The sequence below is a fragment of the Thermobia domestica genome, chromosome 2 (assembly GCF_964235325.1).
Source record: "Thermobia domestica chromosome 2, izTheDome1.hap1.1, whole genome shotgun sequence".
Lineage (NCBI taxonomy): Eukaryota > Metazoa > Arthropoda > Insecta > Zygentoma > Lepismatidae > Thermobia > Thermobia domestica.
This window is the reverse complement of record NC_137455.1, coordinates 75,864,772-76,379,825: the sequence shown is the minus strand read 5'-3', so window position 1 is coordinate 76,379,825 and position 515,054 is coordinate 75,864,772. Positions and strand designations below refer to the sequence as shown.

The window sequence follows — 515,054 nt, the reverse complement described above, 5'->3', positions numbered from 1 at the left end:
TCCACCTCCTAAGACCAGAAAGGCTGTGCAGCGATTCTGTGGAGTAGTTAATTTTTATTCAAGGTTTATACCAGGATTTCAAGAAATTATAGGTCCTATATCTGAGTTAAGATCTATTAAGAAGAAGTTTGAGTGGGGGGAAGCCCAAAATAACGCCTTTTTAGAAATAAAAAGAATTTTCTCAGAAGAGCTTATTCTAAAAACACCTGATCTTTCAAAGAGGTTCGTAGTACACGTCGATGGGTCCTCGCGAGGCTTAGGAGGCGTGATTTCACAGAAAAATGATAAAGGTGACTTAATTCCTGTGGGTTTCTTCTCGAAGAAACTAAGTGAGGCAGACCGGCATAGATCAATCTACGAGATTGAATTTTTAAGCCTAGTTAAAACCATAGTAAGATTCAAACATTTTTTGTTTAATGAGTTTGATTTGTATACTGATAACAAGGCCCTAAGTTGGATAATTAATAACTCTAAAAGACTTCTAAAGTACGGTTCACTTATAGAACAACTTTCTCAGTTCTCATTTAAAATCCACCATTTGAAAACGAATGAGAATAAAGTAGCAGATTTCCTTTCTAGGCAGTATGACATGTTTAATTTTGACCATAGTGTTAAAGTCAAAGAAGGTAATGATAAATCATATTTAGTTTTGACAAATCTTTGGAAATTACCTTTTCTAAGTGAACCATTGATTGAATTACAACGTAAAGATCCTGAAATAAATGAGTTAATCGTTAAGGTAGAAGGTGGTGAGAATAGTAATGAGTATCAAATCAAACATGGGTTTTTGTTAAAAAAGACTAGGGCAAAGAACAATGAGTGGAAAATCGTTGTTCCAAAAGATCTTAGAAGAAGTCTGGTCGAATACTACCATTTAGAATATCTTACAGGTGGTCATTCTGGAATATATAAAACCTTACGTAAAATTATGAAGAGATTTACATTTGATGGTTTAGTAGAGTACGTAAAGGAATTTGTTAGGTCTTGTCCAGAATGTCAAAAGGCTAAGCCTTTAAACACTAAGAAATATGGTAGACTAGGGTCTCATGTAACTCGCAGGATAAACTCAAACTGGATGATTGATACTGTAGGGCCTTTACCTTCTTCTGAAGGGTACACTTATCTTCTAATAGCAGTAGATAATTGTTCTAGATATTGTATGCTTGAAAAACTAAGGAGATTATCTTCTAAATTAATTTGTGACAAATTGTATGATTTGTTCTCCCGTTACGGTTTTGTAGAATCAATATCTAGTGATAACGCCTCAGTATTTACATCTGAGTATTTTCAGGGATTTGTGTATAGTTTGGGTATTAAGCATATAAAACTGAGTCCTTACCATCCGGAGGCAAATATTGCTGAAAGGTTCATAAAAACTCTGAAATACTCTTTAAAATCTTATTTTGCTGAAAGACAAAACAAATGGAGTAAGGTTATTCGTGAGCTCCAGTTTAATCTTAATTTATGTGAGCACGAAGGACTAAAAGCTGTACCTTCAGAATTATTTTTTGGTAGGGAGTTAAATAGTCCATTAGAGATCAAATGGAAGGTTATGGATGCTGATCTTAAAGGTTTGAATAGTCAAGATCTTTGGAAAAATGCAATGGACAACATGGTAAAATCTTGGGAGAAACGTCGTAAACTATTTGAAGGTAAACGAAAGGATGTAAATTTGGTTGTAGATGATCTTGTATTAGTTAAAAACCACGAAAAATCATCTCTGAAAGATAACGTAACTAAGAGTTTAACGTATCATTGGATTGGTCCATTCAAAATTGTGAAATTCTTAACTTATAACTCCGTGTTATTAGAAGATGTAAACAATGCTAATAATACTAAAAGAGCTCATGTAAGTGATATTAAAAAATACTTTGTGAGAAGGAATGGAGCAAACACCAACTGAACAGATGAAAATGAGAATCCTACACATGTAGAGTTAAACTAGAAGAAATTAAACTTTCATTAGTTATGTAAGGTTAGGTTAAGAAAAATTTAGATTTAAGTTAGGTTTAGAAGTAGGTTAAGGTAGGAATTAAGATGTCATGTAGATTTAAGATATGATCATAATCGTTTCACGTTCATTTTTTTTCATGTTCATTAAAAATTTTCACTTGTAAATCATGCATTAGGGTAGATTTATATCATTTATAGTGTTAATAATTGAAATGTATAACATCTGAATAAAATATTATCTACATGTGAAAGGGAAAATGTCGAAGATCTTTTTCTCATTTTGAAATTAAATCCTTTGTTACCTTACAGGACTAACATCTTGTAATTGCCTGAATTTAACGTTTCTATTTATATTTGTAGATTGCCTTTTGTTTTCCTTGCATTGATGTATTTTTATGGAGACATGTCAATATGGTCAACGCATCCTATAAATGGTATATGGTCTCGAGTGGAACTCAAGCTGTAAACTTGGAAGTTTGGAAATATCTTATCTGGCTGGCTGTTTTCAAACCCAGACTTAGAATGTTGAATCAAACTGGAATGGAAATTCTACAGAAATGAAAAATTTCAGAATGGACTTTTGAAAAATTTGTTAAAAGAAATGATAAAATGGAACTTTAAAATGAAAATTGTATATTGAATATTGTATATAAAATTTTTTTTTCCTTAAAATTTTATATTTAACAAGGAGGTGGTGTTTGTAACGATTGCAAAATCGTTACATTTTGGTTCATAGTTTCATTATGGAAAATTACTTTTTTTGTTTTCTTTTTTTAAAAAAGTAAGAAAGTTATTGTTTTTGTTTTTGAAGAATTACTTTGTTATACGTTGTTGGATTGAAATGAGAGTACTTTCATTGTAAAGAGCATGAAAAAAGCTTTAAAATGATATATATATGTTTATATGTTAGCTTGGTTATTCTTGTAATACGGCAGAGAATCAATTCTTTTTTTTTTTTTAAATTACACAACCAATTCAGTTAGCGCAGGGGTCTGGAGTGACGTATGTAATGGGTTGGGCGCTGCGCAGTAGCGAGAGTCTTGCTCCTATATATGGCATTCTGATCCGCTGCGCCTCATAACTGTATTGTAGTTTATTGAGCCAACACGGGTTGGACTCAAGAAATAGACATCATTACTTCGCGCCGAAAATTGTTCTTTTTAGAAAACGTGGTCGAGAGTTCGTTATAGCTGTGCCTCGTTTAAACTTGTGAAGTGTGTCTTAATTACAACTGTGATTCTAAAACTCAGTGTTAAATTACTAAGAGTTCAGAAATATAAAATTAAATTGTGTTTAAATAAGTTCTGTAAGCTTAATCAGTTTAAAAGTGAAAAAGTTACTTGTGTTTCTAGTGTGTGAAGTTGTGTTAAAGGAAGACGTATCTTGCAAGTGAATGAAATTAATAAGGTCTAAATTTCCTCTTAATAATACTTCCGTAGTCAAAACCTTTTAAAAGCTAAAAACTACGTTAAATTCCTAACGCTGCTTTGTGAGAGACGGAACACGTGTATTACGTCATCGAGTCTAGTGCGTTTCTTGCTTTCGTTGTACCACAGAAGGTCGAGTAAGAAATTTAACTGGGTAACTTTAAATGGGGGAAGAAAAATAAAACGTTAAATCAAGTATTAAAATTCCACTTTTAAATTGCATACTCGCGTGGTAACTAATATAAGAAGGATTTCCATAACTTCTTTTCATTCATTACTAAACTTTGTCGGTAATTAATGGTAATTAAAATTACTAATTACTTTTAATTTCGTTCTATTTAAATTTAAAATCTAAAACAGTCTCTAATAACGTGTTTAAAGTTTTGAAGAACTAAAGTAAAATATAAATTGGTATTTCCTGCTTTGGAAATAGGTTAACTAATTTACAGTGCTGTTAATGAAAACGTCACTAGTTACCTAGATCAGTAATTAATTGCTGTTAAATGCATATACTTCTATTTTAGCTCTCTTGGATATCTCGGCTAGGTTTCAAACGTAAAATTGAAGTAAAACGAATAATTTTGATTAAATCTAGAACATACTTTCGGACCGAATAAATTTTTTGCTTAATTTTTAAGTTCTTGGAATATTCGCGTGCACTGTACTGTATGGAATTGTATTGTAAGGAACAGTCTCTAAACCCAAGAGGATCTGGAGTTGAGAAATGGTAACTACCTCTGCTATACTGTCACTATTATTTCCTGCTGTATTACGGTAAGTGTGAAGTAGTAATGCTAGTTAAAAGTATTGTAGTTAGTTAAATAGTTTTATAGTAGTAAAAGCACTGCGTACATTCCTTAACTAAGAATTACTGAGAGAATTAAAGAGAGAAATAGTTCAAAGGTTAATTTTTAATAAATATACGAGGCTACTTCGAAAGTCACGATATCTTTTTGTTACAGCTGGATTAAATTGATTGACGTGGTTGTTATCTTGCTGTTTATGAATTATAGAATTCAATTTAGCGTTTAATATTTAATGAATTGAGAGTTTTGATTGTGTTATCCTCATTCAAAATCTATTTATTGTAAATGATCTCTGCCTTGCAAAAAGTAACTGTAGTTGTTAGAGTAAAGGTTTTTCCATTAAAATTTTGAACACCTCCTTCGAAATTAAGAACCTAATAAGAATTTGTTTAATTGTTATAACTACTCTGAAGGAATCTGAATTGCATTAAATATTTTAAATTAACACTTCTGGAATTTCATTAAATAAAATCTGTAATTCTAATCACCCACCTTCACTCAGTTTAGGGAGTAAGATTGTGTGCTGGTGTGAATGGTACCTAGTTGTTATTTACTTGCTATAATAATATCTTTTTTACAGGATTTGTCCAATCAGGTGTGGTTAAGTCACTCGGGGTCACATTTAGTTTCCTTTTTAACTATTTCAGCTAATAGATGCAGGAAACATTCTGACCGCGATACCGAGAATTGTGACAAAGAATATATATATTAAAATAAATAACATAATCTTGTTTTGTACTTTGTCTTTCTAAAATGAAATAATATGAATGTAGGTAAGCATCACCTTATGACTAAAACTCCTTCTGACAGAGATTTCACGTATATAAAACTCTAAGAACAGGCAGGAAAAATCTTAAAATCTGTTTCAATTTGTGGGGATTAATGCAAATTCTTTCCTAAAACATGATGTTCTAAACACTACCAGTTGGACTGCCCTTATATTGACAGGTATGATATCGCCTATAGATGTAATTAGTAAAGTCGCAACAGTCATAAATACAGATTATCTTTTCACAAACATAAATGTAAAAATAAAATCACAGCAGTAGATGGAATACATCGAACCAATGAAGAAGAGAAACATGCCGACGGGAAAAGCAGTTCTGACATTTAATTCGCTATATCTATCTATAGACTGGCCAATAAAAAGGTGTCAATATCAATTAGATTGGAAGTGGTAAACGAAGAAAACGTTACTTGTTTGAAGGCAAATGATAATGATCATTAAGACAGCAATAAGATTAAACGGAACGATTGTAATATAACTTGGGAAAACATAATCAAATCCAGCACTAGACCTCCAGATGCATATATCATTTCTCGAGTGGCAGTTTTATTCATCATCATAAGTATTCTGCCATTATTGGTAGGTCACTTGCCACAACTGAGAAGCTTCTATGCGCCATGGTCTTCAGCTAACCTTTTCGCCATCATGTATGATTTTTCTGTTTTGATACCTTCCATCAATTGTAGCGTCCTTCGCTCCATCCCTCTTTCGCGTCACTAGTCTCTTTAAAATTACATCTAAAATTGTCCTTTTCTTACTTCTATATCTAATATTTCATTTGTTTTCCATTCAACCCAACTAATTCTCTCCATTCTTCTGCATACCCACATTTGAGAGGCGTCTAGTTGTTTTTCATATATTTTGGATAACTCATGTTTCTGCTTCACATAGTACAATACACGAGGCATTTTATGGGTCTTTCTTTCTCAACCCTTTATTCAAGACCCAGAAAATATACTTTTCTTCTTCCTAAATTCTTCTTTCGCCATTCCTATCCTTGCTTTTATTTCATGCCATCACTAATAAAATTACCGAGGTAAAGAAAATTAGTTACTTGTTCTATATTTAATACCAAATGCTTCATCCAAGGATCATGGCTTTTGTCTTCTAACATTTATTTTCATCCCATTATTCTTCAGAGCATACCAGTTGTTGGTTTATACATAAGTATCTTATGAGTCTTCGATCTTTCCATTGCAACCCAACGTTCTTTAGAACTCTCACCAACAATTCACGGTCAACAGTCTTTTTCTGATCAATCGATAGAGCATAAACCACTTTCCTTTTTTCTATAAATCTCTCACCGATTGTCCTTAGTAAGTCAATCGTATCTCTTGTACCCTTACCCAAACCCAAACTGTTTCTTCTAAACTTCTTCACATTTTTTATATACAACTTTCTGTTCAGTATTCGAAGCATAATTTTAGCTGCATGCAATATGAGACTATTAGTTATGTAGTTCTCACATTTATCTAGGTTCGATTTTTTAGCCATCAGTTCACGATCGTCTTCAGGAAATATTTTGACCACTCTCCTGTCGCATATTTAATTGCAGAGTCGGAATTCTTTCTTGTCCTTGTCTCTCATAGTTATAATGAGTTCGATCGGTATATTACCTACCCCAGTTGTCTTTCAATTCTTAATCTTGAATATAGTCTTTTTTTCAAACTCATTCCGAAGAATATTAAACTCTTTATTATTCTCGGTTACCCTATTTTCTACTTGAACATCTAGGTTATGGGGTCCATCAACACTCTCATACAAGTCTTCAACATATGCTTTCCATCATCTTAAGACTACACTGCTCTCCCCGACTACCTTTCCATTCTTATATTCTACTGCCATCGTGATACCCTCTTGATTCTCACGAAGTTCCATAGATTTTAACTCCTTGTACACATCTTCACGTTTACCCACTCTTTCTAATTATTTTACGTTCTCACATTTTCTTTTATAACCGTTCCAATGCTCTGTTTGTATTCCTTCATAACTCGTTGTTTAACTTCCTGTGCATCTTTCTCCCCTCTTCTGTGTTGTCTCCACACCTTCTTTCCCTCATACACTGCAAAATTTGTTCTGTAATCCATAGTTTCTTAGCTGCCTTGCGTTTCGCGATAACCAACTATTTCTTCCAGATATGCAAAGTTTAACATACTCTCACTGTGTTACTATCTCCCATTTTCCTTTCTTCGTTTGAGTACTTTCTTTCCTAGTTTCATCCGAAAAGATTTCTTACTTGTCCACTGTTTCAGATTTTCAGTATTTACTGTTTATTGTCTACTTTTCTTCCTGCTACATTTTTTAATTAAATATTCACTTCAGTCAGCACAATTTATGATCAGAAAACAATGTCGGCTACGGGAAGATTCTTCTCGTTCTTCAAGATATTTCGATACCTGCCCTCAACCATAATATCTTCAGCTGTCTATAGAGAACTTCAATGTAAATCCTTTTTGTGTAAATTGAACCAAGTGATGTCAATTACTAGTAATTTTTGTCTACAGAAACTAACCAGTCCCTCTTCCTTTTCATTGCTTTCGTCTAATTCATATTCCCCTACGATATTAACCTCCTGTAATTTTCCGACAATCTCACTTAAATTTTACATTAGGATTAGGTATGAACTACTCTTCTTCCTCTCAATAATTTCCTCTATTTTATCATTAATTCCTCTACTACTTCGTCAGTGCGTATGTCCGTATCACTACAAGATCCGTCACTTACCCTTAAGATTTTTCATCATAATTCTGTCATCAAAAAATCATGTTTTACAAACTTCTCTTTCACGCGCTTACCTAGCATTCCCGCACCATAAACACCACTCGTTCCATTACCTGAATAAACCATTCTAAATCCTTCGCTTCTCAATTCCGCATTATCTTCCCATCCAACTTCACATATTCCTACCAAGTCTAAATTATTATGTTTCATTCGTTCTTCAAAACTTTTCTAATTTCCCTATCTGAACTTAATATTCCATGCACCTATCCTAAAGAAATAATAAACGCTTCAGACCAGAGTATATACACTTGTTTATTAAAAACTAAATTCCAGTGTAACAGTTTCAACAACGTAATGTTGTCTTCATCAGACACTAACTCCTACCTATCCTAAATCTATTACTTTTGTTTCTCTTACCTCTTCTAGGTAAACCTACAGTATTACTCTCTTGTAAATTTCAAGACATCCTCCTGGTATGAGTATAATGCTTTCTAACTTAATCAGCTGTGTGATTGTGATTAGGAAGTCTCCACCAACAAACACTAGATGTATGAATGATGGTCACTGGCGTGAGATTTACATCTCCGTAAACCTGATTGAGAATGAAAGTTGAACCTCTGGCATGAGTGTAATGCTCTCTAAGTTAATCAATTGTGTGATTGCCAGTAATAGCTCTCCACCAACAAACGCTAGATGTATGAATGGTGGTCACTGGCGTGAGATTTATATCTCCGTAAACCTGTTTGAGAATGAAAGTTGAACCTCTGGCATGAGTGTAATGCTCTCTAAGTTAATCAACTGTGTGATTGTGATTAGGAGCTCTCCACCAACAAACGCTAGATGTATGAATGATGGTCACTGGCGTGAGATTTTCATCTCCGTAAACCTGTTTGAGAATGAAAGTTGAGCCTCTGGCATGAGTGTAATGCTCTCTAAGTTAATCAACTGTGTGATTGCGAATAGTAGCTCTCCACCAACAAACACTAGATGTATGAATGATGGTCACTGGCGTGAGATTTACATCTCCATAAACCTGTTTGAGAATGAAAGTTGAACCTCTGGCATGAGTATAATGCTCTCTAAGTTAATCAACTGTGCGATTGCGATTAGTAGCTATCCACCAACAAACGCTAGATGTATGAATGATGGTCACTGGCGTGAGATTTATATCTCCGTAAACCTGTTTGAGAATGAAAGTTGAACCTCTGGCATGAGTGTAATGCTCTCTAAGTTAATCAACGGTGTGATTGTGTCTAGAAGCTCTCCACCAACAAACACTAGATGTATGGATGTTGGTCACTGGCGTGAGATTTATATCTCCGTAAACCTGTTTGAGAATGAAAGTTGAACCTCTGGCATGAGTGTAATGCTCTCTAAGTTAATCAACTGTGTGATTGCGATTAGTAGCTCTCCACCAACAAACACTAGATGTATGAATGATGGTCATTGGCGTGAGATTTACATCTCCATAAACCTGTTTGAGAATGAAAGTTGAACCTCTGGCATGAGTATAATGCACTCTAAGTTAATCAACTGTGCGATTGCGATTAGTAGCTATCCACCAACAAACGCTAGATGTATGAATGATGGTCACTGGCGTGAGATTTATATCTCCGTAAACCTGTTTGAGAATGAAAGTTGAACCTCTGGCATGAGTGTAATGCTCTCTAAGTTAATCAACGGTGTGATTGTGTCTAGAAGCTCTCCACCAACAAACACTAGATGTATGGATGTTGGTCACTGGCGTGAGATTTATATCTCCGTAAACCTGTTTGAGAATGAAAGTTGAACCTCTGGCATGAATGTAATGCTCTCTAAGTTAATCAACTGTGTGATTGTGATTAGGAAGTCTCCAGAAACAAACACTAGATGTATGAATGATGGTCACTGGCGTGAGATTTACATCTCCGTAAACCTGTTTGAGAATGAAAGTTGAACCTCTGGCATGAGTGTAATGCTCTCTAAGTTAATCAACTGTGTGATTGCGATTAGTAGCTATCCACCAACAAACGCTAGATGTATGAATGATGGTCACTGGCGTGAGATTTATATCTCCGTAAACCTGTTTGAGAATGAAAGTTGAACCTCTGGCATGAGTGTAATGCTCTCTAAGTTAATCAACGGTGTGACTGTGTCTAGAAGCTCTCCACCAACAAACACTAGATGTATGGATGTTGGTCACTGGCGTGAGATTTATATCACCGTAAACTTGTTTGAGAATGAAAGTTGAACCTCTGGCATGAGTGTAATGCTCTCTAAGTTAATCAACTGTGTGATTGTGATTAGGAGCTCTCCACCAACAAACGCTAGATGTATGAATGATGGTCACTGGCGTGAGATTTTCATCTCCGTAAACCTGTTTGAGAATGAAAGTTGAGCCTCTGGCATGAGTGTAATGCTCTCTAAGTTAATCAACTGTGTGATTGCGAATAGTAGCTCTCCACCAACAAACACTAGATGTATGAATGATGGTCACTGGCGTGAGATTTATATCTCCGTAAACCTGTTTGAGAATGAAAGTTGAACCTCTGGCATGAGTGTAATGCTCTCTAAGTTAATCAACTGTGTGATTGCCAATAATAGCTCTCCACCAACAAACGCTAGATGTATGAATGATGGTCACTGGCGTGAGATTTATACCTCCGTAAACCTGTTTGAGAATGAAAGTTGAACCTCTGGCATGAGTGTAATGCTCTCTAAGTTAATCAACTGTGTGATTGTGATTAGGAGCTCTCCACCAACAAACGCTAGATGTATGAATGATGGTCACTGGCGTGAGATTTTCATCTCCGTAAACCTGTTTGAGAAAGAAAGTTGAACCTCTAGCATGAGTGTAATGCTCTCTAAGTTAATCAACTGTGTGATTGCGATTAGTAGCTCTCCACCAACAAACATTAGATGTATGAATGATGGTCACTGGCGTGAGATTTACATCTCCGTAAACCTGTTTGAGAATGAAAGTTGAACCTCTGGCATGAGTATAATGCTCTCTAAGTTAATCAACTGTGCGATTGCGATTAGTAGCTCTCCACCAACAAACACTAGATGTATGAATGATGGTCACTGGCGTGAGATTTACATCTCCGTAAACCTGTTTGAGAATGAAAGTTGAACCTCTGGCATGAGTGTAATGCTCTCTAAGTTAATCAACGGTGTGATTGTGATTAGGAAGTCTCCACCAACAGACACTACATGTATGAATGATGGTCACTGGCGTGAGATTTACATCTCCGTAAACCTGTTTGAGAATGAAAGTTGAACCTCTGGCATGAGTGTAATGCTCTCTAAGTTAATCAACTGTGTGATTGTGATTAGGAAGTCTCCACCAACAAACACTAGATGTATGAATGATGGTCACTGGCGTGAGATTTACATCTCCGTAAACCTGTTTGAGAATGAAAGTTGAACCTCTGGCATGAGTGTAATGCTCTCTAAGTTAATCAACTGTGCGATTGCGATTAGTAGCTCTCCACCAACAAACACTAGATGTATGAATGATGGTCACTGGCGTGAGATTTACATCTCCGTAAACCTGTTTGAGAATGAAAGTTGAACCTCTGGCATGAGTGTAATGCTCTCTAAGTTAATCAACTGTGCGATTGTGATTAGTAGCTCTCCAATAAGAAACACTAGATGTATGAATGATGGTCACTGGCGTGAGATTTATATCTCCGTAAACCTGTTTGAGAATGAAAGTTGAACCTCTGGCATGAGTGTAATGCTCTCTAAGTTAATCAACTGTGTGATTGTGATTAGGTGCTCTCCACCAACAAACACTAGATGTATGGATGTTGGTCACTGGCGTGAGATTTACTTATCGGTAAACCTGTTTGAGAATGAAAGTTGAACCTCTGGCATGAGTGTAATGCTCTCTAAGTTAATCAACTGTGTGATTGTGATTAGCAGTTCTCCACCAACAAACACTAGATGTATGAATGATAGTCACTGGCGTGAGATTTACATCTTCGTAAACCTGTTTGAGAATGAAAGTTGAACTTCTGGCATGCGTGTAATGCTCTTTAAGTTAATCAACTGTGTGATTGTGATTAGGAGCTCTCCATCAACAAACACTAGATGTATGGCTGTTGGTCACTGGCGTGAGATTTACTTATCCGTAAACCTGTTTGAGAATGAAAGTTGAACCTCTGGCATGAGTGTAATGCTCTCTAAGTTAATCAACTGTGTGATTGTGATTAGGAGCTCTCCACCAACAAACACTAGATGTATGAATGATGGTCACTGGCGTGAGATTTATATCTCCGTAAACCTGTTTGAGAATGAAAGTTGAACCTCTGGCATGAGTGTAATGCTCTCTAAGTTAATCAACTGTGTTATTGTGATTAGGAAGTCTCCACCAACAAACACTAGATGTATGAATGATGGTCACTGGCGTGAGATTTACTTCTCCGTAAACCTGTTTGAGAATGAAAGGTTAACCTCTGGCATGAGTGTAATGCTCTCTAAGTTAATCAACTGTGTGATTGATTAGGAAGTCTCCACCAACAAACACTAGATGTACGAATGATGGTCACTGGCGTGAGATTTATATCTCCGTAAACCTGTTTGAGAATGAAAGTTGAACCTCTGGCATGAGTGTAATGCTCTCTAAGTTAATCAACGGTGTGATTGTGTCTAGAAGCTCTCCACCAACAAACACTAGATGTATGGATGTTGGTCACTGGCGTGAGATTTATATCTCCGTAAACCTGTTTGAGAATGAAAGTTGAACCTCTGGCATGAATGTAATGCTCTCTAAGTTAATCAACTGTGTGATTGTGATTAGGAAGTCTCCAGAAACAAACACTAGATGTATGAATGATGGTCACTGGCGTGAGATTTACATCTCCGTAAACCTGTTTGAGAATGAAAGTTGAACCTCTGGCATGAGTGTAATGCTCTCTAAGTTAATCAACTGTGTGATTGCGATTAGTAGCTATCCACCAACAAACGCTAGATGTATGAATGATGGTCACTGGCGTGAGATTTACATCTCCGTAAACCTGTTTGAGAATGAAAGTTGAACCTCTGGCATGAGTGTAATGCTCTCTAAGTTAATCAACGGTGTGACTGTGTCTAGAAGCTCTCCACCAACAAACACTAGATGTATGGATGTTGGTCACTGGCGTGAGATTTATATCACCGTAAACTTGTTTGAGAATGAAAGTTGAACCTCTGGCATGAGTGTAATGCTCTCTAAGTTAATCAACTGTGTGATTGTGATTAGGAGCTCTCCACCAACAAACGCTAGATGTATGAATGATGGTCACTGGCGTGAGATTTTCATCTCCGTAAACCTGTTTGAGAATGAAAGTTGAGCCTCTGGCATGAGTGTAATGCTCTCTAAGTTAATCAACTGTGTGATTGCGAATAGTAGCTCTCCACTAACAAACACTAGATGTATGAATGATGGTCACTGGCGTGAGATTTATATCTCCGTAAACCTGTTTGAGAATGAAAGTTGAACCTCTGGCATGAGTGTAATGCTCTCTAAGTTAATCAACTGTGTGATTGCCAATAATAGCTCTCCACCAACAAACGCTAGATGTATGAATGGTGGTCACTGGCGTGAGATTTATACCTCCGTAAACCTGTTTGAGAATGAAAGTTGAACCTCTGGCATGAGTGTAATGCTCTCTAAGTTAATCAACTGTGTGATTGCGATTAGTAGCTCTCCACCAACAAACACTAGATGTATGAATGATGGTCATTGGCGTGAGATTTACATCTCCATAAACCTGTTTGAGAATGAAAGTTGAACCTCTGGCATGAGTATAATGCTCTCTAAGTTAATCAACTGTGCGATTGCGATTAGTAGCTATCCACCAACAAACGCTAGATGTATGAATGATGGTCACTGGCGTGAGATTTATATCTCCGTAAACCTATTTGAGAATGAAAGTTGAACCTCTGGCATGAGTGTAATGCTCTCTAAGTTAATCAACGGTGTGATTGTGTCTAGAAGCTCTCCACCAACAAACACTAGATGTATGGATGTTGGTCACTGGCGTGAGATTTATATCTCCGTAAACCTGTTTGAGAATGAAAGTTGAACCTCTGGCATGAATGTAATGCTCTCTAAGTTAATCAACTGTGTGATTGTGATTAGGAAGTCTCCAGAAACAAACACTAGATGTATGAATGATGGTCACTGGCGTGAGATTTACATCTCCGTAAACCTGTTTGAGAATGAAAGTTGAACCTCTGGCATGAGTGTAATGCTCTCTAAGTTAATCAACTGTGTGATTGCGATTAGTAGCTATCCACCAACAAACGCTAGATGTATGAATGATGGTCACTGGCGTGAGATTTATATCTCCGTAAACCTGTTTGAGAATGAAAGTTGAACCTCTGGCATGAGTGTAATGCTCTCTAAGTTAATCAACGGTGTGACTGTGTCTAGAAGCTCTCCACCAACAAACACTAGATGTATGGATGTTGGTCACTGGCGTGAGATTTATATCACCGTAAACTTGTTTGAGAATGAAAGTTGAACCTCTGGCATGAGTGTAATGCTCTCTAAGTTAATCAACTGTGTGATTGTGATTAGGAGCTCTCCACCAACAAACGCTAGATGTATGAATGATGGTCACTGGCGTGAGATTTTCATCTCCATAAACCTGTTTGAGAATGAAAGTTGAGCCTCTGGCATGAGTGTAATGCTCTCTAAGTTAATCAACTGTGTGATTGCGAATAGTAGCTCTCCACCAACAAACACTATATGTATGAATGATGGTCACTGGCGTGAGATTTATATCTCCGTAAACCTGTTTGAGAATGAAAGTTGAACCTCTGGCATGAGTGTAATGCTCTCTAAGTTAATCAACTGTGTGATTGCCAATAATAGCTCTCCACCAACAAACGCTAGATGTATGAATGGTGGTCACTGGCGTGAGATTTATACCTCCGTAAACCTGTTTGAGAATGAAAGTTGAACCTCTGGCATGAGTGTAATGCTCTCTAAGTTAATCAACTGTGTGATTGTGATTAGGAGCTCTCCACCAACAAACGCTAGATGTATGAATGATGGTCACTGGCGTGAGATTTTCATCTCCGTAAACCTGTTTGAGAATGAAAGTTGAACCTCTAGCATGAGTGTAATGCTCTCTAAGTTAATCAACTGTGTGATTGCGATTAGTAGCTCTCCACCAACAAACATTAGATGTATGAATGATAGTCACTGGCGTGAGATTTACATCTCCGTAAACCTGTTTGAGAATGAAAGTTGAACCTCTGGCATGAGTATAATGCTCTCTAAGTTAATCAACTGTGCGATTGCGATTAGTAGCTCTCCACCAACAAACACTAGATGTATGAATGATGGTCACTGGCGTGAGATTTACATCTCCGTAAACCTGTTTGAGAATGAAAGTTGAACCTCTGGCATGAGTGTAATGCTCTCTAAGTTAATCAACGGTGTGATTGTGATTAGGAAGTCTCCACCAACAGACACTACATGTATGAATGATGGTCACTGGCGTGAGATTTACATCTCCGTAAACCTGTTTGAGAATGAAAGTTGAACCTCTGGCATGAGTGTAATGCTCTCTAAGTTAATCAACTGTGTGATTGTGATTAGGAAGTCTCCACCAACAAACACTAGATGTATGAATGATGGTCACTGGCGTGAGATTTACATCTCCGTAAACCTGTTTGAGAATGAAAGTTGAACCTCTGGCATGAGTGTAATGCTCTCTAAGTTAATCAACTGTGCGATTGCGATTAGTAGCTCTCCACCAACAAACACTAGATGTATGAATGATGGTCACTGGCGTGAGATTTACATCTCCGTAAACCTGTTTGAGAATGAAAGTTGAACCTCTGGCATGAGTGTAATGCTCTCTAAGTTAATCAACTGTGTGATTGCGATTAGTAGCTCTCCACCAACAAACACTAGATGTATGAATGATGGTCACTGGCGTGAGATTTACATCTCCGTAAACCTGTTTGAGAATGAAAGTTGAGCCTCTGGCATGAGTGTAATGCTCTCTAAGTTAATCAACTGTGCGATTGTGATTAGTAGCTCTCCAATAAGAAACACTAGATGTATGAATGATGGTCACTGGCGTGAGATTTATATCTCCGTAAACCTGTTTGAGAATGAAAGTTGAACCTCTGGCATGAGTGCAATGCTCTCTAAGTTAATCAACTGTGTGATTGTGATTAGGTGCTCTCCACCAACAAACACTAGATGTATGGATGTTGGTCACTGGCGTGAGATTTACTTATCGGTAAACCTGTTTGAGAATGAAAGTTGAACCTCTGGCATGAGTGTAATGCTCTCTAAGTTAATCAACTGTGTGATTGTGATTAGCAGTTCTCCACCAACAAACACTAGATGTATGAATGATAGTCACTGGCGTGAGATTTACTTATCCGTAAACCTGTTTGAGAATGAAAGGTTAACCTCTGGCATGAGTGTAATGCTCTCTAAGTTAATCAACTGTGTGATTGATTAGGAAGTCTCCACCAACAAACACTAGATGTACGAATGATGGTCACTGGCGTGAGATTTATATCTCCGTAAACCTGTTTGAGAATGAAAGTTGAACCTCTGGCATGAGTGTAATGCTCTCTAAGTTAATCAACGGTGTGATTGTGTCTAGAAGCTCTCCACCAACAAACACTAGATGTATGGATGTTGGTCACTGGCGTGAGATTTATATCTCCGTAAACCTGTTTGAGAATGAAAGTTGAACCTCATGCATGAGTGTAATGCTCTCTAAGTTAATCAACTGTGTGATTGTGATTAGGAAGTCTCCAGAAACAAACACTAGATGTATGAATGATGGTCACTGGCGTGAGATTTACATCTCCGTAAACCTGTTTGAGAATGAAAGTTGAACCTCTGGCATGAGTGTAATGCTCTCTAAGTTAATCAACTGTGTGATTGCGATTAGTAGCTATCCACCAACAAACGCTAGATGTATGAATGATGGTCACTGGCGTGAGATTTATATCTCCGTAAACCTGTTTGAGAATGAAAGTTGAACCTCTGGCATGAGTGTAATGCTCTCTAAGTTAATCAACGGTGTGACTGTGTCTAGAAGCTCTCCACCAACAAACACTAGATGTATGGATGTTGGTCACTGGCGTGAGATTTATATCACCGTAAACTTGTTTGAGAATGAAAGTTGAACCTCTGGCATGAGTGTAATGCTCTCTAAGTTAATCAACTGTGTGATTGTGATTAGGAGCTCTCCACCAACAAACGCTAGATGTATGAATGATGGTCACTGGCGTGAGATTTTCATCTCCGTAAACCTGTTTGAGAATGAAAGTTGAGCCTCTGGCATGAGTGTAATGCTCTCTAAGTTAATCAACTGTGTGATTGCGAATAGTAGCTCTCCACCAACAAACACTAGATGTATGAATGATGGTCACTGGCGTGAGATTTATATCTCCGTAAACCTGTTTGAGAATGAAAGTTGAACCTCTGGCATGAGTGTAATGCTCTCTAAGTTAATCAACTGTGTGATTGCCAATAATAGCTCTCCACCAACAAACGCTAGATGTATGAATGGTGGTCACTGGCGTGAGATTTATACCTCCGTAAACCTGTTTGAGAATGAAAGTTGAACCTCTGGCATGAGTGTAATGCTCTCTAAGTTAATCAACTGTGTGATTGTGATTAGGAGCTCTCCACCAACAAACGCTAGATGTATGAATGATGGTCACTGGCGTGAGATTTTCATCTCCGTAAACCTGTTTGAGAATGAAAGTTGAACCTCTAGCATGAGTGTAATGCTCTCTAAGTTAATCAACTGTGTGATTGCGATTAGTAGCTCTCCACCAACAAACATTAGATGTATGAATGATAGTCACTGGCGTGAGATTTACATCTCCGTAAACCTGTTTGAGAATGAAAGTTGAACCTCTGGCATGAGTATAATGCTCTCTAAGTTAATCAACTGTGCGATTGCGATTAGTAGCTCTCCACCAACAAACACTAGATGTATGAATGATGGTCACTGGCGTGAGATTTACATCTCCGTAAACCTGTTTGAGAATGAAAGTTGAACCTCTGGCATGAGTGTAATGCTCTCTAAGTTAATCAACGGTGTGATTGTGATTAGGAAGTCTCCACCAACAGACACTACATGTATGAATGATGGTCACTGGCGTGAGATTTACATCTCCGTAAACCTGTTTGAGAATGAAAGTTGAACCTCTGGCATGAGTGTAATGCTCTCTAAGTTAATCAACTGTGTGATTGTGATTAGGAAGTCTCCACCAACAAACACTAGATGTATGAATGATGGTCACTGGCGTGAGATTTACATCTCCGTAAACCTGTTTGAGAATGAAAGTTGAACCTCTGGCATGAGTGTAATGCTCTCTAAGTTAATCAACTGTGCGATTGCGATTAGTAGCTCTCCACCAACAAACACTAGATGTATGAATGATGGTCACTGGCGTGAGATTTACATCTCCGTAAACCTGTTTGAGAATGAAAGTTGAACCTCTGGCATGAGTGTAATGCTCTCTAAGTTAATCAACTGTGTGATTGCGATTAGTAGCTCTCCACCAACAAACACTAGATGTATGAATGATGGTCACTGGCGTGAGATTTACATCTCCGTAAACCTGTTTGAGAATGAAAGTTGAGCCTCTGGCATGAGTGTAATGCTCTCTAAGTTAATCAACTGTGCGATTGTGATTAGTAGCTCTCCAATAAGAAACACTAGATGTATGAATGATGGTCACTGGCGTGAGATTTATATCTCCGTAAACCTGTTTGAGAATGAAAGTTGAACCTCTGGCATGAGTGTAATGCTCTCTAAGTTAATCAACTGTGTGATTGTGATTAGGTGCTCTCCACCAACAAACACTAGATGTATGGATGTTGGTCACTGGCGTGAGATTTACTTATCGGTAAACCTGTTTGAGAATGAAAGTTGAACCTCTGGCATGAGTGTAATGCTCTCTAAGTTAATCAACTGTGTGATTGTGATTAGCAGTTCTCCACCAACAAACACTAGATGTATGAATGATAGTCACTGGCGTGAGATTTACTTATCCGTAAACCTGTTTGAGAATGAAAGGTTAACCTCTGGCATGAGTGTAATGCTCTCTAAGTTAATCAACTGTGTGATTGATTAGGAAGTCTCCACCAACAAACACTAGATGTACGAATGATGGTCACTGGCGTGAGATTTATATCTCCGTAAACCTGTTTGAGAATGAAAGTTGAACCTCTGGCATGAGTGTAATGCTCTCTAAGTTAATCAACGGTGTGATTGTGTCTAGAAGCTCTCCACCAACAAACACTAGATGTATGGATGTTGGTCACTGGCGTGAGATTTATATCTCCGTAAACCTGTTTGAGAATGAAAGTTGAACCTCATGCATGAGTGTAATGCTCTCTAAGTTAATCAACTGTGTGATTGTGATTAGGAAGTCTCCAGAAACAAACACTAGATGTATGAATGATGGTCACTGGCGTGAGATTTACATCTCCGTAAACCTGTTTGAGAATGAAAGTTGAACCTCTGGCATGAGTGTAATGCTCTCTAAGTTAATCAACTGTGTGATTGCGATTAGTAGCTATCCACCAACAAACGCTAGATGTATGAATGATGGTCACTGGCGTGAGATTTACATCTCCGTAAACCTGTTTGAGAATGAAAGTTGAACCTCTGGCATGAGTGTAATGCTCTCTAAGTTAATCAACGGTGTGACTGTGTCTAGAAGCTCTCCACCAACAAACACTAGATGTATGGATGTTGGTCACTGGCGTGAGATTTATATCACCGTAAACTTGTTTGAGAATGAAAGTTGAACCTCTGGCATGAGTGTAATGCTCTCTAAGTTAATCAACTGTGTGATTGTGATTAGGAGCTCTCCACCAACAAACGCTAGATGTATGAATGATGGTCACTGGCGTGAGATTTTCATCTCCGTAAACCTGTTTGAGAATGAAAGTTGAGCCTCTGGCATGAGTGTAATGCTCTCTAAGTTAATCAACTGTGTGATTGCGAATAGTAGCTCTCCACCAACAAACACTAGATGTATGAATGATGGTCACTGGCGTGAGATTTATATCTCCGTAAACCTGTTTGAGAATGAAAGTTGAACCTCTGGCATGAGTGTAATGCTCTCTAAGTTAATCAACTGTGTGATTGCCAATAATAGCTCTCCACCAACAAACGCTAGATGTATGAATGGTGGTCACTGGCGTGAGATTTATACCTCCGTAAACCTGTTTGAGAATGAAAGTTGAACCTCTGGCATGAGTGTAATGCTCTATAAGTTAATCAACTGTGTGATTGTGATTAGGAGCTCTCCACCAACAAACGCTAGATGTATGAATGATGGTCACTGGCGTGAGATTTTCATCTCCGTAAACCTGTTTGAGAATGAAAGTTGAACCTCTAGCATGAGTGTAATGCTCTCTAAGTTAATCAACTGTGTGATTGCGATTAGTAGCTCTCCACCAACAAACATTAGATGTATGAATGATGGTCACTGGCGTGAGATTTACATCTCCGTAAACCTGTTTGAGAATGAAAGTTGAACCTCTGGCATGAGTATAATGCTCTCTAAGTTAATCAACTGTGCGATTGCGATTAGTAGCTCTCCACCAACAAACACTAGATGTATGAATGATGGTCACTGGCGTGAGATTTACATCTCCGTAAACCTGTTTGAGAATGAAAGTTGAACCTCTGGCATGAGTGTAATGCTCTCTAAGTTAATCAACGGTGTGATTGTGATTAGGAAGTCTCCACCAACAGACACTACATGTATGAATGATGGTCACTGGCGTGAGATTTACATCTCCGTAAACCTGTTTGAGAATGAAAGTTGAACCTCTGGCATGAGTGTAATGCTCTCTAAGTTAATCAACTGTGTGATTGTGATTAGGAAGTCTCCACCAACAAACACTAGATGTATGAATGATGGTCACTGGCGTGAGATTTACATCTCCGTAAACCTGTTTGAGAATGAAAGTTGAACCTCTGGCATGAGTGTAATGCTCTCTAAGTTAATCAACTGTGCGATTGCGATTAGTAGCTCTCCACCAACAAACACTAGATGTATGAATGATGGTCACTGGCGTGAGATTTACATCTCCGTAAACCTGTTTGAGAATGAAAGTTGAACCTCTGGCATGAGTGTAATGCTCTCTAAGTTAATCAACTGTGTGATTGTGATTAGCAGTTCTCCACCAACAAACACTAGATGTATGAATGATAGTCACTGGCGTGAGATTTACTTATCCGTAAACCTGTTTGAGAATGAAAGGTTAACCTCTGGCATGAGTGTAATGCTCTCTAAGTTAATCAACTGTGTGATTGATTAGGAAGTCTCCACCAACAAACACTAGATGTACGAATGATGGTCACTGGCGTGAGATTTATATCTCCGTAAACCTGTTTGAGAATGAAAGTTGAACCTCTGGCATGAGTGTAATGCTCTCTAAGTTAATCAACGGTGTGATTGTGTCTAGAAGCTCTCCACCAACAAACACTAGATGTATGGATGTTGGTCACTGGCGTGAGATTTATATCTCCGTAAACCTGTTTGAGAATGAAAGTTGAACCTCATGCATGAGTGTAATGCTCTCTAAGTTAATCAACTGTGTGATTGTGATTAGGAAGTCTCCAGAAACAAACACTAGATGTATGAATGATGGTCACTGGCGTGAGATTTACATCTCCGTAAACCTGTTTGAGAATGAAAGTTGAACCTCTGGCATGAGTGTAATGCTCTCTAAGTTAATCAACTGTGTGATTGCGATTAGTAGCTATCCACCAACAAACGCTAGATGTATGAATGATGGTCACTGGCGTGAGATTTACATCTCCGTAAACCTGTTTGAGAATGAAAGTTGAACCTCTGGCATGAGTGTAATGCTCTCTAAGTTAATCAACGGTGTGACTGTGTCTAGAAGCTCTCCACCAACAAACACTAGATGTATGGATGTTGGTCACTGGCGTGAGATTTATATCACCGTAAACTTGTTTGAGAATGAAAGTTGAACCTCTGGCATGAGTGTAATGCTCTCTAAGTTAATCAACTGTGTGATTGTGATTAGGAGCTCTCCACCAACAAACGCTAGATGTATGAATGATGGTCACTGGCGTGAGATTTTCATCTCCGTAAACCTGTTTGAGAATGAAAGTTGAGCCTCTGGCATGAGTGTAATGCTCTCTAAGTTAATCAACTGTGTGATTGCGAATAGTAGCTCTCCACCAACAAACACTAGATGTATGAATGATGGTCACTGGCGTGAGATTTATATCTCCGTAAACCTGTTTGAGAATGAAAGTTGAACCTCTGGCATGAGTGTAATGCTCTCTAAGTTAATCAACTGTGTGATTGCCAATAATAGCTCTCCACCAACAAACGCTAGATGTATGAATGGTGGTCACTGGCGTGAGATTTATACCTCCGTAAACCTGTTTGAGAATGAAAGTTGAACCTCTGGCATGAGTGTAATGCTCTCTAAGTTAATCAACTGTGTGATTGTGATTAGGAGCTCTCCACCAACAAACGCTAGATGTATGAATGATGGTCACTGGCGTGAGATTTTCATCTCCGTAAACCTGTTTGAGAATGAAAGTTGAACCTCTAGCATGAGTGTAATGCTCTCTAAGTTAATCAACTGTGTGATTGCGATTAGTAGCTCTCCACCAACAAACATTAGATGTATGAATGATGGTCACTGGCGTGAGATTTACATCTCCGTAAACCTGTTTGAGAATGAAAGTTGAACCTCTGGCATGAGTATAATGCTCTCTAAGTTAATCAACTGTGCGATTGCGATTAGTAGCTCTCCACCAACAAACACTAGATGTATGAATGATGGTCACTGGCGTGAGATTTACATCTCCGTAAACCTGTTTGAGAATGAAAGTTGAACCTCTGGCATGAGTGTAATGCTCTCTAAGTTAATCAACGGTGTGATTGTGATTAGGAAGTCTCCACCAACAGACACTACATGTATGAATGATGGTCACTGGCGTGAGATTTACATCTCCGTAAACCTGTTTGAGAATGAAAGTTGAACCTCTGGCATGAGTGTAATGCTCTCTAAGTTAATCAACTGTGTGATTGTGATTAGGAAGTCTCCACCAACAAACACTAGATGTATGAATGATGGTCACTGGCGTGAGATTTACATCTCCGTAAACCTGTTTGAGAATGAAAGTTGAACCTCTGGCATGAGTGTAATGCTCTCTAAGTTAATCAACTGTGCGATTGCGATTAGTAGCTCTCCACCAACAAACACTAGATGTATGAATGATGGTCACTGGCGTGAGATTTACATCTCCGTAAACCTGTTTGAGAATGAAAGTTGAACCTCTGGCATGAGTGTAATGCTCTCTAAGTTAATCAACTGTGTGATTGCGATTAGTAGCTCTCCACCAACAAACACTAGATGTATGAATGGTGGTCACTGGCGTGAGATTTATACCTCCTCTTGAGGACTTGATTTTATTTCTCTTGAGGACTTTTTTTTAGCCTGAATTATTCAGAATCTTACATTCTATTTACACTCTTATTTTACTCCCTAAGTAACGAAATTCTTGTCCATCTTTCACCAGATGATCTATTTTGAACTTTATTTTTCTTGTTCTTTCTTTTATTGTGCATCTCATAACTTCGGTCTTCCTCTTTTTAGCGCTGACCTTCAAGTTGAATTTGCTGCTAATCACCCTTGCATATCATTTATACTTGCTTCTGGTATTCTCTCACTGTCTGCCAATAGCACGATGACATCTGTGTATTTTCTGTCCATTCCTAGGCTGTGGGTGTCCTTGATTTGTTACTTCTTCAAAATTGAAGACAATGAGCACAATGGCCCGACTCGTTTCTGAATCAATACTTCTCTCCTTCCTTCTACTTTAATAGTTGACTTCTGTTTTTGAACAAGTTATTTGTATAATATTCTTCGCTCTAATTTATTCTTGATTCCATTAGAATCTTCAACATTTAGTTCCATTCTACCAGGGACCCAATCCAAGATATAATAAAACATTTCTGTTTATTGCTGTAATTTTAATTGTAACGATAGGACTACCTGGGAACATTGGGCAGAGCCGGGTCAAAAGAACAATCATCATCCAAACATGAAAGTACTTATGTGTATTTTAAAATCTATATTTATATACTGTACTTCTATTTGTAATACTGACTAAATAATAATTAATGTCCAATAAAATTTTAGATCATATAAGTCCTTTTATTTCATGGAAATAAATTTAATATATATATATATATATATATATATATAATATCATACTTGTATACCGAAAAGAAAATATCAGTCGATAGAATTATTGACAGAGAATTGTAATTATTGACAGATCATTTGTAAGCACACGTCCCTTATAGTGTAGCTGCTGAACGGGACGCTAAACTCAAACCAAACGAAAAATCTAAGGCAGTATAAGCTACTACAGCAGTAATTTCCAACTGCTCAATGTGCGACTTATAGAGCACTCGTTTACGATCGCAGGAAGGAGAAAGAGAACACAAAGCAAAGGAGGGTAGGAAAATGGAAGAAACAAGTATCGGCAGTGTACATGTAGTTGTCGATTTATGAGCAGTATGGCTACATAACTTTGAACTTTCTTTCCACCACTGTTCGTTCCCAATGCCTTGGTTTCTCCTTCTCATGATAGTGCATCATCCTCCACAAAAAAAGTTCGCATATACTGTAACTTACACATTTTCATTAAAAACTCAGTTTTCCTTATATATTATTGCTTCCTTATGCTTTCCTTTACGATATTGCACATATTGATTCCGGAGAAATGCAACTGATTTTATTTCTCAAAGTATATTAAAAGGAATTTCAACATGTAATTTAGTCTATTCGGAGATGCTGATCTTGATCTTGATCTTGAACCCACCCATGGGTTTCTATTTATTATTAATCAGCTTTGGGCTATGACCTCTATTACACTTTATTAGTTATAAGTTGTTATATGTGTTAAATATTCTTGATCAATTATCTATTCAGATTTTCAATTCTGTTCTGTTGTGTTCCGTAAAATTCTTGGAATAAGTTGGTTGAGTAGCATCTGCATTATTTGATGTCGCTAAATGATAATTGTAATAATAAAATTGTTGCTTAATTATAGCTGCTAGCTGCTTTTTATATATGGGTTTACGGACTGATCTAACAAATTATTTATTTTAATGTGAAATTATAGACAGTAAAGTTATATAAAAAGTGCTTGTTGCTATGAGTCTTTCGCTAGATACTTTATCTGATTTGTTTTAAATAATTGAATTTCGTTGTGTTGTAAGAATTCTTTAATTGTTTGAATTAGATTCCAGTTATTTGTTGCCAAAATATTTGGAGAGAATAAGGTCCATATCCCAAATGTCTATAAATTTTGTCTAAAATATATTACCTTCCTTTTTCGGTTTTTTCACAGGAAAAATTATATGATCTATTAGTTCAATGTCCTTTTTGTACCAATATAAGTTAGTTTCAGTTTTGTTTATTTTATATAATTTGTATGATATTAGTGCAGTATTGAAGAGTAAGCAATAAAGCAAAATTATTGTATGTCTTGACCATTTGTGTATCATGTTCCGTGGTTTAGGTTTATTTATATCCATGGTATTCCAGTAATATGTTTCTGGACCTTGTCTATTTGCTGATCTCCAATCGTATATTAATGTTGACTGTTTCAACTTAACTATTATTTTAAAATTTACATGACTAGTCTTAAGGCTGGTTGTTCTTCATCACATACATTTTTTTCAGCCAGATCGTTGAAATTTTATGTTTGAGTGCGATTTCGTATGTAAAAATTGAATTATATATCGTTTTTCATGTAATTGTTTATTTAAAATTTTTATATTACGTAAGAGCCATGTAATTTTGACTGTCCAATTGGTCTGCTGTAATGCATGGAGTACACTAAGTGCATCAGAACATATGCATGAATTATGTAATTGCCGATTTTTAATGAGCAAAAGAGCTTGTCGTATTACAAAAGCTCCTCTTTCGAACATTGTACAAATTTTGGAAGTTTGAATTGTTTTGTAATATTTAGATTAGGGATTAGTATTGCTGCACCAACATTTTTTCTCATATTTGGATGTATCCGTGAAGATTAATGTACAATTAGTAGGAAGTTGATCCACGTATAAATTCCAATGTGAAATATTTCGGCGTAATAGGCTTTATTTGTATAGATTACGAAAGTAGTCAGTCATGTAACAGGACAATGATGGTATTTAACTATCATTCATTCATACATTTTAACAGTAGTAAAACCTTGAAAGATCCCTGGTAGGTTATTCTTGTACGGAATCCTTTTTCTCTTATTTCCAACTGTGTTATATATTTCAAGTAGTATATGATGTTATTCGTTTTTGCTGTTCTTGGTAAAATAAAATTTTCTCCTGATTTACATATTTGAATTTGTAGAGGAAGCGTTCCAGTTTCTTCAAAAATAGAATTTTTTTGAACAAAAGCTAGGTTGAAAAGGTGTAATTTTGAACATATCATATATGAATTTTGTTAGTCTCTGGTAAAAATAAGTCATCTTCTCTGCATAACATATGCTACCATATAAAATTATCTTCATTACGCATTGTATGATAATTTTATAAAGGCAAATAGGATTTATTCCACATCTTTTGAAGCTTAAGCTTTTAGGTATATTATGACATTTATTTAGTGTTGTTATTAGATGAGATAAGTGATGTTTCCAGTTTTCCAGTTCAGTCTTGTATCTAAATAAAATCCTAGATATTTAAAGTTGTAATTATTGTGTAAGGTATATCCATTTATTATAATTCCTGGAATTGTATATTGTTTTTTCCTCATGAATACAGAATAATTGGTTTTGTTCCAATTAATATCAATACCATTATGTAAAGACCAATTGAATATTTTTGTTAGGATGTTTTCTAATTTACTTTTTCCTTTAATAAGATCATTGGTAGCCAGTATTATTACAATGTCATGAGCGTAAGAATTTATTTTGATTTCTTTTGAGAGTTCGGAAATTAAATCTAACATCTAAAGAGGATAGGACTCAGCTTGCTACCTTAGTGATGTTGTTCGTGTTCGTTTATTATAAGTTTTATTTAGTTTGATGTACATTTTCCTATTAATGAGTAAGTTACGAATAAATCTGATGAATTTAGAAGTCATATTAATTTTGTATAAATTTTCTATAAGAATATCTAAAATGACTGTCATATGCTTTTTTTCTAAGTCTATACTAAGTGCCATGGTGATTTTTTTTTCGAGATACGCTTGATAAATGTCAAGAATAACCAGTCCAATAGCGTCGTTTGTTGATGAGACTTTGCGCAAACCTGTGGTATTTGGAGGTAGTATTTGATGGTATTCTAAAAACCATAGTAATCTATTTAGTATTAAGTTTTCAAATTTAAGAGAAGAGGGAAGTAATGCAATACGTCGATAACTATCTGATTTTCCGATAATCTGCCTTTTTATTTTTAAGTATAGGAATAATTAATATTTGTTTCCATTGAGATGGAATGTGTCCTGTTTTCCAGATGTTATTATATATTTCTAATTGTATATTCTTCCCATATTCTGAAATGTATTTGTAATGATTTTAGTACATCCCATCTATTCCAGAAGGAATATTGACATGCAGATTCTGGAGTACAATATTTAATTTTACCTCAGAAAAACATGATTCCAGAAGGATAATTCCCTTCTAGTTATATATTATATGATGTTATTTCTCAAGTTATTTACATTTGGCGGAGTTAGTTGATGGTGAAATTCACTAATCCAGTTCTGTTCTCTATTACAGAGTTCTGTTGTTAACTGTGAATTCTGTTGTTTTATGATTTGTTTTCTAAAGAATGTCTGGATTTTATGTTTAGGAGTAATATCTGAAATATTATTGCAGATTTTCTAGCTTTTTCTTTTATAGTTTTTTTTTAAAACTATTGCTTTATGTTTCCAATAATGTAGAAAATTCTCTCCGAATCTATTCTACAATAATAACTTGTGATTTTTAGCATGTATTTATAGCTTTCTGACAATTTGCATTCCACCAGATTTTGTAATTGGTTTTTGTTTCATCTTTATTTAGCATGTATTTTTAAGAGTTGTGTGAATTTTTCTTTAGTACTGATCCTGTTTTTCTGATAATTTGGTGGAGGTTAATATTACTTCCGAAATTATTAAATTCTTTCGCTTCAATGTATTTACGTGTTTGTTCAATTCGGAGATGTTACCGTAGTGACTAATAGGTTTTAAGCTTAAGCTTATTTATTGAGACATAATTGCATAGTACACATAATTCAAGACAAATAATCTGCTACAGTATTTTTAACAAGCTATAGTAAGCTAACTTTAAGACTTATATTGTCTTAATATCGTTCTACGTGCAAATTGTTATTGAATTTTAACCAAGGATGTTATAAAATAGAGGATCTGCCCATATGTATCTTCATCCTATTAAATCAAACAACCGAGCATCGGTACGTCTGATTGGCTACTTTCGTTTTCATCATCTTCTGATTGGTTACTTTCGTTCCCGCCATGATTGTTGGCTCAAAAATTTGCGATCTTACTGGGCGGAGTGGGCAGAGTAGGGGTGGCGAAACTATGACGTATGGCTTCAAGATTTTGTTGTAAGGGCAGATCCTCTATTTTATAACATCCTTGATTTTAAGACTGGGAAGAATTTTCGTCATAATCTTTTAACAGAAATTTACGAAGTATATCTTAAAAGAAAAAGAAAGCCTTAAATATGTATTCCGTTTCACATACTAATTACTGCTATACGGAATATTTAAATCAGTAATGAAAGATTGAACATTTGCCCCACAAAAGCCGTTATTAACATGAAAACGTAATGAAAGAATAATTTAGAAAGAATATTAAACAATTTAACACAAGTCGTGCCTCTCGAATTGATAATAAATAGAAAAATAAAAATAAATAAATCATAAAGGTTATATTTAAAGATGTCATGACCTTGATTTGTTGAAGTTGGAAAAAAAAGTCACGAAACACAATTTGGTCCGTTACATAGTATTCTCACATTACTGTTGTAAAGGTTGGAAAATTTGCCTGGTATAAATATGTGATCTGGTTTGTCTCCTAGGGAACTCTTCGTTTTCGTTTTGACTGTACTGTTAACTGGACGAAAAACCTAATTAAGAATGATAGCTTCCATTTTCCCTGTCATTCGTGCAATGTACGATAATGACTGGTTTCATTGCCAAAATGACACGCCGCCACACTATCATGGCGACGTGCAAGCATACTTGGATCAAAATGTACCAGGTCAGTGGATAGGACGAAGTGGATCACTCGAGTTTACTGCCGCTCGATTTGTTCTTATGGGGCTCAATAAAATATGAGGTGTAACGTCGTAAACCACGTAATCTGGACACACTTTGGGATGTCATTCCCAGCCAAATAAGTTTGTGGTGGACAACACCGTGTCCATGGGTTTTCTCGGAGTACTACTGTTTCTTCCTACATTATTATTCCACCAATTATTTCATTACCATTAACTCATCTTAATCATTCGTCTCCATTAGCCTAAAGGCCATATACGTGGGACGTTAAAATGAAAGGTTTCATTTCAATGCAAGGGCCGCGGTGGCTCAGTGGTAGAGCGTTCACCTCTGGTGCTAGGGGTCTCGGGTTCAAACCCTGCTCCCGCCAAGTGAACTTTGTGGTGGACAAACACCGTGTGCGTGGGTTTTCTCGGGGTTCTCCCGTTTCCTCCCACTTCCTTCATTCCACCATTTCATTCATTACTCATTATCATCGTCTCCTTTAGCCTAACCGGCATAACCGTGGGACGTAAAACTCAAAGATTTCATTTTCATTTCATTTCAATGCACTGCACTTCATTGTGGATTAGCACCATTCCATTTCAACTCGAATACGCATCCTAAGGGGAAAAGAGGGTTCACATATATGCTTACTGTATTTCCCATAAATGGAGTTTATATATTTTTAAAGAAGAAAGAAAAAAGAGACGAGGTTTGAATGATATCACACGTGACGTGACATTTTTTTTTTTCATTATAACTATGGTGTAATAAAAAGGTATTCAGTTCTTAGCTTTTCTATGAAAATATATTTTCTCTTTGGCATATTAAATGTATGTGAAATAATAATAATAATAATAATAATAATAATAATAATAATAATAATAATAATAATAATAATAATAATAATAATAAAAAATTCGTTTCCTATTATTGTCATATCAAGTAAGCCGTGTTTAGTTGTTACTGCGTCTGCTAATGGCACTATTCTCGCAACGTAATAGTACTGCTAAGCCAATTAATATAACACTTTTATAACAAGAGCTATCGATTTTTTTTGGCAATTACATGATTAAATTTAAGAATGAGAATGTTGAACACAAATCCACAAATTCTGCGTTTCGAAGAATTTTGTCGGAACGCCAGGACACAACCTCGTAATAAAGGACAATCCAGTAAAATAAGAGACGGATATAAACCTTATTCAAATACATTTCTCCCGTACAAAGAACGAATATTTAGCTAGTACTAAGTATATTTTAAAATGTTAATAGGGAAATATAAGTAAGAAAGGAAAAACACTTTGTTTTATATCTCAGGAAAATTATTGAGATTGAAATAAATATTACAGTTTGTATACATTCTCATATGGCTAGTGAAGAATTTATTGTCTTACAATTTTCAGAGACCACAAAGCTTATTTCCAATATTTTCATTGTTTTTCTTTAACCAAATTCATATTTTGAAGAAAAAGAAAATAGTCTATTTGCTTGCTACTGAATTCATCTGAGCAGTATCAACATTAATGCATCAGCCTACTACATTAAAAAAAAAGGCATTATTTAAAAGTAGTGACATTTTTGTTGTTGCTGTTCTTACATATTTATTTAATTTCCGCTATTGCACATTAAAAAGTTCATGAATTACAACAAAGTAACAAAGATTTGTTTCTTTAAGTTATATGTACGCAAATAACACATTTTAAACATATGAACACACCTAAGATGTGTTGTTTTTTAATTGTTGTTAGTTACAGTTTCGATGTCTGTTCCCCCTCTGTTGTCTTCTTTAGAGCTCTTATGATACATATATAAAGGATGAATTAGAAAATTTGTATTACTATAGGTAAATACTATTTTGTGGGAGCTTGAATAAAGAGCTGAGAAAGACTCATAAAATACTTCGTGTGGAGCATTGTACTGTACGAGTCAGAAACATGGACATTACGTAAAAATGATGAGAAACGACTGGAAGCTTTTGAAATGTGGGTGTGGAGAAGAATGGAAAAAATTAACTGGGTCGAGCAGAAAACGAATAAGAGAGTGTTAGAAAATGACAGGAAAGAAAAGAACAATTTTAGACATTATTACGAAGAGAAAGAGAAACTGGTTGGGACATTAGATAATAAGGAACGTATCATGAGGGACGTGCTAGAGGGTATGATGGCAAGAAAGAGAGGGAGAGGACGAAGGAGATTACAATTAATGGACAATATCTAAACAGAAAAATCGTACGTGAAGAGAAAGAGGTTAGCGGAAGACCGTGAAGCATTGAAGCTTCTCAGTTGCAGCAAGTAACCTGCCAATAATGGCAGAATACCTATGATGATAATAATAGGTAAAAACAAATGAATGAACACCTATATTTGGTTTAGAATAAAGGAAAATGAAACTAAAACGACAATGACCATTTGAAGTCAGAAGAGCAAGGTAGCAGCAAAGTAAGAAGTATACATTTATTTCTCTTTCACCTTCTATATATTAAAATTTCCTAACCCAGAGTTCCTCAAACTGAGGTCCTCGAGGTCTGCGCTTATGGGACTTCGATATTCTGTCGATCAAAAAAGACAGAAATAATAAAACTTAAATGAACTGTGTATCATGGACTATAATTGAGAATCTCAAACACGTATAATTTATAGAAATAATAGATTTTAAAATTTAATTAGATAAAGACCATATACATTCAAAGAGTTTATATAGCCGTATTATCATAAAACATTGCTGATAGTCTTCAATTATTAAAGAAAACTAATATGCATTTACTTCTATTAACACCAATATAAAAGAAAGGAAATTTTAATTAAGAACTTTTTTTAAAAATGTAAGTATATTGGTATTATCATCTGGTCAAAATAAACAAATAAACAAACAAATAGCACAAATAGCATTCTAAGGAGACGAGAATAGAATAGTCCGTAGAACATCCAGATCAATATAAAAGTAGTCTCCATTTGAAAAAAAGTTTGAGGAACACTATCCAAACTTCAAAAGTGCTCTAATGAAGACGATAGAGACACAAGCCACCGAAATTAACTACAGTAATTAAAAATAGAACAAATTTAGGTGTATTGATAGATTTTTTTTGGTTTAAATAATTTGTTCAATCCAGTTACTATCGTATTTTCTTTACATGAATAAGATTTTTTTTGCTCCTTGTTTCGTTAAGAGTTACGACTGAGGAAAATATATATATATATGTATGTATATATATAAACAGTATACACATATGGCTTGTTATATATATGTACATAATACACATCACATACAATCATATACATACACATGTAAAACCATATTTTTTTAATGTTTTAACATTTACTGTTGGTGCTATATCGTATGTAGCTTAAAAACTACAATTAGTTATTTATACAGAAACAAGTAGTGTGATTTTACAATTTCTGTATTCTGATTATTTCTATATATATGTTAATTTTCTTTTTTTTTAACATACAGAATCGCGCACTCATTTTCACATAAACTCACACACACGCATACATACTCTAACACTATGCACAACAGTCAATTCGTTTCTAGTATTTTTTTTATACATTGCACCTGCTTACATAGCTATATATATATATATATCACTACTTACGTATAAATTTATTCACTGTATGTAGAAACCACAGTCTTCTCACACTAACTTCATGTAAACGATAAATTTCACAGACGTAAAGTATGGGATATTAATTTATAAACATGAAACACAAATTACTTTATTTTTATACTATATAGCTTTAGCTCTTTTAAACTAGAAGATTTCTAACTTACACGTTTGCTATTTTTGATATGATAAGGAACTTAAAAATGTACATTATTAACACATACAGTTTTGTTTTGTAAATATCACATTTAAGAATAATTTCATTATATATATATTATATATTTGGTGAAAATTTTGGGAATGTTTAATACAGCCATCATAGATGGACTTAGAAAATGGTTATCTTGACATACTTTGATAGCAGTGCTTACATAAATGCACTTAAAAGTAGTTTCTTTCTTCAAATTTAGTAAATTTCTAGACACATTCATATTATAAATAAAAGCACTGCAGGAGTACCTGAGGAGAGGAATAAATGTTGCGAAGTATTTAAAGCTTTCATCACTTTTTTTTTCAAATAGAAGAAAGATTTGATTGAGCGAACAGACATTTTATCCGCACTTAAAATTGCATTGAATCGTTTCTTTTACATGTTGTTTTGATCTCACAATTTTCTTGAGCGATTAGGCCTACTATTTCATTTCTACGAACATTAAAACATTAAAAATTACGACCGACAATTAAAAAACAATAATCAAAGGCTATATACTATTTTATTTCATAATTCAATTACTTTAACCAATTTTCTAAATTGAGCAAACAAATTTCTTGTTATCATTTTAAAAAATGCTGAATTTTCAACCGTTGAGAATAGGTGAGTTTAGTTCAATAATGGAAGTATCAGATTGTAGTAAATATGCAAAATTAATGACTTTATATGTTTAGTTATGACTGCGTGATAGGATATGAATCTAAGGAAACCCCTAAAAGTCATAAAATGACAATAATAATTACTTGTAATTATTGCACTTATCACTGCATGTTTCACGTTTCAAAAGAACGACCATCTCTTCTTTAAGTTCTATACGATTACTCTAAATAGAATTTTAGCTAACAGTTTCTTTCCCATTGCATTCTAAAATTATTCCTTCTAGAGAAATTAAGATTTATTATGAACTTTTCATGAATATCGAAACAATAATTTCGTAGCTATCCGAAAGTTATTTGAATTTTTTAAACAAATTATTGCAAAATCAGTGCGGAAATGGTTTTAGAAATTAAATAAACTAATGAAAAGTAAAACGTATAAACTTTGAAAGATATACATGTGCAAATATGAATTGTTTCAAGTTCAGTTCTTCAATTATATAGATGTGCTTAGGGTCAATAAATGGACTTTTTACCTATTGAATGATCCTAAATACAAAGTGAAAACTCGCTTCCGTCATATATTGTCGCCAAAACTTCAGCGAATTTTAACACATATCGAATATTTAAATCTTAACATTCAAGTTGAAATACTAAACTTTTTCTGGATATTAATCGTTCTAAATTCGGTGTACAAACTTATATCTTTTGAAATATCGCTAAAGCATCCCTATGCATCTTCAAGGTAAATAGGTACTAAGAAGAACTGAAAACAAAGAGGAAATAAAAAATTAAATTAAGAAAAGACTAACAAAACTATTATTCAGATTCATACGAAGTTTAGAATTTCAACTTGTATGCTGAGATGTGAATAAGCTCTATTTGTGAGAATTCCGTAATATCGACACATTATGCGCCAGACTTAATTTTGTATTTGTCGTTTAGACTGAAATAAATATCTATCTACTTAAAGGTAAATATGTTCATTCCCTTGAAGACTTCTCCGCAAATTTATGTACTGAAACAATAAATTATCTAAGAATGGAAATAGCAAGATTACAAAGTTAATATTCACGTTTTTTCTTACTTTCTTTCTTTTTTCTTCTTCTTCTTTTTTTTTCAAACCATACATTCAGTGACAAGCATATCAAATCATTAATTTCGCATATTTCTCCTAGCTATATATTTTAAAATTTTCTGTTGTTTAATATATCTCTATAATTTGTCCATCATAGCATCAACAATATATGCTTTTTAAAACAGTTAATCCACTTTAATTATGTAAGTACTTTTTTATATAATACATAGTTCTTTTCATTTACATAAATAAATCTAGCCTAATCTCTTGCTATCTAAGAGCAACATACAAGAATATTGTTAAAAGATTTTGTGAGGACAATAGTTCTTCGACACCATCAGCACACACCGAGGGACCCTCTAGGATTCTCTTATCTTATGATTTTTTAAAATTATCTTTCTACAAAGATTTCTAATAATTATTTCTCGAAGACTTTTAAGCCTAAAAATTAGAATATTCATTGCACGAAAGTAAGAGGTTGTCTCTCACAAACTTAGACAGAAAAATTTTCATGTATTATTCAATTGTAGCATATTTTATCATTTATGTGTCTTCTCCAAATCTAGATAGGTACAGTTATGTTTTGAGTCATCTGTGGATGTTAGTATACATTAATACTGAAGAAACAAGCCTGGGATTGTTTCACTGACCGGTACCTCTTCTAAAGTGGACCAGGAATATTTACCATACTGACATGTCTCAGATAAAAATGATGAATCGAATTTCAAATTTGATAATAGGAATTCACAATTACAGTGACTAAAATTTGAAGCCAAGATTGAAAATAAAACAACATTATTTATTATTATTATTATTATTATTGTTTAGTTACTCTGAATATTTGTTTCACTATTTAGAAAAAAAAGAAAATTGTATTGTCTGTAATTTTCATTTTCGTTGAAAAATCTCGGCAAAAATTAATAATCCGTATTACTCTCTTCAAACACACTAGCAACCTTATCTCTCAAATAAGAATTTTAAAAAATATTTTAATAATAGTTGGCTTTTATGATAATGTACCAATATATCTAATCATGTTTACATTATTTTATAAATGTGTCTAAAATGTCAATTTCAATCGCATATATTCACCCACTTTCTACATCAAAATTGGAAATACCACAATGTACAATTCGGCTTTACTGATACCTTTGTACATGAAAAAAGCATGCTGCTGCCCACGAATTTTTACGTTGCAAGAGATGTTAAATGATCTTGTTATTACAGAACACAATATGAAGTAGCAAGGATTGCACAAGCTACTAAGCAACATGTAATGTTCTCTTGTTAATTACATGTATATTATTATGGAACTCTACACCTTCGGTTTGGTAGCATTCTTACATAATCAGCCTCTTGTAGCTAGTACAGAAAACCTCTCTAAAGTTGGTAGTCAAAAAGTTTTGAAGCACCTCTTTTAGCCAATGTAGAATAGCTCCCATACTCAAACAGCTTTGAAGCAAACCTTTAATAAAAGCTCTTTTCCATCGTTTTAGAAACTATATTACATTGTTGGTTCACATTTTTCTGACATAACATTTAAAACCTGTTCGAATTTAGCATGCCTTTCTTCCGAAGACACATGAGCTCCTCGGCTTCCCCACAGAAACTTTAACTGAAACTCTGTACGGAATGCATCTAAAGTCAGATCATCAAGTTTTGCGTCACCAAGCACAATTTCTGCATTACGCCGATACATGGGAAGATTTTCCGCAAATTTTCGAGCTGCTTCTAAATGCGCGAACATGGTTGCAAGTCCAAAGTCTGCTGTTGAGTTTTCCCACTGTGACAAACAGTTGTGGGACACTTTGTTGTTGAGAATGTCTTCTAAACTGCGTTCTTGTAGCAACAGAAATGGCAACAGATGGGGAATGGTTGTATTCGGTGCTTGTGGATTCGTACATTCATTCATGCTTTTCAGAGTTGGTCGTAATTTCGCTTCAAAGTTGAAAGCGCTATCAGTATATTTCTGTCGCAATACATGCCACGTAATTCCTAACCTCTGGATCTGCAAAACAAACGAAGACATTGGTGTTATTTCGCTGATTTCATAGCTTATTAACATAATAATCACAGAACAATCCAATATATGAAGAAAGATTATCCAAAACTAAGGAAGGGTTGGGAGTGAGGGTAAGTCACCATACATAAATAACGATGTAAATACATCATTATGAAAAAAAAAAAAACCTGTAAAAATTTTGTTTTAAGGGAATTGTGTTTCCGGGTTTTATATACAAACATTTTAAAAACTGCAACACCCACAGAGTGGCTGTAACTTTTTATATAGGATCCGCAAAGTTGAAATACAAAGCAAATAAACAGAAAATAATATTAATTACAAAATGAAATAAAACTTCTAGTTTAACGTGCCACGTTTATGCCCTGTAGGTTAAAGGAAACAAGTGATTAGTGGAAGTAAATAATTATGAAAGGACTGATGGAATCAAAATGTGAGTGCAAATGGGAGAACCCCAAGAAAATATATGTGCACGATATTGTCTACCAAACTTACATGCCCTGGGATTGAACCACAGGAGACCACCCTATTATTAAGGCACCGTATCCCCTCCTCTTCTCAATATCAAATACAAGTTTGTTGTTGAATAATGCTAACCAGTAAAAACTCTCTGTCTAAATTCCCGATGTATGGAAAATCGAAAACGATAGAGAGAGAGAAATAAAGAAAAATGGAATTTGACAAGGTTTATTTATTTATCTGTTTAACTCTTTTAGTTTTACGTTCCACAATATTATGATTTAGGCTGAAAGAGATAATGAGAAATGATAATGAGTGGTAAAAATGAAATACATAATGTCCATGCCATGAATGAGATTCGAACCAGTAACAGACTGGTTTTGCAATCGCTAGCCTAATGCCTTAGACCTCTTAACCATGCCAGCTGGCCAGATTAACAAAAAACAGAAGAGTAGCATATACCGTAAAATGCCAAAGAAAAGTTAGGCCTTAAAATTCGAAGCAAATTTGACATATCATTTTGACTTGGAGGTGGAGTTTATATTGATAGATTTACCGGAACTCAATTCAGATTATGGATTTAAATGAAAATAACCAACCTATATAAAGTGACATTTACTTGGCGCCAACGATACAGGTGTTACTCACAAACGAAAAAATTATGTTTAAATTTTCAATTGTCCAAGGACTGCTCATTATAGCACCGAAAAAAATACGCACCGTCAAAGAAGTGAAAATATACCTAAAAGAAAGAGAGAAAACAGTGCCTGCTTGCTAACAATACTTTACGAATAATGACAATCCAAAATAGAATCTCTCTATCTTTAATGACAATGTGATGGAATGACTTGTATTAATTCCCTCAAATTCCCAACTCCTTGTCAATTTAATAGCAGGCTTCTTCCATATTTACTTCAATAAAAATCTTAATTTAATTAGTTAGAAAAGTTTATCTAAAGTGGGTGAAATATGAGTGGTATGTAAATAATTTTGATTTAATTAGTTTCATTTTTTAATATGTACATTCTCTTAATCGTTATCATCTAAAACTGTTGCCATTATCAAGAAAATTCTATCTTATTTGAGGGTGCTAAGTTGATATGAGCGGATTACTCTCACTTCATTTCGCTTCTAGGGATTAGGAGCTGTACATGAAAAAAAAGTTTAATCTAGCTATATGGATACTAGAGGAGATGCTATGGTCATGGTAGTCATATAGGCCCTAAATGATAAATTTGCTTAAATTACCATACGCACTTTCGCTAGAACTTCTTAGTAGTTACTTATCAAAATTAATATTTAATTGTATCCACAATTATTCTTTTCTTTTCCTTTCTTATTTCTCTCTTTTTGAATTTTTTTTTACTAAAATATACCTGTGGCATGCAAAGCCCCATCATGATTCCACAAAACCCATATAAATTGCCGAGAGCTGTTTTCGTGTCGATGGCAACTTGAATCCATTTATGAAGGATTTCAGCCCTCTCTGATTCTGATGAGCACGTCAAAATAGTCACTGCAACTAGAAGCTTTAAGCACTCAGTCCTGGAAAAGAAAGAATAAATAAACATTTAAAAATTATTGTCAATATTTTATCTACATTAGCAAGAATAAAATATACAATACCATGAACTTTAAAATAGTTGAAATTTTCATATATTTTCAGACAGCCCTATACAATATTCTTACAAATCTACTCAAATGCAGTTTATCTTTTTCTCTCATTCTTAAATGTTTATTAAACTTATATATTTTACATTCTATTACCCTCTGCTTGAACATAGGGATTTTAATAAATGGGTAAGGACTTTATTTTTTTAAAGGATGTTCGTTAAAATTTCACTGCAAATTATCATATTTTATGACGAGAGAGCATATTAAAATTTAAAATGTAACTTTACTGCTGACAGTGCTACATTAATAAAAAAAAAAAAAAATAAATAAATAAATAAATAAATAAATAAAATAAAAAGGAATGGAAAGTAACTATATTATTCAACGAACAGCCTTGATGCTACTACTGGTACAAAACGTTCATACCTTTTGCTATTATATCTACTGTATTATGTCTAGCTTCAGAAAAAAAGTACTAATTTTTGAAAATTATATTCTCTTTATTAAATCATCCCTAGGTCAAACGATAGCTAAGAAAATAACCTTCTTTACAAGGTTTTCTGACAATATATTTGAGAATGATACCTCATTCATTACGTATACAAAATGGGAATAAGATTAGCTTTATCTCCACTGCTCTCCAATCGCTAAAAGGAATTTTAGTCAAAATATTTCGATTACTCGTCTACATGCATAATCAAACAAGGCAAAAGAGTTAAAAATAAATAGATGAATGAATAAGTAAACAATAAGAAAGATAACACATTGAGAATTGGATAGAGACATATATAATTAGAACGAATAAAGCTGGTAAAATAGTAATAAAACTTCTGTTAGCTAATCTGTCATATTGTCCATGTACATGTGTTGAATATGACGATTATTTTCTCTTTTTTCTTTACAAAGCGAACTGAATTTTCACAATAATCTGGAACCAGTGATTCTAGAACTTCCTCTTGTGCAAATCAAAGACGTAGTCAATTTATGAAATGTAAAATTTACAAAAGTTCTTATGCCTCATAAATCATTTGTTATTGACGAGTCGATGGTGTCAAGGAAGAAATGACTGCTATTCGGATAATATCAACTAGTAAATTCTACAAATATAATGTTAAAATTTATAAGATATGCTCCAGAAAGAAAATAGGTATTTTAACAGAAGAGTATATTAAGAAACTGGATTCAACTTCAAAGAAAGAGCACGCTGAAAAAGCTGCTATGGATATAAAGGGTATCGACATAAATAAAGTATAGAGACAATTTCTACGATCGAATAAAAGTGGCAAAATGTCTTGGATAATAATAATAATAATAATAATAATAATAATAATAATAATAATAATAATAATAATAATAATAATAATAATAATAATAATAATAGGAGCATTTGTATAGAAGTAGAAATTCTCAACGAGTCAATAATTGGGTCGGGGAAAACAGTACATAAACGTAGTTTGAAAAGTCATTCTTTTATTTACTAGCATATTTAGTACGCTATTCCAATTATTTTCATCTGTAATTTCGTGGAAGACAATTTCGATTCATTTCGCACATTGTCTATGGATTATTTGGAACCTGTTTTAATTGTATTAATTTACATTGCCTTGTTTACCAAGAGCGTCAATGAATGCTGCATCCATATCTGAAACATCACCATTCCTTCCTAAATAGTGAAGAAAGTGTTTAGATTAACTTACTTGAGATATTTTGTAAACAACGGTGGTCGTAATCAGAAATTATAGAGTAAGAAAGGATACGTCTCATAACCTATATCTTCCCTAAAACTAAATTTTCATGATGCTAAACTCTATACGCAAAATGCAATAAATAAGATAATCAAAATATTCTTTTTACTACTGGGAAACCAGATAATATTACAACAACAATAATAATAGTAATAATAAAAATAAGTATTCACACGTTTAATAATGACCTGTAGTAGTGTGAGTTCGACGAGAATTATGTTCATAAAATGTTCTGATTTGAATTAGTACCTTTTCTTGTTTTATAGAAGTGATGCATGTGCCCGAATAGCACTGTACAGTACACGCATGTGGTCACTGTATAGAATCTAAAGCAATAATGCAATGTATGACAACCTCTATAAAGCTCACATTCCGTCTGGATCTTGTCTGAAATATGTTACTAAACAATAGTGCAACTATTGCCAAAGTAAATTCATACAGTAGGAATTTTTCGTATACTATTCATGGTATCAAAATACCGGTGCTCTATCTAATGGCTAGTGTGCTGTCATTGAGTCACTTGACCCAACCAATAGTATAATTGACCCAATTTAATAACAAGATATATTAATATTTCATATATTTATTTTTGAATTTATCTTATTGGATTTCAAGTAACAGAGAATATAATATACACCTGAATTAAAAAAAAATATCATTCAAATGAGTTACTTGCACATAATCATTCAGAATATCACAATTGATATTTTTTTAAGTTAACTATTGTGTTTGCCTTTCATATTGTTAGAAAATCCATAAATAATTTTCAACTCGACTCTAACATAAATAACTGCATTAGGCTGCTACAAAGTATTTTCAGTATATCTTCGGTTAAAATTTCATATTAAATTAATTACATGACAATACAACTATTATAACCCTTTAACAATAAAATATTATTATGGACGAAGAAATAACTATAGTTAACAAAAGAAGAAGAACTGAAGGCCCGCGTAGTTCTATTCGTATAGGTCTACCTGACAACAACCGTCAATACGAGTAATCCAGAGTTACAGTTTGTATTCTAATTTTGCTACTGCTTCGGACTCCTCACAACCACGGGAGATAGAGATACGGGAAAAAGAGGAACCTGACCAGAATGTCGAAGAAATGAAGCTTACGATTTCTTTTACCAGAAACTAACGTAAGTACAAAAATTAGGGACTTATTTTTACAAGATAAGTAGTAGCTGGTCTGTAGCTACACTGAATTTCAGTAGTAAAAGCGGATTGATTCTAAAGATTAAATCAAAGCTTCTGGTTTGAGACGCTTCTTGAAATAAAATGAAATCTTTGAGTTTTACGTCCCACGGTTATGCCGGTAAGGCTAAAGGAGACGGTGATGATGAGTAATGAATGAAATGGTGGAATGAAGAAAATGGGAGGAAACGGGAGAACCCCGAGAAAACCCACGCACACGGTGTTTGTCAACCACAGAGACGCTTCTTGTAACAAGATTAGATCAGCAAAGATTCTCTATTAATGGGTCTATATCGACGTCTAGCACTGGTAGCCAAACTATCTATTTAAAACCTAACGTGCACATCGGTACTGCAGATCTGAATTCTGATATCAAGATGGCGTTGCTTACACATGTCCCGATCAAACTTTCTAGAGCTACAAGTGTATTTTAATATCAGATGGTAGTTTTCTGTAGGGGTATATATCCGAAAAAAATATACAGCATCTTTGCACAATTATATAATATGCAACTAAAATAGATTTCATATGCAACCATTCTCTGGTTATGCTATTATTAAACAGGCTTTCTTATCGGCTCACTTTATTATTATTATTTTATTCCTGTACAATGTTCTTTTATCAACAATCTTACCTTTTCTATGTGTATATGTAAGTATATATAGATTTGAAAACTTAACTTCAGGATACATTTCTGTTCTACAATGCTAAAAATTGTGTGAGTAAATATATATATTGAAGGAAATACAGTCGCAGTGGCCGATCCCCAGAAGAGGAAACTTTCTTATTATATATATATAAATAAAACCCATCACATACTTTGGAGCTCTTAAAAGTATCTCTAAGTAGCAGTATTACAATCCACCGCCCCCCCCTTCCCCAGAAGTCCGTCCTGGATCCGCCCCTGTACAGACGTCTATATACAATATATATTTACTATGTTCTTTTATTTTCTTCTCAACCACATTGCACCCTAGTATCATCTTTGTAAAAATTCCGAAATTTGTACCCTGTCCATAAGTTATTTATTAATTGAATGAATGAGTAGAGAAAGGAACACATTCAAAAAACCTAAACTTCGTTACCCTAGACAGAAAAAAAAAAAGCAGTAATATGTTCTGTCTTCCACTTATACTTTTTTGCAGGTCCCAGTATAGAAGACCTAAAATTAAGGAATATATTTTCCTTGTTTCTCTCTTTGGATGTAGGTACCTATAGAGAACAAAACAGCTACCTCAGTTTAATTTATCCATTTTGTAAAATATGTACCTTTGTCAAATCACTGATTTAATTATAGAATAAACTTGGTTTGAAAATGTGTTAGCTAGATAGATGATACTGGTACGCTTATATCTACGTTCTTCATAATGCGTTAACGGGAATTTCAGCTCAGCTAACCTGATGCTATGGAGTTATCTTGCGTATGAAGAACGAACCTTTTAAATACTACTTTACACATGTAAAATGTTTTAAAATGAATAAAAAAATGTATGCTTCTGTTCTATGTATATTATTAGAAATGAGGGAAAAGTCAAACTTTTGACTTTTAAACGATACACAAAATACTCTACTATAAAATTATTAGTATAGCAACAATATCTTCCTCGGGCGACGATAGATGATTTGATTAGATCGATCAATAAGCCTACACAAACAGTGTACGTCTGATGAGGATCTTGGCTAGAAGATCGAAACGTCACGTGTAAATGTGTTTTTATATTAAATAAGTGCAGTCTTGTTCAGCAGTGTGTTTATTTTTCCAAACAGATTTATATCAGATCTGACAAATTTTTGAGCTTATTCAATGTTTTTCAAGAAGTACTGTATTTGTATTTTACATTACTTTGTAGATTCTGTTGTGTTGCAAGCATGCCATTCACCAGGAAACGACTCTGGTGATGTGTCCTACACTAATTCCTACATACCTATTATAGGCATAAATTCTGATTTCAGTAATTTCAGTTGTGTCTATGGTATCATAACTTCCTTGATAGGTTCCTCTGGATTACTCTTATTGTCCCTTATTTTCCTGCTGCAGAACAATACTTACTTGCTTATTGTGTACATACATCTATGGTAAGGTTTCCTTCACTCGTGTTTAATTCCTGGTGAAAACGCACAAGTTCGAATCTTACGTTCACGAATTTTAGGTATGTCTTATGCAGCCTTGTATTGAAACTTTAACCAATCAATACATTCATAGCAAAGTAATCCACATGCTATGATGTTGCATGCTATGAACATGCTAATCAACAGTAATCGACATTACTGCTTGAAAACACACGAAGATATTTTTGATTAATAGGCTGTTTAATTAGAAAATAGTTCGTTACACCATTGGTAACACAGTAGATATATATTACCTGAAATAAGGTATGTTATTTATATCTAGAAAATAAAGAGATCAGAATAGTTACCTTTCTATAAGATCCAACCTCAACTGATGTCCGTGAGGCAAAGCACAAAGTTCAATTCCGGAACTTATACCGAGTCCCAGATCATTTTCACAATTTGTTTTCACAAGTTCCAGATCTACTTTGGTCACATGATTTGCGAGTATTCGTGGTCCAGTCTCTTGCAACATCATTTTCACACCCTGTAACGCTGTGGCATCTAGCGGTTTGTTCTCTAAAGAAGGAAGAAGCAAAGTTTGGAAGTTCTCCAGATCAAATGCCGACGGAGGATTAAGATCTGGAACTGTTAGTACAATAGATTCCTCTGTTGCAGAGTCATATTCTATAATACCCATTTTGGAGTTCCTAGTATCACACTTGTATCGCGGATTCTTAATAACAACTCCACCTGGATGATGAGGTATCACTGTCGTCGCAGCCGGAGCTTGACTACCACTATTACTACCTCCTTCACCATCACCAGTAGCAGAACTTTGAGCAGAGTCACCAGAACCATTCCCAGAATCACTCCCAGATGTATGGTAAGCTCTAAATGACCCAGTGGATGATCCTGAACCCTGAGGATGTAAAGTTCCATCACCACTTCCAGAAGGAGTTGTTCCCGATTGTCCATCGTTCGTCACTTCACTACCACTAACACTTTTCTTATCTGTACACACACTATTACGTTCATCCGTTACATTGGTCCCATCCATTTGATCCTTTGCGGGCTGTTTCATTGAAGGTACACGACTAGGTTTTGGAGGAGGTTGTTCTGGAAGTACTTCTCCGTCTTTGATATCCTGATCAGCACTGATAAAACCAAACCTTCTTCTTTCCATACAAGGGCTCAACGCTGGGTCACTAGTCACTCTCACCATTTTGCTTCTCACAGGAATTTGTTTCGACATTCCAGTCCTTGGTAACGAATGCGTTGAGTACTTCGTCATTACATTACTACTCCCTGTCATTACTTGTTGCTGTTGTCCTGGATGACAGAGACGATGGGGTTCTTGAATAATACCGTCAGCACTACTACTTTTCTCCGTACCATCCACCTGTCGTTGACCATTCATTTCGTGGCCTCTCGCTGGACCAAACCTACCGACATCTCCTGTCTCGGGAGTTAAGGAGTGACTTCGTTGTTTCGCTGGTAATTTTGGTGGTGTTTCTCTTTTAGACCGAGGCGGTGAATGTACAGGACTCTTATATGAATTATACGGATTATAGCGAAGAGTACCACATTGACTAGCAGGAGATGTTGTGGGGGAGACAATGCCCTTCCCACCACTTCCAAACATTTGTGACTGTAAACCGTATTTCGTTGCATAAAATGATAGCGGATACATGCGATTTCGAGGCGACTGTATCCGTGCTCCGGAAGCTGCTGATATAGGTTTGCCACTGCCCACGTAGAACGTGATAAGGTCGGGAACAGTATCATATGCATCGTCTTCAAACTGATATTGAACTCTCTCATACACTGTGTCCGGTTGAATCACAACCTATTAAGAAAAAAAGAATAAAACATAAACTTAGTCAAATTTTGACAGGTTAAGAAATACTGTACACGATAACACTGAGACCATAACAGATCTAACTAAATCTAAAACAGAAATTTCGCGTCTTTATGACCTTTCCATTCCAAAATTGAGGGTTATGGTCAAAAAATTCATAATCCTCATTGTACAGATACTCTTCCGCACAATAGCTTAATCATTATTATAATTAATAACAATTTGACCAAAGAAAACCCTTGAATAAAGACAAATTAAAAAGGAATCTTTGTGGAGATGATTATATCCGATTTTGAATATTAATTTATTATAACTTCAAACAACTTTATCAAACAATTCATTCTTTTGGATTATCAACTTTTTCGACCATATCCCTCAATTATTTATTACACTCATTAAAGTAGTGTAATTATTTTAATAGAAAATCTTAATATTGATAATGAGGAAACTTAATGTTGCAAGAACGTATGTAATACTGTTTACATTGAATATTTCAGGGTGCAAACTGGAAGACGAATACTTTCAGTTTGTACTACAAGAGTTTAATTATTTGATGCGTTTCTTTCTGAAAATGATCCAACAGAACACATGGAAAATTTGATCACAAGTAATTGGAAGTGATTGCTACTCTCGGAAATAACTCAATTATTACTTTTATTATCATTATTTAAATCTGTTAAACGTGACACAAAAGTGCAAATAGCGGAGACAAACTAACTTTCACTTACATATATTTGATTTCATTTACCAATCTCATACGGTTCGGATCTCACGTTAAGCTTTAGGTCCACGTGTCATATAGCCTCGATGCTGAACAGGACGCTAAACTCCGCTCATTTACGAATATTTTTATTATTATTATGTTCGGTAGATAGAAATCTCAACTTGTCTCCGTAAAGGGTTCATATTATGAATAAGTTACTTGCTTCATCTATAAGTGAAAACAAGAAAATACATGCATTTATCAAATCAAATAAGACATTACTCTTAATTTGGTATATCTAGCAAAAAATGCGTCACTGAAAGGCAATGCATTTATTGTTAGATTAAACTTTGCTTCTCGAATATATGGGATAATTATTTTCGTACGAAATTCAGTATTATCGCTATAAAGAATATAATACAATAATTTATTTTGTAAGATCTTGCGTTTTGATTTCATTATGAGCTAACTTGTAATAAGCAAATCATATTACAATAAAAAAATCTTATCCTATTTTATCCTCTGAAAGTGAGTAAATTTATTTTTTTCTCATTATTTTGGATGAAAACTGTAATTTTTGATCAATAAGATAGACTGAAGTTGTTTGAAAAGTTTTGGAAAAAGAGGGGATAATTAAGATACATGATAATTCCCGTTCCGGAGATACGATGACTATAGTAACTTTGCGACATTGCTTAAAATTGTGTAATTGCAAGGACTTGCTGTAATTGCAACCACCAAAAACTATTGCCTTCACCACAGAGGCAGATGAAAGCATTAAAAAAAAAATCCAATAGCTATATCATTTTAAGCAGTATAGCAATGTCTATCCATGTTTTTCATCTCTCTGGAATGGGTTAAGATATCACATTGCCTAAAACAGCATTATTATCTCTACGTTCATTGAAAGTCATTTATGTTATTGTGTGTAATATTTGTCTAAGTACTTTTTTGAAATAAAGCCTTTTGAAAAATTAAAAACTTCAATCCCTTTTAACTTTGTTCCTAGTAACTAAAAATGCGTCATATCATGGTCTTAGTATTCGACACTAAGGCACTTCCGATGTGTACTGACACGTCCGTCTCACTTTCGTCCTAATTGTTGTAGGGGCCTCCAAAATTTGACATTGTAGCATCCTTAGTTTGTAACACTGAATAATAAATCTGGTATTGTAAGTTTTCGTTTCGCACGTAGATTTGAAACATGTAATAACCTGACTAACGCCATTTAAAAAATATAACTTTATGATGTGTTAACAACACTGTTAATTTGATTATACATCAAACAATGTTTCCTTATCGATATTTGCATGTTACAAACTTTCATCCAATTTTATCTAGTAATTTAAAAGTACGGAGGTGTTTCGATAAGTTTGATAAGTATAATTTATACAGTAACAACTGTAGCTAGGAACACTGAATGTTTTACAGCTGATTTAATCGAACCGCGCTTATCTGGATTACAACAATTTTTACAGTGCAGATTTAAAATCTTCATTGCTTACTTTTCCTCAAAACTTTTTAAGATTTAGCCTACTTCGTGACCATGGCTGATGTTTTTCAGCCGAAATATTGAAAAGAGAATACATTTACATACACACACTAAAGATATAGTGAAATGGAACTGTTTCATTGCTTTCGTATCCTGAGTGCGCATAACTAATACAACGCAGCGCTATATTATGTTATAATGTATATTTATTTCTGATTGTAAGCTTTGTATGTGTGTATAAAAGTGTATATAATTTTCATGATAATGATAAATGATTTGCGATTAACATTGTGTCGTCACAAATCAAATCCTGTTAGATGGTGACACAATATATCTAAATACATGCAACAATCCGACAGACCTTAATAATGAAAATGAAGATGAAACACTGTTACAAACTAAAAAGTGGTTCAGAATGAATGTTTCTTTTTAAATAAACTTTATCGGTTAATTTTTAGTCTCAATGAATGTCTCAGTGAAAATTCGAATGATTTCTAGGTACCATATTCGATAGACAATTAGCATGAGAAATTCATGTAAAGTATGTGTGTCGAAAATTATTGAATTACGTTTAATACGACGTTTAGGAGATTTTGTTTCTGAAAATTATCTAACATCGTTGTTCTTTGTATTTTTTTTTTTTTTCAAATTGCATATGGCCTAATATCTTTGGGTAGCAATACCCATGTAAATCATTTATTATTATTACAAAAGAAAGCTGTTATAATGATTTATGGAGTGTCTAACAATGAACATTTGCAAACTACTACTTAATATGCTTAAACCATGACTGTGACTAACCTATTTATCTATATAATTTGACTCACACAAAACGAAAGTGTCTAACATGATTTGTACACAAGATACATACACATTTCATATACTCATACTGATATACCGTTTAGCAGATTATCAAAAATTAAAGGCAGGTACCACGTTATAGGTGTAAAACAGTGGCCAAAATGGAAAATGAGAAGTGCTGGTATAGTTTTGAACTTCAATATTCAACTATACCGTCCAATAAAATGTCGAACTTTAGCATGAAAATATACAACTCAAATTTTCTCGATCGCATAATAATAATAATAATAATAATAATAATAATAATAATAATAATAATAATAATAATAATAATAATAATAATAATAATAATAATAATAATAATAATAAAGGGAGAAATAATTACAATTACTACATACTTTCACTTTTGATAAAACTGATAAACGTCGAATGCCTTCATTTCGCCACATAAGCAAGAACAAAGCAAAATTACAATATTAGACAAAAATGTTACCTTAAATACCGTTGAGTATAAAACTTCAATACTTATTTCTGGTCATTTTACTTTTGATCAGATTATACATATTCAATAACAAATCTACAAAACTAGTCCATTAAAAAAAAGATTGACTACTTCAGATTATACATTTTCCTGAAATTCTACAAAATTTACGAGTTAAATGTTTTCTTCATACCTTATTGATCACAAAATGTAAAGCTTGACCCTTCCATCGACAGGTAAGAACAAAATCCCCTGGTTGTGAAGTACAGTCCCTCACGAGAAAGTCTCCATCTCTGTCCAATATCTCTTCAGCTCGCTGACGTGGAATAGCCCCATGATACCATGCGTGGGAGCGCAAATCACGAGTGTCCAGACTCAATTCCCATTCCAGAGCTTTTCGTAGTTGTACAGGATCAGCTGTAGGGTCGGGAGTAGCCTCCTATAAGAATAACAAAGAAATAGATTTAGTTAGGCAGTAGAACAAGTTAAAGTTTCTCTAATACAAAATATTACTGGGTGGTAAATCGAACTAAGACAGAAAGAAAAAAAAAGAGAGAAAAACTCTGGCTTGTTTCTGTATAATATTATCATTTCAAATAACAAACATTGGATTTAATAGTGATTAGTAGGGCCCGGAAGTTGAGGAAAAATCCTCTTTTTTACGAGTGCCCGAAAACGAAGCTTAACATAATATGTATTCATTTTGGATCATTGTAAGCCAGAAAATGGTGGATTTTATTTGTCCTTTTTTTCCTTTGACGACGTTTTTTTTATTTATTGGTCTTTTTTTAAGCTTTTCATAGGTCTTAACACCTTTTTCTTGCACTTTATCTTTCGACAATAAATTTACTGGCCATTAACTCAAATCACTACCACCTCTTAAACATATTTTCTTTAGTGAAGAAAATTCTAAAGATAAGACCAGATCTGCAACAATCACAAGTCAGATAAGGAGGCGTAACAATGTCTAACAGCAAGATTGGGGTGAGGGTGGGAGTTTCCTTATTTTAGTTTGTACTTCAGTTTCTGGAAGGACAACAGACCATTAACCTACCAGAAGCTTGTATTTCTTGAGCATTATATTCATTAAATATGTAATTCTAATTAAATTGGGTCTTATTTTTACATCCTTTTTTCCAGTTTTTAGGTCCTTTTTTAAGTTATCTTTAGGTCTTTTTATAGGTCCTTTTTAGGCAATTTTTAGGTCTTCAACTTCCGAGTCCTAGTGATTAGACACATTGTAAAATGTTAAGGCAATACAAATCGTGTTTTAGTCGTTTAAGAAGATCCACCTGAAAACAGGCAGAAATAACACAAACTCTAAAAGAAATGAAAACAGTGTATTCACCATATAAAATACAAATAAAATAAACTATGATAATGTGAATAAGGATTTTACGGGTTCTCCCTACATCTAAAAGCATGCAATGAATCACACTGTCTCCATTTTCCTATTTTACTTCAAACTATCTGAAAAGGAAAAGGGAAATTTTACACAAACTGTCCTTTTTAAAGATTTATACAAATATGATTTTAACTTCTCTATTCATATCATCCGTTTAAAATATGCGTTTCTCTAAAATCCTATGTCTGTAAGTGCGTTCCATACAATTTGTGGTAAACAAACAAACAAACAAACCAACAAATAAATAAATAAATAAATAAATAAATAAATATTAAGGACAGTCTACTGAAAAGTATCATATTAATGTATAATCTTTCTTACATATTTGCTAATGAAGTTCCCATGAAGAGCAAGTCTAAGCTCTTTTTACAACAGGATATTGGGAATATTTTTTAGTAGTCGCTGCAGGCTACTGTATTTAAAGATATATAAAATATCTTATACTCACTTAGTGGAACAGAGGAAAATATAAGTTACCTTATGGGACTAGACTAGTGATAAGCGTTGTTCATTTACAGTTGGAAGGTTCTGGGTTCGAATCTATCACCAGACATACTGATAAGTTTTATCATTGCTTTCTTCAGATCCGCCAGATGAATGCCGGGTTAAATACTTTTAATAAGTATAAATAAATAAATATTTTTAAATATAGACCCTAGCCTATTCCTTCCATTTCCTGTTGTTTGTTGATTGTTAAAAGTTTCAGTAAAAATTGACCTTGTAGGCTAAAGTCGACTAAAAGCAGGGAATTCGTGTTATTATTCAGTTCAAAATCTCTTGTCGCGAATTTTCTCGAGGAATTTGAAACTTAAAATATATAAAACGATACTCATGCCTGTTCTCTATGGTTGTGAAACAGTCGCTTATTCGGAGGGAAGAACATAGACTGAAAGTATTAGAGAACAAGATCCTGAGACGAATATTCGGACCCAAGAGGAACGGCAATGGAAAATGGCTGATGCTTCATAACGAAGAACTACATAATTTATACGGTTTACCAAACATTGCTAGGGTCATCAAATCTAGGAAGCTCAGGTGGGCAGATCATGTAGTCAAAATGGAAGAAAGTAGAAACGCTTTCAAAGTCTTAACTGGAAGACCAATCGGAAAACGACCATTAGGGAGACCTAGGCGCAGATGGGAGGACGATATTAAGATTAGGGAGACCTAGGCGCAGATGGGAGGACGATATTAAGATGGTTCTCGCAGAGGTAGGAATACAAAATAGAAATTGGATCCAGTTGGCTAAGGATAGAAGTCAGTGGAGAGCTTTTGTGAACGCGGCATTGAACCTCCGGGTTCCATAGGCCATAGAGTTAGTTAGGTTGCATCTGAAAGTTGTTAAATACAATAATTAAAAATAAGTTAAGAAGGCCATCTGTTTAAGTATAAGCATCAATATTTTTCGAAAGAATCATTCGATGATTTAATGAGATATTTAATTTCTGAAACGAACAGTTAGTCCATCTTATCTGCCAGAGTGTGAAGACCTCGATCATAAGAATTCTTGTTATTAGTCTTGATTAGAGTAACAATTCACTTCTTTGAATCTGTAAATAAAAGAACTTCACTAACTGGGTCAGTTAAATAAAAGAAATAAGAAGCATGGTATATCTTTCATGGTGTTCGTGACCAGCATATTTTTTTAAGTTAACACGAATACATTCGCTCAAGTTAAGAAGAGAAACTTTTGCAACGGATATTATCCATGTACGATATAACGACTATAGAATATCTGATACAAAGTTACGTGGTATCATGCAAAGTATCAGTAGCACATTATTTAAGTTTTTGAAGTGAGTACGGATTTAGTTGTTTACGAGTAAGATGAAGTGAAATAAAGAGTTGTATCTCCAAATTTTAATTTATATTCATTACTAGCAGGATACCCGTTCTTCGCACGGGGAGAATAAGTTTCATTTTGGACATAAAGAGCTGAATTTTGATTTAAAATGCATCGAAAGTGTCATTGTTCGTCTCAGCGACCCCGAAAACTATGCATTGGACACTAATATCGGTCATTTTCGATCATTTTTAAATATCTCTCCTCCCCCTCCCCTAAGTTATACCGTTAAAGTGAAATGACAAAAACCATCCTAGGCTCCAATCTCATCTATGTGGCAAATTTGATCGATATCGATCAAGTGGATCAAAAGTTAAGTTTTATTATTTTTATGTATCCCCACTCTCCAGCCCTTAATTGTACCGTCAAAGTAAAATGAAAAAGTCATGCCAGGTCTGAACCTCATTTATGTTGAAAATTTGATCGAGATCGGTCGGGTGGTTCAAGAGGCATGAAGTCACGAATATAGTGACTTTCATTTTTACATATATATACTGTAGACTAGTTAATCAATGGACATATTAGGTAGTCTAGTGGTATTCAACAGGAGCTACGCTAAGATATCTTGGAGATTTCGTAAAATTTAACTATCAACTTTTAGGGGACAAAGTTGATTGATAAAAGCATCCTTAAGCGTACAAAAAAAAGAAAAAAAAATGAATACTACTACTGAATTAATTCTCGTTGTTTCGTAATCATAATCTTTAACAATGAAAATATAAATTCAATAAAAAATATCATAAACTCAAAAGGGTGATAGTATATATAGGAAATAAAATGTTCACACTAGTGAATAAAACATCTTACTGCTCCGAATACATGCAATGAAGATGAACCACGAAGTGTATTCCGTGGAGCACCATTTTTTTTTTTTTTTTTTTTTTTTTTTTAATTTTCTAGAATAATAATGTAATTCCAGTACTCTTACACCAGTAAAACCTTTTATCTATGTTTTAAGAATGCTGACAGCTATCAGCAAAAATTCAACGTTTAATACCTTCTGACATGCAGTTTTACAATAGGCCGTCAACATAAAGATTTATTTATTTATTTATTTATTTTTTATTTTTATTTATTTATTTATTTATTTTTACTTTTCTGGCTTTAAATGACTGTCTAACTACGACATTCTGCACTGTTATTTTCCTGGCACATGCCCAAATAATTGCGTACAGATTGATGATATACGTGCGCACTGATATGTCATGAAAACGATCATTCATGCAAAAACAAGCACCCGTGTTCTAGGCCACACTAAAGTAGAGTACGTTAGGTTAAGGTTAAGTTAATATAGTGAAATACAATCGATTAGGTTAGGTTACTAGAATATGGGAGGTTAGGTTAGATTAGTGCTTGTATGCTGCATTTATAAGTACCCTTAGTGAGGTTTTCGCAGTGACAGGAGTTCCTATAACACTTGTAATGGTTTGACACTAGTAACTCTATACATGTAAATATAAAATACAGCTTTCTTACGCTATACAGACATACTCCGACAGCAGAATTTAATATCCAATATAGTCTTCTTTCATATGCACTCACTTATTTTATCCGTCCTATAGCACTTGTAATGGTTTCTTATTAACTGCACAGTTGTAAACATAAAATTGGTATTCGTATACTATTTAGAAATACTCCGGCGGAAATTAATATCTTAGACAATCCTCTCTCATGTTCACTCACTCATTTTAGCTGTAAAATTACAATTTTTATGAAAATCTATTGTAAAACTGCACCTATTTTTGAACAGTCTATAATAATTCAGAAAAGCTAGATGAGTACCTTTTGGTCTCCAAGCAGTTGACATTATTATAAATATAAACAGTCAATTTTTATCAATCAAGAGATGCTAACAATAACGAAAATATAAAAGAAAATTAAAAATTACGTAAGTTTCCAACACTTATAGATTTTGTAATAATTTTCAGGTTCATGATCAAATAGTTAGTTTTTTTTTTTTTTTTCAGAGATTTGCTGTTCTGAATTTTTTCCCCGATAAATTTTGTCGATTTCTGGATTGAACATTTTTTTCTCACTCTTATTTCATACATTGTATGCTCAAACGTTTTTAATGCTGCAGGCATGAAACTCTCCAGACTCACGTCATCCTTTCCTTTTGTTTGTATCATGTCATCTGTGAAATTTTCGATTATTTCATGATTGTTCTCTAAATCGTATGCAAATATTACATAGTTATGCGAACATTGGTGGTAAGGCTTATTTCATTTGCTGACATGTAGCATTTTTAGTGGTTGCAATGAAACTTGTTAGGAATACGGCAGCACAGCTGGAACCGGTGGTGTAGTGGAACTGTAGCTTGTATTCCAGTTTTCTTGAGGTGAAATATTGTGGTGGGGAACGGCATATACTGTGAGCTATAAATTTGCATGATAGTCTATGCACCCGCCAGCTACATTGGATTCAGGCCACATTAATTGAAGAAGTCCACGCTAAAACAAACTCAACTCAAGCGAATGCGTCGACTTTTGTAAACAATGTTGATAACTTTTGATAATATGATGGAAGTTGTCTTGATCGTTAACCGTGTTCACAAAGCAAGGATAAGGTTTTGTAAGAAGTATGAAGATAAATCGAAATTTTAAAAAATGTTCATTTTCCACTTCTTTCCCTACACCTTTACAAATCTCATCCTTATTTCGTCAGAAAGATTGATATTTCCAGCCGAAATACTATACATAACTTTTATAAACAAAAGACACAGGTAAGATTGTTTCAATGATTGAAATACGTTCGTAAAAAAGTTAATTTTGTTTCTAGTGTATTTATATGTTGAACAATATAATAGTGATAACTTGATATTTTGTAGAAAATCTGTTCTGATTCATTTGTGTAAATGACATAAAAGAAAAAGGAAGATGTTGAATTTCATGTTAAAAATAAACTACATCCTGCTGTAATATCTTTGCTAAGAAATTACTCCTAAAAGCACATTTCCTTTCTATTTGTATTCTTCCAGACACTTATAAGTGCAAACTACTTAAGTATAAGATATTCATGCTCCAAGCACAAAATATTTCTTCTACCAGGACTTTTATTTCGGTCTTTTGCTAAGAGCCTTGCTCTCGGCAGCTACTGGAACGGTTGCTCCTGCTTTCTTCCCTCGTTGACGACTCTCACCTCCCTTTTCCTGTAATCGATTTCTTTCATTCGTCTCCTTCCTGCAACTAGAAAGAGAGAGAGAGAGAGAAAGAAAGAAAATAAGGATTCGAAGGAGGAATAAGAAAGAAACTTGGAACGGTTCAGAAAGTGTTCAACGGAAAAGTTCTCTTCTCTTCTCTTCCTCTCTTCAGTGCTGGAAGAATGGTGTTGGTTTTGTCAATGCCATTTGGGAACTTTAAAGAAGTTCACTGGAAGATTACACATCACCAACCTCTGCAGATGGTGTATGTTATGGTTATATATTTTTATACTTGTTGCTGCTCTGTCCTGACGACGGCAGTCGGTCGAAAGTTTTTTGAAAGAATACAAGTTTTGACATCTGTCTAAACTTAACCATTGATCATGTTACTGTTTTGGACCCAAGTTCAAAGCTATACGCAACGAAAGACTCTACGGATAGTGTTTCTTCTTTTATAAGCTCGTAAATCAGCTGGGTTGACTTTTATAGCGTATTTTCGCAAATACAATAAGCATTAAATAATAATATTAAAATTTTACAACGTAAGTTTTTTTTAAGCACTTATCAAGTACTACTTAAAGAAGTGTCTGTATATTATTATTTACTCCTTATTGTTGAACTGTATATCTGTAAGTCATATGCGGTGTCATACACTTGTGGTAACGCAATTGTTGAAAATAATTCTAAGGCTATGTGAAAAATAATGGAGCAGAAAATGGAATAATAATGAATATCTTTTATGTTTCACATAGCATCTGCAAGTTTTCTCGAAGGGTGCTCAGACGACAAATTAAAATGTGGTTACAACAAATGAGGAGAGGCTTTAAGAAGTAAAGTGATATTTGGACCAAAATTAAAGAAATCTGGATGAGGTTCTCAAATACTATATCATAACAATACCTCGATACATCGTAACTCACTCCTTCTATAGTTAATCACGTGCAATTCTTTTTAATAGCTTCAAAGAATAAAAGTTACAGAGTATTTATGATTGGTCACTGGTCAGACATATGCACAGGAATCGGCAAAGAGGGCAAAAGGAGACAAGTACCCCTCCCTGGATTCTAGTAGCTATTCATTTTTAATTACATTAATACTGTATTAAACATATTTAGAATTACTTACCAAATTAACCGACGAAACATTATTATTATTATTATTATTATTATTATTATTATTATTATTATTATTATTATTATTATCAGTGGCGGCGATTGGACGTTAAAAGTGGGGGGGCAAAACATGATCTGAATATTTGTATATCAATGTTAATATACAAATTTCCCTGGTTGAAACTAAATACATTAATAGGCCATTTCAGAAAAGTGGGGGGAGAAACTGCCCCCCTTTGCCCCCCCTAATCGCCGCCGATGATTATTATTATTATTTTGTTTCTAAAATAGTCAACTATTCAACGCTATTTCTAATTTGAATATGCGTAATAGAAGCGGGAGCAGCATGAATTTTTAGATTGTAAAGACTTTTTGTGCGAAAGAAATTGTGACAAAAGAAAAACTTACAAGGTTACACTATTAGGACGCTGAACTACTTACCATATACTTCAATAAATAAAATTTCATTATAGAAAACCTTTCCAGCATCCAATAAAAATATTAGTCTTTATACATTTTATATCTATAATGGATTAATAAGCGTTTTGGAAATATACATTGTGGTTATATTTTTTATTATTATTCGAATAGGTTAGAGTAAAGTTACCACGCACCATCACAAGTATGGTTACCACACATCGAAGGTCTGAGTAATTACTGATGTATAGCGACTTAGAAAATTTTACCGACTTGTGCCCCCCCTAGCGTATTTATGGTCCCCTCAAAAATTTGTGGCTGCTACGGGCTTGTTAGAGATCAGTATCTAAAAGCCGTATTTTTCATTGCAGTTCACATAACTTCAATTTAATGGTAAATGATTTTAACAATGTTCCAGAAATACACTTCGAGGAAGTCCATTTCTAAGAAAATTGATGCCAAATATACTATTGCTTTGTCAAACTAGGTGAGCTGCAAAGTCACAAGAGGTTACATATACATATCTTCAACATTTGAGTTTCTTGCGTCATTACGAATTACAGTGAAGTATTTTTCCCAATTCAACCCAGTTGTTAACGTTCTTCAGGGTGTTTAAATTTATATGTTTTCTGTTGAACATCATGTGATATAATTGGTGACCAGATTCCAAGATCACAGAAAATGCTCGGTTGAGACCATCATCAATTTAATCAGAGTTATTTTAAAACGTTTCGAGTGAACTAAGTATCGAACCAATAACTGTTCAGCGAAAAGTGCGCAGATCGATCTAAGTATGCAGGAGATTTTACGGAACAACTTAAGATGTCTAAGTGTTAATTTCCAATTTACACTCTACTTGCATCAAGCCGCTTTTCTCCATACAATAAAAACGTATTTTCTGTGAATTAGTCCCAGAAGCGACAGTCCTATTAGCGACAGGAACTGTTATCTGTCCTATGAGCGACCGATTCATTTATATTGAGATGCTGGAAGATGATATGATTCCCTCTCATAAAATATGTTTGCCTCTGGCGTTATTAGCGGCCGAATAACCTTGGTATGAAATATGTACGTGCCAGTAATACTGTTCGTCAAATATATTTTTCCTCTACTGTGAGTGTAAATAAAACCTTATTTTAATTTTGAGTTAGATTTGACATGAAACATATCAAATAACTTAACGAGACAACAGGGATATTTCCATGAAAAGTATATTCCTATGTAATTATTGAAAATCCAGTTGTAATATCCCCTTTCTTCAAAAGCTCTGTTTTCTGTACTTAATTTGATTCAAATCTAGTTACTCACTAAGCACAGTAATATATTTTATTTTGGAAAACTTACACGTGTAACAGTTTCGCCAACTATCTACTTTTTAGACTTCCTAAGACACTGTGAATGAAAAATGAAAAAAAATGTCAATTATAAAAGACAGCTTTTGAGATCCCTTACATCTGATTGGCTATTCTCAACCAATCCTACCAATTACAATGCAGTTCACTCTAAACAATCTAAAAGGTAAACAAACTCTTTAAACAACCTCCCCCCTATTGTAAGCTACTAAAACGTAAACTAATTGCTTAATTTGTCTTCCTCCCTTGTTTTGACTTATACATAAAAGTTTGTCGTACAGCAATCTGAAATAATCCCTTATAACTAGTCGAACTGTTAAGTCCTGCGAGAGATTTGTAACTTGTGTAATAATTTCTTCGAATACACCGTGTTTATAGATTTCTTTGATATCCTCACGTGGTGAACACCCTATTTCCATGGGTGCCCGATGGGAAGGCAGGGATCATCCCCCCTGGCTTACGAAAATGTATACGTAATATAGCAAACCACCTATATTAAATACCAGATATACCAGACGTAATACAGCAACCATGGAGATGCCCCTCCCTAGAAAATTTTCTTATGGCACCCCTATCTCTTTCTTATGCCATAAATATATTCAATCTAAAGTTATGCTCCGTATCATTTTAACACGAAATTTAAAGGCTAATAAACTCTAAATATTTAGTTAGTTTTCCCCTTGATATAGTCAGTGTATTCATAGAAATTAATTCAAAAATATAATATTAGGAAAAACGTATAAAAGATTGTTAATGTAATGAGAGCATTCTCACGTATTAAATTCAGGTAGAGCGAAATTTTTCATAATACATTTTGTTAGGTTTTAAATCACATTAGCATGAAACAAGTTAAAGAAGAGAGAACCTTATCTTCTTCCATTATCTTAGTATGAACGATCAGTGACTCATAGGGCAGTTAACAGATCGAATCGGTCGCTCATAGGACAGTTAACAGTTCCTGTCGCTAATAGGACTGTCGCAAGTGGGACGACACCTTAGCCATGAAACTTCATCCTAAAATCATGAAAACATTTTTATTTCAGTGATAATTTATTTGGAAGGAGTCAACGAAGTGTATTCCACTGACATTATTCCAGAGAGTCAAACATGGCATGAACTGTGAAAAAAAACAAATGTGTTACAAACTATAAAGATATAAAGTACATTGATTTACTTGACCACTCTTTCAAGTTCTACCCTACAGGCATTCTGTAATCTTGATCAAATTTACACTTCCTGCTATGACATACACCGTAGAACAATCATACAGTACTCTTCGTCGTGTAAAATCCTGGCTCCGATCAATTATGGGCGATGAATGGTCTACTTCTCCTGAATATTCGCTGCGAACGAGTAAACACCAGGATAGAGACTTTTGTGGAAAAAGTCTTTAAAAACTTGCCGCCTTTATCTGGCGTTCAAAACAGTGGAGGAGGATAATTAAATAAAAACTATGTTCACATAATAAAGAAGTACTTACTTCCATTTCATTTTGGATAAAGAACTGAGAATTTAACATACTGTGCTTATTTAATATCATAAAAAAATATTAATTTGTAAGAAATAGCCCTGATTATACTTAGTCATACATATATATTACAAATACCAATTGTAATCAAATTTGAAATGATCCGACTTAGCCAGCCCCTTCAACAGCCTAACTACATAAAGATACTCGAAACTGAAACGACCTGACTTTGCCCTTCTCTGACAAAAATCCTGGCAACGCCCATGATAAATATGACTCTTGTTGAATCGCCAATTTCTAGTGTTGTAAGTTTTCCAAAGGAGTTACAAAATATTCCCTTCTTGGAGTCATAAATTCATATCTGATTTACAACTCAAATTAATATCCTAAGTAGAAAACTGTACATTTACACAATTGCAAAGCAGTTTTTCAGATGTATGACAAATCCAATTTACAATCGAAAATAATTCTGGTATGTACAAAAGGAGGATAAATAAATAATAGACAAAATTAAAATAAAACTCATCAATCAGGACATAATTCAAATATAGTTTGATGAAGATAGTTTTATGACTCGAAAGCTGGACAGGATAGTCTAATGTACTTTGGATTGGATTTGAGTTTAGCGTCCCGTTCAGCAGCGAGGCTATATGAGACGTGGACCTACAGCTTAATGTGGAATTCGAATCACATGAGCTCCCACCGAGAATCGAATCCGGGTCTCCCACGCCAAATGCACGAGGGACTCGATAGTCTAGTGTACAAACCATGTAAAATGTGTCAGATATCGTTTTTTTTTTTTTCGAAGAGAATCATACGTTTAAAACAAATCTTTATAGGACTTTATGAATATAGCCTGAAAATGAATAGACAAAGTGCAAGTATATGCAAGAATGTCACTGGGATATCAAATACGTCGCTAAAATTTTCAATATAATAAATAATAATATAATTAAAGGGGAAAATTCCCCTTTCAAGTTGATTGTAACAATAACATTAGCGAACAATGAGAAACAAAATTGTTGAATGATGAGACATACATTGGTCGATAGAGCTGAACAAAACGACATGATTGAGAACAACTTCCTCATGTGTAGTTTTCAAGAAAATCGATAAAACTAATCTTATGTCGTTAAAAAAAAAAAAATATGTCATTCGTAGCCAACAAAAACAGGATAAAAAATACGCCACCTATTAATGTGAATACTTAAATATATATCATCATGCCTTTCATTATGATATTAGAAAGATGAAAGAATACACTATGGTTAATCAGATATATATAACCTAAAACTATTATTAAATCTAAAATTTTAATTTTAAATATCTTTCAAATAATGTTTTCAAAATTGCAAGTATTTCTTGTAATTATTAATTTCTAATTGTAATTGATTTGTAATTATCCAGTTTATACAATTAATATTTAGTTTGGCCGATATATATATATATATATATATATATATATATATATATATATATATATATATATATATATATACAATAAACGATAAAGGAGGAAACAAAAAAATTTAAAAAAGAGGAAAAAAGTTTATAAAATGTTAGATTTAAAATGTGAAATATGATACTCATTCGTTATGTTCAATAGGATATGTTATGGTAAGTTATGTTTGTAATTTATGTCTGATCATCTGCTGGTGAAATAAAGATTTTTGGAAGTAATTCATATGCTTTAGTATTACATGTGAATATTCAAGCTCTTTTGTGTTCGATCTGAAATTCTTGTTATAAGCTTTACTGAGAGAGAAAGCATGACGAAATGAGAAGAGGAAAATGTTTTGGCTTTCTTCAATGGTTTTTGGACTTATTTTAGGTCAACTGGTAAATACTTCCTGAATATCTTAATACTTTACATATATTCTGATATTAAAACTATTTCTGCTCTTGTCATATTTTTCAACGATTTCAAGTCACTAATTATACAGTATCGCTTTCCTATATTGAAGATGTCTCTACTTACAAACTTATCAAACATTAACACGATTCTAATGTCTGTCTTGTTGTAGTCAGGTAAAAATAAATAAATAAATAAATAACCAAAAACCTGTGTTGTGCTCATACGGGTACATTACCAAACTAAAACAAAGTGACTTTGATGAATATTCAATCCCCAGAAGGACTACGTTGCACGATTAATGTACTTAGTTATTAAGAACTAAGTGGTGATGCAGAATTGTGTGTGAAGCCAAATTTGGAAAATATTAAAAAAAAAAAAAAAAAAAAAAAAAAAAAAAAAAAAAAAAACGAGAAGCAGCTATAGAATACAAAACGTAACAGTGAACAGACTCGGTTCGTTCGATCAGCTTAATTAATACGTTTAGTGCAGAGAATGTTTCAAAACGCAGCTGCGAACATTACAACATTTGGAAAATTAGATTTATCTTCTGCATATATAAATTAAACTTTTACATGTAAATAACTAAATAAATTATTATTTGTAATATAGCTAATGAGTCGTGTTACTAACAACACTGGGGAAAGAAAGCCTGCAGTGCATGTATAGTTTGAACACGAAGAATCATAGAGGAATATGGATTAATAGTGTATATCAATTATATCTTTGACTAATATCTAAAATAGGAACTACATGACATTGAATCTAATGAAAGAGCTGCCGTACGACCAAAAAAACCTTTTACTGTTCATACCTCCGCAGCTCTGCAGTTAAGTGTAAACGAATTGTCGGTAGCCTTATAACAAATTTGGAGACACCCTATTTCTAATTATAATTATACCCTTGTAACTAGTTACTTTTCTAAACATCCTGTATATACAGTAAGCTCTTATCCGGCATTCTTCGTAGAAAGAATAACTGGATTGGAAACATTTTGTGAAGAAACTGCCTTCTTCATATCGCTGTAGAGGGTAAGATGGAAGGAAAGCAAAGAATAGGGAAAACACAACTTATCGATTATTTGAAAAATACATAAAAATATTGAGAGATTAAAGCGGAAGCTGAAAGTCGAGAAACGTAGAATTCTAGACCCTAACCCAGCGTTTCCCAACCGGTGTGCCGTGAATGGGCCGCTGGTGTGCCGCGAGGAATCGAAACAAAATTATTAATTTTGTAGCAATCAAATTGCAAAACGTAGGGAAAAATGTATATTTGTATTTCACATCACTATGAACCTCCACTATGAATCTACAATTTTAAGTTTCATGCCGGGTTACTGTTCTGTACATTTCTAATGTTGAAAAAAGTATTTGTTGTAATTGTTATGACCATCATTGCTTCTTTATTGTTGTAGAGTATTTCGTAACTTGAAAATTTAAAATATCATTCAATCCTTTCGACAGATTACCTACATTTGTGTTTTAAAAGTAAAAGAGATTTGTTTGTTGGTTCGTTATTTACTGATGTTCCTTCTTAGTAAAAGGTTCGATACAGTTTTTAAAAAGAAAGCGTATTTTTGAAAACCTGAGTCCAATTTCATTGCAATTGTTTTCTATTTCTAATTAGAATAAAAAATAAGCATAATGATTTACCAAGGGGGGGGGGGAACAGTGAAAGAGCTTTCTTCTCTGTGAGGAGATCAATAATCACAGAAAAAATACCACTGTGTTTTATATTTACAAATAATAACGCCTATAAGCGTGCCGCGAGAATCCAAGTAACATCCGTAGTGTGCCGCAAGTTGAAAAAGGTTGGGAAACGCTGCCCTAACCTATGGGGGATCTCTTATTAGTCCCAGGACTTGCCAACAGGCAGAGTAATAATAATAATAATAATAATAATAATAATAATAATAATAATAATAATAATAATAATAATAATAATAATAATAATAATAATAATAATAATAATAATAATAAGTATACAGCAAGGGAATCCGTACTTACGAAAATCAAAAAAGCAACATCGTATAAGTGATTCTCTATGTCATTGTTCCCATTCTGAAATATCTCTTACTTTACGCCACAAAGAATGGATATTTAATTAAACCGACAAGAAGGGTTGGATTTCCTGGTGGGGATTGGGATTGCAGAATAATGTCATCAAAGCGGCAGACATTGTTTGTTTTAGGGGTGCCACATTGTCTCGCCCAACTTTGAAGACTTTTTGAGTGAGACCTTTCAGTATAAGAAGCAGATAACCTTTCTTTTCTCTCTTCTCGCGTTTCTCTTCAAGAACATTTTGTGAGTTTGCTTTTTTTTTTCTTTATTTCCCTCGAGAAATGCAAAAGAATTGGCCATAAAGACGACGAAAACAGGGAAATTCCGTGTGCAAACTAGAAAGCAAAAGGAACAAACAAATACGGTCCATCAAAAACAACCGAGAAGAGAAAATAAAGGCTTTTAGAAGACTATCTTTTCTTTTCTCCACTCGGCTATCTGCTCGTAAAACTTTTCTGTGGTAAAACACCAAGTGAAGCTAATACGGGAAAACAGATTTCAACTTAAAAAGAAAAAGAAAAGAATTTAGAACCAGAAGGAACAGTATAAAATGCATTTCTTTAAATAAAGAATGTCACACTAACATCAGTGGCGTCACTCCATTTAGTGAGGCTCTTCAGTAAGCTTTGTTCCATTAAAAAAAAAAAAGTACTTTAGTGAATAACCTAAAGAATATCTACAAAACGTTATTTCTTATAAACCAGAAATTTGGAGGCACAATTTATGACGTCATACTTGTTGCGGACACCTCCATAATACGGACAAACTTTTACGTCCGGACAATATACGAGAGAATCAATTCGCCTTTTTACAGACACTCTTAGATATAGACACAGACCTAATCTTGTTTTATCCCCAACATTTTAATAATCTCTTTATAACGGACAAGAATTATTCTCAGCTCATATTTACACAGAAAATATCTGCTATCTGAAAATAAATATTTCAACTGATCCAGGAATTACAAGCAAACTAGTGTCCGCAGGATTATACAGCAGACAACTATTGCAGACTTTTCTCCAAGAAACGCATGATTGATTAGTCCTGTCTACAATTCCAGTAGACCTATGTTCATATTGTGTTACTTTTACTTAGAGTCAGTAAGCGAATTAAGAGACTTTTATGGTAGTATGATTGTTACTTGAGAAGAAAGTGATCAAATAAGAATATTGCAGCAGTTGCATAGTTATATAAACATAACCCCAGGGCAGGCACGTAGGGAGGGGGGGGAGTCCGTGACATGAAACTGTGGTCAGCACGCTAGGGACTCAATCAATTTAAACTATTTTACTGGCAACATATATTGGTTCGTTTAGTTACGATTTCGTAATCGGTGGAGGGGGGGTGACATCAAACAATATGGTTATCACACCAGGAGCTCGATCAATTTTAACTATTTTACTGCCAACATATATTGGTTTGTTAGGAAAATAAAATGAGGACATATTAGTAAGTACTTTAATTAAAAACCAAGAAGAAATCTCAAGTAAAACGATAAAAAAAGTACTGAAAAAGATTTTACAATATTTACGTTCCTTCCTTTGTTCATTCAAATATAATAACATATCCACTATTATAAAAAGTACATATTCAATAATGCCTTGTAAAATATTTTACAATATATGCATTCCTTTTTCTGCTGAATCAAATGTTAACAGAACTCCCTTTTTCTTTTTACTATTTCGTCAACTTTTTGCTTTTATTATTTTGTCACTAGTGTTTGTTCCAAATGACAGGTTAAAGGAACAGTAGAAAACCGTTTTTGAAATAACATGTTTGATACTACAGAGAAGCGATGACGAAAAATTATGATAAAAAAATGTCCACAGTGTTACAGAACGGCACTATAATTTCGAAAGCTTAAAATTTTCCTGACTAGTAGCAGAAATTCTGAGAATTCCGTAACTTTTCTATAAATTTTAAGTTTCCTGACGTTTCCAGGATATCCCGCTGATTCGTCACCATGTACTGGAAGTAACACAAATCTCCTCATAAGAAAGAAAAATGAAATGAAATCTTCTTGTTTTACGTCCCACGGTTATGCCGGTTGGGCTAAAGAAGACGGTGATTATGAGAAATGAAGAGCTGAGAGTGATGATTATGAGCTGAGAGTAATCTAAGTTTATGTAACCTGTCTATAACGAAGAACTTTGATTTATGAACAAATAATCATATCCCATTGGTATCCGTTCCTAAAAGGTATTCCTGTATTAGTTTACTAATAGCATCCTGCAGATAGTAACGGGATCACTTTCTAGATCTTTATGTTCTCCACTGTTATACATTGATAGGAAAAGTGTCTCAATGTAAATAAAGTGTGGAAAAATAAGACTAGTTGCCTACAAACATTATTATTACGTGGTACAACTGCCAATGTTTTAATTGAAATAATTCTATTAGTATTATTTTAAATTTAAGTTTGTAAGGAGGGCCTAAGGAGAAGTAAGTTTATGAAGAACCTTAAGATCTCTTAAAAACACTTCTGTCTCAAATTTTCAGTCAGGATGATGCAATCAGGATCACCCAAAAAGTGTAAGGAAAATCGCCTTAGTGGGAGGATCCAGTCTTGAAGTGGAATGAAGGAGCAATCCGTAAAACTATGCCGTAAGAATGTAGCTTATGTGAAGACTTTTCTTCGGTTTATCTATGTCAAATAGAATTTAAATTTCAATAATAACAAAAGTAGTTACCAGACAGTATAGGCATTGACGATGGGGAAGGAAGACAAACGTTTTCTCTAACAGACTACACAATTTCAAACAGATTCAACTTTTTTTTTTAAAATATATATATATACAGGGTGCGGCACGTAAAACCGGCCGTCGTAATATTCTGGTATATTGTGTTTTTGACAACACTTAAATAATCTACCTTCCTACCAAGAGATGGCGTGTCGAGGTCGGGTCGACTTACGTGACCTACAGCAGTCACGTGCAGCCGCAGCCAGTGAAACTTGTCGAAACCAGTTGAGAAAAAGGCCTCGTTGTGTTAAGCCGGGTGAGTGTCAGTGTGTCATAATGCCGTATTCGATACCCGAGCGTGTTGCCATTGTTGAAGGGTTCATTCTCACTGGATCTTTTGTAAAAACAAAGAATTTGTTTCGGGAGAAATTTCAAGGACGTTCTGTGCCAGCAAAAAGCACCATTCAGGAATTGATTGAAAAATGGCGGCGTACAGGATCGGTTCAAAATGCTCTCAGGAACAGACGACCATCTGTCTGCACACCTGAATTAAAGATGCAGGTGGAGGAGATAATGACAAGAAGTCCTCGAAAGTCAACCAGGAGATTGAGTCAACAGGTTCATGCGAGTGAGAGAAGTTGCAGACGTGTTTTAAGGGGACTGAAGTTAAAACCGTACCGGATAAGTGTTGTGCAAGAACTGAAGGAGCCTGACCTGCAGAAGAGGGTGCATTTCTGTTCATGGCTGTTGAGCAATGTTGCCAGTGGTTTCTTGGATCCACTAATGCTCATCATGAGTGACGAGGCGTGGTTCCACCTGTCTGGGTACGTAAATTTCCAAAACAACCGGTATTGGTCGACAGAAAATCCACACGCAATCCACCAGGTACTCTTGCATGATGAGAAGATTGGTGTTTGGTGTGCCATTTCCGCCACACGCGTTATTGGGCCCATATTCTTTGAGACGACAGTGAACAGTGACGTGTATATGGGAATCCTGGAGGAGTTTTATACACACTTGACCGAAGAGGAGCGTCAGTTATGTTACTTTCAGCAGAACGGTGCAACATGCCACACATCAGCTGCATCATTGTCCCTTGTGCATGAGATGTTTACACCAGAGAGGACAATCAGCAAAGGCTTGTGGCCTCCTCGGTCACCAGACTTGTCCACGTGTGACTTTTACTTATGGGGACTGTTAAAGGGAAGAGTATACGAAACAAATCCACACACAATTGAAGAACTCAAGACCAGGATCCAGGATATCACCAATAGCATTACAACACAAGAACTGACAAGGGTATATATGAATCTCCTCAATCGTGCTCACATGTGTGTTGAAGTGGGCGGAGGACACTTTCAGCACCTGCTGTGAAGGCTGCTGTGAAGGTGAGTAGTCATATTCAATACATTACATTTCATTTGTGTGTTGTAGTTAATCATATTCAATACATTACATTTCATTTTGTGTTCACTTTACGGGCCGGTTTTACGTGCCGCACCCTGTATATATATATATATATATATATATATATATATATATATATATATATATATATATATATATATATATATATATATTGCCCTCCCCATCTAATCCGAAGATTCTTTACAAACTCAAACGAGGTTCTTTTCTTTAAAAAAAAAAAAGATTTTACTAATTGAATTATTACAATTAAAATATTGCCGGATGTACTACGCAATAATAATAATGTTTGTAGGTTTACCGCTAAGGTGAAATCTCAGATCGAACTGGTAAAAAAGAAGAAGAAGAAGACGCTAAATCTGGGCTGTAGGGAGACTGTTGAAGAAGTTGTCACCCGAGTTTCACATAACATTTCTATATCGCTCGGATCCTAGTATTGTAACGGAACAACACATCTCGATTTAGACAGAGTCAAGTTTTCGGCGAATGGCAATCCGAAGTTGCAATAAAATATCATAGCATGATGCAGCAGTTACAGTAACTTTTCGTTCCTGTAAACGAACAGCCACATACCCTGTCAATCACGGAACACGGTAAGCATAACTTTCCCAGCAAAGGGCGTAACTGTGATTTTTTTCGCTGGTAGTGAAGACTGGTGTTTTCACTCCATTGATGCAAGTTTCATTTCAGGCTGGTAATAATGCACCAGTATTTCATCGTCTGTAATGATCCTGTTAAACATGTCTTCTGCTTCCTCGGTATATTGATATAGATTTTCCAAGGAGTTATGCCCATTCAAAAGTTTTTGTGTTCGGATGAGCACTATACATACATTTTTTTTCGAGAATTTAACTCTTTGCATTTATCAATGTCAACATTAAACTTCACATGCAATATGTCAATGGGTACACGTCTTCTCATGAATCATATCGCCCATCCATCGCAGTCTCCACTGGGCATCCAGGTTGTTGATGGTCAGCACACTTTGACTTGACATGCCCTGCAGTGAATTTCGCGATCCAGTTGCGCACTGCTTGTAGCGACAAATTTAGTGCACTACCCATTGTTTCTCCACTGATATGATTAAAATGCTATAGCATTACTAAATGTATTGATGAAATTGACAATTGAAAATTTTTAATTATTTTTCCCTAGAAAAAGCAGTTGTTTACCATTAGCGGACAAAATTTTAAAGAATTATTATTTAAAACAAAAATAATCTGGAGAGAAAATGACTGAGTTAATATTTAATTATCTTTGTTAAGTGTCAAAATTATAGTCTCTTCTAGTGATTATAATGATATATATGTCTGCAGTGAACTGTTAATAGTGGTGGTTTCTTGAACTTGCTCAAAAGCTCTGGCAAAGACACAAATACCTAGTCAAGTGGGAGAAAAAAGGCCTAGTTCATGGTCATCCCCGTCTATTTTGGCAATGATTCAAGTAAATTGGATTAAAAAAAAAAAATACGAATGCTGCAGAGAATTCAACCAAAGAAATGCGTTGTTCCTTTTCCAACATTTTATTCTCTGCTCGAATTTATACCACGCATGTTTCAATTCTTTGCGCTGTATTTCCTAGCAGCTAGGATACAACAAGAGAGAGAGAGAGAGAGAGAGAAATCTTGTTCTCTGCTGTTGCAGGTCTCCAGGGATTTCGTGCATATCAAAATAAGGATTTAGTTCTATCCAGTACGACATTGTATTTTGTTTAAAATATATTTATTTTTTGTTGAAAGTTCGCATTGCTTTGCATTAAAAAGTTATAAGTTTGTAAAAACTTATAAGAGAATTCAGAATCTAAGTACGATCTAACAATGTACAAGATTATCTTCTCTCTGCGCAAATATATATATATATATATATATATATATATATATATATATATATATATATATATATATATATATATATATATATATATATATTATATATATATACGTATATGTTGGTCAGTTTCCTCTGAAGTTGTTTGCAAGGATAAATCTAACAGTAGGTAAAAATTTTTGCTTACTATTACAATATACTTTTAATTATCTATCATGTTTGGATTAGCTGTTGACTCGGCTCACTTCTCGATGCAAGTCGATAGTGAATGAGCTGTGAGCCAAGCTGTTTGAGTCGTTGAAAATTCTAAAGCCGGGCCGAGCAGTTTTGGAAGATATTTGGCCAGCTTCCATAACTTTTAACAATGTTTGACTCGAGCCCCAATACTCAATCTAAACCCTCAACCCAAATTCAGAAGTTCGTGAACGATCTCCTTGACTCCTAGACTTCAGAACTACCGAGGTTGGTATTCAACTAGTTTTTTAGTATTCAGATACAAACCGCCTATCTTTCATGTTTATACACAGTATTGTTATGATGATGATGATGATGATTAATAATAATAATAATAATAATAATAATAATAATAATAATAATAATAATAATAATAATAATAATAATAATAATAATAATAATAATAATAATAATAATAATAATAAGCTGTAGTAGTAGTATCATTGATAATAATTATATTGTCTATGTAGGATACTCGCAGAGAGTACTCGAAATTACACACAGGAATTCGAGTCGAGTTGGAGGAAAATTTTCGAGTTCTCGGGTCGTGCTCAAAGATGTCTGTTTCTAGCCGAGTCGAGTTTCAAAGAAAACTGTCTCAAACTCGCTCGTGCCCATCCCTACAAGTAACGCAGTGTGGCATTTTAACCAATGTTACATTATATACAGTATATCTGTCAAGTAAGAATTTGTTCTCGCATCTACATAAAGCGATTCAAAACGTGCAATAATAATAATAATAATAAAATAATAATAATAATAATAATAATAATAATAATAATAATAATAATAATAATAATAATAATAATAATAATAATAATAATAATAATAATAATAATAATGGTAGTAGTAGCAGTACGGAAAATTTAAGTAATAAGATTTTTTTCCACATATTCAAAGTTTCGGGCTTAAAGTAACGCGCTACTTTCGAAGTAGGGTAACAGTTACTTTTTGAGGGCAAGTAACGTGTTGCATTTTAGTTGTAACGCGTTATATTTTTACAAGTAACGTACCCAACACTGCTCTAGAGCTTGAACCCACCCAAAACGTGCTTATGTAAGCAAATATTCGAGCCACAAGGATGCTTACAATGACTCTGGTTAATATTATTTTTCCTCGATCGAAAAAGTGTAAAAGCATTTTGAAGCCAGCAATCCTGAGTGAGATTTTCCGATTTTTTTTTCATTCACACCAGGCAAATGTCAGGATGGTACCTAACATATAGGCCTCAGGCCGCTTCCTTCCTTCCTTCCCTTTCCCCGGATAGTGTGTTCACTGAGGGACGTCATCCCTCATACGTGACGGGCTAACATGGCCATAGATGCCGAAAGCCCAGAAATCTAAATCCTAATTCTAATCCTAATCTATTATTAGATATAAATCAGTGACGTAACTTGGAACTGAACTTTTCCCGAGAGATAAGGAAAATTGTTCTTCTTAAAATATGAAATATGAAATTTGAGTCCGTCTAGAATTTAATATCTTACTAAACATTTTTATTACCTCTGGGGAACCCAATTGGCATTTTACTGAAGTAGGGCCCAGATTACAGTTATCTTTCATTTTAGAGTAATGTATTTTGTTCAGGTAGGGGGGGGGGGCAGCAGAAGCATTTTATTTTATTTTATATATATATATATATATATATATATATATATATATATATATATATATATATATATATATATATATATATATATTTGAAAATGGCATGGTATGCCCATTTCATGCTTCACAAATTAAATTGAGGGACCAATATTTGATATAACTTAAACCCTTCTATATATAATTTCTTGGGACCTTAATAGTAAACAATTTACTGAAATGGGACCAGATTACATGTTTTTTTTTTCATTTAAAACTTTGTTTTTGGAATGTGGTGAACTTATTAAATGCTTCACTTATACATTTATGCAGTGGCGTATTTACGATTTATTTCAGGAAGGAGGGTGGCTAATTTTATTCCTGGAAATGTGAAAATTCTGCCTGCAAGACACTTCATTTACTTTAAAACAGTAAATAAAATTTCGGGGGTCTTAAGCCCGGAAGCCCCTTTAAATACGCAGCTGCATTCATGTTTGTATCGTACCATATGGAGTGAGAAAATTTTATCTTAAAGTGAGTCCTTTCGAAAAGGGGGGGATGCTTACAGGGGCAGTTGCTTCCGCCCCCTACAAATTACTGTCTTGGTTTAGATGTCTATCTACAATGCAACATCAGTTGTTACAGAAAATACACAGTATATTATATACTGGATAATCGATAAAGCGAAATTGGTTTCGTTTGTCAAATTACTTTCCAGAGCTTTGTTAGCTGCAAAAGCCAGTGTAGTGACATTACGATGGAATAGTCAGTCGACTTGCCTCTCTGTTCAACAACTGCTTGCTCTTTGTCAGTGTTCGGAAAAGAACGATGAATCAATTAATTCGATTGAACGTTTGTACAAGACAACTGAGCGAATAACTGTCAAACTGTCAGAGAGATAGCATTAATTCTACGGATCGTTTTCAACTGTGTTAGATACAGCACGTACAGAACAATTTACATACGTAGTTCCCACATTCAACTGGGAAGTTCAATTATATATATATTTGAGCATGGAAATAACTGACCAAAAGCCATTCATTCTTTGAATACAGTAAGTTTTATAACACATTTAGAACCCTCAACATTAAACAACCGTAAAAAATATTCTGAAAAAACAATGCTTTTATAAAATAAACTAGAAAGGATAACACTTTTTTGTGTAGGGTGAATGAAGAAGTGGGATTTAAAGTATTGGGCGCGAGGGGCTACTTCCCTATTATACATAAAAACCTAAGCTCTCAATTTTCGGAATAGCATCCAATGGTTTTAGTTCTAATCTCATTTCTTCATTTTACCAAACCAAAAATATTTTCTCCTTTCTAGCGTATTCTATAAAGCGTTGTTTTTAAAAGCTTTTTTTACGATTATTTTTTATTATAAGATGTTTCCAGATTCAATCAGTTCTTGACTGAATCTTAGGAGGGACATGTTGTAGTACGTACTCTGATACATAATCATATTAATTCATAAATCCTGCTTATTTGTCTAACGATCTTTTAAGCTTATTGATACGAAGTCAACAGAACGCCTAATCGACCTGGAACTAACCTAATTTCTGTGATGGTTTGGGTTGTATAAGCAACAGGCGCTCGATAACTGAAACTTTCCCTCAATAACGCTGTATCGCTTATTTCAGTGATATATAGCAATGCTCTACACAAAGCTTGGCAATATTCTAGTGCCATATCTTGGACGATGGAGAAACGAGCCTTTTAGTATATCGTACATCAGTCATGTTCTGTAGAGTATGATTCTCTGGTAACTTAGTAAAGTCCAATATGTGTCATACAGTGCTATTCGGAGTAATGTTTCAATTGTTCGTAAATCGTTAATTTTATTAATTTTACAGTACAGTGATAAGCTATAACAAAAATTACATGAAAATTTTATTTTATTCAAATTTATGTTGTTGTTTTTTTTAAATAGTACTTTTGTTAGATTACTTTGCTTTTTTGCTTGTTAAGACTAAAATCTAGCAAAATAAATGTCGCGCACTTTCATACTATAACTAGAGTTCTTAAATTTTGTGTATACAAATTTATATGTATATAGTATGTGTGGATAGTAAGTAGAATTTGTGACGTAAGATTACTACTAAGGAAAATTTTTTTGAAACTCGATTAGGGAGAGTGTGAAATAAGAGTTTCAATTATTATAAGACAACCATATCTTGGAATCCTCTAAGGTTAGAAATGAAATAAAATTTAAACTTTGTCATAACAATACTTATATATATATGTCTGTATTTTCATTTATTTTCGATAGTGTCTGAAGAAGGATATGCTAGATATCCGAAACAGTTACAAATTATAATTTAAAATAAAGTGGGTTTTAAGCTTTGGTCAGTGTCCCTTTTGTTGAAATAAAATTTGTTATTTTGATTTTCCATATAAAATAAGTTTCAATAACGTGTTTCAGAATTTTATGATATTTGACTTATAAGAAAAGAAAACTGAGTTCAAAATCAAAACGGAAAGGGACTGCAATTATTATGACATCTCGGAATCCCTTAAGGTTGGAAACACAAAATTTGGTACTTGGACCTTTCCCTTAAAATAAGCAAATACGCGTTTTAAGTGTTTATATGTATACAGGGTGTTTCAAAACAATACCGACAACGTTTGGGAGGTGATTCCTAACGCCAAGATAAGTACAGACCAACCTGGGTGCACAAATGCTTCCTTTCGGAGTTATAAACTGCCGAAAATGTGAAAAAATCAACTTTAAAGGTCCATAGCTCCAAAACTATGGGACCTACCATAGTCGGATGAAGACTTCACTTAGGAACTAGTATGTTCCCTATCCAAATATCCATGTTTCAAAATTCTGCGGTACTTCCGCAGCAATTTTTATAGAAATAGGCTAGTTGGTGAGTGCTTCAAATTATATGCCCATAACCAAACTACTTCTACAAAAATTATTGCGCGAGTACCGCAGGATTCTGAAACATGAATATTTGGATAGCATACATATTAGTTCCTAAGTGAAGTCTTGACCCGACTACAGTATATTCCATAGTTTTGAAGCTATGGACCTTTAAAGTTCTTTTTTTTTTATGTTTTCGGCAGCCTATAACTCCAAAAGGAAGCATTTGTGCACCCAGATTGGTCTATATTTTTTGTCTTGTCTTGATGTCAGGAATCACTTCCCAAACGTTGACATGGAAGGAAAGCAAAGGAGTGAGAATGGTTTACGAACATCGTCTTTACGAAAAATAATTTGTGTGTTGTTTGAAGAAGATTTTTCAGAAGTGTTGCAGTGAAATTCAGAGCTATTTCGATTGGCTTGATTACTAGAAGAGGTACCGATGATGATTTTGACTGGATGGAATAGCAAGACCAGAAGTGTCATGGAAAAAGAACAGTCAGTGATTTCAGTAGTCAAGTTGACGGAAACCGTGGTAAATGGTACACCAACTCGATGATAATTCCAGGCGTGGTCAGAATAATCTCAACGAGTGGAACTGTAACAAAAAAAAAAAAAAAAAAAATATCCTTATAGATTATTTATCGCAGAAATTTCACGAAAATTATTATTAAAGTTATTCGGTCCACGATAACAGTTATGTGCCCTTATAGTTCCAACACTAATCATATTCGATTACTCAGAGGTAGTTTTCAGCTCACTCCTCGTGCGTGGTGTTCGTCGAGGTTTCACCAGTTGGGATGTGTGGTGAACAAAAACCTTGCGCGAGGGTTTCCTCGGGATCCTTCCGTTTCCTTCCACTGTTTTCATTCCACCTTTTTATTCATTATATATCATCGCTGTGACCACATTGTTGTTGCAACTTTCCTAGAATCATGTGGCATAGAAAAAAAATCACATATGCACCAGATAATAAAATTGTAAGGTAATATTTACAACACCCTAGTTGAAGTACGGATACAGCAAAAATGTGGTTCTTGTTAGCGGTAAATTAACAATACCGTTGTTAGAATTAGTAGTGAATATTTTTTAAGATATAAGAAGCTTTCCAAAGCTATAAAATCCCAAACTTTTAAATCATATTATTATTATTTTTAAATAAATATTAAATTATTTAAAGATGCTTTTGAGAAGAAGTAATTCCTTGGAGAGAGCATGAAGCATGGAGAACTAAGACGATAAAAAATGTCCCATAGATGGCACTGACATCTTAAAGATCTCACGTTGCTAGGGAGAGGAAAGAAGCAGAAAATTTCGATCGATGACTGAGAGTCACACAGAAGCATTCCTTTTAGATCGACCCCCGGGGCTCTATGAAAAGTACACACACAAAGAGAGAGAGAAAACGCTCAGCTCAGAGAGAAGCCCTCTTTTTTTTTTTTTTTTTTTTTTTTTTCTCCACTGCACTGATGAGAGATGAAGTTGAGCGATATTGACGTCTAGCATTTCCCAGTAGGCGAATGGCATATAAGACAAAAACGACCCCGGATTTCCGTCATCAAATTTCCTGTTAGCACAAACTCTTGAGTAATTACTCACAGGATCTTCCAATTAACCACCAAAGACAATAAGATGATCATTATAGACGAGGAAACGAAAGATGAAGTTTCTTCAGCAACAATTTTCTAGGTCAACTTTACTTTTAGGATCTCTCATCTTATAATAACTTTTGGTTACTTTTCCTTATTCTTGGGCAGAGTATTTGATGAGCCATTATGACCATGATTAGTCAGTGTGATTGACAAATATTTGGAGATCAAAACGTCACAATTTGCTATAGACACTCTTTGCTTCATCAAAATGCTATTCAATACAGTAATAAAAAAATAAATTGAACTTTATCTTCTGAGCTATTCATTTACTTTCAAGCGGAGTAGCAGATGGTTGTCTCAAATACGTAGATTATGAAACATAAAATATCATCATCACCATCATTCTAAGTATTATTTCATAACTGACAGGCTACTCGTAGCACATTAAGAATTTTACTCAAGATGATCTGGGAATAATCAATTAGTCTTCACGTAATAATCATCCTCTTTAATCTCTGCCATGTCATGCGAATTTGGAGAGAAATAATGAGCTGCTAGTGGAAGCATTTTCTTTTCTTTCTTTCAATTGTGTCGATCTGAACAGATTTGATACCATCCATCACTTGCAGTTCTCTTCTTTCACTTTTTCTTTCATCCCTCACCACACATTCTATCATTTTCTTCGCAATACAAATTTTCCTTCCTCTCTACCGAAATCGTGGGATATTTTAAACATTTCATTTACTTGTAAAATTATACTGTATACCCTAAAATCGAAAGTCATGAGAATATCCTGTGGAAATGCGCCCTTACGAGTCACAGTAGAACAGACAGTACTTGAAGATCATTTTAAATATCTGGGAAGTATTTTGACGAAAGACGCGTACTGCACCAAAGAGGTCAGGTCGAGAATTGCTATAGTCAAAGAAACATTCAACAAGGAAAGGTTACTCTTAATTAGCAGCCTTAATAGTGGACTAAGAAAAAAATTGGTCAAGTGCTATATATGGAAAATTGGACTGTATGGTTCAGACTTGGACATCACGGAAGGTAGAGAAGAAATATTTGGAGAGCTCCGAAATGTGGTTTTGGAGGAAGATAGGGAAGATAAAATGGAAAGAGAGAGAGAGAGAGAGAGTAACAAACGAAGATGTTTTAAAACAGATAGGAGAGAAGACGTTTCTAGCCAATATCCTTCGTAGAAAGACCAATTGGACTGGACACATCTTGCGAATAATTTGTCTTATTCATACCGCCATAGAAAGAAAGATGGAGAAAGGCGTGAAATAGGAAGAAGAACACAGTTGATCGATGATTTGAAAGATAGGAGCAAATATTGGGAGTTAAAAGAGGAAGCTGAAAATCGAGAAACATGGAAGAAGCATTTCCAGCCCCAAAACTGAAAATTAAGAAGAAAAGAAAAAACCCTCATTAGTCCCAGGACTTGCCAAAAGACAGAATACTTAATAATAATAATAATAATAATAATAATAATAATAATAATAATAATAATAATAATAATAATAATAATAATACCCTAATTAATGCACTATTTTAATTAAAGTCTATTCTCGCATCTTCCACAAAAACAAAATTTTGGTCATATGAGTGCAATAGGTCATCTAATGTAAGAAAAAAAAAGTTTTTTTTTTTTCTTTCTGAAAGATGAAAAGTGTGATAATTATACGACTCGTATCTTGTATACTGGTCTTACTGAACATGGTTTGTGTACTTAAGTTCTTAAAAGATCGGTACTCTATTTATGATTACATGTTTTCTTATGCAACACTTGGTTAGGGAAAAAAAAAGAACTCATTAAAGACTAGACATTTATCCTTGGACATATGACGACCCTTTAATCAATGAAGCATGTTGGGTTGCGTTCAAAACCGTTAATATGATACGAAGGATGCATTTATCCTTCAATGTCACACGACCAACACATTAGTTCCGTTGGTTGGGTTGCAGATTAGTCGGGGGATCTTGAAACCACTGCGAGAGCAAAATTAGAATTTCGATTATACCTGATGTAGCTTTCCTCCGTCTCTTTGTCTCCCTCTCTCTTCTTGTTGTCAAATGTCATTGGGAGGAATTTGCTACATTAACCATTTAGTCTCGATTTTAAACATAATTTTAAAACAATGAAACTACATTTTCTTCCTGACAGTTTACATGACAACATAGCAAAATCTTGGAAGCCGCTATACCTTAAAAAATAATTTTAAAAAAGTAGCAGAGAAATTGCAATACAGGGAGTTTATAAATTAGTTATGCAAAAGTAACGTTTAATTGGGAATAGAAAAATACTATATCACTGATTGCTGCAATACATCTCCAAATTTTATTTATTTAACAGGATTACAAAGCCAATTTATAAGGGAATATTTAACAATCAATAATAATAAATGGGGAAAACAGAGGAATTGAATCAGTCAGGGCCTATAGTTAAAGCTACTATCCCCTCGTCTGGTGAAAGTGAAGAAAATCCTTTTAAAAAAAATAATAAATCACATATTCAAGATGGCCTGTCATCAAATCAAACTCGAGATTTCCTGACTCCGAAGCACGAATATAAAGTATTAATTTACAGCCACGCTACGTTTAACATGAGTTTCTCTTGGGACACAAGTTCTTACCTATGGCAAAATTTCATCTCAACCAACAATAAACTTTATCTCCATTAATACGTCATATACATTTCAAATCAAGAGGATAAATAATAATAATAATAATAATAATAATAATAATAATAATAATAATAATAATAATAATAATAATAATAATAATAATAATAATAATAATAATGTAGGCTCACACAACAGAGAAAGAAGTCCATAGATGCTAAATCGCGTGATCCTCACGGAAAGATTTTTTCCATCTGTCTCTTCCAAACAACCCTCTCTGAAAATTCTATTTCCTTGATACTATAGAAAAACTATAGAGTGTTTCATGTAGGAAGAACATTGATTGATCTAGGGGGCGCGGTGGCTCAGTGGTAGAGCGTTCACCTCCGGTGCTTGGGGTCCCTGGTTCGATCCCAGCTTGCGCCGTGTGGACTTTGTGGTGGACAAACACCGTGCTCGTGGGTTTTCTCGGGGCTCTCCCGTTTCTTCCCACTTTCTTCATTCCACCATTTCATTCATTTCTCATCATCATCATCTCCTTTAGCCAAGTAGTTAATTTTCAAACCTCTCGTACTAGTCTTTCCAGTTTTTTTAGACATTTGGCGTCGAGTTAATGCTATTTATTGATTAATTAAAGGGATGGCTGCTATTTATGAGTGTTTTTATGTTATTTATTGCGTTGAAAATATGTGTTCAATGACAATTTATGACTGTGAAAGTTGAAATTCGTAGAAAATACAATTTGACTGAAGGTTATCTTGAAAAATAAAACTTTATTGTTGTTTTTGATACGTTGTTTGATCATTTATTATTGCCAATATGTGAAACGATGTTGGAAAAAAATCCTTGACACCTGAATTCTTAGAAATTACAATTTGCTCAAGGTTTTTGAGAGTTGATGGAAGGCTAAGTTGAAAATAACGCTTTATTATTGCCCATATACGAATTCTTTGAAGAATTCTTTGAAGATTTATCTATCTTTGTTGAAGGATACACCTGTGATTCTGTGTAGGTATTTATGAGATACTGTCCTTCACCCGAAAGGAGCTGTGAAAAAAATTAGGATTGACCGTTAGATACAACCATCAGATTTAATTACAGAGTGACCTTCACATAAATACCAGAGTCCCCCTCAAAAAGATTTTTGGAACACAATTGTGCAATTTAGTTACTGATAAAAAAGAAACTGTTAGGGATTATTGTCTACTTTTTAGAGAGCTTTGTGAAGATTGCATTCTAGGAATGTGAATGTCCTTCAAGAAATTTTTTTTACTCCCTTACAGAAAAAAAGAGAAAATAAAACCCAAAGTTGACATTGAACTTGGAAAAGCTTTATGTATTGTTCCCCTTTTACGTAACAGTTAGGTTGTTACATGAATTTGTTTTCTCGAGTTTTTTGTAAAGATTGTATTGAAACGAAATATTCTTTCTTTTAATGGTTAAGACCGCTGGAAAAGAAAGAGACCCGCGCCGAAACACATGTTGCAACGGAAGGGCGGGGACTGAGTTGCCCAAACTTGTTTTGGCGGGAAGACCTGTTTATAAAATTGGTAAGAAGAGAAACGAACATTTTATTATTGAACAAGTATTCCGTTCAGAGCTGATTTCTGTTTCTTTGAGTTGGTGATTCTTGGCTGATTGATATTATTTGTGGGATATTACTCGTTGTGATTGTTTTTGTATGAAACCTTGCTGGTGATATATTCATTACGCCTGTGATTAGTTCATTATTAAGGTAAGAATATTTATTATTTTTATGCATTTGAAATGTGGACATAGGGAGGGAATCAGTTCTCTTAGCAGACATATCTTTGAATCAACGAGTATTTGTTTATATGTTTTAGAGGGAACAACACTTGATTGTACGGGGGGAGACACGGGTTTGATACCAGAGGGAACTCATATCCTATCCTTGATGTTTAATGGAATGAAATTGCTACGACTTGGAAATCGTTTGAAGTAAATGGTAGTGGATATAATGAATGCAAAAACAAAATGAAGTTGATCAGTTTAACGTCCCACAATTATGTCAGTTAGACTATCATATTAGATTAAATTATAAATTGCAGTTAATGAAAGCGGGATGAATTCCGAGAAAAATTAGACATAATGTTGTCCAACATAACTTTCTATGGACAGAAATTGAACCCGGGACCAGAGAAAACGTTTTTTCACTGACTTACCGTACCACCCTTAGGAAAGAAACCAAATAGTTATTATATGTTCGATTGAGAAAAATAATAGTGTAGTAAACACACTTATCAATTGTAGGTATTGGTGTTTGAACTCTTGTATTGGAAATATAAATGATAGAATCATATCTTAACAGATTTTTTCAATGTAAATACGGACTTCTATAAGAGTAAAGTACTATTATGAGACGAATATATGTTTGAATTTTTGGGTTATTACAATCCATTGAGATGTGAAAAGTATTTGGAAATGATAAAAGATTAAAAACGGGAATTAATTATGTTAATTTTATTCATTTTATGCTAAATATACGTGAATTACAAGCATTTTTTGTGTTCCTATAGACCAGGCTCTTCTAACCATATAGAAGGTATACTTTCTCTTTTGAGAGACTCAGGTAATCCTCTAAGTTTGTGAATGAAATAGGTATAAGGGTTTGTTTACGTCCATAGAAAAAGAAGAAGAAAATAGTAGCAAAACTCGTGAATGAACCAGTCTTCCCTTTCCCCCTAGAACACCCTTTTCCGGGCTACGAAACTATCAATGAATGAGACAAGTCTAACTGCTTTGGGTAACATACTTGTTTTTGTTGACATTTTTTTTTTCTTTTTCCTTCCTGGCCGGAATTCCCTTGAATGACAAGTGATGTTTTTATGACGGTCGGCCGTAAAAAGGAAGACTTTTCTGTTTTGACTGAATAAAATGGAACCAGTATCCATTCATTCATTGGAATCTTTTTTCTTTTTTAAAAAACTAGGCTAGAAAGATTAAATATTCATGAAAGAGATAGGATAAAACGATCTATACGCATTTTAGGGGCGTAGTAAGACATTTTTACGGTGGGGTGACTGGTATATTTGTATTTTATACATGTAAATGACATTTAATAGATTTACGTCCCAAGAATACACATGTTGAGCTATTTTATCGTAGTTTTCTTTATGATGAATGAAATGGTGGAATGAGAAACGGGAGGAGAACGATATCAAGACAAGTTTGTAGCATATTTTGTATGAACTTTTGATATGAATCCATTATTTGAGGGTATTTGATTACGTTTTTTGGTTTATGATCATATATATTGCTTGTATATGTGTATATATGTATATATGTACGTGCCCACAACTGTTTATATGTATATATGTTTATATGTAGGCATCTATTTACAAGTATATCTGCCTCTTGCTTGTTTGTGCGTTGATAGACATCCGTTTCATTCTTTCTCTCACTCTCTCTTTCTTTCTTTGCATGTATGTATGTATGTATGTGTCTGTTTGTTTGTCTGTGTGTGTGTGTGTGTGTGTGTGTGTGTGTGTGTGTGTGTGTGTGTATGTATGTATGTATGTATGTATGTATGTGTCTCATGTTGCATTATCATGCTTGTACAAATGCATGCCTTTGTAGGTCTTGGTAGGCTCCCGTTTTGTATTTGCTGCTGTAGTATTGTGGCTTTGCTTATGTATGAGGTATGTGTGGTGCGGCATTGCCGTGCATGTACATAGGCTGCCTCTGTTTGCCTTGGTAGCCTTCCGTTTTGTGTTTCCTGTTGTATTATTGAGACAATCTGTGTGTAGGTGATGTGTGTGGTGGAACATTGCCATGCATGTACATAGGTTTACCTCTGTAGGTCTTGGTAGGCTTCCCTTTGTGTTTCCTGCTGTAGTATTGTGGCTTTGCCTATGTATGAGGTATGTGTGGTGCGGCATTGCCGTGCATGTACATAGGTTGCCTCTGTTTGCCTTGCTAGGCTTTTGTTTTGTGTTTGATGTTGTATTATTGAGACATTCCGTGTGTAGGTGATGTGTGTGGTGGAGCTTTGCCGTGCATGTACATAGGTTTACCTCTGTAGGCATTGGTAGCTTTCCCTTTGTGTTTCCTGCCGTATTATTGCTGTTTGCCTATGTATGTGATGTTTGTGGTGGAGCATTGTCATGCATGTACATAGGTTTGCCTCTGTAGGCCTTGGTAGGATTCCCTTTTGTGTTTGCTGCCATATTATTGCTGTTTGCCTATGTATGTGATGTATGTGGTGGAGCATTGTCATGCATGTACATAGGTTTGCCTCTGTAGACCTTGGTAGCCTTCTGTTTTGTGTTTCCTGATGTATTATTGCTGTTTTCCCTATGTATGTGATGTGTGTGGAGGAGCATTGCCGTGCATGTACATAGGTTTAACTCTGTAGGCCTTGATAGCCTTCTGTTTTGTGTTTCCTGTTGTATTATTGAGACATTCCGTGTGTAGGTGATGTGTGTGGTGGAGCATTGCCGTGCATGTACATAGGTTTGCCTCTGTAGGCCTTGGTAGCCTTCTGTTTTGTGTTTCCAGTTGTATTATTGCTGCTTGCCTATGTATGTGATGTGTGTGGTGACATATTAACATGCATGTGTGTACATATGTGTGTCTGTATGTGTGTTTGTGCATTATCCTTTTCGATAGTAGACAGCCTTTTACTTGTATGTGGTGAAGCATTAGGGTGTGTGTACATGTGCTTGTCTGTATGTGTGGATGTGTATTGCAGCTTTTCGTATGTATGACTTTGTACGATTGTGCTGTTGCACTGTTTTGTGTCATGCATTGGTACACATGATTTTATATGTGGTATTGTTTTGTATGTATTATACCTATACACAATTTCAATTTTAATATCATTTGAATATAAAAAACAATTTGTCACTTACCTAACGGCTTCTGCATAGACATATTTGCTTGCACAAGTAGGAAAGTGTCTTAGATGTGAATACGTAATCATTAATATCCGGTTGCGGCAACGCGGGTCCCCGGTAGCGGAAAACGCGGCGCGGCGCGGCGCGGGCTGCGCGAATGGAAAATGCGTCCGAACGCCGACGCGAATGCGAAGACGAACATTATAATGTTACGCACGCGAACAGGTACGTGTTACGCAAAGATCAATAATGCTTAGACAACATATGGTATCTACACACACCGCTCCCGTACGCAAGAGATCCATAGTAGTTTTCTTATAGGTACGATATGTAATATTTGTTGTTTTTTGTACGCAACACATTCAGTAAATGATAATACAGGGTAGATTTGTGTAAGTTACTATTCAGGTGTACGTGTACATTTTCCCGCCAAGCACAAATTTGTTTATTTTTCTGCGCGAAGGCTAACAGTACGTGACATGCTTGCGCAGTAGGTGCATTACATGATAGCTAGTAGCCAATGATAAGATGACCGTGTACATTTCCCGCCATGCACAAAATTGTTTATTTTCTGCGCGACGGCTACCAGTGCATGATATGGATGCGCAGTAGATACATTACATGTTAGCTAGTAGCCAATGTTAAGATGGACTTGTACATTTTTTCCCTTTTCTTCATTTTATGTTTTTTCAATGTCCTGGCGTCCCTATGGTGATTTTCACTATACTGTTTAAATATTCTTATTCCTAATGTCCAGGCGAACATGTTCACTTTTCCCTTTTCTTCATTTTATGTTTTTCCAATGTCCTGGCGTCCCTATGATGATTTTCACTATACTGTTTAAATATTTTTATTCTTGATGTCCAGACGGACATGTTCACTTTTATCTTTTCATCATTTTTGTTCTTTTCTAACTTTTGGAGTTTCTATAATGATTTCAACATATTATTTTAATATTTTCACTAACATTCAAGAAAGATGTCTATGTAAGGTAACCCTTATAATTACAATGTAGGTTGCATGACTTTTATTTCCCCTCCCACAACTTATTTACTCTCTCGTTTTCTTTAGAAACTTGTTCTTATTTAAATTCTCCTAATAAATTAGTCGGAACACTTTGTGTGAACTGATGAATAATTGTTTTCCTTTCCCACTCAGTCGGCATTCCTTTGATATTCCCTTTCACTCAGTCGGCATTCCTTTGATTTCCTCTCCCACTCAGGCGGCTTAACTTTGAATTCCCCTCCCACTCAGTCGGCATTTCTTTGATTTCCTCTCCCACTGTAGGCGGCACTCCTTTGATTTCCTCTCCTACTGTAGGCGGCATGGCTTTGATTTCCTCCCCTTTCATATCTTTTGCAGTATCGTTTGCACTGCAAACTCCAAGAAAAATTGCAAAACATGTTGAAACTTGTTTTTAACACTTTATATTTGTGTGACGTCATACTTTGTATTGTATATATACCGTATTGTTGTACAATTATAATCATTTGAATGCTGACGACGATACCTGCATGACATAATTTTATTACATCCTCAAATTTAAATTTATTGTATATTATTATCAGTCAAGATAAAAATTGAACATAAGAAGAAATTATTGTGTTAAGGAAAACAAAACAAGACAAAACAAGTAGATATATTGAAGTTGAAGTGACTGTATTAACAGATATACAGAAACACCAAATTATTATTAATCTATTTATATTAAGAAGAAACTCAATTCCTGATTACAGATGGAGTTCTTCAACCTAGAATTTAACGTCGTCGATGAAACCCTCTTCCAGGAAGAGTTGAAGGGGTTACATAATGCTGAAAGAGTCCTGGCGGCTTGGCAGAAAATTGTACAATTACAGAAGGATGGTCATAGAGGGAGTGAAAGGTGTGAGTATTTGCTTTCATTATTACATCAGTATTTTGCTTCTGATGAACACGCAGTTTTGAATACATGTCTTTCCTCTGCAGATGTGTTAGATCTTTTTTCTGCAGGATTTTTCAGAGGGGAGAACATGTATCATTTAGCGCACGAGAGGTTTATTCATTATTTTAATAGGGGAGAAGGACAACTTGATAGAGTGAATGATAGAGAGGTATCCCAATTTTATCAGTATGGCTCGCGTTTTGTTTTGGCCCAACGTAATGTTCTAGCATCGTCATGTAACAATTCCATAGTCAATACCCCCCAAGGAAATTCAAACTTGGGTAATATGATGGATAATAGAATGATTGTTGATGATGCTGAACAACAAGAATATAATCAAAATTCCGTAGATAATAATGATGATTATATGGAGATACTGGGTAAGTTTTTAGAAGAAGAGTTGGGTATCGATGCAGTTTCATCTGCTCAAATGATCCAAGGGACAAATCCTGTAAACAATGTTCATCCAGATGTGCAATGTTCACGGGATACTATTGGCTATGGATCAGTATCTCCACAAGCAGGACCATCTCACGGAAATGTGTCGCATAGGCGCGACCAAGTTGGTCACAAACAATTTAAAAAATCAGATGATGGTAACTTCGAAATCGTAAGAGACAGCACAAAAGATTTCACGAATTTTAATCTTCGTGGAAGAGAAATCGCTGTTCGTCCTTCTGGTGCAAACAATATTGAAAATCCAGAAGGATATATTAAGAAATTAGTTACCTTTGCGTTAGACGAGGTTCTCGCTGACGCCCGAGCAGAGGATTACGTTGGTCTCTGTATCGATAGCTCGAACAGTAGAAACAAAAAACCAGCGTATATTCCTTGGAGAAAAAAGAGCGATTTAAGTGCTGAAGTCATTTTAACTTCATTGGAAAATATACTAAATTCCAATGAAGAATTTTTGCTCGGAAATGAACTCCAATTTCGATTCCATATAGTTAAAAACGTAAGCGGGCAAGGTATATCAAAAAGATGTAATGCCGCCCGTTACGAAGACATGGAAAAAGTGCTTCACCGTCACATTGTCTATATTAACGGATCTGATATGCTCTGTCTGCCAAAGAGTATTGTCTGGTATTTGGAGAAACTAAATGGAAACAAAGATAGTTTATATAATCTAAAAAGAGACAATGAGAAAATTTGGAAAAGTAAAGCAGAACGACTTTGTAGGGATGCAAATGTTAATGTTAAAGCAAAGAATGGTTGCGATCTAAGCGATGTTGATACCTTTCAGAAATATTTTTCAGGGAAGTATCAAATTGTTGTTTATATAAGAGATGAATCCGTTAATGAGCGTAAATATAAAGTACTTGTCCCTGGAACTCCTGCACCGAAACAAATGTATATTTATTATGAAAGAGGTAATACAGTTGGCCATTTCGCACCAATTAAGTGCATTACATCGTTTTTACAAAATAGAAAGTACTGCACTAAATGTTTGGAAGCATACAACGAACAAATACGTAAACACAAGTGTGAGTTGCGGTGTTCGGATTGTAAAAAGCAGCATTACCAAAACCCCACATTAAGAAAAATCAAGTGTGATGCATGTAATAGAAAGTTTCCTGAGGGTGAATGTTTTAATAATCATTTGGCACCTAATAAAGCTGGCTTTAGTGAGTGTCATTATGTAAAGGTTTGTCCCGATTGTGATCGTATGACTGACAGTAGACTTCGAAAAGTTGCACATAAGTGTGGTGAACATTTTTGTGCCACGTGTAAGGTTCACGTTGAACCTAATCATCAATGCTTTGTGCAAAAATTGAAGCCTACACATATCAAAAGGTTTATGTACATTGCATATGATATAGAAACGATGTTAATGCCGGAAAATGAGAATGGTGAAAGGAAACATGAAGTCGCCCTGATTTGTAGCAGACATACATGTTCACACTGTATAAGTAAATCTCTGGATGATCCCTGCAACTTTTGCGGTGATAAAAATGGAAATCGATCGTTTTCTTTTAAAACAATGGATGACTTCATTAAACACGTGTTAATGGCGCGTCCAGTGTTTCAACGCATAGTAATTTTGGCTCATAATTCTGGGCGTTTTGATGGTATCTTCTGCTTAAGAAATCTAATTGAGAAGCAACATATTATTCCTGATGTTCTGATACAGGGTCAAAAAATATTTTGTATGAATATTGCAAATAGATTCTTCTTCCGTGACACTTATTTGTTCATTGGTTGCAAATTAAGTAAACTACCGAAAACGTTAGGTCTATCTGGAAATTTGAAAAAGGGAGATTTCCCATACTTATTTAATACTTTGGAAAATCAAAATTATGTAGGTCCGGTTCCCGCTATTGAATATTTTGATCCTGATTCGCGATCCACGGAAGAAAGACAGCAACTAATCGCCTGGCACCAAGAACGTGCTGCAAGTGGCGAGGAGTATGATCTCCAAAAGGAAATGTTGGCTTACTGTGAAAATGATGTTAGAATTCTTACAGAAGCTATCATCAAATTTAGTAACATCATAGAAGAGAAGACGAATGGTCTCCAATGTTTTATTGCTTGTTCCACGGTTGCAGGGTTAAGTATGAAAACGTACCGTACTCTGTACTTACCGGAGAATACCATTGCTGTAATTCCACCAAAGGGATTTCAACATAATGAGCGACAAAGTGCAAAAGCACTCTTGTGGTTAAAATATGTTGAGCATCAAGTTGGTAGGAATATCCAGTACTGTGGTACTGGTCCGGAGGTACGCTTCGGTAAATACAGGGTTGATGGATACGATCCAAGTACAAAAACAGTGTATGAATTTTATGGATGCAATTTCCACGGGTGTGTTTCATGTATTCCTAATAACCGTGATGAAATCATTTATGGTTCTCAGGATCCTTGCGATACGTATGCAAGACGGTACGAACAAACCATGAGACGCCGAGAATACATTCAAAATCTTGGTGTAAAGTTACACGAGATCTGGGAATGTACTTGGGACAATAATGTGAAGACAGATAAAGATTTACAAAAGTTCATTAAAGAACATTGTACTCATCTAGCGGATCCTATTGTTCCAAGAATGGCTTATCAAGGTGGACGTACTGAAGTCTTCAGATCATACGTTAATTGCAAGGATAATGAGACAATTCAATATTATGATATTACGTCTCTATATCCTTGGGTAATGGCACGTAGACCAATGCCGATTGGAATGCCTAAGATTCACAGGGGGCCGGATTTTCCAGAAGTGGAAAATACTCATGGGTTAGTGAAATGCACCATTATGCCTCCTAAAAACATGTATTTTCCTATTCTCCCATATGTGGCAGGTGGACGCTTACTTTTTGGCTTGTGCCGGTCATGTATGGAAGAAGAGGGAAATGAAGTTGTAGGGGAATGTACACATGAGGGAATGCAGCGTGCAATAACAAGTACATTTTGTACTCCAGAGCTACACCTTGCTCTTAAAAAAGGTTATAAGATCATCGATATTCACGAAATTTGGGAGTTCGAACTCATGGACCCAGAAGAAGGGGATTCAGGTGGTCTGTTCGGGAATTACGTGAATTCCTTTCTTCAAATGAAACAGGAAGCCTCAGGTTTTCCTGCTTCTTGCAAAACCGAAGAAGACAAAAAGAAATACATCGATGAATATTATGCCCATGAAGGCATTAAATTAAATTATAATAATATAAGGAAGAACCCGGGATTGCGCGCAACAGCGAAATTATACCTTAATTCGCTGTATGGGAAATGGGGTCAACGCCCAGACACAGTGAAGTGTACAATCCTCAACAACTCAGAAGAGTTTCTTAGGTACCTTTCATCGGCAAGATATGAAGTTCATTCAGTGATTCCAGTCGGTGATAGGCATTTACTAATGAACTACAAGGACTTGGAAAATGATAACACCCCGTTAGGATTTTCCAATGTCGTCTTAGCAGCATTTATTACTTCGTGGGCCAGACTTAAACTTTATGACCTTTTGACTGCTGTAGGACCTGAACGAGCACTTTACTGTGATACGGACAGTATTATGTTTTTACAACGGAAAGATGAGGAACCCGTGTTACAGTTGGGTAATTATCTTGGGGATTTAACTGATGAAGTAGATGAAGGGTGGGAATTTATCACTCTGATTGCTCTTGGCCCCAAAAACTATAGTATGCGGCTTAGAAATGCTGCAGGGGAATTTCGGCACATTTACAAAATTCGGGGGATAACACTGAACCATAGAACCTCTGAAAAAATTAATTTTGAGAGCTTCTATGCGTTAGTGCGAGAAGAAATTGATTCTGTAGTAATAGAAAATCCTACAAGTATTATCCGCAAACGTGGGTTCCAAATCTTTTCAAGACGAGAGACCAAGACACACCGTATGGTTAACAAAAAACGTAAACGTATTGATGACGAAGACGATATTCTTTTACATGATGTACAAAAGACTAGGACATTACCATACGGTTATCAAGAGACTTAACGTTTGACCCACGAACGCCAAATGTGTTTGAGTGTGTGCGTGCTGTTTTGTTTGCTATGCAAACTCTTTCTTAAAATTCATATTGAAGCTCTATTTATTTATTTATTTATTTATTGACTCCCATTGATTGTGATTATATTAATATTCTAGTCATTTTAATATTCTAGTCATTTTAATATTCTAGTCATTTTAATATTCTAGTCATTTTAAATAGTTAGTCATTTTAAATAGTCTAGTCATTTTAAATAGTTAGTCATTTTAAATAGTCTAGTCATTTTTAATTTTGTTGAGTGAGAGTGTGTGTGCGAATGTATAAAAAGGTGAGCTTTCTATTCCATGCAATCATTTGATAACGAGATGTTAAAGTTTAATCATCCCTCTACGATTTTAATTGCTGGTCCATCAAGGGCTGGTAAAACTTGTTTTGTAAATCGTTTACTTAATGAACGTGAACATATGTTTACTACAACATTTCGTGAAATTGTATGGTGTTACGGTGCAGTAATACCACACTTGGATTCTCATGCAAATATTCGTTTCGTAGAGGGAATTCCAGATATGAATACTTTTCACATTGAAGAAAATTCATTATTAATATTAGATGATTTAATGTCTGAAACCAATGGTGATGTCGCAAATTTATTTACAAAATATGCACATCATAAAAAATTAACTGTAATATTTATAGTACAAAATTTGTTTCCAAAAGGAAAATATGCACGTGATATTAGTTTAAATGCACATTATATTATAGTATTTAAAAATCCACGTGATAAATTACAAATTCAATATTTAGCTAGACAAATTATGCCACGACAAAGTAAACATATCGTTGATGTATTTGATGAAGTAACACGTTCGCCTCATACTTATTTATTATTTGATTTAACACAAAAAACAAATGATGCATTACGAATTCGTACAAACATATTTCCCGATGAAACAATGTACGTGTACACAAGCGTAAAAGACGATGAAATGGTAGTTTATGTTTAGTTGTTATCAAGATGTTGAAGGTGAAACAACACTTTAGCACACTCCGTGCTCTGTGTAAATGTAAAGCAGCAAAACGTAAACATATTTTGAAAAATGCGTCAGGTGATTTAATACGAACCATTTCACAAGTTGCTAAAAATACAATAAAAGGGAACATTCCTTTAAATTCTCGTCAGAAGCAACGATTACGTAGACATAAAAAGATCTTGCGAGTTCTTTCTCAACAACGTACAGCATTAAACAAGAAAAGGAAGATATTACTTCAGAAAGGCGGTGCGTTCTTACCAATGTTACTAGGTCCAATTCTAGGAGCTGTAGCAAGTAGTATTTTTGGAAGATAAAAATCATGTCAGGCTTACGTAAAATGATTTTAGTTCCTGAGAATGCAATGCATCAATTTCAATCAAATGCTAAGTCTATAGATACACATCAATCGCGATTAGATGAAGAAATGAGTAGTATTTTACAACGTCGTGATCTTAGTGTTGAAGAAAAATGGAAAATGTACCAGCAAGCATTACATCAATATTTACAATATTCATCTACACAAAAACCTGTTACATTACCTATTGTTGAAAAAGAAATTCAAGGATCAACATCATCTGAAGAAAAGAATCATTCTATTTTACCCGTTGTATCGGACATTTTACAATCAGTACCGAAAACACATCGAAGGAAAACAGATCTATTAATTAAACAATTAATAAATTCGAATAAAATAGATTGGGATCAATCAGGAACAGTAAAGATACATGGAAAACAAATTCCAGGTTCAAATATTATAGATTTAGTGAATGATGTTGTTCGTATGCGAAAATATTCAAGACAACCAGTAGGAATTCAAGAGTTTAAAATTTTGTTAGAAGAACTTAATGTTCCTAAAGAATTTATTTCTACTCCTGTGAGTACACCGAAAGTTATTAGTAGTAAAATTCGTAAAACAGATTTTTTAAAAGGTTGGAAAGAATATAAAATGTAATAAAAATGACAAAGTTATCAAAAATATATTATGATTATTCAAATCCCGCTTCTTTATCTAGTATTAAAACATTGCAACGTAAAACTAAAATATCACAAAAGAAAATAAAAGAATGGTTAGCATCACAAGATGCGTATACATTGCATGCACCAGCACGAAAAGTTTTCGAGCGAAAGAAATATTATGTTAGTGCACCGAATGAAACATTACAAATGGATTTAGCAGATATGCAAAATATTGCAAAGTATAATAATAATTATAAATATATTTTATGTTGTATTGATATTTTCTCACGGTATGCGTATTGCGTTCCATTAAAAACAAAAAAGGGTCCTGAAATGGTTAAAGCAATCACAAAAATTTTTAAACAGTTAAAATTACCTGTGTTTCATGTACAAACAGATTTAGGCGGTGAATTTTATAATCAACATGTAAAACGTCTATTTCAAGAAAATGAAATTAATCATTATAGTGTGCATTCGGAAATTAAATGTGCAATAGCAGAACGTTTTATACGAACATTAAAAGAAAGATTGTATCGATACTTTACAGCAAAAAATACTTATCGTTATATTGATGTTCTCGATAAAATTGTACATAACTATAATCATTCGTATCACAGAAGTATTAAAATGGCACCTGCAGAAGTAAATGATTCTAACATTAATCAAGTATGGAACACGTTATATGGAACATCAACTGCGAAAAAGAAATTAACATGTAAATTTCATCCGGGTGATTATGTACGTGTCAGTAAATATAAACACAAGTTAGAGAAAGGATATTTACCAAAATGGTCGCAAGAAATATTTGTTGTAGATCGATGTATTAAATCAAATCCAGTAACTTATAAATTAAAAGATTGGAATGGTGATGAAATTAAAGGATTATTTTATGCACAAGAATTACAAAAAGTAATAATTAATTCAAATAAAAATTATTTAATTGAAAAAGTACTTAAACGAAAAAAGGGATGGATTTATGTAAAGTGGTTAGGATATCCGTCAAGTATGAATTCATGGATTAAAGCGAAATCTGTTCAGTCTTCAACATGAATTCAACATTTAAACACGACTTTTACGTTACTCTTCCTTCAAACGCAAGTAGTAAACTTTTTGATAATACAACAGCATCGTATAGAGTAAAACTTGCACAACCTATTGATTTAAGGGATGGTGAATGGGGTGTTGCATTAACACAAATCAATATTCCTTGGAGTTTTTATAATGTAGGTGAAAACGAAAAAATTACCATAAATACTGTAATTGATGGTAAACATGAACGTCACGAAATTAATATCATACCGGGATATTATTCTTCTATAAAAAGTATTTTAGATATGTTACCTGAAAATGTACGTATGATAAGATATCATAAAAATAAAAATCAAGTATTTATATCACATATTTTAAAATCATCCGATCAATGTATGATTGGTATTACAAAAGGATTACAACACATTTTAGGTTTTATTAATGAACATTCAACAGATTTTTCTCCTGTTGTATACTTAAAACCACCAAACACACAAGAAAGAATACTACCACGTGGAAAATTCCCGTGCAATTTAGATTATAATATTCCAACTGAAGTAAATGTTTGTGTTGATGTTGTAAAGCAACAACAAGACGTTGGACCTTTACTTCGAAAACTTAATGTTTATGATGAAGAGCATGCACGCATCAAATGTTTTCTATTTCACACACCACACTATGTTAAAGTAGAGAAAAAGTATTTTGACACGATAGAAGTAAACTTAAAAGATGAACACGGGCAAAAACTACCATTTCAATTTGGAACTTCAAACTTAACACTACACTTTAAGCAAAAATGATTTCTGATAGTATTGATGATAGTTTTTACATTACACTCGTTTCAAATGCTAGTACTGATGTATATCCTAAAAATAGTCCGTCACATTTTATTAATCAATTAAATAATACTATTCGCTTATCTGAATCCGATTGGTGTGTTGGTTTAAGTGAAATACACATTCCGCTAACATGTCATAATGTTATCGATGGTGAAAATGTTGTTTGGTTTACATTAAAAGACGGGGAACCTCAGAAAAGTAAAATTACACCGGGATATTATTCAACCGTGTACCATTTAATCGAAGAATTAAATAAAGTTTCCAAATTCATAAGATTTAATGTGTCAAATACGGTATTCGTAGAATGTGATCAACGTGTTAAATCACTTACATTGTCACCAACATTGTCTTTACAATTAGGATTTCCCGAAAATAAAGATCTTGTTTTACATAAACGTGGATTTAAACAACCTTACGTTGATATTGGTTATCCACATCAAATTTTTGTGTATAGTGATATTCTACAATATCAATATTTAGGTGATACCAAGGCACCATTATTACGTATTGCAACAATTTGCAATGTGAAATATGGAAAAGTGCAAACAATTACATTTCAAGATATTCATTATTTACCAGTTTCAAAATTTTGTTTTAACAATATCGAAGTACTACTAAAGGACCATGCAGGGCGAAATTTGCCATTTCGTTCCGGGACATTGACGGTAACACTTCATTTTAAACGCGCTGCTCCTAAATAAACGAAATGAAATCTAGACGTATATGTTATCAACGTGGTCGTGGAATACCTTATTTTTCAGGACCAGTTTATCAACGTGGACACGGTATCGGTAGTTTCTTTAAAGGTTTAGCACGTATTGCATTACCATTCCTTAAACAAGGTGCCAAGGCATTAGGTCGCCAAGCATTACAAACAGGCATACAAGTTGCTGGGGATGTATTAGAAAATCGTCCAATAAAAGAATCCGTTCGCGCACGTGTAAAAGAGGCTGGTGAAACATTAAAGACAAAAGCTGTTAATAAAGTTGGTCAGTTACTATCTGGTAGCGGTAAGAGACGGCCACGAAAACGTAAAGCTCCTGTAATACGAATTGGACCGCCAATCAAACGTAAACGTTCTCGTACTGTTAAACGTAAAACAAAAAGAAGGAAAACTAAAGATATATTTTCATAATGGCTTTACTTAATTCAAATAGCCATGAGTGTTGTACTTCAGAATTTGACTTATTTTCCGTTCCAATGACACAAACTGCAATAGAAGCAACTTCTCATGTGGAATATCGTCCTATTTCTACACTAACTTCAGAAGGACCTATTGAATTTGTTATTCCTGGTGAAACAGGTGAATTTATTCATCCTGCTTATCTTTATCTTTATGTACGTTGTAAAATTACAAAATCAAATGGCAATAATTTAGATGCAAACGATGTAGTTGCACCAGTAAATAACTTTTTACATTCATTATTTAGTCAAGTTGATATTTCATTAAATGATAAATTAATTAGTTCATCATCTGGATCTTATCCTTATCGCGCATATATTGAAACCTTGTTAAATTATTCAAACGATGCTTCGCAAACACATCTTACATCTTCTTTATGGTACAAAGATACCGCAAAACAATTTAATTCATTAGATGAAACAAATACAGGGTTTAATAAACGTGCTGCTTTTGTTAAAAATAGTACACCATTTGAAATGTACGGACGTATTCATGTTGATATTGCAAGTTTAGGTCGTGTGCTTCCAAACAAAGTTGGTCTTCGTATTAAATTACACCGAACAAAAGATATGTTTTGTTTAATGCATGCTCCAAATACATCTTATAAAGTAGTGCTTCAAGAAGTTACGATGTATGCACGACGTGTTGACACATCTGCACATGTTGGTATGGAAATAAATTCAGGCATGGTGCATGAAACGGCCAAATTACCTCTTACAAGAGTTGAAACTCGATCATATACAATACCTCAACAAGTAAATTCATACAATCTTGATAATCTGTTCCTTGGAAATGTACCTAAAGCAATCGTTATCGGATTTGTCTCTAACGCAGCCTTTAATGGGAAATCAGAAATTAATCCTTTTGAATTCCAAAACTTTAACGTTAACAAGTTGCAACTACAAGTTGGTTCAAAATCATTTCCTCCCAATCCCCTCACTCCTGATTTTTCAAATAATTTATACGTTCTAAGTTACCAGACTCTGTTTTCCGGTACAGGAATATTTTATAAAGATGATGGCCATACTGTTACCTATGATGAATATCCACATGGATACACTCTTTATGCATTTATTCTATCCCCTACTGCTACATTGGATGATACTACTTGGGATGTTGTGCGCGATGCTCCCGTTAATTTAAAAGTATCATTCAAAGAGTCATTAACACAACCAATCACTTGTATTGTGTATGCACAATTTGACTCGCTCATACAAATAGATAAAGATAGAAATGTATATAGTGATAATTCATTTTAAATTTAAATCAGTTGAGTAGCATGAGGGTTGTTGTTCACTTCTCCGCTTACCGTGGGGAGGACGACGATGAACTTATTGTTAAAGAGTTAGCAATAGCTAATCCAGATATACCATTCATACAAAGCTGGATATTTAAACCTCCGTGCGCTAATACTGAACTGTGTGAAACAATAATAGAAGCAAACAAATACTTGTGTAATAATTTCTATGGAATCCAATGGCATGAAGGAGATGTCGAATACTCACACCTTAAAGAAATTCTTCGCAAATATTGTACAAATATTTCATCTGTTTACACTTTCGGCAAAGCTCGTCAGGACTTTCTGCAGGAAATTCTTCAACGTGATATTATCAATCTCGAGGATTTGGACTGTCCACGGTACACATCTCTAGGATTTCATGTGTCAAAGTGTGCACATTATAATCATCGCTTTGGACATTACAAGTGCAGTGTGCATGAAGCTTTATTATACAGTGAATATGTAAAAGTGTATGACTATGTTTTGTTTGTGAACAATACCAGTGATAAATATATTCCTACTCCGTTAAAGAAATAAACAAAAATCATGTATACAGATGAAATTTTAAAAGTGCTTCTCAGTGATAAACAAACTGGATCATATGTGAACGGGATTTATTCCATTGATACAATTCCACAAACAGTGCAAACTCCTGTTGGACTAATCATTAATCTTGATACATCAGATTCCACAGGAAGTCATTGGGTTGGACTATACATAAACAAAAATCATGAAGGATTTTATTTCGATAGTTTACGAATGCCTGTGCCAAAAGAAATTCATTCATTCTTATGTAAAAATAGTAAAGTTTATTATGTAAATAGTCAACCATACCAAGACGAAGAATCTGTGCTGTGTGGATATTTCGTGTTATTTTTCATGTATCATATAGTTCGCAATAATTCATTTGAAAAAACTTTAAGTTTATTTCATAAGACAAAATTAAAAAAGAATGATAAAATTGTATATAACCACGTAAATAAATTTTTAAAAAGAAAACAAAATATTTATCTGAAATAATAATTTTATTGTTTGTATATATTATGTACATAAATATATATAAATCAAAAAAAAAGATTTTTTTTTTAAAATAAAAGTTTCAAATTTTACTTCATGTGTTTCATTTCACAAACATAAAAATAATAAAAAAGTAAAGTTACATCATTGAAAACATGTTAGTTAATGCTGTTGATCGTTGAAACTTCCACCAAAAATTAAGTTGTTGGGCATTTCGATATGCACAACCTGATTTTTTCTCAAGTTGTATATTTTGTTCATGAAAAGAACAATATTCATTCATAACATTTGCACATAATTCATTTAATGGTGGGCATTGTTTTGATTCAAGATCAATAACATTATCTAACAAAAATAGTTTCTTAATCCAAATGGATTTCTCTGCACCTTTACAATAAAAGGTAGCATCTTGCACACATAATTGATATACAAGGTTACGTATATGTGATACAGTATATCCGTTTTTATTATTCCAAGTTAGTCCATGTAAGTTTGATGTTAACCAATCAACTTGTTTCTGACATCCTAAAGATAATTGATTGTATTCAATCGGAGATTTTACTAAACAATGGAAATTTACTGTATCATCACATGCAATTAAACAAAATTCACGAATAATAAATTCGTTATTTGAAATCTTAAAACCTTGTATGTCGATAATGTATTCATTAACACATGGTGAAATTTCATGTTTACGATTCAACAAAAACGGAATTATTTGTCCTACAAATTCCATGTTGTTTAAACATTCTCGCGTTTTTCGTATAAAGTTTATACTTGAGATTTCACTATGATGTTCTTCAAACACTTCAAACAAATCAATAAGAGTTATTTCATTGGATAAATGCTGTACAGCAAAAGTTCCAGTATCATGAAGAAGCAAACACCGGTGTTGAAGATTCAACGTGCATTGTTCACAGGAAATGATATTTAAACGTAAGTATACATTTATAGTTTTTAAAATACACAGTTCACTAATATTATTGTCACTACAAGATACACAAATATAATCACCACCACCACTGATATGAGAATACATGTTTTTTAAACACTGTCACTTCAGTTTGCATACACACACACACGCACAATCACTTTGCAAAGCCTTTCTTTTTGTCTTTGCTTTCAAAAATTTTAACTAATTCACTCAAAAAATTAGGATCCTTTTCTTCAATTAAGTCAAAAAAGGCTTCATAAAAGAGTTCTTGTGTAAATATGCCAATGATATGCGTTCTCGCATATATATAAAATAAGTCCTCTACTTCAACATCCAGCAAAGATTTCAAGGCACGATCTTCTAGTTCCTCTGGACTCAAAAACAAACAGTCATGCCCCATTTGATTAGCCAATGCTTCTGCGCATCCACCACAAATTAATATTCTATCAGTGTCCCAATTAAGAATTGCATCTATTACACAATCACGATCCACTTTCTGACTGGAACATGAACAGTTTAAACTCCAAAACCTGGAACTGGATCGGCTTAACAGTGATGGTGATGCAGGTGGCGTTGGCGACACCGTTGGAGATGGTGTCTCTGGTTCCTCCAATTCACCTTCTTCATCCGAAGATGATGAATAAATTTCATCATCCGAAGATAATATATAGACTACTTCAATAGAGTCCGGGGAATCCGGCCTGTTATCGGTCTTTAACTTCTTAGTTCCCGCAGGAGGCGATGATAATGTCTCCTCGTCGTCGAGTTCGCTAAAAACTAACTTGCGAACGGGAGCCATAGCGTAATACATAAAACACTCTCCTGAAACTCTGTATTTAAGCGTTTACGTCACAACAAAATGGCGTCCTAACAACAACAAGTTCATACAAGTCTCCCTATCACGTGATCATTAAAAATCTTGGAATTTTTCCCATGCGTACGTAAGTATTCAAGCTCAAACGACATTCCTGAATACAATAGAAAAATTTTAACGCACACCTGTGTTCTACCTCTCCCCCAAACAATCATAAGCTTTTCTTAGAAATTCCAAAACAATCTTCTGCCTACGTGACTAATCAAGGTCAAACGACATTCCTGAATACAATAGAAAACTTTTAACGCACACCTGTGTTCTACCTTTCCCCCAAACAAACATAAGCCTTTCTTAGAAATTCCAAAACAAACTTGTGCCTACGTGACTAATCAAGGGCAAGCGACATTCCTGAATACAATAGAAAAATTTTAACGCACACCTGTGTTCTACCTCTCCCCCAAACAAACATAAGCCTTTCTTAGAAATTCCAATACAAACTTGTGCCTACGTGACTAATCAAGGTCAAACGACATTCCTGAATACAATAAAAAACTTTTAACGCACACCTGTGTTCTACCTCTCCCCCAAACAATCATAAGCTTTTCTTAGAAATTCCAAAACAATCTTCTGCCTACGTGACTAATCAAGGTCAAACGACATTCCTGAATACAATAGAAAACTTTTAACGCACACCTGTGTTCTACCTTTCCCCCAAACAAACATAAGCCTTTCTTAGAAATTCCAAAACAAACTTGTGCCTACGTGACTAATCAAGGGCAAGCGACATTCCTGAATACAATAGAAAACTTTTAACGCACACCTGTGTTCTACCTCTCCCCCAAACAATCATAAGCTTTTCTTAGAAATTCCAAAAACATCTATTGTCCAAGTATATGTTCAAGGTTAAGCGACATTCCTGAATACAATACAAAATAATATAAACAATCATTAAAACAAAATAAAAAATAAAACATCTATTGTATACAAATATTGTCAAGGATAAAGAACATTCCTATCAAACAATAAACCTATTGTAAACAGTAACATTGTCTCACCTCATCCCATCATAAAACTGGAAAGACTAGTACGAGAGGTTTGAAAATTAACTACTTAGCCAAACCGGCATAACCGTGGGATTATAATCAATAAAACTTAAAAGATTTCATTTCATTTCATTAATTGATCTGTACCTGTGACTGCTGTGTAATGAAGCTATAATGGCATAGTCCTTGTATTTCTAATCCTAATTCTCAACCTGTTTTTCTACTCCAGCCCCTAATTTCCAGTTTTTCATAACTCTTCTCGAAACACTTGCTCCCTGCCTCTGCTCTATTTGCTGAGTGACCTCATGAGATAAATTGGCTACAACCGGTACTATTATAAAGGTTACCAGTTTTGTTAGGGGTATGGTTTTATTCTGAAAAGTTCGGACTGAGAATTCAGACATTACAATCCAAGCATCTACTGTGTATTTGAAAAAAAAAAAAAAAAAAAGTTAACGCAGGTGTGACGCGCACCATGAATTAATGGCGTCATGTAATAAGAAGATACAGGTATTACAACTTGAACACGTACTACATTTAGTGATGATCTTCTTGTCTGATTAGTGGGAAAATCTTGATTTTACGTTCCGATGGGAACACTCGGTCTAAAAAGTATAAAAGCTTTTTTTTGGGGCCAGGCATTCTGAGTGAGATTTTCCGGGGTCTTCCTCATTCATACCAAGCAAATGCCGGAATAGTACCTAACATAATGGTCCAAGACCGCTTCCTTTCTTTCCCATCCCTTTCTTCGTCCCCAGTTCCCCAGATATCGTGATCGCCGAGGGACGTCGTCCCTCATACTTGACAGGTTAACATTGCCATAGCTGCCGAAAGCCCCAAAACCTAATTCTTTGATTTTACGCAATGATGGAACAAGATCTGTGTTTCACAATGATACAAAGATTGAGCCTAGTATTTCTCCTTATACATATATTAGCATTCGTGCAAAACAAGTTTGATTGTACGGGCTGGAAGACGAGGAGGGTATTCCTGTTATCTTTAGCACAATTCGCCACTAGACTTTGCTAAACAAAACTGCTGCGGCGTGTTTTAGCAGTTATCAGAATTTAAGAATCATTGGGGTACATATATTGAGGATGTTAGATTTGGCTGGGGAACAAACTCTCTCTAGTCGGAAAAAGTGAAATATGTTAGAAGTTAGCCAATTCCTAGGGGAACTGGAGAGAAGACCTTGTAAGTAAGTGTTGGCGTTAGTGTGTTACATATGTCAATGTATAAGAAAGATAAAAAAAATATATATAAAAGAGTTAAAAGAAAAGTTAAAAAGAAAGAAAGATTTCAGATGGACTTCTTACGTGTTTTTCTTTTTCTTTTTCTGAGTCATGATGTTCCTCGGAGTCTCCCATGGGTAAAGTTGCTCTGAGGCAAATAAATCCTCTTACTTCAGACTTACACGAACGAAAAGTTACCTGGCGTTTTCTAGGATCAACGAAACTTTACTTTTTCATGTTTTGTAGATGTGGACTTTGGACAGAATATGTCGTGTTACCATGGATTATACCTAGTAAGTACCATGCATTATACCAAGGCATTTAACCTAGTAAGTTTCCTATTACGTAAATTACTCGTTCTTTATTGATTTTAGCAAATTGTTACAATTAAAGACTACATTTATTTAACGTTAAACGGGTTTGCTTCCCTGTTCTTTTCCCTAATTCTAGTTCTAAATAGAATGTTTTACATTTTTCGCGAAAATTTGACCAAGCTCAAACACCAACTTTGGTGACCGGTAACTCAGAAACCAAAGAGGTCTCCGCACCATAATATTTCAGATATGTTACTAAGTTTGTCAAAGTCTACTAGAATGACAACTTTGGTCAAAATCGAAAAGCTTTATTGATCACGTACAGGCAGGTACGCAGAAATTTATTTTGGAAAGGATTCAAAGCTTATGGGGAAATCCAAATTCAATATGAGAATGCATTGTATTAAATATTTGTTGTATCATCCCCTAAAATAAGACCAAGTTTACAAAAAAGTCGGGATTTCGGAAGACGACTCCCAAGACTCACCCCCTGTGTACGTCCTTGAGCACGTATAATATACATATATAGGCTACTAATACTATTCTTGCAATTTATTAAGAAAAATCAAACGAAAGACGAAAAAGAAATATTTGAAACCTACTAAATACAAATACGACCGTTTTTTCATAATGTAAAGTAAGGATTTTTCCTTTATAAAAAAGAGATAAAGAGAGAGAGAATAGTACATATTCTGGTCCAAAGTAGCGCTGTTACAATTTTGAATAATTCATTATTCGAATAATGGATTCTTTGAATATTCGAAAAAAATCGAAAATTCGAACAAAGAGAGAGAGGGGAATAGAATAGTGTACACATTTTGGTCCAAACTAGTGCTGTTGCAATTTCGAATAATTCATTATTCGAATAATGGATTCTTCGAATAATAAAATCGAACATTCGAATTTCGAAAATTCGAACAAAGAGAGAGAGAGAGAGATAGAAGGAGAGAATAGTGTACACCTTTTGGTCCAAACTATGCTGTTATAATTTCAAATAATTCATTATTCGACTAATGGATTCTTCAAATATTCGAAAAAATTCGAACAATTTTTAATTATTCGAATAATTGATAGAATATTGAAAATGAATATTCCGATATTCGAATCACGAAAAATAGTAGCGGATCTATCCCGGTTCCAGGGAAGAGAGACACCTAAGTTTCTCAAGTTTTTGAGTGACAAATATAATTGAAGCTATTATTTATATATATTTTTGAAAGTTCATAGTAAACGTTGCCTTTAATTCTTAATTGAGAAATTTTTGAATGATTAGATATTCCTAGTTCATGTTAACCAAGTGCGTAAACGGATCTCAAATTAAAATTATTTGCGTAAACTCAACAGATTTCCCATCATAGTCTCGGTTCTGGCTGTGGCCCTCCCCTGTAGTTCTTACCTTCTAGATCCGCCACTGATGGGAAAAAGATTATTCGAATCTATTTATCTATTTATATAAATACAAATGAAAAATGACAATGTTTGTGACTTAATAACTCTTGAACCATCCGAACGATCTCTTTCAAATTTTCAACGTAGATGGTGTTCAGGCCTGGGATGGCTTTTATCATTTCACGCTGACGGCACAGCTTAGGGGAGGGGAAGGGGGATATATATATATATAAATGATCGAAAATGAACGATATTAGTATCGAATTCATAGTTTTTGTGGTCGTTGAGGTGAACAGTAACACTTCCTATGCTATTTAAGTCCAAATTCAACCCTTCAACTTGGAGGAGAGGTAGAGGGACATATATAAAAATAATCGAAAATGACCGATATCAGAGAGTACTTCAGTAATAGTAAAAAAGTGAGTGACTAACCGAACATATTACTTTTTTTTTTTTTTTTTTTGTTATTTTAACCCAGCGAAACGGGTAATTGGCGCCAGTAACGAAGATTCCAGTAATTTCAATAGCACTAATTTAAAGCCTTCTAAACTTGTATTCACCTGCAAAAACTCAAGAAGACAAGAGATCGCCAAATATCACCTCTTTTTCCGCTTTTTAAGGCATTTCTAAACAACGAGAAACCTACAAGATCGTTATAATATTCGAAACGCTAAGTTGAAAGTATTAGTAAATTACGTAACATTTTTTAAGCAAAAAAAAAAAAAAAAGACTACATTATCAAGCATAGCTAATTAAACATGTAGCTTCCTGAATTCAACCCTAATATAATAAATAACAAGTAACGAATATTGTAAATCAAATTACAGTTATACTGTACGTATATGTTGTTTTCTTGTTCCTTGCAAAAGACTACTGCTAATGTTATTTTGTTCCATAGCTCGGTGAAATATTGATGCTTCAAGGGAGAAACATTCTCTACTTGGGATTCAGAAACAGTCTGTCGAGCCAAGTACTCCCGCGAGTACGTGAAGGGACTGCTACGTATATCTCTCACCATTGAGCAAAACTCCTATGGCTGTGGGTAAACTTTATCTTTTATTTAACGATAATACAGAGAGAATCCTCTCTTTTCTCGCTGTCATGATTCCGTATGTTGTCTTTGTTCTTTGAAATCTTCGTATGTATATGATACACATACTAAATCGAGGGTTATCAAATAGAAGTTGTTACTAGTAATGACATCACATTTTTTATTTATTTATTTACTAACGCTAATTACCTGCTTCTGCTTCGTTGAGTTGAAATAAAAAAAAAACTTTAAGTGCACAACTTCTTAAGTCACGTGTTTGGTAAAAATGACAGAAAAAATTAAATATTACTATTGTTGACAGAATTTGGATTTAAATGGCATCGAAAATGTCACTTTTCATCTTAGCGATCCCGAAAACTATAGACTCGACACTAATATCAGTCATTTTTGATTATCTATCTATCTATCTATCTATATCTATATCTATATCTATATCTATATCTATATATCTATATATCTATATCTATATCTATATATATCTATCTATCTATCTATCTATATATATATATATATATATATATATATATATATATATATATATATATATTTGGTCTAGGAATTAATTCGTGCGGGTGGACAAGAGATGGCGCAACGAACGGAGCGTCCCACAGTTCCGTGTATCCACACATGTGTTGCAAACCCCTGTCATTGCGTATCGTTCGTAGTATAGGGCAGTGGATTAAAGCGTCAACAACACCAGTTTGTAGTTAAGTGAACATGGCGCAATTTGTGCCTGATAAAGTGTTTTTGCGGGATGTCCTGCTGCATTACTTTAACATGCAGAAAAGTGCGACTGAAAGTCATCGTATTTTGGTGGAAGTGTATGGTGACCATGCTCTAGCTGAGCGAACGTGTCAGAAGTGGTTTGCACGGTTTAGAAGTGGTGATTTCGGCTTGGCAGACCAAGAGCGAGCTGGACAGCCAAAAAAATTTCAAGACGAAGAATTGACAGCATTGCTCGAGCAGGATTCGTGTCAAACGCAGGAACAACTTGCAGCAGCATTAGGCGTTGATCAAACAACAGTCTCCAAACGCTTGAAAGCCATGGGAATGATTCAAAAGATGTCACATTGGGTTCCACATGAATTGAAAGACAGAGACGTTGAAAGACGAAAAACCATTTGCGAATTGCTGCTTCAACGACAGAGCAGAAAGGGGTTTCTGCATCGAATTATTACGGGTGATGAGAAGTGGATCCATTACGAGAACCCTAAACGAAAAAAGACCTGGGTGAAACCAGGTGAACCAGGTCCATCACAACCAAAACGAGATATTCACTGTGCAAAGGTTATGCTGTGCATATGGTGGGATATGAAAGGTGTGGTGTACTATGAGCTGCTGCAACCGGGTGAAACTATGAATGGAGAACGTTATCGACGACAATTAATGCGTTTGAAGCAAGCTCTGGCCAGAACACGACCAGAATGGGAGAACAGACATGATAAACTTATTGTTCAACATGATAACGCTCGCCCACATGTCGCAAAACCGGTCAAAACCTATTTAGAAAATGTCGGATGGGAAGTTTTACCCCACCCGCCGTATTCACCAGACGTTGCTCCTTCGGACTACTACTTGTTCGATTGCATGAACAACGATTTGATTGGACAGCGGTTTACTTCTTCAGAAGATATCGAAACATGGGTCTCTGACTGGATCGCTTCCAAGGATGAGGACTTCTTTCGCCACGGAATCCGTACATTGCCTGACAGATGGGCGAAAGTGGTGGCTAGCGATGGACAATATTTTTCTTAAGGTATTTATGTATTTTGTGTTTGTACTACAGCTTCAATGTGTGCGTACCAACCGCACGAATTAATTCCTAGACCAAATATATATATATATATATATATATATATATATATATATATATATATATATATATATATATATATATATATATATATATATATATCACTCTTACTCTGCCCTAAGCTGCACCGTTAAAGTGAAATGATAAAAACACTCCCAGTCCCGAACCTTATCTATGTTGAAAGTTTTGATCGAGATCGGTTGGGTGGTTCAAGACTTATTAAGTTACAAAGGTAGTCACTTTCATTTTTATGTATTTTTCTATATCTCCCAGACCTTTCCCCTGCTCTAAGTTAGTCCGTCAAAGTGAAAAGATATTAAAAAAAATCTCAGATCCGAACTTTATCTATGTAGCAAATTTGATCGAGAAGGGTCGGGTGGTTCAAGCGCTTCACAAATATAGTCACTTTCATTTTTAATATACATATATAGATTGAAAGCTGCAAAAAAAAATCAATGAAAGTAACTTCAAAACAAAACAAATCTCAATGTAATCTCGACTTGCAAAATAAGAATCCGCAATAAACAAACTCGTTACATTTTGAATCAAATGTAAGAACTATTTATGTCTACCCCGAATATTCTAGAGAATTTCTTGTCGACAACATTGTATCCATAGATTATTCCGTTTCCTCCCGCATTACCATTCCACCAGTTGTTCTATAATTAGTTACTTTCATTAATCATCAGTCTTCTTTAGTCTACAGGGCATATATCGTGAAACGTAAAACTGAAAAGATTTTTTTTTTAATATCCTACAGCCAGAACTAGAGGAAGAACCCGGTGCCGTCAGATATCTAGAGCAGTCAGAGTGACATTTTCATTGCAATATTGCTAATGAATGACTAGCATTATTTAAAAACCTTGTTATTACTGGATTTTTTTAAAGCATTGTTTCTGGACTTTCATTGCGAGAAATACTTGAAGAAAAACTACTGGTTAGATTTATTACAATATTGCTAAGAAACGATTTACTTTACATAAACCAGTGATGCAAATAACCACTCACCCACTTCATTAGTGCGGGCGAGTTATTCATATCACTATTATTTGTTTTAAAAGTAAGTAAATGACTTCTGTTGTGGAATGTGGGCAAGAAAATGCTGCTGCTTATTTACATCCCTGACATAAACATTTTATTACTACTTCACTCACTTCATTAACATTATCATATTTTTTCTCTAATCAAGTATTAAATCAGCAATCCTCAATTCAATAATTGATTCATAACTGGTGTGGCCTTCTAACAATATAAAAAGGAATCCATCTGCGATATTGCATGCCCTAGGTGAATGAATACATGAAGTGAAAATCAATAAATTGTCATGTCTGGAATTTCGATGCAAACAAATATTGGAGGAAAGTAGGGATGCGCACGAGACGCGTTGAGACAGGATTTTCCTGACAAAATTCGAGTCGAGACACGGCTCTTCCAATAGAAAAATATACATTTTTTCGAGTCGAGACATCACTTTTATAGCACATTTTTGAGTCGAGACGGCCACAAATCTTGTCTCGTACGCATCCCCAGAGGAAAGATCTGTTTGTTGGGTTTACTATATTATTGCTAACAAATAACTCATACCACTTAAAAATGTTCTTAATGTAACTCAGTGGATCAGTAGATTGTTATTTCTGGCTTTTTGATGTTAAAAATACAGCGAGAAAAAACCGCTGAAAAAGAGCGAAAGAAAAAACGACGTGTATTCGTTTTACCTTAAACCATTATGATCATTTTTAAATTATCTTTAAAAAACAAAGTACTGATATATTTGATGCAAATAATTCTGTAGAATGAATAAAGATATAAAGGTTTTTCAATGCATCCCCAGAATAAAACTGTCGTAACTCTGAAATGTCAATTTTGAAAGTAAGCCAATGAAATTTGTTATATCTAAAGGAACTTCATTATCTCGTCTCTTTTTGAAAATTGTAACATTATTTCAATATGTATAGTAATAATTATTGCAGACAAAGTCTTTCTTAAATACATACACATTGCAATTATTACACGTTAAAAATTTATAACAATTAAAAATATATTTTGAGTTACGACAGTCTAAGTCTGGGGGTGCGCCCGGGTTTGACCCTAAACTTTCTTAAAGCGTTCCCATTTTTTCTCATTAATTGCACTTGCCAACGTTTTCGAAACAGTACTGTGAAGAATCGTAGTAGTACTCGGTCCCGGATATCTCCTTGAGTCAGCAAAAATTTTCTGATATCAAAGGTCAAGGTTCCTGGCCCGGGGTCAATGACCTAGGGTATCTAGGGCCACCCCCTCTATATTTTGGCAGAGGTACGTTGGCCCATCCCTAAATTTTGGTACAGGTACTTAGGACCACCCCTTAAATTTTTAGAAAATTGCCAAAATTTAGGGCACCCCGTAGGTCATTGACCCCGGTCCAGGGGCCTTGACTTTCGACTTCTCAAAAATTTTTGCTGACTTAGCGAGATATTCGGGCCCCAGTACTATTATCATGTTGATCACTGAAATAAAATACTGAAGTGTTTCAAAAACATTAGAATTAAGTCAAACTATTAGTTAAGAACTATCAAAATTATAAAATTGATAATAAAATTTTGAAGACAAGAGTCACACGCTCTCTAGATACACATATGAAATGGATATCTTATGCATAAATAATTGAAATAACATGCATTCTAGATATACTGCATTATGAGACCATACAATATTCTGAATCATACTCTTTAATATTTTTTCCTTACCTTCCCCGTCCCTATCAACTGCCTAATGTTTAATCAGATAATTAAGTGGCTAATGAAACACGCATCAGGAGTAATTTAGTATAATTAGTGCATTTTTTGTTTTTCTACATAGAACTGTCGACTCCCCCTTTCCAAAAAAAAAAAAAAAAAAAACTCGGCATTAGCCAGATAGTTAAATCGTAAATATGTTTTGGAAGTAGGAAGAGGAGGGGGGAAATTAACGACATAAAGCGTGGTTTAATTAACTGAAATGCGAAGGATTTGTTTTTGGGGATTCGTTGTGAACAAGTCACAGTAGTTTTTTTTTTTTTTTTTTTTTTTTAAACGTCGAGTGCACTCGCCTAGCCGAAACTAATCGTTAAAACTCTTAACGCTTGATGTTGTTTTGTGAGGTTGATTGCAAACAACGACTGTTGAACGTCAAACACACAAACACATTTCGAGGGAATTACAGTTCGTTTAGTCCGGAGACATAAATTAGGCGTGTTTCCCTAATCAAAGTAAAATGCCTTTGATATACATAGTATTAACGAGTGTTTGTTCAGACATTTTGTATTAGTGATTTTTCAGAGCAGATGCTTGCTTTATGATATTTGATCATGCACATTTAATGGCATGTTTTAAATTTATTTTTTAAATTTTTACTACAGAGTCAAAAGTTGAGAATTGAATTACTTGATGGATGTGGTATTCAAACCCAAAGTGATAGAAACCAACCACTTACATATTTTAACGGTGATTACTATAGAACATGATAATACATAGTGAGAAGCTTTTTCGATACTCAATTAAGCGTCTAAGGGGTATATTTTATTTCCACTATCATTTCTCTACTAAAACCGGAAATGATAGAAATCTGCTACAACTTCCGGTTTCAATATTGATCAACATTCGAACATAGATCCAAAAGATCAGAGAGTGCGAGAAACCATTTTGTTTGAAATAGATTTAGAGTTCTATGAATAGGTACCATATTCTCTCTTAACTCTCTATTCAAACCGGGAGTGACAAAAATCAACCACTTCCGGTTTTAGCGTTGGTTACTATAGAGTAAAAGTTGTTATAGACAGCAAGAAGCTGTTTTCAGTACTCAATTAAGCGTCTCAAGAATATATTTTATGTTCACTCTCATCTCTCTCTACTACAACCGGAAGTGGTAAAAATCTACTACTTCCGGATTCAATATTAATTGAGAAATATCATGCCATATAAACGAAACTCCCTCACGTGCTGTACACATCACACTGCTACTTGTTTAAGTACTTGCAAAGTAAGAAATTGCTAATCGAATATTATACACATCAAGGGCGTAGCCTGGACTCGAGAATGTGCAAACGATTACAGACTGAGAGAACTACGGTACAATTCGTCTCAAGCTTGAATACGGATGTAAATAAAGATTTATCTCTTATAATTAATTATTTTTAAAATTTATTTTCTAAACTTTAATCAGCGAATATTATACTGCAATCATCAAGCATAAACAACAAAACCAAGAACGGGAACTGTAGTACAAGGAAATCGGTCAGGGACTACATTAAAGGCACCATCCGGACATTCGTCTAGTGAAAATTTAGAAAAACTATGGGAAAAACTTACTTAAGATGACTGGCTACCGGATTCGAAGCCGAGACATCACATTTTGCGTAGCATGAACAATCCATTTTTTCTTTTAACTTAGACAACTCTTTCGAACATGTTTTGAATTTCTACCACACTCGACAAGGACACAAACACAGAAATCTCGAGAAGACAATTAAAAACGCAGATATTTTTCAGTGGAACTTGAATCTACGAATGAATTTCACCTATCATCAGCCGAATGCTTCAGATCACTTGATTTCCGAATACTGACTATAACAGCAAAAGGGAAAGAAGGTGAAAGTAAATCAATCAATATTTAAAGGTCCTCTCCCAGCATTTGCCTGGTGGAATTCATGAGAAATCTCGGTCAAAATGATCAGTCACCAAGCTACACTCGCTATATATTACTCGTAGATTGAAAGTTGGAGACATGAGAAAATAAGGTATTAAGAAACATTTTTTTTTCAACTAAAACAACTTCCTTTAGACTAAACCTGCTTTGCTTTAAACTAAAACAACGTTGTAGTCTGCTACAGATATTTCGGTATTTGCAACTTAAATGTTAGTATTTTGTGCTACAACATTGCTGACCGATAGTATAACCTAGCATATAACATCTACTGCTTTATTATGCCTTTATATGTCCGTTAAAAATATTACGATGAACAAGAAGAAACTGTAAGGGAAAACCTAACTAACTAACTCTGTGGGCTATGGAACCCGAATGATTAATGCCGTATTCATAAAAGCTCTCCACTGACTTCTGCTCTTATCGAACTGGATCCAATTTCTGCTATATCCATCTTCCCATCTGCATCTAGGTTTTCTGAATGGCCTATTTCTGATTGGGTTTCCTGTTAAAATGTTGAAAATGTTCCCTCTTTCTTCTATTCTGTCTACTACATAATCTGCCCACCTGAGCCTCTTAAACTTAATGATCTCTATAACAGTGTTAGGTATACAGTATAAATTATGCAGTTCCTCGTTATGAAGTTTCTGTCATTCTCCATTCTCATCCCTCTTGGGTCCAAAGTACTCCCCTTATCATTTTATTTTGAAATATTTTCAGTCTGCGTTTTTGTCTCAATATAAGGGATTGATTATATTTCAAAAATATACAGCATAACAGGCATAATTATCGTTTTATATATATATTTTAAGTTTCAAATTCTTCGACAGAATTCGCGAAGACACGAGAATTTTGACTGAATAGTAATTCTTATATTTTCTATTATATTTGTTTGAATTAATGGGATAGAAAATAAACTCGTTCAAAAAAAAAAAAAAAAAAAAAAAAAAAAGACAGTCAACATACAAACTCAAACAAACAAGAAAACATGTGATAGTAATTTCCCACTTTTACATCATTAAAAAGTACAATGCAGTGTGATAGTCATTAAATATGCAGTCAGCACATAGTTTATTTATTTCATTGATTTGTCTTTTATATTCGTATTATAACAGGGGCGTTATTTAGGGGGAGGCAGCGAGGGGCAATTGCCCCCCCCCCTGAGTTTGAGATTTCTATAGATTTTATCAATTAAATAGTAGTAAATCAGTGAAATACGCGAAATTTTACTTATATCAAAGGGTCTTCCCCCCCCCCCCAAAGCAAAATCTGAAATGACGCTCCTGATTATAACACTATATTTACCATCGTTATCTGGAAGAGGGGAGCACGGTGGATTAATGGTAGTGTGCTTAACTCTGGTGCGAGTGGTCCTTGGTTCGATCCTCGGACACGAAGTTTAAACAATAAATCGTATTTGTAAAACAGAAGGTTCAAGCTTTCGTTTAAGTGTATTATGCACGAAAAACAAACAAACAAATAGACGGTTGAAGCAAAAATTTATTGAACAATCCTCGTAGGTAATCCCATCCTTCATAACCTGTGTAGCACAAAGCCGTAAAACATTTTTAAAAATATAATCTTCATTACTCTTTGTTGCGGGAACCACGTATTGAACTGATATGGGGTACAAAACATAAATAACTAAGATAACTATCACCAAAATGATAAAGACCAGGAATCGTGTAAAATGCACAAGCACGCTTTCGACAGAGTAGAGAGACTTCTTTTAAGAATAAATAATAATAATAATAATAATGTGCTCCTAATTTATACCCTTCCATTCTGTGGTTTTTGCACCAACACGTCCAATGCACCATCACAAAAGCCATACAGAATGGGTGAATGCAGCATATATCCATTGAATACACCTCCAATCGATTGGTGTGATTTATTGAATTGAAAAAGAAAGAAAACGGGGAAAACGTGTAAGGGTATACAGGGGAGAGAGATCGGATCACAGAGAAAGGACGAAAAATAGAATAAAAACTCTGGACTCTTTGCTTCTAAACTTTGGAAGCGACAGCTAATAGTGTTTCTCCAACACTTTGCCCTTTTCTTCCACCCCTCTCTTTTCGGTTTCTCCTGTTGTCGATAACACACGCTTCCATTTTTCATTTTCAACTACAATCCAATTTTATTCTTTTTCCTTTAAAAAAAAAATGAGAGAAGATCTACCGTTCCCAGTTAAATTATATTCTGCTGTATATACATGACTTTTACTGCTAGTATTATGATTTATTTCAATTATAACCTTCAACTCAAATACTCTTATATTATACTGTATATGTATTTTGGTAGTATTTATACTTACTCATGTACCATTCCTGTATGAAAAAAAAATGAAATGAAATCTGAGTTTTACGTCCCACACTTATGCCGGCTAGGCTAAAGGACACGGTGATGATGAAATAATTAATGAAATGGTGGAATGAAGAAAGTGAGAGGAAACGGGAGAACCCAGAGAAAAAAACCACACACGGTGTTTGTCTACCACAAAGTTCACTTGGTGCGAGCAGGGATCGAACAAGGGACACCAAGCCCCAGAGGTGAACGCTCTACCACTGAGCCATCGCGGCCCTTATTCCTGTGTGTGAGTTTGTGGTAAACGACATAGTGTCAATGGGTTCTCTTGTCTCCTCCAATATTCTCATTTCACCAATTCTTTCATAATCCTTTATTTTCATTAATTATTCGATTCCTTTCGCCTAAAGAGCATAACCATGCGACGTAAAACTTAATTTCATTTACATTTACAATGCATTACTGGCAATCCTGTTGTTATTTAAATGTTGTTAAATTACAATGGTGAACAACAATACTGAAATAAAAATAGAAGTGCCAGTAAATAATAAAAAATAGAGTTCTAGAAAGTAGGGGTATGGTGTCTAAGGCCACCTGTCCACGAATGGTTAGGTTATCAAAAGTAACAAGTAAAATAACATTATTTCTATTCAAAGATGTTTCCAAATTCCAAAACAAACGGAAGTAGATTACTTATAACGGAAGTCCATTTTTAAATGGAATATAATACCTTCTCGATTTACACTAGAGATGCGCACGAGACAAGATTTATGACTGTCTCGACTCGAAAATGTGCTGTAAAAGTGATTAGGGATTTAGGATTTAGATTTCTGGGCTTTCGGCATCTAAGGCCATTTAGCCCGTCACGATTTGAGGGATGACGTCCCTCGGCGAGCACACAATCCGGGGAAAGGGAAGGAAGAAAGGATTGGGGAGGGAAGGAGGCGGCCTGGGACCTATAAGTTAGGTACCACCCCGGCATTTGCCTGGTGTGAATGAGGAAAACCCAGGAAAACCTCATTCAGGGTGGCTGACCTGAAAAAGCGTGTTACACTTTTTCGACCGAGTGACCCCACCGGGAATCGAACCCGGGACCGCTCGCACCGAAGGCGAGAGCGTTAGCGACTACGCTACGCGGGGCCACCTGTAAAAGTGATGTCTCGACTCGAAAAATATATATTTTTCTATTGGAAGAGCCGTGTCTCGACTCGAATTCTGTCAGGAAAATCCTGTCTCGACTCGTCTCGTGCGCATCCCTAATTTACACGCGGATTGTCCTGAATGAGTGATTGACTAATCAACGCCCAGGCCAAACCGGTTAGAAACGTGACATTTTGAGAATGTATAGGTTGAGTTGAGTTGATTTTGAGTTTAACGTCCCTTTCAGCAGCGAGGCTATATGAGACGGAACCTACTGATTAACGTGGAATCCAAACCACATGCCACTTGCCGATCATTTTTCAAACTGTGCTTATCATTGCCATAGAAACTTTGTAAGTACAAACGCACTTAATAGATGATTTCACTTGTTATTCCTCGTAAAAACTGAACTGAAAAATCTTCAAAGTGTAGTACGCAGACACAAGTAAGTAGTTATGTATGTAATACACAAAGATGTTCACTTGAACACGTCAATGAAAATTCTACTGTATTTCAATATAAACAAACACGGATTATCGCTACTAATTATAAGAAAATGAAGTTTTCTACTAATGTAGTACTTCTTCTATAGAGCTTCTGAAGCTATAGTAAATTTTCTTGTATTTTATTTATTTATTTTTACCGACGTGATTTCTCTCAAGATTCGCCATCAGTTTCAAGTATATTGAGGAAAAAGAATACACTTCTGTAGAATTCCCGCAAGCTATCAGATGCACCTAAATTCAATTACACGAACATGAAAATGAATTATGGTTTCGGATAATGCTTAATCTTTATCCAGCTTGATTTTCATTGCTAAATTTAAAAAAAAAAAAAAAAAAAAAAAAAAAAAAACGAAGAAAAAATAAAGTAACGAGGAAGAATAAAAAGTAATCATTTGGAGACTCTTGTATATCACGATCCAATCACTCATCATCAATCCCTATTATGACCGATATAAAACATTAACTAGGAAGGAGAGAGATTGCTTGGTGACGTAGTATGTAGACACCCATTTCTCTCTTCTGTAAATCTGGAGCTGTGCCAGGTGCATTTTATTTCCTAGTAAGAGTGCTTAAAAAAAAAAAAAAAAAACTCTTCTCCACACATAGCTATTCACTGTCCATGACACGTCAACATGAGAAAAAGGGGAAGAAAATGACTAACAGAGCTCTATGAGCTCCAATGGAGTGCAAAATGCTAACTCAAGTGATCAGAGTCGGGGAAACAAAATCAAAAGAAAAACGAATACTGACTGTGAAATGCTCTCGTTTGCTGGTAAATGGTAGAAAACTCTTTTTATGATCGACAGGTCACCGAAAAAAAAAAAAAACATACGCACAATCGACAGATATAATTCTAGGTACGATGATAAAATTCACAATTATACCAAACAAAAAGACAAAGCAAAATATTAATACCGGAAATATATGTTACTCATTATGATGTATCCTATTTATAATAACAAAATGCCTCACTCTGCTATATTCCGCGTCATCTGAATTGGCGTATGTCGTCAGCCAATAAGCTCGCAGTGCGCTGATTACAAACTTTCAGTGAGGAATTTAATCTTTCGTAATTGATTTTGTTTATATTTATGGTCATTTACGAATGATTAAAAACCTCATTGAAGGTTTGGCAACAGCGCACTGTAAGTTTATTGGTTGACGCCACACGCCAACTCGAGTGAGTAATGCAGACTATAGTCAGGTTCCTATAATAGTCTACAGGCTAGTAGCAGTGTTCGTAGATTCCTTTAAAAAAATCGCTTGACTGACACTAGATGTCCCACTTCTTATGAAATTTTCCTCCCTAGTTTATTGAGTGTCAAATTTCTATGACAGAAGTTATATGATAAGATTAATTTAGCTATATTCAGAGCCGTGCCGTAGAAAATCAGCGCCCAGGGCGAGAGTATACTACGGCGCCCCCATACATATATTCCAAGCAATTTTTCCTATCCTTTTTCCTTTTTTCTCCGGAATTTTTTGCCCCCTTTACTTCGGCGCCCGGGGCCGTCTCCCCCCCATGGCACGGCCCTGGCTATATTAAAGGAAATGCCAACTACATTTGTTTTATGCCCTTGCCGAGAATGGGTACAAATTATATTACTTTGTAAAGACACACACTCATACACACATACATACTATTGCTATCGTATTGGTTTATTTCTGAAGAAGAAAGAAAAGTTTAAAAATGTGTATTGATCAATTAATCTGCACGAGAATTTCTCTGTATTTTCACATTTTATCGAAAAAATCCCCTTTTCTTTTTTGCTAACTTGGGCTACGAATTTTTCCTAGATTAGGGAAATTTCCTTCAAACTACGGACATTTGGCTAGTCTAGTTGCGTTGCCTTCTACCTGGCCCCAATAGATGTCGCTAGCGTTCAGGAAATTGTTTGCAGACAACCTGAAGGCTTAAACATGCACGGTGAGAAATATACATGTATAAAAAATGTTAATTTCTTTTGACACTTGAAAATACGTATGGTTAATAGTCAAAGTCAATTCTTTAGAATAATTATGACTGTTATTTAGGCTGTTATTTCGGGGAGGGAGGAGAGTAGTATTGTCCACGATGCTTGATTTGAAACTGTCTCCAAAAGGCATAATGGAAGCAATCACGCCATCTTGCCTCCCTTAAATGACACCACTGTTTTTATAGTATTGATTGGGCATAACTTCCGTTAACCCCTACCAGCTTCTAAACACAGGTTAGTTTAGTTTAGGTTAGGTTAGGATCTGATCGGTTCACCATATGTGTAATCGGGGTGGGGCCTAACGAAAATTAACTCTTATTATGTATCTTCATGATAGTAAGAATTCTGAAAGGAATCTTGTGATGTAATATTTAAAAAACTACAATAAATTACAAGCTAGTACGAAACGTTATACAAGGATACTCACCATGGTCAAGTTACATAAGCTTTTACTCTGAAATGTTTCACCCGGAGATAGGAAGTCAGTGCTGTAAAAATAAGAAAAAAAAAATTACTTACTAATATACAACATGGTTGTTCTTTAACATTTATAAATATTCATGAGTGACACACGAAAGTACTAGTACAGTGACACTTCCTTAATGCATTTAAGACCTATAGGGTGTTTCACAACAACACCGACAACGTTTGGGAAGTTATTCATGATACCAAGATAAAACAAAAAGTATAGACCAATCTGGGTGCACAAATGTTTCCTTTCGGAGTTACAGGTTCCCGAAAATATGAAAAAATGAATTTTAAAGGTCTATAGCTCCAAAACTATGTAACCTAAATAGTCGGGTCAGGACTTCACTTAGAAACTAGTATCTGTCCTATCCAAATATCCAAGTTTCAGAATCCTGCGGTACATCCGCAACAATTTTTATAGAGGTAGTTGGTGAGTACTTCAAATTACATGTCCCTAGCCAAACTCTTTTTATAAAAATTGTTGCGTGAATACCTTAGGACTCTGAAACTTGTAATTTTGGATAGCGAACATAGTAGTTCCTAAGTAAAGTTTTGACCCGAGTACAGTAGATCTCATAGTTTTGGACCTATGGACGTTTAAAGTTCATTTTTTCATGTTTTCGGCAGCCTATAACTCCGATAAGAAACATTTGTGCACCCATGTTGGCCTACACTTGTCTTATCTTGGTGCCAGGAATCGCCTCCCACACGTTGCCGGTGTTCTTTTGAAACACCCTGTATATACAGTTAGATGTCAGCTTTGGCATAACGGCAAACACTCAATCCAAATAACATAGTGCATGATGGGTTGTGCACCCGCCAACACCACTGGATTTAATAGGCTCCACCACAACAAAATTAAAATACCACTAATTTTACAGTAATTATATGATATCTTCACATATATAAAAGATAATCGAGAAGTGGAACAAGAGCTCCTAGATAATATTATTTTACATGAGATACCGTTATCACGACTCACTTATCTGCTTTCGATTTCCAACCATTTTGAAAATCGGCATTTATTTTCGCGTTTCTAAATAGGTGCAGGTGACTCGTGATAACGGTACTTCATGCAAACTAATATTGTCTAGCGCGTTCTTGTTCCATATTTCGATTATTCTTTATCTATTTGAAGATATCACATAATAATTTCACTGAATAGGTCTCATGGTTTGAAGCCCACGTGAACGGTAAGTTTAACCCTTCACAACACAACAATACAAGAAAACCAAATATATGATTATTATTGATTTCAATAATAATAATAATAATAATAATAATAATAATAATAATAATAATAATAATAATAATAATAATAATAATAATAATAATAATAATAATAGGGGCACTGTGATTCAGTGGTGAGGTGTTCTGAAGCCCATGTGAGTTTGAAGTATGTAACATTGTATCTGTAGGTTTCTTGTGGCTCTCCTGTTCCAACCCCCTTCCCCCCACACACACATTCTGATTCCATCAACTCTTTCCCTTCACTTTGATCATTCACTTTCATTAACATCTATCTCCTTTGGCCTAAAGGTACACGAGTGCGGGATGTAAAAGATTTCTTTTTACTTTTTTTTTCAATAATAATAATAAAAATAAAGCTGCGGCGTCCTCTTCAGCAGAAGAGAACTCAGTGAGTTTCTTTTGAAGTTCATTTTTTTGAACGATATCTGACATCTTAACAGCTTATAAATAGCGTTAAAAGAAGAAGAACCTCGATAACTATTGTAATCAAATAACTTTACCGTTTCCCAGTTGTTACTTTTTTTTTTTTTTTTTTCCTGAAAGGAAAACTCCCCGTGTAACAGGCGGCTAAAACTATTTGTTGAAGTTTTGGATTTTATATGTCTCTGAGGCTACGTTACGGTTCTCTTTCAAAGACAAATAAATTTCTCGTCTGACGAAGATCAACAGGGAAGAGAATTGGAGAGACCGACGAACGAACGGATGCCTTTGAGAGAAACAAGAGCGGACATCAAAGATTCTTCATTACGTAGAACGAACCACGCACAAAGTTGATTGAATGAAAAACCCTCTTTTCTCTTATCAACTTTGTTAATGACTTTTGGTTTAAAATTTAGCTTTGAAACACAACATTGATTAAATTGTTTTTAACTTCTTTTTTTTTTTTTAACTACAGAACAAACTTTTAAGATGATTGTAAAACAGGACTAATAACTAATAGATACGACTAGTTTTTTCTCAGTATCTCACTACCTTTTTTATTCAGTTTTTTTTTTTTTTTTTTTTTTTTTTTTTTTTTTTTTTTTTTTAGATGACAACAATATTTAAAATAATTCAGAATACCTTTACGAGATACTCGTAGAGGCTAAAAGTTGCTCAGAGAAGTTTAACATAAACAATAATTTTAGGAATGAAAAAAAAAGAAGAAGACCAAAAGATTACGATCTTGGCTAATAATTAGTTTTTGGATCAGGGGCCACAAAATTTTTGAACGGCCCCTAAATCGAGTTCATTTTCTACGGAATAAGCGCATCATACTGAGTTAAGTAATAGTTTGGGTTTGGCTACATAGTTCTTCAGATATAAGGAGTACAAGAAAATTTTTTATTAAAATATATTGAATCTTGGATCAGGGACCACAAAAATTTTGAACGGCTCCTAAATCGAGTTTTCTTATTTTGAACGGGATAAGCACATCATACTGAGTTCAGTGACAGTTTAGGTTTGGTTACACTATATGTAATTCTCCAGATATAGGGCCTACAAGAAAATTTTTGACTGAAATATATTGGATCTCTTGATCCAAAAATAACTCAGATAACCTTTGCGAGAATACCCGTAGAGGCTAAAACTGCTCAAAGATGTTTAACGAAAAAAAAAAAATTCCTAAGATGAGATATAAATCAATCTATAGATCTCGTTGACTGTAAACCTTCATGCGTCGTTTCCGAAAAAAAAAAAATCTAAATCTAAAAATTACGATAACCACACCACATAAAACTAATACAGAAAATATCTTCATGAAGCTCATCATTATGACACTAGCAAGACGGCTAATGAGATATATTCACCCTATGGTTAATGAGGTATAGCTCAAAATGATAATTAACTCTTCAAAATTTGTTTATTTAAATACTCGTATTTTCCAAGTGTGAGACACAGGCTATAGCAGACAACAGCTCACGTCAAGCAGAGTAAAATGAGATACTTAAGAGTAAGTTCTGATGTGTAGTTTTCGAGCAAATCGGAAAATAATTATGGCCAGGGACAAATTTCTAAATAGGCTGAATAGGCTGCAGCCTAGAGCGGTATAATTTAAAGCAGAGACTTTTGTAAAAATTTCTTTTTTCGACCGGAAAATTTCATAAGAAAATAAAACTTGTGTACTTGATAATACAGTATTTTGAGCTGCAAAAATAACAATATCTTTGTCTCGATGTATATCTTTTTAGTGAGTATTAAAATATTGCTAACAAAAAGAATGGATATTTATTCGATAGACCACTATACGTTTTGATTTTCGCTGTTTTAGATAAAATACAGTTCAACGGGAAAAAACTCAATGTGGTATTTCACATCAAAAATGTAACCGATGACAGAAAAGACGACCAAATACATCAGTTGAAAAATATATGTTGTTGAAAAATAAACAAGGTGAGTTTTTTGTCATTTGTTTCATTACCTTTCAGACGCCTACAGAAAAAAACCTCTACTATAGTTAAACTTAAGTGCTTATCTTTTAAAAAATATATATTGTAGAATATTAGATTTTGAAAATTTTTTGAGGTTTTAATGGCAGAAAACCCCTTCCTAAGTACAATAACTAACTAACTAACTACCTCTATGGCCTAAGGAACCCGGAGGTTCAATATCGCGTATCGCGTTCAGAAAAGCTCTCCATTTTCCTCCCATCTGCACCTAAGTCTTCCTAATGGTCATTTTCAGATTTGGATTTCAAGTTAAAACTTTGAAAGTGTTCGTACTTTCTTCCATTGCGGCTACATAACCTGCTCACCTGATCTTGATGACCCTAAAAATGTTTGGCAAATCGTATAAATTATGCAGTTCCTCGTTATGAAGTTTCCGCCATTCTGCATTCCCTCTTTTCTCTTGGATCCGTCTCAGGATTTTATTCCCAAAGGCTTGCAGACCGTGTTCTTCCCTCAGAATAAGTGATCATGTCTCGCAACCATACAGCATAACAGGCATGATTATCGTTTAAGTTTCAAATTACTCGACAGAATTCTCGATGTCAAAAAATTTTGAACTGAATAATAACACAAATTCCCTGCTTTTATTCGACATTTAATTTCTTTGTGGATATGCTTTTGGTCTGTTAACATTGATCCTAGACTTCTGAAAGTATCTTACTTTGTCGAAAGTGTTATTTGATATTTTGACACATCCATAATTTGCAGTATTACGATCCTGGCGAACTTCCATTGTGTTTAGTTTTCTAAGTAGAATATTTTCAAAAATTTTCCGGGAGGAGGGGACGAACCCGTGATAGGGGCAGCAAATAGACCCTAGCCTACAGGAGACAAAACTATAAATCTGGGAATGTTTATGGCGTTAAAATGAATGTCCTTCGTACCCAACAACAACTGATCGCTTTTATTCTCATGCAACAGCCTACTTATTTATTTATTTAGTTTGTTATTTACTTGGAGCTCCGTAGTCTAGTGGTAAGCGCGTTGGACCCATGTGCACGTGGTCCTGAGTTCAGTTCCCAGCTGGCGCTTCCCAATTTTCGGCATTCACCCAGCATAGTGAGGCAACCTGGAGAGTCACGTGAATAAAAGATGTGACGTCCACTAAGTCTACAAAGCTCCTGATACGTTTGTTAAGGGTCTTTATTACAGCGAAATTATACTACCGCTAATTTTAGAGTTTTTCTGTAATATCTTCAAAACAAATAAAAATATTAGAAAAGCAGAAACGTAGTGAACTAGACAATACGATTTGGCATGTGATACCGTTATCACAACTCATCTATCTGCTTTCAATTTGCAACTGTAGATAGATTTAGCATTTTTTTTTACGGGTTCTGTAAATAGCGGCACACCAAAAGCAGATAGGTGAGTTGTGGTAAAGGTATCACATGCAAAATCGTATTATCTAGTTGACTACGTTTCTGCTTTTCGAATATTTTTATTTGTTTTGAAGATATTACAGAAAAACTCTAAAATTAGCGGTAGTTTAATTTCGATGTAGTGAAGACCCCTAAGAGACAGAGTGACGTAGGCGCGCTAACCACGTATTCGTCGCTAGGCTGAACGTAGTTCATTTAATCGCTAACCGATGACGTTGGAGCTGTTGAGGCCAACAAAGGGCTATCACACCTAGTGGTTTGACTTAATTATTTACTTATTTATTTAAGAGTAGACATTTAAATAACAATTTATGTCTATTGTTGTTTCTCTTCTAACAGAGATACACATACTCCTAACAGTGACACACTATCTAGGCACTACTTGAAACAATTTTTTTCAGCAGAATAATAAATTCTCAATTACAATTACTGTAATTATTACTGGAAACGTACGGCATGCATTTTAACGCCGTGAAATATCGTTACTCATAGTTTACTCGAAAACTACGCACAAGGATTAGAATTTACCTTTAATTCTGGCATGTCACTTTGTCTTAACTCCGATGTTATCTATCGGTTGATATGTAGGGTTAACACAAAAGTAATGGCAACATCTTTTTATTTTAAGAAAATGGGAAGAAAGCAAGAAATTCTAAAATATGCAAATGGAACGTTATGTAAACGTTACATGTAGGAAGTTGGATGAACCAGGATATAGCACGACAAAAAGTAGTGCAACGAATTATTCGTTTAACAGTATGTTCCATGTAATGGTTCCTTCAGCTTTGGTATGTCGATGAAATCGTAAGGTGATAAGTCTAGTGAATATGGTGGATGCACAAATACTTCGCATCATATCACGCGAGCTCGTGCTAGATCCTGGCGGAATATGTATGTTCATCCAACTAGCTAGAGGTAACGTTACATATGTACTAAAGTTCCATTTACATATTTCAGAATTTCTTGCTTTGTTCGCATTTTCGTAAAAAAAAAAAAAGTTTTCCATGACTTTTGTGGTAACCCTCGTATATATAATTTTGCGCAGTAGTTAAACAAAACTTAAAATTTAAAAGTAATAATTTTGGTTTATATCTCATTAAAGCATTAAAATGGCGTATTTTTAAATAAGCTTATGATATCCTAAAAATTAATTTAGTATACTCAAAATACAAATTACATAGGTTTGTATGTATGTATGTATGTATATTTGCAGCTACTTGTATATGTATGGTTTTCCTTATTACTGGACGAGTCTTATTCATTTGCATGAATCAGTGTAGTATATATGATTTTTTAAAGACAAAATAAATTGAATTGAACCATACTGTGTATTCACGTCTTGCTAGTATAATAATGAAAAATCTTGGTAAGAGTATATAATGTAGGCTAGATCAGGACCAATCTTATCTTATTTTTACTATACAGCATCAACTTTTAACTTTACAAAAATGAGTTTTCCTCGATTTTCTAAAAAAAAAAAAAAAAAAACTACTCATGAGGATTTATATTCACGAATGGCATTTTATTCAGCTCAATGAGATCTATCGGTAGGTATATGTTTAATTTTTAAATTTATTTATTTATTTATTTGCTTACTAATTTATTGTTAAATGCATGGATGCTATATTCACTTCTTTGCACTAATGCAATCAATATAAAAACCTAAACCAAAGTATTAAAAAAAAAAGAAAAGAAAAGAAAAAAGAAAAAATTAAAGAAAGGAAGAACTTGATATATTGATAAGGTAGGTGCAGGTAAATACGCCATGTTAAGGGTGTTTGATTTTTTTATGGCCTTAATTTTCATGAAACATAATGAACAAGACATGCGCGTTGCAGAGTGGCCTTTTCCGCATGTAGAAAAAAATGTAGCAATGATGTGACTTTTATTTTGTACCAAGGGCAAAAGAAAAAAAAGTGTTACACAGTGGCGTATTTACCAACACGTGCAGGTAATTACGCCAAGTCTAGGATACTACTAGAAACCTGTGATAAATCTTGCTACTGCTTACATCGTCTGTGTTATATGAACTCAAATATTACTACACAACATGGCTGAAGCAAAAAAATAGAATAACCAAAGTGCAAGATGAATAAAAAGATAAAATGTGAAAACGATAATCTCCAAAGTTCAAATGAAATTCCAAACTGAAAAGTTTTAGTCCATAAGAAGATAAACAAACAGTGTCACTGTATTGTGACTTAAAAAAAATAAAACTACACCGATACTACATGGTATTTTTGGGACAAGTGAAAATATCTTTGTCTTCTGCAGTCAGTCCTGCACAAGCCCTAGCATATTTTGCTGCACAATGCTTTGATTGATTTTGTAACCATGGAATCATTCATAAATTGCTATAAACAATCAGCAATGTTCTGTGTTAGTAAGGTACTAATAACGGATTCTTTTCTCTATTAAAATAATAACGTCCTTCCACGGAACCTTCCCGAAGCAAAAAAATATTACAAAAAATATGGGTATAGCTAACGCAAATTGTTGTACACATAAGCGGGAAAGACGTGCTGGTTTGAGAGTGATTATCTTAAAAATGGAATCGTGGGTTATGCGTAACACTGCATACCAAGGGACAGTTAAAGGTGTCCACCACAATAAATCATTATTTTCTGTCTCAGAAAATATAATATTTTTCTTCAATTTGTACTTTCAGTTATCTTAATTTATAGTTAGTACAATATAGAGAAGACTATTACATTTTCTGGGACAGAAAATGATTTATATAGTGGACATTTTTAACCACCTTTGGTGTGTGTTGTTACGCGTAACCCCTTAGTGTACGTAGGGTTAATGCCTATGTAGGTGTGAGTTGGACAATATTAAGATTTACTGATAGTAACGAAATGAGATTGGAGAGTATTCACGTAGTATGAAGTTTGAAGAGTTGAAGTGCAGTAACAACTTATCAAGGTTAACGTTGAATGAAGTGTGGAAAAATGCCCCACTCGGATCGCTATTTTATCTTAGCTGGAAGCTTTTGAGTGCAAGAACACTTTTCTTTTCTCCTGTTGTGGAAGTCAGCAGAAGAACGAACACTTGAGGCTTTTAAAAGCGAAAGCCAATGCTTATGAGAAACGCAGACAAAAACACGTTTCGCTGACTCAACATGCCTTTGTACTCGGGTTATCAAGTGGATGAGTGGATAGTGTGTGTGTATGTGCATGTGATAGAACGAGCAAGACAACAAGATGAGAACAAAATTCTCTTCTTTCCCCATCGTCGCTTCTGTGTCTCACTGAATATATCACGTAAATGGAAAAGTAGACACGGACAGGGAAAATACCCTTATCTTAAACAGCCAGCAGTTAAGTATTTAAAAAAAGTCCACTGAGGGGGAGGATAACGATTACATGGGTTATAATGTAATACGCGTTTAAAATGATATGTTACTCTTATCACATGAAGAAATTCTAAATGGTTTCTGCTCTGCTTTTTTTTTAAAGTACATTATTTAATGCGTTGATTTCAGAAGATTAAAACAAAATGAGAATCCCTGTAATAGAGGTGGAATCATATTTATTGTTGAATCGATTTTAACCATTAATATTTATTTATTATACTCATACATCAAGGCGTAGATATTTCCCTAGCCGTGAAGAATGAATTTCTTTAATTTATCATTCCACGACCGTGATGATTTCAAGGGGTGGCCCAGGAGAAAATTTACTCCCGAGGTATTTCTCCGATAGCATTCAATCTTACCAATATTTTCGTAGTATTACTTTCGTTCTTTGTTCATTGAAGTTCCCCTCCCATCATGGATGTCCGAAGGGGACAGGGGACCCGGGCCCCCTTGGCACCATGAAAATGTATACGTAATATAGCAACCATGGAGATACGCCCCCCTAGAAAAATTTCTCTGAGCGCCCTTTGCCTTCCAGGAAGATCTTAAATCATCATGCCTTATGGGCTAAAGAAGACGAATAATCAATGACAGTGAAGAATTATATCTGAAATGATGGAATGATACTGTAGGAGGAAACAGGAGAACCCCGAGAAAACTTACAGATACGATGTTGTTGTCCATCACAAACTTATATTATCTGAAATCGAAGCGGGGACCCGGATTGCATCAGCGGGAGTTGAGCGATCTACCACATACCCTGTATGAAGAATGATGACAGAGTAATTTTTATTATGATGATTTACGCATTTGATGGTCGGCAAAAAGAAGTTTTAATATACAGAGGAATATCATTAATAACAAGAAGAAATAACAGGGGACCTAGATTAGATCCTTGAGGGACTCCAGATAGAGTATTGAACTTGAAAATTACCAGTGAAGTAAAACACGTCTAAGATTATTCAACTGAAATTTTTAATCTTGGAATTTAATATTTGTCTCGTTATTTGTATATTCTACGCTATTACTATGCTGATGTGTATCAAGTTCGAAATAAGCAAGAATAGAACTTGATTTCAATAATTGAAAACCATGTTTTCATTAACTTTTATATTTTAACTACAAAACCGATTCACTTTTTAAAAAATGACATATCAACTTCTTTTGTCTTACATTCCATATTTAAATCTAGGAGTAGAGAATAAACTCTGGTACTTTTCCATAATAAACTGGGGAGGGGGATAAGAATTCTCGCCCCGGGCGCTTACAACCCACTCGACGGCCCTGCTGTCAAATATAAATCACAGTAAATTGTGTAATCTGCTGTTACAAAAAAAAAAAAAAAAAGAGTATTTCTAAGTCCATTTGTTTGTTATGCAGTTTATATTGATACAAATCTAAAGAAGAATTACACACAAAAAATATAAATTGTGTGGAATAATATAGATTCATTATCTAAACCTTTTCCATCTAATTTGGGCATGATTTGCATAGGAGTACTAGATCAATCGATTGTAGCAGATGTGGTAATATCCTGTGCATTTGGTCATTCATTACACTGAAGATACAGGATATTATTTTTCGATCGGTAAATAATTTACCGCAAATTATTATTAATTATGTGTAAATTTTATTATTTTTAAATGATTGAACCGAGGTAATCTTACGATGATGTTTTAAAAGCTGGTCATTCTTCGGGTCCAGAAATTATTTGGGGGGGGACTGGCCCCAATAGGTCCCCCGTGGCTACATCCCTGTGGTACTACAATGAACTTTGATTTTCATCGGATCAGGAAGAAACACGGGTAACCACAAATAACCTAGATGAACACAGCTGTAACGAAGACACTGATTAGTTATCTCCACACTCCACAGGTAAGTAAAAAAAAAAAAAAAGAAGAAGAAGAAGAAGAAGAAGAATCGTTATTATTCCTGTGTAGGCCTCGATGTTTACTACTTGTTGGTAGACAATCATATTGCCTTGCCATTTGACTCTTCCCGGTCCCCGTCAGTAGCTATATGTCCTTCCGTCACCAAAACAAGATGGCGGACGTTTAATTAAACTGATATCACGCTGTATTACGGGTTTTAGCGACGCGGTGTTGCCAAATTAGGCTCTAAAAGGGTTGAAATTCCCTATATTTTGCATATTTATAGTGTAAATCAGGCAACATTGTAAGATATAATTTAATTAAATTTTGATATCAATTTAATTAACCCTTTAATCAAACTCCTATCAAAATGATTAACCCTTTAATCAATCTCCTATCAAAATGATTACCCCTTTAATCAAATTGCTATTAACTTATTCAATTAAAGATGATTTCGTAGAATTAATGTAATCGCGTATGATGATATACGTACCGTTATTACCTTATAGTACTATTTAATTATATCAAATTTAATTAACCCTTTAATTAAACTCCTATCAAATTTCATTACCCCTTTAATCAAATACCTATTAATTTATTCAATCACATATGATTTCGTAGAATTAATGTAATCGCGTCTGATCATACACGTGACATCATTACCTTGTAGTGGTGTTTTATTGCGAACGGGTTTACCGTATTATTGAATTTTAAAGCTAATTAACTTATTGAATTAATGAACTTATAATACTTAACTTACCTGAAACCGAAGCGCAAGGAGAACTACCACCGAAAGCACCCGAGCTTATCCGAGCAGCGTTTTGATCCCGGATTTTTTTTTTTTTTTTAACACGGACGATTACATCATCCTCAGTCCTGATCTTTTAATTATTTCTAAACGAACTTGATTTCCACCGAACAACTTACAATTATTTAATGTTACATTAATATTTTCATTTATTATAATTATTTAGAAATAAATAGTTGATTTAAATATTATTTATGCACGTGGAATAATAAATACTAGAAAGTACACAATTACAGTATAAAAGTACTTGATAGGAATTTTTTTACAGTACAATGGTGACATCTGTTATCCTCTTTTTATGCACCTTTTTTGTTGAAAGAAAGAAAGAAACCAAAGGCAAGCCGGCTATACATCTTCCTTTGCGTGTTGATACCTCCGAAGGTAGATTCCTCTTTACGTATAAGGAGGTGGCGCCATCAGGTAACAAGTCTATGTACTACAAAGGGCAGGAGGGAAAGACAGGATATATGACCTGGAATGAAACAACATCGGCAGGTTTCGGCGTGATTGATGAATAGAAATTTTTTTGTTATTTATTTAATGTTTACCTAATACAAGCGGAACGTTTATTGTCATTGAAAATTTGGAACACAACCTTGAAACCATGTGGAATTTATTGATTCTTAGAATGCTATTTACCTCTAGTTGAAATACAGCTTGTTGAAATATTTTCTTTGATGCTTATGCCTATTTTGTTGTACATAATCCCTATGTTATTAGTGAGAAGTAAAATAAAGCAATACAAATATTTTTTGGAAAGGACGGTGGTGCACTATTTGTGTGGACATTATCTGATTAATACCCACAAGTGTTGTAATAAAAACATGCTTTGATCCCTTGCGTTATTTTTCTGAACCACTATGTGGCTGTCTCCTATAAAGGTTATTATTCGGACTGTAGATACAGTGAGCGATATTATCTGAAAGAACAACCTTACGATGTTTATGATTTTTACCTTGATCCTTTATGGTGTTTACGATTTACTTATGTGAATGGATTTATGTCTGCAAGACGCCTCTAACTATGTACTAATACACGAATTGAAAGGAACGACCTCTAAACGGATGAAATTTAATTTAAGGGAAGAAAAAAAGCTACTACGTTAATTGGTGTCGTTATTTACTGGGTTATTGCTAAGTAACCACCAAAAGGTCCCCAAAATTTTCTCTTTTATGTGTACCCTCATTCAATATTTTTGAATAACATGTCGGGTAGAAAAGAAATAAAGTAAACTGACTAGATTCAAGCAATTGTGTGATGTGTTTGTGCAATCCAAGAAAACAGGACAGGGCAGGAGACTGAACCCTCATTTATTATAGCTGATGAAACATGAGGAAATCGAATTTTATCCATCCTTTATTTTTTTCTTTTAAATGATTATGGTGCAGGCGTCTGAAAGACATCCGTAACTGGTCATAGATGGGAGAAGTGGGAGGGAATGAACTATCACATTGAACGGATTTGGGGGTTTATAACAACACGACCGAGCATAGCCGTTTTATTATTCTTTAGTACTGCGTTTGGTTTAGAGAAGTTTTATCGTGAGGCTGTATTAAAATTTGTTGGAGTGGTAGTTCGGGTGTTTGATTTCAGCGGTTACCAGTATTGGCAACGAAGACTGTTTCAGCGCTTATGCAGAATTAAGGTAAGAAAACTTTAACTAATTTATACATAGGAAATATACAATTAAATATTGCAGATTGATTAATTCATGAAATTGATATTTCATTTTCAAACTTTGTTTTATTGAAAGAGATTTGTTTCATCATGTTGACTTTAGTTAATTTTGTGTTTAACATCCCTTTCAGCAGCGAGGCTTTTTTTTTTTTTTTTTTAACGAAACGGACAAACTTTGATGACTGTAAGCAATGGAAAGTTGAATTGAATATTGCTTCGTAGGAATAAAAATTAAATGCCAAAGACGCGTACGCTAAAAGCTTAGCATGAAAGAAGCTCTATTATTATTATTATTATTATTATTATTATTATTATTATTATTATTATGAGTTGAAGTTTTTTGCACATCTTGAGTTTGATTTTAAACTTTGTTTTCCGTTTGGAGATTTTTGTATTTTATTATTATGCAGTACAGAATTAGAATCAAAGGTTGTAGGAAAACGATATTTGTTGAAGTGATTTTATTGGAGATGAGCACTGTGAGATGCGGATTTTACTTTTACGTTGACTACTTTAGCACATTGGTGTTTAAGGTTTTCTAACTATGAATTAATTTGAGATTATATATAAAGAAAATCCTTCGTTCAGCAAAGAGAATGACGTGTAAGAACATTAACTATGAGTTATTTGATTGTCTCCCATAGCCCTTTATCAACATTAGTTTTGTTTTCCTTATTTTGTAATATGATCATCAAATTGTGATGCCAGTTGTTATCAGACTTTTTTATTGCCGACTCCATTTACCGATAGTATTTTTATTATAGCTTTGTATAAAGTATTGACTTTATATGAAACGGAGCATTGTCAGTGTTACAGGAATTGCCCCGTGACAGAATAATTAAGTTTTAAGGGTTTTGAATTCTAAAATTTTGTGAGTAACGAAGGGGTTATTTTAATGGTAGCAGTAAAAATAAAGAGTGTCCAGTTAGGGACAAGTCATGAGATGAAATTGCGGTACTTTGTACATAATTTGCATTAACATCTAGAATGTTATGGATTGACTTTTAGCTGTGTTATGTATAATAAATGCCGTCGACGTTTTAGATTGAAGTTTACTAGTTTTAATTTTTTCTTAGATGCTTCACGCTGCATAATGAGAGGGGTCTACGCTTATTGACCGTACTGTTATTTATTATATTAGCCTTGTAATTGAAGATAGCGGAATTTGAATTTAGATCTTTTCTTGATTATGACTCCCCGAAAATGTACTCTTTTAATTTTACGGTTATTGAGTAAAATTACGTTTAAAGTCCTAGATAATGCATATAGTTCATTCAACACTGTAGCTATATGAGACACAGTTTAGCGGTGTTTGCCCATAGGTGGGTCTCCCGCAACTAAAACGTGTACGTTAATTGCTTAGCAAGGAACATGTTTTATTATTATTACTTTTAACAGATAGGCTGTATGAGACATGGACCTATATTTTATTATATTTATGAACCACAGGAAGTAAGATGGGGGGACCTCCACCGTGCTAAAGCCTTATATGTTACCCCAAGGAAGCTTAATACTTTATAGATGATATCTCTTTTGGATACATGTAAAATTAAATTTTATGGGGAGGAGCTTAAATGAAAGTAGAAATTGCGTAGAGCGAAATAGTAGTTTTAATTTATTGGATGTCAGAAAATTTAGTGTGAAACAAAGCGAATAGATTCATGACTTTTCAAAATAGCGTAATACAGGTAGCATTGACACTTAAGGAAATTGGATAGAGTGTATGAACTAAGGTAATTAGTTTTCTTAAATGGGGAACCTCCAGTGTCGGAGACATAAGTTTTAAAGTTATGGCTATTTGAGACATGACCCTCCAACGGTATGATTATATGAGGCACTTAATATATATACACCCGTATATTATTGAATTAGTAGCGCTGCTTTGTTTGGATTGAGATCCTGATGGCTGTTAGTAATTTTAAAAATGGACGGCACACGTGAATTTTAAAGTTTGGAGATTGGTAGAACAAATTTAAAGAATCCCCTTAACTTTGTTTACTGCACCATATTGTTTTAACATTTTCCCCCGGGAAAACTCACAGTTATAGGGATCTGGGGAATAATTCCGACTTTTGCAATTATAGTTGCTAACTTATGAGGGAGACGGTGGTGGTTTTGCTCCTTTAAAATAGATAGAACCCCTAAAAAAATCTATGGACATTGTTATGATGCATAGTTTGCTTTCGAAGTAAGCACTCTACCACTGATTCCCGACAATTAAAGAAATATAGAAAATATTTTGATATGAAGACAAATTGATCAATACTGAGGCTATATAAAGGAGGAGTTGTACTGATTTGCTATTTAGACTAATCACATTGTATTTTAGTTTGTAGGTTACATTTTTATTAAAAAGTAGTGATGATTACAGGGACCGTAGACACAATTTTAGATACAACGAATTATAGTACATATATTTTAGATAGTAAGCTTTTGTATTTTTAGTTTTAATTTTGTTTGTTAGCGTACTATTTGACTTTATTGAATTCAGCTTGAAATTAGTATTCCCTGAAACTTAATTTTATTTCAGACTTATCAAATTAGCTATTAGTTCCGTATTTGTGTAAAATAAGTTGAACAGTATACATAAATTGTGTTTTGCATCCTTGTTTACAGTAATATTTGAATATTAGCGTACCCGATTTGTTTTATATCTATTTCCGTTTGATAATACAAATGAGAAATTGTTTAGATGGACAAAAAATTAAATGAAATTTCTTAATTAACAAATAGAGTCTTTAGCTTCCTTAAAATATTTGACGCCAGCAAGAAAATGTTATAGCACTCCTCAATACTTGTAAGGTTGATTAGTGGGATGTTCAGGACAATACTCAGAAATACATATAGAATTGGAATTAAGATTTTAGATTTTCTAGCCCACTTTGGATAATGACTTATTTGAGGACATGCCGAGACTTGTATATTTTGACATTTAAAATGCTTAACGTACAGGAGGTTTAACTATACAGGGAAGAAATACATATAGTTTAGGGAACGATATCGAATATATTTAATAGAAAAGTGCCTGAAATGTTATGTAGACTAGATAAGCACGTATGTAAGCCTGGGTTGCATACAACTAGGGATAACAGATTGAGTCTGATACTACCGTATCTCAACTTATTCTTTGAAATTTACTATTATAATGAGATGACATATTTTAGTTTAGCGTCCCGCAATTATGACTTTCGTAGAATACTCACCAATCTTCTTTCAAATGTAAGCCAAAGGGGGAGGGGTCCCACCACAATTTATATAAGATTTAAACTGTTATGAAAACACTTGACCGGACATGAACGCTTTAGCACCCCTAAGATTGGGACAGAGGGAATTTTGTATGCACTTGTTAAAGAATCAGTATCTTTCAGCTTACGGTGATCATGAGAAATGAATCTTTTATATTGACTTGCTTTACAAAGAAAGCTGATGAAAAAAGTATATAGAAAGTGGAAGGAAACTCCGGGAAAGCCACGATTACGCTGTTTGTTTACCACAATTTATACAAAACACTTGCTTTTGTCATGAGAACGCTACAGGGAGCCAAGAATTCCTAGCACCGGCCCCACAATTTTACTATTGAGTATGTCATGCATTCGAGTTAAATGGACGCAATTTTAACTATAAGTAGGATACGCATTTAGTTAGAAGATTTCAATATAAGCATTGACGGAAGAACTGCACGCTGTTAATATTTGTGAAAGTATAGGGAGTAGTCAATATGAATAATAGAAGCAGAAACACTTGTTTCAGTTCAATGTGAATACTATTGTTCAAGACACTAACACATGTAAAACTAAGAAAAAACTGTTTAATTTAGTTTCAACTTACATTTGCAGATTCTATTGAGAACAGTATTAGGGCCAAGTTATTGATATTGTCAGAAAATATAGCTGATACATTGTAAAGACTCATTTTCAAGCTTACCAATAATAATTATTAAATTTAGGCATGCCTTTTTTCTTATAAATAGTCACTAATTTAGTTCAATGTAGAATGCTTACCCTGGAACCCTACATTAGATAAATGCTTACTCAATGAGAGTCTACGTATATGGAAACTTATTGTATATGTAACAGAAAGTATCTAATTAAAAGTAAATCTGTATTAGCTGAGGCCGTTACATATGTATTTACCTTGTGTTCTTAAGTAACTAAGTTCTGAATTACAGATACTTTATATATGTAAAACACATGATCGTTGAAGCTACATGAACTCCTATTATTACTACTACTACTATTGCTACTCCGCTACTACTATTACTACCACTATTACTACTGCTATTAGTACTACCGCTACTGCTACTACTACTACCGACTAGTAGTATTACCACTGTCACCATCACTATTGCTACTAGTACTCTATCAGTACTACCACTGCTACTACTACTACTACCACCTCTACTACTACTATTACAGACTACTAGTATTACCACTGTCACCGCCACTACTGCTATTAGTATTCTATTAGTACTACCTCTGCTACTACTACTACTACTAATACTACTGCTAGTACCACCACTACAACAACAACTAATACTACTACTATTACAGACTACTAGTATTACCACTGTCACCGCCACTACTGCTATTAGTATTCTACCAGTACTACCTCTGCTACTACTACTACTACTACTACTAATACTACTGCTAGTACCACCACTACAACAACAACTAATACTACTACTACCGACTATTAGCATTATTACTGTCACCATTACTATTGCTACTAGTACTGATAGAGTACTAGTAGCAATAGTAATGGTGACAGTAATAATGCTAATAGTCGGTAGTAGTAGTATTAGTTGTTGTTGTAGTGGTGGTACTAGCAGTAGTATTAGTAGTAGTAGTAGTAGTAGTAGCAGAGGTAGTACTGGTAGAATACTAATAGCAGTAGTGGCGGTGACAGTGGTAATACTAGTAGTCTGTAATAGTAGTAGTATTAGTTGTTGTTGTAGTGGTGGTACTAGCAGTAGTATTAGTAGTAGTAGTAGTAGCAGAGGTAGTACTAATAGAATACTAATAGCAGTAGTGGCGGTGACAGTGGTAATACTAGTAGTCTGTAATAGTAGTAGTAGAGGTGGTAGTAGTAGTAGTAGCAGTGGTAGTACTGATAGAGTACTAGTAGCAATAGTGATGGTGACAGTGGTAATACTACTAGTCGGTAGTAGTAGTAGCGGTAGCGGTAGTACTAATAGCAGTAGTAATAGTGGTAGTAATAGTAGTAGCGGAGTAGCAATAGTAGTAGTAGTAATAATAGGAGTTCATGTAGCTTCAACGATCATGTGTTTTACATATATAAAGTATCTGTAATTCAGAACTTAGTTACTTAAGAACACAAGGTAAATACATATGTAACGGCCTCAGCTAATACAGATTTACTTTTAATTAGATACTTTCTGTTACATATACAATAAGTTTCCATATACGTAGACTCTCATTGAGTAAGCATTTATCTAATGTAGGGTTCCAGGGTAAGCATTCTACATTGAACTAAATTAGTGACTATTTATAAGAAAAAAGGCATGCCTAAATTTAATAATTATTATTGGTAAGCTTGAAAATGAGTCTTTACAATGTATCAGCTATATTTTCTGACAATATCAATAACTTGGCCCTAATACTGTTCTCAATAGAATCTGCAAATGTAAGTTGAAACTAAATTAAACAGTTTTTTCTTAGTTTTACATGTGTTAGTGTCTTGAACAATAGTATTCACATTGAACTGAAACAAGTGTTTCTGCTTCTATTATTCATATTGACTACTCCCTATACTTTCACAAATATTAACAGCGTGCAGTTCTTCCGTCAATGCTTATATTGAAATCTTCTAACTAAATGCGTATCCTACTTATAGTTAAAATTGCGTCCATTTAACTCGAATGCATGACATACTCAATAGTAAAATTGTGGGGCCGGTGCTAGGAATTCTTGGCTCCCTGTAGCGTTCTCATGACAAAAGCAAGTGTTTTGTATAAATTGTGGTAAACAAACAGCGTAATCGTGGCTTTCCCGGAGTTTCCTTCCACTTTCTATATACTTTTTTCATCAGCTTTCTTTGTAAAGCAAGTCAATATAAAAGATTCATTTCTCATGATCACCGTAAGCTGAAAGATACTGATTCTTTAACAAGTGCATACAAAATTCCCTCTGTCCCAATCTTAGGGGTGCTAAAGCGTTCATGTCCGGTCAAGTGTTTTCATAACAGTTTAAATCTTATATAAATTGTGGTGGGACCCCTCCCCCTTTGGCTTACATTTGAAAGAAGATTGGTGAGTATTCTACGAAAGTCATAATTGCGGGACGCTAAACTAAAATATGTCATCTCATTATAATAGTAAATTTCAAAGAATAAGTTGAGATACGGTAGTATCAGACTCAATCTGTTATCCCTAGTTGTATGCAACCCAGGCTTACATACGTGCTTATCTAGTCTACATAACATTTCAGGCACTTTTCTATTAAATATATTCGATATCGTTCCCTAAACTATATGTATTTCTTCCCTGTATAGTTAAACCTCCTGTACGTTAAGCATTTTAAATGTCAAAATATACAAGTCTCGGCATGTCCTCAAATAAGTCATTATCCAAAGTGGGCTAGAAAATCTAAAATCTTAATTCCAATTCTATATGTATTTCTGAGTATTGTCCTGAACATCCCACTAATCAACCTTACAAGTATTGAGGAGTGCTATAACATTTTCTTGCTGGCGTCAAATATTTTAAGGAAGCTAAAGACTCTATTTGTTAATTAAGAAATTTCATTTAATTTTTTGTCCATCTAAACAATTTCTCATTTGTATTATCAAACGGAAATAGATATAAAACAAATCGGGTACGCTAATATTCAAATATTACTGTAAACAAGGATGCAAAACACAATTTATGTATACTGTTCAACTTATTTTACACAAATACGGAACTAATAGCTAATTTGATAAGTCTGAAATAAAATTAAGTTTCAGGGAATACTAATTTCAAGCTGAATTCAATAAAGTCAAATAGTACGCTAACAAACAAAATTAAAACTAAAAATACAAAAGCTTACTATCTAAAATATATGTACTATAATTCGTTGTATCTAAAATTGTGTCTACGGTCCCTGTAATCATCACTACTTTTTAATAAAAATGTAACCTACAAACTAAAATACAATGTGATTAGTCTAAATAGCAAATCAGTACAACTCCTCCTTTATATAGCCTCAGTATTGATCAATTTGTCTTCATATCAAAATATTTTCTATATTTCTTTAATTGTCGGGAATCAGTGGTAGAGTGCTTACTTCGAAAGCAAACTATGGCATCATAACAATGTCCATAGATTTTTTTAGGGGTTCTATCTATTTTAAAGGAGCAAAACCACCACCGTCTCCCTCATAAGTTAGCAACTATAATTGCAAAAGTCGGAATTATTCCCCAGATCCCTATAACTGTGAGTTTTCCCGGGGGAAAATGTTAAAACAATATGGTGCAGTAAACAAAGTTAAGGGGATTCTTTAAATTTGTTCTACCAATCTCCAAACTTTAAAATTCACGTGTGCCGTCCATTTTTAAAATTACTAACAGCCATCAGGATCTCAATCCAAACAAAGCAGCGCTACTAATTCAATAATATACGGGTGTATATATATTAAGTGCCTCATATAATCATACCGTTGGAGGGTCATGTCTCAAATAGCCATAACTTTAAAACTTATGTCTCCGACACTGGAGGTTCCCCATTTAAGAAAACTAATTACCTTAGTTCATACACTCTATCCAATTTCCTTAAGTGTCAATGCTACCTGTATTACGCTATTTTGAAAAGTCATGAATCTATTCGCTTTGTTTCACACTAAATTTTCTGACATCCAATAAATTAAAACTACTATTTCGCTCTACGCAATTTCTACTTTCATTTAAGCTCCTCCCCATAAAATTTAATTTTACATGTATCCAAAAGAGATATCATCTATAAAGTATTAAGCTTCCTTGGGGTAACATATAAGGCTTTAGCACGGTGGAGGTCCCCCCATCTTACTTCCTGTGGTTCATAAATATAATAAAATATAGGTCCATGTCTCATACAGCCTATCTGTTAAAAGTAATAATAATAAAACATGTTCCTTGCTAAGCAATTAACGTACACGTTTTAGTTGCGGGAGACCCACCTATGGGCAAACACCGCTAAACTGTGTCTCATATAGCTACAGTGTTGAATGAACTATATGCATTATCTAGGACTTTAAACGTAATTTTACTCAATAACCGTAAAATTAAAAGAGTACATTTTCGGGGAGTCATAATCAAGAAAAGATCTAAATTCAAATTCCGCTATCTTCAATTACAAGGCTAATATAATAAATAACAGTACGGTCAATAAGCGTAGACCCCTCTCATTATGCAGCGTGAAGCATCTAAGAAAAAATTAAAACTAGTAAACTTCAATCTAAAACGTCGACGGCATTTATTATACATAACACAGCTAAAAGTCAATCCATAACATTCTAGATGTTAATGCAAATTATGTACAAAGTACCGCAATTTCATCTCATGACTTGTCCCTAACTGGACACTCTTTATTTTTACTGCTACCATTAAAATAACCCCTTCGTTACTCACAAAATTTTAGAATTCAAAACCCTTAAAACTTAATTATTCTGTCACGGGGCAATTCCTGTAACACTGACAATGCTCCGTTTCATATAAAGTCAATACTTTATACAAAGCTATAATAAAAATACTATCGGTAAATGGAGTCGGCAATAAAAAAGTCTGATAACAACTGGCATCACAATTTGATGATCATATTACAAAATAAGGAAAACAAAACTAATGTTGATAAAGGGCTATGGGAGACAATCAAATAACTCATAGTTAATGTTCTTACACGTCATTCTCTTTGCTGAACGAAGGATTTTCTTTATATATAATCTCAAATTAATTCATAGTTAGAAAACCTTAAACACCAATGTGCTAAAGTAGTCAACGTAAAAGTAAAATCCGCATCTCACAGTGCTCATCTCCAATAAAATCACTTCAACAAATATCGTTTTCCTACAACCTTTGATTCTAATTCTGTACTGCATAATAATAAAATACAAAAATCTCCAAACGGAAAACAAAGTTTAAAATCAAACTCAAGATGTGCAAAAAACTTCAACTCATAATAATAATAATAATAATAATAATAATAATAATAATAATAATAATAATAATAATAATAATAATAATAATAATAATAATAGAGCTTCTTTCATGCTAAGCTTTTAGCGTACGCGTCTTTGGCATTTAATTTTTATTCCTACGAAGCAATATTCAATTCAACTTTCCATTGCTTACAGTCATCAAAGTTTGTCCGTTTCGTTAAAAAAAAAAAAAAAAAGCCTCGCTGCTGAAAGGGATGTTAAACACAAAATTAACTAAAGTCAACATGATGAAACAAATCTCTTTCAATAAAACAAAGTTTGAAAATGAAATATCAATTTCATGAATTAATCAATCTGCAATATTTAATTGTATATTTCCTATGTATAAATTAGTTAAAGTTTTCTTACCTTAATTCTGCATAAGCGCTGAAACAGTCTTCGTTGCCAATACTGGTAACCGCTGAAATCAAACACCCGAACTACCACTCCAACAAATTTTAATACAGCCTCACGATAAAACTTCTCTAAACCAAACGCAGTACTAAAGAATAATAAAACGGCTATGCTCGGTCGTGTTGTTATAAACCCCCAAATCCGTTCAATGTGATAGTTCATTCCCTCCCACTTCTCCCATCTATGACCAGTTACGGATGTCTTTCAGACGCCTGCACCATAATCATTTAAAAGAAAAAAATAAAGGATGGATAAAATTCGATTTCCTCATGTTTCATCAGCTATAATAAATGAGGGTTCAGTCTCCTGCCCTGTCCTGTTTTCTTGGATTGCACAAACACATCACACAATTGCTTGAATCTAGTCAGTTTACTTTATTTCTTTTCTACCCGACATGTTATTCAAAAATATTGAATGAGGGTACACATAAAAGAGAAAATTTTGGGGACCTTTTGGTGGTTACTTAGCAATAACCCAGTAAATAACGACACCAATTAACGTAGTAGCTTTTTTTCTTCCCTTAAATTAAATTTCATCCGTTTAGAGGTCGTTCCTTTCAATTCGTGTATTAGTACATAGTTAGAGGCGTCTTGCAGACATAAATCCATTCACATAAGTAAATCGTAAACACCATAAAGGATCAAGGTAAAAATCATAAACATCGTAAGGTTGTTCTTTCAGATAATATCGCTCACTGTATCTACAGTCCGAATAATAACCTTTATAGGAGACAGCCACATAGTGGTTCAGAAAAATAACGCAAGGGATCAAAGCATGTTTTTATTACAACACTTGTGGGTATTAATCAGATAATGTCCACACAAATAGTGCACCACCGTCCTTTCCAAAAAATATTTGTATTGCTTTATTTTACTTCTCACTAATAACATAGGGATTATGTACAACAAAATAGGCATAAGCATCAAAGAAAATATTTCAACAAGCTGTATTTCAACTAGAGGTAAATAGCATTCTAAGAATCAATAAATTCCACATGGTTTCAAGGTTGTGTTCCAAATTTTCAATGACAATAAACGTTCCGCTTGTATTAGGTAAACATTAAATAAATAACAAAAAAATTTCTATTCATCAATCACGCCGAAACCTGCCGATGTTGTTTCATTCCAGGTCATATATCCTGTCTTTCCCTCCTGCCCTTTGTAGTACATAGACTTGTTACCTGATGGCGCCACCTCCTTATACGTAAAGAGGAATCTACCTTCGGAGGTATCAACACGCAAAGGAAGATGTATAGCCGGCTTGCCTTTGGTTTCTTTCTTTCTTTCAACAAAAAAGGTGCATAAAAAGAGGATAACAGATGTCACCATTGTACTGTAAAAAAATTCCTATCAAGTACTTTTATACTGTAATTGTGTACTTTCTAGTATTTATTATTCCACGTGCATAAATAATATTTAAATCAACTATTTATTTCTAAATAATTATAATAAATGAAAATATTAATGTAACATTAAATAATTGTAAGTTGTTCGGTGGAAATCAAGTTCGTTTAGAAATAATTAAAAGATCAGGACTGAGGATGATGTAATCGTCCGTGTTAAAAAAAAAAAAAAATCCGGGATCAAAACGCTGCTCGGATAAGCTCGGGTGCTTTCGGTGGTAGTTCTCCTTGCGCTTCGGTTTCAGGTAAGTTAAGTATTATAAGTTCATTAATTCAATAAGTTAATTAGCTTTAAAATTCAATAATACGGTAAACCCGTTCGCAATAAAACACCACTACAAGGTAATGATGTCACGTGTATGATCAGACGCGATTACATTAATTCTACGAAATCATATGTGATTGAATAAATTAATAGGTATTTGATTAAAGGGGTAATGAAATTTGATAGGAGTTTAATTAAAGGGTTAATTAAATTTGATATAATTAAATAGTACTATAAGGTAATAACGGTACGTATATCATCATACGCGATTACATTAATTCTACGAAATCATCTTTAATTGAATAAATTAATAGCAATTTGATTAAAGGGGTAATCATTTTGATAGGAGATTGATTAAAGGGTTAATCATTTTGATAGGAGTTTGATTAAAGGGTTAATTAAATTGATATAAAAATTTAATTAAATTATATCTTACAATGTTGCCTGATTTACACTATAAATATGCAAAATATAGGGAATTTCAACCCTTTTAGAGCCTAATTTGGCAACACCGCGTCGCTAAAACCCGTAATACAGCGTGATATCAGTTTAATTAAACGTCCGCCATCTTGTTTTGGTGACGGAAGGACATATAGCTACTCCCGTCATCCACATTTCTCAAACTACTTCTAGTGGCCCCGCGTAGCATAGTCGCTAACGCTCTCGCCTTCGGTGTGAGCTGTCCCGGGTCTGGTCCTGGGGTCACTCGGTCGAAAAATGTAAAAACGCTTTTTCAGGCCAGCCACCCTGAATGAGGTTTTACTTTCCTCATTCACACCATGTCTCAGGCCTCTTTCTTCCTTCCCCCATCCTTTCTTCCTTTCCTTTCCCCCGGATAGTATGCTGGCCGAGGGACGTCATCCTTCAAACAAGACGGGCTAAATGGCCTTAGATGCCGAAAGGCCAGAAATCTAAATCCTAAATCAAACTGCTTCTAGTAAGGTTGGACAGCATGTTGGACAACATGCAAAAAATTCTTCCAACATGCATGATGAAACAAATCTTCCATGCATGTTGGTCTTGCAAGTTTGTATGTGTATGGGACGCATAACGTGACACAAATAATGATGAAGCTAATCAAAGTATACAAACGCTGCACGGAACACGTTACCTTTCCACGTAACGTCATATCACATTTTCTTTCTCAATATCTGTTATATGTTGACTTAAAGTAGAGAAGGTGGAGGTTACGACATAGTAGGGGACGAATTAGGTAATGTTTGATCGTGTTGGCGCCACCTTTGAATATATAAAGAAATTGCATACTCATACATTTTAACGCTTTTATAAGAAATAACCGAACAAATAAGAAAAAAAAAAGTATGGAGCTATGTTGAGTGGATTGACAATTCTCAGAACTTCTTTAACATTCCCTTTATTGCAAGCACATTCCACCTAAAAAGAAAAAGAAAAGAAAAAAAGAAACGGGAAAAATCACAGTCCCTCTTTTGAATGAAATTTTTATTCCTTTGAAAATAATGCATTCTTTGTGTGTGGAGTGTATGATGAGTAAGAATCGAAATGCCACACAAGAGACTTCTGCCGATACGCACACTGAATTCTTTAAATTTAGAAGGATAAGATCAACCTTCATAACACACAAACACATTCACAAATTATCTTTCGCTTTTTCTGTATATATATATATATATATATATATATATATATATATATATATATATATATAGTGTTGATTCTATACATTGCTGTTTGTGAAAACTGCTGCAAAACAAAGCAAATGCACATCTGAATGGAATGAATGCCACAATAAGAAATTATTACAACTTAATAATACCTTCTAACTAACTTTGATAAATCAATATGGCTTGATATGGCACATATTTGATGGGCGAAATGTCAGGCAACCCTGGAGACCAGGAAAGCTACAGTACCCTCGTTCTTCGAGGACAGGTTGCACAGTCGAGGATACATCTGCACAAGTACTGTACAGTGGCCCAGTGTTAGAGTGCTTGCCTCTGATACGCGTGGGGTCCCTAGTTACATCCCCAGGCAAGTAAGTTTTTGGTGGACAACATCGTGTCCCTAGGGTTTTCTCGGGGTACTTCCATTTCCTCCCACATAGTTATTCCACCAATTTTTCCACCCGTCTCTCTTAGCCTAACAGGCATACTCTTGGAACGTTAAACTGAAAGATATTTATATTTTTTGTGTCGTCCGGACAGACAGATACACGGACGATAAATATATAAAAGGCGTTTTGATTTGTCAGCTAGCTCCTTAGAAATTAAGACTAGTGAGTTTACAAAGTAAAATTACGGTAGACTTCCCAACTATAGAAGTCCAATAACCTATTTAGAAGTGATAGATTTATCGTGTCTGGTTTCAATAGCGAGATAAGGGAGGGGGGCTCTTCGAACGCTTATCTATCTTAAGAGTCTTCATCCCGGCGAAATTAAAATACTGCTAATTTTACAGTTATTATGTGATATGTTCAAATAGATAAAAGATAATTGAAATATGGAACAAGAGCGCCCTAGACAATATTATTTTGCGTGAGGTACCGTTATCACAAGTCACCTAGTGGCTTTCCGTTTTTAGCTGTTTAGAAACGCGAAAATAAATGGCGATTTTCAAAATGGCTCGAAACCGAAAGCAGTAAGTGAATCGTGATAACGGTTTCTCATGTAAAATAACTTTGTCTAGGGCGCTTTTGTTCCACATTTCGATTATCTTTTATCTACTTGAAGATATCACATAATTACTGTAAAATTAGCGGTATTTTAATTTCGCGGGGATAAAGACTCTTAAGGAGCAATGCCATCATGTCTTGCAGTTTTTGCTCTATGAAAATCCAATGCTGAAGCTCGAAGCTGCAGATTTCTACAACTTTCGGATTGAATACAGAAATTAAAACCGTTCTTGATCTATGGAATATATACTGAAACCGGACGGTGTTCATTTTTTAACACTTCCGTTTTCAGTAAAGGGCTACGAGCCGAGATCATATCTGCTCTTAGTATGCTCAGTCCATTTTAAAACACACACATACACATATTTTTCGCTAACTCTTACCGTTCTTCCTTTATACAGACCAAAGTTCAAACCGGAAGTCTTATATTTCGGCCATTTCCAGTTACAATAGACCGAACTGTAGGCTACTTTTGAAAGAAATGGATTTCAACCACTTCTGCAGTTTGTCATTCTAACTTTTCCAATATATTCATTAACATCCTCTACGAAAAATAGTGTAGTACTTTCCTGTTGCTTATATGCTACAGTGCACCATTAATAATAATAATTTATGTTCTCGAATAAAAGAAAAGTTCAAAAATCAATTTTTTGGAACGACTACTACTTGAATGAATATAAATCCGTTACAGTCCTCATTTCGCAAAGAGGTCAGAAATGTCCCACACAAAGTTCTCTGGATGTCTAAGGGACATTTATGTGCTATGTGCGTTGTTTTTCCATTAAATTCGGCTTCCTCCTTATCTGCCATTAAAATCTCTTTCGTAGCTCTACATTCTCTCTGATAGTGATACAAATTTCTTTCAATAGCACTGCATTGTCGATAAAAGCTAGGTTAAGATGCACTTCTTTGCGGTAACTACATTCAAAGAGCTACCTTCCATCATGCATCGAACAAGAGAGAATTACGTGAATGAGAGCCATTGGCTTGAATACACTTTCCAAAGATAACAGGCAACAATGGATGTAAGAATACAACCTCCAGAGAGTTTAAAAGATACCCCTTTCCTGCTCTCTTTAGGGCACTAGAGCGACAGACAACACAAGGAGTTCCAAAAGTGTTTTGTGAAGAGGACCAACCTTAACAATCGTTGCTTTTCGAGAGGTGCTGTTCATCACACAAAGAGGTGGCGGCCGACGAACAATGAAAGGAGAATGAGCTCCGAGAAACTTTCAATTAGATATCAACAGATGGTTTTGTACTTTAGATACACTTATAAAACACTATATAATACAGGTGTCTTCTGTTCTTTCAGAGTGGGTTAATTATTTCATCAAACAATCGTATTGTAGCAGATACTCGCTGTTCGCTCGGAAAAGGATAAATTTTGCAAAATAGCTCTCTGGCTAAGGAAATTCTTTGATGTGCATTTAAATCTCCCAGAATTCTGCTTCCCACGAACTTAACGGTCACAAGCAAATGAATTTTCCGAAAATATAAGCCTATTTGGTTTTTGCAACGAAAAGAGCATTGCCGCTTTGCGATCGGGAAGAACAGCTTCGAATTTCACTGCAGACTATAAAATATTATTGATAGTCCCAAATTATTTTTTTAAAATGCATTTTCTTCTGTTAACATCAATAAAAAATTAAGGAAATTTTAATTAATGCTACACGGTGGGCTACTTACCACGGCGGGCAAATTTTATGTGAGCTACCCTATAAATATACTGCCCTATGCTCATTTTTTTTTAAATTATAAATTTGCAATCGAAGAGGTAATGGGTAGAACATTCTCGCTAAAAAAAAAAGTGGTCCCCATTTGAGAAATGTACACAAACAACACAACCCACAATAATAATAATAATAATAATAATAATAATAATAATAATAATAATATAAAGATTGTAACGCACATTAGCAAATAAAAAAATCTAAAAAATGCAGTTGCACAGAATAGAATATTAGCTTCAGGTCCTTTAATTCAGGATAATTGTTCAGAATAGGAATCTAGCTCAGCAAAATCGGGGAGAATTATTTTTAGTATTATTATTTTAAAAATGACGTGAACTTATATCACATAGAAAAAGTAAATAATTACTCATCTAAAGTTCAAAATGTCAAATATAAATGTGCTAAGGTTTATATAATGATTAATTATATAAGAAAAGAAGGTAATTCTTTCTGTATGATTTATATATGGTCAAATAGAGTTGAATACAAAAATCTAAGCAAGTGACTTTTCAATACAACTGATAGGAATAGAATTACAACAATCTTCAAAATAGATACAAAAATATTAACGTTAAATATATATATATTTAAAGAACTTACCAATTTACTGTATAAATTGAATAATAGGAGATCTTCCAAAATTCAATAACGAAATACACCACCTTAAATGACCGATTATCACATGTTGATCACAATCAAAATGGTCACTAGTAATGAAACTTACTTCCAAATCCTTTTTCTTACTCAAACACACTTCACGATTAAAAAAATATATATATTAACTTCATATTAGGATTTGCTCTATATAACAATTCTGGTAATACCTTCACAATTAATTATACTTGGAATTTTCAAACATTGTAAAGACATTTTTTCCGCCGATTTTTTCTTCACTTATTAGGTGATGTTGCACCTTAGCAATTCCGAACTATTATATTTAGCCCAACCCGGAGCTATTCAAACGTAGAACGAGTAGTTCCAAAAATGACCGTTGGCGCTGACAATCAAGCATACGGAGAACGATACTAAGCTTCCTCTCGACAGTAGCTGAAAGCACTACAGGGTAGGAAACTAAACCAAATTATCCGGACTCTCGAGAGACCTTTTTTTTTTAACTACGGAATAGAGATTTAAATCTCTAATCGTTACACACATCCCTTCGTCCATTTAAAAAAAATGCAATATTTTTTTTATAATAATCTAGTTTCTTAAGTCTAATGTCACTAATGTATAACAACCTGTAAGCTAAATGCTATTATGAAGTTATATTGTTGTCGAATAATTGTTAATTACTATATACTACTATAAACTAACCCAAAATAAGAAAACCAAAGGAAATTAAATAAAATTAAATGCAAAAGTTAAACAGAATAGAACTAAAGAAAATTCCCAAATAACTACGTAAAGTAATAAAAATCTACTGTATGACAACAATATACATTCATAAATTATAAATACATAACCAAACTACATATCCAAAATTATACAAAATCTGCTCTATACATACATACATATATATATATTGATCTCCTATTTTACAATAAATAATAAGCTGAATAATATGTAATATAAATATATAGAATTTTATCATCATATATAACTTCAAATATAAGCATATATATTTGTCTTATTAACAGTTGACAAATTTAATTCTTTCATTTATTTCAAATCTATATATGTGTGAGTATTAATAGTTATCTTGATGGTAGATTTCTTCAGATATTTCCAATTTCTCAATGACTAGATGATAAATTATGAGAGTGATGAGCTCATTCATTCCATAACATCCACATAATGAGGCCAAATACATAAATATGGAATAGTCGAACCAGCGACTTTACATCTTCCAATTTACAATAAGATCTTTGTTATTCCTGAAAATAAAAGTACTTTAGTATATGTGCACACATTAATTTAAATTTTTACAACTTAGGAACATACAAATGATAACAATCATACTACAATTCCTAATGACTGAGTTCCGGAACAATACAAATAAATAACATTTATACAAGAATGATATCAATGATTTTACTATATACATATGCAAAAATGAACTATGAAATTATGATGTATTCATATAGAAATATCTACCAATACCATCACTTTTACACTAAGTTATCCCACTATAACAATTTACAGAATTGTAAACACATATCTTTATGATTGTGGTACCCTAAATTTCTTTGTTAAAGAGACGTGACATTTCCTAATATCACGCTCGTCCGAATCATTTTGTACCTGGACTGTATTTTTCGTTAACAGCTTAATAACAGTGTATGGCCCTAGCCATCGATGACATAAGCTTTTCGTAACCTTATCTGCAAGGGAAGATTGGAATTGGGACTTAATTAATAATTTATCTCCCACTCGATATGATGACATTACTCTGTTTTTGTCGTATAGCTTCTTTCTACGCAGCCATGCTCGTTCCATATTCCGCAAGGCATTCAACCAGATATCTGGATCTCTGTGTCGAACATCAAGAGAATCAACATTCCATTTCACATCTAGTGGATCAAACACTGGATATGTATATACTAATTCCATCGGACTGTGTTTATGTTCTGAGTGGACAGATGTATTCAGAGAAAATTCAATTTCATGAATGCCTTTGTCCCAATGATGTTGCTTCGTTGCAAAGTATGCTTTCAAAGAGTCCTTGATCACTCGTATGTAACGTTCACTTGCGTTACTTCCACTGTGGTACGGTGCGATTCTAATATCTCTGATACCGTTTGCATACAAGAAATCCTGGAATCTTGCTGATACGAACACAGAGTGATTGTCATGGCATAAGGCGTGAATAAATCCATGACGGCACATCAACTTGTATAGCTTGTTAATTATAACCTGGCTAGATAAAGTTCTAAAAGGTTCTAAGAAAATTCTTTTCGTAAAAGAATCTACAACAATTAAACAAAATCGGCCCGAACTGGACTGTACGAGTGGTCCAATGACGTCACAAGACCATCTCCCGTTTGGAAACGTCTCATAGGTTGATATCAACTGTCCCATAGGTTTAGTATTCTTACTTTTGGACTTCTGGCACTCAATACAAGAAGTCACATAATCTCGAATTTCTGCTATCATTTCTGGCCACGTATATCTTGCACAGATCTTAGAAGCACATTTGGAAAAACCCAAGTGCGCCCCTGGAAGAATATAAGAGTGGTAGAATTCAATGATGTTTCTTGATAAACTCCTGGGCAAACAAATCTTGTAAGGGTTCTTCAAAGCTTTAGTACGCTTGCATAGGATATCCTTTACAAGTTTATATCCCTGAACCTCCTCTCTGTTTTTCAACCTAGCAATTATAGGGCTCAATTCGGGATCCTTTTCTTGATGATCCTTAATAGAAAGTTGTGCATAAGGCATATTCCATATATTAACCATAAATAAGTTAATGACCTCTTCATCTAATGAGGGGTCTTCATTAAAATCTTCGAAATCTTCTATATTGTGTAAACGTGATAAGAAATCTGCAGGTACATTTAAGGACGAAGGTACACTCTTAACTGTAAAGTTAAATTCAAAAAGCCTATATAATAAACTACCATATCTCTTAACTCTTTTCAAGTTTCTAAGAGCATAAGCTAGACCCAAATTATCGATTCTCAACTCAAAGGGTTGATGTAAAAATGTACGAAAACGTTCCATGGTTTCTAAAGCTGCAATGAGTTCAAGAACAAAGATTGGCTTGTTTACATCATACTTTTTAAGCTTCCTAGAATAAAAACTTACAGGAACTAGTCTATTTTCAGCATCTAATTGTGAGATAGCGCCTCCAATTGAATGACTTGAGGCATCACTTGAGATAACGAAAGGCTTATTTAGATCCGGTAATTTCAATATTACATGACTTTCAAAACATTCTTTCAATCTCTTAAGAGCTACATCTTGTTCTTCTTTCCACTCAAAGGGAACCTTAGGAGAACGTAGACGACTAATTGGCTCTAAAATTTCTTGAAAATCTGGTATATACCTACTATAATATTGAGCAAAACTACACAAGGCAATTACAGCGCGCCTATTTTTAGGTCTTGGTAGTTTCCTTATTACTTCTAATCGATCTGGATCTAAATACATTTTACCATTTTCTATTATTTGACCTAAATAAGAAATTCGTCGTTGAAAGAAACAGCACTTATCTACTGACAACGTTAATCCACTCTGAGCAAGTTTACTCAGGACTAAATCTAATGTTTTCATATGTGATGGAATATCGGAACTGGCAATTACTACATCATCTGCATACCAACTTACTCCTAGATCTTTCAGAGGATACAAAATATCTGTTATCAATTTACTAAGTAGAAAAGATCCAGAGGCAATGCCAAATGGAACATACTTAAACTCAAATAATCCTCTATGCGTGAGGAATGCAGTATATTTATATGAGTCTGGAGCTAATCTTATAGTGTGATAAGCTTTCTTTATATCTATTCTAGATAGCACAACACCTTCTGATAATTCTGCTAAGACATCTTCAATACGTGGTGTATATTGAGTATTGACTATTAGTTCTTTATTCAGATCAGTATAGTTGACAACTAGCCTCTTAGAACCATCCCTATTTCCCACTAAAAAGCATGGGAAAGCATACTCACTTGAACTAGGTTGAATAATATTTTGTTCCAATAGTGAATCTAATATTTTGTCTAACTCTCTTTGTGCAACCCTGGACATCGGATATGCCTTATGTCTAATTGGTTTATAATCTTTAAGTTGAATATTATATTGAAAATTAGGAACTTCTCCTACTCTATTACAAAATACACTAGGATACTTTATACTTAACTTTTTTATATATTCATCCAAACTAGGATCTTGTTCTAGGAGAATTGGATCCACTGTCATAGCTGGTGGTCGATCATCGTCCTTCAGGATCTGGAACATTCGGGATGAACCCTCAGAATCATTTGTACTGGCAGAAGTACCTAAGTTCAGCTTGGCTGGACTACCGGGAACACTGCTTGGCTTAGCCTCCATCCATATTTCCTGACTTCCAAATAGCTGACTGGAACCTTGGACTGGACTGGCACCATCATGGAAAGCCGCTCCTCCATTTCCACCACTAGTTCTGCTATCATTAGTAGGATCGAGACATCTATAATCATTGGACCTAAATTGGAATCTCGGATGATGAAGATTTAAAGTAAATGGATCATTATTATTGTCAATACACGATACTGAGTTCGAAAAAGATGCATGTTTGATAAGAGGTTGAAGTTCCAAATCACCATCATTATCTAATAAAGAATTCTTCAAATATTTAGAGTTGGCAACACTACACTTCCGAGTAGCAGAAAGTTGATTAAAATCCATCAGATTTTCATTACACAAAGAAGTTTTATGTTCTTCTCTTGAATCATTATCACTGGTGTTTTCTTGCATGAAGATGGCAACACTGTTACTCTTTGAACATGATGGGAGAACATCATGTTCGGATGTTAACTCATGTTCATTCACATCTCTGTATTGTTTAAGTTCCAAATGTAAACGTGGATTTTCATTGTCACTAAGAAAAGGATTAAGTCTGGCAACACTGTGTACCGAACCTAAAGTATGGTCTAAGTCTCCAACCTTCGAAGAAGTTCGATGAGTAAAAGAAGTCCGAAAATTATTTGTACCATTCTCAACTAATGTTGTATTCACTATAGAACTGCCAACACTGCTGTCACTCTGAACTGTAACTCCAGATGTAGCATCTCTTCTCTCCCATAAACCTGTGCATCCCATTGATTGATGATCACTATGTCCACTTGGAGAAGGTAACACCCAACTATTAGAAGATGTTCTCGGTTCATCTAATGAAGGATGCTGTCCTCTCATCTGTTGATGGTTGGATGCTGGATGGGCCACTGATGAAGTTAGATCACTACTGGTGTGGAGATGTGATGGACCACTGATCCCATCATGAGTACGCAAGATCATCTTCTTTATATGAGACACTCGTGATTCTCTATCTGATGTGGCAACCCTGTGCTCCATAGACCTATCAACGCGACCATAATAAAGATTAGAGGGATGAGGAATATCTTTATTAAAGGGATTTGAGGATTGAAGATCTCTGGATGCAAGATGTATCTGCTGTCCATTCGGCTCCATCTCCCTCGTAGGGGTGCACTCAGAGGAACCTACCTTAACGGTGCCCCTTACATCATCTTCCTTCCCTAAACACACACATTTATCTTGAATATTCATTAACTCAGAATTCAAAAATATATTTGAAATGTTAACACTGTCACTGAATGTTACTTGTTCCGCACTTTGAGAAACACTATTAATGTCATGTAAATTGTCCGAAGACGAGTTTTCCTTACACTCATACCGTAAAGGTATATTCACTTTTTCTATTCCAAGATATAACTGATTGTTTTCAATATCTACTCGCGCCTTTAACATTTTCAATTCATTTATGCCTATCAAAAATATAGGTTTAAGTTCAGGTACTAAATAAAATTTGAGTCTATATACTTTCTGATATAATCTCACTGGTAACCATACCACACTGTCTAACTTGATTTTCGTATTTCCTACACCAACACCAATAAATTTTTCTGTGAAAATCTTAACCGGTCTTTTCAAAAATCTATTCCATTTTAAAAAGCTCTCTTTATTTACTAGCGAAGCGGAAGCACAACTATCGATGGCGCCACAATTCTGCGTACCTAAAATGTAACCTGTTATAAAAGCCGCCACTAGTTTTCTTGAGTGTGATGTCAGGACACAATTTGCATTATGTTTTTGACTTATATTGTTCTCTGCACTAACTTCTGGCTCTATTCTCAAGGATTGGGATCGAACTGAGGGCCTGTCAGTTTTGAAGCTAGAACCTTGCCCACTCGCATATTTCTGTCTATCATTATTATTATTAATCGTAGCTCTATTAACACTAACGAATCTACGTCGTAGATCACACTGAGCTACCAGATGCGGACCTAAACATTCAAAACACCTCGGTGTTGTTTTCTTCCCTCGAATTGTAAAGTTCGACCTTTCACGCCTGGCACCTACCAACGAATTATACATGTCAACATTACGCTGGTGAACGCTATATTTCTTTAATTCCTGCACAAATACTGGTAAAGATGAGGGTATATTATATCGAAAAACCTCATGTCTGACTTCTGGGTTCAAACCCCGCAACAATATGTCTCTCAATTTATCGTCCTGCATACCACCATAACAAATCGTAAAACTGTCTATCACTTTGTTTACGTATTCCAACACACTTTCTGTAGTCTGTTGTAAACAGTAAATATATTTATCATAAATATGTCTCTGGCCTATGGGTGTGACCACATTTGTAAAAATAACATTTGCTATGTATATCCAATCATGTGATAACCCTATTTCTCTTAACAATTCAGTATGAAAACCACCACGAGTTTTCCCAATAGATGCCATGAGTATTGCCTCTATCGGATATATGCCTTGCTTGACAATCCGATATACCGATAACAAAAATTCAAAAATTAATAGGTCGTTACTCCCGTCACATATTGGTATGGATCTACATATATCTGTGAAGTTGTTACTAGTTATATCTACTGTTAACTTGTCAATATTGGTAGAAAAAGGTACTCCAATATTTATAAGTCTACTATTTTCCAATACTGTTGGCTGATTATCGTTATGAGAAATAAAAGGATTTGTGTTTTTATTTCCTTCTTTTTCTACAAACTTATGAAAACCTGGTTCAATCGGAACAGAAACTGGTTCTTGTCTTATCAATGAATTTTGTTCCATGACGAAAGGATTATGTGCACTTACACACTGTACGGATGCTCGAGTCGTATCGTCATTGTTTACATTTTGCATCACGTTAGTTCCTGCTTGTCTGTCACCACGCGATGAAGAATAGCTACCAGACGTAACTAACCAAGAATCGCTATAGGTATGCAAGAAAGGATCGGGAGTTGAAAATTCACTCGAACTGTTACTTTCTGTTCGTGGTCTATGACTCCTAATAAAGAGGCCATGGTCACCATTGGAAAACCCGTTTAACCACAAGCCTTCAGGACGACTATTACTGGAAGAACTCCTGTACATTTTATTGAGTTTTTTTTTTTTTTTTTTTTTTTTAAATATACTCCTGCTATCAGAAGGATTACAATTAATAAGGCACAGCTTTTGGATTCGATGCGTACTTAACAACAACAAAACTATGATGTAGAATGCAACGTTTTGTACTTTTCACTTGCTTAGACACTAAATTATTAACTTGAAGTTTACGTGATTTAAAATATGTCTCTTGTATGTAAATATACAAATAGAAACACCTCCTAACTGACCTTCTGACTGCTCTATCTTAACAAGGACACTGATTACTAATATCATTTATCCTTACGATCATTCTCTTAAATACATTTAAGAAAACTACTCTTATAGCACTTATACAAGGTCTATCCAAAACTTTGGTGCTTGTAAGGAAAGATAATAGTTCGGAATTTAACTGTGTAACGCACATTAGCAAATAAAAAAATCTAAACAAAAATGCAGTTGCACAGAATAGAATATTAGCTTCAGGTCCTTTAATTCAGGATAATTGTTCAGAATAGGAATCTAGCTCAGCAAAATCGGGGAGAATTATTTTTAGTATTATTATTTTAAAAATGACGTGAACTTATATCACATAGAAAAAGTAAATAATTACTCATCTAAAGTTCAAAATGTCAAATATAAATGTGCTAAGGTTTATATAATGATTAATTATATAAGAAAAGAAGGTAATTCTTTCTGTATGATTTATATATGGTCAAATAGAGTTGAATACAAAAATCTAAGCAAGTGACTTTTCAATACAACTGATAGGAATAGAATTACAACAATCTTCAAAATAGATACAAAAATATTAACGTTAAATATATATATATTTAAAGAACTTACCAATTTACTGTATAAATTGAATAATAGGAGATCTTCCAAAATTCAATAACGAAATACACCACCTTAAATGACCGATTATCACATGTTGATCACAATCAAAATGGTCACTAGTAATGAAACTTACTTCCAAATCCTTTTTCTTACTCAAACACACTTCACGATTAAAAAAATATATATATTAACTTCATATTAGGATTTGCTCTATATAACAATTCTGGTAATACCTTCACAATTAATTATACTTGGAATTTTCAAACATTGTAAAGACATTTTTTCCGCCGATTTTTTCTTCACTTATTAGGTGATGTTGCACCTTAGCAATTCCGAACTATTATATTTAGCCCAACCCGGAGCTATTCAAACGTAGAACGAGTAGTTCCAAAAATGACCGTTGGCGCTGACAATCAAGCATACGGAGAACGATACTAAGCTTCCTCTCGACAGTAGCTGAAAGCACTACAGGGTAGGAAACTAAACCAAATTATCCGGACTCTCGAGAGACCTTTTTTTTTTTTAACTACGGAATAGAGATTTAAATCTCTAATCGTTACAAGATATAATGATAAAATACAAAAACAAAGCAAATGTGTACACCATATGCTTTAGGTTCATTGCATATGTACATGAATGCAGGGGTGCCCATCCCCCCCAAGGCTGATGGCGCACTCCCCCCCCAAAACAAATAATCTCTTCCCTCCTCAAAACTCAAGTCCTCTAAAAACAATTGCCCAGTGTAGCAGTAGTTTTTATAGTACTAGTAATTGTTATTTTTTTGTTGTTTTTATTTCCTGTAGTAGTATTATAGAATGCTTGTAGTAGTAGTAGGGGCAGTAGTAATTATAAAAATGACATTACTTTTATTAGTAGTCTTGGTAGTGTACAATACTAAATATGTTCTATAAGGATATTGAAGGGTATAAAAACTTCTGCACACTGTGTATGGCACAGGTATTCTGTTTTTTACAATTAGTAGCATTATTTTTTTCTTTACAAAATATTGATATAATTCCCTTGTACATGAAAAGTAAGACGCAAGTTACAAGTTATTGAGTTTGATACCAAAAGAAAATGTTATCCTCGAAATTAGCCTACAAAAAGAAGTGATATCCAACAAAAAAACATTTCTGTAAAAGAGCCAAGTACGAGTGGCCTTAAAAAGAATTGAAATCACAAAAATAGGCGCCAAGTTCTGGTGGACAACAGTTACAAACACTCACTGGCTCACTTCAAATTTAGATTTGAAACTTGGCTGTTGTCTGTATGGTTACCACTAGCTCACAATTATGTCAAACTACTTTATAATTTACAACAGACAACATAGGCAAGTTTCAAATCTAAATTTGAAAGTGATTCCTTGAGTGTTTGTAACTGTTGTTCACCAGAACTTGGCGCTCATTTTTGTGATTTCACTTCTTTTTAAGGCCGCTCATACTTTTCTTTTTCAGGAATGATTTTGTTGGATTAAATTATTACTGGTCGTGGTGGTGACATTAACCTACCCTTGATGTCCTTTATAGAGTAATAATTTTTTTCTTTGCTCACTCGACAAAGCAAATTTGTCTATAATATCGCTGTTGGGAATGCATTCTAAAATGTCTTTTTCGGAAGAAAGGTCAAGCATGTCGGAGAGCCATACATCTCCCATGCTGCTTCTTAGTCTATTTCTTACAGTCTTTACTTTACTCATAATCCTCTCTGCTGAGCAACTCATTGCTGGTAATGACAGAAGTATCTGGTATAATATTGTTAGGTATGGAAAACCAGACATATTCAACAAACCTGTGGGCGGCCCTTCTCTCTTAAAACGAACCAACCTTTCCTTTCATACGGCTACTTGCGCTGTACTTCATTCATCGAGTATCGAAGCAGGGGGTACGGGGGTTCACCCCGGAAAATTTTTGAAAATTAGCTTCTCAAAATCGTGTTTTAATGCTATTCCGACAGTAAAATTGCTAGTTCGAAAGTAGAGTAAAATCCCCCCCAAAATTTTTCTCAATGGCGCAGCTTGCGCCATACATCCCCCCTGTGGGCGGCCCTGCATGAATGGATTTCCTAGTTAATGTTTTCGTATACCAAAGACGTAATTAAGTCAGTCTACAAAGCGGGAGAGACACCTTTTGGCTTTGGTTTCGTGGCCACCACATCTACATTGCTAATGTCCACAAAAGCATGTGTATTTGTGTGTTACTTTCCATTATAGGTACATCTGTGTGAAATCTTGAATGTGTGTGTGAAATGGAAAGAGGGAGACAAAGAGCAAGAGAGGGGTAATTTAATTAGATGGTTCACCCTCTCTCCTCTTGTAAGAATGCAACCATGAATACTGTTGGAAAAGAGTCCCTCTCAAATAATCAAGTCATTCAACTTACAGATCACACATTTTCTTGAGAAATCAACTATACATACATACTACACTACAAAGAAAAAACGTACTAAATTACGTCACTAAGAAAGGAAAAAATAATTTTAAAAAAAGGAAAAAAACGAGAGTTGAAGAACAATCCAATCTAAATGAGAGCGGTTGGTTGTAGGCCGCAGTGAGTTGTAGTGTTTCTTTTTAAGCGAGCCTTCCTTGTCTGGTCTCCTCTGTGAGTGGATGAAATGGTGGGCGTTGTACCCAGGAGACTGAAAGGAGAGAGAGAGAGACCTGACACACACACACACACACACACACACACATATATATATATATATATATATATATATATATATATATATATATATATATATATATATACATAAACACATGAGAGAAATGTGTAGGAGGGAAAGCCTACATTGAATTGGGTGGAGGATTTCCCATGTGTGAGTGTATAAAAGTGACTCAACCCTTGTTGCATGACATCGACAGAAGGAAGAGCCAGGCACAGTACGATTATATAGTACCACCGGGCAATAAAAAAAAAAGAAAGGAAAAGAAAAAATAGAACAAGAAAACTAAACAAAGAATCAGGAGACTTTGTGTGCATTCTCTTTCTCGGTATTGTTGGTTGGACAGACTGAGAATGAGAAAGCAGAACGGACCATCTACAGAAGCCAAATTCGAAACAATTTAGCATATGCATATGCTTATATTACTACTATTATTTATTTGTTTATTGTATTTGCAAATACAAAAGAGGCTTATCAAATACACAGGTTTTAAAACCACCTATTTTACCTTTGTATGAGATATGTGTTTAACAAAAACACTTACATGTACTCGTAAAAAAAAAAAAAAAAAAAAAAAAGAAACATGACAAACGCTTTTTTTTCGATATAGGCCTGTATCATTAACATTACAGAATTCTTAATTGTCAATTGTTTGTTTTTCATTATGTTTTCTGCCTTCTTAACCAGTGGTTCTCAATCTATTTTGATTGATGTACCCGACTTTTAATTAACATTAATAATATAAATTATAATAGTACTAGCTGAAATACTCGTTCTTCACACGCAGATGAAGTTTCATGGAAAGTATTTGAACTTCTTCCGTCCTTTGGATACGCGTGAGGGATGAATTTGGAAACTTAAACGGCATATGAAGTGTCACTATTCCTCTCAGCCACCCCGAAAACTTTGGATTGGATACTAATGTCGCTCGTTTTCGATTATTTTTACATGTCACCCCTTTCCATTATCACCATCACCCCTCACGTTGATGGGGACTGAATTTGGACTTAAACGGAATCGGAAAGTGTTACTATTCACTACGCCACCGCGAAAACTATGGACCGAACACTCCCATCCGTCATCCCCATTCCGATGGAGGCTGAACTTGTATTTGAGCGGCATCGGGATGTGTCACTATTCATCTCAGCGAACCGGAAAAACTATGGATTGGACATTAATGTCAGTAGTTTTTGATTATTTTTATATATCACTCCCTCATCCCTTCTCCTGCCATGCTCAAAATGTGTTAAAAATTTAAGTTAGTTCAGCGTGAACTCATATACCTAAAACTTATCAAAACCAGTACAGTAGTCTACGACGAGTTTGTAAGGAAATATCGTTACAGTCACTTCTATTTATATAGGTAAGTTTCTTCATAGAACTGAGAATGTTACTGCCGTTCAGATATCATAGAATTGGCTATCTTGTCTCGAAAAGATGTCGTGAAAGGACCTCTCGTCTTGGAAAGCGTATCTTCTTCCTATCAGAAAAGCTCATGTGTCTTGTCTCATATGTAGTCAAAAAAAAAAATCTGTATTTTCTCTCGTCTCGTGGCACAGCCAGTCTGTAAATTGATTTTCCTCCACTTATAGGCCTTCCGGAGAGCATAAAATTTATTTTAAAATTGTGAAATTTTCGCGACAAACCTCGTGTAGGCTGCGCGACACACCGGTTTAGAAAGATTGTACTTGGTAATGCTTGTCTTATCTGTCAGCCAGTGTTATTATCGTTGATATAATTAAGTCTTCTAAAATTACTCATTCTTAACTTTCAGTTAATATACATGAAATACTGAAACTAATTAATAAACGAGCTACTGGTTCATTAAGTGATATAAATTACACATATCTCTACACTGGTTGTCTAAGTGTGCTACTCCGTAATTAATACAACATTGCACAAAATCAATATAATCTATATTAATGGAAGCTTGTCCCTGGGAATCTGTTAATCATGGTTTAGCAATATTACTGTGTATAGGGTCTACGTATTGTACTAGGTGTTAGTTTTGTTAAAATGACTGTACGTATCTCTTGTTTGAAACTATGTAGCTGAAGTTTAAACTAGAATAAACACAAAAGAGATTTAACATTAAATACTTGCACTTTAGAGTTACAATCAGATTTTGCAGCCTATTATTATGAACAATGAGCAATATTTTTAAAACTTGATTTGCTGAAAGGAACACACACACGTTGTGCAAAATAAAATAGTGATAAAATCCTTCTATAACAGATTTTGTGGGGAAAATGGGTCAAATAGTGTTTTACAAAATGTTCTGCGCTCATCCAAAAAGCGTTCACTTTCATAATAAAGTTCCAGTCACTCAAAACACTTCTTCTTGTCAAGCACGAAACAAAGTTATGGTATTATTTTGCAATGCTTCTGCGACATAATTGGGCAAACACAGTATGATAACTATATTTTGGTCTGTATAGTATGTTTAAAAATTAAGTGACCAGGATGTGATTCCTTATATTAAATTAGTTTTTTAAAAAAATCTAATAAACGTATGAGTAGGTCGATAAATACCATCTCTTAAAGTTATAAGCCCCGAAAATACAAAATATCACGTTTTAAAACACCATGTGGGGCTGAAAACTACGGGAGATATTATAGGTGGTACAAGCAGTTACAGAGGAACTATAGTGATCGCACGGAGTCGTGAAGCTTCACCTACATTTACAAATTTCAGCACCCAATAGAACGTGAAGGGTGTGTCTCGATCGTCAATCCCCATCCATGGAATGTTGCCAGTGTCGTCTCTTGCGTTATACGGAGATCATCTCCTGAGAGTACAGTGTTGTCGGATTGGCGCAAGTGTCGTTTTGTTTACTTTTTGTTATTGTTGTTGTTGTTGTTTTATATTTTTGTTATTATTATTATTATTACAGTTTAATTCTAATAGCTGTTAGTGTTTGTGTTCTGTTTTTTAAAGTGTTTTATTTTTCGCTTGTTTACCATGTCCTCTGGGTTTGGCAACGTTGTTGGTGCACTTCTGTAGTTTCGCTCTTTCTCAAGTGTGCGTTCGGAAGGCAGCTCCACGAATCGTGCCGAATTCTCCCGACGCATCACACGTTAGGCAAAGCAGTTCTACGATTCGTGTAGAGTCAGGCTTCACGAGTCGTAGCGGCCCCTGTAGTATGCGTTCTATTTAAAAATATATATATATATTCATGTTTTAGAATCCTCTAGTATCGACAAAACGAATTGTACAAAGGAAATTGAAGTATAGCGATAAAACACTTTTAAGTATTAATTGAGAATTGGTTTCGCCAGCAGCATAATTCTTGAAACTTTGTTCTAGTATGATCTTACTTTAAAAAAAAAAAAAAAAAAAAAAAAATTCTTGTCAGCACTATGAGAACAAAATTATATCATATTTTTGCAGAAATAGTTGAACATATCTAGGACATAGATGGAAAACATAGTTGTGATAACTTTGACATAAATTCCATTAGCCCCTGCTAGCATATAGAGCGTCCGTTAGGTAGATTTAGGTTAGGTTAGTTCAGGTTAGATTAGGTTATGTTTAGCTTACTATGATATAAGTAATATCGGCAGAGCTTGACGGAATTTCACCCATAAATTTATTTAGGCCTTACTTTAAGATTATATACAGATGGTAAAGTACTTTGCAGAAATGTTCAAACTCAAGAAATCATCGGGCCCAATTGACCTCGAGCTTAATAAATGAGCGCGCGAGCATGTTTGACCATGAAAAGACATATGACTCATTTGTAGTAATTAAGAGCCTGGCCCTCATGCTCACTTGACTTCGAGCTTAATAATTGAGCATAGGGATGCGCATGAGACGAGTCCAAACAGGATTTTCCTGACAAAATTCGAGTCGAAACACGACTTTTCCAATAGAAAAATATATATTTTTCGAGTCGAGACATCACTTTTACAGCACATTTTCGAGTCGAGACAGCCACAAATCTTGTCTCGTGCGCATCCCTAATTGAGCACTTGAGCACATTTCAGAATGAAAAGATCTATGACTTATTTGTAGTAACTAAGACCCCGGCCCTCGTGCTCAATTCACCTCGAACTTAATAATTGAGCACGTAAGCACATTTGAGCATGAAAAGACATATGCAGAGGCGTCATTTAGGAGGGCAGGGAGGGGCAATTGCCCCCCTGAGTTTGAGATTTATATAGACTTTATCAAAAGAATAATGGTAAATCAGTGAAAAACGAGAAATTTTACTTAAATCAACGGGTCTTGCCCCCCCCCCCAAGCAAAATCTGAAATGACGCTCCTGGACATATGGTTCATTTGTGTTAACCAAGAGCCCAGCCCTCGTGCTCAATTGACCTACGCGCGAGCACATTTGAGAATGAAAAGCCCTATGATTCATTTGTAGAAAGCGAACGACTCCGCTAGGCTTCACAAATTCCAATGTCTCAGCGATAGTGCGTGCATCTGTTCAGCTTGGGATCCTTCGTTTGAAAACAGGCCTTTTTTTTTTTTACGTCATCCGGGGTTGTTCAAAGAGTGTTAGTAATGTGTAATGTATCTTAACTATGTTCTAAAGTCGTTTCTGAACGTATAATTATTAGAACACGTACATAAGAAGTTCACGTACATTTTGAACAATCTTAGGAAAATTTTTATTAACCACTGTTAAAATTCATTTGAACATTTCTGGTAAAGAATTTTTAACATGTCTAAAAGTAATTTCTAAACAGTATCAAAAACATGTTAAAACACTGATTATTTCAGTGCATGTGCTAAATGTCCGAATACTAATGACAAATAAACTCTGAAAGTACAACAATGCTTATGAAGTTGGGACATTTTACGGAATAAAGCATGTTGACTAAGGTACTGATGAAGTATAATACATAGAAGAAAATAACATATAAAATCATTTTAAATAATAATTCCTCATTTGATTCTGGTAGTGAAGGTGGTAAACAAGGTCCCTAATGTACCCTTAAAGGAAGATGTTTCATGGCGTTAAATCAAGTGATCATCGGGGCCAAGGAACAAAGATAGGTCAGCCTCACCAACACGAACAATCCAGCGATGCAGAAAACATCGTTTAGGTATTCACGAACTTGAAGGTCTAATGAGGGGGTGCCCCGTCTTGTTGAAAGACAGAATCTTTCGAATCAGCAGCCAGTGGAGGAAACAACCACAGTTCAACACAAGTATCTTTAGCTTTCCAAAATAATCGCGTTTCTTTGTTCTAAAAGATTTAGAAACTTCCCGCTTGATTCAGTGAAATTTTGTATAGTTCTATCGTTCGGATTTTGTACCAAAAGTAATTTTGCCTGCTTTCTCTTCTTTGTTAATTTAGAGCACTCCTGGTCGAACTATAGTATGTTTTCATGTATTTCCGCGTTCCCCAGTTTTTTTCTTTTGCTGTAAATTTAATTCTATCCATAATTTCAACCTGAGTATCCTAAACACTAATGCATCCCGTATCTTCTAAAACCGAGAATCAATTCGACACTTCATCAGGTATTCCCCTCTTTCCTGATTTCCTTCTAACTTCTTTAAATCACACTTCTCAATTATTTGATGCTGATTATTCTTTTATCTCAACGATAGCCTCTTTTTTACAGTTGCTGCTACTTCTGGTGAATATCACAGTTTGCTCCTCTAGAGATCGAATATCAATTATGTTAGATTGTCTTCTTCTAACTACTAAAACGTGATTAATTTGATTGTGTTTTTACATCAAGTGAAGTTCAAGTATGTTTATGGTATGTTGAGGTTGAAAATTTTCCCGGATAATTTTCCATGCTAAAGAAATGGGGCGCTTAGTATCAAAAGCCGCCAAATCCATTTTTTTTTAACCGAAATTGAGTTATATATCGCTTGTTATATGTTTGATCTAAAAGAATTCCATGGAAACAGAGTTTTGTTTAAAAGCTTAATATTTCATACTTAAAAGAATAGTTCAAACATGAGACTTTGTACGCGTGTATATGGGATCTTCACTGCACGTTTTGCGAGATTACTCGAAACTTGGTCAAATGTATGTGGCGGATTTTGATGCTAAGCGCCTCAAATATCCTATATCAGTTATTAACCCTACATTAATCTTCCAATAACAAATTTTTATAATTGGAATATTCTCTAGTACCACACCTCACTTGGCAATGAAAAATTAAAATGGTGCTTCTAAAAATGCGTTTATTATTTTTTTTTTAAAGCTGTGAAAGTTCTCTGTAGAGATTATTTCTTTTTGTAACAGAAAATAAAAGTTTTGCGTTGGTCCTTTTGTGACTTGATTCACTGAGTTATCTATGTAACGAACGTAGAAGGCATGTACAAAGACAGGAATGTAATATGTTATTAAATCTTACGCAGGCCCAAGGGCCCAATATATATGAGGATTTTAAGACAAATTGCATTCAAATTATGCCAAATATTGTATATTCATAAATACAATAGGGGGTCACATGGGCTTTGAGGGGGACCTCCCCAGGATCGGCGCCCTTGCGTAGGCCCATTTTAATCTTTCAGTTACGTTCGCTACTTTTACTGTCGTGGTTCAAACAATTTTATGGATCGTAGTTATTCTATGATATTTGAGTTGATTTTGAATTTAACGTCCCTTTCAGCAGAGAGACTATATGAGACGGTGCTTGGGGTTTCTGGTTCGATCTGGACTTAGTGGTGGACAAACACCGTGCTCATGGGTTTTCTCGGGGTTCTCCCATTTCCTCCCACTTTCTTCATTCCACCATTTCACTCATTTCTCATAATCACCGTCTCCTTTAGCCTAACCGGCGTAACTGTGGGACGTAAAATTCAAAGATTTCATTTCATTTTGTCTTATCCTCAGAGTATCAAGGTGTGACGTTAAACGTAAAAAAAAATAAAAAAAAACTGTTGCCAGCATACACTAATATAGCCTGCGTAATATAGTACTAACAATTTGTAACGAAGAAGGCTTGCGCTTAACATTGATACTTTAGAAGTGATACCTCAAGCTTCATGCAACTTAGCATTCTCCTACTTGCTTTACTACTTTCAAAACAACAAAAATTCAATATTATATCCTAGTATATAATATTGGAACCTAGTAATCTCAAGGTAACACCAATGCATATCATTTCACATCCCGTATATCAAACATGTTTTAAATCTTCTTTGTGAGAGCTTTCAAAATCTTTTTATATTGTACACTGTCAATGACAAGGCACAATAAGAACAGGTTTAAAAAGCATCACATAGCATATGGTCTAAAGGAAACATTAATATTCAAAGTTTTCACCTGAAGCAATAAGAGAATTAACCTTGTGATTATCCACTTAGCATTGGCTGATTTATTATGTTCCGTAAATCATTTACAAACTATAGCGTTACCCAATTACCATCGATCAAAACAACTAGCAACAGCTCTATTCTGAGAAAACCGGAAATTTAACTAGATTCTTATAATAATCAGGTATTGCAAATGATCACTACGTATATTTAAAATCCGGAAGATTAATTGGAAAAGCTCTCATTCACACGATAGTTAGGAAAGGAACGATGAAACGTGAAAAAATGGAAGTGACAAGATGTATTTTTCACAAGTGTAATATAATGTATTGGGAATTTGGTATCAATAATTAAGCCAAGCAAGCTGAATGGAGTTTGTACAACACCGACAACGTTTGGGAGGTGATTTCTGACACTAAGATAATACAAACACTATAGACCAACCTGGCGCATAAATGCTTAGTTTCGGAGTTATAGGCTGCCGAAAGCATGAAAAAATGAACTTTAGAAGTCTATAGCTACAAAACTATAGGACCTACTGTAGTCGGGTCAAGACTTCACTTAGGAATTAATATATGCGCTATCCAAAAATACATGTTTCAGAATCCTAAGGTATTCACATAACAATTTTTATAGAGGAGTTTGGCTACGAGCATATAATTTAAAGTACTCACCAACTACCTCTATAAAAATTATAGCGGAAGTACCGCAGGATTGTGAAAATGGATATTTGCATATGGCACATACTAGTTCCTAAGTGAAGTCTTGACCCGACTGTGGTAGGTCCCATAGTTTTGGAGCTATGCACCTTTAAAGTTCATTTTTTCATATTTTCGGCAGCCTATAACTTCGAAAGGAAGCATTTATGCACCCAGGTTGGTCTATACTTTTTGCCTTGTCTTGCTGTCAGGAATCATCTCCGAAACGTTGTTGGTGTTGTTTTGAAACACCCTGTATATACAGTGTTATGATATGGTATATCTCAAACAAGCAGGTATAAGGTTACAAGGAATTGAACATTTGACTTTCTTCAAAAGGTTTTATTTGGTAAAGGTGCTTCGTTAGTGTCACATTCAATCACATAAACGGTTTACAATAAACGTACAGATCATAACGCCATTTACAGTAATTTGATAGTTCAACCCGTTCCGGAGATATGACGAACGTTGATCAAGTTTGTAATATACTTAAACTCCAAAACCTTGTTATAATTACTACTAAAAACTATTGCTGTAATCTATAGAAACAAACGAAAGCAACAATTATTTAAAATAATTTTCCACAACTTTGTCATTTTAAGTAGTAAAACACAGTCATCTTTGGGAGTGGGGGTGTGGTCGGAACGCAGAAAAAAAAGTCGGATTATCAGAAAATATTGCGGATTTACAGACCACAGAAGAACACTGCCGTAAAACCAACGAACAGTATGCCTAAAAACTGCACAGTAGAGTGCAGAAAACACGCACAACGAACGAAACGATACAAGAGATGACTAAAGCGGATATGCGGTAATAGCAAGTAAACAACAATGCCGCGACGGCAGTAAACGACAATGGGCCTCGTGAGTTCCGACAAGTCGGGACAAGTTCGGTTGGAGCACGATTGGATCAACCGGAGTGGCGGACGAGAGGGGTTCTACTGTACATATATACAGTATATACAGTACAGTACTGTATAACAATGAGCAAGACCTTAACTTTCGATTTACTCTTACGTGTCTTTAAGCAAGAATACCAGGTGGTCCACTTGCGCCGTACAATACGTAAATAGATGACCAACCATACATATGTGAGAAAGTAGTTGCCTAACTATCCGGTACAAGCCGGACTGCGAATAACAACGGAAGTTATTAATACTAGGTATACAGGGTGACCGCGTGACTATGTTACAAAATGTAAGGGATGATTCCTGACACGGAAACAAGAAAAAAAGTTCAAATAAACTTTTGTCCAAAGTACATAATTTCGGAGCTACAAGGTGCCGAAAGCGTGGGAAAATGACATTCAAAGCTCTATAGCTCGACTATGGTAAATGATAGAGCTAATGCGGCATGGTCACGTCAAAGACACCGAAGCTGCTGTATTCAAAAATGCTTAGGTCGAGATCGTGCAATTCGTGCACAAGGGATTCCCCAAAGAAGCGTAGGGATTCCCGGATAATCTGTCAAGAAAGATGGATCGAAAAGTATACGGATGAATAGGTGTCCCAACTGTTAGCAATAATGCGTCTGTACTAAGTCGATATATCGCACAAGCACAAAATGGCAAACAGTTTTATACGTGTCATGTGTGGTTGCATAACGCGCACTAAATAAGAGTGGGAAACATGAAAGGAAAATGTGAATAATTTGGTACAAATGGTAAATACATGATATTACGCTGTTCTATCATTGAACAGACGCTTTTAATAAAAGGTAATAGTCATGAAACGTACTCAAATGTTGTAAAAGGATCACACTATTAAAGTCTTTCTTCCGTGTATTGTTGTCATTGAAAACAAATATACAAAACTGAGCGAAACAACCATAATGCAAAAGAGGTTGTTTCCTAAAAACAAAAGTCACAAGAATGGGAATAATGTCTTCAATCAATATTTTACAGCAGGATTGAATGCAGCCAAGAACATCATCAATTACCTGTAAACGAGACAAATCTCCCAATTATCCTACAATAGGTGATGGACATGGCGTCCCTCTACTTCAACACAGGCGTTACAGCGTCGCAGTAAGTTCTGACGCATCCGCTGTAACAACCCAGGATATGTTCTTATAGTATCACAGGCAGCGAGTATTCGTGCTAATAGTTCTTCTGCGTTGTCTATAGGCGTTTCATAGACAAGTGTTTTGACATGACCCCACAAAAAGAAATCAAGTGGAGGGAAATCTGGGAAACGTGCAGACCCATTACAAGGACCACCTCTTCCAATCCATCTGTCACGAAACGTTTGATTCAAATACTCTCGAGCACTAGCTGAAAAGTGGGCTGGGGTGTCATCATGTTGAAACCAAATCCGTTGACGAACATCGAGAGGGACATCCTCTAATAGCTCTGGAAGTACGTCTCGCAGGAATCACGTATACACTGGTGCAGTTAATCGTGGTGGTAGTAAATATGGACCTATTATCTGATCACTGATAATACCCGCCCACATATTTATGGCGAATCGGTCTTGGTGGCCCCTTTCCACAATTGCATAAGGATTTTCGTCTGCCCATACATGACTATTGTGACTATTAAATATCCCGTCTTTCGTAAAAGAAGCTTCGTCGGTGAAAAGCACATAGGAACCAAACTGCGGATCAATTACAAAGCGTTGGAGAAACCACTCACAAAACCGAACGCGAGGTTGAAAGTCAGTTGGACGTAAGGCCTGAACCCTCTGCGGATGATAGAGGTGTAACTGTTGCTCGTGTACTACTTTCCAAACAGTATCTTGTGCTACTCTCCTTTCACGTGCTACTTTCCGGGTACTTACTGTTGGGTCTTGGGCGAAACGATCAACCACTTGTTCTTCAAAGTCCGGAGTCCTTCTGGTTCTTCGTCTTCCTTGGTCGTAGTATTGAGGTTGTAAATTCCCCGTGTCTCGTAAGCGTTGAAAAAGTCTGGCAAACATAGTATGGGCTGGATGTCTTCTTTGTGGATACTTCAGTCGATATAACCTATCAGCTTCTCGACTGTTGCCATTTGCTTGACCGTATACAAATATCATGTCCGCAAGCTATCGAATACTCCATTTGATCTCACATTCGAACAAGCAAAGCACAAACTGCATTAAGGAACTCGTACGCTACGAACAAACCACATGAAGAATGACCTTCCACCTTCCACAACGCCTTCTAGTAGGGTTGTTTTATACTTTCCTTACCTTCGATTGTTTTCTACGACAGAAGGAAGAACAAATGCTTGTGATCGAACCTGGAAACTGTGGTGTACTTCAGGTGATAATACCGTCTGTGAAAACAAAACATCTTCTAAACGATAACACTATGACGACATGTTAAGCATTCTAGACAAAATCTCGGAATCAGCCCTGCAAAACAGCGGAAGCAGCGACTACAACAAACGTCCTGATAAATTGTTTTTCCTTGTTCTTTTTCAATGTTCGGGTAACGCACATTACGGCTAATGATAAGAAACTATTTTACTATTGTTCTCTGGCAGTGGTCAAATTAACATGGGATGGCGGAAAAATCCCCCTCCTCGGCTCGCATCATCAAATAAAATAAGATTTCTATCAGGAAGAAAGCACCCATATCCCCCGGTTTTTACCCTTAGTTTTACTTGCTTTCAATGACAAAACTACATGGAAGAAAGACTTTAATAGTGTGATCCTTTTACAACATTTGAGTACGTTTCATGACTATTGCCTTTTATTAAAAGCGTCTGTTCAATGATAGAACAGCGTAATATCATGTATTTACCATTTGTACCAAATTATTCACATTTTCCTTTCATGTTTCTCACTCTTATTTAGTGCGCGTTATGCAACCACACATGACACGTATAAAACTGTTCGCCATTTTGTGCTTGTGCGATATATCGACTTAGTACAGACGCATTATTGCTAACAGTTGGGACACCTATTTATCCGTATACTTTTCGATCCATCTTTCTTGACAGATTATCCGGGAATCCCTACGCTCCTTTGGGGAATCCCTTGTGCACGAATTGCACGATCTCGACCTAAGCATTTTTGAATACAGCAGCTTCGGTGTCTTTGACGTGACCATGCCGCATTAGTTCTATCATTCACCATAGTCGAGCTATAGAGCTTTGAATGTCATTTTCCCACGCTTTCGGCACCTTGTAGCTCCGAAATTATGTACTTTGGACAAAAGTTTATTTGAGCTTTTTTTTTTGTTTCCGTGTCAGGAATCATCCCTTACATTTTGTAACATAGTCACGCGGTCACCCTGTATATGATCGCTAGAGTGATTTCTTTTATTCCTTTTGAGTTTTTATTTCTGTATGATGGTTACATACTGCATTAGTAGTGGTAATCAGTGGTAAGTGATTTCTTTTGTAACGAGATGGCTGGTGTTGGAAGAAGTCGTTCTTTCAGAAAAAGTGTTCCGGGGGGGGGGGGCACACGTAGTATTCCGGGAGGCACTGCTGGTACTGTTTTATTTATTATTATATTATAGACGTCTATTATTTTGGTCTCGTCCTGGGGGGTGGCAATCTCAGAGCTCCGGGGGGGGGGGGGCAGTGCCCCAAAAAAACATGTCTGGAAGAAACATTGGTTGGAAGTGCCGTATGTGAGGAGTATACGGGCATGATTCCTATCTATGACGAAATACGGCAAAATGCGTCCGAACTTCGGAGGTTATATCAGAAACAATTCCTAATGCAAAGATTACCGTCAGTATATCTATTTAGACGCACAGAAATAAAACTTCGAACACACGGCTTATACAAGGTGTAAGCAAGAAGACACAAACCAGTACTTGACAACGAGGATACTGTAGAAGGAGTGATGGGTTATTTTCAAGAACATTCGATATATAGTATGTAATGGTACTTATTTCGACATGTTTGTTGCATTTCTTGGTATTTAGGGTGTCGCACTTAAAACTATAGTGAACTACTGCAAGTTGATAGTTTTCCTTAAATAATCCATGAATGTCAAACTAAGCGTCGGGGCTCCCAGAAGTGTCACGGCCCAATGTGGGCGTCGCAGTAATTTATCAAATTTCATTTCAAAATGCCGTATTACATTACATTAAACAATAGCCCGTGTCTTCATGTTGTGCAATTACCTCACTATGGATACTATTCATTCCTTTGTGTGAATAGGGCGAGAACGGCCCTGATGGGTTAACACAAACACAATCAGGAAAACTCCTATCGTTTAAGATGTTAATTCTCATTCTCATTTTCTCCCTCTCTCTGTGGTAAAACAGAAATAATTCGATCTTACAGGTGTATTCCAGAAAGTACCCTTTTATCGAACCCACACTCAAAAGCTGTTAAAGTAAACTGCGTATGTACTTTTCTGAAGATGTTTCCCAGTACAACCGGATGCCCAATCTTATTTCGTATTCTCGTGGGATATCATTCCGAAAAACTGAAAACATGCTTCAGGATTGCAGATGCCTAGGTATATTAACCTGGAAAATAACGTTCGTAAACTTTCTTTCAAATGAAATGTTAGATTCACATATTGACAACTTCAGTGCCGTGGATCTTGAGCAATTACGCGTTTCCACCTGCAAAGATAGAAAAATGTGTATGCACTTGGAAAAACCCAAAAATGACCAAACATATGAAAATACGTCTACCTATGGTGAGTTGCTGGAGACTTCAGGTGGCCGGACTTTGACAAGATATGGGAAATGAATAAAGCACGCATGAAAAGCAAGAATTGATGAGAGAGCCTTGCTTAATGGCAAAGCAACTATCCAACATGCAGAAGACAGGTCTTCGATTGCCGTCAGTCCAGCTTTCAGGGTTTCTCTTCTTATTTGAACATAATTGTACGTACACACAATAAACTGCCTTTATAATTATCAGTAACTTAATGAATTTCCAGTAGACTTATTTGTCATTTTCGCGGCCCGTATCTAATAAGATGATGATTATTATAATTGTTGTTCATCATCATTATCAATCGTTATGGATCTACTGCTGTATGGAAATCTCTCCAATATTTCTCCGCAACTATCTGTCTTGGGCAGTCCGTTTTCAAGTTAACCCACAGTACTTTTTTCATTTGGTCACATCAGCTTGTATTAGAACGTTTCCTAGGTTACTTCTTGACTCTTTGTATCCAGTCAAAGATTGCTTTTATCCACCTGCCATCAATTCTGCTTACCATATGTCCCGCCCACTGCCTTTTTAACCCATTTATTTTTGCAATTATATCCGTCACTCCTGTCATCTTCCTGATCCATGTATTTTTCCCCCATCTTTCCGGGTTATGCCGAGCATAGGCTAACTTATTGTCTTCCTGCGTTGTGTTACTACAAATCGTCAAAGTTCCTATATCTTGTGCTGTGCACATACCAGTATAATTAATATTCATAAATGGGATGACCATAAATGTTCAACATAGTGTAGTATAGAGATTTTAAATTCAAACTGTATGTGAAGTAAATTATTGTGCGAAACTGTGTAGAATTTGGAAGAAAGACACTTGTGTATGATATTTCGACAACTGTCTATGAAAACATTGATTCAAATTAAGCTGTTGTTGGTAGTATAAATGACGTGCAGTAAGGAATGGTAATGGACATCTATCAAATGCTCGTTTCTTAGTATTCCTTATCGTTCGCTTCAGTGTGCATACTTCTTTAGGAACGTTCGGCAAATGAAAATCGTGTGATCTTAAATTGTCTTCTGATAAACAAGATGATTTCTATATGACTTAATTGTATTTTTAATGTTCGTATTTATGTGTTTGATAAACAAGATGGTTTCTGTATGACTTAATTGCATTCTTAATGTTCGTATTTATGTGTTTGAAATTATTATCTGGCGTATCTGGTTAAATGAAAGAGAATATTTTGTGAATTAGTCGGTATCGAAGATTTAGATATGTAACAAGTGGTTATTTATGTTACATGGAAGATGTCTTATTTAGTGATGGTTTTGGAACCTACTGATTTCTGCTAATTGGAAACTACAGGTACAGTTTAGACTGTCTAAAATAAAATAAATAAAATGGTATGTTTCGTTTAATTATTGAACAAATTAGATCAGTGCTTTGATTACTAAGCATTTGATCAGCAATTGCTATTATATTATTCAGGAATTTCGGCTAGACTTCATTCGAAACAATCGCTCACGATTGATGCTAACATGTTTTGTCATAGAGCTCGATCGCATAATAAAGTAATTACTGAATCACGTAACCTAACTTAGCACTGTAAATGTAAATTGTTGTTAAATATATACTTTCTTAGAACAGTAATTGACTTCTAAACATTTTTCAAGTCTCTTATGCTATATGAATATCGGTGAAAGCAATTCGCATTATACATACAATGTAATTTTTATATGCACATACATTTGCGTATACATTTGCTTATAGGAAGACAAACTGCTCTAGTAAGCATGTTACCCCTTTGATGCAGGCAACACTACTTACTTCAGTGTATGGTTGGTTGTCCAACTTTACTGATTAGGCTGCGCAAATGGACCACCTGATATATATATATATAAAATAAATAAAACAAGCTTCATTCATAGTTGGCCCCTGTTTTGTACAGAAAGGTACTAACCGCCAAAATGCAAATTTCTCAGGAGAGAATAAAAAAACGAATGAAACATGAATGAATTCAGATTCTTTCTTTCTTCTAGAATTCACTTTTCAATGCAGAGACCTTTCATATTGTCTCCTGCCACTTGTCTCCTTTCTGCACAACATTAAACATGGAATGGGTAGTCAAGATATGCACTTAGTTGGAAATGAAGAGAAAGTGGCGCTTAGCACCTTTCTGCTTTCTGGGGACGAAATGATACTTACATGTGACAGAATATTACTTGTATCTAAAGTATACCAAACTCTAATAAACGAAACAGCAGAGTTTTACAGAGATGCTATTTTCTGGAGTTCCTTGTTTTCATCCTTGGGTTCAAATAGACAACAATAACTAATAACAATGAGGCTAGATCCACAGACATAAAGAGATAAGGCAAATTTAGTCAACGTGTTTCTTACATCGACACAAACGAAAAGTCGAACAGCGAGAACATTCAAAACAGTCAAATTCAAAAGAAGCATGTGCAAATGCTTTGAACAATGAATGAAACAAAATTCTGTAGTATTATTACGAACAACGAAAAAAAAATATCCAAAGACAATGCATATACCAATCCACATACTGTATATCATTAAGATAAACAAAATGATATGGGCAAGTGTAAATCCTCACGCGCAGTGCAGTTTTTTCAAGAAAGCTGTGTGTAAATGTTATCGTAACCTAAACCTTGATGGTGTAGAATAACCACGACACCTTATTGAGATGAAACTCATCTTGGAGGATATCCTCTCATTAAACTTTTCGTTATAAGTTATTATCGTTATAAGTTATTATCGTATAGGGATGCGCACGAGTTGAGACATGTCTCGAATCTCGACTCGACTCGACTCGAATTCGAGTCGAGACACACTTTGTAAAATTCGAGGCAAGTCGGAACAGCTCGTAAAATCTCGACTCGACTCGAATGTCTCGAAAATTCAAAAACTACCAAGGATCATTGCATCTATGCCAAGACGCGTCGCTGTTGTTATCCGTACCAAAGATGGACATACTGACAATTAGGTAGGTAGTCATAATGTTCTGGCTGATGTGTGCGTATATTTTAACTCGTATATTTTGTCTCGACTCAACTCGAATTCGAGAAGAGTCGAGACAGAAATTGTCAGGTCGAGAGAGAAAAATATTTTCGAGTCGAGACATTTCCTCGAGACGAGTCGAGAGACGCTTAAATCTCGACTCGACTCGACTCGTCGCATCCGTATGATCCTGTAGCAAGACGACAGTACACAGTATTCTCTTAGTATAGTTAATGAGATATAGATCAATATTATGATCAAAGTACTGTCCAAAGATAGGGCAACTATCAGTAGATAGATTATATACAGCTGGACAAAATAACATACTTGAGGATAAATCAGAGGCGTCATTTTGTGATGGCAAGGGGCCATTGCTCCCCCTAAGTTTGAGAAACATATACTTTTTGTATGAATCTCGTATATACTTAAGTCCGTGGACCATTCTGTCTCCCCTCTCTCGTCAAAAAAAATATTGTACATGAAAACTTTTAGTTTAACGTCTCATGATTATTCCTGTTAGGCTCAGGGAAACGGGATGAGTAAGGAGTGAATGATGATGGAACAATTTGATGGAATGAAAATGTAGGAGGAAATGGGAGTATCCCCAGAAAACCCACGGATACAATGTTGTCTAACACAAACTTACTGGTCGGGGATTGGACCAGGGACAACACACACCAGAGTTAAGCTCTCTCTACTACTGAGCCACCGAGCCCCCCTGAAATTATTCTTGTTATTGGGGTGAAGTTTCATGTGTAGTTTTCAGAATAATCGAGAAAAACGATATTTTGGGGGGAATTATATGTCATTCGTTGCCAATAATAAATAATAGTTTTTGTCCTACTGATTTACTGTTAAATAAAAGATTGTATCTATTTTTATTTGTCCTTTGTTAATAGTGGCATGAATGCACCTAACTGTGTAGTAGATACAATTTGTTATTTAAGACGTCAGCTGATTATCCTCTGAGTTTTGTTTCAATTTTTATCCTTTGAGTGTCGCCATGTATTTTTCCTTGGCATTCTTTTACATTCACCTTAAGAAATTTTGGATTTGATGATTTCTTAATTTTTTTTTAAATAATAATTTTCAATTTGAACACGCAATAACCAAAAATAACGTTGGTCTTCGAAACCGACTTGTACTCGCAAAATACTATGAAACAACCTGATTCACTTCTTCGAAATATATTGTTTTTTTCGGTATAATTTTATCCAATAATGTTTTCAGGGTTGGCCTCAGGGGTGGGATTTCCCCCTGGAGCTACGAAATTCTCCACCCAGTGCCGTATTTTCTATTGTCCTTAATGTGGATTCTCAGTATTTTTGTATTATTACTTTTCACTCCATCCTTAGTGTGCTTAAATACCCTCTCCCTTTCCGTTGGGAGAAATCTGAAATCTGCTGATTTTTATCGCTTATTTGTATTAAGTAATAATTGGCTGGTGGCCATGCAGAAAGGAAATATAGCGCTACATGCCATAATTTTATTATTGGCACTAAATTTAAAAAGGTCCTAAAATATATATAGCTTCGATGTTAAAACTCTTGTTTTAACTCCTATCAATCATTCGATTTTTTAAATTATTAGTTGCGGAGGGCACGATGGCTTAGTGGTAGAGCGCTTGCGTATTGTGGGGTTCCTGGTTCGATCCCCGACCAAGAAAGCTTGTGGTGGACAACATCGTGTCTGTGAGTTTTCTCGGGATACTTCCGTCTCCTCCCACTTTCTCATTCCACCAATTTTTCCATTATTATTATTATTATTATTATTATTATTATTATTATTATTATTATTATTATTATTAATTATTAACTTGACTTAATTATCCGTCTTCCTTAGCCTAACGGGTATAGTCGTGGGACGTTAAACTGAAAGATTTCATTTCATTTCATGATAATTTTTATTAGCTAATTAATTTTAATAGTAAATAATTCTTCAGTAATTACAAGCTGTTACAAGCTGTGCATTATGTATCTGCACGGTGAAATGAAAACGTTAGGTCGATGACAGCAATACATATGGAACAATCTAATTAATAATTATCACAATGACTTCAACACCTTCAAAACAAATAAATAAGGAGATGAAAGATATAGGCCATGCATGGAATAAAAATAAAGTAATATAAATATAACAAACACACACGCAATCTATTCAAAACAAACATTACTATTACTACCACAAGAATAGTCCATACAAACAAACTCATTGATACAGAGAACATATGGTTGAGGGCAAGTTAATTGTCGTGTGTGGAGGAAAGTTAGAAAAAAAAAAAAAAAAACAGGAAGGAGATTTTGACAAGAGAAAAGGGCGTGTTGAGAGAGGTTTCTTCTAGCTACTACAAGCAGATGATAAGCCTACAAAAGTGTCGATGAAAAACATTTTGTTTGGAGTAACAATAGAATGCTAGCGAGAGAAAGAGCTATGAAAAACCAAAACAAACTTGCTATACTTAAAAGAATATTAATAAACATTTACAATGTAAACAAAAAGTGATCATTTATTTTTCTCTTTTTAAATGGTAGTTAAATAGAACTTACCTTATCTATAGCCCCTTTTATAATTCACTAGTTACTTTCTCATTGTGCTTAATTGAATCTACTTTTTAAAACATTTGTTCGTCAACACAAAAGTCCATACAAAAAAGCCAGCTCTTTTTTTGTAAACACGCCTATTTGTTAAATAATCGCTAAGCTTTGAAATTTCATATCTTGGACCAGGTAATATACGGAGGTACAAAACACGGTTTTGGGTTGAGAATATTATTCTACACTACTCTTTTTTTTAAACACATCACACACACATTTCACCAAGCTTCACTACCCAGCGTAAGAGACTATCCAACAGCTTCCTCGACGTCTGTATGGAGTAGTCCTTCGCCCAGAGACGATCACCCGTTCCATATTGATTTTCCTTTGGGTGACCGTACAGAACACTCCACCAACACTCCACACGACGGAACGCAACTAGCATGCGCGCTCTCTTCTACAGGGTCAATCTACGCCTCGCAAACAAGACGGCTCGCGTAATGCATCTCGTTTCGTATAGCGCCGCTGTATGTATATATGTGTGTATGTGTGTGTGTATGTGGACGGATCGATATGGCGACGCCCATGAGCATATGTTAAGGCGCATATTTGAAAATGACGTCATCAGCGGGAAATTTTAATATTCGAAAACATCATGCATAACATTATTAGAATAAATCTTCGGCAATGTTACTGGATATAAAAGTTTATATCTGGTGTCAAAGGTCAAGAATTCAGTGTGTCCTTCGTAGCATGTGAAAAAGGAATATCTTTCCATTCACTTCTCATTGAATGCGCAAGTCCCTCTTCACAGTATAATCAGAACTCATACTGTTATACTTCATGAAGAGGTCTAGAGCTCGAGGAACCGAGTTTAATTCTTGGTGAGAGCTCATGTGGTTGGTGGAACCAGACTAGGGGGGTCTAGGGGGGCAGGGCCCCCTAAATTTTTTCTAGCCCCCTAAAATTTTCACGGTAGGCTTGCAAATTAAATATAATATGGAGATGAACTATAGTATGGTTGGATCGGACCCCCAACTTCAGCCGCCCCCTTACATTTTTGGGCTTGCTACCGGTCTGGTTGGGACCCCACTTTAAGCTGTAGATCCACGTATCATACAATCTCGTTGCTGAAAGGGGAATTATGTACCGAACCAACCAACGAATAAACAAGTCTATCTACTCAGCACATGGCCTATTACAGCTGATGTTTCTGCAGTTCCGAAGCTTCCCAACTACCTCACGAGGTTGTGTCAAACAGAACTTTCTGCCCTCACCGAGAATTCAACCTCAGATCACAAGAATAAAAGATAGGCGGCAAACCACTCAGAAATATTGTTAGAAAAATATCTTCATCCAAGCAATTCTACAGGGTTTGTATGATAAGTAATGAGACCAGGTCTGGAAACATTGTTTTATTGATCTGATCTGTACAGGGACTTAAAAGCTTTCGAAGTACTCTCCTCTTGCGTCGATGCACTTCTGCAATCGATGTTTCCACGCTGCAAACGCCCCCTGGAAGTCAGCAGCCGGCATGTCCTTTAGAAATGTGGTCACGGCTGCTTGGATGGCTGTGACGTCTGCAAAACGGGTTCCTTTCAAGCGTGGCTTCAGCTTCGGGAAGAGGAAGAAGTCGGCCGGGCTCACATCTGGGCTGTAGGGTGGTTGTGGAAGGACTTCCACCCCAATCCGGGTCAAAAAGGAGGTCACTAAGAAGGCGGTGTGGGCAGGGGCATTGTCGTGATGCAACTTCCACCGGCTAGCGATCGCCGGTCTTTTCCGCTTGACGCTCCTGTGCAGTCTCTCAAGGACTTGTTTGTAGAAGGCGGCGTTGACGGCTTGTCCTTGGGGTACAAACTCCTTGTGGACCACCCCCACATTGTCAAAAAAAACAATCAACATTGTTTTCACCTTTGACTTCGACATTCTGGCCTTCTTGGGGCGCGGGGACGCAGGAGTGTGCCACTCCGCGCTTTGACGTTTCGTTTCAGGGTCGTACTGGAACACCCACGACTCGTCACCTGTTATGACGTCATCTTCAAAGTTAGGGTCACTGTTCATGAGGTTCAACAGTTCCTGACAACAATCAACACGTCGTTGCTTTTGTTCGTCAGTCAACACTCGCGGCACCAGTTTCGCACAGATTTTTCTCATTCCCAATTGTTCCGTCACAATCTTGTGCACTGTTGTGTGGTTCATATCGAGTTCATCAGCAATCAATCTCAACGATAATCGACGGTCTGAGTTCAGGAGATCCCTCACTTTTGCCACAGTTTCGTCCGTAGTCACTGTTGTCGGGCGTCCAGCCCTCTCCAGATCCTCAACGCTTTCCCGGCCGTTCCGGAACGCACTGTGCCAACGAAACACCTGGGCTTTGGATAGGGCTTCCTCTTTGTAGGCCTCCGTGATGAGAGAAAGCGTCTGAGTAGCCGTTTTCCCCAGGCGAACGCAAAATTTGATCGCATAACGCTGTTCGATGGAACCCTCCATGTTTGTTGATTTTCCGCCGTGACAAGAATGTTCACAAGGGCTTTGTCCAAGGCTTGTCCGCGCTCCACTAAGGCTCGGAGCGACGCGCGGTGCGTTGCTTTGCTCGGACCCCCCCCCCCCTACATCCTCCATCACCGACAAACCCGCTCCAGCGACACGCGCGCCGCGGCGCGGCGAGTCTCATTACTTATCATACAGACCTTGTATTTCTGAGGCTTAAGAGCACGGACATCATTTGGGGCTCCAGGAGCGGTCAGTTGCCCTTCCATGAGTTCGACATTTATATACACTTTAATTCATAAGATAGTAATATAACAATAAAAAGTCTGAAAATATACTGATATCTAGGGTTCCTCTCAAGCAAAATCTAAAATGACACCGCTAAGAGGCTAATTTTTCATCAATTTGAGGGTCGTAGTTCCTTACAAGTAGAGATAAAAGGAAAGAAAGTAAAACGGGAGTTTTAGGAACTGATAAGGATTCCAATTCGACCATTATATTTACAATTGCATAGGTGGCAAAGTTAAACACATGATTAGAGAACAGAGTCAAACATTCACATTTTGACTGTCATGCCAGATAAATGAATATCTCACCACCTCAAAATATTTAAGAAGGTTTATTGGTTACTGTGAGAGTGCACTTACTTGTTAGATTCATCGAACTGATTCCCTGTTCTGGTTGTTTAAGTTAACAGTCCTGAATACTAAATACTGGAATATAATTTTCAATGTTTAACTTCCTCTTTTGGTCAAACTTCATTTTCTCACATGTTTCATAAAACATTAAGTTAACTAGTACGCTAGAACCTGGTTTTACAATCCTCAGAGGACACAGCTTTCAGCTGAATGATGTGTTGTCAGTACATTGGAACGTATATTCATTCCTCGCTTTCTAGATCACATTTCGCTAATTTCCCAATTACTTCTAGGTCAAGGCAAAGTATGTCACTCTGTGGTGGTTCAGTGGGAGATCTTTCACCTCTGGTGCATGGGGTCCTTGGGCCAATACCAGCTCGCGCCAAGTGAACTTTGTGGTGGACGAACATCGTGTGCGTGAGTTTTCTTGGGTTTCTCACGTTTCCTCCCACTTTCATTTCACTCTTTCTTTCATTTCTCATCATCACCGTCTCCTTTAGCCTAGTCAACATAATCGTGGGACGTATAATAAAGATTTCATTTCATTTTTCCAACCAGAATCGAACCCAGAACCATGTATACTAAAGGCATACACAATAAAAAACAGACTGCATGGGACCACTATGAATTAAATAATAATGCTTTTTTTTCATCCTATGGAAAAGCAGTTGGCAACGTTTGATCAAGAAAACAGAGGGAGAAATGCCTTTCGAAAAAAAAAATCTACTGGCAGCCTCCATAATTCTATGTCGGTAACCTGGCAACCGACCTACAAGGGTGCAATCTCCCAGGAGACAAAGGGTCCGGGAAGACAAGGAATGGGAGATAGAGAGAGAGGAGGAGGGGCGAGGCAAGAGGGAGGGAATTATAATCACATTGTTCAGGTTTAGCCTCCCTCCCACCTTTTACCCGACATGGGAAATGGCTACTGTTCGACTGATGGGGATGATGCATGATGCTGTAAAGACTATTCTAATCTATGTAGTTCTCTGTTTTCAAAAGCTTTCTCATCTCAACGCAAGCCGTGCTCTTTGTACACAAGAAACGCAATGTGTTAGGTCAAATGACAATGACCGCTGAGAGAGAGACGGGGCTATTTTCTGACGAGGTTACACAAAATAGACCATTTAGCATTGCCGTCCACTATATATACATAATCGTTGCCATTTCTTCCTATATACATACATGTATACAGATAGACACAGGGAAGCAGAAATTGTCCTGTGGGAATTTAATGTTTCTAATGAATTTTCGAGTGGATTTCTGTGATGTCAGACCCCATTTTCTCTCGTTTATTTGCTCATTAAGGCCGTACATTGTATTAGGTATCCCAATTACAAATACATGTGGGGAAAACTAGTGAAAATTAACACTTATGACGGAGGTTAACCTTGTAAGCTTCAAAACATATTCGGTATGGTAATCTATTATTAAAATTAGAAACTGTGACAAATTTAGCATATTAGCTCTAGCACAAAGCACTATAAAAATCGTGCTAATTGTAAGGAATATTGTACATATAATTCGAATGATCTCCTTTTTGTTGTTTCAATATTCTCTGTGTAAATAAATAAATGTCCATCTGTGATTTCAGGTGTGTTCATAAATAACTACGCGTGTGGTTTCAGGTTTTGATTTGCTGGAGATAAGAGATGGCGTGAGTCAATGAAAATTTGACCCATGACTCACTGGACACACTACCCACTGTGACCCTCTGTGACCCATTACCCACCATGAGCCACTCTGACCCACCACGCACCAAAACTCATCGTCATCAACTCTGACCTATGATCCACACCTCTTCTCCACTGACTAAAGAGTTTACACTTGTAATAAAACAAGGCTGTGAAATTCTCACTAATCGGAGTTATAATTTCTACCGTCAATCGCTCAAGCACCGCTCTGTTACAATAACGGTGGATCTGACCTTTAAGATATAAAATGGTAAAATGTTTGTCATGGACCATGTTGCGATGAATTTTAATTTAATTATCATATTTAATTGTTAAATTACAAATACTTTTCAGTAGAAAATAGGACGAAATTTGAGAGTCTCAACTCAAGATAAATTAGGCCAACGAAAAGGAAAAAATTTAAAATTCGACTGTGTCTCGAAAGCCAAGTAGTAAGTCCTGTTGCTATTATTACAATTGCAAATATCATTATCCAAAAGTGTCCTAAGTTTTCTTATTCTCTTCTTTTTTTACTTAGATATACTAACCTCAGGTAAGTAAATAGGGACAAGTGAAAAAGAGAGAAAAATGGAAGCCTTGAAAGTAAATCGTAGACAAATTCACCTGCTGTCTACAATGCATTAAGAGGCCTCCTCCCGGCGAAATTAAAATACCACTAATTTTACAGTAATTAAGTGATATCTTCAAATAGATAAAAGATAATCGAAATGGGGAACAAGAGCGCTCTAAAAAAATATCATTTTACATGAGATACCGTTATCACGACTCACTTATCTGCTTTCGATTTAGAGCCATTTTGAAAAATCGGCATTTATTTTCGCGTTTCTAAACGGCTGAAAACAGAAAGTCACTAGGTGACTTGTGATAACGGTACTTCACGCAAAATAATATTGCCTAGGGCGCTCTTGTTCCATATTTCAATTATCTTTTATCTATATGAAGATATCACATAATTACTGTAAAATTAGCTGTATTTTAATTTCGCCGGGATGAAGCCTCTTAAGCAGAATGAGTCGATGGGTCAGAGTGAGTCACGTCCTGTTGACCGACGACTCAATCTCAAATTTTTACCCACTTGACCCAGCACCCACTGACCCATTCTATCTTTGCTGGAGACACAGAAGTTTTTAATATTAACACAAAATCATCAGATAATGGTGAACTATCTTGATAAAAGCAGTACTGTAGAGAATTTGGATTGGAAATTCACAAACAATGACGTTGAGAGAAAGTGTCCTAACATATGATATAATTAAAATCAGAACGTAGCTTTTCGTCGGCTGGGTTTAGAAATTAAATTAATCGAATCGAATAATTTATTTGAATAATTAGCCAAACGAAATAGAGTTTGATTAATTCAACATACTTCCAGTTACCGCATATAGCACCAATTTGCATTGGAATTACGTACTTGCATTTTAGAGAATTAAAATTGGTGAAAGAAAATTGTTTCAAGGTCACACAGAAAGGCCACTCTCTTTCTGCCCTCTACTTGCTAGTCAGTCCTATGGGCCTATTGATACTGTCTTATATGGGAACGCTATACTAGTTCGGCGTGACGTTAAACTACATAATTATATGTTGCTGACTTTAGTACTAGACTAGCAGTGCCCGTTCTTCGGACCGCACGTTTCATTTTGGACATAAAGGGCACCAAAATTTTCACTAATCAATTTAGGGACTCCAAAAACTATGAATTCGACCCTAATATCGGCAATTTTAAACTATTTTTACATGTCAATATCCCCCTTAAGAGTACCAAGGGGGCTGAATTTGGATTTAAATGGCATCGGAAGTGTCACCGTTCGTCTCACCAACACCGAAAACTATGGATTCGACACTAATATTAGTCATTTTCGATCAGTTTTATATGTCTCCCCCTCCCCTAACTCGCACCGTTAAAGTCAAATGATAAAAAACATTCCAGGTCTGAACCTGAAATGTTGAAAATTTGATCACAATCGGTCGGGTGGTTCAAGAGTTATTAACTTACAAACATGGTCACTTTCATTTTTATATACTATATAGTTAGATTGAAGAAAAAGACGTTGAGTCTAACTAACTAATTAAAAACAAAATTTAACTGTGTACTTGTGCAGATAGGGACGTCTGGCGTGAGTTGCTATCTTGTCCAGGGAGTGTGTGTATAGTGAGTATATAAATTAAAGAAGTCCGAGGTTATGTGAACTTGAAGTAGGGTGTTAAAGTGTGTGGCTAGTTATGGAGTTGGAGGGATGTGTGTGTCGAGATATGATGGAGTTTGTTGGTGGTAATTGGAGAGGCCCCGATTTCTCTGTAACTTGGGGGGGTGGCAATCAGATGTGGATTTGTATATTCATAGAAAAATACATATAAAAATACAAATGCATAAAAATACATGGGGGCCCAGATGAGCTTTGGGGGGGGTCCTCCGCCACCCCCCAGGATCGGCGCCTTTGGTAATTGGTTGGTGATTTGTTGGTAATGTGGTGTAGAATCTCATGTATAAGTTATGTTCGAGTAGGGTTATGAATCCTTTCACTATTTCACTAAATTTATTTGTAGTTTAAAGTACGAAACTGCAATATAAAGCTTTCAATCCGAATCAAAGAGGGAAACCGATACATGGGGCTTGGTGCTGTTGCCATGACGTAAACAGCACGTTTTTGCATTATTTGAAACTTTGTATCTCCGTAACTAAGAAATAACGGTATGAAATTTTTGGTAGAACCTGTATATTATACTGATGACTAGGTCTGAATGTTAGTATCATTAAATTAAAACTTTTGGCTAGAAAGGACATATCAATTAGATCCCACAAGACAGAAAGAGTTTCATTAATGTCACATCATTTTGAAACTCTTTGCCTATTCTCATAATAAAATCAAGATTTCTATATGAATTATTAGTAATTGTTCCAATATAATGAGTAAAAGTTATTTTAGGGTAAAATAGAACTCCTAAATCCTTAATTAAGTTAGATGACTCTAAAATAGTTCTTTCAATAGAGTAGTCATATATAGTTACACTACTTGTCACAAATTTTGTCATTCGAAAGTAATTTTCACCGGACTTAATATGAAATATTCTATGATTTTTAAGTACTACCAGTAGCTTCTCAAGCAGATCAAGATTCCTATATTGTCTAAACCAAGAACTCTCCCCCATCTGTCCCGCAGACAGATTTTTATATTTTGGGCAATGTTATTTTCGTTTATTTAAACCTTGATATTCTCAGTCTGTACCGAACCACGACTATCTGCAACGTGGTATCATCTATGTATACCGTCAACCAACACCAGGAATCAGAATTGGATCTCCCATGCTTTCCGTTCAGCTGCAAGGGAATTACTTTCGGAAATGATGACCGCGAGACTGTTAATTTATCATATATCTACGTATATAAGGGCACACATACTTGCATTTTCTACCTCTTTGTAACATTGTTACATCATGATCACAAAGTATCGACAGCATCAGATTAAACGTTTTTCATTTGTGAAAAAAATACTGAATTCTTTTTTTCTTTTTCTTTTTCATGTTTTTTTAAAGGAGGAAATCATATGAAAATCATTTTTAAAATAATTATTGTTTCATAAGGTCCAGATTGTTGATCGCTTGACGAAATGCGTATAGAATGGTGGTCGTGAACATATGGATCACGTTTTAAATTTAAGTAATGTCCCGTACATTCCTCCTATGATTCTAGATTCTACTTCTATAGACACCGTACATTCTTTTTCTGGCCGTAACTACGAGTATTTTTAGAAAATGAACGTTGTATTATTCATAACTAGAGACCGGGTGTTTAGACATTAAAATCCTGGAAAATAGGTACTTAAAATTTAAAAAGTAAGCAGTAAAATAGGCACTAAAATGTAACTCGTAATAATGAAGATAAATACTCAATGCAATTAAAAAATAAATTCAAGTCATGGATAATGTTCAAAGAATATAGAAACATACTTATTTGTTAATATCTTCTTTTACTGTATTATGAAAACGAACCTTGACATGTATTCCGTGTTTATTTGGTAAATACATTCCCTACAGCACTTTATCACTACACATAACAGTCCAAATTTTATACACTTATCAGTACACACAGCAGTTCAAAGTTTTACAGCACTTTATCAGTATACATAGCAGTCTACAGTTTTACGATATCTTATCACTACAAACAACACTTATATTTCTGGAAAAAGGCAGAATCCTTTCTTGAAATACTACGCAAATTATATATTTCCCCCCAATAAAGTCTTATTTTGAAGAAAAAGCATAGAATAGGTAACATTAGGCACTAAAACAATTATTTAGGCAGAAATGGGCGAAATAGGCAAAATAAAATTGGCTTAAACTGAAACTATAACCCCTATATAAACTTTAAAACGTTATATTTTTATCGTATTTTTCATAAAGAATAGACACTTTGCTTAACGTTCGGTCTCTATTCATAACTAATAAAAGAACAGATAAGTAATTTGCAAAGAGTGCGGACGAAAAAGATTCGAAAAAAAATCATACATTTCTTTTCGAAAACAATTCGACCTTTATTCCCCTTTTAACGTCAATAGTTAAGCAGCTGAAACACCTGCAAAGCTGATGACACGAAAGCGTTGGATGTATGAAGGCGTGGATTTACAAAGGTGGAACTCTTACAACCGATTAATTATGCTGGAATGTAATGTGTGGGCTTCAAGCTTATGACAATAAAAATGCCGAAATAATAATGTTTTCAAGTGCATAACATAATATCATACATAATACTATAAACTAAACGACATTCGGAACCTAAACTGTGATTTTACTTGCATCTCCTTAAAAATAAATAGGAACAACTGCCCACTATTCCCAAGCACTAGCGCCTATGTCAATAATGGACTAAAGCGATTCATCTTTATTTCCAAGAAATGAAATGAGATGAAATTTTTAAGTTTTGCGTCCCACGATTATGCCACGTAGGATACAGCATGAAAGTGAATCATTATGAAATAACTCGTGGAATGATCAAGTGGAACAAAAGGGAGAATCTTGAAAAATCCACGGACACGATGTAAACTCATGTGGATCGAACCAGAGATCCTTCATATCAGAGGTGCGTACTGTATCACTGAGCCTCCGTGTCCCCTTTAACTCTTCATGTATAGATGGATAAAAATGCGAAGCTTCCCAAATTTATAAAATGTTCGATCTTCTTTTCTGGCTTTTTTAAAAGTCTAAAATGAGTTCATTGAGCGCGAAGTGAGACTGCCGTGAGTTGGAGTTTCAGCTTGGCCATACTCAACCTTTGTATGCTCGTGTTCCTACAGAGCTTCCTTGTGGCTAAGCAGTTAGCGTACGAGCCTCTTACATGGTAGACCCGGGTTCGATTCCCGGCGGGAGCTAGTGTGGTTTACATCCCACATTAAACTATAGGTCCATGTTTCATATAGCATCGCTGTTAAAAGGGACACTACACTCAAAATAAAATAAAACAAAATCGAGTTTCTACAATTAAATAAATTCTACAAGTTTAAAAAATTCAAGACAAATAAAACTTAATGAGTGTTAAGAAAGACTAAAGCTGATTACAAATTCAATCACCGGTGAACGCACAATTTTTTTATTTCATCGACTGAACTTTATATCACAACTAGATAAGTAGTTGAATGAAAAAGACAGGCAAACTGTCTTTAATAATAATAATAATAATAATAATAATAATAATAATAATAATAATAATAATAATAATAATAATAATAATAATAAAGCCTGTACTCAGGGAGGGGCTAAAGCGGGCAGTGTCCGCCCTAATTTATTATTTGCTCGCTCTAAAATAGCACATTTGACATAATTTTTTAAATGACTCAAAACTGGCATGAAATTCTTATAATTTTACTTACGACACTACATTTAACCGAGAACACTTTACTCATTTCCACATTTTTAAAAAAAGCATTAGTATGTAAATGATGAACCTCTGTATTATTGATTTGTGTACCATAATAGTATATTTTGTAAACAAGGCTACAGGCCAGTTGTAAGTCCCACGAATAATAAGTAAACAAACAATTTTCTGCAGTTCCTTGATGCTTTGCTTTTTACCGCCCCTTCTCAGCATTCATTTCAGCGCCCTCTAAGAAATCGAACATGCTTTGTTTTTTACCGACCCCTTCTCAGCATTCATTTCTGCGCCCTCTAAGAAATCGAACATGCTTTGCTTTTTACCGCCCCCTTCTCAGCATTCATTTCTGCGCCCTCTAAGAAATCGAACATGCTTTGCTTTTTACCGCCCCCTTCTCAGCATTCATTTCAGCGCCCTCTAAGAAATCGAACATGCTTTGCTTTTTACCGCCCCCTTCTCAGCATTCATTTCAGCGCCCTCTAAGAAATCGAACATGCTTTGCTTTTTACCGCCCCCTTCTCAGCATTCATTTCTGCGCCCTCTAAGAAATCGAACATGCTTTGCTTTTTACCGCCCCCTTCTCAGCATTCATTTCTGCGCCCTCTAAGAAATCGAACCGGTTTAAGGTCTAGTAATAATAATAATGATAATGCATTTTTGTAATATGATAATGATAATGCATGTACCCTGTTATATCTTATTTTTAAAAAAGCAAACTTAATATGGATAACTAATTACAAACCAAATTATTTTGACTTGCAACCAATTTGTAATGGATTTAATTAGAATTGGCGTCACATCCCGTAGTTTTTAGCGGGAATAAATGTGTTTAAACTGAAAAACATGGCAACCCTGTATTCGATGATGCACCTGAGCCTTTGCTCTCCAGGACTGCAATCTAGCAAGAACGGGAGAAGTCAGAAAGCTATTTCCGGTAGCTGGCCGTTATGAGAAATGCTCAAAGAATGAGTTCTTCCCCCATCTCTTTTTCCTATACTCATACCTCTTCTACAATAGTGGTGGATGCACACCAACACACATCCCATTCCCCACTCCACACATTCGACTGCACCGCCAACACACTTCGTTCTGCTGTGGTGAGTGGTGACCCAATCCCAAGCCATCAATTCCATTACCACTAATGGATAGAAGAATGATAAATAGTGGTCTGATACCAATCTCGTAGCCAGGAAGGGGTTAGAGCGGGCAAGTCCCCTCTAAAACACGGTGATATAGAGAATTTTAAAACTGGGTCCAAATAGATATGAAATTCTTGCAATTTTATTTACTAAATTAAATTCAATACAGTACATTTTATTTTTCTGCATAAAATGATATACTTGTTGCTAAATGAATCAAATATCTCCTATAGCACATACAAATTTTGTAACTAAACTCAGATATGTACCGTTTGAAAAAAAAAAGTTTGTATGTGAATGAGGAACCGTAGTCTTGGTGTTATGTATTATAATATTTGTTAATATAGCATTTCTTTGTAAAAGGAGCTATAACTCTGTTACAGATTTCATAAATAATAAATTGTGGTGTGATGTACGTCAGTACTGTATGCTAGAATTTTTACAGGGTATATACACTGTTCTGTGCAAGTTTATGGTTGGCAGAACAGATATTCCATATGTGACAGTAGAGAAGACTTTTCTTTTTCTAATGAACAATGTAAAACACTTGTATTAATAAATCCATTGAAATATAAAGGTTGGGATACTATTTTACAGTCTAAAAGCATTTTATGCTATTTTCTTGGTGATAGCTTTTAGGTAAATCACTCCATTAATAACGTTAAGTGGGTGTGTAGGTACCCAGAAAAATAAACAAACCCCTGCGAGAAGGAACAGAGATAATCACGCTACGGTGACAAGTTACAACGATATTGTATATCTGTGCATTATTTTCATGTGAATTACTTTCATTTTTCTTGTAGCTATTGTGGGCAAAGGTGTTTAATAGTGCACAATCTGTTGTTAAGAAGAAGAAGAAAAAAGGAGATAATATGTTGTTGATTTATATATATATATATATATATATATATATATATATATATAATTAATGAGTAATCGTAGGAGCAGTAATTACAAATAACTGTTTCTTTCGAGTTGCTATGACAACTAAAAATAAATTAATGGAGATTTTGAGAAAAATACAACGGTAATTGTGATGTGTATGTGATGATTTTAATTTCATGTTTGAGCAATCACTAGTTCTTAGTGGTGACTGATATCTAGTATTCAAACTGTGGGCTATAAATGTAACGAAAGAAGTACGGTACGTAAAAAGAAGCAAAACGTTACATAACAAGAAATTTGTTGCAAAGTACGAATATCACAATTAAACTAAAGTTTCGCACTAATATTCACTGATCAAAACAACACAAACTTGGACAGTGTTAGAGCACCACCTGTTCTCTCTCTCTCTATCTATCTATCTATCTATCTATCTATCTATCTATCTATCTATCTATCTATCTATCTATCTATCTATCTATCTATCTATCTATCTATCTATCTATCTATCTATCTATCTATCTATCTATTTATTTATTTATTTATTTATTTATCTCCACACACACACAAACACACATATAAAGAAGAAGAAGAAGAAGAAAATAACTCATTTGCAAATATAGACACTGACTTTGTCCAAATCAAGATTCCGTACGTTAGGTCAGCATTATCTCTACTTTGAACATCTGTTAGCCCCAATGTAAGAACACAGAAATTTTGATTGTTCGAGCAATATATCAATTCAATTTAGGTACATTACATCTGCTTACCTTCCATTATGGTGAACGTGGTGGCCACTATCTACAGCAACGCTATGCCTTTGGGGCTTCTCCGCATTCCGCTTCGAACCTGCAATACAATATAATAATAATAATAATAATAATAATAATAATAATAATAATAATAATAATAATAATAATAATAATAATAATAATAATAATAATAATAATAATAATAATAAACTAGCAGAAGCGAGCGAAGTGCCCTCTCTTCGGTAGGGAATAATATTTAATAAAAGGGTAATTTGAATGTTATGGAAACTGCCCCACTTTTTCTTTAGAAGCATGAGTTTTCAAAACAAAGAAATGCGTATTCTTGCAATCTAACTTAAGAGTTTATATACCGATTTCGACATTTCCAACATTAGCAAACTCTCGCAATGGACTTTTCTGAATAAAGAATGGGAAATTTGAATATTTTTAGAAAGTGCCTCCATTTTCCCCGACTGAAGCGGAATTTTTAATAAGGAATTTATCTTCCTAACTTCAGGGATTCATGAGATATTCTATCCTTGACAAAAGATTTAAACCCCTCTCTACCCTCCTTTCTTTTGGATACATATTTAAAAAACAAAAAATCTGTTATCCTGGCTTACGTAACAAAAGAAGTTTCATGTCCGAAATTTATAACCCTATTAGTGTCAATGAATGAGTCATTTGTACTCATTTTATATACTAATATATGCGTATTTTTATATGATTCATTGTTTCCCAAATTAGCATTGTAATTCTGTAATTAAATTACAAATAAAACAATGCTTTATTTAACATTTTTTAAAAATTTGTACTTGTTTTCAAAATATTGCCATAAATAATATAAGAAAAAATAAAATATTTAGAGTGAAACTTTGAAATATTTTTAAAGCAGTATAATGTAAAGTATGCCTATAGTAAAAGAGCAAATAAAGAAATGAATTCTGCAATATATAAGTACAGAAAAAATTCAAAGATACCAATCGATTGATACCGCTGAGCCGATAAAAATGATAAAAGTAAGTGTAAATCTGCATGTGCAGTTTTCGGTAAAATTAAGAGAAAAAAAATATATAAATATGATACTGACTGATCCCGTGAGACAAGACGATGCAGGAATTTCGTAACGAATTACAACACGAGACTGAGCTCATCAAATTTTTCAGTATGTCACCAGCAATAAGGCAGTATAGTATGGTTAATGAGACAGAAACCCAATATTGTGATTAAATCTTAAACTTTATAGTTGTATAAAGACTGTATTTTGCAAAGAAATCCGTATATCCCTAGCAGCCACGTAGCCAAGGGGTGGGTTCGGGGGGTCCGGACCCCCCCCCTTCGGATCCAGATATGAAAATATTAAGGAAAGATGAAACAAAAGAAACGAGAAACAGATGAATCAGCGTCAAAAATATAGAGCTGCAGCAAGCGTTTGGTTACTCATTCTTATGAGGAGCTTTGTGTGGAGGAAGCGGGGGAGGGGGATCAAGTTGAAAATGGATATTATTGTAACGAAACATTCCGAATTCCATCTAACTCCATGCTAATCCTATGGGCTACAAATGACGGTCGATAAACCGGTTCGATAAGATAGACTCTCAGGTAGAACTTAAGAAATGTCCAGAATCACCAATAACATAAGCCATTTTGAATTTCGCGGTAACACTAATCCAATTTATAGGATGTCTATACTCCCGAAAGAGATCTCGTTGCTATCCTTGACGGCATTAAACGAAGATAAGAAAAAGAAGAAGACAAGTAGAACCGAGTTCGAATGACCTCGGAAGACTATATCTTTTTCAATACTTTTTCAATATTCTTTTACTAAAATTTCTTCATAGTTTTTCTGATTAAAATACTTACTAACATATCTCTATTTTATTGCCCTAAAAAAATACGGATACGTTGCCAATTAAATATTTAGATTGATCGATTCCCTGGTGTGTAACCACAGTATTTCATGTCATCCCCTCCCCCGCGCCATTATGAATTCCTGGCTAAACGAACGAATATAGGCCTATGTTACCAGTAAAATAGTTTAGAATGATCGAGGCCCTAGTGTGATAACCACAGTATTTCGTCACGGACCCCCTCCTATTGCAAAATCCTGGCTACGTGCCTGTCCCTAAGGTTGAGTATCCCAAAGAACAATATCAGTGTAATTTCAGTTTGTAGCATTGGTAACTCTGCTTTCATGGTCACAGACACCACTGTCTGGTATATATATATATATATATCCCTGCTTTCAAAGCAAAGTTCGGTATCCTTGCGTTCAAAAATCATGTGGAACAGTTGAGTTCTGAAACCATAGTAAATGTGAGTGGTTTCAGTTACACAATTAAGGAACGCTTAGTGGCAGATATGTGGGTGCACGAATGAACCACACATGGAGTGAACAATGACTTTCTTTAGAGATCGGTTTGGCAAAGATCCACTTCGTAAAGTAAATTCTGTTTGATTGAAAAAAAAAAGTTTGCGGAAATTTTTGAAGAATCTCTTCGCAAGATAAGTCCACAGCACTACGCAACATGACAAAGAGAACATGGAGACTCATACATTTATGTGCATAGCATGAAAGAGTATATACAGATCCACCAAATACATTGGTCGTATATGTTAGAATTCAACTATAGCATGTGCTAAATAAATAAAGTATAATTACACTAACATTGTTATTATGATACCCAAACCTAGGGGTAAAAGGACTTCTTGGAGATACTGTATATGTAAAAGAAATACACTGCTAAGTAGCAGATTGTATTTCTTGTTGTTCATCTTCTCGTAACGGTGATAAACATAACACACTATGTCCCCGGCTATCTGTAGCGTTTGCAAAGCGATTTTATTGCTCTTGCGTACGCTTGGAATACGCTGACCATGTATTTAAATTTGGATGGCTAATCACAAACGCGAAAGCAATAAAAACGCAGAGAAAACGTCAGCTCGAGCGTATTTGGTGCGTTTCGGAACTATAGACCGCCTGCTATTTAAAAGATGTCAAAAGGAAGAAAAAAAAAGGAAAGACGTGTTGCCAGGCAAGGGGATTTTAGCAAGAAACAGCTGCTTTGAAGATGCTTTGTGCAGAGTATATTGTATTATTTGTGACAATAATGGAACTCTGCTTTATAAACCTGGACTTGGCAAAAAAGGCCTGGAAACCCTGACTGGCTCACAGTATGATTTATAACTCTGGCAAAAGTAAAGTTACCAAATAGCCACCTTGGTCGCGTTCGCTCTAGGGGGTAACGCTTCGAAAACGCATTCCCAAATAGCCACAGACTAAATGTAAAATATATTAAAATTCTATTCTTTTTAGTACTTTGATTAGAACTAATGTGACTGCAGCTATATATACGCCAGTGGAGCTAAATAAGCCAAGTGTTCAGTGCTCGGACGTTTCCGACGATATCCGCTAAAATGTGCCTCCAATATGTGCCACAGTCTTGGACAAGTCCGATTTGACGAATACTCCGGGAGGCAGCGCTGAGACCGCCATGCTGTGCAGCGTTCTTTGCTTCGGAAAGGTTCCATGGAAGGACGCTATTATTTCAATGGAGGTAAGTATCCGTTATTAGTACCGTGCTAACATATTACATAGCCGATTATTTATAGCAATGTACGCCTTATCTCGTGTCCGTCTAGGAACACTTTGTTTTGTAAATGTAATTTCAGTATTTGTGATTCCATGGCTACTAAATAAATACCAAGCACGGTGCAGCAAATACGCCAGGGCTTGTGCAGGACTGACTGTAGAAGACAAAGATGTTTTCATTTGGCCCACATGTTCCATGTATTATCGGTGTAGTTTTTTAAAGTCACAGTACAGTGACACTGGTTGTTTATCTTTTTATGGACTAAAACTTTCCAGTTTGGAACTTCATTTCAACTTTGGAGATTATCGTTTTTACATTTTATCTTTTTATCTTCATCTTGCAGTTTGGTTATTCTATTTTTTGCTTCAGCCATGTTGTGTACTAATATTTGAGTTCGTATAATACAGATGATGTAAGCAGTTGCAAGATTTATTACGGGTTGCTAGTAGTATCCTAAATTGGCGTAATTACCTGAACGTGTTGGTAAATACGCCACTTTGTAACACTTTTTTCTTTTGCCTTGGGTACGAAATAGAAATGAGTCGCATCATTGCTACATTTTTTCTACACGCGGAAAAGGCTACTCTGCAACGCACATGTCTTGTTCTTTGTGTTTCATGGAAATTAAGGCCATAAAAAATACAACACCCTTAACATGGCGTATTTACCTGCACCTACCTTATGTATGTAAATGAACAGTGGCGTCATGTACTATTTGCTAATGTTTCACTCGACAATGAAGAACTTAAATACAATGACGAATTTAATATTTTGTAGATTATAGCGTTTTGTAAGTACCACAAAAATCCTCATTACTTATGAAATCCTCATTTTTAATATTTTATTTTGAGAGTAAACGTAGGCTATTTTAAAAAATGCGAAAATACGCAATAAAATTAAAGAACATTACTGTTACATTAATTTAGGATTATTTAGAATATCCTAAAATACTACTCTTGCGAATTTGTTGATGTTTCTTAAACAAATGTTTCATAAATAATTGTAGTACATGATAGTCATTTGTCCTTAGAAAGTTTATAAACGCTAGTCTACTTTTGAGGCTGAGTTTCCTTCGAAGTTTTCTGAAAACGTAATTTTGTTGGTTTTTCACATTCAAATGTTCCAGTAATAACAGCAGTATAATATGATTTAGTTTTAGAAATTAGAGCGAGAAAATCCTACACACAAAGGCGAAGTCAAAATATGGGCTTCCTAAATATTTTTTTTTCTTTTCCTACGAGTAGTTAGTTCATTGGCATATTCCTACGATATGTGATTCTAATTTTGGTCAGTGTCAAAATCCATGTATCGATTAATAATAATAATGATGTGTAATATACATGTAGTTTATGCATGGGGAGTTATTAATGTTTTCAGATTGTGAAGCAGAACATTTGACCCGGGTTTAGTACGTAGATATAGTAAGAATGTTACTACTTCTGTTCACGTACAGAAAAGAGCGTAAGAAACACGTAAATGGATAATCAATTTCTACTCATAAATATACGTAGAGGATGTCTTTAAAATATGTTTGTTATAACTTGAACACTGCTAATCGTATTTGAATGAAATGCCTGCAGTTGGAATATAGGAGTGTTAAAGTTCTGATTGGTTAACAAGAGATGTCACTAGTATGCAGCAGCGACATATTAGTGACATCTTCCGCCAAGTGGCCAAAGTTTTCGAAAAATCCTGTTTCAAAAGGGGGGAGGAGAGTAATTTCTACAATGTTTTAATTTCTCATTTTGCATCATAAATAAATGCTGTGATTGAACCATTTATTTATTTATTTTTTGAAGAAGCACGTTTGTATGATTATACTTCAATGAAAATGCGTATAATAAGGAAAATAGAGTATTTAAATTGTTCAGAAGAATATCTGAACCGCTTGAAATGAATCTGGAAACATGGTTAGCACGTGGTTCGAGCTTGGTTATTATTATTTAATTTCGATTCAAATACATATCGTAAGGGGGAAAGGGGATCCAAGTATAGTTTTTAAACTTTTTCCATAAATCTATTCTTTTTGTATGATGAACTGATGTATTTGAATCTATTCTTTTCGTACTTCAGTGTCATCATCACGGGAAAACGGCTGACCTGTTCGAAATTAAGTTTGAAACATGGGTAGGATTGTTCGTTTTTATAATGTCAGTTTCGTTAAACGTGAACCCTAAGCGTGGGAGTGAGTTCAAAATTTATGCCAAAAGTAGAATATCTCATGAGCCATCAGGTTACGCAGATGAAACTAGGTATACAATGATAGAACCTCCTAATTGAAACACTTGAAAGGAGCAAAAACATTTCAGAAAATTCTTTTCCTAAAGAGGAAAAGGGAGCACCTTCTATAAATATTTTAATTTCTCATTGTGTCCTGTAGTTATAACACGGTAATAATAATAATAATAATAATAATAATAATAATAATAATAATAATAATAATAATAATAATAATAATAATAATAATAATAATAATAATAATAATAATAATAATGAAACGGTTGAAACTCATAAAGTCAATTTGCAAAATAGCACTTAAGTGGACCTGGTGCCACCAAGTGCATGAAGACTTCAAGACTCCAACAAATTATATTATTATTAATCAAATAATATGTAGTAGTAATGGGTGAGACTAATATACTATTTTTAAAATATTAGAACGCATGTTTCGCAATTAAAATTTTTATGACTCTATTATTATAAAAATGACTCACGTAATGACAGAAAACTCATTTCAGTGAGGAAGTAATTAAGTGCGGATAAATTTGGTTGAGGTGGGTAGAGATTTATGTCTGCCGTCAACGCTCCTCCCATCTGCTTAGCCACCGTGGTCTCACACAAAGGTTATTAATTAACACGGAGTGGAGAAACGTGTGCAGATGTCGTAAATCAATATATGATACAAGATAATTGTCAAAATGGGAGAATTTCTTTTGCAGAAAATGATTCATAAATTAAAGTCAGTCAACATCAGACTTTTACTTTGTGTCAACAAGACATATGTTTGCACTACTCTTAAAATGTTCTTGTAATAAATAAAAATTACATCTTGTTTTGATATCAAACTATTTTGCTTTTCATGAATAATCACTTACAAAGACTTGATATTTTATTTTCAGTTTCATGAGTAGGCCTAACTCTCATACATTGTCCTGATCCTGTGAACCAGTTATATTTTGACCTTTATTAATTATTAATAACTAATCAAAACAAATAACCTGAGTATTTATTTTTCATGTTGGTCTTTATAAATAACTCTAGTAAAAACAAGTCACCTAAAAATGTGTTTCTAGTGTTGACCTTTACGTCACTCCAGTAAAAATAAAACATGTAAAGACTTGTTGCTTTTCATGTTCTTTACGAATGACACTACTAACAGCAAAACAACCCGAGAATTTGCTATTTTAATATTATTCTCACAAATAACTAATAAAAAGAGACAAATCACCTGAAAATCTGATATTTTAATATTATTCCTCACAAATAACTAGTAAAAAGAGACAAATCATCTGAAAATTTGCTTTTTAAAATTTCCTCTTAAATAATCTTTTTTATGTATGAGTCAAATCACCACGCCAAAGCTACTTCATGGGTCGGAATCAACTTTGGTATGATGACTACTTTCTGTGGCATGTTCTGAATGTTAAGAAATCAAATTTGGTACCTATATGAAGGGTTTATTGTTCAAAGAATATAAATTCATTTATTATGTTAAGGGTCAGCGTTTATGGCGTTTGAAGGTGGCGTTCCGATTTCCTTTTAAACATTGTTAGCAAATGAAAGAACTGCGGTGTTGCCACGTTTTTATATACGTGTTAAAGGAACGAAGAAGGCGTGTCTGTTACTTATTGAATTGCTCGCGCTGTGGTATGTATGCTGAACCACACCTCTTCAACACACAGCAATGTCGCGTCACAGCCTTCGTGCCATTTGCCCAGACCACATACCATCGACTGTGTCCTGTGCATTTGTATGAATTCAATATGGAGGACGTAGTGGAGGTTTAATTTTTTTAACGCTGAATGTACATGAACAAAATTTGATATAGAGGCCATTTTGATACTCGGAATGCGAATATCGATTATTAACTTATATTGATCAATATGTTCTATTGATCATTGAGAACATGCTATAATTCTAAACAGGGTACATATAACAACAAAGCTATAGTATAACGCTTCGATACAATGTTACAATTGACTATTGAATTCCAGTGTAGGGTTAATAAGTGGGAAAAGTTACTGAGTGGAGAAGAAAGAGAGAAAAAAGAGCAAAGGAACAGGCAACAAAACTGATGACAAATGAGGTAAGGTGTCTAACTGAGTATCCAGTTTTTAATTCAAGCACATACTTCTGAAGATGATTGAAGGTGAAAGTGTTACTTTTTAATTGGTACTCGGACAGAACATGATTGTTTTTATTGCAAGTGTTATATAATTTGCTGTAATGGATTAGGAACGTATATATATATATATATATATATATATATATATATATATATATATATATATATATATATATATATATATATATATATATATATATAGTTATGCTTCATGTATATTTAGACGTATTTTTATGTTAGATAACGTTATTGCTATATAACCAGAGATGTTATTTGGGAGGGCAAGGGGTAAGTGCTTTCCTCATAATTGTGTACTAATACACTACTAAAAGATGTGAACTTCTCATGTCAGTGGACAGCGTTCCCTCCCCTCCGCTTCCCCCCAACGCAAAACCTGAAATGACGCTAATGTACAGAGTCAAAACTGTTCACAACTCTATCAATTTACTTACTGATCAGTTTATTACTTTTTGACAATTCTAACCGCAGGGTTGGCGTATTACATTTTTTTTAAACCGTTGGATACAAAGGCACAAAGTTAACGGAATTTTTACTCTAGTAACGAATTCAATATGAAGAATCAAGCAGTCGATGCAATGCAAGAGTCAGTGTTGCCAATTCAGTCGTTTTACGGATAAAGCTGTTCATTTTCACATAATGATTAGGACGTAAAAACGTATTTCAGTTAATCAGCTTAATTCTGGCCAATTCTAAATTCAATAATTGTCAACTTCTGATCATTTATGATTTGAGGTAATTGAATATCTTATCAAAACAAAACTTCTCTAAAACTTGAGTAAAATCAAAATAAAGTGTGTCTGATTACTATGTTAATTTTTCTGATTCTAGTAGTACGTACACTGCTACACAACAAAATATGTTAGTTATCTTATTTGTGTCAATCTCGGTAAATCACGATTCTGAAGGTCTACTGTAAATTTCAGAAGGACTTTGAGGTTATCGTGAACTGTGCACTTTTAAGGAGCCGGGATTTTTGGTGTGAGTTAAATTTGGAGCATGGTATTATTGGTATACGGAAAGTTTGGTGTACCAGAAGTAGAAAAGGAGAAACATAAAGGAAGAGGAGTTGGGAAGAGGACTGAGGTGAGGTGAAAATACAGGTGCTAGCAATCCAAAATTTTTGGTCCGGTATGAGTTCTCATATTTTGAAACATAATAGAATGATGAAATTTGTACAGATTAAAATCAAGACAACTAAATTTCAGGTTCTTTCGAATACCATGATATCAATTTTTTGCCAATTCTCGAGATTTGGGGTCTTTGGCATATCATATTATCAAAGTACTTTGAGTGATGAAATTGATCACAAGGGATCTCAGATACCAAGAATACATACTGACAGAATTTTAAGACTTCACTCATATTGAAAATATTTTACAGGATAACCAATTTTCGAGACTTACGGCCATAACGTATACTTTAGCATCGAACCACGACAAAATCTGGCAGCACTACAAATCATCTTTGAGAACGACAATATAAACTTGACAGTATTTCGAATTCATCTGTATTTTTTTTTTAATAGCCTTTATGTTCCCTAAGGATGGATATTTAGTCAATGATTATTGTATTTCGAAGACTACCGGTAATCGATCTTCTGGCAGCAACAAATTGCGAAGTTTCGAATGTTCAGAATATACCCAGGCCGTTCTACACACACACACACATGAGGGGCCTGGGGCAGGGGTAAAAGTGGATCAGAAAAGGTAGTGGGATGCATGACGTTACGCCGTCCTCCGTGCTTATAATCTTCGCCCATTATAATCTTTTGGGAAGTGGGGGAAACGACGTCCCCCAGTGCTTAAAGTGAGCCGGTATGAGCCAGTTATGCATCCGAAAGTTAGAAAATCGACCGGTATGGCATACCGGGAAAAATAACATTTAAATTGTAGTTTGCGTTTAGGAAAAAGCAGATTTTACACATGGAAATAAGTACGATGTTGACATTGAGTCAACAAATATGTTTGTACTGTCAAAGATTTCGTTGCTGCTGCTTCCTAAGAAATAACAGTTCCATATCACCCTATTCAATGGCAGAATTTGTGCTCTTGAATTTTTCAACATTTGTGCGAGCAATTCCAAACATCCCCCTTCAAAAAAATCCAACTACCGTATCGCCCGCCAAAAATGTTTAACCTGACTCCACCTCTGGCATTGACTTTTTCGTTTTTTTAATTTAAAATCATTCTTTTCACGTTGTCTGGACTTGTGTATACAATTATAAGAAAATTAGTGTTGACCACGAAACGAGACGAGCTTTTGAAAATAGAAATGAGGTTGGAAAGAATCATTAAATGCTAGATACTAGAGACGAGACGAAAGTGCCTACAAAGCTTTGAAAACAAGACGAAAAAGTTATGGGCATGTGTTTTTTTTTCTTGTCTGTTTTAATCGACTTAAAAGCCACGTTGGATCACTATGTTATTGTATAAAGGTAACCAAGAAAGTTCTGTCGCTTTTTCACCCACCACCTTCGAACATCGATATGTCATCTAAAACGTAACTGGAAGATCAAAAATAGTCTCCGTGAGCATCGACGATCTTCTACAACGTTCTGGAAGGCCATGGATTCCATCGCGATAGAACTTGCGATGAAGCGAATAAGATATCAAGTGCATTTTGAACCTCTACTGGGGATTTAAACTGACGTCTAAGGTGATTACCCAAGGAACGGAGCAGGAGATAATCGGACGGTGCAATGTCCGGGAACTATAGTGGATGTAATAGTGTTTCCCATCCAAGGCGTAGAATGGTGTCCCGGGTCATCCTAGCCACGTCGGGCTTAGCGTTGTCCCGTAACAGGAGAATCCCTTTGCAATTCTCCAAGGGAATTGAGTTTTTCTTGTACACGTCTCAACTGCTGACAATACACAGTTGCATTTATGTTCTGACCAGCTGGTAGCAGTTCCCGATGCACAATGCCGCAAGTAGTCCACCAAACACACGGGAGGACATTCTGGTGTAGTGATGGTTTCGGCTGCTTTGGAACCGGTTCATGAGATGCTAAGCAATGATGACGGTGCCGTGGAGCTTCGTATAGGACCCACTTCCATCACATGTCAATACCCTGTCCAGAAATGGCTCCTCCCTCAGTCGAGACAGCAAAGAAACACAGGTGTCTGTTCGCGTTGCCTTCTGGCCCGGATTCAAATCATGTGGGACTCATAGACCCAACCAGTAGTGCTTCCCAAGTTGATGGAAGTGCTTCTGAATGGTTTCTCCACTCACACTGAATTATAATCCCAGTTCCTCACATGTCTGGCCACTGTTCGCCTCAATTGCTAGGGACCCTAGAAATAATATTCATTCTTATGGCTTTGAGGTTTATCAATATTGTCCCCTTCATTAATTTGTCATGTATGAAACGGGCCCAGGGGCGTAACTAACGACCCCGCAGACCTTGCTGTGCGGGAGGGCCCGCAGGTCCGGGGCCCATAAAGGATAAGAGAAAGATGAAAAGAGGGGGCCCAAGAATTAAAAAAAAATTTCTAGGGGAGCCCATATACGCGTGTTATTGCTTCCCCCCAGAAAAAATCTAACTTACAGCGCTGGGAAGATCCATGTTCAGTGTCGTTACGCAAGTTCACGATGTAACTGAACTGCCACAACCAGGTAGTATGTTGGATATACCCGCACCAACAGCTGACCTTCGCCTTATCTCCATTCGCATTCACTTCACGGTGTGAGGGCCAATTGAACATAGACCTCCACAAAAAGCGACAGAACTTACTTGGTTACTTTTATAAATGCGATGTTTAAGTAAACGTACCATCCATGATCTTCCAAATTTAGATCACCGATATGCTCAAACAAAATCTTAGAAAAACAAAATCATTTTATAAATATTTATTTCTGTTAGGCTGATAATAGTGGGGAGTAAAACATTTACTATATTAGTCCTCTCTCTCTCTCTCTCTCTCTCTCTCAATTTCAATCTCTCTCTTTTTTTTTTCTATAGATTCTTCACATAAAAATTGTGCAAAAATGTCAGGAGTAGGGGTGGTGTTTAGGGCTCTGTCTAAATTTCTGCTGTAAGTGGTCATATTTGTTCCATACCGTCACCTCATCTGATGTCACTTTAAGCACTGCCCCGCATTCCTCGTCACTCTTACCTCTTACCTGGGGGTATATTGTATAGAAATGCCCTCTTCAAGATTTTAGCGGTGTTGCCATGAAACGTTGAATCATTTGAAAAAAAAAACACTTCTTGCTACCTGTTACTCTTTCCGTTCTATAGCGATAAACGTTGAAACAGGAAATGACTAATTTTAACCACTTCCGGTTTGAATAGAAGGTTAACAGAGCAGATGAAATCTATACTTGGGACAATGAATCGATTCACAAGAACCGCAACTTGATACCATTTACTGTTTTTGTTCTATGGAAATCAGAACTGAAACCGGAAGTAATAGTAAATCTGAACCACTTTCGGTTTTGGTAGAGGGTTGTGGATAGGTGGTGTATGTTGCCTTGAGACTCTGAATCGTTTACAAAAATCCGCTTCTCGTTTTTTGTTCTGTCTCGTCTCGTCTCTGTTTGTTCTATGGTGGTGTTGAAACCGGAAATGGCTAATTTGAACCACTTCTGGTTTGAATAGAGTTAACGGGGGTATGGAACCTATTCTTGGGACGCTAAGCCAATTGCAAAAAACTACATCTACATATAGTCCTACTTTACCGTTTTAGCTCTGATACTTGCCCACAGGCGATAATGCCGTTCTGTAAGATTTCCGACACTATGGATAACAGTTTGGAAATCTAAAAATGTTTCTCATTTGAGAAAAAGTTTGAAAAACACTTCCGTATGGCTTTAATATTCCTTAAAATGAATTTTGAAATTTTTTTTTTTTTTTTTTTACCACACCTATTACACATTTCTATTTACGTAAAACATATTAACAAAATGTTATACGGGAAAAGAACAAAGAAAATAAATTACCTGCTACTGCTTTATCCTACAACACGGAAAGAAGCTTTCAATATTCAAAACGCCACTAAGCGATCTTTGAAACACAGGAATGTCCACAGCGAAGAGATAAGTGTTATCGTGATAAACACCACAACTGTTTAGCCTCGATCAGCATCAGTACATAGGAAAAGTTTAATCCACAAATAGTAATCATCACGTTTAATACTCAAAACACCTCATTTCTCACTGTCTCACAACACTTGCTACTCACAACTAAAACCTCTTGCGTCAACTACCTTCCACTGCGACCTCGAAGGCTAAGAGAAACTGGAATCGTTCAGGTGAGATAGAAGAGTAGTTTTTTTTTCTTTCTTTCGTTCTTTGTGGAAGAATGTTGGTCCATCCATTGCAAGAGGAAGCGAAGAAAGGTCTCTGTTATTTAGTGGCAAGATAAAATACTTTGTACTCATGACCATTCAAGTCCATGACCTTCAACACAGCTGTACAACGTTGCCAAATCGTACTCGTTTTATTAAGTATACACTTCATTGACAAATTGATGAATTTTTCATTCTCTTTGTCTCATGTTTTTTTTTTGGGGGGGGGAGTTGTACGCGGAACGAGCAATTTCTACCTTCTGTCACCATATTATTATTGTTACTTTGTCCTAAGTTAATTAACTGCTTCGCGAGAGGGGGATCTAGCCCACGGTCGGGGACTTAGGCCCCCAGTTTTTTGACTGACAAAAATAATTTAAGCTATTATTTATATATTTGTGAAAGTTTATAGTAAACTCATGATATACTCATGATATAGTCTGGGTTATGGCTGTCCACCGCCTAGTTTTACCTTCTAAATCCGCCACTATACCTCAATCTATGTCTAAGATTCACGAAAGTCCATTGCCGCAGAAGCAAAATCACAACATTTGATCCTACCTTCTGCCAAATCAATTCTTATGGTGCTCATAATTCCTACCTTCTAGCGAAAAACTTGATTTTATTTAATTATTTTTATTGCAAAATATTTTCTTCCAGACACTGCATCTGCTTTTAGCACATTGGAGAGAGCGGTGAGCTATGCCGCTCTGGAGTTAGTGTACGGTAAGATGGATAACAAGCATAGCCTTACCTTTGCTTTGTATTTTATACCAAGTTTTGTAATTTTCAGACACGTCTTTAAAACAAAAGCAACTGAAGCGAGGGTCTTTTCTACAAATTTTGGAAAAACAATAAAAAGAACTTCGCCAGCAAAGTGTTAAGTATCTAATTGTGTGTGTAGTATTGTCAACACACAAACTCATGTAACGTTTGTGACACACAGATCTATTTAAAACTCTTTCGTGATAAAGTGGTTAGCGTTTGCGTCTTCACTCTGCAGGAGACCAAGCTTCGATTCCCGAAGGGGACATTGTTAAACACAACACTAGCTGATCAGTAGAAAAGGCTATTTATCATATAGCCACATCAGCAGAAATCCGGACAATTCAGTACATTTTTCTACTGAAATGTATTTTTTAAAAAAAAAATAAAGTATAGATACTACTAGCTTACATTCGTTCAGATTAATTTCGGATTATGGTTATCTTCGTTAATTGAATTATCCTAGATCCATGTCAATCTACCCGTATTTTCATATTGAATTTGAGCTTTTTTTTTTTTTTTTAAAAAAAAAAAAAACTATTTCCTTATGATCAGGTCTTTACCCTGGTGCAGTTGAGTTGATTTTGAGTTTAACGTCCCGTTCAGCAGCGACGCACCCACAGGATTTTCAGTTTGAATCTGGGTTTGAACCCTTTTCTCTTGCGTTTAAATCAGCCGTGTTACGGACTGAGCTAGGGCAGCCCCAACTTATTCTTATAGTACCGTTAAATTTTCCTTTATCACAGTACAGCCACTTATGATTGTGTACATAAAAGATTTTAACTAAAGATAAATCAATCAAATATCGAGACTTCCCTGAAAACATATAGACTAATACATCCCACCATTGATATGCACTCACATAAATTTTGGAAAGTCGGCGCCGTTGCTTTTAAGAGTGATATAATCTACAATTATTTAACATTTACAGTGAATGTTTAACGAAGGAAACAATAATGGGAATTTGGGATTTTAAGATTGGAGGGCAGATTACTAACAAGATCAGGTATACAGAGGATATGGTTATTATAGCTAGAACCGAAGAAGGACTATAGGAGATGATGATTGACAAAATTGTTGACACTGGGAAACTATATGGAAAGGAAATCAACCTCGAAAAGTCGAAAGTCATAAGGATATCCCGAGGAAACGCACTCTTACGAGTCAGAGTAGAACAAAAAGAACTTGAAAAGGTCGAGAATTTCAAGTATCTGTGAAGTATTTTAACGAGAGACACTTACTGCAATAAAGAGATCAGGTCAAGAATAGCCATAGCTAAAGAAGCATTCAACAAGAAAAGATCACTCTTAACTACCAGGCTCAATATTGGAGTTAGGAAGAAGTTGGTCAAGTACTATATCTGGAGCATTGGACTGTATGGTTCAGAGACTTTGACATTACGGAAGTTAGAGAAGAAATATTTAGAGAGCTTCGAAATGTGGCGCTGGAGGAAGATAGAGAAGATAAAATGGACAAAGAGAGCTGCAAACAAAGATGTTTTAAAACAGATAGGAGAGAAGAGGACACTTCTAGCCAGTATCCTTCGTAGGAAGGCCAATTGGATTGGACACATCTTGCGAAGAAATTGTCTTCTTCATACCGCCATAGAAGGAAAGTGAGGAATAGGAAGAAGAAGAGCACAACTGATAGATGATTTGAGAAACAGAAAAAATGTTGGGAGTTAAAAGAGGAAGCTTACGATCGAAAAACGTAGAAGAAATATTTTCAGGCCTAAATTTACATTAAAAAAAGTTCCAGTGCCTGTCAAAAGACAGAATACTTAATAATAATAGGAAAAAAGGTGAGTATGTCGTCAAGCAAAGTACAATGCAGAAGATGCTAGAATATAATGTAAGAGGAAAGTCCATGCTCCTACAACCTAAGAAAATATCCTAGATACACCAATGGTTAACAGATGCAGAAACCACAATGTAAAATCAACCCTCACAGTATAGGCTAATTCGCACTACACTAATGATACCTACAACAGTGCTTGATTAGAGGACCAACTACGCATACTGGTCTAATAATACAATGCTCTTTATCATGGGTACGTTGTTTCCACTTCGTAATATAATCTTCCTTCATCTTGGCGCCTCCTTCTGTTTAGTCTCTACACAAAGACTTCTTTGGCACAGATTTCCCTACTACAACACTACAAACCTGGAGCGAATTTTCACATGCGAGTGACACTGCCCGCCTATCACAAAGCGTCCCTACTTTATTACCTGTTTGAAATTCAGTGGTCTGTTATGAAGTTAATCATTGTGGAATATACCCTTATTTCCTTGTTTCATCGGCTTTCTGTGAACGTGAAAACCTCTCACAGTCATTCTTCTCGACGAGTTCGCAGCGAGCGACCTACTACTTAATTTAAATGATTGTTCTTAATATGTTTCTTAGAGATCTACGGAGAAAGAGGCCAAGAAAAAAAACAGTCTTTCTCTCTGCTCCTTTCCGTTCTTTCTGAAATGAGACTACATTGTGACTCACAGTCCATATACAAGGGATATCCAGATAATAAACGCTGACAAAAAAAAGAAAGAAAAAGAAAAGAAAAGAAAAAAGAAAAATAAAGAAAAAAGAAAAAAACTTGAAATCACTGGGCAGGACTAGTGGGAGGTTCTGTGCACAGAAGAACGTACAGTGTTGCCAGCGGCACCTCATACACATAAAGAAAGCTTTAGGGTGCCGTTTAAGGTGTAAAGGGGAAAGTGTTCAAGTACGCTTTTTGAATTAGGTAAGAAAACGGATTATACATTTTCTATATAGTATGATAGCTGATTAACTTCAAGATACTTCTTAGCAGTGTCGTAGTGTGATTTTCTACTTAGGGGAATGCTATCATTATCATTGCACTATCCTTAAAGTAAAAAATATAAAGTATTATTCTTAAATCATTATTGCATTACTTGTATTTAATGTATTATTCAGTGAAGACAGAGCTTCAACAGCTTCCATGAACACCACGCTCCTGTTTATTGGATTAAGGTTGTTTCTCCTTTACTTTCCCCCTCTAAACTGACATCTGATAGCAGAGATTTTCACACTCCACTGCATGCAACATTAAAAGAAACAGTGAGGAGAGCGCCATTTTAACCTTTTGAAATTTAAAGGTAAATTTTAGACCTTTAGTCAAGCGGCTACAGCATCTTCCCTATTTACCGTAGGATCATGGTTCATACCTCTTTTTTCACAATAGAACAACCTTTCAAATGGTACCATTCGTATTTCCCTATCATTTTCTTGAAATGGGAAATTTTGAGGGAAATCGTGATTTTTCCCTGAAATTATTTCAAATTTTGTGCCCCTCTGGACCTCCCTGAATTAACGCAGAGATCTGAAAATCAACTGAAAAATACAAAAGGGGTCTACTAAATGGGTGTATAAAATATCAAGTTTCTACATTGAATAGTAAGGACGGAAAAAATATTTACCAATGATCCCCACAATGCAGCAGATCACCGCAAGAGATCCTGATCTCAGGTAATAATAATAAAAAAAAATCCTGAGAATCCCTATTTATTCTAGGGTAATGTTTTGTACCTCATTCTGTTCAGAATAGAACAGTCCTTCAAACGGTACCATTCACCTGTCTCCATCAGGTACCTCAGGCATCAGGACTTTCCTCAAGAACCTTCACTGTGTATAGCCATTAGTTCATATTTTGCTTGCTTCTTCCCCCAACACTTGTGCTGCAAAACAGTAAATTCCAAATATGAACTATACCTGTGTCGTTTTGCTTTTTTCACTGCCATTTGTATTAGTGTTGCACTTTCCAATACGGACATTAAAAGTACCAATTATTATGCATTATTTGCGCGTGTTTTTTCTGATTCTTGTACCATTCAACGGCATAATTAATTTTGTTCGAACCTGTGTTGCATATTCTTTCACACTCGACACTCCGGTAATACGTCGGGAAACAGTTCCGGACAGAAGGTGACTATTTCACACCGTCAGGTGGTGTCAGTGGCTATAGCTCTGTAACGATGCATTTCCGGACATATGTTTATATGAACGTTTTTACTTGTCTACCCGTAAGGAATCTGCCCCTGCATTTTGCCGTGTCTTTTTGAAACACCCTGTATTGTAAATTATTTTGTTATATTAATAACATCAGGAGTCATTCTACCATATATCCGACTATGTAACAATCTATTCTAATAACGTGAAATACCAATAAATACATTTCACGTATCTTGAACATGTTTTACGCACAGCAATATACGCAACCATTTTTATGTAGGTCCTAGTAGTTGAAGTCCATAGTATTCATAAAACGTATCTCATGAATTTGTACAAAAGCTGAACACTCTTACAAGACTAAAGATTAATAACAGGTTTTATCAAGTATTAGAAATCTTCTAACTTTCGTAAGTTTGATATGTAAGTAAACCATATCGAAGTCAATTTAGAGAACTTTATGAGTAAACCATATATTTTTCTTCCATAAAAATAGTATCTTAAAATCTAGAATAATTTACACAAATCGTTGTCCTAATTTTGCAACCTTTGGCCTCAGGCATGATAATTAAGAGCATAATACAACTTAAGGAAAACTAAATAGAAAGTTAAATTCCACTATTACTGAAAATTAACAACAAATTAAACAATTTTAAATACATTTGTTTTCAGTACTTCACAACAATTACAATATAACCTTCCGAGCTTTTTTGCCTGCAAAATCTCTGACAATGGTATCCTGTCAATGTCTTGAAGAATGTCGAACTCAATCGACATCATGGGAAGTTCCACGAGGCCTCCTAGCACATGATAGATCTCTAATTTTTAATTAATTTTAATTTTGAGAAGCTCTTTTCGCCTGAAGCCACACTAACAGGAAGAGTGAGAGTAATTCTGAGTGCAGTTGATACATTAGAGAAATGTTCAGTCAGCTGATTACTCGTCAAATATTTTAATTGTTCAATAAAGCTTTTAGCAGAGAGAGTAAAGCCAATAGTTCCTGTTGAAGTTGGAAATACTCAATATCACAATGCTCTTCATCTGTGAAAGCAACCTGAAGGTCAACACATTTTTTCATCAAGGAATCTTTGTTATCATTTTGGATCCTCCATGGAAACCCAAATAGATCATGATGGTGGTTTAGTTGAAAAGACCCTTCTTCTAGGGAGCTTATGGCTTGATCCAAAATATGAAAATAAAAGCTACTTTAGGAAAGAAATTTTGAGATGCGCAATGCACTCATCAGGGGCTTCATGTTCAAACTGACGTTTGGATTTCCGTGGTCGTAATTGTAACTCATTTAGAAATAGGGGGTCGCATTTCGAGAGTCCCTGCAATTTCTCTTGCATCAACTAGTAGCTCTTCAAACCATCTATCGTTTCGCATTGCTTCAAAATGACTTTTTGGGAAAAGTTCACATTGCCTGGGAAAAGTTCACAAAGAAAATGGCTTCCTATAAACAATATTAACTCCCCTTCCACTCTTTCTTCTACATGCCATGTCTCCAATTGTCGATACAGTCCCCCAAGTACTATGAAACTATTCTTCCATGGTGAAATGGAAAAATATTATGTAATTGACGATAGTTTACAAGAACATAAACCAAAAAAGTCAGTAGAAAACACGTCATAAAATTTACTTTTTGAGGCTCATTTTGGCGCCCTCCTGGCTGTAGCGCCCCGGGCAGTTGGCCGGGTTGCCCGGTCCATTGTCCGCCTCTGACTGTATATGGCAAACCGTCTACCTTCTCAAGAGAGTAACGAAAACAGAAGCAAATGTCCTGTATAATGGCATGAATTTATAATATAAATAAATAATAAATATAGTAATGACTGTTCATGTAATATACAGGAATAAATTCTATTGGTGTTCAGGAAAATACAGAAGAAAACAAGGATTTTGATTAGAAAAGAATATTTCAGATATTGAGAAAATGAATGGGATCTACATGAGGTAGTTCCAGTTTCTGCCACAGATGGCAATACCATGCTTTCTACTCGATGCATGTGCTGCGCTCTATGGAACACATTCATTACTAACACGATCACAGCAAGTACAAGCTAAATCTTTTTCATCGCTACAATCACTAATTAAAAATGATTTACTCTCGACTGTGTGTTGTAAATAAATACCACTCAATACATGATTGCAAGAACTTATAACAAGATTATAAGCTTAAAAGATTATCAGGGTCTTAATCAAATTTATTTACAAAAAAAAAAAAAAAAAAAAAAAAACTTGTTTGAAAGTGTGTGCAAAATTATCAGGATGCCTGTTCTTCGTACAGAAAAAATACGGTTTATAGAAAATAGTTATTTTATAGATATATAGGCCTACGTACAATTTTGTTTTTTCTGATTACAACAATCTTGTTTTAAATTCGATTTTACTGGAATTCCGTAAACGCTTAACTCATTTCCTATTTTACGGTCACATTTCCTGAATACCCATCTTATCGTCACCCTATGATAAGATTAGGAATATTTATACGAATTTTTGAAGCCACCCTTAATAGTTTCAAAGATCTGGTGAACAACAAAAATCTTTCAACTCCCTTCCTCTTTTACCTCCTTAGGGGTCGCATTTCTGAGAATCTGTCTTAAATACAACCTCGGATAAAAGGAGATCGTTAATGTCAAATTTGAGGTTAAAATTTTTTCAATACATCCTCCTTTTCTTCTTAGGGGTTGGACTTCGCAAAACCCTGCATTATCTATATCCTAAGGTGCAAGCACAATACATAAGTTCCGGGTCGGAGATCTAGTGCTGCGGCAGTGGATTTATTATTTTTATACAGATAGATTACAGTCCTATCGAAATGTTGAGAACGTACCAATTCTGGGGCTGAGAGGTAAACTATGCTAAGTCACTTTTTGGCCGAAATTGAGTTATCATAGTTTTCTTTATTTACATTAGTACGAGGGACACTAGGAACGTTTTGAGATGTGAACAACTGGAACGCAGGAAGTGAATAATTTTTCCGTCAATAAACAATCGACGCAATTCAACAAAATATTGTCTTGCAAACACTTTTTCGCTTCTGCTGTGAAATTAATATTTTGTGACCTATACTTCTCAGCCCCAGAAATGTACTTTTTAAAAGTAGTTTGTCACAATTAAGATTTGAAATCTTCGGTAGAAACTTTTAAATTTGGAATGAAAAAAAATAGTGGTAGAAATCTGACGAATTTACAACTATAATTATTAGTACCTGAATACGGTATTTAAAATTAATTACTATTCTGTGGGTATTATGAAAATACTAATTCCGTTCTAATACTAATACTTCACATAAGTTATCTCATATATTTGCATTTTTTGCCTTGAGACTGTAACTATTGAAAACTATGGTTGTCTCCAAATATAAATAATTTAATTACCTCGAGAGCTCAGGAGGCTCTTGGTGGACAGACTACGTGGTTTTTCGCTAATGTGTGGTCAGCATATCACTTCCCTCTGCAGAAATTTCTCACTTTACATTGGAGTTAGTTATCTTATTAACTAAAATATACAGTAGTTACCCCGATTACTTCGTTTTACTGGGGTAAATCCGAAAAAAAAAATGCACAGTATGGAACTCAGGATCATGCATACCAGAGACAAAGTATTACTATTACACGTCTATTTTTTTTTTTTTAATGAAACAATTAGATTGTTCCATCTTGAGGCAAGGGCGCCAATTTCTCTGTAACTTTGAAGGGGCCATTTGAGATTTGTGTTTGGTTGCACACAAGGGTCAAAGAAGGTAATTATGAGGATTTAAAGACAAATTGAATTCAAATTATGCCAAATATTGCAAATTCATAAAAAAAATGCATATAACAATACATAGGCTATAACAATAAAATACATATAAAATATACGAGGCGCATCCAGAAAGTAAGTTTCCTACGCGTCCCATAGCTAGGAAACGGTATGTTGCGCGAAGAGACTACATGTACGTGAGAGAGTAAGGTCCTAACATGGCACATGCACTACCGGAACTTACATAGCGCTCTCAGTAGCGTCGTGGCAGTGGTTGAAGATGGACGTTCCTATTCTAGCTCCTGCCGCGTGTGAAGTGCGAGCAGTGATGAAGTTTTTGAATGCACAGAGCATAGCACCAATCGAAATCCATGGTTAGCTGTGCCAGTACCATGGGCCTAACGGCACGAGCAAGCAGTTCCTGCAGATTTTCCGCTCCTTATTGCACACCACTGTCACGGAGTGCCTGTTGATCAAGAAATTTTGTGTTGAAGCAACTGAGCCTAGAGCACAAAGCAAGGCGCACAGAGTCAGCATTGACTTTTTTGCAACGATACAGCTGACGATAGATTTCAATCGGTGCTATGCCCTGTACATTCACAAACTTGATCACTGCTCGCATTTCACACTCGGCGGGAGCTGGAATAGAAACGCCAATCTTCAATCACTGCCACGACGCTAGTACTGAGAGAATTAAGAAAGTTCTGCTGGCGCATGCGCCATGTTAGGACCTTACTCTCTCACGTACACGCAGTCGCTTCGAGCAAGATACGGCTTCCTAGCTATGGGACGCGTGGGAAACTTACTTTCTGGATGCGCCTCGTATATTATAAAAATACATGGAGGGGTCACATGATCATTGGGGAGCCCGGGCCCGCCAGGATTGGCACCCTTGTCTCAAGGTGATTGGAGCACACGGTGGCTCAATTGTAGAAACCTCGCTTTTGATATCAGCAGAACTTCGTATACATAGGTTTTCTAGGAGTTATCTTGTTTTATTCCACATTTTCACTCAATCAGTTCTTCCATAATCGATAACTTTTATCGATCATCCATCTACTTCAGTCTAAACGGCATAACTATAGATCGTTAAATAAATATTCCATGTCATTAAAAAAACATCTCAAGACATAAACTGTAAAACCAAAAATACATTGAATTCAGTGATTTACACTTATCCTCCAAGCAGCCATGATCCTTCTGAATTATCTAAAAAAATCAGAACACGGCAATATTTTTGAAGTGTAACATCCCCCACTTCAAATTTCCATTACACCTTCTTCCCCTTATAAAGATTACACACGGAGACAGAGAGAGCTTAATATTAGTAGAATTTAGTCTATAAAACAAATAGCAGTGACACGTGTACACCCCGTGAAGGAATGAAGTTTTTATGACGTGATATTTCTCAGTTAATATTGATACCGGATGTGGTGGTAAATGTCAACCATTTCCGGTTTTCAGTAGAAAGATTAGAATGGAGACGAAATCTATTATTGGGATAGTTAATCGATTGAATTAAACCATTTCTACCTATCTATTACCGTTTTAACTCTATACCGATCAGAGTTGAAATCGGAAGACGTTGATTTTTGCCTCTTCTGATTTGAATAAAGGATTAAGAGAGAAGACAATATCTAGAACGCTAAATCGATCCTTCTCCCGAAAGAAAAAAAAAAACGGTTACCGCTTTCTCTTTTCGTTTTTGCTCTATACAGATCAATATTGAAACCGGAAGTTGTCGTCAATTTCTATCACTTACTTTTTTATTAGAGAGTAGGAACAGTTAATATACTGCAGGAAACCACTTCCTGCTATCCATTTCCAGTTTTGCTCTATAGTGATCAAAATTGAAACCGGAAATTGTTAATTATCACTTCCGGTAAATGGATTACCTCCATTAACGAACTCATTTTCTAATTTTGGCCCTAATCTAAGTAGTTCTAAGAGAATTTTGTCTCCCAGACGGACCACGGACTTGATTTTGTCTTGTGGACGAACGGACCCACGGATATAAATGAGTTTTGGTTGGTAAACCATCCTATCACATTGTGAAACATTGCGAGGTTTAATACTGAAACCGAATGTGATAGATCTATCATACTCTATTTCGACGTAGGAAATAGGACGAAAACTTATTCTTGGGTAGGCGTCAGCACAGGATCCACTGAAATCTCGAATAATGCGGTCCACAGCATCACAGAGCCGTACGGTTAGGCGGAGACACTGTGAATTATACTCATCTTTGGGCGTCCGGCACAAATAAACATGACCTGTTGTTTGAAACAAAATTAACTATGACTTATCCGACCATATCACACTCTTGCAACTACCAGTAAGTCCATGCTAAATGTTCGCGGCACCACTGGAGTTAATAAAGCCTTATGACCTTTTATCAGCGATTTTGCCCATGCACCCCAATCCCATGTGTCCATGTCATGTAACTTGGAGTGGACTGTGATTGCTGACACAGGCTGTGAGAGATCTACTTAAGTTTCCTTGTCATTTGCACCGCAGTCGCACGACGGTTCTGAGTGACAATCCGCTTTATTGCTCGGCGACACCTGTCACTGAGGTTTACTTCAGACCACTGTTTCTCTTCGCTGATTTGGCTTTGCAGTAAGTTTTGTAGACCTCCAACGCCTTGAACATTGTCTCTTGTGATACAGATAACAGAATTGTCAGTTTAGTTACGCTTGCACCACATAACTGAGCGCCAACAATTTGCCCCTTTTGAAAATCAGAGAGGTCATCCATTTTATACTGCTCAGTTCACTGCATATTGAAGTTCTACTGCTCCTCACGTAGTACGGAGTTGCCCTAACACATCACCACCACCAGCACGAATTGCGGTCGCAACCTGACCGTTGCCAAGCATACATCTGACATGTTTTCAACTCCAACGGTTTCCATTAAATTCATAAGATTTGTATCTTATGTTTACACAATATTATAGCTAAACAGAAACTACCTCATTAAGTAGCATGGTTATCGAACAACATCAATTTTTAGGTTTACTAATTTGTTTTTCTCTAAAATTATGCATGAGGTTTTACACTCCTTTTATCACTTTATTCAGCTTAATGTGATCTACAGATTGGTATCGTTAAATGCTAATAATATTGCAGAAATTATGTTAATTATGTGTGTGTGTGTGTGTGTGTGTATTTTTTTTAATGTGTTATCAAGCAATGGCAAACACTGAAAACATTCTGCTTTACTCAACAAGCGAGAAAGAAAAAGAGGGAAAAACTAAGGTGAATCCAGTACAATTTGTATATACTTGGGAAGGCTGTCACAATGTGATGTTTGTTGCGGTTAGCCTCGGAAGGTTGTGAATATGGGTAACATGTTTCTCTCACTCCACCACTTCATGGTGAACACGCTCTCTACACTTTGAGTAAACAATGCAACACATGGTACACGTTGAGGCTGCATCCGGAGTTACTCATTCAACAGAACCAGCCACGCGAATGTGTGATATCATTTCCGCTGGGATTAATTAAAACTATTTGCTTTGTTTAATTTGCCTCTATAGTAATCAAAAACAAACGAAAAAAAAAAGTCATATTATATTTGTACATAGTTATAAAAGTGGCGTAGCGAAAAAATATATCACCTGTCCCGACCACCAAGAACTTTCGCAGCAACTCCCTAGTATTAAAATAAAAGCCTTCCTATATCCATAAGTATAGGAAGTATCATCGAACGCCTATATTCGTCCGTCAGTTCTTCTCTCTGCCGATAGATGTCAGAGCAAAACCGGCAAGAGACAGCGAGAAACTTTTTTTTTTTTTTTCAAAATGGATACAGTGTCCCAAAAATAGGTTCTATCTTCACCCTTATATCTCTAAAAGGAAAATAGCATAAATAAACCATTCCCGATTGCAATACTGATTCCTCATAGTTTGCAAGCAGTGGCGGATTTAGCCGGGAGCCGGAGGGGCTAGGCCATCCCAGTTTTTTGATTGAAAAAATAATTTAAGTTATTATTATTTATATATATTTAAAAGTTTGTAGTAAATTTATGATATACCTACCATAGTCTGCGTTCTGGCTGCTTCCCCCAGTTTTTACATTCTAGATCCGCCACTGTTCGGGAAGTTTACCGTAGTTTCACAATGTGAAACAAATTCAGATTTTTTAAAGAAGTTAATAAGACAAAAAGAAACATTTAAAAAGTTAGAAAACACTTTCTGCCTATCAAACTTATAAGGACATGGTGGCTCAGTGGTAAGCGCTTACCTTTGGTGCATGGGGTCCCTGGTTCGATCTCTAAAGATATACCACATTGACTTGATCCCTAATCTTCCGTTGCAAGCGCTGCTGTCGGCTGAAGGAATTCCACTCGCTATCTCTCGCTTAGCAATAACTGAACCCTTATTGGCTCAACGCGTGGGTGTGTGAGGGTGTGAGCTTTAGTTCGCATTTTTGCCACGGCTCAGGACATTTTGGCAGCACAATAGCTAACTAAATTTGTAGTGGACAACGTCGTGTCCATAGGTTTTTTCAGGGTACTCCCGTTTCCTCCCACATTCTCATTTCACAAATTATTCCATCATCATTCACTTGCTTTAATCATCGCCTAGAGTAAATAACAGTGGCGGAGCCAAGGCCCAAGAAAGGGTCTGGGGTGGCCAGGCCCCTTGCTCAAATTCTTGGCCCCCCTAGTGGCCCCCACACAGACTGATACTGCTATAAATCGAAAAATGGTGAGTTGAGTGGCGACAAGTGAAACTACTACCGAAACATCTCTCGGAAACAGTTACCAACTGTAGAATACCGTATGTTGCAATAGTCTGCGTTCCGAGTAAAAAGCTCCAGGCTCGTTATTCTTGGTAATACAGTAAGATCTAATTCATCGAAATCTGTAATGGCATGCATTGACCTCCCCATCTGAACGTTCCTTTTAACCTCTGTCCCTTGTCTAATTATCTTCTTTGTTTCCGACAAAGAACCAGAAAAAAAGCAAAATCAGTCGACATTCTCATTCGCTTCAATGTTGAAAGTCATACTAAAATAAGAGATGCTTACTTACAAATAGCATACACTGCTGTAAGATATTACACTTGTGTTGGATGAAAGAAGTCTTCGTAAACCAGGTAATTAATTTCCATTAATTACGTCGACATAGCATGCATAGCATCTATTAAATAATTTGGTATTTTTATCAAGTAATCTTAATATCGAGCCGTCTTGTTTAATATAAAGTGAAAGAAGAGAGCAAAAGCTTTTATTATTTCTGTCCATGCGCGCCGACTATTTGCGTGCTCCGGGGCTCCAACACCCACACGAATAATCTTGTGGGTGCGGCGCACCTACAAGATTTTTAGTTTAATAGAAGAAAATAAAATAAATATTTCTCACTTGTCAGTATTAAAAAAAAAAAAAAAAAAGCAATTAAAGCATTGAGATGAAAGTTAAAATTTCTAATCTCTAAAGTCAACCAAGCAACATACTTCACTTAGTCATTTTGTAGTTTATGTTCACAACAAAATCTTTGCACAATTCTTTCTGCAATATCATTAAAATAATTTGCTTTTATGAAGATTTTTCATTTTAGTTAGTATGGAAGTGGTATTTTCTTTTAGTAACGTACCGTATTCATAATATCATTGCCTCTTGTAATCACTGTGTATTAAGTTGTTTAAAGTATACACTTAATGTTACGATTACATATGATGAGAATATTCATTACAGTAACTTATCCTTAACCTTGGACCCGAGTTTGAACCCGTTTCTCTTGCGTTTACGTCAGCCGTATTACCGATTGAGCTAAGGAAGCCACAGCTTATCCTTATAGTACCAGTACCGATCTATTTTACTTTATCACAACACAGCCCTTTATGATAGTGTTCATAAAAAAAAAAAAAAAAAAAAAATACTAAGAGGAAATGAACCAAAAAAAAAATATCGACTATCCTGAAAACATATAATACGTCCTGCCATTGATATGCACCCACATAAAATTTGGAAAGTCGGCGCCGTTGTTTCTGTCATTCTCTCTGTTGTTCGTATCCCAATCGTTCGAGAAAATTAAGATATTGAATACTAATAACACCTACTCTTTGCTACTGATACTGGTTCTTCTTCTCTTTCCTAACGCTCTTGGCCGTTGACAACTGTGCAGAAACCTTCTGCTGCGATGTTAACAAGCAATACTAGCGATATCTACGGAAAACGGAGTCAGCGCTTGGTGTAACTATACTATTAACTAAAGCCTGGGGAAATGAGATTAACAAAAACCAGTGATTCTTTATAAATAAATCGTTCAGAAATATTTTCTTGTACACGATTTTAACTGTAGCTTAATCTCAAAACTGCTACTACTAGAAAAATTCCGAAGTTTACCACAGAGTAGTGCTATAATCTCCTGATTACTAAGCATAAGGTAAGATACCAAGATGATACAACTTGGTCGCAGCAGTAATGCTATTTTGTGTAAAAGTGGTAGTTACTCCTGTGACCCGGTTGTATCATCCCGTTTTCTGATGTTTAGTAATCAAAGAGATATCAGGCTTTTGTGGGACTGGTCCATATTTAAGTTCCAAATATTCCAGATATTCCATTCAGTAAGTTCAGTCACTGAATAGCCTACCTACTTTTGTCACAGATTTATATTTGTTCTGTCAAAATATGCATTTCTGAGAAAATTACATTGTAGGAATTATGCAGAACAGTAAATCAATGATGACATGAATTTTCGACAGGATATACTAATTAATACCCCTCCTTCAAATGTAATCTCAAAACTAACAATATTAATTTAGCATCGAAAGGCTTTGAAACATCCAAGGCTCAGAGTATAGAAATGAGGGAAATGAGTCAATATGGCCATAAAATTTTCCCTAGTGACAAAGAAGAAGAATCTTGGCAAACTCCTCAGTCGAAATATTTACCCATGAGGGATCGATCACGCCATCTTCCGAATCTTAAGCTGATGTTCTACCGCTGTGATTTGGCCATTCGGTGTGGGTATGAAGTGTTTGTGTATTTAAATTCACGTCAAAATAATAATAATAATAATAACTAGTGAAGGTAAACAAACGAAAGAAAGAAAAAGGCCACATATTCTTATTTTGCTGTAAGAAGTTCTCATTGAAATGTCTATTCTGATATTGTTTGATATTAGGGAAAGAAAAACAATTCCTCTTTTTGCTTCAAAGAGTGTTCACTTCATCATTTTAATGAAGAAAAGGCAAATTCATTACTCAATTTTAGAGCTCAATGGTAAAAGTAACCAAAACTAATTGAACTACAGCCAGATCAAAACAAGAGGCTGTAACCGGGCCAGTTACCCAATGCGCCAGCAAACTAATCAGTGTTTATTGGTGTGGGTGTAGATGAACGGGATGCTAATCGCAAAATTTGCTCTGGGCGACAAATGTCTAGTTTCGTCACTGATTATGTTACCATATTTTCAGAGTGTGAAATCTGGACATTTTTCTGAAAAGTTAAGAATACATGATAATTATTGGAAATTTACTTTAAAGTGAAACTTAAGCTTCAAGAGCAAGGCTTAAAATTTAAAGTGGGCTGGGACGGCGAATCAGTGTCCTGTTCGAGTTCAGTTCCTGTGTCTATTGTCCTTTTCCATCACTTTTTACTTTATTATTATTATCAATACAGTTTATATACAAAACAACTATTTATATTATTATGCGGTATTAAACCAAATCTGGAACTTGTGACATTTATTTACTTCCATCATTCCATCCCGCAAATTAGTGTGATCTGTACGAGAGAGAATGTTTTCGGGCTGGTAAAATTTGAGATGACTGCTGCCATGCTATAACTTTGAGTTTCGCCTTATCTCAAGTAGATGCAGATATGTCGGAAGGTTTAATTCTTGTAGATACACTAGTTCAAACGCTGTCGAAGATGAGTTTTGGGGAATATGACTCTCAACGAACAACATTCGAACAAATTTATCAAGAATGTTTGGAGATATGCAAAGAAAATGGTCTTGAAATTTCAGAGCCGGAAACAGATAGACAATAGAGGTTCCTCGTGAAAACGAATTAGACATTCGCCATCGAAATAGCACAAATTCATTTTTGATGAATCTCTTCCTTCGTTGGAGGCAGAAAACAAATTTTCTAAAAATAATATACTAAGAGACATTTTTCTGCCTACTATTCATAAGGCAATTACTGCGACGGAAAAACGCTTTGGATCATATAGCAAAATCATTATAGCAATCACTTTACATCCAAAAAGCGAAAACTTTCTAAATTACAATATTGTGGAGCCTATGGCCCAGTATTATGCAAGCTGGAAATATTCAAATGTGAACTCAAAATCCTCCCAAACACAATTAAGTTGTATGAAGACGAGAGAAAACCAAAGTTGATTTCTTGATGAATTTCATTTATCTTTTTTGTGTCTACAAAAACGCATTCCTAGAAACCTACAAGCTCTGTGACTATACCAATTTCTAGTGCTACATGTGAAAGGTCATTCTCATGTTTGAAAAGATTAAAAACATATACGCAATTCAATAACTGATGATAGGATTATTTAAAAAAAAAAAAAAAAAGGATTACTTTACATTGAGAAGGAAATTGCTAAATCGTAAGATCTTGCAAAAGTTATTGATAAGTTTGCTGCTGCCCACAAGAATAGAAAGATCCTCTTAAGTAGAGGCATGAATCTATAAGTTATTTTCTTTACCTTTAAAAGTGTATTTCACTGCTTCCGCTTAAATCAATCAGACACAAATATTTTAAATGCCGTGATTAAATAACTACTTACTTATATTAGAAATCAATTGTGTTAATGTGTCCTAGTTGCTTGAGGTAGTAAATTCTTACATTTTCACTGTAAAAGAGTTGATTTTCGGTTTAACGTCCCGTTCAGCAGCGAGGCTATATGAGACCTGGACTTACTGATTAACGTGGAATCCGAACCACGTAAGTTGTCACCGGGAAACGAACCCAGGTCTCCCACGCTTCACTGTAAAAGAGTAAAATCATGAACAACAAAGATGAAACATTCATCTTGAACACAGACACATCATATATATATATATATATATATATATATATATATATATATATATATATATATATATATATATATATATACTTGAATAAAATTTTTCGTTGATTGGAGATTGCCCCCTCAAAATTTTCTTGGACCCTTCATAGGCCTCCCCTTAAAAAATTCTAGCTACGCTACTGGTACATAATCATGTGACGTTCAACTGAATGGTTTCATTTCACTTCACTATTTGCCTCAAAACCTTTCGTATAATGCAGCGTTTCCCAACCTTTTTCTACTCGCGGCACAGTTCAGATATAATTTGAATTCTCCCGGCACACCCATATAGATATTATTATTATTATTATTATTATTATTATTATTATTATTATTATTATTATTATTATTATTATTATTTTAAATATAAAATACCGGATAATTTTTTCTATGATCACTGATCTCCTTCTCACAAAGAAGAAAGCTCGATCACTGGTTTCCCCCAATGGTAAATCATTATGCTTATATTTCGTTCTAATTTAAAGACAGAAGACAATTGCAATGAATTATAGTACTCACATTTTTAGAAAATACACTTTCTTTTTCGAAAGCTGTATCCAATCTTTCACTCAAACCACTTGTTTTTTTAAACACAAATGTATGTAATTTGTATGAAGGTTTGATTTATCGGAAGGATTGAATGATATTTTAAAATTTCAAGTTACGAAATAGTCTGGAACAATAGTGAATAATAAAGAACAATAAAGAAGCAACAATGGTCATAAGAATAATAACAAATACTTTTTTTCAACATTAAAAGTGTATATACATAAAAGTAACATTATGAAACAAAATTGTAGATTCATAGTAGAGATTCATACTAATGTGAAATACAAATATACATTTTTCCCTGTGTTGCAGTTTGAATGCTATAGAATTAGTAATTTTGCTTCGATTTCTTCGCGGCACGCCAGCAGCCCATTCGCGGCACACCGGTTGGGAAACGCTGGTATAATGCAACAATTTGAGTGTCCGTTGATTATGACATCACCCACTGTGCACGCAGATTTCTTACCTATAAGCAAAGGTTTGGAAACACCTTTTAAAAAAAGTTAGGTTTACCAAAGCTTTTTTTTTTCTTCATATATTTACCCTGTCTGTCTGTGTTTCCTTTCGTCCGGGAGACAAACAATCTCAAGAACTAATTGGTGGATCAACAGCATCAGTTTTGGCAACGAAGTATAGAATCAATAGTTAGGGATCGAATTTGTCAATGGAGATTATATTCAAGCGGAAAGCAACAGAAATCAACAACTTCTGGTTTTCACTATAGAGAAAGAATGATAATAGAAATGTCCTGAATTTGTTCAAAATTGTCCAGATTTTAATCTCATATGTGTACTAAAACACCACAAAGTTGCATTTTGAGCACTCAATGGGATCCGATTCAAAATTCAACATAATTGCAAGATATTGACCATGTGAATATCTGTATTCAGATCGATAACCACTTGCCTGTAGCTATTTACCTGCATCATCAAAGGAATTGCTATTCAACTTAATTTGTTTCTTAATGTATTCATTTTGAATTTACAATTATCCACTTTTCGAGTTAATTAGGGAGGTATTACGTTTCCGAACATTACTCAATAGAGGTCATTAATCTTGTTAGTCAGTATGGATGTTTCTAAATTTATGTTGGCTACATTGATACATATTTTTTCATTCCTTTGTTTCAGGGTTGCTGTTACAGAACTTATTATGAAAGTGAGGGATATATTTCCTTCCCTTTGACAATGTTTGTATCAAATGTGTTATGAAACACAGTGGCACTGTTCACAATCACTTCAAACACTTTCAGCACAAACAATTAGTCAATAAATTCTTTTTCCTATTTCAATGATGCACTTCCACATGACTGTATAATACTATATTGTGCGGCTTATATGTAACATATATTATTCTGTTTCTTTCATTGTTGAGAGTTTCATTGTTGGAAACTTGTTTCTGAGAAGTAAAATAAATGCTCTGGAATGAAGGCGGTAGATATGGGAAAAACAGAGGCGGCTCCTGAAGGAATTTAAATATTAGATACATTTTAGGTAAATATTAGTTTTCTTCATTTCAGATAAAAAAAGAAAAAGTTCCTAATATATTAACTGTTGCATACAACAATTAGTACATTGGAAAATATTTCCCCTTTAATTTGAAGAGAAAAATATGCTGTGTAACTTTCCTCATGGGTCGCTCCTGTCAAAGAGAATTCCTGGACATATTATTATTTATCACACACCTATATGATCTGTATCAAGAATGTTTAGCCTTATGGATTAGAATATGAATGTTTTTTTTTTTTTCATCCATTTTCTAGATGGGGTATGAACTCTTGTTAAAGTGAGATACGATTAAATATCTCTAAATAAGTAAAATAAATACGTTTTAATAAACCACGTATATTTTTAAGCATGAGAAGTTGTGAACATAGTTACTATAGAATAATAGGCTGTTAAAACATTGTTATATTTTTCTTCTCAATAGAAAAAACGTAGCATTAAAAATCCCTTGCTGAACGCAGATCGGAAAGAATTCTCCCTGGAGGCTGCATGGAAAAGATCTGGACCAGAAAGAATCTTTCTTCCCCTTTTTTTTACAGAAATGAAAAAGAAAGAAAAAGAAAATCTTTTTGGGTGGATTGGTGAAGGGAAGAAAGAGGGTGAGGATACATGTTAAAGGAAGGAAGAAGGGAGAAACGAAAAGAAAAAAGATTAGCGAAGAAACAATGCATCTCTTTCAACTTCGGAAAGCTAGAGTCTCATAAGAAAGTAAGGGTGAACGCTGTACCCCCGGTATTTTAAGTATTTAGCATTCCCTACATTTTTAACCCCTCAGAAAACCACCCAACCGCCCATAGAAGCATGGACTATGCATCAAGGCAAGTGTGGGAGTCTGGAGGCAGCGAAAGGTACAAGGAAAAATAAAAAAAAAAAACACTTATATAAGGTTTTTTTTTTTAGCGCTTCCTATGTTTTTTTAAAGATTATCTCAAATGCTTGTAAGGTGTAAACAACTACCGTAGAGAAACTGCTGCCGCATAGATGGCGCACTCAGACTATTTTTGTCGAAAGGCGTGGGAAATAAACATAATGCGTGTTTGCTCAGGAAGCAATGCATGGAAGAAACCCGTATATAATCTTGCATTACAGAGCTTCCTAATCAAACACCCAGACCATTAAATTGTTGGTTTAGATGCACAGCAAATAAATGATCTGACTGATGTAAATATGAAGGAAATTACTATATTTCCTACAAAGATAAACTCACGCTGTCTACTAAATGATTGGTGGTCCATTTTCCAATTTTGTGAAAATTTGTGTTAAAATCTCGCATTTTTTTCTGTTGGAGTAAGCAATGTTTAGCTGTACGTTAATTATCCAGTTTATCCGATAGGCATATTCTAGAGCAGCGTTTCCCAACCGGTGTGCAGTGAATGGGCCGCTGGTGTGCCGCGAGGAAATCGAAACAAAATTATTAATACTATAGCAATCAAATTACAAGGGAAAAATGTACATTTCTATTTCACGCTACTATGAAACTCTACTATGAATCTACAATTTTAAGTTTCATACCGTGTTACTTTTTGTACATTTTTAATGTTGAAAAAAATTATTTATCATTGTTATGACCATTATTGCTTCTTTATTGTTGCAGACTATTTCGTAACTTGAAAATTTAAAATATCATTCAATCTCTTCGACAAAGCAAACATGCATACAAATTGTGTTTTAAAAGTAAAAGAGATTTGTTTGTTCGTACGTTATTTAGTGATCTTCCTTCTTAGTGAAAGCTTGGATACAGTTTTCGAAAAAGAAAGCGTATTTTTAAAAACCTGAGTCCAATATTTCATTGCAATTGTTTTCTATTTTTAAATTAGAATGAAGAATAAGCATAATGATTTACCACTGGGGAAAACTAGTGATCGAGCTTTCTTCTCTGTGAGAAGATCAGTAATCACAGAAAAAAATACCACTGTGTTTTATACGTATTTACAAATAATAATATCTATAAGTGTGCCGCGAGAATTCAAGTTATACCCGTAGTGTGCCGTAAGTTGAAGAAGGTTGGGAAACGCTATTCTAGATACTAGAAAAAGTCGTAAGAATTATGATTTGTACTTTTATCAGTATTACTATCTAAGAAGAGAAAGATAAAATGGTTTGAACATTGCTAAAAAGGAACTCTATCAAATGAGGAGCGTGCTAGAGAGTATGGTGGCAGGTAAGAGAGGGAGAGAGCGAAGGAGACTACAAATAATGGGCAATAGCAAAACAGAAAAATTATATGTGAAGACGAAAGGTTAACGGAAGACTGTGGAGCTGGAAGCTTCTCAGCTGCAGCAAGTGACCTTCCAATAATGGCAGAATACCTATGAATAATAATAATAATAATAATAATAATAATAATAATAATAATAATAATAATAATAATAATAATAATAATAAATTTACACGTTTATATATCTTGCTGAAATATGAGTAGACGTTACAGAGAGAAGGGAGATTATGGTATGTTGAACTGAAAGTATTTTAGCAATTCGAACGTAAAACAGTATTTATGTTGTAACTTGTACAACTACACAATCCAATTTAGTGTCAATTTGTGTTAACTTAGTGACGCGGAGAAGGTTCATAGCAACGGTTGTCCAGGAAACAAGATATTACAAAGAGTAATGTTTGCATCCTTTTGATTCTCGGGACAGATGTTCGATGTCAATCGCCATAATCGTGTGTGGGATGTTATTTTCCATTTTCCACGGGGGCGACTACAAGTACAGTTAACAGTTTCCCCATCATTCTAGTTATATACATACACACGTTACGTATTATAGGAAGGCAAAATAACTGAGGCTTTTCCTATAAGCCTCTTACTTAACAATCTGAAGCAAAATGCCTCAAACATATTGGGATGGGAGGACGCAAATAAATATTTTTTTTAAAAAAATACGGACATGCATATTTATAGATGTTCTTTACTGGAAATTATGCAGATGTTTACCTATCTGTTTTAAAATAAATAAATAAATAAATAAAACATATCGAGAAAACTAAAGAATAATTGACCTGAGCGTAGTGCAGATTCTACCCTCTTCAGTCCCCGCGTCTCCTGTAGGAGACATAACCATAGTAGGAGACATTTTTGACTCCCAATGTCGCCTACAGGAGACATAGGCCCCGACACTGGTAAGTAACACTGTAAGAACTACAACACTACTGAACGCAACGCAAACACTGCAAGAACAAGTATGCGCGCAAAGGCTATATAGCTGGAAACAAATACAGCAATACATGAAATTCTCACCAAAAATATGCCCAGGACCGAAGAGGCTACACTTTGACTCAACTAGTATTTGTGTATGTGTGTTACACGATAACTCCCGTAAAATTTATCCGTATTTAACGAAACTTAATTTACGGAATTTTTATTTGATGAAATTTTTATTTGATAGCTAGCAAAAGACATTTAAAAACCTGGTTTAACAAATGCTACCACTGAAAAACAGATTTTTACAAGAGAAGGTAAAGGTATCTATTGCATGAGGCCCATAACCTGAGTTTCGTTGCAAAATAACTAAAATTTGGATAGAATTGGGATTTAAATTATTTCATAGCAGAAGAAGGAGGCCTACAGTTTTGTTGGACGGAATATGAGCATCGAACAAGGTTCGATCCTATTTTAATAACTAATCATAACTGAAAATTGCATAGGAAGCATAACCATAAATCAACTTGTTAATAACTAATCATAACTGAAAATTGCATAGGAAGCATAACCATAAATCAACTTGTTAATAACTAATCATAACTGAAAATTGCATAAGAAGCATAACCATAAATAAACTTAACATCAGAGTAACTTACATTGATATAAATTTAATGATAAATATACAGTTTTTTTTTTTTTGCTAGCCAAAGGCTAGCTCCCTTGCGAGGGTTACGCCCTCTATTCGGGGTGAAAGGTGAAAGTACTGGTGCAGAAAGGAGATTGGAGCCGGTCTATGGGATGCTGAGGAAATCTGGAATATCTTTTATACGGATAGCACTTTATTATATTACATCTTTATTGCATAATATTGCAGTATCCATTTGGACATTATGATCTTGTGATCATAATCATTAGGGCAGGGAAAAAAGATGATGGTGAGGTGCACTTCACAGAACAAACACAAACAAACAATTTGTTAAAAGGACGAATGCTGGTTATCTTCTTGTCCAGGGGCTACTCTGGACAGTGATGAAGACATGTGAAGCCCTGTTAGTATAATGGATTTACAGTGCAGTAAATGTGGGTGAAACATGATGGGGAAGATGATCGGAAGAATAGGCAGATGCGACAAAATGGTCGGGGTGATCAGGTGGAAGAGTTTTGAGATAAAGGGAGAAGAGCAGAGATAAAGGACAGGTGATGAAATTATAACCCAGATCGTAGTTGCGATCGATATCCATCGTGTCCACAAGTAGAGGGTGCCGTTGCTGAAAACGGGTAGTAATGAACCTGAGCCTTAATTTTTCGATGTGATGAAGTAGGGTAGGAAACGTTATGCGGTCATACAACTCCTGCGTTGGACTCGGAAGCTTGATTCGGTAGGCTAGACGAAAATCATGTCGTTCGAGCACTTTTAATTTGTTGTAGAAGTAAGGTAATGCACTAACCCAGGCGGGATGTCCATATGTTAAGACGGGGCGCAAAAATACCTTGTAGGTATTGAGTACTGTAGAAGGCTGTAATCCCCATGTGGTACCAATAAGACGTTTAAGAAGGTTTAAACGATTATAGGCCTTGCGAGTGATTTCTTTAAGATGTGGGCGCGAAGTTAGATGATGGTCGATAGTGAGACCGAGGTAAGTGACCTGTTTAGTGGGTTGAATTCGTGTACCGTCGACACTGATGTTAAGGAGATTCGGATTTTTCTGTACTCGAGAGCGCTTGCGAGGTGGAATAAAGACAATTGCCTGCGTCTTAGTGGAGTTTATGAGGAGTCGCCACTTATTGCACCATCGAAAGAAGGAGTCAATCGCTATGCTGAGAGAGGAATTAATCTGTTGAATGGTTCGGGCTGTACAGAGAAAAGCAGTGTCATCAGCATATTGAAAAGTGTGCACATTGAGAGGAAGTTCCGGCATGTCAGCTACAAACAGAAGATATAGTAGGGGTGAGAGAGCAGAGCCTTGGGGTACACCAGAGTGAATAAAAATCGGATGAGAGAAGGAGCTATTGATGGTTACATAAGAGAGGCGGTTAGAAAGAAAGTGAAATATGAATCGGAGATAAGAAAGCGGAAGTCGGAAGCGGTTTAGTTTGAACAGGAGAGCTAAATGCCAAACTTTATCAAAAGCTTTTTCGAGATCGAAAAGGATGAGACAAGACGGTCGAGCAGTATTATAATGATTGGTAATGAGATTTAAGAGTCTGAGCAATTGATCATTGATGCTAAAATTAGGTCTAAATCCAGCCTGATGCACAGGAAGCACATTATGGGTAGAGAGATGGAGATGAAGTCTGGCGACGGTGATGCGCTCGAGAATCTTGCTAAATACGGAGGTTAGCTGTATTGGTCGGTAAGATGCAACAGAATCTGGAGGTTTGTTAGGTTTCAGAAACATTAAAGTAGAGGATGTTTTCCAGTCTGAGGGGAAGTAGCCGGTACGAAATATAAATGTATAGACATAAGAAAGAAGAAGAAGAAGACAGTATGGTGCTTCTTTGATGTGGCGATAAGTTATCCGATCCAAACCAGGAGCTGTATTACGCTTGCGATTCACGACAGACGAAATATCGTCAGTAGAGATAGGAGCGGTGAGAGGATTATTGTTGGGAAGACTATGAGTTTCACTCGGTTGTAAGTAAGGTGCTGATAGGTTCAAGATGTCCGTGGGATGCCTCCGGGGAAAATCTGGTGAAAAGGGAGTGAATGTAGTTTGCAGATGGTCGGCAAAAGCGTTCGCTTTATCTTCATCTGTTTGTAGCGGACAGTCATTAATAAGCAATGGATACGGCGTCCTGGTAAGCTTGCCCGTCAGCAGATTAAAGCGTTTCCAGTACTTAGTTGGGTGCGAAGTTTCTGCCAAGTTGTTGCAAGTCTTTACCCAGGTCCGGAGTTTATATGTCTTAACATAGTTTCGGACTGTGCGCTGGAGTTTGCGATGATGCTGCAGAGCTTCCAAGTTTCCAGTGCGCTGAAACTCTCGGAAAAATGCGCGGGAGCGGTGTATAAGAGGTAAATAACTTGGTGGTAGGCGTGGTTGGAACCGGGAGATTTCAGTGGTTGGTATATGAAGTTCGGACGAATGACGGATAGAGTAGGTGATATCAGAAATGCAATTATACAGATCATCTTCTGTGGTAGGCGGCTCAAGATTGGCTAAATCGGCAGTGATTGTTGAGCGATAATGGTCCCATTTTGCTTGGTCAAAACGTGGGACACGCCGAGATTCTGGTAAGGTTCGAGGAGTATGAGGCTGTGGTTGATCAATGTGAAGTTTGATGGGTAGATGATCGCTACCAATGGAATCTAGTACCTCGAGAGTACATCGTTGGGAAAGGTTGACAGATGAAATCACTACGTCTTGTGTGGTTTCAGTGATAGGTCGGGTAGGTTTTGGTATGTCAAAGATATGGCCTGTGGTATGACTGGTGATGAAGTTAAGGAAACGATGTTTCTAGTTATCTGAACGGCTATGAATATTAATATCTGCCATAATGATATAATATTTAAAGTTATTAGAGATATACTGAAAAAAGGAGAGGGGGATTGGGTGTCCAGGGCGCACATATATGGTGGCTATAGTGACAAAGTGAGTGAAAATTGAGGGTGATAATGAGGTGCTCCGGTATGTTATGTAAGGCAGGGTGGTATTGGCGATGACTAATGGAAGGATGAAAGCCAACAGCCACTCCCCCATTTACTCGGCGTGCTGCTACCGTAGAATCACAACGTAGTAATGTATATCTAGGTATTTTAAAAGACATAGCTGGTGTGAGGTGAGTTTCGTTAATGAGGAAGGCTTGAATAGATTCTTCTAAGAGAAGCTGTTCGAAAAGGGTATAGTGAGTAGCGAGGGATCGAATATTAACAAATAAGAGCGAAATACCCATGATTACGGTGCAGTAGAAGGGTTGGAAGTTTCTGCGGAGGCATGTTCTTCGAGTGGAGTGACATGAAAATACACGTGTGGACCAGAGTAGGTAGCTTGAAAGGAACATTTAAAGATCAGGCGAGCAGAGTGATTGACCACCCCGAGAATGTGTTGGCGAAGAAAAGGATGAATATTTTGCATAGCGATAGTGAAAAAAGATAGTAATTGTTGGAGAGTAATAGGTTCATCGGTAGCTGGTGGTGGTAGAGCTTGCTGGGTTGGCGGTAAAACAGGTCGCAAAGGAACCGTTAGTTCCGGGCTGAGAGGCTCAGCTGTAGGTTTCGCTTTGCATCGATAACTGTACGTCGGATGCTGCTCTGGACATGTAGAGCATTTAGGTGGTTTAGCTAAGTTGGTGCATGCCTTAGTATCATGGGCACCGCTACAGTATCCACATTTGCTAGGTTGCTTACATTTTGAAGTCGGGTGGGAGTTGTACGCTTGACAGCGCTCGCATCGCAATGGTAAAGGCGGAGGTGATTTTGATGGCTCGACGCGATGCTTCCTTTTATAAATGAAGGCGCCATAAGTTAGCAAGTCATCGATGGTGGTTTCGGAATTAGTAAGGACTCGTACCATGTATGTGGCTCCATGGTCGTTTTTAATGCGTATGCACTTAAGTATAGAGTGCCCCTCTTGAGTGAGTTCTTCCTGGATCTCATCGTCTGTCAGGGTAGGATCCACCCCCCTAATGACAACTGAAAGAGCCGGGGGTCTTCGTGGAGGTGGTGCCTGTTTGAACGTCTTTGATTCAAGTCCTTCATTTCAGCATGTTTGCCAAAAATTTCGAAACTGCATTTGTTTCGTACAGTGGTCAAGAATGATGAATCGTATGACTTGAAGATTATCCCATTGCGTGTATGAACAATTTGAGCGACTGAGGCGCGTGGTAGATATTTTATGAGTTGTTGAAAAGCCAGTTTGGTATTCTCAAATTTGGGATCAGAGTTGGTAAGCAAGAATGAATGAAGACGAGGTTTGGTAGAATCCAGTAGTGTCGGAAATTCATTAGCGTCGTCGAGGTTCATGGATGAAACAGACTGCTCAGATTCACTAACAGTATGATGACGCTTAGGCGGTGGCTGAGTTGAAGAAGTGAGATGTTTGTCCGGTGTGCGTGATCGGGATCTACCAGAATTTTTGCCTTGGGAAGCAGATGTATGCCTTCGGTCAGTCCCCTGGCCCACTGACGTGGGGTTCAGAGACGGCCCAGGAGGTTGTTGTGGTAGTTCCGGATGGCCACCCGACGCCATCCAGATGGGCGCTAAATACTTCGGCGAAGAGGATGATCGAGAGGAAGCCCACTGTGGCTCTCACTTGAGGCAGCAATACGTCCTCGCGGAGATGTCGGTCAGTGCGAGCACTGGTCCTCCACAAAAGAGATGAGAAGACGAATATGATGATGGCCACGGGCTCCCACTTGAGTCAGCAATACGGACTGCAAGGGGATGTCGATTGTCTGTTACAGAACAATCCTCCCTAAATGATCAAAAATACTAGTGAATGCTCGTAGAGCGTTAGAAATCGAACTCAGACCTGTAAATCGATGAACGATTCGGAATTCTGAGTGATTATGCCAAAATATACAGCCTGTTGAATTGGTTACAAATATGTATTCCTCAGCATTTAAACTTGGGAAATAAATTTGTTTTCTACAACAATTATCAGTTCATTTATATGAAGAAGCAATAGATTTCATTCTTCTTTCAATTTTAAACTGAAATAACACTGATTTTATGGGTGTCGTAGGTTTCTTTGTAAATTCAGCCTTTTTTTTACAAAGAGCCTAAGAGTTTTACGAAGCGCCATCTGTTTGTAAAATAATGAACGTAATTCTCAAGCAGCCTAGTCCGCATCAACCTCTTTGTAATTATTTGTTTACTGTTTGTTATTGAAGTAGGTCTACTGTCAATTGTGTTTATTGTTTACTAAAGTAACGTTTACATTCTTCACAAGTAATCACATTCTTTAGCATTCAGGTTTTCATACATTTGCTAGTAATTGCTTTATTCCTTTTATTAATCCTGTGCGAACTACCTACGTAGTATCTATTCTTGTTAAGGTTTGATATCTACTCTGTATTAACTTACTTGTTTCATTTACTATCTGATAATGACAGTGAGAGTTCTCAAACTTCTCGCGTTGTTTATTTTCTAATTTCTGCTATATTTCGCAACATGAAAAATAACAAACAATATGAAATCACAAATAATAAACAATAATTTGGTGTCAACTTTTTAATCAGGCGTATTCTTTGTCAGTTTACAAAGAGCCTAGTCACCTCACCAGTCCGTTTGTGAAACGTGGTGAATCCTTACAAACGGGTTAACATCTATCAGTCTGATTACAAAGAGGCTGGTGCGGACTAGACTGATTGAGAATTACTTTCATTAATTTACGCTACTTATTTCTCGCTATTTATCAGTTTTCTCTCTATGATTATCAATATTGAAACCGTAAATGATTTATTTCTATTGTTTCAATAGAGAGATACGATGAGAAACAGAACCATTTCTAGGAGACTAGATTCTTTTTAGAAAATCATTTCTCGCTATTTATCACCACTTTCTTTCTATGATTATCAATATTGAAACCAGAAATTGCAGTGGATTCCAACCATTTCTGGTTTTAATGAGTCTATTCATGAGAGGCTGAATCTACACATAAAATAGTCTTTCCGCTTTTTTTTTTTTTTTTTTTTTAACTCGTTTCAGTTCTATTGCGATTAACATTGAAACCGGAAATGCTAGGTTTTTGCCACCGGTTGGGATAGAGAAATAAGGATGCAGATGGAACACATTCTTAAGACACTGAATACAAATAAGAAACCCGTTTCTTGCTACCTTTTATAGTTTTTGCTCTCATGACTGTCGACAGACAGATGGACTGATATATGTTCAATAAGACATCTCATGCTTCTGTATAGCATAATTTGGAAGTCTAAACCAATGCAATTAGAGTATTGTTTCGTGGCAAAGTATTACCTCTTACTTCAATTAGCTTTCCCGGGTAATACTGTATATAAGCATGTCCGAATACCGAACCCGGAACCATCAGCACCAAAACGCTAGCACGCTAAATGTTCAGCTACATGATCATCATAGGTATTCTGCCATTATTGGCAGGTCCTTGCTGCAACTGAGAAGCTTACATGCTCCACGGTCTTCCGCTAACCTCTTTGTCTTCACGTACGATTTCTCTCTGTTTTGATATTGTCCATTAAGGATCTTCACTACAGCAAAATTAAACTACCGCTAATTTTAGAGTTTTTCTGTAATATCTTCCAAACAAATAAAAATATTTGAAAAGTAGAAACGTAGTGAACTGGACAATACGATTTTGCATGTGATACCTTAACCACAATTCACCTATCTGCTTTTGGTATGCCGCTATTTACAGAACCCGTAAAAAGTGCTAAATCTATCTACAGTTGCAAATCGAAAGCAGATAGATGAGTTGTGATAACGGTATCACAGTATACAAAATCGCGTTGTCTAGTTCACTACGTTTCTGCTTTCCGAATATTTTTATTTGTTTTGAAGATATTACAGAAAACTCTAAAATTAGCGATAGTTTAATTTCGCTGTAGTGAAGATCCTTAAAGTAGTCTCCTTCGTCTCCTCCCTCTCTTTCCTGCCACCATGCCCTCTAAAACGTCCCTCATGATACAGTTCCTTCTTACTCAATGTCCCAACTAGTTTCTTTTCCTCTTTTTAATAATATCTACAATTGCTCTTTTCTTCCACACCATTTCTAACACCTTCTCATTCGTTTTCCGATCAACTCAGCTAATTCTTTCCATTCTTCTCCACACCTACATTTCGAAAGTTTTCAGTCGTTTTCATCACTTTTGCGTAATGTGATGAAAACGCCATGTTTCTGACTCACATAGCACAATACTCCACACGAAGCATTTTATGAGTCTTTTTCTTAATTCTTTATTCAAGGTCCTACAAAATAGTATTTTCTTCCTCCTAAAGGCTTCTTTCGCTATTTCTATTCTTCTTTTATTTCATCTACACACTTCATATCATCACTAATAATACCCAGGTATCGAAAACTAGTCAGCCATCTGTTCTATTTTCTTCCCTCCTACACAGAGAAAAATCCGTTCTCCGGACAGCGGTATATTGTACAAATATACGGTATCCTCTTGCTTACTATAGAAATCAGTACGGAGCTTACGTTATCCATATGTTACATAGGCACTGCCCTTAGATGTTACATCATGCCGTTGCAGGATGTCTGACATCTAACAGTTTTCCGTATATCACATGCATATACTTATGTCACCTTCGTCAGCTATATGCTATATACGTCCATTTGTGTGAGATCCTGACCGCCTACATTGTTTCATACAGAAAGTACGTATAGATGGAACACTTATACACAAAGTATTATAAAACATGCGTTTTCAGTTATACGTCTGCTGTACGTTGTCCAAAAACTACAGGAATTACGCATGTAACCTTTTTAAGTACGCAACCTACAACTTTTTTTTCTCAGTGTACATCTATATTTGACACTTCAACTACATAGTAAGCAAAAATAAGGTAATTTGACAACAATTTCGGGGACTTTTTTTAAAAAAAATCTTGTAAGTTCGAGGAACCTCCCGTGGTTTCCTAAGAATATTATAAACAAACTACAAACACTAGTGTAGAAGAACATTATTTTGATGAGGCACACATGGCTACCGAAATATTTTTACACATTTACACATATAAATAACAATCAGGAAACCTATTCTTAAGATTACAGCCTCGCTTAGCAACCTTAAAAAAAAAAAATGCGTTAGAGAAGAATTCCCACAGCAAAAGGAAGCCGGCAATCATACAAAGAACCCTATCATGTTGCAGAAGATGATATGGCAAGACAAGAAAAAAATAATCTCAAAGAAAAAAGAATGGAAGAGAACAGATTAGGGAGATGGATAGGGGCAAGGCTGAATAAAGACAAGAACACGAGATGACTAAAATAATTTGTCAAAAAACAAAAAAGAAAAGAAAAAAAGAAAAAAAGAAAAGAAAAAAGAAAAGAAAAAATGGTAGGTAAAACCATACCCACGCTATCATCAGCCGTAAAAACAGGAGAAAAATAAGGGGTTGAAATACGTAATAACAAGATAATAACCAGATCCATTTTCACCCTTCACATGAGAAACACGCTGTAAAAATATCCATTCATTTACTTTTCCCTCTAAAATTAAGCTATTAAGTCTCCATTCTAACCAAAGATCGCATCTGCTACCTTCACAGGCTATTTGCTACTAGACTTTCTTTACGCCGGACATAGAATTCGGATTTAGAATATGAACTGTACAAAAAAATCGGAACATCTTTCACGTCAGCAACATCATCAGCAAAGTAAGTATTTTGCAATCATTGTCATGTCAGGTCATTTCATTTGTAGCTAATGAAAGGTGGGCGAAATGAAGAAGCACTACATAGTAACATGGATTTGATTTGATTTTAGTTTAGTTTAGCGTCCCTTTCAGCAGCGATGCTATATGAGACGTGGTCTTACAGCTTGAGGTGGGATCCGAATCACATGAGGTCCCGTTAGGAATCGAACTCGGGTATCTGACGGGAAAGGTACAATCATGTCCAAAATTATTGTCGCATGTCTAAAAATATGTTGTTGTAGGAATATAATTTGATAACGAATCCGCCTGGTATTTCTTACAATGTTAGTATGTGTATAATCGGCAAAGACATGTATCTGGCAAATTTCATGCCAAAAGAGCAGTAAATAAGAACATTAAAACGAAAATAAAACTTTCTTGTCAATTTAGCAACATTTTGTTTTACTCTTTCTCATTTTTGTATTTATAATTCTTTTCCTTTGAATTTATCACAAATAAACATTTTCCGATCTTACATATAGTATCAGTATTAAAAGTACCCTGCAAAATCATTATCAAATTATATTCTTACAAGAAGACAGTTATAGATATACGACAATCATTTTGGACATGAGTGTACGTACGCTAACCTCTTAGCCACGAGGGAGCTCCAAAGTAACATGGAAAAGAATTGCCCAGAAGACGGCTGTGAAGAAGAGCTGGAGAGACATTCATTCAGCAGTGGATTGACAATTATGGATGATAGCAATGATGATGAAAGTAAGTCAAATTAGTAAGTTAACTTTATGAGATAGTTTGGAAACAACACCAATGAATTTTGGGAAATTATTTTCCATATGACAAAATGAAAAGTATTATAGGCCATCGTGTGTCGTGCACAAATGCATAATTTCGGATTTATTGAAATGAAATGAAATCTTTCAGTTTAACATCCCAAGGTTATGTCCTTAGACTAAGGGAGACGAATGATCAAGGCAAGTATATGATGATGGAATAAGTGGGGGAATGAAAAAGTTGGAGGGAATAGGAGAACCCAGAGAAAACCAACGGACACGATATTGTCTACCACAAACTTACTTGACCGGGGATCGAACCAAGCCCCCCCCCCAGAGGTAAGCGCTCTATCACTGGGCCGTCGTGCCCCCTTCGGAGTTATTAATGTTATCAGTAAATATAATGTGTGCCAGTTTTCAATTCCTGATTTATAAATTTTCGTTTGCAAAAGACCTTTCGAGGCTAACCCTGTTGCCTCCTATGTTCCACATCCATTGGCACATTAATGGAATCTAAATGATCAAAATAACAATAATAGTAACTCTTGAACGGATACATTTTTCCTTAAATTCCTTTTTAGCAATAGACAGCTAGAGCAATTATCTCGCTTGAGCATCTTAACGGATAACGGTGACACGTCCATCCGTTACTCCACACGGTAACGAACGAAAAGCGAATTTTACATTTTTTTTTTTTACAAAGCTAGTAGAAGTTACATATCTCGCCATTAGATGACAGTGAACGTCCTCCAATGGTTGACATCTACCGGACAAATTTGATACTTCTAGTGTGTGATCCACTTACTGTTTACCTGAGTTCCTTTTTATTTATTTATCATTTCTGCCAATTTTCGGTGGGCTATAGCTCCGAAATGACGCATTTCTGTGCCCTTGTGGGTCTATAATTATTTTCATGTTTTCGTGTAAGGATTAATCTCCCAAAGTTTGTACGTGTTATTTCCAACCACTCAATATATATACATGTGTGTATTGATTGATTGATTATGCTTTACTAAGTGAAAGTGAACTCGATAAAACATGAAGAAACTTTTAAACCAAACCGAAAATGTTTGCAATTATATATATACAGTATATATGGTTCATAATCAAAAGCTAAACTTTCGTTACATTGATATGAAAAACCATTTTCTAATTAATTAATTTGCACTCAGTATATTGATTTTGTTTGTTGGTTAGCACTATCATTTATTTAAAAGAAAAATAAAAATGCAATTTTTTAAAACTAATATTAGCACACTTGGTTTCAAGGTTTGATTTCCGATGCGACCACAGAATTTTGCTTGATAGACCAGCAATGTGAGGCATTTGAATGAAAATTGTGGTGCACCATCATCTAAAGGCAAAAAATATGGATGATAATCAATGTTCTGACTAGTAGTGTTAAAATTAACTGAAAAATTGCTTCATTCAAATAACGAATCTTGGAAGGTCAATTCTGGGCATTAGGATACGGAATTATCCCAATTTTACAACAGTAGTACTGACCATAAATAATGAAATGGCCTGTCAGATCCTCTTGTGACTTTATCGTACAATAGACTAATAAGTTTTGTTTTGTTTTGTTTTCACTTCTATGCATGTGGCGTAGCGAAATTTAATATTTTCTAGGCTCACCATGTCCGAAGAAGATTGTTAATTTTCTCACGGAAACTTGAGGATATGTTCTCCTCGTATTCTTCTGTCTACACGATGCTCTTGCGCCCTACCTGCTGCTCTAGTGGTTAGCGTGCGCGCCTTTGTTGCACGGAGTCCCGGGTTCGATCTTCAGTGGCAAAGCTCTGAAATTTGGTCCCATTATAGTGGTTCGGATCCCACCTTGAATTGCAGGTCCTGTTCTCATATAGTCTCGCTGCTGCGCTTTCGTTTCCATGCCAAGTAAATCCTATGGATTTAATAAAAATAAAAACGGGGACCTAAAGCACAAAAGTAGGCTAGTAAGACAATTACGGGGAAAAGAGGGGCATGCAAGGAATATCAAAGTACTTTAATTGATTACTCTTATCAAAAACACTGATAAACACTTCAATGAAATACGCTAATATGACTTTAATAGGCTAGTGCGTATTTAAACCTAAAGAAAATTTGCTCACAGTATATCATCACTGCAAAAACTTGACTCCAACAGCTCTCAGGGACATCAAACAATAACGTTATCTGTATGTATATATTCTTTTCTTAAATATAGTTCACGAAAATGTTGATAACTGGGTGAGTTGTCGAAGGAAAGAGCGATTAGCAAGTTTACAAGATGGCGTCTTTTTGTTCCCTTCCTTTGTATCTGAAAGTGCTTTTTAAGATTTTGCTTTTAACTCCCGGATATACAGCCTTTAAGGCATACGAGAGCCTCGAGTGCCACAAATCCAAGAAAATCACTGAATTTAAGATTCTGTGACAGCTTTTCTTTCGTGATAGGAAATGTGAATATTATGTACTATCTCGTAAATGGTGCTGCATTTTCTCCTCTAACCCTAAGAATCGAAGGGGTGAAAGATTTCTTCTGATCAGCCTTCCAAACCCCTAAAAACTTACAATCCATCAAGATTTAGTTAGAGAAGAAAAAAAAATGAAGTAGTACATAACTCAAAATGGATTTTGCTGCTCTTCATCCCCTTTTGTATATAGGAAGTAAGTTCCATCCCTTATTCTTCCCTTTCCCTCTCATCAAAATTTTCAAACATCCGCCATTTCCTGCTTACAAGAGAGCATCCGCAACCCTCCTCACGCATTTACACACAGAAGCTACCACATTCTTTCTCAGTATGTGTATTTATGTGTGTGTGCGTGTGTGTTGCAGTGAATTAGGAAGGCAATCAATAGATCAGAAAGAGAAAAATAACCCCTAAAACACGAGACTTGAATGAATGAACGAGAGAGAAATACTGCAGTTGAACAGAGGGGAGAAAAGGGGGTGTCACAGACGAAAGGCTGCTACCTCACACAAAGGGATGCTGTGTGGTAGAACAAAAATCGAGGGGATGAAGTAGGCATCCGAGGTATCCATGGTGACGAAATATGGAAGGGGCCCCCCTCCTACAACTACCGTTTCATTACGCTCTTAAATTTTCACTCTCTTCATCATCATCCACCTCTCCCTGACAACTTCCTCTGCTACACAAAGTCCAAAATCACTCAACAACAGACAGTAACCATTCCCTGAAACCAATCTCTACATTCCTCCACTCATCAACTCAACAGGACAACATAGATCTCACAAATAACAAGAAATGAGCTCACAACCCACGGAAGATACGTACCACAATAATAATTTTATTCATGATAAGTGTATTTTGGACTCCAACCTGTTATTCCTTTCCACACAGACTGAAATGACAAACTAAAGTGCATTCTTAATGACGAAAATAACCCTCATACAAAGGGTTGTGAGAGCAACCCTCTTTACTTTTATGAAGACAGAATTCGAAAAGCCTATACGCAATCAACTTACACCATATACAAATCATCGCTATAGACTCTCGGATTATTTGTATATCAAAGAGCCCACAGACAATGTTCTACACAAACACTGTATTTTATAGGTGATCCAGACACATCAGAACACAATGGAAATATAATTTTATTTCAAATCAGAGTGCGAATTCATCACAGACGAAGTAGGGGAAAGAAAGATTGCTTGCTGAAATGCTTGCTTCAACATAGAGAGTTCATGTATTTGATGACCTCAAACCAAGTAGAATTACGGATACAAAGTTGCCAGATCATAATTAACTTTGTTTTCTGTATCTTCCCATACCACTAGTTTACCCGTAAATTGCATATGAAAATCATATGAATTACCGTAATTAATTTGCAAACTTTTGACAATAGTGTAATGTCATTTACCTCCCAGTAACTTGATTAGTTGGAGATTGCTTCAAAAATATTAAGTGGGAGAAATTTCCCTGCAACCCCCTAGGATTTCGCACCATGTTTTAAATGTGTTCAAATTTAGAGAGTAGAAATGACCGACTAGGATCACAACCATTCATGTATTTACAGGGGGTGAAAATGGAATTCTAGAACTAAGGGAACGGCCATTAATAGATACAATCTGATCGGGATGTGTCACGAGAACACGTGCTCAGGAAGATGGGAGTGCAAGCAAAAATTTGGTGGACAATTGACTAATGCGCCAGTATTTGGTGCAGAATAAATAACAACCGAACAAAACCAAAATTTCCAACTGCAAAATAATAATTGAAATATTCTTTAGTACGAGGGGGTATCAGAAAGTTTATGCAATCACCTAGAATGTGACGAACTACGAACCCCCTCGGACATGCATTTTATAGTTAGACTATTGTATGTTAATGCAAATTTTGGACTCGTTACAATAACTCTTTCTTTTTTTCTTTTTGCAGGTAACTCACTGAAGGTGAGATGATTGACAAGCTTGAGGCATGCAGCGTCATTAAGTTCCTCCATCTTCAAGGAAAATCAGCAAAGCAGATCCACGAAAAGATGAAAGAAGTCTATGAGAATGAAAGTCCATCCTATGAGATGGTATTCACGTGGAAACGGCAATTCCAAACTGGAAACATGACCACCGCGGACGCTTCTAGATCTGGAAGATGATCTCTTACAGATAATACCGCCTTGACGGAGGAAGTTGAGATCACAATGGAAGACAGGAGGATAACCTTTAAAAGTGTGATGTGTGGAACGCACGCCTGGACGCCTGGAATATCACTCACAACCAGCTGCATCTTCAGGAAGTGTCAGCACGGTGGGTGCCACGACTGCTCACCCTTTTCCAGAAGATAAATCGCGAGGATGCTGCAAGAGAAATGTTGCATCGCTGTGAGGTGGATGAAGACTTTTCGGCAGACTACTGACAATGGATGGAAGTTGGGTTTATCTTAATGAGTTAGAAACAAAGGAAGTGAGCAAACAATGGGAATACCCCTCCTTCCCCCACTAAAAAGTCAAGAGTGCAGAAGTCTGACCCCAACGTGTTGCTTTCCGTTTTCTGGGACTGTGAAGGGGTCATCATCACAAATTGCCTACCACAGAGGCAAACTACTAGTAGTACCTATTACTCCCATCTAGTGATTAAGTTATGAGAGGAACTGAAGAAGAAACGTCGTGGATTGGTCACAAAACGGGTGCTGCTGTTGGCAGACAATGCACCAGCTCATTCCGTCCATGCATCCATAATGAAGACAATGGAATTAGGATATGAAATATTGCCCCACGCATATACTCACCGGACCTAGCACCAAGTGACTTCTTCCTCTTTCCAGAAATGAAGCGTCCACTCACAGGACGTCATTTTGACAGTAGAGATGATATCATTTCTGAGATTGAACTGTGGTTGCAAAGTCAAACTGCAGACTTCTACAAGACAGGCTAACGGAAAGTGAAGAACAGCTGGCAAAAATGTTTCGCTAGGCACAGTGACTACTTAGAAAAGGACTAATATCATCATAGTTCTCCAGAGTGAATTTTTTTTAGGTGATTCCACGAACTTTTGATACTTCCTCGTTTTTAAAAAAAATTTAAAAAATATAAATTCAATTCGTGAAACCTCATTATGAAGTTCTCTAAAGCAGGGATCGGCAAAGTACGTCCTGCGGGTCAAGTTTGCCTCGTCGCCTCTTTTTCGGAGGTTCGGAGAAAACCTATCAACACATTGTGGTCCATCACAATCTTACAGGAAGAACAATCCAAAGATTCTTTGCAGTGGGAGTGAGTTGATCTACCATCTCCTTCTTCCAGATATTATTCAAGCCCATCGTGTTTACCATATTAATTCATTCGTACAGTAACAGAAACGTGTTTCTTTATTTACCTCAGAAGATGTTCTTTCGCATCATAACACAGAGAGAAAAGGATGGAGATGAATGCACCGTTAAATCACATTATTGTTACCTGTATCTATTTAAAACTCTAGGAGTTCGTCATGTTGGCACACAAAGTAATAAAATATTCAAGACGTGTCTGTATTCGCGTCGCACTGTCCATAATCCGTAACTTTTATGACTTCTTTTAATAGCAGTAACGTTCCATCACTAGCCCGGAAGTTATAGTCACTTCGCCTTATTTGCTAACCCTTAGTTTTTACAACACTATTATTATTATTGTTATTGTGGCTCATTTAATTTTCACATGTGACATTTCATTTCCTTGTCTTAGCTTTCGTTATATCAACAAGGTTGAGCTTATGACCAGCGAATTACATATGGTCCGTAAATAAGAAATCCAAATCCATACGCGTTACTAGTCCTTTTAAAATCAGTTATTCACCATATGCATAATGGCTAGGTATCATTTGATAAGTATTTATTTACATACACTTAATTACATTGTAAGTGCAAATTATTATGTCATCTCTCTTACACACAAGGTTGCGGGCTACCGTTTACATACGAAAATGTGCCCTATTTCATCTCTCTATCGCATTCCCTCTGTATATGAAGTCACGAAAATTGTTCGAAATCCTTTTATATTTGCATACCTACTAATTTATTTCAATGAAACTTGGCAGAAGTGTATTCTAGGGCATGGAGAATTTTGGGGGTGTACATTGAGAAAAATCCGTTCTTCGGACAGCAGTATATTGTATATACAAATATATGGAAGCGTCTTGCTTACTACAGAAATCAGTACGGATCATATGTTATCCGTATGCTACTTAGGCATTGCTCTTAGATGTTACATCATGCCGTTGAAGGATGTCTGATATTTAACAGTCTTCCTTATATTACATACATATATGTATGTTACATTCCTCAGCTAATGTTATATACTGTACGTCCATTTGTATGTGAGATCCTGATCGCCTATATTGTTTCATACGGAAAGTACGTACAGATGGAACACTTATACAGAAAGCGTTTTCATTTATACGTTTGCTGTAGATTAAGTTCAAAAACTATAGGATTTACAAATGTAACACGATTTTACGTACGCCACATACATTTTTTCTCAGTGTACTATTCGTGCAAGTACTAGACTCTGGGGCACGGCTATAGGAGCGCCCAAATTTTGAAAAGGTACTTTTTCAGGAAAATATCAAGAACTTCCCTTAATTTCTCCAGAATTTTGCATCTGAGAGGTAGGTATATATTTTGTATGATTCGAAAGTGAATCATTCTGAAGACAATGGCATACAATCAATGACTCTTATGGTAATAAGGATACGAGCAGCAACTTTCTAAGTGAACATCTACAATTTCCTTTGTTTTAAAAAAATGTAAACAACTGGATTTAAAAAGAACTATAAATGACCATGACTGAAATGGTGAATACAAATAAGTGTAGTAACATTGTAAGACTTTTAAACAAAATAACTACGAATGGCTGGCAAGTGATCTGTCACTCCATCGTAACTAAATTACAATAAAATACGGTTATCAATCCTATTTTACTAGGTTTGTGGAAATGAAATGTCCGCTCCATATGCATCATTTCCACAGGCCAAAAAAGAAGAAGAAGAAGAAATGAAAGCCAAAGTATCTGGTTAATCATAACAATCATTGTGTGCAACCATATGCGCGTCGCTAAACTAACGATTGAATCTGTGGGGAAAGAAGTCTGAAGTCTGCAATTCGAAGAAGTCCTCGACCACATGTTGCACCGCCAGATCATCAAGAAACATCTTCCGTCGCAAGAAGTGCTCGAGATGCCGGAAAAAGGTGTAATCAGTGAGAGACAAATCGAGGGAATACGGTGGGTGAGGAAGGTTTATATACTACAATGCACAGAACGAGCACACCGTCCATTATCATGCAACATGAGGACAGGTTTGCGATGTATTTCATAGAGTTCAGTATTGTAACAGTCCACAGTAATTACCTCACCTTGGCGAACAGAGAGACATGATGAATCACCCCCATCGCAGATCACAATAAACAACAAACCATTCTGCAGGTTTGGAAACCGTTTCGGACATTGATTACGATCCAACTACTGTTATAGTTTAGAATTATTGTAGCCGATTCATTTTTCATCAGAAATGATAATACGATGCAGGAAACCTCCCCGGTTACTTAATACAACCAGGGAACTACACACTTCCAGATAGGAATTCCTGTTAGCCAGTATCAAGTCAGGTGGGATCTCATACCGATTGCACGGAGCCGCCAAACGACTGTGTATGGTGTAAACCTAACTACTCTGAAAGGGCACTAACAATTCTCCGAGAGTCTACTTCCACGATGTTCCTGAGGAACTCTTTCGAACATTATGTTGGTCAATACTCATGAAGCTCATTTTGCAATGTTCAATCAGCTGAACAAAATTTGACAAACCAACGGCGAATAGTTCATTTGATTCTCCATTTAAAGCCCAAATATATCTTTTTAAATTATTTCAGCGACTCGTTATACATAGCCTACCAGATTAAATTCATAAACAAATACTTCAACTAGCATACGACTCTGTTCAACAACGCTACTTTCTGACTGTCTGGGTATCCTAGAGTCTATCTATCTCATCTGTGCCCTCGGAAACTATGCAAACTATACTTCGGCCCAACTCCCGCCTCCCTCTGGCGGGTGAAACCCTCCCTTTGCTTAAGAAAAAGAAGTGAATGACCTCAGCTCTGTTGCCGATTTGTCATTCAGTTGCTTGATATTGACGAGTGAAGATCGTAGGCTACTTAGAGTGGCTAACAAGACAGAGCACAGCGAAGTTCGTGAAATAATTCATTTTGGCAACGGTTCCGCATCTAACAATTGAAAGATCTCGGCCGCAACAACTTGTCCCTCCTCTTTCGAGGGAGATTTCGGGAAAACACACATCAACAGCAGCGCCAGAAGAGGCACAGTTGAAATAGAAAGACTCTATCCTGATATATGTGCAATGAGTTTGTGAAGTTAGACGCGTAATGTTAGTTCACCCCTGTGTTGTGTAGCTGAAGTGAGTTTTCTACTGAACATTTTATTCTCACCAAACTAATACTAGACTTAAGTATTTAAATTTGACCGTCTCCTTTGCTTCTGTTAGCTAGGCTATAAATGAAAAATAAACAATAAATGTTGACAGTAGTGAAGAATATAATGTAGCAGAACGATGTAAGAATAATGTATTTGTTTTATTCTATATAAAAATATATTATGCGATTAGTAGAGAATATTTTACTTACCTCTTTCATGCTTAGTTCGCAGCGCTACCAGGCTGGACACAAGCCTTGCTCTATGGGCAGAATTTTTTACGCCGAGGTCCTTTATGTCGGATTCTGAGAATGACAGAAGGTCCTGCAATACAAATGTTTCCATAAGTGAAACACATAACATGCATAAAACGAAGAAACAAAACTTAACTCTAATACTGTACAAAAGGAGCGAGTGAGCATGTCTTAGACTTTTTGTTAGGAGAGACACGTTTTCCGCTCTTCTCAAGATTGACATTACTTCCCATATATTTGACCATATCATTCATATCACTTAGGGCTGGAGTAACATTCTGGTGCCCTAGGCTATTCTTCTGAAACTGCTCCTTTCCCCGAAAAAGTGATGTACTGTAAAATGAAATGAAATGAAATCTTTAAGTTTTACGTCCCACGGTTATGCCGGTTAGGCTAAAGGAGACGATCATGATGAGAAAGAATGAAATGGTGGAATAAAGAAAGTGGGAAAATCCCGAGAAAACAGACGAGCGCGGTGTTTGTCCACCACAAAGTCCACACGGTGCGGGCTGAGATCCAACCAGGGACCCCAAGCACTGGAGGTGAACGCTCTACCACTGAGCCACCGCGCCCCTAAAGTTATGCACTGTAGTTTCAAATATATTACTACTTACCGAATTTGAAAGTGCTGTTGTTGCTAATCAGGGAAGCGCACGAGACAAGATTTGAGGCTGTGGGTGTCGTCTCGAAAATGTGCTGTAAAAATGATATCTCGATTCGAAAAATGTATATTTTTTCTATTGGAAGAGCTATGTCTCGACTCGAATTTTGTAAGGAAAATTCTGTCTCGATTCGTCTCGTGCACATCCCTGTTGCTAGAGGTACATGAAGAAAATTTTATATTTTGATCTCGAAAAGGAAAAAAAAAAGCATATTTTAATCCAATGGTCCCTAACCTTTGTTTACCTGGCGTACTTAATCGTAAACCCTGAATAATACACGCCCCTCCTTCCTCATTGATCATACGTGCTTTTTATCTGACCCGTTGTGCTGCACACAAAAATAGGATTTTGTGTTTATTTTTGATAATTTTGTGAATAATAATAATATTTTGCACAGTTATTTAGCTTTCAATAACGTAGAAGTCTTGAATAGAAATATGAAATACCAAATGTCAAACATGTACCTTTGTGAAATTAGCTAAAAGTAGATTGTAAAGGATCATTACAAGTAATGCTTTATTAATAATTCCATAGTGTGCTTCTACTAGTAACTTGCGTCCCCTTTACTTACTCTTCACACCGACCACTGTTCTAATTAGTAATGCTGAAACGCTCACATAGTAAATTTCTAGTATACTAAATTAATTTATTCGGTAATATATACGGCGGGGAGGGGGGGGGAGGGAGAGAAAATCAAATATGGTACCTCTTGGATGCATGTCACCCTAGGCTCCAGCTCTTCAGTCTAGGTACTTATTCGGGCCTGATATCACTTATGTACACGTTTCATGTAGTCGATTATAATAAAATTAAAAGGGAAAAGCACTTTTGCAGCAGCGGTATAGATTTTGGCTGCTCTAATGCAATATGCAATTCTTCTCCCGATTAAATTGTTCGATTGTTTCTCTATTTTATTCGATTCCATTGTAATGATAATGAAACAGAGATATCGTACTCCGTGCAAATAAAAGAAAATACTTCTTTCACAATTTTTTAACTGAGACGACTACCCACAAGTAAAAGAAGAAGGCAAAATGAGGTGGAGTTCATACACAATTTACTCATTCCGTTTCATTCCCTTTAGAATTTCTTCATTTGTTTACTTCAAGCTGCAGAATACATTTTCAATCCCTTCAGCTCCATTTGAGGGTACCCAGAATTAATTTACATTATTCATTAGATCACGACAATGTCTGCCTGGGAAGGACTGAACTCATCCTTTAAAATAGAGGCTTTTTCGCTAACGAGTAGAGGGGAAAAAATCAAAAGAAAACAACAATTTTCCAGTTGAAGTTTTCTACTAAAGCGAGATATCGAATAAATAAATTTTATTTTTTCCTCTTCCTTAAAATACAATTGTGTCACATGAATCTTTAGAGATAGGATTGCCTACGAAATAAATAAATAAATAGGAAGAAAAGTAAGTCTAAAAGTAAGAAAATAAGTATTATGAAGAACGAAACTATGTTTTGTGAATCTTTGAATAAAGTGTCAAGAGAAAATTAAATGAAATCTGTAACGGGGTTGAGTTTCTACACTACCTTTATTTTAGTCCTATAATTTATACAACGAACTAGAATCTTAATGATGTGGTTTTAGTGATTTTTCTGCTAAGTCTACTTAAATTGACTTTGATTTTTCGAAATTAATTTGTATTTTATATACAGGGTGGTTCTAAATTCAATACCTATTTTTAATTTAGATTATCCTAGAAACTAGCATCAGCTCTAGCTAGCGTGTAATGCTGTTTACTAATGTGAGGTTTATCATTTATGATTTCACAAGTTGATCCGGTGAAAACCGCAAAATGGCTGGTGTATAGAGCGTAGAAGATAGAGCTAAGATTGCCGCCAGGAATGAAGTTTGGAGGTCGGTGGTGCAAATGCAGAGATGGCGCAGGCAAGAGCAAGGTAGGAATGCATCATGACTTCTTTCTTTGGGATTGGGCTAAGGAAGATGTGTACAAGTTAAAACCAAATGTTCCAGTTGAGATGCTAAGAGAGTTCTGGTTGTGAAAGATTCCAGAAGTGTGTGGAAAATGCGAGTGCATACGTTGAAATGTAACACTTAATAACCAAATGATACACCCTAATAATGTATTCAATGGTAATAAAACTGTGATAGTTTTTGAAATATTCATTGTCACAAATAGGTACTGACTTTACAACCATCCTAGTTAATATTACTTGAGTTGAATTTGGTATAACAAAATAAAATTTTCACGAACTAAGGGAATGCAAACTGATTTGAAGAAGAAACCAACGAAATCAAACCATTAAAATTCGAATTCATTTTAACGAGAAAAAAAAAGTTCCATATAAATTAATTCTCTACAAATCAAAGATGGCGCAGGTGATCATCACCGTTCATTTAATGTCTCTATGTTTATGCTCTTTAGGCTAAAGAATGACTATTTAAAGTGAATGCTTTAATTAATTCTTAAATAAATGATTAATTCAAGAGTGTATGCTCGTTATGATATAATTGTTGGAATGAGATGTGGGAGGAAACCAGAGAATCTCCAGAAACTCCATAGACATGACGCTATCCACCACAAACTCACACGGCCTGGGATCGAATGACGAACCTCTCACATCAGAGATGCTTTGCCAATGAACCTACGTGCTCCACAATAAAGAATTATTAAGTATTTCGTATGGAGTATAGCATCCTTTGAAGCAGAAACAAACACACAATGACACGAAAGCAATGGATAATCATTATTGGGTTCTAAAATGTCATAATTGAGAAGAATGAAGAAAATTAGCTGGTTCGAACGAAAAAAAAAACAATACGGAAGTGTTGGGAATAGTACGGAAGAAAATAACAATGTAGAATTAACTAAAAGAAAAACGTAAGAGAAATTGATTGGTACATTGGTTCAAAAGTACTGTATCCTGAGGAACATTGTAAACTATGATGGAAGGAAAAGGGAAGTGCGGGTGAGAAAGTCAAAAAGAAAGATATTAAAACAAGATAATGGCTACGTCAAGACGAAGAGCTTAGCTGAAGACCATCGTGCATGAAGTTGCTCATAATTGAAATGTAATGTGGCAAGAATACTTATGATCATGATTGTCCTTTGAATTCGGAACTTTTTCCGTATCCTGCTATGAGTTTCACAGGGCATCTAAACGTCCTTATATTTTGTTTTATACTGATTGCCAACTTATAGAAAGACTGAACGAATAAAAGATGAAGGAACTGAGGCCATCAGAAAACATTAAACGAGAAAACCCGGAATTATCTGTTGATAGCAGCATTAAGAATAGGACAAGTGGAGGTAATTTCAGCATTAAAATAAATGTACATTTCACAAGCTGAATTATCTTGTTTGTTGAAATTTATCGTCCCTTTTCAACACCGAGATATATATGAGACGTGGACTTACAGCTTCAGCTCAAATCGGAACCATCGTAATGCCCTCAATGCTTTTCCATTGGGAATCGACTCCTGGATCACATGTATCCAATGTGATGCTCTAGCCACGAGAACAGTAGGGAAAGATATTGAGTTAATAACTGTTTGTGATTCACTGAGTTAAGTACTGTCTATGTTCTCTAAAGAGAACTTTCAAAAATTCCAGTAAGAACGCAGTCCTTTAATAGTGACTTAAGCTTTTCTTCGTGACAAGAGTTCAAACTGTCTCGTCTCGAAAATGTATCGTGAAATTTTCGTCTCGTCTTGCAGACAACCCTAGCTAAAGCGTAATCAAGTGCCACCCCCACCCCCATGTATATACTACAGGGCTATCTTGTTAGGCAAATGCAATAAGACGTAGCCCTTCCTGTTGGTCTAATAGCTAGCGTACGTACGTACTTTTGGTACGCGGCGTCCCAGTATTGATTACTGGTAAAGAGAGTCTTGAAATTTGACCGTGTTACAGTGGATCAGATTTCATCTTGTATAGGACCAGGTCTCGTGTAGTCTTGGCGTTGAGAAAGAATGCTAAACTCTAACCAAGTAGTAAGATGTACTTTTAATCCAATTAACATCTAAAGTAGCGTCGAATGGCCTCTCTAAGAGCTAAATCCATCTACACTACTGTACGGAAGAGAAAGTAAGCACTTTAAAATAGAAGCGCCTAGAGCCTTTCTATTCCAGGGGTGCTCCTTCTGGCGCTCCTGTCGATGTATGTTTTCCCGTACCTCCTCGAAAGAGGAGGAACACGTTGCTGTGGCCGAGATCTTTCAATGCGGAAGTGTTGCCGCAATGAATTATTTCACAGACTTTGTTGTGCTCTGACTTGTTAGCCATTCTAAGTAGCCTACGATCTTCACTCGTCAAGACCAAATGACTGAATGACAAATTGGCAACACAGCGGAGGTCATTCACTTCTTTTCCCTAAGCAAAGGGAGGATTTTCTCCGTCAGAGGATGGCAGGGATAGGCAGAAGTAGATATGTCTCGCATATTTTCCGAGGGCACACCTGAAATAGACAGGCTCTAAAAATGGGTTTTAGGGCTTAGATTGTGCCCATGAGATTTTTTTAAGGAGAAGCATTAAGTTTTCATTGAAAATTGAAAAATAGAAATTTAATTATACCATAATTATGCTTTTGAGAATGCTAACTGTGCAGGAGAACTTAGTACGGAGAAGAACATTTTAAAATAATTAATTGTCATAGCAAACAATGTATTTTCTTTAGGGCAAAATTGTTCCGAAATTGAATAAAATTTAGACTATTGAGCAAGTTATTTTGGCTCTGTGGCATTCAACTTCGGTTTCCTCTACTAGTTTTTTTTTTTTTTTTTCTCCGGGAGAAAGAATGGTAAATTTGGTGGGTGGAGGAGAATTACATCCAAGCACCTGGGGAAGGGATGAGCACCAATATTCTAAAACATTTAACTGGCACAGAATTTTCCTTTCACTGGTCCATTCTGTCGAAACGCGAGTGTAACACGAGCGTCTTACCGACCTTACATTAAAAATTATGGTATAAAACATGTTTTGTAGCCGGCAAGCTGATGATATGGTTTTGGGTTGGGAAGTAGAAAGTAAATAGCTACAGAAGTAAATTAAATTCATAACGGATAACAAACATAATTGTTTTAAAAGCGAATAAGAGAAATAATAATAATGTTTTTTTTTCGTTAGAAGAAACCAAACTTCATTTCTATCCCACAGTTATTTCGTTTGGTTGCTGTAAGTTCATTAAAAAAAAAAAAAAAAAAAAACTCAACTGCAATAAACTTTCTCCCTCTGACTGAACTGAAAGTCATGGAACAAAATTTAATGACAGACTTTTTAAGAAAAGTTTTCATCTTCCTTTCAAGAAAATTAACAAACTCTGTCTGCTACTTTTAATTGAAATTTTCCTCACAGAGAGAGAGAGAGAGAGAGAGAGAGAGAGAGAGAGAGAAAATAGGAATAATTATGCGTGAAAAGCTTTCACTAATTAGCACCTTTCTTTATTTTCATGTTTTCGTTCTCATATTTTAACTCATTAATTTTCCAGAAGATGAAAGAAAAACGATATTTCAATTACGTACTTACTGACTCTTATATTTATGAAATTGAATATTGAGAGGACTTAGGGTACTCAATTAAAGACATTCTGAGAAGAATTTGAAATAATTTTTATTTGACTGCAATTATTATTTGTGCAGCATTATTATTCTTATTGAATATGCATGTAATTAGTAAAGAAAAAGAAGAAAAACCTGAGATGACAGCACAAATGAACTTAAAGAAAGAAAATTGTGATGGATACTGTAAGAAAAATTTATGTCAGTTAAACCTTAATTAATTTTAATGTTAAGGAAAGAATTCCTGCTGCCATCTGTACAGGTGAACAAGAACTAAAAGAAAAGTTTTCTTCAATTGAAAGAACGAAATGATGGATGGAAGACAAGATGAACGACGAAGTTTTCTTATAAAATATATATATATATATATATATATATATATATATATATATATATATATATATATATATATATATATATATATATATATATATATATATATATATATATCTATAAAAGAATGCTCAGTTACATTTCAGATTCAAAAGGACTGCCAATTATTCATTCTAACAAACAGTCAAACTTCCATTGTTCACGACAAAGAATCTTGAAAAGTGCTTAGTGTCAAGGTAACAGTATTGAGTAGTTGGGTTTAACGTACATAGACTACTCGTAAACGTTCTTATTATGAAATTCTTGTGAAAGAGAAGCGATTCATAATAGCTGTATTTACAGGTATATTTATTTACATAACTATCTTAATACAATTTCAATAAACGTCAGTCAATGAAATATGTATTACTTTAACTTTATGTCAGCTGAATTGTTAGAGCGCTTTTCAATGTTGGATTTGTTAATGGCAGATTGAGAATAAACTGCTATTAACAAAATAAATAAATAAATAAATAAAATAAAATAAATAAAAAATAAACAAAATTAAATGCACCGTAAGAGAACTTTTTTTCTTTTACAGACACATACTTTAATGAAATATTAACTTCGCAAGTGAATCTTAAGAGAGAAGTTCCATTACTGGGTGCAGATTCATTTTAAGAAGGCTTACTTGTTATGGAGATAAAATACAGAACATGTACGTATACTATAACAACTATAAAGCAAAGAACACTAATCAACGTGTGCTAGATGGCCACTAAAAGCAAGAAATGTATCTAACAGATTCAGAGCAGAAGTGCAGTAGGAGAGCCCGCTTGGGGTGCGTCCGTAAGGAGCAGGCGCGTCAGCAACTGTGGGTATGGGAGTAAATAAGGATGGTGGAGAAATACTTCAAATAGCATTTTAAAAAAACTGCCTTGCGTGTCGGACAGCGTTCACATATTTCCATGGTTACACTCATCACTTTACATATTGGTGTCAGGTATCAGTTGAGGCCATCATAGCTTCCTTATGGAGTACTACCCGATAAAAAGCCAATAGCACTTTTCACTTTCGTATTTATACTTATTATGGATTATTATATCTTGTAGAAGACAGTTATTTCAAGTATGTGTTGCAAAGGGATCAGAAGACTGCATCTAAAACATGTGTTACATGCCGACTTTTGTATTTAAGAAATCAAGTTATATTCATGATGTCGGTCTCCAACATGACGGCCGTAGTGGTCATTTATGTTTCTGAGGTTGTCAGATTCTCCAGACATCATCTATGGGCAATATGCGTCACCAACCCAACAGCTTTTCATATGTTAGGGCTGTTATCTGATTTCCGATCCACCCTGTATAATTCATAATTTTTATGTGGATGTTGCAGTTGGTAAATTTTGAAGTCGATTTTGTCGGAAATACTTCGCAGAAAATCAACTCAATTTTGGTAGTCGATTATATACTGATTGCTAATTTATATATTTATACATGTTCAGAAAGGTTCTCTTCGGTCTCATTTGTCAGAAAGTCTTACGTCGATTTTCTCCAAAACGCACCAATAAAATGTCAAGCTGTTTAGATCTAATAGTTAGTATTCTGTGGACTATCTAACGAGCAGATTGGCTCTTCGGTATCTCATTGGCATCTTGTGAGGTTTCAGTGTGAGCCACTGGCTCCATCTTGAACAATTAAAGTCTTTTTTTTTTTTAATATTTTCTATCTTTACTATGGTTTAGTTCCTAATTTCTTGCATTGGAAGATGCGCAAAGCTTATTTAATGAAACGACGCTCATTAGTTATATTCAAGTGGTTATCCTGCTCTATCTTTAAGTTTTACGTCGCACGGTTATGCTGGTTAGACTAAAGGAGACGGTGATTATGAGAAATGAGTGAAATGGTGGAATGAAGAAAGTGGGAGGAAACGGGAGAACCCCGAGAAAACCCACGAGCGCGGTGTTTGTCCACACAAAGTCCACACGGCGCGAGCTGGGATCGAACCAGGGACCCCAAGCACCGGAGCTGAACGCTCTACCACTGAGCCACCGCGCCCTCTGCATGTATAGTATAATAAGAGAAAATATTTATATTATAAAAGAGGATAAAGTTCAATTATATTTTAAAAAATCACATAAAGTTAAATATACGCATGAAGATAATGTGTTCATTTGTTGTTATATTAAAAGTTCGAACTTCGTTAATACAGAATATTTTAACACATTAAATTGGGAAAAGGGAAGGGGGCTAAAGATAATTTCGTAATTCTGAACATTTCGTTATACTGGACTTCGAACATTTTACTGTATTGTGCTTGAATAAAGTGCAATCAGGTCCGGTTCTTTCATATAGGCAAACTAGGCATCCATCTTAGGCGGCAAATTTTAGGGGCGGCGCGGTTAGTTTTTTTTCTCAGTTTAAAACTTAGTAGAGTAAACAATTATTATAACAGCATATAAGCATTAAAAAAAAAAGCTACCATATATGATAGTAAGCTTCACCGCATACTTCATCGAAATCGAAATGACATTAAGTTATGTTCAGGTCAGGACAGTAATGGAGTTTGTTGTTGTTGCCTTTTACCTTAAAAATAAGGGATAATATTACTAAAATCTGGGGCGGCGAAATATCACCCGGGTAACGTCACAGTGGGCGCCGAAATATTTCTCGCCTAGGGTGTCAAAATACCTACAGCCGAATCTGAATACAATTGTTCGAAATTGAATAACCCTAATGTGTTAGGAAGTAAAGTTTGGAAAACACTTTGAATATCATATCTTACCTCAACTCCCTGATATTTTTCAAAAATATGTGCGTATTGCGAGAGGTCGAGGACATTCAGCCACTGTCGGACGTCCAAATGTGGCCGCGGCGACAGAGGCATCTTGCGGCGAGAAAGCGAACTCAAGGAAGGGAACCGGAAATTCGCAATACCTGTAATGATAAAAAAGAAAAAGAAATTAGTTATGTACACTAAGATAAACACAGCTGATTTCATTTACACTATAAGAAAACATATAATTTGAATGATGCAGAAAGAGTAAAAAATAATACAATAAAAAAGAAAAATCATACGAGGGGAATTTGATGAAGTCATCATCAGCTTACGTAATAGAACTACGTAAACGTTATCGCTGATGCAATGTACTGTAATTACAATAGTTGAATTGATACGGTCGTCATCCATTAATTATGGTTATGACAAGTGTTATAGGAAGTGGTAAATAAGAATGTACTCTTTCTTACAGAATGTATATAATTTTATATCTACGGTACACAATTATCTCGAAAAAGACTAGCAGGGTGGATTGATTTAAATCAGTCTGATTTAAATCACGATTTTAATCAAGATTTAAATCACTTGATTTTTTAAATAAAAATCATTGATTTAAATCAAATTCCGAAATAAATTAATTTAAAGTGAAAGTAACTAAAATCCCGTTTCTCTTCTGATATTTCGATTATGGAAGATAATAATCATAATACAATGAGACTCAAATGTATGTAAGCACAGTATGAAAACGAGTATCATGTAGGGAACGATCAGGGAAAATCCCGTTTGAACGGGTTACGGGTGAACCCTGCTTTCTTCTCTTTGTAACACAGGGTTTTAAAATTTCTATTCCAACGGCGAAATCACCATAGACATTTAAGATGAAAACTCTTTTTGTCCACGTCTATTTGTTTGTTTCCAGATAATAGGGGCATATTTAGAGGGGTCCGATCCCCTCTCCGAAACAAAACAAAAAATAAGATTTTAAAATTTTGGGCGAAATCTATGTACTAAATACATAGAAGTTCCTCGGGATCGTAATACGACAAATTTTGGATGCGTTAAAATATCGAATAATACTTTTGATAAAGTGGATACTTGACCCCATTGCAGAACATGCCGTGATCTGCGATGTGATCGCAGAAAATTTGCCCTGCCTGTGCAGGAAACATTGTCAGAGGAAATAAAATAGCCAGCAGAAAAGTATAAAAATGTGCCTGCTATGTATAGATGTCTTAAATGCACGGACAACTTGCATTTGAACTATTTCTCATGTTACATAAAGCATATTTTTAACAATCAAAAGTGTTTCTTCTACTGGAACTGATCATCTTGATTTTTTTATTATGGAATTCCTGGAGAAAATTTTTGACTTACAAAAGCTCATCGCATAAAGACAAAGTTCTGCCATCGGCTAATATATAGGATCAGAAAAAGGTATTCACGAAGAAATTAAATATCGACTAAAAACAGGGAATTCGTGTTATTATTCAGTTCAAAATCTCTTATCGTTGCGAAGTCTGTCGAGGAATTTGAAGCTTTAAAATATGTAAAACGATGATTATGCTTGTTGTGCTATATGGTTGTGAAACATGGTCGCTTACGCTGAGGGAAGAACGCAGGCTGAAAGTATTTGAGAATAAAATCCTGAAACCCAAAAGGAACGGAAATGAGGAATGGCGAAAACTTCATGATGAGGAACTGCATAATTTATACCGTTCACCAAATATTGTTAGGGTCATCAAATCTTGGAGGCTCAGGTGGGCAGGACATGTAGCTAGAATGGAAGAAAGTAGAAACGCTTTCAAAGTCTTGACTGGAAGTCCAATCGGAAAACAACCATTAGGAAGACCCTAGGCGCAGATGGAAGGACAATATTAAGATGGATCTCGCAGAAATAAGAATACAAAATAGAAACTGGATTCAGTTGACTAAGGATAGAAGTCAGGAGAGCTTTTGTGAACGCGGCATTGAACCTCCGGGTTCCATAGGTCATAGAGTGAGTTAGTTAATTTTAGGCGAAATTTATGTACTTTATATGTATTTCGTGCCGCTAGTTAGTTCCAATTGTTTAAAAATATGCCGCTGCCAAATATCAGCAACTTTCGTGAAAAGAAAAGTGTTATGTTGATATACATTGCTGTACTTTTTCCTTAATGCTTAAGAAACATTGTTTGGGATTGAAATAGGTTAACGATTGGGAATTAATTCAAAATTAAAACCCAATACTTTCACTTAAATGGCATAATTAACATTTAATACTAATTCCTAATGTTTTTCTTCAGTTCGCGACTTGTATTATACGAAGAAAAAGATTTGATTTAAATCAAAAAAATCGATTTAAATCAAAAAATCAACAAAAATGATTTTTTTGAAAAAAAATCATGATTTTTTCCACCCTGAAGACTAGTATACCTTCCTACATTTCTCTAGGAGAAGCATACGAATTTACTTTCTATTTCTCGCGCTAACGTTTTCTGACAGAATTATTATTATTATTATCATCACTATTATTATTATTATTATTATTATTATTATTATTATTATTATTATTATTATTATTATTATTATTATTATTATTATTATTATTATTATTATTATTATTATTATTATTATTATTATTCACAAGAGTATCAAAAATGAGCACAAAATCCTATTTTTGTGTACAGCACAACGGGTCAGATAAAAAACACGTATGATCAATGACCAGGAGGAAGGGGCTTCAATTATTAAGGGTTTACGATTAAGTACGCCAAGTAAACAAAGATTAGAAATCATTGGATTAGAATATGCTTCTTTTTTTTCTTTTCGAGATCAAAATATAACTTAATCAAAATATAAAATTTTCTTCATGTACGCCTAGCGATAGGGATGCGCACGAGACGAGTCGAGACAGAATTTTTCCTACAAAATTCAAGTCGAGACATAGCTCTTCCAATAGAAAAAATATACATAAAATATTATTATTTTGAACAATGGTAAGTGCGAGTGTTCCCGAGAACAGAATTTTCGGGTATGGATCCAGCGTCTTAAAGCAATATTGGAAAGTTATTTGAATTGCAAGGTAGCAAACCCTGGTTTAGAAAGTCTTAAGTAATGATGGTTCGGTTCGGGTCATAACACCCACGCTTTACTCAGTTTAATAGGCGTCATCTATACGGCCATAGTCCTCTGTGGGCTGCACTGACACACTTAAAAACTATTTTTAAAAATATGTGTATCAGGGGCGGATCCAGGACTGACTTCTGGGGGGGCGGTGGGTTGTCATACTGCTACTTTTAAGAGCTTCTAACTTTGGGATGGGTTTTATTTATATATATAAAATAAGAAAGTTTCCTCTTCTGGGGGGGGGCGTTTGTCCCGATCGCCCCCCCTGGATCCGCCCCTGATATGTATTAACCGACTTCAACAAAACCACTAAAAAGTAGAGAATAATAGAAACACTAAAAACAGTAAATAATAATACTAAAACAGTTAAACACAGAAAACAACTCACTAGAAAAATGTGAAATCCATTTCTTTCTGATCTCACGTGACGGCAGCGTTCACTACACAGAATAAAATATAGAAGTTTATTATATAACTATCAGTTTTGCTTGCGGCAATGACAATTAAAGAGCGCCCAATTAAATGTATCTCATGTTTATATCTTATAAACTACAAGGACGAAACAGCAAACAGCTATCGTGTCCATCTGAAACAACTTGTTTTTCCCTCCCCATACAAGAAGCTTTATGTGGAATACCCAAAAGGGAGACGGAGTTAAGAGATTTTGCCATCTATTACTGACACTGTTGAATGAAGTTGTTTAACTTCTCGTTCCTTTTAAATCTTTTAGATCTCATGATGAAAAAAAAAAAAAAAAAAAAAAGAGTCTCTTTATCAACATAACTTATTTCTCCTTTCAATGATAACTATTCATAGATGGCGCGAGAGACACACTTAAAGTGTTAAGCATTAACAAGAAGGAAAAATGTGTCGTCCAAGATTTTTATCTATTCAAACTAACACAGCACTGTAGAAAAGGATGTATTTTTTATATTCTTCAAGTGCTTTTTCGAGCTTGACATTTACATAAATTGGTCCTTATATCCATGTCCTATCACATCAATTTTAACTTAGTTTGGATATATCTCATTTAGGAACTGTCGCGAAAAAAAAAAAGTTCTACGTCCCGTTTCATCCTTCTCTTGGGTTTTTTACTTATCATTAAAAAAAAAAAACTATAAAGATATTATATGAGTAAATCTACCTCACAGGACTGTCCCAACACCTCGTGGCTAAATACTTAACATTATTGCTTTTGATATAATACATCCGGCAGCAAATTTTGGACTGTGGATCGTAAATACAGAGTGTCTCAAAAGTCCACTGACACAGGGTAACTCGGTTATTATGAGAGTTACAATAAAATGTAAAAGGGAAAACCATATCCACAAATATGATATTTTCAATCTAATGTGAAGGAATTTTTGAAATCGGACGAACCCAATTAGAAATGACGAACCCGATTTCCCAATCTTAGGGATGACATGTTCCATAATTGCCAATTTTACAGTAGAAATGAAATTAAATGAAATCTTTCAAGTTTTACATCCCACGAGTATGCTTGATAGGCTAAAGGAGACGACAAATTAATGAAACAGTGGAATGAAGAAAGTGAGAGGAAACGGGAGAACCTCGAGAAAACCCACGCACACTGTGTTTGTCCACCACAAAACTCAGTTGGTGCGAGCTGGCATCGAATCAAGAACTCCGTGCACCAGAGGTGAACGCTCTACCACTTTTAGTGTATAACTGAAGATGAGAATGATATATTTTGAAAATAAGTCCCTCAATTAGTGATTTTTTTTTTCTAAAAACGTAAATTCGACTAAATCTGAACGCCAATTTTGATGCCTCATAACTCGGGAACTAAAAATGTGTAAACCATATTTCATGTGCACACTAAAGTCATGAAAATGTACCCCTTTCTAAGTTGGTTACGATCGTAAGAGCTTCATCGATCTGATAGTACTTTTTTTTTTAAAAAAAAAAAAGGTCCGCCGTGGCTCAGTGGTATAGTGTTCACCTCTGGTGCATGGAGTTTTTGGTTCGATCACAGTTTGCGCCAAGTGAACTTTGTGGTGGACAAACACCGTGTGCATGGGTTTTATCAGGGTTCTCCGGTTTCCTCCTATTTTCTTCATTCCACCATTTTATTCATTTCTCATCATCACCGTTTCCTTTAACTAGGGATGCACGCGAGACGCGAGAAGTCTCGTCTCGTCTCGCATTTGCGAGACGAGACACGAGACGAGACTGAAAATTTTATGCGAGACGCGAGACGAGACTAATCCGTGCGATACGAGACGCGAGACGAGACTCAGTTAAGTCTCGCACGAGAAGTCTCGCGAGACTTCTCGCAGTCTCGCAACATTTATGAATTACATGTAATTATATATTTAGTGATTTTACATTTATTGAATATTCTAAGTTGAGCGTTAATGCCTCCAGGAACAAAAAAGTGATTGGGGCAATAGACATTTTATGAGATTTATTATTATTCAAGGTTGATTTTCAGAATTAAAGCCTTCTTTAGTTTCTAAATATCATTAAAAAAGAAAAGCTTTGTAAATTGGAAATTTATTACAACAACACGGATTTAGGACTTTATTTTGCGACACAAACACATACACGCGGGCGCGCACGAATACATGAACTTCTGTTTTTTGGTCTGAAAAGCGTATAAGACTCCCTATTGCTGCAAAATGTGATATTTCTGTTGTTTCTGTCTTTTTCACATTACTACTAGCGATTTATGTTGGGGGATGGCGGGGAAGTCCCCTCTCGTCAAAGTTTATCCCGGGTTCGGCTCGCAGAAATAACATGATATTTTTACATGGAATAAGTATTTTCTTTCTATATATTTATCAAAAACATCGGAAGTTTAATTCAAACAATGGTTTGGTAGGATGGCCCTATAGGTTTGATGCGAGATGGTAGGAATGGCCCTATATCTGTCAGTAATTTTATTTTCTAGATCTGGCAACACTATATAAGTTGAAAGCGAAAGTTGATAAAATGCGATAATGCAACATTGCTACAAGCGCGAACGAACCAAAAGAATTGGGTCGTATTGTGTTGTGAGGAGTTCTTTTGTTGTCCACAAGCTCTTTTGGTGGTATAAAAACATCTTTATAATGGAAAATCACCCTTCAAGGAAACGACCAAAACGTGTAAGTGTTGATAGTGGCGACGATATTTTAGAAGAGCCAAATAATGCTGGAGACCTCTAAGCTGGAAAACAATGTTGGATCCAGCAACAATTTATGCTGGTTTTGCTGTAAATTATGCTATTAACTCTTTGGGGATCCCATGGTACAATCTGTACCATACGGGGTGTTTCATGGTACATTGCGTTATAACTCTCCTATTTGGGCTTTTTCGTCCGTTTTTTTTTTTTCAAGTCCAGAGGCATTGTAGAAGACCTTACGTATGGTTTCACACCTTCCTGCGTCGAGACATAGAAGGTGATGACGTCACAATTCTAAAATATATATTTTCTTTTAATATTGCGGGGCCCGTCTATGTTCATTATTTTTTGGCGGGCTTATTTTTACACGTAGAAGATTGAAATTTTGCACAAACATTCAGTCCACCGAGTAGTATTTACCAGATTTTTTCAGATTTCTGCGTTAAAACAGGGGGGGATCCAGAGGGTCAAAAAGTTGAAAAAAGGGATATTTTTACCCAAAAATCCCGTTTTTCCTCATTTTCCCGCCTTAGATACATGATGGAGACAAGTGAATGGCCGCCTGAAAGGCAATTCTATTCGGAAGAGAATGATGTGCGACACATGACCCTAGGGTAATTAGGGATGTCTCAGGGAATGTTTAAAAATTTCCCTCTGTATACGGGAATATGGGACATTGTCGGTATATATATTTTTTTTGCGGGCTTACTTTTGCACCTAGAAGATTGAAATTGTGCACAAACTTTCAGTCTACCGAGGAGTATTTACGAGATTTTTCCGTACTTCTGTGTTAAAACATGGGCGTACAAAGGGACTAAACGTTGAAAAAGGGAATTTTTTACCAAAAATCCCTTTCACGGAATTTTCTCGCCTTAGATACATGATGGAGACAAGTGAATGGTACCGCCTGAAAGGCAGTTATATTCTGAAGAGAATGATGTGCAAACCATGATCCTAGGGTAATTAGGGATGTCTCAGGGAATGTTTAAAAATTTCCCTCTGTATACGGAAATATGGGACATTGTCGGTATATATTTTTTTTTTGCGGGCTTACTTTTGCACCTGGAAAATTGAAATTGTGCATAAACATTCAGCCCATCTAGTAGTATTTATCAGATTTTTTCAGATCTCTGCGTTAAAACATGGGGTCTAGAGGGGCTAAAAGTTGAAAAAAAGGATATTTAGACCCAAAAATCCCTTTTTTCGGGATTTTCCCGCCTTAGATACATGATGGAGACATGTGCGTCATACCGCCTGAAAGGCAGTTCTAAGCTGAAGAGAATGATGGGCGAAACATGACCCTAGGGTAATTAGGGATGTCTCAGGAAATTTTTTACCTGAGATCATGGTGTTTTACGGTAATTTGGGGCATGGTGGGAATTCCTGATAAAATTTCTTCCGCCCTTACTATTCAAGATAGAAACTTGAAATTTGGCACACACGTTTAGTATACCAAGTACTATTTATCAGATTTTTTTAGATGGGTACGTTCACACAGGGCCGCTCCAGAGGGGCCCAAAGTGCGAGAAAAAAGTCTCTCCGTAATTTTCTCTTTGACATCATTTTCCCGCTCCTGGTAAATGATATGCGCATGCAAGTGATGCCATTTGAAAGCCAGCTTCATTCTGAAGAGAATGAGGTATGAACTATGATCCTAGGATAAATAGTGACGATGCAGTAGCTGCTTGACTGAAAGTCTAAAAAATAGCCCAAAAAGCCGGGTACCGGAAAGGGTTAATTTGACGAAAATTAATGGTCCAGGAATCAAATTCCAGCACAACTTTTCTTTTAATTTGGAGCGGAGGGGACACAAGTTCGGATACCATGTTGAACTTTAGGTTCCGTCTCCTTAGGATGTTATGAACATTCATCCCATGGAAAGCAATGGCAAACCACCAAGGATTCAGCTTGCCAAGGGATTTTAGGTCAAATACCTGCCTTCGGACAGAATATCACATCATCATTCATTAACAGCCATAGAATAACACATTGCAAAATTTTGACCAGAATATATGCGAGACTGCGAGACCATGCGAGAAAGTCTCGCGCGAGACGCGAGACGAGACTCAAAATTTTATGCGAGACGCGAGACGAGACTTCACATTTGCGAGACGAGACGAGACGCGAGACGAGACCAACATTTGAGGCTGCGAGACGAGACGAGACTTTTCCATTTCTCGTCTCGTCTCGTCTCGCGTGCATCCCTACCTTTAACCTAGCCGGCATAAGCGTGGAACGTAAAACTTAAAGATTTAATTTGATTTTAAAAAAAGAAAAAAATGACAGTTCAAGCCCCCAATTTGATGGCCGATATCTTGGAAACTAATGGATTGTAAGTTATACTATACTATTATACAGAGTGGCCCAAAAGTAGGTACACATCCCTGCTTTGATTCTAGCTTATATGTTTATTTGTTACAGCTGTTCCGAGCTTAAGATATAAGTAAAAAGACATTAAGAACAAATAATAAAGACACTAAGTCTACCTGATGGATAACAATAAGAAATGATATAAAAAGCAATGAGTTGATCAGTACGGGACTGTATACCTACTTTTGGGCCACCCTGTATATAACCACTAAACTCTTCAAAATTTGTCACAAGGCCAAGTTAGGTTTAGGATTTTTAGAAATTAGATTTCTAGACTTTCGGCATATATGGCCATGTTAGCCCGTCACGTATGAGAGATGACGTCCAAGGGCGTCGATCCTGGGGGGACGAGGGGGCCCGGGCCCCCCAAAGCTCATGTAGGACCCGACATTGTATTTGTAAATTTACAATATTTGGCATAATTTGATTGCAATTTGTCTTACAATCCTCATATATGCTTTCTGCATCTGAATACCCCCCCCAAATTTACAGAGAAATCGGAGCCCTTGATGACGTCCCTCGGGGATCACACTATCCGAGGAAAGGGAATGTAGGAAGCGGCCTCCTGAAACCAGTATGATATATACCATCCCGGCATTTGCGTGATGTGAACGAGGAAAACCCAGGAAAACCTCACTCAGGATGACTGGCTTGAAAAGCTTTTACGCTTTTTCGATCGAGTGTCCTCACCGGGAATCGAACCCGGGACCAGTCGCACTGAAGGCTAGAGCGTTAGCAACTATGCTGCTCGGGGCCTAAGATCAAGTTTGGTCAATATCAGATGTACTTTATCGATCAGGTAGAGTTTTTCTTTCTTACGCACTAAACTTGTTTAAGTGAATCCGTATACCAAGTTTGGTTAACATCGAACTGGGTAGACTATTATCGATCGTGTACGATATATGCTATCCTTTGAAGTCTTGTGACAACGAGACAAGATTGATACGACAAGTGCATTTTTTTTTTCTTAATTCGACACGAGACCAGAAACTTCACAAATCTCGTCGGCAACACTGATTTACCCAAATGTTAGGTCTCAAACACTGTTTTAGTGATTCATAGTATAAAAGCTATACATTGGTAAAAGTAATTGTAAATACGTGGAAAGAGCATTTATCAAACATTTAAAGATGCGAAAGTCTTTACACAATATACTTCAATAATAAATATTATTTAAATATTGTTATTTGACACAATTCGTGCACCTCTCGTGATGCGGGATGATTCTAACAATTTTCAGATGATTTTTTTAAAAGAACCTATAAATGTTGTACATAAATTTGCAAAATGAGACAAGACTCGAAACATTTTTTTTAATTTTTTTTTTTAAGAACCAAGACGAAACTTCTATACATTTGTGGGGCTGGAAAGGCTTATTCCTCTCTCATCTCGTCTTCTAGATATAATTAATCAATTAAAAAAATGAAGGACAAGAATATAAATAAACTTATATTGTGTTAAACAACTGCTAAGTTCATTAACCACCAGAACTTAAAACATCCTTATAAGACCACTATCTCTCATAAGCATACATGTGTGAAATTTTCCACTTGAGGGAACAGCGCAATTTTCTACAAAGTTATAACGTTCTTACGTTACAAACTTATTATCATTTAACAAGCATTTAACCGCAATCAAGACCTCCCATGCGTACTTAGTACTTGTATCTTGTTTCAGGGTCACACGCATATAAACAATCTGCATACAACAATATTCCCTCCTCCCTCATTAGCATCCCAATCGGGCCTTTTGTCATTTATGGATCCGGATGAACGGCATTCCATACTCTCATCTTTTAGTTGCGGTCATTATTTATAAACAAGTCACTCGCCTCTCCCTCCCTTTTCGTTCCTAAACAAGTTAGTGCGCAAAGAACAACCAAGGATTGTTTTAAGAACATTTGCATTCTCTATTTGCCAGATTCAAAAAGATTACATTCATTACAAGTAATAAGCACACTTTTTACCTTCAAGGACAATGCGATATAAAAAAAAATTCTCGTAATAGTGGAAAGATTCTAAATTTCTATGGATTTATTCTTTCATGCTCCTACACGCGGAAGAAAAATTATATTAGGATATTTGTCCCCTCAGGATATACTACACGCCTCCCTTCCCCTATTCCTTTAAAGTATCCACAACTATGTTTAAATCATAGGTTTATTAATGGAACTTTCCAGGAAAGAGGGATGTGGAATTTTCTCCCTAACCCAGAAACAAAGATAGTTTACTGAACAGTGAAAATTGAAAATTTGAGATTTTCTCGCAAACAGGTCAAACGATTTTATTTATGTCAAAAATAAATATTTAATTTTTAAAAACCTATAATATTATACAGACCTAAATAATTTTTTTCTGACAAAATCCAGAAGGGATAGTTTACCTTTATTGTGCAGTTAAGCAATGCTGACGCTTAACTCTGACACGTACTGTAAACAAAACGAAGAAAAGGGTTGTTGGGCCAATTATTGCATTATTGTTTCACTTTGTTTCTAGACAACGAAGACCATAGACCGTGCTATTCCGGTAGTTACATGTTGAATCTTCTGTCAAATAATTGATTTTGTTATTTAAAATTTATAAGTTACAAATATTTTTGTTATAGCCTATTATTACGATTGTAGAATTACCACTTGTTAAGCATTTTAAGTTTGTCACAAGAGATGCTGCCTCTAGTGTTACAAAGCCTTTGGCAACATATCCTAAAACGTTTAACGTATTCTGCCCAACTGTCAGACGTCAGCTTTCCTTAGACACATAGTAGCTAAGTTCTTTTTTTCCGACGAGTATGGTAGAAGATAGAAGAAGAAAGAGAGAGGAAGATTATAATCGATAAACGTTATTAAAGATTGTAATTATTTCATCAAAATGAGGAGAGCACGGTGACTCTGTGGTAGAGTGCTTACTTCTGATGTGTGGGGTCCTGGATTCGATCCTCGGTCAAGTAAGTTTGTGGTGGACAACACTGTATCCGTGGGTTTTCTCGGAATACTTTCGTTTTCTCCCACTTTCTCATGCCATCAATTCTTCCATCATCATTCACTTGCCTTAATTATCGTCTGCCTTAGTCTAAAAGGCATAATCGTAGGACGTTAAACTGATATACTCCATTTCGTTTCATTTTCATAAAAACGAAATAGAAAAAAGAAACTGCACGATAACTTCTAATTTGGGCAAGTAATCTACCAGTGGCGATAAGATGGTATGATGATGATGATGATAGTTATTTTCGGACTTGAATATTCTCCGTGTATACTAGCATCAGGATGGTTTTAATGCAGAAATACGTATGTGCACTAACCTTGAAAATATGCATTTGCATATGCGCAAACGTGTTTGTATTTTCCCTTTTTAATCCGGGCCCTACTCATGATATTAGTTCAAGAACTAAAATTTTTCACTCTTACTGATAATCGAACCCGATACTGCACGCCTTATTTGACTCCACGTGTGTATAGTAGGGGCAAAATTTCTAAATAATTCATGCCATCGTCAAGGGACTATTTCTTTTCTTCTTTCTTTCTTTCTTTCTTTCTTTTTGTTTGTTTTCTGAAGTTTAACTCGCAAGAAGGAGAAGAGTTGGAAAACGGTAACAGTGGAACTAATCTGAGTTACTTTGATGAATAATGGATGAAGCTGTAAAAAAAGATGGACATACAACTTTTTTCTTGTTGTTGTTGTTATTTGTGTGTATGTGTTTGACTCTCTATCTGGTTTTTCTTTCAACTATCCGTCCAAGATGAACATAGGAAAAAGGGTGGAGGAAGGAAAAGTTACATCAAATCAAAACAAGAACTTTTTTTTTTTCAAACGTATAGTTTTTATCAGTCGGCTAAGTTCTTTAATTTCCATTTATCCAATCCATTTACATTTACTATAAACGTCTCTCCTATTATGGTTAACTTCTCTTTTGATGTTTTCTTTGCTCTCGCATTTTGGGTTGTTGACACATTATCTTTCTAGTTTTTTTTTTGTTTTTTTTTTTCATTATGTTGTACATTTTGTTACAACACCTACACACGCATAACATCATAACACCAACATTTTTCCTACATTCATAAACAGTGTCTCCACATTGGTTGAATATAATAGGTCTCGACTTCTTCTCCGAGTTTTTGAGTTTTACGGAACATCGAGTTAAAAAAAAAAAAAAATTCTCAGGCTAGTCAAGAACGAGTTTTTCCTTGGTTTTCCTCATTTATACCAGGAAAATGCCGGGATGGTACCTAACATATAGGTCGCAGGCCGCCTCTTTCCTCCCCCAATCCTTTCTTCATTTCCTTTCCTTGGATAGTGTGACGGGCTAAATGGTCATAGATCCCGAAAGCCTAGGAATCTAATTCCTAATCCTAATCCTAATGAATGATAGGACTTACCACTATTAATGTTAGCTCCACACCGCGGCAGAGAATTGAAAATGAAATGAAATCTTGGTTTTACGTCCTACAATTTATGCCCTGTAGGCCAAATGAGACAATAATTGCGAAACTGAATGAAATCGATAGAATGAAGAAAGTAGCAGGAAACTGGAAAACCTGGAGAAAACCCACCCATATGGTGTTTGTCCATCATAAAGATCATTTGGTGCAAACTAGGATCGAACCAAGGATCCTCTGCAGCAGATGTGAACGCTCTACCACTGAGCCAGCGCGTACCGAGGGCAGGCGGATTGAATCCGATGTACAGTAGTTGGTGAATGCACGGACCATCATGCAAGATCAACCCTTACAATATAGATCGTTTCTCACCACACTATCTCGCCTCCAAGAGAGCTACATTATAAGACAATGTTACCGGCACCGCCTGACTTCTCCAAAAATACAAACATAATTGCATATTATAGTATAATTTAAAGACTAGTATATTTGATAAAAACGACAATATTGTTCGAGTTATTTGGAAGAAGATCGCAACAAACAAGAGTTATTTGAACACAGAAGGAAAATAAGAAACCACAATTGAAAACGTATTTATTGAAAATCTTAAATGTTGTAATTCGTCTATGGTTGGATCTTCAACCATAGTTAGCAACATAGATATTTTATAGCCATTCGTCCACAAAATTTAGAGCTCGACCGCTGTTTTGCTAATAGATTTCTCTGTCGATTGAACTATCGAATCCACAACGGCGACACATATTTCCATCTCACGGTAATGGGAACTTCTCGAACAACCTGTACTTAGCATTTTTTTTTTCCTTGCTGCTTTGAAAGTTGCGAACGAATGTCGAACCTACGCAAATCTTCTCTTAGTAAAGTTTTGTTTTTTTTTCACAAGTTTTAAAATAACAGAAAAGCTAAAAAGTATACGAGTAATCAAAATTTCAGCGACATAGCACTTAGGCAGTAATATATTACTTTTAGTACTATATAAACAGTTTCAACTTATTGATTTCTCAACATGAGATAATAAACTAGCAACGAGTGACTCAGTATCAGTTTCCGTTCACTAAAGGATAAATAACAATACGTTATGTATACGTGTGACTCACTTGTTCATTACTCAATTTTTTCTCGTATTGCAAGACTATGTTCAATACAAGTACATTTATATGTTTCTCTTTATAAATTTGCCATTTCCCCATGACCGGATTTGTTGCAATCTAGGCTATACTTCTGGAACCACCTCATCCCCTTAAAAAAAATGTATTTACCGGATTTGAAGGCGCTATTGCCCATTCTGTTTTAATTAATGAAGAAAATCTTATATTTTGATCGAATTTCTAGGCTTTGTTGTAAGTTACAACGACCAGATGATCACCCATTTTTCTTTCTTTCTTGAAAGTGGCACTAAAGTTTGCGGGAGATCCAATATTACAAGACACTAAGTCATTTAGCAATGAACCGGTATTATTTTGTACCCGAAAAGACAATAAGTAACTGATAAGTACTACCACCTATATTCTCAAGGAAAGAAGGTATACAGATTAAATGTAAGATCAAAACTTTTTAGGATTTATTTGCTCAACAAATATAGTTTTATTAAGAAAGTGTACAAATACATGTTAAGCTATCATATTTTAAGGAGGGGGTGTCCGAACATGATGGACCCCCCACGTGGGTGCGCTCCTGACAACGACCAGTATTGTCATTGATAATGGATCCAGCATTCAGTCGTGGACAGCATAGATGACCAGTTTGCACTGGGGTCGCTACAGTTCGAGCTCACTTCTTTCAACTGAGCTCGCATTCACTAATGTTAACTGGCTCGCGCTCACTTCTTTCGCCAGGGCTCGCAATCACTTCTCTCGACGAGACTCGCGCTCAATTATTTCATTGCAGCTCTTTCTCACTTGGGTTCGCGCTCAATTATTGAGCCCGAGCTCAGTTGAGCACAAATGCCGAGCTCGCGAGTTTGGACATTTATGGCGGACAGAACATCTCATTGTTTCAATACATTTTTGTACGGCAGGACTGTTCGAAAAAGAGAAAAGCATATAACGATCTGAAACGCAAAAACTTCCTCGTGGAAAATCTCTAGTCCAATAAATTAATTTATTCTGTAATAAATAAAGAGAAGAAGAGGGAGCCAAATATGTCGGTCTAAGCTCTGTGGGCCAGAGCCTAGGCATTAATCTGGATCTGCATTTACCATCATATAAGTAAAAGTATCCATTCATGGCAACAGATAATTAAAATTCCGTACATGATAGTTTCTACGAAAATTGGATCTTGATCTGTAAACATATTGTAAAGTTAAATTATAACAGCAACAAAAACAAAAACAAAATACTCACCATTGCAATATATTTGAATAATTCCTTCGTAAACATATACATTGTCTATAGATTTATGACCAAGCTTAAAACACATAAACTCACAGATTCACGTACACTTAGAACCAGAGACAATAAAATTGTCTGTGAACCGAGTACAGCAGATAACAAAAGTGTACTGTAGCACTGAGAGTTATTTAGATAACCCAGAAAAAAAAAAGGAAAAAGATTAGATTATAAAGCACCATAAAAAGCTCACACAAGCATCTTTCTTTCTGAGGGTGTTCCAGGTAATGTTTGGACAATGTCGGCCGAGATGCTTTTCTCGCTAACAATAAATATTTACTACCTGCATTTTTACTCCCCTCCCACATACGTAGGTGTCTTCTACGAATGCATTATAAATACATAATCTCCTTTTCACGGTTATCGCATGCATATACGTCAAGATAAGAATTTAACGATTTGCTTTATGACAAGTAACATGTCATGCTTGTTGGCAGTGTGGATAAACGAGTCGGCAAAACATGTCTCGGAACATGCAGCCAGAGAGAAGTTAAGAAAGTTGGGAACATTATGTCTTGACAGAACTGAATAGTGTTACTATATGATCATCGGAAATCAAATGAAATCTAAATTTTTAACGGTCCGCAATTATACCCTTCAGGCTAAAGTACTGGGGGATGATTATTGAAAGTGGATGGTTTTGAAAGAAATTATGGAAATGAGAATGTGGGGGAAACGGGATAACACCGAGAAAACTCACGTACACGATGGTTTCCTCCATAAATTCAAATAGTGCGGGATCGAACCTGAGATCTTTCGCACTCAAGATGAGCGCTCTACCACTATAATTCGTGTGCTTAAACTTTGCCCGAATTGTACCAAGCCATAATAATTAATAGAATACTTTCTTTTATAGATTAAAAAAGGTAGATTTATTTGGTATACAACGAAATGACTTGTCAGTTTCAATTTACCTCGAAAGATTTCAAAATAAATGTATGGATAAATAAGAATAAAAATTCAGAAAATTTAAAAAAAAATACTAGCATTTTCTATCCCCCTAGCTCCGAGGGAACGATGAACAATCTTAATTTTGAAAAGTATGCCTACAACTGCATACAACCCTCCCCGCTGATCTAATTGTTAGCGCGAGCTCGCCTTTGATGTAGAGGTCCTAGGTTCGATTCCTGGTGAGAGAGTCTTGAACGCACGTCTTATATAGCTCCTTTCCTGAAATCTACCACACCAGCACAAAACTGTCATTTTTTCACAATTGTCTTTCTTACAGTTTGGTGAAAGGGACAAATATGTAAATTTATACCTCAGTGAAAATTTAATCTTTTTTTTTTTTTTTTAAGTTTTATCACCCCTTTCCTACTTTACATGTCTTCTGCGAATACACTAAATTCCACTTTTGACATCATCCTTTATTTACATTACGATATAGCGACATAATCTATTCTGAAAATAGATGTGTAATGTTGAATTTTCAATTAGGTAACTGAAATAATGTAAGCCTTTTTTCCGTTCCTTTGTTGTTTGCTTTTTTTTTTTTTTTTTAACTTAACAGAGTTAATCCTAGGAGATTGTTCTATCTACTCTACCAGACCGACCTACTACGACCCACCGACCGACTCTGCTTAGTGCACTTTAGACAGCAAGGCCTTCATTTTTCTTATATTTTCATTTGTTTCTATTTACTTACCTAAGATGAATTTATCTACTGTTAAGTGGAAAATGAATTTTAGGCACTTTTGGATATTAATATTTGTAATTGTTATAACAGCAATAGGACTTACTACTTGGTTTTCGAGACACAGTCGAATTTTACTTTTTTTTAAATTTACGTTGATTTACGTTGAGATTTTCAAATTTCATCCCATTTTCCACTGAAAAGCATATGTAATTCAACAAGAAAATAATTATATATGATAATTAAATTGAAATTCATCGTAATACGGCCCATGACAAGTACTTTACCATTTTATATCGTAAAGGTCAAATCCAGCAGTTTTGTAACAAAGCGGTGGTTGAGCGACTGACCGTAGGAATTCAAACAATTAGTGATAATTTTATAGCCTTTTTAAAATTACAAATGTAAATTCTTTAGTCAGTGGAGAGAAAGGCGTGGATCATGTTTCAAAGTTGATAACGATGGGTTTTGATGGGTGGAGGGCCATGGTGGGTCGTGGGTCTAATGAGTGGGGGGGTCATTGGGTTCTGGGTCAAGTTTCCATTGACCCACTTCATCTTTGAAACAATTAATATGGCGCGAAGGACTACGCACACCAAATTTGTTGTATTTTGTAACATCGTTTCCCTTCTCCTCGCGCTACTTTGTTCTCTGCCTGTGACACGGGAAAACAACGTGATCTGTCAAGAGATAATGCATTTTTCTTAATTTTCCTTTGTGAGAGTATACTAAGCCAACAGGAAGGGCTGGAGTTATGGTAAGTTATATAAAATTCAAATGAAGACAATCACTTTATACATTTCAAAGCTAAATTATCTTGCATAAATTTACTGCTGGTGTGATTCTGGAATGATGACTATGTTTTATATCAGTTATGGGCAAACTACATTCGCGGACTTCTGAAAAGTTCTATCTGGCCTGCGATAAGATTCCTAATCTGAAGAATAAAAAGAAGATGAATTAAGAAAAATAAATAATTATGGAAAATTTTTTGTCTTTCTTTCCTTTTATGTTTAGCTTATTGATCATATTTCAATCATTAATAGGACTTAGATTACAACAACTTTGTAAATGTGCCACAGTTCCTTTTAGTAAATTATATTAGCCCGCTTAAAGTTTTTTTCTTTGACCCATCCTAAAAAAGTTTACTCATTTCTGTTCTATGTTATTATTAATATTAAAATTAATAAAACACTTAATAAATCTTAAAATCACCTCCGAAAACCCAAATTTGATGCGTGTATGAAAGTCTGGCGATTTCTTCCGCTTGTTTTTTGTTAGGAATTTTATTTTTAAAAAATAAACTATACACTATTTATAAAAATGAAAGCGACTATGTTTGTGATTTAATAACTCTTGAACCAGTCAACCGATCAAATTTTCAACATAGATGAGGTTAGGCCCTGAAATCTCTTTATCATTTTACTTTGATAGTGCAACTTGGGGGAGGGGGAGAGAGAATAGATAACAATGATCGAAAATGACCAATATTAGAGCCAAATCCATAGTTTTCAGGGTCGCTGAGATGAACAGTGACATTTCCGATGTTGTTTAAATCCAAATTCAGCCCCACAACTTGGGGGAAGGGGAGGAGGAGATAAATAAATGATCGAAAATAACCGATATCAATGAGCGCTTTAGTAATAGTAAAAAGTGACTGTCTAACGGAACACATTACTATTTTTTCTTATTTTAGCCCAGCGAAGCAGGTAATTGACGCAGTAAATGAAACATGACTTTCAAAACTATATTTAGTCATACGAAGATCAAACGAGTTCCATAAATACACAGAAAGTTATTGTTACATGAAAATGAATTGAAACAAACAAAAATAAAATATTTAATAAATTTCCAATTCGGATTACGTTGTTTTATAAACATGTTGCTTGTATCAAACTTACGTTCGATGTTCGTTGCGCTCTTGAATGAGAAAAGAGAAATGTAACCAGAAACAAAAAAACAATATGTATCCCGCGCACGGTGTTTTATTGATGGCAGTTAATTGTGAAGATGGGTGATATAACGTTCGAGATTTATATCTATATGTTTGAGTTCAATTTTTCTTTCTATCTCATGGCTTTTATACATATATACACACATACGAGATGTGTATTAAACAAGGCAAGACCTTGATTCTAGCTTGTACTAAGGCACACCACCTGGAGATGAAATGCACGAATGAGTGACAGGTATTGATGCATACCAAAGGATTACAAAAAAAAAAAAAAAAAAAAAAAAAAGGAAAGAAAGAAAATAAAAGCAATATTGAACCTAAACATTCTGCGGGAGAGAACTTTGTGTTATATGGTGATGTTTAAAACAATGATGGATTGGTGTTTGGTTATCCCCACTTCCCTCGTTCTCGTACCCTTTCCATCAGGAACAATCAATATGGCGCAAAGCACCACACACATACACCAAATGGATGTATTTTGTAACATCATTTTACTTCTCCTCGCGCTACTTGGTTCTCTGCCTCTGACACAGGAGAACAACGTGATCTGTCAAGTGCCTAATATTTTTTCTCAAGTGTAATACCTCTCTTAAATGATGTGATAAAAATGTATTTCGTATAATTGCTTTTATTTCTTTTTTAATCTACATTGATACGTTTGATTTAAAACGAGAAGATAAAACCAAACAGGAAAATGTTTACCTTTTCTTTGACCTTTTGCATTTCAAATACTCCTCTGCAATCATGTTCAATTCGTGGTAGAAATACCTTTTTGGTGTTCACCTAGCATCTTGAACTAATTGGGGAGCTACTTCCAGGGGGGTGCCCACATGTGAATTTTATCCATGTTGCGAATGTCTGAGAAGACAATTTGGGGCGGAAAGGTACATTTGGAGGGGGAAATGATAAATTTAGGGACCAGACTGATAAATTTGAGGGATTGCGCCCAACCCCTTCGGAGAATGGGCATACCTCTGGTTACCTGCGTTAGAAAATCACTATTTGCAGTTCAGAAAGCCAAAAGTCAATGCAATGGCCAAGCTTACGCATCAAATTTAATATGCTCCATCTGGCTGCCGATGCCGTGGCCCTTCCGGAATCGTAGTCTCAGGGTATTAAAGTTTTACATACACTTTAAATGTGACATCGAAAAGTCGAATTTCTAGATATCGCAGGATGATAACGTTATCGTTTAATTATTATGTCTGCTAATAAAATAAAATAAATGATTATAAAAATTCTCCACTGTTCAAAATATGTGATGCAGATAATAGTCTATAATTGAGCTTGGATATATATCGGGTGTTCTAAAAATGGAGCCCATGGAAAACAGAATGCTACCGGAGCCTTCTTCAGCCGCTGTAGGGAATCAAAAGTTTCACTATACGGCAACGTCACATACTAACTTAAAACCATTAGCATTGCTCTACGAATCCACCAAACAGTTACGTCAATTGTTACATCAATAAGTGGTGCTAGTGTATCAACTTTAACTGCTATCTGGAAAGAATCGATCTAGCTATTTAATGGATTGGTAGATCTACCTTATAGTTCTTTACCTGCGATGTTGCCACATAGTGTAATTCTTGCCTACAGACGAGGAGCCGAAAGGTATAAAATTATATACATTTTTTGCTTTATTTTGACTTTAGAATAGTGCTCTGTAGTCCGGGGGTGCCATTTTTAGAACACACGATATATATTCTTCTAACTTCCACGCCATTTTTAGAACATTTTCTAACTTTCGAGTAAACTGGGAAAGATGGTTCAACATTCCCATACAATTCAATGCAATGACATATACCAAATAGGCTTTCCCTGCCATCTGCAGGTACATTTACGAAATTAAATGACCTACATGTTGTTCTGTGGTTCGGTCTCATCTCATTCCATCTAATAACTCAATTTCACCGGAAGTGGCGATTACCCGAACCGCACTGAGAAAAATCCGTTATCCGGACAGCGGTATATTGTATTAATATATGGAATCCTTATGTTTACTACGGAAATCAGTACGAAGCATACGTTATCCATATGCTACATACTTTTCCCGCTTAGATATTACGTCGTGCCGTTGCAGGATGTCTGACATCTAATATCTTCCGTATATTACATACACATACGTATGTTGCATTCGTCAGCTATATGTTATATACGTTCATCTGTATGTGAGATCCTGACCGCCTATATTGTTTCATACGGAAAGTACGTATAGATGGAATATTTTCACGGAAAGTATTATAAGACATACGTTTTCAGTTATACGTTTGCTGTATGTTAAGTCCAAAAACTACAGGATTTACACATGTAACTTACGTTTTTACGTACGCCACGTATGATTTTTTCCGCAGTGCGCTCATATATATAGGACTCTGTAGGTTTTCCCCACGTACTCTTTAAACTCTAGATTACTTTTGTACTTTGTAAATAAAAGAAAAAAAGAATATTAAGGAGACAGACTACTAAAAATGATACAAAAACTAAGCATTTTTCTTTTGCCCGCTCTTCGTAAGTGAAAAGAGATAATGAAATATAACTTACTACAATAATAGATAATGTTATTGTACACCCTAAAATACGAATCAAAAGAATTTTCAGTGTTCCCATTCATAGAACCTACCGTGTGCCAGCATATGAATTACCCAAACCTCTAGGTTAATGCAGCGACTACCAATGGTTCCTTGTTAACTACTTTTTAATTAATATTTGTATTTATTTTGTAATAAACAGTACAAAATAAATAATTTTGTAATAAACGGTACAAAATAAATACAAATATCATTTAAAAAGTAGTTAACAAGTAACTAAGACAACACGATACGTCATCAATTACCGTTGAGTTCATTCTTCTAGTTGCTGCCTTAACCTAGATTTTTTGATAATTTGTATTCTGGCCACACTGTAATTTATATGGATGGAAACACTGAAAATTCTTTTGATTGGTATTTTATGGTGTGAATAGCATTATATATTATTGTGGTAAGTTGCACTTCATTATCTCTTTTCACTTATGACGAACGGGCAAAAGAAAAATGCTTAACTTTTGTATCATTTTTAGTAGTCTGCCCCCTTAATTGTAATGTCATGTTACTAATATTTGTTACATCTGGCGTTGAACATCTTTTAATGATGATGTGCACTTCGTAATGTAAATTTTTGCACTTCGTAATTGCACTTGAATGTTACATAAGTGTTAACTACAAATAAATTATTAATATGCCTGAGAAATAATGAAACACATGTCCTTGTCGGGAAACGAACGGAAAATATGCTTTGAAATATTTATTTTTGGATGCTTATGTGACAAACACACTACGATATTACCAAAGAGGTATACTAAATATGTATGTCAATCAAAACTGAAGAATCTAGGGAGAATAGCGGCCCACCTTTGGCGCGTTAAAAACTTAAAATGTTTGTAATTTTACGCTATGTGATATAGTACTGATGTAGAATCATTGTATTAAGCATTGGGCCACACAAAACTATGCTTATATATATATATATATAAGCATAGTTTTGTGTGGCCCAATGCTTAATGCAATGATTCTATATATATGATAATACTGTAAAAGAAACTGCTGATCCAGTTTGTCTTCTGGACAATAAAATACCGCTATATTATTTTGTCTTAATCTTGACCAATTATATATTGTCTTCATTTAAGAAGGACTCTTGTAATTAATATGCAAGATATTAATGATTTAACACACTGTTATACATACGCACTATGAAATTCACCCTCCGTAAATTGGACATTTGCAGAGAAAATAGGAATAGCTTATACCTGCTACAGAAGCGCATTCCCTTTATGCTGTTTCTGTGGGAAATGCTTAAATATTAAATCCGTTTAGCAGAAGTAAAAAAGAGCAGTCAACGAAATCTCTCTTTCAGGTTCTCTCTATGTGGTTTGGGGCTGGGATGAGGATAGGGGAGAAAATAGCGAGAAGCGATTGGCACCTTCCAAATTGAACACAGAACCTCATCAAAGTTTTAGCGTAGTCTCAACTCTTCCCGCAGAGCCTTCAGTTTTGCACTATAGCGCTCTTCATTCCCCTTCCCCACCCCACCCCCTTTCAGAATCGTCGCTGCTTTGTTCCGTTTTAATTAATCTCTTCGTTTGTGTACACCGAGAAACTACAATGAGAATAATCAAGATACAGTGCCATCGTCAAGAGATACATTTAATTAATATGAGCACCATACGAACAAATGTTCGCACTCCTGCTAGTGGAGGGTATACAGAATATTCACAATTGCACCTCACGTGATATCCCTCTCCCTGTACACGCTACGCTTCCGTTATGTTATGAGTGCTTATTTCTCTGAACTTGGTAGGAGATACGTGGATTTCGAAACTACTAAAAATGGAAGTAATGATAAAAGTATGGCTCCAGTATCATCAAAATGTACATATGAAATATCAACTGTTCGAGGGGGGAGATGCTTGTTACGCATTAAAGAATACAACCTGTAGTAATATAATATTAAACATATTAAAATGTTCATAGAAAACCGTAAAATTGAATACAAAGTTGAGGATGAAAGGATAGACCAGAGTAAGCGAAAGGATTTCAAAAATTCGTTGCTGAATGAATGATTTCCTTTTTCTTTTCAGAGCTATTGAGGAACACCTGTGGAGTTGGTGATAGACCGTTACTTTAGTCACCAAAATCACTGGAACTGGGCTGTAGTTTGAACATCATCACTTAACAACTAAGACGCAACGAGTGTTATTTTAATAGATCAACTGAAACGATAATGCAAAGTTGGAACTAAGTGCGTATTTGAACTGTTCGATCTATAGCTTTAGAATCGTTACAATATAGCATAGGCGTGTAAGAAAATTTATATCTGTAATTACTAATGCGAACCGCCTACTGCGGCGATATCTCGGAGATAGGGCGCCATCACGAACTATCCATAGTTACTTATGCAAAGAGCCAAAGGTGGTAACTCGGAAATGGGGCGCCGTTAGCAACTAGAGCTTGCCCATAATTACTGACACAAACAACCAAAGCCAGCAATAACTCGGAATAGAGCGCCGTCGGGAACCAGGGGGCTTACCCTGAGCAGCCAAAGGTGCCGATAACTCGGGATAAGGATAATTTAGTAGATAAGGATTTTTGGTTTACGTACATCTAATAAACACCTCTTTGGTTATGAGGTATAATAATAATAATAATAATAATAATAATAATAATAATAATAATAATAATAATAATAATAATAATAATAATAATAATAATAATAATAATAATAATACAATATTTTAAGATATATCGTTGTTGTAAAAAGATTGTGTCTCAAAGTGAACAGAACATATGACAGTATTTTTAACGATGCAACAACAAGTGAATGAAAATGAAGCTACTTAAAATGCAATCACGAATCTGTTATTAGCCCCAGCTTTCCCATTGTATGGAACACGTTCTCAATATTAAAATTCTGGAATATATACAGCCTAGAAATTTTTCCTCTTTGATAGCAGATCTGTAATTTTGTAATACTAATCACCGATTAACTAGTTTTTACTTTGAAATTACCGTTCTTCCATGGGTGGTCGCCCTTGTCATGAACATGGGAAATGAGATTCTTCTATATATATAATCTTATACCTACCTTCAATTCACATACTTTTAACTTAACAATATGTCTTTGTGCATTCTTTGATACGAGTCACGTTTCCCATTTTATTTATACGTATTTTAGCATCTAAAAGAATACAATACTTCAGTCCTTCAACATCGGTGAGTATTGTTCTAGCTTCATTCACGTATTGACTGTATTTTGGCAATAGCGAATACAAACACATCTTGCACGAGTGCACATAATACTTCATGTAAAAAAAAAAAAAAAAACGCACATTCGATAGTGTGTGACTAAGTAATTGACATGTATTTTGAAGTACTGAATCTCTTTCGAAAATTTAGGACGAGACAATTGTCTACCCCGCGCCCAGACATACATGAATAACCATTTTCATTCACCCCCGCATACAGTAAGGATAGCCTAGGAACATATTTAGATTATATTCCCCAGTTGTAGTCAATGATATTCGTAAAAATATACTTTAATGGGTATTCTTCAAATATTTGTACTTCATTCTTGTCTAGTAGAAGTCCAAGTTCAAGATTGACTACTTTCCGCCATTTCAAAGACGATAGAACTTCGGAATTCCAGATCAATCTTCTGGTCCCGGGCAGTATAACTCGTCATAGATTAATTCCATTATTTTTCCGTAATGATATACAGGCTCACATAAGCAGATGCGTACCATATTTGTGTGAAAATAAGCCGCATTCTCGAAGTTCACGAGTGAAAAAAAAAAAGTCAATACTCAAACATAAGCTGAACCCTTAAAATTCGAAGAAATTAGAAAAAATCATTAGATTATGGGCTAAAAATTATTCTTTCACAATATTTTTAGTATTCACAATTGTAAAATTTGAAAAATGAAAAGAGAAAGATCCCGGTGGTGATCGCTTGTAGCGCCAGGTTTTGTAATAATAAAAAGAAAAAAATTGAGATGGCGGGTTTTGGGTTCATATTCCGTCTGTCCCTATTTATTCCCTGTGCACCACCGTTAAAGTCTCCGTTCCTCGAACTAAAATGGTTTGTGACTCGATAGGGATTGGTCTCACGGTTTGGAAATCCTATCTCCCCGCGGTGTCCCAGGGCTTTAGGGAAACAAGATCCCTCTAAAACCGTGTAAGCAAATGAAACTTGATATTATTCGCATACGTATCCTGAATTCACATGCTGCAACGCTGAAAGGGAATTTTGCTCTAATGTTTGGTTTGTGTGGACGAACTAGACTGACTTTCACTGACTTTCCAAATGGACTGAATGATAATAGTAGTAATAAGAATAAAACCAGAAAATAAACGAATATCTAGAATTTAAAATTTAGTTGAAAATTCTGAAAATCAGTCTAATCCCCACTATAATCGAGAAATGCTTATATTGCCTAATTTGCCTAACAGATCCTTCGGAAAACCAATGTTATGCTTAAGGTTAGGGATACAACTTGTTTATGAAAGAAAAAGCTTACGAATTTGAGGTTAACAATGTAATAAAAGTTTTAATGAGCAAACGAAAACAACAACAAAAAAATGTTTTCTAAAAAAAAAATAAGCAAGCCGAAAGTTAACATTGACTTTTGAGTTTTCTGACAACAAATGTTCAGAATAGGGCATAAGGCCTTAAACAAAAAGAAATCAATTTAAGTAAATTACATCTGAGCTTTCTTTCTTGAACTATGTAGTGAATGAATTGTTATCATTAACCTGACACAAATAAACAAACTGTGGAATTGATGTTTATAACTAGTGCTAGATGCAATCTTACATTGTTTACATTTTATATAGAGCTTTCCTGATTTACATAGATATCATACCAAACTGGTTAAATTACAATTTTGCATTTGAAAAATATCTAATTATTTGACATCGCATGCTAAGTATATAGTTCACGTTGATCAGCTGATATGTTTTGACCATAACCTTTTTAATACTTACGAGATTAAGATATTACATAGCTGGACGGAATTTTGAATATAACAACCTATATTTTATTCGGGTGAAAACTAAGTATTGAAATGATTTAAAATAAGTTAATCTAGTTGAAGTAAGTGGAAATGAGTTGAAATAACTTGAATTGAAATAAAATAAATCGAGAAACAAGTCATGACTTCGAGTTGAGATTTGTGGGAAGTATGAAAGAAACATAGAATGATCTAAAGGAGTTAAATAAACCTACTGCCTGACTGCTAACCATTTCTAATTATTTAAATTAATAACTGAGAATGAGAATAAGTGCACTAAATATGCACTTTGACATTTACCTAACAAGCATACACTATCAGATACATAAAATCAATGAGCGTAGCATTACCATTTCGTTATGCATAAAGGCTACATATATATACTCATATTAACACAAGTAGAAAATTAATAGACACAAACATATATATATATATATATATATATATAAAATCATAAGTAACATATGAATATTAATAATAAATGTCAAGACGTCTCTCGAGATTTTTAATCTGAATATATTGAGTTTTTCGTGATTTTTCTCTTTATCATTAATAGGATTGGTATACGGCCGGACATTTTCATGTATTCCTCTAGTTTGTTCGTCTAGTTTATGCGCATAAACGTCTGATCGCTCGATTGTTAGAGGATCAGACTGACGTAATAATTGCGGCTTTACTTAGCCTACTTCGTATTTTTCATCTATATTCTACCTGACTGTACTAATGTCGGTTCCGCTTTATTTATGGATTACGTATCTCCAACCAAGAAAATGATTAATTGCGAGACTAGTCGCATATACATCATAGTTACTAATTAATCCTTTAGTTCTCTTACGTAACATATATTTGATGACTCATTACAATATTATTTATTAGAGTTTTACTAGTATATAGATCGAAATAGACTCATTTAGTACGTTCACTTCTATGCAAAATTACTTTATAAACACTATAATCTCTGGACAATTAAAGCAATGTCTTGAATATATTTTCTAGGAATATCTATTATGTCTTGTTCAAAATTATCTTAAAGTTCTCATATTACATGTACATAGCGCAGATGATGCATTTTTACTTCATACAAATTTCCATATGTTAAAGTAAATACTTCTTTCATCGTTAAAGGTCTACAACCTGTCATTCGATCTACTTTTAAATTAACTTTCTTTATATGTTATCAAAAAAATCTAAGTGACAAATAGAGTAATGGCCTAAACTACTATCTCCTTAATAAAAACAACGACATATTCACTAAAGTCACAGAATATCTATATATAAGTATCATTAAAAAAAATATCTCTATTTTAATAAGCCTTGCTCAAAAAGAAAGAAAAAAAATCTAATTGTTTAGCAATTACAGTTCGAGTTGGAAAATCTTTTCTCCACGCGGTGTAAATACATTAACAGTTTTCAAATAGTTCCGACTTTATATCGCGAACGTCTTGCATTTTATTCAATGACGAAAATTTCCCTTTTGGAATCAACAAAAAATAATTTGGATGGGTCCTACCTTTCGCCGTACACACTGCTCTCACCACCAGGCTCACCACACACATACAGATGTCCCTGCGTTTACTGGCTTCCTTCTTTCGTGAGAAGTGTCCTGGATTCGGAGTTCCTCTCTTCGATTCCCGCTGCGTCCTCCTCTCAAACTGGAAGGGGCGTCGCTCTTGGGCGTCTCCTGATCCATCAAGGTGGGGCTTCTGTTGGTCCATTTCTGATAGGATGCACTCTCACTAAAAGCACTTTCAGACGTCACACTGCACCAACATCACTCTCGGTGTTAAAAGTGTAGTGTTACACGGATAAACAGTGTTTATTGTTTTTAAGCATTGTGTATAATACTTCAAAACTGATTATGTATGATTAAAACTAGTTCAAGTGCTTTCGGTGCGTATGTAGGTTATTCTAATTGTCTGTAATAGCCCGTGATTATGTTTATAAGTACGAAACTCTGTCACTCAAAAACAATGTTTGTAGGCGTTTCGCGATCTCTATATATATATATATATATTAGCAGCGTTACAAAGTTTATATATATATGTTTATATAAATATATTTTGAAGAAGATCAATGTGTAGGTTACTATGCTAAGGAAAGATTGTAATTTCGTACACTCGGCTTCGGTAAGTTTAGCCGCACATTGTTATTGTGAACTTAACTTTTGATTATGAATGTAGTGTGTGTGTAAGTTCCGGGTATGTTTTTGTGTTGCGGTGGTACGCTGTTTCCCGGTGAAGAATTATTTTACGACCGACTTGGAGTTTTGAATTTTTTAGCCGGCCGATCTTTTTGGATACGCCTCTAACGGTGTCTTCGATTTCGTCTCTGCTCTCTTATTCGTTAACTTATTTTGGTGTCCTAAATTTTGATTCTCTTGGTCTCCGCCTATTTACGGTTTTCGGGCGTCGTTTCTCTAACGTACGTGCTTCCTTCAAATTTCACATGTTATATCGAAAATTTTTATGAGAGTTGATTTGGCTCCTAGTCGTCTCGTGCATGGTTTTGGACCATTTCACAGTTCTATGTTAAAATTTTTATCTTGGTTCTGAGTGGCGACATATGGTCTATGCTGTGATTTTGACAAATTCGCAGAGATTATATTTCTACTTGGATTCTATTCAACGTGTTAGGACTTTATTATTTTTTTTAATTTCACAAAAAGATGCTAAAAGCTGTTTTGTTCTTCTTTCTTGCGTTCACGCCGGGAACTCTGCTGTGTGTGGTCTACGTATGTGGCTTAGGCAGTGGTATTGAGAGACAATGGAAGGGTCTTTCAACTGTCCTCGCCGCACGGACAGGTATACAAAAAAAAAAAAAATAAAACATCTTACCTCTCGGATAGTAAGGGAAAATAAAGAGAATGTCCTTTGCCTTTTTTAAACAAACAAAAATGAAAATAGAAATTATATTCACTAATGCCCATAATTATACGCAAAATTGGGTTTAAAAGATTTATTTAAAAATTAAATAAAAATGGTAATGATGCAACTGTCACACAATCAACGCTCCACAAGATCACACTGATTATGATGTGAGAGGGCGTGCATATAAAATGTTGTCCGGTTTATATGCGATTGAACCAGGGATAAGAGAAGCATCGTACTACTGAGCCACCGCGGCCCAGTTTTATATTTTTTTTTTCAAAGAGGAAACTATATCAACATTACATAAGTTCAAGTTGAGCCTAGTGTTGAAATGCTATGCTTCTCCCTACTAAAATTTGCTGCTACACCCTTGGTGACACATACTTTTTTCTTCATTCATACAGTCATCTGAATAAACAAACGAAGTCCGGATATACATTTGTTTTGTTTTGGTAAAAAAAGGCGTATTGAAAATGAAAAATGGGCGTGGCAAGGTCGCCAAGGGCATATGAAGCATGTAACTATCAGTTATAATGCGAATCAATGGAGTTTTTTTTTTTTTTTAAGCAAAGAATCGTCCATTCAAATCATACTTTAATATTCATCCTGCCAGTCACAGTCAGTTTGGTAGTGAGGTCAAAAAGTATGTATTTTTTTTTCCTTTGTAATTTTTATTTCTCATAGCGAGAGACCAGGACATCATCCACACGTGTCTGTCCCGGATGCTTCTTCTTCGTCATGTTTATATGTTTTCCTCTGCTTGTAAGACATCTGCTCTGACAAAGCACAGCAGCGCGTACTGTACTGACTGACTGTTACTGTACAGAGAAGAATCTGCTAACCTTTTCGTTTCATGAAATGCTACAACAACTGCTTGCTTGCAAAAGGATAAATGAAGGAAAAAAAAAAGACAGAAAAATACAGTCAGTGTCCTGTCTGTTTTATTGTTGTCGTTATACAGATGGGGAGGAAAGAGTCATGTTTGCATTGACACAGCAGGAGCAAAGTTAACAGACGGCTTGTCATTTGCAGAAAATGCAAACATTCTCCGTGGTACCACACTATACAATACAAGCAAGCGTACATGAGTTATAGAAGATAGATAGCCCGTATAAAGTGTGCTGTTTTTAGTACTCCCCCTCATGAATTTGAATTTGATGTCAATGATAAGATGAATGCTTGTTTTACAGCCTCTCCAAAGGTGGTCGTCCAATAAGCTATGCTTTTATTCATTGTACAGTCATGTTGAAATGTTGACTCCTCTGTCAACTCACGTTCAATAGTAGAATCGTCAACAACATTCGGATTAGATTAATCTCTCAAAAGAACTTTAAATATGTTTTTTTTTTCAATGGAATGATCAATTTTAGAATTCCAGAGTATGTTATGCATAAGTGACGGAAGTCTTATAGCACGTCTTTGTCCGTCCGTCCGTTTGACGACAGCGAATGCGATGACAGATATTGAGATGCAGTTTCTTGCAATTGATTCAGCGTCCCAAGAATAGATTCCATCTCCTTCGTTAACTTTCTACTCGAATCAGAAGTGGTTCAAATGAATCATTTCCCGTTTCAACATTTAACGCTATAGAACAAAACTTTCATTTGATAGCGACAAGTCGTTTTCTGTAAACGATTCATGCTTTCAAGAGAACACACAATCACAACTCGCAACACTCTTATCAAAACCCGGAAGTGGTTGAAATTCACTACTACTTCCGGTTTCAATACTGATTTACGTAGAGCAAAAACTGTAAGAGATGTCTAGATGCAGTTTTTTTTTTCAATTGATTCAACTTCTCAATAGTGTATCTTCCTTTCACCGTATATTTCATCCAGAAGTGGTTCACATTAACGATTTCCGGTTTCAATCTTTATCACCATGGAACTAAAACCAGTAAAGAATAGTGAGAAATGGCTTCTTGATATGGATTCAGCGTCTGAGGAACATGTTCTATCATTGATCTAATTAATCTATTGCCACTAGTAGTTGACTACTTCAAGTTTGATTGATTTGATTTGATTTTGAGTTTAACGTCCCTTTCAGCAGCGAGGCTATATGAGATGGGACCTAGTAATTAACGTGGAATCCAAACCACTTGAGCTCACGCCGGAAATCGAACCCAGGTCCCCCATGCCAAAGGCACACACACTAACCGTTTAGCCACGAAGAAGCTCTATTTCAAGTTTGAGTATCGAAGTCCCAAAGTTTGGAAGTCTAACGTAGTTTCATACTGTGAAAGAAACTATGATATGCTTAACTATGTTTGCTTAGACTTACAAACTATGGTATGCCGAACGGCTTTGTCTGTCTGTCGACAGATCTCAGAGTGAAAGCTGTAAGAGATATCGAGAAGTGTTTTTTTGCAATTGCCTCAGCCTCATAGGAATAGGTTTAATCTAATCTATAACCGTTTTCTAGAACGAAAACGGTAATAGATAGCGAGAAGCTCTTTTTTGCAAATGACTCAGCGTCTCAAGACAACATATCACGACTATCCCAAACACTATAACAAAACTGGAAGTGGTTCAAAATTACTATTACTTCCAGTTTCAATACCGATTTCCATAGAGCCAAAAACGGTAAAAGATAGCAAGAAGCGACTTTTTTTTTTTAATGCAATCGATTCAGTGTCACAAGAATAGGATTCATCTCCTCTGTTGAAGCTCCATTCCAACTGGAAGTAGTTCAAATTAACATTTTTTCCGTTTCAACGTTTATCGCTACAGACCGAAAACGGTAAAAGATAGCGAGAAGCGTATTTTCGGAAACAAGTCAGCGTCTCAACAAAAACATATCATATCTATATGGAACACTAAGAAAACATGGAGTGGCTTATATGTACTACTAGTTACTTGTGATTTCAATAGTGATTGCCATAGAGCAAAGATGGTAAGAAATATTAAAATGTGATATTTTGAAATCGATTCAGCTTCTTAGGAATAAGTTCCGTCACCTTCATGATTGAACAAGAGTCTCATTGAGATTAGTGAACGCGATTCTAAGTGAGCATGAGCCTTGAGATTGTGAGCGTTAACCTTATTAGATTAATGAAGTGAGCCTCATTGAGATTAGTAAGCGTAACCCTGATTGAAATTAGTGAGCGCAAATCTAATTCAGATTAATGAGCGCAAATCTCATTGAGACTGGTGAACATGAGCCTCATTGATGTTAGTGAGCACGAGTCTCATTGAGATTAATGAGTGCAACCTTCATTGAAATTAGAGAGCGCAAACCTAAAATAATTCAGATTAGTGAGCGTGAACCTCATTAAGATTAGTGAACGTGAGCCTCATTGAGATTAGTGAGCACGATCTTCATTCAGATTACTGAGTGTGAGCTTCATTTAGATTAGTAAGCATGAGATTCATAGAATTCGTGAGCACGACCCTCATTGAGATTAATGAGCACGAGCCATATTCAAGTTAATTACTGAGAACCTTATTTAGATTACTCAGCACGTGCTTCATTAAATCGTAAGTGCGACCTTCATTGAGATTAGTGAGTGAACCCTCATTGAGATTAGTGAGTACGAGCCATATTCAAGTTAGTTAGCTTGAACCTCATTCAGATTGATGAGCATGAGACTCATTGAAATTAGGGAGCACGATTCTAATGAGCATGAATCTTGAGTTTGTGAGCGTTAGCCTTATTCGACTAGTGAGCGTGAGCCTTATTGAGATTAATGAGCACAACCCTAATTGAAATTAGTGAACGTAAGCCTCATTAAGATTAGTGAGCATGAGCTTCATTGAGGTTAGTGAACGCAACTCTAGCGAGCATGACCCTTAAGATTGTGAGCATTAGCCTAATTCAGATTAATGAGCGCAAATATCATTGAGATTAGTGAGCGTGAGCATCGTTGAGATTAGTAAGCACGACACTTTAGATTACTGAGTATGAGTTGCATTTATATTAGTGAGCAAGAGCTTCATTAAATTCGTGAGCGCGACCCTCATTGAGATTAATGAGCACGAGCCATATTCCAGTTAGTGTGAACCTCACTCAGATTAGTGATCATGAAACTCATTGAGATCAGTGAGCACGAGTCTGATTCAGATTACTGAGCGTGAGCCTCACTGAGATTAGTGAGTATGAGCTTAATTGAATTCGTGAGCGTGAGCCTCATTGGGATTAGTGAGCACCAGCCACATTCAAGTTAGCTGCCATGAACCCCATTAAGATTAGTGAGCGTGAGCCTCACTGAGGTTAATGAGCGCCAGCCTTATTGACGAGTGTGAACCTCATTGAGAGTAGTGAACCTGATCTCCGATTCGAAAATGGCCGTCCTGGGTTGAGACACACGTACACTCTTAAAGGAATCTATCTATACATATACAAATGAAAGTGACTATATTTGTGACTCCGTACCACTTGAACCACTTGAACCATCCGATCGATCTCGATCCAAGTTTCAACATAGATGAAGTTCGGGCCTGGTATAGTTTTTGTCATTTCACTTTGAAGGTGCAACTTAGCGGAGAGGGAGGGGGAGATATATATATATATATATATATATATATATATATATATATATATATATATATATATATATATATATATATATATAAATGATCGAAAATGACAGATATTAGCGTCGAATCCATAGTTTTCGGGGTCACTGAGACAAACAGTGACACTTCCGATGCCATTTAAATCCAAAGTCAGTCTCCATTAGTAAAGGGAGATGATGACATGTAAAAATAATTGAAAATGACCGATATTAGTGTCGAATTCGATGGCAGTTTTGGTGTAATTCATGTCCTAAATGAAACGTACTCTCCCCGTGCGAAGAGCATTCATTCTGCTAGTATCAAATATTTGAGAAATATTGGCCTAATACTTGGAACCGGTAAGCAATTGCAAAAAATATCTCCATTTTTTATTTATTATTATTATTATTATTATTATTATTATTATTATTATTATTATTATTATTTTTTTTTTTTTTTTTTTTTTTTTTTGCCTGTCCTTTGTCGTCGAACGTAATATTCAAAACTACTGAAATGTTTCTAAACTTCTAAACTAAGTTAAATATACGATGATGATGCTTGTTCCTCTATAATCTTAATATTGCTCCTCGAAGAGCCTTGCTGATAGCTACAGTCCTGTTGGTAATATACACAAATTTAATTTTGTAAGACGGCTGTATATCTGGGATAGAGTACAAATTAAGTATGAACTGAGAGAGAGACGCATTTCTCGTCTTATAAGTAAGAGGAGACTAATAAATTTATCTATCAAGAAAAATATAAAACAAAATAAAATCAAACCACTTTTTATAGATAACATTACTGTACACTGCGTTCCTCGACATGCAAAAAGGGATCATTTTTCGCTGTTTTTTTTTTTTCTTTCTTCTTGAGTCACACAATCCACCCATGGTGATGCGTATTTTCGTGAAGTGAACTCAGGGTCACTAACCTCAAACAGCCCATTACTACATTACGTCATATGTGAATCTTGCACGTCAGCATTCTAGGAGCGCCGATTCTTGTCTTCTCTCCACCTATGTCTAATACTTATGTAGTTATCATCATTATTCTTTTATGTATTACATACAGGTTGCAAACACACACTCAGACACACACGATCACACATACTCATAAATCATGATATGGCTTGTGTTAATAAATAATAATAACTTACATGAACACTTGAGAAAACTCACGTAAAAACACTATAAATTAGGGGGAAAAGTGTCAACAATTGTTAATCCACTACTAGATGATGGTCACTCTAACTCCTCTCCACAGCGAAATATATCGAATCTTGAGCAATTCTCTTCCACATTACTCCACGAGTGCTTGTTGCTTTCGTCACACCATTTTGTATGAGGACGTTTCCTAAATATATTTGATTGTCTCTTGGTATCCAGTCAATTATTACTTTTGTTCATCGAGCATAATTTCGTCTCGAATATGTCCAGCCAACCCATCATAACTGCAATGACCACTTTCGTGATAATATCCGCCATTTCTGTCATCTTGCTGATCCATGTCATTCTTTTCCTATCTTTGCGGGTTATTTCTAACTAGGTTGCCAACATTGGAAAATAAAAAAAAAAAAAAAAAAAAAAAACGGCACTCACCTCAAAATTCCCTATGATATAGGTCTAAGTGTGAAGTATCCTTGTTCGGACCCATGTACTATCGTGAACGAAAGTGCATTAGCACCTGTATTTTGCATATCTTTAGCACATTCATTAATAAGCTTAGACTAATAGATACATTGTGCTGTAAATGAGAAACTGAAATCGGTATTGATCATTTTATTGTATTTATCAATAACTGCCACTTCTTTAAAATTATCGAAACAGATGAACAAAAGTATATTACTCCTAACGCGACAATTTTGGATTTGGAAAATGAAATTTAATAAATGTACAAAATTCCTTACAAGTAAATTTCAAATTTTACCTAATATAGTCCCTGTTATCTCTTTAAAATTATCTAGACAGATGAACAAAATGTATTAACCATTGATAGATGGTGAAAGGTGACTGTTTTGGATTTATAAAATGAAAATTACTTTTTAAATCTATACTTCGAACTAGATGAAACTGCTTCAAACTAGCTACAAATTTGAAAAAAAAAAAAAAACAGTCATAAAGGGGTTGATAAGAAGTTTGTACCGGTCACCAGCTTTAATCAAAATCACAGCAATATATCCGGCCAGGCCGGTCAAAAAACGGCCAGTTGGCAACCCTATTTCTAATATATATATCTTTATGCTCCTTTGTGTATTTCTCAGGTCGTGAAAGTCTGAATCGGTTAGTGTCCACATCTAAGCCCATATGTCAACACAGGCAGAACACATTTATATACGAGGGGCATACTGAAAGTCGTGAGCAACATGTTTTCACAACCGTAATCTTTAGTTGTGAGTGAAACCAAGCATATCTACAGACCTTTCTTTCTTTCTCTCCAAACGTTGACGCTGTTTGTTGCTAGCATGTGGCCACAAGCAGGATTTCCAAAATGGAGGGGCAGCGATGTTTCGTTTCGACAGCATGCTCTGATTGAATCCCTTGTTAAAGAGGACCAATCTGCTTCTGAAATTCACCGCACACTGCAGCGTGCATATCGAGATTTGTGCATGAGTGCCAGCAGTGTTAGAAGGTGGGTGAAACATTTTAAGGATGGAAACACGAGTATCGAAGATGGGCCTCGCAGCGGGTGCCCTCCAGCTGCCTCCATGGAACGCAACAACGTAAGGGCTGATGAGCTGATTAGGGGACATAGGCATATCACTGTGAATGAAATCGCTGCAAAACTTGGTGTTGGACATAGTGTGGTGCAAGTAGTGATGTGAGGTGGAAAATTTTCCACTATATTTTTCCGGAAAATTTTCCGTTCTAAAAAAAAAATATCAGTAACCAAGTAACAATTCCTCAGCAGTCATAAAATTGGTTGAATTCGTGTATAGAAATGTTAAAAAGTGAAAGAGCGTCGAAAGAATCAAACAGAGTGATTTTTGATGCACGTAATAAACTCTTGATATTGGCAGTCAAAGGATCCATCTTGAATAATGCTCCATTTGTTCCCTGTGAGCTGTGACTACGATCATGGCTGAACTACTGCTTTAAAAATAACAATCACGAAATGATAACACCACGGTACTATAACTTGTTACATATTAAACCAATTATCTTGATTTTGACTTGTTCTCTACAGTCATGAATTATTCCTGTTATTTATATATAAAGTCTATTCGGAAAGTAATAAGACATTATTTGGGGACAATCACAACCGGAGAGCAGAGTCTCCAGGCATGGCGGTTGATTGGAAATGCTAGATAAACGATCGATTTATTGTAAGCGGTTCTGATATTTTACGAATTGCAGATCGGTTGTGAAGTAGACAGCTGTTTGAGCGTCATGTAGCCTAAAATACAGAAAATTGTCGAGCAGCGATACACGATAAAGTTGACTTTAAAGGCATTGTCAATAATAAAGAGTTTGTACCACCCAGAGATTATCAACATGTGGTTTCTTCACACTACAATGAGCCGTAGTATGACAGTTGCAACGCTACTCCAACCCCTCTATAGCTCGGACTTGGAACCGACTGACTTCTTTTCGTCCCCTAACCCTCATACCCAACTTGACAAGACACCATCTTGGGACTCTAACGTAAAAGCTGTCGTGGCGAATGCTTTGAAAGATATCCCTCTTTAGAAGCAAGCTATGACGAGTGTGGAAAGAACCACTAGTAACGGTATAGTGATATTCAAGAATGTTATTTCAAGGAATTTTACGTGCACGCAAGCATATCTTAAAATAAAAGAATTTTATGGAAGAAGTCTCATTACTTTCCGGACAGACAAAAAGATTCAGTGCCGAAAAAAGACGTTAAGCTCCAATAAACCAACCAATTCATAAAACTTGTTATTTGAAATTATCTGAACTATTTCTGTATTACGTATAGAGAACTAACATGCATAAAGTATACAGAGTATAAAGCATATACATATGTATAGTTGTGTACACAATGAACGCAACATGTTTGTTCTTGCAACACAATGTTAACAACTTTTCTTCTTTTCTTACCCCCTTTTTCCCCTCGTAAGTACCTGCCAGCATTCCATTTGTTGTAGATATTCTTTCTCTTATTATGATAATCTCATCTGTTGACAATGGGACAGACAGGCGGATGATGATTATATAGACTTTGCTTTTACATTTTGTTTACTTGCCACTTTTTCATGCGACGTATTTTACACGCAATATTTTTCTTTTCTATCTGTTCATTTCGCCTTGACACAGTTTTTCTTTTTAAAAAAAGAAAAACAAAAATTAGTGTGAATGTCATTCATGCCGAGACAGGGAAAGAAAGAAAAATAAAACAATGAGCTAAAAATTAGGAGAATTTCGCTATAAATTAAAAAAGATGAAAGTAGATGAAACATAATAAGATTGTGATCTCAATCTTGAAATTTCTTTCGTGTACGTTTCTTATTTTAAAAAGCCTTTTCGTGATAATTCTGAAATTGCCGCCTCAGGGAAACACTGTCTAGTGTGTGAAATATGCTGTTAAAAGTTTGCAGTTCAATTCTTTCGTAAACTGTCCTTCTACAACCCACGACAATATCTGTTTAAGTGGAAGATTCAGTTAAAAGAGAAAAAGAGCCTTGCGGGAAATTAAAATATAGCCTATCCTATTCTTAATCAGTGGAGAATTCAGAAATTTTCTACCCGAAGCAATGACGGTGATATTCATGAATTGTAATAAGTAAAAATGCCAGAAAAGCTAGACGGACTTGCTAACCATACAGACCAACTAAATAACACTAAGTTAACTTGCTAAAAGGAATTTAGGTTAAACTTACAAGCAACATCTCCCAGATAGCTTTAAATTCTAATAATCAACATAGTGTAACAGACCATGAAGGATTGCTACTGATCAAACAGCTTATAATTCTAACAAATACGCTGGTATAACAGCACATTTAGAGTTACAGCCTGACGGAGCCATATTAAATCCTAATAAACACCGTGGTGTAACCAGATTGTTTTTAAATTCTAATAAACATATGATGTAACAGCCCAAAAAGATTTACAACCGGCCGGCCTAACTCGTCAAATTCTAATAAAAACTCTGGTGTAATGCCTATGAATAGTACTACTGACTAGATGGCTTTAAATTCTAATAAACATATTACTATAACAATTCAAACCGGTCAGATGGCTCTAAATTCTAATAAACACCTTTATGTACCAGCCCATGAAGAGTTACAACTGGTCAGATGACGTTAAATTCTAATAAACATCCAGGTGTAACAATGTATGAAGAGTTATAACTGGCTAGAAGATTTTAAATTCTAATAAGCGCCCAGGTGTAACAGCCCATGAAGAGTTACAACTGGTCAGATGACTTTAAATTCTAATAAACATCCAGGTGTAACAATGCATGAAGAGTTATAACTGGCTAGAAGATTTTAAATTCTAATAAGCGCCCAGGTGCAACAGCTCATGAAGAGTTACAAGCAACCAGAATACTTTAAATTCTACACGTCGAGGTGTAACAATCCACGGAGAATTACAACCAGCCAAATGACTTTTAATTGGGTTATGTATGGTGAGTATGTCAACTCATATAGTCGTTACTTATGGTATTTCCAACCGAAGTTTGCCACTTCATAATTTAATAGTTTTGCAATCGCTCCAAGAGCAACAAAATGTTTGTAACCTCATAGGACCAGAACACCAAAGGCACACGTACATTGACCATTCTTTAACGAACATTACGCTCTTGTTCCATCATGTTCAATCAATTAAAAGTTTATATTTACTTCTGAAGATTAAGTTTTCGGGAGAAAATTCTACCGGACTCAATTATCTTTTTTTTTTTTTTTTTATACCAGTGTTGAGTATCTACACCATCTTTCTTTTCTAGTCCATTGATATATGTAGAGAATTATTTTTTAATTGAAATGAACTGCACTGATTTCTTCTTCAAGTCAAGCCAAACGCCCGTTGCATTTTGAAAATACATTTGCATTATATATATTATATGTTTGTGGCTTATTCTTTTCGACAATGAGATCACGGAAACCACAAGAAATTTGGTGTTATCGTTAGTCGATTCCAAATTTTGTGTAAATATTCTAATTCTCATTCAAATTTTCAGAATTAGCGTACGCGCCTTTGTCGTGGGAGACCCGGGTTCAATTCCCGGCGGGAGCTCATGTGGTTCGGATTCCACGTTAATCAGTAGGTCCACGTCTCATATAGCCTCGCTGCTGAACGGGACGTTAAACTCAAAATCAAGTCCAGTCAAGTCAAATTTTCAGAATCTGGATTCGATTCCCGGCGAGAGCTCATGTGGTTTGGATTCCACGTTAAGAGTCTTCATCCCGGCGAAATTAAAATACCGCTAATTTTACAGTAATTATGTGATATCTTCAAATAGATAAAAGATAATTGAAATATGGAACAAGAGCGCCCTAGACAATATTATTTTGCGTTAGGTACCGTTATCACAAGTCACCTAGCGGCTTTCCGTTTTCAGCTGTTTAGAAACGCGAAAATAAATGCCGAAATTCAAAATGGCTCGAAATCGTAAGCAGATAAGTGAGTCGTGATAACGGTTTCTCATGTAAAATGATATTGTCTAGGGCGCTCTTGTTCCACATTTCGATTATCTTTTATCTATTTGAAGATATCACATAATTACTGTAAAATTAGCGGTATTTTAATTTCGCCGGGATGAAGACTCTTAATCAGTAGGTCCCGTCTCATATAGCCTCGGTGTTGAAAGTGACGTTAAACTCAAAATCAACTCACCTCAACTCAAATTTTCAGAAAAAGAAACGTACCATTATTTTCTCTATTCAAGGTTTTATGGGTAATTTTGAACCCATAAGCTTAACACTGTAGCTAGGGTGTTGCTAAGGTTGACATCTTTTTGTTAGGCAACCAGCAGAACAGCTATATATAGCAAGTTGACGGACTTTGCAGGCGCTTTTCTTTCATCTGAATGGCAAAACCTACTGCATGCTAGCAACTTCAAAAGCTTGTAGAGCCGTAATGAAGCGTTCTCAGATATGGATTAATAAGAAAAAAAGTATTTCTATTTGATATCAGCTATCGCTTTTCCGAGTTTGCCACAAACTCACCCCAACATCTATATATTAAAGTGTTACTTTTATATAATTGTCTATAGCCTTTGTGAATCCTTCATTCCCTCGTATCTGAAAAGCGGCATGTATAGATATAACGAAGAAATGGAACGCAGACTCATTCTGATATGAGAGTGATGTGCTGTATAGAGAGCGGAGATTCAGCCAGTAAATCAAATATAAAACAAGCTATTAAAATTCATGTTCATTTCGGAGAGAAAATAATCTATACAGAGTGGCCCAAAAGTAGATACACAGTCACATACTGATCGGTTATGACATTTTATATAATTTACTTATTGTTATTCATACAGGTATTGACTTAGTTTCTTCCTTATTTATTCTTAATTTATTTTCACTTATATCTTAAGCTCTAAACAAAAGCAAACGAACCCACTATTTTAATAAATTAAAATGTCATACTTGATCGATGCTTCTCTGTATACCTACTTTTGGGACACCCTGTGTAATTGAATGAACTAACAAAACACCAATAGCGGGATATTGTTACCTTTAAGGTCCCTACTGTCAAGTGACAAAGAGATTCTAGGCATAGCGGAGAAAGAGATCCTAGGCACAGCGGACAAAGAGAACATACAGGTTTTACCACTTTTGAAATTTACTTGAAAACAATACCTTCACATACGGTATAGATCTATTTATTGGCATCTAGCTTTTGTTGAAATTAATAGCATCTTAATTGCAAGGCAAAGTGAGTTGAGTTGATTTTGAATTTAACGTCTCTTTCAGCAGCGAGGTTATATAAGACGGGATCTACTGATTAACATGGAATCCGAACCACATAAGCTCCCGCCAGGAATCGAATCCGGGTCTCCCACGCCAAATGCGCTTACACTAACTGCTTAGCCACGAAGGAGCTCTGCAAGGCAAAGTGATGGAGTGATTAGGAAACCTTTGTAATTGTGACACTATTGTACGTACTATAACATATGCATCTGTATGTTTGATGTCTCATTGTTTCTTTACATATTCTTTGGATGAAATATGGAGAGAGAAAATGCTGACTTAGAATTTAAGCCAGGTCTTCTTTATCAAAGCCAAGAGCGCCGAATATTTTGTCGCGTGGGAGCTGAATTGGCATGAAATAAACCAGCAAATAGTATTTTATGAACTACTATGTATGAGAAAATATTAGGTATACTACATTAAAATTTAAAAATAAATAAATAAATTGCGATAAAATTTCCCTACTGCGCCAAATATACACCTACAACAAGTGTTCTTACGGTATTTTATGATCCTGTTAAAAGATTTCTCATTCATTAATATTTTACAATAACGTCAACAGAATGAATTATTACACTTCCCACCTTTCATACTTTTTTTCTTAATGTTCCCAGTAAGTGGCTGAATCAGTCATTAAAGTTTCTTTAGGCGGAAGACCCTGAATAAGACCTGATTTATATCCTAATAACACGAACTTTTCTCTTCATCTGAAGGGTAAAAAAAAAAAAATGAGGCTTTCATCGAACTTGCGGCTTTCATCTTTGTCCTTATACATCGTAGATTACATCTTTCCGGAATTCCTGCAAGCCACAAAAATAAAACGTTGGTAGTTATATATACTATATCTGCGAGGCTAAACATTCACACACACACACAAAGAAAAAGGTACAAATGGTTTTCGGAAATTCTAGTTGTAACTGTCTATTAATATCTAAACGTAAAACAAAAATGACTTGTGGCAAAGTTTTAAGAAATAAAATTAACATGGCACTGAAAAGAACAATGACATACCCAATAATTCATTCCGTAGATTATATAGTACCTATATGGAAAATGATTGTCTAAATTTTATGGTTTGGTAAAATTCAACGTATGAAAGAATATTCAACAGTTTGTTTAGTAATTTCTTTTGCTCCTCCCATTAATGATTTGGTTTTGATTGGGTCGAAGAATAAGCTATTATTTCTTCTGAGTATTTTTTGGTCTGGTTTCCTCTTCGTTCTGAATCTCTGCAGAGACAATGAGCATATTATTGTGAAAGGCAAATGTGAATAAAAAAGAAAAAAAAGTAAAGTAAAATTACGCGTCTAGCTTGCCAGATGCTGCAGAAGAGTACAGAAACAGTAATTCGATGAATCTGACAATCTCACGATTCTTTTATAAGTTATAAATGAAATGAAATCTTTAAGTTTTACGTCCCACGAGGCTAAAGGAGACGGTGATCATGAGAAATGAATGAAATGGTGGAATGAAGAAAGTGTAAGGAAATGGGAGAACTAGAAAACTCACGCACACGGTGTATGTCCACCACAAAGCTCACTTGGTTTCTATAAATTGAACGTCTTCGATCCTGAGCATAATTTTGATGAGAATTGCATGTATTTGTGTATTTGTTTCCATCAATAGCTTTGGCGCACATGCATGTGATAGAAAGAAACGGTGACAGTGATGGAACGGTGGCACTTTGCAAAACAGTGTAGGAATTAGCGTGATAGAGAGACATAATGATCTTGCATTATATATATATATATACGCAGGATATCATCAGTTCTGCTGTATCTTGTTGCAAAGTTAATCTGTGCTCTGTTTGGCGAGGTCTGTTTTTCTTTCTAATCAGTGATTTAATGGTCTTCTATAAACTTTATCAGTTACAGGAAGGACATTTGCAATTGTGCATGATGACGAAATAAACACAGAGGTCTTTAAAAATCACTAATAAAGAGTATAGTTATTGTTATTATTTCCAGACAATTGAAAATATCTCACTAATATTAGAGTATTTTGAAGGAAATTATGTAACAGAGAAGTTTTTTTTTCTGAAAAAGAAGGGAAAAGAAAGAAGAAGGGACAATTGCACCCTAAACTAAGAGCGACGTACCTCTAAAATGTCCATAGGCTACAGATAAGTCCCCCCCCCCCAAAAAAAAGTGCTTATATCTAATGAATTTTTATTTTCATCTTCTGTTTTTCAGAATTTTTAATCGTTATTTCAGTACGTATAGTGTTAATTATTGTAGAGAAACCCTTTCTTAAATACATACAAATTACATTTATTACACATTAAAAAAAACTATTTTGAATTATAATAATTGTATTCAAGGGGTGTGAAATAAATAAGACAAATAAAATCTTTAGTTTAACGTCGCACGATTATGTCCTTTAGGCTAAAAGAGATACATGATTAATGAAAATGAATGAATATTATGGAAAAAAAATTATGGTGGAATGACAACATGGAGGAACGAGAGAACCCTGAGAAAAACTACCAAATGTTGCTATCGATTACAATCACACATGGCCTTCTATTGGACCAGGGACTCCTTGCAACAAAGATGAACACTCTAACATTTTTAAAAATATACATTCTGACTGTTATTTTTCTCTTCCTTATACTTTACAGGACTACTAGACTCAAACACAGAAATATTGAGGACAGTTAAGAAAGCCCATGCTAATCACGGGAGAGTCGAACCCCGAATGCGGTGTTTCCTCGCCTTCATTAACCTAATATTTCAAACGGCGCAACTACACCGCATCAGAAGCACTAAGCCATGGTGTCGCCGGTATAAACATATGCAATACTAATAGCTACGCTATACATATATGATACCTGTATCTATGTGTAACTGAAAATGCAATAGAACAATGAAACAATGATAAATTGTTAGAGATACCCATAAAAGGGCATGACCTACCGATAAACAAATACTACAGGAAATGAGGAAATATACATATCTCTCACGCAAGCACACATACACACATTTAAACATACAACACACATAAACATACTTAATTGACCCTGATAGAAGCGGAAATCGGAAGCTGAGTAGAAGAGCTTTCTCGTTATTGACAACTTAATGATTGTCCACTGTTGACAAGAGCAAGGCTATATAATACAATAATACGATCTTTCAATTGCTTGATCGGAATTCATTTACGACCATTCCCTCTCGTTATCTATATGTTCGTGGGGCCCTATAAAAAGAAAAGTGTTCTCCGCCCAGTATCAGACTGGACCTTTTCTTTTTTAATACTTTTATCCACCGCTCTCCTGTTGGTCCAGCCCCCTCCCCCCCTCATTTTTCAAGAAGCGAAAGGGAAATAAATAAAACCTGTCCTTATGAACTCGTATTGCTACTTGCCTACAGAAACATTTTGAGGTTTATTTTTAGTTATTGCATCATGTTCAAACAACATTATCTTTTCGAAAAAAAGAAACAAAATAAAAAAAAAGTCATCTCTCCAGGTGTTAAAGGTGTATAACTAAGATCTTACGAACGTATAGCATGGCATGCAAAAATCTGGTTGTCAAGGTAGGTCGTCCAGCCTCTTATACTGTAAACTAACACATACATATATGAGCACTATAAGTTTCTCATAATACCACCTGCATTCTGCTTCTCTCGACTACATATATTTATAACCTTCATTCATACTTGCTTACATATTATTTCCTATGTCACGTCGTATATTTTACCCAATCATACGTCTTTCTTTTTTTTTTTTTCTCCTCGTAAGTACACTTTAAAAATAACTCTCCAACACCTTGCACAAAAGGGAAACCATTAAAGAAATAATCCACCCAACTCATCATCAGCTTTGTGACTTAGCACTTCTGCTTTCCCTATATATATATATATATATATATATATATATATATATATATATATATATATATATATATATATATATATAGGTGTAATATAATACCTTCATTCCTTCCCAAGCTCATTTTTATACCTATAAACATAAATGTTTGGTATAACTGGTATAACATTTTATAACACCTAATAGATTTAACGATATTATCACCTCAGGTAAGATATACTAAACATGCATAACTTATCATTAAAATTATGCCAAGAGTTTATTTTTATTATTTTTTTAAAGAATCTCTTTTACTGTTTTCGGACACTTAATGTCATATTGTTTTTTCTTTCTTTCTTTCTTTGGGAACGTTTATTTAATAAGTGTTATAACTCTTTAGCATGCGTAAAACAGCTATTAAGTTTAATACCTTTCCCACATTTAAAACAACCTGCTCATCTTTCTCTTCTTTCTTTTTGTACGTAAAATGAGAAAAGACATTTAAAACAGGAGACAACTGGAATTAAGGTGAGAAAATTAGAAGTATCTTCGTTTGGTAATTGAATAATAATAATAATAATAATAATAATAATAATAATAATAATAATAATAATAATAATAATAATAATAATAATAATAATAATAATATAATAATACTTCCATCTACTTTATGAATTGTAAATACTTTTTTTTTTTTTTATTTCAGTACATTGCGAATACTCTAAACGACAAATCTGACTTCAAGTCCCTTGGTTTAGTTTAAATGATTTCAATTTCAGTTTAAATTAATATTCATTTTATACTAAAATATTTTAGTTACATTTTTTTAAGATATAAAAGAGGTAAGTAACAAGTAATGTGTAGAGTAAAACACTACATTTGTCAATACTGTATAAGCTGTGATTTTATGAGTAATGAGATTATTTCAACAGATTATAACTGCATAACTAATCATTTGTAAGACATTAATTTTTAAGTAAAATAAAACCCAAAACAAATTATAATATATTACTTATGCAATATTAGGAAAGGCAGTATAATATAGTAGTAAATCTCTTCGGGAACGTAGTTCAAAAGAGTATTTTTTGGGACTTGTCAATCAGTGAGATACTTTGAAGATGTAATAGTTGAAGTTTGTTCTCTTGCCAGGAACCATAACAATGAGCGCTCCTTAAATTGATTTTTATATATGGTTCCCTGGTTAGTTCTGTGAGGCTTTCTCTTGTCGAGGTCCATTGCTGCTGCATCAATGGCTGACCCTTGCCTTTTGGAGTGCATGAACAACATTAAAACGAAAAACATACGAAGTTTTTTTTTTTCTTTTGTGATCGGTTTCACCGTCGTTTCAATGACTTACTGCGTTCAAGGGGTGAGCCTAAGCTAGTTATTTGCAAAATATGTATTGCATACTGCGACTTGTTTTAAACGTTTTAATATTAAATTATTTTTAGTATTTGAATATTATTTGCATTTTAAGAATGGAGAAGAGGATCAGCACAAGTTTACTAATCTGTGATTTTATGACGTACATACGAGGGTAAGTCAAACATTATGCGCAATTTCGACATTGTTCACACTGACCTCTGTCCTCGTTTATTTTATTGTTATGCTGTTGTGGTCATGCTATGAAAGTTTGATCCTTATTCCTTCATTTGTCTTCCTTTTGTTGCAGTTATGTCATGGCCGCTCCATTAGAAGTTTGCACCAAAGAGGAACAACGTGCACGCGCAGTGGCCCGGTTTTTGGGGTCGAAGGTGTATCAGGGCCGCAATCTATCAAAGACTTTGGGAACAATATGGGAACAGTGTCTTGCCGCAACAGAGTGTCTTACGAATAGATTGAAAAATTCAAAAATGGTTGCACAAGTGTTACGCACGAAGAAGGAGCCGGACGACCATCTACGGCCACCAATAATGACAACACTGAGGATACACGTGGCATGGTTCTGTTAGACAGAGATTGACTACTGACTAATGTGCTGAAAGTCTTGCCCTTGATGGATTGCGGCCCCTGATACACCTTCCGATCACAAAAACTGGATCACTGCTCGTTGTTCCAATTTGGTGCAAACTTCTAATGGAGCAGACATTATCTATCTGCAACAAAAGGAAGACAAATGGAAGCACTAAGATCAAACTTTCATAGCATGACCACAACATCATAACAATAAAATAAACGAGGTTAAAGCTCCGTATGAACAATGTAAGAATAGTTATGTTAAAATTGCGGATAATTTTAGACTTACCCTCGTATATTACGGAAATGAATAACAGGGTAATTTAAGTATTCAATAATAAAAAATGTGTCAAACAGCGGGTTTGAGACCCCGCTAAGTTGCACCGCTAGCACCGCCAATTGTTATGGCTCTGGGTAAAGGATGTGAAAAAGTAAGTAATTTCAAGTAATAATGAGTACTTCTTTCTAGATTCGTGATAATTTTTAAAAATCAACTTTTATATTTATTTTAATTTTTAAAATCAAAGTAAATAGACTGATTGACCCGTTCATAGCTCTTTCCAATGCTCACGCACCCCTCATGACTCTTCTAGGAGCTCAACATCTCACCTATCGATCCCCCAATTTCATCTCACCAATGGGATGACCTCTCTTAACCTTATAGCTAGTGAACAGTTTATCGAAGCGCGTGGAAGCAGGTTCAAACCAATATTGTAACTAGGCAGATACAACTGAGGTCCCTGATCACGATGCATATTTAAAAAAGAAAAGAAAAAATAGTATCACTAAACGAGTATAATTCTTATACATTTCGATGTGATTTCATGTATGATTATTTCATTTATTTCTTCCCTTGAAATAAAAGTTCAGGAAGGAAGTGCTACAATAGCAGCGATTTTCGGGAAACCCCCTACAATTGAAAATAATTTGTAATTGTTCACTTAGTACATAAAGTATATTATAATTGTACGCTAATATATAGATAGCACTGCTGTATTCTTCCTTGTTCTTCAGTTATTGACTAAAATTTAAAAATGTAGGTGTGTTTAGGGGAGAACTTTAACATGAAATCCGTAGTACATGAGCTCCCACCGGGAGTCCAACCCAGGTCGGATGCGTTAACTATAGAGCTACGAAGAAGCTCTTAGATCAATGCTGACGTCACGTATTACCTATCCTTACTTTTGTTCCCGAATTCATACATTATGAATGAACTGAAATACAAATATGATGTTACAAAGCAAATGCGTATGTTAGAATTCTCTTAACACATACATACATAAGTAAAGATTACATAAGATTCTTTACGAGAACAGGATTTGTAATTGAAGTCTCCCTTTTGGTTTTAAAATCAGAAGGTGACGAAAGCGCTGTACATAGATACATCCGCCCAAGAGATTCTCCTCTCTCCTCTCTCGAAAGGTGTTGTAGTAGTATTGTTGCGCAACTAGCAAAATATAAGTAGATGCCACCCAAGGTCGTCGAATAGGTCCAATCACAGAACACACAGTAAATAACAATTGTCCTGACTCTGAATGACAACACTTGAACGCAAACATGCTTTCTTTTTTTATTTTTTTTTTTCATTTTTTAAAGAACAAAATACTGGTTGCACATCGGTAGGGGTGTGGCTGCATTGCACTTCATGGGAGATAGTTTTATCCGCTAAGGATTCATCTCTACTCCAAGTCACGTCTTCTATTTCTTTCTCCATAGCCTTACTTGTTACTCAATACAGTTTGCTTTGCAAGTATAGTTTCGTGTAACAACAAACATATGAATTTTGTTTAACCCCCTACAGCGAAAAAGTGCTTATTCTGTCCATGCACGTTTCAGCCATTCTGTACTCGCTGCTATCCAAAATTTCCTATTGTATCAAACTTTATCGTACATACACTGCTAAAATTGAGGAGAAAAATCTCAATAGACCCTTTAAAAAAAAATTCAAATGTAACTTTAAATATTTAGTAAAATTACAGTGATCCATTGGCAAATTCGATGTGATCTCACCGTTGTTAAATTATAATCCGGAGTAATATAAGGAATACAATTATCGGGTTAAGTTGAACAATGAATGATTGCTATTTTAATTTTAAAATTATTATCATTTTTATTATATTCCTCATATTATGCTTTTTTGAAATTTAATAATAAGTATCAAGCCCTTGGCACTGTATGTCTAAAAGTTTCTCTCAGACAGCCGAAGTCAAGCAGAATTTAGGTTTGGTCAATAATTGGATGGGTGACAATCGGGAAAACTAGATTACGTTGACGTTTCTCCAGCGTCGTGACGACAATTGGGGGGCTAACAAAAACAGGAAGCGGAATCCTGTCGTGAAAAAGATCACTAACAACGGTAAAGGAATGTCCAAGTGCAGACATATGTGGCTGGTCAAACATGACCGTTGTAAATGTAGGCTATCACAAGGGATGTTAACCTTGGGCTAAACGATACTATACTGGAGCTATTATACGAGTATGTAAAGCTCTAAAGTGTCTTGATTTATTTCTTTATTTATTTAAGAACAAATTATTGGACTTTTTTTTTTTTTAAAAAAAAACTTTATCTCAATCCCTTCAGTGGAATCCCACGATGGTGACTGGCTACACATCATTATGCTTAGAAACTAAAGAGCTGACCATTTCGCTAACGCGCGTGCTTTTTTATGCACGAGGATTCTGGATTCGATTTCTCATAGAGATACCTCAGATACAAACTCGAATCCGGATTCCCTTTAACCTGTTCAGGTATAATCGCATCAAACCGATGCCACATAATTTGGTTCGAAATACTTACTGACTAGTAAATGAAAAAAAAAAAAGTCTCCGTTCTTGCATGAAAACAGCGTTAAGTGTCAAAATTAACTCTTAGTAGTCGTGGAAAGTCACAGTACTTTTGTTTCTTTCTTTCTTTTCCGTGACAGTATGTTTTATGTTCCATTACGTAGTTTACTTCGAAATAATTAATGCGAGAAGAGCCTGTCTCATAACGTTTCGCTGCTGAAAGGTGTCGTAAAACCTCAGCCAACCAACCAATCAAAATTAAAGATAAAGCTGATCAATAGTGTAAAGAAAGATGTAGCAAGGAGAGTAAAACTTAACTATATATTTCTTTTGCTTAATTTTATTGATTTTCTAACAATTTCAACGATAATCCATCGTTTTTGGGGTAAGTATGAATTGGAATTAAGTTAGGAGGTCTTGATGTGAAGTAGGCTTCTTCCAGAAAATTTTGTCGGGGGGGAGGAGAGGGCAAAATCAAAATGTGAGAGAGACAGCTACGCTAGGACTCTATTGCTCTGAACAAGAATGACATGTTATTATAATTTATCTTAGCTCTTGGGGGGAGAAGGAGCAGCTAGCTTATTCCAGGCAGGGGCGTCATTTCAGACTTCGCTTGGGGGGGGGGGCAAGGGCACCACCGACTTAAGACTTTCATGTTTTGTACTAGTATATTAGTATATAATTAATTAAAGCATATGCGTTCCTCAAACTCTTGGGGGGGCAATTGCCCCCTCCTGCCCCCCTAAATGACGCCCCTGATTCCAGGGGGAACCATAGACGGATTTAGAAGGTAAAATCTAAAGAGGTGGGCAACCAGAACCCAGACTATCATGAATTTACTATGAACTTTCACAAATATATAAATAATATCTCAGTTATTTTTGTCACTCAAAAAACTGAGTGGTCTAGGCCTCCATGGGCTAGATCCGCCTCTGAAGGAACAAAGTATTTATAGAAGTATACCCGAAAGAAATATTGTTAGCAAGATTAAGAGAAAGAGAACTAGTTTAGAAAGTACCAAAATAACGTCGACAGGGCCCCGATGTACCGAGACCGACCATACATCACTAAATTAATAAAAATCGAACCGTCCACAGCCCTTCGTGACTTCAGTATATTTATTGTAAACCACATGTACTGACACGAATTATTAAGTTTGAATTTTTGATGGGACTTCCTCATAACGGCACTTGACAACATTTGGCAGGAAGAACAGTAGACATGACATGAAACGCAGTGACAACTGAGAATATAGCAGCTCTAGAATCGCATAAACACATACGCACAGACAAATAAGAAACAGGGCAGGCAGAAGGAGGGGGGAGGGTTGGGAGACAAAAAGGAAACATTCCACTTCCCACTCGTGAGTATCAACATATGAATACAAAATAGATTTCCAGAAACTCCGCCGCAAATTCAAATGAATTTTGAGTCACTCTGTAAACAATAATTCTAATTTTTTTCCTCTTGTGACTTTACCCATTCTTTGTACAGTGGCGTCTCGTTAATTCGAACTTGGATAATTCGAAATATTGGATAATTCGAACAGAAGTCAATTCCCCTTGAAAACTATATTGAAAACAATAGTAAAAAAATCGTGGATAAATCGAACTTTTGAACCTATGTCTTGGATAATTCGAAGTAAATAAGGTTGAAAATTGTTAACGTTGGACAGATGTAAAGAGATAAATACAGTTTTTAACGTGTTTTCAGTTATCCAGATACATCCACAGGGAAGAGTAATACCAAAAATAAATAGAAAATCTATGTAATGATAAAGATGAAGATGAGTTGGGGAAGAAGTAAAGATAGAGAACGTGTGCCAATCTCATCTGGTTTCAGAATTGGTTGAAAATTTAAGATGAATTATTGATAAAGTCAACCAAATGTTATTAATATCGTATTCCACGCAATACATGAAATTCAAGATTTATTGACCGTACAAAAACAACCAAATTTAAGCAAATGAGGTTTACGACCTCTTAAAAGTGAGAACAGAAACTTCAAATTGTTACTGGTGTTTATTTGTTTGCGCTATTCATTGTATGTCGTAGTGCTGTACGTAAATATATTTTCCATTGTACACGTAGTTTGAATTAAGTGGAGTCAATGTCGTTTGTTAGTTTGCGGTATTCGATCACGCAAATAATAAGCTGCTTTAAAGGTAAAGTCTACACCATATGAATATGTTTTTGATGCACAGTACTTTGGTTTGTTTGTTGTTATATATATATGAAAATGAATGTTGTTGGATAATTCGAATTTTGGATAATTCGAAGTTTTTTCGTGTCCCCTTGGACTTCGAATTAAAAAGAGTCCACTGTATAATGTATTGAAGTTATTATATTCGTTCAAGTCACATTCTACACGTGCCAAGTTCATGTGTGTATGTGTGTGTTTTAAGAAAGAAAGACGAAGAAAACAGAACAATTGCTTTCTCACTGATATGTACTTGAATGACATTTTTCTTCCACGAAAAGTAAAAGCAATGCAATATCCATATTAATTTCCATGAAAAAAATCCTTTTTTTGTCTTCTCCTCTAGCCTTGACTTTCAAACCCTCAGTATTCTGTCTGGTATCATTAGACATTCCTAATGAAGTATCATAAAAAGTGCCGGCAAATGTTCCTCAAAGACAACGTGAGTTTTGGAATCTCTATCATTAAGTATGTGTATTGAATCTTGAATACATTTATTTGCGAATTCAGGAAATACATTAGCTCAGAAACATGGTACTTTTACGATTTAAAAATAATGGTTACAGTACACCATTAGAGTTAAAATTATTGGATTATTTGCTACAAAAAAAAAAAAAAAAAAAAAGGTCTCATGAGAACTTTAATAATGAAGGGTAAGAAAGGAAAGGCGGACGTCCCACATGATCGTTATAAACTAAACCTGTCACCACATAACGTAATTCTATTCTTAACATCACCATATACCGAAGCTTTTTAAAAGGCACGTAATTTAACGTCCCACGTCTAGGGTTTATTTATTTATGCACATTTCTGGGCATTACTGGCATGGGATATGACGTCTCTGGACGAGCACACCATTAGGGACAGGGAGGAAGAGAGGAAGCGGCCTGGGAATTGTATGTTGGGTACCATTCCAGCATTTGCCTGGTATGAATGAGGAAAACCCATTTAAAACTTCTCTCGGGATGATTAGCCTGAAAAAGCTGTTGCACCTTTTCGACCGTGTGGCGTTTATGGTTCAAAGCTAAGAAAGAAAAAAAGAAAAAATGCATGATAAATTAAAACGAATGATAACATAGCCACACACACGAAAAACAAGTGCACCGGGCCTCAGGGTAGGGATTCGACGTATTTTGTTACGCAGAATTCAAATTGCGAAGCCCAAGAAAATCGATTGTGACTTTTTTTTAATGGACGAAAAACTTTAGCGATTTTGCATAGGGAGAATACACGTAAGACAGCCATAAAAAAAAAAGGTTCTGTGCAGTAGACCACCCCAGGGTATGGATTCAATATATTTTGGTACACAGAATACAAATTCCGAAACCCGAAGACGATCGACCGTGTCATTTTTTTTATGGGCGAAAAACTTTAGCGAATTTTGGTGCGAATTCTGGTACGTAAGACACCACATACGTTTTTCGCCCATAAAACAAAACTGACATGCTCATTCGTCCTGGGGTTTCGAAATTTGGATTCTGTGTACCAAAATACATCCAATTCATACCCTGGGGTCCAATGTACAGAACTTTTATTTCTTTTGTGTGTCTGTGTAATGGAAGAATTGGAAAAATCAACATGCGGAAACAAATGAAAAAAACTCGCATAAAACCCAACTGTATTAGTTGATCAGGATGTTACACACATAGTTGGGATCGAATCAAAGATCCTTTAAGGAAAATTGATATTCTTTCCTTTCTCTCTCTTTTTTTTAAATTTGTTTCTAAATAAGCGTCCATTTCAGAACAAAAAAATATGAGCTTAATGTGAAATACCTTCCACCAACAACTGAACCTGAATCTCCCAAACTAAAGGTGGAAACGCTACCATTTAACCCCTAGGGAATATCTTCACATTAGCATCAAGCACTCTACCACTGAGCCACCCTGTTAATTACGATACAAAAGAGTTCCAAATATCAAAAATAGCATGGCTCATATGAATAACAATATTTGTCCTCCTTGGTGTCCAAGTGGCAAGCGAGCTTTCTATGAGCATGGTACTGGGATCGATCCCCAATGGGTGTGCTTGACTTGGATGAAAATGTAAGTAGTGGCTTGAATCCTATAGCCGTTGTCTTAAAAAGGGACGATGATAAACCTCAGCAAGAACACACGCTTTTACGTATTAAGGGCTTTTTCATCGCTAAATTTCTCGTTTAGAATCTCACTATTTATGCACGAAATCATGCTCGATTCGATGCATTATAGCAGTTCGGATTCCACCTTAAACCGTAGATCCACATCCCATGCAGACCTAGGTGCTGAAGATGAACGTAAAGCTTCAACAAACAAACAAACCAATAAACAAAACACACACAGTTTGGATCTCACGTTAAAACGTAGGTCCATGTCTCATGCTGCTGTGCTACTGAAAAGAGGTATTTAAGTTTTTTTTAAAAAAGTATTACTTTTTTAAAAATAGGAAACTATAGAATATGAGGAACCAGACAAAATATCAACATTGTAAATCTATTCCATAAGTACGGGAGAGAGGTAAGGGGTTTCCTGATATTCTCAAATATACATTAAACGTACAGTAAACTCACGATTTAACGATTCCTAAATCAATGGACTTCGCATTTCACTGGTAGATTTTGAATAATGTAGGAAACGTAGTTGGAAGGAAGGTCTTTGATTATTTCTGGCAGTTTGTCTTCTATTATTAAGAAAAACATTGAATAAGAAAGCTGAAGCTTCAGGTATTTCTTTCCATCTTGCTAATAGGCACTTATATGGAGGTTTTTTTTTTTTTTTTAAGGATTAGGATTTAGATTTCTGATTTTTCGGCATCTATAGCCATGTTAACCCGCCCGTATGACTTTCCTTGGTGATCACCCTATTCGGGGAAAGGGAAGGAAGGAAGGAAGCGGCCTGAGACCTATATGTTAGGCATCATCCCGGCATTTTCCTGGTGTGAATGAGGAAAACCTCACTCAGGATAGCTGGTCTGAAATAGCTTTTTACACTTTTTAGACCAAGTGTCCCCACCGGGAATCGAACCCGAGAGCGCTCGCACCGGAGTCTTTTTAAAATTAATCTGGTATGTACATTAAATGTTTTATGTTTACATTGTACAGCACAATTTCATGTGAAATAGCCTATTTTAAATGGATCCACACAATTTGCGATATAGTGGATTTTGCGGACAGTCTTTTGTCCCACTTAGTCTCTTAAATAGAAGGTTTACTGTTCATTATTTTTTTTTCTTTTTTAGTAAAGTTAGTAAAACAGAAAACTTAAGGTTGGGCCATAAGTACACATTGGGATGGGGGAGGGAAGAGACAAGGGATGTATGAAATTGGAAATGACGTCAGTGGATTGTGCAAGAGATAGAAGCGAGACTTGGGGAAACCCATTTACAGGTAATGGACACTATCACTGATCAGCAAATGAGGAAGCCAACCTCTCGGATAGAAGTAGTAGGGTCGAGGAAGGCAAGAGAAGAGAGAGAGAGGGGGACAAGCCCAAATGGAAAGATAGGTGAAGGAAGAATTGATTACAGGAAATGGAAAAGGGAGAGAGAGAAAAAGTGGAATTCACTTAGATAGAGTACATTCAATGCGTTTCTATGACGACATCTGAAAAAACCTATCAATATCTGCCCCCAATCCCACATGGGCTAACACATATATAGCGGTAATGCTATTACCAAAATAACGTACTGTAGTTCCTGTATATCACCTGCTGACCTTCCTTTCAACACATTTGGTAATATAGCAAACAACATTGCGAAGTACGTATATCCTTTAAACGCCAATTGACGCAACTGCTGCGTTGGGGCTTTAAACCTAAATAGCTCAGTCCTAATTAAGATTTTAAAAAATGATTTTGGTACTAATGTATTCCTGAAGGATGCAGCTTTCCGTATGCAACCGTACATTTTATGTATGTGGGGGTACCATGGCGGGGAAGGAGGGTAAAGATCGCGTTTTTGTTTCTTTTTCAACAGTTTTTGGCATATCCTCCCTTTGGGGGTACACTCACAAAAATTGGTATGTGAAGCAATGAAGTAGGCCACCACACGGTAATATCCTGTATTTGTACTTAAATACAGTAATTCATATGTAATTTACGTACATTCATGTTATTAATGTCTGAAGTAATGATTAGCTGTGTAAGTGTAATAATTATGGATATTCAAATATCTGAGCTCCCTATGTCGATATATTGGGTCTAGGTCAAAACCCCCACAGCCAAAACCCCCACACTCAAGAAATGTCAAAACGCCCACACGATCGGTCATAACCCCCACACAAATGGACAAATCCCCCAAACGCACGAACGGTCAAAACCCCCACAGCCAAAACCCCCACACTCAAGAAATGTCAAAACGCCCACACGATCGGTCATAACCCCCACACAAATGGACAAATCCCCCAAACGCACGAACGGTCAAAACCCCCACAGCCAAAACCCCCACACTCAAGAAATGTCAAAACGCCCACACGATCGGTCAAAACCCCCACACAAATGGACAAAACTCCCACACATAGCAACGGTCACAATCTCCACATAAATGGACAAAGCCCCCACACAAATGGACAAAACCCCCACACAATCGGACAAATTCCCCACACTCTGAAAATACCGTGATTGCACGTCTTTGTTGCGGCTCTTTACGACGCCCACCTTAGTGTTTCTGTCATTACAAAACAGTGCAAGAAGAATACTTGCAACATCGGTTTAAGTGGAATAAAAAATGTTATTAAAAAGTACAAGGGCAAGACATACAACCAGGATCATTTCAGAGTGTGGGAGATTTGACCGATTGTGTGGGAGTTTTGTCCATTTGTGTGGGGGTTTTGTCCATTTATGTGGGGATTGTGACCGTTGCTATGTGTGGCTGTTTTGTCCATTTGTGTGGGGGTTTTGACCGATCGTGTGGGCGTTTTGACATTTCTTGAGTGTGGGGGTTTTGGCTGTGGGGGTTTTGACCGTTTGTGCGTTTGGGGGATTTGTCCATTTGTGTGGGGGTTATGACCGATCGTGTGGGCGTTTTGACATTTCTTGAGTGTGGGGGTTTTGGCTGTGGGGGTTTTGACCGTTCGTGCGTTTGGGGGATTTGTCCATTTGTGCGGGGGTTATGACCGATCGTGTGGGCGTTTTGACATTTCTTGAGTGTGGGGGTTTTGGCTGTGGGGGTTTTGACCAGTTCCCGATATATTTCAGTGTGAAGAGATTTTTTTTTTTTTTTTTTTTTTTTTTGTACTTCTGTCTCTTCCCACTTTGACTGTTGCGATTTTGTACCCTGTGTTAGAACCTTCAGTCTGTTTACTGCATGCTGAATTTCATACATTTTGGCAGGAAACTTGATGCGCTTTTCGTTGAAACTTCAACAGATATCTTAGACAATTATCTATTCGTAATTTGTTTGCTTAGTGTTGTTCAATGCTAATGCTCTCTTAAATGTTTCCAGTGAACTATGGAACCATTATGACAACGGAGAAGAAAGGACAACCAATATAGTGGAGGGCTGGCATTCGAAGTTTAATAAAAGGCTGACAAAGAAACATCCGAATATGTTTACCCTTGTCCAGCTTTTACAGCAAGAGCAGAACGAAAATGAAAGATCAATGATGCTTCTAGAAGTTGGGAAGAAACCAAGAGAACAGAAACTAAAATATAAGCGTATTCAGCAGAGAATCAAGTCCTTGCAAAGTAGATTAGAGTCGGATCAGTTGGATTTGATTTCCTATGTAGACGCTGTAGCTTACAGTTTACATTTATAACAACGAAGGTTGTGTGTGGGTTTAGTATGTGTTTTGAAGTTTCGAAGTTTTGTTCTCTCTCAAATTGAAAAGATATATATGTGACTTTAAGAAGTTAAAACTGTATTTCCTTTCCGATACTTTAATTTGTTATTCTAGAGCAAACTTTGTTCTTCTAAAGTTTCCTTTGTAGATATTTGGAAGTATTTATCTCTAATAAATTGTGTAATCATTTTACTCAACGTAATTGTAGTGTTTTGCTTTTTACATTATACCGGACATCACTTTCCCTACATTTGTTATACTAAAAATGATTTTTACGGGTATTTGGTCACATGAAACAATTCGTTCTACTCGCGTGTTCAATCTAAAGAGTTCTTGAATGATATTTGAAAATCAAGGGGAAGTAGGTACTAATAAATTTCCCTCAAATCTATATATCCCTTTTTGCGTGAATTAGGCAGAACTGGAATTCCTGTTCTGCCTAGAGATAAGATTAAATCAAAAATGCGTTACAAAGTGCTGGAGGGTCATTAGGCAGAACAGGTATTAGGCAGAACAGGAAGACACCATTACTTACATGGGGGAGTAGGGAGGGGAAAAAGTTGACCAATTTTTGGAGTTTCAGTTTTTCGACATAAATTACATTTATTTTCACGACAAACATCAATAGAATTACATTTGTTTATACAACGAACATCAAAAGCTCAGCCTTTAATTACGCTTACGCCTTCTACGAATATGGCGGAAATTACACGAATGTTACCTCGTTGGAATCTGTGGACTATAAGCTTTCCAATGGTGTATGAATCATGACTCTGTGACAATTAAAGGGATTACCAGAGACCCCAAGTGAGAGTCTACGATTTTGTTAAAATCGCTGGCGGGAATCTAAAGGATCTTATTTTGTATGCATACACACATAACACAACGACCGTCCCAATGTACGTAAAATGTTTTCAATATTTTCATTGTCTGTTCTTTTCTTACATTATCATTATAATTATTTGGTCACTTTTTGATTCTAGCTTAGTGTTCCAAAGTAGTTGCTAAAATTATTTGAATAATAATTCACATAGTTATTCGTTTTCTCTAATTGTGTCAAATTGTGTGAACAAGTATTTCAGTCAACTCAAGAATTAGATAATTAAAACATTTGAATATAAATATATTCGAATTAAACACTATTTGAGAAACTTCGTCTATATATTAACGGCAATTACTTTTTTTTTTTTTTTTAATGCTCAGATCCGCCTGTTTAGTTTCGGCATCTGAAGACTTTAACCGAAATGGGCTATCATCATCGCATTTTATTTTTCTTTAGCCTTTTTCATCATCCTTTATCTATATTATAAAAGAGAACGTACAAATCCTTTGTTCCCTCATCACGCTAATACGGCTGAACCAATTTCTTTTATTTTTGGGGGGTTATTAGGATTTGGACCCTAGATGGTTTTTATCATATCACTTTAATTTTTAATTACCAGTGTCTTGAGATAATTGACCATTCAAGTGTCCATAACGTACAAATCCTTTGTTAGTTCATCATAGGTATAAAAATAAACGTATTTATATGCAACCCGCATGACCGTATCACTCGGCGGGTTAACATAAATGACAGGCGCTATAATGTTAACATTTACTGCAATTTGAAAGCGAAAAAGTAAAAATTATCTAAGTAACAAAGTTTATTGCGTTCCGGGGTGACCGCAGCGAAGCGGGGTGAACGCTGCTAGTTTGTAATAATTGGAAAGAAGAGATTGAACAAGGAAAAGGCTGGGAAGGACGAGACCACGACACTCAACAGCCAACAACAATGAACAAACAAACAAAACAATTACTAGTACTTTCACTTTCCGTAACCGGAATCAGTGATGTAAGCCTATAATTAGCTCTCTTGGAGGCGAGAGAGTGTGGTGGAGAACGGTCTAAACTTTGAGAATTGACCTGTGCACCCGCCAACTGCACCGAAGCGCACGTTTACAATAGGCCCTGTTCTTCATAACTGCGTAAGGACACAAAACTCGAAACAAATTGAAAACCTCTACTTTCCAGATGTAAAATACGAAATACACTGAAAACCTCTACTTTCCGGGTGTAAAACACGAAACAAGCTGAAAACCTTTACTTCCCGAATGTAAAACACGAAACACACTGAAAACCTCTAGTTTCCGAACGTAAAACACGAAACTCACTGAAAACCTTTACTTTCCGGTCGTAAAACACGAAACAAACTCAAAACCTCTACTTTCCGGGCGTAAAACATGAAACAAACTGTAAACCTTTACATTCAGGACGTAAAACACGAAACAAACAGAAAGCCTCTATTTCCCTGACGTAAAACACTAAACAAAGAAACTGAAAACCTCTATTTTCCGTAGTACAGTACATATGTATAAATTACCAGGACAAAAATATCCATTTGTTGTCGCCGTCAATTTGTGTTAAATTAAAAAAAAAGTTCAAAATAAATATGATAATACTACCTCTCCGTGCCGTTTCATTAGGGTATTTTCAGAAATCAGGGTTTGGTATTAATAGGAAGGTAAATATAATAAAAATGTATTTCAAAAATCATAAATGTTCTTTTCCAATATCCAATATAAGCAGTATCATTTATTAATCAATATTTTTCTTAATTACTCGTGCACAACAACATAGGTTTTCCTATTACCCTTTCACCTCTCGATTGAGAGATAAATAATAATGAAAAATAATAGTGTACGCTGTATTATAATTTGACTGTAGGAAACTCAAATAGTTTTCACGTCATTATAACACAGTGCAAATATAAGTTTACTTTTTCAAAAATAAATAAAAATAAAAGTGCAAAAATTAACTATTTTAAAATTATATTTCCTCTGTAATGTTCTTTAATATTTTAAAATAGTATACATATTTTTGAAAGGAAAAGAAAACATGGGTATATTAATAAAACATTTTTTTTTTAAATTAACACATCTGAACTATTATATAACTTTAAGGGAAATTTAAAAATCGAAAAAAAAAATCAATTGAGTCAATCATGTACGTTTTGTGTTTGTTTTATAATATGAAATGTTATGGCTCTTTTTACGTGTAATTGTATAGGAGGAGTAGAAAAATATAACTTTTTTCATTTCAAAACACATTGAGAAAATAAAATTAACGTAAACCCGATATGTAACATTATGCAGCAAACATATAAGTGAAAACATATGCTTTATACATACTTTCCGTGTAGAATAATCGTACTTCCCGTACCAAAGAAAGAACTGTATTTAGGCGGTCAGGATGTTACATTTCCGTAGTAAACATAAGGATTCCGTAAATTTGTAGAATATACCGCTGTCCGGATAAGGGATTTTTCTCAGTGCAAATAGATAAATAATATAGTTCCATGCCATTTTAATCGGAAATAGTTCTTATATATCCGTAAATTCATCAACCTTATTTTCAGACATTAAAAAAAAAAAAAAAAAAAACTTTTATGATAAATATCTTTAGTCATGTTCTGTAACCCTAATTGAATGTAGACACTTCATAAATAAAATATAAATATAAATGATTGAGCCATTATGTTGCAATACGTGTCAGTTTAATAGAAGATAAAAAAAAAAAAACACTTTCGAAGAAGGAAAACATGATAACCTTTCTTGTGGTGTCAATAACACTGATAATAAATAAATAACGTGTCAATATGTGGATAGAGAGAAGCATTTTTAGGATGTGTTTTCTTCTTGTGAACAAATATTTTGTCATATTTCTTAATTTACGGCCACTGAGAAGGTATTAAAATTAATTCGAAGAATAGATTTTATTATTATTATTATTATTATTATTATTATTATTATTATTATTATTATTATTATTATTATTATTATTATTATTATTATTTTACTATAAGTTATCCGTAGACAGTTGATACAAATGTACTAGTAGATACAATATCAATGGCGGTGAGAAGAAATGCCAGTTCTCATTATTTTGAGGAGGGACTCATTATAAATTTAATCTATTTTCTCCTCTTGATATTTCGGGGCCATGGTGGCGCAGTGATAGAGCGCACACCTCTGGTGCTTAGGTGGTCCTTGATTTGATCCAAGGCAATGTCAGTTTGTGATGGACAACATTGTGACTGAACATTTTCTCGGGGTTCTCCCATTTCCTTTCCTCTAACAGTTTCATTCCACCAATTATTTCATAATCATATTTTTCCATTAAATTTGCGTTAGTTCTCCGTCCGTTCTTTCATTAAATTAGCCTGAAGGACATAACTGGGAATAAAAGCAATAAGAAATAAAAATAAATTTCTCTCATCGTTCCTATCTAATATGTAAAATCAAATGGATGTTATAGCTAGACTTCAATGTTCTTCTCATCATGAAGGTTATGTAAGATGCAGACTGGACTGACCTAGTGTATGAACATGACAATTTTTAAATATTAAGCACATGTAATTGCTCTGGAAGGGGTCACTGTAGTCTAATGGTTATAGCGGACATACATCCGCGTAGTCCTGAGTTCGATTCCCGGCAGGTGCTTCCCAATTTTTGGCGTCCCCCCAGTGTCGTGAGGCAAACTGGGGAGTCACGTGAATAAAAGACGTGACGGCCACGAAGTCTTGAAAGCTCCTGGTACGCTTGTCAAAGATAGGGTGACGCAGCGCTCTGACCACGTGTTTGTTGCTAGACTAGACGTAGTTCAGTCTGTCACTAGCAGATGACGTTGGAACGGCTCAGACTCACATAAAGGGCTCTTATACCAATTGGTTTGATCTTCTTAATAACTCTGGAAAGTACTAGAACAGAGAAGGGCATGTTTTAAATATGAATTCTACGTTTTTGAGCTACTCACTTAGTCTGAGATAATCGCATGTCCCAAGCACGTTTCTTTATTTTCATGCTTTTCCTTATTTTTGAGTTTTATGTCCCACACTTGTACTCTTTAGGCTACAGAAGATGATGAGAATGAATGATGATAACGAAAAAGACGTTAAAAGGAGAGTATTTAACGTATTGACAGCTGCTTACAAGACTAGCGTATGAAATTTTATGGTTACGACCGAAAAATACGTCAATGTATGGCCGACCTTACACTCTTGCTCTTAGCGGGATTGGAACTCCTTCCAGGCAGGTCTGACGATTACCAGCCCAATGATTTAGATCCCTCGACCATGTCTGCCGGTTTTTTTTTTAAAAAAAAACATAAAGCTCAATAAAAGAAGCAACAAGTAAATATAAAGATCAAAATAGGAGCTGGTGAAAGAGGTCCAGGAATTATGTTCGTAAGGAAGTAAAATAACGTCCTAAGAGAATAACAATTGGAGTTCCTAAGCGATAATAAGTGCGAACAAGATGTAAAATTCAGAATAGCTCAGACGAAGAAGGTGTTAGAAAAAAAAAACAGCTTCTAATCAGAAACATTGACATAGAACAAACAGTGGCGGATCTAGAAAGTAAAAACTGGAGGGACAGACAGAACTCAGACTATAATAAGTATATTATTACAATTTTTTGTGGGTCCTGGACAAGTTTACAACTTAAAAATTTATCCCGATGGAGAAATTATGGCTGGGTAAGACGTTGACAATGTGGACCTCAAGTATTGTTTTATATAGGTCTATTGCATAACAGAAAATCTGCAACTAAAGCTATACCTAATGTTTATAAAATTTTCCAATAAAGAACAAAAGGCAACGCTAAAAATATATAAATAATAGCTTCAATTATTTTTGTTAAAAAAAAAAACTGGCGAGGGGAGTTAGTTTGACCACCGGCTCCAGACTAGGTCTGCCATTGAGAACAAGGGCACTGAGACAAATGTTGTATAAATGTGAGGCATGGACTCTTAGGAGGAAGCTATATATATATATATATATATATATATATATATATATATATATATATATATATATATATATATATATATATATATATATATATATATATATATATATATATATAAGTGGGTAAATAAGGTATGAAATGAAAGAGTATTGTAGGTGGTAAGAAGGAAAGAGCGGGAGTACTGAAGAATATTCCAATAAGAAGAAATAGGATGATTGGACACATTATGAGACATGGAGGAAATGACGGAAGAACAAATATCTGAAGGAAAACCGCACTTGAAATATACAAGTCAAATAATACAAAATATAAGGAATTAAAATGTTTCTGTACAGAGAAGTGAAAAATGTGGCTCAGGATAGGGAAGAGTGAAAACCTACGTCAAAGGAATCGATAGGATTGCTGAGATGAGAAGAATAACAAAACAATTAACATTTGTTCGCAATGCTACATCACAGTGGACATTATATATCAATATATCATTCTATCATCTGATGACATATTGAGTGCATTAGATTATATTGTTTTCTTTAAATATTGAGGTAAATGTGTCATTAATCTATAAATTAGCTATACTTTCAGCTGATAAGACTTATCGAATAGGTAAACAGATCATATGTTTGTATTATAACATTTTGCAAAAGAGAAAAAAGTCATATTTGCTATCAATAATAATAACAATAACTCAAATTAGTTTTGTGAAAATGAAATAAAATCTTCAAGTTTTACGTTCCACGATTACGCTGGCTAGGTTAAAGATGGTGATGATGAGAAATGAATGATATGGTGGAATGAAGGAAGCGGGAGGAAACAAGAGAACCCCGAGAAAACCTACGCACACGGGGTTTGTGCACCATAAAGCTCATTTGGCGCGAGCTGGGATCGAACCAAGGATCCGATGCACCAGAGGTGGACGCTCTACAACTGAGCTACGGTGACCCCATTAGTTTAGTGGCTAGCGCGTGCTTGTAGTGCATGGAGTCTTAGGTTCGATTTCCGGTGGGAAATCCTTGAATTTGAACGTATTACGGTGCTTCCAATTCCACCTTAAACTCGGATTCCACGTTTTATATAGTCTCGATGCTAAAAAGGGACGCTAAACTCTAATTTAACCAAACCAATAATAATAAGTTCCATTCCATGCCCATACCCAGTGGTTCTTAACCTTTTTTTTTTTTTTTTGACTAACGACACACTTTAGTGAACGATCACATCGCAAAACCTGTACGATTTTTAAATTATATAGTGTAAGGCTACTACAACTTTCTATAATGGACTGAGCATTGTTGCTGATTCTTGTATGTAGTACTGACCACTGTTGCTGCTGCTGGAGCTGTTGACTGAAACACTGTCTCAAAATTGATTTTAACTGATTTTTAAATTCTAAAAAAAAAAAAAAAAAAAAATCACGACACTCCCTATGAGACCACATGACACACCAATGCATAGACGCCGGTTTTAATTTTTTCAATAGGTGCTTACGCTTCGGTACTTCTAAGATACAGTAAATCACATCTTGAGTCTCGTATTCTATTTTTTTTTTTTATCCGATCCAATAGACCAATGGTTTTCAAACTGAAGGGGGGTATCTTATAGACATGAACAACCATCAAGGGGGCACAGACAACTGTAATGAAATTAAATACGTAAAGGTTTTTACTTAATTTTAATTTACTTATATATTTATTATACGGAGCAGAATATTGGACAGCAAAGAAGACAGAGGCACACAAGTTGCATGTTGCGGAGATGAAGATGCTATGGGCAATGTGTGGACTGACGCAGAACGACAAGAATGAAGTGATCTGGGGAACAGTAAAAGTAAAAGCAATAATAGAAAAACTGCAAGAAAGTAGACAGATAGTTTGGGCATGTAAAAAGATCTTTGCTATGCGTAGCACACCGAATGGATGCTACAGAATGGGAAACGAGTCCGAATGCGGCCAAAAGAGAAACGGGGAAATTATGGTATGCTGCAGTTTGGTGTCACAGCGGATATGACATTACACAGGTGGAGGACAGTGATTCAAAAAAAAAAAAAAAAAAAAAAAAAAAAACGACTCCAGCTAACTGAAAAAAAGGATTAGAAGGAGAAGATTTTTACCCAGATTAATTAAAGTTTGAGTTGATTTTGAGTTTATTACCCCTTTCAGCAGCGAGGCTATATGAGACTGGACCTACTGATTAACATGGAATCCGAACCACATGAGCTCCCGCTGCGAATTGAAGCCGGTCTCTCACGCCAAAGGTGCGTTCCGCTTAGCCACGAAGGAGCTCAATTGAACAAAACAATGAAATTTCGTTTTTCTATTGCTTAAATGTGTTTAGCAATATTGGCCACGGGAAGAGACAGAAAAATTCAATGGATGCTTAGCACAATTAAAAATCTCCAGTAGGTGCTTGAGCTCCGGAGCACCCATGTAGTTGGCGCCTATGCATCAATGTACCGCGACGCATAGGCTGGGAACCACTGCCCATACCAACCAAGGTCCATGACTTCCTCCACAGACATTCTCCCAGTATGTCCTTTCACAGAAACAATATGCCCTTGAGTGTTGTACATGAGACTCCGAGACTGTTGTACATGAGACGAGATAGTATTTTTCGTGACTATATACGATACGAGACAGAACATTTCCAACAGAATACAGGAATAGGTATACATTTTCAACTTTCTGAGAGAAGAGATCACTTTCACAACAAATTTTAGAGATGAGTCAACCTCAACTCTTGCCTCATAGGCAATCCTAATCGTTAGTCTAATGGCAAATGTATGTATTGTTTTTACATGAAGTCCCGGGTTTAATTCTCGGTGAGAGAGCATTGATAGTTCATAACCAACAGTCGCACACCCAGAAATTTTTCTTGGGAGGAGTCCAAACTTTCAAGGAATGAGGGATCCAATACTACAAGCCACTTCGTCTATGTGGTATTGAACGGACATTATTCTGCACCCAAAGAGACGACAAATAATTGTAAAATACTTCCCCCTATGTTTTCAGAAAAAAAGTAATAGAACTAGATTGGTTTTATAAGAGAAAGAGTACAGACTAAGTGTAAGATCAAATTTTCATGTTACATTAATCATTTATTTGCCTGTTAAACAAGTACAGTTTGAGAAAGTGTACAAATGTATGTTGAGTTAGGAAGTTTTAGGGAGTGGGTCTGCACCTGGTGGGACCCTTGTGGATTCGCCCCTGTATATCACTTTAAACTGTAGGTCTCGTTCTTTATAACCTCGCTGCTGACAAAGAACATAAATGTAAATTCAATCCATCAATATTGATTTATAAAATTTTTCGATGTTTCTGAGCTCCAACAACTCCTCCCTTTCAATATACGTTCATTGTTAAAACATGCCAATCTTGTTAAGCTACATACTTCTTAAATACAGATTTCTGGTTGCTGTATGATTTAAATCTATTTCAATGATAGACTCTACGTCATAACCCCATGATGCAAACTGACCTCTGCTTAATTCTCTCCGAACTATCAAACTGTCCAATCAATTGATTTAAAACCAAGAAGAATGAACTTAATGGTCGTTTGCATTGAGACGAAAAAAGAATCCCAGCAATTCCTAACCGAATAACTTAGTTAACATTAGTAAATGTTATGTTATAGTTTTTCATTTGTGAGATAATAATGGAAAGAGTGAATAACCGATGTTTCAAGAAACGATTACTTTCCTGTTGTAAACAAATACTCCGTTCTCAGTTACTTTCCAGGGCAAAACAGAAAGAGAGAAAATGACACTTTGTCTACGTAAATTACATGCTTTCCCTATGTGGAGACATTTTGAGTTGGTATAGCAGTTTTATTACTCACTTTTCGTTCGGGCGTTGCGTGACATTCTTTCTTTTTTTAACGACATTTCTCAAACTGTTATTATTTTAAGAGACCCCATATGACAAACAAACTGATCCTTAGACCGTTGACCTTGGGATGTGACTTGATATCCCAAAAGATCATAGTTATTTGGTAAGTGTACTTTATGTATCTCTATAAATTCCAACGTTCTGTTTGTTGCTACGGGTACAAAGATAGAACATAAAATTTGTACTACTATAAATGTTTGTTTCAGTCATTCTCACGTGATTACGATTCTTTTGTCTTACGGCATTCCTATTACATCATTTAGTGTAGTAGTGTCTTCTAGACTTTCTTTCTTGGTGACATTCTTTTATTATTTTAGAATTATAAAGTCTAGATTTCTATTTTAGTTTGAAGTCCCACGTCGCTTATGCTCCAAGGCTAAGGGAGACTGATGGTAATCATGGGCAAAATGGTGGATCGAAGAAAGTAGATCGAAACAGGAGAGCTCCGAGGAAACCCAGAGCTAGGATTGAACCAGAGGCCCACGTACCAGAGGAGACTGCTTTACCATTGGGCCACTATGGCTCTCTCTCATTATTTGAAACCAATAGAATGATAATTTTTAGTGCAAAGGAGGGTCAGAGATTTGATCTCAGTCGTGGTTTCTGGTGGAAACATGGATGTGTTTCTGGTGAACAATCATATTCCTGCCACCTCATGAGCATTGACCGTTCGTTTGCTATAGCTTGAAAGGTATAAACGTGAATTATCAAATCATCTTACCTGGGTAACCTACAAAGTTGATTATTATAACTTCAGTTCGTTAAAATGATATGAATATATGAATATCTTTATCTTTACTGCTGAGAGTATAGCTAGATGTCAGTAAATCTCAGTTTCTGTTATGAGTCCTTATGTAACACCATGGTTACGAAGGACGGAACCTTATATTGACGTAGGCTTCGAATCAAGACCAGGGGCATCATTTCGACCATCCTTCGCAAAAACAAAAAAAAATGAGTGTAATGCAACGCAATAAATAAATAAAATGCAAAAAAAAATAAATATAACAGCTATGCCTATTATCGCAAACTAAAAAGCAAGTTTTCACATTGCATTGACGCAAACTGTTAAAAAATGGAACCTCTAATCTTACATAATACTACCTCATCTCCAAATGAGCTGGAGTACAAAAGACCACATCATTGGACCCTGATTCTGGTTAGAGACGGTGAAGTAATAGGACGTATTAAGACAGTATTATTTCTTTTATATTTTTGTTGATAATTTTTTCATTCATATTTCTCAGATACCATTCATGGTTTAAGAGCCTGACATACCCTAATAGCACAAGATGTGCTAGGCATGTGCCTAGGTGTCCCAGCTACTTTTTAGATACCCGACACTTGGCACATACGATATTCATGTGCTAAGTATGTACTTCAGCTATCTACAGTTTTAGGTACTTGTTACACCTAATTGATATTTGCAACTATGTACTACAAATATAGCATTTATATAACTGGCTCCGTTTCGCACTCTAACAGTCATTCATTTTTATGTCGTCACTTGGGACATATATCTGTCATGTTCTAGGTACGTCCTTTAGGTACATACTGTTTCAGAAACCCTAACAACACAAGATGTGCTAGGCATTCTACATTTAGGTGTTCTAAACTCATCTCCCACATTTGATGCATTTGTTGCTTCTTTTTCTAAGCGATTGAGTACTAGAAGCAACAAACGAATCAACTTTATTAGATGGCAACTAGCGCCGGTCATTTGAAAGTGAATATGGAAGAACCATGAAATAAAGTAAATAGACACTCGTCATTTTGTTATAAAATTACAGGGCGAGCAGATTTTATCTAATCCCGAACGGTTATCGTCGAATATACGCGGTTAAAGGAGCACTCTGATTAGCCAAATTCAAAAAACCTAAAAAATTTATCCTTCTAAAAGCGACATTCTTTACATCTCCCCCGTGGTCAAGTCGGAAGAGCACGCCACTAGTAATCCAAAGGTTGGTGGTTCGTGCATTCCCTGGGTTACACTTTTTTTTTACTTGTTTCAAGTGTTTTTTAGATTCACCTTAATGTAAACACATTACGCATATAGGCGATTTAACATATTTTGGGGGAGTAATTGTGTGGTTCATTGACGCATACGGCATAGGGAACATACCTAGAACATGCTAGGCACGTTTCCCAGGTACATGTCAGGCATGTGCCTAAGAGCGGACAGAGACTGTGACTATTACTTGCCATCCATGTGATTTCTTTCTCAGAGGTACATAAGGAACATACTGGACACATTCCCATGTACCCGAGGGAACATGATAGGCATATGCCTGCTATGTAATTGTGCTGTTAGGGTACTATTTTAAAATAATAAAAATTTTACAATTTTCTTTTGCTGGTTTTTCATAAGTGAAAGGAGATAATGAAATGCAACTTACCACAATCATAAATAATGTTATTCTACAATAGAAAATATGAACCTGAAGAATTTTCAGTATTGCCAGAATAACATTTCCCCCAAAATTTAAGTTAAGGTAGCCACTAGAGGAACGAACTCAACTGCATTGATTACGTATCATGTTGTTTTGGTATTATGTGAACTAGTTTTTAAACAATAGTTATATTTAGTTTATAATAAACAAAATTGTTTTAACATACAGTTACTAAAATTAAATAATAACGTTATTTAAAAAGTACTTCATAGGATACCAAAACAACACGATACTTAATCAAATGCAGTTAAGTTCGTTCCTCTAGTCCTGCCTTAACTTAGATTTTGCGGTTAATGTTATTCTGGCAACACTGAAAATTCTTCAGGTTCGTGTTTCCTGTTGTAGAATAACATCATCTATGATTGTGATAAGTTATATATCATTATCTCCTTTCACTTATGAATAAACAAGAGAAAGAAAAATGGCAAATTTTGAATTATTTTTAATACGTCAAGCTCTTAAGCTTCAAATGAACTTTTACTGTGCTGCAATGCTGTTTTTTCTCCTATTTACTTCTTCTGTGTGTATGAAGTAACGGATGGACGTAACGTCTGCGTTACCCGTTAAAAGATGCTAACGGATTGACCCTACCAATGAGACTGGGTGGAGATAATCGTTCTAGCTGTCTATTAAAAAAGAAACAAAATTTAAAAATTCGCTTTTATTTAAGTTCTATCATGTAGAGTATCGAAGTACAGATAGACGGACAGGCGTACTAACACTATAATATTGTAAGTACACTTACGTAATCCTAATAAATCTAGTGATCAGTTAACTCGGTCCAACCACAACTTCACTCTTAGGCGTCAACGTCAAATGTGTAAGTGCAAATAAATACTCTTCGTAATTCCAAAAAAGTAATAAATAACATATTTTACTGTGTCAATTGTTTTCCATTAATGCATTAGAGTGTTTCACTTGAACACATTTGAATGCATATTTTCTTCACTTGATCTGATCAACGTTTCGCTACAGTTTAACACTGGAGTAAATTTTCATCTGATGCACCTCGTTTCCATCATATGTCGGTTTTCATTAAATGCTACAGGATACATTAAAAAAACACACACACACACATCTCAAATGACAAAAGACTCATCTAATGACATGCCATTTGAATTCTGAATGACCCTACTAGCTATATTTATATTCCACTACGTTTGTCTGTGACAAACTAATGACGTCAAAATATTTGTAATTGTAATGAACCAGTTACTGTGCATTAAGCCCTGTGGCTAAAATAGTTGCATGAACCAAACTCAACCGAATGAAATCTTCCTAGGGGAAAATTTTACTGGAAATTTTTGAAATGAACGAAGGGTTTGAATAGTGTGTTTTTTCTAACATATACAGGGTGTTTCAAAACAACACCGACAACGTTTGAGAGGTGATTCCTAACACCAAGATAAGACAAAAAAGTATAGACCAACCTGGGTGCACAAATGCTTCCTTTCGGAGTTATAAGCTACCGAAAACATGAAAATAAATCAACTTTGAAGGTCCACAGCTCCAAAACTATGGGATCTACCCTAGTCGGGTCAAGACTTCACTTGGGAACCAATACGTGCGCTATCCAAAAATACGTGTTTCAGAATCCTATGGTACTCACGCAACAATTTTTTATAGAGGGGGTTTGGCTACGGGCATTTAATTTGAAATTCTCAGCAACTACCTCTATAAAAATGTTGGGGAAGTACCGCCGGTTTCTGAAACATGGATATTTCAATAGGGCACACATTAGTTCCTCAGTGAAGCCTTCACCCGACTACGGTAAGTCCCATAGTTTTGGAACTATGGACGTTTAAAGTTCATTTTTTCACGTTTTGGCAGCCTATAACTCCGAAAGGAAGCATTTGTGCATCCAGGTTGGTCCATACTTTTCGTCTTATCTTCGTGTCAGGAATGACCTCTCAAACGTTGTTGGTGTTGTTTTGAAACCCTGTATATGATAACATGATATAATCTAGCAACTATATTTCGCATAAAGTATATTAATTTGCCTAAGATGGGCGGAACATACACAGCAAAAATAATCTAGAAAAACAACTCAATTTTACAACAGGCCAGTGCTTCCAGCATGAATATCACTGCTGGAAATTAAGACAGGCATAAAGTGATACAGATGGGCTCAAAGATGTCCACGGAAGGTTGCACATACTCTGTTTTGAATATTTAGTTGCCATGATTGAATCTATGCAAAGAAGATATATCGAATATAACTTCTTAGGGCTTTGATAGAATGTTCTCTTGTAGGTAGACTCTCTAATCATGCAAAGACATATTCATGTTGTTTGATTGCAACAATTTTTTGTGATTGAAGCACTCAATTTGGAATATATAGGCTAAACATCTTATAATAAAGGACTCAACAAGTATCAGTGCATTTGGAGACCACAGGAAAAAAAAGAGGTTAGTCAGTAGTCTGAAAGGTGTAGTTTGCATGTACTAAATCTCACAGTAAGAAGAAAGTTAGTAACTAAGAAATTTAATGCTAAAGAGTTTGCCTACAGTGGACGAAGGAGGTAAGTCGGTGGAAACCAGGGAATTGTGTAAAATTATTTAAAAAAAAAAAAAAAAAAAACACTTGCCTCTCACCCTCCCCTGTAGTCTTCATTTATGTTTAGAAGTTGTATGGACGCTCTCAGCCTATACATGCTTTCTCATATTTGGTCTCAATTTAAGCAATTCTCCTATCCTATTCTCTTTTAATAGTAACTAACAATCACTTTAGCATGTTACAGGGGCGGATCCAGGACGGACTTCTGGGGGGGGGGGCGGTCGGCGGTAATACTGCTACTTTTAAGAGCTCCAAACTTGTTTTGGATGGGTTTATTTATATATAAAATAAGAGTTTCCTCTTGCGGGGGGGGGGCGATCGCCCCGATCGCCCCCCTCTGGATTCGCCCCTGGCATGTTATTTCAACACCAAGGATTTAGTGTTGCGTTTAACACAGGCCTGGCGTTATCGATTTGAAACAGAGATGTATTGAATGGTGTCAAAATAACACTAGCGGTGTTACAGAATTAGGCAAATGAGCATAGGAACGTGGTCATAGGAACAGTGCTACGGTCATCTTTCTATATATACACACACAATGTATTGTTAGACACACCCCGCTAGCATGGTGGTGAACACAAAGCCATTAAGATACTAAACTGTATTATTCGTTAGTGGTCAGCGAAACCTTTCATTTGCTAAGAATAATAATCTAGCAAAAGTGTCACAGCTGTTTTAAAATCCCATGTACCAGATAGATACTCTTATACTGTAATCTTTAGCGTGGACATTGCTCTCCAAGAATATTATAAATATCTAGTAACTGTCACTGAGAATTTCTATAAGTTTTTATTTTTTGCTAAAGTGAACTTTCTGGTGAACAAACACCGTGTGCGTGGGTTTTCTCGGGGTTCTCCCGTTTCCTCCCACTTTCTTCATTCCACCATTTCATTCATCTCTCATTATCACCGTCTTCTTTAGCCTAACCGGCATAACTGTGGGACGTAAAACTCAAAGATTTCATTTCATTTTATTTTATTTTTTGCTATAAGCAACGATCTACGCAGTATATTTAAGATTTATACCAAGTAACGAACAACGTATTATATTTTCCACAATCTTTCACAAAAATAGTTAAAACCGATTGTTTTACAACTGCTATATATATAAAACAACAATAATCGGTTATCACTAAAATGACTTCTCATCATGTCAGGCAGTTGATCTAACAACTACCATTTTAACATTTTATTCCGAAGTTTGAAGTAGCATCAGGTTGTGCCAAAACTTAACATAACTTGAGTAACACAGAGCCATTGTGTTCAATTGACACCGTCCTTTATTTTACTGTGAAGTTAAGGTTGCGCACGAGACGAGACGAGACGAGACGAAGTAGAAATTTCGTGACGAGATTCGAGACGAGGCAAAGCTTTTGCAATATATACATTCCTCTAGATGAGACATCACTTTTACGACAAATTTTCGAGACTTGTCTCAACTCTTGTCTAGTGCGCATCCCTAAATTAGAAAACACTCACGGAGTGCATTTTACGGGAATCACACCATTCGATATGACGAGAATAACAGAAGGAAAAATAAGGCAGAACAAAATTGAGCAAGATACACTAAAAAAAAAAAAAAAAAAAAAAAAAAAACTGCAATGAAATGAAAAGTCTCGCTCAGGATAGTAAAGAATAAAAAGCTCCGTCACACCAATCGAGAGACTGCTGACCCATGGAGAAGAAGAATCTGAAGAATTAACGATCTACTCCCTGCATTACATTTCATTGTACAGTATTGTAATAACAATATAGTTCATAGTACATTTGTCAGGAAGATCTTGTAATTTTACTGTAAACTTTTAGCATCTACGAGTCATGTTCATTAATTACAAACCTGCGGCATCCTTAAATATCGTTAGGGAATCTTTTTTTTTTTTTTCATTTGGGAATTAAAGTAACAATATTTTATGTAAAAGAAAGGGATTGTTCTATCTAAAAAAAAAAAAGAAAAAGAAAGGAAAAGAAAAGTGTCCCTTAATGCCACGTGAAAGTTCGTTACTACTTTGTATTCGAATCATGATCTTACGAAATAGGACTTCATGCATCAGTTCATTCGACCGTTGATATACGCATTCTCTACGGTATCGACTCTACAATGGTTTTTCTCCCGCTCATTCTATCTCTTTTCATCTTCTCCCCTTTTTTCTTCCTTTCTTTGCTGAAACTTTACTAGTTCAATTCGAACCAATTCCATACTTTACTGCTTCCCAATAGACTTATATTTTATTGCATACGAAAGAGGACTTCGACCGTTTCGTACTATTTATTGAGAAGAAAACAACGGTAAAGATAAACGAGTAAGTTTCTTCCCAACTCCTTTCGGTTATGCAACCAGACAGACTTTCAAGGACTTTGGGTTGCGTATAAAGAAATAATATTTGAATGGCTAGAATGCTATTCAAGTATAAGTTTAATGGTATATCATTTGATATAGGGGACTCTTTTAATTTCTCTTTTACAAAACTGATTCTCTACTGAATGTACTTAAATCACTTAGAATACTTGCAATGATACAAAGAATGGACTACGTAGCGATTGGTGCAAGAGATATTATTTTTAGTTTATTATAATTATCACCTTTTAAATTTTATAATACAATAAATTTAATGTCAAGTTGGATATTTAATTTGGTACCAGTTATGCCCCTTCCTGAATTAATGCCTATTGCACTTGCTTTCTGTGTCTATTGTAGTTCTGGTTTCGAATCCGAGTGGGGGCACTTGCATCAGATAGAAATTCATAGTTACTCGGATACTATTTTAAACAGAAGTTCCCTCTCATATAGCCTCGGTGCTGAAAAGGAAAATTAAACTCCAATCAACCAATTTAGTATTATTAGCATTAACTCCCTGGCTCTACGCTTCTATCAAGTGGTCTAGGTCGACTTTTTCACCTCTATTTTTGGCTTTCAAGACTGAAATTACCATGCTCTTATTTCAATACCTTCCCAGTTGTCTCAAGCGCTAGATAAACACCAACAATTCTGAGATACCACCGAAGAATCAAAGAAGGAACTGTATTAATAAAACTTGTGTAACAGTTTCGGGAATTTAACATCGCCTTGATGAGTTGATTTTTAGTTAAACGTCCCTTTCAGCAGCGAGACTATATGAGACGGGATCTACTGATTAACGGGAAATCCGAACCACATGAGCTCCCGCCGGGAATCAAACCCGGCTCTCCCACACCAAAGGAGCGTACACTAACCGCTTAGCCACGAAGGAGCTCTTAACATCGCCTTCATCAGATATATTATGCCGATGTGTTGTGCTTTGCATAACGTGTCTGATGAAAGTCAGGTTACATTGCCGAAACGGTTACACAAGTTCTATTAATATATAGTGGTTTGGTCAATTTGAATATTTCCAAACCTATAATTAACAACAAAAAGGGATAACTCACACCACTCCGTTTTATCTAACTTCTTGGGTCAGCAATCGCTCGACTGATTCGAAGCAGCTTTCTATCCTTTCGTATCCTAAGACAAACTTTTCATTTTCTTATAATCTTTCTTCCTTATACCTTCTCTGTGGCGTAGCAGCTGCCCCCGCAACCCCCGCAGTGCGGGGGGGCCCCGAGGTATAGAGTGCCCCGAAGTCTTGCGATGAATAAAGATTTAAAGAAGTAGAACTTCAACCTTACTTCTGTCGGCTTTACAACTAGGGCCCCTTCTCTATACTTTGCGGGGGGGGGGGGGGCGCAAAAGTGTGCTACGCTACTGTACCTTCTATTACTTGGTTCGTATATTTCGATAGCAATCTTACTCTAGGTATTTTCCCTTCTATTATTCCTTCCATATCCAACAGCGTGATTCGTTTATAGCTCATAATACGTGAAATCATCTCTTCTTTTCGAATGGTATTTACTATACTTCATTTTTCTCCTACCATTTCCAACACTTTTTTCTTTTGATAACTTATTCACTCATCTAATTTTCAACATTCTTCTGTAACACCACATTTCAAAGGTTTTTTCTTTCTATTTTTCTTCATCTAGAGTCCAGGCCTCACATCCGCACAATACCACACTCCACAGCCACTCCTCAGCCTACACTTCATACATATGCTTTCATCAGCGTTTTCTTCAGTTCTGTGAGGTGTGGCTAAGAAAAAGACGAATTAATTTTGCTATTGGCGAACAACAAGCGTGTACGAGGGTGGCGGAGGTGGGGCCGAAATATGCTTCACATATTTTCCGAGGACGCACTTGAAATAGAAAGGCTCTAACTGGGTACCCAATGACGAAACTGTAAACCAACCTTAATGAGCTGAGAACTCTTCGTGAGCGAGTAAGAAGACGACGATCTGGTTTGTGGACAAATATGTCATGGACTCTGCACTTCTGCCTACATGGGACTGTCAATAAAAGCATTTTTGGATCCATACATGGGATCCATATGTTAGATCATCCACATATTTGTCTTCGTGTGACTTTTTCTTATTCTCCAAGTTGAAGTCAATGCTGAAAAGAGCCATAGTTGAGACAATAGAAGCAGTGAAAAGAAAAGAGATTGATGTCATGAACATGATTTCCGAAAATGACTGATAACACTGCTTCTAGCAATGGAAAATTCGTATAGAACAGTGTAAGGGATCGTGAAGGGGTATACTTTAACGGGGAATGTTCCTATTGTAGAAAATGAATAATAAAATATTTTGTAGTATCAGTCCGATTTTATTCCAGGCACACCTCGTATGTCAATAATTCCGGTCAGAAGATGCTTTTCTTTTATCAATTTCTTCGTCTAGGTTGCTTTGGATTTCACATTTTATTTCCACCATTGATTGCTTGTTACTTTAGTACCTAAGCAATAGAACCCTTGCGCCTCTTTCGACAGGTAATCTCATATTTTGATCTTCATTTTTCTTGCAGTTTCTTTCTTTGTGCATCTCATAAGTTTTGTATTGTTGTTGTTCATCTTTGTGTTGAATTTGCTGCTAAGTATCTGCTGTATTATATTAATATAATAAAATTCTAAACGGATGATGCATGAATGGACGATCGGCTTTATTTACCTCAAAAACTGCAGTCTTTAGCAATTCAATGAGATATTTCAGCAAATTCTTTATTAGAGTCTTAGATCCTTATAGGGCATCATTATCACGCCTATTTTGCAGAAAGCTGACTAATAACATAAAAGAAAAAGCAAGATGCAGTCAGGGGTGGCTTTAGGATTTTAATTTTGGGTAGGCCCGCTCCCTCGCTTATGGATACATATATACATTTGATTGATTAACGACAGTAGGAGATCACTTTTACAATAGTGGTTGATGCTATTTGCTAAATAATTATCTAGTAGTGGAAGATATATTTAATCTATATTGTATCTTTTAGCGTTTATATATTTTTTCAAAATCTTTGGGTAGACCCGTGCCTACCCGGCCTACTCGCTAAAGCCGCCACTGGATACAGTATAAGGAATGATAATAATTATTAGATATTTTCTTCTCGTTCAGTTTTGATTGCCTAACGCTTTCCAGGAAATAAGGTTAAATCTACTGTTTTTGGAAGCGAGAAAGCAATTAAACTGGGTCTGCATGTGGAGAAAAGTAATTTAGAGGGAAACGTTGGGAAAACTCATTCCGGAAGTTGGGGAAAGGGAGAAAATTAAGATTTTGAGTAATAACTTTCATGAACCGCTTTTGATTGCGACGAATCTATTTAGCAAAGTCTCGATGTTTTAAAAAATAATCAAGGAGAATAAGGGTTTGGAACTTCAGTAAATTCGAACGCATGTTAACGAATTTCTCAATACAGAACCCACCCGACTATTTTGTTTATAATACCTCTATTAATTTAGTCTTTACGAGGGGAGAAGCAAATGTATCAACTACTTTTTTTAAAATTTAAAAAATGCTATATTTAACAAACTAATAATCCAAATCATACATTATTTTAATTAACAAAACATATAATAAATTATGTTGCTCGGCTTTTTTTTTTTTAATCTTCAAGTGCATACAGCAATATTTATCTTTTTTTAAAGACTTGTCCTATGATAACCTTTGTATTACCCATCGTGCATTAGAAAAAAAGGCATAGGTCAAAGTAGGAAAATGCATCACAACTAAAAATGAAATATTGCATACAAACAACTAATGCAAATGAACAAACAATGTTAAGTTAAACAAAAGGTCATGATAAACTATTTTTTAAGTAATGGGATGAATATTAAAGATTACTATAAACACAGATAATTAATAATGGTAAAGACATAAGTTGTATGATGATATTTTAACTGTGGACTTGTTATTGAAAGAAAAACAGAATACGCAACTGCAATCCTTTAGACTTTTATTTAGGTTTACTTACGGGACAAGAATTCAGTTGAGGCTATCTCGTCTCGGAAAAGATGCCGCGCAAAGGCTCATCTCATCTTTGAAAATGTTTCTATTGGAAGAGTTCTGTCTCGTTTCATCTCATCTTGTGGGCAACATAAGTACACTGTTACGATAATTATTTCTGTATACATTTTCTATGAGTATGACGAAGAAATGCTTAGTCGATTTGCCTTTGCCAAAAACTTCTTCTTTATTCCTTGTGTTTATGCTCTTTAGACGAAAGAAAATCTTTGAAATCTTTGAGTTTAACGTCCCACGATTATGTCCTTTAGGCTAAGGGAGACGATGTTAAGGCAAGTGAATGATGATGGACGAATTGTTTAAATGAGAAAGTGGAAGCAAATGGGTGTACCCCGAGAAAACCCACGGATACTATGTTGTCCACCACAAACTTGGCCGGAGACTGAACCAGCGACCTCACGCTCCAAAGATAAGCACTCTACCACTGAGCCACAATGTATCTCTTTAGAGGAAAGGTGACAGATGATTTTATGAAAGTGAATACATTGGTGGAATGAGAATGTAGCAAGAAACCCGGAGAAAACTCACAGACATCATTATGTACACCACAAACATGGCCTGGAATCGAACTAAGGACTCGTAATACAAGATGTGAGCATCCTACTACTGAACAACCCTATCCTTTGCTAACCATACCAGTATACCCACAAGGGAGTTCATTTCACTTATTTGAGAAGCACTGTGACAAGCGGATCTGAATACAAAATTCCTTTGCTACTAAGACTATCCCAAATTTTAACGTTCAGCACGTAACGTATAAGATAAAATTCACCATTTATTCCCCACCGCTCTTTCTCCTCATCGTGACATAAATGAAACTTGACGTTCCCTTGTTCCCTTTGGGTTGTCACGTAAACTATGTATGTCACTTCTATTCTCAAGCGGTTCGATCACTCGCCTGAGGAGAAATTGACAGAGAATCATGTTGATTACGCTCTTTCAATATCTGCAATGAGATCATCAGTCTCTATAATGATATCATTCTGGTTGTTGAGTTTTTCTGGGTTGAAAGCTCGAGTTCTCGAGTAGAGACACAGATACCGCAGGAAAGGTAGAATTGATAGAGAGAGAGAGAGAGATTTGGCTTGGAGAGGACAGTGTTACCAGCTCTCAAAACAGAACTATTATGTTGACAAAAATTGAACTTCAATAAAAAAAGTATTGGAGTAATTTTCGGTACGTATATATTATTACTAGCAAAGAACAACACAATATGTGTATACGATTATGGAATAATCGATGGAATAAGAATGTGGGAAGAAAAAGGGAAAACCCAAGAAAACTCACGAATACGATATTGTTCACCACAAACTCACATGAGTTGAATCGAACTAGGCACCTCTGAGCGTTCTATCGCTGCGTTATTGACCCCCCTTCAAATGTTTCAGGGGCGTATTGTAATTCACTGGCGAGAAACACAGACACTACGCTAAATTGACGGAAACGACCATGGTCTTCTGAAATGTTGGTGTCAGGAAGAATGGAAAAAATTAACAGGGACGTACGGAAGCAATGAAGAAGTGTTACGAATAGTATGGGAGAAAATAACTATACTGCTGCAAGAAGGAATTGTATTCTGAGCGACATGATAGAAGTGATGGCAGAAAGAAAAAGGAGGAGAAGCAAAACAGGCTACAATTGGTGAAGAAAAATGAAATGAAATCTTTGAGTTTTACGTCCCATGATTATGCTGGTTAGGCTAAAGGAGACGGTGATGAATAATGAATGAAATGGTGGGATGAAGAAAGTGGGAGGAAACGGGAGAACCCCGAGAAAACGGTGTTTGTCCACCACAAAGTTCACTTGGCGGGGGCGGGGGCTGGGATCGAGCCCGGGAACCCAAGCAGAGACGAACGCTCTACCACTGAGCCACCGCGGCCCCACAATTGGTGGAGAATATATTAAAGTGGATTATTATCAAATTTTATTTTAGCTTTGTAATCCTGAGCATTATACTAACCCCTCTAATCTAAATAGCGCTGAGGGCAGTCTATCAAGCAAGGGTGACATCCATAATTAATCCCATGTGAAATTATAACCATAAATAAATATCCGTAAACCAACCGTAAACCAACCCTATCCATATCTTGGTGTCATCTCCACCAGCCAATCACCGAGTTCGAAACCAGGGCATCCCAATTATGAATTCTAACCGGTAGCTAACGCGCTTGCTTCTCAATTTTAATTATATTAATACAAAAGTTCGTAGAAACGACACGGCTTTTCACTAGTTTACACCAACACAATTGGAAATGACTTTTTTTAAAATCTATTTGATAAGCACTTTGTTTATTTTAAAATCTGCAGAATAGAGATATTTTTTCCTTTTCTTTTGTTAACATAAGTAATAAGTGTAAAAGCACTGACACCAAGACATTACACATACGCTTAATAAATTTTCATTTCCTTTCCTGTAAGGTTAATCAATAACTTTATTTATAATCATATGTCAATATGCAATACTTCTTTCTTATCATTATGTGGAAATTCATTGAACTCTTAACTGATAGACCTGCTCCTTAGAAGTAAACAAGTTGCATTGTCACAGTGTACATCACATGATGGAAATTTGGTTTAATTTCTGGAAAACCGAATTCCTTAACAAGATAAATTTTTACAAAACTTAGGCGGCTTAAATACACAGTTTTACCCACTGGCGTCTCTGGCATGTAAAATTTGGGGGGGGGGGAGCATCAAAGAAAGTGATTTAAATGGTACTACCTACCCTAACTTGTTTATTATTTTCAATTCCCTTTGTTACCTTTCTGCTTACCTTCACAGACCCCCTAAGGTGTATTAAGAACTCTTATAATAGTTTCGCAGTCTGAATATTATATTCCAAATAAATATAATGATTATTATTTTTGTTATTCTGTCGTTAGTAACTAAATTAAATTAGAAAAAATTCGAATATTTTGTACTTCAAAATATTGGGGGGACGCGTGCCCCTCGCCCCCCCGCCAGAGACGCCCATGGTTTTACCTCAAATTAGAACTGTACTTTATGATGAATGAACGTTTGAAAATACAAAACACTTTTAAAAAGTCCTTAAATTAGTTGAGTAAAAGGTTATTTAATTTCATTCTAGCGTTGTATTCCAAGCGTTATGCTAACCCGCCAATCTCAGTAGTTCTGTGGGTATTCTATCAGGCAAGGATGATATCTACAATTATTCCCATAAGAATAAATAGGGGAACTGATTTTTTGATCGCTCATAGCTTGGGATCAACTGAATTGATCACTTCTATGAATGAAATCAATTCCTAACATTCGACTCTGTATTTCGTGGACAAAATTGAGGATAATCCATCAAATAGTTCTTGATATTTTTTGTGTCCCGGACGAACAGATACACAGACAGACAGGCAGGGTAAATACAGTATATAAAGAAGTTTTGGTTAGTAACGTTACTGACTGTACCACATTGACTTACTGACTTCGTGCAAAATTGTGCCAATAATAATAATAATAATAATAATAATAATAATAATAATAATAATAATAATAATAATAATAATAATAATAATAATAATAATAATAATAATAATAAATGATCTGGTGTCATTAATGTGCCATGTGCTCTAAATTTAGAAGCATGCATGGATGACAGTCTTTGCTAATGCCTTGGTTTTGGTGTAAGAATGATTACTATAGTATATAGCAACTCAACTTTACAATCTTCTTTTTCCTCCTTTTACCTACCATGAAACTTACTTCCACATTCTTTGTAAGAAAACTTCTTCGCAAATAAAGTTTTAATCAGTCTTCTTTCATATTTCAAAGCATTTTCAATGTTAAAAGAAGACAATTGTAAACGTCTTCTCTCGTTATAATTAGAAAATCCACAAGAAACCAGTTTCTGTTGGAAGTAATTACGATATACTGTGTGTCTCGAACAGTAAGGAGGAAGTGAATTCAATTTGAAAAAAAAAAAAAAAAAAAAAAAAAAAAGTAGCAGGAACAAGCGCTCACAGCAGGGGCAAGGGTGAAATATTGCCCCATGGTATTAGAAAAGAGTTCGGTTTTTCGAAATACATATCAAAATATATTTGATTTACTTATTCACACTCACTACAGTATTTAATATATTTTTCTGCAGTTATGTAAAGTGTGTCAATAATAATTATTTTACATGAAGTGTTAAATGCAACAAAGTATATATATTTGGAATTTTGACTTCTTTTGCTCCTTCCCCCACTTTGGAACAAATCACACGTACGTTTCTGACAGCAGGCATACAATTTAATGTGTATCTCGAGGAAAGTTCTATCTCACTTTACCTAAAGCGGATAAAATAAGTTAAGATAAAATGCATAAGGTGGAATCTTTGCCAGACGAAGAATAGAAAAAGACCGAGCAAGACTCATCTCTAGGGATGACTAAATGGATTCAGATTCAGACTTTCGAATTCGTTTTTCTGAAGTCCGCATCTTCTTGGGTCCGATTCTTGTCAATTTCTTTTAGCATAGTTCACCTACAACAAAGAGATTATATTTAATGAAATAAAATGAAATTCTAATTTCACGTCCTACGGTTAAGACTAAAGGAGACGAATAGATGATTAATGAAACGAAATGATTATGAAATAATCTGTGGGATGAGAATGTGGAAGGAAACGGGAGAATCCCGGAAAACTCACAGGCACGATCTTGTCCATCACATACTTATTTACTTGGGATCGAATCATGGATCCCTGGCACCAAGGTGAGCCCTCTATCACTGAGCTACCCAGCTCCCAATTGTATTTAATGTTTAGCATATCATAATATTTACAAAACTGCAAAAGAGGGAATTTACAATTATTGTGTTAGGAACGATCTTTTGGACTCATAGTTGTTATAGGACAAATTGACTGTATATCTATATCAGTTATCCCATTATTTGCGGCGGTAACGGGAGCTTAGTGGTAGAGGACTTGCATCTAGTGTGTAAAATTCCTAGTTTGACCTCCGGCCAAATAAGTTTGTGGTGCACAACATCACGTCTGTGAGTTTTCTTGCACTTTCTCCCGTCTCCTCGCACTTTCTCATTCCACCAATTCATCCATCATCATTCACTTGCTTTAATCATTTGTCTCCTTTAGCCTAAAGGAGCATAAACGTAGGACGTTAAACTGAAAGATTTCCTTTCATTTTTTTTTTCATTATCTGCAGATGTAGACTCAGGTATTCCAGATGTGGTACGGATCTAACGGATGTGATGTTTTATGTAAGCGCAGACTTCTACTTACGGAGTAGTCTAGGGTTTCTCAACCTGTCGCGAAAGGAGTACCTGAGGGATCGCGAGGGGGGTTGAGAAAGATGAATGTAATTAGGATATAGTGACGGAAAAATATATATTTAAGAATTATTTTGAATTTCTTCTTTTGATAGATTTTTTATTTCCATATTTATTAACAAATGCTGCATAAACAAATGGAATATTAAACAAAGAAAGAATCGTTAAAAACAATTGGAAAGAAAAAGGAATCCAACTGGTGAAAAACAAGAAAAAAAAATACAACTGAAACGATAGGCACCAATAATCTTTTTTTTTTTGTTTTGTTTTTGTTTTTGTTTTTTTCAAACCGGAAATTACTTATGAGAGTCGTTTGCAAGGGCGCACCCACCGTATTCGGACCGCTTCCCCCGAAACTTCATACCTCATCATACATTTATACACTTTGTCAACAAAACTGTACTTGTTTAACAATGAACTGATTGATGATTGATGAAGCATGAACATCTGATCTAACACTTCATCTGTACTCTCTTATAAAAACAACCTAGTTTTATCATTTTTTCCTTGAAAATATAGGTGGAAGTATTTTGCTATTACTTCTTGTCTTTCGGGTGCAGAATAATACCTGGTCAATACTACTAGACATAAATGGCTTGTAGTACTGGATCCCCCCTAACAAAAATTTTCTGCGTGCGCGCCTGGTCGCTATGACAAGAGGATTTAATGAAAGGAGGTCGTGATATGAAATAGGTTGAGAAATACTGGATTGATCCTGGATTAGAATTAGGAATTAGATTTCGGGGCTGTCCGCATCTAAGGCCATTTAGCCCGTCCCAGAAAAAGAAGGAAGGAAGGATTCGGGAAGGAAGGAAGTGGCCTGGGACCTATATATTAGGTACCATCCCGGCATTTGCCTGGTGTTAATGAGGGAAACGCAGGAAAACCCTCACTCAAGATGGCTGGCCTGAGAAAGCTGTTCCACCTTTTCGACCGGTGGCCGCACCGTGAATTAATTAAATATAGAGACAAGGATGTTGAAATTCAAATACTATGACATATCAATCAATTTGCCTCTAATGATATTGGCAACGACAAGCGAAAAAAATCATATAATATACTAAATAGACTAATTAAAATTGGAAAGAAAAAAAGATACTTACTGTGGCTTCGAGTTGGTTTTTCCTTCAATTTGCTAACACTTTTCCCCATGATTATGTCTTCAGTAATAATAGTTACTAACACACGACAACAAGAAGAACGTATAATGTACACTGATGCAATCCAGTCTAATTACAAACAATCGAAATTCCTTTCTAGTAGTTATTTATATTTCTTGTAGCACGTAGTTTAACAATATCTAGTAAACACCTATGATCTGTAAACACTGGTTATTCAAAGGATTCTACATCGTCAAAAACACACACTTCTCCCTTATTCACTCACAAATATAACACAAAAGAAAATTACAAACAAGTTTCCAGTATTTGTGCTCATTAGTAAAAGAGAAAAATAGCATGTGCACTTGAAAAGTTATCCACAAAATCCGTTTCGTCTTACTCAGAGGCACGGGTTTCTCTTTCTTTCTCTCTTTGCTTGATTCCCCACTTCCGGTGGTGAATCACAATACAAAAACGTGCTTCGGAAAAATGTCTTTTTCATGTATTTAGTACAAAGACTCAACTTAGATAGATATGTATTCCGTGAGGTGACTCAAAAACCTGTATTCTTAAATCCTATAACACGAGAAAAAGCACGGACACTTTTCTTTCTTTTTTAATTTAATGTTTTCACGAAATTTTCACACAGCTTTGGTAACTACAAATTACAGATTATAGGTCCACAATATCTCGAAAACGGCTCGAGAATCACAAATACACTTATAGAACTCTATTACACTATATTTGCAGTGTGTCTTCTGATAGCCATAATTATACACATTACACGATGTCACTGACTTTATTTTGAACACGAAACTTGTACCAGCTTCAACTTTTCACTACACTGTATCAATTTCGCGTAACCAAAAGAAAATTGGAAAATTTTGACTAAGACTTCGAAACTCTGCCAATATTACACTAGCACGAAGAACTTATGGATTTCGGCTACATCCGTTTCAACATTCGCATGTGTAATTTAAATACAATGCTCAACTAATACCTGTAGATATTTCTTCTACTGTTTGGAATCGATTTATCATATTATTCCTGTGTTTCTTACTTGGGTGGTACGTTGTGCTCGGAATGTCGAATGAATGCGACTATAATTATTGATTACGTTTGCATTGTTCCACATGCACACACTCACACAAATACTTTCATTTATTTCCAAAGAAAGCAATGCTATTTTCTCGTTATTGCTTCCTGGTTCAATGTTCAAGTATATTAATCACATTTCAAGTTTGACATTGAAAAATTCTCACTTTTCCCCCCTCTCTTTTCTATTAAATGAGAGTTAACATTCTAAAACACAATTATTACCAGCAATTCGCACACACACATACAAACATTTGAAAAAAACTACGGTACATGCTTTGTTTCTAAATTCACAAGTAAACAAAAGTGTTTATCATTGAAAAGCAAAAAAATTGTCACATCAAATTGCTCACAAGCGTACAATCACCCCATTTGTTGACAATTATTTTGCGTATCTACACTAAAGTTCACCATTCACATTTTAGAGTATTTTGCATGGTAGTGATCCACGGGACCCATTAGTATTTGCGATCCCTCCTTCACGCACCGGCACGAAGAGACGAACGCACTTCGTTCCGCACGTTGGATACACGCATCCATGTGCTGGCTGACTGGCAGCGACTGTTTTCGCTTCTGAGTCGAGCGAAACGGAATGAACGCATCGCAAAGAAAAAAGGGATCCGGGCGGATCCTGCCCCTACACAACGCGTCGTAAGGTTGCTATGGTTACCGCTCTCTCTCTCTCTCTCCCTCCCCCTCCAATCGCCGTCTTTCGCCTTCAATTATCCGACCTTCCCAACTGAGCAGGAGACCTTGGCTGCGGGGAACAGGGAGAGAGACGTTAGGGGAAGCATGCGGAAGGAGAAAGTCTCCCCCTGCCAAGTTGAGAACCCGCTTAGCAAGTTCTTACTTACGTTAGCATCAACAGAAAAGAATGCTCTTTTTCATCATCATTATTATTATTACTATTATCCATCCGCGTCTTGTTCCTAAAAATGATGATGGATTTCTCTCATATACTCAAAAAATATATATACTCTAAGAAGTCATATAATGGAACTCAAGGAAGATATCTTTTGACATGGGAGTAATAAAAAGAAATCAAATCAATCTCTAATGAGTCTCAGGGCTTCTTCAACTATAAGAGACGAAAAGATTGTTATTAACTCTTTACGTTCCTTTGTCGAGTAAAACTCGACATTTAACTGTCGACAACCTGATGGCGAGTCACGGTCGACTGTTTCCTGCGATTAATTTCGTCCAATGTCGAGTGTTAGTTGCTTGATTTTTTTTTTCTCTTTGCTACATGTATGCAATTTTTAACCTAGATTTTCAATAGAAGTTAATATAGTTAATATAGTAGGTCAATTTTTTTGAGAATCTATCATTATATACGAAACGCTGTAATTGAATCAAAAGATCCAATATATTTTAATCAAAAATTTTCTTGTACGCCTTATACCTGGAGAAATACATTCAGTAGCCAAACCCAAACTATCACGTAACTCCAAGGATGTTATAAATAGAGGATCTGCCCATATGTATCTTCATCCTGTTTTAAACCGATGAAGCCAAAAAACAACCGATGGCACGTCTGATTGGCTACTCTCGTTACTGCCATCGTCTGATTGGCTACTCTCGTTTCTGCCATCGTCTGATTGGCTACTTTCGTTTCCGCCATGACTTTTGGCTCAAAACATTGCGATCCTATTGGGTGGAGTGGGCAGAGTAGGGGTGGCGAAACTGTGACGTATGGCTTCAAGATTTTGTTGCAAGGGCAGATCCTCTATTTTATAAGATCCTTGCTTAACTCAGTATGATGTGCTTATTCAGTAGAAAATCTGAAAACTCGATTTACGATAGAAAATACGTAAACTAGATTTAGGAGCCCTTCAGAATTTTTGTGGCCCCTGATCCCTGATCCAATTTATTTCAATGAAACACTTTTTTGTACGCCTTTAGTGTAGCCAAATCCAAACTATCAGTTAACTCAGTATGATGTGCTTATTGCGTAGAAAATACAAAAACTCGATTTAGGGTCAGTTTACACATTTTGTGGCTCTTGATACAAGATCCAATACATTTCAATCATTTTTTTTTTTTTTTTTTTTGTCAGCCTTATATCTGGAAAAGTACAGATAGTGTAGCCAAACCCAAACTATCGCGTAGCTCAGTATGATGTGCTTATTCCGTAGAAAATCTGAAAACACGATTTTGGGGCCGTTCAGAAATTTTGGGGCCCCTGATCCATGATCCAATTTATTTCAATGAAAAATTTTCTTATAGGCCTATGCTTTTAGTGTAGCCAAATCCAAACTATCACTTAACTCAGTATATGGTTATTCCGTAAAAAAATACGAAAACTCGATTTAGGGGCTGTTCAAAAACTTTGTAGGCCCTCAACCAAAAACTAATTATTGGCCAAGATCGCAATCTTTTGATCCACTTTTTTTTTTTTTTTTTGATATTCCTAAAATTCTTGTTTTACAAGATAAATCAGACCAGCTCAGGCAAACTTGGGAAATATAAAAGGACCGCAAAAGGTTGATTTTGTTAAATTTCCAATATTCACATAGCTACCCAAATGACATGAGTATATTCTTGTACGTGAAAATCCATCCTCCCTTAGTCTATACAGTGCACAACAATTAAAAAAAAGAGTACACGGGACACCAGTGTTTTCACGAATTTTCACCTCTCACTTTGAATGTGAAGGGTCGCTAGTGCAATTTCACCCCATGTGAGATTATGGTAGACAATATAGCTCTGTAGACTTTCTCAAGATTCTTTTATTGTTTTCCTACCACGAAACCTCATTGAATTAATTATTACTTGCGTATGTATCTACCATTCCTCTCCTTTCCTTGAATAGACCATAAATATGAGACAAAATTAAAAAAAAAAATCAAATGAATCCCACAGAATGAATAAAAATTTTAAATTCGAGCTGTTGAAGTTCGTGATTTAAAATAGAGAATCCTGCGTCTGACAACTTGGACTATGGTTTTCTTTCAGCCAAACCTGATAAACATTGATTGAGAGGGTTCTTTTCTTCTCAAAAACTACTTCCTATTTTTCCTAGTTAGTGCTTCAAAATGGCATCATAGCTGTAACAGAAACTTCCTTATTATTTATTTATTTATTTATTTATTGCGATCGGATAACTTACCAGCAATGTATTGTCCAATATTGACCTCATTGTTTCCTGAAATGAAAAGAAAAAGCTAACGTTAAAAATATATGCATGTATATTATTAGAGGGTAACACTGTATAGTATGTTTACAATGAACAAGGATAAAATCGTTCAGGAATACATATACAATGGACAAGTTGAAATTAAAGATAAACCTGACCTTCGAAGCGGGAGATTTGAGCATTATAGGCAGGATCAGTTTATTAGAGACCTGCACGGGCCGAGCTCGGCCTGAGGTCTGAAGCCCGGCCTAGCCCGTGGGCCGGGCATGGGCGGGCCGACGCTGATTTCTCTTCAGGTCGGGCCCGATTAATTGCAATTCTTTAATAATTATTGACTTTCGTTAAACGATAATTAGAATAAAGGCAAACGTTGAAGAAGTGTGCCCGTGAAAAATGTTACAAAATGAAACTTTTAAAATTTATCGGGCCCGGGCAGGCCTTGGGCCAATAATTTTTAAAAACTTATCGGGCCGGGCCGGGCCGGCTAAAGGCGAAAATCTCCAAAACTTTTCGGGCTCGGGCTGCTCCGGGCCTTGGTTCATTCGGGCTGAATTGGGCTCGGGCCAAAAAATTCGGCCCGTGCAGGTCTCTACAGTTTATGCATATTTTATCGAATGTTTTAAGCTATCAAATCATCGCACACTCCTGGCCAGTCGCCCATCTTCGGCGAAACAGCGATTACTGATTGGCTTATTCTTTAAGAGCCAAAAATTAATTAAAGGAGAATTTAATCGTATATTGATAAAGGGATTTGCCCCATCTAAGTCTTTATATTTTATAGTTTGGTTTGTGGATAATCGCAAATTTTATTCGAATACGATGCTCATCATATAACCTCTCCCCTTCCCCCCTCCAAAAAAGATGGTAGGCTATTCAAGTCTGCTATGATTGAGTAACGCATTCGGCGGAACGGGAGACTGATAACCGGTACTTTTTAACAGAGGGAGACACAGATATTGATTCCCAGACGATGTGTTCAGACAAACATGAACATAAAAAATTTTGGAATATAACTCAAGGAAATATGTGATAAGTGTACTGTATTTTATTCATAAGGTAGACGTGCCCAGGTGAATCTAATGGTGTCCCCAGCTAATTTTACAGAAGTTTATCCTCTCAAATATTGCATAAGAGTGATTCAGTAATGTATCCAAGCCCACTACTTGGTCAATAGTACTGCAAACATTCTGAACTGTTTATCATTAATGCACTGATGTTTAAAATATAGAATATATCTTGTTTAACCTTTCTATCTTTTCTCGTTCCAGAGTAATGGAACAATCCATGGAATCTAATGGGGACGTCCGGCTGAAACAGCGAGCTGTCATTGAATTTCTGACTGCGGAAGGTTGTGCACCCAGGAACATTCATTGCTGGCGATGAGTCATGGACACACCATTACGAATCAGAAACGAAGCGTCAGTCGATGGAGTTCCGCCACACGTCGTCTCCTCAGCCAAAAATTAAAAATTGTACCATCTGCAGGCAACGTGTTGTTGACATTCTGCCTCATCCTGCCTATAGTCCGGATCATGCGCCCTGCAACTTTTGGGTTTTCTCTAAACTTATCGCTGGTATTACCTTGGATTCATACTTTCTGAATCATTCTCGTACATTTTAAGCCAACTAATTGATATTACCTGTCTAAGATGGTATAATGATGTTAATTGTTTAAAACTAATTTTTACGGATTTCGGTTTACCAAAAACTTCTTTAATATCTGTCTTTTTGGTATGTCCGCCTGGGAGACAAAAAGTCTCAAGCACTACTTTTGACATACCACAGTGGCGGATCTAGAAGATAAAAACTGGGGGGGAGGAGCAGCCAGTACCCAGACTATGATACATATATATAAACTTTCAAAAATATATAAATAATAGCTTAAATTATTTTTTCACTGAAAAAACTGGGAGGGGCTAGGCCCCCCGGCCCTGGCCTAGATTCGCAACTGACGAATCACCATCAATTTTAACCACCATGTATAGTGTCAAAAGTAAGGACTCGAGTTTGTTGCGGGAGGTTATCTATCCACCAGAAGTGATAGAAATTAACCATTGTCTTGAGATTTTGTCTCTCTCGGACAGAGAGACAGAGTAAATATATTTTTGGGGCGTTTGGATGTTTGGGCATGGACAACAGAGTGAATACCAAAAACCAAATAGAGTTGTCGGTAAATCAAACTCGTTAAAAATGAAATATTGAGTGCTTTCTTGCTTATTTGATCTTTCTCCAACGACATTCTTCGGTTGACTGAGCAAAGGTACGACTTCTTGCTCGCTCCTTAAGAGGCCTTAATCACTGCGAAATTAAATTACCGCTAATTTTACAGTAATTATGTAATATCTTCAACTAGATAAGAGATAATCGAAAAATGGAACAAGAGCTCCCTAGATAATATTATTCTACATGAGATACCGTTATCAGGACTCACTTATCTCTTTTCGGTTTACAGCCATTTAGAAAATCGGCATTTATTTTCGCATTTCTAAATGTCTTCCAACAGAAAGCTACTAGGTGACTCTCGATGGCGTTACCTCATGCAAAGTAATATTCTCTGAAGAGATCTTGTTCCACATTTTGATAAACTTTTATCTATTTGAAGATATCACATAATTACTGTAAAATTAGCGATATTTTAGTTTCACAGTGATTAAGTCTTCTTAAAGATTGAAAGAGATTATAAAATGTAGCAAATAGAGAATACCTTCACCTGAGATATTTATTCATACGATATGAATAAAATCATTAGAGCAATTTTGGAGAAAATTACATGCAGAAGACACATCAGTTCTAATAAAGTAATCTTTCTGAAAGTTTGTGCTTACAGTGAATTCCTGATTTATCTGTGATATTAGGTGGAATGGCATCCGCGGATAATCCGCAAATGGCCGGGGAAAGGACACAAATCAACACGAAAATGCTTTTAAACTATTTTATTTACAGTATGGGGCACATACATGCAATTATTAGTTAATAGACAGTGGTTTTCTGTACTTACGAGTTAGTATATTATTTCACAAAAATAATCGGTCGTTTTCGTTTTTCGTGTTAAAACACCTCTTCTTAATTTGGGATTGAATTTTTTAAACAACATTTTGTCATTTTTTCTTTTAAACCCTAATTTACCGTTGAAAGAAAAGAAAGACCGCGGATAATACATAGTTTACTGTAGTAAATAATAAAGGCCTGCGCGAATGAAAGAAAAAATGCATCCATATCCGTATCGTACCCGCGATATAAGTATTCGTATCCGCAATATCTCGATCCTCATCCGCGGATAATGAGTTAAGTTCTTTGGCAACTGCAATTTCGAAAATAATGTTAAATTATCTCTTCCTATTGTAAGTCAGCTAGATCAATTTAAAAAGTAGGCTATTAAAATTTATGTAAACAGAAATAGAAAATTAAGGTTGGTTTAAAGGGACAAGTTTTGCCGATAGGTTTTGCCTACAGTCTTCGTGTCTCCCTAATGTATTTTTTTTATCTTTCACGAAAATTCATGATTTCTCTTACAAATTTCAAACTACGACTTCAAATTTTTAGAGAAGAAACTTCCTATCAAAGGCAACAATCCGTGGCGATAGTTCTTCATTGTTGGAATGGCTTAATTGTTGAAACTGAATATCCAAATCTTTAACAATATACTGTTTCAACAATGAAGAAAATTCCAAATAAAAAAATTGGCACAGAATGTTGCCTTCGATAGGTTATGAACTTACTTTTCTAAAAATTTGAAGTCTGTACCTTGAAATTTGTAAGAGAAATCGTGAATTTTCGTGAAAGGTAAAATATACATGAGATACGAAAACTGTAGTGACATCTACCGGCGAAACTTATCCCTTTAAATTAACCTTAATGGGAAACATAGGGAATTTGTTTAAGATCCCCTCAAATGCACATTTCTGACAAGAAAATTGTCAAGTTGTTAATACACTATCTGCCAATTATTTTTTTAGAGCAAATTCTTTTTCGTTGGTTTTCCGACGAGCACAGTCCAGTGGCTGAGTCGCAGAGTGTTTAGATCTGGTGTGTGTAGTTATTGGTTCGATCCAAGGTCAAATAAGTTTATGGTGGACAATATCGTGTCTGTAGGTTATCTGGGTATTCCCATTCCTTTCACATTCTCATTCCACCAGCTTTTATCCATTATCATTCACTTTCCTTAATCACCCATCTCCCTTAGCCTAAAGGGCATAATCGTTAGACGTTAAATTGAAAGATTTAATTTCATATAAGTTTTTTTTTCCTAACTCATAGAACATAAATGACTTTGCGCAGAAGGCAAAGGTAAAATGGAGATGAAATAGGACTTCCCCTACCCCAAGAAAGAAGAATGAGCAAAGTGATACACAAACTGTCATAAAATGAGATTAGCACTTCATATTGCTAATAGGATTTTAGAGAATGGTTTAAGTTCACGGTTACATGAACATTGGACATATGAGAGGAAGCTTCTATTTTATACTATGGAAAAGCGCTTTTATACCCATTGATCTTATCCTTTTGTATTATAGGCAAGTGTGATTGCGGTCACTTGACAATCACCAGTCGCCTTCCGCAGTAGTTACATATTCCTCCACTTAGCAGTGCTTGACTTCATCCAGTTCCTTGTAGTTTTAATGCAAATGAAGAAGGGGGGAGAATCTCAATAACTCTGAAGAAACAAGAGAGTTGTTAACAAATCACAAACCTCTTAACCACACACACACACACACACACACACACACACACCAAAATAGAATTATTAATGCGTAGAATTGAATTAAAGTTATTTTCACGAGAAGAGAGGAAATGTTTTGGAAGAACACGTCCTAATTTTATATTTAATTCTCCTAAAAATTGAAATTCTAAACTGAAATGGAGCTAGTTAACTTTTCACCATTACTGGTTTTAATATCCGTTTCTTTTTACATTGTTTGTTAAAAAATATGTACGTTAGTCGGTGCAAAAGCGAATAATTATTTTTTTTTACAGAATCGATTAGTATATCCAAATTGAACAAATAAAGTTTTAGCAAAGTAGAAAACTTAAATTGTTTCCAATAAATCCTGGAGTTTTACTTTTTGAATAACTTGAATACTGTGTGCTAAATAAAAAATAAAAATTGAAATGCTGGTGCAACAGTCCTTAGAGGACCAGAGCAGTAGCGTACCGGTACCCATGAATTTATTTCGGGGGGGGGGTTCAAACTAAATATGAAGCTATTTTATATTAAAATTGCTAAAATTGCCCCTAAAATTAGGCTAAATTTTTAAAAAGTCGAAATTTCGGGGGGGTCCGGACCCCCGTGTCCCCCCCTTCCGTACGTCCCTGACCAGAGCCTACCCATCGGCTTGTGTAACTCGTGGGTGTTTTGTGGTCCAGTGGCGGTAAAAAGTGGAGGCCAGCCAGACCCCAGACTATGATAGATATATCATGAGTTTACTATAAACTTTTAAAAGTATATAAATAATAACTTAAACTATTTTTGTCACTCAAAAAACTGGGGACCTAGCCCCCCCCCCGGCCCCGGGCTAGATCCGCCACTGGTGTGGTTAGCATATTTTTCTCCCGCCGTTAATGTAGGCTATCTAGACTGAAGTTTGCTACTTTCAAGTAGCTCTATATTTGTCCTCAGGACGCTAGATGGACGCACTAATTCCAACATCATCTGGTAAATAGGGCCTAAATAATAGGCTCACGTATCTTTCTTTAGACCAAACCCTGCTCTGTGCTTAAGGTTGGTTTAAAGGGACAAGTTTTGCCGATAGATGTCACTACAATTTTCGTGTCTCTCTCATGTATTTTTTACCTTTCACGAAAATTCACGATTTATCCTACAAATTTCAAGCTACAGACCTCAAATTTTTAGAGAAGGAACTTCATAATATATCGAAGGCAACAATCCGTGCCGATTTTTTAATTTAGAACTTTCTTCATTGTTGAAACAGTATATTGTTAAAGATTTGGATATCCAATTTCAACAATTATGTCATTTCAACAATGAAGAAAATTTTAAATAAAAAATCGGCACGGATTGTTGCCTTCGATAGGTTATGAAGTTCCTTCTGTAAAAATTTGAGGTCTGTAGCCTGGAATTTGTAGGAGAAATCGTGAATTTTCGTGAAAGGTAAGAAATACATTAAATAAAGACTGTAGTGACATCTATCGGCGAAACTTGTCTCTTTAAACCAACCTTAACTTCGCTGGTCTCATGAGAAGGGGCTGTGGCACTGCCCTATGTGCTGAATGAAGTGTTTAAAACGGAGTTCACTACTCATGTAAGACGTATCTTCTCTACATATAAAAATGAAAGTAACTATGTTTGTGACTTAATAATTCTTGAACCACCTGACCAATCTCGATCAAATTTTCAACATAGGTGAGGAAAATGATCGATATTAGTGTCGAATCCACAGTTTTTGGAATCGTTGAGATGAAGAGTGACACTTCCGATGCCGTTTAAATCCAAATTCAGCCGCCATTAATACTCGTAAGGGAAGATGGTGACATGAAAAGTAATTGAAAATGACTGATATTAGCGTCGAATTCATAGTTTTTTTTATGGTGATTGGTGACAGTATTGTTGCCCGTTATACTTTATGTCCAAAATGAAACTATTCTTTCCGTGGTTGTGTAATTGCAAAATTCGTTTGTTATGTTATATCTAATATTTGTGACTCACGCATGTATTTACGGAAAGCCTTCAAAATGAACAAATCAGTTGAGAATTCAATTAAAGATGGTTTCTCAATTTAATTAATTTATTGTGAGCGCTCCTGTACTTTCCCCTTAGGGGTAACAAGTGAGATGAGTGTTATAACATTTCTAAACATGAGTATGATCTCAGTCGTGTAGGTTTCCAATTACTTGCTCTTTTCCTTCTAACATATTTCCCACTCCCAAATATCATCCGATGAACTCATGGATTAAGTTTTCTTTCAAAATCTGCTACCTAGTACAGATAAAAAATGTATAGTTATAAAAAAGTTAGAAATATGCTTTATTTTCAAAACATAACAAAAAAAACGCACTAAAAAGTAAAAGAAATAATTATATTTTTAAGTGTATGACTTTAAAAAAGCATGGAGAGCGCTCTCATACGTGCAATCCATTTATATCAAGTGATTTTATATGACAGCACTTCCCATGTTTTTCTTTTTATGCATTTCTAGTCACACTGTAAAAACTGTATAGTTGGAATAACCCAGAATTCTGGGTTGAAAAAGTGACAACCACGCCGTATTGTCTTAGAAATCAGAAAATATGGTTATAATAACAATACGAGAAGTCAAAACTAGTAAAAAATAAAAACCTCTGGCATGACCTGGATTCGAACTCACGCCGCGTGGCTGTTAAGCGCGTGCGTTATCCACCAGACCAACCGGAATCTTAGTTTAGGCTGTGTGATAACAAGAATTACAACATACTTTGGAAGCAATTTTTAGTCACTGAATTTAAAACAAGTCAATTAAAAAAAACTAAACCAAACCAAACATCACCCGGAATATTGAATCAATGCCATTAAAAGCTAGTTTAGTACAGCAGCTATTTATCAATGTTAACGTATGTTTTGAGAGAAATTGTCTTCACTCTTGGCAAAGTGTACTGAGTGAACTGCAGTGCACTTCGCCAAGAGTGAAGACAATTTCTCTCAAAACATACGTTAACATTGATAAATAGCTGCTGTACTAAACTAGCTTTTAATGGCATTGATTCAATATTCCGGGTGATGTTTGATTTGGTTTAGTTTTTTTAATTGACTTGTTTTAAATTCAGTGACTAAAAATTGCTTCCAAAGTATGTTGTAATTCTTGTTATCACACAGCCTAAACTAAGATTCCGGTTGGTCTGGTGGATAACGCACGCGCTTAACAGCCACGCGGTGTGAGTTCGAATCCAGGTCATGCCAGAGGTTTTTATTTTTTACTAGTTTTGACTTCTCGTATTGTTATTATAACCATATTTTCTGATTTCTACGACAATACGGCGTGGTTGTCACTTTTTCAACCCAGAATTCTGGGTTATTCCAACTATACAGTTTTTACAGTGCATGCATAAATAGGTTGTTTTTTTTAAAAAAAGTAATCTTCTTGAAAATATAATTACTTTTTACTTTTTAGCACGATTTGTTATATTTTGTTTGTTAACTTTTTAAAACAAATCATGTTCTATAAAACATATTTTTTATTTTATTTTTTACTTTTAGTACAATTTGTTTTATCTTGTTTACTAACTTTTTAAAAGAAAGAATGTTCTATAAAACATACTTTTATTTGTTATTTTTACTTTTAATAGGATTTTTTAAAATATTTTGTTTGCTAACTTTTTAAAACAAAGCATGTTCTATAAAACATTTTCTTATTTTATACTTTTGTTTTTTTACTTTTAGTACGCTTTACTTTGTTTGCTAACTTTTTAAAATAAAGAATGTTCTATAAAACATTTTTTATTTACTTTTTAGTACGATTTGTTATATTTTGATTGCTAACTTTATAAAACAAAGAATTTTTCCATAAAACATTTTTAGTTTATCACTTTTTAGTACGATATGTTATATTTTGTTTGCAAACTTTTTGAAACAAAGCATGTTCTATAAAATATATTTTTTTATTTTATTTTATTTTACTTTACTTTTTAGTACGATTTGTTTTATTTTGTTTACTATGTTTTTAAAAGAAAGAATGTTCTATAAAACATAATTCTATTTTTTTACTTTTAGTACGATTTTTTATATTTTGAATGTTATCTTTTTAAAACAAAGAATTTTCCATAAAACCTTTTTTATTTTATTTTATTTACTTTTTAGTACGATTTGTTATATTTTGATCGCTAACTTCTTAAAACAAAGAATGTTCTATAAAACATTTATTTTTTTACTTTTTAGTACGATATGTCACATTTTCTTTCTTAACTTTTTTAAAACAAAGAATGTTCTATAAAACATATTTTTTTTTATTTTTTTTACTTTATAGTACGATTTGTTTTATTTTGTTTACTAACTTTTTAAAAGAAAGAATGTTCTATAAAACATACTTTTATTTTGTTATTTTTTACTTTTAGTATGATTTTTTATATTTTGTTTGCTAACTTTTTAAAACAAAGCACGTTCTATAAAACATCTTTTTATTTTATTTTTATTTTTTAAAGTTTTTTTAGTATGCTTTGTTTTATTTTGTTTGCTAACTTTTTAAAACAAAGAATGTTTTATTAAAAAGGTGTTTTTTTATATGATTTGTTAGATTTTGTTTGCTAACTTTTTGAAACAAAGCATGTTCTATAAAACATATTTATTTAATTTATTCTTTAGTTTTTAGTACGATTTGTGTTAATTTATTTGCTAACTTTTTAAACAAAGCATATTCTATGAAATATATTTTTATTTTATTTTATTTTTTACTTTTTAGTAGATTTGTTTTATTTTGTTTGCTTACTTATTTAACGAAGCATGTTTTATAAAACATATTTTTATTTTATTTCAGTTTTTTACTTGTTAGTACGTTTGTTTAATTTTATTGATTTTTAAAAAAGAAAGTGTTTTTCTTTTAAAAAATAGTTTTAAATGTGTTATGAAAAATCGTGAATATTCGAAATAATCGTGAAAATGGTGTAATTTTTTGAACTTGTGAATATTAAACCCTATGTACTACAATCCCGTTTTACTCGACAGTAAAACTGGTTGCATACGAAGAGATTGATATCAATCTTGAAAATCAAACCGATCTAACTAAAAATATACAAATATCAGCTTTTTGAGCATGAGATAGCTTTAGTGTCCCAAATCTATGCGTCGCAGCGTGTTAAATCTAACTTCATTTAATAGATGACACCTAAAGCTAGTAGATCTGTACGATGTTATCTATAGCCCCACTTACCTATAGCCTTTCCGACGACAAAAATGATTTTTTTTTCCTTCGTAAAGTAGTTATGAAAAATTTTGAAAATTTCGGAAATAGTAATGCGTACCGCGTTCGCCAAAATCACTCAAGGTGTATTTGCTCTTGATGAAAGAGGTAGTCGGCATAAACACTTAAAAGTGAAAGACAAAATGTTGATTGATTCTGTAGTCCCTCTCATCAACAGATTCCCACGGATGGAGTCACATTGTTGTCGTAAATCTTCTTCGAAAGAATATCTTCTCCCAGATCTCACTATAGCAAAAATGTACGAATTGTACTGCCAAGAATCAAGTAAACAGCCGAAAGCCAGCTACCAGACGTAATATATAAGGTTTTCAAATCAATGAATCTCTCATTTCACCACCCGAAGAAGGATCAACGTAGTCTGTGTCGCACGTACCTGGATGCAGGCCCGTATTCCCTAAATTTTTACTGCCCCCCCAAAAAAATTTCACTGAGGGCTTGCAAGTTAACTATAATATAGTGATAAACCATAACATGGTTGGATCGGGCTCCCCCTAACTTCTACCGGACCCCCTACATTTTGGGGCTGGCTACAGGCTTGCCTGGAAGCTAACGAAGTAACAAAGAAGTAGATGCAAGATGTTTACAACAAATACATAACCGAGAAAAATGCCGTAAGAGAAGAAAAGAGCAGGCCAAGACTTTAGCTAAACATCCAGACAAGGTTGCATCAACAGTGTTTGATCTTAAACAAGTAATCCAACTCCCTTCACCGAACGAGAGTGCAGTTTTCTATCACCACCGCCCATTAACATACAATTTCACAATATACAATGTTGGGAACAAAGACGGTTATTGCTTCTTATGGCATGAAGGTGTTAGCAAGAAAGAATCTTCAGAAATTGTATCGTGTGTAGGCACCTATCTTCAACAACTTGATACTCAAGGAAAGGGGGATATTAAACTTTTTGCTGATAGTTGCAGTGGCCAAAACAATAGTACGATTTAGCCACCATTCTCCTGTACACATTAAGTTTGCTGTAAGTTTGAAGAAGCATAAGTTTGTGTGTGCTCTTTTAATCAATTCATGGACAGAATGAGGAAGATTCTGCTCACAGCACAATTTCGACAGCCTCGGCACATGTTGGAGACTTGTCATCTGTAACACCGGTCGTCGGTCACCGGTCATGCGTAACAACTATTGTCAAAAATTTTATCAAGATGTTCCACACTTATAACAAGGCATCTGATTAATGTTTCAGCATTATTATTTTCATTTAGACAAATTTTTCAAAACTATTAATAAAATTTGTAATATACTTATTAAAAAAAACTGTCATAACTGAATTTGAACTTTGATTACATAATGAAACGTTGACTTGAGTTGATTTTGAGTTTAACGTCCCTTTCAACAGCAAGGTTATATGAGACGGGACCTAATGATTAACGTGGAATCCGGACCACATGAGCTCCCGCCGGGAATCGAACCCGTACACAATGAAACGTATTATTTGTAGTTGTGTTAACAATGTCAACTTATTTGACATCAATTCCCTAATTCCTTCGTATCGGCAATTTGTACGAGTATCTAATAAATAAATAAATAAATAAACTCTAAAAATTTTAAAAACATCAACGTTCAAATAAGGAACTTCACTCATCCTATTAATAGATCTCGGGGAGGCCAATGGGTTAGTGCGCTTGCTTTTTGTGAATGTGGTTACGGGTTTAGTTCCTTCTTGAGCCAATTGAATAGTGGTTCGGAACCAACTTTATTAAAAACTGTATGTTCCGTCCTTACAAGCACACCATTTCGATTAGGATGAGAAAACAATTCAGTCATTCATTCTTGTATTAATAAAGTTACAGGTAATTAAGGCGTAAGTGCCAAATACATTAGATTGCTTATATGACGAACAGACGTATATCCATGTAAGGCATATATCTAGCATGATGACGTCATATTAAATGAGCACATTACAGGTCTTTGAAAGAGCCATTATATATCATTTACACAGTGTTATTATTTTGAAGTTATAGTTTTTACCTGTATGTGTAGAATAGTTCAAACGTACTGACATTTCTTTCAATGCCTCTCCTGTAAACTTATACTTTTAGCGCTTACGTCTGTACGTCATGTAACCGACGATATCATCACCAATGTCCTAAACATTCAACATAAAACAGTGTTAAACAACTTGGAGAAAGCTGGCTATATATATATTTGGTGTGTGTGTGAGTATATAGATATATATATACACTCACACACACACCAAAAAAAGTTCGACATTTGGGTGCCGTATGATCTAACTCAAGAACATCTACTCGATCGAATTTCTATCTGCAAATCTCACCTGAAACATAACGAACTCGAGTCTAGTCTTTCATAAAGCGGTTGTTGACGAGTGATGAAAATTAGATAGCTTACGGCAATAATGTGCGAAGAAAGATCGGGGTCAAAGGGAGGAGAAGCTCCATAGTCTGTGTGCAAAGCCGATACTAACGTGCAGGAAGGTTATGCAGTGCGTTTGATGGGACTGGCATGGAATCCCAAAACACGAGCTGCTGTTGCCAGTTAGAATGATAGACTCGCATCTGTACTGTCGACAATTTGCGCGAGTGCATTTAGCCATGAAGAAGAAATGACGGAAAGTGGCCAACAAAATGTGTGTTGTATATCACGCTGACCGCAAAAACATTTTTAACGACGCGGTAGAAATTGAGAGAACTTGAATGGAAGTTTTTCATGCATCTGCCCTATAACCTGGACCTAGCACCATTAGATTAGAATTTGTGTTGGTTCTCCCTGAATGACGTAAAGTTAGTTTCAAAAGAAGCCCGTGAAAAGAACGTGTCACAAGTTTTGACCATAAACCACAGTTCTACAGCAGCGGGATTATGAAGTTACCGGAAAAGTGGCTCCAAGTCGTCGAACAAAATGATGCACATATGATTTCTTAATGATATTTTCAGATCAGAATACACGTGTTCTCAACAGTGACCTCCAAACACAATACTTTTAGACAACCTGTTATATAGAAATCTATAAAAGCTACAATGGAATATTGTACTGTCACCTGATTATGTCGCTGTGAAAAAAATCACCATTGTGTTATATCGGGAAATGAAGTAAATTAAGGCTGTAAGATTTGAGGGCACTATTAAACCGTTATACATTAAAGAAAAGAATTATGTGTTAATTCGATTGGGCGTAATTACAATAAGGTCCAGAAGAAGAAATGGGTAGTAATTTGTAATTAGATCAGCTATTTTTAAACGTTGTGCCCCGCCGCAATGGAACCACTGGTGAGTCAGGAGAAAGTTAGCACATTGAAACTACTTGTAGAAACGTTTAACTATGAGAGAGTAAGGGCACTGACACTAATTGTAGAGAAGTTCAACAAGGAGAAATAAGGATGCGCACGAGATACGATTTGTGGCTGTCTCGTCTCGAAAATGTGCTGTAAAAGTGATGTCTCGACTCAAAAAATGTATATTTGTCTATTGGAAGGGCCGTGTCTCGACTCGAATTTTGTCAGGAAAATCCTGTCTCGACTCGTCTCGTGCGCATCCCTAAACATTGACAGTAATTGTGGATGACACTAACTAACTCTATGGACTATGGAATCCAAAGGTTCAATGTCACGTTCACGGAAGCTCTCCATTAACTTTTGTTGTTAGCCAATTCGATTCAGTTTCTACTTTGTATTCCTATTTCTATGAGATCCATTTTAATATTATACTTCCTGGAGCAAATGTTAGGCCAGCAAATGTTACTGAGAGCAAACAGCTTATTGGCTGGGGTATCATTTACATGATTTGAAATTCAAATTAATTAATTGATTGATTGATTTTGTTTTGTTTACATGCAACACCGAGTTTATGGAGAACGGTGCCTACTATCTATAGGGTAATCCACTATTATGTTCCTTTTTTGTACACTATTGATCTGTCGTTAATGAAGTTACAAGGTAAATTTGGATTGTATAATGTACTATGGTCCTTACCGTTTCATATTTCAACATGGACACCAGTATTAGTAACACATCCTTGAAGGGGAATGCAGTCCAATGATGGTGATAGACCATTGCAATATATCGCTTGATACAGGTGCACACTTTTTCCTAATTCCACTTCCAAAGTGTTCAAATCACGTGGTTTTCTCTTTCTCTTTCAGGTTCTTTTTCAAGTATCTCGCAGAAAAAGAAATTCAATGGGGCAAGTTTGAGCTTCTTGGTTGGCACTCAACATTTCCTCGATGTCTGATAACACGGCCTGAAAAAGCTTTGTCAAGCTATTCTCTTTAAATCAACGCAAAATGGGGAGAGGCACCACCATGCATAAATTGCATATTGTCCACATCGTGTCAATACTTCATAAAATGGCAAGGATCATAGTAAATTATATAATTGAAAGCAACCATGTAACTTCATTAATGATAAATCTATAGTGTACTAAAATAAGGGCATAAAAGTGGATTAGTCTGTATATGGATCCCAAACCACGTACGGACTCGAATTTCATGCAGTCGGCGAACACACAGGTCATTATGCAAGATTACTTGTCATAAAATTGGTCCTTCTCTACCTCACATCTAAATTCCACGACACAAATTCCGTCATTTAAATATTGAGAATACATACGATGCTAGATCGCAAATACAAATATTTTAAATCTATTCCATTCAAGTTTTCTCCCTTACGGGAGATTTATAAAGTCCCAGCTTTATAGCACAGTGGACTGCTTCACTGAATTTGCTTTAAATGTTTTTGAAGACGTAGATTTGTACAAAATGGCGCGTTCCATCATGGACGAATTCGCCTGTTCTAAGTAAATTTGTTTTTACACTATTTGTAAAATTACTTTGGGGTTAGAGGCTAAGGACATATAAAAAAGATGTAATAATATATAAAAATTATAAAGAAATTAAATTTTGTCAAAATTTAAAATTATGAACAAATTCACAATTGCACAATTGAAGAGCATGACACTCCAGGTGTAAAGATGTCCGTCGCCATCTTGTTCCCCTTTTAAATCTATATGACTGATAATACGAGAAGTATCTTAACAACTTATAATAATACTTTTATTGTTGCTGTTTCATTCATGTCAGTCACATTGTTCAATGAATAATGTTGCATGCATAGTAATCTACAGCAAAAAATAAAACTGATAATCATGTTTCAAATTTTTAATAATAATAATAATAATAATAATAATAATAATAATAATAATAATAATAATAATAATAATAATAATAATAATAATAATAATAATAATTATTATTATTATTATTATTATTATTATTATTATTATTATTATTATTATTATTATTATCTCATTTCTTTGATTTACTTTGCATTTATAATCAGCCTTGCCAACCATATGATAATTTATCATGATATACGAAAAAGCATTAATGCTATATACGATAATGCCCTTGAGATAATACGTGAATATTCGATAATTCTAGAACGCACTTTCCTTTTTTTTTTTTTTTTTTTTGCAGTTCTTGAATGTGCAAATAAATTGAGTTGAGTTGGGTTGATTTTGAGTTTAACGTCCCTTTTCAGCAGCGAGGCTATATGAGACGTGCACCTACTCATTAACGTGGAATTTGTTAATGTGCATTAAATAATTATAAAACATACACACTGAGGATTTTAACAGTCATTCCCGCTAAAATACTATAAATCAAAAACGATTTGAGAATTGGTAGATGGCAAGCCCTGCAGCCCTTCTTTAAATTCAATTAAGTTTACGAGAGGATTTAAATATTGCTGTTGTTCAGAATAGTGTTAATAAGGATTTTTAAAAAATAGTGAGGACACTGATCCCTATTTGGAGTTCGAAACTGAAGATTACTAAATAAGTTTATTATACATTATTGTTATTTTTAATTGAAGTATACCAGTACTTGTTTCTACAATTTTCACGTGCGTAACGAATAAACGATAATTTTAGAGACGAAAATGGATAATTTTGTTCTCTGAGGTTGGGAACTTTTTATAATAATCCTACAGAGAAAGTTACAATCAATATAATTTATTACTATGTCAAGTAGATTAAATCAATAGATGAATATACTAAGAAAATAATAATAAAATAAAAATAAAGATTAACAAAAAAAATAATAATAAAAGTAAAGATGCACTGCAACAGGGCCGAAAATCACGATAGATGTTTTAGAATTTGAAGAAGATAATTTCTATTTATTACTCGAATTTTGTTGCCTTTCATTTTTAAGATATTTAGTCTGTGTACTCTGAAATGACACCAGTAGACGTAAAACGTTAGCAATACGAAAGGACCTAACTAACAACTTTTTCAGTAAAATTTCCCCCTAAATTCTAGTTTTACACTTGAAATTTAAAAATAAAAGGATGCTGGTGTAGTTTTGCTGCACTACATTTTGGAAGATTTACAGGTGAAATTGAATACTTTGTATGAAAAGATATATTCATAAGGAACACATTTCTGCAGGCGACAAAATTTTATACAAAGTAATACAGCTGTATTTCAGGTTTACAAGTGTAGGGTTACTAGTGTAAAATCATTACAAGTGCTTTACGGCGGAAAAAATAAGTGAGTGCCTATGAAAGATGACTCTATTAGATGTTATTTTCCACCGGCGGTGTATTTCTGCACAGTGTACAGAAGCTGTATTTTATGTTTACAAGTGCAACGTTACTAGTGTAAAGCTATGACAAGTGCTATTGAAACTCGCATATTTGCCAAAATCAACTTCTTTTTCACTATCTTCGCTTACGTGTATACTCACCATCGCTGATGCACCTGCTCCCTTCGGACGCACAACCGCGCGGGACCACCAGCATCGCCCTTCCCTGACTCGGTCAGATAGCATTCGTGCTTTTTAGTGACCACCTAGCAGAGGTTGGTTTGTGCTTTTGCACTGTAGTTTTAAGTCGTATATCCGGAAACCGTATTTATACACAAATCGGAAAAGAATTGTAATTTTTCAACAATTATCTCTGGTGGCCCCCTTGAATTTTATCTATGGCAAGTGAGATATTTTTATGTCGCCCAGCGTGAATCTTTTAGGAGACAATAAGAAGGAAATCTGTGAAAGAATTACAATTTTTCAACAACTGTTTCTAATGGTGCGCCAAAACTACACCTGCACGAATAAAAGTTCGCATTAATATGTTTCTAAAAACAACTATGTTACCTGACCTCTTTAAATTCTTCAAAGAATTAGTGTATGCTAATTAATTCAAAAGAAAATAAATAATCATTCAGTTTAACGTCCCACGTATACTCCCTTTACTCTAAGGAAGGCGGATATTAAGACAAAAGTGAATGATGATAAAAGAATAGGTGGAATGAGAATGTGGAAGGAAACAGGAGTACAAAGAGAAAGCCCACGAACACGATGTTGTGGACCAGAAACTTATTTAGCCAGGGTTCGAACCAAGGACTCCACACACCAGAGTTAAGCGTTCTTTCACTGAGTCACCGTGCCCCCAAAGAGATAGAACAAAATATTAATCGAAATATTTCATTGCGCAGAACAAAATGCCACACATGGAGGTAAATCATCATGCGTTGTTTTCGAGAAAATCTACAAAAGCTATTTTTTTTTATGATAATAACACAATGTCATTCGTGGCCAACAATAACAGACTCAATAACAAAGCACCTAAGTATGACGAAACTGATTCTAAAACATGCCGTTCAAGTTTTTCGTTATTAGAATAACAAGAGGGCAGTGTACACTGTTCTCAATTTTAAGGGTATAAAATAGCAATTTGGCCAAAATTTAGAATTGTATTTATAATAATGTGTCCTCTTAAACTGGGATAGTATGAGTGTTGCTGTCTCGGGAAAGATGCTGATAACAACTATGACAAGCATGTGAAAGTGGTAGCTTCAAGTATGACTAATTGGCCACAGAGTGATGTGGCCATTCACAGGGAACGATCTCCAGTAAAGAAGCAAAACCTTCTGATTGAAATCACGATAAGAGATGTGTACCCCTGAAATAGAATTTACTCCACGTTTTTTGGGGGGAGAGGGGTCAGTTTTGGAGTGCATTTTCAGGAAACAAGCCTTTTATTTGTTGAGTGTACATTTACTACTAGGAATGACTCATTTTATGTTTCACATTGTCGCTTAATTTTTCTAACGAAGAAGACAAAATCAAAAACATAATCAAATATGTTAAATTAGTCGCACTGGCCCAACCAAGTTTGAATCAAAAATAAGGTAATGACTTTTACCTGCTGTTCGCCCTCAAACAAGCACGTACGCAGGAATTTATTTCGGGGTTGGTTCAAAGCTTTTTGGGAAGGGGTCCAAATTCAACATGAGGATAAATTATATTAAAATTTGCAAAATCACCCCTAAAATTGGAGTAAATTTACAGAAAAGTCGAGATTTCGGGGAGGGGGTCCAGGCACCCAGGACCCATCACTTGTGTAGGTCCCTATCTCCAAAAATATCCTTTACACCGAATTAGCATAATATTTCGACAAAATTAACTCCCGTATTACTCCATTTTTATTCGTAAAAGAAATATAAAATTTAAACAAGATGGTTTCGAAAATGAAGAAATGTCTTAACTTCCTGAAATATTATTTTGTATTTAGACATACTCAAAACAACATTGAGTTGAAAATAGATGAAAGTATGTTAAAGGTTCTGTTTGAGATCAAAGTTTCATTAAATAATTGCTGGTAAAAGATCGTTTATATTATATTTTTCTATGGTAGGTAATCTGTTCTCTCTAATCCAACTGAACCTATCGCTGAATCTGGTGACTCCTGCCATCTATTGAGAACTGCAATCAACTAAAACAATGAATTTCGATAGCGTACCATATAACTACACAAGCGCCATCTGTGTTCTACAATAGACATGATTTGCAGTTCCGAAAAGAAAAAAAAAATAATACTCTAAAATAACACTTTGGAATTGTAGTACTTTAAATTATTGTGAGCAAACCCATAAAAGTAAGTAAATAAAATAAAATAAAATAAAATTCAAGATCATGAAAATGTCTTTGTAAAAAAAAATCCTGATATACTACTACTACTACTACTACTACTACTGCTACTACTACTACTACTACTACTACTACTACTACTACTACTACTACTACTACTACTAATAATAATAATAATAATAATAATAATAATAATGGACGGTTCGATAGGTAATCCATCAATACTTCTTTATTACAAGTTCAAGCCCTGGTTAGGGATGGTATCGAGACAAGAGGAGACGAGACTTTGTATAGTCTTGGTCTCGTCTCGAGTCAAAAATCGCCGTCTCGGTCTCGATCTCGTCTCGGTCAATAAATGCTTGTCTCGATCTCGGTCTCGGTCTCGAGGGCCAAATCTCGGTCTCGTCTCGGTCTCGTCTCGAAAGTCTCGAAATAAATAGGTGAAATTAAAATTGTAAAAGTATTATTATTGTAAAGTCTGTCGTTTCTGCTTCTTATTTTTGGCCTTATTCTTGACTTAGAATTATAGTATGGTGTACTTCTTCAGAGCTAATTTGCTAGCGCTGATGCCTTCCATGCATGTATTCCAGTTTCAATCATCAGTGGGTATATCATATCTGGGATAAAATTCTAATAGTAACCCATATTTCACTTTCAGCAAAAGACTTTCTCATATGGCCTCAGTACCGCCTATACAATTAAACTCTATTAAATTAACTTCAGTACTATACAGTAGTTTATTTCCTTCCTTAGAATACGAAATTATAATAAGAATTGTTCAATAAATTCTAACGGATAACGCAACACATAACAGCATGAACGTATTTAATCGTTCCGAAATTGAAGTTTTTCAATTTTTCATTTATTATCCAATACATTCTGTTTTGACTGTCATTTTAAAAATATAATATAACGTTCATTATCTGAACAAATAGGATAAATTATTACTATAATATATTTTGTTTAAAATTGATCAAATGCTTTATTATCGTTTCACATCTACGTGTTTAATTGACACCTTATAATACGAAATTCCTGAACTTTGTGGTGGGAGCCACGGCACTCATCTTTGCTATGTGTGGCCTCGGGTTGAATCACGAAACAAGTTAGATTCAAAGTCAGATGTTTCGCATAGTTCGCTTCTAAATTTAAGTACATTCTGTTTCTTATACAAGTTTCTAAAGTTGTAATGCATTACATACGCATACGTATATCCACTGCCGTAACATAGATTAAGCTTATTCCTGAGCTCTTAGCGGTGCATGTGATCTTTATTCGAGAAAACCAATCGTGCATTCATTACGTTGAAATTTTATATTGATTGAAAATTACTTGCGAAACATGAACATAATTCGAGCTAGCTGTATCTATTTTCTCTCTCTCGCCAAAACAAGTGATTCTTAACTTTCTAGTTTTCTTTTGTATTCATTTTCGTAGTTTTGCAGCAACATGAAGTATTAAATAGTCATATATATATATATATATATATATATATATATATATATTCGTTGTATGACTTTCGTTAATTTTGTACCCAATTTTATCCTACCTTACCTAGTAAATTTATCCAATATATATATATATGAACATTAGTAGTAGACTATGTTAAGTCACTTTTTGGTCAAATTGAGTTAGAATACTTTTTTTAATAGACTATGTTCTTTCTAGTGGTGTAATAATATAAGTCTAAAGCCACCTTACTACTTTGTAACTACTTAATATAGTTTGAAAAACAGTATACTAAGTAGTTACAAGATCTTAGTTAAGGAACCGGGTTTTCGCTTCTCCTGTAAAATTACGAAATTATGACTTGGTTTAGTTTACCTCTGAGGTCTTGATATAAAATCATCACCATCATCATAATCAAGCATTATCAATCCACTGCTGGATGAAGTCTTCCCAAGTTTTCTCTACAACTATCTATCTTGGGTAATTCTTTTCCAGGTTACTCCCCAGTGGTTCCTGATTTTGTCACAATTTCTTGTATGCGGACATTTCCTAGGCTGTTTTTGTCACGTGGTATCCAATCTAAAATTGTTTTCGTGTATCGATCATAATTTCGTCTTGCAATATGTCCATCATATTTTCCGATCTATTTTAAACATTATTTTATTAGTACCAGTCATTAGTTGCCAAATAATTCATTTCGTGAGACGTTAAACTAAAACAAAACAAACCAAAAATCAACACAATGTGTATTACTAATTGTAAGTCTTTGAATAATTGCATATAGCTATATGCTATGGATCGAGTTTGAGGTGGTCGGTGGTCAAACTATAACAAATGGAATGCAGTTAGGGTGTAATTAAAATTTTAATAAAGCAGTGTTTTAATCTAAAAAATACACCAGGCCTAAGGCTTAGGGAGAACAACTAGTGCTACTGAAAAGTTTTCAATTACGTTTAATTTCACTTACAATTTGCTTTTACATGTATTGCTGGAACGAAAACTTTGACATTAACATTATAAGTAGCCCAAAGACTATGAAAAACATCGTGTTTTGAAGACATTCTTGCACCATAAAACAAATTACGAGTAATTTTAAAATATTTTGCAATTTAGCTACGTTATTTGCACTATATTTATAATAATATTTAGCAATTTATTTAAGTTCGCAACACTGCTTAAAATAATGTAACTGCGACTTGTTGCAATTAAAACTACTGAACACTAATGTTATAATGTTCCTGGCATTTGAGTTATTAGAGATCTCCAAAATGTTTGATGTTAGTGATATGTATTCTCCTTTGTTACACTGAATAATATGTGTGCTTTTGTGGTTTAATTTAATATCTAAATTAGAAATATGTAGAGCTCTTTCGTGGCTAAGCAGTTAGCCTATGGCGTGAGAGACCCGGGTTAGATTCCCGGCGGGAGCTCATGTGGTTTAGATTCAACGTTAATCAGTAGGTTCAGTCTCATATAACCTCGCTGCTGAAAGAGACGTTAAACTCAATTAAAAAATGAAATGAAATTTTTGAGTTTTACATTCCATGGTTATGCCGGTTAGGCTAAAGGAGACTGTGATGATGAGAGATGAATGAAATGATGGAATGACGAAAGTGGGAGGAAGCGGGAGAACCCCGAGATAACCCACGCACTAAACTAAATTAACTGAACAGAAATATGTAAATCAAACGTAGTGCAATTTGAGAAATTACAACTTTATGTTGCGTTGGCAACATTGCTTGTTTATCTAGTGGTATTGCAGAGTATCTAGAAGAATTTCCCTTTCCATATTTCACACAGCATGTTAAAAAAATCAGCATTTTTAATATATATGACTATTATATATAACTAGATGAAATACCCATTTTTCGCATGGGACCAGTATTTGGAAGTCAAGGCCTGTGGGAGTATCACTATCTCAGCAACCGCGAAAACTATGTATTTGACACTAATATTGGTCATTTTGTATTATTTTTATATGTCTCAGTACTCCCTCCCCAGCAGGTGAACCCCGGTCCGCATGCACTGGTAGCTGAATTTGAAAGTCATCGCTAATGGAAGTGACACCATTGATCTCAGCGACCACAAAAACTATATATTTGACACTAATATCGGCCATTTTGGATTACTTTTACATATCTCGGTATCCCTCCTGTGAACTCCGGCCCGCAGCTGAATGGGGTGAATTTGGAGGTTGATGCGATCGGAGTTTCACCATTGATCTCAGAAAACCCGAATACTATTTGACACTAATATCGGTCATTTTGTATTATTTTTACATGTCTCGGTACTCCCTCCCCAGCAGGTGAACCACGGCCCGCATGCATTGGTAGCTGACTTTGAAAGTCATCGCTAATGGAAGTATCATCATTGATCTCAGCGACTGCGAAAATTATGTATTCGACATTAATATTGGTCATTTTCTACTACTTTTACATGTCCCGGTAAACGCCCGTCCTGACTCAAAATTAAAAAAAAAAAAAAAAAAAAAAAACGCTTCTTCTTGGTCTGAGGCCTGGGACATGATACTTGTCACCCAAATTTCGTAACTCTTGGACTCTCGTCTGGTCCCCAGGCCGCACATAGGCAATCAGAAAGACAGGCACGCAGACACACAGACAAACAAACTCTTCCTTTTACTTATATTAGATATGATATACAGGCGAGGATCCAAGGGGAGTGTTAAAGGGGTTATACCTCCCCTTGACGCTCAGATATACACTGTATAAAATGGGCTTCTAACCTACTTCTTTCTTTACACTAGATAAAATGTCAAATTATGGTTTAACCCCTCCCTCGATCATATCCTGGATCCGCTGGTATATATATATATATATATATATATATATATATATATATATATATATATATATATATATATATATATATATATATATATATATGTTCAGAGAGGGAGAGAGGGAGAGAGACAGAAATGACTATACACATCAGCAGTGGATTTTGTTTTGGGAGAGGCTTGAGAAAGAGTAAGAAATATTTGTGTTGTACGGGCAATGCGAAAAAATGATCAAAAATCTATTTCGGGAGGAGCTTCAATCCGATAGCCATCCCCTAAATACGCCACTGAACATTAGTCAGCCTTTCCCATATTACTTAATACAGCAACGAAAGCAATTTTGAGTAAAGGTCAATCTTAATAGTTGTCTATATCAATATTCGAGACGAGACCGAGACTTTCGAGACTGACCTAAGTCTCGTCTCGGTCTCGTCTCGATTTATAGAGCTCCGTCTCGGTCTCGGTCTCGTCTCGGTAGATAAAAAGCCGTCTCGGTCTCGGTCTCGTCTCGGTATATAAAGGGCCGTCTCGGTCTCGGTCTCGTCTCGATAATTCGAGACGATACCGAGACGAGACCGAGACTAGTCTCGGTCTCGGTACCATCCCTAGCCCTGGTTGAATGAGACCTTATGGTAGGATGCATACTCAAATATCCGGACTAAAGGCAGCAACCTCTATAAACGAAATGAAATGAAATATCTAGTATTACGTTCCATGTTATATTCTTTACAGTGGCGGATCTAGAAGGTAAAAACTGAGGGTGCCAGTCAAAACTCTTACTAAAGTAAAATCGCGCGAACCATCCCCAGGCGGCTACAAAGGAAACGGAACACAATTGAAGGAAACCGCGTGTTTCTTTGTTACATGGGAAGGATAATTCAACATGTCCTTCCAGTTGAGGGTGGCCTGCCAGTTGACCTGCTGAAAAAAAAACGATGTTGCAATTTTCACCCTCTTGCTTACTGATTCTTCAGTAGTCTTCGCAGAAAGACAGATTTATCTAATTTCTTAGTTACTTTTGTTTTCATTGCATCATCCTCCTTCCGTCTCCTTTAGCTTGAACGGCATAATTCTGGGGTGTTAAACTGAAATATTTCATTTAATTTGAATTCGTTGTAATGAAGAGAAAAAAGAAATCAATCATTAGTTTCATGATATGTGCTTATATTACTCTTAAATATAGCATATATTATGTAACTTCCATAATGATAACGCTTGTACGAACCAAACATGTTAAGTTATTCGCCCCTGTCCTGCCTCCCTCCCCCGCAAGGCAGTGCCGCAAAAGCCCGATGAGAAAAAAAATACAATCTTTCTTTGCCACTCCCAGAAATCCGTCCTTGACCGCCCCTGTCCATACTATTATACTGAATTTCTTTAATGATTGTTGTGTATTATTATTATTAATAATAATAATAATAATAATAATAATAATAATAATAATAATAATAATAATAATAATAATAATATAATGTATTCATTGATAATAAAACTTTAACGATGGCATCAACGTATTACTTCGACACCGAACACGTGCCGTTTATGGCTTATTTGGAGTGTTATTTATGAGAGTGGTTAGGGTAAATTTTCTGCTTGAGTACAAAGGAAACCGGTTGGAGACCAATAGAACGTCTCGACTATATGATAGGTAAATCATGAGTTTACTATAAACTTTCAAAAATAAATAAATAATAGCTTATATTATTATTCTCACTCTAAAAACTAGGGGTTTTAGGTCTCTCCGACCCCGGCAAGATCCGCCACTGGCTCTTTAGGCTAAAGGAAACGGATGATTAACGAAAATCAATCATTATAAAAGAATCGGTGGAATGCGAATGTGCAAAGAAACGGGAGAACACCGAGAGAACCCACGGACAAGGTGTTGGCCACTACAAGTTTACATAGCCTGGGATTGAATCAGGGACCCTTGGAACCAGAGATGAGCGCTCTATCAGTGAGCCATCGTGCCCCTAAAAAAGATAAAAGAAATATAAAACTATAAATGACCAATCTATTAAATAACCAATCAGGAGAAAGGTTGAATCTATTAAAATATATGTTTTCCAATAGGAATTTTGGAGGACACCAAATCATTAGTTCGATAATTGACCCATCTTGGATCCCGATGGAACGATATTAAAGACAGAGAGGCTGAAATAATATTTTGTTTTTAGTTCAATGCCCCTTTCGAGCCCTAAGCATAAATGGAACATAATCCTCCAATTTAAGGTAAAATTTCAACTACATAAGCAATTTTAGAGGTCAAGCTCGGGGTCATATAGACATAAATTTGCGCATTACATATTAGGCTATACTCGGGGCTCAATTAGCAGTGACATTTCATATTTTTCTGGATTCGGCAGAGGAAAGGTTCTCTACCAACGTCAAATTTTTACACTTTTTTTTTATTTCTAGTCAATTGATTAATATATATATATATTCTTCAAACTCATGTGATTTCTCGCGTACTCACTGTCAAGTATGTTCCCCAGATTGGAAACTACTACTTTGAAGTACTAACGCAGTCCTTGAATTTTTTATTGCCGCGCCGCAACTAATGATGGAAGTCACGTAGTACTTTCTATACAAAGAACGAAGAAATCAACGAATCTGGTGACCTCAGAAAATTGTAAACTGAATGATATCATAACCAAAACACTGCAGAATGTCTTAAATGTTAGCATAGTTGTTTTTTTTTCTTCATTACGTCTTACAAATGATTACCAACGTTATTTAGTATCCTAATTATGAAAGTAAATATATTAGTCTATCCTAGAATGTTATACAAACTTGCTTAACAGATTTGTAGTATTGGTTGTAGAAAGACAAGGGGCACAATGAAAATCTTCTTACTATATAACAAAATAATGACAAATGACGCAGTGCGTAACGCTAACTTCTAATAGTAAACAATCATCCAAATAGATATTGCTACAAGCGCTATTACTTGGCTGGCTGAGCTCCTCCGTGGCTAAGCGGTTAGCGTACGCGCCTTTGGGAGATTTGAATTCGATTCCCGGCGACAGCTCATGTGGTTAGGATTTTACGTTAATCAGTAGGTTCCGTCTCATATAGCCTCGATGCTGAAAGGAACGTTAAACTCAGAATCAACTTAACTTGGCTGGCTGACGCTAATAGATCGCGCTATCTTTAGGATTGATGTGAACAATGAAGTCGTTGATGAATTGCAAAAAAAATATAGTATGGAGTTTGGGGTAGTTGGTTGGGTGAATTCAAAAATAAATAAATAAATTTATTAAATATAAACAATTTGAGCTTTTAATTAAACACAATTTTAACCTATATTGTACAGTGGGGCAAAGGCTTGAGCGCAAGAAGTAGTATACCTAAACAAAATAGGAAAAAAAAAGAAAGAAAAAAAGAAAAAAAGAAAGAAAGAAAGAAAGAAAGAAAAGAAAAAAGAAAGAAAAAAAAGGTCTTCCTACTGAACACTACAGCTCGATACCCTATCAGTACAGACAATAGTGCAGACAATTACGTTGACAGTGCAATTACAACGTTAACAGCCAATTATGTTCACTGTCGGCTCAATTGTGGAAAATCGGGTTGGCTAGCCAACTGCCAATGTATACTTAAAAAAAAAATGGCTGCTACGTTGTAATTGGTCGCCTTCTCGAGCATTCGCTAACCAACGTAGATCCTACGAAAGAAGTAAAATTACGATTGGGAATCAAGGTAGAATCTGTTGGATAAATGACGGCAAATTGATGGTTGGCCAACATAGGTACACTTGAAAATTAGGTCCAACCGAACTGTTGGATAAATGACAGCAAATTGTTCATTGGCCAACACACACTTAAAAATTACATTAAGTCGAAACTGTTGGATAAATGATGGCAAATTGATGGTTGGCCAACATACACTTAAAAAATTACGTCCAACCGAACTGTTGGATAAATGACAGCAAATTGTTCATTTGCCAACATACACTTGAAAATTACATTAAATCGAAATTGTTGGATAAATGACGGCAAATTGTTTGTGGTCACCATATAATTTAAAATTACGTTGAGCTGAAACTGTTGGATAAATGACGGCAAATTGTCGATTGGTCAACGTACAATTTGAAATTACGTTTAACCGAAATTGTTGGGTAAATGACGGTAAATTGTTGGCTACGAAACACACACTTTAAAATTATGTTGAGCTGCAACTGTTGAATAAATGACGGCAAATTGCTCGTTGGCCAACATACACTTGATGAAAGGCAAACATATTAGTCTGAACCGAAACTGTTGAGTAAATGACGGCAAATTGTTGGTTGACCGACATATTCTTTAAACTACGTTGTGCCAACCAATCGCTAACTATGTCGAATAATAATAATAATAATAATAATAATAATAATAATAATAATAATAATAATAATAATAATAATAATAATAATAATAATAATAATATAGGAGGCCGACATTTCAAACTTATCTGTTATTTCGAATTGTCTTTCAGTATTAGACACCACATTTTTCTTTTTAAATATTAATAGCAATACTATATGTTGTAACCTTGAACCAAAAAGCAAACAAAATGGAAAACTCATGTACAATTACATAAAAGCACTTAAACATAAATAAATTGGCGCTCTTATTCACAAGTCACGCACACAATATACTGCTACCAGTGTCATGTAACAACATGGTACATAGTCCTCTATTAAGGACAGTTGGTATTTTTATATGCATACCTATTGATTGATAACCAATATGTTTAGTATTAAGCCTTACTCTTTGCAATGCCTTAGGGGAGACTTGTAAATTGGACAATTTCTTTTCAGTGCAATAAATGTTTGGGCAATATTTAGTTTTAATAACACAGAAGAAAAAATGTGTCATTACTTCTCGTTTCTCCTATAATCTGTCATAAAAATCATTTTTTTAAAAAACAATGTTAACTGACTTCAATAAAAAAGTTCTTTAAAAAGGCAGAAAATTATTCCTTACGCTGAAATCTATAGAAATTTTTTCAAGTTTGAGCCAAGCCAAACACATTAATACCCAGAGCTCATTCGCGGCTAACTGGTTAGCGTACGCGCCTTTGGCGTAGAAAACCCGTCTTTGATTCCCGGTGGAAGCTAATGTGGTTCAGCTTTCACGTTAATCAATATAGATTCACGTTTCATATAGCTTCGCTGCTGAATGGGACGTAAAGTTCAAAATAAACTAAATTAAAATTAATGCCTGATATAATTACCATTAGGTATTAACCGATTTTGTATTAGCCATTAATCTATTTGTCTTGGCGCAGACTTTAATTTTTTTATATACGTAGATCGTAGTAGCTAATGAATTGTTTTCTTTTTTTTAACGCCTTTGTTGACGTCGGCTGATATTATTTTCTTCAAAAAAAGTTTTCTTTTTGTTTTCTGTTTTTCAGTGCGTTTTTTAATTCTATTACTTTTGTTTTGTTTGTTTAATTTTTCCACTTTGTTCGTTTCCTCATTACTTTATTTAGTTAGGCACCTAAAATAGATCTATTTTGAAGTTATGCATGAACATGTACATTATAAATTCGGTTAAGTACGATAATAACATTGTCAATCATTTAGGACTTACTTGGTCTCACTTAAAAGACTATCAATGAAATTTATATGGGACCATTGGGAAAGTATACTTTTTCAAACAAAAAAGAATTAATCAAAATCAGTCCAATTGAGAAAGTCCTTTTTTCTTTCTTTCTTTCTTTCTTTTTTTTTTTCAAAAGTCGGTTAAAAATGGAATTCATCTTGTAAGCGATCGAATCATTGGAAAACGGCTGAACTGTGTAAATTGAATTTTGAAATATAGTTATCATCTACTTCGAACTGAGTTTCCATCATGCCAATTTTATTAAAATGCGTATCCTAAGGGGAAAGATGGGGCAGGGCCAGATCCAGAATTTTCTAATGGTAGATGCACCAATAACTAGCACTACATTTGAATTAAATTTGAATTTTTAAAATGTTTTTAGGCATCTATTCTGTGAATGAGGAATTGCCCTGGAAATGCTCAGCGTTTGGTCTCGCACGTGCACCGGCGCACCCCCCTAAATCCGGCCTGGAGAGGGCATACTTTATGCGAAAACGAGCCCTCAAATAAAGAAAATGAAACTTAATACATACATTGCTAATTACAAATAGCCTAAACGAATGTATCCCAGCTTTTTTTTTTTTAAATCCCGTTGAAAGGAGGGAAATATATCGTTTTAAACACTTTTTTCGCCACATTGACGGACATTGTCTGATGTTTGTGGTCACATAACGGGAAAATGGCTGAACGATTTGAAATGAATTTTGGAATATTTAGTAATTACCTCGAGTTAGGCTTTAGTCATGTCACTTTGATTCAAGGGCGTAGCTTAAGGCGAATGAGGGGGTCAATATTTATGCAGAAAATACGTGAGTTTTTCACAAGCCCTTAAAGCAAGAAACATGAAACTCCGTATATAAATTCCTCGTTCAAAATAAGCGGAAACGCTTTGGAAAATTTCCGTTGTAGCAGGAGGAGGATGAGGAATTTTCTATATTTATTTTCGTCACACTGAAATCGACATTGCATCACGGGAAAACGGCTGACCCTTTGAAATGAAATTTGGATCATAGTTACTTCCTATCTCATGCTAGTTTTTATCATGTCACTTTGGTTAAGAGGTGTGTTCTAAGAGAGTAAAGGGTTCAAAGTTTACGACAAGAATATCTCATGGGTTTTTATCATTACACTTTAAAGTAAATACTTATCCCTTTCCCATAACCGTATAAAACCTTTACAGCCTTACAAACCTGATTATGGTGGTTTTGTTACGTCGTTCTGTAAAATAATATCAAAATACCTGCCTATTTATAAAAGAATATCTCAAAACCTTTAGAAAATCGACTTAAACTATTGTTTTCGCAAAGCTGCGCCCCAAACGGAAACATGAAGGAAGAAAGTTTTGGAAAGTGTTGCTATTTTCACTGGTAGCTTTTCATTTTAGATAGTGTGTATTTACAACGAAGGGGGGTTGCACGTGCACCTTTGCACCCCCTAAATCCGGCCCTGGTACCAGCAGTGCCCCCCCCTGGAATACTAAGTGTGCTCCCGGAACATTTTTCTGAAAGAAACACTGCCTGTGTCATGAAAATGAAGTCGAATCTCATAGCCGACAGAACACGTCCCAGCCTCGTGCTCTTCGAATCTACAGGGTGTTACAAAATTTGTAACAATATTTTGGGAATAGATTCCTCACACTAAAATAAGAAAACAAAAGTTCGTATGGACCTGTGGTCGGAAGTACATATTTTCGTAGTATTTAAAGGGTGCCGAAAACGTAAAAAAATAACTTCAAAGGTCCATGTTCCACTACTATAGGACCGATCGTAGTCAGGTCAAGACACCACTGAGGAACTAGTATGTGAACTATCCAAATATCCACATTTCAGAACCTCCGATACTTGCACATTCACTTTTAGAGAGGCTGTTTGGAAGTACTTGATCTCTCTCCACCTACCTCTCTGAAAATTGATGTGCAAGTACTGGAGTATTCTTAAGAGTCTTCATCCCGGCGAAATTAAAATACCGCTAATTTTACAGTAATTATGTGATATCTTCAAATAGATAAAAGATAATTGAAATATGGAACAAGAGCGTCCTAGACAATATTATTTTGCGTGAGGTACCGTTATCACAAGTCACCTAGTGGCTTTCCGTTTTCAGCTGTTTAGAAACGCGAAAATAAAAACCGATTTTCGAAATGGCTCGAAATCGAAAGCAGATAAGTGAGTCGTGATAACGGTATCTTATGTAAAATGATATTGTCTAGGGCGTTCTTGTTCCACATTTCGATTATATGTTATCTATTTGAAGATATCACATAATTACTGCAAAATTAGCGGTAATTTAATTTTGCCGGGATGAAGACTCTTAAACATAGTTATTTGGATAGTTCACATACCAGTTCCTCAGTGATGTCTTGACCCGACTACGATAGCTCTTATAGTAGTGAAGCTATAAACTTTTAAAGTTCACTTGTTTTTACGTTTTCGGCACCCTGTAACTCCGAAATTATCCACTTTCGAGCACAAGTCCATATGAACTTTTGTTTCTTATTTTGATGTGAAGAATCTGTTCCCAAAATTTGTGACATATTTTTGTAACGCCCTGTATAATAATAAAATAGAAAAAAAAAAAACTTCATGGGGGCATTCATTCTCACTTTCCGTATCAGACGCTACTTCCTCAAGGCTAAACATTGGCGTTCTTTTTCCTTCCTTTGCTCTTTCTTTCTTTGCTCTTTTAATAAGTTAAATCCTCATTGATTCTATAGCTGTTGTTAAAATATGTCATAAAACTTTGAAAGGTTTACAGAGCTCCGGGGCAAAAATCATGGGGAAGACATAAAACTATTGAGACTTCCATTGCCTAATTTTAACGTTTATGTTTGAATTTTGAAAAAAAAAAAAAAAAAATCTCTCCAAGTCTCTCTTCTTTTCTTTCTTTAAAATAAAACGTACAAGAAAACGAGGCACTTCTATTATTGGTTATTAAGATAAATAAGAGTTCGTGTCAAAGAAGATAGACGCAATGTCAGGAATTAAAGAAGAAATTCGTGTTATTCAAGTGAGAGACATAATATTATCAAACCATTATTATTACAGTGGTTAACTATAATTATGTTGTTAGGGAGGGGAAAAGTCGAAGAAAACCCTAAAACATCTCTATTTTCTCATATAGATCGCATTAGCTGTGAGATGGAAAGACGTGATGGAAAATGAAATGAAATCTCTATAGTTTCACGCGCCAGTCCTTTGCATATGCGTCTGGACTAAGAATAAAAGATGATAAAGGTGATGAAAGAATAGGCGACATGAAGATAATTGGGAGAAAGAGGAAAACCCCGACAAAAGCCATAAACAAGATGTTCATCATAAATTCAAACGAGAGGCGTTTCGCGTCAGAACCACCGTTCCTCACAAGAATATGACGCATTATTCTATGAAAATACGAAGAGTAGTCGATAAATAAGTTTCCCTATGCTGGTATCGCTCACTTAGTTATTCCAGAACGGTTGTTGAGTTGAGTTGATTTTCAGTTTAACGTCCCTTTCAGCAAGCGAGGCTATATAAGACATCGACATACTGATTAACGTGGAATTCGAACCACATGAGTTCCCGTCGGGAATCGAACCCGGGTCTCCCACGCCATCTAGAACAGCTGTATTTTGACTGGAAGTAGGTACATATATCTTCTATCTCTATATAGTTGCCACTGACATTACTTTCCATATTGTTCTACTAGACTGAAAAACGCCTGTTTATAAAATCTCGTGTCATACGAGAAAATCAGCACTTTGTTGGATATAAGCGATTTCCGCCCAACTCCTTGTTTAAGACCGGGAATCGGTGAAGGACACAGGGTGTAATATTCGGACTGTAAATAGCATGTTCAGTAAGTTCCCAATCGAAGTAATGCGCATATTCCACAGTTCTGGCTATTTCAGATCTGGTGTTATCATCACCCCGTATGCCAGGGGTATGTATGCCTAAGAGTATGCAAGGTCATTTTCTGTTTATTGCAGCCCTCTAACTCGTTAGAGTTTCTGTGCATTGACAATTCCTTCTTCACGATACTTCAACAGAACACTTTTTATGTCCCAGAAGACGGCGAAAAATACTATACTCGCTGATGAAACCACCTTGAAATTCTTGCGGACTGGTGAACTGGGTGTTTCCCATTCTGTGGATGCTGATTTCAATATTGATGTCAGTAGGGACAAAGCTCTACTCTCGTGTGACAATTTGCCTGAAGAACCTGTTGTCCCTATGCTCGTAACCCAGCAAATTGTGTAAGAAGATGACTCGTGATCAGCGATCCTTACTGGCTCGTGATCAGCAAATAACTGGTAAGGTACCTAACGCGTCGAAACGTTTCGACGTCCTGCAATAGGTTCCAAGGCAATTTCATCGACAGCCAATCTCTCGTTCACTTGAATAAGTTCATTCACTTCTTCAACGTCTTCCGCACCTACTATAGAATTTCGAGGCCGTCATGCATGATCCTTGTCAACGTTAGTAACAGCATGATCAGTGGAAAGATGTATCTATTACTGAACATTAACTCACCATTGAGTCTGCAGAAAAAATATTATTTTCGGACTATTACTCGTATCTTAACATAATTTATGTAATACCATTACATTATATAGGCCCATGATTTAGAAATTTCAACACAGTTTAACAAAGCAAAAGGTATTAATGTAAACATGTAGAAGAAATCTTTCTTGGCGTTGCCGTACGGGTAATGACACGTGTTTCGTGATTGATTTCCAGCGCGGACAGAATTATCACACCGGAACTTCGCACGATCACAGCAGAAGTGTTCCGTTCCTTATAATGAACTTTAGGTCTTTTTCCTTGATTTAATTCATTTTAATTCATTCAAAACAAGGATAGAGTTCATTCTTGTTTCTCTGCAATCCCAGGAGTTTTCGGACCATCCTTGGAAAAAGTGAAGCTGACTGATATCATTATGCTATTCAATCAGGTGAAAATTGACTCAATCATAACCTTAACTTACAGTCATAATATATTTCCAGATATACACAGGAAGCTCCTTTTATTCCCTTTGCCACGCAGTCCACTGCAGATCCTTTGTCCGGTACCTTCCATCTCAATTACTCTTTAGCTAAGTTCTTCTGAGCGGATCTGCCCAAAGCAGGTCTGTTACTCGATTTGTTCCTTAATATTTGGTCCCAATCTCTACATTTGGTTCCATCAACCTGAGCCGATGCGTGCCAACCAAGGCGTCAATTATTGAGCGGTTAAAGGAGGCGTCTGACAGATAGCTACATGTACTATAAACAAAACGCAGGGGAAGATTGTTTGCCAATCGCTCCAGTACTATACTTTCAGGTTGTTTCTAGACAACCAACAAACAGCATTTTTCACTATGTTGTCGGCACTGGTGCAAATCCCGGGGGGATGAGGATGACATGTCACCTCCAATCTTGGAACTTGGGGGACTGTCCCCAAAATAATCCGATTTGAAATGTGTTTTTTGGGGGAAAAAATGTGATGGTTTGTGTTCGATTGCCACAAAGGAAAGTGAGATGAAATTAATGTCTCCCCAAAATAAGCCTCAAATCAGCCGGCCTCCCAATGTTGAAGACAACTCTGCTCCCTGATCCTCCACAGGATTGCTTTACAACTTCACAAATATTTTGAGCATCGCTTAACAAACAAACAAACAAAAAATCTTACTCCCCCCTCCAATGTTGAAGACTGATTTGCGCCGCTGGTTGCCGGAGGTTGAATGTTGAATCTTCTGTTAAATATTCCAAGTACTATTACTTTTGTGATTCGGAAATGATTTTAATTCATTCAAAACAAGGATAGAGTTCATTCTTGTTTCTCCACACTTCTAGCGTTAAAACTAATCGTGTCGTATTATTATGATTATAGAATTTATGATTCGTTAAAAGTTCAAAGTTCGTCACCAGAATTGTTGCTTAGCCTTTCGCAATAGTACCTCTAATGCAGAAGTGGTTCTGTTCAACTGTCAGACGCCAGCTTTCCTTAACCCTAACTGTACAGTATGCTGATCCTATTATTTTATTCCAATGAAGAATTCATTCCTGTTTCGGAAGCAGTCACCACTAGTTCCAGACCACAAACAGAAGAATATGCATATATATATATATATATATATATATATATATATATATATATATATATATATATATATATATATATATATATATATATATATATATATATATATATATATATATATATATATACTGATATTTTCACTGGGACAAATGGGGTTCATTGTATACCGGGTGTGTCGAAAATCCAGGGACATAGGCCAACTTCGTTCGAGTAGAAAAGATACGAAAAAATTGTAAGAGAGAAAGGTTGTTGGGAATAAGAGATTTTCAGTCTAAAACAGTGATTTTTTTTAACACTGGTAAGGTGCCCAATGTTAAATGAAAACACACCCTTTCTAGTTCAGGAGGCTAGTCGAAAGTAACGTAGCGGCACGCAAATATGACACAGGAACGTTCATATTATTCTGTGGCGGAACACTAGAATTTGTTGTCTAACAATGCTGCATTGTTAGTATGGTGAGAGCTTAAGAGAAAACCCTGTTGAACTGGCAACGTTGCTTCTTCACTTATCATAGAGCGTCCTACCAGAGTAGAGTTCAAACGGCTGATGTGACCGTAAAGATTCCACGGGTGGCATGTATCGAGTGTTATAAAAATGGGCCCACGGACTACAGAGCACTATTCGACAAATCAAAATAAAGCGACCTTTCGGGTTCTCGTCTGGAGACGCGAATTGCACCATGTTACAACGTCGCAGATAAAAAATCACGAGAAAATCTACCAACCTCTCAAACAGTTACATCGATTTTTTTTTCAGATGGAAGTTAAAGTCGATATATGTTGACACTAACAACACTTATTAGCATAATAATAATCGATGTAACTGCTTGGTGGATTCGTAGAGCAATGGTAATGGTTCCAAGTTAATCTGCGACGTTGCCACATAGTGAAATTTTTGATTACCCATAGCGGCTTCAGGAGGCTCTGGAGGATATACCATTATATAGCATTCTCGCTTTATTTTGACCTGAAGAATGGCGCTCTGCTATCCGTGGGTGCCATTTTAGAACACCTGATATATATATATATATATATATATATACAGGGTGGCCCAAAAGTAGGTTTACAGTCCTACAAAGTATGACCTTTTAGTTTAATAAGATAATTAATTTATTCGCTTCTATTTGTTCCAAGTTTAAGGTATGAGTGAAAAAGATTAAAAACAAATAATAAAGAAATTGTAAGTCACTGCTTGTATGGAAAACAATAAGTAAATTATATAAAATACCATGAGCCGGTCAGTACGGTACTGTGTACCAACTTTTGGGCCACCCTGTGTATGTATATATGATTGCATCCTTGGTCTCGTACTAACCTTAAGTTTATTATCCTTTTGCGTGTTAAAGTCTAAAAATAATGTTTGGCAGAGCAAGATTTACACCAAATGTAATTTTCGAAACCAGATAAGAAATAGTTCGAGTAGAAACTACTGTGCATATGTGTGTGTGCATAACGAAAATTACATTTTTTCGTATGTGTATTTATTTATAAACATACATACATACATATATATATATATATATATATATATATATATATATATATATATATATATATATATATATATATATATATTAGGGTGTATCGAAAAAAACTTTTTTTCGAAATCCGGTTACGGCTAGTGCGGATTTTTGGCCAAATGGCATCAATAAAACGTACAAAAAATTTCAACTCGATCAGACAACTCCTTCTGCTGCCGAGTAGAGCCCAAATATTAGAAAAATCAACAAAAGATTCACTTTTCAACTGATTTTCCAAAAAATATTTTTTAAATATTTCCTATATTTTTCGGTCTTTTAAATTATTGAAATAGCATTGAAAAGGATAAATAAATACATAAAACAAATTTATTACGGTTATTTCTGTACACCATAAGCATAAAAACCTAGTTAATTATTTGTAAAAATGCACTGATTTTCTGTCGTATGGTACAATTAAATTTTAATATAAAATTATTGAAGTCTCTTGAATAACGAAGAAAACACTTTAGTGATAAATTCTAAGAGCAGTAATAGTATAAATAATTTGCTCCCAATGCCGTATGCATCTGCTTATCACACTAGATCACCTGCCGCCCACCTCTTCCCGAACGCCTCTTCTCTTGTACTTGCCCAGCTGAAAGGATCGGTCTTATCAGTCGCCAGTAGTCAACCAGCTGTGTCGAACGTGATTGTCGCTGCTTGAGTTATTTATTAGTGCTGTAGGAAATTTTAACTAAACAATTTGTTTTCGTGTGAAGTGCAGTATGTAGAAGTGAGAACAGTGTTTCAGTTGTGTTAAGTACTTTTTATTAGGAAGAGAGTGACAGATACGCTGACGTTATGGCATCGACAAGTTTGTTACGGTCTGACGTTAGGAATAGCATTATTGGGACACCCAAGGTACTGGGTAGAACACAGCTACCAACCGTTGAAATGTATTGAGACAATACCTATGGGAGCGAGAAGAAAAAATGAGAATTTCGGGATCCCGGAAAGAGCCTTCAACAAAGGGTTTATCTTCTATCGTCGCCAGGAAGATTGTAGAAAATTGAGATTACGCCTCAATCAGCGGCGAAGCAATTTTCAGTGTCAGAAGGATTGTTGCAATGATATTGAAGTACCATAATATTGTCCGTGACTTGCAAAACTCAGCAAAGTCCGGTTTCCAAACTTCTCCGAAACGAATTGCTGATTTTCAACAGCCTGCCAAAAATATTTCATTTGATATAGCCTTTTGTAACTGTTCCGATCCTCTTGCCTGCAACTGCGAAAAAGGAAGAAAAGTACCAGTGCTAGAGGCGCCTTTTCTTCTAGATCAAAGAACCACAAGATTGAGGCGTAATCTCAATTTTCTACAATCTTCCTGGCGACGATAGAAGATAAACCCTTTGTTGAAGGCTCTTTCCGGGATCCCGAAATTCTCATTTTTTCTTCTCGCTCCCATAGGTATTGTCTCAATACATTTCAACGGTTGGTAGCTGTGTTCTATCCAGTACCTTGGGTGTCCCAATAATGCTATTCCTAACGTCAGACCGTAACAAACTTGTCGATGCCATAACGTCAGCGTATCTGTCACTCTCTTCCTAATAAAAAGTACTTAACACAACTGAAACACTGTTCTCACTTCTACATACTGCACTTCACACGAAAACAAATTGTTTAGTTAAAATTTCCTACAGCACTAATAAATAACTCAAGCAGCGACAATCACGTTCGACACAGCTGGTTGACTACTGGCGACTGATAAGACCGATCCTTTCAGCTGGGCAAGTACAAGAGAAGAGGCGTTCGGGAAGAGGTGGGCGGCAGGTGATCTAGTGTGATAAGCAGATGCATACGGCATTGGGAGCAAATTATTTATACTATTACTGCTCTTAGAATTTATCACTAAAGTGTTTTCTTCGTTATTCAAGAGACTTCAATAATTTTATATTAAAATTTAATTGTACCATACGACAGAAAATCAGTGCATTTTTACAAATAATTAACTAGGTTTTTATGCTTATGGTGTACAGAAATAACCGTAATAAATTTGTTTTATGTATTTATTTATCCTTTTCAATGCTATTTCAATAATTTAAAAGACCGAAAAATATAGGAAATATTTAAAAAATATTTTTTGGAAAATCAGTTGAAAAGTGAATCTTTTGTTGATTTTTCTAATATTTGGGCTCTACTCGGCAGCAGAAGTAGTTGTCTGATCGAGTTGAAATTTTTTGTACGTTTTATTGATGCCATTTGGCCAAAAATCCGCACTAGCCGTAACCGGATTTCGAAAAAAAGTTTTTTTCGATACACCCTAATATATATATATATATATATATATATATATATATATATATATATATATATATATATATATATATATATATATATATATATATATATATGTCTTTCGTTTTCTCGTGACTTTGGCGCAACATCCTTGAGTACAGAAGGGCGTGAAAATGCTATTTGTGGCTGCGAGGCCTCTTGAAATACCTGATTTTTACCATATAAAAAAAGTAGTTTTAAAAATATTTGCTGTGGAAAAATGATTATAAGAACAGACTTAGAGTGACATGCAACATATATACCCGAGGTTACTATAACATGCAATCGGAATTCCACACATGCAGAAGCTAAATGTTTTTTTTTCTCTCTCTCTCTCTCTCTAAATTTATTTCAAAACCTTTTGATAATTTAATTAGTACCAAATGTTTATGCATCCATCGGAGGAGGCAAGGAGGTATGTGTATCCAATTGTCTATATTTCTTCTACTTTTAGATCGTGCGTGTGAGAAGACATTCATGTATGTGTTAACAGTTTTAAGACACAGAGAAATACAATGGAGACGAAACGAATACGCACCAAAGGTCCATGAATACTTACTTTAAAAAATAAAGAAAGAAAAAAAAACTTTCATTACAGGTTTGTAACCATGGACATAAACTTCAATGTGTTTAGTTTGCCGTCCTTATGTTATAAGATACTACAAATTGTGCATCTTGAACAGAATAATGATCCTGAGGCCACCCACAACAAAGACAAGCAGTGGACACGTTCGTTATTTCTGGCTAACCCTGAAAAAGTGTCTTTTTCCATTATGGTCTTTTATTTGTTATATTAGGCTATTCTTAATTATATAGGCCTATGTTTGTGTCTTCAGTACTTATTACAGTGTCTTGTTGCGGAGCCAAACGAATTATGCAAAGTTTTGTAAAGTCCAGTACATGTAATAATAATAATAAAAACTCAGTGGCTTAATGGTAGAGCGTTTACCTCTTTTGGGTGGGGTCCCTGATTCGATTCCTGGACAAGTAAGTTTGTGGTGGACAACATTGTGTCCATGTGTTTTCTCGGGGGTACTGTCTTTTCCTCCCACTTTTCATTCCATCAATTCTTTCATCATCATTCACATACTTAAATTATCGTCTTCCTTAGCCTAATAGGCATAACGTGGGACGTTAACCTCGGATTTCATTTCAACAAAGACAAGCCATTCGATTCTTTGAACTAAAAGTGCGAGTCTCATCTAAGCGAATTAGTCCCAGAAGCGACAGTCCTATTAGCGACAGGAACTGTTATCTGTCCTATAAGCGACCGATTCATTTACATTGAAATGATGGAAGACGATATGATTCCATCTCGTAAAATATGTTTGCCTCTGGCGTTATTAGCGCCCGAACAATCTTGGTATGAAATATGTACGTGCCAGTGATACTGTTCGTCAAATATATTTTTCCTCTACTGTAAGTGCAAATAAAATTTATTTTAATTTTGAGTGACATTTGACATAGAACGCATCAAATAACTTAACGAGACAACAGGAATATTCCCATCAAAAGTATATTCCTATGTAATTATTGAAAAGCCAGTTGTAATATCCCCTTTCTTCAAAAGCTCTGTTTTCTGTTCTTAATTTGATTCATACCTAATTACACACTAAGCATAGTAATATATTTTATTTTGAAAAACTTAAACTTGTAACAGTTTCGCTAACTATCTACTTTTTAGACTTCCTAAGACACTGTAAATAAAATGAAAAAAAAAATGTCAATGATAAAAGACAGCTTTTGAGATCCCTTACATCTGATGGCTATTTTCAACCAATCCCACCTATCAACAACGCAGTTCACTCTAAACAATCCAAAAGGTAAACAAATTCTTTAAACTACCTTCCCCCTATTGTAAGCTACTAAAACGTAAACTAATTGCCTAATTTGCCTTCCTCTCTTGTTTTGACTTATACATAAAAGCTTGTCGTATAACAATCTGAAATAATCCCTTATAAGTAGACGAGCTGTTAAGTCCTGCGAGAGATTTGTAACTTGTGTAATAATTTCTTCAAATACACCGTGTTTTTTAATTTCTTTGATATCCTCAAGTAGTGAACACCATCTTTCCATGGGCGCAAGATGGGAAGGCAGGGATCGCCCCCTGGCTCACGAAAATGTATACGTAATATAGCAAACCACATATATTAAATACCAGATATACCAGACGTGATGCAGCAACCATGGAGATGCCCCTCCCTAGAAAATTTTCTTCGGGCGCTCCTACCTCTTTCTGATTTCTTTCTTATGCCATAAACATATTCAATCTAAACTTATGCTCCGTATCATTTTAACATGAAATTTTTATTATATTAGAATCATAGACAAAGGCGGAGCTACTCTAAATATTTAATTAGTTTTCCCCTTGATATAGTCAGTGTATTCATAGAAATTAATTCAAAAATATAATATTAGGAAAAACGTATGAAAGATTGTTAATATTATATAATGAGAGCATTTTCACGTATTAAATTCAGGTGGAGCGAAATTTTTCATAGTACATTTTGTTAGGTTCTAAATCACATTAGCATGAAACAAGGTAAAGAGGAGAGAACTTTATCTTCTTCCATTATCTTAGTATGAACGAATCGGTGACTCATAGGGCAGTTAACAGATCGAATCGGTCGTTCATAGGACAGTTAACAGTTCCTGTCGCTAATAGGATTATCGCAAGTGGGACGACACCCATCTAAGCCATTCATAGCTTTTCTTGTAGAAAATGTTGTCCATAGTTTAGGGGAAGAAGAGAGAGGAGGGGGCAAAATCAAAATATGAGGGACTGCACTGGGACACTATGTCTATGAAATGAAGTCTTTAATGCCCTTTCGGTTAAGGAAGACGGATGATTAAGGCAAGAGAATGACGATGGAATATGGTGGAATGAGAATATAGAAGGAAACGGGAGTACTCCGAGAAAACCCACGGTCACGATGTGATCGATTACAAACTTACATGGCCGGGAATCGAACCAGGGACCACACGCACTAGAGGTAAGCGCTCTACCACTGAACCATCGTCTGGACTTGGACACTATTTGTTAAAGGAAGTGTTCTGTACAATAATTGCAATTTATTTATTGTGTAATTGACATTTATTTCAGCTCCAGTGGACGGTTGACCAAACCGAGGGTGGCGAAGTTCCCCCTGGAAGAAGCACTGGCCATTTAATGTGGCTTATACATTGTTGTGTATCGTTTCTTCGCAACACATACGTCTCAGTCGTGGTTTAGAGTCCACGTTAATAGTATTTCCTCTTTTTCATAACCTCGGTGTTGAAGAAAGATGTAAACCACAAAAAATAAATAATATTAATTATAACCCATAACAGCACGAAAGCAACATAAATAATCTTTCGATTTCAACCCTGGTGGATGAAGTTTATGAAAAAAAATAAATAAATAAAAGGAACCAAAGCCCTGAGGTTTAAAAAGAAAGAAAAAAAAAAGCCATTTGAAAGTGCTGTAGATAGAAACACCTGCAGCTTAGCTGGGGCTTATGGATATTCGTAATCTGTAAAATTTATGCAGATGCATGACTTTGTTTACTTTTGTCTGTTTTGTGAAAATTCAATAAAAGTTTTAGCTTCAAAAGAGTTCTTGACATGCTTTAATTTCCACTTCTTGAAGATGTTATTGTTCAACGTGGCATTTATAGGTGCTGGGTCAAAACTTTTAGACAGATTTAAACACTAAGGACCAGTATGTAGGTATACATCAATGAACAAAATTTTTGTCACTTCAACCTCGTCTTGAAACAATTGGAAGCGTCTAATAGATCCTACCAATAAGTAATTTTAAAATAGTAGCTATCAATAAATAGAGTCGAAAAGTGTTCACTCATCACAGTTAAATGAGTCGACAGTAAATCTGAGTTTGAATATGACAGGTATTTTGCATTACTAGGAGTTCCACAGGGCTCAAACCTAGGCCCTTTACTATTTCTATTACCTATCAACGATCTCCCAGATCACATACCCAACAGTAAAAAATTATTGTTCACTGATGATCTCAAAATAAACGCCAAGCTAAAATATGTGCATGGTTATCTTGATTTACAACACCACTTGGAAAGTATTGCAAAGTGGTGTTAAGTCAATAAACTTGAAGTAAACATAAGCAAATGTAACATCTTATCGTTCAGCAGAAACAATACTTCTATAAGGAGACCTAAAACTGTTAAAGATCTAGTGTTACATTTGATCCTATGAAAATGTTACTTATAATGTTTTTAAATTATTAAGATTCATAATTAAAAATGGTGAGGACTTCAGCAATATTGCAACACTCTTGAACACGTATTAGTCATATGTACGCTCCACGTTAGAATGTGCTGTTGTAATTTGGAACCCCTCTCAACCAAAGTATTGTCAGCAAATTGAAAGAGTTCAATCAGAATTTCTTAGGTATTTGATATACAAAGTAACTGGAATTTATCCCTCACTTGAAAGTCATAGTACACTGATCAAGGATCTTATAAAATAGAGGATCTGCCCTTACAACAAAATCTTGAAGCCATACGTCACAATTTCACCACCCCTACTCTGCCCAATAGGATTTCAATGTTTTGAGCCAACAATCATGGCGGAAACGAAAGTAGCCAATCAGACGATGGCAGAAACGAGAGTAGCCAATCAGACGTGCCGATGCTCGGTTGGTTTTTGACTTCATCGATTTAATAGGATGAAGATACATATGGGCAGATCCTCTATTTATAACATCCTTGATTCTGAGAGATAATTTTAATATTTACTCATGAGAACAAAGGCGTAATATTGCCGATCTACTATTCCTCCAAAAAAAAAAAAAAAAAAAAAAATCAAATTGAATTCGATCGCTCAAACTTTATATCATTATTAAACTTCCATGTTCCTTCAGTTAGAACTAGAACTAATAATACAGATCTCTTCTTTTGCAAAAAGTCTAGGATCAACATAATGCTGCAGTCACCAATTTGGAGAATATGTTCTGTCTAGAACAAATTATGTCAAAAACATGATAAATTTGATATATGCACAAAATTCTGAAATGCACTACAAAACTGTTATAAAAATATATTGTAATATTTCAACACTATAATTGTGTTGATAAATAAATATAGGTGTACATACAGGGTATTCCAGAGTGAAAACTGACGAGGTTTGAACACACGTCTTGTTTCAAAATGAGAGGTAATCTTGTTCTTTAATGAAAAACGCATAATTACAGAGCTATATGCATACGAAATTGTATGTAATATAGATTCCGGGATAATATTATATTTTCTTATCATAACTTCCATGCACATATATTAATACTCCGTAACTACGTACGTACCTCAATACAGTGGAGCGTAAACTTTCTTGCAGTGTCGTGTGAGAAACAGTTGAGTTTATCAATTTCCTTCTGATACATTTTCGAGATAACGCATTTGGACATTACAACAATATTCTCCGCAATTATGCTTTTCTCAGTAAAGTATTAAACCTTCTTGTTTGATGTTAAGAGGCATGCATATAAAGCTCATTGATTTCCTCTTGGAACACCGTATAGAACAAATCGTCGCATGAGAACAAGAGGAACGTAACTCCAAAAATGCGGTTTTCGTGTTCTTCATGTTCGGACATCATTTTGGAAGCCCCACTTGGTGTAAATGGAACGTAACGCCATCTGTTCTCCTTGTCGATCATCTGTTGTAATGTAGCAAAATTACCATCTTATTAAAAGTACATCTTTCTAAGAAAATAATATTTTTGTCCTCTCGCCTGTAAACCTACGAAAATGAAGTTAGGTTCCTCTGGTTCTCATGTAACGAAATGAAAACTATAAATAGGATCAGATGTGAAGACATTGCAGGGTGTATACGTTTGTGTGGGTCAGAAAAATCTGAATTAGAAAAATACGTTGAAATAAAACCACAAAATTTTATTTAAAATTGCAAAATCTTTGAGTTTTACGTCCCACGGTTATTTAAAATTGCGTCTGTTATAAGATCCATTCATACGTCGAGATTAGCAAGGGTGGTAGTCTGAACTGAACACAGATAAAAACTGAGTACAAAATTATTAGGAAAAAAAGGTTTGAAAATGAACCATATTTGGAATGTTGTGTTACAATTATTTTGTTTAATTGCTCTACACATGTCGATTTTTGGAGGAAGTCTAAAGTTGAAACAATATTATAATTATTAGATTATAGTTTATATTAAACTTAAATAATAATGTCACAACTTAGGTTACCATGTTTTCAGAGTGTGAAATCGAAACGTACACTCATGTCCAAAATGATTATCGCATATAGCGTCTTCTTGTAAGAATATAATTTAATAATGATTTTGCAGGGTACTTTTAATACTGATGCTATGTGTATAATCGGGAAATGTATATTCGTGGTAAATTTCATAGGAAAAGAATTATAAATACGAAAATTAGAATGAATAAAACAAAATGTTGCTAAATGGATAAGAAAATTTTATCTTTTTATTATTCTTATTTACTGCTCTTTTGACATGAAATTTGCCACATACATGTCTTTGCCGATTATACACACACTAACATTATAAGAAATGCCAGCCGAGTTCGTTATCAAATTATACTCCTACAGCAACATATTTATAGACATGCGACAATAATTTTGGACATGAGTGTTCCTGATAATTATCCTCGTATTGACAGTTTGCTTTAGCGTGACGATTGGATTACAAGAGCAAGGCCCATGCTGGGTGAGATTGGACCTCAGTGCCTGTGCGACAATTGCACCTTGGCAATATTTGACTATTTCTAATAGTTTATTATTATATTTTGTGTTTATCTAATCTGTCAATATGCGATATTAGAACAAATCTGGAAGTTGCACTCTTTACTGACACATCATTGACTGCTTTCCGGTAAATTAGTGTCGTATACGTTCCAGCTGGTTTCTGGAGTCACTTCGAGCACTATACAACACGAAATGCGTTTACAGGCTGCTAGAATTTGAGATGGTTTTGCCATGTCATGATATTGCGTTTTGTAGTGTCTCCAATTCTGGCAGTAAACCCACGTTTCTCATCCTGCAAAATCAGAGGTTTATCCTATAGCTCACCAGAGCTGGAAAGAAGCTCCCACTTGTCATATTTTTTTATTGAATACTCAGAAAAAGGGTTGGGTATATAAATATAACAAACAATGCTTTCCAGCTTCCTTTGATTTTTTGTAACACCAGCACAGAGTAGTTATCGTATTTATGTTTAAAACAAACTAATTATTTAAATTATAAGTATTAGCAAGAAACGTTTTAAACTTTGCAAGAAAAAAGTAACAATCATTGTTTAACGTGTCCCGACTTCAGATTTAAAAAAAAATAAAAAATAGTCGGAACTAGGACCAAAACGAAAGCATTGTTGCGACTAAATCTGGTAGTCGTAGGCTTGTAGCCTTAGTTACAATGATGTTCAGCAGCCAGTGGAACTCAGGAGACGAAGGCCATAAGCTGCTGTTGAAACGTCAACGATTCAATAAAATAATCAAACCAAACTTAGACGGAAAATCCGAAAGTCATATTTATTTCATTTGCTCATAATAGTGTAAATGAAAACCACGTTAATTGTTTATTACAATTATTGTGAGCTCCATATTTGAGTTCCTGGCGCTGAGAGAGAGAGAGGGAGGGAGAGAAATAATGTTTGTTTCCTTCCATCAAAAATAAGAAAAGGTTAAAAATTGAAGTTCCTTTAAAACCATTTAAGAGCCTGCCTTACTAAAAATAATACAAAATTTACCATTTTTCTGTTTGCTTGTTTATTCATCAGTGAAAGGAGATAATGAAACGGAAGTCACCACAATCATAGATAATGCTATTCTACAACAGAAAATATTAACCTGAAGAATGTTCAGTGTTGCAATCCATAGAAATTACAGTGTTGCCAGAAAAACAATTTCCCTAATATCTAAGTTAAGGCAGCGAGTAGAGGAACAAACTCAACTGCATTTGGTTACGCATCATATTGTTTAGGTTTCCTGTGAACTACTTTTTAAATAATAGTTGTATTTAGTTTGTAATAAACAAAAAATTTTTAACATACAGTTATTAAAACTAAATAATAATGTTAATTAAAAAGTAGTTCACAAGAAACCAAAACAACATGATACGTAATCAAATGCAGTTGAGTTCATTCCTCTACTCACTGTCTTAACTTAGATTTTAGGGAAATTGTTTTTCTGGCAACACTGTAATTTCTATGGATTGCAACACTGAACATTCTTCAGGTTCATATTTTACGTTGTAGAATAACATTATCTATGATTGTGGTAACTTGCATTTTATTATCTCCTTTCACTGATGAATAATCAAGCAAAAGAAAAATGGTAAATTTCGTATTATTTTTAGTAAGGCAGGCTCTATTTCTAACCACCCACTATCACCCCCCTCTTTCATAAGTTTTCACTGCATGAATGAATGAATTAGTGGTTACTTATATAACCACCAATGGTTTTCTACAGCGTACATAATACTTATTACCCAGGCAAAGTAGCACTTATAAAATCATGACATGATACTAAGAAACTAAATACAACGAGATATTTGTACTGGGATTTACAGAGAATGCTGCCACTTAAAAGGTTAAAAAAAAAAAAAAAAAATCATAATACAGAAAATTCCGTAAGTACACGTAAATCACTATTCAGTTCTGGTACTATTCATAATGGTTGAGTCAATTAATTTGTTAGTTTCGGTGACAGAGAAAATGCAAGGTTACAAAAGTTATAATTTCGGTTCCAAACAGTGTAGCTGTTAGATGAAGAAAGCAAAGAGTAGTCATATAATTCACATTTATTTTCATGCCATATGTTGCCTATCCTTATCAAACAATTGGGTTTTTAAAAATTGTAATGCCTACGTCCGTCCGTCCGTTACTCCATACACTAACTCTGCAACGCAAGCGAATTTTTATTTATTTATTTATTTTTGAAATAGATATCTAGCGCGATTATCTTGGCTGAACTAGTTAATGGAGTCAATAAGTTACCATCTTCATGGGTAACAACGACTTTAATTATGGCTATCCATATCCCATTCCTCCTCGATCATCATCAAACGAAACCCTGCAGGATAGGAACCTGGAATGTGCGATCGCTGTTACAGTGTGGAAAATTAGAAAACCTGAAGAAAGAAATGGAACGCATGAAGATAGACATCTTGGGAATCAGCGAAGTTAGGTGGCCTTATGTAGGAGACATGTGGAGCGGGGACTTCAGAATGGTTTACTCAGAAACTGTTAACGGTATAGCAGGTGTCGGTTTTGTTTTGAATAAGAAGATAGGACAGAAAGTTCTAGGCAGCTTGAGATACAATGAAAGAATAGCAATGTTGAAGATAGCAACCGAACCGAGGAATATGACGATAATCCATGTATATATGCCTACATCAAGCTATACAGAAGAGGAAGCAGAAGATACCTATGAGCAAATAGAAGAAGTATTGAAAGTTCAAGACTAGGACAACTTAATCATCATGGGTGACTGGAACGCAGTAGTCGACTAAGGCAAAGACGAGAATGTAACTATGTAACTGCGAATTTCGGCCTAGGAGAAAGGAATGCGAGAGGTGCACGATTAGTTGAGTTCTGCAAAAGACATAATATGACTGTAACGAACACTCTCTTCGAACAACCACTAAGAAGAAGATACACATGGACAAGACCAGTAAACAAAGAAAGATAACAAATAGACTATATACTGGTAAGACAAACATTTAGAAATCAAGTGAAGAATAGTAAGAGTTACCCAGGAGCAGACGTTGACTCAGACCATAATTTAGTTTTGATGAAGAGCGAACTCCGACTAAAGAGGAAAAGAGTGGTAGCATCAAACAAAAGATAGAACACAATTAAGCTAAGAAGATATGAAAACACGAAAAGGGAATTTGCAAATGCGGCAGACAAAGAAACATCTAAGGTAGCTTTAGCAGGTGATGACATCAACTTGAAATCGGAAGCCATGAAAGCAGGGATTATAAAAGCTGCCGACGACCACATTGGAAGAGAAAACGAGAATCCGATATAAACCCTGGATAACAGCAGAAATATTGGAAATGGTGGAGCAAAGAAGACAGTTGAAGATAACAATTAAAGAGGAATACAGAAGGTGCAGAAATCACATCAACAGAGAAGTAAAGAAGGCCAAAGAAAACTGGATAAACAACTTGTACAAAGAAATTGAGGAAAATATAATTAAAAGCCAATACAGAAACGGCATATAGAAAGATTAGAAAACAGTTCAGTGAGAAAAAGAAACGCACAGACATTATCATAGACAAGGACGGGACAATAATAATAGAAGAGAAACAAATAACAAGAAGTTGAAAGGAATACATTGAAGAACTCTACAAAGGAGACAGAGTGAACGAAGAAGAGATAGAGAAGGAAGAAGACGTCGATGAAAATGAATTAGGACCATCAATTTTACAGTGCGAATTTGACAATGCTTTGAAGAAAATGCAACATGGTAAAGCCTCGGGAACAGATCAAATTTCAACGGAAGTGATTAAGAATCTCGGAATAGCAACAAAGAAGAAACTATTTAATCTTATTAATGAAATGTACATCTCAGGAAAAATATCAAGAGACTTTGAGAAAAGCATATTGGTGCCTATCCCGAAGAGAAAAGGCACACGGAAATGCGGAGAACACATTACGTTAAGTTTGCTTTCCCATTGATCAAAAATACTGTGAAATTATCACACAACGAATAGAAGGGAAAATCGAAGAACGGCTATGGGAGGATCAGTTTGGATTTAGGAGGAAAAGAGGAACAAGGGAAGCAATACTGAGTCTACGATTGATCATGGAACAGCACATCAGATTAAACAAATAAATTGTGATAGCATTTGTAGATATAGAGAAAGCTTTTGACTACGTAGATTATAATATCATGTTCAGAGCGTTGAAGAATCTGAAAGTGGATTACAGAGACAGAAGAATAATATACCAACTTTATAGGAACCAGACAGCTGTTATAAGAAGAGATCAGAAGGAAGCAAGAATAAGTAAAGGAGTGAGGCAAGGACGTGGACTTTCACCTCTCCTGTTCAACGTCTATAGAGAAGAGGCTATGAAAGAATTCTTTGATAAAAACGAGAAAGGTGTAAAAGTAAATGGTCAGGTTTTCAGCACAATAAGGTTTGCTGATGACATAGCATTGATAACGGGGAACGAAAAGGACTTGCACGAAGCACTTTCAAACTTGAACGACCAACTGGAAATAAAACAGGCAAAATGAAGATAAATAAGAAAAAAACAAAGTGATAAAGTTCACAAGAGCAGGACAGGAAGAGGCAAACGTATGGCTAGATGGAGAGAAAATCGAAGACGTTAAGACGTTCCCCTGTTTAGGAAGTCTAATATCCTCCGACGTAAGAAGTGAAAAAGACGTAAGTTCCAGAATAGCGCAGGCTAAAGAAGCATTCAATAGGAAAAGAGGACTACTAACATCAAGAAATGTGTCGCTGGACGTTCGTAAACTATTTATTAAGACATTGGTATATGGCGCTTGGCGCTGTACGGATCAGAGACGTGGACATTGAGAAAAGCTTAAATATCCAAGCTAGAAGCAATTAAAATCTGGTGTTGGCGCAGAATGCTGCGCATATCATAGACCGGAAGGAAAAGGAATGAAAACGTACTAAAGGAAGCTAATGAAGGACGACAGATCATGAAGCTAATAGGAAAAAGAAGATACAGCATGCTTGGCCATCTTATTCGGCACTCCGATCGGATCACCGTGTTGATAGAGGGAAAGGCAGAAGGAAAACCAATAAGAGGAAGACCAAGGATAGAATATCTAGATGTAGTAACGAAGAAGAGACCTTATCAAAGTATAAAACAGCTCTCCCAAGCGAGGGAAAAGTTTTAAAATTTCCATGTTGCCCACCAACCTATGGTTTAGGTGAACAAGAAGAAGGCGGCTAGTAATGACGTGTTGTACAAAAGTACAAAGTCTTGCGTGTGGAGGACTATGGCGAGTTGATATATGAATCCTCGCAAACTGTGTTTTTGGTGACTGGACTCACTCACTTACTGACGCATAAATGATTGGTATAACTAGTATCTTCCTGACTAGTTAGAAATACGGTACATCTCCAGAAAATTCCAACATTTCGGGTACCACTGCTAGAAGGGCAATTTACGGAACTTGTCATTTTAAGACGATTACTGCTGAGTAACTAATAATGTCAGCCACTCCAAATTACATGCAGTTACTATTCATGACATGTAGACAAGTACCAAATCTTCTGTGCGTGCGACGATGGGGAGTTGATACATAAATTCCCACAAACTGTATTTTACGTGGCTGACTCTCTCTGTCATTCACTGATTGATTGACGTAAATATTTCGTATTTTCCAAGTAGCTAGAAATACGAAATTTCACATGATAGGGGGTAACATGCATATCTTCAAAACATTCCAATATTGTGGGTGTCACAACTAAGGGAGCTAAATAGCACAATCAATCCCCTCCAGACTACCCCTTTTATAGAGCGTAATGATCATTTTGAAAACGATATGACTCCTAATTATATCTAATAATGTCAGCAACGATAAATTACAAACAGTTACTAGCAGGCCCGTATTAAGAGCGAATCGATTGTTCCAGGGCTGGCAAGTAAGGCCGCTTAGAAAATTTTCAAAAAATACTGAAAACGTGTTTTGAAACCCCGAGAAGACTCACCCATTAGATTAGAATCACCTCAAAATCAGCATGGAATGAGCCAGGATTGAACGAGGGGCCACACTCACGAAAGGTGACCGCTCTAGCAGTGTGTTCCCATGGTCCCTCTGCTTACTAGTAATGAGTCAAATGTGAGTAATAATTTACTAATGGCATGTACAGTCCGCAGCAAAAAGCCTGCAACATGAGCATTTAAGTTTATTGTGAAACGACGAAGTCTTTTGCTCCAAAATAAGTGTGCAGGGGAAGATGCCGAGGTTTCTCTTGGTGTGATTCTTGCCACTTACACGTTAGACGTTATATTGATTCCCTGCGCTGTTAGGTAAACTTATATGTTCATGTTGCAGATTTTTTGCTACGGACTGTACAAAAGTATTCAACCTTAAGTATCGAGATTGATAGGAGGTTGAGGTATGAACCCCTCGAAATTAAAAAAAGAAGAAGAAGAAGAAGAAGAAGATCAATTGTAGAATGTCGTTACGTTATCTTTTACCAGATTCTTTTCTGAGAGGAATTATATTCACGACTAACTACAAATACAAAATTTTGTATATGATGGGGTAGATAACATTTACATACCCAGAAAATTCTAATATTTCGGATACCATTGCTAAGGAGGGACAGCGTCATCAACCTCCCAGAGTACCCCTTTAGTACAGAAAAAAAAAAATACTGTTCCAATCAACATATTAAAATTTTACATCATGCTGACTTGTATATCGTTTAATAGAAGGAGAAGTGAATACAAAATACGAGTAAATGTATCAAAAGGAAAGAAATTGTTTCAAACGTCAGAAAGTTCAAACCAAAAGAAACAGGAAATAAGAATGAACGAACGAATTATGTGAAATGTTCCGTCTGGATTCACGTAAAGTAAGGGGTTCCGCCTGAAGTAGCAAAACCACAGAAAAGAAAAGAAAAGAAAGAAAGAAAGAAAGAAAGAAAGAAAGTGGAAACTGAACAGGAAGAAGCTGATTATATACCGTCATCTACAGATTTAAAAGATACGTCCTTGATTATGTAAATCTGTCTTCCTTTTCATTGAAGATGACCTCTGTACCTACCAGCATCTACCTGGCATCCTTTGATATGATATACAAGAACAAACATATTTCTTTCCCTTCTTTTTTCTGCTCTTTTCGTTTTTTTCTTTTCTTTCTTTCTTTTTTCTTTTTTTTACATTTGCATCTAGCAAAAGTTCATCACCATCAAAAAGGTTAATTTTGTCCTATGTTTTCCGCCTTAATAAAATCTATCTTCATATTAGCTCCTACTTTGTTTTTGGCCTACCTAAATGCCTCTTCCCTCAAAGACTTCCTATTTCAATTAAAACTATTCATCACACACATAATTGCCATGTATTATTATTAATTGTATTAAGTGAAAAAGTGCCGGTACTCGCCAAGAATACATTATGCCATGCGTTACCATTGAGTATAAAGGCAAACAGACAAAATTAGACAAATGGAAGAAATTAGAAAGTGGTTCCATCTATTGATCGTATTATCTTTAAAGTTAATTCAATACACTCATGTTTCCATCTTCATGGCGATTTAAATTGAAATGTTCACTTCATAAATATAAACATTTCTAAATATGACAAGAGAAATTTAGAAAAATTAAAAAATCTTTGAAAAAAATTGCTAGTAGTGTGTACCAATGCGTATCGCCGGAAAATGCTCAGATTCTACTAACTGTAAGATTCTCAAGTGTATAGTTATTTTATTATTATTATGTTTTCGTAAACCCTTAGCCTACGTCCGTCCATCTTTATGGGTAAACTATTACTTATGACATCAATTCACTACAGCAAACCAACATTAAAATTTTTCATGGGTTTTTCATTATTGACTTCTTTACTCGGTCGAATAGAATACTCTATGCATTCCTGGCTATTGACAGGCTACTTATTTCTAAATTAACATTATTCTCATTTGTTGTAAATGGATCTGCTACAAAATAAGATGCGAGATACATCGAAACAGAGTCAACGGAAATAAATACATTTTTCTACGATAGGCGTCACCTTTGCCATATCTTTTCGAGACAAAACTATCTCGAACAGTTGTATCTCAAGCAATGCTAGTTACAAACTCATACAATACGGCATTGATATGTATCTCATGCCTTAATTCATATTTTATTGTATTAACGTATCTTTTATGTACTATGTTAACTCTTCATTGCTCTACAATGAGAAAAATCCGTTATTCGGACAGTTGTATATTGCATAAATATACGGAAACCATACATTTACTACGAAAATCTGTACGAAGCATACGTTATTCATATGCTACATACGTACTTCCGTTTCTCCGCTTGGATGTTACATCATGTCGCTGCAGGATGTTTGACATCTAACAGTCTTTCGTATATCACATACGTATACATATGATACATACATCAGCTGTATGTTACATACGTCCATCTGTATGTGAGATTCTTACCGCTTAGCAGTTCTTTCTTTCATACGGAAAGTACGTATAGATGGATCATTTATATGAATTGTAATACAAAACATGTTCTTAGTTATATATTTGCAGCAGGATGTTATATATAATCGTACGTTAAGTCCAAAAACTACAGAATTTACGCATGTAACCTATGTTTTTACGTACACCACATATGTTTTTTTCTCTGTATACGTATTCTGTCCCTTTCCTTTTAAGCTACTCTATTGTGTAGATACATATTTCATGTCTCGACTTCTAAACTACTGTAAAACATTTTTTAAAAACATCTAGCTAGAAATTAAAAAAAAAAAAAAAAAAAACATACAAGTCAAAGTGTGACCCCCAGATAGCCTATGTGCGATATGGAGGTAAGACTCCTCACTGCCTCAATTTTGACATCTGCAGCAGATGATATAGTCAGTACCACCTTTTAGCCCAGGTTTCCCCAGGCTTTTTACATATTTGGTAGCAGATGGATAAACTCAGATCCATTTTGGAACAAGGGGAATCGTGGCCCCCACTGAGGTCGGTCCCGGGTCTAAATTGGCATAATCCACTACGCCACTGCAGATATCCATATCCATATACATATGATTATTAAAATAATGGAAACACTTGTAGTTTTTTCAAGATGTAACATACGTGTGATGGTAACACTGAAGGATCCTGACCATTGATAGTGGTGTATTTAGTAACCGTCTGTAGTATATCAAGCGGGGCAGGACGAAGTCGTGTGTTGAAGCGGGCAGACGGTGCTGATCCAAACTGGGAAACTTCTCTGAATTTCAAAGATGCCAAATTGTAGGTGCGCTCTTATTTGGCGCAAATGCATCTAAAGTGTTCAGTATTGTTAGATGTGTCGCGAAGAACAGTGTCCATGGTGGTGATTGTCTACATAACTCATGACAAAACAATAAAGATAAACAGTAAATAGCGGACGGAAGAGAAGCTTCAATGACAGGGGCAGTCGAATATTAAAGAGAGAGTTGACACGAAGGGCCGGCAAAAGTGACTGCGGAACTCAATCAGCAACTGGAGTAGTCTATTGTGACAACCAAAGTCCAACGCAAGATGCATAACGTGAACATCCAAGCATCAGGTTGCAATCTCCAAACCATTTATCATTGTCATAAACACCTTGGCAGAAGAAAGTATGTTTTTCATATTCTCGCCCCCCCCCCCCCGAAAATGTCGAGTGTCCCTATAGAATAACTTGCTGGCCGCACCGCTGTATATAGATTTACACGAATGTATTTAGAAATGCATATTTTTGTTTTAGTACTTCAATCTTATACGTATAAGATACTATTATTAAGCATTTATAACACCAGAGACTAAACACCCACTGATCAATCAATAAATCGATCCAGGACTATTATTACAAAAAGTTGTTGATTTCACATTTTTTTAAAGAAAAATTAAATGTAACGTATCTCTTCCAAAATCGTTGAAGTTATCTGTAACAATGTTATGTCGAAAAAATTGAAATCTGTAAGTTTAACGTCCCACGGTTATGCCGGTTAGGCTAAAGGAGACGATGATAATGAGAGATAAGTGAAATGGTGGAATGATGAAAGTGGGAGGAAACGGGAGGACCCCGAGAAAACCCACGAGCACGGTGTTTGTCCACCACAAAGTCCACACGGCGCGAGCTGGAATCGAACCAGGGACCCCAAGCACCGGAGGTGAACGCTCTACCACTGAGCCACCGCGCCCCCCAATGTTATGTCGAAAAAGATGTAACATGAAGTATACGTTAATACCAATAATTACGTATTAAACCAAACCAAACCATTTGACGTAAGGCTCATTTGCGAGCCTAAGCTTCTTGTTTTAATGTGACATCCCAGTTTACCTCACGACGCTGGGTGGACGCCGAAAATTGGGAATCAAACCCGGGACCACGTGAACATGAGTTCTACGCTCTAACCACATTTTAAAAAGTAAACTAACTCACCAAACGTGTTTCAGTAACTTACTTGAACTACTTATTACTAATTTTACTTGCTTTAATAGTTTAACTTGCTTTACCAGTAACCTAGAACGACAGGGTCACGAACACAGAAACATCGAGGACAGTTAAAATCACAAAGGCTCTCCCACCGGGAATCGAACCCGGACTCCTGTACACCAAAGGCGCACGTGCTAGCCACTAGACCAGGGAGGAGGGCACCACTAGATTACGGTGTTGCCAATAATTACGTATTACTATACTAACAAAGAAACAATTGATGAACAATTTGAAGCATTTCCTCATTCAATCATTAAGTCAAAGAAACAAAAAATAAAATGAAGAAAATAAGTTGATGTACTGCAGTCAGTCATATGAAAAAAAAAAAAAATAACGAATTTCTCCTTTTAATATAACTTGAAATGTTGCTATGGAGCTGTCACAGATTAAGTAACTCACAATGTAACAAGACCAGTACATGTATGAAACGCTTGGCGTACGCTCGCTTGTGGGTTATCTGAAACATCTCAAAACGCGCATAACCATGAATTATAGGGTGTGAAACTTCACTCTTAGTAATTGTTCAATGTTTCACGGCCTTGTCAACGACTACAAAAAGGCATACCATTAACGTACATACTAAATATTTAAAAAAACTCTGTTATTATTCTTTTATTTTTTTTTTTAAGTTAGGAAGATGTAATCTTTTGTAAATGTTTATTGTCATTAACTATGATAGTTAACTAACATAATTGTTACCCATGTCTTAAGCAGTGTCATCATTTGAGAAAGATTAAAAAGAAGGCATGAAGTTTCTTGGCCGAAAAGTGATTGAAAAGATATTCTTATCCTTGTAATTTGCATAGAGGACTTTAGCTCATCAAGCACTTTCTTATAGTTCATTTTTGAGTGTACTAAAATAAACACCAGAACATACCTAGAGTACATTTCCATATTAATCGGCTGGTTTATAAGAGAATGTATAAATCCCTGCTTGCGCTCAATTCACTAAAGTAGTAAACAGAATTTTGGATCCAGAACATGTAGGCCTTGTTTGTTTCCATCATAAATGCAGTGATGTACGCAGAATTTCATCAAGAGAAATCGAGCTCTCAACCCCATACCGTTTCAGAACTCGAGTGACTTTTGTATACAGTAATTGTTTATTTTGTATATAGTAATTGTATAGTAATATAGTAATTGGAAACTGAAGAACCAATCCAAAATCTGGATGTTTCCGATATTATAGCCAGTGGCTGACCTAGCCCGGAGTCGGGGGTCTATACCCACAATTTTTTGAGTGACTAAAATAATTTATGTTATTATTTATATATTTTTTAAAGTTTATAGTAAGGTCATGATTTACCTATCATAGTCTCAATTCTGGCTGCCTCTCCCCCAGTTTTTATTTCTAGATCCGCCACTGATTATAGCTTCCTTACTTTTTAACACAGAATAATACATGTAGTACTGTAGGTTTTCGTTTACTTTGTAGATATGAAATACATAATAATCTGGCATAATACCGTTTATATTGGGTTGGATATACTGTTAATCTGATGGTACTGCGGAATATGTCAGACGATATCACTCTGTTGATATTTCCATCATACAGCGGGGGGCGCGGTGGCTCAGTGGTAGAGCGTTCACCTCCGGTGCTTGGGGTCCCTGGTTCGATCCCAGCTCGCGCCGTGTGGACTTTGTGGTGGACAAACACCGTGCTCGTGGGTCTTCTCGGGGTTCTCCCGTTTCCTCCCACTTTCTTCATTCCACCATTTCACTCATCTCTCATTATCACCGTCTCCTTTAGCCTAACCGGCATAACCGTGGGACGTAAAACTTAAAGATTTCATTTCATTTTTTCTATCATACAGAATCTCAATGCCTTTTATGTGTTGGTTTTAACCTGAATATATCAGCACAATAGTTGTCAATAGCAAGAACAAAATAGCTAATACTCGTCGTCCATTTTGAAGCACAGGGACCGGTAATTTGAATCTTCAACTTGAGCGCATCAATAGTTTAATAGCCTAGTAAATGCATTGCAATCATTTCCTGCATTGGAACACTTGCAACTCGTCTGGTTCTTATGAAACAACAGCCATTAAAACCTTTACAAGCAATGTTGTCACCTTCACATTCAGATCATTCAGTGATTTAATGAAATCTACTTTGAGAAAATAACAAGTACGTTGAAATGCTCTTACCTGTGCGTTTACATGTTTTCTCCGTAAACAAAATATTTAATGGTTAAACGAAGAAGAAAAACCAAAACTGTTTGGTCAATGTTAGAAGCCTAAACAACGTTAAAGATGACATGTTAAAAGAGATCTACATTAACAGCATAATGGCCCGAAAAGAGGAGATGCTATACTTAGAAACTCATTTTCATGTTAAGCTACGTGGTTACGCATCCAAATGTCTGAAAGATAAATACAGTAAAAACAGAACAACTAGTTTTGAGTTCATAGGTCTTGTTGTGTCGACAATTCGTATGCACAAAGCTATTCAAGGACAAATGTTTCTTACATCATTAAGATCAGTATTTTCAAGTCTTTTTCTCCTACAGAAAGAACGAAATATCTAAATTTGGAAATGATCTTGTAATCTTCTGAGAATTAATGGCATTTGCAGAAGTGCATTTTCCCGGAACTTACTGCAACTCTTGATATACCGGTTACTTCAGCACCTCTCATGGTAGAATACTTGCGATGCTTATCACGGTTCTGTTTCATTACACCAATAAAAAATGTAATGGCAGAGAAATAACTATTACAGTATGCTTACAAGCTATTCCGATAAAGTAGAGTTTTCTACCCAACATATTCTAGCATATAGGTATGTTACGTACTAACGGTACTCAAGTAAAGTGCAAGACTCAAGTAAAGTGCAAGATTGTCAATACTTTTTAAATATATAATCATTGGTTTTGTCCGTTAGATCATAAAACGTTCCGTTTTGTATGTGTGAATCTTCTTCAATCCCCAATTGCAGGAAGTACAGGACTTAGGAGGTTCGTCGAAAGAATTTGTAGGTAGTTGGTTTGCTGCTCTTAGTCCATTGAAGCTCTTGAATGATTGAAAAATATTTGACAGTTTGAGTATTAAAGCACGAAAAAAAAGGATTTAAACTCTGTCATTAACAGTGTTCTTATTACATGAATTCTCTCCTTTATTTACCTTCTATGAATCATGGCTTATTTCTTTCTTTATAAAGTTGATATACAGTTTACTTTTGAAATTGCACGGTCTGATCTTTCCATCCGCCTACAGATTAAGACCGTAGGATGTTACATACATTGTTATTTTTAAAAAATATGTAACACCAAGAAGGAACGGACAAATGAGAAGAGATAACTATAACTGGTGCAGATTAGATTTAGGTGAGCAATATTTAATTTTGGAGATTAATGTGTCCCGTAGCCTCGGTGTATAATTGTGGAACGTAAAAGAAAAGAAACGAAAAAAGATACCAAATTCAATACTCTGAAGTAAGAGATATAGATATAACTAGAGCCCGCATTTATAACACAAATAATAAAATAAATATGCAAATATGCATGATAAATTGAAAAAATAAGCAATGCAATTTTAGCACAACACTATGATCTCTGAAACTAATGTTACTGAAAATTCTTTTAACAGAGGCAGGGGCGTGCCGTGGAAAATCAGCGCCCGGGGCAAGAGTATACGACGGCGCCCCCATACATATATTCCAAGCAATTTTTCCAGTCATTTTTCCTTTTTTCTTCCGAATTTTCGCCCCCTTACTTCGGCGCCCGAGGCCGTCGCCCCGCTCGCCCCCCCACGGCACGGTCCTGATCAGAGGAAATGAATGTTGTAGGGAATTATTTGCAGCTTCCAAATATTTTATAAAATCGGATAGTTTAGAGAGGTGGTTATAGATGTACTGCGGAAAATAAAAAGGCGGTGATATCGGAAATGCAATATGCACTTTTATTCTAATGCTTTTGAAAATGACGTGGGTTTAACGTCCCACGCTTATGACCTTTAGGCTAAAGGAGACAATGATTAAAGCAAGCGAAAGATGATTGAAGAATAATTGGTGGAATGAAAAGTGAGAAGAAAGGAGAGTACCCCTAAAAATCCCACAGACACGATGTTGTTCACGACAAACTTACTTGACCGGGCAACGAACCAGGTACCCCACGCGCCCTACCACTGAGCCACTGTGCCCCCCGTTCAGCGAAATCGAACCTAGGAACACATACACTTATTTCCAATTCCTTATTACATTTTTAAACCATTCTTTCATAGAGGACTCACACATTGAATTGATTCATTACACGTCATGTGACAAGTTAATGAAATATAAATAAGGGGAAGATGTAAGGTGATTCAGAGATAGAACGTAGCCTCTGATACTAATGGTTCCTGGTTTGATCTCATTGAACATGTGCTTGTAATGAATAACGTATAGGTAGATTTTATTTTAATTCTGTCGTTTCTTCCATTCTCTTTGTTCCATTATTTTCTTTGATAATGAAATCCAATTAACGGAATTCGATACGCAACGGATGAAGAAAGAAGCTACATGATTTATGATCGCGGAAAGGTAACAAGGAATGCAGACTTTTAAACTTCTATTGAAGATGATTGCGCGCATTGTGTGCCACACGCTTATGGTACGTATGTTCCTCATTATGTGAATAATAAGTCAAATTTGTCTTACATTCTTAATAGGCTAAATACAAGTTATTTTCATTTTCTTTCATAATAATAATAATAATAATAATAATAATAATAATAATAATAATAATAATAATAATAATAATAATAATAATAATAATAATAATAACAATAATAATAAATATGTGTCTGTCATCAGATTTTCGCGTAGAAAAGAGCCATCTAGAGTCACCAAATATTATATACAGGTAGTTCTTCAACAGATCTAATCGTGCACGAAAATGATTTTTCGATTTTCGGCTCAAGGAGAAATTAGCACGAGGTCAAAATTTAAGAACGTTTTTTAAAAAAATTTCAGAATGCCTTACAAGTATACAACCAATATATATTTGTTATGCGAGTTTACGTAACAGGAGGGGACTAAGGTGTTACTTTCTGTTCCTTATTTATTTCAATCATTTCTTTTCTTTCAGATATTTTGAATAAACTTTGTCCTCTCCGTGCACAGAAGGGTACTTCAGCTAGTTTTAAATACTTCTTATAAAAATAACAGTTGTTACAAGTTAACGTTCACTTGCGTAAAGAAAGGAAAAGTTATGAACAGCCCATCGGGATATGACAAATAGTACAGGGTGGCCCAAAAGTAGGTATACACCCCTGCATTAATCAAGTATAACATTCTAGCTTATAGGCTTATTTGCTTCGGCTGTTCCGAGCTTAAGATGCAAGTAAAAAGACATTAAGAACAAATAAAGAAACTAAGTCTAATTGATATCAATAAGAAATGATATAAAAACAATGATCAGTACGGGGCTGTATACCTACTTTTGGGCCACCCTGTATAGGACTTCAATTTTATTTGATAGTTATCTTGTACGAGTATCTTGCCCAAAAGCAGGTTAAAACTCAACTCAAGGCAATTAGAGGTCAGTACGTCAGGCGCAGGGATAGGGTTACTGCGTTTTTCTGTTGATTAAAACGAAAGTTTATGAAAAACTAGAAACTAAAAAGCTGGAGAAGGATAAATACTCATATCCCGGGTGTTCGAGACGAAATGCCCTAATTTGAAACTCTCATATTGAATATAATTAATAACCCAGACAATTTTGTTAGGTGCTAGATGGTAGATTAGCTGTGGAAATTTATATTTATTAAGTTCATTTTTATTTTTATTGATTTTCATTTTAGGTGCAGAAAAACGAGGACATTGAAAAATTTGTAAAAGCTGAAAAATAGCAATGAATACTGGATGAAGGTTGATAGAGGTGGTCCAATCCCATAGCTACCCCGGACGCCTTACCCTAAGGGGGGTATTTTGTACTCTACCAAAGTAACAACTCTGGAAGAGCTTCGTGAGAGAATTAGAGCTGCAATTGAGACAGTTATGCCACAGATGCTGGAATACCTGGAAAGAAACCTCTAAAAGCGACGTTCTCTTCATCGCCTCCCTGGCCAAGTCGGAAGAGCACGCGGATAGTAAACTGAAGGTTGGTAGTTCGCGCCCAATCTGGGGTACATTTTTTTATACTTGTTTAGAGTGTTGTTTAGACTCACCTTAATGTAAACACATTACACATATAGGCGATTTAACATCTTTTGGGGGAGTAATTTTGTGGCTCATTGACGCTTACGGCATGGGGAACGTACCTGGAACATACTAGGCACGTTCCCCAGGTACATGTCAGGCATGTGCCTAGAGACGGACATAGACTGTAACTATCACTTGTCATCCATGTGATTTATCTCTCAGAGGTACATAAGGCACATACTGGACACATTCCCATGTACGGTACCTGAGGGAACATGATAGGCATATGCCTGCTATGTAAATGTGCTGTTAGGGACATACTGACAATTTGTATCAATTTCACTACCAAACGGTGCAGCACTTACATTCTTCTGATTACGCTTCCCTCTTTCAATTTTGTCATTGGTTACTGCACAATGCAGTCCAAGTACCATTTATTCACTGATGAGTCGACCTTCATTCGTACATGTGAATAGACACACTTGAGCTCGGGAAAACCCTAATGTAACTCTTGTCACAGTGTACAAAGACATATTTCATAAATGTATGCAACAGCATGGTTTACGACATATTTGTAAATAATCTTATCCTTCTTGACGTATGAATGCATAGCGGTACCTTCATCTATTACAAAATAATTAGGCGGACCAGTTGGACGATGCCCTTTCGCACACAAGACAGAAACTCAGCTTGCAGCATGACGGAGCATTGTCTCGTGCCAGTCGGTTGATCATTGAACGTATGAATGCCGCCCGCCTACTCTAATCGACGGATTGGTCGTGGTAGACTGGTTACTTGGCCACCTCGTTCTCCTGACTTTTCCTCTCTTGATGTCTGTTTATGGGGGTGGATGAAACAGGAGGTTTACCGGCAAAGGGTGAATACAATGGCTGAACTGCTAGTTTCCATTATGAATGATACTGAGTTAATCCGTGAACATCATCTGGAACTTCGTAGTGCGGTCCTCTGACGTGATTGGTTTTGGAATTTTTGAGAACCTGGTGTGATCTATTATGTGGTCTTTTCACCTTACAATCACGCATGTCAGTACTGACTACAGCATGTGCTAATATTGTATTTTCACCATTAATTACTTGGTTACTTGTTTAATTACGTAAGTATTATGTACTAATTTCTGCTACATAAAGATATTAATGCTATAACAATTACTATCAGCATGTACACTCATGTCCAAAATTATTGTTGCATGGCTATAAATATGTTGTTGTAGGAATATAACTTGATAATGAATTCGCTCGGTATTTCTTATAATGTTAGTATGTGTACAATCGGCAAAGACATGTATGTGGTAAATTTCGTGTCAAAAGAGCAGTAAATAAGAACAATAAAACGAAAATAAAACTTTCTTGTCCATTTAGTAACATTTTGTTTTACTCATTCTAATTTTCGTATTTATAATTCTTTTCCTATACAATTTACCACAAATATACATTTCCCGACTATACACATAGTATCAGTATTAAAAGTACCCAGCAAAATCATTATCAAATTATATTCTTACAAGAAGACAGTTATAGATATGCTACAATCATTTTGGACATGAGTGTACCTTCTCGTATTTACTTACACAGTATTCTTGCATTTCCGTGCTTTTGTTTACGTTTTTCTACTTAATTTTATTTCTATGCATATCTTACTTATCGCTTAACATCAGTCGTAACCATGTTCATATGAGTTCTATTGCTTAAAATCATCCATACCATCATTTCCCAAAGTATTGGCACTAGGACACCCCCCCCCTCTCTCTCTTGATTTAATATCTTCCTCAAGAGGAGCATGAATTCCCGAAACCTAGTTGCAAACGCAACTTTATTTCTAAATGGTAGTGTACTTTAAAAATATTGTTTAAAATTATTGTTATATACTACATATTATATATTATACAGGGGCGGATCCAGGACGAACTTCTGGGGGGGGGGGCGCTGGGTTGTAATACTGCTACTTAGAGCTACTTTTAAGAGCTCCAAAGTCTGGGATGTGTTTTATTTATATATAAAATTTAAAAAAAACTTTCCTCTTCTGGGGGGGGGGACGATCGCCCCGATCGCCCCCCTGGATCCGCCCCTAATATTATATATAGACTAAATAAGAAAGGGACAACTGCCCCCTCTTCCGAATTCTCATCTCATCCTCCAGTTGCTCTTACGGTTCAGTGATCACGAGAGTGTTGGAACATGTTTTTTCTTCATCCTTTGTCCTTTAAGACTTCATCATAAATACAGCGAAATCTAACGGTGCTAAGGATTACATTTTCGTATTGCTGTGTTGACTTGGTAAATAGGCGTAGATTTTAACATACCTTTCTCTCCCCCATTCTTCTGCATTTGTGCAATCATTTCTCCTCCCTCTGTAAAGAACTGCATAGTGCATTCCATTCTTTTGCCAGTGTTATCAAGCTCTCAGAACAAAATTTCCTTTCAGTAGATAAAAAAGTCCTTTTATAAAAGAAAAACAAGTAAACTTTTTTAAAAAAAGCTAGTAAATCATACATCAGAAAATCATTTTCATGTTATTTTGTTAGAAAGTGCATAATTCCTGCTGTACTGTTTATTTTATGAATTAAATCTATTAGGAATATATAGTAAAACAAGAATAACTAATAAAACAAATATGTAAATGTAACTCGTAAATGCAAAATATGCGGGCCAAAGCACTAGACATTCTCGACTCCATTTTTTTTTTAAAAATTAAATGTCATGTTGTAACTTGTTGCTATGTACTACTGAAATATTTATTTATGAGTTATGAACAAAATTATAATAATATTTTCGAAAAGTCTACAGAAAACATTCTATCAGTAGAACATCTTCCCTTAATTCTTTAGAAATAAATATTTAATGACATATTCTACTAGGGTTCATAGGTGAAATATTGAGAAAATGCCGAGAAAATCAATAGAGTAAAGCAATTTTTGATATTTACTATGCTAGAAGTTCTGAGCTACCAATACAATCTACGAGTATATATAAAAATGAAAGTGACCATGTTTGTAAGTTAATAACTCTTGAACCACCCGACCGATCTAGATCAAGTGTTCAACATAGATGAGAAAAGGAAATGAAATCTTTGAGTTTTACGTCCCACGGTTATGCCGGTTAGGCTAAAGGAGACGGTGATTATGAGAAATGAATGAAATGGTGGAATGAATAAAGTGGGAGGAAACGGGAGAACCCCGAGAAAACCCACGCACACGGAACATAGATGAGGTTCGAGCCTGGGATGGTTTTTATCATTTCACTTTGATGGTACAACTTAGGGAAGGGGTGTGGGAGATTTTTTAAAAAAATAATCCAAAATGATCGATATTAGTGCCGAATCCATAGTTTTCGAGGTCGCTGAGATGAACAGTGACACTTTCGATGCCGTTTAAATGCAAATCTAGCCCCGTAACTTGGTGGTAGGGGAGGGGGAGATATATAAATCTGATCGAAAATGACTTATATTAGAGAGCGCTTCAGTAGTAGTAAAATGTGACTAACGGAACATAGGCAAATTAGTTTTAGAATAAAACTCATGAAAAGAGTATGCAATTAAAATAGAACACTAAATCTGCTTTAAAATTTCGAACTAGTAGAAGAGTTTTTGAATACAATCAGTCTTATGGAGGCCAAAGCTGAGGAAATAGTCAGTTACAGAGGGAAAGAGTAAACCAAGTTGTTAAGACTTTAGACAAAATTATACCACAAGTTACCACAACTGCTGAAACATAAATTTAAATATGAATTGACTAGCTTTTTCTTCAAACAATGTCAGAAATTCTTAGACTGTTGATTGATTGATTAATTAATTAAGTTTTGCTGAGAACGTCAACGGCCAGGTTATTTATCCCCATAACTAAAAAATTAATGGCAAGCACACATCTTTCATAAAATAACTTCCAAAATAACAATAACAAACAGAAGTATGACTTCTAAAAATATTCCTACATAGTATAAGACTTCTATTAAATAATATACGGGGGACGTTCCGAATGTAAGTTTTGTCTTTTTATCATAGGGAAGCTTTATTAAAAACACAACAACTACAATGTCACAACAAAATACAATCTTTTGATAATTTTTCCATAGATTCATCACCGACAATGATACATTTGTCATATCGTCAAATCAACTTGAAGAAACCCTCCTGGTAAAAATCGGTGCCGAACGATTTGAGGAAGTTCTTCACAGCCTGTTGCACCTCTTCCGAAGTGATATCCTAATAGTGCTGACTTTAATTTCTCGGGTGATTTAATCTTTCCCACACCAGACGACAAATGTGTTTTGCAGTGTCCTTTGGTGCATGGGGTTTTTAACCGTCGTCCAAGAACAAAATCCCTAGACTCAAAAGCTCTGGTCTCTTGTGTGGAATGCCGAATTTCAGTTTGCTTAGAGCGTTGCAATAGCGTGACGCATTCACAGTCCTTCAATGATGAAGTCAAGCAGTATGAATACTTTGCATCCCAGAACACTGTCAATATTATCTTCCCTGTGGATTGCGACATTTAGAATTTTTTCACGACAGGTGAGCTGAGATGTTTCCATGCAGTCTTTTGATTAGGGATGAGCTCTCTCGGCGGCAACCCATCTTGCCGACATATTCGGATATACTAACAAATCGTGAATCATGTGGTGGGCTTAAACACGTCTAACACTCAATATGGATTGTGACATCAGACAGTTACATGACTGTTGGCTAACATCATTTCCTGTACTCTCTGGAGTTTCGTTGTAGTGCTGGATATGGAGAGTTTTCCACATCGGTCTTAATTTTCTACTCTGCCTTCCTTCATTGAACATTGCACATTAGTGTACAACCATTTGACAGGACATGATGTCGTCTCCATAGACGCTCTATAGGTGTTGTTGAATATCTAAAACAAAAGTCCTGCGACCATTCATAGTGCACGACTGAACGCATCATCAATACGAAGCCACACGGCTCTGCTGCTAATCTCTATTCTTCGGCACTCTACGCATGCGCCATTGTTAATTTGTTCTCGCTCTTCCATTCCTGATTGTCTTTTGTTATGTCCCTAAAGTTTGTGATACAGCTTTCCTGTGAAGGAAAAATTACGAAACTTACTTTCGGAGTGTTCCTCGTTGGATTAATAAAAATAAACTTCGAAAATGAAAACTAAAAACAGAAGTTCTGAAAAACTAAAAAAACAAATCCTCATAAATACAAGAGCAATAACTAAAAATATAAATTATAATATCAGGTTGGCTAATAAGTATTGAGGCTTTGGAGACCAAAATTTAGAAACATTTATAAGGATTTGAAAATAACATAATGAAACTACATATGCATTATTTTGTTTGAATAACTTCTCCCATTTTTCAGTCACTATAAACCCATCACTATAGAACTTTTGTGGTTTCTGGTTAAAAAAAAAGTAACACGTCATTTTTTTCAAACCTCGTTTAAAAGTAACTTAACATCATTCAGAAAGTATTGCAGATACTGAAACACGTGATTGCCTAACGGTGCCATGTCTGAGCTATGCGATGAATATATTAAAACATCCCAGACAAATTCTCTCAATTTCTTACACTTCTTAAAAATGTATTCGTCCAATGAAGGTTGTAATATGCTGTATCAAATCTGAGAACAATGAAGACATACAGTGAAAACATGGTTGAAGAAACAGCTCGTAAGCTGACACAGGGACGACATCACTCCTTTGTTCCAAAGAGAAGTAAGGCTGTAGCAGTGAGGGGAGATTATGTAGAAAGATAACATGTATAGAGAATAAATACAATGATTTCTGTAGCAACATTATTAGCGTCCTTTAAATATTAGCTGGGAAAAATGTGGGACATTACTTTTTGAACACCCCTCGTAAGTTTTTTTTTTTTAAAAAATAAATCACACAGTAGAAATGGTATTACTTTCTTTCTGTTTCAGCAAGTATAAAATCTAGAATATTAAAAAGGGAAATTTCCCTTACATTAGCAACACTTTAAAATAATATTGCGGTGCTGTAGTAATGCTCCTTCGAGCAAAAGCTCGTCAGACCAGTTTCATTTCGCAATTCACTTTTCTCTGTACAATTAACACTATCACATTTACACGATAGTGACCAAGTTCACGCTGGATAAGACATCCAGTACACGACAAAATGAAATATTACATTTCTTACAGTAAAGACAGAAAGAAAAAAATGTATAATTAATTGCGCTCCTGTTCCCATTTTGAGATTATTATTGTGGAGGTTGGTGCTAGAAACACACCTCGTATCGAGATAAAATAAAATATTACAAAGCAAGATCATGATTTCAAATAAATGATTGTTGTTTCGTTACTTTTTGTAAGATAATACTGTACTATCACTTTCAAAAGTGGATTCTATTAAATAGAATTTCTTTCTCAAATAATTTTAAAATGAATAGTAAAATTTGTATAAAATTCAATCTTAATCAACGGTGTTAAGTATTTGGTTCATATATATTTTCTTTACATTCATTCTTTATATGAGAAATTATTATTCTCTCTTCTTTGAAATCAACTGGTTTCATTTTACTTGTTTTTTTTTTTCTTTTTCTGAATTATTAACATTGCTCTTACTTTGTGAAAACCAAACTCTATAATGTATCATTTTAATATTTATAAAATAATTTTGCGTAATATTGATTTTATGTATTTTGACAACGTGCGGGACATATCACTAAACTTTAAGAAGAAATCAGTAAAATAAAACTATTCAAATAAATTCCTGTTAATTTCAATGAAAATAGCATTTTTTTTTTCATGTATATAAATTAACCGGCTAAAAGGAGACCACGATGACTCGGCGATAGAGTGCGCACCTCTGATGTATAGGATCCCTGGTCCCAGCTCCCGCCATGTGGGCTTTGTGATGGACAAATACCATGTGGGGGGGGGGTTCTCAGGGTTATCCTTTAATCTACACTTCGTTCATTCCGCCATATTAATATCCGTCTAATCACCCCCTCCCTTAGACTTGGTGCATAATCATAGAACTTTAAACAACAACAACAACAAATGTCTCGCCCATGAGACGAGACGAGAAATACGGTTTTTTCGTCTTGCCTTGTATCGATTCTAGAAGAAATTTTATTCGTCTCGTCTCAAATTTCGAAGAAATTTTCCTAATTTCGTCTCGGTTCTTGAAGAAATTTTACTCATCTCGTCTCAGTTCATGAAATTTTACTCGTCTCGTCTCAATTCTCGAAGAAATTTTACTCGTCTCGTCTCAATTCTCGGAAAACGTTTCTTGTCTCGTTTCGGAAATTTATCTAATTTTTAAAATTTTTCTTAATCAGAAGTTGTAAGAATCCTTTCGCGCCACGACAGCAGCAGCAGATCTACAGGGGGAAAGAGGGTGAGTTCCCCTATGATGCAAGGCCTGCCCCTCCCAGACATGTAACGGTAATGTAGGCAAGTACTATAAAGTTATTATTTTCAGTATACAACAAATATCTGCCCCCTAAAAAAAATATTCACCCTTCCACTTCCCCCCCGCAAGAAATTAAACCTGACGTCGTCACTGCACGAGAGGTCCAAGAAAAGTGTGATAGAACAACATTCAAACCATACTTATTATTGAACTATATTGTATAATGATTTCCGTGTCATCTTTAAAAGTTGATAAATGCTCTTCATTGTCTTCGTCATTGTCTTCGTACATCTATTTTTTCAATTTATAATCTTTATACTATGAACCAGTGGGTGAACTAGTGTTTCCCAAGAAGTTCGAGAAACTTCTTATCTCGAAAAACAAGACGAGAACTGTCATATGTATATTGTCTCGATTTGATTTTAAAAATTTACTTCTCATATCAAAATCTCATCCCTTAAGCTCCTCCGTGGCTAAACGGTTAGCGTACGCTCCTTTGGCGTGGGAGACCCGGGTTCGATTCCCAGCGGGAGCTCATGTGGTTCGGATTCCACGTTAATCAGTAGGTCCACGTCTCATATAGCCTCGCTGCTGAACGGGACGTTAAACTCAAAATCAACTCCACTCAAACTCTCATCTCGACTTCAGACGAAAATTTTTTTAGAAAAAAAAAACTTCGCTGAAAACGACTATGGTGCATGTATTCAGTTTGAAACAACAGTAATCTCTTTCGTCAATAATTTTTTTTTTAAAGTTAGCTAGCTATGGTGTAGCTAGCACCCATTGCGAGGGCTACGCCCTCTATTAGGGAAAGAGATTTAACATATTTGTATCGGAAAAAGAAATATTTTCAGTTGGGCAAAGAGACATTTATGAACTGTATTAAACCGCCATAAGTTTTATTTAATTATTTATTTATTTTATTATACGTGAGGAGGTCCTGTTAGTGACAAGCGGGTTTACTGTGCATGATATGAAGGTGAGATATGGGCCGGTACGTGTGATGTGCTGAGGATACTGATGATGTTATAGTCCGGATGATTTGGAGGTACGGTATATTTATATAATGCGAAAAGCAGTGAGAGAGGTGTAGACGTGTGGTGATGGCTGTGAGTGTAGGGAGCGTCCCTGTAAACGGTTTCAAAAAATAAAGCGTGTTCGTTGTCATACCGTTGAGTTATATATTTAATACGAAGAGCTTCAATATGATAAAGTAGGTGAGGAAATGTGATGCGGTCGTACAATTCACGGGTTGGACTTGGTAATTTAATGCGGTAGGCTAGGCGGAGAGCATGTCGTTCCATTATTAACAGCTTTTCGTAATGTTTTGCGCTTGCTGATATCCAGGAGGTAAAACCATATGTAAGTACGGGACGGAGGAAGACCTTGTAGGTGTTGATAAGCGTAGAAGAATGGAGACCCCACGTTGTACCTATGAGACGTTTAAGTAAATTTAATCTATTTTTGGCTTTGCTTACAACGGTAGCGAGGTGTGGACGCCATGTAAGATGATGATCAAATGTTATACCCAAGTATTTCACTGTCTTTGAGTGCTGTATGGCAGCATCATTGACGGTAAGGGCAAGACGAGCTGGGTTTCGATGAACTCGTGATCGACGTTTTGGTGGAATAAAGACTATGGCCTGAGTTTTGGTAGCGTTTATTGTTAAGCGCCACGTCCGACACCAATCGCTAAAGCGACGGATAGCTTCATTCATCGCAGTGTTTATTTGAGAGATAGTCTTTGTTAACGCCAGGAAAGCCGTGTCATCGGCGTACTGAAATGTATGAATATTTTGCGGTAAGGACGGCATGTCAGCGACATAAAGCAGATACAGCAGTGGGGACAAGGCAGAGCCTTGCGGAACGCCGCTATGAAGAAAAACAGGATAAGAGACATTGTCATTGATGTAAATGTAAGCCAGGCGGTTTGAGAGAAAATTAAAAATGAAGCGGATGTACGTGATTGGAAGACGGAAAGACAGAAGCTTGAATAAAAGTCCCGAGATCGAATAAAACTAAACAGGCAGGCTTGGAAGAATTGTAATGATTAGTGATCATGTTGGTGAGGCGAAGTAACTGATCGTTAATACTATATCCTGGTCGGAAACCAGCTTGATGTAAAGGTAGCAAATTTTTCGCTGTTAAGTGAGTGTGAAGTCTTTTGACAAGGATGCGTTCCAATATTTTACTGAAAGTCGGAGTTAATTGTATGGGCCTGTAAGATGATACGGAATTTAGTGGTTTGTGTGGCTTAGCAAACATGAGTGTTTTGGAAGTCTTCCACTGAGGGGGAAGATAACCTGTGCGGAGAATAAACGTAAATATAGTTGCTAAAAGGTGTAGTAAGGCGAGAGGCGCTTCTTTGACATGACGATAAGTGATTGAGTCCAGACCAGGGGCAGTATTGCGCTTGCGAGCCGTGACGGAGTTGATATCTGTTACAGTGATAGGCGTAGTAAGAGGATGTGCGGGTAAAACATGAGACGTGCTGGGTTGAAGTTCTGGTGAATTTATGTTAAAGGTATGTGTGGGATGCCTGCGAGGAATGGCTGCTTCAGACGGAGTGAAAATAGATTGTAGATAGGTTGCGAAGGCGTCTGCTTTTTCTTTATCTGTGTGAAGAGGATTTTCATTCTCTAGAAGAGGATAGGTAGTGTGGGTCTTGCGACCAGTGAGCATGTTGAAACGGTTCCAGTATCTGGATGGGTGTGCATCGTCTGCCAAATTATTGCAAGCTTTTATCCATTGACGGAGTTTATATGCTTTAATATAATTGTGAACTGTGCGTTGAAATTGACGATGTAAGTGCAATGACTCTAGATTTCCTGTACGTTTGTAATCTTTGTAGAGCGCTCGTGAACGTCTGATAAGTGGTAAATAATGGGGTGGGAGCGTTGGGCGATAACTATGGGATGTACTAGTCGGAATAAAACGGCTGGTAGCGTCATGGAGTGCTGTAGTTATTCTATCCAAAGAATTATGAAGATCTTCCTCCGTTTCTGATAAAGTTGAGTTTGCAAAAATGCTACTGAGGTAATTTCGATATCCTGGCCAGTCGGCTTTGTCGAAGCGCAATGTGGTACGAGTGACAGGCGGCAAGTGGGGTGCTGGACGGTGTGAAGAAGTGAGTGATAATTTAACGGGAACATGATCACTACCAAGCGGGTCGAGTACTGTGAGAGTACACCGTGCAGAGATACTGGCTGAAGTAATGACAACGTCTGGAGTGGTATCCGAGATCGGTCGGGTAGAATGAGGCAGGGTATGGAATGTGCCGGATGTTTCGGTTGCAATGAAATCTAGAAATTCTTCCTTTTGGCGGGCTGTTCGACTGTGAAAATTTATGTCTGCCATAATGATGTAGGTGCGGAAAGTGTCTGAGATATACTGAAAAAAATTTAGAGGTATGGCATGACCAGGGCGGATGTAAATGGTAGCCAAAGTGACATATATATCTTTGTAGTATAGAGTGGTAATGATGTATTCCGGGATGTTTGGTATTGACAGTAAATGTTGGCGATAGGCGATTGATGGAGAAAACCCAAGGGCGACTCCGCCATTTGCACGGCACATGGGTATGGTTGTGTCATGTCTGAGCAGTGTGTATCGTGAAAATTTGCAGCTTTGTTTAGGCTTCAGATGAGTTTCGTTAAGGAGAAATGCATTGACTTGTTCTTCTAGTAGCAGTTGTTCAAACAGTGGTTTATGTGATTGAAGAGACCGGATATTAAGAAACAGAAATATTAAAGCCATAATGATCGATATACAGTAAGTGAGGTTTTTAAGAGCTAGGTGGAACCGCAGTAGCATGGAAATAAGCATACGGACCTGAATATGTAGCATTTAATGTGACGTTTAGAGTTGCCTGAGCTGCAAGTTGGATTTGTTGGAGTACATATTGTCTTTGAAATGGATGAATGTTTTGCAGAGCTACGGTGAAAAATGCAAGAAGTTGTTCGATTGTGATAGGTTGATATACTGAAGTGATAGGCGGAGATTCAGATTTAGTTTCGGGCGTTCTGATAGGCACCACAAGTTCAGGTTTAGTCTCGTCCACTGGTGGCCTGGCTTTGCATTTGTAACTGAACGTAGGGTGTTGTTCAGGACATGTGGTACATTTAGGCGGTTGGTGGGTATTTGGACAGACCTTAGTGAAGTGAGACCCGGAGCAAAAGCCACACGTTGGTTGATTTGGACATTTTGATGTTGGATGCGAATTATATTTTTGACACTTTTCGCATCGGAGCGGGAGAGGTTGTGGAGTGCGAGATGCCTCGACCCGGTGTCGACGTTTGAAGATAAATGCCCCTGAAGTTAGAAGTTCATCGATAGTTTCTTGGTGCGAAGTAAGAACACGCATCATATATGTCGGGCCCATATTATTCTTAATGCGGATGCATTTCGTAATGACATGGCCTTCCTGTTTGAGCTCGTCGGCAACTTCTTCGTCTGTGATCGACGGGTCCACACCACGTATAACTACAGACAAGGTAGGCGATTTTCGTGGTGGTGGTGGCTGTTTGGCTCTTTTGTCGGCTAATCGTGCCATAGTGGCTGTTTTGCCAAAGACTTCATAGCTGCAGCGGTTCAGAATTTCGGATGCTCCCTTCACTTTAACGAAATACATGTCCCTGATCCTTATTTACTACGAAACTTAGGTGACATGACCTTAAATTGAATTCCTGATCCTGAGTTCAAAAGGTGAACGATCCAGGATTTTCATTGTACTCGTAATTCCGTAGGTTAGTGAAGAGAAAAAAAATATGTATAATGTACTGTACTTGTATGTATTACATCTGAGAATTCCGAAAGCGGTGATAAAAGGCAGAAATTTTTATTATTATTATTATTATTATTATTATTATTATTATTATTATTATTATTATTATTATTATTATTATTATTATTATTATTATTATTATTGCTTTAGGGTCCGAAGAAGAGATTCCAAGTCTGTTCTTAACTCTCTCTTCCAAATGGAAGTGGTAGAAATATATAATTTTCTGTTTCAATCTTAATCCCAGTAGAAGAAAAAACAGCGGCGTATCTATCCCGGGGCAGGGGGGCCTAGTTCCCCAGTTTTATGAGTGATGAAATTAATTTAAGCTATTATTTATATATTTTTAAACGTTTATAGTAAACTCATGATATACTTATCGTAGTCAGGGTTCTTTCTGGCCCCCCAGTTTTAACCTTCTAGATCCGCCACTGGGAAAAACTGGCTTTTTGATATGATTCGATACGTTCAGAATACACTGCTTTTCTACCCTTATAACTCTACCAATTCCGGAAGTGGTTTGAAACCACTGCAACTTCTTATTTCTATATTAGAAGTCATATAGCAAGTGAGGAAAGTGTTAGCGAGAAAGGGTTCTTTTATATGAATTTAGGGATCAAAGAATAAGTTTCATCCAATGATGACGTAAGGGGGCGAGACCCCCCCTGGGTACATTCTCCACCCCTGACTGCTTCCCAGGCACGTTGTATTGTAGTGTAACTGAAGTAATATAAAAATATTGTTTTCGCTATACACATACACACACACAAATCCTGCTTACCCCCCAAAAAGTCCCCTTCGCTTGCTCCCCCTAAGAAATTAACGCTGACATTGTTACAGGTCCCATTTGTGACCTTATCCGCCCATTGAAACCGGAGCTGATAAAAAGCTTATCTGTCACCTTTGGCTAGAATGCTAAACCCCTATATTAGACCCCGGTGATTTGAAAAATAGAAGAAAATATTGGGAGTTATTAAAAGAGGAAACTGAATATTGAGAAACATGGAAGAAACATTTGCAGAAAAACTTATTAGTCCCAAGATCTGCCAAAAGACATAATACTTTAATAATAATAATAATAATAATAATAATAATAATAATAATAATAATAATAATAATAATAATAATAATAATAATAATAATAATAGTTTCAAAATCTACCGTAGTTTATTTACATCATAATTCTGTGTTAGTGGAGATCACAGTAGCAATGTCACAGTATATATCACCGGAAGGAGCTTGGTTCTGTTTTTGGTAAACCAAGCTCCTTAACAATCAAAATTTCTGTACCTGAGAGCATGAAGTGCGTATGTCCAATTTTGGTGAAAATGAGTTAAAACCGGTTTTGTATATCTTTCGGAGGTCTGCAACGAATGGTTGGTTGTATTTTGTTGTATGCGGATTAATGATGTAATTAACCAAGTAAATAATGTAATATGTCCAACATGTATTTAGTGTTTAAGTAAGTGTTTTTGCTGTTTTCTGGAAAACAAGGATTTGTGACTTACGCACTTCATACTCTCAGGTACAGATTTTATCAAGTCTACACTTAAATATAGCATTTTACCTAAAAATTGAATTAAAATACTTTAAGATTAATGAATGTTTGAAAATAGAAAATATTTAAACTTTTAAGCTTCTCAAGTAGAAAGTCATTTAGTTTCACTTTAGCGTTTTATTTAACAAACTGATTGTATCCTGAGCTCATACTAACCCGCTAAGCTTAACAACACTGTGGGTGGTCTATCAAGCAAGGATGATGTCCATAATTATTTCCATACGAATATGTAGGGAGGGGAACAGATATTTGATTGTCCATATCTTGGGATCAACAACTGGATGGATCAACCTATATCAACGATCTCGATTCCTAAGTTTTGGCCCTCTACATCCTGGTCAAAATTTATGGTTATCCATTTAGTGGTTCTTGTGATCTATAGTTATCCATCAAGTGGTTCTTGTGATCTATGGTTATCCATCAAGTGCTTCCTGTGATCTATGGTTATCCATCAAGTGCTTCTTGTGATCTATGGTTATCCATCAAGTGGTTCTTGTCATCTATGGTTATCCATCAAGTGCTTCCTGTGATCTATGGTTATCCATCAAGTGCTTCCTGTGATCTATGGTTATCCATCAAGTGCTTCTTGTGATCTATGGTTATCCATCAAGTGGTTCTTGTCATCTATGGTTATCCATCAAGTGCTTCCTGTGATCTATGGTTATCCATCAAGTGCTTCCTGTGATCTATGGTTATCCATCAAGTGCTTCTTGTGATCTATGGTTATCCATCAAGTGCTTCTTGTGATCTATGGTTATCCATCAAGTGCTTCTTGTGATCTATGGTTATCCATCAAGTGCTTCCTGTGATCTATGGGTATCTATCAAGTGCTTCTTGTGATCTATGGTTATCCATCAAGTGGTTCTTGTGATCTATGGTTATCCATCAAGTGGTTCTTGTGATCTATGGTTATCCATCAAATGGTTTTTGTGATATGGTTATCCATCAAGTGGTTCTTGTGATCTATCTTCCGGATGGACACATGGACAAACAGAGTAAATATATAAAGGTGTTGTTGGTAAAGTGAACTCCTTACAAATATGTCGAACATATATGTTACATTGTAGTCCTGCATCTCTACTCTAACCCAGTGAAGCAAGCGTCTTTGGCCAGTTGCTTTCCTCTGTAATTCAAAAGGAATATATATGGAAAGACACAAAATCTTGAAATTTTTAAGTTTACGTAAATGTCTCACGATGTTGCCCTTTAGGCTAAGGGAGACGAATGATTATGGGAAGTGGAATGATGATGGAAAAATTGGTGGAATGTGGGAGGAATTGGAAGTTTCCCCAAGAAACTCACGATGCTGTCCACCACAAGCTTACTTGGTCATGGATCGAACCAGGGGCCCCCATGCATCAAAGCAAAGAGCTCTAAAACTGAGCCAACGTGCCCCTCGGTGAATGAAGTTATAGGATGAACAATATCAGAAATGCAAGAACTGAGTAATTATGCATTAATTGTACCATTTTCACTTGCTCATCTAATTTATCTAATGCGAGACGCTCAGAATAACACAATACCAACAAATCACATTTTCAAGAAAGCAGGAGTGGTTACAGCTGGTATGTAGCTATGTACCTAGGTATTAAGAGCTTCGGTTTAACCTTAGACTATAAACACATTTCATTATATACGTCGGGTCTATGCAGTTTTTGAAAAAAAAATGGCACAATAGTTTAAATGTATTAATGCAAATATAATGATGGAAGTTTAAAGGAGATATTAAAGTTGCATTTTATTATTTTAAATAAGCGAACACTCCACATTTCAAGCTTTGAGAAACACTGAGATAAGGAATAACATCTGTACAAGATATGAGTAACTCTAGCTTCATCTTGCAGATAATGTAATTGTTCACATCAATCAATATATTACTCCAACATATAAAGCATTTTGATTTCTTATTGTCTCAAAAAAAGGTTGACATAAATTGAAAAGAAACAATACACCTTAAACGATATAATAATAAATTCTGAACATGTAACCGTAATTGGCATAATGCTGATCATCAGGTAGGGAGCAGCGTCTTGTTATAAACATCAAGAGATAAGTTGAAAGAAAACGGGAGCCTAGTTTGTAGATCCTAACAATAGTTCCTAAAATCAACCGATTATTCTTTAATTAAAATCTTCGCTTGGTTATAAACTGAAGATAAATGGTTCTCTTTTAAACAGCAAATTACCCATAAAATTGCCTATAATTAGGCTACAAGACAAATTCCCTGTTTGTCAATACATCCCAATAATATGTATTCCTTTCCTTCGTATAATGATTGCTTTGAGTCACGAATTAATAGACAATAACACAACTTTTCCTAATAGCATTGCCTCAAGATATATAATTTTAAAATAATGATGACCAATAATACAGGAGTATTTGGTCGTGTCATTCACCAGTAAGAATTTTGATTGGGCGATTAGGAGAGGAAACACTTTCGTTACGCTGTTGCCTAATCATTCTTCTGGAATAATGAGATATCCCATTTCCATCCAAACTATTCTCCTTTAACTAGACATGGATGTAACGTAGCAATTACTATTTCATGACAATCCTTTGTGTGTAATATTATGGATGTAAGATCTGAAATACGTTATTAAATAACGTAAAACAGTAATCCATAACTAACTGCTGAAAGTCGACACAATATTGTAAAAATAAATATATATGTTTTCAGTTATATGTATTTTCTTGATTAGGTCATCGGAGAGGTATGTATACGTGCTTCATGTACGTATGTTTTATGGTTCGATTCCCGATTATACAAGTCCAAAGTTGAATTGTAGGTGCGGAGGCATGGAGGTCATGGTGCTGATATGATGTATTCGAGCCACCTGAGGAGTTAGGATGACGACTGTGAGGCAAAACCCAATATGGGTTCGAGTTCGTCTGAGGAGCATAAGCGTTTTTAAATGTCCTCGAAACTTCTGTATTCATGTCACTGTTATATTGGGTTAACTAGAAAATTAAGTACAACTACTTAGAAGTCCATGGGAATAAGAGCTATGGTTAGCACGAATTTTTAAAAATAAATAAAAATCAAAATGTAGTAAAGTGCTCATCATTAGTGTGAGGGGTCATTGATTCGATTCCAAGACATATTTGTTTGTGGTGAACAACATCATATTCGTGGATTTTCTCTGAGTTCTCCGTTTCCCCTTACATATCTCAATCCACTAATTTGATAATCAATCACTTTCAACAATCATCCATCTCATTTACCCTAAAGGGCATAAACTTAGAATCTTAAATTAAAAAAAAAAATAAATCCTAGGTTCCTATTTCATACAGCATTGTTGAGAGCTTAGCTTTCATGCATGGGGTCCTTGGTTCGATCCCCGGTCAAAAAAGTTCGTGATGGGCAATATCTTGTCTGTGTGTTTTCTCGGGGTATTCCCGTTTCCTTCCACATTTTCATTCCACCAATTATTCCATCATCATTCACTTGCTTTAATTATCTCTCTCCCTCAGCCTAAAGGGTATAATCGTGGGATATTAAACTTAAGATGTAAGATTTTTATATAGCAGTGGTGTGCAAAAGTGAAAGTCTTGCCTGTCTGTGTTAAGAAGACAGACATTGCCGGTAAGCGCTATCAAAGATAAAACATCAGGGGAGAATATCATAAGCTTTAATCAAGTAAATAACTGGGCACTTGCATAAATCACTAGGAAACTTCAGTCTTGACTCAGACTTGATTTTTTCTTTAATATTCGTTTTTATTAGTAATTTCTATGTTATGAAACTCGCTGCCTTAATCTATTTTATCAGGATGTTACGAGCTTTTAGATTCGGTGCAAGAAATCAATGATATAAGTATTTAATAAAAACAATGAATTATAAGCTCTTAAAACTATAATCTTCATGTATTCCGGTGCCATTTATTCGTTGTAAAAATCAACTGTTTTTACCGTAAATTTATTTTCACTATGTTTAATAGACCAACATTTCCGATATAACTACAATAAATAATGACGGGGAAAGCTAACGACAGCAGAACATTTTACTTAATCACGATTTTTCTTTTTTTCTTTCTTTTTTTTTTTTACGTATTTACATTGATTTTTTTTAAATAGAGGACAAACATATATGTCCGTAACGAAAGAACATGTACGATTTATTTTATTTTTTTTAAAAGCTCAATATCTTTCTGTTTTCTTAATCATAATTGTATGTTCTTTGTCCCTTCGTTTCTTTAACAAAAATTCAGGAAGTTAGATGGTACGAAAGTTTCAGAAAAGACCTGATAAGATATCTGCCACTGCCATCATACTATTATTATTATTATACAAATCCATTTATTTTTAATTAAACTGAACCTAGATAGCTTGAATATTTTAACAACGTAGCAAGAGACATTCTACTTAACTTGATTTTATTTATTTTTATTTGCACATGTCTTATTGGTTTCTTTTCTTAAAAGTTACTGTAAATATTCCACACTGATAGTACACAAAGTGCTGTAATCTTAGCTACAAACTCGTTGTTGTTTTACTATTTGTAGAAATTTAGCGTCCATATTTCATCACCGAAGCTACATCAGACAGTGAACTACAGTTTATAATGGAATCCGAACCACCAGAATGCATTCAATGCTCTCTCATTAGGGATTGATACCGGAACTTCATACATTCAAAGTGCGCGCGATACTATCAAAGCCAGCAGAAAGGGCGTGGATACAACAAACTGTCTGAAACACTGAAGCAATGATTTCAGTTGTATTATTATTAATAATATTAGGTGCAAAAATTGGCAGTTAGTAGCAGGGACGTAAACAGCGAGTGGGTCCTGGGGTCCTCCCGCCGAAATCCCGAATTTTCTGAAAATTTAGTCTAATTTTAGGAGTGATTTTACAAATTTTAATATAATTTATCTGCATATTGAATTTGGACCTCCCGAAATAAATTCCTATGTACGTGCCTAATACGCAGTTGTACTATTCTGGATCCATCCAATCTTGAAGAATATTTCCAATCTTCATCTTTAACACACTATTCAAACTGTGAATATATATATATGCGTAATCGCGATAGAGATGTTATCTTCCTAATGAAACCGGAATTGGAAAAATACACTGCAACTTGTGGATTCAATATTGATTCTCGTAGGAAAAAAAAAAAATGTAAAAGATAGCGAGAAACCGTTTTTGATACGAAATTCAAGTTTCAAGAATAGGTCCCCACCTCCGTCCTTATCATTCTATTGAAACGCAAAATGCTAGCTCTACCACCTCCGGTTTCAAGATTTTTATCTTCGTACTTTGCAAGTCTACCGTCATTTCACACAATATTAAACAAAACCCACTTCTCGTTCTGACAGGATTAAAGAGCTAGCAGGGCAAAAGACGTAAGATTAGGTAAGGTAGAACGGTATCTATGGAAAGGGAAGTAGTAAACGCAGTATATAGCATTCATTACGCAATACAGCAGTTCCAAGCAAGGCAAAGATCAAAGATCAAATAAAATCAGGTAATTATGAGTTCATAGTTCTCTATCGTCTTTCTTTGTGTGCAAGATGACTGTAGAAGAAGCGGACTGCTAAAAATTAAATAAATAAATAAAAACTATTACTTTGTGCGAACGTCCCGTATTACAAGAATATGTATTGCTCCTAACAATTATGTATTGACACGAACTTAAAACACTTAAAACTACAATCAAGGAAAGGAATGCCTTCTAATTGAGTGTTGTGGGTGGCTATTTTTTGCTAATCTCGATGACAATTGATTGATATATGACTCATCCTTGGACATTTTTCTTATCATTACACCCTAATACTATATTATATATTTTTTCGTTGACTTTTTTCCGTAAGCCCCTATGCTTGGATTGAAACCAGACAAGAATTAGCGATGAATTTATTCCCCTAATGTGGTATAAATTATTCCCCCGAGATATAAAAATATGTTTCAAAAATATTATATTTTCATGGAATATGGCGTATACATTTTGATATTTCACAATCATTCTCACTACTTGGATTTAAAGTTAATCAAGAACGATATAATTCAACCTCCCCTCTATTTTTTTTTTTAAATATGGTCTATGGTAATTTTCGTAAATATTATTCGATTTTAACACAATATTAAATATGTGTTTAGTGAGGTTTTCACATCATTCCTATATTTGTAGTTGAAGTCAATCAAACATGAGGACCTCCCCCGAAATCCCGACTTTTCTGTAAATTTAGTCTAATTTTAGGGATGATTTTACAAATTTTAATATAATTTATCCTCACATTAAATTTTAATTCCACTTAAAATCTTCGGGACCTCCTGCGTATGTCCTGTCGGATGTTGTAGACTGTCAAGGTTGGTACAACATGATAGACCTTAAACTTCGACACAATTAACAGCAGTCTTTAACAGTGGACAAAGTACAAGTGTATCTGAGCACACAGTTTACCGTATATGTTCGATACGGGCTTCGGCAGCCGACATCTCACACGTGTACCAATGTTAACCCCATGACATCATCGACTACGACTGGGATGGACGCGTTCCTATCATCGACCGCAGAGCAATGATATATCATTGCATGAATCATGACAAAGTCGATGGTGAGTCACATCATCACATCGATAATGAGTAAGAATATGTCGTTTTTCAGGAAAGCGTGCACAGTGGATCATGACAGGTGCAGGCTCCATTATGATTTGAGGAACCTTTACATGGTCATTTGTGGACCCGCAAGTGCGTTGGAGCACACTATGACAGCTCATATCTATCTGTAGGTTGCCACTGATTATGTACAACCGTTCATGCCCGATACACTGTATTTCCAGCTTGGAATGGCATCTCTCAGCAGGACAACACTCCTTATCACAAACCAACATTGTGCTGCAGCGGATCGCGGAGCACAGTGGTGAATTTCAACTGCTGCAGTGGTCCCCAAACTCTCATAATTTAAACCCAAGTGACCACCTTTGTGATGTCATTGAACGTCAGATCCGAACTAATCGACCCTGTCCGCGGAGTTTACAGAAATTAAGTAACTTTGCAGATGTGGTACGTCATGCTTCCAACCACCTACCAAGTTCTCATTGCTTCCATGCCAAATCGCATTCCTGCTGTGCTGTGAGGCAAAGCTGGCGATACTACGTACTAGATATTAAGTAGGTGGTTATAATGTTTCGGCTGGTTTTTGTATATACAAATAATTAGTGCATTAGGTAAGTTTCTTCCCTTAGCGATAAAATTTTATTTTTTCCCGATGTGACCTCCTTCAAGAGCCGCTACAGGAAAACGAAATAAAAAGCTTTTAACGTGAGAATCTTGGGATAATTATTCACTTGAACCTTAGAGTTAAACTAGAGCTAAGTTGACTTCGAAGAAAAATGTTTTAATAACAGAAGCTATCAACGTATAATACACAGTACATTCACATGTAAAAATAAAACAACTACTTATTTTCGCCCCTTTTATTATTGCCCTGCCTAGTTCTCTGGCGTTTTGATCTCAAATATTATCCACTTTGTTGCTAAGAAGTAACTCAACGTTGCAAGTTTAGCAATTAACCACTACCTTTGATACATAAAACAATAATTTATAGCCTGTTTGGTTCAAGTCTTCTGCAATTACTGCACCTCTTTATAAACCGTCATGCTGCAAAAGGAAGAAAGGGCAGTTTCCACGCATTTAATTTACTTTTAGCTGCTGTATTGAAGAGCACAAGTTGCTGGAAGGCCTTGAATATACAACATACCGAGAAGAACGTAAGTAACAGGGTTCCCATATGAAACGATATAAGGAAAAAAAAAAAGATAGGCTAAGCATAGGCAGAACATAAAGAAAACTGTATGCATCATAAATAATGTCCTATTATGCGTACCAAGAGTGATTTATATTAGACCTAACTAAATGTTAATATGAAATACAGAAGCTTCGGTATTGTTATAAGATTGTATGCAGTATTGAGAATTAGAGACTGTCACACGGATTAAATACTACATCCTGTAGCCAAGAAAACATTCTGAAGCTCACGGATATGTACTAAAGCAGGTCACTAAAGATATAATTTATGATTTATAAATATTGCATATCTTTGTATATTACAATTTAATTGATTAATTATAATGATGATTTTTGTCACATCTGTTTATCTCCTCTGATGGAGTGAATATAACGTTAAACAATTCACAATTGATTAGAATTTTATGTTACCTACAGGGCCAGATTAAGGGAGGGGCGTAGAAGGCTATAGCCCTGGGCCTCCACTCTGATCAAAATCTCAACTGGCTATCGAAAAAGAATCATGAAGATATAATCATCATCATAAAATAAAATATGGCCAAAAGTATGAAACATATTCCCTTAACTATTCTACTGTACTTTCACAGAAATGTATTAGTTGAAGTCAGCAGGAGCCACATATTTTTTCTAGCCCCCCCCCCCCAGGTGGGTTAATCCAGCCCTGATTACCTAGAACGATATATTAACGTTTCTTATCATTCTAACTATATTTTCTGCTTCCTCTTCTCCAGATTAACTTTTTCAAGAATTACTGCCTACTTCAGCTTTCACTTTGTTCTGCTATTAATAAGCTGATAAAATAAGGACAGACATACTTTTCATTCTGATGTTATACTTCGGCTTCATTCTTCTTCTTCTTCTTCTTCTTCTTCTTATTATTATTATTATTATTATTATTATTATTATTATTATTATTATTATTACATGCAAGAATTACATGTAAGAAGAAAAATGATAGGTAGAAAAACTTTATTCAGAAAATTTTAGATAATAGATATAGTAGCGAATACTGCCTACATAATGTAGGTATAAGGGTACCAATATATAATCTTAGGAAAGCCTCGGAAACGGTTCCCATGAATAAAAATTCTATAATCTTAAGAAAACTGACAAGTTCTTTTAATATATTATCGGGATAATTGTATTTATTAAACAGACGTATAGATTTTATTAGGTATGTATATTTTATATAGTATATCTATATGTTTGACGGTATCCTTGTTTTAAGGACAACTTGAAGAAAATTGACTAACTATTTTAATGAATAATGAAGTAATTATGTTTATCCAGATAAGATACAAGTCATAACATTATGTATATATTATAAGATAGACAATGACCTCCTATCGTCGAAACAAATGTATTGTTAATATTAAGAGGAATGTAAGATGTGTGTTATAACTCTTAGTTCTATGACTAAGTGCTGTATTTTTGCTATCTGGCGGTTCATGGCACTAAAATAAATACATTATTATTTATTATTATTATTATTAAGGTGTTATAAACTAAAACATATGTGCAATTTTTTCCAGTTTCATTCTGCTAATATACGAGGAATTGTACGATACAATAAATGAATGATAGATGTCTACGAATTCTTTCAGTTGTAATTTTATCAAATAAAGTTAATGTCAAACAAGCAAGGCTGCACAAATGCTTTCGGTTGCATTCTTGTCCAATAGAGTTAATGTTAGAAACACAGAACTGCATACATTTCTTCAGTTGCATTCTTATCAAGTAGAATTAATGTTAAAAACACAGAAATGAATAAATTCTTTTAGCTTGCATTCTTATCTAATAGAATTAACGTTAAAAACAAAGAACTGCAAAAATCCTCTCAGTAACATACTTATCCAATAGAGTTAAGGTTAGAAACACAGAAATGCAGAACTTCTTCGGTTCACTTTTTTTTTATCCTACAGGAATTAGTAAAGTGTTACAAATACATCTTTTCACTTTTTCAGCTGCTTTCTTTTGCTCTACGTGAATTAATAAAGGTAAAAGAGATTCATATCTACAATTCAATTTGTTTAATTATATTTATTCCAAAAGTATTACTTAATAATACAAATAAAGTACATCAAAGGAGTCCTTTAGTTGACTCCTTGTAACTTAAATAAATTAACAAAGTGTTGAAAACAAACTGCACACTTCTTCAGCTGCATTCTTCAGTCCTCAAAGAATTAGTAAGAGGTAAAAATAGATACCGTAAAACGGGGCTACTTTGACAGGTTTTGGGCTAGTTTAGATGCGTGCACGGGACACTTTCTGCAACCAATGAATGATACTATACTCATCATAACAATAGGTATCTAGACTATCACATCCACTACTAAACCTAAGTTTCTACAAGTAAGTTTTGGCGGGAAGAAATTAAGAAATACCGGTCAAAGTAGCCCCGGGGGTGGGGCTACTTTGACATCTTATGTATTTGCTGCATAAGGTCAAAGTTACTCAACGTATGGAGTTATTTTGACATGGAATTTATGTAAAGTGTATAAAATACGGTTTTGGTCATGTGTAAAGTACGGTATGCTGTATACTTGATAAGCACGAAATCTTTATTTTGTTGTTGTACATCATTATACACCACTATACAAGTTTTTCTAAAGCTTTACTTTTAACATCTTTTACTTTGAACATAAACGGTGCTTTACCTTACATTGTTACTTTATTTTTTACTCTACTTTATTTTTTTTACTTTACTTTACTTTACTTTTAACATAATTACATATGTATCGGTATGTTATCTTTACATGTAACAATGGAAAGAAAAACCTTAGTCGTCAACATCACAGTCGTAACAAGAATGTTGAGGATTTTTTGATCCACCATTACAAAACCCATGTACCAGTTTTTTGCACAGGACACATTGAATCCACTCTCTATATCGTCAGAGTGCGAATTAGATTATTCATTTTTGGGGGGAATAAACAATGGCGGATCTAGAAGTCCTTATATTATATATTGGGGGACAGGAAGGATATTGAGAGGGGATAGAAATACAATGGGAGAAATCCCTCATCCCCTCCGGCAATTCGCACCGTGGACACCATATCAGCCTTTATCTATGAAAGTATATGCAACAATTCTCATAGGAAGCACGAATTGCTCATCTGTCAAAGTAGCCCCACTCTATGTCAAAGTAACCCTAAATGTCAAAGTAGCCCCGTTTTACGGTACATATCTGCAGCTTATTTAGTTTAAGTATTCTACAGGTATTAATACACTTGTAGAGTCCTTCAGCTTTATTAGACTCTTCTTCCAGAGAAATGAGCGAGGAAATCTGTTAATTATATTATGTTTATTCATATTTTGTAACTATATTCTTGTTAATATTCTATCTGAACTGGTAATATATTAAAAATAAAAATCAAGATATATCTGCAAATTCTTTCAGATTCATTCTTTTTAATCATCAGACACAAGTAGGGTGTTTTGAATAAATATAAACATTCCTTCGTCCTTATTCTTCTCGTCATGTTGGAATTAGTGCAGTATTTTAAAAAAAAAGATATGTGTGCAAAATACTTCATTTGTATTCTTTTTAGCCTATAGGAATTAATAACGGGTTATAGAAGAGACATATATACAGAATTCCAATTTATTTTGTACAAACAAGTAAAGGTTAAAAAGAACATTGCAAATTATGTAGTTAAGTTTCATTCTTCTTGTGCTACAGGAGTTAATAAGCGATAGAAACAAAATGCTATTTGCATAATTGCATAATTATCCTCGTATTTCATAGGAATTATTAAGAGCCTACAGTCTGCAATTTTTCTTATAATTAGTCTGTAATTTCCACTCCGGGATTTGCAACGAATTAGAAACACATATATAGTGTTTCCCAAACTTTTAAATTTTATTCTTTTGTAACAATGTTTAAAACAAAATACATGTTTGCAAATTTCGTAATTTAGCTTTTTTTGAAACTTTCAAACTATGCTATGCTGGGTGTGTCCGTCCGTCTATGTGGAGAGGTATCAGACCAGGGTTGCCAACTCCTCGGGACCGGACAATCGGTGTTAGAGCCCCCTCTCCCGGAGACGACTATACGTATGGCTAGCATTTGCAAACAATGTAAATAACAAGCTGAATAACACGAACCTGAATAAATACAGCACCTTATTTTATTTTCCCACACACTGCTCATCAATAGGTATAAACTTCCTAAGCATTATATGGAACAAATTCAAACCCAAACAAAGGGGGGGGGACAGTGGCTCAGTGGTAGAGCGTTCACCTCCGGTGCTTGGGGTCCCTGGGTCGATTCCAGCTCGGGCCGTATGGATTTTGGTGTGAACAAACACCGTGCTCGTGGGTGTTCTCGGGGTTCTCCCGTTTCCTCCCAGTTTCTTCATTCCACCATTTGTACGAGTTAGACCGAATAACGCATGATTGACATCCATTTTCTGTACGAGTAAGACCGAATAACGCATGATTGACATCCATTTTCTGTACGAGTAAGACCGAATAACGCATGATCGACATCCGTTTTCTATACGAGTGAGACCGAATAACGCATGATCGACATCCGTTTTCTGTACGAGTAAGACCGAATAACGCATGATCGAGATCCGTTTCCTGTACGAGTAAGACCGAATAACGCATGGTCGACATCCGTTTTCTGTACGAGTAAGACCGAATAACGCATGATCGACATCCGTTTTCTGTACGAGTAAGACCGAATAACGCCTGATCGACATCCGTTTTCTGTACGAGTAAGACCGAATAACGCCTGATCGACATCCGTTTTCTGTACGAGTAAGACCGAATAACGCATGATCGACATCCATTTTCTGTACGAGTAAGATCGAATAACGCATGATCGACTTCCGTTTTCTGTACGGGTAAGACCAAATAACGCATGGTCGACATCCATTTTCTGTACGAGTAAGACCGAATAACGCATGATCGACATCCGTTTTCTGTACGAGTAAGACCGAACAACGCATGATCGAAATTCGTAATAAGTTTTCACTACGACAACGCGCTGTTCCGTCGTGAAGCGCTCCATTCGTACCGGTAGAGAAAACAGATGACGATCGTGTGTTATTCGGCGCTCCGTGACTACTAACCACAAAGACAATAGATGAAAATCGTGTAACGTTCAGTGCTGCCAACTTACTACAACAGAAATGGCGGGTATTTCAAAAGTTGCATTCATCATGGGACACTCTTTACTAAAACCGGAAGTTCTAGAAAACTATTAGTACTTCCGGTTTCAATATTAATCTCCATAAGCACAAAACAATAAGAGACAGCGATAAGTTACTTTTTGATGTGGATTACTCAGAATAGAATTAATCTTTATCCTTATCGGCGTATTCAAACCGGAAATAGTATGAATCTGTGGTTTTCGGTTTCCACACTGATCAACAAAGAACAAACTGCTTTTAGACATGAATTTTGTGTCGTAAGAATAGGTTCCATCTCAACCCTAGAGAAGACCGGAAGTCGTGAACATTGTGACAATTTCCGGTTTCAATTCTGATCTCAGAAAGGAAGAATGGGAATATGTAGCACAAGAAATTGTTTTTTCGTATATGAATTCAGTCTCAAAAAATATCTCCTATTATATCTCTTTACTGCAACTGGAAGTAGGCCTATATAGGTTTCAACATTTATTTCTCACTAGCGTCAATTACCTGCTTTGCTGGGTTAAAATTAGAATTTAATTCAATAGAAACAAAGAAAATGTAATGAAAAATCAGAAAATAATAAGCAATATATATAAAAAAATAAACATTAAATATTACTATTGGAGGTTGCGTTTGAATTTAAACGGCATCAGAAGTGTCACTCTTTATCTCAGTGACCTAGAAAACTATGAATTCGGCACTAATCGATGATATATATATATATATATATATATATATATATATATATATATATATATATATATATATATATATATATATATATATATATATCACTCCCCAAGTTGCAGAGCTGAATTTGGATTTAAATGGCATCGGAAGTGTCACTGTTCATCTCAGCGACCCTCAAAACTATGAATTCGACACTAACATCCGTTATTTTAGGATCATTTTTATGTAATCTCCCCCAGCCCTAAGTTGCACCGTCAAAGTGAAATGATAAGAAAAAATATATTCCAGGCTCGAACCTCATTTATGTTGAAAATTTGATGGAGATCGGTCGTCTGGTTCAAGAGCTACAAACATAGTCTCTTTCATTTTTATTTATATAGAAGATAGATAGATAGTTTGAACATTACTGTTATTTTCACAATGTGAAACTTAAGTCAGTTATAGTCTTACAGGAATTAATAATTAATTATGACAGAAACATGTCTGCAAATTTCTTGACCTTCGTTGTTCTTTTGTCTTACTCCATAATAATTAGTAAACAAGTTACATATTACTGTAGCTTCATTTTTCTTGTTCTGCAGAAGTTAATTCTGTATGATGCTAGAAACAGTCATACCGTGCACATTTCTTCAATTTCATTCTTACTCCGTATACTTAGTAGATGTTTAAAAAGATCTACACTATACGATAATAAATACTATAAAGGCTTTCTGCTTCATAAAATAACAGTATGGACTTAAATAAAGTGGCTTGATGATGTACCGTGAAAACGTTCGTTTTTATTGTATACGAACATTTTTTTATTGTACACATATCACTATGCAATTGTTTGATATTTATCTAAAGAATGGAGGACGTTTAGCGTTTTATACTTCATGTGAACTATTAACAAGCAGATTTCTTGTAATGTGCACATATGATACGACCATAATAGCTTTTTATGGCTTTTACAACTATTCACCACTGTTTAGAAGGAAACAATTGATTAGAACATTGTACTCAGCTAAGAAATCCGCTATTCAAGGAACATGTTTTACCAGCTTTTGTTGTTGATGGCCCTCAAGCAACATTTTGTGTAAATATGGAAGCAAGTTTTCTTCTTGTATATGAATAAAAAAAATATTCGTCCAAGCAACAATGCTTAATTTTCTTGTCTCAGTATCTCTCCAAGAAGCTTTGTTTTGTTTTGGTTATCCTAACTTTATTTCTTTTATGTAAAGCGTTTTTTTTTTAATATACAGTACAACAGTAGTGAATCAGGTTCTATTGGGTGTGTCAGGTACGTTATTTACTTTTGACTCGATCTGATTACAGGGTAAATAGCCTCAGTTCTTGACCTTCTCCTCCCAAAAGGTTTAAAATGGGCGTGGACTATACGTTATGATGACTTGTCACAAGATACAATACTACATACGTACGGTTCATAGATGTCAGTAACTGTTGTTTTATATTTGTATATGGAAATTTTTAAAGTTTCTTTTAGTACAATGTCAGTGTCAGTTGTTGAATTGCTTGTAAAAGTTATGTAAGAACCATATCAACAAAACTACACGAATCAGCCCACTAATCTGTGAAGAAGATGGGATCAACCTTTCATTACTAAGGCATCCATATATAAATTCTCCAACTTTATTTCAGTTGGTCTTACACACGGCACCAGAAATTCGTCTTAGAGAGCAGAAGTCGATACCAGGGCCGTGCCGTGGAAAATGAGCGCCCGGGGCGAGAGTATACGACGGCGCCCCCATACATATATTCCAAGCAATTTTTCCTATTTTTTTCGTTTTTCTCCTGAATTTTTCGCCCCCTAACATCGGCGCCCGGGGCCGTTGCCCCGCTCGCCCCCCACACGGCGCGGCCCTGGTCGATACATCTAGTATGCGTTAATAGCTTCGATTTAATATGAGACATAAACTCTTTTTGTTATACGGTGAATGATCAGAAAGTAAGGTTACAAACCCTGCAGTGAAACGTGTACATATTATTTCATACAACCAATACAGACCACAGTACATACAGTAGGTTATTTTTCGACATTACAGTCTGCATAGCGGTTGAGGCACTTGTCGCATCGCGGGATGAGTTTGAAAATTCCCTCCTGGTAAAAATCCTGTCGCGTTAAAAAGGCCTTATCACTGCGAAATTAAAATACCGCTAATTTTACAATAATTATATGATATCTTCAAATAGATAAAAGATAATCGAAAAGTGGAACAAGAGCTCCCTAGACAATATTATTTTACACGAGATACCGTTATCATAACTCACTTATCTGCTTTGGATTTCCAGCCATTTAGAAAATCGGCATTTATTTTCGCGTTTCTAAATGGCTCGAAACGGAAAGCCACTAGGTGACTCGTGATAACGGTACCTCATGCAAAATAATATTGTCTAGGGTGATCTTGTCCCACATTTTGATTATCTTTTATCTATTTGAAGATATCGCATACTTACTGTAAAATTAGTGGTAATTTAATTTCACAGTGGTAAGACCTCTTAAGCTATGTTGTCACGAAGAGTTTCACCTCCTCGTCTGAAGCAAAGCAACGGCCTCCTAGGTGTTCCTTCAAGTGCAGAAACAAGGGAAAATCGCTTGGAACAAGATCCAGGCTGTAGGGAGGGTGGTCGTTAATCAATGTCTCAGCGAAACTGCTTCAACAGCACTGTGCTCCTCGTCGGTGACGTTTTCTCTACCAGCTGCAAAATTTCGACACCATTCTGCGACATGCTGACGAGACATTACAGTCTCTCCGTAAACCTCTATCAGCTATCGGTGAATTCAGTCGCGGTTACATGTTTTGCCCACAGAAATCGAATAACTGAGCATACTTCGCGAGATCAGTTCTTCAAACGAGTAGCAATTCGTGTTTACCTACAACTAGCGCCATAGTGGCGGGTGGCTGAAACTATGCACAGTTGCCAATTCCATGTATTACAATTACTGCACATTCCTCATTCCTCTATAACAGACAAAACTCCAGAAATATCAGACTTGTAACCTTCGTTTCTGATCCTCCTTCGTATATTGGATATGTGATCTTTTTTATTTGATATTTTCTATCTTTTCTTTATTCTTTGCATAAGAAATACAAAAAAAAAATGCAATATTGTAATAAGTCCATTGAATTAACTGCCCGACACGAGAAGATAGACGTGACTTTTGGAAGTCCGAAGTCCTGTCATCTTTGAATGCCGGGTACGTTAAACTCTATTAATAAAGAAAATCTAGGAATACCGATTTCCTTTAGAAAAGTATTAGCACATATTAAATATTAAAATACAAGCAGGAAATTTGATTTGTCAATTTCTGTAGCAGTTAACTTTTCCTTATTCTCTTATTTTATTCTATTAATATTTTCTATATTGTTATTTTATAATTTAGTATGTTTATGTATTTTATATGTATATGATTTAATATATTGGATACATCCAATATATTAATTTTTTCCCTTTAAATAAATAAATATAATAGTTCAATGTAAATCATACAAACGTTGATGGATGTATTGATGGAAGCTTCATGGGCGTATTAACGTTGCAATTTATTAAAAGGTTTGGTTTACCAAAACTCCTTTATGTGTATATTTCCTCTGACTGTCTGTCCGTTCGTACGGGAGGCAAAAAAATCTCAATTTGGCCATCAGGATGTAGACGATGAAAAGTTAAGAATCGTGTTAATTGATGGAGATGATATGAAAACCAAAAGTGGTAAGAATAAACCATTTCCGGTTTTAACGTCGATTACTGTAGAGCGAAAGCGAAAATAGATTTAGCGAGAAACGGTTTCCTGTAATCGATTAAGTATCTGAAAAGTACGTCTCATCTCTATCGTTAATTCTCTACTAAAAACTACAAATGACAGACATGCACTATTAACTTCTGGTTTCCATATTGATATACATAAAGCAAAAACGAGAAGAGAACACACAAAAAAAAAAAAAATCTGGAATCAATTTGGCGTTCTAAGAATGAATATAATCTTCTCTCCTAACTGTCTATTCTGGATCGTTGGTAGAGCGCTTACCTGTGGTGTATGGAGCTCCAAGTTCGATCCCCGACCAAGTAAGTTTGTGGTGGACAGCATCGTGTGTGTGCGTTTTCTCATAGTACCCCCATTTCCTCCCACATTTTCATTGCACGAATTTCTCCATCATCATTCACTTGCCGTAGTTATCCATCTCCCTTAGCCTAACGGACGTAATCATGGGACGCTAAATTAAAAAAATTCATTTGTAACTCTCTATTCAAACAGGAAGTGGCAGAAATCAAACGTTTCTGGATTCAACGTTGATCGCTAGAGAGTAAAATCGGTGATAGATAGCGAGATTTTTTTTTTTTTTTTGCAATCAATTAAAGCATCCCAACAATATTTCCCATCTTTGCTCTAATCTCTCTATTAAAAACGGAAATGATAGAAATTTACTACAACTTCTGGTTTCAATATTGAAAAAATACCACTTCATACAAACCAAATTCCTTCACGTGGTGTGCACGTGATATTGCTACTTCTTACACTAATCAATTATTTACTTTTAGTGTAATTTGTTTATTATTTGATACAAATTTTAATGTAATTTATCCTCACATTGAATTTGGATTCCCTCCCCCCCCCAAAAAAACCTCTGGACCCCTTCCGAAATAAATTCCTGGCGACGTGCCTGATTGCAAACATAACATTACTTTATCTTATTCTCCTTACTTATTATTAATATTATTATTAAATACAATATGATTGGAAATTTGCTCATTTCCTGAAGTTCCATTTTATTACACGCATTACAGTTTGGTGGTAAAAGCAATGGCGCAATAAAAACAGGAACTTGACGAGCAGTTTCTTCGAGCGAAATTCATCCTTGTATCGTGTAGAGTGAAATGAAGAGTGGTAAGAAAGAATCAAGGTGAAATACACTAGAAACGGAAATTTCCGAAGTCTAACGAGGTGAAAATGATAGTATAATACTGCCGTCCTAAGCGAAAAGACCTTAACTCCACACTTTTTGAAAATCGAGATCTTGGTATGGGAATGTTCATAGTACAATTCTGCATCTATCTAAAGTGAAATTGATATGGCTTCACCAATAGGTAGGGGGTAGTGACGTCATGAGTGTTTACCTTATGTTCAAAACTGTAACTGAAAGTAAGCAAAAAGACTTTAAGTGGCACTTCATAAGCAAAAAAAAATAAAATAAAATAAATAAATAAAAAAATAACTGTATTACCACACAAATTTTAAATCGTGAAAATATATTTAATAAAGTTTTACTGAAATACAACAAATTTGAACGTACAGCCTAAGCCAAAACGCGTTTTACTTATTTTTTCGAAAGTATGTGAAATGGAGATAAGGCCTTTTTGCTTAGCACGGCAGATAGGATATAATATACTTAAAAAAAAGTTTATAAAACAAAATTACAGTGAATATCCTAATATCAGCACATTTTTAATAAGAAATTATTTGTGCATATTAGCGATATATTGATTTGGTTCGTTGGTGTTTAACGTCCCTTTTCAGCGGCAAGAATCTACTAAACGTTTGACTTATAGTTAATGAGGGTTTTGAAAAACATGGTCCTCACTGAGAATCAAATCTGGGGCAAAAGCTAACCATATAACCTCGAAAAAAAAAACTTAAATGAAATCTTTAAGTTTTACGTCCCACGTTACGCCCGCTAGGCTAAAGGAGATAGTGATGATGAAAAATGAAGGAAAATGGTGAAATGAAGAAAGTAGAAGGAAACGGGAGAACCCCAAGAAAACCCATGCATACGATGTTTGTCCGCCACAAAGTTCACTTAGCGCGAGCTGGGATCGATCCAAGGACCAGAAGTCAATGCTCTACCACTAAGCCATCGCGGCCTCGAAAGAGCTTAAATGTTGATAATATAATGAACGACATATCAGGGAAAATATGTGAATAGATATAAAAGTATAGTAAAATGCCGACTAAAAGTAGGGAATTCGTGTTATTATTCAGTTCAAAATCTTGTGTCATCGCGAATTCTGTTGAGGAATTTGAAGCTTAAAATATATAAAACGATAATTATGCCTGTTGTACTGTATGGTTGTGAAACATAGTCACTTACTTGAGGGGAAAACGTATACTGAAATATTTGAGAATAAGATCCTGAGACGAATGTTCGGACCAAAGAGAAACGGGAATGGGGAACGGCGGAAACTTCGTAACGAGGAGCTACTAATTTATATGATTTACCAAACATTATTAGGGTCACCAAATCTAGGAGGCTCAGGTGGGCAGGTCATGTAGCCAGAATAAAATGGAAGAAAGTAGGAACGCTTTCAAAGTCTTAACTGGAAATCCAATCGGAAAACGACCATTGGGAAGACCTAGACGTAGATGGGAGGACAATATTAAAATGGATCTCGCAGAACTAGAAATATAAAGTAAAAACTGGATCCAGTTGGCTAAAGACAGAAGTCAATGGAGAGCTTTTGTGAATGCGGCATTGAACCTCCCGATTCCGAAGGACATAACAGTAGTTAATTAGGTAGTAAATATATTTCTTTGTTTACATTATTGAAAGCAAAATTTTGACAATTCAAGCCATTATTTCCATAACCACTGAAGTCCAGCTGCAGAGATATTGAGAAAATCAATAAAAACTAAATATTTGTTGGAAATGTGAAGTACGAAATAAGTTTTTTTTCATACTTGTACTTCGCTGAATAACAAATATCACTAAGTATGAGAAGAGAAAGTCTGATTTCCAAGCACGCTTCGATGACTTATAGAAGTCATGGCTTCAATTATTCTATACTACTCTTGCCCATGAGACGAAATAGACAAGAAGTACCTTTTATATTCGACGTAAGCCGATATAAAGATGACAATTCTGGTCTCGTTTATCAAACGAGAATCGAGGCGTGACGAGAAAATTTCAGGAGTCTTGTGAGCAATACTAGTTCATCGAAATCTTACGTCTCAAACACTGTTTTGGTGTTAACATGTAGTGTTGCCCACGACACTAGATTTAGGGTTACATCGTCTCGAAAACGAGTAATAAAATTACTCTCTCATCTCGAAAAATATATTAGTTTCTATTGTGGAAGAGGTCTGTCTCGTTTTGTATATCGTCACACGGAAATTTTCACCCGCCTTGTCTCCTGGTCCATGCTAGTTACATAATTTATAGCATAAAAATTATAAACGGATAAAGTAATTGCACGAACACAATGAAGAAAATTTATCAACGTTTAAAAATACGCAAATCATTACATAATATACTTTAATATTTAGTATTGGTTTAAATGTTCTTATGCCATACCCCACATAGCACACTACGTCCCTGGGATGTCCCATTTTGATCCCAATCATCCCATTCGGTTCCCGGGATTATCGGGACAATGAGAAGATATCCCATGGACGTCCTGAAGGATTCCCATGTAGGATGTCCACGGGACGTCCCAGATGAGACAGGGATATTTGCGGACATCTGGATCTCCCGCGGAAATCCTGTGGATGTCCCAGGAGCACATACAGATATCCCGGGATGTCCCGTCGTCCGTTACGGGCTCAGTCTCGGACATCCCGTGGACGTACTTGTGCTATGTGGGACCATTCGTGACCTGTCGTGACGCAAAAGAATTTTGGTAACGTCTAGATAAAAAGAAAAAATCAGGGCATAATTTTTGAACAAAATTTACAAAACGAAACGAGAAAGTGTTCTTCCGGAATCGAGACGAGAAAATTTTATCTCTCGTCTCGTCTCGTGGACAAAATTAGTTGTATACGAACAATGAACGTTATGTATAACATATAAACAAACACAAACAAAAAAATCAAAGTTATTTAATGAAGTTGCTAATATACACTAAAATAATATCATAAATATATGTCTGTCTATCTTTTGTGCTTATCAATAAACTTTAAAATTTCGAAGTTTCTTATAAATATTTAAAAAAAAATTATGTAAAGAACTAGAAATTAAAATTTTATAATGAGGTTTAAGGTAAAATTCGTACACAAAAAAGAAAACAATATTTAAGAAATAATTTTAAATTAAATATTGGGAGTAAGATTAAAGTCATTGGGCGTTATTTCTAAAGTTGAGGGCAAAAGCTGTAATGAATAAATCTTGCGGAAGTGGTTCACTAGCGTCCAATACTTTTAGTGTTAGTCCCATTTCTTCATTTATCTAACCTAAAAAGAGAAAGAAAATTTAATAATTTTCTTATTTTTAGCGAATTTTTTTCTTAAAATTTTGTAAATAGGGCAACATGGAATTAAGTTATCTGCATGCCAACACGGGATTCTTGTAAATAAGGCAACATGGAAATCTTCTTAGTTGATTTTTATAAAAGCATTGGTTTCAATTTTTTTACGGTCATAATTTTTCACTTTTTATTTAATGAAAGGTATTAGTCTCTTTCCTCGTTCTGCAAAAGGAAAAAGGCTAAAATATGTCCTTATTTTTGTAACATAACGCCTTATTGTATGCAACCAGCCAAATGCCTACGATGTTTGGGTTGTATAAGAAGCAGGTACTCGGTAATAAGTTGAAGTAATTTTATTAATTTTATAGTGAAATGATAAGTTTACACTAAAATTAAGAGAAAATACTGCATTGTATAGCCATCAGGTTTTCATATCTGTACAAAATATCAAAGCTCTGGTTGTTATGATTGGTTGGTTAATTAAAGGTTTAGCTTACCCGTTCAGCACAGGAGGCTATACACCGTGGATGTACAGCTTAATGTGCGATCCGAACCGCATGATCTTCCACTGGGAACGGAACCTGGGTCTCCCGCGCCCATGGTGCGTATGCTAACCACATAGCCACGACTAAGTCCTTTAGTTCAGGCTTTCTCAACCTACTTCACACCGGACTTCTTATATATTGCTTTCTCTTCGCAGTGATCCCCAGAAGTACACTATTTTCCGGTATTTAATGAGTTTTTGATTATTGTTGCTTATTGCTTATAGTTATATACGTGTGCATATAGACTTCATTTGAATTGTGTTTTAATGCGCATTTTTTTGTGTGTGTCTGTGGTATTTGTATTTTTTTTGTTTCAATATGCAGTTTTTCACCAATTTCATTACTGCTTGATTTCGCTTGATTTATCAATGGTTATGACTCTTAGGTAAAGGTCAGACTGGTTTGTTTGTTTGAACTTTAGCATCTCTTTTCAGCGTCGAGGCTATTTGAGACCTGAATCTACAGTTGAAAGTGGAATCCGAATCACCGTAATGTGTTCAATTCTCTCCCACCGGGAATCGTACCTGGGATCAGGTGCACCAAAGGCAGCCACTAGGCCAGCGGGAGGACAAGAGCACATTGGGTCGCAGATTTAACCAATTTACTGCTACAGAAGGCAGCTATCAGAAAATTCTACATCATCCACAGAAGAAATAATAACTATTTTTTTCTTAAATAATAATCAGAATAAACATTTAAAGACCATGAATGGTCAATGATTGATTGAGCAAATTGATCACCCACATTATCAACGGTGCAGTTGCTTTCAATGTCAAAGAATAGTTTATTTGTCTGATAAAGCTGTAGTAACACACTAACTGATAGTAATGGTCTAGACAAGCGTATTTGAAGGTCAAATTTTTCCTCCTTATTAAACACTCCGTATCTTTTACAGAAAACAAAACAGTAGACTAGGTAATACGTTGTGTATATATATATATATATATATATATATATATATATATATATATATATATATATATATATATATATATATATATATATATATATATATATATATATATATATATATATATATATATATATATATATATATATATATATATATATATATTATCTTTCCGCGAAATAACAGGAATCAAGCTGTACCGGGTCTCATCAGTACTTAGACTGACACCCACTAATGAAAAACCAACTGGCGATGTCAATGCGGTATCCACGTAGCATCGTGAAGATAGTTGTGGAGCTGTCTAAGAGAACGAGGCAGCAAGTAGCTGGAGTTCAATGTCCCTCTTCCTACTGAGGTTATATGAGACATTGATCTACATCTCAACGTGGCATCCAAACTGTCAACTCCCATCAGGAATCGAACCCAGGTACCAAGGTTTTCCCACCTCGAAAGCGGGTATGTTAACGATATAGCCATTATGGAGATGAAGAGAAACTAGTAATAATAGCAACGTGGTAACCACACAATCCCCAAGTTCAAATCAATGGCTGGTATGATCAGTAGCGTACGACGAATTTCATCAACGGGGGTCAACCCATATCCTTTCAGGGCAAGCGTCATTTGTGTACGACTACATATTTTAATAAAGTAAATGTTAATTTTTCCACAATGTCTTGTTAAAGGGTGGAGTTGAACTTCTAAACATATCTCTTGCGAACGACATTCAGTCTGCTAGAGTTTTATGCCAGGAAATGTAAGTTTAGTGTAGTATTCAGGATTTCTTCAATGAGAATCATCTAACAATATCAACGTTACTTAAAAGGGCATTTTCAAAATAACTTTAACTACCCTCATCATTTACGATATAGTCCGTGAATACGTTCAATCAAACAACTTTTAGGTGATGGGTGGTCAGGATACAATACTCAGTGCCGTCATATCTTACTTTATTGCCATCAGTTTGGGGTCCACAATAACAATTGTTCCCACGACGGGAATCGAGCCCAGCACCACAGGCACTCATGACAGGCTCATTGTCCATTTAACTCAGCCTACTATAAAATTCGTTTTCTACTTTGATAAAACTTCAGTCTTTGGCAAACTCCTTGTGGGTAAATTTAAAATACTTTTGTAATATTGCGGTTCTTTTCTCTCGTGCAAATTCATCCAGTCATTTTTAAATAATCTTTGTATACTTAGGGTTGCCATATATCCGTATTTTGTACGGACTGTTTGTATTTTTGGGTCCGTGTCCGTGTCCGTATCGTAAAAAGCATGAAATAGGAAAATGTCCGTATTTGACCGTTTTAGGAGCTGCCCGAAAATTCCCGAGTCGAGAATCGCTAAAATCTCGGGCGAAAAAAAGTGTTTTCATTATATACGGTAACTTATATTTTAGTAACTATTAATAAAATAGGTTATGTTTTTAAAAAGTGTCTCATTTTTCCATTCCAGGGTTCTTTTGGTTAGATTTCATATACGTAATCTAAGGGCATGATTTATTATGTTCGTGTTAACGAAAAAAGTTATAAAACACATTAGTTTCCAATAGTGTTTTAAGTATTACAGTAAACACTAACCTAAACCTAAAAAGTAAGAAATTTCAAAATATCTATTCTGTGTTTGGGCGCCGTATCTTTGATAGGTCGTCATTTTAAGGCTTGTCCGTATTTTGGATCAAAAAATTATGCAATCCTATGTATACGGCACACATAAAAATAACAATTTTGATTATTTGAAAATAAGAATTGCATTAAGTTCTGGCAACAACACTCAAAGGGGTTTCATATCCAGAAAAATAAACGTACTTAGAAACTATAGGTATTAGATTGTCTAGGATCGCTTCGTTTCCTTGCACAGGAAACATTTCTAATTTCATTAGTTTGGTAGTGTTGTCCACGAGACGGGACAAGAAATAAGGATCTCGTAATTTCTGTAGAAGTCTCGTCTTGTCTCGAGATTCTTGAAGAATTCTATTTCTTCTCATCTCGTTCCTCGGAAAGTTTGGCGAGTCTCGTCTCGTTTTGTAACGATTTATACCGTCTCGTCTCGAAGATTTATACAATGACTTTTTTTTTTTTAAATTTCAATGAGAAGTTACCAGTATTCTTCCGTGTTACAATAGGTCCATATAACAACATTCAAACTATGTTTATTATTGGAGTGTATTGTGTAATGACTTGCGTATCTTTAAATGTTGATAAATAATCTTCATTATGTTTGTACTTCATTTTCTGAATTTGTAATTTGTATACTTTGGATCATTTAGCACTAAAGCACTATTTGAAACCTAGGACTTGGATAAACTACTGCTACCTACGAGACTCGGGACATTTCTCGCCTCATAGATAACTATAGTTTAACATCCCTTTTCGGCACCAAAGCTATATGAGACGTGCATTTAGGTACGAACATTGGATTCAGAGCACATAATATCCACCAGGAATCGAATCCGGGTGGTGCGAGCGGTCCAGGATTCGATTCCCAGTGAGGAACAGCGTCGAAAAAGTGGAAAAGGTTTTTTTTTTTAGGTCGGCCATTCTGAGCGATTTTTTCCTGGGTTTTTGTCATTCACACCAGACAAATGCCGGGATAGTACCTAACAAAGGTCCTAGGAAGCTTCCTTTGTTTCCTTTCCTGGGATAGTGTGATCAATGAGAGACGTCATCCCTCATACGTGAAGGGCTAACATGGCCGTAGATGCCAAAAATCCAGAAATCTAATTCGTAATCCTAATCGAACCCGGGTTTTCCTGCATCAAAGAGGGAATGTTAACCATTTAGCTATAAAAAAGCCCAGTTACCGAATTCGATTCCAGGTTCCAACATGTTCGTATTGTGAACAATCATTGACATACACCCCTTCACCGCTCACGTCCACCTTAAAAACTTTTTTACAATATTCATGTGCATTTATCGTGCTTCAGCGTTCAAAGAAAAACCATAGAATGTAAATGAACGATTTCCCTTCATTTCTTTCCGCGAAATATCAACTTAATACAGTATCTGATGTACCGTATTAGCTTACACCTAACTCATCAATGTAAAGAAATTACTTGATCAGCTGCTTAGCGCTAATGATGTGCGAATTTCTCACATCATCATCAACGACCTTGATGAAAATAGCTGTCATCAGCGCATCGGTGTTATAGACAGCAATGCGGGAAGATCACTTAGTCTTCTTTTAGTCATATGGTGCTAACAGAATTGCAGACATTCGAGATATGGTGACGGCGAAGAATGCGTCACGTGAAGTACTATCATTGACAAACAAGAAGCGCAAACCCACAGCACTTTTAGCTGGGGATAGTTCAAATTTGAACTATGTATACCAGTAGCGTAGCCAGGATGTGTGTTTGGGGGGGGGGAACAAGTGCTGTTATAGGTACATATAGAAAAATTACAAAGTAAAATATATATATATACATAAAATCTATTAAAAAAATTACAAACATCAAAGTACCAAAGTACATTGTCGGACCTCTTTGGGGGAAGGGGCCCGGCTCCTCTGGGCCCCCTTCCCTACGCCACTGATGTATATAGCCTATAATTAGACACTAAATTAGTACACTCTGCTAAAGGTAATGAAACGGATTACGCCTAGAAGTGTCAATTTCGTCCGACAGATGTCAATAGCTAGAGGATGGTTAATGCCATCTAATGGCGGGATGTGTAGTTTCTGATACCTTTGTTTTAATAGTAGAAAATGGGATATGTAAATGAACCTGTTACCCGTTAAGATATTAACGAATTGACTCCATTAACGAACGAGACCGAGATATTTGTTCTAGCTATCTATTCCAAAAAAAAAAAAAACGAATTCAAAAATTCGCTCCCGTTCAAGAGTTATCGTGCGGAGTAACAGACGTAATGACGGACGAATGGACTAACAAAAGGCTCGCTAGAGTGATTCTAGTAAATAACTGATAGAGCGCCAAGACATCTCAAGTGGGGGAGAAATTTACTAAAAAGACAATTTACAGTTTTCCTTCCAATGTTTCCTTTGACGTTACGAATTGTTTGTGGCTTATTTTCATAGATGTGAAACTTGAGAAAACCCCGAGAGATAATCCAGGGTGAAGGGGAGATATAATGTGATTTGGACGGTCAATTCTAGTGGTGGGCACAAAAACAGTTTTTTTTCTTTTTCTGGGTTTTAGAAAAAACGAAACAGGTTCTTGAACATCTTCCAAAAACCGTTTTTTCGCCGAAACCGGTTTCGATTTTCTCCAAAACCGGTTCGGTTTTTCACCAACTTCAGTTAGGATTTCTTCAAAAACCACTTTCAGTTTTTCCAAAACTGGTTCTATTTCTGACCGGAATAGTGCTTCGTTTTTCTCCGGAAACCGATTCCGTTTCCACAGAAATAGTTTTGTATTTTTCAAAACAGTTTTCACCGAAACCAGTTTTGGTGAAAACCGAACCAGTTTTGGAGAAAACCGAAATGTCGGTTTTTTAGATTTCGGTTTTTCGGTCTCAGGTCTTTATAAAAACCGGTTTTGCCAATCACCAGTCAGTTCACATAACATTTCTTGATAGGTTTCGTTCGGGAAACTTTTCGTGTTATTAAGTCCAGAGTGCTCCATTCCACCACCGAATCAGAAAAGGACATCTGAACAACATAATCTTCGATCGGAACTCATCAATAATCGCATGGATTGCTCTACACAATTTAAATAAGTTCTGATGTTATTGTTGGTAAAGTCTTTACAGTAACACTCATAACACATCTAACGCTTGTACAAAATCCAGGTAAGAAGAATTAGTCATATCGAAACACAAGGCGTCTCTGTAACATTGATTCAATATTAGCCTGCAGACAAACCATAGATCTCTCGACTGAAGCAAAATTATTTCCACATGTAAATAAACATATTGCATAATGTATCGTTGAAATATGGTTGCACAATGCACGTATCAATATCTTAACTCTGATCATAATGGAATCATACATTTATCTTAACTTTTTTTTTTAATTTTATAGAACTGTATATGCTAAAGGAAATATATGAAAAATGGAAGTGAATTATAACGGAAGAATTCATGAAATGAAAATGTGGAAGGAAATCAAAGAACACCACCAAAACAAACTTGAACTGGGGTCTAAAGTTGATCTCTTTTCATGAATAATGTTACCTCTATTATTAATTTCCCGTGCTGTTGAATAGTAGTTTCACGCTTCTTTCCTGTCAAGGGAAAATTTTGTGAGTGTGTTGGCTTCCTATTGTGAGACACAATTTACTCGTAGATATATTTTTTTGGAATTTAGCGTCTATTTTTTAAGCACCAAGGTTATATGAGTAACAGGTGTAAACGTAATAAAGTAGAATCCGAACCACGTTCAAATTTTGAGGTTCTCCCCAGGCCCGGATTATTGCCCATGCTGTTAGCTGAAACCCAAGGTGGCATTATTTGGCTCTGTGTTTCCCTCCTTATATATCCTTAGACGTACTTCCAAATATATAAAAGAACATGTTTACGTCTAGCTTGCACATTTCCTCATAAAAAGGAGTCACCTATAGCCACCAAACCTCGTGCATAGTTAGATCTTCACCAGATCTAATCGCGTACGAAGCTAGTTTTCGATTTTCAACTCATCTAAAATGGGAGTGGTCACACGTTCTGGATGTTCAAAAAGTGTAGAATATCCAGCATCCTTTAAGTTAGACACCCCACAACACTCTAATGTGTTGCAGGTTGCATATTGTTTAGGTTGTACTAAAATGGGCACTTTTGATAGATATAGATTGGCCTGAAATTGCCAATGTAGGTGTTTCTGCTTGGAGTATAGTTTACCCCCTTCACAAACCGTATAAACATATTGAACAATGAGATTTTGTATAACCGAGCCGCGAGTGTGCTGGGTTTATTACAAACGACAATTTGGTTGCAGTATCTTAGAACAATGTCTGAAAGCTGTACCAAAGTCATGGGCGGCGATTAGGGGGGGCAAAGGGGGGCAGTTGCCCCCGCACCTTTTTTAAGTAACCAATTAATGTATATAGTTTCATTTGGAAATGTAACGATTTTGTATGTGTTACTGATTAATAAGAAAAAATGCTGCCATATAATATTTGCTGTTGCGTGAATACGTATTGGTTGTCTTCCCGTGGAGTAAAGAAAGCTACAGTAATTGCGTTTTAATCACCACAGAAAATAACCCCAAAAAATAACCTATTGGAGCACAATTTCAGCATACTTTCATTTCTTCTTACAAGGGCTCGATATGTTAGTGAGCCGCTTTGAAGCTAATCGAAAGAACATTATGCAAAAAAGTAGGGCCTATTTCACAAGTTATTCTTTAATTGCACAAAAATTGACAGTTCCTAAAATGTCTTTTCTTCTTTCTAAAGTAAGGAATACCGATTAAAAAGAGCTGATAAGAAACAACTTCTACCTTTTCCATTGTTTTGTAGTGTAATATACGAGTGAAGTGTTGTGTTTAAGGATGTACGAGTGTATATACAATAAAATTTAGTAAATTGAACATAATTCTAGGTTTTAAATTTATTTTGTATAACTGAAGTGTGGATTGTAAGTATTGTTGTGTTTTGATGTGTTCCAAGAAAGTGAAATCTGCACCTAATGGCAACGAACATATTTCAAGAAGTTGCAAAAGCAAATATTTCTTTAAATGTCGTAGCATATGCTTGTAGTATTTACTGTCTTTCATTTTCTAAGAGTAATAACATACATTTAATAGCATGTGTGGAATTAAATATTAAGTTTTTCATTAATCCTCAGTTTCAATATAACTTTTGCAAAACAAGCATCATTATTCATTACTATGATTAATATTATCCTTTCTATTTATTTGTTTTGCAAATTTATTAAATAATCTGATCACACAATTTTCCAGACAGAATTTTAAGATGTTCATGAGCAATGAATCAAATCTCTTCTTACACTTTCGTTGTTTAAGAGTACAAAGGGCTAGTATCTACTTGCGTTGTTCTTCTCAATTTACTTAATAAACTATTATATACGATATACGGTATTTTAACTGAAAATATAGTATCCTATTAGTTATACAACCTTTCGTCAAACAAAATGTTAGAAACAACCAGGAAAACTAACATTTATATACAAATATTCAGATCATGTCTTGCCCCCTCACTTTTAACGTCCAACCGCCGCCACTGACCAAAGTATACTATTCAATTCTCTTCGTATATTAATACAAAACAGGGAATGTCAATATCACCACCTTCAAGTACAAATATATTTGAAATTACTCTATTTTTTTCGGGGGAGAGGGAGGAGTGTGTTAATCCCTGGCTCTCCAATGGGAATTAAACACAGGACCCCGTGCATCAAAGGCATGCTCGTAGTCACTAGATCAGAGTGGAGGTGAGACACGAGGCTACAAAGCCAAAAAAAAAAAAAAAAAAAAGAGTGATGGGAGTCGATATGTAGAATATACACAACCGAAGTTTCGTAAAAAGCCGATTGACCAGCAATAACTCTTCATTCATAACAGCGACAACATTAGTTTTAACTAGTTACAACTGTATTTAACTACTGTTGAAAGAATAAGGCTTATATTATATGCACAGTCATGCTATATATAGGAGAGCACATTTAGGTCTTTACAAATATATAAAGAGCTATAGATATACCGCATTGACTTGACACCTAGTCTTCCATTCCAAGCGCTGCTATCGGCTGAAGGAATTCCACTCCCTTTTGCTAAGGCTCTCTTGCTTAACAACAGCTGAATCCTTATTGGCTCAACGCATGGGTGTGTAGCGGGTGTGAGCTTTAGGTCACATTTTTGACACGGTTCAAGACATTTTGGCAGCACTATATAATGCTCTCGTATTTTAATAATGCGTCCTTGTAACAAACGCTTGTGAAAGAAATAAAGAAAATAACATTTAATTTAAGTTTTGCACTGAGTTAGCGTACAAAACTTTTCAGAATTAGGGGCGATTTTAAAAAACATTATAAGGGGTAAAAGTGACGGGGGATCGCGGGTATGCCGTTGCCCCACTTCCAAAAAGTCTCTCCACGTCTATAGCGTCTCTCCACTTCCTAAAAAATTACAACGGGCTTAGATACGTACGGGTAACAGCGTGACGTCATGCGTTCCCCTACCTTTTCAGATCCACTTTTACCCCTGACATAAATAATGAATAAATGAAATAATTTTACTTACCAGTGTTGTGATAACAATTGACAACATCCTTAGCAAACGTCCAATCGGTACAGTTCAATCGAGGACTATATCCTTTGAACAACACATTAGAAAAACACAAACAAAACACGAACACTTTATATGACACACACAAATTAACTATATATATAAATGAAGTGAATACACTTGTTTTAAACACATATAAATAGCCAAACACAAATGTTTTTTGTTCTCATTTTCTTAAAAAACAAATTCTTTTAAATTGCATTGCAACGTTATGATAGGCCTTGAAAATACCGTTGCATAATGCCACTTACGTCAGTTTGCCACAAATACAAAGAATAAAAAAAGCAAAGACGAGAAAAAATAATCACCAGAAAAAAAGAAAAAAAAAAACTATTGTTGAAGAAAATATTTCGCACTGAAACAATCACGAATCACGAACAAATTAAAACTCGTACTTTTCTCGCAACACAAAATTTCAACTGTGAATCGAAATAAATAAGACTAAGTATAAAAAAAAAAAAAAAAAAATCTACAAACAGATGCGTGGGAATAAAAACAAATAACTTTTTTTTCCCCCTATCTTTGAAGCACACAGTTCGGGAAGACCGAAAGAAAAAATATTCATGCCGGTTGCACCAGCAGAGCACGCAGGAAGATATCTATGACGACGACTGCCACGCCACCTGCTAGCTTGCTTGTTACTTCAGCAAGGCAGAATCGAGAACTAACTGCTGAATCCGTCAAGAAGAAAGTCAAAAGAACAGGCCTACATGTGTATGAGTCGTTTGAAAAATCACCTCTTAAATTGTGATTTTGTCACAGGTTCCGGAGAGATTTTCTTCTGAATCAGAGCTATACTTTGCTATTAAGTTACTATTAACACACATTTGTTGTGCTGTAGCATACGTAACCTATGTGAGAAAATTACAGTTCAGATCCTCAGCTACTTCTCCAGTGAAGCACAATCTAAAGAAATGATTACTAACCCGTCCGGGAGTGTGTTTCATCCGGGTCCGGCCTTTGAATAAAAATTTAATATAGGCCTATACAGGGTGTTTCAAAACAACACCGACAACGTTTGGGAGGTGATTCCTGGCAGCAAGGTAAGACAAAAAGTATAGACCAACCTGGGTACACAAATGCTCCTTTTCGGAGTTATAGGCTGCCGAAAACCTGAAAAACTGAATTTGAAATGTCCATAGCTCCAAAACTATGGGACCCACCGCAGTCGGGTCAAGACTTCACTTAGGAACTAGCATGTGCCCTATCCATATATCTGAGTTTCAGAATCCTGTGGTACTTCCGCAACAATTTTTGTAGAGGTAGTTGTCGAGTACTTCAAACTATATGCCCGCAGCCAAACTCATTCTATAAAAATTGTTCCATGAGTACCTTAGGATTCTGAAACATGTATTTTTGGATATCGCTCATATTAGTTTCTAAGTGAAGTCTTTACCCGACTACGGCAGGTCCCATAGTTTTGGAGCTATGGACATTTAAAGTTCAGTTTTTCATGTTTTCGGCAGCCTATAACTCCGAAAGGAAGCATTTGTGCACCAGCTCCCAAACGTTGTCGCTGTTGTTTTGAAACACCCTCTATATATACACTCTATGATTTATTTTCTAACACCATACGTAACAGCAAGAGTGAAACTGGTTATCATAATAAACTTGAATCGACTTCACTTCTACTAGCAAAATATTTCTTTAACAGTTTGGATACTAAACTCATTCCACGAGATAGTGCTGTTGGTATCGATTGGATATTTCATATAGTTATTCTCAAATGTTCGTTCCTCATACAACAAGGTGGCCTCATTCTTCCACAACAGGGAAGTCACATCGGCAATGACGGTGAAATCGGTTTTACACCCCTTTACTTCGGTTCTGATACCTCCAGTAATTTTTCAGTTTGAAAGCACTCTTTTAATTCTGATGTGAGGTACAAATATTACATAGGAAATAACCACAAATTTGGCATTGCATACTCAAATATATCCAGTATATGTCTTGCATCAGAAGTATTGAACCTAAATATTTTACTTACACAAATAATTCAAACTATTCAAACAGTGGACAATAATTGATATTTTAAAAACTGCTCAAACTATTTCTTTAATTTTAATTTTATTTGACCATTCATTTTCAGCTCCACAACATAAACCTACTATTTAACGTAGAATTGAATTGAAATTAAATGAAATTTTTAAGATTTACGTCCAACGCTTAAGCCGTCTAGGCTAAAAGAAACGATGATAATGAAAAAGCAATGAAATTGTGAAATGAAAAAGTGGAAAGAAACGGAATTCCCCCGGGGAAACCCATACACAGGGTGTTTGTTCACCACAAAGCTCATTTGGTGCGAGCTGGGAACGTAGAATTGAAATACCGAGTCGATTGTCGGTACTGAACATCACGTGCTTCTACCGGGAATTGAACCCTGGAATTCCATGCAGAAGACGCGTTTTCTGAGAGAGCTCTAAATATGCGTGAAGTTCCATAAGGTACCACGAACTGAATTTATCGAATCCCCCGTGATTGTTTCCCATCTTCTACCTACTCTACATGACTTGATAATTGGCTACTTTCCGCATATTGGTTATTTATAATTATTTAATTACAATCTGACAGTTATAGGGTGGCTTTGGCAGTAATATTTCATAGGTAAATCAACTTGTATGTAAATCCTGAGTATTCTTTGCCTTAAATGCTGGCAAGAAAAAAAAAATAATACCAGGTGTTCTTAAATTTCAAAATTGTAAAGCGCCTTTAAAAGTATTTTTTTCCCTTCATAATATTTTGTTTACGAGTTTTCTAAAGAATACTTCTAAAATGTACTATTTAGTACTCTCGCCCTTGAAACAATATGAGTCAGTCTCGACAAGCAGGTATCTTTTCCCACCTTTATGGTGTAGAGCGCGCAAAACAAGCATAGAGACAAGAGGCTCTTCCCTTCCGATCATCTTCTCTCCTGTCGGTCTCAAGGAGAGAACGCGTTCTTTCATTCTCAAAGAACTATTGAGTCAGAGAAAAAAAATATTCAACAAGTGTGCTTTGTATTTTGTCCTGGCTCGTATTGACTTATAATTAACCATCTCTTATCTAAAGTATAGAGACACCAACACTTAATGTTTGGAGAGGACTCTTTGAACTGCATGAATGAACTTTACAACAGACTTTTTTCCCTTTAGCTAAAATTTCAATTTTTGACTTCCTTCTAGAGCCCCCATTGATGTCATCAGGGATGGCGGTAGGGATTGTTCTTATGTGAATCACAGTCCATCTAAAAAAAAGTTTGTCCATTTCTTTGACAAAGTTAAAATTTGATAGTATACTTAAGAATATTTCGTTCGATTTTGACTACTTTCTCATGCTTCAATATAATCTATATAAAACTGCAATAGGTTCTGTTCCTGCAATATAAATGTATTCTATTGTTGTTCTTTCTCCCCCCGTTGACTCTCCAGAAAGATGTTGTAAATTGACTAATTCAGCTGGTTTCTTATTTTTATTTAAACTATTTTCTCACATATTCTCACAAGCATGTGTTTTGGCTGAAAATTAGCAAAGTAACTCGATCTTGAGTACCCCTCAAAACCAAAGGAAATTAATGTTTTAACAACACTGGTAACTGTCGATGCCGGATGATGGTCTTGTAACCCAGGTCTGTTGGAAGTGAGATTACATGTTGGGAAAAGGCTATGCTGTGAGAGTTTATCTAACATAATGGTTTGCGCACCCGCCAACTACATCGGGTTCAAACTCAGTGTTTCGGATCGGATGAGGCCTCTGTAAGGGGGAACTAGGGAAATCGTAGTTTTCATAAAATAAAACTCTGAATTGGCAACATTGCTGATGTTTCAGGGCATCAAAAGGTGTGTTAAGGATCTGTCTACATTATGCAATTCCTGAAAACAATGAAAACAAGCTTTGAAATTATTATGATGATAGTGTCACGAATGATCTTAGTAATTGGTGGGTTCGTTTTGTGTTGAAGAACCACTGTCTCCCTGGTCTTCAATATCTCATCACATGTCCAATTCCTACAAGTACACAGTTCTTCTTATCGTCTGGTCAGGTGACAGAAGTTTGCGATTCATAATACCCCGGGTAATCCACCGAATACACAAAATAACTTATGTTGTTATAGTGGTGGTTGTAGTTTTTCTGAGAGTGAGTTCATCCACTGCCAATGAATTAACATTACGGCATGAAGTATCGTAAGAAGTTCACTCCTTACTGCAAGCAGTCATTCTGTCCAGAAACGGATACTTCCTCTGACAAGACAGAAGAGAAATAGTGCTCGTGCCGCCTTCTGTGGTGCAGTCAACTCATGTTGGAGTCATAGATGCATGTTATCTCTTTCCCAAATTGATGGAGGTATTGAGAAATGTTTACTGCAATTAAATTCTCCCTCTATCCTAATGGCTTTCATGTTATAATCCTCTACCGTCGAACTGTTGTCTTTGGTTAGTAGACGCGAAGTATGTGATGCGTCCTAGACGGATTTATAACCATTCTTAAATTTATTATGGAACTACTTTCACATTGTAAATTTACGGCAGACATCCAATTATGTTATTGGTATCATAATATTAAAACCGGAAGTGATAGATTTATTACCACAGATTAGGGAACAAATTAATTCCTTAATCTATGCTTTTACTATCCAGTAACAATAAAAGAATGAGGATGGAGATCTGCTCTTGAGATCCTGAATTCATCTTCAATTCTTCACTATCTATCGTTTTTCCCCTAAGAGGATCAGAGCTCAAACCGGAAGTTGTAACATATTTCTACGGCTTTCGACTTTTCTAGAATGATAATGTTGGAGATAGTTATTCTTTGATACTGAATCCATTATATTATAAACAAAATACCTTTTGGTCTTTATGGAGATCAGTAACTGAAAGTTTTCCACTTAGAGTTTGGATAAACGGGTAGAAGTGAAGACGAATCCTATTTTTGGGACGCTGATCATCAAAGATTCACTTCTCACTGCCTCTAACGGATTCGGCTTTATACAGATCGACATTGAAACTGAAAGTTGTAGAAATCTACTAGCACTTCAGGTTTTAGTACAGGAATAACGGTAGAGATTGCACATATTCTTGGGACGCGGAAACTATTTCAAGAAACAACTTCTTGCTATGTATTGCCGTGTTCGTTTTATGATGAGTACAACGTTGAAACCGGAAATTGTGTATTTCTACCACTTCCGGTTTGAATAAAGGAATACGGGTGTAAATTAAACCTATTCTTGGAACGCTGAATTCATATCAAAAATACATTTCTTGTTATCTGTTACTGTTTTAACCTCTATGGAGATATGTATATTGAAACCGGAAATTACCAGAGATTTTCATAATCGCTTCTGGTTTTAGTAGAGGGACTTGAGTGAAGCCGAAACTTATTCTGGGGCTCTAAATACAATGCAGAAAACAACTTCTTGTTATCAGTTACTGTTTTGTTCTATGATGATCGTTGAAACCGGACATTGTAAATTTCTACCACTTCCGGTTTGAATATATAGGAATAATAAAGGAGATGGAACGTATTCTTAAGACGCTGAATCAATATCAGGAAGACATTTCTTATTATCTCCTACCGTTTTTTCTAACACTTGTTGACAGACAGATGAACGGACGGACAGACATTGGCATCCTGTATGATTTCTCATACTCTTGCACAGTATTTCTCATACTCTTGGATGCCTTGTAAGAAGACATTGCTAAAATTGTTCACTTAATTTGGTAATTATTGTCCAAATAACACGGGGGAAATGTATGCATTTTTGCTCACAAGTGTACAATATTAAACGTGTTGGTAATGCGAACCAAAATAAAGCACTAGTGAAAGTAACGGAATTTCAAATTGAGAACCGGAGCCGGAATCGTTTTCAAGAACGAGACACCGAACTGAAGGAAGGCACCGACCGACCGAGCGGCGAAAGCAAAAAAGCAAGGCAAGCAAGCTACTCATGACGTGCTTGGTTGGAAAACGAGGCGGGGAAGAAAGGAGGTGGTTGAAGACCGCTGGTGGTAATTAAACAGTCTGTATGTTTTGAGGGGCGGAAAAAGAAGAGCATCGACTGTGTCCGGTCGGAAAGAGGAAGTTGATTTGGGACATTGAAGGACCTTCCAGTTTGATGTATGGTGGGTGGACGAGTTCAAGAATTTCTTTTATTTTACTTTCTGAAATGGTCAAGGCAGCACTCCTCCCCCATTCAAAGTTTTTCCCTTTCTGACTTGAACCTTTTTTTTTATGTTTGTGTATGAGGGGGCGTCGAAGCAAAGCTGTTGCTACTTCTTCTTGAACTTTAGGGCATCATTTTTCTTCCGTTGTAGGAAAGAAATACGAAGAGTGCTGTCGGCAGATCATATCAGATCCAATCCAATTTTGTATTTCTGTGTTGTTTTAGATTACAAAACAATTTGAATGATTGTCCATAATCAGTTTATATATGTTATTGTTTTGGGCTCAATGCCGAGTTCAGTATAATTAAACAACAGAGTGAGCCTCCAGTAGTAAATGTTCTTTTTACTGTAAATATTTACTCGCGGAAATATCAATTCTTCGCACGGGGAAAATAGTTTATGGAAAATATTTTAATTTCCTTCCGCTTTGGGTAGTTATTACAATGAAATATTAAATATGAAAGCCCATATAGATATTCTATTTTTGACATAAATGTTGTACCCCTCTATTTCCTTAGAATGCGTCGTCTAATCAAAATGATTTGATAAAAATCCAGTTTGAGGTACCGTAGGTACTAACTGTATTCCAAAACTCTTTCCAAACGATTCTGCCATTTTTCTCTTATCCGATCACAAACAACAGACAGTGACTGTTTCAATGTGGCGTAAGTAATTACAGAAATTGTCTTCTTTAAGAGTCTTCATCCCGGCGAAATTAAAATACCACTAATTTTGCAATTATTATGTGATATCTTCAAATAGATAAAAGATAATTGAAATATGGAACAAGAGCGTCCTAGACAATATTATTTTGCATGAGGTATCGTTATCACAAGTCACCTAGTGGCTTTATGTTTTCAGCTGTTTAGAAACGCGAAAATAAATGCCGATTTTCAAAATGGCTCGAAATCGAAAGCAGATAAGTGAGTCGTGATAACAGTATCTCATGTAAAATAATATTGTCTAGGGCGCTCTTGTTTCACATTTCGATTATCTTTTATCTATTTGAAGATATCACATAATTAATGTAAAATGAGCGGTATTTTAATTTCGTCGGGATGAAGACTCTTAAGCGTAATTTTCGAAAACTCCAGAACATCTTAAAGCGAAATTTTCAAAAACTCCAGGACATCTTAAAGCGGAATTTTCGAAAGCTCCAGAACATCTTAAAACGAAATTTTCGATAACTCCGGGACATCTTAAAGCGAAATTTTTGAAAGCTCCAGAATATCTTAAAGCGAAATTTTCGAAAACTCCAGAACATTTTAAAGCGAAATTTTCGAAAACTCCAGAACATTTTAAAGCGGAATTTTCGAAAATTCCAGAACATTTTAAAGCGGAATTTTCGAAAATTCCAGAACATCTTAAAGCGTAATTTTCGACAACTCCAGAAGATCTTAAAGCGGAATTTTCGAAAACTACAGAACATTTTAATGCGGAATTTTCGAAAATTTCAGAACATCTTAAAGCGGAATTTTTGAAAACCAGAATATTTTTAAGTGGAATTTCGTAACACCTGTCCGCTTATTTTGCTATTTGACTAAACTTGAGTTTAAATGTCATCAGGACTGTAAGCAATCAACTTAACAACACCGTAAACTACGGATTCAATAGTAGCTATAATCTCGGTTAATTTGAAAATCTTAGTTTTACTCTTTCTCATCTCCCATCCCAATTGGAGATGAACGTGGACTCAAACGGCATCACTACTCATTTCAGTGACCTATGGAGTCGACACTAATATCGGTTATGTAACTCTATCCATAACGACTCTGAAACTAACTAATTAACCCTTCTGACCAGAGTATATGTACTTATTTATCAAATTCTTTGCTCCCTAGTAGCTATATGGTTAGCATACGTGATTTTGGCCCAGGAGACACAGGTTCGATTCACAGTTGAAGTATGGCTCGAATCTCACGTTAAACTACAGATATGTATCTCACATTTTCTTCGAGTGGAAAGGGATATTGAAATCCAAAGCAACCAATTAACTGTCGCATACTAACTAAAATTTTCAACTAAAACATTTATTTTCACTGGCGTAAACTGTCTCTTGTCAATTGTTTTAAGGACAAACAAGTTATGCAATAGTGTCGGGTTATTACTGATACATTCATTTGTGAAATATGAACCAAATCACACCAGTCGCTTTAGAGAAAATCATCCCAAAAGAACTTATCCCAAGAGTAAACTACTCCTTGTGGATTTTTCATAGAGAAATTACTTACCACGTTATAGTATAGTTAATGAGGTATTGATGTATGAAATAAGAACAAAATCGTTAGAAGCCGTTTTCAAGAAACAATTTTTGATTTCCATCCTTCAGTAAATTACCTTTGTTTATGGAAGGAGGAAGAAAGTTATTATTATTAATAATAATAATAATAATAATAATAATAATAATAATAATAATAATAACTTGGAACCTTCTAAAAACTTTTAAAATTCAGCGCCGTTAATGTTGAATGGTATCGTGTCTAGGCGAGTGTACGTGTATTGAAACGAATGAAAAGAAAACCTTTTTTATAAATCAAAAGATCCAATATATTTCAGCGAAAAATTTTCTTGTGGGGTTTATATCTGGAGAACTACATGTGGGTTAGCCAAACCCAAACTATAACTTAAATCAGTATGATGTGCTTCTTCCGTTAAAAAAAAAAAAAAAAAAAAAAAAACTCTATTTAGATTTAAAAAATTCTGTAGACCCTCATCCATAAACTAATTATTGGCTAAGATCGCAATCTTTTGATCCATTTTTTTTAATCATTCTTAAAATTTTCTTTTTTTTTATATAGCATATAGGATCATAAATCGTGTAAATTTCGAATTTGGTTATTTTCACGATTAGCATACTTTCGTCTTTAACGTAACTCGAAAGTAAGAACAACGACGCCTGATTGACATTGCAACCTATTTTAAAATCTCGTATACACCCCTTCCCCCCTGCAAGATATACACATCGGTATATGTTAAATAAAGTTCTTGGACACTTTATTTCAAAATCTCGTTGTCTGATTTTATTCAACTAAACTATGAACAATTTCCACAATACTTGTAGTGTAGTAAGAGGGAGTGAACTCCTAATCTAACCTAACCTAACCCACTGTATGAACTTATTGCCTACGTCATCATGTACAGACCTATTTTTTTTTCTTTCAAAGTGAAAAGAAAATATCTCACAAATGGTGATGATTTTAAAAAGGTGAACAACCAGTATGTGTACTAAGCAATAAAGGAAAGGAAAGAATTTACATCAGTTTGAATTTTAAGAACAGAAAATATGTTTGTGTCCCACATCAAAATGAAAAACACACTGGAGAACCCCGAAGCCGGTTTTGCCGCCAATGGTTCTAGGCGTTCCTTCAGAAAGAAATTACGGTCTAGAAGACTTTTTCGTTCTCCAGAAAATCAAAACGAGGAGAAAATTATTACTTCTCGTCATTGGTCACATGTTCGATGTCAAAAGAAAGGAAATGCCCCTAATATTTTTTAATTGACCATCATGTGTAAAGTGCTTAGGAACTTGCTGTAAAATTTGTGAAGACCAAAAATGTCACATATCGGCATTCACCTCAAACAGAATCACTTTTGGTGGGAAAATATAGAGAAGGGTGTCAAGTTACATGCGTTATGGTATCCTGACCAAAACCCTGTCTCCAAGGATTACGAGACCATTTCGTTTTTTCTTTCTATTTCTGTTCCGCTGTTGAGATGCGACATGGCCATTCATCTTCTGTTCTTTACTCCCCCGATGGAAGTTCTGTGAATGAACACCAGAGGCGCTGTTGCCAATTTGAAATCATATCTCATCCTGCATCTATTCATTAAAACTCTCGCTGAGGTAGTTTTACACAAAAGAACGCTAACAAGGGATGAATTATTTGCCTCAGATAAGGGCAATATGCGATGGGAAGGTTACCTTCAACTCCCCCCCCCTCTCTCTCTCTCTCTCTCTCTCTCTCTCTCTCTCTCTCTCTCTCTCTCTCTCTATATATATATATATATATATATATATATATATATATATATATATATATATATATATATATATATATATATATATTTTACTCACAAGGACGTTCTCATTCTACTATTTTCACGTTTCCAAAATCTTCAAAAGTTTACGTCTCAGAACTTACAAACGTTTCACATTTCATGTCGTGTAGGAAAGAATTAGAGCAACCACAACGACCTCCAGATTCAAGTCAGGACAAGACAGTTTTTTCTTCTTCCTATTATTATTATTATTATTATTATTATTATTATTATTATTATTATTATTATTATTATTATTATTATTATTATTATTATTATTATTATTATAACTCATTAAAGGCTCTGGCCGGTCTGATGGTGGATCTTCAGCTTCGTATTACGAGATGTCACACACACACACACACATACTCACACAAGTTTCTCAATACTCGTATGTTTCAAAATATTACATTTTGATGCAGTAGCATATGACGTATAATTTTTGACACTTAACAATCTTGTACACGACTTTTTACGTCCCCATGGTTAGTGATGATTTCAGGGGGTGGTCCCCTGGAGCTATAAAATTACCCCTGTTGTACCGGGGGCAAATTGCAATAGGGCTCAATAAGGGATATCAGTATTTTCGCATTACTACTTTAACTCCCTACATATTACATTTTTTCCCGGGAGAAGTCGTCTGAAATAATCACTGTCCACGGTTATGTCGTGTATTGTAAAGAAGAAGAAGATGATGATGCAAATGAATCAAATGGTGTAATGAAGGAAGGGGGAGGAAACGCGATAACCCCGAGAAAACCCGCGCACACGACATTTCTCCATCATAAAACCCATTTTAAAATCAATTATGTTTAAAGTAATAAACTTATCTTCTCCACTCTATTGTCTGTATGTTGCACTCAATTTTTATTTTAAAAAAATATTCGATATTGACACAGTATAGTGTATATATTTATTGAGGCTTTCCCTTCAGTCCCATTCCTTCGGATGAAGTCAAGACACAAGTGAGCATTCACCGACCCGTATATGATTAAACCACAGCATGTTCCACGATATCTTTGTAATAATAATAATAATAATAATAATAATAATAATAATAATAATAATAATAATAATAATAATAATAATAATAATAATAATAATAATAATAATAATTCGAATTTGGTGGAGTGGCTTAACTTTTTCTGGGGTTCCGAATTATTTCTACCGTTTGAAGTTGAACTAGATCAATAATGCGAATGTCCTTCTCCCCCCCCACACACATAGAGGTATTTTCATAAGGATTTATCAGGCAACACTTTCAGTATGAGTGGAATGAAAATTAGTACTGCTCAAATATTGGTAACAGCATAAACGTGGATATGGTTCCAGGAGCAAATTTACCCCGAGGCCACACCCTAAAATCAACATTGCCTCGCAATTTAAAATCAAATACATTCCGTAAAAAAATACTCCGATTTTTGTAAAACATTGTGTTTTGTTCGATTTTGTTTTGTTTTATTGAAGTTTAGCGCCTCTTTTCAGCACCAAGACTATGTGAGACGCCGGTCTACAGTTGAAGATGGAATCTGTACCACCGCAGTGTGTTCCAATATTTAATCAAACCTGTGACCACATGTACCGCGCGCTAGACATTATACTTTTTTTTTTTTAACGATATTAGAGACTCACTCGCCGCTAAATGCTTATAATGTATAATCCGACCAAATGTAATATCAATTGCTGATTGATTCACACACATCTGTATTGATGTAGAATGAAATGTGGAATGTGAAAAAAAAAAAAAATGGAAGATGGTAATAAACGGTTCTTTGTGTTCAGCATTTTTCATTTCTTTTTAATTTTCTTTGCCCTGATAGAAATGTCAAGCGTCAATACCTGTTGTTATTCTTTGTCTCAAAGACTTTATGGTTTCTTTTATTCGTTGATGATAATATTTACTGTTTTGTCGTAGCTGGGAGGAGGAAGTTAAGTTATCATGTTTGGAACTCCAGCTGCCATTTTTTTTCCTTCTTATGCTCTCTATCCTGGTAATAAAATGGCGCTGCAGAAGGGCATCTACATTGTCAATTTATGCATGCAGACGTGCATGTTGATTGAATCAGAGCAGAATATGATGTTGGCGCATTAATGTGTAATTTACCATTAAGAGAAAGATCACGTTATTTTGAGAAAGCGTTCTATAGTAACTATACACAAGCAATGCACAATGACTCACTACTGTATGTTTGCTGTTTGTGCGTCCACTGCATTAGTCACAAAGATCTGGTTCTTTCAATGCACATGTCATACATGTTGCAATTATGATGTTGAACTGATAAAGAGACGTGCAGTTTTAACATTTATATTCACTTGACTAACAGATTAGTGAATCAATCTGTGCAATAAAAAATAATAGGTACTGAACTGAAAGGAACGGGAGCAATTTTAAAGGAGTCGAATCCTTGGTTCCAGGAATCATTAATTTGAAGTTTAGAATGATATTAAACAATTTATTTTTCTTTTAATTTGAAGAGAATGGAAATGAAATTAAAGGGCTAAAGGAGACTGGTGAAGAAAAAATAATGGAATGACAATATTTTGAAGGAAAATGAAAGAATCCAGCGCCGATCCACAAATATGGTGTCTATCATTGGATAAGTTACAAGATCCTTGGATCGAATTTGAGATCCTCCGCATTGAAAATGAAATAAAATGAAATTTTTAACTTTTACGTCCCACGGTTATGCCGGTTAGGCTAAAGTGATGATGAGAAATGAAGGGAAGGGTGTGAGGAAACGGGAGAATCCCGAGAAAATCCACTCACACGGTGTTTGTCCATCACAAAGTTCACCGGGCCCGAGGTGGGATCGAACAAAGGACCCCATGCACCAGAAGTGAACACTCTACCACTGAGCCACCGCAGCCCTCCCTCTGCATTTGAGGTGGACGTTCTAGCACTGAGCTCCCGCTGAAACTGATTCTATAGACTCTGCTGCTATTAGACTACAACAACTTCTTCCCTCATAACGTAACTTTGTCTATTAGGTTGCAATACCTTACGTATGAATGGGTTATGAACACCTCTTAGATATACATGGATGCTTACTAGTAGAGATGCAAAAAAGCCGGCTTTTTTGAATCGATGGTTTTTTTTCACATAAAAAACCGGCTTTTTTTGGGGAAAAAACGAGAATTTTGGAAATTTTGGCTTTTATCATTTTCATGATTTTTCTATCTAAATAGCTTTCTTATAGTATATTCTATACTTAGATAAGAATTCCATGACCTAAATGCCATATTTCGCTCTAAAATTCTCCATCAAGATGGATGGAGCACATGTTTTACGAATTAAAGCTAACATGAAGAATGTAGTATTTGAGGGCAATTTTAGAGGCTATTTAACATTATTTTAACTTTTGAGTTATCGATATTTTTTCTTCTCGATATCATTTCAGTTTGCCGTCTGTTTCATTTCTAAGAGCTTAGTACTCTAGCTTCTAACGCAGAAGTTAAACTTACGTTTTTCTATATATCCGTCAAAGCGTACGTTTTTCAATATATCCGTCTAACCGTACTTCCACGTTTCTGTTATACTGTAGCTGTGCAACGATTTAGCAATAATTTTCCGGATACAACCTTGAATACTAATTTATACAAATAATCAGTAGCGGATTTAGAAACGTACTTTGGGACGGGTTTCTCTGATTGTTTCATTTTCTAAAATCTAATTTTATTTGGGAGGAGCTTGAAGTTTATGTGTACAGGCATAACTAATACTGTATTTCGTTTCGTTTATATATTTAGCGATAATCTTCCGGATACAACCTTGAAGATCATTTTATACTGAGAATCAGTGGCGGATTTAGAAAAGTATTTTGGGAGGGTTTTTTTCTTACTAATGTTTAGTTTTTCTAAACATTCGTAATTTTTATTTGACGGCAGCTTAAAGTTTATGAGTAAAGGCATAACTAATAGATATTTCGTTTGTTTTAGACATTCCGTAATTTTGGGGAACAGCCTTCAGTCCGAAAGACCGCCCCCTAACCCTCGCAAAACCGTCACTGCTGGTAATTAGTAATAATAACGATTTAAAAACAATAAGAAATGAAGTCAGCCAACTCACAGTACTACTTCATAGATGGAATGAAGAAAAGTTTTGTCAGAATGGTCGAATGCTGAGTTGAATTCCGGACTTCTCGATAGAAGCGCAAAAGCTCCAGTCAATCATGTTTGTTGTGCGGTTGTATTTATATTAACTTAAATATATTCCGTAGTCCTTTTTTTGTGTGTGTTAGTGGGGAGGGGAGAGTTCCATAATGATATGAAGGGTGTGAGCCAAGAACATGGTAACTAACAAATTTTCAATTGCTGAGTTACGCAGCATCAGATAGGCAGCAACGCATACCGCTTCGTTTAATCCCTCATGTATAGACTTATGTGAAAAATCAGCTTTCCGACTTTCAAAATGGATTGTGCAGCAGAAAATTTCTAATTTCTTAAAATAGTAAAATTATGGGTTACCATGTTCTTATCTCACACCCTTCATGTTCAATCCCTCTTGTTAAAAATACAGAAAACTTGAGGACTGAATAAACCGTGATGGTGCTTATATAAAACTGTAGAATTTCAAGAATATACAAAACCGAAAGCTCTAGGTGTGCAGCCTTTAAGTGTATCATATAAATCTAAGTATTTTTCTTATGTTTTATTTTAATTTTATTTTGTTCCAAAAAGAGGGTATGGAATATTTTGAAGTAAAAATACTACATAGAATTTTGCTACTTATTTGAGTATTTTTTTAAAAGAAGTATTTACTTTTAGGGTTGGCTGATTTACACCAGCTGTTTTTCTTCTTTTTTTAAAATAAACAACTGGTTTAAACCGAAAAAAATAATAAAAGGTACGGAAAATGCGAATCGTGTGAACTTCATGGTGACGTTTCCATACATCAAACCATCTGCATTAGTTTTATTTCCTTTTCACCTTTTAATCAAGGTGTCCCATATTCAATTCTCGGTCGAACCACAACCCTTCTTTCATGCGTAAACAAAGTAGCGGTTCGGATGTCACTTTAAGCGAAAGTCTTCTCCTTGATAATCTCGGTATTACGTAAGGATGTTAAGCCTGAACATACGAAACGAAACTAAATTGTATATTTCTGCATGCCTGAATGCCTGTTGTTTTATAAAGAAGCCAAGGTTGCTTAAATATACTGATATAAATTGACAAAATTTATCGATTGCCTACGTAGCTTCCAACATTAGCTTGGATTGTACTTTCAATGATATGTACGCACTAAATTTGTAATTTAATACCTCAGTTTTAGCGTACTGATTATGATATGTTGACCTTTAAATTTTACATGCAAAGCAATAACAGGATTTTTTCCGTTATTGTTTTACATTTAGAGTAATGACGGGATCTTCTGATGGCTAGGGTGGGAGTTTCTCAATTTAAGAAATTTACTGACCGGACTTCTTTAAGCTTATGTGACCTCTTGCAGCATAACCCCGTTGTTGCATAATAACACCAAGGCGAAACAAACTTATTTCTGTCAATATGTAATATAAATACATAAAGCAAAATATCTAAACCCAAAAGAACCTGGTTTAAACCAAAAAAGCCTAGTTTAAACTCCCCCCAAAAAACGGGTTTTTGGCATTTTCAAAAACAACCATGCCTCTTGCCAACCCTGCTTACTTTTGTATGTAGGAGGTTAAAAAAAATCTTATATACATTGGTTAATCCTTTGGAATTCATAATGTAAATATGTTGAGAAGTAAAACTGTTTGAAATATCTTTTCGAAATTCATGGTTTATTTTCGAGGTTTTATATTATTATCGACATCAACCACTAATTAAATGACTTTTTGTGTTGTAGAGAAGCGAAACAAAATCTGGTTTATCAATTTAAAGCAGAACTTTCAAAAAAGCCCAAAATTTCCCAAGCAAAAAAGTGAAGCAGAAAAAACCGTTTTTTTTCCCAAAAAAGCCGTTTTTTTTCCGAGCCCTTGCATCTCTACTTACTAGAGATCCAATTATATATTGCAGTGACGTAATTAGTGGTACCCACGAGATAAGATTTGGGGCTGTTTCGTCTCGTCCCGTCTGGACGTCCTATGATGTTTAAAAGTGTGATAGATCAACAATAACAATAAACAAACAAACAAAGAAAAATTGCTAAATTTGATAAAAAAAACACAGAGTGGATGATATTTTGAATGTCCGACCACTTTCGATATTTCAATACGCCATACTCTGTCCTGGGCGAGATTTGAGCCCGAGACTCACAGATCTTGTGATTGCCAGCCATTGACTGTTCGACCACGTCAAGTGAAAGCCGAAACCATTGTTCTAACATTCAAGGTTTATATTCAGGGCATATGCTTGTTGGGAGAAGGGGATGAAAGCTGACAAGAAAGCATCCTTTAATCTACCAAAATGAAGTTTAAAAAGTTTGAACTTTACAAATCTTATCTCGTAGGACTGGAGTGGCTGGAATCTCCTGACTATCTCAGATCTAACAAGTGGACCTATTAAGTCGGTACTTTGAATTAAACAAATCCCGAACGGAAACAAACGAACATTTCCGAGTGAAAAAGACCAAAACAAATCAAATCAGTTTTGAATCAAAGCTTTCAATTAGGCCTACATTATTCTCCTTATCAACCTATAGTATAAATAATGCAATAGATTTTGAAAGTATATAGGTACTCGCTAAAGCTCGCTGGGGGCTCCGCCCCCAGACCCCCCGTCATGGCTTTGCCATAACATGTCAAGTTCTAGAAAACTATTCCTTGAGGAATTCCCTTCCCTTTACAGCATACACCTGTTACCAACACATACTTCAATTCAACCGGTATTATTTCTTCCATTTAACTTTGGACAGCAAACACACAATTTATAAGAAAGAACTCTATTACTACTTCTATTCTGGCAATCATGTACATGGCTAATTATATACACTTTGGGCACATCTATACATGTTAGAGACAAAAACAGAATTAATTTTCTGAAACATAAACAGCGGAAACTGTCTTGCAATAACCTACCAATTAAACCTTTAATTTTCCGAAAACACTCACTGTTTACAAATGTGAATTTTTCCACCCTTCTAAATATTATGTTTTGCAGTGTAATTTAGTACGTACAATGTATTATAATAGTGTCCCTGTTGTTAATTGTACATGTTACCTGCACTAAAAGTTATTCACATCTGTGATATAAGAGTGCGAAAATATTTCAGGCTTCCTGCATATTTATTCTTGTATTTACAATGAAGACTACAATTTACTAGGTAATTTACAAATATGAATATTGTTGGAAATTATTTTTTTTTCATAGCATTTGAGTGAACACTTCTTTTGTACTGTAATGTAGTACAGTGGATTATAATGGAAACCTTGGGCATAGTTGTACATATTACCTGCAGCAAGACTTTTTCAAATATTTCATATTTACTGGACAATTTCTTGCAGTCAACCTGTATCTCTCGTCTTGTATTATCAATAAAGACTACAATTTGTAGGTAATTTATAAAAATGAATTTTGTTAAGGCTTTTTAAACATTAGTTCATAACATTTGATTCAACACTAGTTTTTGCAGTGTAACGTAGTACATCTTATTATAATGGTGTCCTTTAGTAAAAAATGTACTTACTGGGCAGCAAGACTTCTTGAAATGTTTATATACACTGGGCAATTACATAGAGTCTTCGTGTATCTTTACTCTCATATATTCAATGAAGACGATTATTAACTAAGTAATTTAGAATATGAATATTATTGGAGGCTTTTGAAAATTTGCTTATAGCATTTTAAACAAACCACTTTTTGCATAGTAGTATAACAGTGTATAAGAATGGTGTCTTTCTCATTTCTTATTACAATTAAATAACAAGACATCATTTCCTTAATGATACTAAAAAACGCATATATAACCCGATTACTATTCCGATTTTAGAGGTAAAACTCGCTAAAGCTCGCTGGGGGCTCCGCCCCCAGACCCCCCGTCATGGCTTTGCCATAACATGTCAAGTTCTAGAAAACTATTCCTTGAGGAATTCCCTTCCCTTTACAGCATACACCTGTTACCAACACATACTTCAATTCAACCGGTATTATTTCTTCCATTTAACTTTGGACAGCAAACACACAATTTATAAGAAAGAACTCTATTACTACTTCTATTCTGGCAATCATGTACATGGCTAATTATATACACTTTGGGCACATCTATACATGTTAGAGACAAAAACAGAATTAATTTTCTGAAACATAAACAGCGGAAACTGTCTTGCAATAACCTACCAATTAAACCTTTAATTTTCCGAAAACACTCACTGTTTACAAATGTGAATTTTTCCACCCTTCTAAATATTATGTTTTGCAGTGTAATTTAGTACGTACAATGTATTATAATAGTGTCCCTGTTGTTAATTGTACATGTTACCTGCACTAAAAGTTATTCACATCTGTGATATAAGAGTGCGAAAATATTTCAGGCTTCCTGCATATTTATTCTTGTATTTACAATGAAGACTACAATTTACTAGGTAATTTACAAATATGAATATTGTTGGAAATTATTTTTTTTTCATAGCATTTGAGTGAACACTTCTTTTGTACTGTAATGTAGTACAGTGGATTATAATGGAAACCTTGGGCATAGTTGTACATATTACCTGCAGCAAGACTTTTTCAAATATTTCATATTTACTGGACAATTTCTTGCAGTCAACCTGTATCTCTCGTCTTGTATTATCAATAAAGACTACAATTTGTAGGTAATTTATAAAAATGAATTTTGTTAAGGCTTTTTAAACATTAGTTCATAACATTTGATTCAACACTAGTTTTTGCAGTGTAACGTAGTACATCTTATTATAATGGTGTCCTTTAGTAAAAAATGTACTTACTGGGCAGCAAGACTTCTTGAAATGTTTATATACACTGGGCAATTACATAGAGTCTTCGTGTATCTTTACTCTCATATATTCAATGAAGACGATTATTAACTAAGTAATTTAGAATATGAATATTATTGGAGGCTTTTGAAAATTTGCTTATAGCATTTTAAACAAACCACTTTTTGCATAGTAGTATAACAGTGTATAAGAATGGTGTCTTTCTCATTTCTTATTACAATTAAATAACAAGACATCATTTCCTTAATGATACTAAAAAACGCATATATAACCCGATTACTATTCCGATTTTAGAGGTAAAACTCGCTAAAGCTCGCTGGGGGCTCCGCCCCCAGACCCCCCGTCATGGCTTTGCCATAACATGTCAAGTTCTAGAAAACTATTCCTTGAGGAATTCCCTTCCCTTTACAGCATACACCTGTTACCAACACATACTTCAATTCAACCGGTATTATTTCTTCCATTTAACTTTGGACAGCAAACACACAATTTATAAGAAAGAACTCTATTACTACTTCTATTCTGGCAATCATGTACATGGCTAATTATATACACTTTGGGCACATCTATACATGTTAGAGACAAAAACAGAATTAATTTTCTGAAACATAAACAGCGGAAACTGTCTTGCAATAACCTACCAATTAAACCTTTAATTTTCCGAAAACACTCACTGTTTACAAATGTGAATTTTTCCACCCTTCTAAATATTATGTTTTGCAGTGTAATTTAGTACGTACAATGTATTATAATAGTGTCCCTGTTGTTAATTGTACATGTTACCTGCACTAAAAGTTATTCACATCTGTGATATAAGAGTGCGAAAATATTTCAGGCTTCCTGCATATTTATTCTTGTATTTACAATGAAGACTACAATTTACTAGGTAATTTACAAATATGAATATTGTTGGAAATTATTTTTTTTTCATAGCATTTGAGTGAACACTTCTTTTGTACTGTAATGTAGTACAGTGGATTATAATGGAAACCTTGGGCATAGTTGTACATATTACCTGCAGCAAGACTTTTTCAAATATTTCATATTTACTGGACAATTTCTTGCAGTCAACCTGTATCTCTCGTCTTGTATTATCAATAAAGACTACAATTTGTAGGTAATTTATAAAAATGAATTTTGTTAAGGCTTTTTAAACATTAGTTCATAACATTTGATTCAACACTAGTTTTTGCAGTGTAACGTAGTACATCTTATTATAATGGTGTCCTTTAGTAAAAAATGTACTTACTGGGCAGCAAGACTTCTTGAAATGTTTATATACACTGGGCAATTACATAGAGTCTTCGTGTATCTTTACTCTCATATATTCAATGAAGACGATTATTAACTAAGTAATTTAGAATATGAATATTATTGGAGGCTTTTGAAAATTTGCTTATAGCATTTTAAACAAACCACTTTTTGCATAGTAGTATAACAGTGTATAAGAATGGTGTCTTTCTCATTTCTTATTACAATTAAATAACAAGACATCATTTCCTTAATGATACTAAAAAACGCATATATAACCCGATTACTATTCCGATTTTAGAGGTAAAATTCCCCACAGATGCCGGCCGCAACGTACCAGTATTATGTGAGCAGTAAGAACGACGTCGAAAATCTAAGGAAATCGGTAGTGTAGGGGATTGACGTGAGCCTACTGGACAGGAGACCTGAGTTCGATTCCTAACAATCTTTTTCTCACTTTTTCTATCTTTGAAAGTTTATTTTTATAGCACATATTGTTTGCCTATAAGGTTGAGTCTATTATAAAACGCATTTCACTCCAACCGGTCCTGTAAACAAACCACTGAACCGAAAAAGAAACTTTTCCACGTATCCCGTATATTATAACTATATACGCTGCCAACGAGAAAATTGTCAAAAGGTGCGTATATATATATACTAACTGTGATCCTCAGGAACATTGTTTCTGAAAGAAACACTGATGTTGCCTTATCTCTAAAGCTACATATGTTTCTTTCTAAATAGTTGAGTATCGTCTCGAAGCTTCTTCACACGAACATACTGCCTAGTTCCGACATGATATCAACAGTTAGTGTATAAATATATTATTTTCGTCTATGTCTGTAATAACGAAAATATTTTGTTCACGCAATGCCAACAGAAACTATTTTGATAAAACGAAGCAACGTGATAAAAAAAACGTAAGATTAAACAAGATTCGGCGGGGAATCGAACCCAGACCTGCTACTCAGAAACCAGACACTTTACCACGGAGCTAACTTACTACGTTGAATTCTGTTTTATTTATTCTCCTCAATATACAACATAAGAGTAAAAATGAAGGCAATTCAAAAATATGGCAATTTTGCATTCAAGATGGCGACTTCTCCAATGATTTGTTTCTTCACTTAAACTGAACTACGTCCTTAATAACATAGCGAAACCTGGCTTACCTACCAAGAGCACAACTTACAATTTTCATGGTTACAAATTTTTGAGCCGCCATTTTGAATCGAAGATGACGACTTTTCCAACATGTCGGAATTTTCCCCTCACATGCGCTGTACTCTACACACTTGAACGCAATTTCGTGATTCCACCATATCTACAAATTGTGTAGAATTAGACGCCCCCTTATAATATTCCTAGCACTTTCTTACACCGAACATGACTATTTTTTTCAAGTTTAAGGGCGGATTCGCAAACTACGCATCAGAATAAACATCACCTCGAAATTTCTACCTCCTAGATACAGCCATTACAAATTTCACATTTTTTCGATTTGCGCCTCGAAACGAAAACGAATTTTAATGCTCTTTTTTCTATCATAAACTATGTTCCTAGCTTCACTGCCTGACAAAATATGACGTTTCTATGGTGTGCGGAACTACTCTAAAAACCAGCATTTCAAACCGACGAAAAATTTCGACACTTCATTTACATGGAAAATGTCGCCTTTTTCGTGATATCGGAATTTTGCCATTACTCACATCCCATGACGAACAAGTATGCAAAATTTGGTGTTTGTATGTTTTGTGGAAGTACGCAAACAATTAAGTGTGTTTCCGATTATAGAGGTATATAATAAATTCCACGGACGCCGGCCATCTACGTACCAGTACTATGTGAGCAGAAAGTAGGAAATCCAAAATCTAACGAATTGAGTAGTGTAGGGGAACGACGTAAGCCTACTGTGCAAAAAACCTGGGTTCGATTCCCAACAAGTTTTTCTCTCACTTTTTCTTTCTTTGAAAGTTTATTTTTATAGCATAGGTGATTGAAAATAAGTTTGACTCTATCATATACGGCATTTCATTCCAACCGGACCCGCAACTAAAACTATTAAATCGAAAGGGGCACTTTCCCACGTATCTTATATATTATAAATATGTACGCTGCCGACGAGACAATTTTCAAGAGGGGCCCATTTGTGTGTGTGTATGAGCGTGTGTGTGCAGTGGCGTACGCAGGAATTTATTTCGGGAGGGGTCCAAACTCAATATCTGTGTATTTTATATTGAAATTCCTAAACTTGTCCCAAAAATTAGGCTACATTTACACAAAAGTTGGAATTTCGGGGGTGGTCCGGACCCCCAGGAACCACCCCCTGCGTACGTCCCTGTATGTGTGTGTATTTCCTTAAAATTAATATTTTATACTTTCCATATGTGGTATTCACTCCAAATTTGGTATACGCAGGTATCTTAACGAGGGACATAAAACGGGAGAGAGATACTTTGCAATCGTTTCCGGTTTGAAGTAGACACTGTTGTCGCGAGACAAAATGTATTGTTGTCTTGTATGGATACTATATCGTGAAAAAGATGCCCATTGTTTATTTCATACTCTTTTTGGGCAACACCGCTTCCTCAGAGCGCCCCTGGCGAGATCAAAATAATACGTATATAATACAATAACAAATAGAATGTTATCAGCAGTGCCCCCGGGGTAATACTCCCCCCCCCCCAAGAACATTGCTTCCGATAGAGACACTGGTGATGCTCCATTTCCAATGCTACATATGTTTGATTTTAAATACTTCAGTATCGTCTCGAAACTTTACACGAACATACTGCCTAGTTTCAAGACCATCTCAACAGTTTGCGTATAAATATATCCTTTCCGTCTATGTCTGTAATAACGAAAATATTTTGTTCACGCAATGCCAACAGAAATTATTTTGATAAAACAAAGCAACGTGATAAGAAAAAAAAAACGCAAGATAAAACAAGGTCGGCGGGGATTCGAACCCAGACCTGCTACTCAGAAACCAGACACTTTACCACGGAGCTAACTTACTACGTTGAATTCTGCTTGTTCTATTCTCCTCAATATACCACATATGAGGCCAAATGAAGGCAATTCAAAAATATGGCAATTTTGAATTCAAGATGGCGACTTCTCCAATGATTTGTTTCTTCACTTAAACTGAACTACGTCCTTAATAATATAGCGAAACCTGGCTTACCTACCAAGAGCACAACTTACAATTTTCATGGTTACAAATTTTTGAGCCGCCATTTTGAATCGAAGATGACGACTTTTCCAACATGTCGGAATTTTCCCCTCACATGCGCTGTACTCTACACACTTGAACGCAATTTCGTGATTCCACCATATCTACAAATTGTGTAGAATTAGACGCCCCCTTATAATATTCCTAGCACTTTCTTACACCGAACATGACTATTTTTTTCAAGTTTAAGGGCGGATTCGCAAACTACGCATCAGAATAAACATCACCTCGAAATTTCTACCTCCTAGATACAGCCATTACAAATTTCACATTTTTTCGATTTGCGCCTCGAAACGAAAACGAATTTTAATGCTCTTTTTTCTATCATAAACTATGTTCCTAGCTTCACTGCCTGACAAAATATGACGTTTCTATGGTGTGCGGAACTACTCTAAAAACCAGCATTTCAAACCGACGAAAAATTTCGACACTTCATTTACATGGAAAATGTCGCCTTTTTCGTGATATCGGAATTTTCCCATTACTCACATCCCATGACGAGCAAGTATGCAAAATTTGGTGTTTGTATGTTTTGTGGAAGTACGCAAACAATTAAGTGTGTTTCCGATTATAGAGGTATATAATTCCACGGACGCGGGCCAGCTACGTACCAGTACTATGTGAGCAGTAAGTAGGAAATCCAAAATCTAACGAATTGAGTAGTGTAGGGGAACGACGTAAGCCTACTGTGCAAAAAACCTGGGTTCGATTCCCAACAAGTTTTTCTCTCACTTTTTCTTTCTTTGAAAGTTTATTTTTATAGCATAGGTGATTGAAAATAAGCTTGACTCTATCATATACGGCATTTCATTCCAACCGGACCAGCAACTAAAACTATTAAATCGAAAGGGGCACTTTCCCACGTATCTTATATATTATAAATATGTACGCTGCCGACGAGACAATTTTCAAGAGGGGCCCATTTGTGTGTGTGTATGAGCGTGTGTGTGCAGTGGCGTACGCAGTAATTTATTTCGGGAAGGGTCCAAACTCAATATCTGTGTATTTTATATTGAAATTCCTAAACTTGTCCCAAAAATTAGGCTACATTTACACAAAAGTTGGAATTTCGGGGGTGGTCCGGACCCCCAGGAACCACCCCCTGCGTACGTCCCTGTATGTGTGTGTATTTCCTTAAAGTTAATATTTTATACTTTCCATATGTGGTATTCACTCCAAATTTGGTATACGCAGGTATCTTAACGAGGGACATAAAACGGGAGAGAGATACTTTGCAATCGTTTCCGGTTTGAAGTAGACACTGTTGTCGCGAGACAAAATGTATTGTTGTCTTGTATGGACACTATATCGTGAAAACGATGCCCATTGTTTCTTTCAGACTCTTTTTGGGGAACACCGCCTCCTCAGAGCGCCCCTGGCGAGATCAAAATAATACGTATATAATACAATAACAAATAGAATGTTATCAGCAGTGCCCCCGGGGTAATACTCCCCCCCAAGAACATTGCTTCCGATAGAGACACTGGTGATGCTCCATTTCCAATGCTACATATGTTTGATTTTAAATACTTCAGTATCGTCTCGAAACTTTACACGAACATACTGCCTAGTTTCGAGACCATCTCAACAGTTAGCGTATAAATATATGCTTTCCGTCTATGTCTGTAATAACGAAAATATTTTGTTCACGCAATGCCAACAGAAATTATTTTGATAAAACAAAGCAACGTGATAAGAAAAAAAACGCAAGATAAAACAAGGTCGGCGGGGATTCGAACCCAGACCTGCTACTCAGAAACCAGACACTTTACCGCGGAGCTAACTTACTACGATGAATTCTGCTTGTTCTATTCTCCTCAATATACCACATAAGAGGCCAAATGAAGGCAATTCAAAAATATGGCAATTTTGAATTCAAGATGGCGACTTCTCCAATGATTTGTTTCTTCACTTAAACTGAACTACGTCCTTAATAACATAGCGAAACCTGGCTTACCTTCCCTAGAGCACAACTTACAATTTTCATGGTTACAAATTTTTGAGCCGCCATTTTGAATCAAAGATGACGACTTTTCCAACATGTCGGAATTTTCCCCTCACATGCGCTGTACTCTACACACTTGAACGCAATTTCGTGATTCCACCATATCTACAAATTGTGTAGAATTAGACGCCCCCTTATAATATTCCTAGCACTTTCTTACACCGAACATGACTATTTTTTTCAAGTTTAAGGGCGGATTCGCAAACTACGCATCAGAATAAACATCACCTCGAAATTTCTACCTCCTAGATACAGCCATTACAAATTTCACATTTTTTCGATTTGCGCCTCGAAACGAAAACGAATTTTAATGCTCTTTTTTCTATCATAAACTATGTTCCTAGCTTCACTGCCTGACAAAATATGACGTTTCTATGGTGTGCGGAACTACTCTAAAAACCAGCATTTCAAACCGACGAAAAATTTCGACACTTCATTTACATGGAAAATGTCGCCTTTTTCGTGATGTCGGAATTTTCCCATTACTCACATCCCATGACGAACAAGTATGCAAAATTTGGTGTTTGTATGTTTTGTGGAAGTACGCAAACAATTAAGTGTGTTTCCGATTATAGAGGTATATAATTCCCCACAGATGCCGGCCGCAACGTACCAGTATTATGTGAGCAGTAAGAACGACGTCGAAAATCTAAGGAAATCGGTAGTGTAGGGGATTGACGTGAGCCTACTGGACAGGAGACCTGGGTTCGATTCCTAACAATCTTTTTCTCACTTTTTCTATCTTTGAAAGTTTATTTTTATAGCACATATTGTTTGCCTATAAGGTTGAGTCTATTATAAAACGCATATCACTCCAACCGGTCCTGTAAACAAACCACTGAACCGAAAAAGAAACTTTTCCACGTATCCCGTATATTATAACTATATACGCTGCCAACGAGAAAATTGTCAAAAGGTGCGTATATATATACTAACTGTGATCCTCAGGAACATTGTTTCTGAAAGAAACACTGATGTTGCCCCATCTCTAAAGCTACATATGTTTCTTTCTAAATAGTTGAGTATCGTCTCGAAGCTTCTTCACACGAACATACTGCCTAGTTCCGACACGATATTAACAGTTAGTGTATAAATATATTATTTTCGTCTATGTCTGTAATAACGAAAATATTTTGTTCACGCAATGCCAACAGAAACTATTTTGATAAAACGAAGCAACGTGATAAAAAAAAACGTAAGATTAAACAAGATTCGGCGGGGAATCGAACCCAGACCTGCTACTCAGAAACCAGACACTTTACCACGGAGCTAACTTACTACGTTGAATTCTGTTCTATTTATTCTCCTCAATATACCACATAAGAGGCCAAATGAAGGCAATTCAAAAATATGGCAATTTTGCATTCAAGATGGCGACTTCTCCAATGATTTGTTTCTTCACTTAAACTGAACTACGTCCTTAATAACATAGCGAAACCTGGCTTACCTACCAAGAGCACAACTTACAATTTTCATGGTTACAAATTTTTGAGCCGCCATTTTGATTCGAAGATGACGACTTTTCCAACATGTCGGAATTTTCCCCTCACATGCGCTGTACTCTACACACTTGAAGGCAATTTCGTGATTCCACCATATCTACAAATTGTGTAGAATTAGACGCCCCCTTATAATATTCCTAGCACTTTCTTACACCGAACATGACTATTTTTTTCAAGTTTAAGGGCGGATTCGCAAACTACGCATCAGAATAAACATCACCTCGAAATTTCTACCTCCTAGATACAGCCATTACAAATTTCACATTTTTTCGATTTGCGCCTCGAAACGAAAACGAATTTTAATGCTCTTTTTTCTATCATAAACTATGTTCCTAGCTTCACTGCCTGACAAAATATGACGTTTCTATGGTGTGCGGAACTACTCTAAAAACCAGCATTTCAAACCGACGAAAAATTTCGACACTTCATTTACATGGAAAATGTCGCCTTTTTCGTGATGTCGGAATTTTCCCATTACTCACATCCCATGACGAACAAGTATGCAAAATTTGGTGTTTGTATGTTTTGTGGAAGTACGCAAACAATTAAGTGTGTTTCCGATTATAGAGGTATATAATTCCACGGACGCGGGCCAGCTACGTACCAGTACTATGTGAGCAGTAAGTAGGAAATCCAAAATCTAACGAATTGAGTAGTGTAGGGGAACGACGTAAGCCTACTGTGCAAAAAACCTGGGTTCGATTCCCAACAAGTTTTTCTCTCACTTTTTCTTTCTTTGAAAGTTTATTTTTATAGCATAGGTGATTGAAAATAAGCTTGACTCTATCATATACGGCATTTCATTCCAACCGGACCAGCAACTAAAACTATTAAATCGAAAGGGGCACTTTCCCACGTATCTTATATATTATAAATATGTACGCTGCCGACGAGACAATTTTCAAGAGGGGCCCATTTGTGTGTGTGTATGAGCGTGTGTGTGCAGTGGCGTACGCAGTAATTTATTTCGGGAAGGGTCCAAACTCAATATCTGTGTATTTTATATTGAAATTCCTAAACTTGTCCCAAAAATTAGGCTACATTTACACAAAAGTTGGAATTTCGGGGGTGGTCCGGACCCCCAGGAACCACCCCCTGCGTACGTCCCTGTATGTGTGTGTATTTCCTTAAAATTAATATTTTATACTTTCCATATGTGGTATTCACTCCAAATTTGGTATACGCAGGTATCTTAACGAGGGACATAAAACGGGAGAGAGATACTTTGCAATCGTTTCCGGTTTGAAGTAGACACTGTTGTCGCGAGACAAAATGTATTGTTGTCTTGTATGGACACTATATCGTGAAAACGATGCCCATTGTTTCTTTCAGACTCTTTTTGGGGAACATCGCCTCCTCAGAGCGCCCCTGGCGAGATCAAAATAATACGTATATAATACAATAACAAATAGAATGTTATCAGCAGTGCCCCCGGGGTAATACTCCCCCCCAAGAACATTGCTTCCGATAGAGACACTGGTGATGCTCCATTTCCAATGCTACATATGTTTGATTTTAAATACTTCAGTATCGTCTCGAAACTTTACACGAACATACTGCCTAGTTTCGAGACCATCTCAACAGTTAGCGTATAAATATATGCTTTCCGTCTATGTCTGTAATAACGAAAATATTTTGTTCACGCAATGCCAACAGAAATTATTTTGATAAAACAAAGCAACGTGATAAGAAAAAAAACGCAAGATAAAACAAGGTCGGCGGGGATTCGAACCCAGACCTGCTACTCAGAAACCAGACACTTTACCGCGGAGCTAACTTACTACGATGAATTCTGCTTGTTCTATTCTCCTCAATATACCACATAAGAGGCCAAATGAAGGCAATTCAAAAATATGGCAATTTTGAATTCAAGATGGCGACTTCTCCAATGATTTGTTTCTTCACTTAAACTGAACTACGTCCTTAATAACATAGCGAAACCTGGCTTACCTTCCCTAGAGCACAACTTACAATTTTCATGGTTACAAATTTTTGAGCCGCCATTTTGAATCAAAGATGACGACTTTTCCAACATGTCGGAATTTTCCCCTCACATGCGCTGTACTCTACACACTTGAACGCAATTTCGTGATTCCACCATATCTACAAATTGTGTAGAATTAGACGCCCCCTTATAATATTCCTAGCACTTTCTTACACCGAACATGACTATTTTTTTCAAGTTTAAGGGCGGATTCGCAAACTACGCATCAGAATAAACATCACCTCGAAATTTCTACCTCCTAGATACAGCCATTACAAATTTCACATTTTTTCGATTTGCGCCTCGAAACGAAAACGAATTTTAATGCTCTTTTTTCTATCATAAACTATGTTCCTAGCTTCACTGCCTGACAAAATATGACGTTTCTATGGTGTGCGGAACTACTCTAAAAACCAGCATTTCAAACCGACGAAAAATTTCGACACTTCATTTACATGGAAAATGTCGCCTTTTTCGTGATGTCGGAATTTTCCCATTACTCACATCCCATGACGAACAAGTATGCAAAATTTGGTGTTTGTATGTTTTGTGGAAGTACGCAAACAATTAAGTGTGTTTCCGATTATAGAGGTATATAATTCCACGGACGCGGGCCAGCTACGTACCAGTACTATGTGAGCAGTAAGTAGGAAATCCAAAATCTAACGAATTGAGTAGTGTAGGGGAACGACGTAAGCCTACTGTGCAAAAAACCTGGGTTCGATTCCCAACAAGTTTTTCTCTCACTTTTTCTTTCTTTGAAAGTTTATTTTTATAGCATAGGTGATTGAAAATAAGCTTGACTCTATCATATACGGCATTTCATTCCAACCGGACCAGCAACTAAAACTATTAAATCGAAAGGGGCACTTTCCCACGTATCTTATATATTATAAATATGTACGCTGCCGACGAGACAATTTTCAAGAGGGGCCCATTTGTGTGTGTGTATGAGCGTGTGTGTGCAGTGGCGTACGCAGTAATTTATTTCGGGAAGGGTCCAAACTCAATATCTGTGTATTTTATATTGAAATTCCTAAACTTGTCCCAAAAATTAGGCTACATTTACACAAAAGTTGGAATTTCGGGGGTGGTCCGGACCCCCAGGAACCACCCCCTGCGTACGTCCCTGTATGTGTGTGTATTTCCTTAAAATTAATATTTTATACTTTCCATATGTGGTATTCACTCCAAATTTGGTATACGCAGGTATCTTAACGAGGGACATAAAACGGGAGAGAGATACTTTGCAATCGTTTCCGGTTTGAAGTAGACACTGTTGTCGCGAGACAAAATGTATTGTTGTCTTGTATGGACACTATATCGTGAAAACGATGCCCATTGTTTGTTTCAGACTCTTTTTGGGGAACATCGCCTCCTCAGAGCGCCCCTGGCGAGATCAAAATAATACGTATATAATACAATAACAAATAGAATGTTATCAGCAGTGCCCCCGGGGTAATACTCCCCCCCAAGAACATTGCTTCCGATAGAGACACTGGTGATGCTCCATTTCCAATGCTACATATGTTTGATTTTAAATACTTCAGTATCGTCTCGAAACTTTACACGAACATACTGCCTAGTTTCGAGACCATCTCAACAGTTAGCGTATAAATATATGCTTTCCGTCTATGTCTGTAATAACGAAAATATTTTGTTCACGCAATGCCAACAGAAATTATTTTGATAAAACAAAGCAACGTGATAAGAAAAAAAACGCAAGATAAAACAAGGTCGGCGGGGATTCGAACCCAGACCTGCTACTCAGAAACCAGACACTTTACCGCGGAGCTAACTTACTACGATGAATTCTGCTTGTTCTATTCTCCTCAATATACCACATAAGAGGCCAAATGAAGGCAATTCAAAAATATGGCAATTTTGAATTCAAGATGGCGACTTCTCCAATGATTTGTTTCTTCACTTAAACTGAACTACGTCCTTAATAACATAGCGAAACCTGGCTTACCTACCAAGAGCACAACTTACAATTTTCATGGTTACAAATTTTTGAGCCGCCATTTTGAATCAAAGATGACGACTTTTCCAACATGTCGGAATTTTCCCCTCACATGCGCTGTACTCTACACACTTGAACGCAATTTCGTGATTCCACCATATCTACAAATTGTGTAGAATTAGACGCCCCCTTATAATATTCCTAGCACTTTCTTACACCGAACATGACTATTTTTCTCAAGTTTAAGGGCGGATTCGCAAACTACGCATCAGAATAAACATCACCTCGAAATTTCTACCTCCTAGATACAGCCATTACAAATTTCACATTTTTTCGATTTGCGCCTCGAAACGAAAACGAATTTTAATGCTCTTTTTTCTATCATAAACTATGTTCCTAGCTTCACTGCCTGACAAAATATGACGTTTCTATGGTGTGCGGAACTACTCTAAAAACCAGCATTTCAAACCGACGAAAAATTTCGACACTTCATTTACATGGAAAATGTCGCCTTTTTCGTGATGTCGGAATTTTCCCATTACTCACATCCCATGACGAACAAATATGCAAAATTTGGTGTTTGTATGTTTTGTGGAAGTACGCAAACAATTAAGTGTGTTTCCGATTATAGAGGTATATAATTCCCCACAGATGCCGGCCGCAACGTACCAGTATTATGTGAGCAGTAAGAACGACGTCGAAAATCTAAGGAAATCGGTAGTGTAGGGGATTGACGTGAGCCTACTGGACAGGAGACCTGAGTTCGATTCCTAACAATCTTTTTCTCACTTTTTCTATCTTTGAAAGTTTATTTTTATAGCACATATTGTTTGCCTATAAGGTTGAGTCTATTATAAAACGCATTTCACTCCAACCGGTCCTGTAAACAAACCACTGAACCGAAAAAGAAACTTTTCCACGTATCCCGTATATTATAACTATATACGCTGCCAACGAGAAAATTGTCAAAAGGTGCGTATATATATATACTAACTGTGATCCTCAGGAACATTGTTTCTGAAAGAAACACTGATGTTGCCTTATCTCTAAAGCTACATATGTTTCTTTCTAAATAGTTGAGTATCGTCTCGAAGCTTCTTCACACGAACATACTGCCTAGTTCCGACATGATATCAACAGTTAGTGTATAAATATATTATTTTCGTCTATGTCTGTAATAACGAAAATATTTTGTTCACGCAATGCCAACAGAAACTATTTTGATAAAACGAAGCAACGTGATAAAAAAAACGTAAGATTAAACAAGATTCGGCGGGGAATCGAACCCAGACCTGCTACTCAGAAACCAGACACTTTACCACGGAGCTAACTTACTACGTTGAATTCTGTTTTATTTATTCTCCTCAATATACAACATAAGAGTAAAAATGAAGGCAATTCAAAAATATGGCAATTTTGCATTCAAGATGGCGACTTCTCCAATGATTTGTTTCTTCACTTAAACTGAACTACGTCCTTAATAACATAGCGAAACCTGGCTTACCTACCAAGAGCACAACTTACAATTTTCATGGTTACAAATTTTTGAGCCGCCATTTTGAATCGAAGATGACGACTTTTCCAACATGTCGGAATTTTCCCCTCACATGCGCTGTACTCTACACACTTGAACGCAATTTCGTGATTCCACCATATCTACAAATTGTGTAGAATTAGACGCCCCCTTATAATATTCCTAGCACTTTCTTACACCGAACATGACTATTTTTTTCAAGTTTAAGGGCGGATTCGCAAACTACGCATCAGAATAAACATCACCTCGAAATTTCTACCTCCTAGATACAGCCATTACAAATTTCACATTTTTTCGATTTGCGCCTCGAAACGAAAACGAATTTTAATGCTCTTTTTTCTATCATAAACTATGTTCCTAGCTTCACTGCCTGACAAAATATGACGTTTCTATGGTGTGCGGAACTACTCTAAAAACCAGCATTTCAAACCGACGAAAAATTTCGACACTTCATTTACATGGAAAATGTCGCCTTTTTCGTGATATCGGAATTTTGCCATTACTCACATCCCATGACGAACAAGTATGCAAAATTTGGTGTTTGTATGTTTTGTGGAAGTACGCAAACAATTAAGTGTGTTTCCGATTATAGAGGTATATAATAAATTCCACGGACGCCGGCCATCTACGTACCAGTACTATGTGAGCAGAAAGTAGGAAATCCAAAATCTAACGAATTGAGTAGTGTAGGGGAACGACGTAAGCCTACTGTGCAAAAAACCTGGGTTCGATTCCCAACAAGTTTTTCTCTCACTTTTTCTTTCTTTGAAAGTTTATTTTTATAGCATAGGTGATTGAAAATAAGTTTGACTCTATCATATACGGCATTTCATTCCAACCGGACCCGCAACTAAAACTATTAAATCGAAAGGGGCACTTTCCCACGTATCTTATATATTATAAATATGTACGCTGCCGACGAGACAATTTTCAAGAGGGGCCCATTTGTGTGTGTGTATGAGCGTGTGTGTGCAGTGGCGTACGCAGGAATTTATTTCGGGAGGGGTCCAAACTCAATATCTGTGTATTTTATATTGAAATTCCTAAACTTGTCCCAAAAATTAGGCTACATTTACACAAAAGTTGGAATTTCGGGGGTGGTCCGGACCCCCAGGAACCACCCCCTGCGTACGTCCCTGTATGTGTGTGTATTTCCTTAAAATTAATATTTTATACTTTCCATATGTGGTATTCACTCCAAATTTGGTATACGCAGGTATCTTAACGAGGGACATAAAACGGGAGAGAGATACTTTGCAATCGTTTCCGGTTTGAAGTAGACACTGTTGTCGCGAGACAAAATGTATTGTTGTCTTGTATGGATACTATATCGTGAAAAAGATGCCCATTGTTTATTTCATACTCTTTTTGGGCAACACCGCTTCCTCAGAGCGCCCCTGGCGAGATCAAAATAATACGTATATAATACAATAACAAATAGAATGTTATCAGCAGTGCCCCCGGGGTAATACTCCCCCCCCAAGAACATTGCTTCCGATAGAGACACTGGTGATGCTCCATTTCCAATGCTACATATGTTTGATTTTAAATACTTCAGTATCGTCTCGAAACTTTACACGAACATACTGCCTAGTTTCAAGACCATCTCAACAGTTTGCGTATAAATATATCCTTTCCGTCTATGTCTGTAATAACGAAAATATTTTGTTCACGCAATGCCAACAGAAATTATTTTGATAAAACAAAGCAACGTGATAAGAAAAAAAAACGCAAGATAAAACAAGGTCGGCGGGGATTCGAACCCAGACCTGCTACTCAGAAACCAGACACTTTACCACGGAGCTAACTTACTACGTTGAATTCTGCTTGTTCTATTCTCCTCAATATACCACATAAGAGGCCAAATGAAGGCAATTCAAAAATATGGCAATTTTGAATTCAAGATGGCGACTTCTCCAATGATTTGTTTCTTCACTTAAACTGAACTACGTCCTTAATAACATAGCGAAACCTGGCTTACCTACCAAGAGCACAACTTACAATTTTCATGGTTACAAATTTTTGAGCCGCCATTTTGAATCGAAGATGACGACTTTTCCAACATGTCGGAATTTTCCCCTCACATGCGCTGTACTCTACACACTTGAAGGCAATTTCGTGATTCCACCATATCTACAAATTGTGTAGAATTAGACGCCCTCTTATAATATTCCTAGCACTTTCTTACACCGAACATGACTATTTTTTTCAAGTTTAAGGGCGGATTCGCAAACTACGCATCAGAATAAACATCACCTCGAAATTTCTACCTCCTAGATACAGCCATTACAAATTTCACATTTTTTCGATTTGCGCCTCGAAACGAAAACGAATTTTAATGCTCTTTTTTCTATCATAAACTATGTTCCTAGCTTCACTGCCTGACAAAATATGACGTTTCTATGGTGTGCGGAACTACTCTAAAAACCAGCATTTCAAACCGACGAAAAATTTCGACACTTCATTTACATGGAAAATGTCGCCTTTTTCGTGATGTCGGAATTTTCCCATTACTCACATCCCATGACGAACAAGTATGCAAAATTTGGTGTTTGTATGTTTTGTGGAAGTACGCAAACAATTAAGTGTGTTTCCGATTATAGAGGTATATAATTCCCCACAGATGCCGGCCGCAACGTACCAGTATTATGTGAGCAGTAAGAACGACGTCGAAAATCTAAGGAAATCGGTAGTGTAGGGGATTGACGTGAGCCTACTGGACAGGGACCTGAGTTCGATTCCTAACAATCTTTTTCTCACTTTTTCTATCTTTGAAAGTTTATTTTTATAGCACATATTGTTTGCCTATAAGGTTGAGTCTATTATAAAACGCATTTCACTCCAACCGGTCCTGTAAACAAACCACTGAACCGAAAAAGAAACTTTTCCACGTATCCCGTATATTATAACTATATACGCTGCCAACGAGAAAATTGTCAAAAGGTGCGTATATATATATACTAACTGTGATCCTCAGGAACATTGTTTCTGAAAGAAACACTGATGTTGCCTTATCTCTAAAGCTACATATGTTTCTTTCTAAATAGTTGAGTATCGTCTCGAAGCTTCTTCACACGAACATACTGCCTAGTTCCGACATGATATCAACAGTTAGTGTATAAATATATTATTTTCGTCTATGTCTGTAATAACGAAAATATTTTGTTCACGCAATGCCAACAGAAACTATTTTGATAAAACGAAGCAACGTGATAAAAAAAACGTAAGATTAAACAAGATTCGGCGGGGAATCGAACCCAGACCTGCTACTCAGAAACCAGACACTTTACCACGGAGCTAACTTACTACGTTGAATTCTATTTTATTTATTCTCCTCAATATACAACATAAGAGTAAAAATGAAGGCAATTCAAAAATATGGCAATTTTGCATTCAAGATGGCGACTTCTCCAATGATTTGTTTCTTCACTTAAACTGAACTACGTCCTTAATAACATAGCGAAACCTGGCTTACCTACCAAGAGCACAACTTACAATTTTCATGGTTACAAATTTTTGAGCCGCCATTTTGAATCGAAGATGACGACTTTTCCAACATGTCGGAATTTTCCCCTCACATGCGCTGTACTCTACACACTTGAAGGCAATTTCGTGATTCCACCATATCTACAAATTGTGTAGAATTAGACGCCCCCTTATAATATTCCTAGCACTTTCTTACACCGAACATGACTATTTTTTTCAAGTTTAAGGGCGGATTCGCAAACTACGCATCAGAATAAACATCACCTCGAAATTTCTACCTCCTAGATACAGCCATTACAAATTTCACATTTTTTCGATTTGCGCCTCGAAACGAAAACGAATTTTAATGCTCTTTTTTCTATCATAAACTATGTTCCTAGCTTCACTGCCTGACAAAATATGACGTTTCTATGGTGTGCGGAACTACTCTAAAAACCAGCATTTCAAACCGACGAAAAATTTCGACACTTCATTTACATGGAAAATGTCGCCTTTTTCGTGATATCGGAATTTTGCCATTACTCACATCCCATGACGAACAAGTATGCAAAATTTGGTGTTTGTATGTTTTGTGGAAGTACGCAAACAATTAAGTGTGTTTCCGATTATAGAGGTATATAATAAATTCCACGGACGCCGGCCATCTACGTACCAGTACTATGTGAGCAGAAAGTAGGAAATCCAAAATCTAACGAATTGAGTAGTGTAGGGGAACGACGTAAGCCTACTGTGCAAAAAACCTGGGTTCGATTCCCAACAAGTTTTTCTCTCACTTTTTCTTTCTTTGAAAGTTTATTTTTATAGCATAGGTGATTGAAAATAAGTTTGACTCTATCATATACGGCATTTCATTCCAACCGGACCCGCAACTAAAACTATTAAATCGAAAGGGGCACTTTCCCACGTATCTTATATATTATAAATATGTACGCTGCCGACGAGACAATTTTCAAGAGGGGCCCATTTGTGTGTGTGTATGAGCGTGTGTGTGCAGTGGCGTACGCAGGAATTTATTTCGGGAGGGGTCCAAACTCAATATCTGTGTATTTTATATTGAAATTCCTAAACTTGTCCCAAAAATTAGGCTACATTTACACAAAAGTTGGAATTTCGGGGGTGGTCCGGACCCCCAGGAACCACCCCCTGCGTACGTCCCTGTATGTGTGTGTATTTCCTTAAAATTAATATTTTATACTTTCCATATGTGGTATTCACTCCAAATTTGGTATACGCAGGTATCTTAACGAGGGACATAAAACGGGAGAGAGATACTTTGCAATCGTTTCCGGTTTGAAGTAGACACTGTTGTCGCGAGACAAAATGTATTGTTGTCTTGTATGGATACTATATCGTGAAAAAGATGCCCATTGTTTATTTCATACTCTTTTTGGGCAACACCGCTTCCTCAGAGCGCCCCTGGCGAGATCAAAATAATACGTATATAATACAATAACAAATAGAATGTTATCAGCAGTGCCCCCGGGGTAATACTCCCCCCCAAGAACATTGCTTCCGATAGAGACACTGGTGATGCTCCATTTCCAATGCTACATATGTTTGATTTTAAATACTTCAGTATCGTCTCGAAACTTTACACGAACATACTGCCTAGTTTCAAGACCATCTCAACAGTTTGCGTATAAATATATCCTTTCCGTCTATGTCTGTAATAACGAAAATATTTTGTTCCCGCAATGCCAACAGAAATTATTTTGATAAAACAAAGCAACGTGATAAGAAAAAAAAACGCAAGATAAAACAAGGTCGGCGGGGATTCGAACCCAGACCTGCTACTCAGAAACCAGACACTTTACCACGGAGCTAACTTACTACGTTGAATTCTGCTTGTTCTATTCTCCTCAATATACCACATAAGAGGCCAAATGAAGGCAATTCAAAAATATGGCAATTTTGAATTCAAGATGGCGACTTCTCCAATGATTTGTTTCTTCACTTAAACTGAACTACGTCCTTAATAACATAGCGAAACCTGGCTTACCTACCAAGAGCACAACTTACAATTTTCATGGTTACAAATTTTTGAGCCGCCATTTTGAATCGAAGATGACGACTTTTCCAACATGTCGGAATTTTCCCCTCACATGCGCTGTACTCTACACACTTGAAGGCAATTTCGTGATTCCACCATATCTACAAATTGTGTAGAATTAGACGCCCCCTTATAATATTCCTAGCACTTTCTTACACCGAACATGACTATTTTTTTCAAGTTTAAGGGCGGATTCGCAAACTACGCATCAGAATAAACATCACCTCGAAATTTCTACCTCCTAGATACAGCCATTACAAATTTCACATTTTTTCGATTTGCGCCTCGAAACGAAAACGAATTTTAATGCTCTTTTTTCTATCATAAACTATGTTCCTAGCTTCACTGCCTGACAAAATATGACGTTTCTATGGTGTGCGGAACTACTCTAAAAACCAGCATTTCAAACCGACGAAAAATTTCGACACTTCATTTACATGGAAAATGTCGCCTTTTTCGTGATATCGGAATTTTCCCATTACTCACATCCCATGACGAACAAGTATGCAAAATTTGGTGTTTGTATGTTTTGTGGAAGTACGCAAACAATTAAGTGTGTTTCCGATTATAGAGATATATAATTCCACGGACGCGGGCCAGCTACGTACCAGTACTGTGTGAGCAGTAAGTAGGAAATCCAAAATCTAACGAATTGAGTAGTGTAGGGGAACGACGTAAGCCTACTGTGCAAAAAACCTGGGTTCGATTCCCAACAAGTTTTTCTCTCACTTTTTCTTTCTTTGAAAGTTTATTTTTATAGCATAGGTGATTGAAAATAAGCTTGACTCTATCATATACGGCATTTCATTCCAACCGGACCAGCAACTAAAACTATTAAATCGAAAGGGGCACTTTCCCACGTATCTTATATATTATAAATATGTACGCTGCCGACGAGACAATTTTCAAGAGGGGCCCATTTGTGTGTGTGTATGAGCGTGTGTGTGCAGTGGCGTACGCAGTAATTTATTTCGGGAAGGGTCCAAACTCAATATCTGTGTATTTTATATTGAAATTCCTAAACTTGTCCCAAAAATTAGGCTACATTTACACAAAAGTTGGAATTTCGGGGGTGGTCCGGACCCCCAGGAACCACCCCCTGCGTACGTCCCTGTATGTGTGTGTATTTCCTTAAAATTAATATTTTATACTTTCCATATGTGGTATTCACTCCAAATTTGGTATACGCAGGTATCTTAACGAGGGACATAAAACGGGAGAGAGATACTTTGCAATCGTTTCCGGTTTGAAGTAGACACTGTTGTCGCGAGACAAAATGTATTGTTGTCTTGTATGGATACTATATCGTGAAAAAGATGCCCATTGTTTATTTCATACTCTTTTTGGGCAACACCGCTTCCTCAGAGCGCCCCTGGCGAGATCAAAATAATACGTATATAATACAATAACAAATAGAATGTTATCAGCAGTGCCCCCGGGGTAATACTCCCCCCCAAGAACATTGCTTCCGATAGAGACACTGGTGATGCTCCATTTCCAATGCTACATATGTTTGATTTTAAATACTTCAGTATCGTCTCGAAACTTTACACGAACATACTGCCTAGTTTCAAGACCATCTCAACAGTTTGCGTATAAATATATCCTTTCCGTCTATGTCTGTAATAACGAAAATATTTTGTTCCCGCAATGCCAACAGAAATTATTTTGATAAAACAAAGCAACGTGATAAGAAAAAAAAACGCAAGATAAAACAAGGTCGGCGGGGATTCGAACCCAGACCTGCTACTCAGAAACCAGACACTTTACCACGGAGCTAACTTACTACGTTGAATTCTGCTTGTTCTATTCTCCTCAATATACCACATAAGAGGCCAAATGAAGGCAATTCAAAAATATGGCAATTTTGAATTCAAGATGGCGACTTCTCCAATGATTTGTTTCTTCACTTAAACTGAACTACGTCCTTAATAACATAGCGAAACCTGGCTTACCTACCAAGAGCACAACTTACAATTTTCATGGTTACAAATTTTTGAGCCGCCATTTTGAATCGAAGATGACGACTTTTCCAACATGTCGGAATTTTCCCCTCACATGCGCTGTACTCTACACACTTGAAGGCAATTTCGTGATTCCACCATATCTACAAATTGTGTAGAATTAGACGCCCCCTTATAATATTCCTAGCACTTTCTTACACCGAACATGACTATTTTTTTCAAGTTTAAGGGCGGATTCGCAAACTACGCATCAGAATAAACATCACCTCGAAATTTCTACCTCCTAGATACAGCCATTACAAATTTCACATTTTTTCGATTTGCGCCTCGAAACGAAAACGAATTTTAATGCTCTTTTTTCTATCATAAACTATGTTCCTAGCTTCACTGCCTGACAAAATATGACGTTTCTATGGTGTGCGGAACTACTCTAAAAACCAGCATTTCAAACCGACGAAAAATTTCGACACTTCATTTACATGGAAAATGTCGCCTTTTTCGTGATATCGGAATTTTCCCATTACTCACATCCCATGACGAACAAGTATGCAAAATTTGGTGTTTGTATGTTTTGTGGAAGTACGCAAACAATTAAGTGTGTTTCCGATTATAGAGATATATAATTCCACGGACGCGGGCCAGCTACGTACCAGTACTATTTGAGCAGTAAGTAGGAAATCCAAAATCTAACGAATTGAGTAGTGTAGGGGAACGACGTAAGCCTACTGTGCAAAAAACCTGGGTTCGATTCCCAACAAGTTTTTCTCTCACTTTTTCTTTCTTTGAAAGTTTATTTTTATAGCATAGGTGATTGAAAATAAGCTTGACTCTATCATATACGGCATTTCATTCCAACCGGACCAGCAACTAAAACTATTAAATCGAAAGGGGCACTTTCCCACGTATCTTATATATTATAAATATGTACGCTGCCGACGAGACAATTTTCAAGAGGGGCCCATTTGTGTGTGTGTATGAGCGTGTGTGTGCAGTGGCGTACGCAGTAATTTATTTCGGGAAGGGTCCAAACTCAATATCTGTGTATTTTATATTGAAATTCCTAAACTTGTCCCAAAAATTAGGCTACATTTACACAAAAGTTGGAATTTCGGGGGTGGTCCGGACCCCCAGGAACCACCCCCTGCGTACGTCCCTGTATGTGTGTGTATTTCCTTAAAATTAATATTTTATACTTTCCATATGTGGTATTCACTCCAAATTTGGTATACGCAGGTATCTTAACGAGGGACATAAAACGGGAGAGAGATACTTTGCAATCGTTTCCGGTTTGAAGTAGACACTGTTGTCGCGAGACAAAATGTATTGTTGTCTTGTATGGATACTATATCGTGAAAAAGATGCCCATTGTTTATTTCATACTCTTTTTGGGCAACACCGCTTCCTCAGAGCGCCCCTGGCGAGATCAAAATAATACGTATATAATACAATAACAAATAGAATGTTATCAGCAGTGCCCCCGGGGTAATACTCCCCCCCAAGAACATTGCTTCCGATAGAGACACTGGTGATGCTCCATTTCCAATGCTACATATGTTTGATTTTAAATACTTCAGTATCGTCTCGAAACTTTACACGAACATACTGCCTAGTTTCAAGACCATCTCAACAGTTTGCGTATAAATATATCCTTTCCGTCTATGTCTGTAATAACGAAAATATTTTGTTCCCGCAATGCCAACAGAAATTATTTTGATAAAACAAAGCAACGTGATAAGAAAAAAAAACGCAAGATAAAACAAGGTCGGCGGGGATTCGAACCCAGACCTGCTACTCAGAAACCAGACACTTTACCACGGAGCTAACTTACTACGTTGAATTCTGCTTGTTCTATTCTCCTCAATATACCACATAAGAGGCCAAATGAAGGCAATTCAAAAATATGGCAATTTTGAATTCAAGATGGCGACTTCTCCAATGATTTGTTTCTTCACTTAAACTGAACTACGTCCTTAATAACATAGCGAAACCTGGCTTACCTACCAAGAGCACAACTTACAATTTTCATGGTTACAAATTTTTGAGCCGCCATTTTGAATCGAAGATGACGACTTTTCCAACATGTCGGAATTTTCCCCTCACATGCGCTGTACTCTACACACTTGAAGGCAATTTCGTGATTCCACCATATCTACAAATTGTGTAGAATTAGACGCCCCCTTATAATATTCCTAGCACTTTCTTACACCGAACATGACTATTTTTTTCAAGTTTAAGGGCGGATTCGCAAACTACGCATCAGAATAAACATCACCTCGAAATTTCTACCTCCTAGATACAGCCATTACAAATTTCACATTTTTTCGATTTGCGCCTCGAAACGAAAACGAATTTTAATGCTCTTTTTTCTATCATAAACTATGTTCCTAGCTTCACTGCCTGACAAAATATGACGTTTCTATGGTGTGCGGAACTACTCTAAAAACCAGCATTTCAAACCGACGAAAAATTTCGACACTTCATTTACATGGAAAATGTCGCCTTTTTCGTGATATCGGAATTTTCCCATTACTCACATCCCATGACGAACAAGTATGCAAAATTTGGTGTTTGTATGTTTTGTGGAAGTACGCAAACAATTAAGTGTGTTTCCGATTATAGAGATATATAATTCCACGGACGCGGGCCAGCTACGTACCAGTACTATGTGAGCAGTAAGTAGGAAATCCAAAATCTAACGAATTGAGTAGTGTAGGGGAACGACGTAAGCCTACTGTGCAAAAAACCTGGGTTCGATTCCCAACAAGTTTTTCTCTCACTTTTTCTTTCTTTGAAAGTTTATTTTTATAGCATAGGTGATTGAAAATAAGCTTGACTCTATCATATACGGCATTTCATTCCAACCGGACCAGCAACTAAAACTATTAAATCGAAAGGGGCACTTTCCCACGTATCTTATATATTATAAATATGTACGCTGCCGACGAGACAATTTTCAAGAGGGGCCCATTTGTGTGTGTGTATGAGCGTGTGTGTGCAGTGGCGTACGCAGTAATTTATTTCGGGAAGGGTCCAAACTCAATATCTGTGTATTTTATATTGAAATTCCTAAACTTGTCCCAAAAATTAGGCTACATTTACACAAAAGTTGGAATTTCGGGGGTGGTCCGGACCCCCAGGAACCACCCCCTGCGTACGTCCCTGTATGTGTGTGTATTTCCTTAAAATTAATATTTTATACTTTCCATATGTGGTATTCACTCCAAATTTGGTATACGCAGGTATCTTAACGAGGGACATAAAACGGGAGAGAGATACTTTGCAATCGTTTCCGGTTTGAAGTAGACACTGTTGTCGCGAGACAAAATGTATTGTTGTCTTGTATGGACACTATATCGTGAAAACGATGCCCATTGTTTCTTTCAGACTCTTTTTGGGGAACACCGCCTCCTCAGAGCGCCCCTGGCGAGATCAAAATAATACGTATATAATACAATAACAAATAGAATGTTATCAGCAGTGCCCCCGGGGTAATACTCCCCCCCAAGAACATTGCTTCCGATAGAGGCACTGGTGATGCTCCATTTCCAATGCTACATATGTTTGATTTTAAATACTTCAGTATCGTCTCGAAACTTTACACGAACATACTGCCTAGTTTCGAGACCATCTCAACAGTTAGCGTATAAATATATGCTTTCCGTCTATGTCTGTAATAACGAAAATATTTTGTTCACGCAATGCCAACAGAAATTATTTTGATAAAACAAAGCAACGTGATAAGAAAAAAAACGCAAGATAAAACAAGGTCGGCGGGGATTCGAACCCAGACCTGCTACTCAGAAACCAGACACTTTACCGCGGAGCTAACTTACTACGATGAATTCTGCTTGTTCTATTCTCCTCAATATACCACATAAGAGGCCAAATGAAGGCAATTCAAAAATATGGCAATTTTGAATTCAAGATGGCGACTTCTCCAATGATTTGTTTCTTCACTTAAACTGAACTACGTCCTTAATAACATAGCGAAACCTGGCTTACCTTCCCTAGAGCACAACTTACAATTTTCATGGTTACAAATTTTTGAGCCGCCATTTTGAATCAAAGATGACGACTTTTCCAACATGTCGGAATTTTCCCCTCACATGCGCTGTACTCTACACACTTGAAGGCAATTTCGTGATTCCACCATATCTACAAATTGTGTAGAATTAGACGCCCCCTTATAATATTCCTAGCACTTTCTTACACCGAACATGACTATTTTTTTCAAGTTTAAGGGCGGATTCGCAAACTACGCATCAGAATAAACATCACCTCGAAATTTCTACCTCCTAGATACAGCCATTACAAATTTCACATTTTTTCGATTTGCGCCTCGAAACGAAAACGAATTTTAATGCTCTTTTTTCTATCATAAACTATGTTCCTAGCTTCACTGCCTGACAAAATATGACGTTTCTATGGTGTGCGGAACTACTCTAAAAACCAGCATTTCAAACCGACGAAAAATTTCGACACTTCATTTACATGGAAAATGTCGCCTTTTTCGTGATGTCGGAATTTTCCCATTACTCACATCCCATGACGAACAAGTATGCAAAATTTGGTGTTTGTATGTTTTGTGGAAGTACGCAAACAATTAAGTGTGTTTCCGATTATAGAGGTATATAATTCCCCACAGATGCCGGCCGCAACGTACCAGTATTATGTGAGCAGTAAGAACGACGTCGAAAATCTAAGGAAATCGGTAGTGTAGGGGATTGACGTGAGCCTACTGGACAGGAGACCTGGGTTCGATTCCTAACAATCTTTTTCTCACTTTTTCTATCTTTGAAAGTTTATTTTTATAGCACATATTGTTTGCCTATAAGGTTGAGTCTATTATAAAACGCATATCACTCCAACCGGTCCTGTAAACAAACCACTGAACCGAAAAAGAAACTTTTCCACGTATCCCGTATATTATAACTATATACGCTGCCAACGAGAAAATTGTCAAAAGGTGCGTATATATATACTAACTGTGATCCTCAGGAACATTGTTTCTGAAAGAAACACTGATGTTGCCCCATCTCTAAAGCTACATATGTTTCTTTCTAAATAGTTGAGTATCGTCTCGAAGCTTCTTCACACGAACATACTGCCTAGTTCCGACACGATATTAACAGTTAGTGTATAAATATATTATTTTCGTCTATGTCTGTAATAACGAAAATATTTTGTTCACGCAATGCCAACAGAAACTATTTTGATAAAACGAAGCAACGTGATAAAAAAAAACGTAAGATTAAACAAGATTCGGCGGGGAATCGAACCCAGACCTGCTACTCAGAAACCAGACACTTTACCACGGAGCTAACTTACTACGTTGAATTCTGTTCTATTTATTCTCCTCAATATACCACATAAGAGGCCAAATGAAGGCAATTCAAAAATATGGCAATTTTGCATTCAAGATGGCGACTTCTCCAATGATTTGTTTCTTCACTTAAACTGAACTACGTCCTTAATAACATAGCGAAACCTGGCTTACCTACCAAGAGCACAACTTACAATTTTCATGGTTACAAATTTTTGAGCCGCCATTTTGAATCGAAGATGACGACTTTTCCAACATGTCGGAATTTTCCCCTCACATGCGCTGTACTCTACACACTTGAACGCAATTTCGTGATTCCACCATATCTACAAATTGTGTAGAATTAGACGCCCCCTTATAATATTCCTAGCACTTTCTTACACCGAACATGACTATTTTTTTCAAGTTTAAGGGCGGATTCGCAAACTACGCATCAGAATAAACATCACCTCGAAATTTCTACCTCCTAGATACAGCCATTACAAATTTCACATTTTTTCGATTTGCGCCTCGAAACGAAAACGAATTTTAATGCTCTTTTTTCTATCATAAACTATGTTCCTAGCTTCACTGCCTGACAAAATATGACGTTTCTATGGTGTGCGGAACTACTCTAAAAACCAGCATTTCAAACCGACGAAAAATTTCGACACTTCATTTACATGGAAAATGTCGCCTTTTTCGTGATATCGGAATTTTGCCATTACTCACATCCCATGACGAACAAGTATGCAAAATTTGGTGTTTGTATGTTTTGTGGAAGTACGCAAACAATTAAGTGTGTTTCCGATTATAGAGGTATATAATTCCACGGACGCGGGCCAGCTACGTACCAGTACTATGTGAGCAGTAAGTAGGAAATCCAAAATCTAACGAATTGAGTAGTGTAGGGGAACGACGTAAGCCTACTGTGCAAAAAACCTGGGTTCGATTCCCAACAAGTTTTTCTCTCACTTTTTCTTTCTTTGAAAGTTTATTTTTATAGCATAGGTGATTGAAAATAAGCTTGACTCTATCATATACGGCATTTCATTCCAACCGGACCAGCAACTAAAACTATTAAATCGAAAGGGGCACTTTCCCACGTATCTTATATATTATAAATATGTACGCTGCCGACGAGACAATTTTCAAGAGGGGCCCATTTGTGTGTGTGTATGAGCGTGTGTGTGCAGTGGCGTACGCAGTAATTTATTTCGGGAAGGGTCCAAACTCAATATCTGTGTATTTTATATTGAAATTCCTAAACTTGTCCCAAAAATTAGGCTACATTTACACAAAAGTTGGAATTTCGGGGGTGGTCCGGACCCCCAGGAACCACCCCCTGCGTACGTCCCTGTATGTGTGTGTATTTCCTTAAAATTAATATTTTATACTTTCCATATGTGGTATTCACTCCAAATTTGGTATACGCAGGTATCTTAACGAGGGACATAAAACGGGAGAGAGATACTTTGCAATCGTTTCCGGTTTGAAGTAGACACTGTTGTCGCGAGACAAAATGTATTGTTGTCTTGTATGGACACTATATCGTGAAAACGATGCCCATTGTTTCTTTCAGACTCTTTTTGGGGAACACCGCCTCCTCAGAGCGCCCCTGGCGAGATCAAAATAATACGTATATAATACAATAACAAATAGAATGTTATCAGCAGTGCCCCCGGGGTAATACTCCCCCCCAAGAACATTGCTTCCGATAGAGGCACTGGTGATGCTCCATTTCCAATGCTACATATGTTTGATTTTAAATACTTCAGTATCGTCTCGAAACTTTACACGAACATACTGCCTAGTTTCGAGACCATCTCAACAGTTAGCGTATAAATATATGCTTTCCGTCTATGTCTGTAATAACGAAAATATTTTGTTCACGCAATGCCAACAGAAATTATTTTGATAAAACAAAGCAACGTGATAAGAAAAAAAACGCAAGATAAAACAAGGTCGGCGGGGATTCGAACCCAGACCTGCTACTCAGAAACCAGACACTTTACCGCGGAGCTAACTTACTACGATGAATTCTGCTTGTTCTATTCTCCTCAATATACCACATAAGAGGCCAAATGAAGGCAATTCAAAAATATGGCAATTTTGAATTCAAGATGGCGACTTCTCCAATGATTTGTTTCTTCACTTAAACTGAACTACGTCCTTAATAACATAGCGAAACCTGGCTTACCTTCCCTAGAGCACAACTTACAATTTTCATGGTTACAAATTTTTGAGCCGCCATTTTGAATCAAAGATGACGACTTTTCCAACATGTCGGAATTTTCCCCTCACATGCGCTGTACTCTACACACTTGAAGGCAATTTCGTGATTCCACCATATCTACAAATTGTGTAGAATTAGACGCCCCCTTATAATATTCCTAGCACTTTCTTACACCGAACATGACTATTTTTTTCAAGTTTAAGGGCGGATTCGCAAACTACGCATCAGAATAAACATCACCTCGAAATTTCTACCTCCTAGATACAGCCATTACAAATTTCACATTTTTTCGATTTGCGCCTCGAAACGAAAACGAATTTTAATGCTCTTTTTTCTATCATAAACTATGTTCCTAGCTTCACTGCCTGACAAAATATGACGTTTCTATGGTGTGCGGAACTACTCTAAAAACCAGCATTTCAAACCGACGAAAAATTTCGACACTTCATTTACATGGAAAATGTCGCCTTTTTCGTGATGTCGGAATTTTCCCATTACTCACATCCCATGACGAACAAGTATGCAAAATTTGGTGTTTGTATGTTTTGTGGAAGTACGCAAACAATTAAGTGTGTTTCCGATTATAGAGGTATATAATTCCCCACAGATGCCGGCCGCAACGTACCAGTATTATGTGAGCAGTAAGAACGACGTCGAAAATCTAAGGAAATCGGTAGTGTAGGGGATTGACGTGAGCCTACTGGACAGGAGACCTGGGTTCGATTCCTAACAATCTTTTTCTCACTTTTTCTATCTTTGAAAGTTTATTTTTATAGCACATATTGTTTGCCTATAAGGTTGAGTCTATTATAAAACGCATATCACTCCAACCGGTCCTGTAAACAAACCACTGAACCGAAAAAGAAACTTTTCCACGTATCCCGTATATTATAACTATATACGCTGCCAACGAGAAAATTGTCAAAAGGTGCGTATATATATACTAACTGTGATCCTCAGGAACATTGTTTCTGAAAGAAACACTGATGTTGCCCCATCTCTAAAGCTACATATGTTTCTTTCTAAATAGTTGAGTATCGTCTCGAAGCTTCTTCACACGAACATACTGCCTAGTTCCGACACGATATTAACAGTTAGTGTATAAATATATTATTTTCGTCTATGTCTGTAATAACGAAAATATTTTGTTCACGCAATGCCAACAGAAACTATTTTGATAAAACGAAGCAACGTGATAAAAAAAAACGTAAGATTAAACAAGATTCGGCGGGGAATCGAACCCAGACCTGCTACTCAGAAACCAGACACTTTACCACGGAGCTAACTTACTACGTTGAATTCTGTTCTATTTATTCTCCTCAATATACCACATAAGAGGCCAAATGAAGGCAATTCAAAAATATGGCAATTTTGCATTCAAGATGGCGACTTCTCCAATGATTTGTTTCTTCACTTAAACTGAACTACGTCCTTAATAACATAGCGAAACCTGGCTTACCTACCAAGAGCACAACTTACAATTTTCATGGTTACAAATTTTTGAGCCGCCATTTTGAATCGAAGATGACGACTTTTCCAACATGTCGGAATTTTCCCCTCACATGCGCTGTACTCTACACACTTGAACGCAATTTCGTGATTCCACCATATCTACAAATTGTGTAGAATTAGACGCCCCCTTATAATATTCCTAGCACTTTCTTACACCGAACATGACTATTTTTTTCAAGTTTAAGGGCGGATTCGCAAACTACGCATCAGAATAAACATCACCTCGAAATTTCTACCTCCTAGATACAGCCATTACAAATTTCACATTTTTTCGATTTGCGCCTCGAAACGAAAACGAATTTTAATGCTCTTTTTTCTATCATAAACTATGTTCCTAGCTTCACTGCCTGACAAAATATGACGTTTCTATGGTGTGCGGAACTACTCTAAAAACCAGCATTTCAAACCGACGAAAAATTTCGACACTTCATTTACATGGAAAATGTCGCCTTTTTCGTGATATCGGAATTTTGCCATTACTCACATCCCATGACGAACAAGTATGCAAAATTTGGTGTTTGTATGTTTTGTGGAAGTACGCAAACAATTAAGTGTGTTTCCGATTATAGAGGTATATAATTCCACGGACGCGGGCCAGCTACGTACCAGTACTATGTGAGCAGTAAGTAGGAAATCCAAAATCTAACGAATTGAGTAGTGTAGGGGAACGACGTAAGCCTACTGTGCAAAAAACCTGGGTTCGATTCCCAACAAGTTTTTCTCTCACTTTTTCTTTCTTTGAAAGTTTATTTTTATAGCATAGGTGATTGAAAATAAGCTTGACTCTATCATATACGGCATTTCATTCCAACCGGACCAGCAACTAAAACTATTAAATCGAAAGGGGCACTTTCCCACGTATCTTATATATTATAAATATGTACGCTGCCGACGAGACAATTTTCAAGAGGGGCCCATTTGTGTGTGTGTATGAGCGTGTGTGTGCAGTGGCGTACGCAGTAATTTATTTCGGGAAGGGTCCAAACTCAATATCTGTGTATTTTATATTGAAATTCCTAAACTTGTCCCAAAAATTAGGCTACATTTACACAAAAGTTGGAATTTCGGGGGTGGTCCGGACCCCCAGGAACCACCCCCTGCGTACGTCCCTGTATGTGTGTGTATTTCCTTAAAATTAATATTTTATACTTTCCATATGTGGTATTCACTCCAAATTTGGTATACGCAGGTATCTTAACGAGGGACATAAAACGGGAGAGAGATACTTTGCAATCGTTTCCGGTTTGAAGTAGACACTGTTGTCGCGAGACAAAATGTATTGTTGTCTTGTATGGACACTATATCGTGAAAACGATGCCCATTGTTTCTTTCAGACTCTTTTTGGGGAACATCGCCTCCTCAGAGCGCCCCTGGCGAGATCAAAATAATACGTATATAATACAATAACAAATAGAATGTTATCAGCAGTGCCCCCGGGGTAATACTCCCCCCCAAGAACATTGCTTCCGATAGAGACACTGGTGATGCTCCATTTCCAATGCTACATATGTTTGATTTTAAATACTTCAGTATCGTCTCGAAACTTTACACGAACATACTGCCTAGTTTCGAGACCATCTCAACAGTTAGCGTATAAATATATGCTTTCCGTCTATGTCTGTAATAACGAAAATATTTTGTTCACGCAATGCCAACAGAAATTATTTTGATAAAACAAAGCAACGTGATAAGAAAAAAAACGCAAGATAAAACAAGGTCGGCGGGGATTCGAACCCAGACCTGCTACTCAGAAACCAGACACTTTACCGCGGAGCTAACTTACTACGATGAATTCTGCTTGTTCTATTCTCCTCAATATACCACATAAGAGGCCAAATGAAGGCAATTCAAAAATATGGCAATTTTGAATTCAAGATGGCGACTTCTCCAATGATTTGTTTCTTCACTTAAACTGAACTACGTCCTTAATAACATAGCGAAACCTGGCTTACCTACCAAGAGCACAACTTACAATTTTCATGGTTACAAATTTTTGAGCCGCCATTTTGAATCAAAGATGACGACTTTTCCAACATGTCGGAATTTTCCCCTCACATGCGCTGTACTCTACACACTTGAACGCAATTTCGTGATTCCACCATATCTACAAATTGTGTAGAATTAGACGCCCCCTTATAATATTCCTAGCACTTTCTTACACCGCACATGACTATTTTTTTCAAGTTTAAGGGCGGATTCGCAAACTACGCATCAGAATAAACATCACCTCGAAATTTCTACCTCCTAGATACAGCCATTACAAATTTCACATTTTTTCGATTTGCGCCTCGAAACGAAAACGAATTTTAATGCTCTTTTTTCTATCATAAACTATGTTCCTAGCTTCACTGCCTGACAAAATATGACGTTTCTATGGTGTGCGGAACTACTCTAAAAACCAGCATTTCAAACCGACGAAAAATTTCGACACTTCATTTACATGGAAAATGTCGCCTTTTTCGTGATGTCGGAATTTTCCCATTACTCACATCCCATGACGAACAAGTATGCAAAATTTGGTGTTTGTATGTTTTGTGGAAGTACGCAAACAATTAAGTGTGTTTCCGATTATAGAGGTATATAATTCCCCACAGATGCCGGCCGCAACGTACCAGTATTATGTGAGCAGTAAGAACGACGTCGAAAATCTAAGGAAATCGGTAGTGTAGGGGATTGACGTGAGCCTACTGGACAGGAGACCTGAGTTCGATTCCTAACAATCTTTTTCTCACTTTTTCTATCTTTGAAAGTTTATTTTTATAGCACATATTGTTTGCCTATAAGGTTGAGTCTATTATAAAACGCATTTCACTCCAACCGGTCCTGTAAACAAACCACTGAACCGAAAAAGAAACTTTTCCACGTATCCCGTATATTATAACTATATACGCTGCCAACGAGAAAATTGTCAAAAGGTGCGTATATATATATACTAACTGTGATCCTCAGGAACATTGTTTCTGAAAGAAACACTGATGTTGCCTTATCTCTAAAGCTACATATGTTTCTTTCTAAATAGTTGAGTATCGTCTCGAAGCTTCTTCACACGAACATACTGCCTAGTTCCGACATGATATCAACAGTTAGTGTATAAATATATTATTTTCGTCTATGTCTGTAATAACGAAAATATTTTGTTCACGCAATGCCAACAGAAACTATTTTGATAAAACGAAGCAACGTGATAAAAAAAACGTAAGATTAAACAAGATTCGGCGGGGAATCGAACCCAGACCTGCTACTCAGAAACCAGACACTTTACCACGGAGCTAACTTACTACGTTGAATTCTGTTTTATTTATTCTCCTCAATATACAACATAAGAGTAAAAATGAAGGCAATTCAAAAATATGGCAATTTTGCATTCAAGATGGCGACTTCTCCAATGATTTGTTTCTTCACTTAAACTGAACTACGTCCTTAATAACATAGCGAAACCTGGCTTACCTACCAAGAGCACAACTTACAATTTTCATGGTTACAAATTTTTGAGCCGCCATTTTGAATCGAAGATGACGACTTTTCCAACATGTCGGAATTTTCCCCTCACATGCGCTGTACTCTACACACTTGAAGGCAATTTCGTGATTCCACCATATCTACAAATTGTGTAGAATTAGACGCCCCCTTATAATATTCCTAGCACTTTCTTACACCGAACATGACTATTTTTTTCAAGTTTAAGGGCGGATTCGCAAACTACGCATCAGAATAAACATCACCTCGAAATTTCTACCTCCTAGATACAGCCATTACAAATTTCACATTTTTTCGATTTGCGCCTCGAAACGAAAACGAATTTTAATGCTCTTTTTTCTATCATAAACTATGTTCCTAGCTTCACTGCCTGACAAAATATGACGTTTCTATGGTGTGCGGAACTACTCTAAAAACCAGCATTTCAAACCGACGAAAAATTTCGACACTTCATTTACATGGAAAATGTCGCCTTTTTCGTGATATCGGAATTTTGCCATTACTCACATCCCATGACGAACAAGTATGCAAAATTTGGTGTTTGTATGTTTTGTGGAAGTACGCAAACAATTAAGTGTGTTTCCGATTATAGAGGTATATAATAAATTCCACGGACGCCGGCCATCTACGTACCAGTACTATGTGAGCAGAAAGTAGGAAATCCAAAATCTAACGAATTGAGTAGTGTAGGGGAACGACGTAAGCCTACTGTGCAAAAAACCTGGGTTCGATTCCCAACAAGTTTTTCTCTCACTTTTTCTTTCTTTGAAAGTTTATTTTTATAGCATAGGTGATTGAAAATAAGCTTGACTCTATCATATACGGCATTTCATTCCAACCGGACCCGCAACTAAAACTATTAAATCGAAAGGGGCACTTTCCCACGTATCTTATATATTATAAATATGTACGCTGCCGACGAGACAATTTTCAAGAGGGGCCCATTTGTGTGTGTGTATGAGCGTGTGTGTGCAGTGGCGTACGCAGGAATTTATTTCGGGAGGGGTCCAAACTCAATATCTGTGTATTTTATATTGAAATTCCTAAACTTGTCCCAAAAATTAGGCTACATTTACACAAAAGTTGGAATTTCGGGGGTGGTCCGGACCCCCAGGAACCACCCCCTGCGTACGTCCCTGTATGTGTGTGTATTTCCTTAAAATTAATATTTTATACTTTCCATATGTGGTATTCACTCCAAATTTGGTATACGCAGGTATCTTAACGAGGGACATAAAACGGGAGAGAGATACTTTGCAATCGTTTCCGGTTTGAAGTAGACACTGTTGTCGCGAGACAAAATGTATTGTTGTCTTGTATGGATACTATATCGTGAAAAAGATGCCCATTGTTTATTTCATACTCTTTTTGGGCAACACCGCTTCCTCAGAGCGCCCCTGGCGAGATCAAAATAATACGTATATAATACAATAACAAATAGAATGTTATCAGCAGTGCCCCCGGGGTAATACTCCCCCCCAAGAACATTGCTTCCGATAGAGACACTGGTGATGCTCCATTTCCAATGCTACATATGTTTGATTTTAAATACTTCAGTATCGTCTCGAAACTTTACACGAACATACTGCCTAGTTTCGAGACCATCTCAACAGTTAGCGTATAAATATATGCTTTCCGTCTATGTCTGTAATAACGAAAATATTTTGTTCACGCAATGCCAACAGAAATTATTTTGATAAAACAAAGCAACGTGATAAGAAAAAAAACGCAAGATAAAACAAGGTCGGCGGGGATTCGAACCCAGACCTGCTACTCAGAAACCAGACACTTTACCGCGGAGCTAACTTACTACGATGAATTCTGCTTGTTCTATTCTCCTCAATATACCACATAAGAGGCCAAATGAAGGCAATTCAAAAATATGGCAATTTTGAATTCAAGATGGCGACTTCTCCAATGATTTGTTTCTTCACTTAAACTGAACTACGTCCTTAATAACATAGCGAAACCTGGCTTACCTACCAAGAGCACAACTTACAATTTTCATGGTTACAAATTTTTGAGCCGCCATTTTGAATCAAAGATGACGACTTTTCCAACATGTCGGAATTTTCCCCTCACATGCGCTGTACTCTACACACTTGAACGCAATTTCGTGATTCCACCATATCTACAAATTGTGTAGAATTAGACGCCCCCTTATAATATTCCTAGCACTTTCTTACACCGAACATGACTATTTTTTTCAAGTTTAAGGGCGGATTCGCAAACTACGCATCAGAATAAACATCACCTCGAAATTTCTACCTCCTAGATACAGCCATTACAAATTTCACATTTTTTCGATTTGCGCCTCGAAACGAAAACGAATTTTAATGCTCTTTTTTCTATCATAAACTATGTTCCTAGCTTCACTGCCTGACAAAATATGACGTTTCTATGGTGTGCGGAACTACTCTAAAAACCAGCATTTCAAACCGACGAAAAAATTTCGACACTTCATTTACATGGAAAATGTCGCCTTTTTCGTGATGTCGGAATTTTCCCATTACTCACATCCCATGACGAACAAGTATGCAAAATTTGGTGTTTGTATGTTTTGTGGAAGTACGCAAACAATTAAGTGTGTTTCCGATTATAGAGGTATATAATTCCCCACAGATGCCGGCCGCAACGTACCAGTATTATGTGAGCAGTAAGAACGACGTCGAAAATCTAAGGAAATCGGTAGTGTAGGGGATTGACGTGAGCCTACTGGACAGGAGACCTGAGTTCGATTCCTAACAATCTTTTTCTCACTTTTTCTATCTTTGAAAGTTTATTTTTATAGCACATATTGTTTGCCTATAAGGTTGAGTCTATTATAAAACGCATTTCACTCCAACCGGTCCTGTAAACAAACCACTGAACCGAAAAAGAAACTTTTCCACGTATCCCGTATATTATAACTATATACGCTGCCAACGAGAAAATTGTCAAAAGGTGCGTATATATATATACTAACTGTGATCCTCAGGAACATTGTTTCTGAAAGAAACACTGATGTTGCCTTATCTCTAAAGCTACATATGTTTCTTTCTAAATAGTTGAGTATCGTCTCGAAGCTTCTTCACACGAACATACTGCCTAGTTCCGACATGATATCAACAGTTAGTGTATAAATATATTATTTTCGTCTATGTCTGTAATAACGAAAATATTTTGTTCACGCAATGCCAACAGAAACTATTTTGATAAAACGAAGCAACGTGATAAAAAAAACGTAAGATTAAACAAGATTCGGCGGGGAATCGAACCCAGACCTGCTACTCAGAAACCAGACACTTTACCACGGAGCTAACTTACTACGTTGAATTCTGTTCTATTTATTCTCCTCAATATACCACATAAGAGGCCAAATGAAGGCAATTCAAAAATATGGCAATTTTGCATTCAAGATGGCGACTTCTCCAATGATTTGTTTCTTCACTTAAACTGAACTACGTCCTTAATAACATAGCGAAACCTGGCTTACCTACCAAGAGCACAACTTACAATTTTCATGGTTACAAATTTTTGAGCCGCCATTTTGAATCGAAGATGACGACTTTTCCAACATGTCGGAATTTTCCCCTCACATGCGCTGTACTCTACACACTTGAAGGCAATTTCGTGATTCCACCATATCTACAAATTGTGTAGAATTAGACGCCCCCTTATAATATTCCTAGCACTTTCTTACACCGAACATGACTATTTTTTTCAAGTTTAAGGGCGGATTCGCAAACTACGCATCAGAATAAACATCACCTCGAAATTTCTACCTCCTAGATACAGCCATTACAAATTTCACATTTTTTCGATTTGCGCCTCGAAACGAAAACGAATTTTAATGCTCTTTTTTCTATCATAAACTATGTTCCTAGCTTCACTGCCTGACAAAATATGACGTTTCTATGGTGTGCGGAACTACTCTAAAAACCAGCATTTCAAACCGACGAAAAATTTCGACACTTCATTTACATGGAAAATGTCGCCTTTTTCGTGATATCGGAATTTTGCCATTACTCACATCCCATGACGAACAAGTATGCAAAATTTGGTGTTTGTATGTTTTGTGGAAGTACGCAAACAATTAAGTGTGTTTCCGATTATAGAGGTATATAATTCCACGGACGCGGGCCAGCTACGTACCAGTACTATGTGAGCAGTAAGTAGGAAATCCAAAATCTAACGAATTGAGTAGTGTAGGGGAACGACGTAAGCCTACTGTGCAAAAAACCTGGGTTCGATTCCCAACAAGTTTTTCTCTCACTTTTTCTTTCTTTGAAAGTTTATTTTTATAGCATAGGTGATTGAAAATAAGCTTGACTCTATCATATACGGCATTTCATTCCAACCGGACCAGCAACTAAAACTATTAAATCGAAAGGGGCACTTTCCCACGTATCTTATATATTATAAATATGTACGCTGCCGACGAGACAATTTTCAAGAGGGGCCCATTTGTGTGTGTGTATGAGCGTGTGTGTGCAGTGGCGTACGCAGTAATTTATTTCGGGAAGGGTCCAAACTCAATATCTGTGTATTTTATATTGAAATTCCTAAACTTGTCCCAAAAATTAGGCTACATTTACACAAAAGTTGGAATTTCGGGGGTGGTCCGGACCCCCAGGAACCACCCCCTGCGTACGTCCCTGTATGTGTGTGTATTTCCTTAAAATTAATATTTTATACTTTCCATATGTGGTATTCACTCCAAATTTGGTATACGCAGGTATCTTAACGAGGGACATAAAACGGGAGAGAGATACTTTGCAATCGTTTCCGGTTTGAAGTAGACACTGTTGTCGCGAGACAAAATGTATTGTTGTCTTGTATGGACACTATATCGTGAAAACGATGCCCATTGTTTCTTTCAGACTCTTTTTGGGGAACATCGCCTCCTCAGAGCGCCCCTGGCGAGATCAAAATAATACGTATATAATACAATAACAAATAGAATGTTATCAGCAGTGCCCCCGGGGTAATACTCCCCCCCAAGAACATTGCTTCCGATAGAGACACTGGTGATGCTCCATTTCCAATGCTACATATGTTTGATTTTAAATACTTCAGTATCGTCTCGAAACTTTACACGAACATACTGCCTAGTTTCGAGACCATCTCAACAGTTAGCGTATAAATATATGCTTTCCGTCTATGTCTGTAATAACGAAAATATTTTGTTCACGCAATGCCAACAGAAATTATTTTGATAAAACAAAGCAACGTGATAAGAAAAAAAACGCAAGATAAAACAAGGTCGGCGGGGATTCGAACCCAGACCTGCTACTCAGAAACCAGACACTTTACCGCGGAGCTAACTTACTACGATGAATTCTGCTTGTTCTATTCTCCTCAATATACCACATAAGAGGCCAAATGAAGGCAATTCAAAAATATGGCAATTTTGAATTCAAGATGGCGACTTCTCCAATGATTTGTTTCTTCACTTAAACTGAACTACGTCCTTAATAACATAGCGAAACCTGGCTTACCTACCAAGAGCACAACTTACAATTTTCATGGTTACAAATTTTTGAGCCGCCATTTTGAATCAAAGATGACGACTTTTCCAACATGTCGGAATTTTCCCCTCACATGCGCTGTACTCTACACACTTGAACGCAATTTCGTGATTCCACCATATCTACAAATTGTGTAGAATTAGACGCCCCCTTATAATATTCCTAGCACTTTCTTACACCGAACATGACTATTTTTTTCAAGTTTAAGGGCGGATTCGCAAACTACGCATCAGAATAAACATCACCTCGAAATTTCTACCTCCTAGATACAGCCATTACAAATTTCACATTTTTTCGATTTGCGCCTCGAAACGAAAACGAATTTTAATGCTCTTTTTTCTATCATAAACTATGTTCCTAGCTTCACTGCCTGACAAAATATGACGTTTCTATGGTGTGCGGAACTACTCTAAAAACCAGCATTTCAAACCGACGAAAAATTTCGACACTTCATTTACATGGAAAATGTCGCCTTTTTCGTGATGTCGGAATTTTCCCATTACTCACATCCCATGACGAACAAGTATGCAAAATTTGGTGTTTGTATGTTTTGTGGAAGTACGCAAACAATTAAGTGTGTTTCCGATTATAGAGGTATATAATTCGTATTTATATTCTTATCGAACACTGTATCATGGACATAAAAACATGATAAGTAGAGCAGTTAAAAATAACTCTGTAAACATGAAACATGGGTTTACAACAACGAGGTATTTATCACCTAGGAGAAGAAAACAATGTAGGAGTATATGGGTATAAACTTTTTCTGAAAAATAAAACCAAACAGACTGATAAAATGATCACGATTTTGAAGTCATCTCTAAGACCTTTTAAGGTCGTCTTGATCAACTAGTGAAGAAAGAATTAAGAAAGAAGAAGAAGAAGAAGAGGGAAAATAAATAAATAAGAATGGACGAAGTGGTTGTTATTTACTGCGTCTTGCATTTTAAGTGCCGAATTGTCTTAATATGGGATCGTTACGTACTGCTTGTATCAAGGGACAGGTGGCTCGGATGCTTTCAAGGTCTGTGTTTGGTATCCGTAGGCATGGTTCATTGTTCTACCGCTGCAAGGCGCTGCATACAAACTAACATTTTATACATTTTCATTCTGTATTTTCTTCTAATTTTGGAGAAAAGAAATACACTTATCCAGTTATCTCCAGTTTCTTTTTTACATTTTTTTTTTCATTATATTCATTTTAAAGTTTCTTCACATGAAACTCTTCAGTAACATTAACCAGTGGCGAAGCATAATCTCACAAGTAGGGTACGCCCGATAAACTAATATTCCCATTTAGCTCCACTACAAATATTTTGAAGTGCAGTTCATATTTTCTTCTGTCTGGGATTTGCAGCGGGGGGGGGGATTTCCTCCTCACTTTCTGTTTTCATTTTCTTAAACTAAAAATACAAATTGCTGAGCAAAGCAACGTTTATTATAAAATAATAAAAATAACAGTTTCGCCAACTGAACATATTGGCTTCATCAGACACTGTAAAAACAAAAGAGAGTTGCATCTAAATATAACAGAATCACAGAAAATGGTTCTGAACGCTGATTGGCTGACCAAAACAGATTCAGCCAATCATAACAAAAGTTGACAAAAATGGAACTAAACACCGCAGATTCATTTCCCTCCTTGGTCCAGTGAAAAACTAAGCTACAAATTAAGACTCTCCAATCGTCAATTTTAAGACCTGTATTCCCATTCATAACACAGCTTTTCTCTTTTTCAGTGAACCTGGGGCCTCCTTCCACTTTCTTAGCAAAGTCCTTTGTTACCGTGCTAACACTCCAATCTCGCAGCAATTAATATTATGCCGCGCGTCCCTTTCATTTTCTGCATATTTGAAAATGGAGGGAGAGAAATAGAAAGTACATTCTTACAGTTAACTGTCAAATTTCTTGGATAAGCGTTTTTTTTATTTGCGTCTCCCACTTTGAAGTAAGTACAATACTGTATTTAAGTTATGCATCACGTAATAATAACTTCAATAGAAATGTTAATGCTCAGAAGGAACTTCATTTGAATCAACGCAAGATATATAATACTGTATTCTATGCAGTGGCATATTTAAGAGGGTGGCTTCAGGGTTTAAGCACTCACCGAAATTTTATCTTAATTTTTATTGTTTTATATGTATTTCAAATTTTTTACATTCCAGAAATGAAGTTAGCAAAGCCCCTCGAAACAAAATCGTAAATACACTACAGATTCTTTGAAATGGAAAACTCAACTAAAATTACAAATATTATTATTTTATCCTGTATGGTAGCGTTTGGTAAATTTATACCTATGTTTAATGTATCAGACTTACATTTTACACGCTATTATGGACCAGGAGGCCCCATGCAGGGCAAAAAATACAGCTACTCTGAATAACTCCTGTTAATGTTAAAGAAATCATTTAATAACGTATTAGCAATGAAAAATGTCTTCAACGCTAAAACTGAACTCCCAGAGGCGAGCCTTCGCACCTTCCCAACAATGCGTGCAATCCCCAGCGATAATAGCTTCGCTCCCTGACCAGCATAGTCCGTAAGCCTGTCTAGCGAGCTGGTGAGGCTCAGACGGAAGAGTCTCCAAATGTTTCCAACCTACTATTTTTTTTACCAAAAAACAAAAAAATTGAAGTATTGAGTATATTTTATAAGAAAACGAAGATAAAGAAAGTATACGGGTAGGCCCGGCCTCAGAGCTTCATAGTACGCTTCGCCACTGACGTTAACTACTCCTCTTCTTTCTTCTTACAAACACAAACACACACACACACACACACAAACACATATATATATATATATATATATATATATATATATATATATATATATATATATATATATATATATACAATGAAATGAAACTGAAATTAAAGCTTTGAGTTTAACGTCCCACGATTATGCTCTTTAGGGCGTGATTAAAGCAAGTGAATGATGATAGAAGAATTGGTGGAATGAGCAAATGGAAGGAAACGGGAATACCGCGAAAAGAACCCACGGACACGATGTTGTACATCACAAAATTACTTGGCTCGAGAAACCAGGGACCCCACGCACCAGAGGTAAGCGTTCTACCGACCCACCGTGACCCCGATATACAATGAAACCTGTGAAAGGTACCCTGAGAAAACCCACGGACATGATGTTGTCCACCACAAACTTATGTGGCCGGGAATCGAGTCACAGACCACAAGCACTAGAGGTAAGCGCTCTACCACGGAACCACCGTGCCCACCTCGTTTCGAAGAGGAAAAAGAAAATTAATGATTTCAGAATGTTTTAGAAATGAAATGAAATCTTTCAGTTTTACTTACCACGGTTATGCCGGTTAGGATAAAGGAGACGATGATGATGAGAAATGAATGAAATGGTGGAATGAAGAAAGTGGGAGAGCCCCGAGAAAACCCACGAGCACGGTGTTTGTCCACCACAAATTCCACACGACGTGAGCTGGGATCGAACCAGGGACACCAAGCACCGGAGGTGAACTCTCTACCAGTGAGCCACCGCCCTCCCCCCCACATAGAATGTTTTAGCTTTTGCGTTTCTCACATAAAATGGAAAATGTGATAAACAAATAAATGCTGGTTAAAATGCATTGTACCTTCGGGTAAAAGTCATAGAACAGTGAATTGGTTGTAGCAATAAAAGTATCACTTGGTGATGTACTGCAAAATACAAAGCCTGTGTGAAAACTTTCTTCTCGAACGCAAATCATATCGCTGTAGAAGTCCCTTCATATACTTACTGACGGTACTAAAAGTAATGATAAATCAGTAAGATCATGCAACATTATTAAGAACTGAACATGTAGATAGAATTAACCAGTCATTATGGTTTATTAATTTCTCTTTTTAAAAAATCGGCAATAGTTCTATAGTTGTTAGCCATGTAAGTCTACGGACAGTAGTTTCTGATCGAAATTTGGTTGTAACTGTTGGATCAGTTGAAGAAGATTTATTTTCCAACTGCTGCGATGGGCTGAGAATAATTCTTCTTCATTAGAAAGATGTTACTAAACTGTTAGATGAAAAAAAGAAAAACTGTCCGTGTCTGAATGAGCTCGTAAAATGCAGAATTCTCTCCCATAGTAATACATATATTTTTGCAGGAACGAAAAAAAAATGTCCCTATTATGGAGGTGTCCGCTGTTGTGAAGTGTCCGTTAAGAAATGTTTCACTGTATTAGTAGTATGTTTGGATTCTGCATTTTTGAGTTTTACGTTTGTCTTTGTTAACAGCGAGATTACGAAGGACGGTGTCCATTATTAACATGGGCTCCGCGTGACAGCAGGGACTTTAATCAGGTACCTTTGGTAGGCGCATTACCATTATGCAAGATTAATCCTTATAATTTAGGCTGTTCCCTACCACCAACAGAGATGGATTACAGGACCAAGCCATGCCGGTAGCCGCCCCAAAAATGTAGGGGGAGGGGCGGTAGAAGTTAGAAGGGCCCGATCCAACCATATTATAGTTCATTTGCAAGCCTACCGTGAAAATTTAGGGGGCTGGCCCCCCTAGATCCCTTGGAAGCGGGCCTGGACTACGCTAGCGGTGCCAGCTATTGCTAATGTATGGTGTCTTGAGAGTTAATATACCTCTACTGATACTGTGCTAAGTAGAATTGCCCACGAGATAAGACGAGACAGTTTGTTGGTGAGATACGAGACGAGACCGAGTTCTTCCAATGCTAACGCTTACACTTTTCGAGACGAGACATCACTTTCATGATACTTTTTTGAGACGAACCTCCATTTTTGTCTAGTGATATGTGCATTGTTAGTATTCTTTGTTTCTTTCAGAATTACTGATAAAATGAAAACAGAGACATACGTAACCAGACTGTTACATTTTCACATTTTGTTATTATTTTTGGTTTTCTTTAGTTCATTTTCTTACTCTAAAGGAAGAAACGAGAAAATTAAATAAAATATGGCGACTTTTTACTACTGTAGTATTTATGTAATATTAGAATTATGCCTCTATACTTTGTTTTAAATAGCATTAAATTTGCATTGGATGTGGCCAGGCCCTACAATCCCAAGGCTTGATATATTTGAATTTGTTTGTACTGCAACACCAAAATCCACCGATTGCTGAGTTGCGAGATTCGAAGCGTTATCTGAAGCGAAGATGATACTATAGTTTTGTGATCATACAAAGATGAACACATTCACCTAGTGTTGTAAATAGAAAAAAAACGGTTCGTATTTTTTCAGAAATGTACGTTTTTTTTTAGAAAAAAAACATTGCCTCTGGTTTTTTTTCTAAATTTCGTTTTTTTTCAAATAGTCATTTGTAATGCATCTTACGTCTTTTTAAGTATGAAATATTTTTATGTAGGTGTAATCACCGTAAAATGCAACATAAATTAAACGTTAGATACTGATACGCTACAAATATTTTACAATTTACATGAATACCATACCTATTAACAATTAGGGTTTCAGTAGTTTTCATCAATATCAACTAAGAAATAAAAGTAGAAATGAAATTTTGTTTTTTCGTGAAAGCAGGCCTTTAATAAGTACGAAAATAATGTCACGAACAGTATAAAATTCCAATAACTTGTCTAAAGGTAAAAACTGATACTAATTTGCCTAATAGTATTTTTCTAAATGTCATATATAAATAATTTGTCGACTAGATATATATGATATGCAGAGCCGGCTCTACCATATATGCAACACGTGCATTTGCGTGGAGCGGCAAGCTTGGATGGTCTGGCAAAATATGTCATAAGTATATTATTTAAATTAAATATTTCTTGTTGGAAACAGACTTCATGATGATGGTAGTTACATTTACTAAGCAGACCTTCTATTTGAATACTACATTCATAAATTATGTTTAGGTTGCATTAGTTTAAGGCCACATGGACAATGCTAAAGCAAATGATCGAATAAATCCGAGCACAAATTGCTTGATTGTTGTCAAATGCAAGAATTCAATTCTCGAATAGTAGTGAATATCTGTTCCATTTAGTAAGTTATCACAGTTTTGATATGAAACTTAGTCTTGTTTTTGTCAGAAACAAGTTCCTTATCATTGAAGATAGAAACAAGTTTTTTTTTTTTTTTTTTTTTTAATGTTAGAAGATGTAGAAGAAAAATCAAGAAATAAAGATAAAATAGCTAGTTGCACTGGAATTGCAAACTGATACATTAAGATTGAAGCTCGATAGTGAATTCTATAAAAAGGATTACCATTTTTCCTCTGCAGGTGTGTTTGCTTTATCTTTCACTAACATAATAGATTAATATTTAAAGAAAAAAAACAGACACAACGGGATTGCATTTTTAATAAGTACAGAAGGTCGATCCAATTTTACACCCGTACCCCTGACCACAGAAGCGACCGAACCAAGTGGTTAAACGCGTGTGCTATACCTGGAGGTCCATTCTATCGTCTGCCAAGCAAAACTGTGTATTGTGTGCATCATGGCTCCAAAGGTGAACCGTTTTTGGAAGGGCTACGTAATTGGACTTTCCCACGACTTTCGGTTTCAAAAATGCAAAACCAATGCAAAGAAAATGGTTGTGCATTGGGTTCGACGACTATCAAGAACATAATCAAGCAGTATAAAAAAGAAGACATACCAGGTAAGCATTCACCCACTAAGGGGTCGAGGAAGCGAGCGTGTACCATAGTGACTCCACAAGTAGCTCAGAAGTTGCAGCGAATGGCCTTACAAGAAAATTCCCCTCCGCAACGTCTGATGGCAGCTCGACTCCACATACCACAGTCAACTGTTAACCGCGCCCTGAGTGGGAAAATAAACCTTCGGAGGGTCTTCAAA

General features: G+C 35.7%; 1 protein-coding gene across 5 annotated transcripts; it reads right to left on the bottom strand.

The window, feature by feature from the left end:
• Positions 1 to 30,248: 30,248 nt before the first annotated feature.
• LOC145672866 (breast cancer anti-estrogen resistance protein 3 homolog) lies at positions 30,249 to 450,815 on the bottom strand. 5 transcript variants are annotated; one of them, XM_081742056.1, is made up of 10 exons: positions 450,149 to 450,815; positions 343,308 to 343,343; positions 253,449 to 253,600; positions 244,121 to 244,232; positions 189,006 to 189,084; positions 116,494 to 116,554; positions 49,055 to 49,300; positions 43,892 to 45,372; positions 38,293 to 38,461; positions 30,249 to 36,445 (listed from the first exon to the last, which is right to left on the bottom strand). In XM_081742056.1, the coding sequence occupies exons 3-10, from the start codon at positions 253,548 to 253,550 to the stop codon at positions 35,942 to 35,944; spliced, it is 2,754 nt and encodes a 917-aa protein (XP_081598182.1). In that variant the 5' UTR covers positions 253,551 to 253,600; positions 343,308 to 343,343; positions 450,149 to 450,815; the 3' UTR covers positions 30,249 to 35,941. The 5 variants fall into 5 exon arrangements, with proteins under 5 accessions (XP_081598182.1, XP_081598174.1, XP_081598165.1 ...); XM_081742048.1 differs by lacking the exons at positions 343,308 to 343,343; positions 450,149 to 450,815 and adding an exon at positions 339,107 to 340,780; XM_081742039.1 differs by lacking the exons at positions 343,308 to 343,343; positions 450,149 to 450,815 and adding an exon at positions 268,780 to 268,889.
• Positions 450,816 to 515,054: the final 64,239 nt, after the last annotated feature.

Coding starts and splice junctions, on each gene's coding strand:
- LOC145672866 (XM_081742039.1), bottom strand. CDS start 268,855: ATGTGTTTTAAGCTTGGTCATAAATCTATAGACAATGTATATGTTTAC. Junction 189,085..244,120: donor GCGAACTAAGCATGAAAGAG/GTAAGTAAAATA, acceptor ATTGTATTGCAG/GTTCGAAGCGGAATGCGGAG. Junction 116,555..189,005: donor CACGTTCACCATAATGGAAG/GTAAGCAGATGT, acceptor TTATTTTTACAG/CACTGACTTCCTATCTCCGG.